At 41.4% G+C, this 558231-nt stretch overlaps 2 protein-coding genes and 1 pseudogene across 4 annotated transcripts; all 3 read right to left on the bottom strand.

The window, feature by feature from the left end:
- Positions 1-53171: 53171 nt before the first annotated feature.
- On the bottom strand, positions 53172-67949 carry SNTN (sentan, cilia apical structure protein). Its single transcript, XM_079114472.1, has 4 exons — positions 67827-67949; positions 64038-64072; positions 57195-57334; positions 53172-53436 (listed from the first exon to the last, which is right to left on the bottom strand). Exons 1-4 carry the CDS (start codon positions 67913-67915, stop codon positions 53278-53280), a joined length of 423 nt encoding a protein of 140 aa, XP_078970598.1. The 5' UTR covers positions 67916-67949; the 3' UTR covers positions 53172-53277.
- A 10842-nt stretch (positions 67950-78791) lies between these two features.
- On the bottom strand, positions 78792-80783 carry LOC306647152 (transforming protein RhoA-like; annotated as a pseudogene). Its single transcript has 3 exons — positions 80649-80783; positions 79094-79566; positions 78792-78895 (listed from the first exon to the last, which is right to left on the bottom strand). The product of its transcript is annotated as a transforming protein RhoA-like (transcript).
- A 24423-nt stretch (positions 80784-105206) lies between these two features.
- On the bottom strand, positions 105207-437549 carry SYNPR (synaptoporin). 2 transcript variants are annotated; one of them, XM_079114437.1, is made up of 6 exons: positions 437266-437549; positions 437079-437144; positions 241669-241793; positions 161400-161598; positions 114000-114191; positions 105207-106910 (listed from the first exon to the last, which is right to left on the bottom strand). In XM_079114437.1, exons 1-6 carry the CDS (start codon positions 437281-437283, stop codon positions 106653-106655), a joined length of 858 nt encoding a protein of 285 aa, XP_078970563.1. In that variant the 5' UTR covers positions 437284-437549; the 3' UTR covers positions 105207-106652. The 2 variants fall into 2 exon arrangements, with proteins under 2 accessions (XP_078970563.1, XP_078970564.1); XM_079114438.1 differs by lacking the exons at positions 437079-437144; positions 437266-437549 and adding an exon at positions 289508-289846.
- Positions 437550-558231: the final 120682 nt, after the last annotated feature.

Here is a 558231-nt window from a genome sequence, read left to right as displayed (position 1 = left end):
GCAAAGAGAAAATTGAATTGACATCATGAAGTATGTGCTGAAGAATTAAAAAAAAAATGCATCTCCTCATTAAGAAGGCTCCTTGGACCAAGCAGTTTTACCAGCTGATAACAAGGCTACTGCAGACCAAGACACATGCATAATGGCTTCTGTGTTGTTACCTAATATTTCATCCAGCTCCAGCACTGAGCTCCTTCATCTATAATAAATGACTTACTTTCAGTTGGAAAAGGCAAAAAAGATCCCTTTCGGATTAAAATTACCTGGGAATGTAATTAACGGCCTCTCGTTTTGTTAGCTCATCATCTAAAGTCTCTGTGGATGTCTTTAAATAGGAAAAATTGGCAGTTTTATTATATTCTTGATATATTGCAAATAGGGCTCCTAGTACTCATGGCTATGGGACTGGTCCAGAAACCCCACTGGACCTAAGACAGATTTTGTTTGCATTTATTGTAGTCAACAATAACATTGGCTTTTATCAGGTCTTTATTTAACATTTTGCAGCATGTTTTTTTGTTTTTGTTTTTGTTTTTGTTTATTGGTACCAAGGATTGAACCTAGGGGCACTTAACCACTGAACAACACCCCAGCCCTTTTTATATTTTATTTAGAGACAGGGTCTGGCTAAGTTCCTTAGGCCTTGGCTAAGCAGCTGAGGCTGGCTTTGAACTCGTGATCCTCCTGCCTCAGCCTCCCGAGTTCCCAAGATGACAGGCGTGTGACACCATGCCAGACTATTAAGCACCATCTTAAAAGACACCAACCTCTCTGATTGTAGGGAATAATTGAGGATAAAGACCACCAATTGAGCTCTTTGTCTCTCTCATCCTTTTAATGTTTAAAAGCCAGTATGGAGGTTTCTAATCAATTTATCTAGAATGATTAGTGGAATATGCTACCCATAGTGTTTGAAAAAGGTCATTGGTTACATTTGCTATAGTAATAACCACAGTTACAAACACTGTCGCTGTTGTTACGGGTGTGAGCTTTCTAGCCCCTCATTCAATACACCTGATGCTCAAATGCCTCTCCACCATCATGTTCATGTTCTTTTACAGACTGATTTGGATTGTTTTAATCTAACCCACAGAAATACTGTACATAGGCCATTGAGCCCTCTTCTTCCCTGACTTGCAAAGTCAAAGCCAAGGAAGGGTTAGTGGAGAGAATTAGGAGGAATCCCAGAGGTTTGTCATTGTAAAACTGGGCTCTTCTGGCTAGAACCGTTAGAGACTGGATCATGAGCTTGTGGCACAAACATGATTAATCGGGTAAAAGCCAAAGCAACCAGCTAAGAAATGTCAGTCTGATAGATTCAGGGATGAACTCATCCACTATATATGGTTCATTCTTCTCGGTCATGTTCCAACATTAAGCTCCATGCTTGGCACCTACTGGGTACTTATAATTGAATATGGACTAATCAAATGATATGTGAATAGATTCTTTTCAGAAATGTGTTCTTTTTTTTTTTTTTAAGTTTTTAGTTGTAGGTGGACACAATACCTTTTTTATTTCTATATGGTGCTGAGGATGGAACCTAGTACCTCACACGTGCTAAGCAGGTGCTCTACCACTGAGCCACATACCCAGCCCGAATGCTTTCATTTTTAAAGCAGCCCAATAGATGGTTAACTGATGGCAGGCAGCTTTCATTCCTTAAGGACTTACAAGCTATTTAGTTTTCTTCCAGATCTATGGTGTTGCTCTGATAGACCTGACTCACTGGTTCCTGTTTCTAATGTAGGGTCGCCAAGTACCTGGCAGAGACACTGAGCCTCTGTCATGGCTGTGGCAGACATTGCAGGTGGATGGTAGCAGGACTTTTTGCTAAGTGTGGATGTAACTGTGGGATTTACCACGGAGATGTGCAACGGAGATTTCCTGTTAGCAGATGGTCCAGCTGCTGGGAACTTGGAGGTGAGCCTCAGCTCAGCCGTAACCCTGAATGAAAGTCATGCCTTCATCTACCCAGGCGGGAGACTGGGAAAGAAGTCATAAATTCTAGATCACCTTTGGACAGCTCTGACGGGAAATTCTGCCTCCACAGCTCCCCTTCCAGTTGGCCAAGGATTTGTCCGTCTCGCATTGTATTTCCATCTTCTCCTTCTGTCCAGTTTTGCTTCTTTTCCTATTTTTATTATTATTACTGTACCAGGGATTGAACTCAGAGGCACTTATCCACTGAGCCAGCCCTTTAAATTTTTCATTTTGAGAAAGGGTCTTGCTGAGTTGCAAGTTTAAGGCCTCACTAAGTTGCTGAGGCTGGCTTTGAACTTGTGATCCTCCTGCCTCAGCCTCCCGAGCTGCTGGGATTACAGGCGTGCACCATCCTTTTCTTTAAAGATGTTGATCCCTAATAAATGTGTTATAGTTCAAACTCCATGTCCTGGTGCTTCTAGAAAACATAAGCTATGAGTCATTAACACCAGATTGGAGCTGGCATGCAGAATTAAGCTCACCTGCCAACCTGTTTTAAAGGAAGCATTCACTGATCGGTGATATAATCAAGTCGCCCAGATTAGTCAAAGAATTGTTTTTAGCTTACTGACCATGGACAATATAATCAGGTATCAGTGATACGGCTCATTTCAAGCCAAAAAGCATGTCTTTCTCTTTTTTTTTTTTCTTTTTTTTTTTTTGGTACCAGGGATTGAACCCAGGGGTGCTTACCACTGAGCCACATCCTCAGCCCTTTTTTATTTTATTTAGATATAGTATCTTGCTGAACTGCTTAGGGCCTCGCTCAATTGCTGAGGCTGACTTTGAACTTGCAATCCTCCTGCCTCAGCCTCTGGAGCCACTGGGATGACAGGCGTGGGCCACCACTCCTGGCCAGCATGCCTTTCTGGAAAGCATTCAAATAATTTCCTTCTTAGAGCCAGACAGCGTGTCTCTACATTAGGGTAGGACAACTCTTTGTCGCCATGGGCTGTCCTGTGCATCAAGGGATGTTCTTCAAGTATCTCTGGACTCTACCCAGCCCGTGCTTGCAGGCACTTCCTTTCAGCAATTGCCACCAAAAATGTCTCCAGACCTTGTTCAACGTCCCCCAGAGGAGGGGGTGAACCCCACCTGGTTGAGAACAACTGGTTGAAGAGTTCTTCCTGGGGGAGGCGGCTTCCAGGGAAGGGAAATGAAACTCACAGCATGTTTTGAAACATCCCTTTCTTATGGGCCAAGATTCCTGATCTGAACTCTTTTCCCAGAAGAGAACCATCCTTCCTTGAATTAATCATCACCTGGACAGAAGAAAGGTTGATTTCCCTTTTAACGTCTTCTTTGACAGCCAAACCAATTCCCCTGTCTCCTAGTTAACCGGGTTGAACTTGTAATAGGGCTGCTGCCAGCTGCGCCACATCCCAGGACCAGCTTCGAACTCCCACCTCTCCATCCTTAAGGGGCCTCTCTGGGCCGGCAGGCCGCGGGTGGGCGTAACTTCTGTTGACTGGGGAAGGCTGAATTCCTCTTGTGGGAGCGCTGAGAGCTGGTTTCCTATCCTTCTGATTTGAGCTTCAAAGAGTTCAAGTCGTTTACTCAAAAGCTACAGAAGCAATGCATTTCACGAGAACTTCTTAGAAGAATTAGCACTTAGTACCTGTTGGAACACTTGGGATCATGTGCCATCACCTATGAACATGTGTAACTGACTCATTTACTTCACATGTGCATCTGCTACCTTTTACAGAAGTCATGCACATCTACCACTGAGCTCTCAAAATTAGAGAGCAGCCAAGACTGGAGAAATTAAAAATGATGGATCACTCTACTACTTAATGAGAAATATAATTACTATTTTAAAAATTAATTCTCTGAATTTTTTTTCCTCTAACATATCTGTGAAGTAGGCATTTTGTCCCCAAAATAGGATCCCATGAGATATGATTTTGCCACTTTCTTTGTTCTCCTTGTTCATTTAGGCTGAGCCTGTGTTGTTTTGTATTTCTATTTTCTTTTCCTTTTTTAATTGCGGCGATTGCTGTTTCTTCATTTACAATGGAAGCGTTCGAGGGAAAGGGATTTTATTTATGACTAATGGTCTGATTTTTGAAGGCAATAAAGAAAGGCTAGGGACAGGGGCGGTGCCGGCTGCCTCACGCTGCCTAAACCCCACGCCCCCGCCAGCAGCCTTGGGGATGGAGGGGTACCTCTGACTTGCTTTGCAGCTTCTAGAGAAATCGAAAGTTGAATCCTGGAGGAAATCTCCACTGATCATATAATAACTGTACAAGAGCTTTGGAATAATATTTGCGGCGGTTGGCATGCAGCCTGTTAATGCGGCTTACACAGTACCTATCAATCTGTAGGATTTACAAGGTAATAGGAAGAGAACTTTTTCCCACAAAACCAAACTTTTTCTATCTGTCAAGGTAAAGCCTTTAATAAAAATGATTCAAGCTGAACTTTGAGAGCACGTTTGCCTCGAGAGTGGCAGATTGACCTGAGAGATGCTTACCAAGGGTTTCCAAAGGCTCCCAGGCAATATGGCTCCTTCTGGGAGTTGGCAGTTCTGGGTGAAAGCAGTTTATCATTCGTTACTCCAGTGGCTTTGGGTCAACCCCTTCCTCTCTTTGTACTTTCATTTCTTCCTTAGTACAAATTGTCTTTTAAAGAAACACAAATCAAGCTGGGTGCTGTGGTGCACGCCTATAATCCAAGAGGCTCGGGAGACTGAGGCAGGAGGATCGTGAGTTCAAAGCCAGCCTCAGCAATTTAGTGAGGCCCTAAGCAAGTCAGTGAGACCCTGTCTCTAAATAAAATATTAAAAAGGGATGGGGATGTGGCTCAGTGGTTAAGCACCCCTGGGTTCAATCCCCAGTACCAAACAACAAAAACAAACAAACAAAACCATAAACCAACTCCTATTTGTCTTCTTTTCTGAGCCAGTCACAGTGTGGTGCTGAAGGCAGAGCAGTGAGACCAGTGTACCCTATGTCCCCAGGAAGTTCACTGCCCACAGCCAAGCTGCCCATGAGCCACGAGGCTCTTGAGCACCCGAGATGGGGTGGGTCCAAATTGCAATGTGCTCTAAATCTGTAATACATGCTGGGTTTGAAGACTTAGTATGAAAAAAGTATAAAAATGTACCTTTAATTTTTTTTTTATGTTGCTGACATGTTGAAATGGTGATATTTTGGATATTGTGTTAAGTAAAATGTACTATTAAGATAATTTCTGCTTTTTTAAAAAAATGAGGTTGCAAGAATATGTATAATTATATCTCTGATTCATATAGTTTTCTCTCTCTCTCTCTCTCTCTTTTGGTACTGGGATTCAACCCAGGAGTGCTTAACCACTGAGCCACATCCCTAGTCTTTTTTTTTTTTTTTTTGTATTTTATTTAGAGACAGGGTCTCACCGAATTCCTTAGAGCTTTGCTAAGTTGCTGAGGCTGGCCTTGAACTCGCCATCCTCCTGCCTCAGCCTCCCGAGCCGCTGGGATTACAGGTGTGTACCACTGCTCCCTACTGAGGCTTCATATAGTTCTAAGGGGCGGCATCAGTTGGAGGGGAGACAGCCGTGGATAGGCGGTGGACCTATGAATGTGCCCTCCATGTACAGGGTGCCAGGAAGGAATCAGTAGGGCATCTTGTCTGAGGAAGAGGGAGTCAGGTAAAGAGTGAAGGAGTGAGGTGGGTGCTGGAGGGGAAGGACCTTCCTAGAGAAAACCAACCACAGATGTGAGTCAGCAGATTGGAGGAGGGGGAGGTCGGGTATGGCTGGGAAAGGGGAGGTGGGGTGGAGCCAGGCAGGGGAGGTCTACCGGGACCTCTGAGGAGTTAGGATGTTCTCTTGAGGAGTGTGTAAGAGGAAGAAACAGATGAATGACATGATAGGTACAGTAAAATAATCAAATTGTTCTGGCTGCAGATTTGGGCAGGGTCCTTATATGCAAGTACAGAGTGTAGGTGCTTCTGATCAGGGCGATGGGCGGAGAGGGAGAGAGAAGTGAACGGGATCATATTTTTTGTTTTCCTTTCTTTCTTTCTTTTTTTTTAATTGTTCTTTTTAGTTACACATGACAGTAGAGTGCATTTGACACATCAGACATGCGTGGAGCGTGACTTCCCATTCTTGTGGTTGGACATGGTGTGGAGTCTCACTGGTCGTGTGTTCATATATGAACATGGGAAAGTGACGTCCATTCATTCCACTGTCTCTCCTGTTCCCATCCCCTCCCTTCCCTTCATTCCCCTTTGTCTCATCCAGTGAACTTCTATTCTCCTCCCACCTTCACCTTACTATGTGTTAGCATCTGCATGTCAGAGAGAACGTTTGGCCTTTGGTTTTTTTGGGACTGGCTTATTTCACTCAGCATGATAGTCTCCAGGTCCATCCATTTACTGGCAAATGCCATCATTTCATTCTTCTTTAAGGTTAAGTAATATTCCATTGTGTGTATGCGTCACCTTTTCTTTGTCCATTCATCTGTTGAAGGTCACCTAGGTTGGTTCCATAACTTTGCTATTGTGAATTGAGCTGCTGTAAACATTGATGTGGCTGTGACACTGTTATATGCTCATTTTAAGTCTTTTCCGAATATACTGGGGAGTAGGATAACTGGGTTAAATGGTGGTTCCATTCTAGGTTTTCTGAGGAATCTCCATACTGCTTTCTAGAGTGGTTGCACTAATTTGCAGTCCCACCAGCCATGTAATGTATGAGTGTCCCCCTTTCCCCACATCCTCTCCAATATTTATTGTTACTTGTGTTCTTGATAATTTCCATTCTAACTGGACTGAGATAAAATCTCAGTATTGCTTTAATCTACATTTCTCTAATTAGAGATGTGGAACGTTTTTTCATATATTTGTTGATCAATTGTATTTTTTCTGTGAAGTGCCTGTTCGATTCCTTTGCCCATATATTGATTGGGTTGTTTTGAGGAAGTGAATGAAATCAGAGAGCTATTATGGAATCCCAGGAGCCAGAATTTGGTGACCAATGTATCAGGAGGGCTAAAAAGAGTTGATTATTCAGGTGGTTCTGTTCTAAGATACTGGATGGGTGGGTCATGTATTTTTAGGTTAGCTTTTGCTAAGTCTCCTTTCAAGATCAAGGTATCGTTTCTTTCTTTCTTTCTTTCTTTTTTTTTTTTTTGGTACTGGGGATTGAATTCAGGGGTGCTTAACCACTGAGCCACATCCCCAATCCTTTTTTATATTTTATTTGGAGACAGAGTCTCACTGAGTTGCTTAGCACCTCCCTAAGTTGCTGAGGCTGGCCTTGATCCTGCTCCCTCAACCTCCCCAGTTGCTGGAATTACAGGTGTACACTGTGCCCAGCAAGAGGGGTATCATTTCTGACCTCAAGAGCTCACCGCTTAATGGTGGAGATAGACATATGCAAAGCTCCCTGCACGATACAGGGGAACAGGATTTTAACAATTGGCCAGGGGAAATCTTTTCTGCAAGTCTGAGGATTGGAACTGTGGTCCTTGAGCATGCTAGGTGAGCGCTCTCCAAGGAGAGCTATCTCTCAAGCTGAAAATCTTTTCTGAAATGTAGGATTTGAGCCGGCCTGGGAGAATGAGCAAGATTTCAAGAGCAGAGAAGACAGAACAGGATGTTCTAAATAATAAAAAAATAACTACCATGAGATATGTGCTCTTAATCCCAGACCTTGGGTTGGTGTTCTGCAAACACCATTCTTCTTGTAGCAAAAGTCAGGTGGGCATGATTATCTGCCTTTGACAGTAGACGCAGAAGTTTGGGGGTTAAGGAACATGCCTGAATGTCCCATAAATTTTCGTAGAATCCTATTGGCAAAGGTTGGATGAGGAATTCAAGTCTCGCTTGCTCCGATTCCAGAGGCCCTGCAGGTCATACACATTACGGGGCAGAACAATTGAAAACCATGTAGGGGCATTTTTTCACGTCTTTATTGAGTTTTAAGAGACATTTCAGAACTGATAGTTATCAATTGCTTATCATGTGTCAGTCAGTGCAACCAGGGACTCGCTGCACGGAGCAGCACCTGCCCCCCGATGTGAGCACAGCTGTTGGGGGCAGACCTACGGTCCGAGCGCGGGCTCCTCACTTGAGCTCTCTGCATCTCAGCGACCCCGCCTGTAACACGAGGAGGGGTTGACAAAGATGATTTTTTTTTTTTTGCTCATGATAAAGGGAGTTAATTCTTGTAATGATGGCTGTTAAATAAAAACAATCTTATTTAATTCCCACCTTGACTCTATTTTGTCCACTCTCCAAATAAATTAAATTTGTTCCCTAAGGTTATATGGAATCCTGGCAGGCCTAGGATTCAAACTAGCTCGGTTCTTCCTTCCTTCCTTCCTCCGTCCCTCCCTCCCTCCCTTCCTCCTCTCTCTCTCTTCCCTCCCTCCCTCCTTCCTTCCTTCCTTCCTTCCTTCCTTCCTTCTTTCTCCCCCTCCCCTCCCCTCCCCTGCCCTCCCCTCCCCTCCCCTCTCCTCCCCTCCTCTCTTTTCCTCTCCTTTCCTTTCCTTTCCTTTCCTTTCCTTTCCTTTCCTTTCCTTTCCTTTCCTTTCCTTTCCTTTCCTTTCCTTTCCTTTCCTTTCCTTTCCTTTCCTTTCCTTTCCTTTCCTTTCCTTTCCTTTCCTTTCCTTTCCTTTCCTTGAAATGAATCCAGGAGTTCTTAACCACTGAGCCACATCCCCAGCCCTTTTTACATTGTATTTAGAGACAGGGTCTCACTGAGTTGCTTAGGGCCTCGCTAAGTTGCTGAGGCTGGCTTTGAACTGTAGATCCTCCTGCCTCAGCCTCCCGAGCTGCTGGGGCTATAGGTGTGTATCCCTGTGCCCAGATAATGAATTTAGTTTTAAACAGGCACCTGTGCTCAAAACTGTTTGGGGAAGCTGGGCTCAGTGGTGCACACCTGTAATCCCAGTGGCTCAGGAGGCTGAGGGAGGAGGATTGCGAGTTCAAAACCAGCTTCAGCAAAAGTGAGGCCCTAAGTGACTCAGGGAGACCCTGTCTCTAAATAAAATATACAATAGGGCTGGGGATGTGGCTCAGTGGTTGAGTGCCCCTGAGTTCTCCAGTAACCCTCCTGTAAAAAAGTAGTTTGGGGAATACTGGGTTTTAGCAAAATATCTTTATTGCAGAAGTTCTCAGGGCTGGGGAGATAGCTCAGTCGGTAGAGTGCTTGCCTTGTAAGCACAAGGCCCTGGGTTTGATCCCCAGCACTGCCAACCCCCCCCCCCCCAAAAAAAAGAAGTTCTCCAAGCCTTTAATATGTTAATGTGCCTTTGGAATGTCCACGAAGGGACCAAGGCAGGACAAATTTGCAAGGTCAAACTTATTTGACAACAGAACCTTTTTGCATTCAGAATATTTTTCACAATTAATGTCACACAGAATGCACAGTTAGAAAACCCCCTTTTCAATAGGAAAATGAAATCGTTTGGCATGTCACCTAGTGGCTGAGCTGAAAGATTAGGTCTGAATCAGAGGTCTCTTTCCTTCTAGGGGCATAGTGGGTCTCCCAGTGACCAGGCCATGTTTTCAAATGACACCCACTTGTTTTGATGAGAAGATGGAAATAATAAAAACAAAGTTCCATTTTGTAATTTCGTGAAGTACGAGGGGTTACTTCTCATTGCATTGTGTAAGCCCCTGGCTGAATTGCATAGTTGTGTCTGTGACTTCTGGTCCTTATTGTCCCCAAGACTCTTCTCAAACTCACCCACCATCGGCTTCTGGATTTGTTTTCCATTTCCCCTTCTCTGTCATATAATTGCTGCTTTAATAATTCAATTTGCAAGCCCGCCTGACACTAAGCTCTTTGGGGGCCAGGGCCTGCCGTGTCCAAAGCAGTTGAAGCGAGACAGGGACAGAGCTGATGTACAAGACAGCACACCCAGGTGTGAGCTGTTTAAACAAACCCGAATACTAGGATTTAGTGGGACCGGTTTCTATTAGAACCAGAAAGTCTTTCAAAAAACTCATAATGTGGATGATCCTTGAGGCCTGAGGTGCTGAATAACTTAAGAGTAGAGTCATCTCCTGGGTGGGAATTAATGTTTTAAAGTTAGCACAGAAGCCAAAAATTGTGCAGTCAAAATTACCCTTGAAAATCCTTTAAATTGCTGGGCGCAGTGGCACACACCTGCGATCCTAGCAACTTGGGAGGCTGAGTCAGGAGGATTGCTAGTTCAAAGCCAACCTCTGCAACTTAGCGAGGTCCTGAGAAACTTAGTGAGACCTTGTCTCTAACTAAAACATAAAAAGGGCTAGGGATGTGGCTCAGTGGTTAAGTGCACCTGGGTTCACTCTCCGGTATCACCCCCCCCAAAAAAATCCTTTAAAATACATGTCAAAAACAAACAAAGAAAAAAACCAACATAACTAAAGTCATCTTCCCTCTAGTAATGCACGGGTTCCCTATTTTTGAGTTTAACAAACAGATGAAGTAGTTGGCTGGTGTTTTGGGTCCTTGCTACATAAAAATGATCTGTTCCTTTTAGGTGGGTGAATTACAAGGAGAGACATGCCCCTCCCATGTGGCCTGTGGGCCCTGAGATCTTATCATAAATGACTGTAGATAAGTCACCCTGGAAAATGTGATTTTATTTTTCATCTGTCTGTCTTCGTAGGGTCCCAGATTTCTTTTGCATTGAAGTTCACTGAAGCTCTTCATATGGCTGTTATGACCGGCTCTCGCACATGCTTGCTGACTGTTCTACCCAGCTACTCAGCAAAGATCCAGAGAAGGAGGTGGATACAAGAGTCCATAAGGAATACCGGCCAAGTCCATATATTCAGAAGAGTAACTGGTCTTCTCCAGGATTCAAACCCAGGCTGCCTCACTGTTGCTGAGACCGGCTTTGAACTCGAGATTCTCCTGCCTCAGCCTCTCCAGCCACCAAGATGACAGGGGTGTGCCACTGTGCTGGCTGTTGATATTTTTTATACGCCTCTTAAACTTTTAAATAACACTTGGGGCTGGGGAGGGGGAGCTGTGTGGTACAGCCCTCGCTTAACACGCGTGAGGCCTTATGCTGGATTCCTAGCACCAAAACAAACAGAGGAGCCAAAAAAATAAAAGTAAGACAAGAAAATAAATAAATAAATAAATAATTTTAAAAAACCCAAACAAAACAAATTAAAAAAAAAACCCCAAATCGAACAAACCACTTTCTCTGAACTTTCTCTAGTCATGAACTTTCTGGTTCATGACTTTCATGAGACTAGAACTTTCTAGTCTCATGAACTTTCTCTAGTCATGACCAACATTTCAATTTCTCTAAATTCGTGTCAAGGTCTGTCTGAGTTCTTATCTGTCTTCGACTGCCTGTCACATCCCTGAGTTTGTGTGCCAGGCACACAAACTTTGTCTTATGCTGTTCTCTCTTCTTCCATGATTTACTCTTCCTCTCCAACACTTACTTCTGCCCTGGCTCCATGTCATGTTCCCAGCCTCCAGGAAAGAGAAGCCCACTTCCTTTTGAGACTGTGCTTTTTATTTTGGAAGAAAAGTCCTCCATTAAAGTTTTGATTTGGCTGACCTGAGATTGGTCATCATGACACTCCTGGGTCCTAAGGGGTAGAGGGAAGCGGACCCTGCGCTGTCTCGCTGCACAGAAGAGAAGGTGGCGGGGCGTGTGCGTGTGAGTGAATCTCCAGTACCTGGCACAGTGTTTTAAACGCTAAATTCAAGCAATAGCCGCCAGAGGTTTATAGGGAGTCTGCATATGAGAGGTGTCACCTCTGAGAGCTTTCGTTCATCCACCTCAAAATGGGAAAGGACAGTGCTGATCTCTCTGAGATGCAGGTAAAAGCTTTTTGCAAACCAAAGAGTGATGGAGAACTAAGGAGAAATAATGGTGCTGATGAATTATTTAAAATCTCTCCTTTTCCTACACCATGGTTCATTATCCTCGGTAGTCATAATTGGAGTCCCTTTTACGATAGCCCCAGTGACCTTATTAACAGCTAGTTTCATTTGAGTCTAGTATCTTTGGATGGGTTACTTAAAAGCAGATCCATAAATATTACTCAGCCCTAAAGAAGAATGGAATGAAGGCATTGGTCAGTAAACGGATGGATCTGGAGACTGTCATGCTAAGTGAAATTAGCCAGTCCCCCCAAAACCAAAGCTTGAATGTTCTCTCTGATATGCAGATGCTCATACTCAGTAAGGGGGCGTGGAGAATAGAAGCTCATTGGATGAGACAAAGGGGAATGAAGGGAAGGGGGGGATGGGAACAGGAAAGACAGTGGAATGAATGGACGTCACTTTCCCGTGTTCATATGTGAACACACGACCAGTGAAACTCCACACCATGTCCAACCACAAGAATGGGAAGTTATCCTCCATATATGTATGATATGTCAAAATGCACTCTACTGCCATGTATAACTAAAAAGAACAAATAAAAAAAGCAGAGCCTTAGACAGGGATTCTTGTGCCTGTGTTTTATGGAGGGGGTGCATCAGGAGAGACCTGGGAGGGAGGGGGGAGGGAGGGAAGAGGAAGGGATAACAGATGAGTGGAAATGTACTTCTCTGGCCAAGTCCAGCTGGGTCCCAGGATGGGAACTGGAGTGTAAGTCGCACCACAGAGGTGGCTGTACCTAGAGCTCAGGGGCCTGGTCTTCTATTCTCCCCTAGCAGGCAGCCATGGGTCACACAGTGCCCTTGGGAGCGGAGGGCATAACTCCCAGGCATCCTGAGACCAGGAAGCCCATCAGCCAAGGGCGAGCATCTGGAGGCAGGCATGGGGGAAGAGTCAGCAGACAGTAACTGCAGAGGCTGGAAGATGCTGCAGGCCAGATAAAGGAAGTCTGGGTTGGACACTTGCTATAGAGAATCTAAGGATGAAATTATTGTTCACTCTTGTAGTCCAGACAACCTGTTCCGTCTTCACTGGTCAGGGTTCCTTCCTTACCCCGTCACCCCATGATATACAAGTGTCAGGATTCTATCAATGGCTCTTTGGGAACAAGGGTGGTTAATTGCATAAATCAGTAGATAATTTTCCCAATGGCAAAAGTCCTCCTTTTCTACTTTGGTTTTGCCCCTGACCCAAAGGATCACATGGGACTCAGGGAAAACTTTTTTTTTTTCTCGCTAATATAGTTCTTGGTGCGTAAATGAAGTAGAGAATATGCTAATAAAAATCAGGGAGACTTGTCCTGTAACTACAGAGAATCTGCAAGGAGGGTGGAGGGTGAACTTTCTCACTCAGAGTGAAACTTAGAATGGACTAGAAAAGCAATCATCATAATATTAATAAGAACCCACACATCTGGAGCATTCAGCTGTCTAGGTCTTGTGCAAAGAATTCTATACATCCACTATCACTCATTCTTCACAGCTCTATAGGGTCAGATGCAGCTCTATTTCCATTTTACAGATGGAGGTATTGAGGCTTAGAAAGAAGAAGTTGTGTCCAAGGTCACACAGCTGGAAAGAAGCAGAAGATGGGACTTTTAATGAGATAGGAACCATGCATTGTGTAGCAGAGGCATCTGAAGACCTGAAAATGAGAGGCATGGGAAACTTGTGTGTGAAGATCCTGGGGTTCATTTCCTCACAAAGAAGGCAGCCAGAGAAAAGACACCAGAGACACAAGGTTCATGTGGGTCTGGTCAGAAGGGGAGTATTTAGAAAAGGCTTGGAAAAAATACTTTAAACATTGTTCTTCATTCTCTAATTATTTACTGAGTCCTAGCTGTCATGCCATGCCTGAGACTGGCCACAGGGGACAAGATCATAAATGGTTCCTTGCCCTTGTGGGGCTTAGAGTCTAGTTTGGGGCAATGGATGTTGAATTTGTGGTGCTGATATGAAGGAGGTTAGGGTACCACAAGAGTGTCTGAGCACACAGTGCTAGTGTGTATGCATGCATGCGTGTGTGTGTGTGTGTGTGTGTGTGTGTGTGTGTATTGGGAGGTGAGTAGGGGGTGGGATTCAGAATGAGCTTCCCTGAGGAAGTAACCCTATTTTTTCAGACTTACTGAGGTATAATTGTCAAATAAATGTGGTATATATCAAAATATATGATCTGATGCTTTGATATACAGAAACTCTGTGAAAGGATCACCACAATGAAGCTAGTTAACACACCCATCACTTTACATAGTTACTCTTTCTGTGTGGTGAAAATACTTAAGATTTACTCTCAGCAAATTTCAAGCCTATAATCTATTATTATTAATGATAATCTCCATACTGTGCCTTGGGCCTTGTTTTAGTCAACTTTTTTGCTGCTGTGACTAAATGATCTGACCATTTAGAGGAGGAAAGGTTTATTTGAGGGCTCATGGTTTCAGAGGTCTTAGTCCAAGAAGGCCAGCTCCATTCCTCGGGGTTTGAGGTGAGGCTGAGCATCATGGCGGAAGAGTGTGGTGGAGGGAAGCAGCTCACATGGTGATCAGGAAGCAGAGAGAGACTCCACTCTCCAGATACAAATATGTACCCCAAAGCCACGCCCTGATTCCTGCCTCCTCCAGTCACACCATACCACTTCAGTTACCACTCAGTTAATCCTTAGAAGGGGAATAACTCACTGATTGGGTTAAAGCTCTCACAACCCAATCATTTCTCATCTGAACCTTCTTGCATTGTCTCACACGTGAGCTTTTGGGGAACACCTTGACTTCCGAACTGTAACAGGTCTCCAAAACTTATTTATCTTATAACTGCAAATTTGTACCCTTAGAACACAATTTCCCCATTTCTTCCACCTCCCCAAAACTTGATAACTACCTTTCTACTTTGTTTCTATGAGTTCAAATTTTAAAACTTCCATCTATAAGTGAAATCGTGTAGTATTTGTCTTTCTGTGCCTGGCTTATTTCACTTAGTAATCTCCTCCATGTTGTAGCACGTGGGAGAATGTCCATATTTTTGAAGGCTGAATAATATTCCCTTGCATATGAATACAACCTTCTCTTTATCTATTCATCGGTTAACAGACACTTAGGTTGTTTCCATATCTTCTATGGATAAAGCTGCAATAAACACGAGAAGGCAGGTCTCTGAGATTCCAAAATCTTTTTTTTTTTTTGCAATGCAATGTATAATCAGAAGTGAGATTGCTGGATCATACAGTAGTAGTTCAATTTTTAATTTTCTGAGTAACCTCTATACTGTTTTCCATAAGGGCTCTACCACCTATTTTCATTTTCACCAACAATGTAAAAAGGTTCCCCTTCTGTGTATCTTCACTGACATTTATTTTCTTATTTTGATTTTTTTATTGTAGTCATCCTAACAGGTGTGAAGTGATCTACCTTCGTGATTTTTGACTTGTATTTCCTTGGTGATTTGTGAGTCAAGCACCTTTTCATATGCCTGTTGGACATTGTATGTCTTCTTTGCAAAAATGTCTATTGAGATTGGTTACCTTTTTTTTTTTGTCAGATCACTTCTTTTCTTGCTATTGACTTGAGTTCCTTATGCAGCTTGGTTAATAATCTCTTGTCAGGCTTGCAAATATGATTTCCCACTGTTCCATGGGTGGCCTTTTCATTTTGCTGATTGTTTCCTTTGCCCTATAGGAACTTTAGTTTGATATCGTAATTATTTGTGATTGAATGTGCTCTTGGTGTCGTAGCTAAAAATCCATTGCCAAGACCAGTGTCACTGAACTTCTCTCCTGTGTTTTAAGAGTCTTAAAAGTACCTTTTAAATTGTGATGTGAAGTGTGGGTAGGAAGTGTGGGTGAGAAGAGGGAACAGAGGTGGCCTTGACGTGTGAATTGTCTGCTCACAGCAACACCTGAAGTGTCTGCCTGTGCCCTATACTATTGGGGTCCAATAATTTTAAAGGGCTTGATATGGCCATACCACCTTCATCTTTCTTCTGGATTCTTCCAACAACCAACGGATCTTCCCATTTTTATTTTCATTTTTCTGATCCACACCGATAGAGTCCATTCAAAGGAGGGTAACTCAGGTGTTCAATTGTGCATTTGTTTTTATGATCTATGATCAGGTAGTGATGCCCTAGACTAAAATGTGTACAGAACATTTCAATGCGCCAGATTCCAGACTAAATACCTTACTCAGAACCTGTAAGTCTCCATAATTCTGAGTTAGATTACTATTATCGTCCCACTTTACCAACAAGAAAACTGAGGCACAGAGAGGCTAGATAACGTATGCAAAGAGGCAGAGCTAGCAAACAAGGCTGACAGTTATGAGGCTAAGCTAGGCCTTTGGATTTGAGTTCACACTTGAAACCTTTTCTGAAATCACATGGACACTGTGCTGCATGAAAAGTGGTAGAAGGGGCAGAGACACAAAGCCCACATTTCCTAACCAGCTCTCTCTTGTTGCATGCATACCGTCTTAGTAGATGCTCATTTGTCCAAATGACCTGGGTTCCACCTAGGACTTCTCTAGTCATAGGCACAATTCCCGCCAGGATCTGTAAGCTCTACCTGCTCAACTCATTAGGCTTTCCTTCCTGATTTCCTTCTTTCTTTCCTTCCTTCCCTTCACCTCTTTCTTTTCCCAATGCAACCACACCACCTTCAACTTTCTCTTGGATTCTTCCAAGAACTTTCCAATAGTTCTTCCCATTTTTATTTTCATCCTTCCAATCCACTCTCCATCCGCCTCAAGCTCAGGGGATCTTATTAAAATTCAAATCTTTATGTGCAGCTTAAAAGCCCTAACTAACTGCTATATATCAATTTATTTGTACCAGGCATTTATCATTCATATAGGAGATGAGTGTGTATATATGTACATATGTACATACATATACATACACATATGTATATATATGATATATATGGATATATGTATATATATATAAATAATCCATTGATAACAACATGCAATTATACACACACACACACACACACTCACACACACACACCTATATACATACATCACTTATATAGGGTTGGTTTATGTTGAACCATAGGTAGAACTTTTGCAGGAAATATTTTTCTCACAATGTAAAAAAGAATTTTGAATTATTTGAAAGACCTCAAATCTAACCTGATCTCCTCTCATCATTTCTGGTTAGAACTTGGACATTGCTGAATATGGAGAATGAATGACAGTAATGAGTTGAAGAAAATATCCAGGTTTCCTTCCATGATGTGGCAGCAGATCATGAACTGGCAGAGAGAGAAATTCACATTGCTCTTCACTGAGTTCCATGACATTCACAACTCATAATTCACAAGAAATTGAAACACACAAATAATCATTCCCCCAAAGCACCTCCTTCCATTCTTCAAAAGCCATCGAAATTATCCCATGCAACTTACATTGCTAAACATGTGGCCTGTCAAATGGAAAATTTGGACAACCAGAGAAGAGCAGACCAGTGTATGAATTTCTTGTTGCTGCTGTAACAAATTATCACAAACATAATTGTTTAAAACAACACAATTTATTGTCACAATGTACTGTTCTGGAGTTCAGAAGTAAAATGGGAGGGATGGGGTAAAATCAAGGTGCTAGTGGAGCTACAATGTTTCCGGAGGCTGTCAGGGAGAATCTGCCTCTTGCCTTCCCCAGTTTTTAGGAGTGGCCTGTATTATTTAGTTCATCAGCAAAGACCTCCCTCTAGCCCCTTTTCCTCCATTTCCTTCTTGCCTCGGACCCTCCTGCACCTCCCCCCCCACCCCCCCACCGCTTAAGGTCCTGTGGTTGATGTGGTCCACTTGTACAATCCAGGAACACCTCCCCATCCCAAGGTCCTCAGTTTAGTCATGTCTGCAGAGATGCCTTTGTCATTTAAGGTCACATACTCACAGATCCCAGGAATTTGGACCTGCATATCTTTGGGCCACCATTATCCTGTCTGTTGTAGCCAAGAACTGGGCCCCAGAGAACATGGCTGTTACTTATAGGGCAGGCAAGCCTGGGAACAAGATCAAGAAGACCAGACAGGGGTGACAGTTTTCACTGACATTTCCAATTTTGAGGTATCTTAGCTCCAGTTAAAGTTGCATGCTAAGCAAGGTTCGACTTTTTCCCCCTCCGTTTCTGCCTGTGATCTCCTTTGCCTACTAGAGAGTAAGAAGCTATTTTGGGTGGAAGAAAATCCCTTTGGGCAGCGTGGGGACGTGCATGAAGAAGCACTGCAAAACCCACAATAACAGTGTAATTATCATTCTGGAATGATTCCTCCTCAGAGGAAAGTGGGCCTCTTCCCTAAGGCCTGGTCTCCTTCCCTGAAATGTTCCTGGTGCCTTGAGGTTGTTTCTGACCACAGGTTAAATCTGGGTTCAGTGTAGATTCCTCCCAGAAGCCCTTGCAGCCCCCTAGGTCACTGAGAGGTCATCATACCATCTCTTGGTGATGTCAGAATGACTCAGTGGACAATCCAGGAAAGCAGGGATATCATGCTCCCCTGACCCAGGCTGGAAGTATTCAGCCTGACGGTTTGTTTAGACAGTGCTTTACTTCAGAAGGTCATGAGAGGTGGGGTGACTTATTGAACTTTATCCTCCCTAACTTCCAGCAGTGTTAGGTTTTTGAAAAGTGCCTGTGTTAATGCAGGAAAGCTTAGAGGTGAGTAGATTAGATTAGGACAGCTATAACCTAATCGGTCATTTTTTTTTCATTTTCTTTTTTTTCTTTTTTTTTTTTTTTTTTGTGGGGGTTTATCAAGGATTGAACACAGGTGCACTCAACCACTGAGCCACATCCCCAGCCCTTTTTTATATTTTATTTAGAGACAGGGTCTCACTGAGTTGCTTAGGTCCTAACTAAGTTGCTGAGGTTGGCTTTGAACTTACAATCCTCCTGCCTCAGCCTCCTGAGCTGCTGGGATTACAAATGTGCATATGGCTTATCAGTTCACCTTAATTTGAATAACTAAATGGTTGGTAACTATAGGCAAGTGGGGCATTGCTAGAGGAGGTGGGCCCTTGGGGACATACCTTTGGGTATATATATTTTGTCCCTTGCTCCTCTCACTCTTTCTGCTACCCAGCTGCCATGAACTGAGCTTGTTCCTCGGTCATACCCTTCCACCATAATGTTCTTCCTTTGGGTATATATATTTTGTCCCTTTGGGTCCAGAGCAATGGAGTCAACCATCCACAGACTGAACCTCCAAAACAGTAAGCCTAAATTAGAAACCTCAAGTTGTTCTTGTCAGGGATTTTATTCACAGTGCGTAACACAAGCAAAGAGTGTGTTCCTTAGAATTTCCTTGAGGGACAGAATTGTCCATCATTGGTGACAGCATAAACAATGATAAGATGAAGACAGAGTCATGGGCTGTGTCTTTGGTCAAAACCCCCAGAAGCCAATCCTGAGTCAAGAATTCATTTGCAAAGGTTTATTAAGGAAGTACTTCAGGAGAAATTGGTAAAGGAACAGAGAAGTCAGAGAGGGAACGAAAAAAGACTAAATAGGGTACAATATCAAGTAAAGTTGCAGTCTCAGACTGATCTCATGGGGAGACAGAGAGGGTAAATTAAACCTCCATGTTTATCCTGTTAAAAGCAAAATTTCTGGTGTGTCAGTCAGTTTTGCATCACTGTGACAAAAGATCCTGAGAGAAACAGTGAAGAAGAGGAAAGGTTTATTCTGGTTCATGGTTTCAGAGGGTTCAGTCCATGGTTGGCTGGCTCCATTGCTGTGGGCTTGAGGTGAGGCAGAACATCATGGTGTGGAAGAGGTGGTGGTGCTGAGCTGCTCACCTCATGACAGCTGGAAAGTAGAGAGCGAGGGAGAAGAAAGGACTGGGGACAGAACTGGGTCCCCATGGGCACACTGCCCAGCACTCATGCCCTTCAACTATGTCTCACCTTCTATAGTCCATCACCTCCCAATTGTCCACATTGTGAATCCACCAACTGATGAGGTCAGAGACCTCGTGATCCAGTCACTTCCTAACAGTCCCACCTCTGAACCCTGCAGCCATGGGGACCAAGCCTTTGACACATGAGCCTTCAGGGTGGACATTCCAGATCCAAACCACAGCACTGGTATTTTACAATCCTTCTACTAGTCAGAGGTACTCTCCCAGCTGTTTCTAGCTTCTGGGCACATACACAGCATAAGACAGCACCTGGCACAGAGGAAGTCCTCAGTGACTATTTGTTGAATAAAGTAATCACTATTATGGCTAATCATATTCATCAGCTCTTTCACTGTTGCCACTAAAAGACCTGACGAGAATAATTTGAGGGGGAAATGTTTATTTCAGGGTTTGTGGTTTCAGAGATCTCAGTCCATAGACAGCTGGCTCCGTTCCTCCGGGCTCCAGGTGAGGCTGAACATCATGTCGGAAGAGTGTGGTGGAGGGAAGCAGCTCACATGGTGATCAGGAAGCAGAGAAAGACTCCACTCTCCAGATACAGATATATACCCCAAAGCCACGCCCCAAAGCCACGCCCCAAAGCCACGCCCTCAATGCCTGCCTCCTCCAGCCACACCCACCTGCCTCCAGTCACCACTCAGTTAATCCCATCAGGGATTCATTCACTGACTGGGTTAAGGCTCTCACAACCCAGTCATTTCTCCTCCGAACCTTCTTGCATGTCTCACACGTGAGATTTTGGGGGACACCTCACATCCAGACCATAGAGTTATCATCATTTTGTTTGTTTGTTTTTAAGAATTCAACCCTTATTTATTTATTTTTATGTGGTGCTGAGGATGGAACCCAGTGGCCTCACCCATGCTAGGCAAGTGCTCGACCACCGAGCCACAACCCCAGCCCGTCATCATTTTTTATTGCAATACTGTTTTTGCAATATTAAGTCAGGTGTACAGGATGCGAAGGACCCAGGAAAGAACCTGGCTCACCCAGGCCACCTGAGAAGGTGTGTAGTGTTTCCCTACAGGTGACATGCTTTGCATTGTCCTCAAAGCATCATCTCAAGGAAAGGGATTGCTTTAATTAAACTATGCAAAGCCACTGGGGCCACTCCAAAACCGTTACTGGTTGTGTTTGCTTTCATTTTCCTGTAGCTTCAGGTGCACCAGCAAGAGGAGAGGGTGCACAGGGAGGCATCCTGCCCTGGAATCTTCCTGAAAAAAAAAAAAAAAAAAAAAAAAAGGAATCCCTGAGAATAATGGAGGCTCTGCTATTGCTGGTCCATTGCCTTGGAAATAGAGTGCAGCCCTGAAATCAGTCAATTCTCTGTTCAGAAGATGTTCCAGCCATCATAGGTGGGCTTGGGCAATGGCTTACCTAGGCCAGGCCTTAGTGTCCTCATTCGGAAGACGGGGATAACAACAGTCGTCTTCTACTGGGGTTATTCTGAGGAATGACCGAGTTAGTGAATGACAAAATGATTTTACTGTGCCTTTCAAAGTGTCCCCAGTTGTTATTGCTTTTAGTCCCTGTGGGTCTCTCCCATGAATTCATTTATTCACTCGCTCGATTAAAATATGTGCTGTGTACCTGATAGACCCAGGAAATATACTAGAAAATAAGACAAATATTTAACAGATGAACACGGTTAACGTTGGTAATAATCAAACATTTCTTGTCTACAGACTAGCTTCTATTACAAATGCTTTACACACATTTATATACATTTAATATTCTCACCGTATCTCTAGGGAGTTGGTCCCTTTGTCACCCTTGCTAAAATACCCAGGATCAGAGAGGTTAAACTACTTGTACCAAGTCACACAATCATATAACTGAGCAATGGTGGGTTCTGGGCAGTAGTTCTAGAGTACCTGTGTTCAATCACATGGGACATGAGTGACCACCCATTCCAGGTTCTGTCAGGGTGTTAGGTTGATTTCCAGCTGTGACATGGAGCTGCCAACCAGTCTGTCATCCTGAGGTTTAGGGACAACATTCAGCACTCAATAAATCAGGGAAATAACATTCTTCTACTCGACCAAAGCAAAGGCAGATCTAATTGAATGCTGAAAGCGGTGTGATTGCTTGTGATTTGCCCAGAATGAATGGTTCTGCTTGTCTTCATTTCAAAGAGCATCACTTCCTGCCTGAGACACAGCCCCAGAGATGACATATTCTTTTCCCAGAAAATCAGCAAAGACTAATCTCCAAAATATTTCCAATGCTCTTCCACCCCATGAGCCCAGCCAGATGAAATTAAATTCCACCTTTCTTGAAGGTGAGTCATTTTATTAATGTGTGAGCTCTAGACTGATGTTTAATTTCAAATCCCTGAACATCAGGGCTATTGATCATGGTATAAGTGTAAAGACTGATATTTCTAAAGGCAAGAGATGGAGGGAAATATCCAGGCAATTATAAGTCGCATTCAATAAAGAGACGTAATACATATTTAATAAGTGGAAGAAACAATGAATGTAGGAGAAGCTGAGAAAAGCTGAGAGATCAGAATGTGTGGGTATGTGCATTTGGGTAAAGAGAAAGAAGAGGGAGAGTGAGAGGGGACAGAGTGGGAGAAGTGAGCATTTACTGCTTGGAAAAACGACTCTTTCCATTCATCTTATCATTAGGCCAGAGGACCAGTCCTGGCCTTCCTCTAGAGTTTTTGCTGATCTTCCCAGCCCCTTCTGTTAAAAGGAAATTAGAAAACTCGGGCCCGTAATGAGAAATAAAGATGGGACACGTTGGATTTTCAGTGAAAAATGTTACCTCAGAAGGAGGCAAGATGTCATCAAGAAGTGACATGTCTGAAATCCCAGTAATTTGGGAGGCTGAGACAGGAGGATTGCAAGTTTGAGGCCAACCTCAGCAACCTAGTGAGGTCCTAAGCAACAACAACAATAAAGAAAGGGGCTGGGATGTGGCTCAAAGGTTAAGTGACCTTGGGTTCAATCCCTGGTACCATATAAATGATATGAAATAAAATAAAACCAAGGACCTCATCTTGTTTATCTTTCAGTTCTTAGCTTCTGTGATAGGAGCTAGCACACAGTGTGGGCTCAGGAAAAGCTTCATATTCAGAAGGAGAGAGTTGGTGTGCAGGGCAGGAAGCTGAGTCTTGGAGGGACGTGTAAGTACACCAGGGTTGGTCTGGGGGTGTTGTGCGGATTCGAATACAGATCGCCTGACTCTCCTTCAAGCTAAGAGTCTTAAGGATGACCCAGAGATAATGAAGAGGCTTTCTTACCCAGAGCTCTCCACTTTGGGATCCAGGAACAGGACACACGCTTGGAAATAAATCACTAGGTTATGATGGTTAAAAGAAAACAACTTAGACATTCTGAGTTTCCAAATAAAATTTGTGTTTTACAAGTAAAAGCTAATTCACAATAAGGGGTGGGGGCGGATAGGGAAGAACAGAATTACTTTATATTAGGTAGAGGGGAGTGAAAGGAGGGGAAGGGGTATGGGGGAGGGAAGGGTAGTAGAGTGAAAGAGACATTATTACCTCATATACATGCGTGACTGCATGACCCATGTGATCCTGCAATATGTATAATTAGAAAAACGAGAGATTGCACTCCATTTATGTATGATCTATCAAAATGTGTAATGCATTCTACTGTCATGTACAACTTATCAGAACAAATAAAATTAAAAATTAAAAAAAGAAAAAGCCACTCTTTTTTTTTTGCTTCTTCCTATGTCTTAAAGTTCTGTTCTTCTTTTTAAAATTCTTTTTTAGTTGTTGATGGATCTTTATTCTTATTTATTTTTATACGCGGTGCTGAGAATGGAACCCAGGGCCTCACGCGTGGTAGGCGGGTGCTCTTCCACTGAGCCACAAGCCCAGTCCCTTAGAGTTCTTGCTGCAAAGGTGCAGCAGCTGTTGCTGGTACCCTGCCCGGAACTTCTCCACATTGCTGCACAGAAAGATCCTACTGCGAACATCTGCAGATCGCTGCCTGAGGCGCTTCCCTGGCTGCGAGAGCATGCGCAGAAGGAGCCAGTCATGTGAGTGAGCTGCGGCTGTGGGCCGCTGTCCTCAAGCAGTGATGGACAGGGAGCGGGTGGGTAGATACCCCGGCGCCCTCGCCCTGAGTTTGGGTAGCTCGATGGCACGTTTCTCCCTGTTTCTTTTGCTTCCTTAGCAAGACTGAGCCCCAGTGGCCCATGGGGACATCATGCTTGATAACACCCCTTGTGCCTGCCTTCCCCCTGTGTCTCCCTTCCCCGCTCCCCACCCACATATCCGGGGCTGCCTCCCAAGTGAACCATTGCACTTGAATCTTTGTCTCTGGGCTCCTTACTGGGGAACACAAACAACTCTCCTTCAAGTGTCACCATATTCCATCAGCATGTCTCTTTAGCTCCCTTTTGAATCGGAGGGATAGGAGTATTGTTTCCATTCAGAGGCGAAGAAAAGAATGAGGCTCAGATAGGCTAAGAAACTCGCCCAAGGTCACTGTGCTCCTAAGAGGGGGGCTGGAGTCAGGGTGCTGGCTTTGGATTTCATGTTCTTAACGGCTGGGCTGTCATTTGAAGTTGCCACCACCTAGACCCAGCTTGAACCAGGTGTGTGACTTTGGGCCTACTGCTGTAGCTTCCGGGCCTTTAAAATGGAGTTCAATATGTTAGCCTCACAGGGCTTCTTTTTTTTCTTTATTTTTTATTTTGGGTACTGGGGATTGAACTCAGGGGCACTTGACCTCTGAGCCACATCCCCAGCCCTATTTTGTATTTTATTTAGAGACAGAGTCTCACTGAATTGCTCAGTGTCTCGATTTTGCTGAGGGTGGCTTTGAACTCACGACCCTCCTGCCTCAGCCTCTCAAGCTGCTGGGACTATAGGCGTGCGTCACTGTGCCAGGCTCAAACCAGTTCTTTTAGCACTCTTTGAAACCTGTTTTTTGTTTGCCCCGTGTGTGCACCATTTATTGCTTTACCAGCAACTTGGGTAGAAATTGCATGCAGATTTCAAGACTCCCTTTCTTTGAATTTCTCCTAAGATTACTCTTCTTTTCCAGAAGTTACGGATGCCCTGAGTTACACCCTCTTGTTCTTCAGTCCAGAGAGATGATATTCTATTTGAGTTTGACCACCCTATGCCATGTGATGACTTTGGTGTCCCCAGGGGCTAAAGCCATAAAGATAAGAATCTCCTTCCATATCATTCTTCCAAGTTTTGACTTCCCTCCTGAGTCTGCCATTTGGTTCCTTCTAGAGATTTCAGGTAGCTGTGTTTCTTCTTTTCTTTTTTCTTTTTTGGTATTTTGCCAAAAGTTTACAGTTATTATCTGTGGGACTTCAGTCTGTTAGGCATTAACTCCTGCCTTACCAGGAGTAGAATCCCAAATAACTCATCGTGATTCCCCATTTCAGAGGTTTCTGATCCAAGAAAGTGGTATCTGATGCTTTGTTTGATCGTTTCGATCATTTCAGAGACACGGAGGGAAATACAATGCCGAATAAGCTCTTTGGGGTGTCAGTGGGGAGAAAACGGTTGATGGTGGAAGGCAGAGCTGTTTGCCCCAGGAAAGTCGGTGCGATATGTGTGGGTCACTTGTCCACAGAGAGGCTGGTCACCCCCCGCACAGCTCCAAGAGATGTCACTCACCCTCTGGTCTGTGTGGAGTTGTGCGGGGACGGTTGGGTGGCTGTAGCAGTCACGCCATGACTGTCCTCTGTTAACTACAAATAAATCAGAAATGATATGGTGGCGCATGACTGTCATCCCAGTGGCTCAGGAGGCTGAGACAGGAGGATCTCGAGTTCAAAACCAGCCTCGGCAACTTAGTGAGGCCCGAAGCAACTCAGTGAGACCCTGTCTCTAAATAAAATATAAAAAGGGCTGGGGGTGTGGCTCAGTGGTTAAGCACTCCTGGGTTCAATCCTGGGTACAAAAAAAAAAAATTAGAAATGAGTCACTGAACACAGGAGCCCCTGATATATGCAGAAACTGTGTTTGTTAAGCGTAGACAAGGTCTTGGCTAACTCAAGCGTCCTCCTAAATCCAAGCTTATCAGTGACGTCACACATCTACCATCATAACGGAGGCTTTTGACCTGGGGCCTCTATGATGGTAAGAACTTGATGTTGGTGTGCATTTGTTTCTGAGAGTATAATCCAAAACGCTCGCCTATTCCTCAAAGATATTTGGAAACACTCCTCCCCAAACAAATCAGACGTTTATCACTACCTTTTGTTTAAATTCAAATGTCTTAAAAGATGTGATGATGCCTAATACATTATCAGCTATTCAACGAGACTTAACCAAATAGTTGTATAGTCGTGTAGGAGAAAACCAATTTGTGTAAATTCCTCAACATAAGGCTTCATCCTTCCTTCTTTTAGTTACTAAGCCCTGAAAATCTCCAGAAATGTAAGGATGGAAAGCTGCTGAGGCATTTAATATCTGAAACATCCTTGTTCAAGTCCAGGTTAGTTACTCACTAGCTGTGTTACTTCAGGGAAAATGACCTAACCTTTCTGAAACCTAATTTGTTTTTCATTATTTATTATTTATATTATTTAAATTATTCATTTCATTATTTTCCTGTGTTTTTTATTTTAATTTTTATACCTCTACATATCAGAAAAATCTTCAGTGGGAAGCTCTTACCTTTGCACTTTAAAAAAAAATTGTTCTTTTTAGATATACATGACAGTAGGATGTATTTTGACATATCATACACACATGGAGTGTAACTTCCTGTTCTTGTAGTTGGACATGATGGGGAGTCTCACTGGTCGTGTGTTCACATATGAACATAGGAAAATGATGTCCCTTTCATTCCACTGTCTCTCCTATTCCCATCCCCCTCCCTTCCCTTCATTCCCCTTTGTCTAATCCAATGAACTCTGTTCTTCCCCACCCCCACTTATTGTGGGTTAGCATCCACATGTCAGAGAGAACATTCAGCCTTTGGTTTCTGGGATTGGCTTATTTCACTTAGCAGGATAGTCTCCAGCTCCATCCATTTACTGGCAAATGACATAATTTCATTCTTCATGGCTGATTAATATTCCATCATGTATATCTACCACGTTTTCTTTATCCATATATCTGTTGAAGGGCACCTAGGTTGGTTCCATAGTTTAGCTATTATGAATTGAGCTGCTATAAACATTGATGTGACTGTGTCACTGTAGTATGCTGATTTTAAGTCCTTTGGGTATAGACCAAGGAGTGGGATAGCTGGGTCAAATGGTGGCTCCATTCCAAGTTTCCTGAGGAATCTCATTTGTGTTTCACTTATTTATCCATGGTTACAAGTAACACTTGCTTATTGAGAAAAATATGGAAAGAAATAAAAAATCAGAGGGGGGATGGGAACAGGAAAGACAGTGGAATGAAGGGGACGTCACTTTCCTATGTTCGTATATGAACACACGACCAGTGAAACTCCATACCACGTCCAACCTCAGAAATGGAGAGTCACACTCCATGTATGTAGGATGTGTCGAAATACACTGGACTGTCATGGATATCTAAAAAGAACACATAAAAATAATTAAAAAGGAAAACAACTCTACTTCTCTGCCCTAGGGATGATCCCTGTTGCCATCTTGCTCATGTAAACAGACCATGGCGAGGCCACACGTAAAAATGAGACTACCTCACAACCTGCAGCAACCAGTTCAGAAACTCAGACCACGGTATTCACCACAACTGGACCCACATGTTTAGGACTTGGTCAATAACTGTCAGTTTCCCCGGTTTTTGTCTGTGCAACTTCGGACCAACTGGAGAAGGCCAGATGGACAGTCTAGGCAGTTAGAGAGGATGCCCACCTCTAAGTAGCCTGCTTCCAGCTCCCCTGCCAACAGTTTCCAGTGGGGGCACACCCAAAGCCTTCGCCTGCCTGCCTTACTGTCTGTCACATGCAAGGGATGGTGGCTGACTCTCTCCAACAGCAAGTGCTGAATAAATAGCCTTTGCTCATTTTCATTTGGGTGGTCCTGGGCTATTTCCACAGTATTTTTTTTTTTTTTTTTTTTTTGGTACCAGGGATTGAACCCAGGGGCGCTTAACCACTGAGCCACATCCCCAGCCCTTTTTATACTTTATTTAGAGACAAGGTCTCACTGAGTTGCTTAGGGTCTGGCTAAGTTGCTGAGGCTGGCTTTGAACTCACGCTCCTCCTGCCTCAGCCTCCAGAGCTGCTGGGATGACAGTCATGCGCCACCACACCTGGCTATTTCCATAGTATTGTCTCCATGATTTTGTTGTATGGATGTTTATTCATCTTACATACTTGGTCATCTGGATATGCCCTTGTATGCAGTTTTGGCTTCCATTCTGTTTCCCTTAGCGAAATGCAAAAGCAAACCTGACATGAAATACTTTCAACGCACCAGATTTTAAATGGCTACATAATCATGCATCTTATGCACATCACTTTGCTGCATCTGGTCCTTGACTCCTCTTTTCTGTCTACAAAATGAACATCCGAATATCGATACTACAGTCTAGTTGTAAGAAAATCGAATCAGATCTGTATCATTTCTAGCAGAATTTCAGACCCATGATTGACACTCTGTCAATGCCAGTTCTCCTGTCAATGCAATACTCGTGATGCTTCATCTAAAGGCTCTGATTGTCCTCATTCTCCCCATCCCAGATTCTGGATGCCTCTTCATGCTCCCCGTCTTCCCTACTGGGGTCAGAACAGTTCCAGTGCCCGGGAGGCAGTCTGGCAATCGCGGATGAGTTTCTTTGCTTCCTCTACAGCTAAGAGCTACTCAGACAGAGCACTTGGGGACGTGGTAAACAAAACCCCAAATAGGGTCTCTTCTTGTTGACATGGCAACCTGACTACCAGCTGTCAGGCGGTGCTGCCTGCTGCTGCTCATTTAGGAGATTTTTGCCACCTGTACCTGGTTAATGGCTCTCAGCTGGGGAGGGTGTGGTGGCTGTATAAAAGCGCTTGTTCTAGGGGCTTCTTAGCCAAACCCAAAGTGCCCCTCTTTGAAGCTTGGTTTGGGTGTACTTTTTTATTATCCTCCTCCAACCCCAGCAGCTGCTTCATTCAGGGCTGTAAATAATATCTGTTCAAAGACCTTTTGTCTTGAAGTTTCCATCTGGCTAGCTTTCAAAAGCTTTCCCAATCTCTGCTTCAGGCACCTTCTGCAGGCAGAAGTGCGGGAAGACATAGCAGGTGAGGAACAGCCCGTTGTCAAAAACCCAAGTGACTGGGAGATAGAAATCAGTTCTTAAGGAGTAATTTGATGCCCTGGGGTCAGAGACAAATAGTCTGGAGACCAGTTACCCCAAACACAGAGTATGATGGGGCATGGTGGGTCTCACTGTCTGAAGCAATTAGAGTCACCCTCTCCTTATTCCTTCAATGTTAGAAAAAAGTTCTTTCTGGAAGGGCTTGACAGTTGTCTCAGGGTGACTCTGTATGGTGGTTGTTTGAGAGTCAACTTCCTGTTATTATAACAAAAGACCTGAGATAACTTAGAAGAAGAAAAGGTTTAGTTTGGCTCAGTGTTTGGGTTTCCAGTTCATGATCAGATTACCCCTTTGCTTTGACCTGTGGTGATGAGGCAGCACATCATGGTAGGAGTGTATGGTAGAGGAAGACTATTTGCCTGATCAGCCAGGAGGCAAAGAGGAAGAAGAAGGGGCTGGGTCCCATAATCCCCTTTAAGAATGCATGCCTCTTTTTTTTTTTTTTTTTTTTTTTTTTGGAACTGGGGATTGAACCCAGGAATGCTTAACCACTGAGCCACCTCCCCAGTCCTTTGTTACATTTATGTAGAGACAGGGTCTCGCAGAGTTGCTTAGGGACTCTCTAAGTTACTGAGGCTGGCTTTGAACTTGTGATCCTCCTGCCTCAGCCTCCCTAGCTGCTGGGATTACAGGCGTGGGCCACGGTGCCTGGCGATGCCCCGCCTCTTAAAGGTCCACAGCCTCTCCCAATGCAGCTCCACTGAGACGTCTTTAACACACGGGCTGTTGGGGAATATTTAACACCCACACTAGAGCAGTGTTAAGGTTCTGCACTGCACACAGCTCCCTGACGCAGGGGTCAAATAGGGAGTGAGATCCTGCCTGTTCAGCACGTATCACTTTGGCTCCTCATCTTCTCCTCCCAACGTGGGATCTGTTCTAATTAAATAAAGACCTGTATAGTTTCACAAGGACTCTGGTGAGGCTCTGTTACTTTATCCAACTCTATTGGCTGGGGACGGGGAGAAAGAAATGGGACTGAGGCATGGAGAACAGCAGGAGAGGTTTTCTGCCTGCACAGCAGAATTTTAAAAGGCTGCGACTGAAGAATTTTCTCATGAAGTCCAACTGAGTTTATAAATATAATCACAAAATTGAACCCTAGGATTGAACACGTTAAATAGCCCATGATTTTTATACTGCGCTTTTGAGACGTTTGCGTTTTGGAGTACAAGAGCAATCTCTACCTGTGAAAGAGGCTTGGCTCACTCTAGAAGCCCCTAGGTGGATGTCCCAGCCCTGGTTCTGCCCCAGGTGTGGGCAGGGGGTGTGGTTGGGCCTTGGTGCAGCCACCTTGCACTGAGCTAGCTTCCACGTGTGCTTTTGCTGATGCCTTTGACCTTGGAACCAATACCACTGTTGTAGTCAGCTATTTCACCACTGTGACTAACGGACCCCACTAGAACAATTGTAGAGGAGGAAAAGTTTATTTAGGGGCTCACGGTTGCAGAGGTCTCAGTCCATAGACAGCAGGCTCCATTCCTCAAGGCTCAGAGTGAGGCAGAACATCATGGCGGAAGAGTGTGGTGCAGGGAAGCAGCTCACATGGTGATCGGGAAGCAGCTCACATGGTGATCAGGAAGCAGAGAGAGACTCCACTCTCCAGATACAAATATAGACCCAAAGCCACGCCCACAATGCCACGCCCCCAATGCCCACATCCTCCAGCCATGCCCAGCTGCCTCCAGTCACCACTCAGCTAATCCCATCAGGGATTCATTCACTAACTGGGTTATGGTTCTCACAACCCAGACATTTCTCCTCTGAACCTTCTTGCATGTCTCACACATGAGCTTTTGGTGGACACCTCACTTCCAAACCATAATGACCACCATGTTCTTCACTGTGTAGGAGGACAATCTCTCAAGATGTTAATGTGGGCTTTTACCTTTAAGCGTTTCCCTGATTCGGCATCTTGGGTGTGGATAGGTGAGTAGGGGGTGTGTACAGGAAACCAAGATCGGGGTGTCCCCACAGGCATCCGCCTGCCCGTAGAGCATGTCAGTTTCATAAAGACAAAGATTTTGTCTCATTTACTCCTGCACCTTCATTTCCTGGCCCCTGTCAGGCTGGGTGATCAACTGTCTCAGTTTGCCTGGGACTTTCCTAGCATTCACACTAAAAATTCCATATCCTGGGAAACGCATCTGGTCAACGGTCATCCTGTCAGGATTTGTTAAGCAAAGGAATGATTGACTATTTTCCCCATCAACACAGTCATGCTAAGTTTCTTTGAGGACAAGAGGAGGTGAAGTGGCCCAGCTCCTGGATTGGCCAGATCTGGCCCCGTGTCGACTCTGTCTATGCCCTCAACACTAGAATGGTTTTGAAAAAAATCAAACAAAGAATAATATTTAGTAACATGCAGGAGTTTTAAGAAGATGGAGTTTTAGGATCCATAAGGAGAGTGTCACTGGAATTCATGTGTATATGATTGTCTGTGGCTGCTTCAGCAATATGACCCCAGATTTGAGTAGGCAGGGCAGAGACAGCCTGGTTTGCAAAGGCTAAACTGTTTGATCTTTGGTCCCTTCCAGAAAAAAGAAGCTTTGCAGACCACCTAGCATAGAGGAGCTGTGGGGAGTCCCAGATCAGAGCTGGAGGGTGGGAACTGGCAGTCCCTCCCGGAGCAGCGGACATCAGAGGGGTGGCTGGAACGCTCAGGTTCTCGGCCTCGGTAAGGTTTCTGCATCCACAAAGCTGAGAGCTTCTGACCGTGGAGCGGGGGGTCACAGTCAGCGCTGCAAGTGGGGCGCCGAGAACCTGAGATGGCAAGTCAGTGGCTCTTCCTCTTCTGGGTGCCGTAAAAGTCCCCTCCATTCTAAAGGGTCTCAGTGGTGACTGAGATAAACTATCTACCCAAGGAGGCTTGGAAATTGAGTTAATGAAAACAAATAAATAGCAATTTCTTCTACGTCTGAATTGGGCGGCTGAGTCGGATCACTGCAGGTTCTGTGGAGGATTCCATCGTGATGTGGGACTAGTGCAAAATCCAAGAAGGCCTCTAGGCAAGGCCTGAAGCATCCTTCCAAGGCCTGAAGGGGTGGTTTATTTGAGGTCAAGAGTAGAGAATTTTCAAAGGCCAAAGTTTTGTGTGACTGTCGTGCTGGGGCTCTGGCAGGTGGGAGAATATGCAAGGCACAGTTGGGAAGGGAATATGCTTTATTCGGTGGTGGCCACAGCCATGAGCCAGTCACAGCCAGTTCCATTTTAGCCCCGCCCAGTTCCATCTTAACCCCGCCCATTTCCCCTGGGTGTTTTTTATAAGCAACTGGAACAAAGAAGGCACAGTACCAACAGGTTCCATAAGGGGGCGCGTGTCCATGAGTCCAAACCCTGAATCACGGTGTTTCTGGCCTTGACTAACCATAACACAGCCAGTTCCCAGCCCTGGCTACACACTAAAAACATAACCTAGCCCGCTGGAAGTCTCCCCGAGGGAGCCTAACTACAGCTATTTTTGGGCCTTGCCTCTACACTGACTGACTACTGCAAACCTGGCACCTAGTTGGCACTAAATAAATGCTAAATGAGTGAACAGACCAACATGTTTTCTTTCTCCCTTCTAGTCCTTCAGAACCTGTTATAATTCAACATGGATAATTTGCAGGTTAGTGTGGATTTAAGTAACTTACTCTAACCACCAGGTATTTGCAGCTAAGCCTTAGCTATAATAGTAGGACAAAAACAAACTGTTCAATTAAAGGAATTGAACCATTAGCAAATTAGCCTGTGACCCAGACCTTACCAAGGCTTTTGAAATCAGCAGCCCATGGAAATGGCTAATAGCTACTGTGCACCCACATAAGATAAGCTCACTGTATAAATTATTTGTAGTCCTCACAGAAATGCTGCAAAGTGGGTACTCCTCCTGAATACATGAAGACAATGAAGTTCAGAGAGGTTAAGACACTAACTCCAAGTCACACAGTTACTTTTTATCTTTCTCAGCCTGCTAAGTCCCCATCAGGCTATGAATGCCTGCAAGAAAATAGCCAATTCCCATTTTCCAGAAGAATAACAGGTCCCTAGACAAGTGTCCTTGTCTTTTTTATTTTTTATTTTTTTTGGTACCGGGGATTGAACTCAGGGGCACTCAACCACTGAGCCACATCCCCAGCCCTATTTTGGTTTTATTTAGAGACAGGGTCTTACTGAGTTGCTTAGGTCCTCGCTAAGTTGCTGAGGCTGGCTTTGAACTCATGATACTCCTGCCTCAGCCTCTCAAGCCACTGGGATTACAGGTGGGTGCCACCAGATCTTGTGTCCTTTTTTTCCGCATGTTGAATTTCTGAATATCAGCAATTATGTGACCATGACAGACTCTTGCCTGTTAGAGACATATTAAGCATTTCTCCCAATTGTTTTCTTATTTGTACGCAGCTGATTTTTCTTCCATCATTTCCAAAGAAACATAGATAAATTTCTGCTTCAATAGCTTCACCTGAAGCCTAGGGAAGATTAGCAAGAGAGATGCATGGTCTGGAATAATCAGCCTGACATTTCCCCATGTATAAGGAAGGATCTGGATTAGACTCCTGGGTGCCTGCCTGGCTCCCTTATTTATAAACATGAAAGTCTGTCTCATGTGGAGTCCAGTCTGGCAATATTCCCAGCAAAGTAAGAAGGTGCAAACTGAGGATTAATTCCCAGACCTGTTACTAGACCTATTACTGAACAGACTTCAAAATCCAATTATAAATTATAATGCAATATAACATATTCCCAATTCTCACAGCACCTCGGGGACTTGAAGAGATAATTTACCTGGGAGTTATTTACATTTATTACTTCTTGTTGTCATAATACCAAATGCTTCCAATTTGTTATTTAAGGATTTTTTTTTTTTTTTTTTTAAGATTTTAAGTTTTTGGAACTGTGGGTTGAATATAACAGTGCTTAACCACTGAACCACATCCCCAGTCCTTTTTCTTTTTTGTTTTGAGACAAGGTTTTGCTTATAGCCTCACTAAGTTGCTGCGGCTGGCCTCAAATTTGTAATCCTCCTGCCTCAGCCTCCTGAGTTGCTGGGATCAAGGTATGTGCCACCACACCCAGAAACACACACACACACACACACACACACACACACACACACAGACATATGTACATATACTGAATCTATGCTCTGTGTGTTATCACCTTAAGTAAATGAGGAATTTGTTTTCCATGTGGGAGACAGAGGGGTTCTCCCAGCAAAGGTACAGCCCCCAAAGGGGGTTACTTTTTGGTTTTAGAATGTCTTGACATTAGAGGAATAGTTAAAAGCCAGACTTTAAGAAAATGAACCTGTTCCCCCTGAGTGAAAAGCAACCCACCAAAGAACTGTGAACAATTTGAAAAATTTTAATTTGAATACTGAAATAAAAAATTAAATATATATAATCACACCATTGAGTAATTATAACCTTTAACGTATTTGCCATTGCAGTGTATTTTTTAAGTGCTAAGCATTAAGCTGTTTTGTACTGATTGACTCATGGTAAGCCTTTCAGCCACCTCTGGAGATAAATTCTATTTTTATTGACATTTTACAGATGATAGACTGGCACCCACAGGTGGTAAGAGTAGAGGGGGACTCAGACCCACCTCAGTAGTCTGGTGCTCGGTTTCTTCTGGTCCCAACCAAAAGAACCCAGGGCGTGTAACCACTGAGCCACATCCCCAGTCCTTTTTATATTTTATTTAGAGACAGGGTCTTGCTAGATTGCTCAGAGCCTCACTAAATTACTGAGGCTGGCCTTGAACATGCAATCCTCCTGCCTCAGCCTCCTGAACTTTTGGGATTACAGACTGTGCCACCATGTCTGGCATGGTGCTCGGTCTCTGATCTCAGTCTTTTCAATGTCAGCCAGGGACACATTTCCATGTAGGCATATAACAGATGTCGTGTTGATGTATATATTATAAATTTAATGTAGTTACTTACACTACGTATGTAGCCTAGTGTTTCTATCCTACTTAATAATGTCTCAAGTGCCTTTATTTTTCTACTTCATTAAGTTGTTTATAAAAAAAAAAAAAACCCAAACATCATTTGAAACCATAACAGGCCAGTTGGACTTATTTTTATTTTATATTTTTTAGAAATTTAAATTAATTTTTAAATTTGTTCTAAAGGTTAGGGAAGAATAGAATTACTTTATTTTACATTTTTAATATATATATTTTGGGGACCATTGATTGAACCCAGGGGTGCTTAAGTACTGAGCCACATCCCCAGCCCTTTTTTGTATTTGATTTAGAGACAGGGTCTCACTGAGTTGCTTAGGGCCTCAATAAATTGCTAAAGCTGGCTTTGAACTCGAAATCCTCCTGCTTTGGCCTCCCCAGCTGGCTGGGTTTACAGGTGTGTGCCATGTGTGCCCGGCTAGATGCATTTTTGGAAAATAAAATACTGATGTGCTTCCTATCATGCCCCCAAATAAATTCCAGATGGATTTAAAGATTTTTTTTTTTACCAATTATAAACAAAATTAAGAAAATTATAAGTGAATCAACTCATCTAAGTTTGAATCACACTCCAAATATTTACTAGCTCTGTTACCTGGGCAAGTTATCAACCTCTAAAAGAAATCGTTTCTAAGTTAGAGGACTGTAAAAGGATTAAACAAAAGTTTTATCATTATGTTTCACCTGTAGTAAACTCTCAGTATTAGTTAGATATTGTTATATATTGGAACAGGAAATATTTGTCCAAAATTTCAGGGGGTTAGCCCCAACCCCCAATATCAAAGACGGAGTGTAACCCCTTCTCTTTAACTCTCAGATCTCCTCACCCTCCACCCCATCTTTATGAGAGGTTTATTCTAATTGGTATCCGATGAGGAACTGCTTTTATTCTTACATGTGACTTGGGGGCGAATTGAGCCAGCTTTAAATGAAGTTCAGAAATTAGAATGTTGTCCTCTTCTCCACTTATTATTTTTTTTCCTTATTATAGAATCACAAATGAGAGGTCTGGAGTATGATTCTGCATATTGAAGAGAGGCAAAAATCTGATTTCCATAACCAGTTTTCAATCTCCAAGGAAAAAAGCTTGCATAATTGCTAAGCAGAAACTGTGGGTGAATTCCGTCTCAGCATCCCAGGCTAGATGCAGCCCAAACCACCCACCCACACGAAGCCAGAGTTATTTGAGATTCACTGAGGACGGCATTTGAAATTTGATAGTTATCCTGGATGGCATATCTGCATGTAAATCCTACTGTATGTTCCAGCTTGTTTAGGTCTGAATGATAAAATCAGACAGCAGCATCCAATCAAAGAGAAACAATATATGGGAGAGTGTTTTTTTTTTTTTTTTTTTTTTTTTTTTGGTACTGGGGATCAAACCCAGGGTCCCTCAACTACTGAGCCACATCCCCAGCCCTTTTTATTTATCTATTTTTATTTTAGCCTCACTAAGTTGCTGAGGCTGACTTTGAACTTGCGATCCTCCTGCCTCAGCCTCCCGAGCTGCTGGGATGACAGGCATGTGCCATGGTGCTCAGCAATAAGTGGGCGATTAATGAAGCAATGGGCATTTCCAAGAAATTCGAGAAGAACTTGCCCAGCAATTTAAAGCCCTGTCTCCCAGGGTTAAAGAACACTTTTGAGATGACTAGCAATGGCAAGCATTTCTTCATTTGCTTTTTTTTCTCTCATGTATCTTCCTAAGTGAACTATCTGTTCAAAGCTTTAGTTCATTTTTCAGCAGGCCAGTTTGTTTTTATTATTATCCAGCTGTATGAGTTCTTTATATGTTCTGGATACAATTCCTCCATCAAACATGTGTGCTGTATGGTGAATAGTTTCTGCAATTTACCATTCTGCCACCTTCGTGTTCTTTTGTTTGAAGAGCGAAATTTTAATGTTGGAGAAAGTTCACTTTGTGAATTTTGAAGGAGAAAAAGAATGTTGAGACATGTAGTTTGAGGAATGGCTCACCAATCTGTTGAGAGCCTAAGAGAATGCTGTGGTTTGAATGTGATTCCCAAAAGTTGGTGAGTTGGAAATTTAATCCCCAAATTCATGCTGACAGTCTTTGGAGGTGGTGATTTGGGGACGTAATTGGGACCTGATAAGGTCAAGAAGGTGGGGGGGTCTATGATGGGATCAGTAGTCTTATAAAAAGAAGAAGAGAGATCTGAGTTGGCATGCCTGCTTATTCTCACCATGCGATAACTTCTGCCACGTTGTGATGGAACTAAAAGGTCCTCACCGGATGCCAGTGACATGCTTTCAAACGTCCCAGCCTTGAGAATCAAAAAATCAAATAAATCTCCATTCTTTTTTTTTTTTTTTTTCGTACTGGGGATTGAACCTAGAGGTGCTTAACCACTGAGCTACATCCCCAGTCCTTTTATTTATTTATTTTTAATTTTATTTAGAGACAGTCTCACTGAGGGCTTCACCTAGGGCCTCGCTAAGTTGCCGAGGCTGGCTAGGAATTCACGATCCTCCTGCCTCAGCCTCCGAGCGGCTGGGATTACAGGCGCACATATTCATAAGTCAAGACTGAGATTATTTAACTATCTTCCAAAGCTAACAATAGAGGGAGAGGCTAGAGATAGACCTTGCAAATTGTTCTCTCGAGAACTTCTTCTCCAGATTTGGATGGTCCTGAAAAATTCCACAGGTGGCCTTTGCTGATCATCACCAGCGAACACCCCTGGGCAAATCTTGCCGCCCTCCAGCAAGACAGGAGCCTGGTGCTTCACAACATCACCATGAATCCATCTCTCTACAGCTCTCTACTCTGGCTGCTTTTCCGTTGCTTCCCCTCTCAGACATCTCTCTCCAGGGGAACATCCCACTGACTGAAGCACTCTCTCTGACTGAGAGAGAAGGTCATTTTCTGAAGAGTCACAGCAACTTACTCAGCAGTGACCCTTTGGCTTGAATTAGACGCATGCCCATCCCTGAACTGATCTCTGTGGGTCCAGCGCAGATTCAGGGAGCACGGTAAGCCTGCTTTGTACTGGTGCACCACCTAGGCCATTTTCAAAGGGAGACCAAGGTCTGGTCACGAGAAATGGGAATGGATACCAGGTAAGCCACAGGAGAGGTCCATTCCTGGAAGGGTGGGAGGGAGACTAGGGGAAGGTTTTCCATGAGGGGACTCCAACTGAAAAGCACACAGTCATAAAAGTGTCTGAAGGACAACCCAGAAAGCAGGAGCAGCATGTAATGGAGAAGGGACAGTGGCAGGATGGAACCAGAAAGGTGCAGGTATGTTTACATAGAATTTTAGTTTTCTAAGTGCCATCGCTTGTATTTTCTTCTTCTTCTTTTTTTTTTTTTTTTTTTTGCAGTGCTGGGGATTGAACCCAGGGCCTTGTGCTTGTGAGGTGAGCACTCTACCAACTGAGCTATCTCCCCAGACCTGTATTTTCTTCTTTGAGCCTCCCTTGGTCCATCTGGGTGGGAGCATCAGCTCCGGTTTTCTCACCTGTAAAACGTGCATATTCACACCTGCTCCAGATGCGATACCCACAGCTCCCCATGGCTGCTGGGTGCTTGGTCCCCCCTCACTGGTCCTTGCACTGCCTGAGCTTTGTTGTGACTCCTGGGTCAGCCCTGGAGAGTGTTAGCTGGGTCACCTGGGGGCCTTGACTGGTACAGTAACCTAACTAGCTGGGGGTATGGTGCACTGGAATTAGTCCCCCCAAAATGGCGTGTCTTTGGACAGAGCCCTGATACATCTTTCCTGAGCATATAAAAAGTTCTGTCAAGTAACAGTGACACGAATTTGTTAGCATGTTGGCCAAAAGTCAGTGGGAGAAAGCAATGAATTGCAGGCTATTTGTCACCAACAGGCTGTCCAAATCAAGCCCCTTCATGATTTGTGATACAGAGCAGGCTTCAACAGGAAGCCTCTACTTCAGCTTCATCATTCTGTCTTCTTAATGATGTTTACTTTGCCAACTGCTTCTCATAATTTCCTTTCGTCTGCGACGGCACCCTCCCCTCTTTTGTGACAAGAACACAAACAGTTCAGAGATGCTAAATTTGCTGGAAGAGATATGACTCTATTGATCATCCTCTGAAATGGTACTTCAGCACAAACTTAGCTGTAGAACGGAACAAGAACCTGAGAAATAGCACGGGAAGAGGAACCGATGATCTCCCCAAATACAAACGTGCTTTGCATCACCATGATTTTGCTCAATGACAGATTGCATATATGACCATACATGTATCTATGACAGTAGGTAAGCTGCACTATCTAGGTAAGTATCCTCTATGATGTTTGCACAGTGATAAAATCAACTAATGAAGCAAAGCATGCCCGTATGTATCTACTAGAAAGTCAAGGTGCGCCAGGCAGGGTGGCCCACGCCTGTAATCCCTGCAGCTCGGGAGGCTGAGGCAGGAGGATCAAAGCCAGCCTCAGCAAAAGCGAGGTGCTAAGCAACTCTCCGAGACTCTGTCTCTAAATAAAATGCAAAATAGGGCTGGGGATGTGGCTGGGTAGTTGAGTGCCCCTGAGTTCAATCCCTGGTATCCCCCACCCTCCAAAAAAAGAAAGTCAAGGTGCATGTCTCCATAATTAAGCAAAGCATGACTAGATGTATCTGCTAGAAGGTCAAGACGAAGCCACCTGAGAGCAGCATTCAGAGGCCAATGACCTGAGCTTCCATCCTTCCTTTCCTCCATCTGATCATTATGTGCTAACACTCCTGCCCCGTCCTGTTGTCTACAGTGTCATTGGTTTAATCCAAGGAGAAGCTAGAAGGCAAAGTTGCCTGTTCAGGAAGTCCAGAAGATCAGTCTTCCAGGGCAGAAAAGAACCAGGATATCTAGGGTGATAAGCAAGAATAGGTACAATATCTCTTCCTACTTCCAGCATTCACTTTAACCTTGGAAATATTCACTGGTCAGGGCCTAGTGTAGATGCCAACTCATCCAGGATACCCCCGCTACGTCTCTCATCTGTTCCTCAGGATCTCCCTGCCACTTCTCATTTTGTACCTTGCTCTTTGGCATACTCAGTTCTGGCTGCCTTAATAGACTCCCAGAGACAGGGTGACTTGACAGTTATTTCTTGCAGTTTTGAACGCTGGTGAGTCCAAGGTCAATGTGCTGTATCTAGTGAGGGTCCTCATCCTGGTTTTTAGATGATCCCTTCTTGTGTCTTCACATGAGAGAGAAAAATCATCTCTCTCCTGCTCCTTCCTGTAAGGCTACTCATCCCATTCAGGAGGGTTCCATCCTCGTGACTTAGTTGTTCCCTGCCTCCAAAGCCCCACCTCCCAATACCACCATCATCTCGGATGATGTGGATTTGAGCGGATATGAAATTTAGTCTATAACACTGAACTGTAACTGATACGGGTGTAATCTTAGGTTCGGCTCCCCCAAAAGCAGACTCTGAAATGAATTTGTTTGCAGAGGTGATATTTTAGGAAGTGTTCCTAAGAAGAGTCTTCAGGGAAATGGGGAAGTAGGGAGAGAAGGAAGTCAAAGTGGGTGTGAGTAATGGGGCAGGGGGGTGTTCCGGTTGGGAGTGAGATGTCCCCCAAAACTCACCGTGTGAGACAATGCAAGAAGGAGAAATGACTGGGTTGTGAGAGCCTTAACCCAGTCAGTGAATGAATCCCTGATGGGATTAACTGAGTGGTGACTGGAGGCAGGTGGGTGTGGCTGGAGGAGGTGGGCACTGGGGGCGTGGCTTTGGGGGCGTGGCTTTGGGGTATATATTTGTATCTGGAGAGTGGAGTCTCTCTGCTGCCTGATCACCGCGTGAGCTGCTTCCCTGTACCACACTCTTCTGCCATGATGTTCAGCCTCACTCTGAGCCTTGAGGAATGGGGCCTGCTGTCTGTGGACTGAGGCCTCTGAAGCCATGAGCCGCTAAAAAAACTTTTCCTCCTCTACAGTTGTTCTGGTTGGGTCTTTTAGTCACAGAAGTTAAAAAGTTGACTAAAACAGGAGAACTGTGGCCAGTATTCTTCTGGCCTCAGAGTCGACCTTCCCAAGGCAAGCAGCAGATGAGATGGACTTCCATGTAGGTCAGTGGTGAAGAACTTATGGTCTCCTGTGGTCTCAGACCTAGTGGCTCTGGCAGCCTGTGGTCAGATGCCAACATGGCAATGCAGGTGAAGGCTCTTGAGTGTTGAAGGATCAATGTGGACCAAACAGAAAAGGAATGGAAAAGGATGACGCAAATTTCCAATAAATTTTATTAGACCCAGCTTCTCTCCTGCCTGGATACCAGCTTCTCTAGAGTGAAGACTGGAATCCTATTTGTAACCCCATACATAACCTTTGTAATTCAACATCTAACACCAGAACTGACTTTGTACATCAGCCATCAGAAGGGCCCCAAGCTCAGTTAATATTCTGCTCTCACCCTTATGTATTTCTTTTTTTTTGGTACTGGGGATTGAACCCAGGGGCACTTAACCACTAGACCACATCCCCAGCCCCTTTTTTACATTTTATTTAAAGACAGGGTCTCCCTGAGTTGCTTAGGGTCTCACTAAGTTGCTGAGGCTGGCTTTGAACTCTCAATCCTCCTGCCTCAGCCTCCCGAGCCACTGGGATGACAGGAGTGTGCCACCACACCTGGCCTGAATTTCTTAATAATTGTCTAACAAGGAGCCCTGCATTTTTGTTTTGCACCGGGCCCCACAAATTATGCCTCCAATATATTTTTACTGGGTGAGGGAATGAAGGCTTGGCATTTACCAGGTCTCTAATAAATGCAGGCTAGATGATTGGATTGGAGGCACTGTTGTCCTTATGTCTTCAAACTTGAACGTCAAGAGGCTGAAGTTGGATCTTGGTCTCTGACCTACACTCCACCCTCCCCCGCCCTCAGTCTTCACACCCCTTCTGGGTCCTGGTGGGGAGTGAGTGGGAGCTGTTTATTTTGAGCTATTTGTTTTTCTCTCTGTATAACAGAATCCTCTTGGCATCAGACAGCACTATTTTTGTTTCCCCATCAGAATAATTAAATTTTGGCTCAGTTGCTTTCCTTCCATAGTTGGGCTATGGGGAAATTGAGATGAGCAGCCTGCTTTCCAGGGTGGACTAGGGTAGGGCTGCAGAGAGACCCAGTGTGTCGGTCTGGAACACACTTACCTGGATTCACTTGGTAGCAGGGTGAAAAGACTTTGCTAAGATCATTTGACCCACCTTTCTGGTGTATAGGGCAACCACCACTGCGTCTTAGTACCCCAGAGCTGGTTGGGGCTGGAGGAATGACCTTGACCAGAGGTCAGCACACTGCAGCTCATGGGCCACCTCTAGCCCACAGCCTGATTCTACAAATAAAGCTTTATTGGAGGACAGTCATGGTCATCTGTTTGTATTCTGTCTACATCTGCTTTTGGAAATACAACAGTGGAGTTGAGCATTTGTGACCTCTAAAGACACACGTGGCCTCTAAAGACAAAATTGTTTATGGTCTGGCCTGTTACAGATTAAGTTTGTTGACCTGTGACCTACAAAAGAGAAATCCTCACTGTTTTTTTTTCTTTTTATAACTTTTAAGAATTTTTATTGTCATTAGTGGATTCTTTCCCATTATTTTGCTCACAGTATAGCAGTGTTTGCTTTTTTTTTAAATTTATTTTTGTTGTAAACAAATGGGATATATGTTGTTTCTGTACATGAGTAGAGGCATACCATTTGTGTAATCATACATTTACCTAGGGTAATAGTTTTTTGTTCATTCTGTTATTTTTTTCCTTCCCCCCGCCCCTCCCACCCCTCTTTTCCCTCTATACAGTCCTTCCTTCCTCCATTCTTGCCCCCCTCCCACCCCCCATTATGTGTCATCATCCGCTTATCAGCGAGATCATTCGTCCTTTGGTTTTTTGAGATTGGCTTATCTCACTTAGCATGATATTCTCCAATTTCATCCATTTGCCTGAAAATGCCATAGTTTTATTATTCTTTATAACTGAGTAATATTCCGTTGTATATATATGCCACAGTTTCTTTATCCATTCATCAATTGAAGGGCATCTAGGTTGGTTCCACAGTCTGGCTATTGTGAATTGAGCAGCTATGAACATTGATGTGGCTGCATCACTGTAGTATGCTGATTTGAAGTCCTTTGGGTATAGGCCAAGGAGTGGGATAGCTGGGTCAAATGGTGGTTCCATTCCAAGTTTTCTAAGGAATCTCCACACTGCTTTCCAGAGTGGCTGCACTAATTTGCAGTCCCACCAGCAATGTATGAGTGTACCTTTCTCCCCACATCCTCGCCTCACTGTTTTTTGTTTTTTCTTTTTTCCATGACAGTAGAGTGCATTCTGACACATCGTGCCTACATGGAGTGTGACTTCCCATTCTTGTGGTTGAACATGGTGTGGAGTTTCACTGGTCGTGTGTTCATATACGAGCATAGGAAAGTCACGTCCCCTTCATTCCACTGTCTTTCCTGTTCCCATCCCCCTTCCTTCCCTTCATTCCCCTTTGTCTAATCCAATGAACTTCTATTCTCCCTCTTTCCCCTTATTGTGTGTTAGCATCCACATATCAGAGAGAACATTCAGCCTTTGGTTTTTTGGGATTGGCTTATTTTGCTTAACACGATAGTCTCCAGTTCCACCATTTATCAGCAAATGCCTAATTTCATTCTTCTTTATAGCTGAGTAATATTCCATTGTGTATATAGACCAAATTTTCTTTATCTATTCATCTGTTGAAGGGCATCTAGGTTGGTTCCATAGCTTAGCTATTGTGAATTAAGCTGCTATAAACATTGATGTGACTGCATCACTGTAGTATGCTGATTTTAAGTCCTTTGGTAAACTGAGGAGTGGGATAGCTGGGCCAAATGGTGGTTCAGGAATGGAGATTCTTGAGCAGCCTGGAACTGCACCCCTTAACCGCGCCCCCTGCAGGCACTCTATCTAACAGCAGTGAACCAATGAGAGGGAGAATGGGCATATACCTACTTCCTGTCTCCTTCTCTACTGTTCACCTTCTAACCCACCAGAGTCACCAGCACATAGAATTAGACTCTTCCTGCCCTTGCTCCACCCATTCCTACCTGACTCTGGCTGTACCACCTTGGAAGAAAAAGATGATTCCGATTTCTTTGTTTCATGATCTCCAATTGTGAATCATCTCCCAAAGGAGATGAGCCACGTAGCTCGGTAAGAACAGGTATACAGCTGGGCAGATGTCTCAAGACGACATGGCGGGTGCTTTTTGAATGTTTAGGATGTGCAAAACAGTATTCTCAGTACTGGTAATCAGGAGAGGGGTTTTCTTTGTTTGAGTCTCTCCCGCTAAGAACCCAGGGAAGGAACAGGAAGTATGTTGGATGGTAATTTTAGGAAGCAAAACTGAGGAAGTTAAGTTGAATCAAGGAAAGAAGGAAAAAGCAATACCAGTGTATTAGTGCATAGGCTACCTCTGTGGACAACCAGGGTCAGTCCCACTGGGGACTTTCTGAGAAACTGTGAGGCACTTGCCTTGTAATCTTAGGGTGATGGACTCTGGAGGAGCTCCCCTCTGGCTCTCCTTCTGCATTGGTGGAAAGTTTTAACTTGCAGAAGGTCCGGTTGGTACCTTCCTGATTATAGAGCAAAACTCCTCAGGCTCCAGAGAAGAGAGACCTGTGTGCATTGAGGCAAGATATTGCCAGTGTGCCTGAAGCAGTGTACTGTGGTCACAGGTGTCCTTGGGTGGACTACGAGGATATGCATGGGACATCAGCAGCATTCGCTGTGGAGGTGACATTCAAAACACCCAACAAGGGGCTGGGGAGATAGCTCAGTTGGTAGAGTGCTTGCCTTGCATTCACTAAGGCCCTGGGTTCGATCCCCAGCACCGCAAAAACAAACAAACAAACAAACAAACAAAAAAAACAAAACACCCAACAACTTCTATGCCATGGACATAGACCAATCGGAAGCGATGCCAGCTGTGAACATCTGGTGCAGACATGCCAGTGAGCACAAGCTGACATCAGCTCTGCTAGGGATACAGGGATGAAGAGGGATGTCAGTGCTCAGGCTGGGATTCTTCGAGAACAACCAATGTGATTTCAGTGATGACATGCTTTCCAGAGTTTATGAGTCTTGTCCAAATCAGCTCAGAACAGTTAAATAAAGATTAGAGACAATGTCATCATCAACTTCTCCTCCTCCGTCCTCTTCTCCTCCTCCTCTTCCTTCTTTGTGCCAGAGAATGAATCCAGGGGTGCTTAACCACTGACCCACGTCCCCAGCCTCTTTTTATATTTTATTTAGAGACAGGGTCTCACTGAGTTTCTTAGGTCCTCGCTAAGTTGCTGAGGCTGGCTTTGAACTTGCAATCCTCCTGCCTCAGCCTCCTGAGACACTGGGATGACAGGTGGGCGCCACCATGTTCAGTTGGGAATTGACCATCTTGACGGTAACACTTTCCCATTCTACCATGGGGGCACCTAGGTGCTTGTGCTTCCTAAAAAGAAAAAAAATGTCACGTTCCTATTCAAAACACCCCAGAAAAGCAGCACGTTCTGATTCTAACTAGGAGACTCTGAGCACAGGGGCTCTCACCTGTGCTGTGGCTGAGCTTGCTGAGAAGAGCTAGGCCCTAGCTTAATTTCAAAAGGGTTCCAGGAGTCAAGAAACCTGAGCCCACTCCTAGCTGGTGACCCCAGAGATTAGACATAATTTCCATTCTTCGCCTTTCATCTCATCCTGATTTCAGAGAGGGAACGGACTGGAGGAAGTCTAGCCAAGACCGCTCCTGAGCAATGAGCCCCATAAGTATGCAATTTAAGGTCTTCACGATTCCACACGTGCTTTTCAGGGGAATCAGAATTCTTTCCTTAAAGAACAAAGTGTCAGAGAAATCGAAGATCCTTTAGAAACCTGTGGTTCTCCTTTTCCCACCTTTAATTTCATTATTGATTTTCATTAAGCCCTCCAGAAGTCCCCAGCATACCTACAGCTTTCTTTCTTTCAAAGAGAGAGATTTTGCAAAGGCAGACAGTTCCAAGCATTCAGAGGCCACTTCAGATGCACCAGCCCCACAACCAAGTAAAAAAGAAAAGAAAAGAAAAAACCCCCGGTCCTGCTCTTGAGGCCTCTATCCATCCAGGTGAGAGGTGCAGAGATTTCCCAGGATTAACCTGTCCTCACTGTGGCTGCAAATCTGTCTGAGGTCACAGTGCACCCTTGAGGCTAAAGGACAGGAAACTGGGTCAAGAAGCAGATGAAGTTGATGAAGATCCTTTGAATATAAAGATAAATCACTGAATTTCAAATGACTTCATCCTATAAGTAAAAACGTGCTTTGAAACAATGGTCTGGCTGACTAAGGTTCAAAAATCAGCAAGAAACAGAAGAGTGCCTGGTGCGGCGGCATATGCCTGTAATTCCAGCAGCTCAGGAGGCTGAGGCAGGTGGATTGCGAGTTCAAAGCCAGCCTCAGCAACTCAGTGAGACCCTGTCTTTAAATAAAATATAAAAAGGGCTGGGGATGTGGTTGAGTGCCCCTGAGTTCAATCCCTGGTACCCAAAAGAAAAGAAAAAAAAAAAAAAACCCAAAAAACCAGAAGAGTCCTCAACTGCTCATGTGGCTCTTGGCTCAGACGTTCAGTGCTGGCCAAGTGGCTCTGGGTTCTGGGCATCTCTGTCCCAGTAGATTTCCCACTGTGTGTGGACTTCATATACCTTTAACAATGAAGATTCTCTGTCATCTCGAGAATATTCTAACGGCTTATTTGCTGGTCCTGAGTTAAACTGGAGTGAAGGAAATTATAAACTGAGTCCACTTTTTCAATTCTACCTATTCTGAATTAGCATGGTGTAAGGAATCCCACGAAAACCACGCCGGACACGGGAAATCACATGAGGGAGTTTATTAAGCAAACAGTGTCTCCCTGCAGGGAAAGAGAAAATGAGAGGAAAAGAAAGGAAAGAGAAAGGGCGCACAGCTAGAGAGAGTGGAAATCGAGGAGGAGAAAGAAAGTGAGTCAGGGGGAGAGAAAAGCATGAGAAAAGATGGCGGTGAAGCTATCTTTAAGAATCCTGCTGGGCTAACAGGGAACCAATAACGGAGAAGGATACTTGCAAGCTGACTGATGAACCAATAGCTAGCTAGGATGTTCACAGACTGACAGTAGTTGGGAGGCGGGAAAATGGCTGCACCGGAAAGGGCGGGAGAGCAGCTTTCAGACTGACAAGCTAGGTTGTGATGCAGTGGAAAGGGCTGGGGAGCAGCTTTGTATTACACGTGGTCTTTGTGAGTAGATCTAGTTCACTCACCTACCGTCAGAACTGTCTTTTTATTCTGCATGACACTGGCCTGTATTCAAGCAAAAAAAAAAAAAAAAAATTTTTTTTTTTTTTTTTTTTTTTTTTTTTGTACTAGGGATTGAACCCAGGGGTGCTTAACCACTGAGCCACATCCCCAGCCCTTTTTTATATTTATTTGGAGACAGAGTCTCATGGAGTTGCTTAGGGCCTCACTAAGTGGCTGAGGCTGGCTTTGAACTCGCGATCCTTCCGCCTCAGCCTCCTTAGCCTTGGAGTTACAGGCGTGTGACACGGTGCCTGGGGCTCAAGCAAAATTTTAATATTCTCCTTTCCATGCCTTTGACTGGAGGATCGTTCATTCATTCATTTGTTCGTTTGATATTCACTCAGCACAGACTGTGTCCCAGACACTGTTCCAGGTGTCTAAGCGGCCAGGGCTCTTCCTGTTCAAGATCCTACAGGCCAAGAGAAAGTGACAGGAGTTGCTGGAATTGTGGCAGTTTTGAAACACACACAAAGCACATCTTCATGCTCTCTACCTCCAAGCCTCGGAGGATTTCTCATCTTTTCTCTTCCTCCCCTCTGGGCCTCCCAGGGACATTAGCTGGTTACTGATGCCTGGTGCTCTGTGTACTGGGGTGAATCTGCCCACTGCCAAGGTCAAGTGGCAGTGCAAAGGAACAGAAGAGACAGATGGTTAGAGGATTAGGGTTTATCCATGGGCATGTTAGGTCTTGTTATGGTTTTCTTTAAAAAAAAAAAAAAAAATCTTGGTTCGCCCCAAAGAATATCAGAGTGGGATGGGATTTTAGGGAACATCTGGTCACAGGGTCCCCTTTTACCAAGTAAGGAAGAACATGGGAGTTGAAGAGGAGTGAGCAGGGGTGGACCTGGGAGTAAAGCCTGCTTCTTGTCTCTACACTCCACCTGGCCACATGTCAAGGTTCGGAAAGCACTTTCTCCGTCCCAAGGATCTGACGCTCTTTCCCCTGCTTCTGTGGCCTTCTTCCCAACATATGTGGGCAGCAGGACATGTGGATTAAAAAATTCCATTGCCTTCCCCCAGAGGAATAAATCCCCGGAAAACAGAATTAAATGACAAAGGGAAGCAAGGAAAATCATTTTATACTATACTGCATTTTTTTTTTTTTTCTGTACTGAGGACTGAACCCAAGGACACTCTACCACTGAGCCACATCCCCAGCCCTTCTTATTTATTTATTTATTTTTATTTTTATTTTGGAACAGAATCTCACGAAGTTGCTTAGGGCCTCTCTAAGTTGCTGAGGCTGCTCTCAAACTTGTGATCCTCCTGCCTCAGCCTCCTGCTTGCTGGAATTACAGGTGTGGGCCACCATGCCTGATTGTATTGCATTTTTAAATACTTTTCTTCATTCCTTTGGGCTCTGAGCATGTGAAATTCTTCTTTTTATTCCTCCTCCTCCTTGTTTTAGAGAAAAATTTGTTGCAATTCAGTATAAACCTTAAATGTTGGACAGGCTCTCCTTAAATGGTGTCATGGTGTCATTGAAAGAAGCCAGAAAATGGCAGGCAGCAAGCCTGGGTTCCACTGCTGGGTGTGGTCTGCCACTTTTTGCCCTGTGTCTCTGGGCAAGCCACTCCACCTTCCCCCAAATTTCATTCTCTTTGGTGAAATAGAGAGGATAATACCAATCTCCAAAGCCGAGTAGGGACTGTATAGTGATACTTGAGAGCAATAGATCCTCCGTGTGGGGCAGCTATCAATTAAGGTCATGACAATAGGAATTTGTCTAGAATGAGACAAGTTGCCTCTTGAAGTCTCACTACAACTTTTTAAAGAAAAGAGTCCCCCTATTCCAAACATGTATTTAAAAAATATAAGGTTAGCTGGGTGTGGTGGCGCACGCCTGTAATCCCAGCGGCTTGGGAGGCTGAGGCAGGAGGATCGTGAGTTCAAAGTCAGCCTCAGCAACTCAGCGAGGCCCTAAAAACTCAGTGAGACCCTGTCTCTAAATAAAATATAAAAACAGGGCTGGGGATGTGGCTCAGTGATTAAGTGTCCCTGGGTTCAATCAGAAACAAAACTGAGGTTCCTTCAGAAAAGTGGGGGACTTGTCATCAGCTCATGGTGGCAGGTCTGGGATCAGAGTCCAGGTCTCCTCCCTGTCTGCTCACTTCTTGAGGCCAGTGATTTCTCTGGGGGTGCAGAATCTCCAGCTTTATGCTCTAAATACTCATACTAAGTAGGAGAGAGAAATATCACAGTAACTTAAAATTTATGTTTTGTCACCAAATAATTATGAAAAAAAATTTCATGGTCACTGCTCTTTAGATTCAGAATTTGTCTGGGGGATGAAGTATTGAGAACCTGTAGCAGGAATGTGTGGTGTTACTCAAGGCAAATTCTTTTTTTTTTTTTTCCAATTAGCAATAATCGCTCCTCGGATAAACCTCATTGGCTACGATACTGCCACTGTGCAAAACTAGGAAAGTTCTTTTTTAAAAAAGGCCATAACAGTATAACATGCCCAAACTCCAAAGTAAAAAAAAAAAAAGCTCAAAACTCTACTTTATGCCATGGCATCTCGTGAATTGGATTATTTAAATTTTATTCCCAATAGATCAAAGAGAAATCTGAGACCATGGGTTCTGGATTGAAATTGCAGAAGAGGCCGGGCATGGTGGCACACGTCTGTTATCCCAGTGGCTCAGGAGGCTGAGGCAGGAAGATTGGGAGTTCAAGGCCAGCCTCAGCAATTGAGCAAGGCCCTCAGCAAGTCAGCAAGACCCTGTCTCTAAATAATAGAAAGGGCTGGGGATGTGTCTCAGTGGTTAAGTGCCCCTGGGTTCAATCCCCAGCACCAAAAAAAAAAAAAAAAAAAAAAAAAAAAATTGCAGAAGAGAAGTCAGACACAACCAACCACTCTCCCAGGCCCGAGTTGCTGTTGTCCCTTTGTCAATAGTCCGGGCCACCTTGGCTGCCTCCTATGCTCTGGTCTCCCCAAGGCCTCTCGATAGCCCTACCTGTCAGTGCCACAGGTGAGCTGATGAACTAGGCCCCCTCTGCTCTCTTTCCAGCTCTCTCCCTGCTTCTCCCGGAGGTCTATTTAAAGCATAGATCCTGATCTCATACTTGGACCCACTTTTAGATGCTAAGAGAAAGAAAATTAGGGGTTCCAGGACTGGGTACGTTTCTGTCATGCTTAGCAAATTGTACTGGTATAAGAATATCTTGGCTATAATTAATCGCAGGAAAACTTCCCAGGAAGACTCAGGTTAGTGTTCTTTGTGAGTGACAGTGCACTCCAGGTTTCACTTGGAATAACAGATAAAGTGGTTCCACCGAGACCCTTTTGCTGGACCCATCTCTGAGAAGTAAATAACTTGGCCCTTCCAGTCCAAGTTTCGCATTTCATTCTAGAGATTTTGATGATTTCCTCAGTCAGTTTCTCCCCAGCTTCTCTTCTTCTCCTTTGAGAACCTGCCTGCATCCTCTTTGGGGAGTTGGCTTCTGTGGGTGGGCAGGTGACTCTCTCCTTGACCACAGATAACTGGGCCAGTCGCTGTCCCTACTTAGAATCCACCGATGGCGTTCTCTCTCCTGGGGATTGAGTTGCTTCTGAAATGCTACTGGATGTTTGTTGAACACTTAATCATAAAAGGACTGGTCTGCAATCAAAATGTTTTATTTGGCTCTGGTGTGAGGAAGCAGAAAGAACTGGTCAGGAGAGTGAGAGAGAGAGAGAGAGAGAGAGAGAGAGAGAGAGAGGAGAGAGAGAGAAAGAGAGAGAGAGAGAGAAACTATGAATGCATAATCATGATCACATGCAGAGCAATGTAAAGACAAGAAACCAATTCATTTTAGAGATCCTGAAATACCTTGGTTTTGCTATTACCCTTTCCAGTATTTTGTGGATGTTCATTGGAGTCTCTGCCCTTTATTTTCATTTTACACTCTTGTACTTGTTTATAAATACACCATTCTCTTTCCCCTTTGGTGTGTGTATAATTGGAGAGGATTTCATTCCTGGCAACCCAGGGATACCCAGACAGAGCTGCGCCACAGCCTCACCTATGACCGTCAGTACCATTTTCAATATGGCACCCTTTAAAACAGAGCGGAGCTCACGGCCTTGGGACTAGATCCCAGAAGTGGGTCTTCTGGGATCTAGTGTCTTAACACCACGCTCCTTGGTTTATCTGTCACTGATGCTTCAACACGTACACGTGCTTTTGCTGTTTTCATTCTTTGCTAAAATAGATTCTATAATTGATATCCCCCTCAGAGGAGCGTGACTTTCCATCTGGGATGGATTTTTGAAAACTCTTCCTGGGAGCCCAGAGGGTTGGAAGGGCTCCAAGATTCTCCATCACACCATTGGTGAGTCTCTCTCTTTTCCCCTTCTTTGAAAGGTGTGAATTTGACCTTTTCATTGGTCACTGAGATTTCCATATTCAGCTACTTGTGACTGAGACACAAAGGGCTTCGAGGGAGGGACAGCCCACAGAGTTCTATTTGAGGAATGCCAAATGGTTCTCCGGGGCCCAGCTGGTACTGCTATCACTTGCCCGGTGCCTGAAATGTGCACGGCTATTTTTGTCAAGTTATAATATTATTGCTCACAATAAAATCTAATATTAAAACCAAATTAACATTGCCCTCCGGGAGGCGGAAAACTTGCAAACCTGCTCATCGTGTGACTTTATGAACATCAGAACTTCTGTGCTTCAGTTTCCTCATCAGTAAGATGGTCCTAATGAGAAGACCTACTTCAGTGGGTTGTTGGGGGTAAAATGAGTCATGATTTGTTAAGTCCCTAGAAAAGTGACCAGTATAGAGTATCATTCTGGTGTTGGTAAGAACAAAGAAGAAATTTCCCTGTTTTTCTTTCCCACTTGATTCCAACTAAATAGCTCAAGGCAGGAAGATGTTGAAAGGTGGGCATAGAGAATTTTCTTTATCCTCTTTTTTTTTTTTTTTTCTGTACTGAGGATTGAACCCAGGGGCACTCTACCACTGAGACACATCCCCAAACCTTTTTTTTTTTTTTTTTTTTTGTATTTTATTTAGAGACAGGGTCTTACTAAGTTGCTTAGGGCCTCACTAAGTTACTGAGGTTGGCTTTGAACTCTTGATCCTCCTTCTTCAGCCTCCCGAGCAACTGGGTTTACAGACGTGTGTCACCTCGCCTGGCCCCTTTTCTCTTCTGTAATTAGATAATTGAGTTTGAATGCTTCCATTAAACACACCTGCCTCCTGCTAAAGTGGCAATAGAGAGGAAAGTCTGGAACTTTTCCTTACTTGGTCTAAGCTCTGGATGGAGGTCTGAGGTTTGCAGAGGAGAGAGCCAACGAGTTGCATTTTGGTGGGTTTGGAACACTACTGTGTGTGGTAACACCCCACCAGACCCAAAGTTATTAAAAGGCATTGTCTCTTTTGAAAGGGTTTTGTATATGTGGATATGTGTGTGTGCCCTGCAACTTTGGTCTGTGAGAAAATCAGAACTCAAGAGAAGGACCTGGGAAATTACAATAATTTTAAAATGAATCAAAGCATTTCTCCCCCCGAAACAACAGGATTATTTTTTTCCTGAAGTGACACATCTACGTGAGTGTCTAGGGTTTTGCAGAATGTCGGTAAATCTCCTCTGACCTTTGAACCCAGGTCAGATAATAAGCTTTTTTAGCATCCTGTACTGTAATTATAATTAGGTTGTGTTTGCAAAAAGTGTTCATCCTCCATCTTTTCTGCAGGAATTCTGTAAGCATTCTTCTGTGTCCTCAACAGTGTCACCAAATGGATGCTCAACAGACCCCATGGAATGAATGAATGAAAGAATGACTCAGGGTCTATGGCAAAAATTCCCCATGTCACTATGGACTTAGCGAAAGCAATCGGATATTCATTTATCATGTTGTAAAGCCTGACACACGGATAAAGGATTGTTCAAACATTTCTGGAGAGTTTGTGTAAACTTTTTAGTTATATTAAATCTGAGTATTAATAATCAGAGCCACCCGAGATTCAGGATCAGTATATTTAATTGATTACAAAAAGAAGGAAAAAAAATCTTTAATCATTTGACACTGTGCTGTGACATTATCTTATCTATTCCCACATTTAAAACTGTCACTTCTCATTTTTTGTGCTCCATATATTTTGTAGCAGATCTGACATGATAGTGAGGCTTAGGAGCAAGACCATGAAGTCCTCGAAATCAAGCTTATTTTCTGTATGCTCATCCAGTTCAGAAAGGATCTCTTGGTATTTTGGCTTGGTTTCCTGTCCCTGCAAGAATAAAAAGGAAGAAGGAAAAACCTCATTTATTGTTGCAAACCTTGGGTTTACAGAAAATAAGCCCAAATAAATATTTTTAACAGATAACATGAGTCACCAGCATTACCAAAGAATGGTGTGAAATCTCTTTGTGGGCTGGGTACAGCAATGTAGCCTTGTAATCCCAGGGGCTCGGGAGGCTGAGGCAGAAGGATCATGAGTTCAAAGCCAGTCTTAGCAACTTAGTGAGGCCCTAAGCAACCCAGTGAGACCCTGTCTCTAAATAAAATACAGAATAGGGCTGGGGATGCGACTCAGTGGTCGAGTGCCCCTGATTTCAATCCCCAGTACTCCCCAACAAAAAAATTTCTTTGTGGGTCTCTTATTTAATCCTTTCAGTGATCTTTCTGAATATATACTATTACTGTCCCCTCTTCTGAAGCTGTATCAGAACTTAATGATAATTAAGCAACTTTGCCTCAAGCTAAGCAGCTTTGGGTACTGAGTTAAGATTTGTAGCCTCTCCATCTGAGTCTGGACCTCTTGCTCTAAAACTTGCTGAGCTATCCCACCCTTTTCTTGTAACACAGATGTTGTTACGTTTTCAGATTTTCGAACTATAATCTCTTTTTCTATGGGAGGTATCCCTTAATGGGTTCACCTGAACGGTCAGACAATCCAGAAATATAGAAGAAATGATGCTAAAAGAAAGCAAATACTTAAGAAGATCGTTAAGCATTTAGTTTGATCATAAATCAAATTCAAGTTTGTGGTCCTCATAAACAGACCCAAGGAAAATATCTGAATAGCATGTAAGTGGAGAGGCTTTTCAGAGTCAAACCTTTTAATCAATAAGAACATAAAAGTGATTTGATTCTTCAACGGAACTGATCGCACTCAGTTCAGGCTCAAATGCTCACCTGTGTGCTGGCTGTGAAGACCATCACAGGAGGATCAAGGCACTTTTGGAATGATGGGACTTTCCCTTTACAGACTGGGACCCTGTTTTAGTCAGTTTTTTTTTTTTTTTTTTTTTACTGCTGTGACTAAAAGACCCCACGAGAATAATTAAAGAGGAGGAAAAGTTTATTTGGTGGATCATGGTTTCAGAGGTCTCAGTCCATAGACAGCTGGCTCCATTCCTCAGGGCTCGAGGTGAGGCAGGACATCATGGAGGAAGAGTGTGGTGGAGGGAAGCAGCTCACATGGTGATCAGGAAGTGGAGAGACTCCATGGGCCAGAGACAAATATATACCCCAAAGCCACGCCCCAGCCACGCCCCAGCCACGCCCCAGCCACGCCCCCAGCGCCCACCTCCTCAACCACACCCACCTGCCTCCAGTTACCACTCAGTTAATTCCATCACGGATTAATTCACTGATTGGGTTAAGGATCTTATAACCCAACCATTTCTCCTCTGAACCTTCTTGCATATTCTCACGCGTGAGATTTTGGGGACACCTCACATCCAAACCATAACACAGTTGCTTAGGGAATCTTGCAGAGCTGGGCCAAGGTGGCATTCTGACATCACTCTGTAAAGTTGAACTGTCACTGTTGATCCTGATAATGCCTGAGATGAACTGTCCCCTGGAGTCCCCTGACTCTGTGGCTCTGCTCTCTGGCACCTCTCATCTCAAGCAGAGGACAGGGTACCCTAAAGTAGGTGTGTCTGCTGCAGGGATAGGCTACCTCTCTTGGGTTCAGTCTGCACCAAGGGTTCTGAGGCAGAAGGTCTCTCCTAATGACTGGTTTTAATTTTTTTCCTCTGATATTCTCAGAGGGGTCATTGGTGACATCGAGGTGATGTACCCCTAAGTCCTCATTTTCATGCATATTAAAAGCCCTCTGATGACTCTCTAAGACACCAGCTAGGAGACTTTTTTTCTCATTCAGACATACCATTTATTTTAGCCAAATATATTGGTGAATATTACATGATTTATTCACACCACTCTTCTTTAAAGACTCCCCCCAAAACTTTTCAATCTCTTGTCAATTCTGCCTGATATTTCTGCCTAAAAACAACCTTTCCTTAAACACATTTTAAACATAATGCATGTATAATATAGAACATTTAGGAAAAATGTTTTCATCTTATTTATTTATTTATGCTGGAGATTGAACCCAGGTATGCTTTACCACAGAGCTACATCTCCAGCCCTTTTAATTAATTTATTTATTTTTAATTTTGAGACAGGGCCTTGCTAAGTTGTTGAGGCTGGACTCCAACCAGAGATCCTCCTGCCTCAGCCTCCCAAGTAGCTGGAATTACAGATATGCACTTTTATGCCCAACTTGAAAAATGCTTTTTAAAAGAATGAATGTAAACATAACCCTTACCCCATTACCCAAAGCTAGCTAACCCTTATTAACGTTTCTTTCCTGTCATTTTTATGTGTGTTACAATATATGCACACACACACACTGTTGAATAATCATAGGCTCACTGGAATTGGTACCCTTGAATTGTCTTCTTCCAGTGACTTAGTATATATATGTATATGTATATGTATATGCCCGTAAGTGTGCATTACATACAAAGACAATAGTTATCCTTTTAGTGTCTCAGAACACATATGGAAACTGAGAAACATCCTCTTTTTTTTCTCTACTTACCAATAAATATTGGTGGTTTAAGCACACACATCTTTTCTTCTTACACTTTTCCTCTAGGCCAGTCTTTCCCAAAGTATGAATACATACCCATGGTAGAATGTAATGCAGTTTTAGACGATACAAGATCAAAGGTTAAGTAAGAATTCATAGTCCTCTAGATATTTTTTTACTCTAATCTTCCTCTTTCACCCACCAAATTCACATTTTTATTGATAGTCTTATAAAATGAATGTATGTAGACAAAGAAAAAATGTAAACCACTGAGCCATATCCCCAGTTCTCTCTCTCTCTTTTTTGTTTTGAGACAGGGTCTCACTAAATTGCCGAGGCTGGCCTCTAACTCAACATCCTCCTGCCTCAGCCTCCCGAGCCACTGGGATTACAGGTGTGCACCACTATGCCTGACCCAACCCGTACTTCCACATTTCAGATGCAGCTTTCTATTCTACCCTCTCAACTCATGCATCTGGTGGCTGCCCAAGTTCCCTCACTTGAAAGTTTCATGGACATCTTAAAATTGACACATCCCAAGGAAGTGACTTCTGTTACTCCCTCCTACCCCTCCCACCTCAGTTCTGTGTATTCTCTGTCTTTCTCTTTTTAGATCTGGTACTCGCTTCTTCTCCAACTCAGAAACTGGGTTGTCATTCAACTCTCATAGCCAATCAGCTTTCAGGTCCCATTCATTCTGTTTTCCAGATGTCCCTCCTGTCTCTCCATTGCTCTCGTCTTACCACTGTGCTCCAAGCCCTTATCGATCGTCTTTGGTGTGGATGCTTCCCCACGGCATCTCTTTTCTCTCCCATCCCATCCCTTGCCTGCACCTCAGGCTGTTCTCTGCACCACAGTTGGTGTGATTTCTTAGACTTGGAACCATTTCCAGTTTCCTCCTCCTCCTAGGCCATGAGAGATGAATAAGATTTGACTTCTCCCGACCACTCCAGCCTCATCTTCCACCACTTCCTACTTCCTCCCTCTCCTTACCAACTGTCACTCACCTTCCAGGTTTCTGATCTGCCCTGGGGACTTTGCACATGCGTTAGATTGTTGATTACAACAACCTAATGGGGGCCTTGAGTTGGAGTTGGTGACCCTTTGGGCCAGTCATTAGGGTGTGTCCCCTATTTAATCATGCCAGAAAATTCTCTTACCTCTGTGAAATTCCTAAATTGAGTTTGCAGTAGATTTTTGGCAGTAGCTTTTCCAAGTTTGCCGTCGGGGTCAGAAGAGTTTCGGAAAATCAAAGCGGCAGTAGCAATGGCTTTTTCCAGATCTGAACCCTTCTTTAAAGCTGCGAGGAGAAAAATGTGCAATGAGGTAGGTCAGAATGGAAATGGCCTTTCCCCAAATGGGGATATTTGCATCTCCCAAGGAAACCTTGGGCAACAGGTTTGGGAGGTGCACATCAAGGACACAGTCCCTGGTCCTTTGCCCTTTATCTGGGAGCTGAACACAGAGGCGTCTGATCCTGGATCTTGAAACAGTGCAGAACAAAAGTTCCTTTAGTAGCATTTAGAACTTGTAGAATTAGGATGAGATTTACCACCTGCTTTCTCTGGGATCTTAGAAGAACACCTCACCTCTCTAAGCCTTGGTCTTTCTGAGTTGTAATTTCATTCAGTTACTTAACATATATTTATGGAACACCTATTATGTGTTGGACTCTGTTTTAGTCAACTTTATCACTGCTGTGACTAAAAGACCATGACCAGAACAATTGTAGAGGAGGAAAAGTTTATTTGGAGGCTCATGGTTTCAGAGGTCTCAGTCCATAGACAGAAGGTTCCATTCCTCGGGACTCAAGGTGAGGCTGAACATCATGGTGGAAGAGTGTGGTGGAGGGAAGCAGCTCACATGCTGATCAGAAAGCAGAGGGAGACTCCACTCTCCAGATACAGATATATACCCAAAGCCACGCCCCAAGCCACGCCCCCAAAGCCACGCCCTCAATGCCCACCTCCTCCAGCCACACCCACCTGCCTCCAGTCACCACTCAGTTAATCCCATCAGAGACTAATTCACTGATTGGGTTAAGGCTCTCACATCCCAGTCATTTCTCCTCTGAACCTTCTTGCATGTCTCACAGGTGAGCTTTTGGAGGACACCTCACATCCAAGCCATAAAAGGCTCAGCCTTTGATGTTAAGGATATCACACTTAATAAAAGAGCCCTCTTCTTGTGGAAATTCTATTTTGTATCAGGCACAGCATCACTTTGTTTAAGTACAATAAAGGAGAAAGACTTCCAGGACAAGTTATTTGATATGAAAGTGGATTGGAGGTCTTGCCCTCAATGCTGGATCTCCCAGCTGGTGGGTGTGGGGTGTGGCTTAAACTCTGACAGGGTAGTGCTAATTTTTCCTTTCTAGTGGGTAGCACAGAGAACATGGGAAAATGCACCAAGTATCATAAAAACAACTCTAGACTCTGAGCTCTCTTAGTCACCCATCTATCCACACATATAGAGCGCATATAGAAGAACACTTTGCAGCTGTTCCACAAATAGAAAGCAATCTCCACCCGGCCCAGGGTCATACCCTGATCCCCAGCGAACATCACATTTGTGTCTGCTCTAGAGGGAGTGCTCATAAGTGCTATTGAATGAATCAGAAAAAGGTAAAGAAACACAGACTCTCACAGCTTTCAGCCCAGGTCATGTGCAACAAGCAGGGATTCAAAGAACGATGTTTCAATGGAATAAGGTGGTTTCTGTTACATGGCTATGTGCTTGGTACTCTTGTAAGGTACTCAGTCCATGAGATGACAGAGACAGATGTGGTCTCTGCTCATGTATGACTTACGATCTAGTGCTGGAACAAATAATGGTCAAGAGGATATGTATGTCTGTTCATATATTATCTATTCATTAGTTATTTTTCCATGTACATATATCATATATATGTATATATGTGTATATATATATATGCAACTTGTGATGTATGAGACTAAGGAAATACAGAGACAGAAAAGCAATTACTACGTGGGTCTGGGAAGAAAACTACTTAGATGGTCTGCAAAGTCTGTGTGAGTAGATTAATAGGTAAACTACAACTAATAGAATGAGAAGAAGCCAGCCATGTCAGAGGGCAGGGGTCAGGGTGGGGTTGGGGCTTTGCTGAGTGTTCCAGCCTCAGGGAGCTGCACAGGTGAAGACTTGGGTCAGAAGGGGTCTGCTGTGCAAGAGCTGAAAGAAGACAGCTGTTACTGGAGTCTAGAAGCTGGAAGGGTGTTTGGGAAAGGTAGGCAGGGCCTAGATTCTGTGTAAAGCAATCAAGGTTTTCTTCAAAACGGGAAGAGAAGCATATACAATTTCAATTAAAGGTGAAGGAAGCAGGGCGTGGTGGTGCATACCTGTCATCCCAGCGACTGGGGAGACTGAGGCAGGAGGATCGCAAGTTCAAGGCCAGCCTCAGCAACTTGGTGAGGCTCTGTCTCCAAATAAAATATTAAAAAAGAGCTGTCAATGTGGCTCAGTGGTTAAGTGCCTTTGGGTTCAGTCCCAAAATAGAAAAAGAAACTGAAGAATGGACTCAGTTTCAACATGGACTTGTCTTTGAGAAGCAAATTGCTTGGAGGAATCATATGGATTCCTTAGGAGGTAAATACTTGTTCTGTACTGTGGACCAGTTGATTTAGAAGTAATCCAGGATAACTCTGTCAGGCTTTAGGATGGGCTGCTCTCCTGGGTCTGAGACTTTTCTTGGAGGGCAATAGTCCCTGACTTTGATGAGAGTGCTTTGCTGGGAGAAGCAGTGGATTTTCCGACTGAGAGTCAGTTTGCAAAGGATGATAGGTCCCTTCCTTGTTTACTATGTGTTGGGTGCCTTTTAAAAATGATCTTATTTAATGCTTCAAAAACCCCACAGAGGTGAGAAGTATTCGTGCCTCGATTTTGCATAGTAGAAACCTGGACATGAAAAGTTAATCTTAAGCATCTTGATTTCATATGACTAAGAAGTGATAAACGAAGACCTTGAAGGTCTTTCTGGCTTCCAGTCCCACATAGAAAGATCAGCCACTTTGGAATATCCGTTTGCAAGGTCAGCCTCACAGTGGTAATGGAAAGCACACATTTTCCAGCCCTCCGGTCAAGTTCAAGTCTTAGCTGCACTCTGCATGGGGACTCCATCCGGATTGGCCAGCTCATCCTTCTACATCTCTTTTGAGAGACAGCATGCATTTCCCCACCTGACCATAAAGAAGCATATGTTCATGGTAAAAACAGGACTCGGAAATATTTAAAATAAAAAAAAAATAACCAAGAGCCCTGGAAATATTTAAAATAAAAAAAAAAATAACCAAGAGCCCTGGAAATATTTAAAATAAAAAAAAAAAATAACCAAGAGCCCTGGTTGTCCTATGAACACTGATGATATTTTGCAAAATGTTCTAGTTTCCTGTTTTTCTGGTTCTTTAATAAACCCAGCAGGTTGCCTCCTAACTTTTCTGCTCTCTGCCAGGGAGACTTGTGAGCTAGTATGTGAAAGAAAGCATATTGCAAAGGTCTGTGTGCGATTTGAAGTGTAAAGGATTTCAATTTCAACCAGGGATTGAACCCAGGGGTGCGTAACTACCAAGCCACATCCCCAGTCATTTTTGTATTTTATTTAGAGTCAGGGTCTCACTGAGTTGCTTAGGGCCTCAATAAATTGCGGAGGCTGGCCTTGAATTTGCAATCCTCCTGCCTCAGCCTCTGGTACTGTTGGGATTACAGGCATCTGCCACTGCACCAGGCTCTGCTGGTGTCTTTCGTTGTCTGTCTTGATTCTGGGATGGGGGCAACAGGGGGGCTGCAGGGTTGGGCTACTTCCCGTGACCCTCTTCTGCTAATTCCATGTGCATGTTTTACACTTTGATGATATTGAACTGTGTGTAGTTCTCTGGTTTACCCTAGCCCTCCAACAAGAACTTATTGGTAAGTATTTGTTGCTGGGCCCTGTGCTAGTTCTGGATATAGAACAGTGAGCAACAACAGAATAATCCCTGACTTTGGGAGCTGGTGTTCTGGTGGACAATAGTAATGAATGACTTTTGGAATCCAGATTCTCTGTGCCAGTCCCGCCTTTCTGGGATGGATTCCATGATTCGACTCATTTGATTTTAAGTCAGTCCTATGGGGAGGTCCTGGTATCATTCATACTTCATAAATGAGAAAATGGAGGCACAGAGAGATTAAGTAGATTGCCCAGAGTCACACAGCTAATCTGGTTTCTCACATCAGTACACTCTGTCTCTAGGATTTATTTTGGGGGAGGGGGTAGACTAGGGGTGAAGGTCAGGTGGGGTTAGCATATTCTGCAGGGCTCTTTCCCAAATCTCCAGATGAGGAGACGAGTCCCTTCATTGTGCTTCTATAGTTCTCTAGAACCCTTATGCTATAACACTGTTTATAGGTTTTATTTTCTTTTTAAAATGTTTTTGTTCTTTTTAGATAGACAGTAAAGTATATTTTGACATATTATAACTATATGGAGTATAATTTATTCTAATTAGGATTCCATTCTTGAGATTGTACAGGATGTGATGTGTTTATCTGTTTTAATTACCTTCTAGATCAATGCTACCCAAAAGATATATAATGTAAGTCATAATCATATTTAAAATTTTCTATAAGTCACATTAAAAAATAACTAAAAAGAATCAGATAAAGTAATTTTAGTATTTATGTACATACTTTTTGGTACCAGGGATTGAACCTAGGGGTGCTTAACCACTGAGCTATATCTCCAGCCCTTTTTATTTTATATTTTGAGACAGGGTCTTGCTATGTTGCTTAGGGTCTTGCTAAGTTGCTGATTCTCGAACTTTGGATCCTCCTGCCTCAGCCTCCTGAGCTGCTAGGATTATATGCATGTCACCACACCTGGCTAATAATGTACATTATTTTGCTTAATATAAAAAAATTATAATTTCAACAGGTAATCAATATAATAAGTTATTGAGAGATTTTATGTTTTTTCGATAATTTTTTTACCTACTAATTGTCTTAAATCCACATCTGAATTCAATGTGATCACCTTTCCAGTGCTCAGTAGTTCCACGCGGCTAACAGCTACCACACTGGACTTTGCAGCTCTGGATTATGTGGTCCCTGAGGCAGTGACCACATTTTTATTATCTTTGCATCTGTTCCCAGGCCCTGGGTGTTGTGTACACGTGTTAAGCTGAGCTGACTTGAACTTCAGAATGATCCTCTGCCTCTTCCTCCTCCCCTGAGCTGGAATACAGGACCCTAAACATCAACTACTTGAGCCAGTGAGTTCCTGACACTTTGGTGTCAGAGAAGCATCACTCCTGACACAGCAAGGTGTCAGAATCACCTCCATTGAGAACTTTTTCTAACATCAGTTACTTTTGCAAGTGAGAAAATGAAGGCCTACAGAAGTGAGTCATTTGCCAAAGCTCATGGAGGTAGCAGAACTGACAACCACTAAGGTCCCTACTCTCTACTCTGGAGGCCAAAAGTTTCCCCAAGACTTTGGTACTTCTCAAACTTTTCACTACAAATCCATCCTGGGTGTTAGAGGCATATATGTACTTATCCTGCATCCCTACTCCTCAAGCACTCCCGGGCATAAGCCAAGACCTGCAGAGAAAATGGGTGCTTGATTCCATGATCTGTCCATGTTCACTTTCAGTGAATAACACTTAAAATGACATACTGTTGAATGAAAACATTCTAGGAAGATGAGCCGCGTTTACCCTGGGGTTTGTTAAGGCATGAGGTTAAATGCGGTTGGTTTAAAGAGTCTGGTACTAGAATGGTGTGTGTGTCTGGGGCAGGGGAGAGGTTAGTGGGGTTCAAATAGTTACGATCCCCGCCTCAAGCTCTCAGGGGGAGAAGCTGTCTTAAAAATCTGCTAGAACAAGTCTCAAAAATGCCTGGAAGCTAGATTCGATGGCACACGCCTGCAGATCCCAGCACTCGGGAGGCTGAGGCAGGAGGGTCACGAGTTCAAAGCCAGCCTTGAATGTGACTTATAGAAAACTTAAAATATGATCATGACTTACATTATATGTCTTTTGGGCAGCAATGATCTAGAAGGTAATTAAAACAGATAAACACATCACATCATGTACAACCTCAAGAACGGAATCCTAATTAGAATAAATTATACTCCACATAGGTATAATATGTCAAGCAAAATTACATACATTTTAACAACTTAGCGAGGCCCTAAGCAACTTAGTGAGACTCTGTCTCAAAAAAAAAAAAAAAATTATAAAAGGGTTGGCAATGTGACTGAGTGGTTAAGCACCCCTGGGTTCAACCCCTGGTACCAAATTAAAAAACAAAGTATCTGGAATCATGTGCCTTTTTGAAATAGAAACCATGAGTCTGTTTTGTTGTGATAGTGTAAACAATATTTACATCAAGATGGAGATTTATGTAAGTAAAAATCTCAAGAATATCTTCTGGAGAGGTGGGCAAGCCATCTAGTGAGAAAAACAGCTGCAAAGGAGTAATATCCAGCTGTGCTTCTTGCTCTGCAAACATGGTAAGCTACATATTTTGGATTAAGCATGGTCCAAGTATGAGTGTTTTTTTTTTTTTTTTCTTATATTGCTATTTCCACGGCAATGTTGTTAGTTCTAAAGATGCTTTACCTATGCAATTGAATTTCAAGGGCAAATAGTTACCCTTTGGGAGAGTTGATCACAGCCTGAGTTTCTCTGAATGTTTACGAATCAGAGGCTCAGAGTCCTCTGAATATCCTGAGGATGCTGCCCATGGAGAAGTGATTGGATATGAGGGAAGAACATAGATCCACCAGAGATCCATAATCTAGCCTTTAGTGGTTTGTCTCATTTTGTGGGCAAGTTCATTCCTATCACTGAACTCCGGTTCCCAAACCTTTAAGAAAGCCTTCATGAATGATGATTTATCTACAAGTTCATTACATCCCTGGTATTCTTTGATGTCCTGCTATTTTAACTCTTGGCATGCCACCATGGTAGAGGGGAAACACACACATCAGTCATCTCACGTCTTACCTTTAACTGAAGCCAGTTGCTTGGATATTGAAATGCTGCAAACAAAATTAAAGAAACACAATGATGCTGGGATTTGGGTATTGATATTAGCATCTAGAGCAAAGCAACACAATGATTGAAACAATCTCAGTTTTTCAAGAGCTATTCACTGAGCATTCTAGTGCAGCAGCCGTCTGTCTACCAAAGTCCTTGGTTCTCTTGCCCTGTAGTCAAGAGGTACTTGACCTTGGTGGTTCCTCAGCACACATATCCCTGTTCCTTGTAGCTAAGTAGCCAAGTGACTGGGGCCAAAGAGAAGAGAACACCTTCTGTGTTAGTCATTGTTTTTGTTGTTATTGTTGTTGTGAATAAGAGACTTGATAAGAATAATTGTAGAGGAGGAAAAGTTTATTCGGGGGCTCACGGTTTCAGAGATCTCCGTTCATAGAAGGAAGGCTCCACTCCTCAGGGCTCGGGGTGAGGCTGAACATCATGGAGGAAGAGTGTGGTACAGGGAAGCAGCTCACATGGTGATCAGAAAGCAGAGAGACTCCACTCTCCAGATACAAATATGTACCCAAAGCCACGCCCCAAAGCCACGCCCCCAGTGCCCACCTCCTCCAGCCACACTCACCTGCCTCCAGTCACCACTCAGCTAATCCCATCAGGGATTCATTCACTGACTGGGTTAAGGCTCTCACAACCCAGTCATTTCTCCTCTGAATCTTCTTGTCTTGTCTCACACGTGAGCTTTTGGGGGACACCTCACATCTAAACCTTAACACCTTCCATGTGAGCTTCTCTATGCTCTCTCCCTTTGCCAGCTGGCTCAGGTAGAAATGATGAAGGAGGCCGAGGAAGCCGCTCACTGGAGATGGTAGGACATCCATCACCCCGTGTGCCTACACAGCTGCGTGGAGTAAGGCTGCCACACATCTGGAACTCCCACTCTAAACTGTCACATGAAATAGAAAAAAATCGCTTCTTGTTCTGTAAAAGGCAGAGGTTTTGGAGTTTATTTGTTTTAGCTGGTTAGCCAACCTAAATAGGAATTTAAGTACAATCCTGGGCCATAGGAATGTATCAGGGAATGACAGAGACATATTCCTTTGTCTCTAGTTCACTGCAGAAGACAGATATGAAAGAGGTAACTCAATAAAGAAAAATGGAAAAGCACACCCAGAGAGCAGAGAAGGGCAAGCCTGCTCTGCAGGCAGGGCGGTGACATTTTGCCTGAGTCTAATGAATCACAAGAAGGCGAAAAAGGAGGAAGAGTTTCCTGCAGAGGGAACAGTGTGTGCTGAAGCCTTAAAGGGGGAGAGAGTGTGGTTGATTGAAAAACCGAAGGAAATACAGTGTGGCTGGCACCTAGAGAAAGCAGTGGAAGATGACGCTGGGGTCAGGAGCCAGGGCCGGAGAGCAGACTGAGCCTCGGAGGTCTGTGGTTATGACCTTAAGGGCAGTGGGAATTACAGGGTCAGATTTGCATTTGGGAAATTATTTCACCTGTTAGCACATGTCTAATAATCCCAGTGGCTCAGGAGGCTCAGGAGACAGGAGGATCGTGAGCTCAAAGCCAGCCTCAGCAACTTAGTGAGGCCCTAAGCAACTCAGGGAGATGCTGTCTTTAAATAAAATACAAAAAATGCTGGGGATGTAGCTCAGTGGTCAACCACCCCTGGGTTCAATTCCTAGAAGAAGAAGAAGAAGAAGAAGGAGAAGAAGAAGAAGAAGGGGGAGGAGGAGGAGGAAAGAAGTAGATAGGAAAAGGGTTCAGATTTGAGGCAGGAAGATTAAGATGGATCTTGGTCCTTTAAAGACAGCAAATCAGAGTTTGATTCTCAACCCCCAATGGCTGGCCTATTTTTCAAGAAACCCAATGAAAACAATAGAAGATGGTCATAGCTTTGACAATTCCTCAAGAGGGACTTTCAGGTTCAAGGTCTGGTTTTGGCATTGAGTAGTTGAGGCACCATCACCTTTGGCTGCTTCATTTGTCTCACATGTAAAAGTAGGAAACTGGATTCTCCTTTTTTTTTTTATGTTTCCTCATTTTTTATGGGTGCATTATAGTTATGCATTTTGATGGGATTTGTGGTTATATTTTAGTACATGTTGGAAACCGGATTCGATGGTACCATGGGCCCTTAATGTTATGGTGAGCTCCTTTGGATTTTTGAAAACTTCTGAACTGTCGTCACCTCATTCACAGGCTGAATGGCAGGCCATTTTTTACTTTTTACAACCTGCGCTCCCAACATGGCCTGTGCTATTTTCTCTTGCCGTGAGTGATTTTCTGTCCCCTCCATTGGTGTGAGGCCCTTGAGAAGCCAGCACCGTGCAGTTTATTCCCATATTTCCTGCCTATTATGGTTTGGATTTGGGTCATATCCCAAGAGCTTCTGTGTTAATGCAGGAGGTGAAATGATTAGATTATGAAAGACATAACCTAATTGGTGGATTAATCCATTTGATGGGTTGTAACTCTAGGCAGGTGGGGTGTGGCTGGAGGAAGTGAGTCACTGGGGACCTTGGGAATTATATATTTTGTCTCTGGCTCATCTTGCTCACTGTTTCTGGGCTGCCATGGGCTGAGCAGCATCCCTCTCCTGTGTCCTTCCGCCATGATGTTCCACCTCATCTCAGGCCCAAAGTGATGGAGTCAGCCGACCATGGACTGAACCTTTGAAACCCTGAGCCCCAAATAAGGTGTTCTTCCTCTAAATTGTTCTTATCAGGTATTTTGGTCACAGTGACAAAAAGGACACACTACCCCTTGTCTAGCACAGTACACAGCACTGAATTTTCAGGTACCCAAGACTGTTTTGGGAACTACGTTTTAATTCCACGTAGGAGATGGAATTACAAGACATAAAACATTTTCCATTTTAAAAAAAGAATAGTTCATAAGAGAAATGAATTAAAACAACCGTTTTTCACCTATCAGATTGAAAAAAAAAAAAAAAAAACCCGGGTTTGATTGCACACTCTGTCAGAGTTCTTGCGGGAAAACTGATTTTCTACACTGCTGCATGGAGAATAAACTAGTGCAACACCTAAGGAGGGCAGACTGGCAACATCTATCAAAGTCATGAATGCATTGACCTTTAGCCCAGCAATTCTCCTTTGAGAAATATGTCCCCCACATATGTGCATCCATGAAAAAAAATGATGTAGTCAAGATTATTCATTTTGATATTTTGATAGAAGATTGGAAACCACTCAAATGTCCAACAGTATGGGACTAGTTAAATAAAATATGTGCATCTTATCCAGTAGTATACTATGCTGCTCTAATGAAAGGATGGTGATGTTGGTGTAGAAGTTCTTGAGATACATTACTCATGGAAACAAGCAGTAGGTTCTACATTTTACTATTTATGCAAAAACAGTCATGTTTCTGAGTGCTTATATTTCATTAAAGTCACTCTGGAAGGATTAAAAAAAATTTCCATTTATTGGACCTAGCTTCACACATTTGAATAATATGAAACAATTTCTCTCTGTTATGGAAGAATACGCGGTACAGTTTAAAATCATTACCAAGTGTGATTCACAAATGTTTCTCAAAAGACAAAGACGTTTGTGAAATTGCATCCTCTTTTCCATCTGCAGGCAAAGCTGCACGTTTGTTCTGTTTTTTTTTTTTTTTTTTTTTTTTTTTTCCCAATTCAATTTAAAGCTGGATTTGGGTGAATGATAGGCAAGGAGTTTTCAATATCTTGCCTACCAAGCTGTTGACATCAACTATTTGGAAATATATTTGCAAACTTAAATGAGTTCAGTAAAGGAGAGTCAAGTGCTACTGACCTCTTGGGCATTTTCCTAGAGGATGTTGGGGTTGCTGAAGGATTAGACTCCTCTTCCAAGTGGATTGCTTGGTCCTGGGTACTGTGCATGCAGATACCCTTCTTCTGGTCTCTGTGTGTTGACCTTTCCTAAGAAACAGCCACTGGCCAACTGTTACTATTGACATTGACTCCATGACAACTGTACAATGGCACTACTTGAAGAACTTTTGCCCAGTGTTATTGCAAATGAAAACACTGAGTTGTTCAAGCCGTCAATAAATGTGTGAGCGCTTCCTATGGGCCAGACATGGTACACATTTCCAGGGACACAACAGTGAGAGCAGATACAGACCCTGAACCCAGGGACTGTGGCTTTTCATCACTATGACTAAGACACCCAACAAGGCTTATGGTGGCTCATGGTTTCAGAGTATTCAGCTCGTGGTCCGCTGGCTCCATTGCTCTGGGTTGAGGTGAGGCAGAGCATCATGGTGGAAGGTTGTGGTGGAGGGAAGTTGCTCAGCTCATGGCAGCTTGGGAAGGAGAGAGCGACAGGGAGGGGAGGAAGGGACTGGGAAGAAGATATATACTTCCAGGCACCCCCCAGTTATGGTTGGATGTGAGTTGTCCCCCAAAAATTCACGTGGGAGACCATGCAAGAAGGTTCAGAGGAGGAATGACTGGGTTGTGAGAACCTTAACCCGATCAGTGAATGAATCCCAGATGGGATTAACTGAGTGGTGACTGGAGGCAGGTGGGTGTGGCTGGAGGAGGTGGACATTGGGGGCGTGGCTTTGAGGGGGCGTGGCTTTGGGGCGTGGCTTGGGGTATATATCTGTATCTGGAGAGTGGAGTCTCTCTCTGCTTCCTGATCATCATGTGAGCTGCTTCCCTCCACCACACTCTTCCGCCATGATGTTCTACCTCACCTTGGGCCCAGAGGAATGGAGCCTTCCTTCTATAGACTGAGACCTCTGAAACTGTGAGTCCCCGAATAAACATTTCCTCCTCACAATTGTTCTTTTTTTTGGGGGGGGGGGGAGTGGGTACCAGGGATTAAACTCAGGGGCCCTTGACCACTGAGCCATATCCCCGGACCTTTTTTATATTTTATTTAGAGACAGGGTCTTGCCGAATTTCTTAGGACCTCACTAAGTTGCTGAGGCTGGCTTTGAACTCACTATCCTTCTGCCTCAGCCTCCCAAGCTACTGGGATTACAGGTGTGTGCCACCTTGCTTGGCTTCTACATTTGTTCCTGACAGGTCTTTTAGTCACAGCAGTGAGATAGCTGACTAAACACCCTCATTGAACTTCCTCCAATGAGGTCCCGCCTCTCAGGGTCCACTTCAGCCACCAGCAGTCTGTTTGTTGATTCACTGACGGGGATAGAACTTGACTTATTAACCTTGCTGCTTCCGGGGGCCATGTTTTCAATGTGCAACTTTGGGGGACAGTTCAGATCCAAACCATCTCCACTGATGTTGATCAAGGAGTTATACAAAATGTCACACCCGTGAAGAATACTAGGTAAGGTGGATGCCATGAGGTGGGCATCTCCAGGGAAGTGAGGCTTGGTGACTGGTAGGAGTTAACTAGGTGAAAGGGCACGGGGTACACGATGTAGGCAGAAGAGCCTGTGCCAAGCCCTGTGGCAGAGGGATTTGGTGGTTAGAGGGGCACAAAGAAGGCCAGTGTGACTGAGGTGAGGAGGGTGGCTCTAGCTGGGGCTGAAGAAGAGGCATGGTGTCCATGAAGGAACCTGCAGACCACCGTGGAGGATCTTTTAAGCTCTGTCCAAAGAATGGGAAACTGTTTGTGGATTTTATGCAAGAAGGTTAAGGAAGTTAAGTTTATACTTTGGTAAGATCACCCCAGCTTCAGTAGGAATAGTGATTTAAAAGGCAGACAGAGGCCAGACATGGTGGTGCCCACTGGTAATCCCAGCGGCTCAGGAGGCTGAGGCAGGAGGATTGTGGATTCGAAGCCAGTCTCAGCAATTTAGTGAAGGCCCTCAGCATCTTAGTGAGACCCTGTCTCTAAATAAAATACAAAAAAGGGCTGGGGATGTGGCTCAGTGGTTAAGTGTCCCTGGGTTTAATTCTTGGTACCAAAAAACAAAACAAAACAAAACAAACAAACAAAAAAAAGACAGAGTTAATGCAGGAAGACTGATGGGGAGACTGTTCCATTCCTGGTAGATTTGAGCCCTTTCTTTAAAAACTGAAGAATGCATCAACTCAGCCAAATGAGTCATTCAGAGAAGACACATCCAACGATTGCATAAGTCACCAGTGAGCTGACGAGTGAGAGGAGATGGAAATCTCAAGAGAAGCTAATAATAGTCATTATTCAGACTTCAAGTTTGCCCCAGGGTCACTGCTATCTGACGGCAGCACCACTGGGCACAGTTGCATGGTTACTGTGACCACGTCACTCTCTCATTTCCTATCTACGTGGGCATTCTCTTCTCCCTCTACCTCTTCGTTGATTTCCTTGGCATTTTTCATTGACATTCAGGATGGAGAGAGATGGATTGGTCTTACTAATTACCACTGCCCCCACCAGCCCACCTCGGGGGTTGTCAGTTACTTTGTGTGATCAGGATTGACCCTGAGTCTACCTCATTGCTCCAGTCAAAGTCTAGAGTTGGTTTCCTTAGACGGGTATTTTGGGTGGGATTCCCAGACTCCGTATTTTTTAAAAATCATTTATTATTTCCTACCTTTTTTTTTTGTATCAAGGATTGAATCCATGGGTCCCTTAACTACTGAACCACATCCCCAGTCCTTTTATATTTTATTTAGAGACAGGGTCTCACAGAGTTGCTTAGGGCCTCGCCATTGCTGAGGCTGGCTTTGAACTCGCAATCCTCCTGCCTCAGCCTCCCAAGCAGCTGGGATTTCCAGCGTGTGCCACTACACAGTCTCCCCACATATTTTTTATTGGTGTATTCTAGTTGTACATAATGATGGGAGTTATTGTTACGTATTTGTCCATGTATACACTATAACAATATAATTTGGTCACAATCGCTCCCTGGCACTTCTCCCCTCCCTCCTTTCTTCCCACCCCTTGGTCCCTTTCCTCTACTGATCTCCCTTTGGTCTCCATGAGATCTGCCCCCACCATTATTTTCCAGAATCTGGATTTTTAATACACATTCCAGGTGATTCTGATGTGAACTGCATCGCAGAGCTGTTGGTACTGGGTAAAAATAGACTCCAGATTAGAAAGATCTGGGTTTGCATTCTGACTGCTGCTGACTAGATGCATTCCCTGGGAGAAGACCTTTAGAACTGTTAAGTCTGCTTTCTCATCTGTAAATGAATATTCTCCTCACAGAGTTATTGTCAAGGCTGGATGAGTTTGTGTTGGTGAAGCACTTAGCACAGTGTCTGATGGGGCGAGCAATCAATAAATAATAGTTCTAGGGAAGATGAGGTTACAGAGATAATTGTATCATTAGAGTTCTGCCGGACACAAAATCCAACTCAGATGGTACCAGGGACATTTGCGAAAGGATTACTCAGTGGGCAGGGTTAGGGAAACAAACACAGATGTTGAGGTACCCAGAGATGAGCAACAAAGAGAAGCTGCTAGGGGTCCTAAAGGGGCAAGGGAAGAGAAAATAGGATTATAGAGCTCAGTGAGAGCTGGATTCTTCGAGCAGAGGTCACAGCTACTGAACTGCAAGTGAAGCAAGAGGGACTGAAGAAGAAACACTCCTTGCTCTGATCTCTAGCCTGTGCCTGCCATTCCCTAACCAAATCAGAAACCAGCAGCAAAGGATGCTGGGAAGTGGGGTGCAAAGGAATCGGCCTGCTGGAGTATGGAGAAGGGCAGAGAGTGGAATGGGAGGGAGAGGTAGACTGATGGGTAAGAAATAGCTTGAAGAAGATGATGGAAGTAAAATACTAGGAATCTGAGGTTTCTTGATAATTTTTTCATCAGAATTGAAATTGAGCTGGCATTCTCTGAAAGATCTAGTTGTTTCTGCAGACAGTTCAGATAATAATGGGCCACTTATTTTCCACACTGGAATCTCATAATATCATGGAACATTAAGGCTATTCACACACGGTAATCAAATCATCTGGGGAGCTGGGCACGGTGGCACATTCCTGTAGTCCCAGAAGCTTGGAAGGATAAGACAGGAGGATCGTGAGTTCAAATCCACCCTCAGCAACTCAGTGAGGCCCTAATTAACTCAGTGAGGTCCTAAGCAACTCAGCAAGGCCTGATCTCCAAATAAAAAATAAAGGACTGGGACTGTGGATGTGGCTCTGTGGTCGAGTGCCCCTGGGTTCAATTCCTGGTACCAAAAAAAAAAAAAAAAAAAAAAATCATCTGGGGGAATATATATGTACATACGTATGATGGTACAGGAGGCTGAGCCCCTGCCTCACTAAGTTGCTGAGGCTGGCTTTGAACTTGTGATCCTCCTGCCTCAGCCTCCTGAGGCATGCACCACTGTGCCCGTCTGGGGGAAAAAAAAAAAAAATTATTCTGGCAATGACAAATACTATTCAAATTGATATTGTTATTTTAAAAATGTTATTGTATTTTTATACCTTTATTTTATTTATTTTTATGCGGTGCTGAGAATCGAACCCAGTGCCTCACACATGCAAGGCAAGTGCTGTACCACTGAGCCAAAACCACAACCCCTGGGAAAATATTTTTTTTAAATCCCACTAAACTCCCATGGAGGGTACCGAGGGCATGTCAGTTTGCCACAGGAAACATGAGGACGGGCAGGTAGGGGTTCCACAATGGTTCCACGAGGGTTGATTGACAAGCACAAGAGACCACCTGCCGGGAGCTCTCTTCAGTGACGTTTGGTATGTTGGCTGCAGGTGGTGCAAGATTAGCACAGTATTTCTTAACGGTGCAAGAGGTTTGGTAAACTAGTCAAGTGAGGAAAAAAAATGGCAGTAGTGAAAACTGATTTTTCCGGGTTTGCTTTTCCACTTCGTTTCCTTGCCCTGCTTCTGACTCAGCAAAAATTAAATAGCTAATCATAGGAGTGAGAGTCTTAAGAGACTTGCCTGTCATAGTTTGGCTTATGCTTTTTTTTTTTTTTTTTTTTCTCTTGATGCTAAATTCTTAACTAGAGGACCTGGAAACAGCAACTTTACAAATTGCATTTTTAGGAGAGTTGGAATGGCTAGAATCTTGCAGACATTTCCTCATATGTTCATTTTTCTGGGTGAAAGGACTACTAGTGAGTATATAACACTTAAGAGTCATTACTGGGAGCAAATGCCACCAGGATGGTCATGATGTCTATTTGAAAAGAACCCCCCTCCCTCAATCCCACTCAGCCTCACCCCAAGACAAACAGGAGATGGACTCTTAGGTTCTCACTCAGTAAGTATAACTGTTAACATTTATGCATCGGATAACTGGCATGGTGCTAGGTGTTTGATAAATATTTCTTTTTATCATCTGCAACCATTCAAAGTAAGAATCGCCATCACTCACATATATGAACATCAAGCTTAGAGGGGTTAAATTTTCTGTCTAAAATCCTATGTCTAATAAATGATTGAGCCTTGATTTAAACCTAAGGCTGTGGGTTAGGATTTTTATTACATTATGCAGTCTCTTACTGCACTATTTGATCATGTCTCCTAAGCTGACAAATCACAACTCTCTGTAAATCTTATGAGAAATCTGACCAGAATTTTCTAGCACAAATTAACCTCTTTCCCCTTTTGGTATCCTCAAAGCACATATTGTTTTTATTTAGTACTATGAAGTCTGCTTTATAAGTAGTTGTGATCTGTCTTGTCTTCTTAATCGAGAACATTAATAATAATAATAATAATAATGACGATGATGATTGTTATGGTTTGGATGTGAAGTGTTCCCCCAAAAGCTCATGTTTGAGACAATGCAAGAAAGTTTAGAGAAGATGTGGCTGGGCTATGAGACTCTTAACCTAAATCTGTCCCCTGATGGGATTACCTGTGTGGTGACTGGAGGCAGGTGGGTGTGGCTGGAGGAGGTGGGCATTGGGGGCGTGGCTTTGGGGGCTCGGCTTGGGTATATATCTGTATCTGGAGAGTGGAGTCTCTCTGCTTCCTGATCACCATGTGAGCTGCTTCCCTCCACCACACTCTTCCGCCATGATGTTCAGCCTCACCTCGATCCCCGAGGAATGGAGCCTGCTGTCTATGGACTGAGACCTCTGAAACCGTGAGCCCCCAAACTTTTCCTCCTCTACAGTTGTTCTGGTGACAAAACTGAGAATGAGGATGATGATGATGATGATAGTAATGTTATATGACCCAGAATCCAGAGTGTGATAGTAACTGGGGACATGGTGCTTATGTCTAGTCCTGGGACCTACAACACAGTGTTCAATACTCTCTCCCTTTTTTCAGAGAAACCTATGGGTAAAATGGGATCTGCAAGAAGAGTACCATGCTCACAAAAGGCAGAGATGACAAGAGAGAAGTGTGAGTTTTGCACAGAGCAGAACCTCAGGAAATGTACATTTGAATATACCACACTTCAGGTGTCCATTCTCCTGGTTCAGGATATTTGGGATATTTCTGATTTGGGATCATTATGAATAAAGCCACTTTGAACATTTTTCTACAAGCATTTTTGTGTACAGACACACTCATTTTCCTTGAGCATATATCTAGGAATGGAAGTTCAGGGTCATAGGGCAGATTATAATTAATTTCCTCAGAAACTGCTGAATAGTTTTCCAAAGGAGATTGCTTTATTTTATATTTCCATCAATAATGTAGAAGAGCTCCCTGTCCTCATCAGTGCTTGGCATTGCCAGTTTTTAAAAGGCTTTATTGGTTCTGGCAAAGCAATATGGTTTTAATTTGCATTTCTTTGATGAGTAATGATACTGAGTAAATTTTCCTGCACTTATTTTCTGTTCGATTATCTTTGGAACGCTACCAGCAACACAAAGGAACAAGCTGCAAATATACACAATGACACAGGTACGCTGCAAAACCAGTAAATTGAATAAAGAACTCAGACACAATAAAAGAATATGTATCCTGCCAGGTGTGGTGGCGCACGTCTGTAATCCCAGTGACTTGGGAGGCTGAGGCAGGAGGATCGTAAATTCAAAGCCAGCCTCAGCAATTTAGTGAGGCTCTAACTAACTAGGTGAGACCATGTCTCTAAAGAAAATATAAAAAGGGCTGGGGATGTGGCTCAGTGGTTAAATGCCCCTGAGTTCAATCCTCCATACAAGAAAAAAAAAAAAAAAGAATATGTATCCTATATGATTCTATTTCTATGCTGTTCAAAAAACAAAACTAATCTATGGTAATAGAATTAACATAGTGGTAGTTTCTGGAGTAGACTTGGGTTTAAAATAGCACCAGGGGACTCTGGATAGTGAAGATGTTTTAAGTCTTTATCTGGGAGGTGGTCATATGCCTGTATCCATATGTAAACACATTTTACTTTAATGAGGTTTATTAAAAGTTTTGCCAAGTGAATGCATTTGGAAAATGACATTAGGGAGGCTCAGATCACTGCAGTGTGAAGCCACTGTCAAGGGGGTGTTGATCATGTTCTGTAACAAAACACCACTGTGGGTCCCCGCTTTAAGCTATCTTCCGCAAGTCAGGGACACCCCTTATTCTCAGAAATTTACTTCTCCAAATAAATATGTCCTCAATTCTATTAGCAAAGATGCCTCTTTTTTTTCTACTGGGTAACTGATGGGACTAATTTAGTTTGTTGAACTCTTCTTCAATTTTGTTGCCACAAACTCTGTTGAATAAACTCCAAAGTTGGGCTCAGGGCATTAGGATGATGATTTATATTGATTTTTTTCAAGGTCTAATCTAATTCTGTTATTCTATAGCAAGCTCTTTTCTTTTCTTCTTCTCTTTTTTTCTTTTTTTTTTTCAGTGAAAGGAAACAAAAAAACTTACTCTTTCCTGCAGAGACAGCATCTTATGTAAGCAGACAGTGGCGTTGAACTTTTCGATGGTGGCATTATGACAGCTGCTAACACTTGCATTTCCCTGCCAAAGTCCTTCAACTTGGTTGATCTCACCAAAGGGTGAAACTGGTGCAAAAGGGCAGCCATAATCACATGCAAAAGAAGCACAAGGTTGTTCTGAAACACATTTTTTAAAAAGTTTTTATTTGTTCTTTTTAGATATCCATGGTAGTAGAGTGCATTCTGACCTATCATACATACACGCAGTGTGACTTCCCATTCTTGTGGTTGGACATGGTGTGGAGTTTCCCTGGTCGTGTATTCACATATGAACATAGGAAAGTGACGTCCCATTCATTCCACTGTCTCTCCTGTCCCCGCCCCCCTCTCTTCCCTTCATTCTCTTTGTCTAATCCAGTGAACTTCTGTTCTCCCTGCCCCCCTATTGTGTGTTAGCATGCCCATATCAGAGAGAACATTCTACCTTTGTTTTTATGGGATTGGCTTATTTCACTGAGTAGGATGACTTCCAGTTCCATTCATTTACCGACAAAGGCCATGAATTCATTCTTCTTTAGGGCTGAGTAATATTCTGAAACAAATTTTATATGCCATCCCCCCTGTAATCTACTGTTTGTTAAGTGTCTGTTGTTGATATGGTACAATGGTGCAAGGTTTCCTTTTTAATTCTTATAAAAAGTTGTGGTAAAAGAAACTTTGCCAGTTTAACCAGTTTCAAGTGTCTGCTCCACTAGCGTGAGGTACATTCTAGTTGTGTAGGCATTGCCAGGACTCTTTTCATCTTGCAAACTATAATTCTGCATCTGCTTAATACTAACTCCCCATTCCTTCTCTCCCCAGCCCCTGGAAACCATTATTCTACCTTCCATCTCTATGACTGTGACTGATTTAGGTACCTCGTGGAAAGCAGAGTTGACTTTCTCCAATTGACTTATTTCATTTAGCATCAAGTCCTTGAGGCGCCTCAGTGTTATAACACGAACTCATCCTTTTAAAGGCTGAGAAACCTTCTATTGCATGTACACCTGTTCCATTGCATGTCCATCCTGTTTATCCATTCATGTATCAGTGGACGGTTGAGTTGCTTCTACCCTTTGCCTCTGGTGGCACTTGTACAAACAGGCACAAATACTTGTTCGAGTCCCTGGAAGCAAATTCACTGGATCATATGGTAATGTTATTTTGAATTATTTTAGAAAATGCCATACTGTTTCCATAGTAGCTGTACCATTTTCAATTGCCACCAACAATGTGCCGACTTCCTATTTCTTCACATCCTTGCTAATAGCTGTTTTTAAGTTTGTGCTTTGATAGCATTTGTCCCAGGGAAGTAGTATCTCCTTCTGGTTTTGATTTACATTCCCCTGTGATTAGTAATATCGAGCATCTTTTCATGTGTCTATTGGCCATCTTTTCTCTCTCTCTCTTTTTTGTACTGGGGGTTGAACTCAGGGACACTCAACCACCGAGCCACATCCCCAGCCCTATTTCATATTTTATTTAGAGACAGGGCCTCACTGAGTTGCTCAGGGCCTTGCTGAGTTGCTGAGGCTGGCTTTGAACTTGCCATCCTCCTGCCTCAGCCTCCCGAGTTGCTGGGATTACAGGTGTGTGCCACTGTGCTCAACTCTGGCCATTTTCTTTATAGAAATATCTATTCGAATTCTTTGTCCATTTAAAAAAAATGGTGGCTTTTGTTTTCTGTTTTTAAGTTGTAGGAAATATTTATATATTCTGAAAAAGTTGTGTTTTTGAATGTTATTTCATTTAGTCCTCACAATAACACAAAAAAGGTAGTTTCATTAACTCAATTTATAGTCTAAAGCTGAGTGTGGTGGCCCATATCTGTAATCCCAGTGACTTGGGAGGCTGAGGCAGGAGGATCACCAGTTTGAGGCCAGTCTCAGTTACCGTCTCAAGATAAAAGATTAAAAGGGCTGGGGATGTGACTCAGTGTGGTTAACATCCCTGGGTTTAGTCCCTGGTACAAAAACAAAACAAAAACAAACAAACAAAAAAACCCCAGTTTTGCAGCTTTACCCTGAAACGCACATACAAGAAAGTAACTTGTAATTCATTCACCAAAGAAATATTTATTGAGCTCTTGTTCTGAGGCCAAAACTGGTAAAAGCCGTGGGAATATAATAATAAAACAAAACTGACAAAGACCTCTGCCTTCCCTCAGCATCGATTCTAGACACTCAAGAAACAAGATTAATAAACAAAATGTGGAAGACATGAGAGGCGATGCGTCCTAAAGAGGAAAAAAAATTGAATAGGGAAGGGAAATAGGAAGTATTGATTGGAGATAGAAAAGGCTGTAATTTTAAACAGATCGGGCAAGGGAGGTCTCCTGATAGGATATTTGAAGACAAAAGGAAGAATGGGAGGAAAGCATGATGTGATCTGGAGGCAGAACTCTCTGGAAACTAGAGAAGAAAAAACAATGTGACTGGGCGCCGTGGCGCACGCCTGTATTCCCAGGAGTTCCGGAGGCTGAGGCAGGAAGATCGTGAGTTCAAAGCCAGCCTCAGCAACTTAGCGAGGCCCTCAGCAACTCAACAAGACCCTGTCTCTAAATAAAATACAAAATAGGGCTGCGGATGTGGCTCAGTGGTTAAATGCCCTTGAGTGTTCAATCTCCAGTAACTTATGAAAAAAAAAAAAAAAGGAATTCCTTGAATTAGTGCCTGGTGTGTCAGGCGGAGTGCAGAGGGCCGCCACAGCAGTGTCAGAGGACTCTGGCAGGTCAGACGGGTGCGCATCTTTAATAATCCTGGTTGGCTTCTCAATACTGGTAGCAAGATGACTTCTGATTTGTAATCACAGGTAAATGTTGGATAAATGAAAAAGGCCAGTAATCCTACAGCAAGATTAATAAACAGCTCTTCAAGATTAACTGCATAGGCTGGGGAGATAGCTCAGTTGGTAGAATACTTGGCCTTGTAAGTACAAGGCCCTGGGGTCGATCCCCAGCACTGAAAGAAAAGAAAAAAAAAACTGCCTAAGGCCATGCTTGCAGAAAGGTTTCACAAGACAAGGGTCCCAGATCCCATGGCCATTTCAAAAACATACCTCACTCCATCTTTGGTTTTTGCTGTGTACCTAAAGGCACCCAATCTGTTTGCCAGATCTTTTTTTTTTTTTTTTTTTTTGTGAGGGGAGGGGGCACTTAACCACTGAGCCACATCCCCAGCCCTATTTTATATTTTATTTAGAGACAGGGTCTCACGGAGTTGCTTAGGGCCTGGCTAAGTTGCTGAGGTTGGCTTTGAACTCATGATCTCCTGCCTAAGCCTCCCAAGCTGCTGGGATGACAGGCATGTGCCACCATGCCTGGCTCCTTCTTCGGGTCTTACTGACTCTTGCTTCATCTTGGTTAACTCCAGCCTTGGGTGCTTATCATTCTGAAGATCCTTCTTATTCCCAACCAGGATGATGGGTACCTTGTGACAGAAATGCTTGACTTCTGGGGCCCATTTTTCTGGGCTGTATTTTTAACCTATCAGCATTGTCCCTGGAGAGATCCATCAGTATACCATTGGCGACTGGGTAGGAGAGGAGCCTCAGGTGATCAAACTCTTCCTGCCCAGCTGTGTTCCACAAAGCCAGCTCTACCTGCTTTCCATCGACTTCGACGTCTGCCACATTAGTCCTCAAACACTGTGGGCACATATCTTTCTGGGAACTGTCCTTGCTGCAAACTAGGAGCAAGCATGTCTTACCACAGGCTGCATCACCAACTCTCACCAGTTTCTTCCTGATGGCAGCAATGACTTGCAAATGTGCTGTAAAATGCATGATCTGTGGGACAGAAGTTGTACAAAAGTACCTCTGATTTCCCGGATGGAAAGCTCAGCTGTCTCTGAGTCTGGCCTCTTGGCTCCAGAGAACGCCCGTCCATGAGTCCCAAGCTCTGAGATGAGGGTGGGTAGCTCCGGAGGGACCATGGACTAACAAGAGAACTGAACCCACGGAGGGTGGGGAGCAAGTACAGGAGGGCCTTAGTTAATTTTTTAAAGTCTATTTTCTCTCTCTTTAGATTGCATCATTTCTATTATTTTGCCTTCAGGTTCACTGATTTTTTTTTATTTTTTATTTTTTCTTCTGTTCCCTTCCTTGAGCTGTTAAGGGGAAATTTCAGTTGGTGTATTTTTCAGTTCTAAAATTTCTCTTTGGTTCTTCTGTATATCTTGGACTCTTTTTAAAATTTATTTTGAGTGTGCTCACAATGGCTTGTGAAAGTACTTTTATGATGGTTAAAGTCTATGTCATGTAATTCCTACATCTTTATCATCTTGGTGTTGGTTTTTATTGATACCTTTTCTTTTTCTTTTTCTTTTTGGTACCGGGGATTGAACCCAGGGGTGCTTAACCACTGAGCCACATCCCCAACCTTTTTAAAATATTTTATTTAGAGACAGGGTCTTGCTGAGTTGCTTAGGGCCTCACTAGGTTGCTGAGGCTGGCTTTGAATTCGAGATCCTCCTGCCTCAGCCTCCTGAGCTGCTGGGATGATAGGCCTGCACCACTGCAATATCTTTCTTCAGTTTGAGATTTTCCTGGTGCTTGATCTGATGGGTAATTCTTTTTTGTTGGAACCTGGTCTTGGTTATTGTGGTTACGAGTCTCTTAATCTTACTTAAGCCTTGTATTTTAAGCACCTGCCTCTGCAGTTCCTCAGCAGGGGAACCAGAGAGTATCCTCTGTTTACTGTCAGGTGTGGGTAGAAGTCCAGCCCCCACCGCTGGATTCCATTGACATTGGGGCGGGGTTGGTCTTAGTGGTTGGGCCTGGGAGAGTTTTGGTGGTCTTCTCTGTCTCTCGATGGTTCCCTGTCTGGGAGGTAAAGGAGTGCCTTGTTTTGATCACCATGTGGAACCCACTGATATCACTGGTGGAATCGGCCTTGTCGCTGCTGAGTGGCGTGGAAGATCCATCTCCACCAGACCTTCACTCCCATCACCCCGTCCAGGCGGGGAGTAGTGCATCCAGATTTCCCGGGTGGTATGAGCTAACATCATGAAGGGTGGGAGAACTCATTTTTGCAACTGAAGAACTGAAGTCCTGGCCTCCCTCGGAGACTTCTTTGACAGTGGTCTGATGGGGTGGCTGTGGGCTCTTGTTAGGGCTGCAGAGGGTGGGAGTCTGGGCTGGTTCTTGGCACCCTGTTGATGTGGTAGGTATGTGGCACAGTCATTAGTTCAGCATTTTACTACTTGATTCTCTAGACATTTTTTGTCCCGCAGGGTTGTCCCTTTCCTGCCCCTTTGACCAAGTGCTCTTTCTGTCTGTGCCCATTGGTACGTCTGGTTTTTGGCTTCCATAACGCCCACTCAGAGGTACATAAGCAGAAAAAAATCCCAGGTCGCTCACAAACGTGAAGCTTTTAGAGACCTGGGGGCCCTGACATCCTATCTTTTTCCCCCCTAACTTTTAGACTTACGTTTATTTTATATATATGTGTGTGTGTGTGTGTGTGTGTGTGTGTGTTTATTTTATGTATAATGTCTAAGGGTTTTAATGGTATTTGGCAGAAAAGTAGGGAAATATGTTTATTTCATCTTCCTGGATGCAGAAGTCTCTGTATCATTTTAGAAACACTAGCTCATTTAAATATTCATCATACATTCATAGGCAGGCTCAGAGAAGCGACTTGCTCAAGAGCATATTTGCTGACGGATTCTGCACAGCTGAGACAGTCTCACCCTGCCACTTTGCCAATAGCAGCACCAACATCTATGGAACTTCATTGCATGCCTGTCCCTATCCCCGTGGCCTTTGCATAAAGTGGAGTTAGATCCTTGCCTATATATCTCTATATGTCTGTCCGTCCATCCATTTATCCATCCATCCAGCTCTCTAGTCTGTTTTAAATCTACACTCTGCTGACCCTTTTCAGTGCGTCTGTTGTAGTTTGGATACGAGACGTTCCCCCAAAGCTCCTGTGTTAAGGTAGGAATGTTCAGAGGTAAAATGATTAAATTGTGAGAGCTGTGATCTAATCAGTGGATTAATCCATTTGATGGGTTAATAATTTGACATGACTGCTGTACTAGTGGTAACTAGGTAACTATTGGTGTGGCTGATGGAGGGTATGTGGCTGAAGGAAATAGGTCACTGGGGATGTGCCTTCGGGGTTTATATTTTGTCCCTGGCACCTTGATCTCCCTTCCTTTCTGTCTCTCTCTCCTTCCCAGCTGCCATGAGCTGACAACTTTCCTCCACCACGCTCACCATACCTTTTAGCCATGATGTTCTGCCTCACCTTGGGCCCAGAGTAATGGAGTTGGCTGACCTTGGACTGAACCTCTGAAACCATGAGCCCACAATAAACTTTTCCTCCCCTACATTGTTCTTCTTGGGAATTTTGGTCACAGAGAAAAGTTAACCAACATAATGTCGACCCTGGTCCTGTCTCATCGTGGTCTGCACTGGGATGGTGCTGTCTTTGTCGTGAATGGGGCCCCTGCGTGTACTCCTGCTCTGACAGTTAGCAAGCTCACCGATGAGGAGAGAGTCAGCTTCAGAGAAATACTACATAGCAGAACGGGGTCCTCCTGGGGAACATCTTTATGTAACATGTTTTTTTGTGTGTGTGGTTTGTCTGTTTTTAATAAAACGATTCTTTGGGTTTGTTCCCCAGACCCAGCAGGGTCAACACAAAATTCGTCAACAATACTGTGGGTCCAGTTGCCTTGACTCTTTCCTTGACTGGGCATTGGCAAGACCATTTGGAAAGACGGTGGCTTTGTCATCAGGCCACACAGTGAAGTTGCCAGCAGATGGCCTACAGCATTTCAATGCCTGTCTGATGTAGTGGAAATTAAGTTTCTGAATAACGATATGGAGAATTTTATTGGTCTGGGCTTTAATTATCTCACAATGTAATGCAGGGAGGGCAAGAACCTTCCATCTTCCATTGGTGACTGTCCTTATGCCAACCTTTCTGATGCTTGTTAGCAAGAGAAACTGGTTCTGATGATCGCTGGAGCCATCTGATCCTCTCTCATGAATAAAGCATGCCATGGAATCGCAGTGAGAAAGCCCAAACACCATATATGCAGAGTCAGAACCTTCTTACGTGGTCAGTGGACACAGAACATTAAACAAAATGTTGGGTTTTGTTTCTGTTAGTGATCCACCACTCACTAAGAAGTTCTGGAATCTCTTTGGTTGAACCATGGGTTCTTAATTTAGAATCTTAATATTCACAGGGTAAAGCAATCAGGCAAGAAGGCTCAGCTCAGATTAAAGACTGAAAAACTGGAGAAACCGTTCACCCTAACAAGGAAGTGCTCAACTTGCATTTTCCCAAAATAGTAACTTATGTGGGAAAGGACTTAGTTTTGAAGTCATCCCAGTGGGTTGAAGTATATACATTCAAAGTCTGGAATTTAGTTTTTGAATAAATGACACATTTACATGCTTTCGAATCAAATATACGAAGAGGCAGATAGAGATTACTTTCCCGTTCTTGTGCCCATCTGCCTCAGTTCTGATCTGCTTCGAGTTATAATCACCTTAGTCTGAATTAGTCATAAAGCCTGAATTTTTTTCCCTTAAGAACATTACATGCATGATTTCCATGGAGATCAAGATTGTTTTCAGGAAGCAGGATGGAGATTCCTCAGAAAGCTTGGAATGGAACCACTATTTAACCCAATTATTCCACTCCTCAGCATGTACCCAAAGGACTTCAAATCAGCATACTACAGTGAAGCAGCCACATCAATGTTTATAGCAGCTCAATTCACAATAGCAAAGTATGGAACCAAACTAGGTGCCCTTCAACAGGTGAATGGATAAAGAAAATATGGCATTTATACACAATAGAATATAACTCAGCCATAAAGAAAAATGGAATTATGGCATTTGCCAGTAAATGGATAGAATTGGAGACTATTATGCTAAGTGAAATAGGCCAGTTCCACAAAAAACCAAATGTCAAATGTTTTCTCTGATATGCAGATGCTAACCCACAATAAGGGGGCAGGGGGAGAATAGAAGTTTATTGGATGAGACAAAGGGGAATGAAGAGAAGGGAGGGGGATGGGAACAGGAGAGACAGTGGAATGAATGGACGTCACTTTCCTATGTTCACATATGAACACACGACCAGTGAAACTCCACACCACGTCCAACCACAAGAATGGGAAGTCATACTCCATGTAGGTATGATGTGTCAGAATGCACTCTACTGTCATGTATGACTAAAAAGAATTTAAAAAACTGTGAAAAATAATGCAAGGAAATACAATGATACTTTTAAATGATTTTAATCATTTTCTCTTTATAGAGTAATGTATGTTCCTTAGCGGGGGGAAAAGGATTGTCTTCAGGGCACAAGGCACAGAATAAATGTAGACACAAACCTACAACCTGAAACCAGGTATCTAGTGAGAACGCGATAGGGGGAGGGGTCCCCTCCTCCACTCTCTGCTGGAGACCTGTGTCTGTTTTCTAAGGAGCCACGTGGGGTGTTTTGGGGCCTCCCTATTTGACAAAGGTGATTTTCCTGACCTAGTGATTTCTTTTTCCCTTGCTGTTCTGCGACTAGTCTATTCCTGTATATTCCCACTGTCCCATGGGGACTCTGAGTGCCCTGCCTTTGCTCAGACTTTTATTTTTCTCCATTTATTTCTCTAGCACCTGACTTTTCAAACCTAGTGGAGGATTTTTTTTTTTTTTTTTTCCTATGCTGGTGTCAGAGTTTGAGACTAATCTGCACTGAAAAAGGAAAATACAATATGCTGTAAATGTCTATCCGTGCTTCTGTGTTGAAGAGAAGGGAACTTAACCTGGAGAGATTTGGATTCTCAGAATACCAACAAAATCTATTTTTTAAAAGAGATTTTGTTTTGCTCTATTTCGGACCACCATCTCGCCATGGTGTGCATGCAGGGCTTTGAAAAAAAAAAAAAAAACATTGTGTTGATGAAATTGTCTTTTTAAGACTCAAAAAATAGCTGACAATCTGTCTTTCTCTTGGCATGTTTGAAATTGGACAGATCCAAATAAAGATAACCAAGTTGTAAACAGAAATATCCAATCTTGAACTCAACAGAGATATTAATACACTGAAGAATCTATTTGGGGGATTCTAATTTCCCTAACAAAATAAATGTCCTTCTGAGATGTGACTTAGGAGAGAGGGACATCAGCAATTTTCCTTGAACTCCTCAGCACCTGTCATGATGATAAATTGTTACAGAACTTGTCTTCCAGAGCAAATTCCACCACCAATTTTAAGTTGCTAAGCCCTTTGTAGATTTCCAGGAACACGGAGTGCCTAAAAATAACTCCCAAATAAAAATTAACTGATATCTCCATTACCTCCACCTGACTGTCATTGACACGACTCATAAGCAAGAATTCCCATCTCTTCACGTAATCTGATATTTCATCTTTCCAAATCTCTAATTTAGAAGAAGTATTACTTTGGGGAGGAACACACTTTTTTTAAAAAAGTTTTTATTTATTCTTTTTAGATAGACATGACAGGAGAGTGTATTTTGACACATCATATATACATGGAGTGTAACTTCCCATTCTTGTGGTCGGACATGGTGTGGAGTTTCACCGGTCGTATGTTCATATATGAACATGGGAAAGTGACGTCCCCTTCATTCCACTGTCTCTCCTGTTCCCATCCCTCCCTTCCCTTCATTTTTTTGTCTAATCCAGTGAACTTCTGTTCTTCCTTCCCCTCCCTTATTGTGTGTTAGCATCCACATATCAGAGAGAACATTCGGCCTTTGGTTTTTAGGGATTGACTTATTTCACTTAGCATGATAGTCTCCAGTTCCATCCATTTATCGGCAAAAAGTCATAAAGTCTTTCTTTTTTATGGCTGGTTAATATTCTGTTGTGTATGTATACCATACATTTTCTTTATCCATTCATCTATTGCAGGGCACTTAGATTGATTGGAACACATTTGTAACCATTTCTTCATAGTTGCACAAATGAGAAGAGATTCTTGTTTTTTGTATATACTTTTTTATCCATCTGCTCATGCACTGACTTCATTCATTCATTCATTCATTCATTCATTCATTCACTCACTTACAGTCAGCTATCATTCGGCAATACAGACGGAGAGACAACTGTATGCCGGGCACTGTTCCAAGGACTTGGGACTTCAGGTAGGGTTCCTATCTTCATGATGCTTAAATTTTAGTGGGGACGAATTGTTAATTGTGACAGGGAAATGCTCACTCAAGAATGGGCACAATAAGCCAACAGAAAATTACTAATTTTGCTAAGGGTGACAGGTGTCGGTGGGGAACATCTTTGGGGAATCAGGAAAGGCCTCTCTGAGGATGTTGGAGCCAAATCTTAAATGAGGAGTCAGCATTGCAAAGTGGTCGGGAAGGGTATTCCAGGCAAAGGGATTCATATGTGCCAAGTTTTTTTTTTTTTTTTTTTTTTGTGGTGCTGGGGATTTGAACCCAGGACCCTGTGCTTGCGAGGCAAACACTCTACCAGCTGAGCTATCTCCCCAGCCCTGTGCCAAGTTTTTAGGCACGGGAAGGAGGCTGCTGGGCTGGAGCCGAGTAACTGAGACCCTGGGGGGGGTGGCCTTCTCTGCCATGCTTGGAAAGCTAGCATTTATCTCGAGGGAAAAGGAAGTTGTGGGAATGTGACCGAGATGCTAGGAAGTGGACAATGGGTCACCATTGAGGATGGATCAGGGTGGCCGGAGAACGGGTAGGGAATTTGACTTGTGATGAGGCTCTGAAAAGAGGCATTTGCACCAAGGATGTGGGAGAGTGAGGGAGAATGAAGGAGCACATTTTTTATCCCACCACATGGGAATGTGGGAGAAGGAAGAACCAAATGAGCCCAGAGCTGGGTGTGGTGGAGCACGCCTCTAATCCCCGCAGCTCAGGAGGCTGAGGCAGGAGGATCAGGAGTTCAACGTCAGCCTCAGCAACTCAGCGAGGCCCTAAGCAACTCAGTGAGACCCTATCTCTAAATAAAATATACAAAGAGCTGGGGATGTGGCTCAGTGGTGAAGCACCCCTGGGTTCACTCCCTGGTACAAAAAAGAAATGACTGTTAGAAAATACCTAAGTGAACCCCACCATCATGCCCACCCACAAAAATGGGGTCCTAATTAGAAATAAGCTATATCCTATGCTTGTATAATCTTATCAAAATGGATTCTACTGTCACATATAACTAAGAACCAATAAAATAAGATAAAAGAGCAATGAAGCCTGTCTGAGAAAAACAAATCGTCTCAGATCAAGGTCCCTTTGGAACCATGGAAATTTGCCACTTGCAAATGCTACTGCTTGATTGATCATGTATGAGTGAGTATGTGTGACTATATAACTGCTAACTAGCCTGCACATTTGAAACAGATTCTTATGTATTTTTCTATGCATCCTGAATGGACTTAAGTCTTTTTTTTTTTTTTTTTTTCTTTTTTCGTTTTTAGTACTGGGGATTAAACTCAGGAGCACTTAACCACTGAGCCATATCCCAGTCTTTTCTTGTCTTTTCTTAGAATCAGGGTCTTGCTGAGTTGCTTAGGACCTGCAGAGTTGCTAAGGCTGGCTTTGAACTCATGATCCTCTTACCTCAGCCTCCCAAACTGCAGAGACTGAATGGTCTTAAGTCTTAAAGAAACGTGAATATTTTGGCAATCTGGCTTCAGTTATCTAAATTATACTATGCCATAACTGTGAATGTTTTACCTAAAACAGAGAGTCCTAGGAATGGTAAAATTTTCTGAATACTCTGAAAAATAAAACGAACTGTAACATGCAATAAATTATGTCATTAAATTGACAAACAAATGGATGAACAGGTTGACTTTAGTGATACTAATGGAACCAGACTTCAAAAGTGTTATTTTTTGACATTTCTTTTTGAAATGATGAAACAATAAAAACTTGTTTATTAAAAGAAAGAACAGCCAGGCGCAGTAGTGCGTGCTTGTAATCCCAGCGGCTTGGGAGGCTGAGGCAGGAGGATGGCAAGTTCTAAAGCCAGCCTCAGCAAAAGCGAGGCCCCAAGCAACTCAACGAGACCCTGTCTCCAAATAAAATACAAAACAGGGCTTCGGATGTGGCTCAGTGGTCGAGTGCCCCTGAGTCCAAACCCTGGTTTCTCCCTACCGCCCCCACAAATGACTCCTGGGTTGTTGACTTGGGTAGCTACCTTTGATCTCTCACTGTTGGGTTGTGAAAGATTATCTGGGATTTCTCGAGAGAAAGAGACATGAGGAGGGTAACAGTCTTGCTGAGAGCTGGGGAGGTAAAGTGGGGCAGGAGGTCCGGCAAATGGAATCTGGAGTCTCAGGCATCAGGGACTCTCAGGGCAGTGCCCAGAAGGCAGCAGGATAAAACCTCTTGGCGCTTCCTCTGGTCCATGTTGGAAGCCTGTGCTGGAGACTGAGATTGCAGAATTCATTCATTCAGACTGCATTCAGTAGACCTCATCCCTACTGGGGTTCAAGGATGCTGGGGTGAGCAGGACTCTGGTCATTCTCTCTGGGCAGTCATTTTCTGGAGTCCAGGGGTGAGTGAAATACACAGTGATAGCAGTGTGTGTAATGTACCAAGGACGTTCAAGAGGACAAGCAGCTTCCTCTGCCTGAAGAGGTCCAGGTGACTTTATGGAGGAATCTTTCAGCTGGATCTCGAAAGAGGAGTAAGGGTTAGACAGAGAAAGGCTTCCAAGGAAGAGAGACAGCATTTGCAAAGGCACAGAGAAGTGGAAGAGCAAGCTGTGAGGTGTGTGTGTGTGTGTGTGTGTGTGCGTGTGCGTGTGTGCGTATGTGCGCATGCATCTGGAAACTTCCCAGGGAAGTGGTCAGAGATGAACCAAAGCCTTAGAGTAGCTATTACAAGTGCTCGTGGCTCCTGGGGCCAGGCAGCAATGGAGGGATTATGATAGGGAGTGGAAGCAACTTTGTCAACCCAGCGGGTGCAAGTCCTGGCTAACTGGACTCCAATGTCATCGCTCTAGTCAGCTACTGTCAGGGAGAAATATAGTCAGGACTTCTGAATTCTCTAAGGAAATCTGAACCCTAAAAATCACTTGGATTTTAAATGTTGACCCAACACTGGAGACCAAGTGAAGCCCATCTGTGAGCTGGGTTGGGACCTGTAACTGATGACCTCTGCCCTATTGCTCAGGGTCTGGCTTTGGTATTCTGTGCTTTCTAAGCTAGACAGTGTAACCTGGTTATAGATCTAGTCTGGTTAAAGTCAATGGACTAAGCCATCAGGTTATCAGTTAACACTTTAAAGGGTTCCAGGGCACAGCAATTTATTTCTCTAGGTATGAAGTGAACACTTGCTTTGCAATTAATTGAAATGGGAAAAAAAAAAAAAAAAAAATCTAGGTTGACCCAGTTTCATGGCTCAATATGGCAGCCACTGGTCATGTGGTTATTTAAATTTTGGCTCAAATGAAATAAATTAGAATACAAATTTCAAATTCAGTTCCTTAGTCCTACTGGCCACATTTCCGGTATTTTAACAGTCATATGTGGCATGTGGCTACCATATTGGGCAATATAGATATTGAACATTCTTATCAGTGCAGAAATTTCCATTGAACATACCTGCCATTGGATGTGTTAACTTTGCTCATTGCTGTATTGTTGGTGTTGGGCATATAATACTGAGAACATAGGTGTTTAGTAAACGTGAATTTATTGGTGGCTTCATTGGCTGAAATTTGTTCTGTGAAGAGAACAAGTGCCGTTCAAAAGATGGATGAAAACGGAATGTTCATATGTAGATACAACATTGTTTTACAAACCTACCTTATATCACTTTATAATGTCTTATTCTGTACTATCTGTGTTATTTCAGATGAGAATGCTCTAAATCACTCGAAGGTTTAGCGTTCATGTTTCCTTGGCAGTTCTTACCCTGAATGGCTTCAGGTCCCAGAATTTCTAGACACTTGTGACTAAGCAAGTCATGACATGCTGCAGCTTGGGGCTGAAGCTGTGTACTCACAGGTTTGCACCAATGGGTGGATTGGCATTCTTCCCAGAAATCCCCAGGAATGAGAAAAGGCAGAACATTCACCCAGTGAACAGAAAACGCTTCATCATTATACACTGTCACTCAGGAAATAGCTTGAGGGTTTAAGAGCTTCTATTCTGGATCAGAAAAATCTGGAATCAAACAATGATCTCACCACTTAACAACCGAGAGCACTGAAACTCTTGCTTCCCAAAAATTACCCTCCAAAGTAAGTAATATTATTATTCTAATTAAACAAAAAGGTACATGGAGACATAGAGGGGTTAGGTTCCTTTCCCCAGACCACAGAGCTGATAATTGTGGCAGAGTTTGAATTGTGATTCAGACTCAGGCACCCTGACTCCAAGATCAGATTTCAGGACTTTCAGTAGTTCCATGATTCTGATATTTGACAAATTAAACAAACTTCTCTGTGTCTCAGTTTCCATATCTGTAAAATTGGGCTAATGCTTCCCGACTCACATGACTGGTTGCAGGATAAAGCTCTTGGCACAGAATCTTTCAGCTAGTATTGGATTTCTTTTTTTATTCATTGAAAAATATAAACTCATAAAATAAATGCATTTAAACTATATATATATATATATATATATATATATATATATATATGAATCCTATCAAACAGGTAAACCCCTTCCCCACAAATAATTATATAATTCAGTGAGGGAAGGGGATAAAGAAATGCTTTTGTGCCCTGCTGGTAGGAGTATAGTTGGTATAACTTTGAGGGAAAGTGTATGAGTTTGCTTGAGCTGCTGTAACAAAATACCACAGGTCAAATGGCTTAAACTATAAAAAAGTTATTTTCTCACAGTTCTAGGGGCCAGAAGTTCAAGATCAAGGTGCTGGCAAATTTGTTTTTTTGTAAGAGAACTCTTCTGGCTTGTCTTCTCATTGTGTTCTTCATGCCCCGGGGAGGGGAGAGATCTATGTCTCAGTTCTACTTCTTGAAGGAATGACAATTCCAACAAATTAGCACCCAATTTATGTGTCCTCCTTTAATCTTAAAGACCCCATTTCCAAATCTGATCACAATTGAGGGTTAGTGCTTTAACATATTAATTTTGAGAGAACACAATTTAATCCTTAACAGAAGGAATTAGCAGTATCTATCAAAATTAAGAAAGTGCTTCCGTTTAACAAAGGGAAGCCATTCCTATTAATTTATCATTTAGATATTTGCTAATATGCTCAAAACTGTATGTTCAAGGATGCTCATCGCTGTGATATTTGTCATGGCAGAAGATTGATCTAAGAGTCTATACACCTTTAAGCAAATATTAACTAAAGAGGGGTCAGCAAACATTTTGTATAAAGGGCCAGATGGCATATGTTTTAGTTTTTGATCTATATAGTCATTGCATTCATTGACAACACATGATGAGGTGCTCATGGTTGTGTTACAATATAAATTTATTCAGGTGGTTGGCTGAATTTGGCTTGTGGGCCATTAGTGGCTGGTCCATGGTCATCCATGATGATCCATGATGGTACCTCCATATGGGAAATGCTATGTAACCACTCAAAGGGCTAGCTCTAAGATACGTAATTTCATTGAGTGGAGAATCAAGAGTATTTACATGTGCTAGACACTCTTCTAAGTGCTTTACGTACATTAACTTAGTATCCACAGTTTTCCTATGAGGTAGCTCCTATGGTGACCCCCATTTTATAGGTGAGGAAATCAAAGCACCTCATGGAACTTCATCAGCTTCCCATAATTAATTGGTAGAGCTTGAAGTCAAACCAGGATCTGAAACCCAATATCCAGTTCTCATTCTATTCATGTGCTGCCTCCTTGCTGTGCACCAGGACAGTGAGCTATTATGTATCATATATATCCACATGGGTACATTTTATGCATATTTAAATATATAATAGATATGTAGATTCTATATAAAAATATATATGTAAATTTTTATATAAATTCTATATTTCACATATATTTCAATATATAATTTGTATATATGTAAATTATATGTTTGTTTATGTGTAAATTTTATATATTTCAATATATAACATATATATATAAATTTTATATGTATATAAAGTGGGATTACATTAGTATTTCTCAACCTACTTTTCATTAACATTACCTTTCTTTTTTTGTGGTGCTGGGTATTGAACCCAGGGCCTTGTGCATGCAAGGCAAGCACTCTACCCACTGAGCTATATCCCCAGCCCCTATTAACACCACCTTTAAGGAAAGCTTTTGAACATTTTTTCCTCATGGCTTCCCAAGGAAATTTTAGTATCACAGATATACAGTATATGTGTTTACGTATTGCTTTATGCATAGAGTAAGATTTTTCTGCCCTCCTCCCTTAGAACCAATTTTTATCCTCTTGACCCTCAGCTGAGAATTCATGGATTATTTATGTATGTCCATTTCATGAACTCTTTCTGGAAAGATCCATAAGGACTTTGGGACAACCATGGATTCCATGGGGGTAAGGTCTGGGAGGGTTGGAAGTGGGGGAATCCCAGATTGTATTACTTTCTACCAAAAAAAAAGTGGGGGGTGGGGGGGGAGACAGAGAGAAAGTAAAGAAAGCAAAGAAAGACCTTCAAGTAGAGTTGTCAAAACAAATATATCTTGTGGAGGAGGGTGAGGGCCTGGAAGGAGCCCCTGCTGAGCGCCCTCATTTGCTGGGCTGGCTGTGGTCCAGGATCACTAATGGAGCCTCTGAATCTCCAGGAAGCCGCAGGTTTGAGGAAGGCAGCCATTCCTCACATCCAGGGGATGGGTTTGTTTGCCTGGCTTTTAATGGCTCAGTCAGCACGCTCTTCTTCCTTTTCCCATGTGAAAGGGCTTCTGCATTCTCTCCCCCCGACAAACAACCCCAAACTGGAAGGAAGAAATAGATGATTTAGTGAGTCCTTTAACCCTTTACTGGAATATACCTAACTTGCCTTCTTCATTCCTCCCCAAACCCGGAAATCCCCTCTGAGGTGAAACACTTGTCCAATTTGTTCTTTGTTTCTCATCGCTCTGCTGAATCCAACAGTGCATTTTTGGGAAAAAGGAGCAACGGATGGCAGAAAAAATTGGAAATTTTTTCTTCTGTGTTCTAAAGGTGCTGTTATTCACTAAACCGTGCTTCAAAGCACTAGTGACCCCTCATGCATCCAAATCAATTGAGAAATTGGAGACCAGCATGAACAAGCAAGTAAATTACAATGGAACAAACCAGAATTGAATAAAGTAGAAAACAGAATGTGTCTCATCTGGTAAAGATAAAGATTGCATTGTGATGCTTTGTGTTTATTTCTTTATGTGTCCTGGGCTTTATTTGAAATGTATTTCCTGCTAAGGGTGCTTGTCCTGTTAAGAAATGACCCTAGCAATTTGACTGAGCCTTGTGTGATTGTCTGTAGCTAGTGCAGATTCTTATCCCTCTGGGCATCTTTATTTCACAGAGGATTTTATAGATATAGGAAAGTTTGGTGACTGACTCTGCTGAAACAAATTGACAATAGATAGATTAACAGGAGAAGAAGCTACTAAGCTTCATAGGCTCAGTGACCACACAGAAGGTGAAACTTAGAGGGGTCAGATGGGTCATAAGGGAGAGGGAATTGGAGAAGCAGTAGGAAATTTTATATATTTATTACTAATTATTTAATTAATTATTTTTTTTATGGTACTAGGGATTGAACCCAGGAGTGCTTAACCACTGATCAATATTCCCAGTCCTTTTTATATTTTATTTAGCAACAAGGCCTTGCTAAGTTGCTTAGGGCCTCACTAAGTTGCTGAGGCTGGTTTTGAACTTGTGATCCTCCTGCCTCGGCCTCCCCAGAGCTGCTGGGATTACAGGTGTGTACCACCACACTTGGCCTTTTCTTTGTTTTTTTGAGACAGACCCTCACTATGTTGCCCAGTCTGGCCTCAGCATTCTGATCTCCTGCCTCAGCCTCTCACATAGTTGATATGATAGTCATTCACCACCATGTACTGGAGTTAATTTCAGAGCAATTGTAAATGATTTCTAGAAAACAGAATGAGCCTGGGGAACAGACGGTAGCCTGGCACAGAGTTCCTTTGGGCTCTGGGTGTGGTGACATGGGTTTAACTTTTCTTGGTTAAGGAAATGTCACTAAGAAGGTTTGGAAGCAGTTGTGTTGGTCTTGGACAGGTCTTTAGGTGATTAGGGAACTTCAGGGAAAACCCTTCTCTGCGTTTGCTGCCAACCAGGAGCTCTGATTGAAGTCCCAAGCAGCATGTTTATGGTGTATTGATTTCTGATTCCCAAGGAAGATCGTACTGGATATAAGCCAGTGAAAAGCAAGGTTTGCAGGACCTTCAGTACAAGAGGTCCTTTCGGGTGGGTATACGGTGCCGGCAACTTTCCAAAGGAGACTTGAAACTCTTTTCTATCTAGCTTGTTAATATGTCACCTTTGTTATACTAGTTGGCATATTTTATGATCAACTCATAATGTAATAACTTGGGTAATGTATTGCACTGTATTTATTTGAAAAGTATTTGAGTTCGTAAAATAGTTCAGACACTGTTCCAAGTGTGGGGGACACAAGCATGCATAACGCACCAAGCTCCCATCCTGTTGTGAAATTTACATTAAGGACAGTAAATAAGGGCAGACATGATGTAATTTCAAGTCTGCCTGTCATCTCTGCCATTGGCCTATAAAAGCATTGGTGTCAGAACTGTGGTTTTAGTCAGCGTTTTTGCTGCTGTAACTAAAAGACTTGACAAGAACAATTTCAGAGGAGGACATGTTTATTTGGCGGCTCACAGTTTCAGAGGTCTCAGTCCATAGACACAGACTCCATTTCTTCCCGCTGAAGGTGAGGCTGAACATCATGGTGGAAGAGTGTGGTGGAGGGAAGCAGCTCACATGGTGATCAGGAAGCAGAGAGAGACTCCACTCTCCAGATACAGATATATACCCCAAAGCCACGCCCAAAGCCACGCCCCCAACACCCACCTCCTCCAGCCACGCCCACCTGCCTCCAGTCACCACTCAGTTAATCCCATGAGGGATTCATTCACTGGGTTAAGGCTCTCACAACCCAGTCATTTCTCCTGCAAACCTTCTTGCATTGTCTCACATGAGAGCTTTTGGGGGACCTTCACATCCAAGCCATAATAACTATGTCCTTTTTATCTTGCTGGACTGAGCAAGGATAACATCTGGAAACAATACATTTTCATTTGCTAGAGCAGGGAACAGAACAAAATAATTTCCTAACAAAATAATTAATACTAATGATTGGAACAGTTATCAATTTTAATCATCCTTATCAGCTACTGAGCCCTTTGAATAAACCTTGGTAAGAAATTTACTTACATTATATCATTTTTTTCTTTTTTTTTTTTCTTATAAGACAAGGAAGTAGGCATATGGCCAAACTTGTACATAGCATAATCCCAGGAACATATGGTTTATACATTAGATGGCAAAGGAGAACGAAGGTTGCTGATGAGAATAAAGTTGCTAATCAGCTGATGTTAAAATGGAGAAATTCTTCTGGGTTACACATGTGGGCCCATGTGATTACAAAGGTTTTCAAAAGCAGAAAAGAGGGAAATTAGAATGAGATCATGAAGAAGAACTTGACCATCTGTTGTTGACTTCAAAGTTGGACAAAGGGGGCTTATAGCCCAGGACTATAAGCAGCCTCTAATAGTTGGAAATGACAAAGGGATGTCCCCAAGGGTCTCCTTTAACCTTCTGATTTCAGCCCAGTGAGACCTACATTGGACTTCTATGTAACAGAACCTTAAGATAATAAATTTGTGTTAAGCCACTAAGTTTGTAGTGATTTGTTCTGCAGGCTGTGCATGCTAATTCAGTTAGACATCATTATCTCCAGAAATATGGATGAGGACTTGGAAGTTCAGGAAGTATTGTAGCACCTTCCCAGGAATATAACCGCCTGGTTTTGATGGTGGAACTGGGATTGAAATCCAGATCTATCTGACTCCAAGCTGATGGTTACCTTCTGCTGCTAGGGGTTGAGATGATCAACCTATAGCATAGAGCTAGTGACAGTATCTACCAATGCCTAATGATACAACATATCTCTCAGCTCCCAAACTCTCTGTAAACATATATCAATCATTACTAACTGCAATTTAAAAAAAAATATTTAAGATGTTGATAGACTTTTGTTTTATTCATTTATTTATGTGTGGTACTGAGGATTGAACCCAGTGCCTCACACATGCTAGGCAAGCACTCTACCACTGAGCCACAACCCTGTCGATAAAAATGGAAGGTATGGGACCTTTAAGAGAGTAAGATTAATGTAGGATTTGTTAAAAAGGACAGAAAGACTCAGGGCAACTTGTCAGCTATGGAATGGATCATGGAAATAATGTGACCACGGACATCAATCAGAATGGACTCAATTATGAAGAATCCAGGGGAGAAAGAATCCAGGAAGAATGTCAGTCCCCAGGAAAGAAGGGAGGATATTTAAAATATGAAAGTGTGACAGAGCTGGGTCCTTCCAAGAAAGTGAGGCAGCACGAAGACCCCCTCTTCAAACCCTGAATCTTGCAACCAAGTCAGGAAGATGTTAGACATGTTGTTCAGAGTAGTAGGAATGAGTTTATTAAAGGGATAGGGAAATGGGAAAAGGGGACACTCTTAAGGGAGAGGGTGGGTCCTCTCAGGGAGGAGAGGGACCACATGCCTCTCCTGCACTCCAGTTTTATTGGGGATCCCAAAGAAGTTTCCAGAGATTCTCACCCAGGTGCACCTCTTGACTTTTGACTGACAGCAGGACAGCAGTGTAATATCAGACTTTCAAGTCCCCACAGTCATGGCAACTCTAGGTCACCTTGGCCCATGCTGACTGGCTCTAATTGGATTCCTAACCATGCATTCTTACAGATTTCATGGTCAGGAGGAACTATCCTAATCTCCCCAGAATTTCAGGATCTGCTCACAAAAATCTCCTGGGCTCCTCCCATGGATATTATCTTGGGCCTGCGACATATCCTGTCCACTGAGGCCAGGCAGGGCTGCAGGTAAATAGCTTCTTGGAAAAGAAAGCATGTGGGGATTTAGTCTCTTCACCTCTTTTTCCCACCATGCTCATCTGTCTGTCCCCTAACAAATACAAACACAGATCAGTTTTTTTTTTTTTTTTTTTGCTTTTCTTGTGCTTACCAACTTGGCATGAAAACAGGGACATGTCACCTGAGACTGCCTCTGGGAAGGAGCGGGATGGCTTGAAGTTCATACGAACCAGTGAGTGTAGTTCGCAGTACAAGCCAATTAGACCCTCTTAAGCAGGAAGGCTTCCGTCAATCGATACATGAATAAAGTAGCAGAGGCTCAAAGGTAAACTCTTGTCTCTACCACCAGGAAACCTCTTAGACTCATTATAACCACCCTCAGGCGTCTTGTTCAATAAATCTGGCGCAGAGAGTGGGGACTTGTCCATTGAAAGGAAATACTCAATTAGGCTTAAAATATTTTCAGGGAAACACAAGACTTTAAGGAAAATAGCAAAGGTACTTTATCATGATGGCCTTTTTGTATTGAGTGTGTGTGTGTGTGTGTGTTTTTTTTTTTTTTTTTTTGGTACTGGGGATTGAACCCAGGGGTAATTAACCACTGACCAACATCCCCAGCCCTTTTTTGTATTTTATTTAGAGACAGGGTCTCACTGAATTGCTCAGGGCCTCATGAAGTCTTTGAACTCATGATCCTCCTGCCTCAGCCTCCTGAGCTGCTGGGATTACAGGCATATGCCACTGTTCCCTGCTTCAGTGCATGTTTTATTCACACAGGTGATTTCCAGCCTGGGATTGGAGCATCCAGGGTTATTCTTGGAAGTACTCACTACAGTTTCTGAAGATCATTCAGGTCAGTCCTAGAATCCAGCAAAGCCTCAGACTCCATTAAAGCATGTGAAGAAATCATTCTTAGTTCAATTGGAATTTGAGCAGGCTTAATGACTTCATTAACCTATTTAATAAGTGAGGTCTGACTATTCAAGCTGCCACATGGTCTGGCAATAGCTTTCTTTCCAACAATTACAACACAGCATCCTTGTGGAAGATCCAAGGAAGCCCCTGATGATCAGGGTCTTTCTTATTTGCACTCTTGGAAGGGCAAAGCACACCTGGCTTGAAATGTCATGGAATGCCCAGGTGGCACTGCTGTGGTCTACAAAGATTGTTTAGCGCAAGGGATTTTGGATGCAGGGAGTCCTGGATTTCTGCATTCAGGGGCTCTGCCCAAGCCCACCTCAGCGATCTTGAACATGGTACTAAATCTTCACAAATTTCAGTCTTCTTATTTGCTCAATAGGTATACAAATAACATTTTCTCCTGCATTCCCTGTGAGCATTAAGTAGAAATATGGATATATGGTGTTGTTTTAGTCAGCTTTTTTGCTGCTACAACTAAAAGACCCAACCAGAACAACTGCGGGGGAAGAAAAGTTTATTTGAAGGCTCACGTTTCAGAGGTCTCAGTCCATAGACAGCAGGCTCCATTCCTCAGGGCTACAGGTGAGGCCGAATATCGTGGCAGAAGAGTGTGGTGGAGGGAAGCAGCTCATATGGTGATCAGGAAGCAGAGAGAGATTCCACTTTCCAGATACAAATATGTACCCCAAAGCCACGCCCCCAGTGCCCACCTCCTCCAGCCACACCCACCTGCCTCCAGTCACCACTCAGTTAATCCCAATAGGGATTCATTCACTGGTTGGGTTAAGGCTGTGACCCAATCATTTCTCCTCCAAACCTTGCATTGTCTCACATGTGAGCTTTTGGGGAACACCTCACATCCAAACCATAACAGGTGTGTAGTATAGTTCTTTGTGCAGTAAACCCAGTAAATAGGAGGAATTATGAACTCTCCTGGTGAAGGTGCTCACAAGGATTCTGCCATGATCTAACCTCTCCAAACTTTGGTTTTCTAACCATTATATAGGAATAGTATCTCTATTATAGTGCTGTTGTAGTTAAAAACAAAGTACTTCCTTAGCTCAGGGGCTTGCACACTGTATGTGCTTGGTAATTTTTTTAAATTGTTATTTTGTACATGTTATTAAAATGGAATCTTTGGATATTTGGATGAAATCACTTGGTCTTTTGGGGTTAAATTCCTATGTCTATGCTGGAAGCTAGGGAGTAAATAGGGGGAATTCTAAGGTGTACAAAAGAAAAGGGACTTGAGTGCAAGGCTTTTTCCTGGCATCAAATCTGCCAAGCTATTTAACATTGCTGACCCTCCATGTGGAAGACTCTCTCTGTGTTCCCCTGACATCTGACTATTGAATCTGTGCTGACCTAAATGACTCCAACTGGGGTACCTGTGATGGTCCCCGAGAGCATCACTCTCTGTCTGCCACGGACTGTACACAGGGTGGTCCAAAAGTGCTGGGGAGTTACCACTTTTCCCAGGCAACCATCCTTCTGTGACCAACAGGAGTGGGTGGGTAATTGCCACGACTCCTCTGTCCCCTGGTTGGGCTAACTGTTGGATTGTTCTGCCCTGTTTCATGTTCTCTTGTGGGTTTGAGCCTCACTGGGTCATACCTTCTCCAGAATGCAAGACTTACCAGCTTCCTTCCCTCTGGTTCACACCGCCAACCCCTTGTATTTGCATTCTTATTTCAGGGTCTGTCTCTGGGGGAACTCAATGTCAGACACTCGATTTCAAACAGGGCAAAGTGACCTCTACCTTTTGCTTGGCTGTTGAGAGCAACACATGAAATCAAGGCCATTGTGACTTTTGAAGAGCACAAAGTGGCTCCATATAAACGAACACTTATTTTTCTGCCAGTATTTATGACTTCCACATTCTAGTATTAAGACCTGTGGATGAATCCGAGCTATTGCAAAATGCTGGTATGGCTCTCATCCCAGCTCAGGCCACCATGTTTTTATTCTGGGGCTTCTGGCATCTCTTCCTGGGCCCATCCACCTCCAACCATGTTGCTCTCTTTCATGTCTTCCTGATGTACTTTCTCATTAACATTTATCACTATTTGAATTGATCTGATTTCTTTATTTGCATATGCCCCATTTGCCCAACACTGGGCTATAAATTCAATGAGCACAAGGGTAATGTCTATGCTCTTCAAATCAAATCTATCCAAAATGCATATCCCTAGCAGGCAGAACAGAGCTTGGCACATAGTACCAAGTATATAGCTATTGAATGAACTGATGAATTCTCCTTCTTCCCATTGATAGGAGGTTGCAAAAGTAGTACATAGTCTCTTTAATTCCCCACACACTTTGCTCCTGGAGAGCTTCCTGGTGCCTCTAGCAGCAGAGTCACTGGGGATTTCTTCCTTATTTTATTATATCCAACCTCCTGAGTCCCCCTCATCCGCTTTGAGTGCCCAGTATTAAATCCCAGTAAAGTCCCCATTCCATTTTTTTTTTTCACACACCTTGCTGTGAACCTGCCTTTCTGCCTTCTTGTTTTCATGCCATGGAGCAACCAGGAAATCGACCTTCTCTATTCTGCCATCTTGAAATTCCCAGTACATAGTCTCTTTATATGCCTGTAGTTCCAATGCCCATTGGCTTCTCATTTCCCTTAGGATAAGATCTTCCTTCCGCACCCTCTAGGATCTCTTAAAATTTGGCTTTTCCCAAACTTTGCAACCCTGACTCATGGTTCTCCATCAGCATGCCCCAATCCCACTAATTTTTCTCTTATCAATCCTTCAAAGACATTGAGTGGTCTCCTACCTTTGGTTCTTGGACATGCTCTCTTCTCTGCTTGTTCTCCCCAGGACTGATTCCTCCCTGTTATGGATTAGATGTGAGGTGTCCCCTAAAAGCTCAAGTGTGGGATAATGTAAGAAAACTTAGAGGTAAAATGAGTTTAACCTAGTCAAGTTCATTAATCCACTGATAGGGATTAACTGGATGGTAACATGGGCAGGTAGGATATGACCGGAGGAGGTGGGTCCCTGGAAGTATGACTTTGGGGTCTATATTTTGTCTGTGGAGAAGGGAGCTCTCTCTTTCTCACTCTCTCTTTCTCTCTTTCTGTCCTGATTTCATGTCCTGAGCTGCTTTCCTTCCGCCATGATGTTCTGCCTCACCTTCGGCCCAGAGCAATGGAGTTGAACATCTATGGACTGAGACCTCTGAAACTGTGAACCCTAGATAAACTTTTCCTCCTCTAATTTTTCTAATTGTCAAGTCTTTTGGTCATAGCAGTGCAAAAGCTGACTATCACACTCCCTTTCTTCATGTCCTTAGGCCTCAGCTGAAGAGGGACCCCCTCAGAGAGTCATTTGGTGACCACCTCATTCCACTGCCCCCTGCTCTTATTCTTGTTTCTTTCCTTCGCAGTATCAATCAAAATTGATCCCTACATTTGGTTCATTTGTCTGTTGTATGAATCTTCCAATCTGGAGGGTATGCTCCAAATAAGATAAGGAGTACATTTTGTCTACCTCAGTACAAGAGATGAAGTTTGATTTATAAAAATTCAGTCTTATATAAGTTTGGAGTCAATTTATAGCTCAACATTTAATTCAACTCTCTGGAGCCAAGTCACTGTATGGTTCATTAATCTTTTTCACATACAACCAGATCAGTTCTTGTCACTGCCTGATGGGGCGGGATCATCCACAGCCTGGTTTTATAGACTAAGTGATAAAAGTTCATTGATCACCACAGTAGGTGGTTCTGACATCTTAGGTTGCTTTTGGTCTAATTTCAGCCACAGTTTGGATGACAACTCCAGCTCGTGTTGACAGTGACCTCCCCCATGCATGCACCTTCTGGGGCTCCTCGTTTATCCTTCAAGTTCACGGTTCTCAGAAAGGAGGGAGAGGAGGCTGTGATAGGACTCATGCCAGTCCCTCTCCCACCGCCTGATAGATGTCAGGACTCAAGAGTTATTTTTCCAAAGTCCTAGGAATGCGTTCAGTCCACAGGCAAGTGTGACCTAGAAACGTGGGCGGGTTACCATGGAGTGGGTAGATGCAAACTCCAGTTCCTGTTCCTTGATGGGGAACTTGCCAGCGTGTTCTGAAGTCGTCCTGATGGAACCGAGCGCCACCTGCCTCCACCAGCAACATCACAAACACACCCTTTAATTGGTGTTTCCTCCTTCACTGTCTCATTTTCTGCACTCCCTCATTCCTGCCTCCCGCGGTTGTTACCGAAAGCTTGGTCCCTGTCCCCGATGCCAATCCAGTAATGAGGACACGGTTTTGAGAGAAGGGAAAAAGAAGGTTTGTTGCTTTGCTAGCAAAGGAGAAGCACAGGGGACTCCTGTCCCAGAGCTGTGGTTCTGCTCATCGGGGAAAACAGGGTGCTTTTAAAGAAGCTGTTCTAAGGCTACATTCCAGGTGTGCCCTGCTAGGGGGTCTCAGGTGCACCCTGTTGGTGTTTTAAGTAAGGAATGGTTTCAGCCTCCGGATTGACTGGATGTTCCTTCTGCACATGCGCATGTTCTCTGAGTTCTGTTTTCCTCCTTCCACTCTTAGCCCATGCCCACCTGCAGGCTGAGCTGGTTGATCATAGCAAATTGCCTTTAGCCCTGTTGGTAAATCACCAGCTTGGGGCTCTGGAGGCGGGGAGTCTGAGGTCCAGGTGCAGCAGGGTTGGCTCTTCCTGAAGCCTCTCTCCCTGGCTTGGAGGTTATCATTCTCTTTTCTCTCTGCCTGGACACCCTCCATCCAGGAAGCCTTGATATCTTTTCTTTTCTATGATTCTTGTCCCCGATGCCAACAACTCAACAACGAGGACACAGTTTTGAGAAAAAGGAAAAAGAAGTTTTATTGCTTTGCTAGCAAAGGAGAAGCACAGGGGACTCAAAATGGAGTTACTTCGGCCTAAGGACCTAACATTCCGGCCCCTTATCGTTAAAAGACAAAAGGCCGGAATGTTAGGTCCTTAGGCCAAAGTAACTCCATTTTGAAAATCAGCACCTGCCCACCAGGCATGATCTTCCCATTAGGCCCAACCCCCCAAAAGAGACCCTAACTACCAAAACCACAGCAAAGATGCCAAGTAACAATCGCAGGACCAGATGGGTTATTTTTCAACTACTTCATTGTATATGACTATATAGTTAAGAATTTTTTTTTCAGCAGACTACTGTGCCTTGCAGAAGGGCAACCTGGCAGATATTCCCTGTCACTAAACCTTTGCTTGAGCTCAGAGATGTGTCTCTTGTGAATATTTGCACTAGCGACCCTAACAATCCCCAACCCTTTTTTATATTTTATTTAGAGACAGGTTCTTGCTGAATTGCTCAGGGCCTCACTAAGTTGCTAAGGCTGGTTTTGAACTCGAGATCCTCCTGCCTCAGGCTCCTGAGTGGCAGGAATTACAGGCGTGTGCCCCGGTCCCAGGCTAGAGTTCACCCATTTTGAATGTATGTTTTATCTCCTCCCAGGAAAACAAAAGTTCAAGAAAGTGAATTAGTACCTTGAAACAAGATCAGTGAGAAGTGGTGGGGAGATTCCAAATTAGGTCTTTTGCACAGAGACCTGGGCTTACCTGCAGCACGGATTAGTCCTCTTTTTGTGAAAAGCCAAAGCTACTGCTCTTTCCTTGAAACCTGGAGGAATGAAGCCAGTTTATTGAAATCCCTTTGGAGGACAGCAGCTGTTTACTGGGAATCTGCAGTGGGGTGTGGAAGCCTGCCTCTAGCTCAACCAGGGAGGGTAGTGGCTTCCACTGGTCAGAGCTCCACGGTGCTTAGGAACTGCTAATACCGCTCAAAATTGCTGCTGGCTAGGATGCTTTGTCTGCTTTTGGAGAGTTCGTGACAGTTTATGAAGCAGGACACTCTCTCCTCCTGGTCAGGGCTGAAGGAAGTCAGTCCGAGCCACTAGCCCAGGAAATGAGGGGAGAAATAAGGGGGAGAAGTTGCCAGCCCCTCTCCCGCTCCCAGGAGTGTGAGAACTTATTTGCTTATGCACAGGATGTCTTCCTTTCGTATTCTCTTCTATCCTGAAGCCATTGAGATCCTTCCAAAATGCTAATCTCATTGTGTCCATTTAAAAAATCCATCAGTGCCTTCCCTTAGCTTCCTTAGGATCAAGGCGGAATTTCTAATTATGGTCTTGGAGAAGGTTTTGCCAAGGCACCCATTAGCAGTCACCTCTCCTTGCGAACTGTCCTCATCATCTCACTGTGGCAACTACGTATCCCTCCTGCGCCTGTCATCAGACCCCTTTTGACCAGGAATTCTCCACCTGGGACGTGCCTCCTTCTCCCTCTGTCCTTGTTGGACCTTGAGTAGTGTTGATTCTGGTCTTGAAAATCAGGATCAGTTCCTTGTTACCAAAGTGTTGAAGATTAAGCATCTGAGAAATGCCGCAGCAAGAGCAAAAAGTAAATCTTATTTAAAGATAGGAGAGAGAGAGAGAGAGAGAGAGAGGGAAATCAGTACTCGGGAGAGAAGTGGGACCACAGAGCTGGTTTCCCTGGGAGTGGGGGTGTCCTGCCCCTTTATAGATGTTAGGTCTCCTTTCTTCTCCTGCCCGATCCTCCTATCCTGCTACGCGACCAAAAGGTGATCAAAAGGCAGAAAGAGAGCCGTCCAGCAGGTGACTGCTTGTGTTGGAAAGTTCCATCCTTCCCCTTCCCTGGAGGCTATCTACCCATTTCCTTTTCTTTGATAATCAGCTACCTGTCCTTTGTCCTCTGGTCTCAGTGTTCAGGATTGAGGGCTCCTTGACTTCTCCTTAACTAGATGGAATCTTTCTGATAGATGTTCCTGTGGGATCCTGTGTCTCTCTTTGTGGTACTCAGCATAATTGGGGTTGGATTATTTTAACATCTGTCTCTCCTAATAGAAAGTAAGCTTCTTGATGAACAGCCTGTTTCTGGTTTTTCTCATTATTGTGTCCCCAGAGACACGCGTGGTGACAGGGGCACAGGAAATCATAAAATAGAGGAGTGACTGAATGAACAACCCTGGTGTTTTAGTCAGCTTTTTCGCTGCTGGGACTAAAAGACCTGACCAGAACAATTTTAAAGGAGGACACATTTAAGGGCTGATGTTTCAGAAGTCTCAGTCCACGTACAGCCAGTTCCATCACGGCGGAAGAGTGTGGTGGAGGGAAGCAGCTCACATGGTGATCAGGAAGCAGAGAGACTCCACTCTCCAGAGACAAATATATACCCCAAAGTGACGCCCCAAAGCCACGCCCCCAATGCCCACCTCCTCTAGCCACACCTACCTGCCTCCAGTTACCACTCAGTTAAACCCATGAGGGATTAATTCCCTGATTGGGTTAAGGCTCTCACAACCCAGTCATGTCTCCTCCAAACTTTCTTGCATTGTCTCACATGTGAGCTTTTGGGGGACGCCTCACATCCAAACCATAACACCTGAGGGCTCAGGACAAGCAGAATGGTAGAGACACTGCATTTAACCCTTGTTATTTCATTGGTAAGCCAGCCGGGTAGCACTACTGTGATTCATTGCACAGTCAGCATTGTATGTAATAACTTTATTAAGGTCAAATAGATATCACAATACAGATTTATCCAACAGCATCAAGAAAGTGTTACAGATATCACGTAAGACACAAGGCTATTTTGTGCTAATATGCTTCCCACATCACAGATCACACAGAGTTTGTACACAAATAATAACTTTTTTTCTTGAAATACAGATACTTAGCTTTCCTTACTGTCTGGGCCCTGGTGTTTCAATTGAGTTAAAACAGAGGAGGAGATTGGCCTTTTCTTGATAATGAATACATTCTAGGGACCATTTCATGATAACCCTCTTTGGGATACAGAGTGGCACGTGGAAACCATTTTTAATTTATCAGTGACACTCAAATCAGAATTAGTAAATCTGTTGAGCTGTGACTTGAGAAATTTTAATAATTGAATTGAGGAACATATTAGCTTTATAAATAAATAGGATTTAAATGTTTGGTCATGTAGGTTTACAGAATATCCTTTCTACATTAATACTTCAGAACAGCAACATCTTAATTTCTTAACTATAGTATCTAAATCTGCATCTCCAGTATTCCAAGAACATATCACCGATTGAGCTCAGACAGTTATTGGGCTTTAATATGCATAGTCCACAGGATAAGAGCCACAAAACACCATAGAAAGTTACAAGGATATACTTAGCTCAGTAAATAGGATAAATATTGGGCAGTTATCATGTCTAACACTGTCTACTAATAGGGAAAACAACAACAACAACAACTCAAATCTTAGTTACGAGGCATTCAGAACTTAGGTAAAGCCAGAAATACAAATTTGCAAGTATACAAAGTAATGAATATATTTCTTTAAACATCTTTTTAACAAATTCACGGTGCAAACTGGAAAATCTTCGTAAATATAATTTGAATGTTTACTGTGTGAGAAATGCTTATTCATGCACTAAATCATATGAACATTGATTCATCAAGTAAAAAAAGTACAGAGTAATTGTCTGAAATAAGTAGTTAGAGATTTGCATCCTACAGGGTCTAAAACTAAAAAATAATAATGCATGCATGTTGTTATACATCAAATTGTCTTCTAGGAATCATTAAAATGTCTTTTGCATCAAAATGTATAGGAAAACTCAATGCTATTTAATTGACTTTATGCATATTACCTACTAGAGACTTTAAACTACAAAATGCTTCTACTATCTCAGCACACATACAAAACGACCATAAAAGTATCTCTTGATTTAACAAGGTATTCTCCAATTAGCCATCTGTGATAAATAATATATCTCCCCATGTCATCTCTTCTCTAAGTATCATTTATCACGACCCAGGCCTTTCTGCTTTAATGAGGACTATGCATCTCTGATTTACATTCAACACTATCTGCATGAATAATTGATTGAAACACTTTAAAAATTCCTCTGCCACTGAAATAGAAGGTGGTGAGACCATCTCTAGAAGGTTGCAAAGGCTACTCTGCTAAATCTGATTGGTAAAGGAAGTGGGACCAGCAGGCTGTTGGCCAAACTCATCTGAGGAAGGCCCCAGACTCGCCTGCTGGTTATACCCACTGCTGGACCCATAGCTGTCTTGGTTGTACCCGCCTTGATTATAGCTGCTGGAATGTTTCTCCATGGGATCCGAAAGGTATCTCTGTCCCGAGGAATGCCAGCCAGTCTCCTTGAAAACAAACCATATGTTGCCAGCCCAGAGGATAAAATTCAAGAATCCAAAGACCTGAGGGAGAATAAGAGCCCATAAGTTGATAGACTAGACAGAAACCCTAGGAAATAAAAATCTCAGTTTCAGAAAAAATCTTTCACAGTAGAATGAAAGGCTTTTTGCTTCAACATGGAAGCCCCTGTTCTGATCTTCCATTTGAGGTCACAATTTCATTTAGAATAGCTCGTTTTTACTGAAGGCTTGCTATAGGCACTGCATGAAGGACTTTATATGAATTGATTTCATTAGTTGAAGGTGCAGTTATTATGCCCGTATTAATGAAGTGGAATCTGGGCCAAGGTCACATGACTTGGTAAAGAGATCTGGGATTTAAACCCTGTTCTGTCTGATAATCTGAGCCCTTATCTAAGCCATCATTATCTCTGCAAATGAGGTATTCCTCATGGCATATATGATTACCCTCAGGTGGTATAGGGTGGAATATTTTCTCTTTAGTAATGATACATTAATTTGTAAGGCTACCTTCTCTTTATGGCTAGAGATACTACTTTCCCATGTATTATAATGATACAATGAGTTGATTTAACAAAAAACATGGAGCAATCTGTGATATATGCATAGAGTTTGAGGCTCCAAGTAGTTGCCTTTCTGTGCCTCTCATATTCAGAAATGACTGCCAAAAGCAGGCCAAGAAGGAGGTGCAGGTTTCAAAGAGACAGGAAGTGCTTCCTGAAGAACTGGATAGGAGGCATTCCTATGGAAGTTTCTCTCACTCTCCAGAAGGGTGTTGGCAAGTCAGAGGACCAGGTGGTGTTTCCTTAGGGACCAAGCGTTTGATGGACACAGAGCTACTTGCTACTGCAAGACCGCTCAAAAAAGAATCCTAGTCACATGTTTCTTCTGCAGACTTTTCCAAGGCTGGTTGGTTGACATGGGAATGGATCCCAGCCATCTATTTAAACAATTCCTTGTTGGACACAGATAAGACTAGCATAACACCAAACCGTGATAATATTAAAGTATATTAAAATCCCTACTCCAGCACAACTTGTGCTTTGGCCACAGCACAGTAGTAGAGTGCTAGGAGTCCCTTGCTGGGTCAAAATTTATCCCTTGGCTTCTGGAAAGTGAGGTAGGTTGACCTGTGGGGGGCTTGGGTGTGAGGTGTCCCCTGAAGATCACAGGTGAGAGAATGCAGGAATGTTCAGAGGTGATCTGAGATTATGGGAGTTATAACCCAATCAGTGGATTCATCCATTTGATTGATTAATAATTATAAAGAACGACTCCACAGGGTGTAGGTGACCGCAGGCAGGTAGGGTGTGAGTGGAGGGAGTAGGTCCCTGGGGGTGTGACTTTGGGGTTTATATTTTGTCCCAGGCTCCTAGTTCTCTCTCTCTCTCTGCATTATGGCTGTCATGTTCTGAGCTGCTTTCCTCTATCACGTCCTCCTACCGTGTTGATCTGCCTCAAAATGGTAAATGATGCAAGCAAAATGGAGTCAGCTGACCATGAACTGAACCTCTGAAATCATGAGCCCCCAATAATTTTTTCCTCCTTTAAGTTATTCTTATCTGGTATTTTGATTAACACAGAGGCTGGGTAGAGGGATGCTGGTGTAAAGATGTTGGGCATTGGGGCCTGTTGACTAAAGCATTTCAATATTTTAGCCTCGTGGATCCCGAGACCACCTGCTGACTAGCTGAATGTTAGACTTGGAGCCATCTCTGTGGGCTTTGACATTTGAGTGGCCTGTGCACTTGTCTTTTTGCCCTATGACTTGGACCTTGGAACCTCCGGGTTTTTTTCTGATTTGGAAGGACGATAATAATTCTTTCTTCGGGGGAGAGTTTGGAGGATTAAAGAGAACATACGAAGGTAGAGGGATAGTGCTGGCCATGTTTGTAAATGCTCATGGTAAATGATACACTTTCTAAAATACTTCCATGAATTGTAACTCTTTTGCTGCCACATAAATTGAAGTGAGTTTTGACAGTGAGGCTATATTCTTGAGAGGTAAAAAATAGCTAAAAAAAACAAGTAATTCGATCTAATTGAAAGCTGGTTTATCAGGACTTCCTTCTTCCCCTCCCTCTTTTCCTCCTTCTTTCCTATTCCAAACTCTTTCTTTCCTTTGACATGAGGATGTATTTTGTCTCATGTCCCACACTATCGCCAACCATAAATATGGAGTAATAGTTGCTTGATCGAAATGAATTATGTAACCACCGACAAAGCTCTGATTTATATTCAGGACATTTTAACCTTGTGTACAGCAACTGGGACATTTTGCATTAGAAGGGAGAGCTTGATTCAGTTGTACCTTTGTAAATATATGTCAATACATGTGTAGAAAAATCATTAGGGGAGATTTTTAGATATAAAGGGATAGCTCTGTCCAGGGCTATCACTTTATCTGTTTCCTAGATATCTTGGTTTTCCCTGTTGTTAAAGTCCCACCCCCCGCACCCCGCCAAAAGGAATGCCCAAGAAGAATCTAGAAATCTGAGAAATGCAACTTAGAAGAACAGAAGGCATCCCTTCTGACAGCCCCTCCTCCTGTGTCACAGAGGTGTCCCAGATCTCTTGGCCGGCACATTTCTGGGGCACATGGGTTTAGTAGTCTTTTCTTGCCATTTCATTGCACCTGAAACCAGGGAAGAATTTTGATTCAAGCTCAGAGGTAGGGACAACGGAAAGCGAGATCAAAAGAGATTGTACATAGCATGAGAAAGAATGGAGAGATGAAACTGAGATTATCTGAAAAGATGCATCATGTTGACCTGATAAAGCTGGAGAAGCAGAAATCGAAATTATGGATAAACTCAGGATGCTCAGTGCAACTTTGATAAGAATGAAGAGGTTAAGATAAATCTCATCCTCCCTACCTCTCACTGGCCTCTAACACTTTAACATTAAACAGAATGAGTGTATTTAAAAAAAAAAAAATTGGGGGGAGTACCAGGGATTGAACTCAAGGGCACTTAACCACATCCTCAGCCCTTTTTGTATTTTATTTAGAGACAGGGTCTTGTTGAGTTGCTTAGGGCTTGCTAAGTTACTGAGGCTGGCTTTGAACTCCCAATCCTCCTGCCTCAGCCTCCTGAGATCCTGGGATTACAGGCGTGTGCCACTGCACTAGACTGTGTAATTTTTAGGAGTTTTGAGTTGACAATTACCTAGCATTAGCTATGTACCGGGCACCATGTTAAGTATTTTTCATATGTTATCTTATTGCATTCTTTCAAGTTTTGAGGTCAGTTCTTTAACGAAGCCCTCTTTCCATGTGGTGAAACTAAGTTTCGGATAACTGAATTACACAATCTAAGGGTAGTCAATTATTGCCTAGTGTAGCCAGGATTCAAACCCTGGCAGACTGACTCCAGCACTGTCCATGTAGGTCTTTTCAGTGGCAACAGAATTAAGAGAGTTTGGCTCCAGTTCTGGCATGTTAGAGTTTTTAGGTTTAGAAAGGAATCTGGAAACTTTACACAGGTCCCTGAACCTCAGATCCATGCATCAGCATTATCTGGATAGCTCATCTACCTTTAAGTGTTATTGTGATATTATGGATGACAAAGTGCTTTGAAGAAAGTAAATTTGTTACTTAGGTAGCAAATTAGATCATTCTTTCCTGACTCATTTGTTTGGAGAGGTCACCTACTGTGGTGTGTGTCTGGATCCTTCTCTAAAACTTGCTCGCTTGCCTTGGAGGGTGAGTGTTGTCAGCCATGTTTAGTTGACGTGACTCTCTAAGCTCCCCAACTACAAATGATGAGGTGAAGGTGCACACCTGACCTAAGGTGGGCTATGGAGCTTCTCTACCAGACATCTGGAATTGGAACTGAGTGATTTTAGCTCAGTCCACACTCTTTCTTTCTCCTTCCTTCCTTCCTTCCTTCTTTCCTTCCTTCCTTCCTTCCTTCCTTCCTTCCTTCCTTCCTTCCTTCCTTCCTTCCTTCCTTCCTTCCTTCCTTCCTTCCTTCCTTCCTTCCTTCCTTCCTTTCTTTCTTTCCAGGGGGTACCAGGAATCAAACTCAGGGACACTTGACCACTGAGCCACATCCCCTGCCCTATTTTGTATTTTATTTAGAGACAGGGTCTCACTGAGTTCTGCGCCTCTCTTTTGCTGAGGCTGGCTTTGAACCCACAATCCTCCTGCCTCAGCCTCCCAAGCCGCTGGGATTACAGGTGTGCACCACCTTGCCTGGCCTAAGCTGTTTCTTTAAAAACAAATACAAGCTTAGAAACTGTAAGGTGTTATCTTCTGTTGTGTGTATGGGGAAAAAGTGAAATTCTATCTGGAAAAAGAGAATAATCTAAGAGACATTCTCTTTCAACAGAAAAACACAGAGCTCCAGAAAGAGGAAAGGAAAAGAGGTGGGGGATAAAACCTGTCCAATTTCCCAATGGTATTCCAGTTTTTGGCCCTGTATTCTACCCTGGGAAAGCAACTTGATAGTGTTTTTCCAATTATTTTCAATTTTTGCATAAACTATCCATATGACTTGAAGGCAAACAAATTTGTAATTAAAAAAAATTATTGTGTTTTGGCTGATGCATAGCTGTTCCCCTGATTTTGGAAATACAAATCTGATTTGGTTTGCAGAGCTGTGTTCCACTCCAGTGGCTTGGGCTCTCTCCTGGAACTAAGTGCAACTCTAGCAGAGAAATGCAAAGTTAGGTAAAATTTCCACTAAAGGCAACTCAGAGAGACTATTCTTTAATATCTAGCATCTGGAACTCTGATTCTCCTCTAGATTTGCCTTCTTTATTTCTTCAAGTCTCATCATGCTTATGAGCCACTTGATAACTTTCCAAAGCCTTTTTTTTTTTCCCATGTTGAAGTTAGAGTCAGTTTCTCTTATTGCAATTCAAATATATATATATATATATATATATATATATATATATATATATATTCAAATATATATACTGTGGTGCTAGGGATTGAACCCAGGCCCTTGTGCATTCGAGGTAAGCACTCTCCCAACTAAACTATATCACCAGCCCCTTATTTCAAATATTTGATTGCGTATAGGCGTTGGTACCAAGAGTGGGTCCAAAGAACAGACTTTAGGGGTATGAAGACTGTTGTGATTTAGCCAGCGTGAAGTGACTTTCTGTTATGAGAAACTAGATGTGGATATATAACTGTCACAGTCACATTGTTTTTCACTCCTAATTCCTGTCTTCTAGACTAAAAATTATTAAAGACACCAGAAGTGGAATTAAAAAGACCCTACAGGTTATCACAATTTATTTGGAAATTGGTTATTAAACTAACAAACATAGCATAGAGTATTATCTTTGTTAGATTTTGAGATCCAAGTTATAATCACTTTCATTAAACACCATCTATAAAACAAAGTACAGCATACAGGAGTAATACTAGTATTAATTAGATGTTAATGTACACCTCAAAGCAGTCATGTACAGGTGTGGCCAGAAATCAATAGAAATGATTGTGAGATCCTAATAGATAGTTCGTTTCCATGGTTACTCTCTCACAAAGCAGATTCATGGTAAACCACTGGGAGCAGAGGAGCAACCCTTCCCTGCATTATAAGAGCCTTCCCAAGCTGGCACAGTGGTGCATGCCTGTAGTCCCAGCAGCTTGGGAGGCTGAGGCAGGAGGATCATGAGTTCAAAGCCAGCCTCAGCAACTTAGCAAGAACCTAAGCAAGTCAGAGAGAACGTTGTCTAATAAAATACAAAAAAGAGGCTGGGGATGTGGCTCAGTGGTTAAGCACCCCTGGGTTCAAACCTCGGTAGCACTCCCCCCGCCTTGCCAAAAAAAATGAAACCTTCCCAGGTTGAATTTCAGAAAGTTGGAGAAGCACAGGTTAACCTTGAAGCAAAGATAATTATTTCTAAGGTTTGCTAAAATGTTGTTCCTTTAACAAACACTGCTGAGTTTCCTATTCTTCAATAAATACTACTTTCTGCTGCCATTATAGCTTATGTATATTTCAGACATATCTTCTTTCTTTGGAATAACACAAGTTCTTACACTTATAAATTAAGAATCCAATTGAGCATCTCTGCTGTCAGATCTTCTCTTCCTTAATAGCCACACACCTGATGACAATATTTGACTTTCTTCAACCAATATAGTTCATCTTTTCTAAAGTTATTAAGTAATGAAGCCAGAAGGATAGAGAAGATAAAAAAAATCACCATAACCATTTTCAGTACTTTTTTATGCCATGTAATTTCTTTTGCATCCTATTAAGTTTGAGTATTTTTTTCTCCAGTCAATTGGGTATATTCTATATGGGGTTTGAATAACGTTTCCCTTCCAGGAAACTTCTATGCCATCAGATATTCCTTTAAACTTCTGGCAGGTGGCAGCCTTAATGTTTAGATTTTATGCCTGCTTCTGGCTTAGAATTCTGACTTAACAGTCATCAAAGCAGCAGCCGCTAATACCTGCTGGGTTTTTATTAAGACTTTTGTAATTGGTGGCCCTAGAGTATGCAAATTCTGACGATGAAGAACTTGAGGGCCAAAGGATTATCTTGCACCTGAAGTGGAATATCACTAATTTTAGTCAGCTGTTTCACTGCTGTGACTAAATGATCTGACCAGCACAATTACAGAGGAGGAAAGGTTTATTTGGGAGCTCAAGGTTTCAGAGGTCTTAGTCAATAGAAGGCCAACTCCATTCCTCAGGGCTTGAGGTGAGGTTGAACATCACAGCGGAAGAATGTGGCAGAGGGAAGCAGCTCACGTGGTGATCAGGAAGCAGAGAAAGACTCCACTCCCCAGCTACAAATATATGCCCCAAGCTACGCCCCCAAACCACACCCCAAAGCCACGCCCCCCAAAGCCCACCTCCTCCAGCCACACCCACTCCCTCCAGCCACACCCACCTGCTTCCAATCACCACTGAGTTAATCCCACCAGGGATTCATTCACAGATCGGGTTAAGGCTCTCAACCCAGTTATTTCTCCTCTGAACCTTCCTGCATGGTCTCACACGTGAGCTTTTGGGGGACACCTCACCTCCAAACCATAACAACAGTTTTGATTGGCCTAGTTTGGAAGGCAGACATTTTCAAAATGGCTCTGGAGAGACTTTTCTTACTAATTGAGCAAATGAAGATCTGGGAGGTCAAGCACGGGTGGAAACCGACTTACCACTGAAGTGTTCAGGCTGGACATGACGGGGCTGTGGACGGCCATGCATTTGTTGGCCGGCTGCTTACAAGCTGACATCAGTAGCAAGACTTCCTTGGGATCTGTGGCGACTTTGACGTCAGACAGGCCCTTTGCCCACGCAGATGAGCCCACCAACCACAAGAACGAAAAGACCACAGTGACGATGAAGTCCTACAGAGCAGGAAAAGAAAATGGATGTGAGTTCCAGGAACAAGTCAAATACTTTATAGAAATACTCGCTTTGCCTTTCAGAAAAAATCCAAGATCCCATGGTACAAGGAACAAGAGAAACCTATTGGTGGTTTGTGGTTGAAGGTTGGTGCTATCTTACTCAAACATGCATAATAACAGTACCAGTCACCATGTCTCAGGAACTATGCCAAGGACTGTATAATCCTCATCCAATAGGTCCTACAACATCCACTGAGCCCTTTTTATTTTGTATTTTGAGACAGGATCTTGCTGAATTGCTTCGGGGTCTCACTAAGTTGCTGAGGCTGGCCTCAAACTTGTAATCCTCCTGCCTCAGCCTCCCCAGTTGCTAAGATCACAGGTGTGGGCATGATACCTGACAAGAAAGTTCTTATCATTATTCTAAGAGCTTTCCAAGACTCCATGACTATCAAGTCCAAGCTCTTAGCCCTCATGTTCTGATGACTTCAAACATTTAGAGGTTTAGCCAGTTGTTAGAGACCCTGGGTGGTAATATCCATTTACTTACCCACATTTTGATATAACAAACCTGTGCATTATCTATTTTAGCCCTGGAACGCTGTTATGTGGAAGACAGTAATAACCATCCTGTTTTGTGCATACTGTGGATGAGAAGTTTTATATAAAATTATTCTCACAATAATCATGTTAATTTTTGTAAGGCTCATTTTAAAGATGAGGATACTGAGGTTCCGGGAGGTATAAGGTAACACTTGGAAAGTGACAGAACCAGAATTCCTATCCACCTGGGATGTGTACAGAGGAAAGTCTTCTTTATTTTTAACAGAAAAATCTCTATGATGTAAGGGGTGGACTATTTTAGAGAAACATTTTCAAACTTCTGACAGGGGCTATTTATCATATCCTCTCTCATGGAATGATAGGTTGGAAGTCACTGTCCAAGACTTGAGCAGTCCATGTTCTAACACAGACAATTTTTCCGATTCATTATGCTTATATTTGACTACTATAAAAATGTTACATGCTGTTTACCTAAAATAATTAAAAAACCCACCAACCTAGAAAGGAATATAGTAAATGTGATACAGCCACAGAAACAGGCTGCTCTTGGCCGGTTGCAGGGGCACATTCCTATAATCCCAGTGGCTTGGGAGGCTGAGACAGGAGGATCTTGAGTTCAAAGCCAGCCTCAGCAACTTAGCAAGACCCTATCTCAAACTAAAATATAATAAAAGGCTATTCTTTTTATTCTAGATAGCAAGTCCCCCAAGGCAGAAATCTTGGAATGTTTCTTTCTTACCCAAGGACAGGAGCTTCTGACTTGCCCAGGTCCTGCTGCCCCTAGGAATAAATGACTTCTCCTCAAGCTCCTGTGATCTGCACTGTGGGATCTGACACTGCTCAGGTGCTGTATGGTCCTGGGTTGGAAAGGGGTGGCTTTTGTGGTGAATGTTCCAGAGAGTTTCACAACTAACAATGGCTAAGGCTTTGGAGCAACTTGTCTCTTCATCCATTGACTGTTCTGAATCCTGTTGGCTCTGTTTACCTTTTTCTATTGGTTCTAGAATATTGAGGATCAATCCATGATTCATTCACTGGGTCTTTAGAGCATGGAGTTTTTAACTCTATACTTCGCTTTCCTCTACTCCTCCTCCTTCTCCCTTCTTTCCTTCTTATTTTTAATGAGTTCCTCTTGAGTTTTACCAACTCTCGTAAGCCACCTTAAGTTCTTTTTGGAATGAGGCAAGAAGCCAACAAGCAAACAAATACGATATCTACAACTGCTTCAATGTTAATAAGAACATTTGGAATAAAGAAACTCAAGTGAGGGGTTTGAACTAGAAATTGAAGGGAATAGTTAAAAATAAATAAGCCAGATAGATCCACTCTCAAAACACAACTTCCCTGGGCTGGGGATAAAGATCGGTTGATAGAGTGCAAGTACAAGGCCATGGCTTCAATTCCCAGCACTGCAAAAGAAAAAAAAAAACAACCACCAACAGAAACAAAAAATACAACTTCCTGTTCATGTCTAATTTGGTAGCTTATTTCATTCATTCACGCATTCAAATAGTAAATTTTGATTAATGTACCAAAGCCTTGTGCAGAGCCTTATGGAGGATAAAAACATGCAAATTAGGGACTTCCGCCTTTTCTATTACATATTGATTATGGGCCTGTAGTGACCATCTTATTCTGAACATGATTTAGACAATGGTGGTCATGATTTATACTCATTGTATGTAGAAATGGGCTTGTTAAAAGACCAGTAGGATAGGGAAATTAAAACAGTCCTGTGAAGACCTTTTCATTGGGGATGGGAGAAAATCATGTCAAAACTTTTAGGTTTATTTGTTCAAATCTTCATAATACCTCCCACTTAGTGAGTAATTATTAGGTACTAAGTATTTTTCCAAGTTCACATGCATTCGCTCACTTAATTCTAACAATAATCTTGTCCCCATTTTGCAGTGGGGGAAAGTGGTATACCAAGTCACCAGTTGGTAGGTGCAGTGGCCAAGATCCTAAGCCTGACCATCTGCCTCCAAGGGTGTGCTTAACTGTTCCATGCTGCTTCCCATGGCTCCTTCAAGGAATGGTAATATTCCTTCTTCTTTATTTTTTATTTTTACTTAAGGAATGATGCCAGAATGTGTAGTTTCTCTTGTGCCGGGCTAGCTCATATGCTGGGTAAGGGCGCGGAGTCAAGATCCAGACTCTAGGAGTTGGGTGGAAGCAGGCTTGTGATAAGCATCCTGCAAACTCGTTTATTGCAGGAACCGCTATACATTTTACAGGTTTCTTGCCCAATCACAATGTGCCATGGGGGATCAGACTACCAGGTTCCTATACGGGTTCCCTTGGTAACACTGCGTCAAATTGGGGTAGTCGTTTACTTTCCTAGGTGGCCAAAGCAGAACGCTCCTCCCTCCAAGTTTTCCTTACACACTTGAGACGTTCACTGCTGCCAGCCAAGAACTAGGATTTCTCCCAACAAGAATGGATTTTTGTATGACATTGCTTCCTACTCCCTAAAATAGGAATCAATCCTGTGAACCATGTTTTTTTTTTTTTTGGTATCAGGGATTGAACCCAGGGATGCTTAACCACTGAGCCACATACCCAGCCCTTTTTTATATTTTATTTAGAGACAAGGTCTCACCGAGTTGCTTAGGGCCTGGCTTTTACTGAGGCTGGCTTTGAACTCAAGATCCTCCTGCCTCAGTCTCCCGAGCTGCTGGGATTACAGGCGTGTGCCACAGCACCTGGCTATGATCTTCCTAAAACAAGTACACTAAATAGGTTTTCAAAAGCAGGGTTGAGGTCTTGCTTAATTTAAATATAAAAAATAGTAATGAAGCATTTTCAGGGAAGAAACTTTATGATTGAAATCAAGGATCTATGTCATTGTACTAAGTACAGTGCTTTTGAAAGCTGATCCACTCTTTTATCTTCTAGTTTCATCTCAGAAAGAAAGGATCTGCATAGATTATCTCTTAAATGTGTTAAAAACAGACTCTGTCACCAGAAAGGCCTGGGTTTGAATCCTTTATTTTATACTTAATAGCTTTGTGTCCTTAAGGAAGTTGCTAGACCACTTGAAGCCTCCGTTTGCCTCTCTGTCAATTGGAATAATAACAGTATCTGTCTCATGGGATGGTTGTGAGAATCAAATAAGATGCTATAATTAAAATGCATATTGCTGTGCCTGGCAAATAGTGGGGAACAGTGAATGGCTACTTTAATAATCACCAATAAAAGCAGCGATCCATGCAACAACATAACTAGCATGACCTATGGAACAGGAACTTACAAGATTGTATATCTGCTTTGAGTAACTTTTGTCTATAGAAATGGAAAGGTGGAGATTTTGAACACAGTTGCAAACACCAGCATTTAAAAATCATGAGCCAGGAGCCACGGCACATTCCTGTAATCCCAGTGACTCTGGAGGCTGAGGCAGGAGGATCGCCAAAGCCAGCCTCAGAAACTGAGTGAGGCCTTAAGCAACTCAGTGAGACCCTGTCTCTAAAACATATATATATATATATATATAATATGTATTATGTATATAATATATATTTAAAACATAAAAAATACACACACACACACACACATATATATATACACATATAAATATAAAATAAATATAAAAGGATTAAGGATGTGGCTCAGTGGTAAATCAGCCCTGGGTTAAATACCCAGTACCAAAAAAAAAAAAAAAAAAAAAAAAAAAAAAAAAAATCATGAAGACAATGGAACAGGGAAGTTAATATGCAAACCTTAAAAATAAGACTGTAAAACATTATTTATTGACATTTGTCTACAGTGGGTAGAGTAGATCTATTTAATGTGAGTCCAAAGCTGCACATACATCTTCTCCTGAAAAACTGGCAGCGACTCCCACCTCCTGTCAATAAAAGCCAAAGGCCACGCAGAAGCTCACAGAGATAACGATCTGCTGTGCCCACTCCCTGTTCTTGTCCTGCTCCTCCCACCTGCTCCGTTCCTGCCACATTGGCCCCCTGGCTGTTGGTCACACCCACCCAGAACGTGCAGCTCAGAGGTTTCCCCAGGACACTCCCATCCCCATATATCCACATAGATCGCCCCTACTTTCCTTAACATCTCCGCTCAGATTTCACTGTCTCCAGAAGCTTCCTTGACAACCATATGCAAACAGCCCTCCTCCAGCTGAATTACCTCCTCTCCTAGATTTAATTTTCTGTTGCCCTTTTACCGACGGGTTTATCGTTACTTGTGTTTTAATCATCTCCCTTATCTCCTGCAGCTAAAATGTAAATATCGCATGGGCGGGATCTTTATCTGTGACGATCCACTGCAGGTGCTCAGTGAATATTTCTTAAGTGAATGGATGCAACAGGAAACGTTTCTGACAGACTGAGGTGGAAACGTCAGGGTAGATCCTGTGCGTGCAGGTCAGGTGTGTTCCTGCCTGAGTTCTCTGTGTTTCGGTGCCTTCCTACAGAATCTCTTCCCTGCCTCTCAGCCATATAGCTTGCTTTATCACCTTAAATATCCCCATCAGTGGTCACCTTCCCTAAAATGTGCCCCCTTATCTCTAATCCCTTATTTTTCTTTGCCCAGCACTTTTGACAGTTTGAAGAACTGTTTGCTCATTTGTCTACTTCTGCCAATAAGACATCGGCTCCATGCAGGGAGCGACTTTGTCTATCTTGCTCATTGCTGGGTCTTGGCAGAAAAGGCATCATTAATATTTGTTGAGTGAATGAATGAATGAATATACACAATGGTCCCAATTTCGTTTAAAAATGCATCTTTATGAATATAATATTGTATAAGAATTCACCAAATATTTTTAAAAATATTTTTAAATTTGCTCTAATTAGTTATACATGACAGGAGAGTGCATTTTGACACATCATACATAAATGGAGTAGAACTTCTCATTCATCTGGTTGTACATGGTGTAGTGTTACACAGGTTGTGTAGTCACACATGCACATGGGTAATAATGTCCAACTCATTCCACTGTCCTTCCCACCCTCTGTGCCCCTCCAGTCACTCCCCTCTCTCTAATCCAAAGTACCTCTATTCTTCCCTAGGGCCCCCCCTTATTGTGAATTTTCATCTGCATATCAGAGAAAACATTCAGCCTTTGGTTTTGGGGGGATTAGCCTATTTTGCTTAGTGTGATATTCTCTACCATCCATTTACCAGCAAATGCCATAATTTCATTCTTCTTTAAGGCTGAGTAATATTCCATTGTGTATATAGACCACATTTTCTTTGTCCATTCATCTGTTGAAAGGCACCTAGGTTGGTTCCATAACTTAGCTATTGTGAATTGAGCTGCTAATAAACATTAATGTGGCTGCACCACTGTAGTATGCTGATTTCAAGTCCTTTGGGTATAAACCTGAGAGTGGGATGACTGAGTCAAATGGAAGAATTCACCAAATATTAATGGTAGGACTAGAGATTATTTTACCTTGTTTTACATTAGATTGCTTATTTTAAAGCATATTTTTATAATTAGATCAAATAAATGTAATATGGCAATGTGATCAAAACACAGATTGATTTTATCAATGGCTCTCCCAGGCAGATGACCCTATATAATAATCAGCAGCATTATTTATAACTAGATTAAAATTTTAAAAATTATTAGAACAGAGTATTTGCACCCATGAGTTTCAAAAAGCAGTGTCAAGTCAGGCTTTCTATAAATAAGAAAAATGGGGAGACCATGTCAAAACTGCTAGAATGTATTAGCTTGAAATTCTTTTCTTTCTTTTATTTACTTGTTTATTTATTTTTTGGCTTCAAATATAAACCATAGTTTGTAGAGAATGAGACGTGGGAAGAAATATCTGACCCTAGTTTTGTCTCATTTTCCTATTTCCCGCTGGGGCTCACCCCTGGCCAAAGTCACCTGGACTGCAGGAGGTGGGAAACCCACAGACGTGATCCGTGCATATTCTCCTGGGCACAGAGGAGATCAGAAGCAATCCTGAATGAATTTTTTACATCCATGGAGGGCTCCTTCTTTACCAGGCCCTCCACTAAGGCCTCTAGATATCATTAACCTTATAATTGAGGCACTTATGTTCGCCCTGTTTCACTTGTGATGAAACTGAAGCACAGACAGGTTAAATACTTATAATTAATATCAGGCTTGACCACTGTAGCATATCACGAGCTTTCTGAAAGCATGGAGGAATATAAGACTCTGGTGTATTCTAGGTGAATAATTACTTTAACTTATTGTTAAGGTTTGGATGAGAGGTGTCCCCCAAAACTCAAATGTGAGACCATGCAAGAAGGTTCAGAGGAGAAATGACTGGGTTGAGAGCCTTAACCCAGTCAGTGAATGAATCCCTGATGGGATTAACTGAGTGGTGACTGGAGGCAGGTGGGTGTGGCTGGAGGAGGTGGGCATTGGGGGCGTGGCTTGGGGGGTACATATTTGTCTCTGGAGAGTGGTGTCTTTCTCTGCTTCCCATCACCATGTGAGCTGCTTCCCTTGACCACACTCTTCAGCCATGATGTTCTGCCTCATCTTAGGCCCAGAGCAATGGAGTCGGACGTCTGTGGACTGAGACCTCTGAAACTGTGAGCCTCCAAATAAACTCTCCTCCTTTGTAATTGTGCTGGCCAGATCATTTAGTCACAGCAGCACAATAGCTGACTAAAACACTGAAGATCTCTACATTTTAGTCAATTTGGTACTACCTAAGCCATTTTGATTTAATTAACATAGCTTCTGTGTATCTCAATATTTTATTTAAAGCAAATATGCTTTTTGCACAGTTATTAAATGTGTTCCATAAATAGTAAAGCAATATAGCTTCCCACCAGTAAAAGAAAAATGCAAACATAAATGTTATAAGGTAAACATAAAACACCTTCAATTCTAGTTAGAGAGGTTTGTCCAAGGCATCAGAGTCTAGGGTCTTTGTTAAGCATGGAGATTAACTTGTGTTAGAGGGGGATTAGTGAAATTTACTCGCATTGCCCAATCAGAAGGCTGGACGTGGTTTTGTCATTCAGGCCATTGAATGCCATGTTCATGGCTGCCTAGAGTCATTTTCTGTTGGGAGCAATTTCTTTTCTGCTCTTATATGTGGGCCTTTTAGGGCACAGTCTCCATTTGCCAAAGTGTGGTGGAGTGATCTAGATTGAGATCCCCTCATAGGTGTGGTATCCACAGTCTTTGTGTTAATTTTTTGTTTGTTTATTTTTGGTACCAGGGATTGAATTTAGTGACCTTAACCACTGAGCCACATCCCCAGCCCTATTTTGTATTTTATTTAGAGACAGGGTCTCACTGAGTTGCTTTGGGCTTTGCTAAGTTGCTGAGGCTGGCTTTGAACTCACAATCCTCCTGCCTCAACCTCCCGAGCTGCTGGGATTAAAGGCGTATGGCGCTACACCCAGCTTAATTCTATTTTTGCTATGGCACTGGATGTCCTTAGGTGGGACCTGGGAACCCACCCCTAGCCACTTCTACTTGGGTCTGGTCATTAGTTTGGGTTTTTGTCTCTTCTTTTCTTTGTATTAAGGTATAGCTGAAGACTGAGTACCACTGTGTGCGGAGCAAGGCACGCTGTCCTTTGGCTGAGTTTAGTTCAGCAGCAGTCTCTACCCTGTGAACGTGTTGTGTCTCTGGAAGTTCAAGCACCTTTCTGAGAAGCAGTACTCCTGCTGCTGGAATTCTGAGCCCTGGAGCAAGCAGGAATGCAGCCTTCCTCTAATCCACCATCTTGAACATCCTAGAGGCATTTTCTGTACCTGGAGAGGTAAATGGCTCATGCTTGGGAAGTGACTTCCTTCGGATGGGACAGACAAGAATCCAGTTTCTACAAATACTACTCCTCATCTTTCTAAGAGAGAGAATGTACATGGAAGGTAAATTTGTAACATTTACTGGTAGGTTATTCTGGTGCGTACATTAACGTTTTGAAGATACCTTCTACTAGCTTTGTTTGTATGGTTTATCCTCTTACAGTGGAGAGCCTGCCATTCTGAACGTGTACCAATGCTTCAAAAAGCCCTCCTGCTTGGGATCTGTGTAGTTTCCATAAAATTCCAAGAAGTTTTCAGAGGAGGCATAGAAACTGCAGCCAAAGTGTTAAGAGGTTAATTTTCCCATGGTTCATGAAATGGTTTGTGAGTAAACTCTGAGCTATTGGTCGCATCCTCTACCTAAAAAACTTTGACTTGCAATCTGGATGTGTTTCTGCTGTATGTCTAAAGTACCTGCTCAGCAAACCAAGAAAACAATTTCCTCCACAGAGGGAACAGCCTGGCTTAATGTAGACTGGGTGCTTTGGTTCCATTTAGCATTTGGGGAGTACCTTGTCACTTGCATAAGTTGTTAAAATTTTTTGGTTTTTACTAGACTGTAACTTAATAGAACAAAGCTGCTGATCCTGGATCACTTTGGGGCATACAAAAGTGAGTCATTTTTGGTGACAAAAAACTGTTTCAGAGCCAGGTAAACTTATCTCCATCTCTCTCCATTAGTGGTACACCCAGCCCCACTGGATATTGGTCAACAGAGTCAATTACTCCATTTCTACTTATTGTCAACTATTGCCCATATTTCAGTCTGATGACTTTGTTCTCTATTTGGTCTTTTTCTCTTGCTCAGACTTTCACTGAGAGCCTGTACTAGATACTCCCAAGAGTCACCCTCATCCCCAGTGTAAGTGGATTTTGCTTGGCTGATTTTGCTTCTAGAATAATGCTGTGAATCAGGAAACAGAAACCAGCAAGATGGCGGCTCAGCGGAGATGCCGAGCTTTGGTCTTGTCTTGGAAGACTGGAGCTAAGCAGTGACCAGTTAAGACAACTTTCTGTTCTGTCAGCATACAGGTTTGTTTCATTATTTCATTTGAGATACTAATAATAATGGAATCAGACTTCCAGAGGGTGCCTACAGGTTTTGACATGCTATGGCAAAAGATCATTTGATCTTCACAGGAGGTAGGAGAGGGTGAAGATAATTGTATTATGTTTCACAGAAGAGTGAAGTAAATGCAGGGAATTTAAGTGATGTGCCCAGTTATCACAAGGAACTGTGATTTGAAGCCAGGATTTTAGGGTCTCTGTTTTTATTACGATGATCAGATTTTCTAAAGATTGGGTGAGAACACATATGTAGTAATAAATAACATTGAGCTACATACAGAGAAAGGCATTTTCCTTCACAATTCTCTTTCAATTAACTTCATAGAAGAGAAAGTCTCATTTGGGTGGTTATCCGTCACCCACACCTATTTAGCAAATGCTAGTCTTTTTCTTTTTTCATCCAAGAAAATTGGCCCCAGAGTCAGAGCCTTCAACTACAATACAGTCTTGTTTATTTTCTGTTGATTCACGTCTACGTTTATCTTTTAATTATGTCAAATAAGACTGGAGTTCTATATTCAGTCATGATCCATGGTTTTATTAAAAATAGATTTTTATTTTAAGAAAATGATTTAAAGAACAGTAAAAATTTTGTGATCTAGGTAATAGGAGTAGGGAATGAGAATGTCTGATAACTGGGAAGGACTGTAAGGTACCAACCTTGGAGAGCTCTAACTGAGATCCTAACCTAGCCATCTACTAGAAATGTCATGCAAGCCACAGATATAAAACATATATGTAATTTTAAGTGTTAGAGTAGGCACATTTAAAAAAGCAAAAAGAAACTCGTGCAAGTAATTATACTGATATATCTCATCTTAATATAATAAATCCAATACATCAAACATATTATAATCCCATAATCAATTTAAAATCATTAATATTTTACCATTTTTTTGGTACTAAGTCTTTGAAATTCAGAACATTCTGGTATAAGTATTTTATACCTACAATACATCTTTTACTGGGGGGGGGTAGTTTGGGGATTGAACTCAGGGACACTCAGCCACTGAGTCACATCCCCAGCCCTCTTTTGTATTTTATTTAGAGACAGGATCTCAATGAGTTGCTTAGGGCCTTGCTAAGTTGCTGAGGCTGGCTTTGAACTTGTGATCCTCTTGCCTCAGCCTCCCAAGCTGCTGGGGTTACAGGTGTGTGTCACTGCCCCCAGTATTCTCATAATCTTGATGTAAGAAGGAAGTATTCAGGACTCTTTGGTAAACTCGGAAAGAACAAAAGTCTTTAGTAGCTTGCTGTAATGCTATTATAAATCATATGTTATAAACACTCTTGAAAACCGGATTTGATTTTTGACTGATCCTCCCTAACCTTTTTATTGCAAAAAGCACAAGCGCTTCAGAAGTTAATAATAATATTAGTAAATTAATAACTACTTAAAATGAATTAATTGTATTGATTATATATATCATATAGTGATAATATTATTAACTTCCATTGATTAGTGCTTACTATAGGTCAGACCCTGTGCTAATTCCTTTACATAGATTATTCTATTTAATTTTCATCGACTATGTGTATGGTAGTGTTTTAGTCAAGCTATTTCACTGCTGTGACTAAAAGATCTGACCAGCACAGTTATAAAGAAGGAAAGGTTTATTTGACGGCTCATGGATTCAGAGGTCTCAGTTCATACACAGCTGGCTCCATTCCTCAGGGCTTGAGGTGAGGCTGAACATCATGGTGGACGAGTGTGGCAGAAGGAAGCAGCTCACATCATCAGGAAGCAGAGAGAGACTCCACTCTCCAGATAGAAAATATAACCCCTATAGCCACATCCCAATTCCCACCTCCTCCAGCCACACCCTACCACTTCAATAAATCCCATCAGGGATTAACCCACTGATTAGGTTAAGGCTCTCACAACCCAATCATTCCTGGATTCAAATCTCAGTGTTTAGTAACTAGCTCTGGCACCCGATTGAGATCTAGTTTCCCTATATGTAACAATGGATAATAATGACATAAATGTTCGTAGAGCTTTTTCCAAAGATAAAGGAATTAATGCAATTGCACACTTAACCCAGTGCTTGAAAGTGTACTTTTAATTAGTCTTGATACAGGAAAATTCTAGTGCATGAAGTTTAAAATGAAATAGGTTAGAAAAGTCCATTGGCATGATCTGGTGGATTTTGCTAGTCAATAAGTCAGGTGAGTTCTTTTACTTATTCAACAAGTCCCTACGGAGCGTCTACTAGGTGCTAGATTGGGGGAATGTAGTAGTTAAGAATAGACACAGTCCTAGTACTCACTGTGGTAGAGAAGAAAAGACCTTAGTCAAATAATCACAAAAGAATGTGTAATTGAATATGGTGCCAATAACTTTGCAGGAAAAGGTCTTGGTGTTTGAAAAGAAAAAAAAAAAAATGTTGAGAGTTCTGACAAGTTCCACCTAGAGGGACAGAAAAAGTTATATGGAGCTGGTTGCATTCAAGTTCAGTTTAGGTCTGATTCTGGAATCCTTCCAAAGCCAACACACATTGGGTAATAAACATACAAAACAGCTTATCTAGAAGGCCTATGAATTGGCCTCTGGAGGGGGCATTGGGCTCCTCTCCACTGCTTTCCTGCTCTGTGTTTAAGAAGAATGAATGTTCATTTTGATCCGATAAGGACAAAGGAAATTTCTTGGGCTGTGCTGCCAGGAGAGGAAGTTGCCAGTGCCAGGAGGAGAAGATCGGGTCTCCTAGGAGTTTGGTGGCCCACGTGGCTGCAGAGGCTACCAACTGTCTGAACTTGTCCCTCTGTAATCCCTTTGCTCTTAGAAAACCAAGCAATAAACAAGGTGAGTCCAAGGGGTGAGGAGGTCGATAAATCAGGTAGGTAGAGCTGTTTGCATGTCTAAACGTTGGTAGAAGAGTATTTTTGCCTTTTGGGGTCCTCACCCGCTAGCAGTTTTGTGAGCCTAGGGAAGCCATCAGCATAGTTGGTGTTTCTGGGTGACTTCCTAGCTTATCCAGGAAATGGCACCCCTTCTAAATAACTGGTTATTGGTGTTGACACACCTGTCAATGAATAGATAACAAGTAACAAGCCCAAGATCCTAGATCAGAGGTGATCTATTGAAACCAGTTTAGATGTCTTAAAAATAACTGAGGAGGAAAATTATAATAGTGGATTTAGTTAAGGGTGAATCTGGAGATTTGGAGATGTTTATTGAAAACATCTGTCTTTTCTTGGAGATGCTTATTGAAAACATATCCATCTCTTCCATTTTTGTTTTTTTAGTGCTTCCAAAATATTTTGGGGGCTGCCATTGAACCAGCTAGTTGAAAATGCTCAGATCTGGGTAATTAACCGCCAGCCTCATCTACTTGGCACAAAACATCTGGGTGTTACAAACGTATCTGGAAAATGACAGATGTTGGGAGACATCCAGATGTAACATCTGGAGGTACTGTAGCATACAGCACACACAGTGGAAGGCCCAGGAGCAGAAGCAGCCTGATTTGAACTTACTTCTTCTGTGCTCTCCAGACTACAACATTTTCTCACCATGTGACTAAACCACCCTATCACAGTTACACACACACACACAAAACCTTGGAAGTCATACATTTATATGATGTCACACACACATGTGAACACTCTGTTTAAAAACAGATGATACGCTGCCCTTTCTTCTCCATATAATGGCAGACAGTAAAGACAGGGATAATTAAAATATAATGTAATCCATAGTGATTTCATTCTTCCTTCCTCCCCTCCCTCCCTCCCTCCCTCGCTCCCTCCCTCCCTTCCTTCCTTCCTTCCTTCCTTCCTTCCTTCCTTCCTTCCTTCCTTCCTTCTTTGTACCAGGGATTGAATTCAGGGGCACTTAACCACTGAGCCACATCCTCAGCTCTTTTTTATATTTTATTCAGAGGTAGGGTCTCACTGTATTGCTTAGGGCCTTGCTAAATCGCTGAGGCTGGCTTTGAACCTGTGATCCTCCTGCCTCAGCCTCCCAAGTTCCTGGGGTGGGATGTGCACCACTGTGCCCGGCCCAAAGTGATTTCTTACCTTGTCTAAATATTCGTCAGTTGCCCTATCAGTAACCTATGCTTGAAAATTCCAGTAGTAGACCCTGAGAAATTTTGACTGAACAAAAAATGCTGGCAGGCTTCTTTGATCCCACATTCCCAATCAAGTCAGCTCCTCTGACTTCTGTCCTAGTTTCTTTTGCCATCACCCTCCCTGAAATCAGGAAAAAAATTTGCACATCTTCTTCCTGCAGAATTACATAATATTTGAGTGGGAGAGAACTGCTGAGATAAATTCAGGCTGTCAAATACTCCTTGCAAACATAATCCTATTATTAACTTACTATTCTACACTACTGGCATCTCCCCGATCGAACAAGGAGCCGTTGATGTGTGTGGCCAGGAACAATGTCATAGAGCTAACTTATCCACGGATGCTGAATTTCTCTGGGCTTTACATCTATAACATGGATCAGGAGGGCTTCCCTTACAGGGTTATTATGAGGGATAACATTACATAGAAATGCCAAGCTTGGAGACTGGAACATTCTAGTTGTTGCCAGAAAGGTCATAATGATGATGAAGGTGAAGATGATATAATCCCAAGTGATAAAGCCTGATTTGATCACAGTCTATGTATGACATTTGACATGAATTCCAACGTTATGACTTGAATTTTTTTTCCCTAGTCTATATTCTGACATTCTTTGGAAAAGAGCAGCACTCTGCTGAGCTTAAATAAACATGGTTCAGACTTTGTCCACTCATTCTGAAGTGTTGAACCACTGATTCTTTGTAGGGATCCGTGTGTGCGTGCATGTGTGTGTGTGTGAGAGAGTGTATTTCATCAGGTTGCAATACATGTTTGGAAAAGAACTTGAGTAATTGTGAGGCCATTTGAAAAAACGTTCTGCCTGGTAGAATGAGCCACGGATATGACAAAGGAATGCCGCTACCATTTTCCTCCCTTGCAGCAAGGACTGTCTTTAACTACCTGTGTCCCTAGCACAGAGCCAAATGGAGACACTTGGTCATTTCTCACACATACCCTCTGAATATAAGAATACTAGGAAGAGACATCATGTTTGATGGAGACACACAGGAAAAAAAAAAAATCATTCAGGTCTCAAAAATCTGGCTGTTTTCTAAATTATATCAAGTTATAAAAAAATCTTAGAACTCTGTGGGGGAAAAATAATTTAATGCTAGGGTATAGGGAGAGAAGGTGGTTTTAAAATTTTTGATTTTATTGTTTTTCTTTATGTCCACTCTCCTTCCCCCCTTTAGGACCCCTTAAGTGACTAGATGTGAAATATTTGGCACGAGTTTAGAATAGGCATATTCTACTGTACTTGACCTTTGGCAATCAGGAGAAAGTTTCTGTTTAGGAGAATGATTATGATTTTATTTCACATTTCCCTCCCACCAACTTTTTTTTTCTTTTTTTCAAATGAGCAAGTAGCATTAACAGACAGTTAGGTTCATGAAAAGAGCTGCTATTTTTCAAGCATTCCTTATGCCTCTGTAGAACTGAAGATCCATTATTCTGTCATGTATCAACCCATCTGTCAGCCCAACAGATGGTTCAAATGAAGAACTTCTAAAATACCAGGGAGGAAATTACCCTGTGCTTCACCATCCACAGCAAAAATTCGGTCTGACTTCAGAATATTTCTTCACTACTTCCCCGCTTATCATGTGAAGTGAAACTGAGGAGAAAATATTGCATTTGAATTACAAATTAGAAGCCACTCCCTCACAGGATGACTCCTGGCTTCTTTAGATGTCTTTGCTCTGTAAGTACAAGAAAGACTTGAGTTCTAGTTTTAGTTAGGCTACTTCTTAGCTATGTTGACTTCGGCAATTTATTTAACCTCATCAACTTTATTTTCCTTAGTGGACTAGTAGGGAATTAGTAGCTTGTCTTGGGGGATTATTCAAGAATTAGCAAATAATGAATAAGAAAAATACCTTGCACAGCTAGGCACCTGAGAAATGATAGGTGCTATTGTTATTTTCTCTCTCAGTTTTCTCCTCCTGTTCTTGTCAATTGTTCCCTATAAGTTTATTCCCAAAGACTCTGTCTCTGCAATAGTTAAGCTATAGAATCCACTGAGGTGCCCTTCAACAGGTCAATGGATAAAGAAAATGTGGTCTGTATACACAATGGAATATTACTCGCCATAAAAATGACTTTATTACTTTTGCTGGGAAATGGATGAATCTGAAGACTATCATGCTAAGTGAAATAAGCCAGTCCCCAAAAAACAAAGGCCAGATGTTCTCTCGGATATGTGGATGCTAATACACAACAAGGGGTTGGGGTGGGGGGTGGATGGGGGGGTTGGGGGGTGGAGTGGGAGAACAGAAGTTCACTGGATTAGACAAAGGGGGATGAAGGGAAGGGAGGGGGATGGGAATAGGAAAGACAGTGGAATGAACACACGACCAGTGAAACTCCACACCATGTCCAACCACAAGAATGGGAAGTCACACTCCATGTATGTAGAATGGGTTAAAATACACTCTACTGTCATGTAGAACTAAAGAGAACAAATAGACATTTTGAAAATAAAAAAGACTGTCTCTGGAAGGCAAGATTTGTGCAGGTGCCAATGGACAGAAGGTAGGCAGACAAGTAAAACTGGGGAGGTGTGGATGAAGCTGTGTGTGTGTTTGTGTGTGTGTGTGTGTGTGACTGTTTCTCTGCAGGGCCTGGTGTGCATGTAGTACAACCCAGAAAGATGCTGTGGTGCTGTTGTTTGATTTGCACATGTGAGGAATCCACGTAGAGACACTTGGAACTGGAGTGACATTGTATTCTAGAGGTGTGTGTGCGTTTCAGAAACTCGAGAGGGACAGGGAGTTTTGCCTAAACCTTCCCAATGAGCGTGATCATGCGTTTTCTTGGTTTTCATTTCAATCTGGAAGAAATGAATATTTGTGATTTTCACCCTAAGCATAAATATTAATTGGATTGTCATTTATATGTCATATTTTATTGAGCTGATTCTACTTATTTTTTGTCAGCTCTAGCATTTCCAACATATAACTGTTGGAATTTCACATTCACAGTTTGTTATTGTTGTTTTGTGGTGGGAACTTTTCAAAGCAGACTCCTCTCTTCAGGGCTGTTCTTTTATAAATGCTGCTGTGTGTGATAGATAATGACAGGTCTGAAAGTTTTGAGAAGCAAGATGTGTCGTAGTGAAGGGCTTTGCAACTTTCTGTGCCACAAAGCTTCTGGGAGTCTTGTTGAAAAGCAGATTCTGGCTCAGTAGGTCAGGAGAGTCTGTATTTCCAACAACTTGCGAGAAACGCCAATGTTGCTGGTCCGTGCACATACTTTGAGAAGCAGGTCCTAGCCTATGAGGAAACTTGCTCCAGAGAGACTCCAGCACCAACCGCTATCTGTGGCCCCACTGTGAAAGAACTTCCCCACGCCATTTTGGGTACATTGTTATTCTGTCTCATTTTTATATGGGTAGGTCTCATTTTACCAGTTCAATTTTTAAAAATTATTTTTCTTTAAAAATTTTTATTAGTGCAATAGAGTTGTAATATTGGGGTTCATTTGTCCATTCAATTTGAATATCACTCTCTTCTTTCTCTCTTCTAACATTTATTGTGTAATTGCTATATACCAGGACTATGCTAAGGGTTTGCATGAGTTAGCCTTATTCAATTGTCAATGATAGGCTAGGGCCTACTCCTATCATCAATGAACAGGTGAAGATACAGAGACACAGAGAGGGTAAGTAAATTGCCTGGGGTCACCCAGTTAGCAAGTGGTAGAACCAGGATAAAAATGCAATCTGATTCCAGAACCTGGATCCCCTACTCTTAAGGATTTATTAATATGCCTTTCTGGGAATGTATCAATTATATTTTTATCATTTCTACAGAACCTCTCCCTGTGTTACCTCTAGTGGATATGAGCAGATAAAGTAAAAAAGAAAAAAAAAATTATAAAAATACATATATGCTGTTTCTTCTCTTTTTTTCCTAATTGGTACATAATGAAACCCATGAGACTGAATAGCAGGGGATTAGGAGGAATTATCATACAAAAGTCCAATAAGATATACTTAGGCAAACTGAATATTATGAGGCCCTTGTCACAAATAGTTCTGCTATGGGGGCATCCTTTGACCTAAATTCCATTAAAACCTGTTATATGAGATCTCATTATGTGCCACATTGTGTTCTATTGATGAGAGGAAGAAATTAGCTCCTGAAAAAAAAGTGAAGGTTCTACATAAGATATTCCTAGTCACAAAGAGGACCCTGATTCCACACCAATTTGCAGAAATTAGCTGAAGACGCTATCATCTTCTGTAGTTTGCAGAGTTGCCCTATGAAGTGGTGCACTTCATATTCCATTAAAAAAATCGATTTCAGTATTTCTAAAATGAAGTCAAAGAGAAAGTAGTTTTCAGGGCACAAAGAACGCTGTGCCCTTGTCTTGGAGCTAAGTGTGCAACCACATTTTCGAGAACAGCTCTCATTCAGCTCCATGGTAAACAATGTTAAACCTACCAGATGGTACTGGGCAAACAGACATTTTGCAAATACTTTGTTTTGATTGTTTTGAGAGATTATGATTATGGTGTGAACGTGAGGTATCCCTAAAACCTCAGGTGAGAGACAATGCAAGAAGGTTCAGAGCAGAAGTGATTGGGTCATGACAGCCTTAAACCAATCAGTGAATGAATCCCTGGTGGGATTAACTGGGTGGTAACTGGAGGCAGGTGAGTGTGGCTTTGGGGTACATATTTGTCTCTGGAGAGTGGAGTCTCTCTCTGCTTCCTGGTCACCATGTGAGCTGCTTCCCTCCACCACACTCTTCTGCCATGATGCTCAGCCTCACCTCGAGCCCCGAAGAATGGAGCCAGCTGTCTATGGACTGAGCCCTCTGCAACTGTGAGTCCCCAAATAAATTCTTCCTCCTCTACAGTTGTACTGATCAGGTCTGAGTTATAGCAGAGAAAAAGTTGACTAAAACAAATATCAAGCCCAAATTATAGTACTCCATTAAAGTAATGTTGTTCAGCTTAAATAAAAATGAACCCATACTTGCAATTCCAATAACCTTTGAAAATATGTCAGAAATATGGGAGTGTAGAATCACATATGCATAGAGATGGGTTCTAGTGTCTTTTTGTAATGAGAAAACCACCAAGAGTCAAAAATACTCTTTAAACTTCCCATATCTTTGGTAGAGGGTAACCTTGGTTTCGTGCATGCATAAAGTGGTTGGCTTATGTTTAGGACTGGATTGGATGAAAAATACATGTTTCTGAATACCACAATTACTTCTGTTCAGGGAAATGCTCTCCCTGTGAGAATCGTGAGGGAACCAACATACACTTCTCTATTCCTGAAGGTCAGACATGTTTTCGCTTTTGTTTTTCTTCCTGTATACCTTTGCTATATGCCTTGTTAATTTTTACCGTTTCTCCTTTCTGGATACTTACCTATCTTCGAATGATCCTATCAGGTCAGCACACAACAGCACCCTCCACTATGGTACCAGTGCGGAGGGGTCAGGAGGTTTTTTGATTTGGTTTAGTTTTAGTGGCAATCCTGGCCCGCCTCTGCCCCCTTTCCCCCAAGAGGTTTCAAAATAATGGTTCTCAACCTTGGGCTCGCGTGAAGCAACTGAAGAAGTGTCAGTCTGGAATAGAAGCGGCTGAGTCTGTTTTTATGGTTTAGTGAACAACCTTTCTGTCTGGACTCAGGACAGTGGTAGAAAACATCTTGGGGGTCTTTTTTTTTTTTTTTTTAACCATTTTCCCATCTCTTCAGTTTCTTTCTACTCTTTTGAAGGCAGTGAGGCCATGTTCCTGATGGCTACAGCTCTTTCATCATTTCTGGATTCACTGTTACTGACTTGACTTTAGCCAAACCCCTCCATCTGCTCAGCCTCAGTTTCTCCATCTGTCAAACAGGGTGAAATACCTATTTCACTTAGTGAGGACTGAGCGGCAATGTATGAAATATTCATCTCATGCCTGACACACGCTAACTCTTCAATAAATATTAGTAGTTAGCATGATTATTTATAGCTGTACTAAACACAGTCCTGAACTGGTTAATGGGACTTGTCAAGAACCAATTCTCAAAGTGGATCACGGGTGAGAAGCCTCCCCGGAAGTGAGACTTTCAAATGCCAGATGCCAACTCATCCGAGTACAATGAGGAACGGGCACCAACTTGCAGGACCAGAGATTGATGGAGTGGTGACTGAATCTATCCAGTCCTTCACCACGTTCATAAAGGCTGATGTCTATATGGAGTTCTTGGAAGCCAAGCTGCAGCTGCCCAGCTGTGTCTCTCCCTGGGAAATGCTTGTCCGGTATCTTGTGCCTGATTTTGTTTGGTCTTTCTTTCTACCACATTCTGGAATCTATGCTGCTATTCACATTCCACAGGCTGTTCCAGACTTTGGATTTGTATTGCTACCAGCAAAGCAAAGTTATTATTTTCTGAGTCATATTTTATAGATGCCTCAGGGCACTGATTTTTCTGCATTTTGGAAAAAAAAAAAATCCAGTCATTCCCATTATTTCCAGAGATACATTTTTCTTTGCAAAATCACCCATATTTTATCAATACATGGATATATTCTGCAAGGCCTGTGGAGCTTTTTCAAAAGGAAAGGTTCTATTCTAAAAAGGTTTTGAGGAACTTTGTTCATAAAAAAGTCATGAAATAGCCTTCCTTGTCTAATATGCACCAATTTCTTTGTTTCTCAATAGGAAATGACTGCAAGGGATAATTTCACCTTAGCTATAAGAGAGGTTGGGCTCAATTGGGTCATAGCATAGCTATTTATAAGCATGACTGAGAAGACTTTTCAAATGTCATAATTCATTTTTAATACTTAAAAAATGGAGCCAAGCACGCCTGTGATCCCAGTGGCTTGGGAGGCTGAGGCAGGAGGATCGCAAGTTCAAAGCCAGCCTCGGCAAAAGTGAGGCACTAAGCAACTCAGTGAGACCCTGTCTCTAAATGAAATACAAAATAGGGCTGGGGATGTGGCTCAGTGGTGGAGTGCCCCTGAGTTCAATCCCTGATAACCCCCAAAACAAAAACAAAAAACAGGGATAATCTTCTTCCAAAGCTTTGGAGAAGACCAGAGAAACACCAGAATGCTCTTCCTTAAAATGACAGGTGACAGAAGTTCTTGTTTTCTTTTTTTTTTTTTTTTTGTAGCTGGATAGGAGGAAACAGCTTTAAACACAATTTGAAATGACCTGGATGCTTCAATTGAGGACTGAGAAAATTAGCCAGATAATCTGAGATAATAAAAAAACATGCAAAGAAACAAGCAGTTTTTGATCATTTGCTTTCCGTCCGGTGTCGAGTATGTCTTAGATGTTAGAAATGTCAGAGTGGGCAAAAGCAGGCAGAAATTCCTGCTCTCATGGAGGTACTTTCTCATGGAAGAGAGATACAGTGAAAAAGATAAAAATTGTGAAGTATGCAGAGGTCTGGATGGTGGTCTGATGGAGGAAAATACAAAGCAGGAAGAAGGACCAGAACCGAGGATGTTAGAAAGTGAGCACCGAAATTCTAGATTGTGCAGCCAGGGGAACCTTATTAAGAAGGAGGCTTGGGGCCAGCGTGGTGGTGCACGCCTGTTATCCCAGTGGCTCGGGAGGCTGAGGCAGGAGGATCATGAGTTCAAAGCCAGCCTCAGCCACTTAGTGAGTCCCTGAGCAACTCAGTGAGACCCTGTCTCTGAATAAAAAATGAAATAGGCCTGGGGATGTGGCTCAGTGGTTAAGTGTCCCTGGGTTCAATCCCTGGTACAAAAAAAGAAAAAAAAAAAAAAAAAGGAAGGGGGTTGTTAAATAAAGATCTGAGGGAAGCAAGGGAGCCAGCCACGTGGACATCTGTCTGTTTCGAGGCACAGTGAAGAGCAGGCCCGAGGACTCTGAGATGGGGCTGTGAGCAGGGCGGGTTTATCAATCTGGGAAAAGGAAAGCTGTAACTTATGTGCTTCCAATGACTTGAATGGTGGTACTTCACCTTCTGGAGACCTTTATAAGATGTGATAGCAATATATTTTACTTACTGCCACTAGGGAATTGGATTTGAGAGAAGAGGAAGAGACCGGTAGAAGACTGGGTTTGTACTTTAAACATGAGGTGAAGGGTCGCATGCTGTGGCACAGGCCTGTCATCCCAGCGGCTTAGGAGGCTGAGACAGGAGGATTACGAGTTCAAAGCCAGCCTCAGCAACATAGCGAGGCCCTAAGCAACTCAGCAAGATCCTGTCTCTAAATAAAATATAAAAAGGGCTGGGGATGTGGCTCAGTGGTTAAGCAACACAGGGTTCAATACCCAATAGCAACAACAACAACAACCCCCCCCCCCCCCCCCACACACACACAAACTCATGAGGTGATGGTAGTCTGGACCAGGGAGATGGCAGTTGGACTCAGGGAAGAGATAATAAGATGGATGGAATGTGGTTTAGTGGAGGGTTTGATTTAGACGTGAGGGTAAGGCGTCATAGGACACGCCTAGTGGTCTGGCTGGGAATACAGTGGTTTCAATTATTGGGGGCCCAGCCTGAGATTTCAGGACTCCTAACAGCAGCAAAAACTCCACCAGCTCAGTCTCGTGGACCTGCCTTGCTGAAGTGTCAGGATATAGGCAGGTCAAGGGTCTTGGATGGCTGTTTCCATGGAGATACAAGTCCTGGGCTCTCTTTACCTCTTTAAAATTCACAAGAAAAAAAAAAAAAAAAAGTACACTGTACTTCTAAATCTTCTCTTTAGTTAGGAATCATTAAGCTTTCATTTATTCATTTTAAAAACCTTTGAAATGGGAGATCTTCAGATGGCATTATCACCTTAAGTTCTGGAGAGTTCTCTTCGAGAGCACTTTTCCTGTCTAGCTCGGAAAATACGGGAGTCTTGAAGGCACAGCTTCTCTTCCCTCCTCACACCCTTCCTCTTTCCACACTCTCATGACCTCATCTGAATTTCAGATCCACACCCTGAGTACCAGCCACACATGGGTGTCCTCTGCTCCTCTAATTTAACTTCTCTGAAAATAACTCAAAGTCTCTCTCTCTACACCTACTCCTTCATCTGCATGTATCAGCTTGCAGAAGACAATCTCATGCTCCAGGCTGAAATGCCAGGAGCCCTCTTAAGCTGCTTCTCCCCTCCGTCCTGCCAGTTTGGGATGTGTACGATGATGATCACCAGCCCATCACCAGCCCAGGCCCTGGAGCAGAGAGATCTGCTTTTCTTTCTTTCTTTTTTTTTGCCCCCGGGTACCGGGGATTGAACGCAGGGGTGCTTAACAACTGAGTAACATCTCCAGTCCCATTTTGTATTTTATTTAGAGACAGGGTCTTGCTGAGTTGCTTAGGGCCTCTCTAAGTTGCTGAGGCTGGCTTTGAACTTATGATCCTCCTGCCTCAGCCTCCTGAGCTGCTGGGATGATAGGCGTGTGCCACCACGCCGGGGGAAATCTGCTTTCATTTCTTTCCTGCTCTTTACCACCCATGTCACTTACCTTGGCCCTCACTTGAAATGGGAATAGAAACACTGAACTCATAGGATTTCTTTGAATTTTAAATGAGATCATGCCTGGCAGGTAGGAAGTGCTCAAGAAAGGACTATCACTAATTAGAATGTTCTCTCTTTAGACTATTGTAGTTGTCAGCCCCTTACCATCTCTCTTACCAGTACATTATTTAATCACTAACATAAACTTTTTATTTTTAAATACATTTAAAAAATTTTGGGGGATGCTGGGGATTGCACCCAGGGCCTCAACATTGAGGTACACCCTCAAACCTAATATAGTTTTTTGTTTTTGTTTTTTTAACAAAAGGGTTGCTTAACCACTGAAGCACATCCCCAGCCCTTTTAATATTTTATTTAGAGACAGAGTCTCACTGAATTGCTTAGGGCCTCCCTATGTTGCTGAGTCTGGCCTTGAACCTGTAATCCTCCTGCCTCAGCCTCCTGAGGCACTGGGTGAACCAACTATTTCTAAAGTCAGGTTTCTCTATAATTCAACTCTCTCTGGATCTCAAGGTATTTTGCACCTAATGGTTTCTCTGTTGAATTCAATTAGGAAGATGTCTGTCTCCAAGGTCTAAACATAAGCATGCAGACAGCATTTAAGCAGTGCCTTTACTCAACCACCTGCTGCTCCCTGGTTCACAGTTTGACTTACAACTGAGTGTGAGGTTCTTATGTGCAAAGCCATCTGTTCTACAAATTGACAGCAGGCCTGGGTTGGCCCAGTCTTTAGTTCTCCCTGGGGAGCTTTATCAGTGAGATCGAGCCACCAGAGAGTGCAGACCAGAAATGAAAAACTTGTTCAACCAGTTGGACCAGCTAAAACTGGAGGTGGTTAGGGAATAGAGGTGGGTGTGGAAACTGTCAAGGGTCACAGGTTTCTGAGGCCCGCCGTTGCCCTTGCCAAGCTATTTACCAATGATTGGGAAGAAGATTTAGACAACCTGTCTTCTATGCAAGCACTACTGTGGACTGGTTTTACACAGTGTTACATAGAACCAGGCTGGAGTTTTAAGAAAGATCAGGCAACTACTTCTTGAAACTTGGGGAGTCACTCCAAGTGAAAATTTCCCTCCAAACTTTGGGTGAGGGAAGTAGCCCAAACCTTCTAAAATTAGCACCAATTCCTTTATTCCTGATACAAATTACCATCTGGTGTTTGTGTTGTGTACTTGCAGAAAGCCAACTGGAATAGAAAATATCAAATAACAGTAACATTTTATTCCAAGAGGTCCCCTTGATAGCAAACTCATATATAAAGTTGTGAGATCTTAAAGGCTGCATGAGAGTGAGAGATGTTGTTCATCTTGCTTCCAGGTGACCTTCTTAAATCTGGTCAAGGAAGTGACAATGTCCTATAGTCTGGGCTGGGAATCTGTTTGTGGCAGAAGTGTTGGAAGGGACTGCAAAATGAAGTTATTCCACCTAAAGTTTAGAAATAATCACTTTAGTATCCCTAATATTTGCTCATAATAAAACCATGGCACTTTGGATCATTAAAGAAATAATAAGTATGTGCCTGGCGTGGTGGTGCACACCTGAAATCCCAGTGGCTTGGGAGGCTGAGGCAGGAGGATCTCAAGTTCAAAGCCAGCCTCAGCAACTTGGTGAGACCCTAAGCGACTCAGTGAGACCCTGAGCGACTCAGTGAGACCCTGTCTCTAAATAAAATACAAAATAGGACTGGGGATGTGGCTCAGTGAGTCAAGTGCCCCTAAGTTCAATCCCTAGTAGCCACCCCCCCAAAAAAAAAAAAAAATAATAAGCATTCATTTTCATATAACTGCATTCAATACTATAAATATTGGATTTTACAGAAATACAAGTTAGTATAAAAGGATGTTAAGAAGTTGGATTGAAGCCTCAGTGTATTTCTTCAAAGGCTGGGCTTGGAGAAGCCACGAACCACACGCTGCCAGGTCTTTGTCTTAGACCTTGCTGGTAAAGGTAAGTCCACTAGAAGAACGTGAAGCCCACATCCTCTGTGGCACTTGATGCTTCACTTCCTCTGAGCTGACAACAGAGCCTGGTTATTACCTCCTCTGTTAAGTCTTTTCCCACCGTCCCAGGTGAGGTTGACATGACCCTTCTGTAGTAGTGACTGCCTGGCCATAAAAGCCACGTGTGGGAGAAGTTGCTCATCCTTACGGTCTCCATATGCCTCTAAGCCAGGACGGCCCTGGGTGACTGAGCAGGGCTAATGTTACACAATCTAAGTTTTAGCCGTCCAAGTCTTTGGGATGGGAAAGAGGAACAGAGGGATCATGGAAGAAGGAAAATCTGGAAGCCCAGGGTAAAGGACCATGATGGGGACCTGGGATGAAGAACAAATATCTAAAGAGGGTTTCTTCATTAATTATTTAATTAATTAAGTTACCGGTGTGAATGATTACTCTTCATTGGCATCCTAGTGAGCCAACAACCTTATCTAATGTTCTGATTTTGGGGGGGTGGGAGGATGCTTATTTTTAATTGACACATAATAATTGCAATATTTATGGGGTACAAGGCCATGGTTTATTGTGGTGGGGGGAGGGTACAGGGGATTGAACCAAGGGGTGCTTGACCACTGAGCCACATCCCCAGCCCTTTTTTATATTTTATTTTGAGACAGGGTCTTTGACGTTGCTTAGTGTCTCATTAAGTTGCTGAGGCTGGCCTTGAACTTTTGATCCTCCTGCCTCAGCCTCTTGAGTCACTGGGGTTACAGGCCTGCGTCATGGGGTGGGGCCTGACCAGTGCCATGCTTTGATTCGTGTGTTCATTGTGTCATGAGCAAGTCAGGTAAACTGCCGTATCCATCACCTTCATTTTTACCATTTCTTTATAGTGAGTATATTCTAAATCCTCTTTATCGGATATTTTGAGCTACGCCATCAATGTTAATGATCTTTACCCTGCTGTGCTATAGAACCGTAGGACTCAGTCCTCCTAACGGACATTGTACCTGTTGGGCAACTTCTCCAGAGGCCCCTCGGTCCTTCTGCCTGCAGTCTCCGGTGACCACTTTTCTATTCTCCATCTCTATGGGACCAACTTTTCTAGATCCCATCGACTAGTGAGATCACGTTAGGTTTGTCTTTTTGTGCCTGGATTATTTCACTTAGGACAATGTCCCCCAGGTCCACCTATGTTGTCATGATAGCTTTTCATCCTTGAATAGGGTTGAAGAGATGAACTTTTTGCTGGGGGCCATGGGCTGTCAATTTCTCCAGCTGCCATGAAATCTGTGTGTCTTGGTACCGGCTCACATTTGTACAGATGGATTCTGTGAGGTGACAGTACTGACTTCATGGTGACAGGAAAAGAAGGGTGGAGACAGAGCTCAAGAAAATCAAAGGGGGATCAGTAGAGGAAAGGGATCAAGAGGTGGGAGGTACAGAGGGAGGGGGGAAGTGCTGGGAATAATTTTGGCCAAAGCACATTGTTATATTGTGTGCATACATGAGTATGTACCAACAAACCCCACCATGACGCACAACTATAAGGCACCAATAAAAAAATGGGGAAAGAAAAATAAGTGTATGTGTTTGGATGACAAATTATAAGGCCAGGCCAAATAGCATTTATCTGATTGTACTTTGAGGACCAGACATGTTATGTCTTTCAACTGCTTTCTACCCCTGGGACTGTGGGCTTCTTGAGGGATATGACACCATCTTCATTAACTCACTCAATACTACCTATTTGAGTTCTATACGGGGGTCAAGGGTTTGGTTACAATGAAAAATTAGAAATCATCTCTTCTCTCCAAGAATTTATGATAGGGTGGAGGTGACTGATATCTAATTAAATAAGTATAGCCAGCAGAGGTGGCAGCATGCCTGTAATCCCAGCCACTCGGGAGGCTGAGGCAGGAGGATTGTGAGTTCAAAGCCAGCCTCAGCAACTTAGAGAGGCCCTAAGCAACTCAGTGAGACCCTGTCTCTAAATAAAAAACAAAATAGGGCTGGGGATGTGGCTCAAGGTTGAGTGTTCCTGAGTTCATTCCCCGGTACTCCCCCCCACCAAAAATAAATACAAACCAGAAAGACAGTTTTACTATCTCAATCCAATGTGGATTTCTCGACCAGACACCATGAACATTTTGGGCTAGATAATTCATTGTCATCTTAGGGTGTCCTGGGCATGCTAAGGATGTTTAGCAGCATCCCTGGCTTCTACATTTGGATGCTGGTAGCACCCTCTCCAGAAGTAATGACCCCAAATTTTGCTAGACATTGCCAGATTCCACCCTCCCCCTCCCCCTCCCACATACATCGACAACGACTAGTTCCTTCAGACTGGATCTAAGGCCTCACAGGAGGAATGCATAACCATGCTTGAGTGGCGTTTTATGGATTCTGTACCCTCAACTACTAGGCAAGGCTTAATAAATGATAGATGACTGAGTAGAACACATAACAATCACGTCACCCTTTAGGATTCTTGGAATGAAGTCTAGTCAACCAGGAGGAGTTGAACTATGAGGCCTTAGGCAAAATTTAATGGATGGATTTTTTGTTCTGAATCACTGGCCCCCCATATCGCTCCCAGAAACACTCTCTATAGCCCCCAAAGGACTTGATCCTTAAATGTCAAGGGCAGGTTCTCTACCACCTACTTTCTGTTAATAAACACAGATGGTCAAGGCTTTAGCAAATACCAGGTGCTTGCAAATGTTAAATAGTCATTATAAAGCCACATAAATATTTTAGATTCCATCAGTCACAGCAGGGAAAGAAGAGCCCAGATTCTAAGGGGGGGGGGGGCCCTGATATTCAACTAATGACTTTACTCACCAACAACCTCAACTGGTAGCCTGAAACCTAGTGCATCTTGGAAGTGTTTTTGCAAAAAATCATTAAATTGGTCCCAACTCTGGGGATGGCCTCCTGTCCCCAAGTCAGGTCATATAAATGATAGCACAAAAATTTCACAGTACAACTCACTTAGTCCTTCACCCATTCTCTGTCCTGAACCAGAGTGACATTAGAATAATAATGGGACAGTAGAGCTGATTAGGAAAGATAAGCCAGAACCACATGTTGGCTTGCTTTTTTTTTTTTTTTTTTTTTTTTAATGAACTTGGGATGTGTAGAGAAATAATGGAGTTTTTTGTGAACAAGCTGGGTGACCTTAGGCAAGTGAAAATTTCTCTGAATCTCCATTGGTAAAACACAGGGCACAGACAGTAATGATTTTAAAGCAGCTCACAGTACTTATTCTGATTCCTTCATCAATGGTTTTACATTCTTAAAAAATCATGAAATCTAGCTGGGCCCAGTGGTGCAAACCTGTCATCCCAGGGGCTCAGGAGGCTGAGGCAGGAGGATCATGAGTTTAAAGCCAGCCTCAGCAAACTTAGTAAGGCCCTAAGCAACTTAGTAAGACCCTGTTTCTAAATAAAATATAAAAAGGGGATGGGTGTGTAGCTCAGTGGGTTAAGCATCCCTGGGTTCAATTCCTGATACCAAAAAAAAAAAAAAAAAAAAATCCTGGAATTGGTGGGTTCACAGGATTGATTCCCATTTGGGGGAGTCGGAAGCAATGAATACAAAAATTCATCCTGACATCATTCCTTAAGTCTTCTTGAATATCATGAAAACCCAGCACCGGGGTGTGAGGTTGGCTGTCATGCAGAATAACTAGGGGTAGTTACCTGGTGAGTCTGAGCCAGTACCCGGATGACTTTTGCTGCCTGTGATGACATTCCTTAATGGAAATGTGACCTAATGGAAATGTGGGCTTTGAATCACTAAACTTTCTGGGAATTTTCTGAAATCCCTTCCGTTTCCAAAGATAAATATTCCCAGTGAATGCCTAGAGACCCCCTGATGTTATTTAGAAGTTGCAATTAATAAGATCCCCCCCCACCACGGATCTGTTGTCCCCCCTAACTTCCAACCCATCCTTTCTTTGCAGATGTGCTGGGGGCTCATTCTATTAGCAGCAGTCAAAGCGCACATGGAACCCACAGAATAGCTACTCCTTTGTTTTAATGTTTCTGCTGAGCAAAGAAAAAGAAATTGCATGCAGGAAAAATCTCCTCCCTCCTTTAATTCCTTCAGGAAGTGCTTCCTTCTCAATACTTATTAAAAATGGGCAAGCAGTCCGAGGAGGTTTCTGGAGGTCCAAGTTCATGAAGTGACTATGCATAAAGACAGCAGAATATCAAGTTTTGAGAATTACACCTTTTCATGCGTACGGTGCCTGGAGTGGAATCGGCTTTGACTTTGGCTGATTTAATATAGCTTTTCTAATTTAAATCTATTCCTTCACTCCTACTTAGCTGTTGTTCAATTTTAGATGGGAAAAATGGGTTCCTATTTCCCACTTTCTCAAACCAATAAAGATTCTGTATTTTTAGACAAGAGTGAAGAGATAGCATTTAATTTCTGACCTCAGTCTCTAATTCGAGAGCTTTGGGGAAGGAAAAGTGTTTCTGTTTCCCTGAGATAAACTATTAAAGACAGGGCAAACGAACATGGGGAGACTCGGGCTTAGGTAACTACACCTAGCGTAATGCCTGACTCAAATCCACAGGCAGCGATCTTTGTTGCAAGAACAATGCTTAAGACAGGAGAGAAGATGGTGAATAATCTTACAGCAGAAGAGGTCATTCAGAGAGCTTACCAAAAAGCATATTTGGGATGAATTATGATGATCAGGAAAGCAATTTGGTTCTATAAGTAGAAAGAATCAACTGGAAGGCCAGGTACGGTAGCGCATGCCTGTAATCCCAGCAGCTTGGGAGGCTGAGGCAGGAGGATCAAGAGTTCAAAGCCAGGCTCAGCAACTTAGTGAGGCCCTAAGCAACTCAGTCAGACCCTGTCTGTAAATAAAATATAAAAAAGAGCTGGGGATGTGGCTCAGTGGTGAAGCGTCCCTGGGTTCAATCCCTGGTATCCCCTTCTCCCAAAAAAGAATCAACTGGAAAGATTTTGATGCTGTCTTTGGACATATGGTAGCATAGAGAACAGTCAGATCCATGTCTGGTTGTTTTCGACTGAAAGTCAATTGGGGGTTTGAAGTTCATTCCTTTAATAGACACCTGCTGGATCCTGTTCTGTGCTGTGCTCTGTCCTGTTGATTCTTCAGGGATGCCAAAAGCAGTCCTGCTTTCTACATGGCCATTCTCTAAGGAAAGTGACAGGGAAGCATGGCATTGACCTAGGATCATAGATTGGGGAGGAGTCCTCTTGTCCAAGGAAAATGTTTTCTCCCAGGATAATTTGTTTATTTTCTTTCTTTCTTTCTTTCTTTCTTTCTTTCTTTCTTTCTTTCTTTCTTTCTTTCTTTCTTTCTTTCTTTCTTTCTTTCTTTCTTTCTTTCTTTCTTTCTTTCTTTCTTTCTTTCTTTCTTTCTTTCTTTCTTTCTTTCTTTCTTTCTTTCTTTCTTTCTTTCTCTTTCTTTTGTTTAATAGCACTAACTTCAGAAAGCTATTCATAAAACCACTTTTATCAGCAAGAGTATAAAATCTTGGCGAATCAGCTTTATTTTATTAGATACAGTACAAATGGAATTTCTCTCCTTTCGTTAGCATTTGGAAATTATTTGAATTTCAAATATGGAATGTTACCAGTTCTGTACTTTTCTTTGGGGAAAATTCATACCTGAATCTTTAAAAAGATGGTCCTTAATCAAGAGTCAATCTTTTGTTTTCTGATTACACATTTACCAAGGAACCTCCCATAACTAGAAAATAAATAATTGTCTATAAGCCGTGGCTGAAAGGAGGCTTTAGATATTTATTAATTTGAGCTGGTTGTAGTGACACATGCCTGTAAAATCCCACTGACTCAGGAGGCTGAGGCAGGAGGTTTGCAAGTTCAAAGCCAGCCTCAGCAACTTAGCAAGGCCCTAAGGAACTTCGCAACTTAGCGAGACTTGGTCTCAAAATAACAAATGAAAAGGGCTGGGGTGTGGCTCAGTGGTTAAGCACCCCTGGGTTTAATCCCCAGTGCTGGAAAAAAAAAAAGTATACATTTGAATTTATCTTGATGATACCTGTTTGAAATAGGTATGAATTAAGGCCAAATTTAATATTTTCAAAGAGGAACAAAGACTGTAGGGCTGCTGAATGTACTATATGTAGATGCCATTTCCCTTTTACAAAATGATTAAATCAGATGGATGTGGTGGCACATGCCTGTAATCCCAGCGGTTTGGGAGGCTGAGGCAGGAGGGATCATGAGTTCAAAGCCAGCCTCAGCTACTTAGTGAGGCCCTAAGCAACTCAGTGAGACTATCTCTCTAAATAAAATATAGAAAAGGACTTGGGATGTGGCTCAGTGGTTAAGTGTCCCTAGGTTCAATCCCCAGTACCAAAAAAAAAAAAAAAAAAAAAAAAAAATTAAATTAAATCAGAACAAGGACAAGGCAGGATAACCTTGAACTCCTGTAGTTTGGTAGATTCCCTCTACATTGTAAGAATGCACATTGTAGGCTGTATCTGAGGAGGACTAGTCCACCATTTGGAAATAACAAGTTCAGTCTCTTTTGACATGAGACATTGTCTTAATAACATTGATGCTTGTTGTGATTTTCAAAACCCCAATGTTTAAAGCGTGGCAGCCCCTGTGAATACTTATAATGTCCATAGACCCAAATCCTAGACGGGATGTATTCTATATTTTGGGAATTCTTTTTGTATTTCTCTTGGAATATGCATTTGCTGTGTGCTACTGGTGCTAACCACAGTTCCTGGCACACAGTAGGAACTCAACAAATTTGTGTGCAATGGATGATCATTCAAATGAGAATTAGACCCCATGCTTGAAGCTCTGCTTGAAAGGTCATTATTTTCATTTGTATACTGCCTTTGGGAAATGTTTTAGTTAGTTTTTTCTCTGCTGTGACTCAAAGACCTGAGCAGAACAATTTTAGGGAAGAAAAGTTTATTTGGGGGCTCACAGTTTCAGAGGTCTCAGTCCATAGGCAGCTGGCTCCATTCCTCAGGGCTCGAAGTGAGGCAGAACATGATGGTGAAAGAGTGTGGTGGAGGGAAGCAGCTCACATGGTGATCAGGAAGCAGAGAGAGACTCCACTCTCCAGATACAAATATGTACTCCAAAGCCACGACCCCAGTGCCCACCTCCTCCAGCCACACCCACCTGTCTCCAGTCACCACTCAGCTAATCCCATCAGGGATTCATTCACTGATGGGGTTAAGGCTGTCATGATCCAATCACTCCTGCTCTGAACCTTCTTGCATAGTCTCACATATGAGCTTTTGGGGGACACCTCGCCTCCAAACCATAACAAGGAACTACAGCTGTGATACAAATAGTTCTTAACTTTCAGATATTTGATATCTAATAGGGGAATCAGACAACACCACCTCTAACTGAAGTACAAGCCATCAATGGGTTTTACACAAAGAAAAACTTGCACACAGAACTGTGGAAGTTTAGAGGAGACAGTTCACAAATCAGACAGTTCAGGAAGGATGTGGAGATGGAGCAGGTGGGTAGTGGAACAGGTGGCATTCTTTGAGAATGAATCAACTTTTGCATTATTGCTTCAATAAGGCAGGTGACAAAGACCTTCCAGGTGGCAGGTAGAGACTCCATTGCAATTCAGAAATAGGAGTTTATACAGTTTAGGGGATGATGAGTGGTTCTGTTTGGCTAAGCCATGGAATCTAGGGAATGGTGGAGATACCTCCCAGGAGTGGTTGAAGGGTCATGGCTTCAAATGTTGGTGTGAGCAGGGGGTTGTCATTTCTGTCAATCAGATGGCCAGTTGCATAAGCACAGCTGTATGTGGAGCAATGGACTGGTAAAATGGAAATCAGGAGTTATATTTCATAGTGAGTGTCTAAAAATATGACCCAATAGGATGAATTCTCTCCTTTCCACAGCCTCTCTCCACCCCTCTGCCCCCTGTTGCCCATGACAATCCTGATTCTTTAGGCAGGAAGGTTTCATGAAATCCAGAAGGGGCTCCCCACCGGCTGTCTCTTCTAATCAGAGACACTGATCCCGCATGGTTTGGTCTTGTTTTTTTTTTTTTTTTTTTTTTTTCAATTCTGAATCAACAATTTATGAGTGGGGAAAAGAAGAAGAAGAAAAAAAGCCAAAGAAGGCTGTGGGAGATGGCTTAATTGGGGGTTTGAAAGGAGCCACCAGATTTATGCAGAAGCTCCTGGATGTGGCTGCAGCAGGCGGAGCTGGATCCACTTGTACTGATCTCACAGCTCCCTGACCATCTGCTGGGTTGCCACAGCCAGAACTGGAGGCCCTAGAGACACCCCAGGATGAAACTTCTGAAGTATTTCATTATAAAGAAAAAAAAGTCACATAGAATTTTTGTGTGTTTTATTCTGCCGTTTTAGGTCAGGAGAAGGGCTTATGGTCTTGAACTTCACTTATTGAACTTGGATGAGAAAGTAATGCCAAAGCCAAGGGCACACAGAGCCCAGTTCTGAATCTATGCATGTGCTGCCATGCAGATTAATGCCAATCTTGGGGATTTCTCCTTGGAAATTAAAGGCTGGCTTTTGTATACTTAAACATGGCTTGAGCTGTATTTTTGATGCTCCCTTTAGTATCTCAAGTTTCAAAGTAAATATTTCAGGGGCAGCCTTGATATGACAAAACTTTTTTATTTTATTATTATTATTTTTTCCCTCCCTGGGAAGCAAATTCTCTCTGTAGATCTTCTTGGGAGACCCTTTCCACAATAACGTGATCTCACGGTCTGGGGTAAACAGTTGAAATTCAAAAATTTCACTCACATCAGAGGTAATTCATTGTGGGTGAGTTTTTATATGGACTAGAAAATAGGTGCTTCTATTTCCAGAGTCAGGAAGATAATAAAATTCTGAGATTCTATTCCTAAATTAGTGAGTCAAAATGTGTATAAAGATTTAAATGCAAGGCTGATGATTTATGAGCTGGAAAAATTCAACACTTTGTAAAATTAAAAGCCCAATGTAAGAAATGTTCAACTAATTTAATTTATCGGAATATAATGAAACATTATGAAGCATTCTGAAGGGAAACAACTGGGATTAAATAATAACTAATTAAAAAGCACTATCAGAGTCATTCCACCTTACTTTTCCTTAGTTCTATGAATAAATACACTAAACATCCACTACATGCTTAGCACCCGGTGGACATACTAAAAAAATTTTAAGGGGCTTGGGTTGTGGCTCAGTGGTAGAGTGCTTGCCTAGCATGCATGAGGCACTGGGTTCGATTCTCGGCACCACATATAAATAAATAAAAAATAAAGGTTCACTGATAACTGAAAATTAGAAAAAAAATTTTAAATTTAGACCTGGGGTTGTAACTCAGTGGTGCTTGTGTAGCATGTGTGAGGAACTGGGTTTGATCCTCAGCACCACATAAAAATAAATAAATAAAGGTATTGTGTCCATCTACAACCAAAGACATTTAAACTAATTTTAATCTTAGTTATGTATTTATTTATTTATTTATATGCAGTGCTGAGGATCAAACCCAGTGCCTTACACATGCTAGGCAAGTACTCTACTACTGAGTCACAACCCCAGTCCAACCAAAAACATTTTTTTTTTTTAAATCTTAAAACATTTTTTTAAACTTAATCCCATAAATAGTCTTTTGATATTTGGGTTCTTAGTACTGTTTGATGGAAGAAATAAAAATTGTATAGTTCAAGATAATATCATTTGGCAAGTATCAGAAACACACAAAGTAGTAATCACAAAAGGAAATTCAATAGCTCATATAATAGGTAAGTCTAAAAGTTACTGCTTCAGGCATGGGTGAATTCAGGAGTTCAATTTTTAATTTTGACCATGTTTCTCTCCGACTCTCTCCTTCTCTCCTCCCTAGGATCTACGTATTTCTGCTTAGCTTTATTCTTTTAAAAAGATTCCTTCCATATCATGGGCCACATGGCCATGTATTCCTCCTAGATTAGCAACTCCAGAGGAAGAAAAAATCCACTCATAGATAAATTCAGGAGGAGACTTTGGTTCATTTCCCTTTCACCTGAATCACTTGCCTGTTTATGATATCACACACCATGACAGACAGTCCAGCAGGACCGTATCAGAAGGTAGTTTCTCTAGAGAAGGAGGCTGTCAGGCCACAGAAGTGTCCCCTGTTCATTTACATTCTTGCTGAATCTATTTCCCCAGTTGAAAATCTCTCCCTTGCATTTACCTGGTATTTATTTATTTATTGGTATTAGGGATTGAACCCAGGGGCACTTAACCACTGAGCCACATCCCTAGCCCTTTTTGTATTTTATTTAGAGACAGGGTCTTTCTATGTTGCTTAGGGCCTTGCTAAGTTGCTGAGGCTGTCTTTGATCTTGTGATCCTCCTGCCTCAGCCTCCCGAGCTGCTGGGATGACAGGTGTGAGCCACCATGCTTGGCTTCAAGCCTATTTTACCTCAATTTACTCCCTGTGTGTTCTTAGCACATTTCAAAGTACTCTGTAATATGGCTTTGTTGCTTTGATAAGGTTTCTGCTAAGCAATGGAGATGAAGATGCCCTGCCAGGAGAAAAGGCTAAAGGACCTGTAGAAAACCCAACTGCTGGACTTTGTGCCAATTACTTGACTGCTTAATGAACCCTTGCTCTACTAAGAGCAAGACATTTTTAAAACTTCTGGGAGCCCCAGTGATGCTTAGCCTATGTTCCTGAGCATTGACTTGGTTTGGATGCAAAAACACAAATTTAGCAAATAGTAAGTATAGTTGGCCATCTTTGGGGGTTGGGGTGGGGGCTATAACACCAATTTTTAAAAAAAATCCATGATAGCAAGAGGAGTGAAAGACTGAGATTAGTTTCTCTGCTGATTGTCCCAATCAGATTTTCCAAGTTCTTCTGTTACACCATTGCTATTTTCAGATTGCTGGCTGATCCAGGATTCGAGGCCCTGTTCTCTGGATCCTGGTTGATTTAATGGAGTTGTGCTCTGTTCCTGTCCCTAAGGCAGGAGATGTGAGTGCCAGGGTGGAGGGAGATAGTCAAAGGGAGGGGAACAGAGTAATGGGGGCCAGGGTGAAGTTCCATATTAGAGCTGATTGCATCTGCCTATAATGACAGCAGCTTATGCCAAGTTTGAAAGCTCAAAGAATAAAAAAAAATATAAAAGAGGATTTGATATTGACAGAGCAATAAGAAGCCTTCTGTATTATTTCTCAAGATGAGAAAGTCATTTACCTATCATTTACCTATCTTTCAGCCCTAACATCTATGGAGATTTAATGAACATCAGCGACATACAAAGCACAGTATGAGTACAATACTAAGGCTGATAAAAATAACGGTTCACTTTAATGAGCACCTGCTAAGCTCCTGTTGTAATGGCTTTGTGTGTAATAACTCATTTAATCTGACCAACCACTTTGTAAGTTATTCCATTCCACAGGTGAAAAATTGGAATTACAGAATGATCCCAGATCCTACTCAAAGTCACACAGATGGTAAATGATAATACTGACATTTGGATCCACCCAGTCTGGGTCTACAGCTTGGATTCCTACCTACTGTTTTCTGTTGTCTCCTTATGACAGATTATTCCTCAAGATTAATATAAATATTTACTATCGTTATGTCTTCCTGATTTATGGTAAAGGAATAAAGTAGATTGTCTGAGTCAAGAAGCTGGGTTTCATTCTGCTTTGGGTCCTTAGTATTTAGCACAAGGCCCAGGGCCTGGGTGTCTAAACATCCATGATCATTACTCTTGAATCCAAGAAAGACTTGCTATCAAAAAGGAAGAACTATATAAACTTTTGCTTGATTAAAAAACAAAAACTAAAAACCAATAGTGTCTGAGGTTCCTATAAGGAAAAAGCAATATCAAACAAATTAAATAATATCAAACAAATTATCAAAAACATTTTTGGTTAACAATTAAATAGGGTAATATTTTGTTCTTTTCTTCTTAACTCTATACCATTTTGAGCATCTCACTAAGGTCCTTAGGGTAGCTGTGGAGTTAAACTAGCGCTCTAAGTGGCTTGGAAATATTTAATTGGCTCAAATTCCATAACTAGAGATGGAGTTTGAAGCAGTGGAGCTCTAAAGACTTCTGGGAGACCGCAGAGTCCTTTGATAGGTATCATTTAAAACTGGTGGAGGAATCGGGCTTGCCGCCATGTTTTTCTCTAGACTGTCGCTAGTTCAGAAGGGAGCGCTTTGGGGAAAGAGGCTGCAGAGCTGCGATGTTGGATTGGGGGCACGAGCTTGAATGCACGTGTGTTGGGGTAGCTCAGAGAGAGCAGAAGAGGTCAGAGGGCATTGCAGCAGATAATAGGTAGAAACGAACGTGGAGGCAGGAGTTCTCCATAAGTGGAATTATGCAGAGCCAAACGAAGCAGTTTTTAAGCTGAAGTCAGAGGCAATAAAAAGCTTTTGCCTCTGGGGCAAAGCTCTTTAGTTTCCTTTGCTGCAGTTTTTTACAACTCAATAATAGAATTTAAAAATATACCACACTCTAAAGGTTATCTTAAGGACTTGAAAGAAAGATGTTTTAGTTAGTTTTTTTTTTTTTTTTTTTTTTTTTTTTGGTACTGTGACTAAAATGCTCCACCAGAACCACTGTAGAGGAGGAAAAATTTATTTGGGGGCTCACAGTTTCAGAGGTCTCAGTCCATAGACTGCAGGTCCCATTCTTCAGGGCTCGAGGTGAGGCTGAACATCATGGCGGAAGAGTGTGGTGGAGGGAAGCAGCTCACATGGTGATCAGGAAGCAGAGAGAGACTCCACAGAGACAAATATATACCCCAAGCTACGCCCCAAAGCCACGCCCCCAATGCCCACCTCCTCCAGCCACACCCACCTGCCTCCAGTCACCACTCAGCTAATCCCATCAGGGATTCATTCACTGACTGGGTTTAGGCTCTCACAACCCAAACATTTCTCCTCTGAACCTTCCTGCATTGTCTCATATGTGATCTTTTGGGGGACACCTCATATCCAAACCATAACAGAAGACATTTGAAAAGTGCCTGGTGCAGTGCCAGGCATACAGTAGGTGCTCAGTGGTTGCCACAAGTCAGGTTTTCTCAACGCCAGCACTACTGATATTTTGAGCTGGATTATTCTTTGTTTTGGTGGGTTGTTCTGGGCACTGGGGATGCTTGACAGCATCTCTGACCTAGTAGATACCAGCAATGACACCTTAGTAGTGACAATAAAAAAAAAAAAATGTCTTTGGACATTGCCAAGTGTCCTAAGGAAGGAATGTGTGTCTTGGTTTATCTGTGTGGCTCTAACAAAACACTTGAGACTGGGTCATTTATAAAGATCAGAAATTAGTTTTCTCACAGTTCTGAAGTCTGAGAAGTCTGTGATCAAAACATGTTTTGTTATCTCATGATGTCTGTTCTCTGCTTCCAAGATGGTGCCATGTTCCTGCATCAGCTGGAAGGAAGCCCTGCCATGTCCTTACATGGTGGAAGGCAGAAGGGAAACCAAACCAAACACTATAAAGCCTGCTTTATCAGGTCCTGAATCCCACTGGTAAGGGAGGAGCCCATGGGACCGAATCTCCTCTTAAAGGTTCACCTTCTAACATTGTCATTGTAACAACATGAATTTTGGGGTGGGCACAATGCTGGGGTTTGAATTTGTCCCTTCTAAAATGCTTGTGTTGCCAAAGTGATAGAAGTGGTGGGGCCTTTAAGAGATGACTGTCCATGAGATTCCTCCTTTATCAGTGAGATTATAAAAGAGGCTTCATGCACTGTTTGGCCAGTTTCTCTCACATGAGGACATAATGTTTCTCCCCTCTAGGAGATGTGGCAACAAGGAGAGATCCCCTTTCCAGACAACAAACATGCTGGCACCTTTGGTCTTGGACCTTCTAGCCTCCATAACTGTGAGAAATAAATTTGTGCTTCCTAAGTTCCCTGTCTCAGGTGTTTTGTTATAGTACCACACTTGGTCTAGAATGGGGTGAGAGAGTCAGAAGCAAAATTGCCACTTCCCTTCTCCCCATGAGTTGAGCACCACTGGTCTAATTGGGAGAGGGAACGATTTCCTCTGGTGCACTGAGCCAGGGAGTAGATACATTTCACCTTTCATTTTGTTTTAAATGAAAATAGAAAATGCAGAAGGAAAACACATTTGGGGTTTGGCCACCTTCCTGTGGCGTTCTGATTTTCTAACTAAATGGTGATTTCCCTGAAAGGAGAGAAAATCTGACAGAAATGGATGTGTGGTAATTGACATTTCCCACTAGCTGTTTATAGGCACAGGTTCCAACAGAGGAGGAGAAACGTTGTGGGCTCTGGAAGACCCACACTGATCCTTCAGGCAGTTCATTGCCTTTATTAAAGCCGTTGGACTATAGCTCATCTCTGTGTTGAACTAATTAGAGAAACATGGTACCAAATACAGTGGGAATTCATTTAAATTACCTTCATTTAAATTGTAATTAAGAATTCACTTATCATTTAAAAAAAAAAAACCCTGAAAAAGAGCTGGAAATATAAACTTGGATAGAACATGAAGATGATATGCTCAGAGAATTTTAACTGGATTTGTTTGTTCACCTTCATCTGTGGTACTACTTCTGGCAAAAATGTATTTGTTGGTGCAAAGTTTATCGTGGATTAGATTAAGAGTTCATTGAAGGTTGAGTTCATACCCTTTTGTATTATCAACACTTTTTTTTCAAAGAGTAAACAGGTGGAACACACACACACACACACACACACACACACACACACACACACACACCATGAGTCAGATTGTCAGATTCTGATAAGTAAGCCTGTGACTAACAAGGTACATGCTGTCAGGGCTTCGAATGATGATGTTATCTGTAGCAGCAAATACATTGTATTTGGGGCAAAACTCAAAAAAAAAAAAAAAAAAAAAAAGTCCTCCATTCACCTATTCACCAACCTCCTAATGCTTGATAATTATCTTTAAAATAAGTCCATACCACTGCAACTGGGGAGGAAATGTTTTCACTTGTACGCAGAGTTATACAATTATGGTTTAGATGTGAGGTATCCACCAATGGCTCATGTGTGAGACAATGCAAGAAGGTTCAGAGGTGAAGTGATTGGGTTATGAGAGGTGTAACCTCATCGGTGGATTAATCCACAGATATGGATTCGCTGGGTGGCAACTGTAGGTAGGTAACATGGGGCTGGAGGAAGTGGTCACTGGGGCATGACTTTGGGGTTTAATTTTGCCCCTGATGAGTTGAGCTCCTCTCTGTTCTCTGGTACCATGTCCTGAGCTGCTTTTCTCTGACATACCCTTCCGCCATGATGTTCTGTCTCACCTTGGGCCCAGAACTGTGGAGTTGGCCCACAATGGACTGAACTTCTGAAGCCATGAGCCAAAAGAAACCTTTCCTCCTTCATGTCAGGTCTTTTGGTCTTCACAGCAACAACAACAACAACAAAAATCTGACTAAAACATACACTTCCTCCTCCAACTTACCAAAGCCCATCTACATCTCTCTTGCAGACTGCCAGAAATTTTCAATGGTTTTCCTTATCACACACATGCTCTTAATTCATATACATATGGCTTGGCCCACTGAAGATACTTACTACCTATCATGATGAAATACACTTAGACATGATGAGACAGAGAAAGAGAGCAGAAATCAGAAAGATGAGTGGCAAGGAAAGGAGGGAAGGAGATGCAGAGGGAAAGGAAGAGAAGACTTCCTAATCATTTCCAAATAGCTCAGAGGCTGCAAAATTAGATTTCTATCTGCGATGACACCCAAGGAAAGGTGTTGCTGATGGGAGATTAGCCTTCGATTCTCAGAGCATTCAGATCTGTACCTGTCCCCTGTTTTCTTACCTCAGTGATGGCCTCAGCCTGTGCTTGAAAATGAGGAGCCTGATTTTCTAACTGGAGAGGTTAACAAATCTACCTTCCAGACCTAGAACCGAGCGAGTGGGATTCCAGGAACAAAATGGAGACTTGGATGGCTTGTCCTAGCCATGGTGATCAGAGAAGGAGTTCTGTGTTGAGCTCTATCCTCAGGGACTTGGGGCAGGAGAGGATGCTTGCTGGGGAGGGACCAGAGGAAAGCAGGATGTAAGGGCTGTAATCAATTAAAGGAAGGTGCCTGCCATTGCCCTTTGTAGGACTAGGGCATGACTAGTAATGGTCAGGAGAACTATTAAAATTAATAACACTAATAACATTACCATCCGATACCACTGATGCATCACCTACTGGGAGTCTTTCACTGGGCAAAGCACTTTACAGGCATGAACTCTCTCTCCTTAGAGCACCCATGTGATATGCATGCTATTATTCTCAGTACAGATGAAATAATGAGCTTCCAACTGTTAATGTTAATAGGTTCTGAGAGCAGAACTAAATCCAGAAGGCTATAGTAGAACCACTGCACCTAAGATTATCAGGCTAAGAGTTTCATACTGGTTTTGCCATTACCTTCTTCTGACATTGGCCAGCTTTCTCATCACCCACGGACTCATTTTGCAATGCCTGGTGCTCAGTCAAAAGGAATTGGTTTGAATCTGTAGAAGGGGGCCAGTTCTCATTGCTCTATTTGTCTCTCAGGATTATCTTCACGCTAAATGGGGAAATTTGAAAATATCTGGAAGGCAGTGGACATAAAACAGATGCAAGCCTTAAGACCCTTGTATGTCTGCAGTGGGTAAATGCTCCCATGAGCTCCCTGTGGTCAACCTGGTCTCCTTTATGGGAATAAGAGATTTTGAGTAACACAGTCCTTTCTTTCCCATAAACTCTTAAGGTGCACATTGACAACCTCTCTGATTGTTAGAAGGTTTACTTTAAACCTAACTTTCGTACAACAGGGATTCATTGAAACGTGGCATGGTGTTGACTCAATGCTCAAACTCAGAACATTCTGTCAACTTGTAAGAGAAGTTACTCTTTAAGCCTATTTTACATTAACATGAGAAAAACACCATTGCCCCCCTGTTGGACGTGAGATCTGAAGATGGCTCCAATTATCCTGTCACAGAAATCTAGGCCAGAGATTGACTTTGAAACTGTACTGTAAGGAACATGACAACATGACATAACCAGATGTGGCATTTCAATTCCACAATCATGCACCATTCCACAATCTGCTTTCTGAGAACTGATATTCATTCATCTGTATAAGAAGGCACTTAACTGTAGTGACATACAGTAGCTGGATATTTCCCTTGGCCTGGTTTTCTCACTGCTGTGTCAGACAGCTTCATTAACAATTAACAGTATTCAAAAGACATCCAGATTCTCATTTTTACTTCAAGGTGGGTAATCTTATCATATAAATTCAGTAGATAATTATTATTATTATTATTTTTTTTAAGCAACCAACATGAGTTTGGCCTCAGTTTGTCTGAAATTGCTGACAGCAGCTTAGAAACATTTAGGACTCAATCCTGGTCATCTTTGCTTTGTAATATACATTGCTCTTTGCCATTTTTAAAGCCTATTTCCTTGTTTTCTCTCTCGCACCTTCTATGTGCAAGAAAGATAATCTGCAGGCCAAGCAGAACCTTCTTACTATTCTAGCATCATAGACTCATGCAGTTTTGACATAACTCCAAATGGATTTTTTTTTTAATGGCAAATTTAAAACCTCCTGTGACAGTCAAATGAGCAGAAGATCCTAGGTGATAAGGATCTAAGTTGTCTATTTCCAGAGTAACAACATATGAAGAGCTGTCTCTGTGTATAAACCCCTTCGTCTACTCCAAAACCTACTCCACCCCTGTAACTTCTGTAGCATGCTGTCCATTAGGATTTTGGGCCCTATTGCATGCAGGGTTTTGGGGCCTTGGATTTGGGTCCAAACACTGTCCTCTGTCTATGAGTGATGTGACCTACAAGAGTTGGTAATTTTTCCAAATCTCCCTTTCCACATCTATGAATGCAAAAATTAATACAAACTCAGGTTGTATTAAATCAGTTAAACACATAGGTAGAAGCCCAAGCATCATCAACTGTCAGTTATTATTATCACCACCCATTCCTGTCACTTCCCGACAATCAGTCCTGTTTGTACAGGATGTATAGTTTCCTGTCCTAGAGGCTATAAGTCAAATGGGGATTGGTTAATTTTCAGAAGGATACCTAATTTCTTTCTTTTTCTTGTTTTTGATAGGAATGGATCATAATATTCTCTTTTTAAATTTATTTTATTTGTTCTTAGATAGATATGATGGTAGGGTGTATTTTGACATACCATATATTATTTATTCTATGTAGGATCCCTGTCTTGTGGATGAACATGACATGGAGTCTCACTGTCTGTGTTCATATGTGAACATGGGAAAGTGACGTCCATTCATTCCACTGTCTTTCCCATTCCCATCCCCATCCCTTCCCTTCATTCCCCTTTGTTTAATCCGTTGAATTTCTGTTCTTTCCTCCTTACCCTCCCTTGTTGTGCATTAGAATCAGAGAGAACATTCGGCCTTTGGGTAATTAATTTCTTAAAACGGATTGAATTAGTTTATCTTAGTATAATGTGGTAACTTTGTTGTTACAAACTAAAAGTTTGACTTTGAGAATTCCAAATTACAGAATTTTTTTTTTTTTTTTTTTTTGGTACTGGGGATTGAACCCAGGGGCACTTAACTACCGAACCACATCCCCAGCCCTTTTTTATATTTTATTTAGAGACAGGGTCTCACTGAGTTGCTTAGAGCCTCACTTTTGCCGAGGCTGGCTTTGAACTTGTGATCCTCCTGCCTTAGCCTCCCCAGCCACTGGGATTGGGGTGCACCACCTTGCCCGGCCTAGAATGTTTTAAAGAAGTATGTGTGTTGTCAAAAAAGAACAACAACAAGAAAAATATATGATAACCAGAACCAAACTGTTCAAGTTAGGAAAAGTGGACGTCTTTCAGAATAAATGATATTGGGTTAAGGTACTGCAAGTATTGCTAACCTCTGAACGAAAGCTTCTTTAGTAGTTAAAGTCTGAAGCATGAGACACCCTCCAGAGATCTCGCTCACACTGTGAATTTGCTCCTCCTCACTCAGGGTATAATTATGCATTCTTAGTTCCCCAATCACAGGCCGTCATGGTGGGATTGGGACTGACAGGGTGTGCTGCCCCTGGCCATGATGACATCCGTCCATGCAACCTGCCTCATGCCTCATTGGGCACAGGATCCTTTAAAATTAACTTTTATCTGCTAAGTAATGAGCACATCAGTTTTTTAATATCGCAGAAGTTTCATCTTGGAGTCTTTCCTTTTTTATTACTAGAATTACCTCCCCCTCTGGCCCTCCCCACCCTGGATGTAATAAAACAAAAGCTACCTGGTGTATTACACAACTCAGGATTTTATTAGATCCTGCTTGATGGGAAGGACTATTTATACAGAGACTAAATAGCCTGCCTTTACAAGATGATTTCGTATAAGTGGAATGTGGTTTTATGTAACAAAAATAGATCTTTTCCCACTTTAGGGGCCAACTAGCTGGGCCAGCTTCCTCTTTTAAGAAGTCATTTCCTTGGACTTGAGAATTCTCTGAGAATGTCTCCATGTATCCAGGAATGAATGGATGCAGGTTAGGTTCATGGTATATGCGGGCCATCTCTTCTGTGTACCTACCTGCATTATGGGAGACATGGGGTCACTTAGGTGACTCTGTTAAAGCTTTTTGTAAATTATTAAGACTATTGGCTCCAGTCTAGGATGAAAACAAAACAAAACAAAACAAACAAACCCCCAAAAAACCCTTGTCCAAAGGTTTAAGTTCTTCTATTACTCCTCCTTCTCAAAGTTAACACCTTAAAGTGCTGCAGATCTGAACTTTTTTCTAGTTCCTTTCAACTTAAGCACAGAGTTCTAAAAACAAGCTTTCCTCCTAGTAATCCTTCAAAAATTATCTCAAGGTTCAGTTTTCCAGAATGTGTAGATTAGAGATTCATACAACTTATTTTATTAAATACTCCCTAAAAGAATTTCTAAAAACTGTGTGACTACTTGTGTATATCAGCGCCCGATTTTGTTTTTAGTAAAAGTTTAAATAGTTGCAGATAATGTAATTTCTGGCACATTCTAAGTTTCGATATTTAGAAGTATAGCTGTTGTCTCAATTTTTAAACAACACAACTAATATTTACTTGACATTTTTGATCATCCAGTAATAATTAATAAAATCTTTAACAGTTAGAAATTTTGCTTCTTTTGTTCTCTTTCAAGTTGTATTTCCACTGAGGCTTCCTCAGAGAATTATAGATATAGTATTTTTGAAAGAAGTTTATATTCTTCATTTATATTTCTATTGTATTTTATGTTTCTTAATTTTATATTTTTATTATAATTCTTTACAACAAAAATATTTATACAAACTTAAATTACTTTTTAATTACCCATGACCCTACGGGTTTAGGTATTAAAGATACCCTTTTGATTGGGTAATCGTTACAAGTATTATTAATGCACAATTTTCCAAAATGACAAAAATGTATTATAATTTTTATAAGTAATATTTAAATAATTATTAAAATTGAAAAGTAAAAATTTCATTGAAAATTTATATTTCTTGAATGGACTGGTTTTTTTCTTCAAATAGTTTATAAATATTTGGGGGTAAATATTATCTTTTTCTAGAATGGGACATGATTCAGTATAGAGTTTATTTTCATTTTTTGTCTTATAGATGTATACACTGAGAAAGTATAAATGAGTAGGTGGGATTAGATGGACTTTTGTTATAGCAATATCATTAATTTCCTTATTTTTAAATTTAGATGCCCAGATGACAATTATGTCATCAAAATTTCTTATTTTATTTTTAATTTCTAAAACTTATTTTATTTTTCTGTTTCCACATCAAAAATTGTTTTTAACACTCTATCAAATGATGAGGACTTTTAATTTTATTGAAAGCAAAAGATTGGAAATCCCCTTATATCCCAAAAAGTACATTAGCCAGGAGTTGAGCTCACTCACTTTTCCAACACAGCACCAATGTTTCAAATGGTTCTTTTTTGGTGTGCTTTAAGTGTTTCATATCATGTAAATGTACTGGTAAGACCTGGGACGATAAGATAGGATGCTTTTCTTTAAAATGGGAGTAGGTGATAATTGTAATTTGGATATTCAATGTCCTCCAAAGGCCAGTATGTTCCAAGTATGGCCTCCAGGTGGTGCTATGGGGAGGTGGGGAACCTGGGAAAGGTGGGATCTTGGGGTGTCTTTGTCAAGGAACTGTTGGCCCCTAGACCCTCTCTCTGTCTCTTTTGCTTCCTGACCTTGACATGAGCAATTTTCTACTCTCTACTGTTACCATCTGGTATTCCCTGGGCCCTAGACCTAAAAGCTGTGGGTCTATTCAGTAATGGGCTGGAATCTCTAAAACTGTGTGTCAAAAGAAACCTTTTTCTACTTTATATGTTAATTACCTCAAATGTTTTGTTACAGGGAACAGAAAGCTGAATAACACAGTGATTGAAAAAAGATAGCAAGCTATCTTCACAGGCAGGGTATTCTTAGGAAGACAGATTTTATGCAAATATGCATGTAAAGATTGGGAAATTAGAATTTTTAAAAAATGTTTTGTACCAGGGATTGAACTCAACAGTGCTTAACCACTGAGCCCCAGCCCCAGCCCTTTTTATATTTTATTTAGAGACTGGGTCTCACTGTGTTGCTTAGAGCCTAGATAAGTTGCTGAGGCTGGCTTTGAACTCTTGATCATCCTGCTTCAACCTCCTGAGCTGCTGGGATTACAGGCCTGCACCACCATACCCTGGGAGAAATCTGAAATTTATTTCTTTAAAATTAGCCATGCCTATGTGCCCATCAGAATTTCTGAATCCTTCTAGGTATAAGCATGCATGCCCATGTTTGGATATGCTGGGTTGTATTGATTTCACCTGTATGAGTCCTTGCACCAATTCTCTAAAGAAACAGAAAGTGGTTGTGGAGAGGGTGATTGACATCGAGGAGAGAGAGAGAGAGAAAGAAACAGAAGTTCATCTTCCAATTATATGGTACTATGTCACACACAAAGGGAAGAATGCATTTCGAATAAGCACAAATCATACTGTCTAAATAACCAGTGATAAAAATGACTAAGTCCATAATGCTGGAATCGTAAGTAAATCCACAGCAAGCCTCAGGACTCCTTCCTGGCTCTCATGAGATTTCCAGCCACTTATTTCAGGAGGGTTTCTAGCAAGTCTTATGACAGGCACCATGTTTTTGTGGTTGATCCGAGAGATTTGGATGAGAAAAGAAAATGATTTCCTTTCAAATACCTGCCTTAAGGGTTTAGGTCACTCGGAAACCTTTGCAGCATGAGTAAAAGAAATTAGAAGGGACAGAGTTATTTCAAAAAGAAAACTACTTACAATCAACGGCCCCCGGTTGTTTTCCCGGTACTTGTTCTGGAAGAAAATGTACACCACCGTGGCAGCCAAGGAGTACAGGAAGGCGAAGACGGCCACCGTGACGAAGAACTCCGCCGAAGAGGAGGAGTCCCCGATCAGAGCCAGCTTCTGCCGCTCCTTTCCCTCGCAGGTGGGCACCTCGAACGTCACCTGGTGCAACCTAGATTGCCAGATACAAGAAGAGACTCTTTAAGTGAGGTTTTGGAGAAAACTAGATGCGGTAGATCTGCATCTTCTTTTTTTGTTTTTGTTGGGGGGTGGGGTGGGGACCAGGGATGGAACCCAGGGGCGCTCGACCACTGAGCCACATCCCCAGCCCTTTTATATATTTTATTTAGAGACAGGGTCTCTCTGAGTTGCTTAGGGCCTCGCTTGTGCTGAGGCTGGCTTTGCACTCGCGATCCTCCTGCCTCAACCTCCCAGCTGCTGAGATGACAGGCATGCGCCCGCTGGATCTGCATCTTCTAAAGCCAAAGGAGATAGGTGTGGGAGTTTCATACAAAAGGGAGAGATTCCCTAAGGGATTTGCAGAGGTTATAGCTGGACATGTAGAAATAAAGATGGCAGCCAACATCCTTAGACTGGGGTTCACCATTGCTAGTCACCCTGGAGAGGAGGAAGAAGAAGAAAAGTGTGTAGACTAGGAAACACCTTCCCCGAAGGTTTTCCAGAGCTTTCTCCCTTTCATCTGGCTTGCCAGGTCTTGTATCCTTGTCTCTGGCTATGCCCCTAGCTTCTTCCTCTGCTACTTTGAACTGTTATCTTGTTCCAAACCACCATGGACATTTTTTTTTTTTGGGGGGGTGGGGGGGCTTCTCAGTTATGCCCAGCTTGGTCCTGAGTGTCTTGTCCTTGACAGTTTCCTTTTCCTAAATTACTCTGCCCCTGACTTTTCCATCTTTTTCCATCTTTTCCATGGCTGCCTCCTTGGTATTCAGGCATCATCTCCAACACCCTCTTGGGAGGGGTTTCTGCTGAGCATTGATCAAAAGTAGCTCCTTTGACTGGTCCTGGCAGCACATGCCTGTAATCCCAGCAACCGGGGAGGCTGAGGCAGGAGGATTGCAAATTTGAGGTCAGCCTCAACAATTTGGTGAGGCCCGAAGCAATTTAGTGAGATCCTATCTCAAAATAAGAACTAAAAAGGGCTGGGGATGTGGTTCAGTGGTTAAGTGCCCCTGGGTTCAATCCCTAGTACTGGGAAAAAAAAAAAAAAAGAAAAAAAAAAAAGGTGGCTCTTTTGCTTTAGACACACTGTTTAATCTTATTCACTGCAGTCATTACCAAGAAATGACCGGTCATATATTTGATTGCTTGTTTTTTGTTATTTGTTTTTTTTTTGTCTCCAGTGCCTGCTCAGCAGTGAGTCCCTATCCCCATGATAATGGGGCGTCTTGGTTTTCTTCTCTGTATCCCCCAAACTCAGCCTTTGTTAAGGACTCAGTATTTGGGTAAGTGAATGACTATTCTTTCTTTTTTTTTTTAATTTTGTTTTAAATGTTGATGGGCCTTTATTTTGTTTACGTATATGTGGTGCTGAGAATCGAACCCAGAGCCTCACACATGCCAGGCAAGTGCTCTACCACTAAGCTCAGCCCCAATGTGAAAGAGCATTCTTGATTCTGATGACTGATAGTCCGATAGTCCTAATTTGATTGGGCTTTTAAAACTTGTATTTTAGAAAGAAAGTTCTATCAGGAGAGCATCCAGGGTTAATAGATTGCTTGACAGAGAAAAATAAGACGCTTGGGCTGTGCTTTCTGCTCAGCCAATGTCACCTAAGGAAGGTGAGTTACATCCAGCAGTTCATGGCATGAACTGGAACTAAGTGGTAAACTGTTAGTCGGTCTAGAAACCTGTTCTCCACTAGGCAGGCTGGACAAAAACAAGATGGAGGATTATTTATATCAATAAAGTATCCCTTGGAAAATTATGCACCTGAAAAATTTTCAACTTATGCTTAGAAAGCTTTTTTTTTTTTTAACTAAGCAAATTTTGATCCTTTTCAAATAGATGTGTTGTACACATTTTCTTCCAATTTAGAGAGCAATGATCGTGATTAAGAAACAATAATAATAACAACTAACACATTGGAGCATTTCTTAGGTGGCAAATACTGGGTTTTGAATACATTATTTAATTTAAAGCCCATGGCAAACCTGATAATGTATGATAATGTAGTCCCCTTAATGACACTTCACTTTACAGATGAGGAAACTGAGGCTTATAAGAGTGAGGTCATTTCCTAAGTAACATAGCTCATAATGATTGAGTCAGGGATTTAAATCGGCTTCTGACTTCAGAGCCCGACCTTTTAGCTTCTATGTTAACCTGTTTACATTAAGTAATAAGACATTAACTAGGATGAATGTGTTTTTCAAAGTGAAGCCTATGGACTAATTGGAATCTATAGAGATTCTAGCATATGTTCCAGGGCCCTGTTCCAGACTTACTGAAACCTCTAGAAGAGAGTCTGGTTGATGGCTAAAGCAGAAAAAATCTAGTTTGCTTAATTTTTTCTTTTCTTTTCTTTCTTTCTCTTCTTCTTCTTCTTCCTCCTCCTCCTCTCCTCCTCCTCCTCCTCTCCTCCTCCTCCTCTTCCTCTTCTTCTTCTCCTCCTCCTCCTCCTCCTCCTCCTCCTCCTCCTCCTCCTCCTTCTTCTTCTTCTTCTTCTTCTCTTCTTCTTCTTTCTCTTTTGTACCAGGGATTGAACCCACAAGTGCTTTTTATGTTTTATTTTGAGACAGGGTCTCACTAAGTTGCTTGGGTCCTTGCTAAATTGCTAAGGCTAGTCTCAAACTTGTGATCCTCCTGCCTTAGCCTCCTGAATCACTGAAATTACAGGCATGCACCACCATACCTGGCTTCTTCTCTTTCTCTCTCCCTTCCTTCCTTCCTTCCTTCCTTCCTTCCTTCCCTCCCTCCCTCCCTCCCTCCCTCCCTCCCTCCCTCCCTCCCTCCTTCCTTCCTTCCTTCCTTCCTTCCTTCTTTTCTCTCTCTCCCTCCTTCCCTCCCTCCCTTCCTTTCCTTTCTTTTTCCTTTCCTTTCCTTTTCCTTCCTTCCTTCCTTCCCTCCCTCCCTCCTTCCTTCCTTCCTTCCTTCCTTCCTTCCTTCCTTCCTTCCTTCCTTCCTCCCTTCCTTCCTTCTTTTCTCTCTCTCCCTCCTTCCCTCCCTCCTTTCCTTTCCTTTCCTTTTCCTTCCTTCCTTCCTTCCTCCCTTCCTTCCTTCTTTTCTCTCCCTCCCCCCTCCCCCCCCTCCTTTCCTTTCCTTTCCTTTTCCTTCCTTCCTTCCTTCCTTCTTCCTTCCTTCCTTCCTTCCTCCCTCCCTCCCTCCCTCCCTTCCTTCCTTCCTTTTTGGGACTATGGATTGAATCCAGGGGTGCTTTACCACTGAGTCACATCTTCAGTCTCTTTCATTTTTTATTCTGAAACAGGGTCTTGCTAAGTTGCTTAGTGCCTTGCTACGTTGCTGAGGCTGGCCTTGAACTTGCAATCCTCCTGTCTCAGCCTCCTGAGCTGCTGGGATTAAAGATGTGCATCACCATGCCCAGCCAATTTCTTCATTTCTTAAAAGCATTCTTTTATATTATAAGATTGCAGTAATAAGCATTGGCAAAGAGGTGGAGAAATCAAAACTTTTATATGTTGCTGGTGGGAATGTAAAATGGAATAATCATTTTGGAATACAGACTGGCAATTCTTCAAATAGTTACACACAGAGTTATCATATGATTCAATGATTCACCCCCTCCCTAGATACATATGTGAGAGAAATAATATTTGGTTACATAAAACATGTAAAAGAATATCCATGCAACATTATTCATAACAGCCCCAAAATGGAAACCACCCAAATTTCCATCAAATGATAAATGGATGCAGTGTATCCAGAGATTGGAATGTCATTTGTCAGTAAAAAGGGACGAAGTACTAATCCTTACTACAACAAAAATGACATAGCCCCAAAGTGTTTACAGTAAGTGAAAAAAGTCAGACACAAAAGGCCACTTATCATATGGTTCCATTTATGTGAAATATTCACAATAGGCTAATCTATGGAGCCTAAAAGCAGGTTAGTGTTGGTTGGGGCTGGGGGCTGGGAGAACTGGGGATGCTGGCTAAGTGGTATAGCGTTGCTGTTTGGGAAACTGAGTGTTCTAGAATTCATTGTGGGAAGGGTGCACATCTCTGCCTAGAAGCTACTTAATTGCACATTGGGAATGATAGATTGTGTGGCATGTGAGTCATATCTCAATAAAATTCTTAGAAAACAGGGAAGACGATTTATCAAGTCCCTATGTAGGCAAGAAACCCAGCACATGAAGAAATGCAATATGACTTGGGAAATTGCAAGATGGCAGGAAAGAGGATGGGAGGGGTAAGAAGAGAGGGAAAAGTCACCAGGGGTCCCTGCTGGGGGCCTCCTGTGTCATGTTACTGATGTGGGCCTTTATTCCAAGACAAAGATTGGCAAGATTTTCTTAGGATAAACATCATGTAAAACAAAAACTGTGTCACCTGTGGCAATAATCTGGAGACAGGCATAGCTGCTTTCCAGACTCAGGCTGCACCCCAAGATCAGCATGTCTTCCCTGTGCTGGTTCCCTTAACTCACACACAGAAACTGGGTCTGCAATCTGCGTGCAGTGGGAAACAGCAGGAGCAGGAGAAGAAAATAATTGTTCTTTTTCTATACATCAGTTGAACAGCAGTATTTTCTCCCTTGCTAGCTTACTGTGTTGACTTAAAGAAATTGTTGATTGTGCTTATGTGCACGTGGGAAAGAAAAAAAAAAAAAAAGGCTTAAGAATCTGCTTTGCTAGGAAACAATCAAGAATGTGAAGAGAGAGCCTACAGAATGGGAGAAAATCTTAGCCACCTCAAACAGAGCATTAATCTCTAGCATATATAAAGAGCTCAAAAAATTTAACACCAAAACCAAAAACCAAATAACCCAATCAGTAAATGGGTTACCACTCATTGAACAGGCAACTCACAGAAGAAGAAATGCTATTGGTCAGCAAATATATGAAAAAATGTTCAACATGTCTAGTAATTAGAGAAATGCAAATCAATACGACACTGAGATTCCATCTCACTCCAGTCATTATGGCGACAATGAAAAATACAAGTAACCATAAATGTTGACTAGGATGTGGGGAAAAGGTCCACTCATACATAACTGATGGGACTGAAAATTGATGCAGCCACTCTGGAAAGCAGTATGGAGATTCCTCAAAAACTTGGGATGGAACCACCATTTGACCCAGCTATCCCACTCCTCAGTTTACACCTAAAGGACTTAAAATCAGCATACTAGAATGATGCAGCCACATCAATGTTTATGGCAGCTCAGATCACAATTGGGCTATGGAACCAACCTAGGTGCCCTTCAATAGATGAATGGATAAAGAAAATGCGGTATCTATACACAATGGAATATTACTCAGCCTTAGAGAAGAATGAAATTATGGTATTTGCCAGTAAATGGATGTAACTGGAGACTATCCTGCTAAGTGGAATAAGCCAGTCCCCCAAAACCAAAAATCAAATGTTCTTTCTGATATGCGGATACTAACACACAATAAAGGGGGAGGCGGGGAGAATAGAAGTCCATTGGATGGACTAACAGGGAATGAAGGGAAGGGAGGGGGACGGGGACAGGAGAGACAGTGGAATGAAGGGGATGTCACTTTCCCATGTTCACATATGAACACACGACCAGTGAAACTCCACACCATGTCCGACCACAAGAATGGGAAGTCACACTCCATGTATGTATGTTTTGTCAAAATACAGTCTACTCTCATGGATATCTAAAAAGAGCAAATAAAAAAAATTTTAAAATCTGCTTTGTTTATTAACATCTGAGTTTTTAGCCCCAAAACAATGCGGGATGAGATGAAAACAAAGAGATCAAATGGAAGTGAGGTTCTAAACCAGTGACTAAGGAAAGAGGTGGAGGAGGATAATTTATAAAGAAAGAGTATGGCGATTCAGAAGATCTGAGTATAAAAATGAGGGGTGGGGAGGAGGTGGGGGGAGGAAAAATAACAGAATGAGACAAACACCATTACCCTATGTACATGTGTGATTACGCAAGTGGTGCGAATCTACTTCATGTACAACCAGAGAAACAATAGCTGTACCCCATTTGTGTACAATGAAGCAAAATAAAAAAAAATCTGCGTATAGTAGTTCATCTTACGTGTTTTGAATGCTGTACACACATACACATGAAAACCTTCTCTTAAGCAACAGTTTTGTTTACATATAAATATGACAAGTGTGTATGCATATATAAAAATTCTGCTATATATATAAAACTGCTGCATATATTAATTTGGAAGAGGAAGATTTATAGTCAGCACGTATTTTGCAGCTATAATAACTGTAGAACGAGGTATCATTAATTTAGAACCTAAACAAGGTTTCATAAAGTTAGAGCTTATCCGGCGAAGCATCTGGAAGGTGGGGGCCCCTCTGATCTTGTGAGGAACCAGTCAGGGAGCAATTGCTGAGGCTGCGAAAGGTACCAAATCCAATTTGTTGATTTCAAATGTATAATTCCCTTCTTGGCTGACCTGACCCAATCAAGGGGTAATTGAATTTGGGCTGGGTTTTACTGCATACTGCATTCTATCAACGAAAGCCTTCCATTTTAAAGTAGTTCCTTTGATAAAAAAAAAAAAAAAAGAAAAAATTTATACCAATGCCAAAATGGGGCTATTTAAAGCATTTTACTGAAACGCCAATTAAATGAAAGGAACTACTAAGCACTGACCGTTTTCAGTTCTGTTAGTAGGACCTGGAAAAATCTTAAATGTACCTATCTCTTCAGGGAACAGGAAAAGGACAAACTGGTATTGCTTTGTTGATAACAATGTTGTGAGTAGGAACCACTGACAATTTTCTACCTCTGGGCATTGGGCTAGGTCTTTACCTAGTCGTATCTCACTTAATTGTGATCATAACTCTCTTAGATATATACTGTCACTATTTTTTAGATGGGGAAGGGAGGCTGGCTGTGAGCAGGAGGCTTGCCTGAGGTCATTTGGTATCTGGGATAGCAGAGATAGTCTCCACTGCAAGTAGATTAGGAGGAACTCACACTAAGAACTATTGCACATTTTCACTGCTCAGCTTGAAAAATATAGTATCCTTTAATATATTATTTCTCTCTCTCTCTCTCTTTTTTTTTTTTTTAGTACTGGGTATTGAACCTGGGGCACTTACCACGGAGTCACATCCCCAGCCCTTTTTGCATTTTACTTAGAGACAGGGTCTCACTGAGTTGCTTGGGACCTCACTAAGTTGCTGAGGCTGGCCTTGAACTCATGATCCTCCTGCTTCCGACTCTTGAGCTGCTGGGATGGCAGGTGTGCACCACCTCGCCTGGCTGCATCCTTTAATTTCCAGCTGAATGTGTGTACAAAAATAGCCCAGCCTGCTTTCCCGCACCATCTCATCTAATGGCAGGCTGAGAATTGATAGTAAACAGGATTCTAAAACAATGTTCCTTCTGCTTCCACCTTGAAATATGTGAATTAGGCATTTTACAAAGTCCCCAGCGATGACAGAGTTGCCTCTCTGTATGTAGATCAATAGAAAGGCATTTAAAACTCCTTGGTTTCCAAATCTTGTTCTGGAATATTCTAACATTTGTCTCTGAACCAAGCAGAGGGCAAATGAGCTGCAACTGTGATCATCATAGTGTGATTCTTTATAGCAAGTGGGGCATTCAGCTAAGTGGAGCACAAAATCATCTCAGGATACCCCTGGACCACCTGGTAATAAGACTTTTGAAATGATTGGCAGTATCTTTCACCAGGTGAGCAAGAAAACAGGTGTCAAGCTCCTAACAATACATCCAGGAGTGGCTCAATGATACATCCTAAGGACAGCAACCCAGCTGCTCCCAGGAGCAAAGTGGGAAATATTTAGGGTGTCGGGGAACACCCTGCTGTCACTGAGTTTCTGATAGCCACAGTGAAAGTGACCGGGAAGATGAGAGGGCAACTGGCAAGTTGCCGTTCTCAGCACCTCTCTCGCTATCCGATCACCTTCTGTAGGTTCTGTTTCAATCTCGTTTAACAGTTGACAGGGACGTCAATCATTTTGCTCCATCTTTTCCCTCTTCCCAATAGGAAACATTGGCAATTATCTGGTTTTAGATCGACTTTCTATTTTTTTTTTAAATGTTTTGCTAGCCCTAGGTGCCGTGTGCAAATGTAATGAGTACCCTTGGGTGTACACTAACGGGCGCGCGCGCGCACACACACGAGCACACCTACTGCTTACTAAGTTCATATCATTTACAAGATAAATCACTGTAAAATCCTGAGCGCTTATGTATTTTCATATGCTCCATTTCAAGTTTTTTTTTTTTTTTTTTTTTTCTCCCCAGTAACTCTTTCCATTTTACAGACAGAAAAATCAGAGTTCAGTAATCTTGGAAAGAATCGCAAGAGCTGACATAAAGAAGAAGCCAAACCCAAACCCAGGCTTTCTGCTACCCAGCTCCAACTTTTCCCAACTGCTAACGTTTCCAAGTAACGTTTCCGAAATCCTTTCTTCATTCCTTCAACAGGGAGTTATTGAATCCAATGTGGCAGTCATGAGAGACCATAAAACAGGGAGACAGTGAGCTATGGGGAACGGGAACAGAGACATCTAGCAGGTTGAAAGGACAAACCTCTCTTTGTCACTTCCTCTGGTTTTCTCACTGACCCTGAAGTATGGCATTGGGTGTTGCTACTTAGGATGCCGATATGGAGGATTTTTTTTTTTTTTTTTTGGTATAAGGGAATTGAACCACTGAACCACATTCCCAGCCATTTTTTAATTCTTTTTAAATGCTTTCTAAATTTTGAAGCAGGGTCTCGCTAAGCTGCTTAGGGCCTCGTTAAGTTGCTGAGGCTGGCTTTGAACTTGAGATCCTTCTGCCTCAGCCTCTGAGCTGCTGGGATGACAGACGTGAGTCACTGTGACTGGCTGATGATAGGGGTTTATGTCTACCACAGCTGGATGCCAACTGTCAGCCGACATTCGCTGAGCATCTACTAGGCCACGCAAAATGTTAAACGCACTTACATATTATCTCCTATTTTTATAAATCACATATTTACTGACCATTATAGTCACCTGATACAGTCACCTGCTGGCTTCTCTGAGGGTCTCCTAGCAGCTAATTCTCTCACTTGTCACTTTCAATTATTTCTCAGCAGACCATGGGATTACTCAAGGGGACTGAGACCATGGGTTTCACTGCTACCCTGCCTGACAGGCGATTTCGAGCTGGTTCTAAAAAAATCTCACTGATGGAAGCAAGATTCCCCTTTTGCCACTAGCACCTCAGGAGGCACATTAATATGTTTTGATTGAACTCAGGGAGAGGCCTGCTTTCACAGAGCCTAGGTTTAGGATTCCTCAGGGTAGAAGTGGCAGAAGAGTTCAAGGTCTAGTCTGAGTGAGATCAGACCTGGGAATATGCTCATTCAGGCGAGAACAGAGAGCCAGCTCCAGCAAACGGGGCTCAGGTCGCTTAAGATGCACAATATGGTCAACAATTGTATGAACAAATGTTCAACATCTCTAGCAATTAGAGAAATGCAAATTGAACCTACTCTGACATTTTACCTCCCTCCAACAAGTGAGGCAATTATAAAGAATACAAGTGACAGTAAACTTTGGTGAGGATGTGGGGAAAAGGTGCACTCTTACATTGCCGGTGGAACTGCAAATCGGTGTGACCACTCTGGAAAGCAGTATGGAGATTCCTCAGAAAACTTGGAATGGAACCACCATTTGACCCAGCTATCCCACTCCTCAGTTGATACCCAAAGGACTTAAAATCAGCATACTAAAGTGACACAGCCACATCAAAGTTTATAGCAGCTCAACTCAACAATAGCTAACCAACTTAGGTGTCCTTCAATAGATGAATGGATAAAGAAAATGCAGTACATATACACAATGGAATATTACTCAGCCATAAAGAAGAATGAAATGATGGCATTTGTAGGTAAATGGATGGAACCGGAGACTATCATGCTATGTGAAATAAGCCAATCCCCAAAATCCCAAAGGCCAAATGTTCTCTTTGATATGTGGATGCTGACTCACAATAAGTGGGGTGTAGAATTTCATTGGATTAGACAAAGGGGACTGAAGGAAAGGGAGGGGGATGGGAATAGGAAAGACAGTGGAATGAATGGACATCACTTTCCTATGCTCATATATGAACACACGACCAGTGAAACTCCACACCATGTCCAACCACAAGAATGGGATCCTAATGAGAATAAGATATATTCCATGTTTGTGTGAATATATATACTGTCACATATAACCAAAAATAACAAATGAAAAATAAAAGATGCTAACAAGGTTGAACCCTCAGCTTGCAAAGGGGAATAGACAGCTTGTCTTAAAGGCCAGACTCCCTCACTGGGAGCTGCGGAGGATCGGTGCACCTGGGGTATCTCTGTTGAGGAAGAGAGTCATTCCAGGACTCTACCCAACATCCCTGCAGGCAGAATAGGAAGCCACCCAGTACGCAAGCTCCCTTCTAGGAGAGCCTGACACAACCTACCGATGCTGCATGTCCCCAGGAAGGTCACCCGTACATCGGTGGTACTCACACACTCCCATCTGCCAGACCCAGGGGTGCTTCCTTGTCTTCACATAAGTGCCATTGTGTAGGGAGCCTGAATCATTTTTTCAGACAGTTCAGTCCTTACCTTTCATCTCCACAGTGCTCAGCAACAGTATAATGCCTATCAATATTTTCTTGGAATTGCAGAAAAACGAAATTGAAAGACAAAAGTTTACACTTGCATTCTTCCATGCAAGTGAGGCATGTGTCTCTGATTTGTTGATGTGTTGAGTGTATCAAAGTTGATCATCACCATAGAAGGACATTCCCATTACAGTTTGTCCTGCTCCCTTTACTGAGAGTGAATCTCAGTTTTCTTCCTGCAGAGAATTGAGCCAGGCATTGGAAAATGCAATCAAGCTTACCACAAACAATACACTATTTTTCTACGTTATTAGTTGTACTCAGGCCTGTGAGGCAGGAGAATCACTGCCCCACTCCCATGCCCCAGCCTGTGGTTGTCATCTTTATGTGCTAAAAAAGGTATTTATTCAATTTATTGAACGTATGCTGTGATGTTAAGAACAATGCTTCCTAAATTCACCCCCTGCGTGTGCACACACACGAACACATTTGTATTTATGTAGATAGACGTTTCTGTGGTGGAGCAAAGTGGGAATGTTAGCGACAGGCTGTGGCTTTGCACGCTGACACACGGCAGCTCTGCTTACTAAATCTAACTATAGAGGCTTGCAGAGGCTAACAGGACCTTACAGATAACTGCAGTAAAAGAAGCAGGAAACAAAGGGGACAGACGATCCCCTTTTAGACTTTGTGCCATGAAAGTCTCTAAGCTGTATGAGCTAAGGGTCCCGGGCTGTTGACAAGCTTGCACCCACATAGGAATGCAGAACGCACCCTCCAACAGGATTGCACCGACTCCCTGGCCCTGATGTACCCAAACTCACTTATGTATTAAAGTAAAAGCCTGCTGTGCTCAGGGCTCAGACTTTGGGAATCATCCCTCTGGGCCATGGCGTCACTAATCAAGTGTTGCTTCCAGATCTTGAACCCTCATTTCCTGCTACATTTCAAAATGAAAATGTAGACTTCAAGGTGATTAAAAAGGAATTGCCAGGCACAGTGATGCACACCTGTAATCCCAGGAACTCCGGAGGTTGAGACAGGAGGATGGCGAGTTCAAAGCCAGTCTCAGCAACTCAGTGAGGCCCTAAGCAACTCAGTGAGATCTTGTCTCTAAATAAAATACAAAATAGCGCTGGGGATGTGGCTCAGAGGTCGAGTGCCCCTGAGTTCAATCCCCAGCACACAGCCCCCCGACCAAAAAAAGAAATAGTTCCAAGGAGACCAGGGCATGACCTTCAGTGGAACTTAGAATCTGTATAACCTATAGACTCTCTGGCAAAGAGGCATGGATTTGCTCACTAGCAATGATTTATTAATTTTGGTTTCTTCAAATAGAATTTGAGTAATAGAGAACTCAGACTGCCTCTACATTGTCAAATTAAAATACATAATGAGTTCATTATTTATATGCAGGGAAAATTCCTCTCGTTTCCCCTGAACCGTGATACTCTACCCAAGAAAATTAGGAAACGAAAACTCTCCCAGAATGGGTGTTTAAAAAATCTTGACTATCCAGTTGACAGTTGTATATTTCTCCATTTTATGTGGTTAATATAGAAATGTTTCATGAATAAAGAATGTAAAGGATCTGGTTAACAAATATTTGCAACATTCAAAATCACACGAGGTGGTATGAGGGAGGGTGCGGGATCTGTCTGAGTTGACTTTTTGTTCAAAATTTAGGTCAAATTGATTTGATTCATTAATTCAATGAAAAATCCAACCAACATAGAAATGTTGAAAGGAGAAAGAAAAATGCAAAGTTAAACAATTTCTTTCCAAGCATCAATAACCTTAACAGACTGAAATCTAACAAGGTCTTTCACCTACTATTTACTACCTGGTAATATGACCAATGCATAGCTGACTTTTTTACAAAGCCCTTATTCCTAACAGTCATATCATATGGGTATGGGAGGAATTATCATATTGTACATGCTGTTCTGTGTAGGTACAGAGCAGAGGTTTCATGATTATTTTCTAAATAGCCCTCCACTGGGGCATTTTGAATATTCCATATTAATTTCTTGTTATATAACTATCAGATACCTAGGTTTTTTTTTTTTTTTTTTTTTTAACATCCCCAAAGGTTAAGATTTACTAGACTTGATTATTTCGGTGACCTACTGCTGAAAATGGAAATAAGAACTGGATTTTGAGGCTTTCTTATTTGGGCTATATCATGAACCTGTATTTTAAAGTCCAACGTGACAGTTCTGTACCCTACCCACTAACTACCTCACCTCCTCTTCTGGGTGACATGGAGAAGAATATTCAGGAATAAGTCCAGTCAGTGAGATGTTATTTCCTACACACTGACAACCCTAGCAAACCTTCTGAGTGTCTTCACTTTGTACCTGTTGGTTCTTCTTTTGAAATTGAAAGGCAATATAAAATAGTCCCACTAACCACCAGCTGTATGACTTTGGATGATTCTCTTGCCCTTTGGAACCTCAGGTTTCTCATCTGCAAAATGAAAGAAAGAAAAGTCCATCCTACCAGGCTTGGTGGCTCACACCTGCAGTCCAACTGTCTCGGGAGGCTGAGGCAGGAGGATTGTGAGTTCAAAGCATCCTCAGCAACTTAGAGAGACCCTAAGCAACTCAGCAAGAGCCTGTCTCAAAATAAAACATAAAAAAGGGCTGGGGATGTGGCTCAGTGGTTAAGTGCCCTTGGGTTCAATCCCTAGTACCAAAAGAAAAAGAAAAAAAAAAAAAAAAAAAAAGAAAAGAAAAAAAAAAAAAAAAAAAGAAAAGAAAAGAAAAGCCTACCCATCCTCCAAGCAAATTTTGGTGAGGCTCAAATGAGAAAATGGGATGCACTGTATTTATCATGGTGCTTGAATGTGACTGGCAATTACAATTAATGTGTGAACTGCAAAGAATTTCCAAATTCTAAGTTCAATGTTAAGTTTAATTTTTAAAGTCGATCTGAAAACATGCAAATGGTTTCAAGAATTCAATTTCAAAAACCAGACACAGGCAGGTTTGCGTACTTTTTAAAAGAAATCTAGGCAATCAACAGTTATTTGGTCATTTTCTGTTGTTGCTTGCTATTCTAACAGAGCTCTTGCTGGGTGGGGAATTCAATATTTACACCTGATAATAATAAAATAAATAGTAATCACTTATGCATATAGAACAAAATGCAATCTCCTTTAAATCATCAAAAAGCTGCTGCCTTGTCAAGAGGTTCTGGAATTGTAAATTTCCAATTCTTTGGTTATTAATATTACCATCAACACACAAATCCTCATTAGAAAAAAACGACTAAGATACAAAGAAAAGCTGTTCATTTTAGTTAACTAGGAACAGTTTGTTGAACATATTTATCAGCGTGGGATAGGAAAAGTGCCTCTTATTGTCAACAAACATAATGTCACCCACATTTCCAATGGGTTGCCAGTGACTAGGGGATTAATCATACCATTTGAGCGTCGCATTTGGAATATGACATGTAAGAATTCATTTTCTGCCCAGCAACCAGAGATCTTTTTAAAACATAAATCAGAGCATGTCACTTGTTTGGGTAAAATGCTCCTTTAGTGGCTAAGCCTTGCATGCAGGGCCATTTCCAAGTCCCTCACTCACTTGCTTCTTTCGCTTTCTAGAATAAAACCACCCCACCCCCACCCCGCCCAGGTCCCTTGATTCAGCTCCCGGGATGGCTATGGCCAGCTTCATGCCTTCCCCTGGGTGTCAGCTAACGTGTCTACCTTGCTGCCAGGCTCCTCTGATTGCCTAAGTCAAATGGCGCATCCTACCCCTGGTCCTTCTCTAGTTCTCGATCCTGTTTTATGGCTCTTATTGTCTTATCACTGTCTGAATCCACTCTGCTATGTGTGAACCTGTGTTGTGTCTATGTCTCCCACCAGATGACAAGCAGAAAGATAAGCAGCGGTCCCACTTACCCACCTCTTTATGACTGAGCACCGAGTTACGATTACATTTGGCTTACGGCAAATAATAAATACTTGTTAAAGGAGGAAGGAAGGAGGAAAAGAAGGAAAGAAGGAAGGAGAGAAGGAGGGCGGAAGGGAAGGAGGGAAGAAAAGATAGATCTCATTAAATTTCTAGAAGAGCCATTTGTGGGGAAGCTGGTGCTACTGTTAAACCATCTAGAATTATAGACAGAGCTGTCTTGCCTGTTCTATCAGAGGAAATCAAGATTCAGAGATTTGAAGGTACTTGCCCAAGTCACTTAGGGAAAGAATCAGAGCTACCTTCCTGCTTCTGGAGCAGGGGACTTTCCCAGTACTCTGCAATACTGTGAGGAAGAATTCCTGTAGCTCAGGGAGGCCACGTCTGGAGGCTGGGAAAGTCGCAGAGTCAAAGAGTAAGAAATGGAAGCCATCCCTCTGGACTCTGCTGGAGAACTCAGTGTGAGTCTTTCTTTCTGGTTTGTCTCACCTAGTCAATCCCATGAATCCTGTGTCTTTCTCAGGACTGGCTTTGCTCTAAGGTCGGGACCAAGAAGATCTGGGCCTCCATCTGACTGACCTCCCAGTGTATGCCTCCCCATTAGTTCATTCATTCATTCATTCATTCATTCATTCATTCATTCATTCATTCATTCATGTCCTACATGCTGCATACTGTGCTAGGGATAATGGTACCATAGTAAGCAATATGGAGGTGGCTTCTGATCTCAGAGTCTTTGTTCTAAGGAAAACAGGATCGCTATAGTAGCTCTTGTCATCATGGTAATGTAACAGTAATTGCTAGTAGGTATTGATATCCTTTGTGCAAGTCACTGTGTTATGTGATCTGCAGACCCTATTTCCTTAGTTTTCCCAACAGCCCCCAAGAGGAAATCATTATTATCCCTCTTCTACAGATAAGGAAACTGAGGCCACGCGCCAAGAAAGTCCATCCAACACAACCAGCTGATCTAGAGAGATTCTTACTGCACAGAAGAGTTCTTCCTTTTACATTCACCATGAATGCTTTCTCTCTCCTGGGGAGACTGGATGCTTCTCCACCTCCTCCCAGGGGGGCATCTGACTCAGCTCTTTCTATACCAATGGGGGTAAAACAGTGCAGATCTTCAGAATGGTCGGTGCGCAATGAGCTCGGCTGCTAAAAATCCATTGGCTAAGAAATCAGTTGCCAAACAGTTTGCTGACCTGGAACTGTCGAGGAGAATTTGTCATGGTTATTTTGCCACAGTGTCTGAGGATGAAGTTGTTCCTCAAATGGAAGGCCAGTAGGAGAGGAAAAGAGGAGAGAGAGAGAGAGAGAGAGTGTGTGTGTGTGTGTTAGGGTGTGGTGGAGGGCTTGGCCCCATGCTGATAATACCTTAGAACTATTTTAAAAGAGAAAAACCTATCTTTCAGTAAGATGATTATTTTAAAAGCTGAGTAGGAGGAAATGGCTTTCCTGTTCTTTTAGTTTTGATTGGAATTAAACTGGAAGCTATCAGGACCGCCGCCCATAGGAAAGAATTTTAAGGAATGACTGGACACCTCTGAAACAAGGGTCATCTTCCTCTTGGCTTCCGAAGCGAAGTCAGACCCATTGATCATAGGGCTTGCTTTTCCCTTCAGGCTGCCCGGGAGCAGGAGAGAACATGGCTTCCTTCCCTCCCCGGTGCTAAAATCCACCTGTTCCTGGTTGGTCTACAGCACTCTTCCACTCAGTCCAAGTCCAGCACTTCCGGCTTCTCCCAATCTACCTCCTGAACTTCCGTCTCTAAATAAACCACCCAAACCACCCTCATTTGACTCTTTCTTCGATGAAAGGAAGCCTAATATAATATCTAGTAAGGATCTGATTGGAAAACCTTTGGATTTTTTGTGAGGGCCAATAATAAATCTATTTCCAGAAGGATAAAAAAAAGTTTTTAAAAGAGAAAATGAAGACTGGCTCGATGGTGCAGACCCGTGATCCCAGTGACTCGGGAGGCTGAGGGAGGAGGATCACAAGTTCAAAGCCAGCCTCAGCAACTTAGGGAGACCCTGAGCAACTCAGTGAGACCCTGTCTCTAAATAAAATAGAAAAGGGCTAGGGATGTGGCTCAGTGGTCAAGTGTCTCTGGATTCCATCCCTGGGTACCAAAAAATAAAAAGTAAAATAAAAAGAAAATATGATATTTATTCATCAAAACTTTTCCAATGACAAAAAAATAAAACCCAAACCAACAAAACAATAAGAAACTTTCTTTCTTTATTGGGTAAGGTCTAACTCCTACTATTATTTTTTCCTCTTAATTTGCAGAATGTTTAAATGGAACAGAATGAGAGCTAAATACAGTTTCTTTCTTTGGTAATAAAAACTCAAAGGTCATTCCATGTGAGCATATGCTACAACTATGTCTTGCAACTAACATAATGTGCAATCATTTTGCTTAGCTTCTTACAAACAATGTTTCTGAAAACCCTGGATCAGAGATCCTAAAACTGTGGTTCAGAGACCCCTGGGAATGTCCCTTTTGGGGGTTCATGAAACCAAAATTGCTCTCCGAATATTGCTGAGATGTTATTCACTGTGTTAAGTCTTATTCTCTCACAAATGTATGGTGGCATTTTGTGAAAGTCATAGAATGTGTGACACAGTGTCCTGTTGGTTAACAGGATGCATATTTGCATGTTCTTGCATTTTGTAACTTTCTCAGTTTTGATTTCTAATATGGTAAGTATCCACAGACATAATCCACACGAATACAAAGCTCTTTACGGTTATCAATCATTTGGGGGGGGGCGGCACCAGGAATTGAACCCAGGGATGTTTAACCACTAAGCCACACTCCCACCCCTTTTTATATTTTATTTTTTGAGACAGGGTCCCACTAAGTTGCTTAGGGCCTCCACTAAGTTGCTGAGGCTGGCTTTGAACTCATGATCCTCCTGCCTCAGCCTCCTGAGCCGCTGGTATTACAGGCATGCACCACCGTGCCGGGCTTCGTCAATCATTTTTTAGAATGTAAAAGGGTCTTAAAACTTAATGTTGGAGATCTGTTAATCTAGATCACGACTTCACTTCCTTCAAAGTATTTCATTTTTCTCAGGCCCATTTGTGGTAATTCACACAATGTGGCCCAAGTCACCCTCTTATACAGGCATTTCTTACACCCAGACAATATTTATTGGCTACAATAAATACTTGTTACATGCAAATCATCACACTAAGCAATAGTTTTTATCGTCATTGTCAAAGAGTATTTTCTGTTCCTGTTCTTGGTAGATACTGAATAAAGGGCCCTTGCATCCAAATGGGAGAAAACATGACCTAGGTGGTCCCTACCCAGCTGATGGTCTGTGCACGGCCCAGCCGAGGGAGCTTTTATCTCAGGTTATGAATGCTCCTGGATGCTCAGGCTAGAAGTAAGACAAGAGAGTTAAAATTAGATGCCCCAGTGTGTTACTAATGCAATCATTACTTCTCCGTTATTGATCTCATTCCTGAAGGGGAGTCATAAACTGAGGCTTAAAAATGGTGAATTTGCAACGTAAGGGAGACTGTTATTTATTGTAGCACCCCCAGGAGGTGAGTATCTGGTAATTTTGATTATCTGACATTTATTCCTTTTCTGAATAGTTCCTTGATTTTCAGTTTGAACATGAGATTTAGATCTGATCAAATAGGATGTTTTATCCTTTGGGCTTAAAGATCTAAGCTGGGCATGTTGGATCCCGCTATAGGATAATGAGGCCAAGAGAGAAGAAATGATGTAGAGACAGAGAGAAAGAGATTCTGATTCCTTATTGTGTCCCTAGCACCTAGAAAGAGGCAGGGTACTAAAGAAATGTTTATAAACTCAATAGACTGACTTAGCTTCTTTACAAGTGAAGGAAACAACTCATATAACCCTTTATTTTGAACAGGCATGAGCTACAGAAATACCCACTGACATGTCAAAATTTGATAAAACCCATTTCTTCTCTACTTTTTGATTCCTCTTTGATACTATCTTGTGTCACTTCTCTGGCTTTTATTCATTCTAAGTGCCCTCTTGAGAAGGTAGTGGTATTACGGGAAGTCGCTTGGATATGTCGCATGATTCAAAAGCAGGCTTTTCTGAAAGCGTCTTTAGTTTTGCATTTCTATGTTTAGCCTGTCTGGGCTCCTAAGTCTCGCCAAAGAAATTTCACACGTGGCCCACCTAAGCCAACATTCCTAGACTGGATCCCTAGCCAAAGAACATGAACCGAAGTGGATTAGGTAAGTGAGTGGGAAGAGGAAGAGCTTTCTAGAAGGAGGAATAGAATTAGCAGGACTCAATAAGTTAGGCTCTTAAGGAAATGTTAACCCGAAGTTCATATTTCCGTCTGAAATCCACATAATTATTCTAGACTCCTACCCGCCTCAGCTCAGGTCAGCAGAAAGGACTGTGCATGCTGAGGTCTATTGGCCAAGTCTCTGAATCTTGGGCAGATTGTGTAAGAAGTTACATTAAGACAATGTCACCTCTCCAACCTCCATTCTTTGATTCTTCTCCTTCCGGCCATGGTTGATGGTCCAGTTAATGGAAACTTCCTTCATCTGCTCCTTGTGTTTCTCCTCCACCTGCCTGTGGAGGGACCAGGAGATGCTCAGATGCCACCAGGGAGTGATCTGCCAGTGAGCAAGCAGCACACGGGGCCCTCCAGTGCAATTTGTCCATTGTCTTTTTAAAAATGATTTTCTAGAATGCATGACAGTCATACACAATATTGAGGTTCCTTCTGACATCATCATACAGCACGGAATACAACTTGATCCATTTCCATCCCCAGCACCTCCTCTTTCTCTACATTCCTCCCTGCCTCTGTTTCCTTTCCTTTTCTCCACTGGTCTTCCTCCTATTGATTTACTTATCATTTTTCTTTTTTTCATTAGAGCTTAATGGTTATACACAATAGTTGGGTACATCCTGATAAACACATACATTTTGGCAGGGGAGAAGGGGGTACTGGGGATTGAACTCGGGCACTCGACCACTGAGCCACATCCCCAGCCCTCTTTTGTATTATTTAGAGACAGCGCCTCACTTTTGCTGAGGCTGGCTTTGAACTCACAGTTCTCCTGTCTCCGCCTCCCAAGCCGCTGGGATTACAGGCGTGTGCCACTGAGCTTAGCCCTCATACACTTTTTTTTTTATTAGAGTTTTATAAATATACATAAAAGTGTCTTCCCTCTGGTATGTCACATTTGTATATAGCACAGTTCAGTCAATTTCATTTCCTCGTTCTCTTCTCCCATCTCTCCTCCCTCGCCCTCAATCCCTTTCCTGTTTCACTGATCTCCTTTCTATTTTTGTGGAATTCCCCACCTTCCTTCCCCACTTGTTTTGCAGCCTCTATTTTACTATGTGCAATTAAATGGGTCTCTTCTGAGAAGTCTGAGGTGAAGATTCATCTTATTGTCCAGGAAAAAAAAAAAAAAAAAGGTAGAACATTGCCTCTTTTTCCTCAAATCAGCTTGCTTCTGTTGGGTTTTATCTTTCTCCTGAGGGTGTGCAACATGGAAGCCTCACATCCACTTCTCACCAGCTCGGTAATCCTGATCATTAGACAACTTCACTGCCAATTCTATAGAAAAATCCAAATTAGGTCATGTGCCCATCTCCAATACAACTACCAAGGTCACAGTCAGGGTGAACACATTGGCCAAGCTGTGGTCAGGTACACAGAGCATGAGTGTACAGGAGGTGAGAGGAGCTGGATGGAACTCCACATGGACCTCACCAAATGGGTTTTTCATTGAAAGGAAAGGTTCTAGTATGGAAATACAAACCAGCCAAAAAGTCAGTTTTTTTGCTTGCGGTGATTAACAGACCTGACAAGAACAATTGTAGAGGAGGAAAAGTTTATTTGGGGCTCATGGTTTCAGATGTCTCAGTCCATAGACAGCAGGCTCCATTCCTCAGGGCTCGAGGTGAGGCTGAACATCATGGAGGAAGAGTGTGGTTGAGGGAAGCAGCTCACATGGTGACTAGGAAGCAGAGAGAGACTCCACTCTCCAGAGCCACGCCCTAAAGCCACGCCCCCAAAGCCCACCTCCTCCAGCCACACCCACCTACCCCCAGTCACCAAGCCATTAATCCCATCAGGGATTCATTCACTGATTGGGTTGAGGTTCTCACAACCCAGTCATTTCTCCTCTGAACCTTCTTGCATTGCACTTTTGGGGGACACCTCACATCCTAACCATAACACCATCTATGTCTACTTTAAGTGTCTCTTCCAAGAGGATCTCATGTGGGTTGTTTTTATCTCTGTAGAGAAGGAATTAGACATGTGATACCTATTTGTGAAATGAACAAGAGGGTTTACACGTGGTGTTTTATTGGCCTTATTCCAAAGACCGGCTCTGTGCCCTTTTCCCTGTGGACCCTGTTGATCCACGTCCATCATGTTACAGCTCCTCCCCCTTCCTCCGCCCTGTCCTTGCACGCACAGGCTCATTTCTTTTTCAACACTTTCCACCTAATCATTCTTCAAGAACAGCTCAAGTATTCCTCTGTGAAGCTTTCAAGGGGGGAAAAAACAAAACAAAACAAAACCAAAAAAAAAAAAAAAAAAAAAAACAGGCTTCATTATTTCCCCATCTTTGAGTTTCTGGTGCCCTGACTTTTCTCCCCTTTGGTCTTCCTTAGAAAACTATTCTTTAGACCACGATTCTACAGTCAACTCCTCCTGCATCATCCATCCACTTAGCAAATTTTTTAATTTCCTTGATTTTGGAGGATGACCATCTTCCTTAAGGTTGCTGTAAGGGTTAAATGATAGGATGTCTGTAAAGAGCTTAGCAGTACACCTAATAGAATGAGACTGTTCAGAAAACATTGGCGATTATGAGAAACAATACAGTATATAACTGTGGTCCTGTCGCAGATGCAGTTGACGCTCTGTGCAATAGTCCTTGGTCTGAGCTCAGGCAGCCCTTGTGGAGGCTGATAAGACTCTCACCTAAGGAGGTTCTTTTCTCCATGGGAAGGCCTTCCTCTGCACAAGGAGGCTTTCTCTGCTGCAAGTGTGCACAACTGGAAATGTGAGAGTTTTTTTTTTTTTTTTTTTAATGCAGTCCTTTAACACTGGAGGATGAAAGTCAGAGGATCCTAGCAGGACTGAGCCCCAGTTGCCCACAGGAGTAATGTCATCAGATCACCTCTTATATAACCTGACGGAGCCCAGGTCTTTGTACTAAAGTCTGTCTTGGGGAAAACCAAACTTCCAGATGTTCTGGAAACTTCTAGAAGCTTCCAGAAGTTTCCATCGTTAAAGTCATTTCTTAGGATATATTCACTTTGGGCCAGAAGTTCCCATTTGTCCTTTGTATCTCTATATTGCTCTGTATATTTTTTGTGCACTTAGAGTCAATAATGGTGTGTTGGCTGAATAAGTGATATATTTTGAGAAATTTTTAGTATTTAGATTCTGGAGAAAGAAGTCTTAGTTTTTCTCTCCACAGCTGATGAGATTCACTTTCTATTTGCATTCCGATTGGGTTCAAGTTTGGGACACACATGCATGAAAGCCTCCCTCAACTTCTTTTGGAAAATTTAGCTTAGGAACTATAACTTGTGAAAGTGAGCCATAAATTGGGTTTATTTATAAAAATAACATCACACTTCCCTTGGTAGATATTACTCTGTTGAGGAATCACCCATGTATTGAATGACTAGTACTAACATGTTAAGTTGTCAAAATATAAATCACAAGCTACAGAGTTGTGTATTTTTTTCTTTTTCAGTGATGCAAAAATTTCAAACTGTGAAACTGAAACAACAGATGTCCTGGTACAGAGGTGGAAACAGAAGTAGGGAAGAATGAAGGCCTTTGCTTGCCTTCAACTAAACAAATGGCTAGGACCGATTGGGACTCTGTTCAGATGAGGTTTGTTTTTTTCCAAATATACAGGTTCTTGTTTGTCTTACTACTGATTTATAAACAACCTGCCATTTCCAGGAAGAGCTGTGTTGTTCCAGGGACAACACAATAATGTTTGAAAAAATGAAATATGGGAAGTAAATTAGTATTGTATAAGAGTAGTAATTGAAGGTCCCATTGGTTAACTCTTGCCATATGGTGCTGCATAATTTCCTATCTTTAAACTCAGTGGTTTAAGGCAACCACTATCTGTTCTGGCATCTGTCTATCCCTGGTGCAGTGACTCTGCTTCATGCTTGTTTATTTTGGGCTTCAGGGTGAAGAGCATCCTCTTCCTGGAGAAGCCGCCTTCTCTTGCTGATGGTGGAATCAGAGGATCCCTGTCAAGGGCTCCACTGGGAAATGACCATCGCTTCTGCCCACTCTCTGTTGACTGACAAGCTCAAAATCAATGGGATGGAGAAATACACTCTGTCTTAATGACACCCTGACAAAGGTGATTTTGCAAAATACTAGTTGGGGGAAGAGGATGAAGAATTAGGACCAAATAGTTCTGTCCACCACAAGGAATAATATCATCATTAACTTATCACCATTCATTGTAAATTATTGATTTCTTTCTCTATGTGATAATCATGCTCAGATGTTCAAAGCACAGTGTGTTCAAGTTGTAGGGCAGGGAAAATATTGTTCTGGAAAAACTGAGTGAAATTGGTCCAATTATTTTGTTGTATTATATGCATGTACAAACATGTAACAACAAATCTCACCATTATGTACAACAACAATGCACCAATAAAAAGTAGGAAAAAAGAAAATATGAACAAAATTTATTCATCACAGGTTCTAATTCCCACAACAGATTCATGATTTGACTCTTAAAAGAACTTGACTTTACTAACAACTAAAGCTAGATATTCCAATGAAACATTTTAGGATCTTCCCATATAGCTGGTTAATTATGCAAAAGTATTCCATACAGCAAAAAGAATTTATTGCTCTTCTTAAGTAACTCAGCTTATCCTAGGACACTTGGGGACTGGGTTAGCAGCTCACATTTAGAAGGCAAATATTTATTCATTGTAGCATTGATTTCCACGGGTAATTGGAATTCAAATATGAACGTATCTAAGGTTTAAATCCAAGACAACTTTTCTGTGTCTCAATATCATAGAATCTTTCAGTGAAAAAATATTCTTTTGTTCAGTTTTCTGTCTTTAAGCATTTATTTATTTATTTATTCATTTGCCCTCAGAAATGTGTCTGGTGCTATTCCACAACTCAGGACAGCAAAGATGAATGCTTCAAGAAGCTCATACACCAGAGGAAAACAGGCATGTAAACAGATAACCACCACAGAGTGGAATCTATGCTGGAATGAAGATTTGTGCAGAGTGGAATTGCTAGATACATGATTTAATATAACTGTATATTTAACACATGGAGGAACTGCCAAGCTATTGTCAAACTCCCACTAGTAATCTGAGAGAAATCAGCTTTTCCACATCCTTGTCCACACTTATTACTGTCTGTCTTTTTATTTTAGCTATCTTAGTGAGGTTGAAGCAGCACCTACTTATAATTTTGATTTGCATTTCCCTGATGACTATTGATGTTGAACATTCTTAACGTGCTTTTTGGTTATGTGTATATTTTCTTTGGATACATGTTTATTCATATTCTTTGCCCATTTTATAATTGGGTTATTTTTTCTTGTAAAATTGTAAGAATTCTTCCTCAAATATTCTAGATAGATACAAGTTCCTTTTGAGATATATGATTTGCAAAATTTTTCTCCCCTTTCTATGGATTACTTTTCATTTTCTTTTTTTCCATATTTTAATGGGTGCCTTATAGTTGTACATAATGGTGGGATTTGCCATTATATGTTTTACATGCTCATAATACAATGATATAATTTGGCCAATATTACTCCCCAGTATTTCCCCTTCCCTCCTGTCCTCTCTCGTCCTAGTGCTTTTCATTTTCTTAATAGTGTCCCTTGAGTACAAAAGTTTTAAAAATCTTGGTGAAATCCAGTTTTCCTATTTTTCTGCTGTTCCCTATGCTTTGGTTGCCCAATCTAGGAAGTCATTTGCTTAATCCAAGGTCATAAAGGTTTATTCATGTTTTCTTCTAAAAGTTTTATAGTTTTAGCTCTTACATTGTTTATGATCCATTTGGAGTTACTCTTTGCACATGACATGAGGTCAGGGTCTAACCTGATTCTTTTGCATGTGGATGTTGAGTTGTCTGACCGCCATTTGTTGAAAAGACAATTCTTTCTCTAGCAATGTGTATTGCATCCTTGTGGAGAATCAATTGACCTTAAGAGCAAAGATTTATTTCTGAACTCCCAATTCAATTCCATTGTTCTTTATACTTATCCTTATGCCAACACCACAGGTCTTGATTACTCTGATCCTTTTAATGTCAGAGAAATCCATTTCACCACCTCTATTAGTAAGCTTCTTCTAGAGTAAATAGACTCAAGGGTTTAAACCAATAATTCTTTTTTTTTTTTCCTTTTGAATTTAGTCCTAATAAAACAACTGAAAACCATTTTTGGAATCAGTAGAAGGGATAACAGATAATTGTATTCTATATAAAAAGCACTTTTATGCTGATGGATTTTTTTCTATGTAGAAAAATTTCTTGGAAGGCATATTTTTAGAACTACATTATAAATTCCTACTTTTAATGAAAACCTACTTGTTGTAAGAAAAGTAACCTAACTACTTTGAAAAATAATTACTAAAGAAAATGGTGATGTACAAATCTGGGTAGTGCATTTATTTTCTATACAATTATTTTCTTTACTTTGGTTCTACTACTTACCAGCTGTGCAAACTTAGGCCAATTACTTAATTTCTCTGATCTCCAGCTTTATAATATCCAAAGTACCTCCTCCCATTGGTTTCTCATAAACACTAAAAGAGACATCCCTGTGAAGATCTTAGAATATCTGATTTCACAGATGTACTTAGACTATTGTTGGAGATGTACAACAAATATCTGTTGGCAAAATACCATTTTTACATGTAAAATTAAAGTGAGAAACTGGAAATGGACAATAATATATAAATCTTAGCACTTTATTTCATGAAACAAACTCTGTTCATCTTTCTTTCTAACTATAGCTTGGTTCATATTCATGAGGAAGTACAAATATTTTGAAAATTCGGTTACTTTAATTTTCTTGTTATCCGATTTCAAATTTAATTATTATTTGATGACACCTTCCAAAACTTTTTTGACCCCCTTACCTCATGTACATATATGACTGCATGACCAATGTGATCCTACAAGATGTACAATCAGAAAAATGAGAAATTACACTCCATTTATGTATGATTTATCAAAATGTACAAATGCCTTCTACTGTCATGTACAACTAATTAGAACAAATAAAAAATTAATTAAGAACACACACACAAAAGGTGGTGATATAAGAAATTTCACAGGGCCAAAAAAGTCCCGGGATAGATGGACAATGTGTATGCTGGACAAGCTATTTGGTAGCACTTGTGCAAATGGGTTGTACTTAAATTTGGAGTCCCAGTTACTTAAATAAAAGTTTCGTAGGTTCTCATATTTCCCATAGTAAGAGAGTCTTAGTCCTGTAGTTTTCTAATTCGGATATTTTCCATGGCAAGACTGTAGTCTTTGGGTTGTCAGTTACCTTCTCTTTGATGAATAGCACCTTGATTTCTTTTGGGGAATCACAACTCCTGGAGGGATTGCATGTCTCCCATGGAAGGGGCCACCATTTCCTATCCAAGGGATCAGTGCAAGACCCTACTTACTTAGACTCGTCAAATTCTCTGTCTCGATTTTGCAGCCCATGTGGCATGATGGAAGATAAGGGGTTTGTTTGAATCATAACAATTCCTGCCAGGACTGAACTAAGCAATGAAGCCATTCCTTAGTTTCTGCCCTATCTGTGCCTTGAATAGGCCAATTTCTTGTAATTTTTTTGGAGGCTGTTTTTTTTTTTTTTTCTTTTCTAGCCTTCTCTTTCATTATAAGAACCTCCCCATATCTTCCCAATAAAAATTTCTCTGCTTTTATTTTCCTTTTACCCAAAGGTAATTATTGCCATTCTAGGATTCTTAGTGATACAAGTCTGTCTCTAATTCTATTCCTTCCCAAAACAAGCAGGGGTGCTTAAAGTGAGTTTTCCATATGCATTCATTTGTCAAATTCTTCAATATCTCAAAATAATCACCCCTAGATTTCCTGGAACTTTCTTGGTTTCTTTTGAGTTCCATAAATATTCCAGAACATTCTTTCACAGAATTTGATGGAGACCTTGTATAATATTATACGATAGTCACTATAATAAATAGCGACACTTGATGATAGGGAAAACCAGAAAAGCTTTCATGGAGTCCCATCCTTTAGTTGTTCAGGAAATAACTATTGCAGATATACCATTCCATGTCCTAGATATTACATGTACAAAAATGACTGGACTGAGTCTGGTTCCTTTAGAGATTTGGGGTCTGGTAGGGCAAATGAGAAACCCAGAAATAGTAGTAATGCCAGAGAGACTGTGATAAGAATTATAATTTCAGTACAGGTCAAGTGAGGTGGGAGAACCAAGGAAGAGAGATTAATTCAATGCCAGAAGGACTGAAGAAGATTTTAGCCGAGGAGATGAAATTTCAAGTGGACTAACCCTCAAGTGCCCAGTGACCAATTATCTCTAGGAAATGGAGTTTGCAAAATTAAGTCTCATCTGTAGAGGATAGGTTATTTTCTCTTAGCATGGTATATTACAGTTTCCAAGGCTGATGTCGTGGGCAGTGGACTAAATTGCATAGGACAGGCCTGAGGACATAGGATGTCGGAATTTGCTAGTCTGAGCCTAATGTGACCGGGGCCTGGTGTTTGCATCTTTTGGATGTCAGTGGGACTGATCATGGCCTGGTTTGGGGTCAAAGGTGTTTCCTAGCAGTTGTTAAATCTGCTGTAAAATTTAACTACCAGTTTCAACTAGCTGCTTGGACTTATTATCTCCAAATGGAGACAGCAGCAAGAACAGAAGCCTGCGACTTGTTCTCAACTGCCTTGAAAACATATTCGTTTCGTGTTCTTTTATTTCCACACCTTCTCTTCTGTCCACACAGGCAGCGAATGCTCTTCTGCAATTTAGTAGAGAAAGGATGCTCTGAATTAATCTGAGATGGACAATCAGCCTGACAGGGCCCAGAAAACGTATTACAGCTCATCACTGTACTTGTGGTGGTTCTGTGTGAGACGCTTCTTTCATGCCAGGAAACTCGAAGACATTAGGAAGGAGTGTTATTGGAAACACAAAATGCTGTGTAGCCAGGTGACAATGAATTTATTTATCGAGCTGGAGAACACATAATTGAAAGAAGGAAAGCCACCTGTTTTTTTTTTTTTTTTTTTTTTTTCTTAAAGTTTCAGTTTTTCAAAAAGGATGGTTACTGTGATAAAACGATTTGCCCAATGCCACCTTCAGCCTCTCCTTCAAAAAATAACATTGTGGGCAGCACTTAGACGAGTCTTGTGTTGGACAAGAGCAGGCAGAAAGAATGTAAGGACGAGGCTGGGGACGAAGACATTTGTTAGTCATTATTGTATTGAAGCCTGCTGTGGGGACACATTAAGGAGAAACCTGTGGACTCCTGAAGGTTCCTTGGAAGTGACATCACTTTCCCACCAGAAGGTGGGTAGGAAAAGAAGGGATGGCATCAGTGGGTGTTTTAATAATACTCTCACTTCCCCCACCCCAGTTTCCTAAATTGACAGCTCAGTTGAGGGACCCTCCAGAATGTTCTGAAGATCTTTGCCTAGCTCTGCTGACGATATAGTCCATTACATAGGGTGCTTGCCTAGCATGCACAAGGGCTGGGGTTTGAATCCCCAGCACTGCGGAATTGCAGAAAGATCTTTGCCTAGCTCTGCTGACGATATAGTCCATTGCGTAGGGTGCTTGCCTAGCATGTGCAACGGCCGGGGTTCAAATCCCCAGCACTGCGGGATTGCAGAAAGCTCTTTGCCTAGTTGGTTTCAGGCTGGTAGCTTTCCGAACTATGAGGCAAGGAATTTCAGTGGTTTGAAGCTACTAGGTTTGTGGCTTGTTGTTACTGTAGCCCTAGGAGAGGAATCCACGTGCTTAAAACTACCCTGTGCTTTGTGGTCCTCCAGGCTTGTAGTCCACCCTTTACCTGCCCTTCCTCTTCACTTCATCTCAAGCTCTGGCTCCCGAGGACTCTCAGCATCTTCATGAGTATTTATCACAGACTTCTCCACCTCCACACGTTTCCCTTCTGGCATAGCCAGGACTGGAACTGAGGGTTCTGGGCCCACTCAAAATCCTACTCATCCGTTCAAAGTGAACACTCCCCCACAAAGCTTAGGTAAGTGAGAATAACTTTTTCCTCGAAAACAGTTTGTTTGTCCCAGCAGTCTGCTTTGCCATTTAACTAGCAGACTACATGTCTGGCTTCTCTTCAAACACTATAACTCCAAAAGTGGAGACTTAAAAAAAAAAAATTCATTTTGTGTTTCTGAGAGACTTGTTTCTCAAAGGAAGATCCTCAGACTAAGGGCAGAACTTACAGAATCTCATAGCCACCCCAGACCTTTAGCCAGAACCTGCTTTAAAACCAAGTTACTGTGGGACTGTGTTATAGTTTGGATGTGAGGTGTCCCCCAAAAACTCATGTGTGAGAAAATGCAAGAAGGTTCAGAGGAGAAATGATTGGGTTAGAGCCATAACCCAGTTGGTGAATGAATCCCTGGTGGGATTAGCTGAATGGTGACTGGAGGCAGGTGGGGTGGCTGGAGGAGGTGGGCATTGGGGGTGTGGCATTGGGGGCGTGGCTTTGGGGCGTGGCTTTGGGGTACATATTTGTATCTGGAGAGTGGAGTCTCTCTCTGCTTTCTGATCACCATGTGAGCTGCTTCCCTCCACCACACTCTTCCGCCATGATGTTCAGCCTCACCTCGAGCCCCGAGGAATGGAGCCTGCTGTCTATGGACTGAGACCTCTGAAACGTGAGCCCCCAAATAAACTTTTCCTCCTCTATGGTTGTTCTGGTGGGGTCTTTCAGTCACAACAGTGAAAAGGCTGACTCGGACAGGCCTGCTTGGGTGTGTGTTGGAATGCAGCACTGGGGACAGTAACCCCCAGGCTTTGCCTGACTGTTCCGCCATTCTAGCTGTTGGACCAATAGCAGTACAGTGCTGTGTGTGGGGTGGGCAGGGGGTTAAGTCAGGCATCTTCCTTTCCCACACCGTGCCACCCACCTGCCTACCCACCAACCTCTGGGCGATACCCAATCCCAGGAGCTTTGAATCCTCCTTGCTCGTATGTGCTGAGTACCTGTGCCAGGAGCTGTGAACATACAGTACCCACTTGTCCTAGACCCAGATGAAAGGCAGAATCTTAAAAAAAAAAAAAAAAATTTTTTTCTGTGTCAACAGGGGCCTCTTAATTTATTTCTCAAGGGGGAGGTTGTTTCCCAAAACCCAATTCCCCAAGTTTCAATCCTTACTTAATTCTTCAGTAATTACTATTTCAACAAACCCATTTACCGATCTACTCCATTTTGAATTTTCTTTCTTTTTTTTTTTTTTTTTGTACCTGGGACAAGCATTTTATTAAGTGAGAAAATTTGTTAATGACTAAGATGCTTTTTTCTGAATCTCTTAAGTGGATGAATTTTCTTTGATAGTCTATCTGGTACAGCATTGACTCCTATGGATTACATAAGAGTCCATTGGAATTTGCCTATCTATTCTAGGATTATTTGGTCTCTATAGTATGAGATCTGGAGAGACCACAGATACTCTGTGAATGTCATTTAGTTCATTGAGAAACACAGTATTCCTTCTAGGCGTGCATGTGAGAGTATAGACAAGAACAAGATAATGTGATGAAATGTGCAGACTCTGTGGTCAGACCTCAGATTGACCATCATGGCCAGTTCCCTCTGAGTAGAGATTGCTATAGACAGGAGTCCTGGGGTGTGGTAGGTTCCCAGCCACGTCCAGTGTGGATGAGGGGAAGGTTAACTGCTAGAGTTCGGTGGTACTGGCAATCAATCAATTAATTACTAATAAACTTACCTAATCAATAAACACACAAGAGTCAATACTCTTTTCAGTTGGAAGGGGGTGTGGTAGATCAGACCATACTAAATCTGGCCTCCAAAAAGATAGAGAACCCCACCTCCACCTTTATTTATAGTCACTCAGGTAAAGGGGCTGGGACCAGGAGGGCTACTTCTATGAGGAACAGGATGGGATGGAGTTAGGGAAGCCATTTGCTTAGGGAATTAGCATGTCCTCAGACGGTGAGCCATTCCATACAGGGCCACTTACTCCTAGGCTATCTGAAACAGTGTAACCACCAGTTCCTGGGAGTCAGACCTCTGTATCCTATGGCTCAGTCCAGTCTGATTCTGCTAGACATGGATGGCTCCCCACACTGGGGGTTCTTTAATCCAGCTTTACCATTAACAAAGTTGGTAGTTAGGTTTCTGTTTGGGTGTCAGTTTTGTGAGTCACTTAGTTTTTTATTAGAAATAATGATTGAACTGGGCATGGGGGCACATGCCTGTCATCCCAGCAGCTCAGGAGGCTGAGGCAGAAGGATCAAGAGTTCAAAGCCAGCCTCAACAACTGAGGGAGGCCCTAATCAACTCAGCAAGGCCCTGTCTCTAAATAAAATATATAAAAGGGCTGGGGATGTGGCTCAGTGGTTAAGCACCCCTGGATTCAATCCCTGGTACCCCAAAAAAATAAATAAAAATGATTGATACCTCCTGATACTTCCACACTAATCCAAAGTGAAAGTACAGACAAAATCTTATTACATCCAACTCTGATCAACCCTCTCCCTGTGGATGTCACTGGGCCACGTGGGGGTAAGAAAGATGGCATGGAACCTCATGGGTGCTGATTGAGATTTATATTGTGGGCAAAGGTGGTTTCTTGTTGGGAGAATTTAGTAAAAATAAAATCATGGTCTTGATTTTCTACCTGTCCAAGTAAAAATTGATTCTTCTCATACAAAAGCTAGAAGAAGAGTAAATACGAACAGGCCTAACAGGCTAGTAGTGCAAATCTAGTGTTTTTATTTTTTGTTATTTTTCAGGCAACATGGTAACTTCCTCAGAAGTTAGAAGTTCAGGAGGCATTGGAGCCTGCTCTGGAGAGCTAGGCCTCTTAGTTTAACAGCAGGGGAAGAACTCACATCTTTCATAATGCTGCATCCAGAAGAGGACTCCATGGAGAAACTGAATTTGGGAATTGCTACATGTTATGTGCTCCACTTGAATATTAACAATGCAGTCACCTACTAAAGACTTGACATGATCTCAGTAAATATGCCTGCTTAACTCTGTCACAGAGTACTCCCTCCAGTTTATTGGATTCCTAATTGAGGTTGATATTAGCCATTAACATACTGTGATATGCATTTTGGTTTAAAATGAGATGTTAATGATGAAAAGAGAGATCTAAAGGGAGACTCCCTTTATAAATTGCTTCTTGACTGAGAGAGAGAGAGAGGAGAGGGAGAGGGAGAGGGAGAGGGAGAGGGAGAGAGAGAGAGAGAGAGAACGTTTCTCTCCTACAATTATCTTCCAAATGCAAGTTTTCTTGAAATCAGATATTAGCATCTGGGTGAGGAGTGAAGGACCAGAGGCATCTTCTGACCCACGGCAAGGAGAGGTTCATTTCTCTCTGCATTATTAAATATCATAATGTCCTCCCTGAAATCTTCTGCTTTTCATGCTATAACTCAAGACAAAGATCTTTGATAAGATAAAGTAGGATATTCACTCTGCAGTATGATGGGAAGATACAGTGCCACATTAAGTCATAACACTTTTTACAGTGGACACTGAAGTCATGTGCTTGACGGGGGGACACTCATTAGCCACGGGGGGCAGGGTTTGCTGGGGTCCAACAGCAGGGGAGGCGGGGAAGAGAGGCTTGAACCCTGGCTCTCAGGGACACTTTTCCAGCTTGAGATAAAAGGGGAAACAGCTTTTATTCTCAAGATGGATGCTGGGTAATTCTGAGCACAGATTTAGTTGGATTTCTGGTGCTGATGGACAGCAACTCTGTCTGCAGAGTTGCTCAGGGCTCCCCCAAAGCCCTGCCACCAGTCTTTAGGGTTTTTCTCAAGGACACCCACCCCTTTAGTGCAAATGTTCAAGGTAGCTACTGACCACTGCCTGTGTGTTTCCAATGAGAGTGACAGGAAAGGGCTTTCTGGATTTTTCTTTTTTGGAACCTGGGATTGAACCCAGCGATGCTCAAACATGGAGCCTTATCTCTGGCCCTTTTAAAAATGTTTTAAAATTTTAGACAGGGTCTTGCTAAGTTGGTTAGGGCCTCACTGAGGCTGGCTTTGAACTCGCGATCCTCCTGCCTCAGTCTCCCAAGTCGCTGGGATGACAGGCATGAGCCACTGCGGGTCCAGCTGAATATTTACTTTATAGAAAGCAAGGAGAGGATGGTGGTCATTTGGAGGCAGAGAGGTCAGCCTAGCTCATCTCCATGAGGACATGAATACTATAACTACAAAAGCATTTGGGATGATGACTCGGGAACAAGCAGGCTGGGAAGGGTGGCATGTGGGAAGTGCCATCTGAGTGGCTTCCCGCTAAAGTCCGTACGTTCCTTTCTCGAGTGGTGCCCTGTGATCTCATTTCTCCAGATTATTCCCTGTTACTACTCTGCAGCTGCTCCTTCCATCTGGACTGCTTTGGTCTCCATGTCTGCCTGTTGACATCCTACCCATACTTTCAGGCCCTATCCAAACTTCTCCTCTGAGAAGAGTTTCCTCTTCACCTCTGGGTCAACACACACCTTTCTTTGGCCGGTTTGGGCCTTTCTTAGAATTCTCACATTTTGATTTCTACGATCGTGGTGTCCACGGTCCTCCTTGAGGTCCACACTGTGAACCCTTCCAAGGTGAGATTGCACTCTAATCCTGTTGTCAGCCCCTTCCCCAGCGCCGAGCTCATCACTAATAACTCCACAAGATGCCACCTGAATTGCACCTCAACCTTTGCCAAAGATCGCAATTGGAAGTGGGCAAGGGTGGTCACTCTGCGCTCTATTTTCAGTGACCAGGTGAAATTCCTCTCCTGTGCTTTCTAGAGCAGTGTTTTGCCAACGTCAGTCATTCTATCACTCTTCTGAGTGACGTCTTATCTGTGCACCATCTATGGTCCTATCTACCGAGGGTTTTCTTTAAACAGATTCTCCCTTTTCCTGCATGGATTCATTTAAAAAGCAAAGCATATAGCTCTCCCTGCAACAGAAATCCAGTGCCGCGTGCCCTTCATGGAAGAGAAACATACTCCTCAATAAAATGGGAGCAAGACATTTTGGATTTGTTCACTGAACACATACTTATTGAACATTGACCATGCTCTAGGTACTGCGCAAGGTGCTAAGGAGAGAACAGCAATTAAGAGGGACATAAATCCCAGCTCTTTAGGGACGTATGCTCTGTGGGAGAAAACAGAAACTGCAGAACTAAATATTAAATATAAAATAAAAGTTATCGAGGGACATAAAGTGGGGCAAAGGAGAGCTTTAGGAGTGTTATTTAGCTACAGAAGTTAGCAGAGGCCTCTCCAGGGAGGCAATATTTGAGCAGAGATCAGGGAGAACAAATGGCGCAACCTTCTGGAAGCAGAGAATAGGGGTTCAGAGAAGAACAGGTGCCGAGGGCCTGGAAAGGAATGGTCTTTGGAAGAACCTTTGGACTTTAAGGAGGTCACTGAGACTGGAATGTGGTGAGAGAGGGAAAAACCAAATGAGGCAGCATGCAGAAGCAAAAGCTGAAAGTTAGGGCATTTAAAATGTGTTTTTTACTGGGTGAGGTGGGGCACACCTGTCATCCCAGTGGCTCAGGAGGCTGAGGCAGGAGGATGGCAAGTTCGAAGCCAGCCTCAGCAACTTAGCATGGCCCTAAGAAACTCAATGGGACCCTGTCTCTAAATAAAATATAAAAAGGGCTGAGGATGTGGCTCAGTGGTTGAGCACCTCTGGTCCAATCCTTGGTACCAAAAATAAATAAATAAAGTGTTTTTGTCCCTATGCATTGACTTGTCACCTTCTCTCCACTCTGTGCTGTGCCCAGGGAGACTGCTTGCTTTGGGCTGCCTCAAGGGGATCTCTCGTGTCTGAAGTCTGGTGCCTTTGGCGAATTGGAGGCACTAGCAAGAGGTCTTGGGGTGGAAGCCATGGCTGGCACCAGCCCAGAGGGATGCCTTTGATAGTATGCTTCTTGAGATTTCTCTATACCTTGCCCACACATTGGTAGAAAATCTCCTTATCACATTATTTTCAAACTACCCAACTGGAGTGCGCCATATTTTCTGCAGGGCCCTTGATTGATACTACCTTAGGTTAGGAATTCAGACCCAGACTTACCTGGTCCAGTGTTTCCTGAAACACTGCATGTCACATCCAGCATGCTGACTAAAGGAACACTTCATCAGAGATGGGTTCCTGTGGGCAATTTGCTGCAGAGGAGATTTTGAAAAATGTTCTTAAATTTGGTGATCACTTACTGAGGTCACTTTTTATATTTTTCCAAACACCCATCCCAGGTTCTAGTTCAGAAGACATGAAGTGTACCAAGAACCTGTGTTTAAGCTGAGGAGCCCCAGGTGATTCAGAGAGGTGGTATCCAAGTCCGTCAGAAGAAGCATGGCCTGAAAGGTGTCAAGCAGGCACAGGAAATGGGTCGGGAGGAGCTGGTCCAGCAAGGCCTGGAAACTTCTACTGTGCAGCATCTTCTTTTCAGGCAGAGGAGTGGACAAATCCCTTCTCTTCTTGGTAATTCACTTGCTTATTATTTTTCTTTTTAACTCAGACTTCCATACACATAGATAAAAGTGTGCAATCATTTGGCCTTTTCCTACCAAAAAATTGGACTCCAAAGAAGCAGAATTGGCATTTCAAGGCCAGCTCTCACTCCCTGGGCTGTGTGGACTTCAGATACATTAGCGAAGACTTAGACAGGTAGACCCAGCAGAGCCGATGGGACCAAATCACGACTTTGCCATCAAATGCAAATTGAATTCAAACTCTGGCCTCACCTTCCACAAATCAGGAAGTCACTGTCAGACTATTCAATTGGCAATAATAGTGCCGAATGATGATGTGGGGTGGTGGAGAAATGGGGTGTAAATCTTTTTTTTTTAAGTCTATAAGCTTTATGGGTGTAAATTTTTGGCTGTCCTCTGGGCCATTGGACAACGACTGAAAATCTGGGACCTAAGAATTCCATTTCTAAGACCACAGTGCAGGTTTCTTCCTAATGTAGCATGTCTAAAAAGCTTCTTCAAAGCAAAGGAAACAATCAATTGAAGAGAGAGCCTACAGAATGGGAGAAAATCTTTGCCACCTGCACCTCAGATAGTGCATTCATCTCCAGGATATATAAAGAACTCTAAAAACTTAACTCCAAAAACCCAAATAACCAATCAATAAATAGGCAAAGGAACTGAAGGCACTTCACAGAAGATACAAATGGTAAACAAATATATGAAAAAATGTTCAACACCTTTAGCAATTAGAGAAACACACATTAAAACTACACTGAGATTTCATCTCACTCTAGTCAGAGTGGCAATTATCAGGAATACAAGTAACAATAGATGTTGGCAAGAATGTGGGGGAAAGGTACACTCATCCATGGCTGGTGGGACTGCAAACTGGTGCAATCACCATGGAAAGCAGTATGGAGATTCCTCAGAAAACTTGGAATGGAATCACCATTTGATCCAGTTATCTCACCCCTCAGCAGACACTCTAAGGACTTAAAATCAGCATACTATAGTGACACAGCCACACCAGTGTTCATAGGAGCACAAATCACAATAGCTAAGCTATGGAACCAACCAATGGATAAAGAAAATAGGGTACATATACACAATGGAATATTACTCAGCTACAAAGAAGAATGAAGTTATGGTATTTGCCAGTAAATGGATGGAACTGGAGACTATCATGCTAAGTGAAATAAGCCAATTCCAAAAAAACCAAAGGCCAAATGTTCTCTCTGATATGCAGATGCTGACTCACAATAGGCAGTTGGTGGTGGGGGAAGAGTGGAGATTCACCAGATTGGACAAAGGGGAATGAAGGGAAAGGAGGGGGATGGGAATAGGAAAGAAATTGGAATGAATGGGACATCACTTTCCTATGTTCATATATGAACACACAACCGGTCAAGCACAACAGGAGAATGGCAAGTGCAAAGGTCCAGGGGCATTAAGAATTAAGTCTACTGGAGTAATCATGAAAGAGGGGAGAATGGTAAAAAAAACAGATCAAATATGCTAATGTGATTTATTCCCTATTTATTCCTCAGTGAAGGAGGTCATCGTTCTTTAAAAATATATCTTCCTCAACTCTCTTTAATATTATGCCGGTCTCCACATATGTTCTGCATAGATAAAGCATCTTTCACCCTTTCATCTTGGTCTATCCTACCTTCGTCTGGATTTTTCCTAATTGTTACCATCTTCAGGAAGGTGTCTATGTTTGTTCCAGATGGAAGCCATCTCTTTTGTCTCTAAATCCTCACAGCCTTTACCTCCATCTTCCTAGTGAAGGTAGCTCTCTTTATCTTGTGTGTCTTTCTCAGCCTGTCACCTCTACCTCACTCTTACCCCATTCTGAAGATTGGCTCCATGTCTGACTTATCTAGAAGTCTCTTTCTCCTTTGCTCAATGCAAGCCTTGCATTCTGCTTAAAACCAGGACTCAAATGATGTTTACTGGAGACATAGTTATGTGCATTCAATTCATTTCAATAGGAACAGCAACAGTTAAAAAAAAAAAAAAACAACTCAGCACACATACACTATAATTAAAGCAACAAACAAAATTGTATCAACTCTCTACCTCTGAGTGTACTTGTGGCTTCCCCAGAACCATTTCTGATCAATCACCTTTGAAAGAACATATTGCAATTGAAATGAAACAGATCAACCCAGACAATTTTGGGAAAGCCAAATCATTTGTTGAGAAAGTATGATCGGCATCACCAGAAATGAAAATCATAAGGAAATAAAATACTATCATTTTAACTCATTTGAGCAGTCACTTGGGAGCCATGTGGAGGAGAACAGAAGGTGGGAAGATGAGAAAAAGAACAGATAAAAAGCCCTGTTGATTTACAGACCCAAAGCTAGCAGAGCTTGACTGTGTGACAATGTACTCTTCATGGCCAATTCCACCCCTCCCACAGCTGAGGACTCTGCCAAACGGATTCCCCTCATGGCTAAGAACGCTGCTGTTTATTGATTATCAAATCCAATCTTATTTATTCTTCCTACTTCCCTGAAGAATGGATGTCATCATCTCATTATTACAGCTGGAGCTGACCTGCTGTTCTGGAGGCACCAAGACATTGCAAGTGAGGGAGGGTATTGGCTTGTGGCTGGACGCTCTGGGCTCCATTTCTGGCTCCAATCACTTGCTGTATGATCCTGAGCAGGTTACTTGTCCTGCTCAGGACATTCAATAGCAATATTATTACTAGTAATATTATTATTGACATTCAATAGTAATAATGATACTTCCCTTTTTAGGGAGTTGTGGTTATGGTGGACTGAGGTTGCATTTAGAAAATACAGAATGGGGCCAAGCATACAGTTAGTTGGCAGTCAATACAGGCTCACTGAGTATTCCTGAAGCTGGAAGGTGGTAGGGCTGGGTGTTGGAGAGAAATCATTAACAGCACAGGTCTATCTCGGATGGAGTTGGCAATACATTTGAAGTGAGAGAAATCATTCCTTTTTGCCCCTACGCTCACTCCAGCATCACTGAGTGGGCAGGACACTTCCTTAGTGCTTACTTTTCTTGCTTGTCTGAGTGAGAATCTTGCCCAACAAGCAGGCTTCCACGACTGTGCCATAGATAGAGCCCTCCAAAAAATAAGGCAGTAAGGGATAAATAAGGGATGAAGATTGTCTGCTCCTTCCCCTGGATATTTGGACTTGAGAATCCAGCAATCTATAGAACATTAGATGGGATCGAATTTGTGGAGCAAAGGGTGAAGATAAGGCTTCTGGAAAGGTTCCATCCACCACCCCTCCACCTTTGGTCTCTCATGCAGACAAAGAGGATAGATTTTGTGAACAAGGATGCAGGTGATTCTCTGAGTTACCTCTGATCTGGGACCATGATTTTTGATACAGTGATGACATATGATCCAGAGACTCTCTCCAAATCCTGACACTCCCTGGCAATTCTGCTCACTTGCAAAATCAGCCTAGGAGGTATTTTTTATAGCTTCTGCACCACCAACCTGCAGCATGAAATGATTACTTCTGGTATGCGGACTTCTTGTTATGGTGCCGCGCTGTGCTGGAATTATTTATTTTCCAGTTGTCCCCCTTCACCTTCATGATGAGTTCTCAAGGGGGGAGAATGTATCCATGACATGGTGGTTATTAGAATCTCTGGCTTTGGGGTCAGGTAAGCCCATCTGAAGTTCTGAGCTGCCCATAACCTCTCCTCTTTGACCTTGTTCAGACGAATGAATGTGCTATTCCCTCTATGTTTTTGAGAAATCTTAATCTGGAGCAGATGGGTTTCCCTAAATTTGCAAAATGTTATATGAATGTACATATTTCAATGAAGAATTAAAAAACGGCATTTTTTTTTTTTTTTTTTTTTTTTTTTTTTTGCAGTGCTTGGGATTGAACGCAGGGCCTTGTGCTTGCAAGTGCTACCAACTGAGCTATATCCCCAGTCCCCAGAATTTCATATTCTTCAGTGGTGGTGGTGGGGACATGGTTCTAAAAGTAAGGAACTTATTTGATGCAACTCATTAAAATTAAGTTTATACATTAATTCTGAATTCTGCATCAGAAAAAGAGAAGATATATATCTTCACTTTCTAGTCAGTATTTATATCCTTTTAATGTTTTTTTCAATATAAATTCACTTAATATATGGTTTTCTCTACTTAAAACATCTTTTCTTCTATAATAATCCACTGAGATGAAACTCATGGGCCAAGACCTCTACTGAGCCCTTGAAAGCACATTAGCTCATTGGACCAAGTGAACACTGGTATCTTCCTATTATCCAGAGAAGGAAACTGAGACTCAGAGTTAAGATCTCTTCTAAGGGTCTCTGTGCCTGCAATCCTATCTTTGAGAGACTCCTCAGCTTGTGAATATAAGCTCTTGAGTTTCCTGTTTGATTTGTAAAACATCTAGGTCTAGTAATTTCAGAATACTCCTTAAGAATTCAGTGGATATCACATGGGGATGGATCATTCAGAAGCTTTCGGTTATGTTCCCTTTGAGTCAAAATATAAACTTCTACCCAAAGCAGGTCTTGCTTTTTTTTGTATGAGGGATTGATCTCAGGGGTGCTTTAACCACTGAACCACATCCCCAGCCCTTTTAAATATTTTATTTAGGGACAGGGTCTTGCTGAGTTGCTTAGGGCCTCGCTAAGTTGCTGAGGCTAATTTTGAACTCATGATCCTCCTGTCTCACACTCACAAGCCCCTAGGATTACAGGCGCAGGTCCTGCTTTTACACACAGCTTTTGCAAGACAGGTAAAATGACATCCCTTCTATAACACTATTCAACGTCTTCATGAATATATATTAAATTTTCAGGTGAAGAGAGAGAGAATCCTTTAATACATCAAGGATTCTAATGAAAATATGAACCACGCATAAAGCAAGAGAAAGTTGCTTTCCAACACTTGGAAAGACAAATGCACATCAAATACTATATTTAAAAAGAAGGAAAAAAATGAACAGAAGATAAACAGGGCTAAGTTGGATTCAGATTCTAAGATGTTACTGTTGAATTATAAAGGGGAGGAAAGGTTATGGTCTTTTGGTCTTAGAGAGAGAGATTTGTATCTAGGCTCTCCTATGCCTAGACTAACTGATAAGTTCAAGCTGAACCATACAATGAAGGTAAGATGCCACCTATCTCACAAGGTTGTCGAGAGCACAGTATTAGCTTTCCATAGGTCATCAAGGAACATTAATGTTCTATCTTCCTTTATTTAGAATTTCCCTTCTAATTTGTCATAACACCAGAGGGACTGCTTCTAATGGCTCATTTTAAAGATGGGGAACTGGGTCCTCATATTCCTGATGTCCCCCAGGATAAAGGACTTCCAAAGGACGGCAAGCCAGAAAGAAAACCAATCTTGTGTTAGTTGTCCAAGATGAACTAGGACCAGGAAAAAGACTCCCTGCCTGGGAATGTTCATGAAAAAACCAAGATGGCAGCATGAGTTAGAACAATTTTCACGATGCCATTCTCAATGCCCAGTGCTTCTACCTTTGACCCACCAAATCTAATTCCAGAATTTTTCTTGAAGAAGTCATTATTTAAAAAATGAAACAAAACAAAACTACCATGACTATGCATAAAAGATATTGATCATAGCATTATTTATATTAATGGAATAGTTGGACTAATTGTTGATTATTGTAAAGCTACTAACTGTTCACCTACAGGGGACTGGTGAAGTTATGATTGATTTGTAGAAGAAGAGACCCTATGGTCATAAAGATGTAAAGAGAATTTGCTCACAGTCTGTTGAATTTAAGATGTAGGCGAGAATACATTATGTTTGCATTGACCATTTTTATATGTGAAAAAAGATTAATATGAATATAGTAAATAGGCACATGCCAAAAATGTAGAAAGAGGAAGGACATGAGATACGTCTTTTCCTCTGTGCACCTTTTCTGAATTTTCCAAAATCTCTACAAGGATTTTGTGTTGGTTTGGTAACCAAAACAGAGTCATTTAAAACACCTCCAAGATCCTGATCATTCCAAACACATATTATCCTGTCTTTACCTGCCCTGTTTTTTTCCCTGTCAGGCCAAAAAAAAAAAAAAAAAAAAAAAAAAAGGATATGCTTCAGTTCCCATTAACAGGCCACTTAGGGGAAAGAACTCAGTTCTATTTTGATTTTGATTTTTTTTTTCCATTTAAGGAAAGACTGTTTTCATTATTCATACCCAACCAACTGGAGAAGAGAGAAAAGAATAACAGAGAAGCCGATGAGAATGATGCAAACCTTAATAATCATAACAATTCCACTTAATGCTGCGGAGCTGTCTCAGACATGACCTAATTTAGGAAAGCATGGAGGACCATGGCAGGAGTGACAGGTTTAATCTAAGACCCTTGAGGGAGCCTTTTGGATAATGAGGAGAAGCAAACAACCCAGGGGCAGTAATGAGCGTGGTCAGATGAGAAATTCAGTGTTAGGTCTGATATCTCATAATTTCACAGAGGTTTTGAGAGTTGCATACAGGACCCCAAATACACAAATTTATAACAGACCCACACCTAGGCACATTATTATGAAAACACCTAGCAGACAGAATAAGGATAGAATTTTAAAAGCTGCCAGAGAAAGGCAAAGGGTCCCATTTAAAGGGAAACCAATCTAGATCTCAGCTGACTTTTCACCCCAGACCATCAAAAAAGGATAAATTGGGAAAGTCAGGAGGGGGAAGGAAGGGTGACACAGGAAATGGAAGGAGGAAGTTGCTAGAAAATTGAACTGAATCGGATTGTTTTCTGGAACCCTACGCTGTGAATCCGTTCAGTGGTGCTTTGCAAATATTAGAATGTGCTATAATTCCTGTGGCTGTGGGACTCATGGAAACACTGGGCCTGCCACTCAGAATTATTGACAACAGTTTCTGTAACAGAGAGCAGGCATTAAATATGCATCATAGACCTTCTTGGGGAAGTCTTTAGAGGGCCACTGAGCTCCTGCCCCATGATCCAATTTAAATGCACTGAGAACATAAGTACATCAGAGGTTATCAAAACAGCACGTCTCAGGCATCCTAAGTTATTCATCAGGAGCTCAAGAAAAAGCAAAAGTGAAAAACGCTAATTTGGGAAACTGCAGTTCTCAGTTGATTCCATTTTTGTGAACATTCATCTTCTTTTTTCACTTCATTCCTTGCCCCCAAGATGAGCTAAGACCATATATATGACTTATTTCTAATTTTGTAAGATCAGTAAGATGTTTCCTTGAAGTTCCTTCCAGGGTAGGAAGAGGGGAGGGAGGATTCGCAGTGGGTTTTGCAAGATGAAGAAACAATCTGTGTTGATGGAAGGGGAGAATTCCATAGAGAGTGTCAGTTGCCAAACGCAGAGACCTGAAAGCCAAAGAAGGATTTCCACTCTGCTCTGCTGGGTGCAATAGGCAGAGACTTCTTAGAGTTGTTCCAAATCTCATGGCCTCCCATGACTTGCTCTGTCTCCTTGAGCAAGTCTAAAGCTGGGCAGTGATACATTATCCATCCTGAAAGCAGGCTTTTCCACGCTCTCTCTGTCCCACCCCAATTAGTCCAGCCTGCAATGAAAATACAGTGGTCAAGGTTGCCAAGATCACCAAGTATGAACTTTTTGATTTCTTGGTGATTGACACATGTAAGAAGTCAGATGAGAAGAAGTCCAACACAGCAAACACACCTGTGTACTCTGATAATCATTTCCTGTCTTATTACATTTTCTCAGTGCTTCACTGATAAAAAGTAATTTATAAGATCAGATTTTGAGCTCACTGCTTGCAATATTGCTTACTGCATTCCTGATGTTTGACTGGAGGCAGCAGTGGCCAGGGAGGTGACCGTGGGGGAGATGGCCAGGCACATTTGGAGCATCTTCAGCAATGTTTCTGAATGAAATGCAAAGGGCTTAATTTTAGCAAGATGCCCTGCCGGGTCTTTGAAGGCTCCTCAGGTGTCATGACACATGATCTGCCTTTCTTTCCTCCCTCTCTCCTTTCTTTCCCCTTTGTGCCTTTTCTTTTCCCCTATTTTCCTCTCTCCCTTCTTTCCTTCATCTCTTTCTTCATTTACTATTTACTCATTCTTCTTAGGTGCACCCACTGAAGTTTCTGGAAACTGTGGGCCACGGGAGGGGAGGGTCCACCAGACCTTCTCTTGTCCTTCCTGCTCAGACCACACTGGGTCTGCCTCTGTTCCTCACATCCATTGCAGGTAGATGTCAGGTGCCTCAGAGGTGTAAACTGATTTACTGTTCTTCTTTTAAAATGAAGCCTGCTAGAAAAATAACAACCAGGAAGCATGTTTGACAAGCCCAACTGGAAGCTCTATAACTCTCAAGGACTTGACCTTCCATGTCTGTCTCTTCAGGTGATTGGGAGTAGGCCACCAGCTGAGAAGTGACACAAGAGAACAAACTGCTTTCCAAACCTGTTGTTTTTGTTTCCTAGGGCTGCCAAAACAAACTACCACACACCAAGGTGGCTTCCCACCATAAAAATTTATTCTGTCACAATTCTAGAGGCCAGATATCAGAAATCAAAATGTCCTCAGGGCTGGTTCCTACTGGAGACTCTGCGGGAGAGTCTGCTCCACACCTCTCCCCTAGATTCTGGTGGCTGCCAGCAATTTCTGGCTTTCCTTGGCTTGTGTAAATACACCACTCCAATCTCTGCCTTTTTTTTTTTTTTTAATTTGTACCAGGATTGAACCCAGGGATGCGTAACCACTGAGCCACATCCCCAGCCCTTTTTTATGTTTTAATTAAAGACAGGGTCTCACTGAGTTGCTTAGGGCCTCGCTAAATTTCTGAGGCTGACTTTGAACTTGAGATTCTCCTGCCTCAGCCTCCTGAGTCGCTTGGATCACAGGCATGCACCACCACACCCAGGCAATCTCTGCCATCTTCCCCTGTGTCTCTGTGTCTTATAAAGATAACCATCAGCGGCTTCCAGACCCACTGTAAATCAGGATGATCTCATCTTGAGAATCCTAACTTAACTGTGTCTGCAAAGGCCCTTTTTGCAAATAAAATCACAGTCACAGGTGCCAAGGATTAGAACTTAGACACATATTCATAGGGCCAATATTCCAGCCACTATACCAGTGTTTGCTTTATCCATTGTTACATTAACAGCATTGAGCTAAAAGCAGCAAAAATGGAGAACACACTTCCTTGCCTTTTATCACTCTTAGAGGCCACTATATTCCAGGGTTCTGGGCTCCTTCTTCCATTTTCAAGTTTGGCAAGGAGCGGATGAGTAGTTTTCATGATTTCGTTCTCTGACCTTGATTCCAGCATCCCATTCTCCTCTCTTCTCTTCCTATCTCTTTCATTCTTAAGGACCCCTGTGATCACTTTGGGCCTACCCAATTCATGCAGGATAATACCCCGCTTTTAAGGCCAGGTGATAACCTTAATTCTATTGGTAACCTTAATTCTTTTTTTGTCTTACCAGGCAACCATTTATAGGTACTGGATATTAGTATGTAGATTTGCCTTTGTATTATTGTGTTGTATGTACATGGGGCAGGGGATGCTCCATATATGGAGTAAATCCAGGGCTACAAATAGCCTCGCATTTGCTTAAAAATATTTTGAATTGGAAGCCAGCATACTACAGTGACGCAGCCACATCAATGTTGATAGCTGCTCAATTCACAATAGCTAAGCTAGGGAACCAACCTAGGTGCCCTTCAACAGATGAATGGATAAAGAAAATGTGGTACATATACACAATGGAGTATTTCTCAGCCATAAAGAATAATGAAATGATGGCATTTGCAGGTAAATGGATGGAACTGGAGACGATCATGCTAAGTGAAATAAGCCAATCCCCAAAAACCGAGGGCCAAATGTTGTCTCTGATATGCAGATGCTGACACACAATAAGGCGGAGGGTGGGGAGGTGTGGAATAGAAGTCAATTGGATTAGACAAAGGGGAATGAAGGGAAGGGCGGGGGATGGGAATAGGAAAGACAGTGGAATGAAGGGGACGTCACTTTCCTATGTACAACCACAAGAATGGGAATTTAGACTCCATGCCTGTATAATATGTCAAAATACACTCTACTGTCATGTTTATCTAAAAAGAATCAAAAATTTTTTTTGAATGTGATTCTTTCATTTATATTTCAGAGAGTCCTAATTATACATGTGTGTCTGTATATATGTATTCAAATATATTCAAGTATGTCTAGAAAAATCTAGGAAGACTAGCAGGGAATGGAATCAGGTGGCTGGCATGGGTAGCTTTATTTCCGGCTTTCTATATCTCCATTGAGTGAATATTATACAATGGGCAGGTATCACTTTTGTAATCTTAAAAATGAAGCAAAAACAGAGGCTATAGCATAAAATATAAGTTCCCCCAGGGCTCCAAGGTCTGGCTTAAGTAGCAGCAACCTCAAAGTTTTCTCTTTCATTTGGTGCTTTTAAATAGTACACGAGTCCACTCAAGAGCCAATAATTACAAGTTGCTTCTTAGGCCCTGATGACATGCTTTATCTTTTAAGAAGAGCTATTTAGAAGAGGCCACAGAAGATTAAAGGCCCATGCTCAGAGAGGCAAACAAAGAACCTGCTGGCTCATCCTTGTGGGCCTGACATCTCCCTGTCCAGGTCCACAAGGCAGGTCTTGAAAGCACAGGTTCGTCCTAGTCCTCTTCCTTGCCTCCTCGGACTATAAATATGCACATCATAGGGATCCAAGTTAAAAGGAAAGAAACCCAAACAAATGCCTGCATTTCCCTTCCCAAGACACAAAAGCGGCTGTATTAAAACGTGGGAATGGAGCATTTGCGAAGATGTCACAATTAAGACGCTTTGAAGAATCCTGCTGCGTTCTCCACAATGGGCAGCAACATGCTCAATCTGAATTCCCTCTTGTCTTTTTCACAAGGCCGGGTAGACAGAGAACCAACCAAAGAGCAAGGGGCATCTTGGCCTCATCTCCTAAGAAGGACCCTCTGAGCTTTTCAACTGGGGAGAAGGAACCTCAGGATTACATCCAGCCCTTTCTGTTGCCAGGGTCCAGGGCTCCCAATACTTACAGGCAATAAGAAACATTACTCAAGAAAATTGTCCACTTCCCAGAGATTCAGAATCAGGAGATCTGGGGCTGAGCCCAGGAATTTGTACTTCAAGTAATCAGATGCAGGAGACTGCACTTGTAGAACACACACACACACACACACACACACACACACACACACACACACACAGTTGCACTTTGGCCTTTTAACTTAAAGGTTCTCAAACTCTGAAATTTGGGCTTACTTACACATTTCTTCTATCCTAGGACATAAAGAATGGAGATCAGGAGGTAATTAAATGAGGAGCTACAGAAGTTTTAAAAACATACAAAGAACCTCATTCTCTATTACAAGGACAGTAAACAAAATTCACAATCCTCCAGAGAGAAGCAATCAATTTTTTAATATGTTCAGCTCACCAAGTTGTAGATAATTATTCAAATTTCAGGGAAAGAAAGAAACGTACTTTATTGATCAAACCTTTATGAACTCATGAAAAAAATTGTGACAGGCTACCTAATTTAGAAACCCTCTATTGTCTGATGATTTATCCTCTACCTCACAAAGTAGTTTATTGCTGGGTGCTGTGGTGCATACCTAGAATCCCAGCAATTTAGGAGGCTGAAGCAGGAGAGTCAAACGTTCAAAGCCAGCCTCTGCAATTTAGCAAGGCCTTAAACAACTCAGCAAGACCCTGTCTCAAAATTAAAAGAATAATAATAATAATAAAAAGAACTGGGGATGTGGCTCAATTGTTAAGCACCCCTGGGGTTCAATCCCTGGTACCAAAAAACAAACCAAACCAAAGTAGCTCATTTATATTTCTGCCCTGCTTAGCTGGGAGGATGATGGTTTGGAATGCTGTCACCTCCTTTAAACCACACTTGGAAACGGCAGTCAAGAAAGATAGCCTCTTCAACAAATGGTGCTGAGAAAACTGGAAAACCATATGCAACAGAATGAAACTAAACCCCTATCTCACCCTGCACAAAACTCAAAATGGATCAAGGACCTCGGAATCAGACCAGAGACCCTGCATCTTATAGAAAAAAAAGTGGGTCCAAATCTTCAACTTGTTGGCTTAGGATCAGACTTCCTTAACAGGACTCCCATAGCACAAGAAATAAAAGCAAGAATCAACAACTGGGATAGATTCAAACTAAATAGCTTTCTCTCAGCAAAGGAAACTATCAGTAATGTGAAGAGAGAGCCTACAGAGTGGGAGAATATCTTTGCCACTCATACTTCAGATAGAGCACTAATTTCCAGAATCTATAAAGAACTCAAAAAACTCTACACCAAGAATACAAATAATCCAATCAACAAATGGGCTAAGGAAATGAACAGACACTTTACAGAAGAAGATGTACAAGCAATCAACAGATATATGAAAAAATGTTCAACATCTTTAGTAATAAGAGAAATGCAAATTAAAACTACCCTAAGATTTCATCTCACCCCAATTAGAATGGCGATTATCAAGAACACAAGCAATAATAGGTGTTGGCGAGGATGTGGGGAAAAAGGTACACTCATACATTGCTGGTGGGGCTGCAAATTAGTGCAGCCACTCTGGAAAGCAGTGTGGAGATTCCTCAGAAAGCTTGGAATGGAACCACCATTTGACCCAGCTATCCCACTCCTTGGCCTATACCCAAAGGACTTAAAATCAGCATACTACAGAGATACAGCCACATCAATGTTCATAGCTGCTCAATTCACCATAGCCAGATTGTGGAACCAACCTAGATGCCCTTCAGTTGATTAATGGATAAAGAAACTGTGGCATATATACACAATGGAATATTACTCTGCCATGAAGAATGATAAAATTATGGCATTTGCAGGCAAATGGATGAAATTGGAGAATATCATGCTAAGTGAGATAAGCCAATCTCAAAAAACTAAAGGACGAATGATCTCGCTGATAAGCGGATGAGGACATATAATGGGGGATAGGAGGGGTTAGCGTTAGGGTTAGGGTTAGGTTTAGGGTTAGGGATAAGGAGGGTGGTAAGAATGGAGGAAGGAAGGACTGTATAGAGGGAAAAGAGGGGTGGGAGGGGTGGGGGGAAAGGAAAAAAAATTACAGAATGAGTCAAACAACATTGCCCTATGTAAATTTATGATTTTTAATTAAAAGAAAAAAAAGAACTACCAAAAAAAAAAAAAAAAAAAGAGTGGTCATCTCTGGTTGAATTGGACCTGACCCTATTAAATACCAAATAAATGGAAGTAAAGCTTTGTTTAAAATTTTCTATTGATATCATCATTCAAAAGTGTCAGCTGAAACCACAGAATGGAAAGAATCATCCTGCAGTGACAGGGGACTTGGGTTTGAATTTAGGTCCTGCCTCTGTTAGCCTACCTGGCAAAAAATTACTTGCTTCACTGGGGTTCTTCCATCTCAGCCTCTCTGTCACATAATGCTTTCAAGTTAATTTAATTTTGATTTCCCATTATTTATTTTTGTTCCTCCCTATTCACTACCACACGCTCTCCATTCTTAAATGTAAATCCCAAGAGAGTAAGAACTTTATTCATTGCTGTGTGTACAGTGCATAGACTATTTGCCAGCTCATGGGTGGAAGGGAGGAAAGAAGATAAGAAAGGAGAGTAAAGAGGGAAAGAAGAAAGCCTATTTCACATATCAGTAATAAAATTAAATAAGAGAGCTCGTATTAAAACTGCTTTATAATGGAGTTGTCATTAAATTTTTTTTCAATGAAAAGAACTTTCAAGAAAACATGATTTCATAGATTATCATGGTAAATTTTATTTATTTATTTTGCTTCACATTGTGGAGAACAGTTTTACTGTCTTTCAAAAATAATAGGGTTTAAATTTCATTCTGCTATATGTGAATTTTCAGTTTTCCCAGCACCATTTGTTGAAGAGACTATCTTTTCTCCAAGGTATGTTTATGGTACCTGTGTCTAGTATGAGATAACTGGTTATGTGGGTTTGTCTCTGAGTCTTGTATTCTGTACCACTGGTCTTCATGTCTGTTTTGGTGCCAAGATCATCCTCTTTTAGTTACTATAGCTCTATAGTATAATTTAAGGTCTGGTGTTTTGATGCCTCTTGCTTTGCTTTTCTCATTAAGATTGCTTTGGCTATTCTGGGTCTCTTATTTTTCCAAATGAATTTCATGACTGCTTTTTCTATTTCTATGAAGAACGTCGTTGGAATTTTAGTAGGAATTTCATTAAATCTGTATAGCAGCTTTGGTTACATGACCATTGCCAAATTCTGCCAGACCTTCAAAGAAGAACTAACACCAAACTTACTCATATTCCAATCATGCTCTATTCCGTGAAATAGAAAAGGAGGGGGGCCCTTCCAAACTCATGCTGTGAAGCTAGTATCACCCTGACACCAAAACCAGACAAAGACACATCAAGGAAAGGGAACTGTACATCAATATCCCTGATGAACATAGATACAAAAATTCTTAACAAAATTCGGGCACATCACATGCAAAAACATATTAAAAATAGAGTGTACCATGATCAATTGGGGTTCATCCCAGGGATGAAGGTTGGTTCAGTGTATGGAAATCAATGAATGTAATTCATCATTATCAACAGACTTAAAGACAAGGATCATACGATCATCTCAATAGACGCAGAAAAAACATTGCACAAAGTACAGCAACCCTTCATGTTCAAAACACTAGAAAAACTAGGGAGAATAGGAACATACTTCAACATTGTAAAAGCTATCTTTGTTAAACCCAAGGCTAACATCATTCTAAATGGAGAAAAACTACTTATACTATTTAAATTATATACATACAAGTAATTAAGGCTGAAAAGTTCATAATGAATTCAAGGCTATACAGCAGATCTTGGAAGTGCTGGGACCTCAGTGGAGAACTACCTAGCTATAAGATCTGTGTTCTTCCTTTTTGCTTTCCACCTGCTATAAAACTACGAGGTGAATTGACAGGGTAAACGTTAACTTTGCCCAGGAAATCACAGAAAACTAAAGACTAGGGTCCCTTCTGAAATTCCTAAAAAATAGCGAATTATTTTTTTCTTCCTAGTAAGCTTCCTTTCTTCTAAGAGGAATTCCCTGTATGAAGGGAAACCTTGGTGGATGGGATTATTTCTTCTTCCTCTGCATTAAGTGGTAGCTGCCATCCTTTTGCTTGTGATTGGTTGATGAATGGCCCACTAGCTCTGTCAGAATTATACGTCACCCTTCTATGGTGGTTATGGTGATTGGTTGGAAGAGGTCATGTGACCCTTCTATGGTGGTTATGGTGATTGGTTGGAAGAGGTCTGTGACCCTTCTATGGTGGTTATGGTGATTGGTTGGAAGAGGTCATGTGACCTCAATCAGACCAATCATATTCCTGCCCAGGATTTTTTTAACTGAAGCTAGGTGTAAATCACTTTTTTTCTCTGATGGCTGAATTACATAGTAGGATCTCTCCACCTTTATGTCTTTGCTCCATTGCTGGCTTTAGTGAGATCACATTTGAAATTGTAATCTCACCCCCACTGTATCTGAGTCACCTTACCCTGCTCTGTTTTCACCCCCACAGCGTTTACTACTTCTTACCATATAATTTGCTTATTTACTATAGCTATTGTTTGGGTCCCTCAGTCCCTCTTGAGAGTGGGACCTCCAGGAAGTTAGGAATTGTTGTCAGTTTTGTGCATAGAATAATACTGGGAACACGACGGACTCATAAGTGAGAGAATGGAGGAAAGAAAGGGAATCAGTTGGAGGAAAGAACAAGGCACTCACAGGAAGGAGTGGAAACCAGATGGACAGGGAATGCGTCTTGGTGGTGGTGGAGCTATGCTGCCTCATGTGGCAGCCACTAGCCACATGTGGATAAAGAGCATGGTAAAACAGCTGGTCTGAAATGGATCTGGAGTTTGAAGACAATATAAAAACCAGTATTAAAGGATCATTATAATTTTATATATTTCATGTTGAAATGTTAATATTTTGAATATATAGGGTTAAATAAAATACAGAACTAAAATCAATTTCCCTTTTCTAACTTATTTTAATTTGGCTATTATATAATTTAAAATTACTCATGCGACTCATATTCATGGTTCATACTATATTTCTATAGGTGAATGCTGCATTGGCCTCTGAATCCCATAATCTCCTTTTCTTTTCTTCGTTTTCTTTGCTATTCTTATTTTTTTAATCTTTTTATTCTGAAGCAATTTTACATTGTCAGAAAATTTGCAAAAATAATAGAATATGTATATTTTCCACAAATACCCATAATATTAATGTCTCACTACACTTTTTCTTTTTTTTTCAGTATTGGGGATTAAACCCAGGGGCACTTGACCACTGAGACACATCCCCAGCCCTTTTTAATATTTTATTTAGAGTCAGGGTCTTGCTGAGTTGCTTAGGACCTTGCTATGTTACTGAGGCTGGCTTTGAACTCGTGATCCTCCTGCCTCAGCCTCCCAAGTCGCTGGGATTACAGGGGTGGGCCACTGTACCTGGCTCACCATACTTTTTAAACCGAACTATAGACTTCATTCAAGTTTCATCACTTCTCCCATTAACATTCGTTCTCTGTATTCGAATCTGATCTAGGATCCCACATTGGATTTAGTTGTTATGCTTTCTTAGTCTACATCATTCTGTGACAACTCCTAATTTTTCCTGGTCTTTAAGCACTAGTCAGTGACTTCACAGTTTGTCTCTGTGTCTCAATTTGGGATTGTCTTATTTTTCTTTTTTCTTACTATTGGATTGAGGTTAGGCATTTGTGCCAGGAGGACTACAGAAGTAATGTAGTCATCTCAGTGTATCATAGCAAATACACATTATTCGACTGGGGCTATAACTCAATGGTAGAGTGCTCACCTAGCATGGGAAAGGCCCTGGGTTTGAGCCTCAGCACCACGTAAAAATAGAATAAAGGTATTGTATCCACCCACAACTAAAAAAATATTAAAATATATATATACACATTATTTTTTCTTTGGTAATTTATAAATACCTTGGAAGAGACACTTAGAAAATATGCAACTATTCAACTTTTTCTTAAACCTTTGTTCAGTGTTTTTAGATCTGTTGGGTCTAAAGGATGGGCGGAGCTCCCTCCATGTCTGGGACTAGTTCTTCACAGAACCGTGTGGCAGTGGTTCTGTCTGTTCATTCCTTGTGCTCTCTGGGCATTGGCTCTCAAGTACAAAGTCAAGTTTCTCACAGACCAGGGCTCAGGGATTCTCACGTGCATCTGAGGCAGCACAGAGATTTTATATTCTTATTTATAAATGATTCTTTAAAAAGAGATAGCTCTTCTTTAGCAGTTAGAATGAAAATTTGCTATTGTCTGAATAGTTTCCCCAAAAAGGACTCTATGTCATGCAGATAGATGTTAGATTCTATGAAAAGTTTCTAAGATTACATGGGTTTGGAAGATGCAAAGATAACACAGATAAACAGGGTTCTCTATTTCAGCACTTCTCAGGACTTTTACTCTACTAAGGTATATTGGAGGGAACCAGTAAACAGGGCAGCTCAAAAGTATTTGAATTCCTGCTTTAAGTGCATTTCATAGGACTAATGTTTCTCAGAAATCACTTTGGGGGTCACTGTCCTGATTCATCAGTCTGGCAGGGACAGAACAACTTTTCTCAAAATATTTGAGAAAGGATTTGAGAGAGATTATGTGGCATGCAATTGATGAAGATTAATTTTGGGGGTGCACTATGGAGAAGTGTGTATTGCAAACTTAGAAGGAAGGGTGTGTTGTCTATCAGCCACCCCAGGCCTTTTCCACGCCCTAAGAAAGTGAGGGAGAAAGTGAAAGAGTGAAGGAGGGAAGAGGAAGAAAAGAAGGAGAGAATTAAAAGAGGAAGGAGGGAGGGAGAAAGGGAGAGCGAGAAGGAGGGTCTGAGTTTGATTGACAGCAAAATGTATAATCTCCGTGCTGCTTTTATACCCAAAAAGAATGATAAAAAACAAAAACAAAAACAAAAGAAAACAAAAACCCAGAACAACAGACAGCTATGTAATTGATAGGCAGGGATTTTGGTTCATGGATGAAAATCTTAGTGGGACATGAAAATACAAGACTCTTAATTTCTCATTCTCATTCGAACATAGAAACTTTTCTTAAACTATAACATCTATGAGCATCATACAATTAGTTTTCCATAGAGTCCTTTTTTGGGAAACTAGTCATCTGCAAAGATGTATTTGCAAAGAACTTCCTTCATAAGATATTAATGGCCTTGACTGAACTCATTTAGCTGGTGAAAGGCTGTTGACTAAGCTTGAGGCCAATCAGAAGTGAATCATCTGCATAAATTCTCTAGTTGTCAGTAACTGATAAAACCATGCTTTCTTAGGATGAGGGGAGATTAAAGGGTCTACTTATATACCAGCACATCACAATGTAAGCACGCTATTATAGAAATGGCCTTCAGCATACCAATGAACTTTTTTACACATATAAACAATATAAGGTAGACAATCTGCAAGCTCTAAACAGCAGATCTACAACTGAACCATGCATTCAAAGGATTCTGTCTGCTTTGCCCCCTACTGACTTCAAATCTGCTTTCAAAAACTATCAGTCATCACTTCTTCAATGTGGCCGTCATGCCAGGAAAGGTCCTGTTTGATGCAGTCTTCTCCCAAAAGATATTTTCTCTTCCCATCAATATTGTGTAGAAGGATGGGAAAAAAAGAATTAGTGCTTTGAAGTCAGGTATTTGAGGCATTTGACATTTTAATCCAATATTTACTGCTTCTGTTTCTTTGGGTAAGGTTGAGTTAGTTTGAACCAAGTGAAATTGCCAGTATTCATCTGGTTTTGTTCTATAAATCTGGCAACTTCACTTGGTTCACCCTAACACCTAACCTTCTGGGTCTCAGCTTTTTCTTTTATAAAGTATAATAATACTGCCTTTAGTTATGAATTGACATGTGTCTAATGTATTTGGCACAGTCCTGGCATGGACTGAGAGTCAAAAAATGGGAACTGTTACCTCTAGCCACCTAGAGTATGCCTTGGACAGCCTCTCTTTCTCCTGTTCGCACTTCAGTTTCTCATGGACAATCTAATAAGCCCCTTTTCCATCTTTCTTCCTCTTTGTTTTTCTTTTTTCTTTTCTTTTTTTTTTTTGGTGCCAGGGATTGAACTCAGGGCACTCAACCACTGAGCCACATCCCTAACCCTATTTTATATTTTATTTAGCGACAGGGTCTCACTGAGTTACTTAGGGCCTCGCTTTTGCTGAGGCTGGCTTTGAACTCACCATCCTCCTGCCTCCCAAGCCACTGGGATTACAGGCACGCGCCACAGTGCCTGGCTCTTTCCCCTCCTTTTTAATCATCTCAGAAATCTCTCTACTCTGTCCCGCTCTCTTTCTTTCCCCTTTGCCCATGTGAGTCACACAGGAACCAAACAGTGGCTCATGTGTGTAAGAGTGACACACAACCTGTGAGTAATAAGAAAGTCAGACATTTGGAAATATTATCGGATGCTGTAGAGGACCTTTGCAGTTAGCCTCCACTGTCGTTAAAAATTTCCAATGCAATTTTCAGAATGCCAAAGAAGTATCTTACTCTCTTCATTTCCTAATTAAAAACTACTTTTTATTCATGCATAGATCAAGACACATTTTAAAATTAACATTCACTCCTGTTGCAGTCTCTTTTCATTAATTGTGTTGCATCTAAGGTGTTCATTGCAAATGGGCAGCATATTTAGCAGTACATGGAGTTTTAGTGGGCTAACCTGGGAACCAAATACACATTGCAGTGAGAGACAAATGACTGATTTGTATTCAAACCTGGGAAAATGAAATGGTTCATAAATCTGGGAGAGGGGAGGGTGTTAAAGGCCAGTAAAGTGAAGAACACGGAAGTGAGTAGGTGACAAAGAAAATAATGTTTCATTTCCTCTGTTTTGTGAATTACCAACTCTAAGCTTAAACAAGTTGGAATTTAATATCTCTACAGAAAGTTATGTTGGGTGCTTCAGGATGTTTTTGGAATGTGGTTTGCAAGACCTTTATGAAGCTTAGTTGTTCAGGGTCCCGAATATTCAAACTTACCCATGAATACATGCATACATATGAAATTTAAAGCATTACCAACAGATTATTTTATAAAATGTTTTCAACAATGAATGTGAAATGACTCATTTATAGGTCATCTTGTTATACATACTGTCTACTTGATAGAAATTTAGAAATGTGCATGTTATGTAAGTTATCTTCAATAAAAATCCAATAGATTCACAAATTAACTTGGAATATTATGTAGAATACAGTAGTACATGGTCTATGTTATTGTTTGGCATGATGGCATTACTGAAAGCAATCTTCTACTCATATAAATTAATAAAAAATACTATTGAGGGCTGGGATTGTAGCTCAGTGGTAGAGTACTTGCCTAGCATGTGTGAGGCACTGGGTTTGATCCTCAGCACCACATAAAAAAATAAACAAATAAAATTAAGTTATAAAAATACTATTGATATCCAAATAGTCCATGATTATTTTCAGACCTATCACTTAATAGTCACCAACTGTCCCTTAGAATTATATATAATTTTAACATTGTCTTTTTCTGGGTTGTTTATTTTGGGAGTCATTGTCAGTCTTCTATACTTTCTAGTTCAGTGGAAACAATTCCATAAATGTTTTATTTTACAATATATTTTAATAAAGGAGATACAAAAAAATAACAAATTGAAATCGATGACAAAGTTCTACCTGCTTTAAATTCTGGCTTACTCTGCAACAATAAATTTAGAAGGTAGATTCTAAAGACATACAAAGTACAAAAACAGTGGAGATTAAGCTTCAGGAAAGAATTTGGCTATTGTTTTCAATTTTAAAAGGCCATTTTGTTATCACAGGATTATAAGATGGGCCATAAAATTTTGTCAACATTTGAGCCAAGAAATGGTTTAGGTTCTCCAGAGAATAAGACAAATGATCCACTGGAATAAAATACTTGCAAAAAAAAAAGCATTTGATGAAGAACTATTACATAATACTTACAAAGTTCTCTTTAAACTCCAATCATAAAAGAACAAACAACCCAATTTAAAAATTGGCCAAAGATCTTAACAGACACCTCCCCAAAGGAGATATACAGATGGCAAATAAGCATATGAAAAGATGCTCGACATCATAGATCATCAGGGAAATGCAAATGAAAACCACAAGATATCAATAGACACCTATTAGGTCAAAATACAGAACACGGTTAGCAGCAAATGCTGGCCAGGCTGTGGGGACACGGGGTCTCTCATTTTAAATGGTTCTACCACTTTGGAAGACAGCCTGGTAGTTTCTTATAAAACTAAAGATAATCTTACCATACCCAGTTCTCACATTCCTTGCTACCTACCTAAAGCACCTGAACATGTGTCTACACAAAAAGCAGCACATGGATGTTTTTAGCAATTTTATTCATGATTCTCATGACTTGGAAGCAAATGTTCTCCCATAAGCGGATGGATAAACTGCAGTACATTCAATGAAATATTATTCAGTGCTAAAAGCAAATGAGCTAACACATCATGAAAACCCAGGGAGGAACATTAAATGCATATCCCGAGTGAAAGAAGCCAATCCGCAGAAGTTATATCCTGTATGATTCCAACAGTTCTGGAAAAGACAGAACTATAAAGACAGCTTTTAGAAAATGGTGGTTACCAGGGGTTGTGAGTTGGGGAGAAGGGGTGACTAGATGGAGCCCAGCAAATTTTCAGGGCAGCAAAAATACTCTGACTGATGTCATTATATATTTGCTGAAATCTATAGAATCTATGGAATGACCAAGAGTGGCTCCTAATGTGAACTGTGGCCTCTGGGTGGTAATGACCTATCAATCAATACAGGTTCATCAGTTGTGAACCATGTCCCACTCTGGTGGGGGATGGGAATAATGTGGGAGGCTGTGCGTGGGGTGGGGGGCAGCTGGGAAATCTCTGTTATTTTTTCAGTTTTGCTGTGAACTTCAAACTGCTCTGAAAAAAAAAAAAGAAGTCCTAGATTACCACTGTCCCATAGCTATAGAAAGCAAGTCACCAATGGGACCCATGTGTGTCCTTTGACATGTTCTGGAAACTACTAAGCATAATAAAAAGTGGATGAAATTGACTTTAATAGCATATCTATTTATACCCACAGATCCAAAATATTACCATGTCAGTGTGCAACCAATAATCATAATATTTTGGTTCTACTGATTTCATATTGACATAATAGCGAGATTTTAAAATATTCCTTATTTTCATACCAAGTCTTTGGAATCTAATTTATATTTTCACACTTACAGCATATCACCACTCAGAATGGCCACATTTTAAATGCCGAGTGGCCACACAGAGCTAGTGCATAATAGCACAAGACTAGATCTTTTTCAATAAGGAGTTTTACTTATTCAAATCAAAACAGATGCTAATGTCTCCTCTTCATCCTGTGGTATCTTTTGAGCATCTATTATTTTCCAACATTGTGCTAAATTCTCCTAGCATTTCAAACAATAGGTAACAGCACAGGCAATCAATTCTGATTAAACACAGAATTTTCTATAACGAAGAATTCTTAAAGCCAGCACATCTCTCTATCCAAAATAAGACAACAATAGACTCAGATAACAAAAGCTGATGGCAATAGCAAATATTTATTAAGCATGTACCATGTGCTTGACAGTGTTTGTGATAACTTTCATTTAATTCCCATAATAACCCATTGTGGTGGGTATGATGATATCTAGAATCTTAGAATGCTAATAAAGATATGCCATTAATGTGAAGAGTAATTGTCATCTGTCTTGCAATAATAGTGTATAATGTTTACTATCGGCCAGACGTAGTTAAGCAATTAACTACCATTATTTTATTCAGTTTCACAAAATCTAGCAAAATTGAAATAACAGTTCTATTTTCCAAATTAGGCAATAGATTCTTAGAGATTAATTAACTTCTACAAGGATTCTGATCCATTATTGGCACAAAATCTTTGTTCACACCATGCTAGGTACTAAAATGTACTGTCTATTTTATGTTTGTTAGCTCATTTGATCAACAAAATTTCCTTCTCTGGGTGTTTCTTAATATACTTTGTAAGATGGGTCATACTTGATAGAAATAATTGAAACACTGCAATTGCAATGAATAAGCTTAGTCCAAATGATGTGGTTCTGATAATAAGTGAAGGCAAGTTTGGAGAAGATTAGAAAGAGCTGGAACATTCTGGGAACACAGCTTAGAGGAGAAATTGTTCTTTTCAGTTTTGGGTTTTGTTTTTTTTTTTTTTTTTTTTTTTGGGAGTTGAACTCCGGGCACTTGAACACTGAGCCACATCCTGAGCCCTGTTTTGTATTTTATTTAGAGACAGGGTCTCTCTGAGTTGTTTAGGGCCTTGCTAAGTTGCTGAGGCTGGCTTTGAACTCACGATCCTCCTGCCTCAGCCTCCCCGCTGGGATTACACGTGTGGGCCACCACGCCCAGCTAGGGTTTTTAAATGCCAACATTTCCCCTACTTGCACTACTATGAAGACTCTATGATCACTGCAGTCCATATTATAAAGATTTGTCATTCATTGAGTTCTTTTTCTTCAGTAAAGAATGTGAACATACTTTGGCTTATGTGATCCTTGACTCACTCATGAGATGAGCAGGACAGATATTATACTCATTTACTTATTGAGGGTAAAACAGATCGATTCACCCCCGATCCACAATGGATAGGTGAAGGGACCCAGTCCAAAGTCAGATCTTATACCACTGTTTCCAAGAATCAGTACATGGAGACCTCGTATATGTTAGATGTTTTAAGTGCACAGAGGAATGCTCTTTATTGTCAAATTATTTCATTATTTCTAGGCCATTCTTGCTTAGGATGGGCCTAAAGCATACATTTAAATTACAAAAGTGAGATTCACCCAATAAAAGTCCAGGTAGTTTCCAGATAAGGTAAAAATCATGAACAAAATTTAGGAAAATTTCAATACTTTATATAAATGCCATGTCATTCCAAATAGAAATTGCCACTTAGATTTTGTATTACTTAATGCAGATTCTGAAAGAATGATCAAGTTGCATGTTTGATTTTTTTGTTGGTTTGCCAAGGAACATTTCATCACAATGGCAAATAAATTGTTTTAATGCCCTTAACATTGCATTTTGACTTGGTATAACAATTCTTTGTACTTTTGTCTTCTCCACTGTGCTGTGAACTCCTTGAAGACAGTGTCTTTTTCTCATTTGTCTTTGTGGTCTTCCATGTGCCTATTTATTTATGGCAATCAGGCTGGCTTATTAGAAGGAGGCAGAGACACATTTAACTTACATCAAGAAAAGAGCGTATTTCTGGATGGACGCATGGACAGAACTAGAAAGTAGGAAAGCAGAGGCAGCTCAGGTGATCAACAACTGACCTTCCATCTCTCTCCTGCTGGTTTCTCCAGCTGACTGCTCCTCTGTCTGACACTATCCGTCCTTCAGCTGGCTCTTTTCATTCCAAGTTTCTGTTCCTGATAATTTTGGTTAATATGGAACTCTCTATGGAAGCTTTGGCCTGGACTTCACCTCCTTCAGGATGAAGGATCCCTCCCTCCTTTCTTCCTTCCCTCTAGCTTCTTAGTGAAAATTCACCAAATAGGGAATCTAACTGGTATCTTGCAGAGAGTTCTACAATAAGTCGTTTATTTACTTGTTTAAAAAATGACCAACTCTTGCATTAATCAATATCTCAACTTAAATATCCAAACTAAAGCAACTGATCAGTGTCCCACCAACCAGAGGATAGTGGTGAGACTCAAACCTTGCTTCCATCTTTGCCTTATATATTCTTTCTAGTAGCCAGTTCTATGGATCAGACCTTTAAATCAATCCTAAAATTTTCTAATTTTCCTCCTCTGATGTGACAAATGAATTCATCCAAATGAATCCTTTGTTATTCCCTGCCTAGACCAACTTTAATAGACATTTAACTGGTCTCCTTGTTCCACTGGGGGGAAAATATCTGTTCCATATGGCAGCTAAAATTATTCATAAAATATTTAATCAGGTTGTATCACTCTCCTAGATTTAAACAAAGGATGCCCATTTCATCGAAAATCAAGTCCACGTGTCTCCAGAGCCCTGTGTGCCACTGGCTCCCGCCTGCCTTGCTGTGGCCTGTTCTGCCCTTACCACATTATTCTTCCTGTTTATTCACAGCAGTTGGCCTCTCCCACCTTTCCCCTGCTGTTCCATACACATGGAACTTTCTTCAGATCTTTGCATGGTTCATCTGCCTTGTCGTTCACATCTCAGTCCCCTCGCCAGAGCGGTGTCTTTGCCTCCCTCCTCTCCAGTTACTCTGTCTAACTTTTTCCATGGCACCTACAGCATTGGCCACCATCTTGGTTTTTTCTTGTTCACTGGTTTCTTCCCTTCCTTTCCCTCCCTACCAGGTAAAGCTCAGGAGGAGCCAATCTAGCTTGTCCTCCATTAGCTCTCCAGCACCAAGAACAATTCTTGGCACAAGGGTATTTAAAAAGAAAAAAAAAAAAAAAGAGAATGAATGAGTCTCTGTTTTATACCAACAGCCATTCATAAACCATTGGCTGACTAATAATGTGGTAGTCATCTATCATCCAGTTGACCAGAATGCATGGACTCCCAGGATCCAAACGTGGCTAAGCATGGGATGGATCTGTAGCAGAAGACAAGCACCCTCTCTCCCTCTGTCTACACACTTGGCAAGCATTTACTGACCAGAGGGGTGAATGGACAGGGGCTCGAAGTCCAACCAGTCTCTGGGAGCATCTGTTGCTGATGTACACTGAGACTTCGAAAGAAGAGTTGAGCGTGCTATTTGTTGTTGTTTTTGTTGTTTTACTATTTATATTTCTCTTGCAGAAAACATCATTAAAAGTGCCAGAGACACACTGTTTATCTAGCTAGCGGCATTTGGTTGAAAATCGAAGTGATTTTTAAAACTATAGAAACTCATCTGGCATCAGGGCTGAGCCTCAGTTAGGAAGGAATTCACATTACATTTTCATTTAGTCTTGCACAGCAGAAGGCATTTACATTCATTTTCTTCTATGGCACTTTTTGTTCCATTGTGGAATATTTATGCTTTCTTCTTTTTATTTTTTTATCTGCATAAAGCAAACATTAAACTCTATCATTCTTTAGAGAACATTCAGACTTTAAAGAGTCTGCATTCTCTCTCTAAAGACCATGGTAATCGGAGTAGTCATTTTAGATTTGAATGTGGTAAAGTTCATGACAGTTTAATACAGTGTCTTATGCTGACCAAAAAAAGAAAAAAATCATATTTAATGGTGTATTACTCTTGGTGTATTACTCTCTCTTTACAACTGCTGTGATGACTTAAAAAAGATCGAAGAAACCAGTGTCTTCTCATTTTGGCAGGCAGTAAACTAAATCTAGAGACAAATATGAATAAATGCTTAGAAATTAACTCTGAAGACAAACGTTTTCATGCGACTTTTTTTTTTTTTATTCTGTGAGGGAACAAGGATCAGCAAATCCCTTTCATAACCACTATTTGATGAACTCTTTTTAATGCCAGCACTCAATGAGTGTTAAGATGAACACCACGATGCAAATTAATTCAATATGTGAATTCCCAGGAATTTCTATCATACTGTGTAAATATCAACTTGTTAGTTTAGGCAATTTGTTATAGACTTCCTTGTCTTTAGTAAAGATTAACAGAGGCTTAATTCTAATTATCTACAATGCCATTCTGTGATGGTCAACTGGGTAGGTATATCTGGGCTATTTGTGCAAATTCCTTATAATTGAGGTCTTGCTGTGAATCCTGAATGGGCGAATTAACTTGTCTCTGCAGAGAAACAGGCACTTCCTCTTAGGCGTATAGCTGCTTTCTAAGGAGGAATTTGGCAAAATCTACAAAAATTTAAAGCCATACCTTTTGGCTCAAGAATTTACCCTACAGATGAAATTACAAAACTGTCAAGTTATAGCATTGTTTGCAATAGTAAAAAGCTGAAACAATCTAAATGTGCATCAACACGTGATTGGCTTCATAAATTTTGGTATAGCTGTGTAGTTATGATAGAGCCTCAAGGCAGAAAAGCATGCGCTGAAATGAAAAGAATTTTTAAATAAAAATTAATTTGGAAAATAGTGCTTACTTTGCTAACACAGAATCAGCTTGCCTGCACACAGGCACATAAAAAGAAAGTCTGAAATGATTTACATCAAACTCCTCCTCACAGGGCTGGGGTTACAGCTCAGCGGTAGAGCGCTTGCCTAGCACATGTGAGGCACTGGGTTCGATCCTCGGCACCACAGAAAAATAAATAAATAAAATAAAGGTATAAAAAATAAAAATGCAGGGCTGGGGTTGTAACTCAGTGGTAGAGTGCTTGCCTAGCATATATGAGGCACTGGGTTTGATTCTCAGCACCACACGTAAATAATTGAATAAAATAAAGGTCTGTCAATAACTAAAAATATACATAAAAACCATTTTAAAAAAATATGAGAGGGAGGGGGTATGAAAAATGGTGGAATGAGACAGACATCATTATCCTATGTACATGTATGATTATACAAATGGTATGAATCTACATTGTGTACAACCATAGAAATGAAATGACATACCCCATTTGTGTACAATGAATCAAATGCAGTCTGTAAAAAATTAAAAGCTAAATAAAAAAATACAATAACATTTTATATATAAACATTATATATAAACACTATATATATATAAATACAATAACATTATATATATATATATAAACTCCTCACAGGGATCATCTCTGAGAAGTCCCATTAAAGGGGAATTCTGATATTCTACTTCATACATTACTGTATAATGAAAAAATTTTTTGAAAGACTAGACTTCATTTTAGAGCATTTTCCGGTTCACAGCAGAATGGAGAGGAAAGACTAGAGATTTCCCATTTCCCCCCTCCCCACCCACGTATGCACAGCCTCCCCCGTAATCAACATCCTCCACCAGAGTGGTACATGCGTCACAACTAATAAACCTGCCTCCACACGTCATTATCATCCAAAGTCCATAGCTCACATTGGGGTTCACCCTTGGCGTTGTCTATTCTATATGCTTGGACAAATTAACACATAATAATATGTATTCCCGATTATAGTGCCATACAGTGTATTTTCACTGCCTTAAGAATCCATTTTATTTTGCTGATTCACCCCTTTTCTCTCACTCCCAATCTTTGGTAACCACTGATCTTTTTACTTCCTCCATCATTTTGCTAATCGGATTTTTAGAATAGAAAAAAAAAAAAAAAGGGCTGCTTTTTATAGTAAAGAAGATATTTTAAAATGTGGTAAACTGTTTCAGACAATGGAAAGCAAGATGGCGGAACCAAGGGTGAAAAATGAATCCCCTAGTAGATATACTAAAATAAAACATATGTAGAGATCATTGAGCAAAATTCACAGCCAATTTCCAAAGATGCTAACAGCTAATCAAGTAGACCTCAGGAACTCCACCTCTGCACTTAGGAAAGTGGTTCTCTGCACTTTCCACTTATTTCTGATATCTCAGTGCTAACCTTAAGGGGCATTTTGACTGACGGTTCTTCACTGCAATCAAAAATTCTCTATTTCCTGATTAATATCTGGGACCTCTAAACTCAGGTCCTGCTTCTCTTCACAATCCACCTCTTTGCCAAGGAAACCTGCCATAGTATTAAAATCCTTGGAATAACTTGATTTCAGAAAACCCTATACTTCATGTAACTTCTTACCACCCAGTCTCCGAGTGACAGCTGCCACTTTCATATAGAGTCTTTCAAAATGAAATGTATGAAGTTCTGCAGACTGTATCAGCAACAACTCATTTATTTCAAATTCCAACCAGCTGCAAAAAGGAAAAAGGGTAATCATTTCAGCTCCAGTCTGGAGTTGTTTTTCCTTCCCGGTTTATTCTTGGACTTGAAAAGTCAAATGGAAAATGAATGCCAGTAATTCTGAGTCCTAAAGAATGACATGCCTCAGAATTTGTCCCCAAGTCCCTCTTGGCTGGCATCGCGATGTGGAGTGGGCTCTAAATCTGATCGGGAGGAAGGGGTGTTTGCAATCATGGGAATTTGCTAAATCAAGGACATCGCTGCAGGACCTCTCTGCTTACACCACGGCCATGAACGGCATGGTTTTCAAGAGAGCTAGACCCATGTATCCAAAGTCTGGCCTGGCACTTACTGCTAGGCGACCTGGGGCAAGTCATTCAGTCTCAATGAACCTCAGTTTCCTCACCTGTCAGACAGAGTTCAGAGATGCTACCTGGTAGGAATGTTGTTAGTACTGAAGGGTGTCATATATATAATCGCCCTTACAGCTCCTGATGTATGATGAAATTATTCATAATGTCTATTATTTGATGATAATGATATTAATGATGGTCATGATCATCTTCACCTTCATCATTGTTCCATGTGGTTAACCAGAGAGTTTGGCAGGCAGTAAACAATGCCACTGACACATCTAAGGAAGTCAGGAAATTTGTTCAGTTTTCTGGTTTGGCATTTACTCCCTGGGCAACCTCAAATGTTGCTCCATGAAAAGAAGAATAAAAGCAAATTGGCTCTAACTCTGTTACAGTGTTCTTGTAACAATCAAGGGGATAAGGGCCATACTAAATTGTCAATAATTAGATATATACATTATCTATCTATCTATCTATCTATCATCTATCTAGAATGTATATGTATATATACAGGCATAAAATAAAAGAACTAACATATCCACTCTGTCATGGTTTAGATATGAGGTGTTCCCCAAAAGTTAAAGTGTGAGGCAATGCAAGATTTTTCAGAGGTGAAATGATTAGATTTTGAGGTGTAACCCAATCCACTGATATGGATTAACTGGGTAGGGCATGGCTGGGGGGAGGTTGGTCACTGGGGATGTGTTTTGGGATTTATATCTTGTCCCTGATGAGTGGACCTCCCTCTCTCCTTCCTGGTTGCCACGTCCTGAGCTGTTTTCCTCCTCCAGGCTCTTCCGCCATGATGTTCTGCCTCACCTTGGGTCCACAGCTATGGAATCAGCTGACCACAGACTGAACCTCTGAAACCATGAATCAAAATAAACTTCTCCTCCTTTATGTTGTTTTTGTTGTAACTTTTGGTGGCAGAGACAAAAAAAAAAGTCAACTAAAACACAGTTTGATTTGCACTCTCACTTTCAGTTGGCGTAGAGGGAAAGGCAACTAACGTTTCTTCGTTTTTTTAAGGGGGCATGATCAACACATTGTGAAGGCAGTGAAATTGCTACAGTTTGCCCATTATTATGACTTTTAAATTGCATTTGCTTTCTTGTCAAGGTTATGGGGTTGCTTTCTGAGAGTAGACAGAATTTGGGAATAACGAAAAATGGAGACATCCATTTGCTTATTCATGGGAGTTTTCTTTTACTCCCTTGTCATGTTCAAGATAATAAATAAGGCAAGTGTTAGCTTAAGTCAAAGTGTAATCCCAATTTTAAAAAATCCACCAATGTTAACACACGAAAGATCAGCCTTCTGCAAACTGAAGCTCTACCTTGTTTTCTTTGGGACAGCAATTCTTCACTCTCCACATGTCTAGAATTATTTCAGCACTTATTCAAATGCCAATCCTGGACCCTGCCACTGTGAGTAGGTAGATCTGGGGCAGAACCTTGGAATCTCCATTTTTTTCTTTGTGGTACTAAGGATTGAACCCAGGGATGCTTAACCACTGAGCTACATCTCCACCGGGTTTTTTTTTTTTTTTTTTTTTTTTTTTTTGAGACAGTTATCACAAAGTTGCTTAGGGCTTCCCTAAGTTGCTGAGGCTGGCCTTGAACTTGAGATCCCCCTGCCTCAGCCTCCTGAGTCATTGGGATTACAGGCATGCACCACTGGCTGGAATTTTTAACAAACTTTCTATGGACTGTGATGCATGCAAGGAGCTTCTGAACCTCACACTGAGAACACATCTAAAGTCCGGGTCCTCTGAGGGTCCTGGAGAGGCAATTGGAACGTGAGTCCCTGCCTTACTGATTGCGTGGGATGCCCCAGCCCCGGCATTTCTGCGTGTCAGTTCTGGTTGTCCAACAGCTACCGAGTGAGTCAGCTTTAGCCTTCACCTCTCTTCCTTTGACCTTGTGGTCCCTGGAGACTCCAATTCATCTCCTGGCTCCCAAAATACCATTCTGTCAAGGATGGTTTGGGGTTGGGGAAGGAGAGGGAAGACACATTTCTACCACCCCACTGATAACGGCTTGACCTTGTAAGGTGCGCTGTGTGACTTCCAGCTATCTGTTTGCTGGGACGCAAAGAGAATTCTAACACCTGTCTCTCTCCAGAAGAGAAGGAAGTGGAGGTGAAGGTTAATGAGACTGTGGAGTGGGCACCTAACCTTTCCAAGGGACATGATACACCATAGAGATAGGGCCTGATGGTTCCTTCTGACATTCACTGTAGCTGACTTCCGGTGTTCTTTTCTAGGCAACTCAAACTCTCTCTTACTCTAGGAGAGGAAGAAAAGAAAGCATGACAGATGTAAGAGAGAACTAGAACTCGTTTTTGTAACTTTGGACAAAGTCCTATTTGTGTTCTTCCAGGCATAAAGCCCCCACCCCATCCCCCACCCTTTCTCTGCAGGCTACACACAGTGAGACCAAGAGCTACATAAAGAGCCCACTCAGCACACGCTGATTTAATCTCTGCCGCTTGTCACCTCCCTGTGGGGGCTCGACAGAAACAACAGCCTTGATTACATAACCTACAGTCATTTCTGATAAGCGAATCCTGCTCTTTAAAAGCTTGTTCAGATTTTACCTAAATAGAGCCAGCATCAGAGTCAGCCCTGTGAGCTTGGATGAAAGAAACTGGTATCAAGGAATTTCACAGCCTTTTTACATCTTCTGCTTTTTCTGCAAGAGAGGTGGCTGGGACGCTACCAGGGTTCCTGGCCAAGGTCAAGTTCTATGGTTTCTCCTGCATGAGAGGTCTACTTCTCTTTTAAGAAGTAGTTGAAGCTAGTCTCATGAAGTACATCAGGAAACCGAGGTTTAGACTCATCTGTGCTGGTCATTGTCCATGTGTTTTCCATATCCCTGATGGTCCTCTCCTGCCCAGTTCTGCATCTCAGGGGCTTGATCCTGACCTGCTGGCTTTCGGTGACTTGGTGGGGGACTGGAGAGCACCAGCAAAGGAGAAGCGAACATATTTCTCCCCCTTTCACTTGCGTCTTTGGGGAGCATCTCTGGCAATGGATACATTTCTTTCCTGGTTTTTCTTTTTTTGGTGGGGGGTGGTACCGGGGATGGAACTCAGGGGCACTTGACCACCGAGCCACATCCCCAGCCCTATTTTGTATTTTATTTAGAGACAGGTTCTCACTGAATTGCTTAGGGCCTTGCTTTTGCTGAGGCTGGCTTTGAACTTGCGATCCTCCTGCCTCAGCCTCCTGAGTCGCCAGGATTATAGGCATGTGCCATTGCGCACAGCTCTCTGGTTTCTCTTCTTCCTGGACACTTCTTCTCATTGTGGCCCCAGCTTTTGTCAGACAGACTCCATTCTGTGTGTGAACTAATTGGACCAACCCCTATTCATGCCTCTTGCCCAGGGTCAGTCAATTTTTTCTTTTTTTAGGGCCAGATATTAAAGACTTTCAGCATATAGGCCAAGAGGCAAAACAGCAGATATTTGATATAAGCTTATGCAGTATTTAACATACAGTTATTTAAAAATGTAAAAACCATTCTGCAAGCTTAATTCCCTATATTCATTTTAAAAATTGAACACCTGGCGTAAGCTCTTTTTCCCCGAAGGAGCTCTGACTGATACAGCCAATGACCTATTTAAGGCCATGTTCTGTACAATGGGGATATTAACCACTTCATAAATCTCTTAGTGTTTTCTGGTCTTCAGGGATGCATGCACAAACATGTCGCAAGGGAATCGTGAGGACTCACCATTCAAGTCCAGCCAGATGGCTGCCTGTTTGTGTGGACTGTCCGCGTTGATGTTGTCACACAGTGCTGAAAGACCAGGGGATTCCCACAGACCAATGGGAGAAACCAGAAGCTTAAAATATGGAAGATGTTCCCCATACTGAGCAGAATTTAGGAACCCAACCTCACTGCCAACAAGTGATGGAAAAATCTGGCAAACGGGACTGGATTGTAGATGCACCAGAGGCAGGGCATGGAAGACCATGCAGAGAGGGACCCACTCACGCCTCACCCTCTCTACTGTCCAGCCTGTTCTAGCTACACTGTGTCTTTCCCGATGGCTGCAATGACCTCCTTACTGACCTTGACATCATCCCTGCTTCAGAATCCCTTATGTCTATTTTTATAGCCAGATTTAAAAAAAAAAAATATTTTTATTTGTTCTAATTAGTTATACATGACAGCAGAGTGTATCTGGATTTATTGTACACAAACGGAGCACAACTCTTCATTTTTCTGGTTGTACATGATGCAGAGTCATACCATTCGTGAGATCATCTAAGTACCCAGGGTAATGAAGTCCATCTCGTTCCACCATCTTTCCCATTCCCTGCCCCCTTCCCTTTCCTCACTCCCCTCTGCCCAGTCCAAAGTTCCTCCATTCATCCCACCCCACCCCATTATGAATCAGTATCAGCTTATCAGAGAAAACATTTGGCCTTTGATTTTTGGGGATTAGCTTATTCCAATTAGCATGATATTCTCCAACTCCATCCTGCAAATGCCATATGTTTATTCTATTTTAGGGCTGAGTAATATTCCATTGTGTATATATAAAACGCATTTTCTTTATCCATTCATCTGTCGAAGGACATCTACCTTGGTTCCATAGCTTAGCTATTGTGAATTGAGCTGCTATAAGTCCTTTGGGTATAGGCTGAAGAATGGGATAGCTGGGTCAAATGGTGGTTCCATTCCACATTTTCTAAGAAATCCACACACTGCTTTCCAGCGTGGTTGCACCAATTTGTAGTCCCGCCAACAATGCATGAGCGAACCTTTTCCCCCACATCCTCGCCAACACTTATTGTTGTTTGTATTCTTGATCGCTGCCATTCTCATAGCCAGATCTTTTATAAACATAAATGGCAATGGCCCCTCTGCTCAGACCCTCTGATGACTTCCCATTTCAATCAGTATAAGATCCAAATTTCTCACGTTAGCCCACAAGACCCTACTGGATCCAGCCTCTGCCTCTGTCTCCAACTTTATCTTCTGCCCGCCCCCTTCCTCCTTCCAGTCCAGCAAAAGCATGGCTTCCTTGCTGGTTCTCAGCCCTCCCCATGCTGGGAGGTCAGGCCCTGCATGTGTTCTCCACTCTCCCTGGAGAACAACCCCAGAGATCTGGGAGGTGGTCTTTGTCTCTCATTCCTTTCAGGTCTGCACTCAAATGTCATTTCATCATCCCGATGCCCTCCAACCAGCTAATCTAAAATAGCGCAACTTCCCCCTTTATGTTTAGTATTCTTAACTTCCTTTCAAGACTTGGATTAGCACTTGACACTTGGTCTTCGGTCCTACTTTCTGGTCTCCTACCTACTTTCGCTTTCATTCCCTCTTCCTCAAGGATGCGTCCACCCTGTTCTCTCTGCTTAGAATATTCTTTTCTCTTTTACCTGGGATGGCTTAAATATCTCCTCCTGAGGGAGGCCCTTCTGGACCATTCGATCAAAATCAAGATCACATGATCCTCTCCATCCCACCAGCATTTCTCTGCATAATCCTCATTGTCTTATAGAAGTTACAACTGTAAAGATAGTAGACATAAAATTTCTATCAGCAGCCAGGCATGGTGGCACATGCCTGTAATCTCTGGTTTGGGAGGCTGAGGCAAGAGGATCGCGAGTTCAAAGCCGGCCCAAGCAAAAGCGAGGCCCTCAGCAACTCAGTGAGACCCTTGTCTCTAAATAAAATACAAAATAGGGCTGGGGATGTGGCTCAGTGATCGAGTGCCCTTGAGTTCAATCCCCAGTACCACCCACAAAAAGTGTATGTATACATATATACATATTTACTTATATTTCTTACTTCTTTGTTGTCTCCATGAGCAAGAAGCCTACTTGACCAAACAACACGTATGAGGCACCTATATGTTCAGGGCCTCATACACCCTAGGCGATCAATAAGCATTTATTGAGAGAATGAATAAATAATAGAGGGTGAGTTCATGCATAGATCTAACAAAATGATTGACGAGTCTCCCCAAGATATAGCGGTGGTTGGGGCACCACCCCTATCTCTCTGGTTCTTGCCATTTCTGTAGACAACACTGACTTTCTGAGGCCAGCATCCATGCTCTGTGGCTGAGGACTTTCTTGCACTGCAGGCTCTTGCTTGGTCTGCATGCCATGCCAGGGAGGTAGCACCTGCAGGGTCAGCTCTTGACCAATGCCCAGCAGGAGCAGTTGGCTCATGACCCCCATCTGATGCAGTTACTGTCGAAACACGTTGCCCCCAATTTCCCAGAGTCTCGGGTGCTCCAGTTGCCTATGGTAGAAACTTGCCCCCAAATCCATTCTTCATCTACTTCTTCCCTTTCCTGCATCATGTCTCCATTCCTCAGTGCTACTTCCAGATCCTTACTACAGTGATGCAGCCACAGAAGCTCAATTTGCAATAGCTAAACTATGGAACCAACTTAGATGCCCTTCGACAGATAAATGGATAAAGAAACTGTGTATATATACATGATGGAATATTACTCAGCCATAAAGGAGAATGAGATGATGGCATTTGCAGGTAAATGGATGGAACTGGAGACTATCATGCTAAGTGAAATAAGCCAATCCCTGCAAAAGAAAGGCCAAATGTTTTCTCTGATAAGTAGATACTGATCCACAATGGGTGGGAGGTGGTTAGGGAAGAATGGAGGAACTTTGGATGGGGCTGAGGGGGGTGAGAAGGATGGTGGAATGAGGGGGACATTATTAACCTATGCACATATATGCTTGCATGACCAGTGTATGACTCAGTACCATGTACAGCCAGAAAAATGAGCGGTTATGCTCCATTTGTGTACAATGTGTCAAGATGCATTCTGCTGTCACGTATATCTAATTAGAACAAATTAAAAAATGGAATAAAATAAAGAAGGTGTTTTTGGGGAAACCCCAACTGAGACATCCATTACATCCAATCCCTCACTCACCACTCTCCTTTTAGAGAACATTGTAACCAAAGTATGTGCAACCTGGCATTTGTGCAGGCTGGGCGGAACCAAGTGGGATGGGATATAGATTAATTTGTCTCTCACTAATTTTTTAAACTTCTTCCAGGCTAATAGTCATTGTGCACATGGGAATCATTTTCTGCGATTCCTACAGATCTTCTCTACAAATGATTATTCCTTTCATCATTGTAAATAATTCTTGTCCTTGGTCTATAGCTGACCTCTGATGTCCGTTCCTTCTGCTGGACTCCGTGAATAATGATGACAGCCATGAAGCCATTCAGGGACCCCTTGCTATGTGTGAGACGCTCCTTCCGGTTGGGCTTGCATTATCTGATAATGGAAAGGTGCCAGACCAGGAGCCAGATCCCATTACTCTCCTTTTCACAGTGACGGAGCCCAGGGAGGTGTTGGGCTCAACCTAGCCGACTGTATAACCCTGCGACCAGGCTGGGAGGTTAGGACTTGTTCACCCTCTGGGTGGCCCGGCTTGGCTCTGACACCAGGCAATTGCTCTTGACCTTCTGACCACACTACTTCCACATCTCCTAAACCCTCTGCTCCCTGAAGCCACCAGGTCTCATCTTCCCCTAAACTCAGCTCGGGACACGACATTAAAATGAGATACTGTAGTTTACAAAGTTGCTGTAATTTTAGCCAAAAAGAAGGAAGTTTTTTTTTTTTTTTTTTTTTTGGGTAATGAGAAACAATAACTGAAGGCTTCAATGTAATTGCAAATGAAGCATTTCCTGAATACAAGATATAAAAAAAAAAAAAAAATCACAGCTCTTAACACTTTTATTTTCCCCAAATTGGCTCTTTGGGTTAAAAAAAAAAAAAAATTGCTTATCATAATCACTCTTGGCATGGATTCTTCTACAGCTTCCACCCTGACAGAGCTGGCATTGCTACACAATGGCCCCGGGTTCCGCAGCCCTCCTGCCACTAACGTCCACCTGCCCCAGGGTTCCAAAGAGGAGGGGGCAGGAAGCCCAGAGCAAGGGTCAGCTCAGGAGGAAAGGAAAAGTGCCCAGCTGAGCATCCAGCTTGCCTCGCCTCAGTCTGGACGCCCCCTCTTTGAACTTTCTGAATCTCATTTCTCCCACCTCATTGATGCCAAGCAACCTCCCAAATATCACATTAGTGTCCCTAAGAGTTCTCCATCTGTCACCTCATTCTCCCCTAAGTCTACAAAGAAGAAAAAAAAAAAAAAATAGGACTGATAATAATACCTCATAGAGCATCCTACCTAACGTTAGAGAGTTCAAAGCAAGTCAATCCATGTGGAGCGATAAAGTAGGTGCAGATGTTAGTGTCTGTGTATAGGCCCTGCCTACTGTAGGAGCTTCTCTTATTCTGGGTAAAATATAACATAAGAAAAGGGTCAGCCAGATGTGTTGGTGCATGTCTGTCATCCCAGAGGCTCCGGAGGCTGAGGCAGGAGGATTGCAGGTTCAAAGCCAGCCTCAGCAACTTAGTAAGGCCCTGAGCAATTTAGCAAGATCCTGCCTCAAAATACAACATAAAAAGGACTGGAGGGCGGGGAAGATAACTCAGTTGGTAGAGTGCTTGTCTTGCATGCACAAGGCCCTGGGTTCGATCCCCAGCACCGCAAGAAAAAAAAAAAGACTGGAATGTAACTCATCATTTGTCTGTTAATTAACAAGAATCATTATTTTTTAGCTTTCTCATTTATTTTTAATTACTCCTACTTGACTATGAAATCAGAATATACTCAAAGAAAATTTACCAAATGCCCAGGCCTTATTTTAAGCATTTTGCATATGTCTCATTTAATATATGTAACAATACCATGAAAGAGGTAATACTATCTCTTTTCCACAGACAAGGAACAAGAATGATAAGTGATTTTCCTCAATATTACACAGTTAAACTTTTCGGGTTTTTTGCATATGCAATACTTTGTATCATGATTCATAGTGGGAGTAAGTAGGGATCTACTTGATTGATTAATTGATTGGCTGATCAATCTATCCATCTTCTTCAATGACAATAAATTTCTCATGCAATGCTAGTGTCTTAGGTTAAACCTCTTGGAAGCAGACCCTGAGATCAGGATTCGAATGCAACTCATTTGGAGAGGATTCGTCTATGAAAACATCAATAGGGCAATAGCCAGGTAAGACAGAACAGGTAAAGAAGATAATAAGAGACTGTTAGAAACCAGATTTGCACTGTGGATGGAGCCAGCCTGCTGACTACCTTTGCAAAGTGTACGGAATATGCCTTAAAGCCACCCAAGGACTGAAGAAGGTGGAATACTTAACCTCTGACTCACACTAGTCATTGCATGAGGGCTGCTGTAGGGGACATTAACTTTCCAGGATTTCTGACCTGCTCTGCCTATTGATCAGTCGAGTTTCTGCAATAAAGAAAAACATTTGCCCTGTGTGGTGGTGCAGGCCTGTAATTCCAGTGACTTAGGAGGCTGAGGCAGGAGGATTGTGAGTTCAAAGCCAGCCTCAGCAAAAGCGAGGCCCTAAGCAATTCAGTGAGACCCTGTCTCTAAATAAAATACAAAACAGGGTTGGGGGTGTGGCTCAGTGGTAGAGTGACCCTAACTTCAATCTCTGACACCCCACCCATCCTCCACCACCAAAAAATGGAAAGCATTCAGTGATCATTGGGGCTTGTATTCTTAGGCAGGGATGGGAAGGGGATAGGGCAGATGGATAATAATGGCGAGATCTGTTTAGCCTGCTCGTATAAAATAAAACAAATCAAAATCATGACATATTATATAGTCTTGTATTCTTTGTAGAGTGTATTTCAATATCATTTTTCCCCACATTTTTGTTGATGCATTATATTTGTAGATCATGGTGGGATTTGTTGTTATGTATCCATATGTGCACACAATAGAACACTATAATTTGGTCAATATCACTCCCCAGCACTTCCCCCTCTTTCCCCTCCTCCCAACCTGGTCCCTTCCTCTGTTCTACTGATCTTTCTTTGATATTCACATATCTTTAATTTTTAAAAATTTTTTAAAAATTCATTTTTATTTTTACAAACTGCATTTTGATTCATTGTACACAAATGGGGTACAGCTTTTCATTTTTATGGTTGTACACAATGTAGATTCACACCATTCATGTAATCATACATGTACACAGGGTAATGATGTCTGTCTCATTTTATTATCTTTCCTTCCCCTGTCTCCTCCCCTCCTCTCATTTCCCTCTACACAATTCAAAGTTCAAGAATATAAGCAATAATACATGTTGGCGAGGATGTGGGGAAAAAGGTACACTCACACACTGCTGGTGGGACTGCAGATTGGTGCAGCCACTCTGGAAAGCAGTACGGAGAGTCCTCAGAAAACTTGGAATGGACCCACCATTTGACCCCGTTAACCCAATCCTTGCTTTACACCCAAAGGACTTAATCAGCATACTACAGTAACATACCCATATCAATGTTTACAGCAGCTGAATTCACAATAGCTAGATTGTGGAATGAACCTAGATGCCCTTCAACAGATGAATGGATAAAGAAACTGTGGTATATACATACAATGGAATATTACTCAGCCGTAAAGAAGAAATGAAATTATGGCATTTGCAGGTAAATGGATGGAGTTGGAGAATATCATGCTAAGTGAAATAAGCTAATCTGGAAAAACCAAAGGCCAAATGTTTTCTCTGACAAGTAGATGATGATATCTTTGAATATTGAGAAGATGATTTTCAATGGCTGCCTAGCATTTCATTCTATGGATGTAGCAGAATTTGGTAATGGGTTCTTTGTTTCTAATTTTGTTCCTGTAGCCCATAAATGTTACATTTCCTCTATTGTTCACTCCTGTATTAGCACAAAATATGGACCTTCCTTGGGTAGGTTTTCTACCAATACATTAAGTACCTTGAGATGAGAAATGCTACTTCACACTTAGGCTTAATAAAGAAAGTACTCAGAGTACTAAGTCCAGAGCACCCCACTCCCAATTCATCAAGCGATTGCATACCAGTATGCAATTATATACCAATATGCATATTATAGTAGATCTTATAGTAGATGAGATGAGTTAAACTATGTGTTTTAATCACAAACCAAAAGGAAGGCCAGGTGACAAACGTTTTCTCTCCGTAGCAAAATGATAGGTTGCTAAGTGGAAATTCTTTCTGATAAACGTACAAGTCAAACATACTCATGTGCGGTGGTAGAAAAGGAAATGCACATTTGGGCAGAGTTATCAAAAGCAGTGCAGGAGTATTTGGTGAGTTAGCTAGGATTTTTTTCTAATTGACATTATTATCTTACATCCCAACCTATTTGTCTGATAACCACTTCAGTAGCTTTCTTTGATCTGTCATTTACATAATAACTGTTTTTGTTCAAAGGGCTTGGCATTTGAATTTGTTGTCTTCGTCTTTCCAATGAACTGAATAGACGATGCTGAAAGCTCTTATTTCTCAGGTTATGAGCAAATCATTGACATTGGCTTGTGAAGTTTTAGGAGAAATTGACTTTTTTGCCTTACTGAGAATTGAACCCAGGGGCACTTAACCACTGAGCCACATCCCCAGCCCTTTTTATATTTTATTTAGAGATAGGGTCTTGCTGAGTTGCTTAGGGCCTGGCTAATTTGCTGAGGTTGGCTTTGAATTTGTGATCCTCTGGCCTCAGCCTCCCAAACTCATGGGATTACAGGTATGTGCCACTGTGCCCAGCTATCCCCAGCCTTTTTTATTTTGAGACAGGGTCTCACTAAATTGCTGAGGCTGGCCTCACACTTGCCATCCTCCTTCCTCAGCCTCCTGAGTTGCTGGGATTGCAGGAGTGCCAGCTCAACAAACAAACAACTTTTTAATGATTCACATCATCGGCAACTTCCTTCAAAATACATGCCTTCACACTGATCTGGGTAAACGCTAGCTAGCTCTTTATTGAGATCTCCCTCAACAGGATATGGCACAACATTAAAAGTATTCATGTGTAAAACTGAAAATTGCAGCCCTAGGAGAACTGAGTCTCTTTGAAATGTTATGTACATGGGTATAATAATCCTATGTGGACATTAAGGGGACAAAAGCACAAGATGTGCCATGGAAGGTTTAATTCGAGATGTTATAGACAGGAAAGAGGAGTGATAAAAGGCTTCTTTCTTCCAGAACTATGGATTTTAAATTGCTTTTAGGAGACCGGAGGTTCCCAGGAGGTATTGCAGAGTCTGCAGGGTAGGGAATCATGGGGATGGGCCATTGGTGTGGCAGAGAAAGAGAGCTGGGGAGGATCAGCCCACATTCAAGCTCACATCCTCTCAACCTTGACTGCTTTTTTTTTTTTTTTTTTGGTGGTGGGGAGGTACTGTGGATTGAACTCAGGGCCATTCAAACACTGAGCTATCTCCCCAGCCCAATTTTGTATTTTATTGAGAGACAGGGTCTCCCTGAGTTGCTTAGGGCCTCGCTAAGTTGCTGAGGCTGGCTTGGAACTCATGCTCCTCCTGCCTCAGCCTCCCGAGCTGCTGGGATGACAGGCATCTACCACCTCACCCAGCTCCAACCTTGACTTTCTTAGTGACTCATCTCTGTTTGCACACAGAACTCCTGAGCAAGATAATGTCTGAAAGAAATGCTATGCTACTAAAAAACAATGCTTCAGCATCTCTGTTTCAGAACCCAAGTTAAAAAAATAAATCTTTCAAATGAGGGGCTGCTGTATTTACAGATGGCAATCAACGTTTTTATTTAATTTCTCCTTGTCCTTCAACCAGCCAACCCTATGACTGTGTAGTCCTGGGGAGAAAAATGGAGAAGTCTATGGAAATTGCTTGAGGAGTCTTTTCAAACTGTACCCCTCAGCTGGGATTGCATGAAGTGAAGACATTACCCTTCTGTCCATGCCCACCCTAGTTCAGGCACTGGTTTCTGATGCAGAGAGTTTTTCTGATTACTTTCTTTCAGATAGAGGAAAAGATTGGGTGTTCAGTGCTCCAATAACTCAGTGTTTAATGATCTGTTTTCTTCAAATATTAAAGTATTGACCTTGGATTGACCTGCTTATCCCTTGATGGGAAATCACCAAGCTACCTAGACCTTAAGAATTCTTTTTTTTTTTTTTTCCTTCTTGTACCAGGATTTAACTGAGGGACACTTAACCACTGAGCCATATCTCCAGTCGTTTTCCATATTTTATTTAGAGATAGGATTTTGCTGAGTTGTGTAGGGCCTCCCTAAGTTGCTGAGGCTGGCTTTGAACTTGGATCCTCCTGCCTCAGCCTCCCCCATCTCTGGGATGACAGGTGTGCACCACTGTGCCTGATTCAGACCTCATGGATTTTTTTTTTTTTTTTTTTTTTTTTTTTTGGTGCTGGGGATCAAACCCAGGGCCCTGTGCTTGCAAGGCAAGCACTAAACATCCCCTGCCTGTCTCCTGCCCACTGCCAATTCTCCACTCTGACCCTAGAGCATGAATGGTATTCAGTGAGCAGGCATCAGCTTGGCCACTGTCCTCCACAAGCCAAAGGGTTCATCTAGAACCTTCAGGAGTGTCAAGCACCCCCTGGCCCATTTCCACCAACACAGCAGAGCTATTATTACCAAGTTGCCAGGGATGACATGCTTAGTATTTCTGAGTTCTACTCTAATTAATTAAAAGTCTTCTGGAGCAAAGGTGTCTGCAAATCTTAAAAACAGTCAGAATATTGGTATAAATGTCCCTTCCCAGGGATTCATTACCTATGAATTGAGGCTCCTTTGTTTTAGACTAGGAAAAGTTCAATAGACCAATATTTAAGAGACACATTTCATGATATACAAATCCTCTGAGCTATTCAGTGGAAAAAGGAGTTTCTGTGTATTTGGGGAATAGTGTGTTTGTTTTGGTGATTGCAAAATGTGCATTAGAAATGCAAAGTGCTAGCCAGGCATGGTGGTGCACACCTGTGACCCCAGAGACCAGGGAGGCTGAAGAAGGAGGATTCCAAGTTTGAGGCCAGTCTCAGCAACTTAGTGAGGTTCCAAGCAACTTAGCAAAACCCTGTATCAAAATAAAAAATAAAAAAGGACTGGGAATGTGGCTCAGGGGTAAAGCACCTCTGGGTTCAATTCTCAGGACCAAAAAAATTTTTTTAAAAAGTGCTAAGGGGTATTTCTTAGATTTATTTGATTCCATTTTAAAAGTCTTCCTCCTGGTGACCCTTTCTTTTTCTCTCCTACCTCTCCTCCCTTGCTCCTTTTTCTTCCTTTCTTTCCTTTTAGTAACATTAGTTATCTAGAGGTCCGTGAAAATATTCTTGAAAAACACTGGGCTTACCTGTTTGCAAAAAAATGTGTTGGTGCCAATATTTACTCTTTTCTGTAACCATAGAGCCAGCACCATGGTTGGTACAAAGTGAATACGAGGAAACATTTGTTAATTGAAAGGAACAGGAGAGTATACTAACACCATGCCAAAATAATGCATTGAAGGTTGTTTTTGAAAAACACACCCGTAATTTGATGCCAAGTAGATGGGAATTTCACACAAACCATATTTGCACTGAGTTCAATTAATCCACTTTGGCTACATGGATCAGAATCAAAAGATGTAAGGTTTGGAACAGATACTGGTTGGCATCGGGCCATCATTTTATATACAGGATACAATGTAGATAAGGTACTGTCTTTCATGCTGAATTTATAGAGGTTTCCAGAGGGTTTTTTTGGGGGGGAGGGTACCAGGGTTTGAACTCGGGCACTCAAACACTGAGCCACATCCCCAGCCGTTTTTCTATTTTATTTAGAGACAGGGTCTCACTGAGTTGCTTAGGGCCTTGCTAAGCTGTTGAGGCTGGCTTTGAATGCATGATCCTCCTGCCTCAGCCTCCTGTGCTGCGGGGATTACAGTGTGCACCACCACACCTGGCTAAAGAGTTATTTCTAACAATTTAAGTCTATTGACAGAGATCTGACCTCTGGATTAAGACAGAGCTCAAACACTGACTCCATTGCTCCCTGGCTAAGGGAATATGAACTAATGTATCTCTGCCTCAGTTTCCTCATTATATATGGTGAGAGTACCAGTGCAGTCTTCAGAGGGCCAGTATGCAGATGTAGTGCAATTATACAGGTGAACAGGTTAAACAGAGCGTCCAGCCCATGGAAAAAGTATTCAGCATAATTAAATTCATTAAACAGCAGAATTGCATAGTCAACAGGATATTAAAGGTGACACAAATCTGGAGAGAATTTGTGGGTTTTTTTTTTTTTTTTTCTTCTCATTTGAGAGGCCCGGGATCTGAACCGCGGTCCTTGCGCATGCTAGGCGAGCACTCTCCAAAAGGAGCTATTTCTTCAGCTCCTGGAGAGAATTTGGGAAACCTTAAGGATGGAGAAATTGGATGGAGAGGAACCACAGAACAGGGGTGGCTGTATTGATAGCCCCCAATCCTGGGTAATAAGTTGATTTCGTTGGTGGTGTTTTTGTTTTATTTCTTTTGTTTTGTTTTGGAGGGCAGTCCATTCTGACCAGGTACAACTCATAAAGCCAGAGTCGGGAGCTGGGTGGACACTCCTTTGGGAATCTCATGGGTGTGAGCAGAATCCTTCCGGTTGACTGGGAAACCCCTGGGAGAATCCCAGGGAAGAAAGAAGGAATCCCAGGAGAAGGAAGGAAACCCCGTCTCTGTGAAGCTCCGGAGCAAAAACCCCCAGGCCCTACCTGAACGGGTAGGCGAACGCTATGTCGATGCTGAGGTTACTTTCCGTCTTGTTGACGCAGTCCACACTTAGCCGTAGGCCGCCCGAGTAGCCACCGCATGTTGCAAATGCAAAGATTGCAAAAAGCTGTGAAGAGAGAGAACGAGAAGGCGCTGTCAGGACGAGGTTGACTTAAATACACAAATAAGGTACGTCTGAAATAAAATCATATATAATATGTAAATATTTATAATATAATTTATATATTATATATTTATTGATATACTCTATGTATTTTTATTTTTATATATAATATATATTTAAAATATATGATAGATGTTATATATATTTTGTTATACATATTTTCATATTGATTTATTTTATATTTTTATATTTCATTTTATATATTTTATTATACATCTTTTATATTTACTATTATATGTTTTTTTACATATATTTATTTTATACTTACATATATTTTTATATTTCATTTTATATATTTTATTATATGTATTTTATATTTACTATTGTTTTATTTTACATATATTTATATATACTTACATATATTTTTATATTTTATTTTATATATTTAATTATACATATTTTACATATTTTATATTTAATATCTGTATATCTTTCATCATATATGTATTCATTATATGTAATAATTAAAATTAGGAGCTTAATATCTGGATCAAGGGCAGCTGTGGTCCCTTCCAAAGAGCAACTTCTTGTTTGATTAAGTCTGGGGCTTGAAACCTGCAATGATGGCGGCATCTAAAGAATAATCTGGTGAGCTAGAGAAAAGTTACTTGAAGAATCATTTGGGACCAGGAAGGCGTCCTGTCTGTGTGTGTAAACAGCTGCCATGCCCCAGAGGAAGCGACGTAGTGTTGTAGTCAGAGACCTGGAAAGCAATGGGCTAACGGGTTACCAGTGGTTAATGACAACAGTGCATTTTGAAACCTTCAACGTTTTGTGGGCTGTGGGCTGTGGGCGGGGGTGGAGCGCACACCTGGAAACCCAGCGACTCAGGAAGCAGAGGCAGTTGGATCAGGGGTTCAAAGCCAACCTTAGCAATTTAGCGAGGCTCTGAGTAGCTCAGTGAGACCCTGTCTCAAAATATAAAATAAAAAGGGCTGGGGATGTGGCTCAGCGGTTAAGGGCCCCTGGGTTCAATTCCTGGTACTAAAACAAAAAAAAACAAAAAACAAAAAAAAAACAAAACAAAAAAAAAACCAAAAAACAAACAAACAAACAAAAAAAACAGCTTGATTAAGCTATAGAGTAGAAAGCAAAATATATTCATATATGCTAGTGAGTGTGGAGCATTTAGAACAGATCCTCCCAGTGCAGTGTTAGCACTCAAGAAATATTAATGAACGTTATTATTGTAAATGTTGGGTGCTCTGATAAGTTGTTCCAGGCCAAAAGGTAGGAAATTTAGATTTAATTCCTATCCAAATCCACATAACCCACGGCTCTGGGGAGTCAACATCCTAGCAATTCAAAAAACAGATTTTTTCATAGTGCTTGCTTTCCTGCCTAGCCTACCTAACCCACAGGGTTTGACAGGCATTTGGAGGCTACTCCAGCACACTCCGTGACCTAGGAAGGAAGTGCAGAACACCAGGGTTGAAGGGAGCCTATCTTTATCCCTGTGGTGCAGATTTGCTTATTTTTTCTTGGCCAAATGCTTTTAGTATGGGTAGGAATGAGGAATGAGGAGGAAGTGATTTTAATTGTTCAGTGCTTAAATCTATATTTCATCATGTAATACTGGATGTCCCAGCCCCTCATGCCACATTAAGGTAGAATTTTTGGAGGGGCATGGTGGCACATATCTGTAATCCCAGTGGCTCTGAAGGCTGAGGCAGGAGGATTGCAAGTTCAAATCCAGCCTCAACAAAAGTGAGGCTCTAAGCAGCTCAGTGAGATGCTGTCTCTAAATAAAATACAAAATAGGGCTGGGGATGTGGCTCAGTGGTCGAGTGCCCCTGAGTTCAATCCCTGCTATCCCTACCCCCCAAAAAAGATAGCATTCTTGGCAAAACTCCTTCTAGAAATTAACATGGATTCTGAAGCCCTGGACTATGGCTATAGAGAGAACTCTTTCTGGCTCTAAGTATCCCCATCTGTAAAATAGGGACATTTTATAAACCTCCCTGAATAGCTGAGATAATTAATTTGCTGAGTCTGGCCTCGAACTTGGAATCCTCCTGCCTTAGTCTCCTGAGTCACTGGGATTACAGGCATGCACCACCATGCCTAGCTTGTTAGAATTAAAAGAGAGGAATGGGCTGGGGATATGGCTCAGTTGGTAGAGTGCTTGCCTTGCAAGCACAAGGCCCTGGGTTCAATCCCCAGCACCGCCAAAAAAAAAAAAAAAAAAAGAGGAATATATACTTATGTGCTGTCCTTTCCCAATTCATGCACAGATTTGTGTGATATTTGCACAAATAAGAGCCTTCAGTGTGTAACCAGCTAGATGTATACAAAGAAGTACATGAGATGGCATTGTCCATTGTGGCTATTTGATGGGCCAAGTATGCCCAACACTTACCACACATGATCCTATTTCCTAATGACAACAATCTTGTGAAGTGTGTGTGAAGCTTAATATTCCTATATTAAAATATGGCAGGCCAGGGGTGGTGGTGCACGACAATAATTCCAGCAGCTCCGGAGAGGCTGAGGCAGGAGGATCCCAAATTCAAAGCCAGCCTCCGCAACCTGGAGTGGAACTAAGCAACTCAGTGAGACCCTGTCTCTAAATAAAATATAAAAAGGGCTGGAGATGTGGCTCAGTGGTTAAGCACCCCTGGGTTCAATCCCTGGTACCCCCCCCCCAAAAAAAAAAGAAAAAAAGGGCTGGGGGGGCAGAATAGAATAATTACTTCACAAATCGCATTTTACAAAGTCCTTGTGGGCATTTAAAACATAAGTTCACCTTTAAGAGCCTAAAGACGAATCTTGTTCTTTACAGTGCTTAATAGCCGTATGGAAACTACTTTGACTTTACATCTTATATTAAAGTTGTGTGTATACAGCAAGGTCTGATGAATACTGTCACGTGATACACTTAAGATGGAATAATTATGTATTTAACTTGTTCAAAGTGTTAGATGCACGGAAAGGAGGTACCCGATTATTGAAACCATGTACACCATTATTTTTTCTTGTACCCTTTATTGCACTCTGAGAACACAAAGCATTAGACTCCAGGTAAATATGATACCTCTGGCTTTCAGATTGATTAAAGGGAAATCATACTATGTGACCGACATGAAATTCACACGGTTTTGGTGAGGATTAAGCAGATAATGTCTGTGTAACCCAGGGAGAGTCAGATCCTGCGGAGTGATTAACTTCTCACAGGGATGATGATTCCATGTTTGGGAGAGTGAAATCGGCTCCCTCAGAGAATATCAGACGGGTCCTGGTCCTGTAATTAGAATCAGCAAGGCAGTGGAAAGACGCAACAAGAGGCTCCCAGGTGGGGTGTGGAGATTCTCTTAATGTTGCAGAGCCAATATAAAGTGAGAGGAAACTGGGGCTGTCTTCCCACCAATTCCCAGTCCAGTCCCCATCCAGCACCCGAACACTTCACCCCAGGTGACAGAGCAGAGCAGTTCTGGAGTTAGGCAGATTCGAGCTGGAGCCAATTGCTAGACATGGACACTGGGCAAATTACTCTACTTCTCCTGTAGTGAGAAATGAGGCTCAGGACACTGAAATCTGGAAGCAACACTTGATCAGTGGCACCATGGCCCAGAGGGATAAGTCCCAAAGTCTGAGCCCTGAGCACAGCAGGCTTTTACTTTGATGCATAAGCAAGTTTGGGTACATCAGGGCCAGGGAGTCAGTGCAATCCTGTTGGAGGGTACGTTCTGCATTCCTATGTGGGTACAGGCTTGTCAACAGCCCGGGGACCCTTAGCTCATACGGCTTAGGGACTTTCCCTGCACTAAGCCTAAAGGGGGATTGCTCTGTCCCCTATTGCTTTGTTTCCTGCTTCTGCTACTGTGGTTGTCTGTAAGGTCCCGTTAGCCACTGCAAGCCTCTATGATAAGATTCAGTAAGCAGAGCTGCCGCGTGTCAGCCTGCAAAGCCACAGCCTGTTACCCTGACACTGCTAATGTTCCCATCCTGTCCTGCTGCACATCCAACCCCAGTATCCACATCTGTTAAATCAGGGCTGACCCACTGGTTCATTCAGCAGATGCTTAACGGTCTCCTCAACTGGATTCCAGCTGTTGGGGTACAGAAAGTTCAGCATGTCAGAGAAAAGACAAAGATGAAGAAGTTTCCTGGCCATCACAGAGCTTAATGCTGCACAGGGGAGAGAGAACCCAAAAGAATAGACAAACAAAATCATTAAAAATTGTGTCTCATATTTGGAGGGGAAGCTATCCTAGGACAGAAAGGATGCTATATTTAATCTAAGAACTGGAAGATGAAGAAGAGGAAGCCCTGCAAAATGAAGGGGAGAAGGTGCTCCAGGCTGAGGGGGCAGCGTATGTGACAGTCCTCAGGGAGAAAAAGAGTGACAAGTTCAAGAAGCCGACGGAACACCAACTTGGCAGTTGGATGGTCAGAGAGGTTGAGATGGCATTGTCTACCTCCAGGATTGTCATCCATATGAACTGAGAAAGCACAGCAGGCTCATAACCCTCAACAAACAGTAAAATATCTTCTCCTGCTGGGGCCCAGTGGTGCACGCCTGTCATCCCAGCAGCTCAGGAGGCTGAGGCAGGAGGATTGTGAGTTCAAAGCCAGCCTCAGCAACTTAGCGAGGCCCTAAGCAACTCAGCAAGACCCTGTCTCTAAATAAAATACAAAATAGGGCTGGGGATGTGGCTCAGTGGTTAAGCACCCCTGGGTTCAATACCTGGTACCCCCCAAATATATATATATGCATGTGTACATATGTATATATGTGTATCTTCTCCTTCACCTTCTTTTTTCTTCTTTCTCTTATACCTCTACTACTGTTAATGCAAGTATGGTTATTAGTGTTCTACCATTGAAGAAACTGAGACTAGGGAGAAAAATTCACTGGTCCCAGTTCAGCTAACAGCAAAGTTAGAAGAAGCATCCAGGTCTCCAGATTCCCCGAGTCAGTGTCCATTTAGCTGTAGAAATTCAGGAAGAACAATATTTTTCAAGTTGGGTAGAGTGCACTGTCAAATGGTCTAGTTTTCTTGACCCAGAAATGCACCTTGGGTGATTTTGTGACCTGAGGTTCTCAGTGATTCTCCTGACCGTCTCACAAGCACGCACCTGCATGTTCACTACCAAGGTAACAGGGGTTCTTTGTTCCCTCTTTCCCTCTTCCTTCCCTTCCTCCGTATCTCCTTGCCTCCCATCCTTTATCCTTCATTTCTTCCTCCCGTTGTTCCTCTTGTCACTCTCAGTGGGCGGAGGAATTTACAAGGCAGTGTAAAAAGACAGAGCCTGCCTCAGCTCAACACCTGATGCTGTGACAGACCTTCCATGGCAGCAAGGGTAAGGTTCCTGCCTCTTGCAGGTGCTCGGTTTTACAGCATTCATGTCAATCAGCCAGGCAGAAAGTACCCCCTCCTGGGAAGTGGGAGGCATGGGATGACTTTCAGTTATGTAGCCAGGAGGGAATGAAAACTGGAGGTAGGTCCTGTAAAGCTAAAGAAGGAGAAAGCTTGAGAGGATGAGAGAGAGAGAGAGGGGAAGGAGAAAGAACGAGCTCCATGGGAGGCTGACTCTGTAATGGTAGCATAGTTTGGAGGTGAGGTGTCCCCCAAAACTCACGCATGAGATAATGCAAGGAGGTTCAGAGGAGAAATGACTGGGTTGTAGACTTAACCCAGTCAGTGAATGAATACCTGATGGGAGTAACTGAGTGGTGACTGGAGGCAGGTGGGCGTGGCTGGAGGAGGTGGGCACTGGGGGCGTGGCTTTGGGGGCGTGGCTTGGGGGTATATATTTGTATCTGGAGAGTGGAGTCCCTCTCTGCTTTCTAATCACCATGTGAGCTGCTTCCCTCCACCACACTCTTCCGCCATGATGTCCAACCTCATCTTGAGCCCCAAGGAATGGAGCCTGCTGTCTATGGACTGAGACCTCTGAAACTGTGAGCCCCCAGACAAACTTTTCCTCCCCTACAGTTGTTCTGGTGGGGTCCTTTAGTCATGGCGGTCAAAAAGTTGATTAAAACACATGGCTACAGACAACTTGATGAGGGGCATAAACGCACTGTGTGGTGTGTATATGTCATTTTCTCCAGTTTCTGGGCTCTGCACACCTGTACCCCCCTTTTTAGTAATATAAGTGTGTAGCTAACCCTTACAGACACCGAAAGTATAATCTTAGGGGCAAAAGCCCGTTTTCCTAACCAAAGGAATTATCAAATCCTTGTGCTCCCAGCTTTTCTTAAGTTCCAGATTCAATCAAAGCATAACCCTCCTTCTCCAGCACATTCAGAGATAATCAGCATCCTAACCACTAGCCCAATCAGCCACCTCCCTCGGGGTCAGGAGACCAAAATAAATCTCCTGCAAAGAGCTCTCATTTCACCACTGTCGTGGGTGATCTATGACTCTGTTCCTAACAACAAAAAAATTACTCTTGAAATGGACAAAAATGAGCCCACAGAGAGTTCCTTTGTTAGCCTGATTAGAAATACATTCAGGTGAAAGAGAACAGAAGCATAGTCCAGCATTTTCTAGGGTAATAGGCACCCATAAACCACAACTGACCATAGCGGTAATGGTCTTTGCCCAGGTAATGGCTCCACAGGTTGTTCCCCTGGGAAGAAGGGCAAGCACCTCCCGTTTTGGAACAAATTGAAGCAAACGAGACATATCAATGAAAGACGCTATTAATCTTTCTGGTTAATTTGCAAGTCAGGGTTGAAAACAATAGGTTGGAGGAGGACAGAAAATAAGGCTGATTAATGGTCCTTGGAGGGATCCTCATTCTGCATTAAGTCAGATCTAGAATACAACCCCATGCAGGAACAATGCCTTGGACATAACAGGCCTGTTATGGTTTCAAGGTGAGGTGTCCCCCAAAAGTTCACGTGTGAGACAACGCAGGAAGGTTCAGAGAGAAATGGTTGGGTTGTGAGAGCCTTAATCCAACCAGTGAATGAATCCCTGATGGGATTAACTGAGTCGTGACTGGAGGCAGGTGGGTGTGGCATGGGGGTGCGTGGCTTTGGGGTATATATCTGTATCTGGAGAGTGGGGTCTCTCTCTGCTTCCTGATCACCATGTGAGCTGCTTCCCTCCACCACACTTTTCCACCATGATGTTCAGCCTCACCTCGAGCCCTGAGGAATGGAGCCAGCTGCCTATGGACTGAGACCTCTGAAACCATGAGCCCCCAAATAAACCTTTACTTCTAAAATTGTTCTTGTCAGGTCTTTTAGTCATAGCAGCAAAACAAAGAAACAAAACAAACAAAAACCTGTCTAAACAAGGCCACAGGGAAACTGGAAGGAAGGGGACTGGGAAGTTGGAGCCCAGTCGGGATGCTCCCATTTCCAATAAGCTGTGTGTGAGACAACTGGACCCCAGGGCTACAGCTATGATTTATATAGCATTTGCCAATTTCCATAGTGCAAATATTGATTCCCACCAAAGCCAACTCCAGCTACCAGTACGGTGCCTCCAAACCTAGAGTGAGAAGACATTCGCACAATCTGCAGTCCTCCAGCACAACACTGCCACCAAAGGGGTCCCCTAGGACAAGGACCTTCATTTATCTAGGCTTATTTCTAGCACATACACTGATTCCTCCTTGCATTCATTCATTCACTCAACTACTTATTCCCTTAGTTAGTATCCTAGCAGGGGCTGTGGATGGCTTTTCTGCATCCTCCAGGGGCCTCCTGCAGCTTCATAGGAATGCAGAATGCACCCTCCAACAGGATCGCACCGACTCCCTGGCCCTGATGCACCCAAACTCACTTATATATAAAAGTAAAAGCCCTGCTGTGCTCGGGGCTCAGACTTTGGGAATTATCCCTCTGGGCCATGGCGCCACTAATCAAGTTTTGCTTCCAGATCTTCTTGGTGTCCTGACCCTCATTTCTCACTACATTTCATCCTGTCTTTCTGGTATGTGTAGATATATAAATATAATTTTTTTCCAACCTGCTCCAAATACTGCTAATGTAGTAAAGCACTGTTACAGTGCCTGTTCACAGATAGAAAGTTCCCTGGAGATGGGGGAAAGATAAGTCTTGATTGTATTGATTGATTTAATTTCAGGGAGAATATCTGATTCATGCCAAACATTGTTCAAAGTGGTAGAGATTCAGTAATTAAAAAAAGAGTATTGCCTTTTTTCAGGGAACTGGTAAATCAAAAAGAAAAATAAATGAATAATATGATAAATACAGATTTTTGAAAGTCTGTTTATGTTGAAAAACAAAATGGATTAATGAGGGAAGGGTGAGGTCGCCTAATTTAGGTGGTGCAGAGACTTCCGGTTTCAAATAGAAATAGAAGGATGGGCGAGAGAGAAGGAGCCCTCCATGCACAGCAGGTGAGGAAGGAGATGTCAGGGGAAGGAGACAGAAAGCACAAAGGTCCTGTGGCTGGAAAGAGCTCAGCTCTTTGGGAGACTCCAGCCAGCAGCAGAAAGGCATGAGATAAGGTGGCCAGGGAAGGATGCTGTCCTTTCTGAATATAGTCCTAACTTCCATGGGGCAGGGAAGTAATGGGTGCTCACTCAGCCACTGCATTGAGTTGTCCTTTCCCAAAACTGATCTGGAGACAGGAACTGTGGCTCAAGAAGTAGGGAGGTAATGCAGGAAGCCCATATAGTGAGGAAGGGGCAGGAGGGGAGGAAGGTCAGCCACAGCAATTGCATGAACAGGTCATCCTGGGCAGCACTCAAGAAATGGTCAGACCCACCTTCACAGGGTCCTACAGAGACCAAGAACACTGACATCTTCACCCACCAGTCAATGTAGGTTGGAAGTGGCCAGGGGACCAACTTCCGGGGACTTCTACCTTGCTCTTCTGCATCCTTCTATTTCTATTTGAAACCGGAAGTCTCTGCACCACCTAAATTAGGCGACCTCACCCTTCCCTCATTAATCCATTTTGTTTTTTAACATAAACAGACTTTCAAAAATCTGTATTTATCATATTATTTATTTATTTTTCTTTTTGTTTTACCAGTTCCCTGAAAAAAGGCAATACTCTTTTTTTAATTACTGAATCTCTACCACCTTGAACAATGTTTGGCATGAATCAGATATTCTCCCTGAAATTAAATCAATCAATACAATCAAGACCTATCTTTTCCCCATCTCCAGGGAACTTTCTATCTGTGAACAGGCACTGTAACAGTGCTTTACTACATTAGCAGTATTTGGAGCAGGTTGGAAAAAAATTATATTTATATATCTACACATACCAGAAAGACAGGATGAAATGTAGTGAGAAATGAGGGTCAGGACACCAAGAAGATCTGGAAGCAAAACTTGATTAGTGGCGCCATGGCCCAGAGGGATAATTCCCAAAGTCTGAGCCCCGAGCACAGCAGGGCTTTTACTTTTATATATAAGTGAGTTTGGGTGCATCAGGGCCAGGGAGTCGGTGCGATCCTGTTGGAGGGTGCATTCTGCATTCCTATGTGGGTGCAAGCTTGACAACAGCCTAGGGCCTCTTAGATCATACAGCTTATCACATGCACTAAGCCTAAAGGGGGATTGCTCTGTCCCCCATTGCTTTGTTTCCTGCTTTGTTGCTGCGGCTGTCTGTAAGGTCCCGTTAGCTGCTGCAAGCCTTTATGGTTAGATTCAGTAAGCAGAGCTGCCAGATTGTCAGCCTGTAAAACCAGAAGCTCTCAGCTCTTAAACTCTAGTTTCCATTTATCCTACCACACTAGCTATCTGGAGGAATGGAGAGCTAAATAGAAACCAGGAAAGCAAGCCTGATTTATCCAGGTGAGAGTGAGAAGAGTGTCTCAGGCAGAGAGAGCAGCAAGTCGAAGGCATACAGGAGAGCAGGGAGACACATTCAGGTTGGGCACTTGGTATAACTGGAGCAAACATCATATGAAATATGTGAGGTATGCTCTAGTTAGGATCAGAAACTACCCCCCTGGAGCTGGATCCAGCCACATCTCCGTTTCTACATATCGTCTATGGCTGCTTTCCTGCTATGATGGTAGAGTTGAGCGCTTGCAACCCAGGACCCTGTTCCACAAAGACAGACATACCTGCTCTCTGACCCATACAGAAACCGTTTGTCAATGTGAAGAAACCTAGGTCTAACCAGATTAGGATTTCAGCAGGGAAGGAACATGACCCAACAGTCATGGTGTGCCAAGTCACGCTGATTGCAATATAAAGCATGAACTGGAAGAGGGTGTCTAACTCCCCAGCCAATCTGCAAACCCTCTGGCATCAGGACCATGCCTTTTGCATGTTTGCATGTCTCATGCTGGACTATTGCAGGTGGTTCATAACTTTCAAACGAATGATGATGGTGATAATAAAATCAGACTGAATATGGTAGTGCATGCCTGTAATCCCAGCAACTTGGGAGGCTGAAGCAGTATGGTGAGTTCAAAGCCAGCCTCAGCAACTTAGGAAGGCCAGCAGTAACATAGCAAGACCCAATCTCAAAATAAAATATTAAAAGGGCTAGAGATGTAGCTCTGTGATTAAGGGCCCCTGGGTTCAATTTCTAGTACCAAAATAATAATAATAATAATAAAATCAGTACATTATTTGCAATTATCTGTGATGAGTACTTATTTCCAGTAGCTATTAATCCTCTCAACATCTCATTGAAGTAGAAACCTGTTCTGTCATTTTCAGATGAGGAGACTAAAGCCAAACAACATGACCAAATTCACATGCTTTATTAAGTGACATAGTCATGGTTTGAACTCAGATCTGTCTTTCTCAGTAGTCTATATTCCTTCTTCCCAACTATCCTGGGAGTGTGAGGGTGTCTCTCTCAGCTGGAAAACACCATGCAAAGAATAATGCAGAACTATCAATTATGGGCTCTCTGACGAAGCCAAATGAGCTGGAGAGCTAAATGTAAGCTCTGTGAGACAGTCCTGATCATCCCAATGAATGCCAGTGGCAGTCCATTCTCCTGCCTCAGCCGCCCACACCTTTATCTGCAGCACCATAGACTCTGAGGGGTGTGGGGAGGGTGTCCTGATGTGAGGAGATGGTGCCAATTATCCTTGACAAGTCCCTCCTCCTAATTGCCAGCCAACCCCAGCTGGGTGTGTTGGTTTTCTCACACACACTGGGCTCCATCTGTCAACAGCTCACAGGTTCTAGAGACCCAAGCCCGCCCCCTGCATGCCCTCTGCAGGGCCTCTCTTGTCCCTCCTCCTTTGGTGGCTTGTCTTGGACTGAAGGGCCATTTTTCCCTATCATGCCTAAAAAGCAGTTCTGGAAACACAGCTGTTTACAGGAGCTGATTTCCTCAATAGTAGCCCTGAAAAGTGAGAAATAGAAACTGTCAGGATATTTTCCAGTGCAGAAAGATCTTTTGATGAACCGTGGCTCCTCTCAAGCTCCCAGGGCTACACAGGAAAGTCTCAGTTGGCTGAAAAACGGCTTTAAAACTTAATCTTCCATTTCTGCTGATTTTTGACCAGTTCTTCCTTTAGTTTTTCTTTTCCTAGATTTGATTGGATTTGTTTAAGGAAATGGACCAAGCATCTTCTCAGCCATCAGTGTATGTTTGGTTACTGCATGGGTATATGATAGTTTGACCCAGAAGGTTCTGGTGAACAACCCTGAAAAGATTCAAAAGGGCCAGGCGCAATGGTGCATGCCTGTCATCCCAGCGGCTTGGGAGGCTGAGGCAGGAGGATTGAGAGTCCAAAGCTAGCCTCGGCAACTTAGTGAGGCCCTAAGCAACTCAGTGAGACCCTGTCTCTAAATAAAATACAAAAAAGGGCTGGGGATGTGGCTCAGTGGTTGAGTGCACCTGAGTTCAATCCATAGTACCAAAAAAAAAAAAAAAAAATTCAAATGGAAACTTCATGTGAATATAAAAATGTCAGGTTGTCCCTGAAAGATGCAGAATTATATTTAGTAGGACATTGAAGACCACACTGTAAAGCTTCCCCCAGAACTGTTTGTTTCCTTCTCTATGATATGTAAATATCTGTGTTCTTAGTTGATCTCAATAACCTTCCATATTGTCTTCTATTTCATGCTATCAGAAACCAAATAGCTACCTTGTGATTTGCATTATTTTCCCAGCCAATAATTCACCTTTATGTGTATCTGTAATGTACCAATTAAAAAAAAAAAAAACTATAAGTAAATAGAAGAAAGTCCAGTGGAGTAGAAAAAAGAGAATGGGGAGAGAAAAGGAAAGCGGAAGAACTGAGCCTGAATTGGGACAAATTATATTTCATGCTATAAAATAACATCAAAGTGAACCCCAATATTATGTATACCTATAATACACTAATTTAAAAAATATATGGCCTTATTAAATTGGAAATTGGCATCATCAACTGGAGCATCCAGACCAGGCTCGGTGAAAGGGGAACTCCAACTTACTTACATGACAAAAGAAATTCCATTTTCATTTTCTTATACCTGCAGCCTGGGGACTGGATCAATTAAAGTGTTTGGCTGTCAGTAACATAAAGTCTGACCTATAAAGACTTAAACAAATAGGAGTTTTTCACACCCTGAAGAAAGTCCAGAGCTAGACAGTTGAGGGTATTAATGATGTTCTGAGGCAACATTATCTGCAACACTTATGTATTTTTGCCTCATGGTCACAAAATGGCTACTTGTATCCCTGGGTACATTTAGCTGCCTGGGAGACTAGGAAATGAATCTTCTATTTTCCTGAGTCCTGAAGGGAAGAGATCTATAGGCAAGGGATTGAGGGTGGGGAGTGATTGCTGAGTCAGCCATTCTCTGAGGTCTGCCACAGGAACTGAAGGGAGAAAGCAGAAGTAAAGCAAGCGTTCAAGGCCATTTATAAAAGCATGTCATCACACTCAAGCCCACTTAGCATCTAGTGGCTTCTTTTTCCCTAGACAGTGCCAACAGGGTGCCTCATATAAAACCAGCTAAATGTAACTTTTGCCTGTGGATATAAATTTCAATCTGTGCTTGAATTCTACTTTTCCACATAAAATCTGACACAAGTCTTCAAAAATCAGACACGTCTGAAAGAGTAAAAATAATTTAGAAATAATCTTTAGGCCTATGAAAAATATAGTAATAAACACAGTCTTTTAGCCAATGGAATATTACACAACGGTTACAAAGAAGGAATAGCAGTGTAGAAAGCTGAGCATTGTTTATAATCTCTTACTGAACCAAAGGAATAAAATATAAATTGCCAAGTATGACCTAGATGTATCGCATTTTTGTAAGAGAAAATATTTGTATAAATACACATCTACATTTTTGCTGACATTGCAAAGATCTAGAGAGAGAACACTGGAGTAATATTGTTACCACTGAGGAATGAAACATGGAGACCGAATCTCAGTTTTTAATTATCTTTGTATTATTTTGATTTACTCCAGTGAGCTATGGCTTTTTTAGCTAAAAAATGATTTTCTGAAGATTGCAAATTTAGACAATCTTTAAGTAATTTGAGCAAAGTAAATTCAGACTGTGTGTGACTTCTAACTTAAATTACAATAAAAAATTTTTTAAAGTGAAAAAATCTATCTTTTTGGATTATCTTTAATAACTTTAAAAATATATTTAGAGAGACTAGAAGTGGAAGATCGCTTTGGTCTGTTACTTAATAGAATATTGTGCAAAGTCGTCCTTTAAAATCAAGATAAACATATTCAAAATGCATATGGCTCAAATAGCATGCCAGATCTTGGTTGAGAAAAATGTGCAACTTTTCTTTCATCAGAATGAGTAAAATTACTTTAAGTGAGTCAGCTCCAATTCTCTGGTATCTGTTATATGGAATAATAAAATAAAACTGAACAGTTTTCTCCTCAGAGTTGAAAATGTTCTTTGGACACCTGATTAGACAGCCTTGTGAATTAATTTCTTGCCTATGGTCGTAATTTTGAACTTGACATTTTTCCTAGGTATATTTGAATTCTCTTGTACACTGCTGTGGTTTAGGTGTGGTTTTGGGATGTGCCCCATGGGTTCATGGGTTGGAGGGTGGAACCTTGACGTGATGGAGCCCAGCTGGAGGTGATTTGGTCACTGGGGACATCAACCTTGGGAGATGTTATGGTAGTTCTTCTGGGACCCTGGTTAGTTCTTGCAAAAGTATTTTCATAAGAAAGTAAACTGACTCTACTCTCTGGTGCCCTATCTGGCCACATGACCTTTCATAGGCACTCCTGACATGATAGAGACATATCCATCATCTCTAACACCATCAAACACTTTTCTCCTTGGTTCCATGCTGATTGTAATCTCAGCTTCCAAAACTATGAAATAAATAAACCTTTTTTCTCTACAAAGTTCCAAGTTTTGAGTATTTTGTCATAGCAATGTACAATGGACTAGTACACCTTCCATAGTCATACATAGCACATTAAAGAAAATCATTGATGATAAATATCTTGACTTTATACTTCTTTTTGATAGGAATATGAGCAAGAGAAATATAGTCACTGTTCTGCAGTTTTAAATAATGTGCATTTGAAGGTACTAGCATGATGTATGCCTTGCTAGAAACCAAACTTTCACAATAATGTGGAATGTTTTTTAATTAAAGGTAAATCATAACCTTTAATTTACCCCTCTCTCTATTTTTTAGAGTCTGCCTCAGATTGCCATATCTAATATTCTCCAAATAGAATGTAAAAATTCGAGTTGGGATTCAACTCTGATCGAATTCACTGCATTTGGCATGTCTTCTTTGACACTTAAATATTTCATCAGCTAGAGTTGTATTTATACCCATAAAGCAATTTAGAATACCATAGGGTTATTTTTGGAAAAAAATATCGATCCATAATCAATTGGGTACATTCAATTAATATATTTTCACTAGACAGGAAGAGTCATTAAACAGAAAAGTTTCTCTCATCCCCCTCCTTTTTATAAAGTCCAGCTTTACCTTAATGAAAGCACAGGAACCTATTAATAGGAACTGATTTTAGGGCGAGGACTTTTGTGCATGCTTTCTGGCTATCTTAAATAAAATCCAGGGTTTGTCAACTATAGATCATGAATCTAAACACACATCACACTTAAGCTCAAGATCTAAGGAGGCAGCAACCAAGAATCAGACATGGAACCATTGATTGTCAGATAAGAAGTTTGAAATATGCAAATAATCATGCATGGAGATTTGAGCCCCTTTCTTTGCACCTTCGCCTTCCTGCGAACACCTTACGGTAAATTGCCTCTCTGCACTCTCACTTGAAGACATTCACGAGGTTGTTTTGATCATTCTGATTCTTGACCTGTTCAGACCTCTCAAATATGATACTCATCAAATCACCCTCCCTTATTAGGGAACTTATACGGTGTACCCAAGTGGCTGTCTAGTGGCAAAGTAGCAAACCTTAGGCTGGGAGTTAAAAGGCAGCATGTGATATCACTCATACTGAAAAATACTCCAAATCTCAGAGCAGAAGTCACAGAGGAGCAGTTGAAGGATAGATTCTAAAGAAGTCATTTGCATCTGTATTTGTGATAATTGTAAATGTAGTTTCTATTTGAATCCAGCGAGGCACGGGGTGCTTTGCAGATTCTATTCCATAGAACTCTCACTACTTGGAGGCAGGTGCTGTGTTATCCGCATTGAAAAGTTAGATAAGTGATGGCTTAGAGAGGGTTAGCGATTTGTCCCAAGCCGCACAGAGAGAGAATGCTGGTCTAAACCCACGAGTTTATAACCATACTAAAAGGAAACACACAAGCCTACTTGGTCACTCTTAGAGGATACTAGAGGACAAACCACTTAGTTCAAAACTGCCAAGGAAGAGGAAAGATCAATCATTTATCTTTTTTTTTTTTTTTGGTACCAGGGTTTGATCCCAGGGGTGCTTCACCACTGAGCCACCTCCCCAGCCCTTTTTTACATTTTATTTAGAGACAGGGTCTCCCTGAGTTGTTCAAGTCCTCGCTAAGTTGCTGAGGTTGCTTTGAACTCGTGATCCTCCTGCCTCAGCCTCCCCAGCGGCTGGGATTACAGGCAGGCACCAGGCCATCTTGTCTTCTCTTTATGAGTGCTATCCGAAGGTGACCAAAGGGTGAAGCAAATATTCTCTTTCTAAAACTACACAGCCTAGAATGAAAAAAAAAAATTTTTTTTCTTTAATAAAATGTCTGTGTTTTGTAACCTGTTTGGGAATGTGTGTGTGGCCCACCCAATTCATATGTTGAAGCCTTAAACCCCAGTGTTTGAAGATAGAGCTCCTAAGGAAGTAACTGAGGGTCAACGAAGTCCCAGGGGTGGAGCCCTGATTCAACAGGATCTGTGGTCCCAGAGCACTCTGCAGTCTCTTGCTCTCCCTCTGAATTCACAGAGCACACAGTGAGATGGCAGCTGCCCACAGGCTAGAAGAGGTCGCTCTGCATGAAACCTACCCTTCCAGCACCTTAGACCTTGGACTTCCCATTGAGATACATTTATGTTTTTAAAGCCACCCAGTCTATGGTATTTCATTATAGCAGCTCTTGCTAACACACAACCCTAAATGAGCTAATCAACCTAAGCCACAATGTCTGAGATCACAAAAAAGAAATGACAGAATAACATGTCTTTAAGGGAAGAGTTTCACACTGATTTTGAGATATTCTTGGTAAAAAGCAAAAAGAAAAATCCAACCATGAACTTGAGCAAGTTGTTAGGTACAAGGGTCAACTTACAAAAAAAATAGGAGAGTAAATGTGTGAAATAACACCAGAGGGATGAAATTAGTAAAACCCAGATCCCGAAACGCTTTCTAGAGGAAGATAACTTGTTCATCAAGTACAACAGCAAACTAAAAAGTGAAGAAAGAGAGAGAGAGAGAGAGAGAGAGAGAGAGAGAGAGAAATGGAGAGAACAGGAAGGAGAATTTACAGATGATGAGGTTTTGGGTAACTATGGATCACAACATGCAGATATTTTTTAATCCAGATCCATGAAAACTATAAGAAAAATCAGGAGAGTACGATGTTTAGAAATGGGTGAGTGTCTGATGATATTGAATCACTGCTAATTTTAAATATGTGACATGACTTTGTGATATTTTTGCTCTAAATATTTTTGAGAGCTGCACACCAGTGCATTCCTGGGAGAAATGATAAGATCCCTCCGGGGGCGTAAGGATGGAGGTATAAAAGATAAAAGGAGCAACTGGCTGTGAGTTGATCACTGTTGGAGCTCGACGATGAGACAGTGGAGGCTCGTTATACGACTCTGTTTGCTTTTATACGTTTGAAGTTTTCCATCATTAAAAATTTTTGAAAACTGTGATCCTATTATAAAGCAATCTATGGATGAGTGTATACAAATGGACAAAATTAAATAGTTTTTTCCATTTAACAAGTATATAAACAGTTTTCATGTTTTTAAAAGCATATTCAAAAATAATCTTAATCAAAATCAACGATGCAAACACTTTCAAAGTAAGGAAGTCTAAACCTGTTCTATTATTATCATACTGCAGGCATAGAAGGAGCTATATTCTCTTTTCTTTAACAAAATTTTTCTTTCTTAATCTTTTATTGATTGTTCTAAGGGCCCATTTAGTTCTGCCTCATTATGAGAAAGCAGATTTCCCTCATTATGTTTTAATGAGACGAAAGATCATCCTAGCTTCAAGGGCTATACGTTCCATGTAAAGGATGCTATTTCCTTGGCCATGAGGAAAATCCCCACCCCTTTCAATAATGTCTATTGATTAAATCCAAGAGGCAATAAAGTATATCAAATTACTTAAGATTTAATAGATTGGTTTTGGTTTCTGAATACTAACGATAAGTGGAATTCATGTAATCATAGCATGATGAACAGAGCCATAAATATGATCCCAGCAACTCCGGCACTGCAGAAGAGAGGGCACCATTGAGTGATCCCTAACAGAAAGACGGAGTGATCGTTTCTGAAAACATTAGCTTCTGACTCCCAAACGAACCTTATCCCACCTTTGACCCCATCTAGGAAGGCTGAACTACTAGCAGACTCATTTGTTCATGCAGACCAAGGACAATGATGCCAAAAATGGAGACATGATTCTTCAGGAAGGAGATGCACAGGATGGAGAAAATGGGAAGATGCGCAAACAGAAGCATGGAATGCAAAGAGCCCTGAAAATAGTAGTGGCTCAGAAATATGTGTTCCATGAAGATGAAAGATGATTCTTCCTCCAGGAGACAAGCAAGAGGGATTCAATGGAGCTCTAGGGAGTTAAGCTGCATTGGAAAGGAAGGAAATTGAGGGCATCTTAATCTTCTTAGTAAATGAAGAAGTGGAATCAAATAATGAGTACAGGTGAAGGAGGAAATTAGAAATTTGAGGAACTAGGGGAAAAGTTGGAACATGTATTTCATTAAGTAAAAATCCAAATTAAAACTACATTGAGATTGCATCTCACTCCAGTTAGAATGGCAATTATCAAGAATACAAGCAACAATAAATATTGGTGAGGGTGTGGGGAAAAGGTTCATGCAGGCATTGCTGGTGGGACTGCAAATTGGTGCAACCACTATGGAAAGAACTATGGAGATTCCTCAGAAAACCTGGAATGGAACCATCATCAGCTATCCTATTCCTTAGTCTATACCCAAAGGACTTAAAATCAGCATAATGTAGTGACACAGCCACATCGATGTTTATAGCAGCTCAATTCACAAAATAGCTAAGCTATGGAACCAACCTAGGTGTCCTTCAACAGATGAATGAATAAAGAAAATGTGGTCTATATACATGATGGAATATTACTCAGTCATAAAGAAGAATGACTTTGTGATTTTGCTGGTAAATAGATGGAACTGGAGACTATCATGCTAGGTGAAATAAACCAATCCCCAAAAAACCGAAGTCCAAATGTTCTCTCTGATATGTGGATGCTAACATACACCAAAGGGTGGGGGAAGGGAAGAACAGAAGTCCACTGGATTAGACAAAGGGGAATGAAGGAAAGGTGGGGGATGGGAATGGAAAGACAGTGGAATGAATGGGACGTCACTTTCCCATGTTCATATATGAACACATGACCAGTGAAACTCCACACCATGTCCAACCACAAGAATGGGATCCTAATTCTAAGTTGTACTCTATGTATATGTATGTATAATATGTCAAAATATACTCTACTATCATGAATATCTACAAAGAACAAATTTTAAAAGTAAAAATGAAACAAGAACTACACATAAGACACAACGATATTACATTCCTTTCCTTGCCTATTCAGGAACCCTTTGACATCAAGTTCATCTCTGTCTAAATTTAATGGCTGTAAATTTGTCTTCTCAATGAGGACAAATACACTCAGAGAAAGTCTCCAGTCGGATAGGTGGCAGAAGTAAGCGAAAAAAAAAAAAAAAGTGGTTTAAAATATTGGAGGTGTTCTTTGATGAAACTGAATGCAGATCAACTTAAGAGAAGTACTTTGGAGGCTGAATTAATCAAAACATGTCCCCTCCTCATTCTAAAGAGGAGGAAACTCACAAATGTATATTAAAGTGGAGGGAGGGGTCCAGCTAATGAGGTTCAAAGGAAGAGCCTAGAGGGATCAGGTAGAACTGGATTTAGACAGAAAGGCACTCAGCTAAGACTCACACAGGGACAGGAGGCAGAAACAACTAAAATGAGTAACGATAATGGGAAAACAGTGTTTCCTGGTGCTGGTTCATGCGGAAGTTGGCATGAATGAACTTGGGGGAAAATTCGACAGCAGTTGTCATGGAAAGCCCTGGTGGGATGACAGGAAGAGTAGCTCTGGGTCGATGCTTTGACTCAGTTTACCCTTTAGGAAACTACTGCAAGCTGTGGGCTTTCTCCATGGAAAGTTTCTCCTCTGCACAGAGATTTAAAAATTGTTCTATAGACTCAGTGGATTCAGCGATCCCTCAGGGATCGCTAATGAACCAACCCAGAGATCCAAGGACTACAGACTAACAGACTAAGAACCATGACTCTTATTCAGAAAAACACTTGCCAGCTGCCTCAGCTGGTCCTGCACTACAGACTCCTCCTCTTAAGATCCACACCTCACGGCCACTCGCTGCTATGTTTTGGGCAACTGCTGTTTACAGAATATTGTCCAGGTCTTCTATTCTAATCCCCGCATTTAGATCTCGCTCTCTCTCTCTCTCTCTTTTTTTTTTTTTTTTGCTCCAGGGATTAAACCCAGGGACACTTAACCACTGAGCCACATCCCCAGCCCTTTTTTAAATATTTTATTTAGAGACATAGTCTCACTGAGTTGCTTAGGGCCTCACTAAGGTCCTGAGGCTGACCTCAAACTTGTAACCCTCCTACCTCAGCCTCCTGAGCAACTGGGATTATAGGCATGCACCACCACATCCAATTTCCACATTTAGATGTCTAATTCCAAATTTTCTAGTTTTCTCCAATATTTACCATAGAAGATTTCCTTTAGCATTCATCATAATTTATATTATTCCCAGGTGCACCAAAATTCCATGTATTAAGAAAACCCAGATCTCCCTATTTTTTGAGTCAGTCTGCTCCTTCGAAGGGAGCGAACGTGCATGAAAATCACTTCACTGTGGAAGTAAAGGATAAAATGTTCCACAGTGAAATGAGTGTCTGTATCTTATTTCCTAGATCACAGGAGAAGTGGCAAAATCCTCCTGGGAAAACTACCGGCATATGTGAGACCCCAGTGACTGTGTAGCATTGGATTGATTTCTAATGCAATAACCTGGTCTCTGAGGGATGTGGTGAGCAGTAACCCAGGCATGAACTTTCTGTGACAGCCGATCTGTGTGTCTGCAGAACAGAGATGCCAACGGCATGAGTGGAACACAGACTCCACTCATTTCCCCGACGGCTCTGGTTCTGGATGTGCATACTAGCTTGCTTCCGCCTCACAGGAAACCAAAGCAGTGCCCAAGAGGCTGATAGAAAGCATCAAAGCCTTATGGCATTCTGACTTCCTTAGCAGAGATTGGTTGGGAATGCAGATTTTAATGGAATGCACAGTGAAGTATGCAAAGAATAATTTTCCAGTCTAATGTTTTCATTTCTTCCTGGTCCTAATAGATGTAACAGGATATTATCATTTAAAAAATGATAAGTGTGAGCTCATTAGGAAAAAAGTTGTGTTTTTTTTTTTTTTTTTTTTTTTTTGGTACTGGAGATTGAACCCAGGGATAATATACCACTGAGCTACATTCCAGCCCTTTTTATTTTTATTTTGAGACAGAGTCTTGCTAAGTTACCCACACTGGCCTTGAATTTGCGATCTTCCTGCCACAGCATTCCAAGTCCCTGGGATTACAGGCATGTGTCACTACAGCCAGCTAGCATCAGCTCATTTTATATCAATATACACTTTAGGAAGGGTGTCTTTCCCTGACCTGTGTTATCAGTGGTTGGGAAGCTGGTACTACAAGTTCTGGAGATAAAGTAGAATTCAGCGACCTCAGTGAGAGCTTACTGGGTATAAACTCACACACAACTCTGAATTCAAGGTTTTATTTGATATCTGGCTCTTCCTGGGGTAGGCTTTTCCCAATGCATTTCATCTGAGTTATGCAGACTTTCTTAACATAAAAGCGACTGTCTTCTAAATGACTGAAAATGGTGTAGGTGGTGTGTGTGAGAAAGGGGAGTGAATATAAATAGCTGCTGCTTGCTCTCTTTGAGCTTAAAGTCTGAAGCAGTAAATGAATAAACAAATATAAAAATCACGTTAAAGGAATTTAAGGCATAGCGCTACAGAGCTCCTAAGAGATATTTAATGGAGAATAGTGATAACAGTGGAGTCTTCTTCAGATACAGTGAATAAGAGAGACTTCTTTGCGGAGAGGACTCAGGCCCATAAGACTAAGGAGGAGTTAGCCATGGCAAGAGTTGGAGATGGACAAAGGAAAAATCCAGATGGACCCATTTGGAGTTACTGCTACTACAGTAGGCAAGGAGAACGCTGCAAGATGAGATTGGAGGCAAGACCAAGTAGGTGCTTATGAGGAATCTGGATATGCCACCCAAACCCTGTTATTTATTTACGACTCATGCAATAATTATTAATAGTAAGGTACTCATAATCAAAGCCAGGCTCAGTGGTACATATCTGTAATCCCAGAGGCTGAGGCAGTAGAATTGCAAGAATTGCAGTAGAATTACAACGCGTTCAAAGCCAGCCTCAGCAATTTAGCAAGGCCCTAAATATCTTAGTAAGACCCTGTATTGAAATAAAAAATAAAAAGGACTGGGGATGTGTGTCAGTGGTTAAGTGCCCCTGGATTTGACCCCTGGTACCAAAAAAAAAAGAAAAGAAAAAGAAAATGAAAACCAAACCAAACCTCATAATCAAAAGGATAACTGATGTCTCAAGAGCATTCACTGTTTCAGGCCCTAAGCAAAGTGCTTTCCATCATTTATCTGAAATGATCTTTGAATAGATCAGCAACATAGACACTGATTTTGTTCTAGAGTTGGAGAAACAACCAAGGCTGATCACATGGTAATTTCTCTAATGGCACACAACGCGTCAGTGAGACAGTGAGGAGTTGAACCTGGACTATCTGACTGGAGTCCTTAACCAAATCCACAGACACCCTGTGTTTGAGTCAGCTTTGTCACTGCTGTCACCAAAAGACCTGACAACAACAATTTTGGAGAAGGAAGAGTTCATTTGGTGCTCCTGGTTTTAGAAGTCTCAGTCCATGTTCGGCCAACTCCATTGCTCTGGGATGAGGTAAGGCAGACATCATGGCAGAAGGGTATGGAAAGCAGCCCAGGTCATGGGAATCAGGAAACAGAGTGTTCCTCTCTCACCAGGGAGAAATTATGTACCCTCAAGGCACACCCCCATGTCCCACCTCCTCCAGCCACACCCCACCTGCCTACAGTGACCAGCCAGTTCATGCATATCAGAGGATTAATGCACTGATTGGATGAAGGCTCTCCTAACCCAATCGTTTCACCTCTAAACTCTTTGCATTGTCTCACACGTGAGCTTTTGGGGGACACCTCATAGTTAAACCATAACATCCTCTTTCTCTTGAACTTCAACCAGACCTTGAAGCATTCAGAGAGTTTGCCTTCAGGCGAGAATGTTGAGGGACCTCGGCTCCTTTTGATCCTCACCTAGTCTCGCCATAGAATCAGGCAGATGCTGGGATAGGATCCAAATCCCTAACCCAATCAGTGGTACGTGGGGAGAGGAAGAGAAGAGATGTTTTGACACAGGTCCAGAAATGTGCTAGAACAAAGATGTAAGAAGGTGTCAGACTCGCTCAGACAAATGGGAGAAGCTGCAGCTTTTGACTTTTATCGGTCGATGTGTTTCTGTTCCCTGGGAAGAACTGGCAGACACAGGCCAGAGGGAAGTAGAGGAGCTGGGTGATGTGGAGCTCTTCTCATAGGAAGCAGATCTGTTTCGTGATTATTATAATGTACTCGTTTCTTAATGCTTCAAGTTCAATGAAGCATTGGCAATGAACAACAGACCCATTTACCAAGCACTATGAGACTTTCTGTCCTGGTACCGCATTAGGGCACTGGGTTTAATGATCGTGTAAAGGCTGGATCTCCTTTGGGGCATCTCCTAGAGGTTCCGGGTGCATCTCACTTGAGACATTCCCAGTCTCCACCTGTGGTTGCTCTTTCTGTCCCATCACCAAAGGAAAAACAAACAAACAAAACAACCTGAGATCCAGCCTGCTTTCCTCAGTCTACCATCACATACACCAGCTATGCAACTTTGTTGGTGCTGCATTTTGATATTTAGCATGATTGTACACCTTCTCAATTTACCTACTAGTGCTTGGCCCTGGGTGGCCATCATCGCTTGCCCAGAGAGCTTGGGTGGCTCCCTATCAGCTGTACCTGCCTCCAGCTTTGCCCCAGGACATCCAGACTTCACTTTGCTACAAGGACTGTCTTTCCAGAATGCAAGTCTGCTTGTGACAACTCTCTCTCCCCACTTGTTCCTGTTCAGTGGCTTTTCATTGCTTTCCTCTGCACGGCATGCAAGCACTTCCATCTTCATTCAGGTCCTTGCCTCTCTAGACTCTTCTCTCATTGTCTTGGGTGAACAACTGATGACTTAGGACTCTTCTCCCTCAACAATTGTGGGCACTCTTCCCACACTGCCTAGCCTTCACCAGAATCCCCCATCGTCGTGCTCAGATTTAAAGCGTACAGATGCATTGTTTTAAGATGTTACAGTTTTTATAATTTGTTACAGCAACAATGAAAAAAAAAAAAAAACAAAAACAAAAAAACAAAAACTAATACATGCTGGGTGTGGTGGTGCACACCTATAATCCCAGTGGTTTAGGAGGCTGAGGCAGGAGGATCACAAGTTCAAGGCTGGCCTCAGCAACTTAGCAAGGCTGTAAGCAACTCAGTGAGACCCTGTCTCTAAATAAAATATTTAAAAGGTGTGGGTATGTGGCTTAGTGGTTAAGTGCCCATGGGTTCAATCCCTGGTACCAAAAAAAAAAAAAAAAGAAAGAAAGAAATTAATATACATTCCTGTTCGTCCTTCCCTCCACCACAGCAAAATTGGTCTCTTTGTTTTTAAGCTTCAACTGGACCCTCTACATGAAATAATTTGCACATCTGCCTCTCCCAATGAAAATATAAGCTCTCAAGGGCATAAACCATACCTCATACATATCTGTGCATAGGTCTGGGATGTAGATGGTCATTCTTTTCTTCATTCATTCATTCATTCATTCATTGGACATACTCATTTCACATACTTATGAGTGTTTAATATGAGCCAGACACTCCTGTGTTCAGTAACTGCTTTGAAAAAGCAGAAGAGATGCTTTCTGGCTTCAAGAAGCTTATAGTACAATGGAGGAGACAGATGTTGCTTAAATATAGTCATGAAAATAATTTGAGTTTTACTGAAAGATGTTTAAAAGTAGATGAAGGGCAGCCAGGATGGGCGTTCTGACAGAGAGAATGACATATGCAAAGGCCGTGTGGAAGGATGGAGCTGGTGTATTTGAGGGACAGAGCTGGAGGAAGCAGTGACATAATGGGCATTCATTATGGCTTGGATGTGAAGTGTCCCCCAAAAGCTCATGTGTGACACAATGCAAGAAGGTTTGGAGGAGAAATGACTGGGTTGTGAGAGTCTTAACCCAATCAGTGAATGAATCCCTGATGGGATTAACTGAGTGGTGACTGTAGGCAGGTGGGCGTGCCTGGAGGAGGTGGGCATTGGGGGTGTGGCTTTGGGGGTGTGGCTTTGGGGTGTGGCTTTGGGGCGTGGCTTTGGGGTATATATTTGTCTCTGGAGAGTGGAGTCTCTCTCTGCTTCCTGATCACCTTGTGAGCTGCTTCCCTCCACCACACTCTTCTGCCATGATGTTCAGCCTCACCTCGAGCCCTGAGGAATGGAGCCTGCTGTCTATGAACTGAGACCTCTGAAGCCATGAGCCCCCAAATAAACTTTTCATCCTCTACAGTTGTTCTGGTTGGGTCCTTTCCTCACAGCAGCAAAAAAACTGATAAGACAGCATTATGGGAAGAGATGATCTGAAGAGACGGGCAGGTTAGAAGCTACAGGGTCTAATTAACCTTGAACTGAAGAGCAAAGGAATTTTACTGGAACATGTTATTTAGGGAAGCTGGTGAGTGAACTTGAACTTAAAAATGATCCTTTGTGGTCCTATGTGAAGCATGACTTGGAGAAAGATGTGGGTGGGGGAAGAGTGAGGAACAGTGAGAATTTTTATGGGAGGTGACAAAGGAGAGAGAGAGAGGTAAGATGGAGAGTAGTGGACAGATTGGGGGATATTTTGGAGGAATAAAATTAATGAGGTTTTGTACTGAATTGGATGGTGGTGGGTGAGGAAGATGTCAAGGGCGACTTTGTTGGAGAGGGCATACAGAATTTTCCTATAACTTGCATCATGGAAGACATTTGGCAGAATTAAGTGATTATAGAATCTGAATAAAAATTACTGGATCAGGGGATATAGCTCAGCTGGTAGAGTGCTTGCCTCGCATGCACAAGGCCCAGGGTTCAATCCCCAGCACCACAAAAAAAAAAAAATAAAAATAAAAAAAATAAATAAATAAATAAAATAAAATAAAATTACTGGATCAGTCAGAGTTTAAGGACTATATTTCCCTCCTGGCCCCATAAACATTAGACTTTGTGACTAGATAAACCACATAAATCTTGCTTCTTAACATGATGGGAACAGAGAGGTAGATTAGATGAAATTTAATGAAATTTAATAAATTAATAAATTTCATGAAATGAAATTGAATTTGATGGAATAGTTTTTTTAATCAAATATCTATTTTGCCCTTGTCCAGTCAAAAGAGAACCAAAGAATCCAAAAGAAGACATGATGAACTTGTTGAGTCTCATGGAGGTTAAAATTTGCTGGAGGAGACACTAGTCAATGTGAATATGGAGATATTTTTAAGATAAATATAATTCCATGGCAAACTACATAGCCCTGTCATCATGGGACATCATGGGACTGAGAGTTGAGACGTCATCAGGATTATCATCCTTCACCTTTGCAGAGGGAGAAGAATTTGGTCTGAGTGCTGGAGGTGGATCAGAGTTTCAGAGTCAAAAGAGATGGAGACAAACTGTAAAAATAAAGGCGTCAAAGAAATTGTGGAATGTTTCGGGATTTAAAAGTGCCTCATTATGGCTGGGCAAAGTGGTTTATTCCTATAATCCCAGTGACTTGGGAGGCTGAGGCAGGAGGATCAGGAGTTCAAAGCCAGCCTCAGCAACTTAGCAAGACCCTAAGCAACTCAGTGAGACCCTGTCTCTAAATAAAATACAAAAAAGGTGGGGACATGACTCAGTGGTTAAGTGCCCCTGGGTTCAATCCCCAGTACCCTCCTCCAAAAAGTGCCTCATTTCACTGATGTGTGAAAATCTACAGTGGTGGACAGTGGGAGTAAATCTAGACAGGTAAGTTGGGACCAAATCAGAAAGTGGTTTGGCAGAAGATATTGAGCTTGGTGCAATATCTTGGGGCTTGAGGAGTCATGGAAGTTTCTGAGGCAGGAGAGAGAAGAGATGCTTAAGACTAATGGGGAGAGAGTAAGCTGGCTGGTTTGAATGAGATAACCAGGGACACGGAGACCTAGGAGAAATCTAAGTGGGAGATGGGAAAAGGGTTTTCTATGAAATTGATGGCTTGGGCTACAAAGGAGGTGGAGAGAGAAGAATGGAAAGTATACGAGGCTTTCATTTAACAGCATGGAAATGTAAAAGATCTACTGATAGGAATATAAGGAAAAAGAGGCAATAACCAGGCCTGATCGGAAGAGGTCTAAACTTGAGGCTGACATGATGAAATGAGTGAATTCTGGAAGTGAGATAAGAGATCAGACTTGCAGAGATAGATGGTTCAGTAGTCAAAAAAAAAAAAAAAACTTTAAAAAAATAACTATAGTACTTTGCAGTCACTTCTACCAAGTGACTCTACCAAGAGGTAGAGTCCATTTCTTCAATCTTCAATCTGAGATGTCTATGTGACTTTCTCTGACCCACAGAACATGATATAAATGATATTTTGCAAGTTCTAAGCCTAAGCCCTAAGAGACCCTACAGCTCTGTTACTCACTTGGAACCTAGAGGTTGCCATGAGTATATATCCAGCTAGTCCATTGGATAATGAGAAATAAGTGACTCAGTCATTGCCATTTTCTTATTTGACAGATAAGTAACCCTTGGAAAAAAAACCACTTTATTCATTGGAAAATGACCATAGACATATGAGTGAGTCCAGTCAGGACTAGTAGAACAGCTAAGTTCAAGTTTAATTGCTAGCCCAAAGAATCGTGAGTCATACGAATAGTGTGGTTTCAAGCCATTCAATTTTAGGATGGTTTGTTATGCAGCACAAGCTATCTAATACATAAAGTCCAAGACAGAGTATCAAGAAGTAAATAGAGGGCAGTGCCATCAGAGTAAACCACATAAATTCAAGTAGGAATTAATCTTAGTGGATTTTATGAGTGGACTTTATTTTCTCAGTCATACCTAAAGCATCAGGCAAGAGTAAGGTTAATTATGCAGACTCACACTCATAAGTCAGAAACTCAGAAAGGCAGTAGAGTCTTCTCTCTTTCTGGACCAAAACTTGCTGAATATTCAGTGTGTTGATGGTATGATCTGAGTTTGGTGGGTCTGTGTAATTTGTTTTGCAATCTTCTTCCTCTTTCATAGGTAACACAAATTGGAATTTGCTTTACTGAGGCTTATCCTTCACAAAGTACAGGAGCTCAGTTACTTTCTTAATCTTTGGGGTCTTTTCATTTTTTCCCCCTGTTTTCTAGGTAATAAAGTCAGTTTGTTAGATGTTAAAGCACTTGAAGATCTCTTCAGTCTTATTTTGACCTAATTTATTTTAGCAGATGCAAGAAACTTCACCCAAGAGCTCATTAAAAATGAACCTTCTGTGCTTCTTAGCGCTATGCCTATCACAGAGACACGGATGTCCCAGAAAGTTTTAGGGGAAGTGTGATGGATGTCCCAAAAAGTTTTAGGGGAAAAGCAACGGATGTCCCAGAAAGTTTTAGGGGAAAAGCAATGACCTGTTAAGATTTAAAAAATGAAAACAAGTAAAATAGGCCAAGCCCCAAAAAACCAAAGGCCGAATGTTTTCTCTGATAAGTGGATGATGATATATAATGGGGGGGGGGAGTGGCTGAGTGGGGGGAAGAGAAGAATGAAGGAAGTTTGGATGGTATAGAGCAAAATGGGGTGGGAGGGGGGATTGGGGATGGAAAGATAGCAGAATGAAACAGACAGTATTACCCCATGTATATGTATGATTACACAAATGGTATGAATCTACATTGTGCACTGTTGGGGGCTGTGCCATGTTGGCGGCGCCAGGATGGCGCCAGATCACATGGGCAGCGAGGAGGTTAATTGACATAAGCACACTCAGGTGATTTTCTCGCCCACGGCACACAATGTATGCGCATGTGTTCTCCAGCACTAATTGCCTGCTCGGAGCGACTCGCCTAATCTTTGCGTGAGAGGCGTGGCCCTGCTCTCCGCCTCCTGGAGGTGATCTAAGCGTAGGCGGAGCGAGACAGACACAGCAGCCATTAGCAGAAAAGCAGTAGCAGAAGACACGTGGCGCAGCAGTAGCCAGAAAAGACACATGCAGCAGCTAGAAGAAGACACACGGAAGCAGCTAGACACACGCGCGGCAGCAGCGAGTAGGGGCAGCGGCAGAAGGCAGATCTCAGAACAGAGAACTGAGACGCATCACTAGGGCACCTTAGGTAGACGTACCCTTAGTTCACAGGATGCAGGACTTTAAGGCGTAGCAAGTTTCTCTCTTAAGCAAAGTCTCTCTCTCTGATAAGCAGTCTCTCTCTCTCTCTCTCTCTCTCCTCTCAAAGCAAGTAAACCTCATTTCCTCTATCCTCTATAAACAAGCAAGAAAGCAGTGCACTAAGGAGAAAGATAGAAGTGCCTCAGTTTCCACTCCACCACCCATAAGACCCGTGCAAGTTGTTGCTGCAGGCGGTGACAAATATCCACGGATTTTGGAACTGCAAAGAGCCAGCGACAGTGCACAACCATAGATATGAAAAGTTGCACCCCATTTGTGTACAATGAATCAAAATAAAAAAAATTAATTAAAAAAATGAAAATAAGAACCAACTTTGCAAAGATTTCAGTTCATCCAAAGAATAAAAAAAAAAATTGAAAAGATGTATAGCAATCTAAATTGAACAGAATGCTGTGACTAGTGTAAAGGTCATAACTGGGTGGAATTGGAAGTTGGAGTTTCCTCAAAGGGAAAGTACCGAGGCCCCCACCAGAGAGCTGAATCTCTTTGTGGGAGAGGAAGAGCGTCAGGGTTCAGCCCCCCAAGCTTGACAAGCCATTCTCAGCCTAGCGGGGAAGAGGCCCACCAGCAGATCCTTCTTAGCAAAGACGGGAGCCTCTCTGGTTTCACCAGCTCTGACAGAAAAGGCAGTTTCGTTGGTATTATTTGGGTTTGGTTTCCGTTTGACATGGGGTGCTCCAACCATTGACAGGTGGATTTGAGGACAAAGGACTTCAAGACAAGGGACATAACATAAAATCACAAAGGCCCATCCAAGGTCCAGAGTAGGCTTGTCAGGAGGATGGAATAAGCAGCAAGACCTCGGGGAAGGAACCAAGCTCAAGAATCAGATCTGCTTCTTTCTCATTTGCACAGAGGGTGAGACCAGGGGACAAGGATTCAGATTGACCTGGTGGTATAGCTTCTACCATTCCTTCCTGGTTCTATGACCTTGAACAAATTATTATTATTTTTTAATTTTTAATTTTTTAAAATACTTTTCAGTTGTAGATGGACACAATACATTTAATTTAATATTTATTGTTATGTGGCACTGAGGATCGAACCCAGTGCCTCACATGGGCCAGGCAGGCACTGTACCATGGATCCAAAACCCCAAACGCTGAACAAATTCTTTTTTTTTTTTTTTTAATATCATTTTTTCGATGTTGATGGACCTTTTATTTTTATTCATTTACTTATATGCGGTGCTGAGAATCGAACCCGGTGCCTCACACGTGCTAGGCGAGCACTCTACCACTGAACCACAACCCCAGCCAGGAACGGATTCTTAAGCTCATCAATCCTTCAGTTTCCTCTTCTGAAAGGAGCAGGTTATACCCGACCTCACAGGCTGCTGTGAGAATTCATTAGTTAAATGTATTGAACACATTCTCCTCCTTTCCTGACCCACAGTAAGGACACACCAGAATGGAAGCTATAATTCTTACTCCAATCCCATTCAATATTCTGACCAATTTCTTCCAACGAATTACTCTTCACCTGGCAGCTCAACCCAAGGAGATTTCAAGGTACCGAAGCAACAACCACCAAAAAATGCTCCTGACGAAAGTGTAAATCTTGACGGGTTGTCAATTATTCATTCAACAAACATCTACTGAGACTCTAATTCCATGCCAAGTACCATGTGGGGAGTGACAGGGTGGCAGAAGGTCTTGATATTCAAAGTCTATTTTGGAATAAATAATTTAATAGGAACAGGATAAAATAGCTGACATTTGAAATTGGGAACATTTGAAGATACACCATACACAACTATATGCAAAGGCCAAATAAGAGAACAATGTTTTCCTCTACTTTTAATAAAACTTACTATATGAGTGGATATATAATTTAACTGGTGGATTCAGTAGGGTTGTTTTTGTTTGTTTTTGTTTTTTGTACCAGAGATTGAACCCAGGGACACTTAACCACTGAGCCACATCCCCAGCCCTTTTTAATATATATATTTTTTTCTTTTTTGTGTGGTGCTGGGGATTGAACCCAGGGCCTTGTGCTTGTGAGGCAAGCACTCTACCAACTGAGCTATATCTCCAGCCCCTTATATTTTATTTTGAGACAGAGTCTCACTAAGTGACTTAAGGCCTCAATAACTTGCTGAGGCTGGCTTTGAACTCGAGATCCTCCTGCCTCAGCCTCCTGAGCTGCTGGGATTGTAGGTGTGCGCCACCACGCCTGGCTTTAGTAAGGTTTGACAGCACCAACTTTCCATGATTACTTCACATGCTAGGGACATAAGCAATTTTTTTTTTTTTTTTTAATAAAGGGATGAGGGAACAGTGCTTAATTCAATGAATGCAAAGAGTAGGATTTTTGAAAGCATTTCTCCCATGCTTTGAAATTATAAAATGATATTGCTTCCTAAGTCCAGCTTCATCTACTCTTCCATGTTCTTCCTTGTGGCTGTAACCAATCTGTCCACGGCAGACAACAGGGTTAACCCAGAAAAAAAAAAAAAAAAATACAGTTCAACTTAACTTTGAGGACCTGGAAGAACGAGGCTAAAGAAAGATGCTTTCAGAATCTTACCATCTTAAAAGTGATGATTAGAGGGGAAACAACCCTTCAATCACACTGAACTAATTTCTTTTTAACTGACAATCTTAAATTATATGTCAGTTGACAAATCGCTGGATAAACATCTGCCCTGCCAGAGCTTTGGGGTTACATTCTTTAGAATTCCACCTGCGTTACCTCTTTGGATCTTCCTACTGCTTCCAAGGGTTGCTGGACCTCCCAGCTGTTTCTTATTGTTTTATGAATTTCATATTCCTAATGCAATCCTGCAGGTGGACAGGACACTACAGCTGTGTGTAAAAGAAACAAAGACAGGGGCCGGGGTTGTGGCTCAGTGGCGGAGCGCTTGCCTAGCATGTGTGAGGCACTGGGTTCGACTCTCAGGGCTGCATATAAATAAATGAATAAAATAAAGGTCCATAGACAACTTAAAAACAATTAAAAAAAAAAAAGAAAGACAAGACCAATGATGACAGTATTAAATGTCATTATTTCATTGTATAAATAATCCCAGTGGCATTCAAAGAAGGTAATGAGAATTTTAACCTTAATCTCATAAGACTGGACAATTAAGGAGGCCATTCTAGAGTTTAGGGTGGACACGGCTTGATTGGTGACCCATTGCCATGTGATTGTGCAGGAAGTGGTGGCTTTATTATTAGTTATCCTATATTTTTTCTCTTTTAATACTTTGGCTCTAATATTTCCATTATTAGATCATGGTATTGTTTGTGGACTACCAAGGGAAAGAAGAAGGATCTTACATTTCCGAGTTACACATTGGACGCTTAGCTGGTAGAATTCACAAGGATGTGATTTCCATTTTGAATCGGTAAATATAAAGCTGTTTCAAAATTTGAGTCAGAATGTATTCAAAGAGAGCTTCTTCGGTGTAAATGCTTTAAAAGCCCATTCTAAAACATAAGCTGAGTTCAGAGAATTGTATGATAACCTAACAGGGATTAAAAATGTATCTATAGATCTATATATACATATATTATATATTACCTATATTTCTGTATCTGCATATATTATATATAATCCACTGGAAACTAATACTCTGTGCCTCCTAATTACCATTTGCTCTTATATCTCTTACTCTGATTTCACACTCTGCAACATCACAATTAAAGTGGAAGAAAAATTCTTTCCGTATGTGACCATCTTAAACAATGATTAGAACTTTGACATGAAGTGACTTCAACAAGTCCCCAAGATGCGGAGCGAAAACATCTCATAGAGACCTTCGCTGCCCTGGAACCCTCATCTTTTTTTAAAGGGATTTTTTTTTTTTTTTTTTTGCATGTCCAATAATTAGAGGTTTAAAGTCCGTATTGACTTTGGAGAGAGGGACCTGAGGCTCTGTCTGTGCGCTCCTGCTCATCAGGGATGAAACTGTGAATTTTAACCTCAATCTCATAAGACTGGACAATTAAGGAGGCCATTCTAGAGTTTAGGGTGGACACAGCTTGACTGGTGGCCTTTTGGAACTGTAGTTTCCTCCATTGATGGAAAACTCATATACAATGAATCTGTTCGCTCCACGGGATTCCTGTTAGCATCACAATGACCGATGCATGATCCTGTCAAGTGTGAAGTACCCTGAGGCCCGCAGGAGTCGCACATTCTGTCGGGGAGAATGCGGTTTAGAGCAAGCTTTAAATCCATTCAAATTCCAAAGAGGGTGACTCTTCATTTGACAGAAAAATTGACAGAGGAAATCCTAAACTCACACACGATGAAAAATCACTTGATATACGTTCGATTTTTTTTTCTGTCGTTTTTCCCTGATAAATTTATCATTTGGATCAATATATTAAAATATAGATTTGAAAGAATGGCCCATCTGCTCTACCTGATTTATATTTCTCCACAGCTATTACTACTTCCAAACATTTTCCAAAGACGAGGGATTGTGGCTTGAAGGCAGAGCACTTGCGCAGCATGGGAAGGCCCTGGGTTCCAGCCCCAGTACTGTGAAACAAACAAATTTATTTATCATCCTGCCACTCAGGAGGCTGAGGCAGGAGGACCATGAATTCAAGGCCAGCCTCAGCAATTCAGCAAGGCCAGGAGGATCACCAGTTAGTTCAAAGCCAGCCTCAGCAAAAGCAAGGTACTAAGCAACTCACTGAGACTCTTTCTCTAAATAAAATATAAAAAGGGCTGGGGATACGGCTCAGTGGTTAAGCACCCCTGGGTTCAATCCCCAGTACCAAAAAGAAAAAAGAAAAAAAATTGTTTATCACCCCACTTTTGTGCCCCAGTGAGTCACTTGTGACACTACTGCATTCCCAGTGTTGAGAGAAGTTACTGGCACTTAGTAGAACATTAATAAATATTTGTTGAACAAATAAGTTCTAAAATCTATGTGCTAAATTAAAAAATACATCTCACTCCAAAAGTAATCAAAATAGGTTTTTGTTTATAGCAACTAGTCTGTAATTTCATGAGTGTCATGATAATATGAGAGTCATGACTTTGTGAAACTTCATCTGTTTAATAAGAATACTTGTGATTTATTGGGAGCACCATATGCCACATACAGAGGCCCTCAGAACAGCACCTCCCTCCTTCCCTCATTTCACAGGTGGGACAACGGAGGTTCAAAAATATCAAGTATTCAAGAAAAATTATATACACCATTCAAAAGTCACCCAACTAGTGGGGAATGAGAGTACCAATTTGATCTCCAAGTTTGGTTGGATCCAAAGTACCCATTCCACAGTGTTAGTTCTTCCGAAGTGGAAGTCAATGCAATGCAAAAATTAAATCCATTTTAACATTCATCTGATCATAGAAGTTGCCAGAATCAAAATGGTGGCACCTTAGTCAAGTCCTAACTGAAAAATCAATCAATCAATCAATCATCAGGAGGTTGTGGGGGAGGGGATCTCATGCATATCTGCCTGATAATAAGAATTATCCACCAAAGACTCTGCCAGAACCACAACCTTACCCTAAAATACTTCTGCGAGGATGTCTGCCCAGCAACTGCACAACCTCAAACTGGCATCACACTAGCTATTAATCCCTGTGGCCAAGGGTTGTTCTTTCAAAACATCTTACATAATCCTCTTCATTTTACTCTTAAAAACATCCCTGGACTCAACCTCTTTGAATATGTTCATAGGTTACTAATGACACACGTGTTCCCATACGGTGATCTGTTACTACCCTCAAAATATCATTACTTTTGCCAGAAGCAGTCATCCCAGCAGCTCGGGAGGCTGAGGCAGGAGGATCGGGAGTTCAAAGCCAGCCTCAGCAACTTAGCCAGGCTCAAAGCAACTCAAAGGTTCTCAGAGAGAACCTGTCTCTAAATAGAATATATTAAAAAAAAAAAAAAAGGGCTGAGGATGTGGTTCAGTGGTTAAGTGCCCCAGTACCAAAATAAATAAATACACACACACACACACACACACACACACACGCACGCACAACTATTATTCTTTGAAAAATGTCTTTCCAAGACAGTGGAATGAATCTGACATAACTTTTCCCTGTACATATGTGAATACACCCCAGTGAATCTCAACACTGTGTACATCCACAATAAATTAATTAAAAAAAAAATAACTATGGGTAAATAGTAGAAAGATCAATAGAGGTAAGGGAACAGGGGGTGAGGGAGGGGAGGGGAGGGGAAGGGAAGGTTCTGGGGACTGAATTAGAACAAGATATATTCCATGCTTTTTAAATTATGTCAAAATGGATTCTTTTGTCATGTATAACTAACAAGAACCAACAAAAATAAATAAGTAAATAAATAAATAGAAAGAAGTGTCCAATGTGCCACAGGAGTGTGAAATATAAGATGTCAATAACAGGAAAAAATGGGTGAGGTGGTATATGGAAACTCTGTGCTATTGTCTCAATTTCCCATAAATCTAAAATGGTTATAGAAATTAATGCCTATTAAAAATGCTTATGGGTTTTTGAATGAAATCGCCCAAATTATGTGCTGTGCATGGACAAATGTATCACAGTGAGTCCCATTATTATGTATAATGATAATGCACTAATGAAAATATTTTTTAAAAAAAGAATTTCTTACCCATTGTTATTTAGGTTGACAGTGTGTTTACTGCACCCTTGTTTTGCATAAAGACTTTAGGAAGTGTATTTAATTCTTGTCTGATCACTATTTTTCTTGCTGTTTCAGAACCTTATTAATAAATACCATATTTTGGCATTGGTTGCTGCTATCTGAGAAATCTGATTTTAATTTAAACATAATTTTTAATAAATAAGAGACCCTGAGTTTTATAGAATCTTCTTCCCAGCATTTCCAGAGTCTTCTGTAGAAGGGTTCTTGGCCCCATCTGTAAGGAAGGCTGAAGTCTTCTCCACTGAAGACACATAGAAAAACACCAAAAAATCTGCACCTGTTAAACAGCCGGCCAGTTAGCATCACAGTGGGCTGCAAGTGCGAGCTTAACTTGTTCTAGAGCTGCGCTTTCTCCAACTTACCCATGCAAGCCAACCACCTCGAGAGCATCTACATACAGATTCTGATACTGGATTGGTCTGGTCTGGAACCTGAGGTTCTGCATGGCTAATGAGCTCTCAGTGAGGCGGGGCTGCTGGTACTCAGTACTCAGCATGGGAAGCTACTGGAGAAGCTGTTTTGCTTAAAGATGCATAAAAAAAGATTGTGCATGCCTGTAATCCCAGCGGCTTGGGAGGCTGAATCAGGAGGATTGTGTGTTCAAAGTCAGTTTCAGCAACTTATCAGTGAGACCCTGTCTCAAAATATATATTTATTAAAGGGTTGGGGATGTGGCTCAGTGGTTAAGCACCCCTGGGTTCAATCCCCACTACCAAATAAATAAATAAGTAAGTAAGTAAGTAAATAAATAAATAAATAAATAAATAAAAAGATGTGTAAAGGTGGAGGATTAGAACTCCCAGTTCCTACGAGGTTCCATCTTACTTCTGGGAAGGAATCCCTGTGATTCTTACCCCAATACACATTAAAATGATCCTCTTTCAACCTTTCTACTAAGTACATGAACTGACTGAGGAATGTTTTATATCAGCTTTTCACAGATTAGTAGCATGGGAAAGGGTCCAGAGTTGGGATCAATTACCTGTACACTGCCGCTCAGAGTCCCAGTTGATGGAATGTGTGAGTTTGGATAAGTGGCTCAGAGTCTCTACATCTTATTTTCCTTATCCTAAAATAATTATAGTTATCCCTGATGCTGTTAAGAAAGTACAGGCTCTGTGAGGTCTAGAGCACAGTGCCTGCAGTCAGTCACTCTGCATGAATGGTGACTATATATGTTGAGTTAGCTGCATTCCAGTATTCCTGGATTTACTAAAGGAGTTCATGCCTTTCAGATTTTCTGGGCACTAATCCTTTCCTCCTATAATTCTCTCAAAGAGTTTTTATGAGGATTAAATGCATTAATATGCATAAAACACTTGGAACTGTGCCTGTAATATAATTAGTACCCCAAGATGGCTTAGCTTCATTTTTAGCACTTACTACAATGATAATTAAATCACTTTTAGGGATTTTGAAATTGAATGGGCACCCCCTTTAGATTGTCAGCCTCACAAGCCTCACTGGGGACTCTGTCAGTTTTAGTCACCTCCATTTCCTAAACCCTAACACAGACTCTGGCACACACACAGTTGCTTTTCAATGAATACAGCTGAACCAGGCATGGTTGATGCACACCTGTAATCCAGGGGCTCAGGAGGCTGAGGCAGGAGGATCACAAGTTTGAAGCCAGCCTCAGCAACTTAGCCAGGCCCTAAGCAACTCAGTGAGACCCTGTCTCTAAATAAAAAATAAAAAGGGCTGGGAATGGGGCTTTGTGGTTAAGCACCCCTGTGTTCAATCTCTGGTACTAAAAACAACACATAAAAACAACACAAAACAAAACAAAAAAACCCCAGCTGAATGCAGAGTGAATGAATGAAAAAAACGAATGAATGAATATAAAAACATTCTTCACTTTGTGAAGAGTGTGAGAAACCCTTTCTCTGAGTATAGGAGCATGGAAGACGGAAAATTTCTATCAAGGAACTGGTCTGGAGGCGGAGTTGTAAGGAATGGGGTTCCTGAATGCCTTAGAGGATAAGGAGCTTATAATACCAGTCAGAGTGAAGAGGTGAACTGAGGGGAAGGAGCCCCACGAGATAATGGCCCTGGAGAAAAATATGAGCCCCAACTGGTCTTTCTGATCAAATGTGTCAGGAGATGCTTTGGTAAATAAAACATGAGAAAATGAGAAATCTCTGAATTACCTGCAGCAAGGGCTAATGAGGAACCCAGAGCAGAAACTGTCCTGGGCGGGGGGGGGGGGGGGGGGGGGGGGGGGGGGGGAGAAAATCATGATTTGTTAGTCCCCGTCCCCGAGAAGCTTCTGGTAGCTTCTGTGGAGAGAGGGGAGGGTCTACGTCACGTATATTCACATATTATCAGCACATGACGGACAGTGGTCAATCTCCTCTACTGACCACAAGACAAATGGGACATGCAAGGGTTCCTGGAGTCGAAAAGTCCGATGTGTTCCCTTTGTTGAGTCGTTCTCTGGGAATGGCTTTTTTCACATTGCATTTGGTTTTATTGCAGTTATTCCTGAGTGATGATATTCCTTCTCTGCAATTTGTAATATGACATAAATCTCCCCCTTGAGAGAGAATGATCCATCAAAACATCTCCAGATCACTTTAGACCCATCCCATAATTGCAGTCCTCTTCCTGGTAGACGGGGGGAAACCATTTCCCGTAACTTCACAGACCACTGAGGACACAGGATGAAAACTGATAGGAAAATGGACTTTGATGAGGAGGAGAAGGAAATAATGGCCACGGCCCAGGCCTCACCCTCTCGGCAGGGCTTTCCTGGATCATTTATGACAGCGATCATTCTGAGCTCTGCAGAGGCAGCTCATGACTTCCATCTTACCGATGAAGAGACCCAGGTCCAAAGAGGGTAGAGGCATCATCGGAGGCCATGGATACTCTGAAGTCACAGAGCTGGGATTTGGAACTACTTCCTCTCACTGCAAAGTCCGCGCTCCAAGAAGATGCACGCAGAGTAAGGTTTTCCTGTTAGGAATTCTGCCACATCAATACATCTGGAGGACCTTTGAAAATGTGCCAAGGGTCTCCACGGTGACCAGTACCTTTCGATAGCTCATTTAACAAATCAAGTCTTTGTGGCCACGTACAGTGTTACCCCCTCTCCTGGGAAAGCCCCGCTGTTGTCCAAGCTCAGGAGCATTTGTGACGATCGCCATCATAAGCCACCACCTGTCATTACTGTGCTTTCCATGTCTCCACGCTTCAAAGATCCATCCTGGAGTCCTGTGTCTCTGCAGCCTTTAGGAGGCTGATACTTGGTTAAACTAACCCCCGCAAAATGTGAGCAAACCAGAGACCTAACCCCGGCACCTATTCATGGCATGTGCCCCATCTGCACATTGACCCTCGTCCATTAGGAACTTCATCTCATTGGGCAGGAAGGACACTAAGCTCTGCTATTGTCTTTGTATGGAATTCATGATAAGGCCTCGGGCAAGTCAGATTACCTTTTGGGGCTTCTGTTTTCTGGCCTGGAGAAATTAAGTTTCAGTGTCTGGGGTCACCAGCCAAGGCTGGATAATCGAGGGTAACATTAATTTCCTGTTGGGAAGTCAACCTGTAGAGCAGATCCGTCTCACTTTAGAACTTGTGCTCTATCCACTGTACTAGGCAGATCTCTAAGGCTTCTTGTGGCTTTTGCAATGGATCACTTACATCCCCAAACTACTGAGGAAAATCAGAATATAAATGGACCGCACAAAACCCAGTGAGTAAGTACCAAGTAAGGCGCCATATCTGTGGACTTCCAATGACCCAGCCTCCATCCACAGCTGTCATTTCCCTTATCATCCAAAAGAGCAAGTCGATACAACCACTCTGGAAAACAGTATGGGAATTCCTCAAAACAACTAGGAATGGAACCACCATTTGACCGGGTTATCCCACTCCTCGGTATATACCTCAAGGACTTAAAATTGGCACACTATAGTGATGCAGCCACATCGATGTTCATAGCAGCTCAATTCATAATAGCTAAGCTATGGAACCAACCTAGGTGCCCTTCAACAGAAAAATGGATAAAGAAAGTGTGATATGTATACACAATGGAATATTACTCAGCCATAAATAAGAATGACTTTATGACTTTGGCCAGTAAATGGATGGAACTGGAGTCTCTCATGCTAAGTGAAATAAACCAATCCCAAAATACCAAAGTTGAATGTCCTCTCTGATATGCAGATGCTAACACGCAATAATGGGGGGCAGGGGAGAAGAGAAGGTCATTGGATTAGGCAAAGGGGAATGAAGGGAAGGGAGGGGGATGGGAATAGGAAAGACTCTGGAATGAAGGGGACGTCACTTTCCTATGTTCATATGTGAACACACGACCAGTGAAACTCCACACCATGTCCAACCACAAGAATGGGATATACTCCATGTTTGTATAAAAATGTCAAAATGTACTCTACTGTTATGTGTATCTAAAAAGAGCAAATAAAATTTTAAAAAAGACAAAAAAAAAAAACAACAAAAAACAAAACAAAAAAAAAAAACCAAACCCACAAAAGAGTCTCAAAAAGAGAAAATATGCTTTAAACATATCTACCTTTTGCCATTACATATTAGATTTTGGAGAAAAATTCTGGGATTTTAATGAGGACACATGAGCCTAATCCAAGTTATATCCATTATTAGCTGTAAGAATCTGAGCACATAACCATTTTGAATGCCCACCATTTACTCATGTGGTAAAGGGGGTAGCATTTTCATATGAGGCCATATGATTTCTCGAACCCAGTTAGGTCATGTAGGTGACTTGAATTGGCAGAGCATTATACAAAGGTAAGGGATAACAATTTAAAAATTTAGAGGTGCCATCGTTGTACCAGTGTATTTGGGGAAAGCAACTTAAAACTCCCAAGGTAAACCATGCAGCAAACTATCTGAAAAGATAAAGAGTGGAAATTTGGTGGGAAGGCTTGGTCCAAGCCAACGGTCCTTTACCAAGTTTCTTGCAGGGATTCTCTTTGCAGATGGGGATGATTTGACAATGTCTGCAGGTAAATTTGGTTGTCACAATTTGGGGTGGAGGTTTCTACTGACATCTAGTGGGTAGAGGCCAAGAATGTTGCTAAACACCTAACAGTCTATAAAACAGCCCCCTGCAGCAATGAGCTAGTTAGGCAAAAAAAAAAAAAAAGAAAAAAAAATTTTTTTGATCCCAGGGATTGAACCCAGTGGTGCTTAATCACTTTGCAACATCCCCAGCCTATTTTTTAATTTTTAATTTTGAAACAGAATGTCATTGAGTTGCTTAGGGCCTCACTAAGTTGCTGAGGCTGGTTTTAAACTTGTGATCCTCCTCCTGAGCCACTGGGATGACAAGCCTGCACCACCACTCCCAGCCAAAAATGTTAATAGTGGCCGAGCGATCCACACTGTAATTCCAGCAAATCGGAGGCTGAGGCAAGAGGATCATAAGTTTGAGGCCATCCTCAGCAATTTAGCAAGGTCCTAAACAACTTGGTGACATCCTGTTTAAAAAGAAGAAAAAGAAAAAAGGGCTGGGAATGTAGCTTAGTAGTAAAACCCATTTGAGTTTGATCCCTAGTACCAACACACAGACACACACACACACACACACACACACACACACAGACACACACACACACACAGTGCTGAGATTGAGAAACCTTGATCTATTGGAAGTTCAATGCCTTCAGAAACTATTATACATTTTTTATTCCTATGCCCTTGAAATTTAGCACTAGGTTGGCATAAAGAAGGCTCCCAGCATATCAATCTATTTGTTGAATAAGTGGGTGAGTCCAAGAACGCCTACAGAAAGCCAGACAATGTGAGTTCCAGCTAATTCCGAGTGTCAGGGAAAATCGTAGCTCCTCTAGGCAGCTTCTTGGTTTATACTCCCATCTTTACTTTTCTGTGCTCTCAAAGACTCACTTTCATTCCTCTCCCAACCCGGGGCAAGAAGGAGAACAGCCCATCAAGTCTGAGAAGGCCCAGGAGCGCTAAATAATGTTTATAAGACACAGGCACTGCAAAACCGCTTCCGGCTCCCCACCCTCCAAGCCACTCCATGTCGGTGGACGGTAATGACATCAGTAAATAAGTGGATTCACTCTTGCTCCTTCGCCGAGCTTGAACAGATAAGACCAGAAGCACAGATTTCCTACAAATGTCTTACCAGAACGGTCCAATTACGCCTTTAAGAAGACACTCTGGGCCAAGAAATAGAAACCAAGTTATGTGAGAAAATAGAAAAATGAAAGCTCTTATCTCTCCCACCATCCGGGAGAACGGATATTGTATCTATTTGTTCATTTCTGTATCCCTACCCCTTGCTCAGCTCCCGGCACATGGCAGACATCTGTATATATTTGTTAAGTGAAAGGATAATGGAGTCAATGCAGCGACCCTTCCCTTAGATCTTCTTCCAATTAAAACATTTTATTTTAATTTGGGAAATTTGTATGAAGCTAATTTGAATGCTATAGGTTTTGAAAGTAATGTTGAGGGTGGCCCAGCATGCCACACTGTAATCCCAGTGAATCGGAGGCTGAGGCAGGAGGATCATAAGTTCAAGGCCAGCCTTAGCAACTTAGCAAGGCCCTAAGCAACTTGGTGAGATCCTGTCTAAAAACAGGAAAAAAACAAAACAAAACAACTGGGAATGTAGCTTTAGTAGTAAATTGGGTTTGATCCCCACAACCAAAAAAAAAAAAAATTAATAGTGCTGAGATTGAGAAAGCTTGATCTATTGGAAGTTCAATGCATTCAGAATCTAATATATATATATATACCTTTTTATCCATTTCACTCCCTTAGAAGATTCAAGGCCTGATAAAGAAACTTGAGTTCATCATTGAGGAGTGCATGTCAATATGGGTACCTAAAAATCCTTGCAATAATAAGTCATACTGGATACACTTTACTGGAAATAAAACTAAGCCTCAATTATCAGTCATATCTTTGTCAGAAAGTCTACACTGTGACAATGCCAGGCAATTAGGGAGGATTTTAGGATTCTATAAGCAAGGCCACAGAAGTCACCTGGGGGCTTTTATGTCTAACACACCATTTTCCCAAGGGACTGTAATGACATGATTATTCACTTATGTGGGCTCACTGAAGCTCCACAGGGATGGGGACTGTGCTTGGAATTTCCAGAAACTACAGTGGGTTGTGTTTGGAGTTGCCCCAAACATTTTTCCATTAGTGCTGCTGGCTAGCATCTGTGTTAAGAAACGATCACTGTACTCTATATTAATTATGCAGTTCCATTAGTCTGCAGAGTGGAGAGGCAGAGGTGTCTGCAATTTCAACTCACTCCTTTTTCTTTAAACATTTAAAGACACACACCAATGACCAAGAACCTCTTGCACAGGATTTGATACTTTACATGCTGGTTCAAAAAACTCACTGGCTCTATGTTCTTATGCATGTAGGTAATGAGATCAACAGTTCTATTTGCATATCTGTCTAGTGTGTCTGATGATGAATTCAACACTAGCTCAACACTCATTATGTCTTTTTTAAAAAAAAAAATTGTAGTTGTAGATGGACAGCATGCCTTTATCTGTTTATTTTTATGAGGTACTGAAGATCGAACCCAGTTCCTCACCCAGCCCTTATGATGTCTAAATGCCAGCCACTTTATCCATACCTAATAGATTATTTTTAAGCCACTTAATGTTCAACATGTTTCAGTACCTATATCTATAGCCACAGAAAGGGCACAAGGAAACAGAAGTCCAATGGGGTACACTTGTTACTGCTATTTATTTGGGATTTGGTTACCTCTCTGAAAAAGGTAGCATCTTCTATCTCTAAACCAAAAAAGAAACAGGATACACTTTATAAAACTGTGTCTAAGGTTGATTTTTAAGAGTTAGCCTATATTTGATAAATGCTATAGCTCAACACAACATATTTCATTGTGGGAAAAGTTCTCATTTGATGACTCTCAATATATTTAGAACCCTGAGAAATGCTCTTGCAAAAACCAAATCGATTTAAATTTCCTTGTCGTCGTGGCTCCGATGCCACACTTCTGATTAAATCACTAATTCCGATAGTTTTGTTTTCAAGAGCAAGAAAACAAAGTAATACAGCATCAATGAGTTATCAAGCTTGCCTCTGGCAAAAATAAAAAGACTATCAATTTGGAAACATTTTATTGTGTAGTGCACTCTGAACTCTTCATTCAACTAGGTGTCTACACCTGCGGTACTTGGAAACCTGTCACTTATTAGACCCAGTGCATCACACCAAGAATCAATACCGTGTTAACCACTCCAGAAGTTGACTCTTGGTTCTCCCAATTTTCGGTGGGTGGTGATTGGTTGGTTGTTTATTTTTAAGATCTTTCTGGTTTGGAGTAAAATACAACACAGATGTCCTGAGCTGGATTCTGTGTTCCAGCAACATTTTTTAATCATTCATCATTTTCTCATAATTGCTTTCTCATGGGAAGGAAAAAAAATGCAGCATTTCCCAGACTCACCCAGGATTGGCTTGCCCTGCCTCCAGTCCTAAAGCTGCAGCTTGAGGAGAAATTTCAAACATATTGATTCTCAGTTAGTAGCATTTTTTCCCCCATAAGATCCATCTGAATTTTATTGGCTCAAATGGATTTCAGATGGACGCTCAGTGCTCAGGTGCAAAGGAATGCATCTGAGGCTTGGAATCACCACTTTAACACGCTTCTCAGATCCCTCATCGGCAGCTGTGGTCATTTCTTAATTACCCAGGTGGTATAGACTCTCTGCGGTATGCTATGTGAAGCGCCAGCCCTTTAGCCATAGAAAGAAAAACCACGGTGGGGATAAAGCCAAAGGAAGTGAGAATTCCAGAAAGTTGTCCACAAGCACCCCAACTCAGTTGGAATCGTCTTTTGTCCTTTGCCTCCACGACAAACCAGACACCCAGAGATACTGATATTTCTCAGCTCTGGTGGCTTCTTTATTTTGACTTTCTGTTCCAATGATTGCAGGTTCAAGGGATGGGTTTATTTTGGTCAATACAAAAAAACTACCTTAATTTAGCCTCTTCTGGGTGTTATTTCTCCCTAGCTGGCTCACTGGCGTTCCATCCACATGGTGGTAACTGCACAAATGGAGTGGAAATAAAGAACACATTCTTCAGATTTAAACACATAATTAGCTTGGAGTCACAAAGGCACAGTGTGAGAAGAAGGAGATTATGTGGTGTCAGAAGAGGAAAAAGTACTCATGCGAATATGGTGTATTATTATACGTCCCTGCAAATCATCCCAGGCTGAGTCTGCTGCAGGTCGGACTGATGAAACGAAACCCTGGAACTGCCACCGCCAGTGAGTGATGCTCAACAGGCTGGCCCTGTTTGCCCGTGCTCATCTGTACAATGGGGAGTTAGTATGATCTCCCACACAGAGTGGTGGAGAAGCCCAAAGGAGATAAGCCATGGAAAATGCTTAGCACAGTGACAGGTATACAGTAGGTACTTATTAAGTGGAAACAACTATGGCATCTTTCATATTGCTAAAAAGAATCAATGACCTCACGGTGAAAACTTTTTCAAAAACCCCTTCTGTATTTCCCCAACGTGGCACAGAATTTTTTTCCTCAGAAGAGATGACAACAGATTTTCTGGGCATAACATTCTAAACCTTCTAGAAGTGATGCTTTAGAGAACTATGCATGCCGGGCCTGGTGGTGCACACCTGGCATCCCAGTGGCTGGGGAGGTTGAGGCAGGAGGATCAAGAGTTCAAAGCCAGCCTCAGTCACTCAGTGAGGCCCTAAGCAACTTAGTGAGACCCTGTCTCTAAAAAAAATACAAAATAGGGCTGGGGATGTGGCTCAGCGGTTGAGAGCCCCTGGGTTCAATACCCAGTACCCCCCCCCCAAAAAAAAAGGGCATATTTGTTCTAACTCATACTAAAATCCTGAGCTCTTTAAGGATCAGATGCCCTGTTGTCTTTCCTGTCATTGGGTCCTGGCATGCCCTTACTCTTATGGAAGCTGGCAACCTGAAGGAAAAGATAGGTATTTGCAAGTTGATGACCCCTCAAACTTCATGAATAGATTAATGAATAGCCGGGGAGGATGATCTCTCCATTAACAGCTGATGACTTTACGTACAACCTGTTACAACCGGCTGTGAAAGGAGAAAATCACTGGCGCTATTCAGGGACTTTGGAAACTGGGTGTGTGTGTGTGTATTGAGGAGAGGACAGAGATGTCCCTGCTGATGAATTCACTGAGCAGTGACCAGCAAGAGCTCAAGCATAAGAGCTGTGCTTGGTTTTTCAACAAACTATCTGCAAAGCCACACTTGGTTACAGTTAGGACTTAAGGCTTCCAAGAGTGTTAGTAGAACCAAGCTTACGGTGGCCAGTGACAAGGTAATAGAAAATTTCAGGTGGGCTTGGGGGATTTTTGAGGGTGAGCTGGATTAATCCAAATTTAGTCTATTCGCCAGAATGAGTAGCCTGATTCCAGTGTGGGAAGGGGGTGTGAGTTTCAGAATGCCCAAAAGACAGCAGAACAGAGGGTCAGTACATTCCTGGAGACACGTTTCCATTGCCATGAGCTGCCCCGAGATGATTTCAAATCAGAGAAATTGCTCTTCTGAAAAAGAATGCATGCCTAAGAGATCTAGGCACGTGTGAATTTCCCACCTTGACTTTCACAATCTCTGAAAAAATTGTCAGATCTTCTCTTGGTTCACATTCAATGGTGCCTTCAATTTTCATTATGAATATATTCTCCAGCTCATTTCACCGTGGAAAGGGCTATGCAGATTTGTTGATTGTGTAACCAAAAGAGAAGATGAAAGCATCCGTTTGTTTCCATTAGCATAATTAGTTAATCATCTTATCATCTCTGTCTGGGATAATTATATTAATAGACTTTCACCCAGACTTTGGAATTAAGAACAAAGAATTCAGACCATCTTTTACTCTTTGGAAAAAAAAATGAAAAGAAAACAAAAACACAAGCAGTTAACCAGGTAATGCATTTAGAAACCATTGCTAGCAAAAGTGACCAGACAGTCACTGTACACTAGTTTAAATTTGATAATAACAACTTTTCTCCTGATTAGCTTTGGATATGGAAACACCACAGCCAGGGCTGGGTATTTGACAGACGGTGGTACTAATACACAGTGCAAAGAAACACAAAAGAGATGCAACAAACACTTGGGATCCAGTTTTTCAAGGAAAGCGAGAAATGGACTTTTAATGATCTGCCTGGTTTTTGCACAAAAATTCAGTTCTTTTTTTAAAGGTGTGTGTTCCTGGATCTTAGGAGAAATTCATCATCTCATTCATTCTAGCTTGCCTAAGACCTTAGGAGATTAGCACACATCTTTTCGGCACAGGATACGATATTTGGTAGCTATTTATGGAGTTGCACACAGTCTCACGGTGACACTGATGAGGAAACTTTAATTAAAATGGCTAGCAGGTTGTAACACAACGAATGTACCCAGGACATGAAGCAGTCCAAAGGAAGGTTCGCGTAGAATGACATTACATTTTTATAAAGCCAACTCGAAGTTTGCTTAAATAGTTTCCTTACTATGTTGGAAGCAACCCGGCATAGACTTCAACAGCTAATGAAAAACCTCCTACGGTCACAGAACACAGTCACTTTGGTTTAAACATTAAGAATCCGAGAAAGCAAAGTTAAATTAAAAAAAAAAAAGAGTATCACAAAAGATTTCAAAAATCATATTTGGAAAGAAAAGTGTATAGCCCAAATGGACCCAGGCAGACACACACACACACACACACACACACACACACACACACACACACACACACACAGCCAACTGTAAATCAAGAGAGAGATAAACTTACCGGAGCAAATATCACCATACACATTTACAAAAGAATTGATAATCCAACTTCCCTCTCCTGAAAGAAAATAGAGGTTGTCTCATACTAAAAATAAAGCTTCTCTGTCCACAGCAGCAGCAGCCACTAGTCCCTCTTTTTTTTTTTCTTTTTCTTTCTTTTTTTTTTTTTTTGTGAAGCCAAGGAAGAGAACAAGAAAATCAATGCAGAGGGAAAGTGAGAGGCTATACCAATCAGGGGGCAGCTCCTGCTTTATTTGCAGAGAGATGGCAAAACAGTCATATTAGTAGACAGTGACAGCCCACGGCCAGCCGAGTGCAGGAACCTGATACTTCCCTCTGGTGAAATGCCGCCTGTTCTGCGGGGAGGTGGTTGCCACCATGGTGAGCTCCCACACTTGGCTCTTGGCTCACAACTGAAGTGCAGGACCAGCTTTGCACGCGCGCTCTGCATCACCAGGAGAGGCACCGGCTCCCCTGTTACTCCCAGAGCCCCCTCCTCCCTCCACCTCGGCGCTTCAAAAACAAACTGGAAGATGCAAAGGAGGGAGGATTTTGCACATGGAGGGTGCAGAGGGGAAGCCATGGTTTTATAAAAAAAAAAAAAAAAAAAAAAATCTTATGAATAGATTTGCATAGATTAGGTTAATGTGGGTATGTTGGTTAGAAGGGAATTGCCCTCGTTTTTATGGAAATGCACGGGTATTATGCATGATCCCTATTTGGGAAATTCGTACGCTGTCCATAAATAATCATTAAGATGATGGTGTGGAAGACAGGATTTTTAGGCTCTGGTGACTGTGGAAGGGACCCATCACAACTTGGGTGGTACTTAAAACCTTCTGCAAAATCTCGACATTAGAAAGGTTTGACTGGTTTAAATGTGACTTGGATTCTTTTTTTTTTTTTTTTCCTTTGCAGAAAAGGAGTTGAGCTTGACTCTTTCCAGGGGCTGCAATTACGGCACCCCCAAGGAAATGTGTTTTGGGGGAATTGGCACCAAATCCACAGAGGCTGACCCACAGGTTGCATACTCTGCTCCCACCGGCATCCTGAGGACAATTTCCCCAGGTGACTCACATGGCCACACAGGGAAGACACACGTGCATGCTTCCCCACCCCCCAGTTCAGGGCCCCTCTCAGCACAGGTGTCCTGTCCGGTTGACCCAGGTGTCTGTGCCTCCTAGTTAGTGTCCCTGCACTAACTAGTGATCCAGCTGACACTCAGATTTTCAAGTGGTGGTTATCAGTCCAGAATCTGTCCCCAGTCTGTCTTTGGGTCCATCTCTGTCTCCCCATCTCACACACACACACGCACACACACACACAAACACACACACACCTCTTTCCAATTCCGCCTTTCTTCCCTCTCCTTCCTATGCACTCAGTAATGACTGGGTGGATGAGGAGGGAGTTCGGGGACCACACCAGCCATCCGATAAAATCATGACAAGAAGTCAGGCGCTTGGAGTCGAGTCCTGTTTCCATTCACTGGCCCCGTGACTTCCAAAGTCCCTTCAGGCCTCAGTTTGTCCTCTGTAAAATGGGTACACGAGTGCCTCATAGTGCTCTTGGTGGGGAGGATGTGGGGAAGAAATCAAACAAGAGAGTGCTTGCAACCCACTCTACACACGTGCAGACCGGGCTCAGGACCCCCAGCTTCCTTCCTCCTCCTCCTCCTGCTGCTTCTTTGTGCAGAAGCCTGCAGAGTCCTTGTAACAGTTCAAACACTATATTCTCCGTGGCCCCTTTGTGATTCTGAGGAGAACATCCCCCACCCCGACAGGCCCATGGCCAGCTCTCACCTGTTACTAAGGCACCACATTCCAATGAGCGAGTCAAGGGAGGGAATTAAGCAAATGAATAAAGGTGAAGTAGGAAAAAAAAAAAAAAAAAGAAAGAAAAAAGAAAAAGCCACAGGGCATTTGAATAAGCACTCAGCAAGGATTAGTGGAATAAATAGATGAAAAACTAACCCAAATAATGATGTCTTTACACTAAGGCCATGGCTCCCGCCAGGTGTTGGATAAGGAACCAGACTGGGACAGAGTTTAGGAGGAGGCTGTTCCCAGCAGTGAACCCAGAGGAGAGAGCTGCACTTCACAGTTCTTCAGGCTGGGTAGGAATTCTCATCGGCTTGGAATATGAAGATCCCCATTTCAAGCAAAAGAAAAAAAAAATGTCTTTCACACACAAATAAGGAGCATTTCTTGAATATTTTCTGTGCCTGATATTATTAGTAGTGTTTTTTGATGTATCAACTTATTGGGTCTCACAAAATTTTAAAAATTACTATTTTCCTTCTAGTTGATAGATGAAAAAACTAAGGCCCAAAGAGTTAAGTGGTTTATCTGGAAGTACATAGTTAATAGTTAACAAAGATTTAAACGTAGTAGGACGCTCTCCAGCCGATGACCACTCGACTCTGGAGGACTCATGATGACTTTTGTCATTTTATTTATTTAGCATACAGGGTATGACTGATGCACCTATGGATACAGGGACCCTGTGAGAACTCTTTAGCTGTCCCAACTGAGTGGATTCACACCACAGGGACTGGGAACTCCTGGTGTAGACACAGAGTCCACCGGGCCAGCGAGGTCCATGCCCAGGCCCCACTGGGTTCCAGGTGGACTTGGCATGTTATTTAGAGCCAAGAGGAAAGCAGGTGAGCAGCTCCGTCTTGGGGTTGCTAGGGATCTGCTCCGTGACCCTGGGGGTGTCCCTGAATTTGTTTGCACTTCAGTTTTGCTCAGGTTTACATGGACGGGTTTCAACTGAGTCACCTCTAAAGAGCCTTCAAGGTCAACCTAAGCTAGGTGAGGTTCTGAGGCTGAGTCTGATCTTCTGGTTGGGTTAGCCTTTCTGGTCTCCTGTTTTGTTACAGATGAGGCTATCCTATGCTCTAAGTGTCCCCTGCCACTACCCACCATCACCTGTCACCATGGTGGATCTCAGTAGGTTTCACGGCTTTATCCTCGGCCCCCTTGAATCACTCTCCATATAGAACCTGTATCCATCCCTTTAAAAAGTCACTCAGATCATGTCACTGGACGGAGAAAAACACTTCATTCATCCCACAGGCTTAAAGGAAAATCCAGACTCTTTGGAGCAGCTTCAAAGACTTTGTGATTGGGCTCCATTTACCTTCTTTGTGTGTATGAGTGTGTGGGTGTGGGTGTGTGTCTGTGTTCAGGGGATTCACCCAGGGGCACTCAACCACTGAGCCACATCCCCAGCCCTTTTTGTATTTTATTTAGAGACAGGGTCTCACTGAGTTGCTTAGGGCCTCACTAAGTTGCTGAGGCTGGCTTTGAACTCACGATCCTCCTGCCTCAGCCTCCCGAGCTGCTGGGATTCCATCTGCCTTCTTGATGTTATCTAATTAATCCCACCTCTTTCCTTACTCCTCAGCCACATGGGCTTTACCTGCCTTTGCTCTGGCTACTCCTTCAGCCTGGAATACTGTCTCTTCAGGTCTCTCTCCTTTGTCATTCCATCCTTACCTGTATTTTCTGCTTTTGAGAGGATCTTTCTTTGCTGACCATCTAACCTGGAGTACTGATTGGAGATGAGACAGCAATTTTTTCCCTGTAGTTGTAGCAGTTGTCGTTGTGTATGTATCTGTTATAGTTTTATTTGTTTTTCTGTACTTTCCATCACCTTTTAAAAATTTTTTTTTAATTTGTTTTAGTTAGTTATACATGACAGTAGGATGCACTTTGATACATCATATGTAATGGAGTATAATTCTCATTCTTCTGGTTATACATGATGTAGAATACCACCAGTTGTATAGTTACATATGTACACGGGGTAATAATGTCTGATTCATCCTACTGTCCTTCCTACCCCAGGATCCCCTCCCCTGCCTTCACTCCCCTCTGCCTAATCTAAAGTACCTCTATTCTTCCCTAGCTCCTTCCACTAGTTTTTATGTCCCCCCCTTTTTTTTATTTTGGACCTAGGATTGAACCACTGAGCCCCATCCCCAGCCCTTTTTATTTTTTATTCAGAGACAGGGTTTCACTGAATTGCTTACGGCCTCACTAAATTCCTGAGACTGGCTTTGAACATGTGATCCTCCTATCTCAGCCTCCTGAGCAGCTAGATTATAGGCATGCGCCACCACGCCCAGCCCTATTATACTCGTATTTATATGGTTCTCATTTAATTATTATCTCCTTTCTACAAATGCAGGATACATTGATGAGAGTGTCCCCTCAGTCTAGAGGAGAGTACCTGGTACATAGTAGGTGCTCAGGAGGTCTTTGGTGGAGAAATGAGTGAATGATCAAATCAATGAATCAAGTGAGAGTGAGGGCAGCTTCAGGTGGCAGTGAAGAAACCTGCGTTCTTCAGAGGACCTCAGCCTTGACACTGGGCAGCAGATTTGTGAGCATTAGTGGATGCAAGACGGTGTCAGCCATCTTGTTCAGGGAACATTCTGGAAGGGTTGCTGATTTCAGTGTCCTCCCAAGTGGGGGCCATGTCAAAAATGGCGGCAAGCTCCTTGTGGACCACACAGATCAGTTGTGCGTGGAAGGCTCGGTTTCCTAAGAATGCTCACCTGGGCTCTCACAGAGTGTCTGATATTTGGGTACTTCCCTGCACACCTGTCATTACAGAACAAATAATCCTGTCAGCAAGCCACTTAAGACTGTCTTCACCTCCGAATTTATCAGACAATTCAGACAGTTGGCTACCACTCTAACGGGGAATGGGAACTGACACAAAGCAATGTGCCTTTACTGGATGATTCTGGTTTGAAGAATGATATTAGCATTTGTTGCTACTGCCTTAAAAATAACATGTATCCATTATCAGACGGTTAAAAATAGAAGTACAGTGTCTTCTAAACTGAGTATTTATAGAAAGGTTAAGTAGATTAAAATAATCTGTGATTCTCTGAAAAACTCATTAGCAATGCTAATTTCCAATATGGTCAGATCTCCTACTCTGAGCTTTCAACAGAACGTGGCCTTCAGACCCCTTCAAAAGAATTATTGTCCCCCTCTGAATGGAAAAGACTGATCTCCCCTTGGGTGGATGTACCTCCCGGTGAATGAGACAGTGCCTTACCCTTATAATTTCTATTTCTAGACATCTGGTCTCTCCAAAGGGTCTTTTTCCAGCCCATCTGCTTCCGGAGAGTTCTAGCTTTCTAAGCACTTAGCAAACCCTGAGTGGAAAATTCCAGAGCCACAAGGCTCTCTCCATTGCAGCGGGGGAAGGGAGATAATCAAAGATAAGACTGCTCCGGCCATACTAATAAATGACCAAGGGAGTTAGCTAAGGTTCTTACATTTTGCTCCAAGACCAATTTCAACTCTTTGAAGCTGCAGTAACAAAAGCACTTACATTGAATCCACTTACGGGGCAACCTTGAAACCTTTAATGGTGCCTGCCTTCCACCGACTGAGCACAACTCCTACCAGAGATGAAACGCAGTTTATTCATATTGAGCAAGGTACATAGCACTGGGTTTCTTATCTTTTATGTCTTTGGTAGGAGAAAATATTTTTCTCCAATGTTCTTTTTTTCCTTTTAAATGCCTAATGTGATAAAATAATATCAACATCACTCAGTCCTGTATTAGATCATTAGCTGTCCTCAGTAGAGTTCAAGGCTGGTTAACAGAAGGTTGTAGAAACAAGAGAAGCTAAGAAATACAGTGAAACAAGACTGAGGGGATTGACCCATTTTCCCCACTCCTCAGTTTATACCCAAAGGATCTAAAATCAGCATACTACAGTAAGGCAGCCGTATCAATGTTTATAGCAACTCAACTCACGGTAGCTAAACTATAGAACTGACTGAGGTGCACTTCAACAGATGCATGGATAAAGAAAATGTGGTGCATACACACAGTGAAATACTACTCAGTCATAAAGAAGAATGAAATGATGGCATTTGCTGGTAAATGGATGGAACTAGAGAATATCATACTAAGTAAAATAAGCCAATCCCCAAGAAACCAAAGGCCAAATGTTCTCTCTGATTTGTGGATGCTAACACAAAACAAGAGAGGTTAGGGAGGAGAATAATAGAAATCCAAGGGAAACAAAGGGCAGGGAGGGTGGAAGATGAACCGGACATCACTTTCCTGGCCTTGTCTTTGAACACATGGCCAAGGTACCTCTGCATCATGTACAACCACAAGAGTGGGATCCTAAATAGAATAAGTTATACTCCGTGCATGTATAATTTGTCAGAACACATTCTACTGTCATGTATTTCTAAAAAGAACAATAGCAAAAAAAGACTGAGGGGAGGCAGGCTTGGAGTGTTGGGTGGAAAAGGAGTCATGCCTGGGACATAAAAAGGACAAAATGGTTCTTAAAATGGCAGGTCATAAGAGTTCCAGAACCTTGGGATAACATGATCTGCAGCTCTGTGTCCTCAGCCCAGGCAGACTTGCCTCCCAGAGAATATCCAAGCAGCGAGCATTTGCTGAATGAGGGTTGGAGAGACTCATGCAGGGCAGAGTGTGCATGGTAAGCTGACCCACCTGCAGGCACATGGCATGATGGATGGACAGCTCCTCTTTGTCCCTCTACAGCCACTTTCCCATCCACTCCGCCCAGAAGGCTAATCTGAATGGCCCTCAGCAGGGACCTCCCTTTCTCTGAGGCATCCCCTTGGCAGGTTGAGGCTGAGAAGAGACTGAGGTCAGGCCATTTATTCCCTTGGTCCCTCTGGACGGGTCCCTACGTTGACTCCTCTAGCAAAGGCCACATGTGAAGTAGCCTTCTCCATGTATCTGTCTTGTGTTTCTCCCCTCCCTCCCTTCTTGCTCTCTCTGGTCTTTCAGACCTGGGGTGGTAACAGATCCTGTGGCTTCCTACTCTCAAGGTACTACAAACGGTACTATCCTTTCTTGCTTTCCTCACACCTTTTCCATCCCTTTTAAAATTCATCGCCTTTAAAAACTCTCCATCACTCCATTTTATTGTGCCAGCTATTTCCTACCTGGAGCTTCAGTAATGAAAACAAGTGGCTTTGATTTCCAGCTCTATCCCTTAGCACTTGTGTGGTCCTGTCACCTACCCTCACCTGTAAAATCGAAAACTTGCCAATGAATGCATTCGAAATGCTAAGTGCACAGCAAACGTTTCCACCCGGAATAGTAGCAATCACGTGATCCCCTCAGCCAGCTTCTTTCTTTTCTCCTCTAGAGGGAAGAGCTTGGTTTGTTTGGGGAGAGGAAAGCCAAGGAAAGTACATGCCCTGATTGGAAAGATCGAAGACTTGCATTTCGGGGCACCTAGAAATATCACTGAGGCATGGGGCTTAAGGAAAATAAATATTTGCTGGAAATGGTTTTGAGAATTGGCATTTCTGAGTGTTCACTGTGCACCAGTCAAGCTACGCAGCCCATGGAACAGGACTGTGGTTAGTTGCTTCCTCCTGACCCTGTGGGGAGGGCAGTTCATGGATTCTCAGATGTCCATCCACAGGCTGTGGAGTTGACAATAACTCCAGATCTGCTAAGTACTGATTAAACTTATGCTTTCATTCCTGTTTAATTAAGTGTTTTAAGTCAATAGAGGGGCTGTGCTTTATTAGAAAGTCCTTACATGACCCAAAGAGGCTTTGACCCAGAAGAGATAGGAATATATGTTTTATATATTTTAGATAAAGCCTACATGGGCCTCATTCATCAACAGGGAAGAACAACTTTCAATTTAGGAGCTTTGTTAATGTTCAAAAGTGAAAGAGCAATCCTTTATTACCCTAGAAATTTCAGTTCTACAAGCCTTTATGGGGTATGTGCTACATGTCAGGTTCAGCCTACATTCTATGGATACGGGAATGAAAAAGATAAAAATACTACCTTTCAAAAGGAACTTAGAATTAAGTAGTAACTTTTGCATTATCTGCACAATCAAGAAACCTCTAGGGCCTGTGATGTAAATAATTCTCCATGTATATTTATTGAATGATTGAATAAATAATGTGGACATTCACATTACTATAATTTTTTTTCTTTTTTCTCAGTTATTCATGACAGTAGAATGTATTTTGACACATCATATTTACATGGAATGTGACTTCCCATTCTTGTGGTTGGACATGATATGGAGTTTGACTGGTCATGTATTCACATATGAACATGGGAAAGTCATATTGCACAAATGACCACATTATCTTGGGTTTCTATATAATTATGAGCCTAAACTTTACCATCATACTTTTTAAAGTACATGCTAGAAATTCTCAAAGATGCTCCAGGGAACATGTGGGAGATGGGAAGGTGGTGCAAGGGGTAGAGAAGGAAGTCAGAGATCCATACCCCTTCTCTGTATCAATCACCCCATTCCATCACTGTCTCCTTACATCTCAGGTTTGCAAACATGATTTTTTTTTTTTTTTTTTTTCGTATCAGGGATTGAACCCAGGGGCACTTAACCACTGAGCCACATCCCCAGTCTTTTTAATATTTTATTTAGAGACAGGGTCTCACTGAGTTGCTTAGGGCCTCGCTAAGTTGCAGAGGCTGGCTTTGAACTCGCGATCCTCCTGCCTCAGCCTCCTGAGCCACTGGAATTGCAGGTATGCACCACCATGCCCAGCAACATGACTGCTTCTGAATAAAAAGTTTTATATCTCAAATGAAAGACTGTGAAGAACCACTGATCTAATTAAGGGATTTCACAGTTGTAATTAGCTGCTATGAGCCTTTCTGATACCAATAATGATACCAATCTTTATTTCTGGGTATTAGCTGAAGCACTATTCATGCATTCTTTTTATTTGATTATTACTCAAACCTGTGGAATAGGATCTATTGCTGTCTTTGTTTTATGAACCAGGAAGCAAAGGCTTAGTACAGTTTGGTAAATAGCCCAAGTCTACATAGAGAGTATTATTAGAATGAGGATTTCAACCTCGTTGCTGAGCCTTGCTGATGTGAGCAAGTAGACCTTACAAAAATTAACCAGCTGGCTGGGTGCAGTGGTGCACATCTGTCATCCCAGCAGCTCTGGAGGCTGAGGCAGGAGGATCTCAAGTTCAAAGTCAGCCTCAGCAGAAGCAAGGCCCTAAGCAACTCAGTAAGACCCTGTCTCTAAATAAAATATAAAAAGGGTTGGGGATGTGTCTCAGTGGTCGAGTGCCTCTGAGTTCAAGCCCTTGTTCTACTCCCCTGCCAAATAAAAGAGAAAACAGGGAAGAAATATGTCCATTGCCAGAGATGCTCTCTAAATAAAATATAAAAAGGGCTGGAGATGTGGCTCAGTGGTTGAGTGTCCCTGGGTTCAGTCCTCAGTACCAGTACCAAAAAAAAACCAAAAAACAGTTGGGCAGTTGGACAGTGCCCATTTTTTTGGAGTATATACTTAATAGAAATCAAAAGTGATGATGAACTTCAGGGGCATAGTCTCTGGTGATGACATCTACTGTTCTTGTGTAGGGGGTTAAAAGTGGTAGCATAACACACCTCTGGACAGTCGATTCATTTGACCTGCAATCTTCCATAGGAAACAGTATCACTCTGTACATAGTAGGTGCCAAATAAATCTCTGCCCAATTATTACAGAAAATAAATGACTTTCCTTATATTCGCATTCATAAGTCTAACCAGAAATGGCAAGGATCTATCTCCACGTTTTCTTCCTATCGCCTTTTGTAATACAGAGTGTGCTATCAGTAAATGGAGGGCTTAGGGATTGGGCTGTTTCTGACATATATTTCTCGAAACCTGGTGTGGAAGCAGAAGATGAAGAGTTGTTGCTATGATTAAGGATTAAGACTTTATATCAGAAGGAATCCCTGAGGTCTGGTTTTTACATGAGTCTTGTTAGCACTGTAATAAGAACAAGAGAAGGAAAACATGGAGACCGTTTTCAATAATCTCACCCAGTATACTGAGAAAATGAATAGTAAATTAGATCAAGAGTTATGTGAATTTTCACTGAGAATTTCTCCAGGAAGGAAAGGTGTCATTGCCGACTGTGTACACCAGTAAGACTTGCTTAGGCTTCTTTAAAATAAAATAAAATAAAATAAAATTGTAAGCATTTATGGGTTACCTGATATTTTTTGATTTTTTTCATTTGTTCCTTTTAGTTACACAGGACAGTAGAGCGCATTCTGACACATCATACACATATGGAGTGTGACTTCCCATTCTTGTGGTTGGACATGGTGTGGAGTTTCACTGGTCGTGTGTTCACATATGAACATGGGAAAGTGACGTCCATTCATTCCACTGTCTTTCCTATTCCCATCCCCTCTTCCCTTCATTCCCCTTTGTCTTATCCAATGAACCTCTATTCTCCCCCTGCACCCACCCCCACATTGTGCATTAGCAACCACGTACCAGAGAGAACATTTTGCCTTTGGTTTTTTGGGACTGGCTTATTTCACTTTTAGCCTGAACTATCATTTATTTACTGGCAAATGCCATAGTTTCATTCTTCTTTATGACTGAATAACATTCCACTATGTATATATGCCACATTTTCTTTATCCAGGCATCTGTTGAAGGACACCTAGGTTGGTTCCATAGTTTAGCTATTGTGAGTTGAGCTGCTATAAACATTGATGTAGCTGTGTCACTATAGTATGCTGATATTAAGTCCTTTGAGTATATACCAAGGAGTAGGATGACTGGGTCAAATGGTGGTTCCATTCCAAGTTTTCTGAGAACACTTCATACTCTGTGTGTGTGTGTGTGTGTGTGTGTGTGTGTGTGTGTGTGTGTAAACATATATATATATATTGCAAAGTGGTTAAACATATTAGGTTTCCAGCATATCCAGCACATAGTTATCATTTTTTTACATTTTAAAAACTTCTATTTGTTCTTTTTAGTTATGCATGACAGTAGGGTGTATTTTGACATCTTTATACAAACATGGAGGACAACATATTCTAATCAGGATCCAGCCTTGAGGTTGCACATGATGGTGAGATTCACTGTGGTGTAGTCATATATGAACACAGAAGAGTTATTTGCATGGCAAAAACTCTTGCATCTGCTCTTTGCACGTTTGACTAGATTCAACCAGAGTCACCATGTTGTCCAATAGGTCTCTTGAACATCTTCCTCCCTGCTAACGGGGATCATGTACCTTTTGACCAACACCTCCTTGATCCCTCCTCCTTCCCACTGTCCCTAGCCTCTGGTGACCTCCATCCCAATCTCCACCTCTAGGAGATCTACTTTTCAAGATTACACACGAGTGACATCATGAAGCACTTGCCTCTCTGTGCCTGGTTTATCTCATTTAGCACAAGGTCTTTCAGGTTCACACGTGCCCCCCTGGCCTTTCTAACCATCCTTGAAATGGAAACGGTGACGACGGGTCATAGACGTCACATGCAGAGAAGACGTCTGGTGACTGTGGCCATGCAAGTGGACTGCGTTTCCCTCTCTGGGTACTGCTTCAGGCGAAATGGATGGGAGAATCCAACACTGGCAAAATGGCCTCCTGGATTTGCTCTCCTTCCCAACAAACTGAGTTACAATCCTCTGTTATACAAACACGCCTCCAGAACCCAGATCAAGCTGCAGCTCTTAAGAAAATAAGAGGCAGGTGGGAAAGAGGACCCAGGTCCGTTTCTCTCCATGTGGTTTACAGCTTGTAGGATGTACAACATGGGGCATCTCCACGGAGGTCCAGAGCCTGGTTCTGTTCTGCCTGGTGACTCCATCTGCGAGCATCTTCTGGGGATTCCGCTTCCAACCCCTTCCCAGCCTCAGTCTGAAGCACGGGCATGGTTACGATGCCAAGCAGCAAGGGGTTTGAAATGACCAGAGTGAATCCGGGGCAATATTTTAATGGGAGGGCTTAGGAAATCTTTCTAAAAACTCCTCCCTTTGACTGAGCATGTCTTATGCTGGAGGTTCGTTTTTGTTGTTGTTCTTTTTAGTTACACACGACAGTAGAGTGCATTCTGACACATCCTACATGCATGGAGTGTGACTTCCCATTCGTGTGGTTGGACATGGTGTGGAGATTCACAGGTCGTGTGTTCATATATGAACATAGAAAAGTGATGTCCCCTTCATTCCACTGTCTTTCCTGTTACCATCCCCCCCATCCCTCCATTCCCCTTTGTCTCATCCAGTGGACTTGTATTCTTCCCTCCCCATTAATGTGTGTGAGCATCTGCATATCAGAGAACATTTGACCTTTCGTTTTTGGGGGGGATTGGCTTATTTCACTTAGCATGATATTTTCCAGATCCACCCATTTACTGGCAAATGCCATAATTTCAACTTTCTTTAAGGCTGAGTAATATTCCATTGTGTACATATATCATATTTTCTTTATCCATTCATCTGTTGAAGCACACCTAGTTTGGTTCCATAGTTTACCTATTGTGAATTGAGCTGCTATAAACATGGATGTGGCTGTGTCACTGTAGTATGCTGATTTTAAGTCCTTTGGGAATAAACTGAGCAGTGGGATAATGGGGTCAAATGGTGATCTGGAGGTTCTTTTGAATTGAGTATGGAGTAATCCATTGGCCAAAAATATTTTCTACAATATTATTAACACCCCCCTCCCCCCCCCCCCAGAAAAAAGTCTCCTACCTGGTGGATCCTTCCAGTATTCCTAATTTCCATCTCCCTACATCCTTGGATTCAGGGCTATAAGGAGAGATGGCACAGCCCCAGTATCTCAAAGGGCATCTGGATGCCATGAGACAGTTGGCTCATGTGAAATAACTTTGAGAACTGAAATTTGCTATGCCATAGAGAGTTACTGCTAATTTCTGTGCTCAGAGTCTCTCTCCACAGACATAAGATGAAATTCCTTTCCTCCAGTAGCTGATTATTTATCACTGCAGGCCTATTTAGAACAGTTCAAAATGCCACGTGCACGCACAGAGAAAAACCCGTTTTCTCCTTCAGCTGTGCGTCTATTTTTAAAATAGAATGTTTTACCAATGTCTTCCTTAAAATGTTAGCTCCTTGTTAAACCCTCCCCAAGCCTTTAAAGGATTCAAATTAAGAGAGTCAGTCTGAAGAACAGGACATCCAGATATTTCCAGAATGTCACTTGTCTTAACACTGAGAGTAACATTTTCCTCGCCTTTCTTTGAAAGTGTGAAAACAGAAACTCCCTGTAAAGGTTTGTAATGCCACTTGTTCTGACATTAGCTGCAGTCGAAGGAGAGCCGGTCTTAGATTCTGCTCAGGAAAAAGAAAGAAAGAGAGAAAAAGAAATCCGCCCTTCCTGTTGTGATATCACAAAGTCTTGTGATGTGGATGGTGGGGACCAAGACCACACAGCCACCTAGTCTCAAACCTGGCTGCACATCTGCTGGTGGCTTATAAACAATATGAGTGAACAGTTCCAAACCCAGATCACCTGAGACCGATGCCAGAGTGGCAGGAGGCAAGTCTAGAAATCTGGGGTTGACCAACTCTCCCTATTCCCTCTTCCTAGAAGGAATTTTTCAAGGAGTTTCTGCTCAAAGCATGAAACCAGGGACTCTGTTCGGTTTTCATCAATGAGTTCTATATCCAATGAAGGCTTTAAGTGGGAAGAGAAGTCCCATCTCAGGAGAGAGAAGGTGGCCGAGGGACTTGGTGCCATGATGGAGTGGAAGCATCATGGATGATCTGCCCGGTGTCCTTCTCATACCTCTTTCCTGTCTGAGGCCCTCCTCTTTCGGGAAGCACTTTCTCACACACAGAAACCAGAAGAACTTCTATAAGTGGTTGCTACATAACCCTCGTTATCCGACGCTCCACTCTCTGAGGTTTCAGCTTATTTGCCATTGACCATAGTACAAAAATATTAAGTGGAACGTTTCAGAAACAATTCTTAAGTTTTGATTCTGAGAACTGAGATGAAATCTTCCCCGGGTCCCACTCAGTCCTGCCTAGGATGTGAATCATCCCTTCATCCAGTGTATCCACGTGGTATATGCTATCAGTCGGTTAGTACTCATCTCAGTTACTGGAATGATGGCTGCAATCTCACAGTACTTGTGTTCAGTTAATCCTGATTTACTTAATAAAGGCCCCCCAATACAAGAGTGGTGACACAAAGGAAGCACCAGAGCACGTGACATGGAAAGATAAATTAACTGTGGCATTATGTGGCAATGCTCAGATTTTATAAGAAGCAACACACCATATGGAGATTTCATTCCTATCCACAGCTTCCAACATTCAGGGTCTTTGAACATATTCCCTCCAGATAAGGGGAGACTACTGAATTTACATTCCAAGTTCTTTTCGAAGTACTTCATAGGAATTAACTCACTTAATCTTCCTTAAGATATAACCAAACAAAATTTCAAAATTCAAAGACCAACATAAAAACTCCTTAAGCCATTTCCTATAATCAGCTTGGATTCTGCTATCTTGCCTTGGCCACCCTTAGCCTTTGCCCTCTGAGTTCAGTCATGCTGCTGCCCTGAGTGCCACCCAGAGGCTTAAGCAAAGCTGTGTTCTGGAAAGTTCCTCCTGAGATGAGCATATAAATGCAAGCAGTTTATTTGAAAGGCAATTCCGGGAAAAGGAGCCGGCACTTGAGACAGGAAAACAGAGGAAGCTGATAAAGGATGCATGATGGGCAGGTGACTGCGGTAGCCCACCAGGCCCGATGTCACTGGGGTGCTCCAGGAGACAGTCTGGGAGACAGGTGAGCATGTGTCAGAGGAGTTACAGGCAGGGGCAGGGAGCTGGTGCATTTATCCGCGAGGTCCCTCCTTTCACTGACTCCTGCAGGCAATTTATTTCCTGCTTTTTCCACTTGAGAGGCTGTAGCCCTCAGAGACCCTTCTCTGCAGGAGGTGGCGGAAGGCCGGTGCTGAGCTGGGAGGGCTCAGTCTCAGCAGCAAGCGTTGTAATGCCTATAGGTGCCTCAGAAAGGCCTGTGTCACAAATGGAAAAGACAAGACAGAAACCATGATTTTCTAAAAATGATGATGATGATTTTTTTATGAGGACTTCAAGAAAAAGATGGTGTTGGATCTGACTGTCCTGAGTTCATTTCTTGCCTGTTTTGATTTTAATGGGCTTGGTGTCTGGTGTCACTAATCAGGCTTCTCCTTCTACCTAGGGGCATTGGGAGCCTCTGCCCTTTGCTTACCTTCTTCTCTGCACAGAAGGTTCTTTGCTCCTGTCCTGGATCAACTCTAACTGCACTTTCAAGACGCCAGGTAAATGGCTGCCAGCATCGTTGGCCATTTTTTCCTTGTCGATCGCCCTGATTTCACTCTCTGCTAGGGCCCGCCCCTCCCCCACCCCTTAAGGCACAAGTTTGCAAGTGGGGCGCGCTCCCTAAGTGTGCATGGACTGGATGGATAGACCTATTCTAAAGAACAGGAATTCACGCTTCTTATTAGTCCTACCTGGTTTAACTCCAGACCCCAGACCCCGGGGCATGCCGTTGCAGAAGGAATACACTTCCTTGCTCATCTTAAAAATCCTCTGGGTTCACATGGTGTTAGTGACGTTCAGGGGCTTCTTCTGTCCTTCATATCACGGTAAATGCCACCGTTTGATTGAACTGGGGCTCAACTATGTTTTGTAAGTGAGGCGGCACAGGTGAGTGGAGAGAGCTACTAAGTCAGGGCACGAACGTCATTAAAGAAAGAGAGAGACAATTTTCACTTTGCAAGGTAGAGAGCAACTGTTTCAGGGATCACTTTCCATTTTCAGCAGTAAATTCCTATATCTGGCTTGGCTGAAAAGCCCGACTCCCTGTTGGAGATTTGGTATTTGGTTTGTCGACTCCTACACATCCGTCAAAACCCAGCTCACTTTTCACACCCTCTGAAGGGAAAAAGCTGATATTAGTGCAACTCTTACTTTTCCAGACAACTTGTGTGGATAAGGGAGTTATTTCATTTTATGATCTCAGCAACCTGGCAAAGCAGGTATTGGCCCCATTTTCCAGAAAGGAAAACTGAGGGTAAACAAAAATCTACCTAATAAGTACTGAGATCAAGATTTGAATCCAGATCTTTCCCAGAGCAAAGTGCACATACTTTCTATTAGCCCATATTGCACTCCCCCAACATCCTTTATATAGTATATACCGTTTTTGGTACCAGGGATTGAACCCAGGGGTACTTAACCACTGAGCCATATCCTGAGCCCTTTTTTGTATTTTATTTAGAGACAGGGTATCACTGAGTTGCTTAGAGCCTCACTAAGTTGCTGAGGCTGCCTTTGAACTTGTGATCCTCCTGCCTCAGCCTCCTGAGCTGCTGGAATGACAGGCATGCCCCCACTGAGCCCAGCACAATTTACCTTTTTTGAACACCTATGACCTTATCTGCTGTCCTACTACAAATCCTCACATAAAACCTGTGAGTCGGGTATTATGAACACATTTTATGGAGACACATAGGTCTCGGCCGTCCTCTTCTGCCTCTGCCTCCTGACCTTCGGTAGAAGCTGACCTGTCTCAGATATTGCACTTGACTTAATATTTTATAATTATGTGCTTAGATTTCTGTCTTCTGAACGAGAAGACTTTCCTTGAGGACCAGGCTCCTATCAGCCTGTGCACGTTTGTGTTTGTGTGTGTGCGCATGCGTGTGCCTCTTCCACGTAGGGGCGAATGAACTAAAGCCTAGAATGAATGAATGAATGGGCCAACTCACCCCATGCTCCAAAATAAGGTGGGAAAGCCGGGTGTGGGGGTACACAGCTGTCATTCCAGCGGCTCGGGAGGCTGAGGCAGGAGGATCACGAGTTCAAAGCCAGCCTCAGCAACTCAGTGAGGCCCTAAGCAACTCAGTGAGACCCTGTCTCTAAATAAAATGCAAAATAGGGCTGGGGATGTGGTTCAGTGGTCGAGTGTCCCTGAGTACAATCCCTAGTATTCCCTGCCCCCAAAGAAAGATGGAAAAATAAGTCAATGTTTTGCAAAAGTCCATGAATTATCTGAAAAAATGAGCCCTTGACAGTGTAAGTTTATGAACTGCTTATTGCCCTGAGCAGAAGAGCTCTCAAATATATTTTATTTATCCATCCAGGCCTCTCCTCTCTCTACCTCCTGAACAACCTGGCTCTTGTCTGTCCCTGTGTACAGAACCAGGAAGAGCCAGCCAAAAGACACGCCACCAAACCTTCCAGGCATGGATGCAATGAATCTGGGAATGAATCTTGATCAGGTGAGACGACTCCTGGCCCATACTCAGAACACAATTTCTCTTCCTTTGCAAATAATCCTAATAAGTTTGATTGGTCTAATTTGATAGACGATTAGAGGAAGCCATGTTAAATGAAGCGGACTGTCAGAGGCAGGCATACGTAGAGTCTCGTGGGAAGAAGTCAGAGCACAGAAACAATGAGAAGGTTATAAATGAGAACTTGAAAGCAAAGCATCCTCAGAATATTTTATGTAAGGGCAAAGAAACCCTGCTTTGCTCCACGGGCTCTGAGGATATCACCGCATTATGGCAAAGAACAATACCGTCAAAATCTCTGGAAATGCTTTCTATCAATTCTATTTTAAAACACAAGGATGTGAACAATTTATACTTTTCAAGGCTAATTTCTGTTCAAAACAGTTACGATCTTTTAAAGGAACTAACATTTTGATTCTTAAATAGGCAGAGCTTCAGCAATCAGAAATCATGGCTATTGAGAGAGGATGGTTCCCTAGAGTTTCCTGAGGCTGCAGAAGTACTACAGCCCAGCGAAGGTGCCAGCCCTACTAATGTGCAGAGAGTGCAGAGCTGCAAAGAATAATTGGGTATCTCACAGCTGAACGCCACTTGAGATCCAAGGCCACTGAATATATCTTAGAGACCTCCCTGGCTTTGGCAATTTGAAGTTCTTTTCATTGTTACCCATCTGCATGCACAACAGAACAGAAAGCTATATTGGTTTATGACATGCAAATTATTGATACTATCCTTTCCACTTAGTAAGGAAGTTGATGATTTTATATCCACAGCCATACCTTGCCAACATATAAATTATTTGCATTTTTATATGCTTTCCAGTTCTTGTTCATATGTATTTTAGTCAACTATTTTGCAACTGTGACGAACTGGCCCAACCACAGCAGTTTTAGGGGAGGAAAAGTTTATCTGGGTGCTCATGGTTTCAGAGGTCTCAGTGCATAGACAGCAGGCTCCATTCCTCAGGGCTCGAGGTGAGGCTGAACATCATGGAGGAAGAGTGTGGTGGAGGGAAGCAGCTCACATGGTGATCAGGAAGCAGAGAGACTCCACTCTCCAGATACAGATATATACCCCAAAGCCACGCCCCAAAGCCACGCCCCCAATGCCCACCTCCTCCAGCCACACCCACCTGCCTCCAGTCACCACTCAGTTAATCCCATCAGGGATTAATGCACTGACTGGGTTAAGGCTCTCACAACCCAGACCTTTCTCCTCTGAACCTTCTTACATTGCCTCACACATCAGCTTTTGGGGGACACTTATCATCTAAACCACAACACAGCAGTGTCACTTATCACACCCACCCAGACCAATGAGCCATATTAAATGCCTTTTGTTTTAAACTCTGTGTTTTATGTGGTTTGTTATACAGTAACGGTTGATACAATATACACGTGTATACTTGACCTAGTCATAGTCATATTGTAAAGCATGCTTCTAGAATGTATCTGATGTGCCATGCAGATATATAATTTACCTAAATGTTCCTCTCCAGCTGCCATCCATTTCCACTGTCTACAGTGACTTAATACATGCAATGATGCATTGGAATGTGCATGTTTTACCGGTCTTCTAACAATTCTTTCAAATCCTGAATTTTCTGATAGTGAAATCAGTGGCTTTGGCCAATTCATCCTCCAGGCTCCTCATCTATGAAGTGGGAATAATGAGATGTTGAGATTTTTTTCAAATACTCAATCTGATTTGTGATAATCCAGTGTCAGAATGCAGTCTGCTTATTGCTGCTGGGACTACAAATTGGTGCAACCACTCTGGAAGGCAGCGTGGAGATTCCTCAGAAAACTTGGAATGGAACCACCATTTGACCCAGCTATCCCACTCCTCGGACAATACCCAAGGACTTAAAATCAGCATACTACAGAGATACAGCCACATCAATGTTCATAGCTGCTGAACTCACAATAGCCAGATTGTGAAACCCACAAATGAATGGATGAAGAAAATGTGGTATCTATACACAATGAAATATTACTCAGCCTTAAAGAAGAATAAAATTATGCCATTTGCCAGTAAATGGATAGATCTGGAGAATATCATGCTAAGTGAAATAAGACAGTCCCAAAGGCTGGATGTTCTCTGATATGCAGATGCTAACACACAATAAGTGAGGGCACGGAAAAATAAAAGTTCACTGAATTAGACAAAGGGGAATGAGGGGAAGGGAGGGGATGGAACAGGAAAGACAGTGGAATGAAGGGGACGTCACTTTCCCATGTTCACATATGAACACACGACCAGTGAAACTCCACACCATGTCCAACCACAAGAATGGGAAGTCACACTCCATATATGTATGTGTCAGAATGCACGCTACCATCATAGATATCTAAAAAGAACAAATAAGATAAAAAAGAATGCAGTGTAGTTGATTAATAAACAGAAGACAAAATTTAAAGATCGCAGTGATTCATTTAATTCCCAGGTATGAATTTTTTTTAGTTCAAAGATGAGGACAAAAGAAAAAAATAAAGAAAAATGCTGCTGGATCATATCACTAGAGTGGGCTGTGTGGTCTATACGTGCCACCAATTAATTTAGGAATGAGGTTAAATTTAAATAAGAGGATGATAATAGACGGGGAAAAAACAAAACCTGGCACTTCGAGGTAATCATGGATTTACTTAGAGGTAATCAGCTTTCCTTTCTCAGGGGGCAAGGCATTCAAAGAATCATTGTTCTAGAAAAGGTGACTGGTGCTAGACCTTGGAAATCAGAGCTGGTCACTCTGGTGGAGCTTATAGATTCTCAAGCCACCTATCCAGGAAATGGAGAACTGAATCCTGTGATCCGGAAGTGCTGAGATTTCCTCCAGGCAGACTGAGCAGGATAAGTCAGTTTGGGAAGTCACTGCCTTATCGTTTAGCAAGTGGGAGACCAAGACCAAGGAGGGTCAAGGCAGAAGCGCGAATCTGCCCAGGAGGTCCGTCAGTGTCTGAGCTGGGCTGGGAACTCAGGCCTTTGGCTTGACTTACAACCTGGAGAGTTAGCCTGAGAAACCTGCAGGGGCCCTGCTTCCAAGAACTTCCCTCATCTAGTCGATACATACTTCAGATGCTGGGGAAATGATTAATGTGAACACGTCTTTTATTCTTCACTGAGAACATGTCCTGTGAACTGAAACCAAAGTAACTGACTTTCAGACAAGTTGAAATATACCAAGGAATGCTCTGTCTTGTATATCAATACATAGCCCTGTGTTAGCTTTCAAAAAGATAAAAATAAAAAGCGGTAAATAAAATCAAGGTAACGGATTCCTTTAAATTTTGTTGTCTCCTTGGGGCTTTGTAATACATTTTCCTTTTTTAATAAAGAACTTGCTACTTGATGAAACTCATCCTTTCTAACAAATGGCATGAGACTCCTTGATCTTCCAAGTTGGAACTTGGAGAGAACATCTTCTATCACGTGACTTCCTAAACAAACACAGGTTTAGAGATAGATATACCCAAGAAGCATGTTCATTTTGGTAGAACTAGAAGGTTTGATGCCGTTTTAGTTATTTGAAAAATTATTTTAAATTAATTTTGAGGTTGAATCCAAACCCAAAGCAACTTAAGTTATTTATTGAGGCAGAAAGAAAAATTCCAGGGCAAGTCAACTATGTATAGAATCTTAAGCTTCATGTGGCTTAGCAATAAGTCATACCTGTAATAATCACTAAAACCTTGGTATTTGAGAAGACAGGGATTGATTACTTCTATACTTCCAAACACATGACGTTGGCAAATGATTCAGCTTTTCTAAGCCTTAATATCTCCATCCCTGTAATGGGGAAAGTCATAGCAAACATTAGTTGAACACTTACTATCTGCCAAGAATTTTTAAGGGATCTTTTTCCATGGTGTCATTTCTGGTTGTAATAACCCCATGATATATGTTATTTTTATCTCCAATTTATAAATGAGGCCATTGAGACTCAGAGAGGTAAAGGAACATGCCCAGGGTCACACAAGTAATGAAGAATAAAACACAGATTTGAATCTGAATTTCAACTTATTTCACAAATAAAATATTCTCTGCCAAGAGCTTGAGAATGTTCTTGACTTACAGTGAGAACTCTGAAATGGTACGTCTAATACTATTATTGGCAGACGATCACCTTGAGGCACACACCTACGTAAGGAGCCCTCTGCTGGGACCCTGAGATTCACGTCATTGTTTACCTCTAGTGATTTAATGGCACAAAGACCCATAATAACAAATTAACCTACGCCCACCTCATCTCCTTTGATTCTCTTTTAAATTAGGTCTATTATTGTCTGGAAAACATAGAAGTCTAAAGAATAAAACTGACTGAATTCCATCCACCATTGAGGTGACTACTCTTTGGGGGAGAGTTTATTCTTCCAGAGTCTTCTCTGGGAAAATGAATTATCATTTTCCTAAAATCTATATCATCTGTAAATAGGATTTAATCCTATCTTTCTCCCTGATAACTATATCATGAGCATTTCCCCATCCCATGTACTATTCTGTGAAAACAGGATGGTATGTTTCATTTTACAGATAGACTGGAGAAGGGAGGAGCTGACTGCATCTTCTTGCTCTCCAAGAGGATGGATCTAACGGGAGAGGGGCTGGGCATATGCGCTGGGGAGAAGGGTCTTTGTGTTCAGTGCACAAGGGGTCTTGCTACCCCTTCTGAAGTTGGTGCCCTCCCTTACTACATTCAGAGCGGAAGACGACTGTGGTCCCAACACCTTTCTTTTGTGTTGTCTCTTCTCATTGGACCGAGAGTAGTGTCACCATGAGATTTGTGTTTGGACTTGTGAAAAATCAGAGCAAAAATTCTCCTGGCTAGGCATAAGGTTGAGTGTAACTTATGAATAGCTCCTCTCTCCCCCAGAGTGTGCCATGATGTCAAAGGGACAAGGAACATTTTGGTGTTTGTTAAGAATGACTGCAAATCGGGCTGGGGAGATAGCTCGGCTGGTAGAACGCTTGCCCCCAGGGCAGACAATGCGAGCTTATTTTAAAAAACTGTTGTTCACGTTTCCTTGTTTGAGTCAATGGGACTTGTGGATACCAGGGTTGTCTTACACGTTAGAGGTAATAATAAACAAATACTATACCTGACACAATAGGAATAAAGAATGACCATTGAGCCCACACTGTGTGTTTAATGCTCACACATTCTCTTTTAATGTCCCCTTGACTCTCTAAGGTGGGAGTGTCCATATTTTGCAAAAGAGGAAATGGAATCTGGGAGTCAATCCATGTGGGGAGGATTTCATAAAAGATTTCAATGTTGATTCGCCTGCCTCCAAAACCGTGTTTCTGATGGGCAAGAGATCAAACTGGATATTTCTCAGAAGACAACAAACCCATGGCCAACAGGTGGATGAGAAAATGCTCAAAATCACCAGCCATCAGGGAAATGCAAATCGCAACCACAATGAAACAGCACCTCATTCTGGTAAGAATGGTTATTACCATAAAGACCTAAGATAACAAGTGCCAGAAAGGAGGTGGAGAAAGGGAGCCCCTGAATAATGTTGGTGGTGACGTAAATTAGTGCAGCCAATGTGAAAACAGTGTGGAGCTTCCTCCAAAAATTAAAACAGAACTAGCCTAGGATTCAGCAATCCCATTCCTGGACACATATACAATGAAAATGAAGTCAACATATTGAAGACACATCTCTACTGCTGGGCTCATTGGAGCATTATTCACATCAGCCAAGAAATGGAAACAACCTGAGGGCCCATAAACTGGATAAATGGATAAAGGAAAAGTGGTCCATATCCACCATGGACCCATATTCAGCGCTGAAAAGAAGGAAATCCTGCCATCTTTGACCACAGGGATGGAACTGGCGATCATTGTTTTAGTCAGCTTTTTCGCTGCTGTGACTCAAAGGCCTCACAAGAACAACTGTAGAACAGGAAAAGTTTATTTGGGGGCTCATGGTTTCAGAGGTCTCAGTCCATAGACAGCAGGCTCCATTCCTCAGGGCTCAAGGTGAGGCTGAGCATCATGGAGGAAGAGTGTGGTGGAGGGAAGCAGCTCACATGGTGATCAGGAAGCAGAGAGAGACTCCACTCTCCAGATACAAATATATACCCCAAAGCCACACCCCTAATGCCATGTCCCCAATGCCCACCTCCTCCAGCCACTCCCACCTGCCTCCAAAGCCACGCCTACCTCCTCCAGCCACTCCCATCTGCCTCCAGTCACCACTCAGTTAATCCCATCAGGGATTCATTCACTGATTGGGTTAAGGCTGTCACAACCCAGTCATTTCTCATCTAAACCGGCTTGCATGGTCTCACATGTGAGCTTGGGGACACCTCACATCCAAACCATAACATTGTGAATAAAGCAAGGTAAACCAGACACAGAAAAGCAGTGCAGCATGTTCCTACTCATCGATAAAAGTCCAGAAAAATTGATGACCTGAAAGTTGAGAGAACAGTGATTGACAGGGATTATTATATTATAGAGGCGGGGAGGAGTAGGTCCGGGAGGGTGGCATGGAGATGGTTGACCTGTGTGTACTACGTCACAGAGAGATGGGAGTAAGAAGCTCGTGCTCTATCGCACAATAGTGTGACTATAAATAGCAGTAAGTACTGCCTATTTCAAAAGAATTGAAGAAAGGATTTTGAACGTTTTCCCCATCATAAAATGAAAAACACTTGAAGAGACAGATGCAGTTAATCTGATTTGAACATTATTCAATTTACACACATATTGAAACATTACCTCGTACCCATGTAAGGTAGAACATAACATATGATATGTAACATGTATAATTTAAATTTTTTGTCAGTTAAAAAGTGAACTAATAAACATCTCTCTATGTGACACTGCCAACCTGTTTTCTTGGCGTGGTAGGTGATGATATATTTTTTTTAAATATCATATCTACTCTAAAATAAGTATAGCTTTAGATTTGCCTAAAAGTTTCAAGGATATTTTGACAGTTTATTTACCTTATGCCTAGTTTCTCCTTTGGCTGACATACTGTGGCACAATGTGGATATGATTACCAACTAAAGTTCAGACCTTATGCTAATTTCCTTAGGGTGGGTGTGTGTGTGTGTGTGTGTGTGTGTGTGTTTAGTACCAGGGATTGAACCCAGGGGCACTCAACCACTGAGCCACATCCCCAGCCCTTTTTAATATTTTATTTAGAGTCAGGGTCTCACTAAGTGGCTTAGGGCCTTGCCAAGTTGCTGAGGCTGGCTTTGAACTTGGGATCCTTCTGAGCCCCTGAGTTTACAGGCAGATGCCACCACACCCAGCTAAATTTTTTAAGTTTTTGATCTACTGTCCTTTTTCTGTTCCAGAATAAAACCCACAATACCACATGGCATTTAACTGTCATGTCTCCTTAGACGATTCTAGACTCTGACAATCTCTCGGATTTTCCTTATTTTCAATGACCCTGACGGTCTGAAGCAAACTAGTATTTTATAGAAAGACCCTCCATTTGGATTTTTGTGACGTTTTTATGGCTTAACAGAGTTTAAAATTATTACTAATAACAACAACAACAAAAAAGAAACCAAACGAAACCCACTCAACACCCATCACCCAGAATTAACCAACATTACATTTTCTAGATTTACTTTTGAAATTTTTAAATAAAAAAAGTGATGGAATTTCATTTCTTCCCACCCTCCCCATGGAACCCAGGGACACTCCACAACTAAGCTTTGTTCACAGCCCTTTTATTATTTCATGTTTTACTTTAAGACAGGGTCCTGCTGTGCTACCCAGGTTGGCCTCCAACTTGTGATCCTCCTGCCTCAGCCTCCCGAGCTGCCGGGATTCTAGGCATGTGCCACCACTCCCAGCTAACCCCTTGGTTCTTCAACTCGATGCACCCTAGACATCGCTCATGTTGTTCTCCCAGACAAATCTGTTTTATTGTGTCTGCATGATGGTACAATAAAAAAGGGGAAAAATTGCATTTCCATTGTAAAAGGAAAAAAGATTCCACTTAAAAAGGAGGAAATGACTGCAATATAGACAGTAATTAAGAAATGTAGTAAAACAAGAGAGGATCGGTATCTTTCCCTCAACTTCTGACACTGGGTATATTAAGCAGAATTCTAAGACGATCCTCAAGTCTCTGGCCCCTGGATATGCGCACTCTGTCATCCCTTCTCCTTGGAGGTGGACGGGAGCTTGGAAAATGATGGAACAGCTCTCCAGTAATGAAGCCACATTATGCAGCAAAGGTGGGGGGCTTGCAAAGGTCATTCATACACTTAACCAGTTGATGTGGATCGAAAGGGAGTTTAACTCAGACGAGCCTAATCTGATCACGTGAGCTCTGTGCAAAAGGTTCTAAAGGTCAGAGCGGAAGCAGATGGTACCCTGGAAGAACCAAGCTAACCTGAGCGGACAGCATCATCCACACTGAATGGTGGCAGCCTGCAGGTGCAGAGGGGTTCCGCCTTGCAGCTGGAAGGAACAACTGAACTCTGCTTATGACCAGAGTGCTTGCAAACAAAATAACCCAAAGCTCAGACAAGAGTGCCCCCTTAAGCAGAGCACCCAGGAATCCGGCCCCGGGAAATAAGAAGGGTACTGTGTTTACGTCTTTAAGCATTCTGTAATTTACTATGCAGCCAAAGAAAACAAGCAATCCCAGCAGCTCAAGAGGCTGAGGAAGGAGGATCGAGAGTTCAAAGCCAGCCTCAGCAACTTAGGGAGGCCCTGAGCAACTCAGTGAGACCCTGTCTCTAAATAAAAAAATAAAAAGGGCTGGGGATGTGGCTCAGTGGTTAAGCACCTCTGGATTCAATCCCTGGTACAAACAAACAAATGAACAAAAAATTAAAGAAAAAATAGGGTTGAAATGTCTCTGTCCCTTTCATGATCTCATTCCTCTCTGGTCATAGATATAAAATCTATCCTGAAGTTGGTGTATTTCATCTTCATGTCATCTACTATTACACATACAGTGTTTCTGTAGATTTCAACTTTTAACTAAGTAATATAACACTATCTAAAAATTTAGCCAGACATTCAATTCTGACTTAGAGATTTATTCATATTCCTGTTAACCTGTGTATCTAAATTAATTCAGTACAACTACTGCATTTCATCGTATGAATATGTAACACTATAACCAGTGTCTTGTATGTGGCTATATAAGTTGTTTCTAGGGCAATCATTGCTTCAATTAAAAAACAACTCATATTTTTTGCTATTGTTCGTAAGGAAAAAAACAAAAAAGAAAACAAACATACCAGGCAGAAGCTCTTCTGTTTGCTTTCTTAACCATAGATGAGTTTGCTTTTTCTAGAATTTTTAAAAATAAATAGAATCAGATATGATGTAGTTTTTGGTCTGCATTTTCTCACTTAACATAATGATTTTCAGGATTATTCCATCTTATTGTACATCGGTTCTTTATTTCTTTTTATTCAAAACATGAATATACTACATTTTGGGTACATGCTCATTTATTATGGACATTGGGTTTGTAGTCTTTTGGCTATTATAATTAAAACTGCAAGTCTTTGTGTGGATGTGATTTTATTTCTCTTATAATAATTTGAATGTTCCTGATTACTAGTAGGATTAATTATGTTTTCAAATTTTATTGCTTATGTGGATGTTTCTCCTATGAATTGCATCAGTATTTTTTGCCCATTTTTCTATTGAGCTACTTATAATTTTTTCTCAAGGATTTATAGGAGTTCTTTATGTATTATGAATACAAACCCTTGGCTTATTATTATATATGTTTGAAATATCTTTTCCTAGTTGACTATTTTCTTTAAGATATCGTTTCTCATATGAAAGTTTTTAGGAAGAGTAATTTATCATTAAAAAAAAGTTTATTCTTTTTATTTGATACCCCTCAGAGACCTGAAGTCATAGTTTTGTTTTTGGGTTTTTTGCTGTTGTTGTTTGTTTGTTTGGTACCAGTGATTGAATCAAGGGGTACTTAACTACTTCATTACCTCCCAGCCAATTTTTTTTTTTTTTTTTGAGACAGGGTCTCCCTAAGTTGCTTAGGGTCTTGCTAAGTTGCTAAAGCTGGCCTTGAACTTGCAATTCTCCTGTCTCAATCAGCTGCTAGGATTACAGCTATATACCTCTGCACAAGGCTTTCCAAATTGTTTAAATCATAGTTTCAGAGGGTCTTTTTGTTGTTGCTATTGTGACATTTAGATCTTCAGTTCTTTTGGAGTCTATTTTTGCAGGAATATAATTCTTTTTCTTAGCAAGTCAATTTTCTTAATTTTAATATCAAATAGTTTGTGCTTTCCCCACTGACTTTCTGTGTCAGACAGCAATTCCAATAATATATGCACAAATCTAGTTTTCAGCTCTGTATTCTGGTGCAGTTGTGTATTGATTACTGCCAAACTCAAAACCAAGCTGTTTTAATTATAATATCCTGGCCTTAAGCCTCAATAGGTTTCATGGCATTTTCTCCTCTTTTGTCCTCTATTTCAGAATTATCTTGACCTTTCCTAGATTTTGGTCCTTTAAATAAAATTGAGAATAAATTTATCAGAATATCTGAAAAATATTGGTGTGCTTTTTATTAGAATTATATTGATTATGCCAGGTGCAGTGGTGCATGCCTGTAATCTCATTGGTGCAGGAGGATCAAGAGTTCAAAGCCAGCCTCAGTAACTTAGCAAGGCCCTAAGCAACTCAGCGAGACCCTGTCTCTAAATAAAATACAAAATAGGACTGGGGATGTGGCTCAGTGGTTGAGTTCCCCTGAGTTAAATCCCTGGTACAAAAAAAAAAAAAAAATTATTAAATGTATTGATTAATTGGGGGGAAATTTACATCTTCATAACATTGAGTCTTCTCATCCTTGAGCATATTATAGCTTACAATTTTCCTTGTCTTCTTTTTGATGCTTTAACAACATTTTACATTTTTTTTTCCCTAAAGATCTTGAACTTCCCTTGTTAGATTTATTCCTCTGTAGATATGGTCTTAAATTTTACATAAATCACCATAGCTATTTCTCTCTGAAAGTTTTAATGTGAAAGAATTGGAATCTCACCAAAAGGACTACTTACAATAAAGAAATCTACTTCTAGTATTGTATGTGAGTTAATGTCTAAAATGATATTTTTTCTGTTTTGTGTTAAGAAAAAAGAGCTCATTGTGTTCTCTCCCATGAGAGCCCCACCTACGTTTCATGGAAAATCACCTTCTAGAATTTGTATTTAAGAGTTGGAATTTTTACAACTTTCCTGATCCACTGGCTAGGAACAGCTGCTACTCAACTTCAGATCATATTAATTGGAAATAGGGGCACTGAGGGTGCTAGAAAGATCTTTGAATGATTTAAGAAAAGCTGACATCCCTCTTTTTTTTTTTTTTTTTTTTTTGTACTAGGGATTGAACCCAGGGGCACTTAACCACTGAGTCACATCCTCAGCCTGCTTTTATATTTTATTTAGAGACAGAGTCTCACTGAGTAGCTTTAGGGTCTCGCTAAGTTGCTGAGGCTGACTTTGAAATCTCGATCCTCCTGCCTCAGCCTCCCGAGCTACTAGGATTACAGGTGTGTGCCACCATACCTGGTTTGACAGTCCAAATTATTATACGACATTTAAATATTGTCAAAAATTAAAATAAACGTTTACTATTATGGGGATGACACTAAACAGGGCGGAGACCTACATGGCAGGAAGACGGCCAGTTTTCAACCTCTGGGAAAGCTCTGTCACCATCAGCTAGCAGTATAACTGCTCTTTTTCAGACCACACTCCTGTAACCCATCCAGAAGGGCAGGGCTGGCCCACTACGTGTGGAACAAACATCTTTTCTAGCTTTAAGCACCTGCTATTGCAGAGTGTGAGCTTGCAGAGGCATTAATATTTATCCTACTTCAATTTTCATGGTGATATAGCATTTTTGAAGCTGAAATCGGACAGCCACCAGCCCAGGTTCCCACAGAGACCCAGAGGCAAGGGTCAGGCCTAGAACTCAGGTGGTCCAAATCCATACCCAGCAGGTGCACCATTAGTTACACTGCCTGATTCCTTGGCAGAGACCTCGGGAAACAGGCTGCGACTCTTCCCAAGAAGGGCTCAGATGCGTAAGTTCATTGGACGAACGACATGTTATTGAGTTACCGCTTCTCTTGGAAGCGTGTGAAAGAACTGTAGAAACGGCGAGAGGCTATCTAGTCCCATAAATGCTGCGCTCTAAAAGACAACTAAAAACACACACACCCATAAACTATTATAGCTCTATTGAACTAAACACTCTTAGTGGTGCAGAGGCCTAAAACATGAACATCTGGGACCAGACTTTGCAGATTAGTGAGTAGGAAGATCGTGCATAGCGATTGCATTTTTTGTGTTAGGCATTTTTGAAACATGGTTTGTATATGGGTACGTTTACTGGCTGCTCATAAACATGCTCCTATAAATAGAATGAAATACAACATAATGCCAAGTTCTTACTACAGGCAGCCACGCGAACTCAAACGCAGTGCTTAGTGATTTAACAGAAGAGGCTCTCGGTAAACTTAAGTGCCCATTCACCCAACCATTTTGACTTTAGATCACGTACAGGATCAGAGGGTTGAATGATTAGAAGAGTCTTGTCTGTAACTTGCTGTCACTTTCTGGGAGTTAATCTGTGTGGCTTTCATGAATCAGGCAACTTTAATGGGCTTGAAAACCACAAAGATTCATTTCACAACCACTGGCACATGGTTGGCCAAAGAGCCTTCAGCAATGGAATTTTCCAGTTAATGGAACTGCAAAAAAGCTGTGTTGCAACTTGCTGCAGCGAAAGAGCATTGATATTTTTAATTCCTTAACAACATTGCTTACATATTAAGATTATTATTACAATTATTACTTATTGATTAGAAAGACCCTTGTAGAATAAAGACTTAATTATTTCTGCTTATAACTTATGCCATTGGTTTGGAAACCAGTGTCCTGTGGGCCAAATCGGGTCCACCAGTTGTTTGAGTAAATTCTTACTGGAACACAGCCATGTCTATTGTTTATGTGTTGTCTACAGCTGCTTTTATGCTTACAATAGCTGAGTTGTATAGTTGTGATCACAACTCTATGACCCACAAAGTCTAGGAATTTTGTCTTAGTTGTTTTTCGTTGCTGTAACAGAACACCTGACACAGGATCATTTATTTATCAAGGAAAGAAGTTTGTTTGGTTCACAGTTCTGGATGCTGGAAGTCCAAAATCAGGTGACTGCATCTGGTGAGGGCCTCATGCTACATCAAAACATGGTGGAAAAGTGAAAGGGCAAGCAGAGACAAAAGAAGGGTAGCCTGCTTTTTTTTTTTTTAACAACCCATTCTTATTGTATTAATCCAGTCCTTCCTGCAGGAACTGCATTCATTAATTCCTCCTCACAGCCTGATCACTTCCTAAAGTTCCCACCATCTTTCAGAGCTATTCCACCGGGGACCAAATTTCAGTATGGGTTTCAGAGGGCACAAATCGTCTTAAAACTGTAGCACATTTACTATTAGTTCTTTACAGGAAAAAAAAAAAAAAGGTTTACTACATATGGCCTGTCATATGTCTGTTATATTTTTCTTCTTTAAAACAAACATTTAACAATGTAAAAAAAATAAAAATAAAAAAAAAATTCCTATTTCCCTGAGACAGGATTTGGCTTTGGGGGACCGGAGTTTGCCAATTTTTGGTTTTGGTCATCAAGACAATAAGTCAAAATTCTGATTGGTAGCATTTGCCTACTTACCATGGTGTAAATATTCCCACTGTGATAAATGTCAAACTACCAACCTGCAGGGTTGGGAAGAGAAGTGAGGTAGTGTTATCAGAATCAAATGTCCAGGCTGCCTGCCGGTCACTCACAGTGACCAGTTTGGGAGAGAAGAGTTGGTGGGAAGGAATCAGGTTTAGTCAACCCTGAAGAAGATAGAAGGGCTAGCTCCTCGAAGCTGTATCTTGGGGATGAGGGGACTCAGGAGTGCAAGAAGCTTTATGGGGAGGGGGAAAAAAGAATGGAGAGCAGGAAGGCTACGCTCTGAATGGGGTCTTCATCATCTGGGACGGGGAAGGGGGAGACCTCCTCTTTTTCTTCTCAGGTAGGAACATGGCAGTGAACTTGAACGTCCTGTAGCTAGTTAAGTGAAATCTAGGGAAGGGATGCTCTTCAGAAGAAAGGATTTAGGAAGGAGCAGAAGGTCAATAGGGACAGGGAGCAAGGGACAATTTCACAGCAGTCTGTAGCAGTAGCAAGTTATAGTGTTGTCACGGTACAGATACGATACCCATAAATATCCTCAAGGGCATAGATAATAAATAGTAGTCAAATAATTAGAAATGAGTTTCAAGTGTTTGTGATTTTTTAATAGAACTTACTCAATTATATGTTCACATAATTTAATTTCTAACTGTTCAACTTGATTAACAACTGATTTAGAAAATCCTTGAAAATTTAACAATTGGCTATTGCAAGCCAGTAAAAACCTGCCGCAGCACAACATTGAGTTTAGGAAATTCTGCACCATTTAGAGATAAAAGAGAAGAACAGGCTGCTGTGTAAGTTAGAAAGTGATTATGTTTCCAAAATACATACGTTCACTTGGGAAAGACTTCAGCATAAACATAGTGACTAATTAACATCAGTGTATGTGCAAAGGATATTGCCTGCAATTATAATCTATCTAAGCTGAAAAAGTCACAGTCTATACCAAAAGTTGGCAATCAGACCCACCCGTTCACCATCCATAAGTAAATTTTCTTGTGGCTTCAGGAAAAATAGTAATGGGTACATTTGATCTTGATGGATTGAAAATCTTTAATAGATACCTGTTAAAATCTTTTCATCAGTGACGGTTGGTTCTGAAAGCTTCTGTGATCAATCTGAATATTCACAATATTTCTGAATTGCAGTAGACAATATTTCTGAAGAGACAGGGATAGGTTGGTTGCAAGCTGATTGACACCCCCCTGATTGACACCAGAGGGAAGGGTCATTGTTCTGTTGAAGAAGGCATTTGGTGCATTTACACTTCTTCAAATTCAACAGAGTTGGGATCCAGGGATGGGGAGACACACTCACAGTCCATTAAAACTCTAAAGAGTAAGGAATCCATCAGTTGGGTCTCTATTGTGTGTGGGTTTAAAAAAAAAAGACATTTAATGTTTTATGTTTTTAAGGAAAAAAAAAAAAAAGAAACACAAAACTAATTACTGTCAACTGCATTTTAAGTTTTCAGATATCTAGCCAGCAGAAAGCTGTTATTAAATCACTGTAGGCTCTCTTTGCTTTTCTTTCCACATAAGAAGCATGATTTTATTCACAATATTGGCTTCCAAACAGAGGTTGTCAATCAATACACCCAAGTCACTGCCTGAAACAGAAACCACTAAAGGTCTTTGTTTTTATTTCAGATACATATGAAATTTATAGTCTGGGGAATTTTTCTCACTTCTGATTGTCTTTTATTTTCTGACTAAGAAAATAAATGGAGAAAGCTCCCTTATTTAATGATACTGCAGCTCCTAGGTTTTAAAAGATCGTTTCCATTGTTAACATGCGACTCCTTCATTATCTTTTCAGGGCAGTGCAAACTAGCATCTGGGCAGCGTAGAAAACATAGTTGGAGGGGCATCTTCCTTCCCAGGCCCTCTTGCCCAAGCAGCTACTACCAGTCAACTTCTAGGTAACAACACAGGATAAGACAATAGCTCATGGTAACTAGAACTCAATAAGTCAAAAGTCTCTGTAGTTTTTCTAAACAAGAAGAGAGAGCCTATAGAATGGGAGAAAATCTTCGCCTCCTGCACCTCAGATAGAGCATCCATCTCCAGGATACATAAAGAACTCAGAAACCTTAACTCCAAAAACCAAATAACCCAATCAATAAATGGGCAAAGGAAGTGAACAGACACTTCACAGAAGAAACATGATCGGTCAACAAATATATGAAGAAAATGTTCAACATCTCTAGCAATGAGAGATGCAAATTAAAACTACACTGAGATTGCATCTCACTACAGTCAGAATGGCAATTAACAAAAATAAAAGTTACAATAAATGTTGGTGAGGATGTGGGGGAAAAGGTGCACTCATACACTGCTGGTGGGACTGCAAATTGGTGCAGTCACTCTGGAAAGCAGTATGTAGAGTCCTCAGAAAACTTGAAATGGAACCATCATTTGACCCAGCTATTCCACTCTTTGGAATATACCCAAAGGAATTAAAATGAGCATACTAGTGACGCAGCCACATTAATGTTTATAGCAGCTATTCAGTTTATAATAGTTAAGCTATGGAACCAACCTAGGGGACCATCAACAGATGAATGAATAAAGAAAATATGGTACCTATACACAATGGAATATTACTTAGCCATATGAAAAATGAAATTAAGGCATTTGCCAGTAAATGGGTAGAACTGGGGACTATCATGCTAAGTGAAATAAGCCAACTCCCCAAAGTCAAAGACTGAACGTTCTCTCTGATATGTGGATGCTAACACACAATAAGGGAGAAGGGGAATAGAAGTTCATTGGATGAGACAAAGGAGAATGAAGGGAAGGGAGGGGATGGGAACAGGAGAGACAGTGGAATGAATGGACGTCACTTTCCTATGTTCATATGTGAACACATGACCAGTGAAACTCCACACCATGTCCAACCACAAGAATGGGAAGTCACACTCCATGTACGTATGATGTGTCAGAATGCACTCTACTGTCATGCATAACTATAAAGAACAAATGAAAAATATGAAATTAAAGAAACAAAGTTCTAGCTTAGCACAACTGTTTACTGCAGTGACATCGGAGAGTCCCTTTGTTCCAAGGGTCTTATGATGATGTTTTTCTCCTTATCACCCATGACAATGAAGGGAAATAAAATAGCTTTAGTCTAACTAGCAAAACTTAATTTCCTATTTTCCTTTTATGTAGCCCAAATAAACCATTATCTAAACCTTCAGGAACTCTCGAGGATTTGTTCTCAATTATTTACTCATTATTTAAATGAACACCAAACAAGACCAAACTTTTACCTAGATGTTCTCATTGGCACTGTGAGTTTTTGACAGATTGTGACGAGAGGGTAAGAGACTATCATGGTTGATCAAGACACATATATTCAAAACATGGTGAGTCATGAAATATAATAGAAAATTATATTTTATTATATATAAATTATAGAAAAAAATATATATCTTAAAGAGATATTGAAGGCACACAATACCTTGTTCCATGTTTGCTTTATTATAGGAAAGTGTGAATTTGTGGTTTCCAACAGGTGAGCCAACAAATGTCATTTTGTGATCATTATCTAATTTAATCATGAAAAGAATAAAGTACAATAAGTATACTGATTGTCAAATTTTCTATAAAGCTCTAATAGTAATATGATAAAATAAATAGAAAAAGTCCAGTATAGAACTCCAATATTTACATTTCATTGTTTGCATATTGACCCTTGCATTTCTCTGCTATACTATAAGCTCCTCTTGACTCTGTATCCCCTATGCTCAGAACAAAGTCCGTGCTTGGTAAACCTGCATTTGCATAAAAGGATGCATGTTCTAAACTTGGGGTTATCTACCTGGATCAGTCAATTCTAGCTTTAGCAGATCCTGCTTCTTAGTATAAAATGTACCCTGGTCTTATGGTTAGATGTGAGGTGTCCCCCAAAAGCTCACGTGAGCCAGTGCAAGAAGGTTCAGGGGAGAAACAATTGGGTTGTGAGAGACTTAACCCAATCAGTGCATTAATCCCTGATGAGATTAATTGAGTGGTGACTAGAGGCAGGTGGGCTGGCTGGAAGAGGTGGGTGTGGCTGGAGGAGGTGGGCACTGGGGGCGTGGCTTTGGGGCGTGGCTTTGGGTACATATTTGTATCTGGAGAGTGGCTCTCTCTCTGCTTCCTGATTAGGATGTGAACTGCTTCCCTCCACCACACTCTTCCACCATGATGCTCTGCCTCACCTCGAGTCCTGAGGAATGGAGCCTGCTGTCTATGGACTAAGACTTCTGAAACTGTGAGCCCCTAAATAAACTTTTTCTCCTCTAAAATTTTTCTTGTCGTGTCTTTTAGTCACAGCAGTGAAAAAGTCGACTAAAACACCTGGCATTTCAAACTTTCATATCCAAACGTCTACTGACTGTCTTTTCCTAAACATTCTTCAAAGATCTCCCAATCTCAGCAAGTACAAGACTGAAGACATTGACCTCGCTCTTTGTGATGTACTTCTAATGGTTATTGCAAAAGTTGTCCGAGTCAGGAAAGCTGGAGTCACCCACATTCTATCTCTAACTCGTTATGAAGTTCCACTGATTTTCTTCCTAAATAATTCTGAAATCACTCTACCCCTCTCCATCTCTCCTGTCAATGATCCAGCTGGATGTAGCAACCAGTTCTTGCCTGGACTATTGCAGTAGCCTCCTAATTCACTTTCTTGTGTACTTGCCTACTCCGTCCACTGTCAGCACTATATTCAGCAGGGCCTTTCAGAATGTATACCTGACAGGGTGATCATGAGCTTTAAATCTCCTCGACAGCCACCTACAGATTTTAGGAAAGAGATCAAAAGCCTTAACAAGCCTTGGAGGCTCTGCAGGCTCTTCCCTGACTTTGCAGTACTTCTGCCGCCTCATCTGGCTCCATTCTTAACGTCAAGCTCATCAGCTTTACAGTTTTTCGAACATACCAGGTCCACTCCATTGCTGGTGTTTTCAGGCATTCTATGTTCTAGAAGGTTCTTCTCTCTTCTAGATCTTTGTTTTTCTGGTCCTTTAGACTTCAACTCCAAAATCACTTCCTCTGGAAGGCTTCCCTGAGTATGTGATGCACTTAGAATATACATTTTTTATTATTGGTTTGTAATTATATATTGAGTCATTACTGGGATCACGTGACTAAGATCAGCCTTCCCCTTACATAAAACCATTTGCCACACAGGCCTGAGATTACGCCTGGCTTATCCACCATATTCTCCACCATAGCTTCACATGGGGCCCGGCAGGGTGTATCTGCTCTGTAAATATTTGTTCAGTGACTGAACGAACAGCTCAGGAGGACATGAACCAACCAAAGGCTGCTGCCCACACCAGTTTGCTCAAGGTCCATCTGAAGCTCACCTCCTACCCCTTTCAGTCTCAGATTTCCCAGACTCTCAGTTCTCCACCCACCCGCCCTCCCACCTTTAGATTAGCCATTTCCTGTTCTCTTTTCCAAGAATCTGGCTTGAATCTTTCTGACTCAGCTTCCACCCAGCAGCAGTTAGGGTTCTTACTTGAAGCTGACCGTGGCTGATGAAGCAGAAAACAAGTTCATGAAAGGATACAAGTGGCTTGCAGAAGTTAAGAGGTTTGGAGAACTGGGCCTAATGCCACATTTCTAGGAATAATGCCCCAGATCATGTTCCTAAGTGAGCCTGAAGAGAAGAATGCTGCTGTCCCCTCCTTTGGTACCACCAAATGATCTCCTCCCGTCAATGCCACAGCCTCCTGGACCAGGTACTCACCCCTGCTGTCACTGGCCTCCCCAAAGCTGGGGTTCTGCTGCCCCTCTCCAGAGAGCCAAATGTCATGTTAAGCCTTATTCCTCTGATTACTTATTTCTGAACTGAACCCTGGGGAGTATGTGGACTTGTTGGTGAAGCAAAGTGACATGGAGATGTCCCAGCTGCAAAAGAGTTTGGAAGTGAGTCTTCAGGCTCTCACTTTGGGGACCCATCATGGAAAAATCCTACATGCAGAACAGTGTTTAAAAGATACCAGGTGGCCAGAAAACATGATCCACATTCATTCCATAAATCATGGCCAGATTTTGGAAACCTGCTCAACCTCTATTTGATGCTAAGCCTCAAGCAACTTGCTTAGCCTATTTTATGTAGACTGACAGCTCAGAAGGACAGTAGCCTGCTATGCCACTTGACCTAGACCAGACCCAGACCCTGAAAGACTTTCAGAGCCCATTGCAAACCATGCTAGAAATTCATTGAGATAGTAGAAAGCGGTAATTTCAGACCACAGAATTCTGGAATCCAATTATCTGAGCTTGTAATGCAAAAACCATCATTTAAATGCATGACAGGTAGATAAGTCATCAGAGGCTAGACAAATTTCATGACTTACTCTTGCAGTACCTAGTTCACATCTGGCGCACAGTGGTCAATCATTATTTGTTGGATGAGTAACTGCCTGAATGAGTGGCTTCTGTATTAACCAGAGGGAACAAAATTAAACTGTTAACGTGCACAACTCCGTGACTTGGAACAACAAAGTTTTCTTTCTTGTTATTATGTGTCCACTAAGGGGTGGCCGGGGCTGCCTTCCATATCACTTCATTCTGGGATGTTGGAGAATGGAGTGTCTGCTATATAGAACATCATGTGGGCACAGGGAGAGAGAACATGGTGAATCCTGCATGGATTCTACTTTGGATGGGACCTGTGTCACTTCCACTCATATTTACTTATCAAAGCAGGTTAGATATGCACAAGCCTGAGAGCCTGGAGTTCTGATGTCTAAGACAGAAGAAGATGACTGACACAGCTCCACAAGAAAGGGAAAGTGGGAAAGAAGGGAAGAACCCAAATTCACCTCTCCTCTCCATTCTGGAAATACCCACAAAAATAGATCCAGAGCCAGGTGCGGTGGCCCACACCTGCAATCCTGATGGCTCTGGAGGCTGAGACAGGAGGATTATGAGTTCAAAGCCAGCCTCAACAACTTAGTGAGGCCCTAAGCAACTCAGTGAGACCCTCTCTCTAAATAAAATACAAAATTGGGCTGGGGATGTGGCCTAATGGTTAAGCACCCCTGAGCCCAACCTTGGTACCCCAAAAATATCCAGAAATTGTTGCATTAATTTTTGCATGTTAATTAAATTATTGCATTATTAATTTTTGCCTGTTAATTAAAGCATTATTTAAAATAATGCTTTCTGAGCTCTCTGGGTACCCCTTAATCAAGTCCAGTTCACACCTAAAATTAACCATCCACTGCCCACAGAGGGTCTTTGCAGTCTCCAAGCTGACTCCGCCCTCCCTTCCTCTCCATGATGTCTTTCCTAGCTGCTCCCACCAACCTCCTCCAGGATCTCAAGCCCTCCTATTGCACCAAGCCTCTTCTCTACCCCACTAAGCCAGGTGACCCTTGTCTTATCTCCCTAGGGATGGATCCATCTTCAGCTTCCTTTCTTCTTGTCCCTCATCCATTTCTCAAAGCTTCTACTCTTTTTCAAAGCCCTTTATTCTCTCAACAACGCCCACATTATCATAAGCTGTGGCTTTCAAAGCTCAACAACTTAGTGAGGCCCTAAGTGTTTCTGATGTGGGCTTCAAGAACATAGTTTGGAATTCAGAAAAACTAAACATTGATTTCTGTTGTTCTCTTTGCATTTCTGGCTCTCTCTGAGGTGTTCTGGTGCCTCCAACTGACAGAAAGGAAGCAGAGTCATAATCAAGGATAGGAGAAAAAGCAAAAAGACGGATGCTTAGATCATGTCAGGCTGTATCACCTTCATTCACTCTGACTCCACCTCCAAGTCAGGGGCTCGGTTTTTCTGACTGACTTATTGCTGACTCGGATCCCTGGGCTCTGCTGTCCTGCGCCCACGAAGATGTAAAGAGCCAACCATGGTGGTGAAGTTCTCTTGAACTTCACACTCTTCTCATCGTTCATAATCCTTATGAACTTTCCACAATTCCTTAGGTATACGAAGCTCTCTGGCTTTAGGATTCCAGGACTTGTACCAGCAGCCCCCCTGGTGCGGGCGGCCATCCGTGACTCGCATGGGCACCCAGGGAGTTCAAGTCATCACCAGGAATATCTGGCCTCGGATAGTCACCGTTGGAGAATGCCTGAGTCACTTGGCATCCTGCGTTAGCTCACTGCTTGAGTTCAAATACAAGCACCGGAGATGGAGTGACCTGCTAGATCCATATAGCTTGCTTCCCTCCACTCCCCCGACTGTTTTTCTTGAAGAAGCTCCTACTGGTGCCCTGTCATCTATATCACTATAAATAAAGCAAGCCCAGGTTCCTTTCTTTGTTAGAGCCAGACCCTTCTGGATGGCTCAATCAGTCATGGCCCTGCTTCCAAAATATTCTTGCCTTTTTGTCTTTATTTCATATATATATACACATATATACACATATATACACATATATATACATATATACACATATATATACATAAATATATATACATATATATATGTGTGTGTATATATATTTTTCTTAGCTTTTATTTCACAGCTAGCCCATCCCTCCAATGGGAGTCCTTACCCTCACCCACGTAGGATGTGAACGAGATCCCATGTTCTAAGGCTTTTAACCTTGGACTTGAGGGTTACTTTATTGACTTCCCTGGCTCTCTGGTTGCAGGTGACATATTATAGGGCTCTTTACCATCCATAATTGCATGAGCTGATCCCCATAAGTTCCTTATCTATTATCTACCTATCCAACATCTATCATCTATCATCCATCATCAATCCTCTATCACCTAACATCCATCTATCTATCTATCTATCTATCTATCTATCTACCTACCTACCTATCATCTATCTACCTATCTACGCATCCATCCATCCTATTGATTATCAGTTCTGTTTCTCTGGAGAACCCTGATTAATACAGTGACCAAGAAACCACCCAAGTCAAAGTCTTCAGATTTCCAGTGCCATTTGGTGGGCACTACATATCACCATACTAAGAAGCCATACTGGTGTTTTATTCAATAGAAATCTGCTCGTACACCAGGTCCAGAGCTGCACACCTGTGATCCCAGCAGCTCTGGAGACTGAGGCAGGAGGATCACAAGTACAAAGTCAGCCTCAGCAATTTAGCAAGCCCCTAAGCAATATAGTGAGTCTCAAAATAAAAAAGAAAAATGGCTGGGGATGTGGCTCAGTGGTTAAGTCCCCCTGAGTTTAATCCCTGGTACCAAAAAAAAAAAAAAAAAAAGCCCTTTGTATGTCTTTAGTATCTTTACTGAGGCCTAAGTGGACATTCTTACTTCCTTCAAATGACCATAGATACTTTCGTCTTGTCAAAGACAGGACACTGATATCAACATTAAGGGAGCATTAGAGGGAGAACCTAGCATGTGTATGTGGGAGAAAAATAGACGCTTACTCTGGGTTACAGTCCAAATTCTAAGAACCCCCTCTACTCAACCCACATTTGTCTTGCTCTCAATAAGATTAGAATGTACCTCTGGATCCACTCTTCAAAGGAATCATTTCTTTATGGTATATCCCTATTTTTGTTTTGTTTTTGAGCAAAGACATCATTGGGGGATTATTTAAGATTATAAAATATAAAAAAAGGCATTTTACTTGTAGGCTATTAATGCTGATAAATAACAGCATTATCATAACATAACGTAAACAACAGCTGATAAATAAGACTTACTGAGCAGTTACTATAGGCCCTATTTAAAATATTCAATTTAAATAGAATATTTTATAACAGTATATCTCCACTGTATAAAGGAGAAAATTGAAGTCATGAGAACTAAATGTCAAACATGGAGCCAAGATGGTATGAACTGAGAGTATGAGCTCAGTGTCCATAGACTATATTGTCCCTTCTTACACAGAAACAAATTGTTCCTGTTACTTTCTTTGCAGTCCTTCATTCATTCATTTGAACGTTTGTTGAGAGTTTTCTATAAATTAGGCTCCGTGTTCACCACAGAGATGAAGAAGTCAGTTGGACACAGCACTGCTGCTCTGGACCACTCTTGGTCTGTGGTTCAGTGGTTCATATGACTTCAGTCCTAAACTGTTTGTGTGATTTCTCCATGGAAAATCAAGATGCAATGGAAATAATCTTATGTAAGCATTACTACCAGGTACATGTGTGACCCTGAGTCAGTAAATAAATCATTTAAACTGCCTGTGCTGTGTTACCTGTTAGATATTTTCAGTCTTCCAATTATAAGTCCCTGGGACTAGGGCAGGTGGACTGAGTGCAAGGTCTCAGGTATTCTGGGAGAGTTCAGAGGCAAGCTAGCATAACTTTGAGTCCCAATTATTCAACATGGACCCATCTGTGACAACCCAAAGGGCACCAAATCACTTCTATCAGCAGTAAAAATATCTAGACTGGAACTTATGTTCTGATCCTGACTTCTAATTGCCGTGGAGTTCATTGTGGGCCACTAAAGTTAATAGAACACTTTTCTGCTATCCAGGAATTCAGCAAGGATGTGAAGAGAAGAGACCCCTTCTGTTATTCTAATGAGACCTGATTGTAAGATTGCTCGGCTCCAAATTCTAAACTCAATACAGTTTTCCTTTGTCTTTCCCACTTTTCAAATCCTTATTTCTTTCTGCCTGAAGGTGTACCTTCCTGGCATAATTCTGTCCGTCTTCCTTTTCCCTACTCTGGAAAGAGATACAGAGACAGGTTCTGAGAATCAGAGAATCAGGCTGGGCTCTGGCCTCTCTTAATTAGATGACCTTGCAGATACAGCCAGCCCTTTCTCAACCTCAGGTTCTGAATTAAAAATGGCGCCACACTGTCTACTAAGTTGGGTTCTTGGAAGACTAAAAACATTACATCGCCCTGCACCTAGTGAGCAGTAAAAATAAAGCCTCCAGCAGGGTGAAGAGAAGGTCCTGGATCCCTAGCCCATGTATGTACTGTTATTTTTTCTCTTTCTCACCACAAGACTATAATTTCTCTATAAATAAAGGAACACATTGCATTAAAATCATAGGGATAGGGATATTGGTCTATTGGTCCTGGAAAAAACATAGGGTATAATGATGATGATGATGATAACAATAAAACGGATGTTGTCAACCTATTGCCTCAACACTTGACCATTGCACTAATCTCATTATTGTTTTCTAATATTCATCGTTAGTAAGAGAAAACATGGGTTCTGCAGCCATGTTTTCTGCAGCCTGGGTACTGTTTGGACCCAGTACCCAGGTCCCAACTCTGCCACATTCTAATAACATGAGCTGGGTCAAAAGTTCAACTTCTCTGGTCCTCTGTTTTCTCTTTAAAAAGTGGGAAGAATAAAATAAGGATGTCTAATTCATGGTGTCACTAGGAAGGTTTGAGATGCACTATGTACCATGTCAAGGATTAAAAGAAATGTTCTCAACCTTTCCATGATTAGGGATATTAAAGAATTTTGAACCTTAAAAAAATTGAGAAGTGCTGATCCAGTACTCATCATAAACACCCAATCTGCACTATTATTTTGAATGCTGTTACAGTCTTGCTGTTGTTATTAGAGTCAGTACAAATCGAAATGTTCTCCAATAAAGCAGCCCCTGAACCACAGGGAACCAAGTTTTGTGGATTCTATTACTTAATGTTCTTTTCTAATCTATTTGGGCTCTTTTCTCCCCTAGCACAGGCCACCCCATATCTGACACAGAATCTTGCAATAATCTTCTCTGTGTTCTCCCTGCTCCCAACCTTGGGAGCAAACCACAAAATATGTGGGTCTTTCTCAAGGATTGATCTGATCATCTCACTCTCTTTTTCAATGTCCTTTATTTGCTTTGCATTGCTCTGAAGATAAAATCCTTTCTTTACCATAGTCCACAGGCTGCAGTGTCTGGACCTTATTCATGTCTACATCCCCACACTAAACCTGGCCTCCTCCATCCTTTATGACTCAGTCATCATGAACCACTTCCACTTCCTTCAAGAAGTGCTGCTCCCCATTGTTTGGTATCTGTTCTTGTTTTACCTCTGTATCTTGTACAGCCTTTCTGGCAGCCTGGAGAACATTTCTTCTGTGAAGGGTTCCATTACCGGTGTTACATGCTTTCTGTGTGTAAGAGCTTCATCTCTTTCTTCAGTGAGACCATTCAACCCATAGCCTACCATTTCCTGTTGAATTCTCAAGATCTTTTCATGGATGACTAAGGGCAGATATGGAGCCCATCTTGTTCATTGTATGCCAGTCCACTTGTTTTTCAAGTGGGAAAGGGGAGAGGCAGAGATCACCTATACTGGAGTAGCTGAGAATGGGAGCCATTGATACTGATGGAACTCTATCTTGTTCCTTTGGAATGTCACCAGACAATAGTGTCAATTACTGTGCCCACTCAGTTCTCATGATGGATGACATACAGAAGGTGATTAACAAATACCTGTCGAATAAGTGACTAAATACATGTTCATCTGCATGGCTGATAATGAAGAATTGGTACAGTGCCTTTCCTTTCTGTAGATTTTAAAATTCCAATTTGAGAGTCTAGGTTACTCTTGTCTTACTCCTGAGATTTGTATGAAATGTGTTAAATAATTGAAGCACATTCTTTTAAAAACGAAGTGAGAATTTTTTAAAATAGAGTTCCTTCAATATAAAAACTATGATAAATATCTGATTTAAATCTTGATACCTCATATTGTGAATTATATTTGAAAAAATAAATGAATTCGATTAAAACATCTTATGAAGAGGATGTTCAGACAAGTTACTGCAGTCCTGAGGTCCCTGTTGTAGATTAAAAGGATGTAATTAAATTATCAGGAAAACGATAGGTTTATAAAAACTGCAGTCTGTCCCAGGTCTAAGGAAAATCAGAAAAATACGTGTGGACTAACACATTTCAGTGAAACCTTGAGGCAAAGCCTGAAGATAATAGGTTTCCTTTTACATAAGGGATCCTATCTGCCTCAAAAATCTTTTTTTTATTGGTTCTTCTTAGTTATTTTTGATAGTAGGATCCATTTTGATAAAATTTTACAAGCATGGAATATATCTTATTCTAATTAGGACGCAATTGTGGATGGGCGTGATGGTGGGGTTCACTTAGGTATTTCCGTATGTGTACAGAGGAAAATTATGTTAGATGTATTCTACTATCTTTCCTCTTCCAGCCCCCTCCCTTTCTTTTGTACCCCTTTGTCTAATCTACCGAAACTTTTTTCATGGTTTTCCTCAATACATATGATATGCTTCATGTGAGAATATTATCATTGTTGCCATTCTTTGTTAAAAAATCTATTTTACTATAATTCTATTCACTGTAATTTCCTTAGTAACGAGCTGCTCTCTTTTTCTTTTCAAAACTATTAAAATGTCATTCACATTGCATTCTAGATGTGGATCCAGCTATTCCCAATAGCTATTCAAAAACCATAATCACCATAATTACTGTTGACATCTAATTAACATTCAGCATCCTTTCTACAGCATCTACAGCTGGACAAACCATCTATTCCAGGATCAAAGAACTAATGCTCTGTTGCTTTTCCTTCAAAAAAAAAATAATAAAAATAAAACAAACTAGGATCCTGAACACCTGGGCTCCGTGTTTCTGTTCTCCCTGTGAATGGTGACTGGAGGTGGGACAGCTACCATGAACACCTTTCTAAATATTGTCCATGGATCAGCTGGACCTGGTGGTAGGAATCCACCTCTGGTTGCAGGAGTGCCGACGGGCATGTCCAGTGTATGTACTGTGGCTGATGGAAGATGACTCCCAGCTTTCCAAGGCATGGACTTTGGCTGAGGCTTCCTGGTCCTGGCTACCCTTCCATCGCTCACCGTCCTTTCCTTTGTTCTCTCTGCTAGAAGATGCCTCCTGGGCTTCTTCCAGCGTTCCAACAGCACGTTCTCTCCCACCTCCGGGGCTTTGGCGATGCTACTCCTCTGTCTTCTTCTATTAGTGTGATGGTTAGCAGTGTGGACTCTCACACCAGAACCTCCAGATCCATGTGTCCACTCTGCACACCATCAGCAGGATGACCTAGCTTAGCCTCTGGGTACTCGTGTTTCCGTGTCTGCTAAATGACAATGTTCTCCAACAATTGTACGCACTTCACGGGTTGCTTGAGAATTAAACCTGTATATGAGTGGACTGTTATTACTTTTATATTTTGTTCTCTTCTGCCAGGGTCTCCTGGTTTTGCATTTGAAGTCTTTTTTTTTTTTTTTCTAGAAAACCTGCTTTATAATTCTAGGATATTTTCTCTAGAAAAGCTTTCTTATCCAAAGGACTTAACTTCAACATGCTATAGTGACACTACTACATCAATTTTTATAGCCATTCAATTCACAATAGCTAAGCTATGGAATGAACCAAGGTGCCCTTTAACAAATGAATAGAAAAAAAAAAACTGTAGTAGATATGCACAATGGAATATTACTGAGCCATAAAGAAAAAGGAATGACTTTATGGCATCTGCCAGCAAACAGATGGATCTGGACAACTGTGCTAAGTGAAATAAGCCAGACCCCCCCCCCCCCAAAAAAAAAAAAATCAACAAGAACAACAACAACAAAAAAAAAAAACCAAAGGTCAAATATTCTGATATGTGGAAGCTAATCCACAATAATGAGGGGAGGACAAGAATAGAAATTCAGTAGATTAGACAATGGGGAATGGAGGGAAAGGAGGAGGGATAAGAAAAGGAAAGATGGTGGAATGAATCTGACATAATTTTCCCATGTACAGATATGAAAACCACACAGTGAATCCCACCATCACTTACATCCACAAGAATGGGATCCTAACTAGAAAAAGATATATCCCATGCTTGTATAATTATATCAAAATGGTCTGGGCCCAATGGCACACGCCTGCAATCCCAGAGACTCAGGAAGCAGAGGCAGCAGGAACGTGAGTTCAAAGTCAGCCTCAGCAACTCAGTGAGACCCTGTTTTTAAATAAAATATAAAAAAAGGGTTGGGGATGTGGCTCAGTGGTTAAGAACTGCTGGGTTCAATCCCTAGTGCCAAAAATAAATAAATGAATGACACACTTAGTTTTGAGATTGGACTAGAATTCAGACTGGATTTCTATGATTATTTTTCATCTAAAACTTCTCTTACTTACCCATCATATGCCCTCTCAATGGGAGGACTGTCTGCATTTTGTGGGGGAGCACTACTGGTGTTTGGAGGGCAGGATGCTGCTAAAGATCACACAATGCCCAGGGTGGCCTCGCCTCCATCAACAGGAGTGATCCAGCCCCAAATGACAGCAGAGCTTGAGCTGGAGAGTTGGTCTTCCTCAAATGCCCACTCTCTGCTTCTGAGTCCTTTTTTAACTAAGAGTCCTTCATCTGCAATAGGAGACAGAGTATTGAATACATGAAATCAAGGATGATTGGCAGGGGCTCTTTGTCTCCGGGGAGCAATGTGTGTCTCTTAGGATGAGCACCCTGGAGGTGACTTTGTTTTCTAGGTTGGCCATGGCAGATTGGGCAAATCCATTGCTTTCTTATCTCCTAAGTCCCTCACCTCTTAGAAAGACTGAGCCCAGGGTTGGCATACAGGGTGCACCTGTATAACAACTCGAGAGAGTTGGGTAGCAACTCTTTGGAGCACCATATTCCCCTAAGAATTCCCAAGACTACATTCAAAAAAATGTAGAAAAAATAAATTGCACACAATGCCCAAACTGTCCTCCTTCAGTCAAGTGTTTGCCAACAGGAGCACAAGTACCAGGTATGTGCCATCTCTTCATGATAGAATAGCCAAGGCTTTTGTTCTGTCATTAACCTAGTCCTGTGGTTACTTTTCTGCTCTGGGCTAGACCAAAGATTCTTTAAAAAGTTTAGCTAATGCTATTTAAAACTACACAGACCACCCAGATGAGCCAGCATGTAGATAATGATGTGTCGGTGGTATTCTCTCTCTCTCTCCCACCCCTTGCTCTTTGTCCTTGGGCTGATTCACCTGCCACAGCAGGGAAGGGAGTAAGGCCTGAACACGGAGGGCCTGTGACTGCAGGAGTACTTTCTCTCCACCCCTTGATTCGGTTCTATGGTTCTACTCGGCAGTAAACATCAAGACCATCACCCTCCTTTTCTTCTCATTGCTAATTGACCGTGGCCACCGCCTGCTCCTGACTGAACGGCTCTCATCAAGCCTTTATTTGATGCCTGGCTGGTCTGTTGAGTGCACATACACCTGCAGGCCCTCATCAGCAAATCCAATGATCTTTTCTGGTGCTTGCTTTGCCATTTTGATTGTAGTTCTTCTCATAGATTTCTTCCTGATACTTTTATGAGACCACACATTCCATCTCTTTACCTCTCTTCCTTTATCCACTTGCCTTAGAGGCTTCGAATGGCTGTAGGTTTTATAAGCCCTCCCCTTCTCAAACTAGGGCCTCTCCTTTGTCTGCATCAAAATTAAATTTTTTTGTGTGCATTATTTTTGGCCCCTGTGCCCCTGCCTTGCTCCAGTTATAAGTGACCCTCCTGCCAATTTTACTTTCCCTCTGGAAGATCTCAGAGTATCTTCCACAGAGGAGAAGTCTCTCAGTCTTTCCATGGCTCTTAAACACACTGACTCTAAGCCTATTAATCAATTAGACCATTGTGCTTCTCCACTTTTTTTTTCCCTACAGCATCCTTATTTTAAGAAATTAGCCCCCCCCCCCCCCTTTGGTTCAATTATTCAATGATCTAATTCCTGCCTGTCAAGGTTTTAACATATGTCTATAAATTCTTTGACATTCCCCCCCCCCTTTGAATCATGGAGCCAAATTACCTCCAAGTGTGGGCTGAACTTACTCTCTTCAAATTAATAGAATGACAGTGATGGATCAACTTCCCAGGTTATCTTGAAAAGGCACCTGTGGCTTCCTCCTTGATCTCGCTCAGGAAATCTCTCACTGTGGGAATATTAGCCGCCATGTTGATGGGACATATAAGCAGCCTATGGAGAAAGTCATGTGGCGAAGAAATGAGGCCTTTGCCAACATCTAGCCCTGATATGTCACACATGTGAGGAAACGATCTTGGAATTAGATCATCTGTCTCTGTCTCTTCAGGTGGCTAGCCAACATCTTGACTGTAGTCTTATAGAAAAACCCTTCCCAGATAAGTGGCCTCAGGACTCCTGACCTGAAGAAACTGTGTGGGATGATAAATGATTACTATCCTTTTGAGTCTTTAAGTTATGGAGTAATTTGTCATGCAGTAATAGATTAGTGATACAGCGTATCTCACTAAGAAGCCGAAAGGGAATGTATTAGTTAGTTATTGCTGTGTAAGAGCCAGCACCAAATCTTAGCACTGTTTTCCTTACACACCTATACGTCATCATGGATGGCTATTGATCTTGGTTGAGTTTGCTCATTCCTTCACGGGACAGGCTGGGAATTGGCTCACTGATGTGGCTTTGCTTCCTGTGACTCTCATTTCCAGCAGGCCGGCTTAGGCATTTTCATTCTTCTGGAAATGGCCTAAGTTCAAACACAGCAAAAATAGGGGAAGTCTTTTAAGGTCCAGGTGAGGAATTGATACACTTTTATTTCTGTCTCATTCGGTTGGCTCAACCGAGTTACATACTTGAACGCAAAGCAAAGAAGCAAAATTACATATGTTAGTGAGAGGGACTTCAAATCATATGACCAAGACTGTGGATGTATAATTTCCCTTCTTGGGAGAGGATAAAGCATTGGCGCCATAATCTAGTCTACCACAAGCCAGATCCCCTTTGTCCTTTGCAACAGTCTAAATATCTGTTTATCTCCAAAATTCATATGTTGAACCCTAATCCTCAGTGTGGTAAGATTAGAAGGTGGGGCCATTGGAGAAGCAATTAAGTCAAGAGGGCAGAGACTTCTGCAATGATATTAGTGCCCTTATATTTTAAAAAGGCCCTCAGAGAGCTGCCTTTCCTTTCCCACTATGTGAGAATGTAAGAGAAGGCGCCATCTTGAAAACTGGGTCCTTATCAGACACCAGATCTGCAGCACCTTGATCTTGGACTTTTCACTCTTTAGAACCATAGAAATAAATTCTGTTGTTTATGAGCTGCTCAGCTTATGACATTTTGTTATAACAGCCCTGATGATCTAAGATATACTCAATGTTGTAGGCACTGTGACTCAAGCCGATCTAATCAAATGGTCTCTTCCAGGAACTTGAATCCTAAGTTCAAGTCCAACATTGTGCATCTCATTCATTCTGGCCATTGGTTCTGAGGAAACTTTTTCTACCATGAGACGAGCAACATATTCTTGCTTCCTAGCCCAAGAAGTATCTTAGTTTTGTGTGCTTCTAAACTTGGGTCTCCATCCTTCCTATAAATTCTGTGACTGCCAGGTCCTTTTTCAATAACTGTTCTTCTGTTTAAGTTGGTTTGAATCATTCAATGGTTTTCAGCAGGAGAATCCAAATAGATGCAATGTCTCTTCAGATATCTGAAGGCAGCTATGATAAGGTCTCACACTCCTTGAGCTCAACATCTGCAAACCCCCTCAAATGTTCCTCATGGGATGTGGCTAATTCCTTCTGTCACCTGAATCATATTCTTAAGAAAGTGTACTCTAAAGTGGCAGATTCAATTCAATTCTTCTTGTGTGTTTGAAGCAGAGACTCAACTGGACACATCTCTGTTCAAATGAACCATGCTTTTGTTACCAGAACCTAAGATTCCACATGCTTTTATTACAGACTTGTGATCCTAAAACTTACATTTTTAAAAGTACTGCTGCTAAGAAACATCTTGGATGCTCTATATATGCGGTCATTTGTCATCTTTTGGAGAGTCCTTCTTGATTTGGGAGTTGACTCATTTGCCAAAAGCCATGTTACCCAAAGCAAGGTGGTCACTCCAGTGCTTTTGACCTCATGTCTTTCTAGGAAACCTTTCACCCCTCCTCAGAGCAGTGACCAACTTCTCCTTCCTCCATCCATTTCCAAAAAAATTTAGGGATTCCATTTTTCTCATTATATCAGGAGGATGTTACACATTCCCAGGAGATTCCTCTGCCTAGCTATTTCAATGATAGGCTCAGTGTCACTTTTTATTTTCTTCAAAAACAATGCTTTGGGGCACAGAGGAATAGGGAATTCATATTTCTTGAATGTTCTTTTAGGGGCTATTATCACAATTTTTGAGAAAGCTGCCATCTTCCCCATTATTTCAGATGACAAGAGGGTTTTATAGAGAAGGTAACTGACTCATTCAATGGCAGGGCATAGATTGAAACCTGTCTTCCTAATTCCAAATCTTTCTCTGACACCATTCCAGATGGTCTAACATTGACCTGGATTCTGGTATTGCAGAACTAGCAAGGCCTTTGGTCTATAATGGATCCTCTGAGTCTAAGAAGGATGGAAGAGGGATTGGGGAGGGAGAAGGAAGGAAAGGAATAAGTGACAAGGAAGCCAGGCAGGTAGAACGCTGGGCCCCTCCTTTCTATTTAACTGGAGAACGTCCATCTCTCTGCTTTATAGACTAGAGGACCACATTTTTAGGAGCCTCAGTGGGTTTTTCTTTAAACTGGTAATTTAAATCAATTTCTCATTTTCTGGATCCATGATGCTGGAGAGAAGCTAGGTGGTCTCCTCCAGGTCTCAGAAAATAATGCCAAGACAACTCCCAGCTACTTGTCCCTCAGTGGGTGTCTCCTCTTCTCTCCACCCCCTGAAGCCTCCTGGAACTTTCCACCCTCCCCAACAGCCATGTTTCTAATGCCAATATCCTTAAGGCTTTATGCTGTTCCCTCTTAGTTTTCTGAGTATTTGAGAAGCCTGAAGTCATAAGCAGAGGGCTCTCGTAGGAACTAAAACAAAACACAGGTACAAAAGATTTAAATTTGACTGTTTTCCTCTTTGTCAGATTTTGAGTACTGATGGACCCTGAGCTGGAGGGTGAACTTGACTCTCCATCACAGAGCTCTTCAAACAAAAAGAGCTGACAGCCCAGAGACATGCCCAGGAGTGTTCTTGACACGTGAAGAAAAGGGATATTGTCAATCTGGGAACTAAAGAGGTCGGCTGAAAGAGCAGTGACTCCTGAACTCATAATTGTTTCTGAAAGGGATACTGATGGAGGGTGTCTTGGGAAGGAGCGATGGAAAATTCTCCCCTCCTTCCTCCCTCCAAGACACAGACGATTGACTTGCTCAGAGTTGATTTTATCATTTTCTTCCTGGGGTTCCAGTTCTTTCGAACTTATGCTGTCACAAAGGGAGTTCTCGAAATTTCGCTTTCAGGCTAACAGCTTTTCCAAGAAGGAAGATCTTGTGGAGCCTTGTGCTGGGCACGGATGAGTCATTGATGTGAAGGACAATTAGAAGGTTCTCTCACAGAGAGGACAGACCAACTCCAGAATTAATTACTGTGAGCTGACGTCATTGAAGGGCCACCCAATGCCCAGGTATGATCATCCCTGGGAGGTGAAGAGAGGTAGCTGCTACTCAGTTCAAACCTATGTGTGTGTGTGTGTGTGTGGTGTGTGTCTATGTGTGTGTCTGTGTCTGTGTGTGTGTCTGTGTGTGTGTGTGTGTGTGTGTGTACCTGCATGCACATGCTTAGGATCCGGTTACTGCTCCATAACTGCTAACGCAGGCTGCCCAGTGTGGACCCAGAACTGCTTAGGATGCTGGACATATTCTCACTTATTTATCCTCACAAGAGATGAGAAACTGAGGCAAAGAGAGATTAAGGAAAACAAAGAGCTGCACTTGAGATAGATCCAATGTGTCTGTAGATTTTTAATGATTGGAGCTATAAAAGAGAAGGGAGGCTCATCTTCACAATTAACACACAGGAAAAAAAAGAATTTAAATGTCAGCAAATCACATAAGAAAAAAGGAGAAGCCAGGCATCATGGCGCACACCTGTAATCCCAGCAGCTTGGGAGGCTGAAGTAGGAGGATCGTGAGTTCAAAGCCAGCCTCAGCCACTTAGCGAGGCCCTCAGCAATTGAGCAAGACCCTGTTTCTAAATAAAATATTTCCTAAAAAGAGGGTTGGGAGTGTAGCTTAGTGGTTAAGCACACCTGGGTTCTTAAAGCATGACATACATTGAAGATAAGGTTACAGTGATAAAGCTATATATCTATATATCTTGAATGAGATAACATGTAATATAATGTATATGTGCATAGTACTTGGTATTCTTAAATATGTAATAGTTATTATTTCACATGTAATGAGGAGACAGCTCTAGCATATGCAAGCTGTGTTACCTTACATAATTTACATAGCCTGAGTCTCTGGATTTTATCAGCCCCATCTGAAAACATGCATAATCGTGGTGCTTACTTCCTAGGGCTGTTGTGTGGTTCAGATAAGGCAATGTGTATAAAGAGTTGGGCACAGAATCTGGCACACAACCACCACTACATAAACAAAATCTAGTATTTTGTTACTGTTGTTATTACTCCACATATTTTGCCAGCAGTGCTGAAAATGTGTGCAAACCTTCTGGAAAAACACTAGGATGATCTGCATATAAAAGAATGGTAAAGAAGCTTCTTTTCAAACTTTGTGAAGTTCATTACAAGGGAATATTTTCATAGAGGTAAGAATCAATCCACAAATTGCATTTGTTATTATTATCTCCAGTAACTTCGTAGTTTGGACAATGAAGACCAGACTTCAACAACTCTCTCCCTGAATATCACGGACACTGGGACCACAAACTCGGACCTGTTATGTTTTGTCCCCTCAAGCACTGAAGTGGTTTGATGATCAGATTCCAGTCCCTGAAGCAGTTCTGGTTTAGGATTTTAAAGCCTACTACAGATAAGAGTATACTGTTTTTCATATGGTAGAATGCTTAATAACTGTATCTTGGTGAATGCATCTAGTTATACTGGTGATTTTTTATTAGATAAATTGTGCCCTACAAATTGAAAACTTTATCTGGTGCAAATGCTCAGAATTACTTTAGTGGTTAATATTTGCCATTAGTGTGTGTGTGTGTGTGTGTGTGTGTGTGTGTGTGTGTGTGTGTGTAGTGCTGGGTATAAAATCTAGGTCCTCATGCATGCTAGACAAGTGTTCTACCACTGAGCAACATCCCTAGCCCACTTAAAAAATTATTAAAGCATGATTGCTTAAGGAATTTTTGCTTCTTTAAAAATACTTACATCCTCTCCAAACTTTGGTTTTGGAGAAATGAATCTGAACTGAATGAGACTCAGTGTTCCAGCTTTTTAGTTACATCTTGACTGTGCAGACTGTAGCAATTTAGCATACTTACTGCCCAGGGAAATCTAGGGAGCACTTATTTTTTCCATGGGAAGAATGTTGAGAAATTTCTCTGGTCCAAAAAGGGTAAGAATTATTTGCTGAAAAGGTAAGAGGTTTTGCCATCTTAAAGAAAGAAAGGAGGGAAAAAATTAATTATATTTAGAATTTCATTTAATGCTGTCCTTAGGGACCAACCCAGGAGATCCTCATTGTGAGAGAAACTTTCTGGTTTTTCCAATAATTATCCCTTGGACAGAATCAAGACCAGATTTAATTTGCACCAAACTCTGGGTTATAATGAGTAGGGTTAAAGTTAGATTCCAAAATCATTTTTTTAAAGGAAGAGCGAGCAGAATATAGATTAACAAAAGATATTGTAGGTAGGTACTCCTAGGTTAAGAGAAGTTAAAAGACTTGTTCAAGATCACCTATGTGGGAAGGGGAAAGAGCTAAGATTTTAATTTAGTTTTGTCTATTCTAAAGCTCCTTTGATCACCAAATGTTTAATTTGTACCTATTCTGTGCTATAAACTAGGAAATATGTACTGGCTAAAAGAAACAACCCTGTCCTCATAAAGATTATATTTTTTCAGGCAAAATAGATATATACCCGCTTAGAAAGTATTGGTAATACATATAAAAGACAAAAAATTAATAACTATAATATGTAAAGAAATTTTATAAACCAATAAGAAAAAAATGTTCAGTAAACAACTAAATAAACTATGAAAAGTCTCCATCAACAATGAGACAGCAATAAAATACCATTTATTATTTTTTAAGTTAGAAAACATGAAGTTCGGCAAAAGTTTCAAGATAATGTAGAGAAGAAGTCACATCCTAAAATTAAAGAGAGGACTAAATGTAAAATGAGTAGTTACATTGAAAACCTATATAATCTATGACTCAATAATTGTGCTTCTAAATCTTTATGCTAGAATAATGCTGTCATGTACACACAAGGAGATGTGTATGAGACTATTTTAGCCTTGTCTATAATACAGAAATAAGAATAGGAAGCAGCCCACGTATTCATCAGTAGGGGAAGGGGTAAAATGTATTTGGATGCATTCAATCCTGTGTAAATACCACATGACTTTTTCAATGAGTAGTTTGTATATGTAAAAAATTAACAAATAAACATTCAATGCATATATTTCAGTGCATATATGTTCCAAGTTGCTGAACAGTGCCTTTGGACTGATATCGAGTTAACGATTCCCAACCATGCCATTTAGTTTTACAGGGCCCTGTGCATGCATGGAAAAACATAAAAATGTATAGAAAAATCACAATACAATCACTATGGTGCTTGCCTCTGAGGAAGGAAGGCAGATGGAATTGGCAGCATGAGTCAAGAAAAAACTGGAGATTTACCTGTGATGTTTTAGTATAATTTTCCCAAGAATAATTGGTGCACAAGTTACCTGCATACATAAAAATTTAAGAAAATGGAAGCCTAGTTTATCACTACCCTCCAGAAAAGACCATTTTTCCCTTGGGCTGGGTGTTATGGCTGAATCACCAGGCAGCCAAGTTGTAACTGAGTTCCAGAGGTAATAATGATAATACTGCTTTCAATGTGTCAAGCTCTTTGCAGTTTCCAAAGTTCTTGCCACATACATTATTCCCAGATCCTCGCCATCAGTCACTTTGAAGATGTAGCTTTATTCCTCAGGATATTGCTCAAGTGGACAAAAAAAGAGAACAGATTTCTAAACTTCCACCAACTGGCAAGCACATACACACTGTATTACTGCATTTTAGTTAGGCGATAGAGTTGCTAGTCCTAATGGAGTTGAGGATTACTTATAGTAAGAGCTCATACCCAGAAATCTCAGATAAGGAGCTCCTAGGAGCATGGTCATTAGGATCCAAAGTGCTAGCTAGAATCAGGCACATCTGGAATTATTATTTTTGTGTCTGTTATTTACTAGCCATGAGACTTTGAGCACATGCAATTACTTCTATTAATCTCCCATTTCTTCTTCTGTGTAATGGGGTTAGAACAGGAGTTAAGACAACAGAATTCCATCCCAATCATCTGGGTTCATATCTTAGCCCTGCCCCTCTTCCTATGTGATCATAAACAAGCTACTTATTCTTATTTTACCTCAGTTTTTTCATCTGTATGAAAGATAATAATTGCAGCCTGCCCTAAAGGGTTGTCGTATTTATACATCATACTGTGTATATTTTTATATTATATAAATATTGTATATTTACATATTTTGTTATATATATTTTATTGTTATAGTTCACATACATAAGTACATACAATATAATACTTTAAATATATAAATATAAAATAAAATAAATATAAAGACACACTATATATTAAATATGAAATATGGCATAACAGGCTGGGGCTGTAGTTCAGTGGCAGAGCACTTGCCTAGCATATGTGAGCCACTGGGTTTGAGCCTTAGCACTGCATAAAAATAAATAAAATAAAGGTATTCCGTCCATCTACAACTACAAAGAAATTTTTAAATATATGGCATAACATTGTATATGATACATATTATTTCACTATATACACACATTTATATATATATATATGTATATACATACACACATAACATGTGCAGGGACATAAATTCTTAGGCATGTTAGCATTTATTATTTATACCTTTAACTTGGTAAACAGCATACAGTAAATGTGCAATATATGGTAGTGCATGCTAATAGCGCTACTAATAAAAATGACTTTCAGAAAGAGAATTTTTTAGACTCAAACCAAGGAAAGACTATATGGCTGCATCTGCAAAGAAGTGCAAAATTGATACTCAGAGGATGCCTGTTATTTGTCTGGCAGATAAAAAATGTCCTCAGGAAGGCAAAATAAATGTCTACCTGAAACTCAGAGTCACAGAGACAAATCGGTGCAAATTTTACCAACTGCCCATGTCACAGTGAGGCAAGATGCCGCAGTGACTGAGGGAGGGTAGGCCCTAGGGAGGGACAAGGAAGGTCAGGTGGGATATAGGAGCTCTGTGAAGCCCTCCTCAGACCTGGCCAGAGCTTTGAATAAAGAGAATTCTAGAAAGAGCTATCCCCAAGTGTATTTCTCCATGAACAGGCCCAAAGTTAATTATTTGGAAGGAGTTGGGTTGCAGTGACTGCAGTCTATCCCACTTGAATGATAATTCATGCATTAATTAAAAAAACATGGAGAACTCATTATGTCCTGGTACTATCCTGAGCTCGGAGTATACAATAGGAACACAGGAGGTGTGAGTCCCAGCCTCTTGGGACTGACAGATTAAGGAGAAACACACACAGAAAGGACAGGGGATGGGCTGGGGCTATAGCTCAGTTGGTAGAGTGCTTGCCTCATAAGCACAAGGCCCTGGGTTCTAATCCCCAGCACCTAAAAAAGGACATGCTATAAATACAGCATGCCATGGAAACATCATGGAACCCAGAGGAATGGAGACCTTTCAAAGGAGGAGCCCTAAGCTGAGGAACAGGAAGTTGAAGATGAACATTCCAGGCCCTGAACAATGTGGGAGAAGGCCTTGAAGATAAAGGCATTTTTGAGAGACAAAGTCACTACCACAACAAAAAGGGCTGAGGACATAGCTCAGTGGTAGGGCACCTTCCTAGCACGTGTAAGGTCTTGGGTTCAATTCCTAGCACCACCCCAAAAATAAATAAATTAATTAAATTAAATTGAAAAAAGAAAATATCTGTTGAACTGGACCCAGAGTCTGCCTGGAAACCCGCAAAGGAGTGAAGAACCTGAAGTCAGGGGCATTAAAGCATTTTGTCCAAGTTCACACAGCAGGATGCAGACTCAAGACTTCTGCTCATAAAACTGAGCCAGCTGTGCTTGCTCTCACACGGAGCCAAAGCATTGTGTGCCCACAATAATAAATGAGATGCATGTCTTCAGGAAGCAATGGGGGATGACACCACATCCTCTTTCAGGGGTCAGCCCAGACCCTTTCTTTTAGGTGCACAGTCTCATTTTTCTCTAACCTTTCAGTTGCTCACATCAAAAGCCATCACACTTGAATTTCACAGTCATTCATCCTTTCCTGCCTTTGATGTATTTAACAGCCACCTGGGTACCATTTGGAGGTTCTATTCTGCTACTCTGATTTGCTAAATGTACCCTCAAGAGAAAGACCCGATGGAAATTCTACCTACTTCTGCTCAATCTTTTGATTAAGATCCACAATTAGGGCTACAAAGCACATTTGTTTATCGTGCTCTTTAGAGGGAGACCAATTTCCCTGCTCCCCATTTGTGGGCAGGGTAAAAAATAAAATGCTGAGATATCATGTGATTTTTCTCTTCGTGGTGTTGCAACAATATTAAATATCCTGTGGAAAAGGTTGAAGTCATTAAGGCTTGGTCCAATTTAAAGGCTTTTATAGATCCCTAACTGAAGTGAGACAATACTTTCCTGCACAGATCCGGGACTGTGCCTGCCATTAACTCCAAGGATAGTTCTTAATCAGTGACTTCCTCCTATGATCCAAAGACCTTTCATGTTCCCATTAAACACTATACTCACAACGATCCTGCCTGGTTAGAATGACCAGCTCTATTTTTTACATGAGCACAGCGAGGGAAAGAGAATGGAAGTAACCGGCCAAATAAAAGTTAGAAGAGGCAGAATTTTGACCATGGTTTGAAAGGATGGGAAAACCTATATGTTTGTGTCTGATTGGCATTCCTTTTCCTGTTTGGAGGGTTTGCAGCACAGTTGATTGTCCTTTGGGGGGAATCACCCCCACCAAATTCTCAATCCATATGCATCCAGAGGGCCTATAAGGGGTAATTCTGCACATAACACCCACCTGGCCAGCAAGGAGAGCCCATTCACCCACCACAGTGATTGGTTCAGGAATTGGCATGTGTCCCAGGTGAGCCAATCAGGGTCAAAGAGTCCAGTCCCGCAGAGTTGGTAGAAGAGACACCCTTCCTGCTTAGACTTCAGCTGGGATGATGTAATCCCAGAGCTACCAACTGCCATCTTGGGCAGAGCCTACTTTGAAATGGAGCCAATCTAACACGTCATTTGGACTGCCCTGCCCCCCGCCCCGTTATATTAAGCCCAACAATTCTCTTTCCCCTTTTGATTTTACACATAAGAGAACTTTGGTCATGTTTTATGCTTTAGGTAGGTTGGGGTTATTTGACTAAAATGGAGCCCAAACTGGAATTCCATTCATTTAATTTCCTATTTCATAAGGTGCTATGCATAAAAGAGGGAGTCCATAAAAGAGATTTTTTTATTCCTAATTTTTCAACAAACACCGCCACTTATACTCTTGCTGATCATAATCTGATAAAATTAAAAGCCCAGGTGTACCTGCAATTCTAAATTTCCTCTGCAAAGGCTAAAAAGATCTAATTTTAGAGGTCAGCAAGACTGTTTTATTAAAACATCCTAAAAGCCAATTTTCCCTACCCCCCTTCTTTTTTCTACCTTTTGGGAAATTATATTGCGGGAGCCAGCATCATCTAATGGCTTTAAGAGTCTCATGTTTCATTTCTGGGCATAAATCTAATAATCCCTGGGACCACATGTGGCTAGTTTCTGCACAGTCACACTTCAGAAAAGTAATTCCAACCTTGACTTGGGTGTAGGAAAAATATTAAATGAAGTTCAGTTCCTAACCCACAGAGTAGAGGATGCTGTAATATCCCAACAGGTACTTGCTCCTAGGTTCTCCTAGCTGAAGGTCACCTTCCTGGTAGACAGTCCCTAGCTGTCATAGCTCCTTCCAGGATTACCTGGGCTGAAGATGGCATCTTGCCAAAAGTCATTCCCTTTTCCTGGAATAACCCACATTCAATGACTGAACACAGGTGCCAAAGTCAAGGTCCCTCCTCACAGCAGGAAACAGCTCTGAACAGGCCTGTGCCATCAAAACTCCCTCCCAGGTCCAGTAGAAGTCTTCTGTGACTAACCTGTGACTACCCTGTGACTACCGTACCTCTTCTTCCTCTGCCAGATTCTGGCTTCCTCTCCTCGTTCTTTCTGGGTATTGACCCAAGTTCTCTGAGAGGATTCTTTGGTTTCCTTTGAGGCTTCTGGAGAATACAGAGTTATCCAAGCACATGGGCTTATAGAGATGCAAAAGTTGTCCTTAGAGAGTGGTAAAGTATTCACAGAGGTGGGGACTGCAGGGATCTGAGGCATCACGTGGACAGGCCAGGGGAAAATTCTAAAGATCCATTTCCAATAGAAGCTCATAGATTTATACTCTCCCTTCTGAATGTAGTGGAATTCCAATACAATTATATAGTAAAACTTTTACATGAATTTAAATAAAATGAAGTGATTAAAAAAATAATATCCAGAAATAAGATAGTAGGATATGGTAAAAATACCAAAGATGGTATAGAAATAGCTAGAGTCTAGGAAACCTTTTCTTCCAGGGCTCTGGGCATCACGTAACATCATTTTATATGCACAAATGCTACCTGTAAGTGGAAGGCATTTGTTTAGTTTTTTGAAAATTGTATTATGTTTTAAACGAGAGTTGTGATTTAAAGAGATGGCCTTCCTCTTAAGAGGACTAACCATGCTAAATATCACCTGACCCCAGAGAGGCAAGATTCTTGAGGGATCCCTGGCATTTGTTTCGAAAAATTCCAATTATCTGCAAAGAAAAGCAGAGGCCACTTAGCAAAGACCTCTCTCTCTGGTCTAGGTCCACCCCCACCTTCCCCAGGCCTGAGCCACACCAGCAGCTCACTGAGGTAGACAGTATCAGCTCACTAACAGCAGCACCCCATAGCACCCAACCCTGCGGGATGCATGTCCAGCTCCTGCCAGGTTGACCTGAGTTGGTGGCCCAGCTACAGCCCTGAAGGCTGATCCAGGGTCCTTCACCCAGTCCTGAGGCTGATCCAAACACAATGAGTCAGAGTTCAGATTTGCATGTTGGGGAAGAAAGAAAGGAAGGAAGAAAGGAAGTAAATAGAATCCAACTTCTGCTCTTACTCTCATGGAAGATAATTACAACCAAACAAGAAAATTAAATGTCAAAGTGCCAGACTATATTATAATTAAACAAACACAAAGCAGGTTTCAGGAACATTACGGTCGCCATCTGAACGATTCGAACAAAGCTCGTTAACAAGGCAGGCAGACACCTTGTCATTACTGGAGAACTCGGCACTGCCCCGGGCCTTCCAAGGTGGTGGGTGGCGTCAGAACATGAGGACTCCTGCAGGGTAGGAGTTTATTTCTTTAGTTTTGAGGTAAGGGAACAAAGGCTCAGTAGTTCTGAGGTCATTTGGAGCAGGGGGTTCAAATCTCACTGGACCATTTAGCATGCACATTCTCTGTGCCTTTACTTCCTGTCTAAAAAATAAGGATTATTTAACAGATGGCTTTAGTAGTAGGTAAAGCCACCTGCCGTGGATCCTCATTTACAGTCAGCACTCTGTATACGTAAGCCGTGCTTTCTCAAAATAATTAGCACTGGTCACAGAACCTGAAGGAGTAGGGGCACGCAGTACATGATGGGCAAGATGAAATCAAGGTGAGCGACCGTCTAGCTACTCATGATGTCCAAAATAAGACTCGGCCCTTTCCAGTAAAGTCTTGACAGGTGTTATGGTTTGGATTTGAAGTGTCCCCAAAAGCGCCCGCGTGAGACAATACAAGAAGGTTCAGAGGAGAAATGACTGGGTTGTGAGAGCCTTAACCCAACCAGTGAATGAATCCCTGATGGGATTAACTGAGTGGTGACTGGAGGCAGGTGGGCGTGGCTGGAGGAGGTGGGCACTGGGGGCGTGGCTTTGGGGCGTGGCTTTGGGGTATATATCTGTATCTGGCGAGTGGAGTCTCTCTCTGCTTCCTGATCACCATGTGAGCTGCTTCCTTCCACCACACTCTTCCTCCATGATGTTCAGCCTCACCTCCAGCCCTGAGGAATGGAGCCAGCTATTTGTGGACTGAGACCTCTGAAACCATAGCCTCCAAATAAACTTTTCCTCCTCTACAATTTTTCTGGTCGGATCCTTTAGTCACAACAGTGAAAAAGCTGACTAAAACAAGAGGTCTAACACTTGGCTTTGACAATCTTTGCAAGTCTTTTAGTTCTGTGAGGACAGGATCCATATTTGGTTTCTCTCTGAAGACAACATTCTGCATAAAAAGCCATTGACAGCCTCTATTGTTAAAAGGGTAGAGAGCATATCCTATCTTTTCCCAGAGTAGGACCAGAGAGATTTTCATCTCCTTGTTCACATACAAATTCTAACCAAGACCCCTAATCTCAGCCACTACATTGTTTGAAGACACTACCTGAATGATGTTTGGAAAACTTAAATTAGTAGTCACAGGGAAAAAAGAGTCAGAGGTGCTGTTAATGTTATGGCCACATTATGAGTTTATGTTTCTTACAGTCCAGAAACAAGAGTTGCAAAAGAACATTCTAGTTTCCTGAGTAATCTATGTTTCCACAAAAACATGGAGAGAGTCCAAGCCACTGATTCTCCAATTGTATGACCCATACTTAGAATAAAAGGTGATATTGAGTGATAAATAATATCAAGTGAGTCAGGCATAGTAGAGCACACCTGTAATCCAAGCAACTCAGGAGGCTAAGACAGGAAGATCACAAGTTCGAAGCCAGTCTCAGCAACTTAGAAAGGCCCTAAGCAACTCAATGAGACCCTGTCTTTAAATAAAACATAAAAGAGGGCTGAGGATGTGGTTCAGTGGTTAAGTGTTCCTGGGTTCAATCCCTGGTACCAAAAAAAAAAAAAAAAAAAATACTACTACTAAATGACTTTGAATACCACTATTGAAAATGTACTATCTTTTCAATTATTTTTCAGTATTTCTTATTGTAGCAAGGAGTCTCCATTTGGTGCTCACCTATCCTAGTATCCATAACTCTTAGTAACCTCTTAGAAAAGATGGAAGGAAGGAGGGGAAAGCAGAAAAGAGAGAGACAGAGGTAAGGAAGAGTTGTCATTTTCCAGGCACTGTGTACGGCAATTAGGTTTAATTTAATAATTCAATTTTCATCATTGTATTTATTTTCAGTGTTATCTACTTAGAGAAGAATATCAAGTGAATATTAAGTAAATTGTGCAGAAGATATCAGTGTCATGCAAAAATTGAGCAAGTGATTTTAGATAGCCCAAGTCTATATTCACAGTTGGCGTTTGGCTATACAATGGTGTGGGAGAGTTGCTGTCAAGGGGTTCTTTCAAATCAGATATTGATACCACTAAGATCTTCTGCTTGAGCCACATCAGTATTTATAGCTGCCCAATTCACAATAGCTGAGATATGGAGTCAACCTAGATGCCCTTCAACAGGTGAATGGATAGAGAAATTGTGGTACATGTACACAGTGGAATAGTAGTCATAAAGAAGAATGAATTTATGACATTGTTTGGAAAATGGATGAAACTAGAGACTATCATGCCAAGTGAAAATAAGCCAATCCTCAAAGTCCAAAGGGTGAATGTTCTCTCTGATATGTGGACGCTAACAAACAATAAAGAGGGGAGGGGAAGAATAGAAGCTCTTTGGATTAGATGAAGGGAAAGGAGGGGGCATGGGAATGGGAGAGACAGTGGAATGAATGGGACATCACTTTTCTATGTTTATATATGAACACACAACCAGTGAAACTGTACATCATGTACAATCACAAGAATGAGAAGTCATCCTCTATCTATGTATGATATGTCAAAATACACTCTACTGTCATGTCTATCTAAAAAGAACCAATTTTAAAAAGTGAACTTCTCTTCAGGAAGATCTTAAGTGAAATCCAGCTTCGACACTCCCAACTCTGCTTCCTTGCATAAGTTACTTAACACTTTTAATCCTCAGTCTCTATGGTTTATAAAACAGGACAATAGTAGCATCTAACTCACAGGATTATTATGGTAGTCTAATAACAAAAATCAATACAAAACATTTAGCACAGACCCATATGCATAGTAGGGACTCTAAACATCTTCTGAAAACACTGATTGGAATACTTAAACAATAAGAACTTTGCCAAATCCTAGAACATTCCAGTGTTTTAATGAGTGAAGTTTCAAGCATCATGAACTAATCTCTTAGTGAGCATATATCATTCGCTCCCTTGCTAAGACAAAGCCTAATGATGGCTGGGGAATTACAGACCTTGTTCCTAAGACTAGATTGTTTGAGATATAGGGAACAACCCAAACCTATACACCATGATCATGCAAAATATTGTCACAAAGAGTTGGACTTTGGGGAAAGGAGAGAGTTGAGAAATTGCTCTTATTGAATCTCATTAAAGGATGCGGCTTAGAAGTTTAAAAAATGACATTTTTGCAAGATATATACATATATTAGTATGTAATAAATTTCCAGGAATGTTTATTGAGCAATTACTCTGTGCCATACTTTATACCAGGTGCTGGGAATGAAACACAGGTCCTGCCCTCATAGGCTGCAATAAAATGTTTAGGGCTGTAGCCTGAGTCACACTATCTTCCCTTTTCCCTTCCCTTGTTCCCACCAATAATATCATGTATACCATCATCTCCTCTTGAATTTTCTGAATTATGTTTGATGGTAAAACATTATTATAGAGAGATGTTAGAATACATCATCTAGTATAGTTCTAAATATTTTGAGAGGAAATATTTAAGACAGTCATGTTATAAAACAGTGAGGGAAAAGGGAAAAAGGAGGCAAATGGAGATAAGTTTTGTACACTTCACTTAAAATGATAAAATGTTGACATTAGTGAACCTTGATAAATACACACGTCAGGAGGAACCCATAGGAGACATACAAAGTTATACACTCAAGAGCATTAGAGACAAATCAAAATGGAACTTTAAATGATGCTTAAGCAGGGGCTGGGGTTGGAGCTCAGTGGTAGAGCACTTGCCTAGCATGTGTGAGGTTCTGGATTCAATCCTCAGCACCACATAAAAATAAATAAATAAAATAAAAGCATAGTGTCCACCTACACACACACACACACACACACACACACACACACACACATAAATATATATAATATATATATATATAAAGAATGGTAGACTTTAGTATATCAATAGCCACTAAATGTAAATGGTATAACTATGTTAATGAAAAGGCAGAGGTTAGAAGAATAGATTTTAAAAATCTGACTATATGCTCACCCTAAGAAATTCACTTCAACAATAAAATCATAGGCATGTTGGAAATAAAGGATGAAAAATATTTATCACAAACAATAATCAAAAGATAGGACTAGAAATATTAATATGAGATAATATAAGTTTTCAGAGCAAAGAAAGTTAAGAAGACAGAGAGGGATATTATGCAATGATAAAAGGGTCAATCTAATAGGAAGACCTAGTAGCCCTAAATGTGCATGCACCAGAAAATAGAGCTACAAACTATTTGAAGCAAAGCTCAGGCAAATTGAGAAAAAGATTGACAAATCTATAATATAGTTAGAGACTTCAGTGTCTCCAATATCTTTTTACAGCAACTGACAGAACACTAGAAAGAAATGGACAAAGATATAGAAAAACTCAACTGCACCAACCAGCAGGAGCTAATTGACATTATAGAACCCTCCACCCATCGACACGGAATGTACCTATCTAACAAGTCTTTATGGAACATATACCAAGGGAGGTCATGTCCTGGGCCATAAGAAAAATCTCAGCACATTTAAAATGAAATCATACGGATACTTTGTGACCTCACATAAGTCAAACTGGAAATCAATTATAGAAATAGCAGGAGAGTTTCCCAAACATGAACAAACAAAAAAATCATATATGTGAATGAAAAATGATGAAAAAGGAAATTTCAAGAGACATTTTTAGAAAATACATCAAATTGAATGAAAACAGAAGGTTTGATTTGAGAATTCTACCAAATATTAAGGAATAGTGAGCATGAATTCCAGAAATCATAAGCATTTTCCCAGAAAATGCAAGGGACCATGTCTCAATTTACTTTATGAAGTTAATACTATCCTAATAACCAAACCAGATGAGTACAAAGAAACTACAGACCATTACCACTCATGAAAATGGTTGTAATAATCCTTACCAAAATATTAGCGGATAGATTTCAGTAACAGGTAGTAAGAGTCATTACACCACAATCAAGACCGTGAGCAAGAATTATCCAGGGATACAGATGTGGTTTAGTATTTCAAAACCACTCATTACAATCAATAATAACCCACCACATTACTGGGTTGCAAAAAGAATATCAAATAATCATATACATTGATGCATTAAAATAAGAGACAAAATTCAGTACCTATTCATTGATTATAAAACTTTCAGATAAATGGGAAGGGGGTTACTGCCTTGACAAAGATCATCCTTAAAAAGTCCATGGTTAGTATTGATATTTGACAATGAAAGTTCCTAATATCGAGAACTAATCGAGGAGGTCCCCTCTCACCATTTTTATATAACATGGTATGGAAAGTTACAGCCAGTGCAAACCAGGAAGCTAAATAAATAAATAAATCAAAGACAGAGAAGTACAAGAAAACAGAAGAAATACTACGGCCCTTGTCTGCAGACATTGTAATTTTCTGGGTAGGAAATCCCAAGGAATCTACAAAAATGCATAAAGAAGTAGGCTCTAAAAAAATCACAGAAGAGTCGAATAAGGTCAAGGATGCAAAATATGCATACAAAAATCAATGGTATTTTTATACATTAGTATTGCATGCATGGAGATAGAACTAAAAAGGAAATACTATTTGCTAGTGCTGAAGAAAATGAAGTACTTAATTGTAACTGATAACAGGTATAAAACTTGAATACCGAAACCTAGGATGTGCTGAGGAAAGAAATTCCAACACATGTAAATTAACAGCAAAGTATAGTAAGCCGATGGATTGCATGAGACAACATAGTAAAAAAAAAAAAAAAAAAAAAAAAAAAAAAAAAAAAAAAAAATCATTTCTCTCAACTGATCTGTAGACTTAATACAATTTCTATCCAGATCCCCAGCATAATTTTATATGGAAAGGCAAGAGAACTTGAATAATCAACAACTTTGGAAAACAGAAGAAAGAAGAATAAATCAGTTTATCTGATTTCAAGACTTACATCGTCACAAAGACTGTGTGGTCCAGGCACAGGAGTAGACACATAGATAGTGGGACAGAGCAGAGAGATCAGAGACTCAAACAAACACATCCAACTGATTTCTTGATGAAGCCACAAAAAAAATTCACCAAAGGAAGGGCAGCATTTTTCTTTCTTTCTTTTTTTTTTTTTTTTTGGGTGCTGGGGAATCGAACCCAGGGCCTTGTGCTTACAAGGCAAGCATTCTACTGACTGAGCTATCTCCCCACCCAGCATTTTTAACAATGGTTCTAGAGTAACCGTCTCCCACACACAATGAACCTCAAACTCAAAACTATACTTTCTCATTTTCTTCTCTACTTCGGGGTATGTCTGTGAAGCTCCATGATGAAGAATTTTCAAGAGTAAAAGAATTTGAAAGTGAATACCCTTCCCACTGTCTGACTTAGTGTTATTCCATGTCAGGACTTTGGACACTTAAAGCCACATTATGAACTATTCTCCTACATAACCGGTAAGCATCCAATCAATTCTAACACTTGTATAATAACACGGATATGATTTATATACAAGAATATACACAGTTATTTATAGAAAATACTCCACTATATTGTACCAGCTTTCTTTCTAAATTGTTTGATTTTTATGACCTTATAACAAATTCAACATGGATCAACTCCAAAAAAAAATAAATTAATAAAAATCCTAACTTGAACTCTTTGACCTTGACTTTTGACTTTTTTTTTTTTTTTTTTTTTTTTTTTTTTTGGATACCGGGGATTGATCCCAGGAGTACTTAATCACTGAGCCACATCGCCAGCCCTTTATTATATTTTGTTTAGAGACAGAGTCTCACTGAGTTGCTTAGAGCCTCACTAAGCTGTTAAGGCTGGCTTTGAACTCATGATCCTCCTGCCTCAGCCTCCAAAGCTGCTGGGATTACAGGTTTGTGTTACCGCACTGGCCTGATCTTGACTTTCTAAACCAAAACAACTTCTTAATGGACCCAATCTATTTCATGTTTAATGTCCTGGTGATTTAAAAAGATTACCTTGTGCACATTGATTCTTATAAGCCAAGATTCCTATACTCAAATTTCCATTATACTAGTTTTATTAGAAATTCCACTTGGCAACAAGGGGGAAAGTAATGAAACAGAACATTTTTTATAACAACTCCACAATGTTCTCCTAAGTATAAAAACCATGTAATTAATGTTTTTATTTAATAACATAGATTCCAATTTTCTGGAGCACTGTGTCTTTGTGAAAGGATTTTTTTTTTTTCTTAACTTCTAAAATGTATCGCACTTGATTTACTTCATCGTTTCTGGTTGATTCTTGCCAAAAATAAAAAAAATTTTTTTTTCATCCTTTATTTTATAGTACACTAAAACAAAGACTTTTTAACTCAAAGTACATGATTTCATTTAAGATGATGGGTCCACACTGGTTTCCTGGAATCTGCTATTGTCCCAAAGCTATTTCCAAGCTGTCACTTTCACTTAAACCTCATAATTATGCTCATAAAATACGACTTCTTTTCTTACCTTAACATGGCTTCTAAAACAGTCACAGGTTGCCTTTTAAATCCAGAATTATAAATTTCATCTGTTTAAGCCTCTGGAGATTAGAGAACCTTTGAGATACTAGTAATAAGATGCCACATTTTGTTGAGATATTTAGTTAGAAAACACTTTTAGAGTTGCTTTCTTTAATTTTTTTTGGTACTAGGGATTGAACCCAGGGGTGCTTAACCACTGAGCCATATCCCCAGCCCTGTTTTGTATTTTATTTAGAGACAGGATCTCACTGAGTTGCTCAGGGCCTTGCTAAGTTGCTGAGGCTGGCTTTGAACTAGCGATTCTCCTCCCTCCACCTTCTGATGGCTGGTGTGGGGTTGCTTTTAATTAAGTTGAGCATCTGCCATAAATAAACGCTCTCTGTTAAATCTTTAAGCCAGTTAACAGCAGATGTGTTTCAGGTTCTATCAGCTCCGTGAAGATAATTTTAGGTTTGGATTTTCTTTAAACCATTTTGTTGAAAACTTAAAAAATGAAACCCATGTCCCCAGCTTATAGACGGCTAAGTTTGTTGTACTTGACAAAATGGGATGTCGAAGGGAAAATTTTAAGGAGGGAAATTAGTCTTCAAGTAGGATTTTGCTACGAATGCTACATTAAGAATACAATATTAAGCAGGGCAGTGGTAATGCACACCTGTAATCCCAGTGGCTCTGGAGGCTGAGGCAGGAGGATTACAAGTTTGAGGTCAGCCTCAGCAACTTAGTGAGGCCTTAAGGAACCTAGTAAAACCTGTCTCCAAATAAAACATAAAAAGGGATGGGGAGGTGGCACAGTGATTAAGTGACCTTGGGTTTGATCTCTGGCACCCGCCCCCTCCCCGCCAAAAAAAGAATACAATACTGATATGAGTCTTCATTTAAGCATTTATTATGGGCTAGAAGCTGTTTTACACTCTATAAATATAATTTGTGAAAAAGTTAGATATAGTCCTTTGAAAACTTACATTAAAGAGGGAGAGAGAGAGTCAATAATCAAATAAAGCAAGAAAAAAAAGATCAGGCAGTGACGAGTACCCTGGCTCAAATAAAAGGGAAAGGAAGGTAAAAGTGATGTAAGTGGTTATTTTAAATAAGATAGTCAAGAAAGATTCCTCTCAAAAGTTGGTACCAAAGCTGAAGCCTCATTAGGAGAAAGACCCCACCCTTAGACGGTCTGGGAGGAGGTTCAGAGGGAAATAATTTAAATTCCAATTCAATAATAGGGTTTGCCGGATATTTTTGGAGCTTCTGAATGCACAATATTTACACAGGAGTCCTTCAATATTCTAAATGCTTACACACACAAACTCAAAATTCAACCTGATGGTAAGAAAATAGAAAATTCTTCCTTGCTTTCTTCAGTGGACCTGAAAAATTTCAAACTTTCTGGGAGGTAGAAGACATGCTTCTTCTGTAATACACAAAACCCCAAGAGATCCATCCTGAAGTTTGGCCAGCCTAGAAATTCCCAACTGTGTCCACAAATCATAGACCAAAGGACAGTGGAGTGAAGGGGAAGTCACTTTCCTATGCTCATATATGAACACACAACCAGGGAAACACCACACCATGTCCGACCACAAGACTGGGCTCCTCATAAGTTACCTTCCATGTATGTCGAGTATGTCAAAATACACTCCACTGTCATGTATAACTAAAAACAAAAAAGTACATACAAAATCCAACACCACAGTGACCAAGTGCCAGAGTTAAAGAGCACTGTGATTTTTCAGATGAGCACAAATTCTGCTCTTGGGAACCTCTGCAGAGGGGAGATTATGAAGTTGTATTAAAAGAAAAAAGTAAGGACTGGGGATGTAGCTCAGTTGGTAGAGTGCTCGCCTCACGTGCACAGGGCCCTGGGTTCAATCCCCAGCACACACGCAAAAAAAAAAGTTGAAAGTATCCAGTAGATTCTTTGTCTGTGCACTAGACAGCTTGTCAATATATATATATGTATTTTTAAATTCATTTAAAGGACGATCAAAAGATTAAAGAAATCCTGGACGGAGGCACAGCAATCCTTTCAGAATGTTCTCAAGGGCCTGATTTTTCTAAATGAAATCTTGCCAAGTATTTTAAAATATCATTGTTCCCATCTTGGGCAAGACTGGGGGAAGGCTCCTTCCTCCCGGCACAAAGCTGCTTCCACCAGAGAAGCTTTCGGAGGGTAGAGAGGATTAACACGTCCACATCCTGCGGACATGGACATATTTATCACTTATTTATGTTCCTTCCTCATCTCTCTAGACACTTGCTGATTAGCTGGACTTTCAGAAATCAGAAAGAATGTGGATGCTTGACAAGGACAAAGCCACTCAGTATTTATTTTATTTATGTATGTATGTATGTACCCGGATTGAACCCAGGGGTGCTTAACCACTGAACCACCTCCCCAGCCCCTTTTCCTTAAATTTCATTTTGAGACCCATCTTACCAAATTGTTTAGGGTCTTACTAAATTGTAGAGGCTGACTTTGAACCCGCGATCCTCCTGCCTCAGCCTTCCAAGCCGCTGGGATGACAGGGGTGCGCCACCATGATCTGCTCAAACAGATTTTTACATTTTATTCTATGCTGTCAATGGCAAGAACTAAAAGGTTGCACTCACTACTCTCTTCAAAAAATGGTCATGGGACAAGAAAAGGACAGCAAGGAGAGCTTTTGAGTTTCTGAATCTTTGCTTTCCCTAGGTGAGCAAGAAAATTCTTCCTCAACCCAAATCGAACTCGGAGTTCTATACAGCAATTAAGAGACAAGAAAGGAGTCTCAAAATGCTTTCAAAAGATAAGTACAGTATGGTGCTAGATGACTGCTGATTATCCCAATTACAATCAAATAAAAAAAAAAATCGCAGCAGGAGAGTCTGGGAGGAGAACCTCCTTGGCGCCTTTACCTTCAGCTCCACCCCCACCCTCCATAGGGACACTAAACGCAAAGAGATTAGATCTTAGGGAGCTTGAACTTCAGGTCCCAAGTTTCAAAGACTGCTTTGGGGTATTCACTGGAGAAAAAAAACGATCAATGTTGAAATATGTCAAGGAAAGACAAAGAAACATCACATAGGCTATTTGGCAGTAAGGAATGGTCTCAGCCTCCGCATTGACTGTATGTTCCTTCTGCACATGCGCATGTTCTCTGAGGTCTGTTTTCCTCCTTCCACTCTTAGCCCATGCCCACTTGCAGGCTGAGCTGGTTGGTCATAGCAAATTGCCTTTAGCCCTGTTGGTAAATCACCATCTTGGGGCTCTGGAGGTGGGGAGTCTGAGGTCCAGGTGCAGCAGGGTTGGCTCTTCCTGAAGCCTCTCTCCCTGGCTTGGAGGTTATCATCCTCTTTTCTCTCTGCCTGGCCACCCTCCATCCAGGAGGCCTTGATATCTTTTCTTTTCTATGGTTCTGTAACCAAAAGCTCAGTCCTTGTCCCCGATGCCAATTCAATAACAAGCACACAGCTTTGAGAAAAAGGAAAAAGAAGTTTCATTGCTTTGCTAGCAAAGGAGAAGCACAGGGGACTCCTGTCCCAGAGGCTGTGATTCTTTCCACCAGGAGGGACAGGGGACTTTTAAAGGAGCTCTTCAAAGGCTGCATTCCAGGTGTACCCTGACAGTGGGTCCCAGGGCCCTGATGGTGTGTTAGCGTTCACTTGTTAATTTGGGAGCTATTCACTCCCTAGATCCTCTGGCAGACACCTACTTCCTGTGGAGTACAGAGAGTTCAGGGTAATCTTGTTCCCTGCCCCGTTAGGGAGAGGAGGATAAGGAAAACATGTCCCCTTTAAAAATGAGCCTCAGAGCTATATTCAAAAGGTGATGGGGATCACCGTTACAGTTCTACAATCTTTTTAAAAAGTTTTGGTCTAATTATACCTGACAGTAGGATTCATTTTGACACAGCGTACAGAAATGAAGTCTAACTTCTCATTCTTCTGGTTGTACCTGATATATGATTACACAACCAGTGTGACTCTACATGCACCTAGGGTAATAATGTCTAAATCATTCCACCAGCCTCCCCCCCCCCATACCCCCTTCCCTCCCTTCACTCCCCTCTGCCTAATCTAAAGTGCCTCTATTCTTCCCTAGCTTCCCCCACACTTATTGTGAGTTAGTATTTGCATATCAGAGAAAACATTCAGCCTTTGGTTCTTTGGTATTTGGTTTGTTTCACTTAGCGTGATATTCTTCAGTTCCATCCATTTACCAGCAAATGCCATGATTTCATTCTTCTTTAAGACTGAGTAATATTCCACTGTGTATATATATCACATTTTCTTTATCCATTCATCTGTTGAATGACACCTAGGTTGGTCCTTGATGTCTTTTCTTATAAGACACCAGACAGACATATCAGAGTAGTTTCCTACTCTGAGGACCTCATTTTAACTTATTACCTACTTAAAGAACTTACTTCCAAATACAGTTACTGTTAGGCGTTAAAGCGCAGTTATGGTTCATTGCTAGCTCCCAGAAACGCTCCGCAGACACAGGTCTCACACAAGGAACTTTTATTTTATGCAGATGATTCACGTTTGCATGGGGGAAGGGGAAGAAAGAAAAAAGAACATGGCCCAAGGTTTCTCTCAGACATAGGAATTTCCCGGGCTGAGAGGAACCAATCGCGGAGGAGAATTCTTACAGACTGATCGATGGACCAATGACATATTAGAACATAACGTGGGAGGCAGGAAGATTATTGCAGCGAAAGCCGGAAACTCCTGCAACGGGAGAGGCGGGCGAAAGCAGATTGACAGGTGGTGGGGGAAGCCAGATTCCTTACAGTTACATTCTAAGGTACTGGGGTTTCGCAGGTCAGTGTGTAACACACAATTCAGCACAAAACAGAGACTATAAGCATGATTTGTTTTTCCTTGTCTTGAAAATAACAGCAATGTAGGCGTTGATGAAGAGATAAAGAAAATGTGGCATATATATGTATTATATATTCTATATATGACATGCATGCATACATATATACATGTACACATGTACTCATACACACAGGAACATTAATTCGTATTTAAAAGGAAGAAATTCCTGTCACTTGTGACCATGTGGATGAGACCAGAGAACACAATGTTAAGGGAAAGAAGTCAGGCACAGAAAGAAGAAAACTGCATGATCTCCAATAATATGTGGAATTTAGAAAGGCTGAAGTGCTAAGAGACAGTACAATGTGATTACCAGAGGCTGGGAGTGGCGTGGGGAAGGAGGGATCTGGCAGTTGTGGATCGAAGAATTTAAGTTGTCCGATAGATGAGAGGAATCAGTTTAAGATCTATTGCACAATAAGGTCAAGTCAATAGTAATATGCTGGGTGTGTAGGTACACCTGTGATCCCAGCAACTCGGGAGGCTGAGGCAGGAGGATCGCAAGTTTGAGGCCAGCCTCAGCAATTTAGTTAGGCCCTTAGCCACTTAGCAAGACCCTGTCTCAAAATAGAATATATATATATATATATATGTTTTATGTCTATGTAAGGGCTGGGGATGTGGCCCTAATAATAATAATAATAATAATAACAATGTATTATGTTTCATAATAACTAATCAATTTCAAATGTCTCACCCTAAAAAAGGTAGGTTATCAAGGTGACACATATGTTAATTAGTGTGATTAAATTATATATTGCATACATATGTTAAAACATCACATTGTATCCCCTAAATGTGATAACTACAATGTGTCAATTAAAAGAAATCTAAATATTTTTTGAAAAAAAAATACCATTTTTCACATAAGATGTTCTGCAAAACTGAGCAACGATCTGGCTCAAGTCTCTTTGATCCTCTGTGAGTAGACTACATGTATCCCCATGATCTTCTCTTCAGATCTTTGCACTATGACTTGACAAAACATGGTAAAGATAAACAGCTCCCTCCTGCCAAATCTGTCCATAAACAGCTTCGGCCATATTCAAGAACCATTTCCCATTTTACTTCCCTGTGCTAAGTGGGTGACTCTGGGCACCATCACTGCTGCCTCCTTTTGGAATGATGTCCCTTCCTTTGTGACCATGATTTCATATTCTATAAAACTTCTTGTTGTCCCTTCTCCAATTTTGCTCCGATTTTTGCTCTGATTTTTGGGGTCTTCACTCTCCTGGTCTTCTCTTTTCCCACTCATCTTTAAAAATTCTACCATTTGTGTACAATGAATCAAAATAAAATAATAAAAATAAATAAAAATTTTACCCTTTTAGCCAGGCACACAGTGGTGCACACCTGCAATCCCAGTGGCTGGGGAGGCTGAGGCAGGAGGATGGTGAGTTCAAAGCCAGCCTCAGCAACTCAATGAGGTCCTAAGCAACTCAGCAAGACCCTGCCTCTAAATATAAGATAAAAGGGGGCTGGGGATGTGGCTCAGTGAGTAAGCACCCCTGGGTTCAAAAACTTTAAAAATCTGCCCTTTTTACAAATTCAACTTTCACCTCTTGCCGGGGTAAAGCCGTGTAAGAATCTAGAATTGCTTCAGAATGTGGGTGTCCTACATGCAGATTGAATCCCTTCATTCATTTTCTGAGTTCTAACTTGGCATATGCAAAATCACACTCCTTTGGCCCTCTGACTTTTCCTGTGCTATTTCTTCGCCTGGATGCAAGACACTTAGGCTCAGAGCCTGTAATTAGCTCTGGTCACTCGTGAGTGTATCATACGGGTATTTATGAGTTCCTGCTAGAAAGCCACTGCTGAGCCAGGCAGAGTCCAGCCACCAAGCCCAGAGAGTCCTTAGCCTGGCAATTGCTCTTGTCCAGGAAAGCCCTTTTTTTGATGTCTTCCCATAACCTGTCACTAAACTCTGCAAATCTTCCCTTCTCAACAACCTTGAGGCTCGTCGCTACCTTTTAAAAAATTCCTCAATGTCAAAACCAACATCTTGCTCCTCACTACGTCAGTTTTATCACACACGGATTAATGCAATAAACTCCAGGCTGATTCCCACGTCTCTGATCTCCACTGTACTTCAGCCTCATCGCCCAACCTCTCTAGAACATCACTATAACATCAGCCTTTAACTACCGTTATTACCACTGTCATTCCCAGTAGAAATTTGTCAGTAAGTATCCTGGCTCCCTGAAAATTGTCAGTGAGGATCCTGGCTCCCTGAAAATATAAAAAATTATATTTTTATATTTAATAATATAAAATATTACATTTTTTATATTTAATAATATAAAAATATATTTTTTATATTTCTCCCTGAAAAAAATCAAGTTTTCAGAGCTTGGGAGAGAAGAAGAAAAGTGTAGACTTGAATGCCTGCTTTGCTACTTAGGTGCTTAACATCCTCGGGAAAGTCACTCACCCTCTCTGAACCGGTTGCCTCCACTGAAATATGAGCATTAAAATCGGTAACTGACTCCAGAGGACACTGGCACACAGTATGACCATCTCCATCAGCTAGTCTACCAGCTAGAATTCATGAAGCACAGTGCCCGGGCACTGTCATTGTTACCCACCAATCAACTTTACATATTAGCTGTGTGATCTTGGGGCAAGTTTCTGGATCATTCTGTGACTCGGTATTTCTGATTTTTGAAATGGAGTGTTGTAGAGTATGAATGGGATAATGCCTGCAAATTAAAGTACCTCGGCACTGGCGTGTACCACATGGTGTACAGGATGGTACTGAAAGAATGGACATTTTTTTAAGCTGTCTGTTTTATCTCAACTCCCTAAGGTCTCCCTCCCAGTGACGGGAACAAAGCCCTTAAAGCTGTTCCAGGAAACAGCCCCAAACAGGGAGTAAAAGAGTAATTGGAGCAAGATAGTATTCAGGCAGTTAAGACACCAGAATCTACGCCCTGTTGTAAAACATTGTGAAACATGTTGTATGTTATCAGCAAACCCAGACCCCCTTTGAAATTTCCTGGCAGCTTTGTCCCCCTTTTCCCTTTCATGTGCGACCCCTCTCTGTGTGTGGTCTCTGCCTTTATAAACCTACAAGATTTTCTGCTAGGGACTCGACTCCTCCACTCCTGCGTGAGTCACGAGTTGGGTCCCAGCGCGCTGGAATAAACACCTCTTGTGGTTTGCATCAAGTGACGCCTCCTGCAGTTGATTGGGGTTGCCGTCGATCCATGGGACAGAGTTGGGGTTTCCTTTTGGGGGGCCTTACATTACTACGTTGCTATCTGCTGTGCTCATTGTAACGTGGATAGATTGTAAAGCTAAAAGTGGTCTAACTTATCTATCCATCTCCTGCTTCCTAAGCTGGATGGATGAGCTAGCAGTTAAGAGAATCCTGTCTTATGTTTACTTTGTTTTACTCACAAGAGCATAGAAATCCTTGCTCAAAGGATGAGAATGAGTGATTTGCCAGGTAAGGCTGGGATCTGTCACAGTGCCCACCCCACCCCACCCTTGGAGGGGTGATACACAAAGGTCCTGAGTGGTCCATCTCCTTTGGTTTATATCATTCTTTCCCTTTGCCCTTAGAGCCGAGGAATGATTCAGGTCTAGTCCTACAATGAGAGCGAGAAAGATCAGCTACCTTTTTCTAAGATCATAAATATCCCTGTTCTCCTTTCACTCCAAGACAATCAGCATTTGTAATCCCAAGGGCTCAGGAGGCTGAGGCAGGAGGATCACAAGTTCAAAGCCAGCCTCAGTGACATAGTAAGGCCCTAAGCAACTCAGCGAGACCCTGTCTCTAAATAAAATACAAAATAGGACTGGGGATGTGGCTCAGTGGTGAAGTACCCCTGGGTTCAATCCCTGGTACCAAAAAAAGAAAACCAGCATTTTAACGAGAGAAGAATAAAAAAGAAAAAGAAAAAAGAAACCTATGTGGGGGGAAAAAATTTTCCTTTTTTGTATCAAGGAAGTCTTGAAACAATTTAGATTTTCCTTGCATTCAATACATAATCAGAGATTACATATGGGTTAATGAGTACCAGAAGTAAAGCTAATTAAGATTCTGTCTCTTTTGCAGAAACTAAAATGGATGCAGCATAATTCAGTCTTCCAAATCTTTTATCAGTATAATTACTAAATGCAAATATTTATGAATTGTACACTGTTCAGTATCATTTCAATTAGCAAAGAGCTCTGGCTGCAAAAAAAAGGGGGGGGGAGGGGGAATCAGGGAACAGATCATCAAAAGCTTCCTGGGGATCATCTGTTCACCTTGTTTACGTGAGAAATAATCAGAATAGGAGGTGTGTCCCCATGAAGAGACCCATCACATTGAAGTGGTAGCAAGGGTCAAAACGTGGGCATTGCTCTTTAGCTCCATAGTGAACATAATAGAATAATGTTGCTATCTAATTACGTTCACAGGCGCACGCACATCCTTTGAATATACATATCCTTTGAATCAACACCGTTCCTCTCTCCCCTGGATAAGAGCTTTGCTCAAATTGATCAAAACAGCTACCTCACCTCTTTCTTTTCTTTTTCAGGGTCTTTTTGGGGAAACTCATCCTAGTGATCCTTTTGACTGCAGACTGTAAGCCGGACCTCTTGTTTGAACCCTTGAGCTTTATTTCCCCATGTTAAATTTTAATCCACCAAATTTAAAACGAAATTTCTCATATGGACCTGCCCCTAAATGCAGAACGAATCATAGCCAAGCTGCTGCAGGGACAGGTTCCCTTGGATGGAAGGACAGACTTCCCTACTACCCTCACATCTGGACTCTGGGTCAGGAAGACTCCCCATGGAAACCTCTCTGGTCTTAGAGGGTCTTATAAATTGTTCCAAGCTCTACCTTGCATTTTCCTATGACATTCCGAGGTCTGCACATGACTTTCAAAGCCGAGGTATCATCCAGTGGAACCCCCGCTCTCCCTCCGGCACCCTCACCTCAGCAGTGTGAGAAGCCACAGCCCTCTGCTGGTACGTGTTTACTTTGCAGTCAGCTAACCTCTAAATAATTTTCTCCAATTCCTGATCATAGGCTTTCCCAAAAACTTTATGTATATTCAAATAGATCTATTTGAAATGTTTTTCAGATTTTTTGTTTGTTTTTGATACTGAGGATTTAACCCACTTCGTGATACCCCCCTTTTTAAAATTTATTTTGAGATAGGGTCTCAAATTGCTGAGGCTGGCCTCAAATTTGCGATCCTCCTGCCTCAGCCTCTGGTGTGGCTGAGATTACAGGTAATCCAGGCTAAGCAGGATTTTTTAAAAAGAAGCTTGAAATTCTAGTTTGCTTTCTTCCTTCTCTATTCATCTATTGGCTTACCTATCCTAAATCCGGGCTTTCATGAGCTCCCGAACCTAGAAATTATACTATCCACTTATCTTCTTCCTCCCTTTAGAAAGCATTACCAATATTGAAGCAGATGGAGAAGTTCTCTTAATATAATGCCCAACAGTGGTGCACACAACTCACACAGAGCAGGGAGATGGACTCGTTTAGATCTCTGCCACCTCACCTTCCTGAAATTTCTAGAACCTTAGCAGTGGTATGTAGTACATTTCTAGACCAATGGTGACGCTCTTGGTTAGCATAAATGGAGAAGAGAAGAGGAGCGTTGTGTGAGGAAGCTTCTGCAGGTATGAACTCCAGTATGACTGGACTGTGGTCTCCTTTGTCCCCTTTTCCCTGTCTTTCCAAATCAGGGCACCTGAGTCTTCAGGGATCCCAGTGACAGTAGCAATCCGGCACGGGTGATAAATTCCCTTTTTATACTGAAAAGACTTCTCCTCATTAATGTGCACATTAATGTGTAAGTTTCCTAAAGGATGAAGGCAAAGAGTCCATTTAGAAGGTTCTAAGAAGAGTCTGGGCAAAAGAAAGTAGAACGTGAGAAATAATCAGAAGAGGAGACGGAAGTGGTACCAAAGGTAAGAATGTGGGCATTGCTTTTCAGCTGAACTGAAGGTGTAATAAAATAATGTTTCTGTCTATCTAATTGCACACACCTTTAACTGATACCTACTAATCTGGATTTTCCATAAGGGCAAAGACCACCCTGGGCAGGGCTGGCGCTGGGCATACCAATTTCACTAATACCTACTAAACTAAACTTTGCAGAAAGCAAAGACTGTTCAATGCAGGGCTGTGTCCTTAGTATCTGGACATTGCCTGGCACCAAGTGGGGTGCACGGACACTTTCGTGAATAGCGTAGTAAATGGTCACAGAAATATAGAGCAGCACCCCCTACCCCCCACTGAATCCCTACAATAGCCCCATGATTTAGTTATCTTTCTCTATTTGGCAGATGAGGAAAACTGATACCCAGCTTGGAAATTGGGATTGGGTCCTCATTCTCTGGTGTTAAAGATTAAACACCCGAGAAATGCAGAGGCAAGCGTAGAAAGCAAGTTCGATTTAAGAAAGAGAACAGACAGCAGACTTCCCTGGAGAGAAGACTGGCTCAGAGTTGAGCACCCCCTGGAGCCGGTGTGTCTTGCTTTTGTACAGATCTCAGATTTCCTCCCCCTTCTGCCCTGCATACGTGCCCAAGGGCAGGACAGAGGAGCCCAGGGGGTCCTCATTAGCAACTCCTTGTGTTGGGTGGAGCAATTCCCTGGAGGTGTTAGCAACCCATGGGGAGGGAATGCTCTGGAGGTGTTAGCAAACCATTTCCTTTCCTTTGATAATCAATCCTCAGGAACTTAGCCAGGCCCTAAGCAACTTAGGAGACCCTATCTGTAAATAAAACATTTTTTATAAAGTGTGTGTGGTGGGGGAGGGCACTCTCCCAACTGGAGATGTGGCCCAGTGGTTAGCGCTCCTGGGTTCAGTCCCGGGTACCAACGCCCCCCCCAAAAAAAATCTGATAATAATTCCTATTTTTTTCCAGCTGCCCCATAAGGCTACCAATTCCTTATTTTGTAAAACAATGTAATGTTATATATACATATATAGAAAAGATAGTAGAACTTTCAAGTAAATTAGCACACGCCCCAAACCCCAGCCACCTTCCATAGGTACCGAGCGGCCTGTTATGAGCATCTCACACTAAGCCTGAGAGGAGGTCAGAGAACATCACCCCTGCTGCTCTGGCCTGCTTGGTTTTCTTCCTTGTCCTGCTAAGGCCACCCCAAGCTTCCTTCCAGGAATCACAAGTCCTTCTTGCACTCAGTCTTGCAATGTGATTGAAACAGAACCTTATTTCCCCCTGAACAAGGGATGGGCATAGAGCTTAGGGACCCTTGGGGACAGGAAAATCTGCAAGAGCTGGAATGGCAAAAAATATATCCAGCCTTGCCCAGAACACCCCCCCCCCCCAAAATATATATATACCCCAACTCTCAAAAGTGGTGAAACTCTCTAGTTTGGAGAATGTGATCAGAATATCTACCTGATTGTGAAAACCATGGTTCCTGAGTTCTGTAACTTGGTAAAGGCTCTTAACATATTCATGTGTTTAGTCCACTATTGATCGATTGCTCCTTATGTGCCTGGAAGCCTTCTGGGATTTCAGCAGTGGCTGTGCATCTTCTGCCTTCATGGAGGTAAGAAAATAAGTAATCACACTCACACACACACCCACTATCAGGTATGATCTTGGATAGCAGTAATTGATATGAACGAAAATGTAAGGGAATATGAACCATAATGGAAATAGGGCCTATTTTATAGGGTAATCGTTAATGCTTCTTAAGGTGATTCAGGGTCAGATAGAGTGATGGAGACAGCAAGTCCCCAGGAAGTGCACGAACTCTGTCCAAGAGGATCAAGTCCAGGCAAGGAGGTAGAAAACCACAGTGAGTTTGGAGATAAAACCAGAATCCAGACAATGTTGTGTCTTGTAGGTGAAGACACTGGGTTTCAGTTTTAATATAACAGAAAGTCACTAGAGAGTATAAGGAAGATAGATATATTTTGGTTTTGGAAAAAAAAAAAAAATACTTGTAGCTGGGTGTGATGGCTCACACCTGCCATCCCAGTGGCCTGGGAGGCTGAGGCAGGAGGATTGCTAGTTCAGAGCCAGCCTCAGCAACTTAGCGAGGCCCTAACTCAACAAGACCCTGTCTCAAAATAAAAGATAAAGGGGTTGGGGATACAGCTCAGTTGGTAAAGTGCTTGCCTCATATACACAAGGCATATGGTGGGTTCAATCCCCAGCACCACAGAAAACAAATCAAAATAAAAGATAAAAAGGGCTGGTTTTATCTTTTCCATGGTTTAGCACCCATGGGTTCAATCCCTGGTACTAAAAAAAGAAAAAGAAAAAAAAATATTTCTCAGGACTACCACGTGTAGAATAGCACTGGGATAAGGGCAAGAGTGAAACTGTGGCCCATCACACCAGTCCAGTTAGGATAGGAGGGCTTCTAGGTCTGCAGGCATGTGTAGGATGTAAAAAGTGGTCAGAGTTGGGATACATATTGAAGGGATAATGGAAAGAACTTGCCATGGAATTGGGGCCAAGTGTGGTGGCACAAGCCTATAATCCCAATGCCTTGGGAGACTGAGGCAGGAGGATCGAGAGTTCAAAGCCAGCCTCAGTCAGCAATGGTGAGGCCCTAAGCAACTCAGTGAGACCCTGTCTCTAAAAAAAATACAAAATAGGGCTGGGGATGTGACTCAGTCAAAGGTCGAGTGCCCCTGAGTTCAATCTCCAGTACCAATAAAAAAAAGGTGACAACAAAATGGGGTCTGCTGGAGTCTCCAGAAATAATTAGAAATTTTATTTTTTTATATTTATAAATTTATTTCATGATTTAAATTTTTAGATTTATAAATTTTATAATTTAATTTTATTTTAAAAGAATAAAAATATTTTTAAATATTCATTTTGAGGTGCCTAGTATATATTTCCAGGGGAATGTCACTCAGCAATTGGATGTAGGCATCTGGATTTTCAGAAGAGAAAAAGAGGGGCTGGGGAGATAGCTCAGTTGGTAGAATGCTTGCCTTGCAAGCACAAGGCCCTGGGTTCAATCCCCAGCACTGCAAAAAAAAAAAAAAAAAAAAAAGCTGTGATCTATGTTAGAAAATCAGCCAAGCCTGCCTATCAATCGGCACTTCACAAATCCCTCAGGATGCTGGAGTCTGGCTCTTTCTTTAAATTTTTTGTTGAATCTATCTGCTCACTCGTAATCCTCAAAGAAGTTCTCATCTTGTACCCCTTTGCTTTTACCAAACTAAGTTTCTGTTACATGCCACCAAGGACACTAATGCATTATGGTCCCCATTCTACAAATAAAGACACCGGCGACGTTCCAAGAGGTTAAGAAACTTGACTAAGACCACGGAGAAAATAGGGGACACAACTGGGCCTCAAAGTCAGGTCTGTGTGTAAGTGACTCACCCTGCAAAGTCAGAGCATGGAAGTGCTCTGGGCCTGCCTCACAAGAGGGCTTCAAAGGCCTGCAGCTACGGGGTGCTGTTCCCAGTGACCTTACAGCGGCCAGGAAAGCCAGGAGAGAGGCTGGGAGGACTTCAAACAGAAAAGGGGATCTCTCCCGGAGAGCCCGAGGCATCACACAGCAACAAGGAGTTTGCCTTTTCTTTTTCGGGGAATACATTCTGATGTGACCTGGAGTCTGTATAATGCACAAAGGATTCAGCTCTTGGTGGGGAGTCTCCTGAGAGCAGAGGGGTTGGGTCCACAAGGAGAAAGGAAACGCTTATTCAGTCATCAGGTATAAAGATTAAATCCACATCCAGATACTCAGAGGCTAATACATTCTCTAGTTTGGAGAATCTGACCAGCTTATCTACATGACACTAAAGACATGGCCCTGTAGATTAGGGTCAGACTCCCATGGAGTCATTACCTGGGAGAGAGGTGCCTTTCTTATTCACTCTCTCCTTCCCCAGAGCCCAGTTCCTGGGACTCAGTCGAAGCTTTCATACATGTTTCAAATAAATACATGGAAAATATTTGAATGTCTTCACACACACAAAAAAAGATTTTTAAATTTTAGTATTATAAAAATTAATTGACCAAATATGTTTTATAGGAATTTTAATTTGAAGAATTACAGTTGATTCTGGGTGTGGTGGTGCACATCTGTCATCCCAGCAGCTCAGGAAACTGAGGCAGCAGGATCACAAGTTCAAAGCCAGCCTCAGCTACTTAGCAAGGTCCTAAGCAACTGAGCAAGACCCTATCTCTAAATAAAATAGAAAAAAGGGATGTAGCTCTCAGTGGTTAAGCACCCTGGGTTCAATCCCCAGAACTGTCCCCCTACCCCCCAAAAAAACAAAAACAAAAACAAACAAAAAAACCCCACAAAATCACAGGAGAGGTATATTTTAAAGGTCTATATGTTCAATGCTTCTGATAATATACTGCCTGGGGTACCGTCCTGTTTGAGTCACAGACTAGCTATGCCAGCTTGGGAGAATTTCTTAGTTAGAATTCAGTTTCCTTATCTGTAAATTGAGGATACAAATAGAAACTAACTTTGGGTCTGTTTTGAGGATTAAATGAGATAATTATGTGAAAAATCTAGAATGGTACATGGTACATGCTACATAATTATTAAATTTTAGTTTGGATTAATCTCATGGTCCATTCATGTTCCTGAAAATTTCCTCATTCCTAGGTATTTTTAAAAAATGTTTTCATTATTCATAGAATAACGGCTCCCTAAAGATGGCCATATTCTAGAAAGGCATCGTGGTGCATGCTTGTAATCCCAGCTGCTTGGGAGGCTGAGGAAGGAGACTCACAAGTTCAAGGCCAGTTTCAGCAACCTAGAGAGACCCTGTCTCAAAATAAAAAAATGAAAGACTGAGGCTGTAGCTGAGTGATAGAGCCCCAGGGTTCAATTCCCAGTATAGCAAATAAATGAATGAATAAATAAAATAATAAAGCAAAATAAAAAAATATAAAAGCACTAATACATTCTAATCCTTGAAACCTGTGGACACGTTACCTTACATAGCAAAAGAAACTTTGCAGATACAATTAAGCAATGGATCTTGAGACAGGAGAAGATCATGTCTCAACCAGGTGAACCCAATGTTATCACAAAGGACCTTATAAGATAGAATCCGGAGGTGAGAGCTGGAGGAGGAATTGAGATGACGATAGCAGAGCCCGGGATAATGCAGGGAAGGGGCCATGAGCTAGGGAGTGAGCAGCTTCTAGAAACTGGAAAAGACATGGCCATGGATCTCCCCTAGAGCCTCTAGAGGGAGCCAGCCCTGTCGTCATATTGATTTTAAGACTCTGGCCTCTAGAACTGTAAAGTAACAAAATTTGCTGTTCTCAGCTGTTAAGTGTATGGTAAATGGTAACAGCAGCAATACACAATGAACATTCATGAACCATTTCTTGCTTGTTTCCAAGGTGGACCAGGATGAGTCACACCCAATGCCTGCTTTCAAGGAGCTCATGGTTGAATGTGGTGCCCCCTACTGGGGTGGAGGTGTCACAGCACGGATTTTCTGCAAATGAATCATTCCACAACCGTCCCCTTGTTATGCCTTGCAAGATAAGATTTTCCTGTACCTTAAATAAAACTTTATCTTTTATTATAAGGTTGCAATCAAAGCGGCTCCTGCCATGGAGTGACAAGGTTAGGTCACAAAGTGAGTGGAGATGTCAGGCTGCTCATAAATTGATTCATATCTGAAGCTCCAAGAAGAGTGTTAATTAAATGTAAGCATAATCCCCTTAGATGCTAATTAAAATGCAGATTCTTCAGCACCAGGTAGAGGAACTGAATCTGAATGTCAAGGTTAAGACTCAGGAATCTGCATTATATCAAAATAAAGTCTATTGTCATGTATAACTAAAAAGAACCAATAAAATAAAATAAATTACCAAGAAATACAGTAAAAGCAACAAGAAGCAAACAAACAACAACAACAACAACAAAAAAAAAACCTCAAGCAACCAAACAACAAAAACATGTTCCCAGGTGATTTTTATATGCATTCAATAGTTAAAGCACTTCAGTCTGGGATCCCAGGCATCTCCCACCCCCAATCCCTCACCACAGATCCATGCTCTGTAAGAGAGAAGCCAGCAGGCAGAATCTGGGATTCCTGTGACGTGGCAGATGGGTTAAAAGGAATCATGGGTTCTGGAATGGGAAGGAGCTCAGTGGGAAAAGGTATATCTTGCTGTCTGGAAGGTCTGACGTGATGGAGAAAAGCTACACGAAAAGACAACAGCCCCAGTCAAAAAGAGGAACAAGACCCCTGACTAGCTGTGGTGGAAGAATCTAGCATCACAGAAAGGACAAAACCAGCCCAGTCTCAGGACTTGGAATGCTCTTCACAAGAGCCAACAAGACACTTGGGGGCACACAGGGAGATTCTCCTGAGGTTGGTAGAGGAAGTCTCACATGAGAGGAATCCATGCCAGGGGTGGGGTCAGCACACCAGGCACAGGGCCACAGGGCAGCAAAGACACAGGTCCTAGAACTGCCAAAGGCCCAAAGCCAAATCCAGTTACACAGACCTGAGAAAGGAGGGCAACTGAGGATTAGCATTTCAGCCAAGTCACAAAGACTGGTAGCAACGATGGTCGCCATTTATGGACTGCACCTTATTTCTTCAGTAAAAATCTCTATTCCAAGCACTTTTTTTTAAACCTGTTACTTCATTTTAATGTCACAACAACTTTCCAGGAGCACAAACATGGTTAGTATTCTCCCCCCTTTGGTACCGAGGATTTAACTCAAGGGCACTGAGCCCCATCCCCAGCCATTTTTAATTTTTATTTAGAGACAGGGTCTCACTGACTTGCTGAGGGCCTCGCTAAGTTGCTGAGGCTGACTTTGAACTGCAATCCTCCTGCCTCAGCCTCCTGAGCCACTGGGATTAAATAAATAAATGTAAAATAAAAAAAAATATAAAAACACCACTTGTACCACATATGTCCATTTTTATTAGACAGAGAATCCAGTGCTTAGGATAGGCAAATAGCTCACTCACATTCACAGGGCTGTGAGGAGGAGGTAAGATCCAAACTCAGATTCTTTGGTTTTAGGACCAGTCTGCTTAACCTCTGCAGTATGACCTCTGGCTTTGACATTACTGACATCCACCAATTCCATTGCCATGTTTTATTTGCAGTAATGTATTAGGGAAATTCTCTTTTTCACTTCTAAATCTGCTCATGGGTTTGTATCTGAATGTAATTATTATTTATCAGATATGAAATAAGTACCTACTATGTGCCATGAATGTAGACATAGGGACTAGACAGGTGACAGGTCTTTGACTCTCTTGATCTCAGGGGAAAGGAGCAATAACAGTGGCAATTGCAATAAGGTCCTTGTGAAGGAGCCCCCCCAAAGACCCCCACCATAATTCAGCTTCTCTCCTAGTCAATGAGATCTTTGCAAAGTGTTGAGGTTCCTCTGTGGGTTGAGGTTCCTCTTTCCTGTAAAAGCTAGGTCTATCTAAGCCAGGTGTGGTGGGGCACGCCTGTCATCCCAGCAGCTCGGGAGGCTGAGGCAGGAGGATCACGAGTTCAAAGCCAGCCTCAGCAACTTAGCGAGGCCCTTAGAAACTCAGCGAGACCCTGTCTCTAAATAAAATACAAAATAGGGCTGGGGATGTGGCTCAGTGGTTGAGAGCCCCTGGGTTAAATCCCTGGTAACCTCCCTCCCCCACAAAAAGGCTAGGTCTACAACCAAGCTTGTTGCTGTACTAATCTCCCACTCACTGGGGGATTTCAAAGAATTTCCAGACTTGGGATCCAGAGATTCTTAAGCATGACCCCTCTGGACTGCTGCAGCTTAAACAAACCTCCTTATCCCCATAATTCCTCCGGTGTCCAGCCTCACCTGTCCTACATCACTTGGGAGCACAGTGACCTGGGAAGGGCACTGAGCCAGTTTCGGGATTCTGGAACGGTGTCCTTGAGCGAGCTGTTCAGCCTGTCCTTGTTCTTCCCATCTGTAATGGGGACAGTGGTAACAGGACCCTCAGAGGGTTTTGTGAGGGTGAAATGAGAAAACACTCACCAAGCAGGTAGGATGGTGTCTCACACGTGGTGCGTGTTTAGTAAGTGCCATGTCATTGTTGGACCTCTGGGACAAAGTTCCAAAGAACACCAGAGATGTGGTCCAAACAGACCGGGGTAGTTGATACACTGTTGGTGGCTTGTGATCCCAGCGTTTGGTTAAATGAACTCTAAGCCAGCTTTCACACTGCGCTAGTTGCTAGGGATACAAGGAACGCAGCCATCATCCCTGGGACTGTGGCACCCGTATACTTCCATAAAATAGGGAAGATAAAGACAAAACTGTAGTGTGAGAGGTGGGGGGAGGGGGAGGAGGAGGAGGAGGCGGGAGATAACATGATGTCCTACTTCCTGAAGTCTGAAGATGTGGCTCCACAGGACCCACCCTGACCTCCTAGTTGAACTTTTCTGGCAGAATCTATTTGACAATCTCCTGAGATTCTTTTACACTGTACACCAGCTTCACTGGCATGCTATTTCTACCCCAGGACCTTTGGACTTGCTGCCCCTCAGCCTGGAATTCCTGCCAGCTTTTCATGTGGCTGGCTGCTTCTTCCTTCTTTCAGGTTAGCTTGGAGAACCAATGGAGGAAGGGCTTCCAAAGTCCCTTTCCATGTTCAAATGCTACAGTTGTGTGGGACAGAAACAAGCTTGTGTGTTCGTCAGCTTTCTGTGGCTGTGACTACAATACCTGACTAGAACAAGTTAGAGGAAAAGTTGATTTTGGCTTAGAGTTTTAGAGGTCTAGGTCCACGATCAGTTGACTGCATTGCTCTGGGTCTGAAGTCAAGCAGAACATCATGGTGGAAGGGTATGGTGGAGGAAAGCAGCTCAGCTCATGGCAGCCAGAAAGCAGAGGTGGGGAGCAAGGTAACAGGGGCAGAGACAGTCCAAGGCCATGACCCCCGTGACCTGCTTCTTCCAACCACATCTCCTCTGCCCATAGCTACCACCCAGTAGCCCACTCAGCTATCAATGGATCGATCCTACAAGTAGATTAATCCACTGATGATGCAGAGTCCTAATCATTGCCTAAAAGCCCCACTTGGGACCCCTCAATTGGAGATCATCCTTTCAACACATGAGCTTTGCAGGGAACATTCCAGGTGCAAGTCTTCATGATTAGCTTCTGCTCATCTCTTGATCACGCTTCACATCCTCTGCTCACTTTATTCCAGCTTCACTGGCATACTTTTCACCCCAGGACCTTTGCACTTGCTGGTCCTCAGGCTGGAACTCCTCCTACAAGGTCTTCAAGTGGCTGGTTTTGTTGTCCTTCTTTCAGGTCAGCTTTGACATCTTCCTCTGCAGAGAGCAGGGTTCATATCCCTGTCTCATAGTTCCCGGAGACACCTGTCTGTCTCACCCTCTTGGCAGTTGCCACTGTCTGAATCGGCATCATGCACTGATTTAGCTGCTGATTCTCTCTCTCCTCCACTTAGAACGTGACCCCTATGAGGGCAGGGGTCTTTGGGTTACTACTCAGTTTCTAGCCCCTAAAACTTGGTCACAGAGCAGGTTTTAGGCAAATATTGAATAAATGGAATCCACGAATATCAGATACTCTTTGAACACTGTGCTACGTGTGCTGAGATTAATGAAACCAAATGTCACATTTGCATTTAGGAACTTGTCATCTCAGATAATAATCCACAAGGTAATTACCCACTCTCCCCACATTGGATTTCTGTTACCTGAAAGAGTCTCTTTCAACTTTAAAAAGGAGTCTCTTTCAACTTTAAATTTCCTTATCAAAGCAAGAGCTGGCCGATATTTCCTTAAAACAGCAATGAACCAAGAATTCCTTACTTCTTGGAAATCTGGGAGGAAAGCAAAACCCAGCTGAAACCATCCCGCCCGCCAGCGCCCTCCGACCTGATTGGAAAGGCACTCCCGCCCCCTACTGGGCAGAGGCCGCATGGCAACTTGAACTCAAACTGTCAAACCCATTAGGCACGGAGTGTCAAGTGCCCTGTTACCCTGAAACCAGATGAAGTAAGCAGATGAAAAGAGCAAGACCCACAACAAATAAATGAGCAGAGAGCTCTACTGACTGAGATTCACTGGGCAGATGACTCCCAGTTCTGGCTTTGAGACATGGGGCCCATTTCTTCCTGTTAAGACCAGCGAAGATCAAGGATAACGATTTGCTCTGGGACAGTTGAAGAAATGGACAGGATTAAGAAGAGGAAAAAGCATGCAAGAAAGAACCCAGATTAAGAGGCACACGGTCAAGGGACAGGATGTGACCTAAATGCAACCTGACTGGGGTCACATGCTTCACTAGGGAAACAAAGGAGAGGAGGCACCTTGATCAGATGTGAAGAGGTCACCGGCTGATGAGTCCTGGTGCGGATCTGTGCTACACACGTGCTCATGCACACACACACACACACACACACACACACACACACAGCTGTAGCAACCCAGTTTTTCTTTTTCCCTCGATCATGATATAACCTGAAGTTTCCATTTGCCAAAAAACACGAACAAACAGGGCTACTCCATTCCTGGACCCCTGTCCCCCAGATGTTTGTAATGGGTCCAGGGAGAGTGACATGCTGAGATCTGGTGTTGCCAAGGTCCCTTCGGGTCATCTTCTTCTACCTATGCTGCTTGTGTAAGGAAAAGTCTCCTTTCCTCAGCAGTTAATCATTGCAGGGTGTGTATGTGTGTGTGTAGCAGATTGAATTACACATATTCTTTCCCCCTTAATATTTCGATATACTAAGTATAATTAACAATAAGAACATTTTCATCCTGTCACTGAGATTTCATTCCTCAAATGCAGTAGATGGGACACTGAAATGTAAAATCATGATACGCTCACTGTTCTTACTAGTTTCACTATAAAGCAACCACCAAAGACCTGTGTTGTAGAAATATAATGTTGGGCCAGGCATGGTGGAGCTCGCCTGTAATCCCAGCGTGGAGGCTGAGGCAGGAGGATCATGACTTCAAAGTCAGCCTCAACAAAAGCAAGGCACTAAGCAACTCAGTGAGACCCTGACTCTAAATAAAATACAAAATAGGACTGGGGATGTGGCTCAGTGGTCAAGTGACCCGAGTTCACTCCCCACTCCCCACCCTTCAAAAAAAAAAAAATAGAAATATAATGTTGGGATATTAAGAACGGTTTACATTGATGTTTTGATTAGCTTAAGTGTATTTGGACAAACTACATGGATTATCTGAACTTTTGGCATCTCAGAAGAGAAAAACAAAGAAAGCAAAAGGAAACCAAAAGTCAAAAATCAAAATTAAGTCAAAGCAGTTCTCTCATGCTCTGGATGAGTACAGGGAAAGTTCTAGGCTTTCTCCATGTATTGGGCAAAAGCCCCTACCACTCAAAATGAAGTGGAAGCTCCTTCAATTCCCAAGCTAGCAGACAAGATGAAATATGGGTGTAGACTCAGCGGTCACACACTTACAGAAGGAACAGAGGTGGTTGGTGTGCGATTCAGGCCAAGACCATCTCTCATGGTCCAGACTGCACCTGCTTCCTACCAAACGCACAGAGAAAATGCTAGAATTTCAGTGATGAGATGGAAATGCTTTTCAATTATGGTTGCATTTCATTATCGCCAAATCACACCATTGAAAAATTAACCTATGAGTCAGAATAAAAAAAAGAATAATCATCAGTTAGGAAGAGAATTCTTTAAGGAGACAGATGATTAGTGGTCATTTAAAACCCTTATGAGCCGGGCACAGCGGTACATGTCTGTAATTCCAGCGACTCAGGAGGCTGAGGCAGGAGGATCATGAGTTCAAAGCCAGTCACATCAATTTAGGGAGGTCCTAAGCAACTCAGCAAGACCCTGTCTCTAACCAAAAAACAAAAAGAGGGCTGGGGGTGTGGCTCAGTGGTTAAGCATCCCCGGGTTCAATCTCCGGTACCAAAAGATAATAAAAAAATTTTAAAAACCCTAAGGAATAATAACCTTGGATGTGGTGGTGCACACCTGGGATCCCAACTTCTCAGGAGGCTGAGGCAGAAGAATCTATGGAGCCTAGGAACTTGAGGCCATCTGGGCAGCATAGTGAGTCTACATCTCAATAAACACAACAAAACAAAACCAACACAATCTAAATGAATTGAGCACTTTTTATGCCCCAATGGAATGTTAATTATGTCAAAATTTCTCAGTTCTGAGAAGTAAGCACTTCACAGAAACTGAGGTCTGATAGTTTTAGCATAGTATATGGTGCCTCAACTAATGGTCTCCTCTAAAAAATTATTCCTGAAATCAAAGGGAAGATCCTTATATCCATATCATTATAAAGTCTCTCAAGATATAAAGCTATTCTATTACCAAGTGCCTTTTGAGAAATAATACAACATTAAAAAAATTTTTTTAAGACACAACAGTGATCTCAGGGGGTCCCATTTTGAATGTTTAGGTAAATTGAAAGAATTGCTAAAAAGAAAAGTCAAGAGCCGGGTGCAGTGGCGCATGCCTATAATCCCAGCCACTGGGAAGGCTGGGGCAGGAGGATGGAGAGTTCAAAGCCAGCCTCAGCAACTCAGTGAGGCCCTAAGCAACTCAGTGAGATCCTGTCTCTAAATAAACTAAAAAAAATGGTGCTGGGATGTGGCTCATGATTAAGAGCCGCTGGGTTCAGTCTCTAGTACAAAAAAAAAAAAAAAGAAAGGCAAAGAAATTTAGAAAACATTTCATCACACTTTTCATTCATATAACCTCTCAGTTGCAAGGAATGATTAAATGATAATTTTTAGAAAGCAAAACAATTAAGTTGTACCTGGATAAACATTTATCTACAAAAAGTAAAAAATTATCATAATCTATGCATTTATATTTATGACTTGGGTACCAGTAACAGGGCCAGAGATGTCAAAGTCCCAGACATGCATTTTTAAAATTGACAGACTTTCAGAGAAACCAGATACTGCAAGTGGGATGTTCCCCCTGTTCTTCTGTCATGAATCTGTAGACTAAGGTACCCACCCTTGCCACCCAGTAGCAGGTCTCTCAACCTTGTCCTTTGCAGTATCACTGGTCATAAATCTGGTCTTTAGACAGCCTGGATTTGACAGAGGTAGCTGGTCCCCACCTTACTGCATAGTCAGAGCACGTTCAAAAAAATCCTGTTACTGTGTATAAAGCACAGTAAAGGCGGGAGTCTGCCTGGGCGATCTGTTTCAATGGACTCTGTGTTAAAGTTTGCTTTATGTTTTGGGGGAAGTTTTGTTTGCTCATGTGTTTGTTTAGAATAGAGTCCTGCTCAAATTTTTAAAATTGGAAATTTTTTTTTTTAATTTTCAAATACTTTTAAATGCCAAATATCCAAATGAATTGCCCGTCTTTACGAATATGTGCTCAGTTGGGCAAGATTGAGGGACTTTCTAAAAATAATGTAAATGTCTTCTCTTTCAGGTTGAGTCCAATAAAATGCAGAAGTCACTAAAAAAAAAAAAAAAAAAAAAGAAGCAAGGGACTCTAACTGTGAGATGATTCAAGAGTAGCTCTAAGGATGAAAACCAAATCAATGTGTACGAAGAATTTGAATAAAATAGTTTGGGGAGATGCTACGGAAGACAGAAAAGGCAACATTTCAAAATGAATGCAATGCATTGTTTTACGTATGAATTTGTCTCTCCAGATTCACTTCCCAGCTTCCTCTCCCTGCCTGCTGTCCCCAGGGAGAGGCAGGAGGCTGCCTGGGTAGACCACACCAGTAGGTCCCTTAGGGCTCTGGCTTGGTTGGGGATTTGCCAGTGCCCACCCAGCAGGCAAGCAGAGGCTGGGAGGGGTTCCCCAGGATTTACACCTACAAGGTCACTTCAACCACACACTCAATGCCTCTTTCTGGAAGTCTCCCTTCTTCTCCTGAAGGTTCCCTCCCTCTTTCCTTTCTTCCTTCCAGCTTCCTGCAAAGCTTTCCTCCCTGCATCCCTAAGGGGTGAAGAGGCGGGGGTGAGAACTGTTCTGCTACCACCAACTCCAGGTACCCCAGGTTATGGCTCTGTCCCCTTCCCTCCACCTGAACTGGATGCTCTGGGTGCACAGAAGCCATATCGTCTGCTTACGCATCTGTTTCCCTTTGGGATTGTAGTGCCTTAAGAAACATTAAGTAACTTGATATTGTAAGTAGACATTTAACAATTTCCTCTACATTCCTAAGAGTTGACACATTTCAGTCCACAAACTTTTCTTTTTGGGGGGCCGTGGGGGACTTTCACATGGGGAAAAAAATAGCAGCACTTGGGGAAAACTTGAACCCAAGGGCTTTCTGACTTGTAAGTTCGGGGATCTGCCTCCTTATTCATCACAAAATTAGGTAAGACCGGAGGAAGTGCTGCCAACCAGCGGGTCCACTGGAAAACGGTGTATTTCATGTCAGAAGAGCTGTCCATACTTTCTTTCCTTTTTAATGCCAGACTTGTTATTATGGGCACATTTTGTTGAACATGAGAAGTTGGGTTATTCTCTTTTATTAAAAGGTCAGGAGGGCACGTTTTCAACAGAGCTAGACAATAGGAAAGAACATTCTTGCCATCCACGGCGTCTTTGAAATTGATTGCAAATGAATGGCCTCTGAGCAGCCCAGGCGGGCACGCAGGGCAGGGCCGCAGCCGCTCTCCTAATGATGTGCATCTGGGAGGCTGCACTCGGGGTTTGGCTACATTTACATCACTATAAACTGCAATTACAGCTCGAGCCGTTTCCGGGAGAGATACAGAGCATACCAATTGCAACAGCAGCTTTCCTGGGTTGGAGTTCTGCCAGGAGTCGCGGTCCCAGACATCTGTAGCACATTAAGCTGTACCCTTGTTATCGCTGCAGGCTGAACAATGGCCCAAAGCTCTGACAACACAAATGGCCAGACCCTCTGAAGTTAGGCAGCCACTGGTGGACCTGGACAAAACAGCTTCTAGGGTAATTTATACCGTAGAAAAAAAGCCAAAATAGAGGCGAGGGGGGTTTGGATAGTCTGAACTTAACTTCATGGACTGAGATGGTCTGGAAAAGACCAGTGAACGGCCGTGCTTTTTTCTTTGTTTTGTTTTTTTGGTACTTTTTTTTTTTAAACCAGGGATTGATTCCAAGGGCACTTAACCACGGAGCCACATCCCCAGCCCATTTTTTTTGTATTTATTTAGAGACAGGGTCTCACTGTGTTAGTTAAGGCCTCACTCAGTTGCTGAGGCTGGCTTTGAACTCAAGATCCTACTGTCTTGGCCTCCTAAACTGCTAGGATTACAGGCATGTACCATTAGGCCGAACTGTGCTCTGTTTTATTTATTTATTAGTTAGTTGTAGATGGACACAGCACCTTTATTTTAAAATTTTTATGTGGTGCTGGGGACCAAACCCAGTGCCTCACACATGCCAGGCAAGTGCTCTACCACTGAGCCACAACCCCAGCCTGTGCTTCATTCTTAACAGACTTCAGACCAGTAGGGCAAACAGGGATAGACGCAGTATTTCCTATCCAAGTCCTCACTGCCTGTTCTCCAGATCGGGACCACAGACCCTGAGATCAAAGCCCATGGTCATAGCTTCTCTTACCTGATTCTTGGTTTTCACCCAGTCCATTCTACACAGAGCATGATTTGGTTACCATTTTTGCTGCTGAGACTAAAAGGACCCAACCAGAAAATTTTAGAGGAGGAAAAGTTTACTTGGGGACTCATGGTTTTAGAAGTCTCAGTCCATAGACACCTGGCTCCATTCCTCAGGGCTCGAGGTGAGGCTGAACATCATGGCAGAAGAGTATGGTGGAGGGAAGCAGCTCACGTGGTGATCAGGAAGCAGAGAGAGACTCCACTCTCCAAATATGCACCCGGAAGCCACGCCCCAAAACCACACCCCCAGTGCCCACCTCCTCCAGCCACACCCACCTGCCTCCAGTCACCACTCAGTTAATCCCATCAGGGATTCATTCACTGATTGGGTTAAGACTCTCACAACCCAATCATTTCTCCTCTGAACCTTCTTGCTTGTCTCACACATGAGCTTTGGGGGACACCTCACATCCCAACTATAACAGAGCAGCTAAAGTGATCTTTGATATTGCTACCTAGCTGGGGCCTTCTAGGAAATAGAAGCAATGTGAAGACCCCCTTTTCACACCCCAATTCTTGAGATCAAGACAGATAGATTTCAGACATGCCTCTCAAAGTACCAGGAGGGATAGGAAAGGGGAAAGGGGACACTCTCAAAGGAGAGAGTGGGTCCTCTCAGAGAGGAGAGGGATCATATGCCTCTCCTGCACTCCAATTTTATTGGGGATCCCAAAGAAGTTTCCAGAGAGTTCCACCCAGGTCCACCTCTTGACTTTTGACTGAGTTTTTGACTGAGCTGCCATGGCAAGGGTCTCGATAGCCCATGCTGACCCTTAATCATAAATTCCTTATTCCAAGCTATCCTAATCTCCCAGAGTTTCAGGATCTGGGCACAAATGTCTCCCCCCTCAGAGTAACTTGGGTTCCTCTTGTCAACATTATCTTGGGCCTGAATCTCTCCTACAGTAAACAGGTAGCTTGCTGAGGAATGTGACATATCCTGTCCACTGCAGGTCCACTGCTTCTTGGAAAAGAAAGCATGTGGGGATCAGCACCGTGGGCCCATTTATGGAATAAATAAATAAATATATATATATATATAAATAATAAATATATATATATGTCCAAAAATGATTTTTTTTTTTACTGTTTTCAATCACATTGACACTACCACCCAAGCACTTTCCTGTGGCCCTAAGCACTGCAATCTGTGGCCTCTGTCCTCCTGAACAGAATAGAAAGTACAGAGAGTTTCAGATTCTCCCCACTTCAAACATAAAACAGTTTCTTCTATTATTAAAATCTGGCCTTGGTGTTGTGGTTTGGATGTGAGGTGTCCCCCAAAAGCTTGCATGTGAAATAATGCAAGAAAGTTTAGAAGTGAAATGATTGGGTTGTGAGGCTTTAACCCCTTTAATCCCCTGATAGGGATCAGCTGGGTGGTGACCGCAGGCAGGTGGGGTGAGGCTGGAGGAGGTGGGTGGGTGGGGGGCGTGCCTTTGGGGTTGACCTTTTGTCCTGGTGATAGGAGAGCCCTCCCTCTCTGCTTCTTGGTGCCATGTCCTGAGCTGTTTTCCTCCACCACACTCTTCCGCTTTGTTCTTCATCTCAGGCCCAGAGCAATAGAGTCAGCCATCTGTGGATGGATACCTCTGAAACCAGGAGCCCCAGATAAGCTTTTCTCCTCTAAAATTGTTCTGGTCATGTCTTTTGGTCACAGTAACATGTTCAGTCAACAAATATGCTGACTGAAATACTTGGTGTGGTATATTTGTTCCAAGTGATGAACGAACATTAAAACTGATAAATTGAAGTCCTTAGTTGACATTTGGCTTCACACTCTCTTTTATGAAACTGTGGTTTTGATCAATAGATAATGTCATATATCCCACAACCTCTGTGCCCAGACTGCCCCTTCATCTTTATTCATATAATGCTCCACTGTATGGATGCTCCATGATTTGTTCATCTACTCTACTGTTGAAGGGTCTTTTGGTTTCTTCCAGTTTGATGCAATTATGAATAAAGCTGCCAGAAGTAGTGGTAGAAGTTCTTGTGTAGACAACTCACTTGAGTAAATAGAAGCATGGTTGCTGCATTGTAGGGTAGAGTAGGGTTAGCTTTGCTGGAAACTGCTGGACTCCCTTACAGAGTGGCTTTACCATTTTGCATTCCCACCATCAATGAATGACAGCTCCTGTTGCTCCATATCCTCCTGAGCACTTGACATGATTAGTGTATCAGTCAGGGTTCTCTAGGGAAACAGAGTCAATAGGAAGTATGATTATAAAACGGGATTTATTAGATTGGCTTACATGACCAGAAGCTGGGTAGTCCACCATGGTCATCTGCAGGTTGGAGATCTGCAAGAACCAGTAGCAGTGCAGTCCAGGAGGAAGCCCCAGAACAAGAGGGATCAACAGTGGTCTGAGACCAAGGCTTCTGGAAACTCCCTGGAGAATCACTGGCAGAGTCCACTTTGGGAAAAGGGAAGAAGTGAGAGTCTGAAATCCTCAGAGGATCAAAGCAGCAATCAAGAACCCGTTCAAGAAGAGCCGAGCTTGCATCTGCATCTGCTTCCTTGTTCTTCCAACTTTTATTTCATCCTATTGGGTGGTGCTGCCCATGCTTAGGGAGGGTCTCTACTTCAGTTTGCTACCCCACATGCCAATCATTCCTAGACACGCCCTCATGGACACACCCAGAAGCCTCTTAATTATCAGCATCTCTTCATCCAATCAGGTTGACAAGTCAAATTAACCATTACGATTAGTGTTTGGCAGTTTTAGCCATTCTAATCAGTATGTAGTTCTTTTCCTTGCTTTAATGTTCAATTCTCTAACAACATAAGATGTTGAATGTATTTTGATATGCTTATTTTCCATCTGCATATCTTTTTGGCTAGGCGTCTTCACTGTTTTTCATTAGATTATTTTCTTATTGTTGAATTTTAATCATTCTTTATGTATCATGGATCCCAATGCCTGACTGAATATGTTTTACAAATATTTTCTTGTTTTTCATTTCCTTAACAGTGCCTTTAGAGAAGTTTACAATTTTAATGAAGTCTAACTTTTCAAATTTTCACTTTAATGAATTTGTCCTTTTGGTGTTGGGTCTAAAAATCATTACCAAATCCAATATCACCTAGATTTTCTCTATGTTGACTTATAGAAGTATTATAATTTTTTAAATTTTAGCTTTAGGTCTTGAGTTAAAGTTTATGCAAAGCTAAGTCATTGACTAGATTCATGTTCTTTTATGTAGATATCTAGCTGTTCCAGTACCATCTGCTGAGAAAAAGATACTTTTTGTATCGATTGGATTGTTTCGAGGTTAGATTTTATAATTTTCTTACATTATAAAATCACACATATTCATAATTAACAAGGCATGACTGCAGTTGACATTTGGTGAACATTTCTCAATCTTTCATTCGTGTTACTTGTGTGGTTGTGTATCTGGGATCCTCTAACGCAAGATCCCCACTCTTCTCAGTACTACCCTGATATCATTTCTGGATTCATCCTAAACAAGAAGTTCACAATGGTCGCCTTTGGGAAATATCAGGTGCACTCTTTTCCAATCCGATTTTTTGCTTTAACCAAATATTGCAAACATTTTTCCAAGTGGTCTTCCACATTATGTCACCGAATATGGTCGCACAATGCGTTTAGCTAGATTCTAGTGGTCATTTAGATCGTTTTTATATTCATCACTAAATGAGAGAGGATAAAAAGGTATAGTAACCCGGATTTGATCGGTTCGGGAAAGTGGTCTTAAAAAATGATTAGGAAAGAGGGAAGAAAAACCGAGAGCACTGGGAAAAACTGGGTAGAGCACAATGGCCCAGACAGAAGTCCAAGGGCAGGAGATAGGAGGGAGCTCTGTGTGTCAGGAGAGTGTTGGGAGAAATCCTAGTTCTCGGCTCGCAGCAGTTAATGTCTCAAGTGTGTAAACTTGCAGGGAGGAGCATTCTGCTTTAACCACCTAGGAATGTAAACAACTGCCCCAAATTGACCTTGTGTTACCAAGGGAACTTGTATAGGGGCCTGGTGGTCTGAACCCCATGGCACATGGTGATCGGGCAAAAAGTTTATAAAATGTATGGTTTTTCCTGCAATAAACGAGTTTGCAGGCTGCTCGCCACAAGCCTGCTCCTACCCAACTCCCAGGGTCTGGGTCCTGACTCCTCAGCTCTTACCTGTGCCTGAGCTAGCCTGGCACCCCTACAGGAAAATACCTTGATTAAGCCTACCAAGGTTGTTTCCCAAAGGCATGACCATTTCCAGGACACTGGCTCAGTTGAACTCAAGGAACATGGAAACATCCTGGGCTTTTGTGCATACTAGTTTCCATTGATCTTCCCACCTTGACCCCTATTGTGGGTCAAGTTCTGTCTCCAAAGCACCAAGCCTGACTTAAGGGACCATCCTCTCTCTCCTGGACTTTATGCCCCAGAATATGGCTCTGTGTACCATATGTATTCCTGATGCTAGAAAGTACAGGGTGCCTATGAGGGGCTCAGCCTCCATTCTAGAATTATACCTGCTTCCAGTGGTTATGTTTTGCAAGCATCTGTTAGTAGAACTCAGTTCTGTAGTGTTATGGTTTGGATGTGAGGAGTCCCCCCAAAGCTCATGTGTGAGACAATGCAAGGTTTGGAAAATAAATGACTGTGTTGTGAGAGCCCTAACCCAATCAGTGAGTTAATCCCTGATGGGATTAACTGAGTGGTGACTTGGAGCAGGTGGGTGTGGCTGGAGGAGGTGGGCATGGGGGGCGTGGCTTTGGGGGCGTGGCTTTGGGGTATATATCTGTATCTGGAGAGTGGAGTCTCTCTCTGCTCCCTCCACTACAATCTTCCACCATGATGTTCTGCCTCACCTCAAGCCCCAAGGAGTGGAGCTGGCCTTCTGTGGACTGAGACCTCTGAAACTGTGAGGCCCTGAATAAAAGTTTCCTCCTCTACAGTTGTGGTTGGGTCCTTTTAGTCACAGCAGGGAAAAAGCTGAATAAAATACATAGCTAAAAAAAAAAAAAAGGAAAAAAATCTTCATGGTTCTTGATGAAACCAGCACAAATTATTCTAAAATAATAATAATAACCTTGTTTTAACTCTAGGAAGTATTCCAAGCTCCACCACCAGATGTCACTAATTTCTCTACTGTAGACCATCTCTCCATTCTTCCTACCATTTAAAAAATCTCAGTAAAATATTTCAGCTTCTAATAAATTCCCCTTGCATTAAATGAGAACAGAAGCGCTCCCTGTTTTAATACAAGTGAATACAAAATGAACTTGATGGGAAAGATAAAATTCAGTAGTAGATTTAATTCTGTAACTATCCTTGGTCTAGTGATGACTGAGAATGAAAAGCGCATAAGAAATTTCCCGGGGTGGGCTCAGTAGTGCTCTCTGCAATCCCAGCAGCTTGGGAGGCTGAGGCAGGAAGATAGCGAGTTCAAGGTCAGCCTCAGCAACTTAAGGAGGCCTTAAGCAACTCAGTGAGACCCTGTCTCTAAATAAAATACAAAATAAGGCTGGAGATGTAGCTCAGTGGTTAAACACCCCTGTGTTCAATCCCCAGTACCGGGAAAAAGAAAAAAAAAAAAAAAAAAGAAATTTCCTTCCCTGAAGCCTGAACCTTTACTTTTGTACTTTCCTTATCTTCAAATAGAGACTATTTCTCTCAGCTTTTTAGAGGCAGAGTTTGAGCAACTGGGGCCCTGGCAGATGACACCAGGAGGAGGGCGCCGGTAGAAGGCAGTGGGTAGTAAGAATATATTTGTCAAGACCCTAAAGAATCTAACTATAGACAAGATTTCACCTGATTTGGAATTTTCCTTAATTTGAATTCAGCAAAGGAAAACCAAGAGAAATTCAGGATTAGGCAGAAGTCTGTTTTGTTTTGTCTGATTGATTGATTGATTGATTGAATCCAAGGATCTTTAACCACTGAGCCACATCTGCCACGCTTTTTTATATTTATGTAGAGACAGGGTCTCACTGAATTGCTTAGGGCCTCACTAAATTGCTGGGGTTGGCTTTGAACTCTCAATCCTCCTGCCTCAGCCTCCTGAGCCCCTGGGATTACAGGCATCCACCACTGTGCCTGGCGAAGTTGTCTCTCTCTTTCTGAGCTTTTAAGCATCCAGAATCACTGAGGGCAAGTAAGAATTCACTGAAGCTGGGAACTGGCTCTCATCATTATGACTACATAAAGTCATACTCTGTCTGTGAATATCGGGAAGAACAGCGAAAAAGCAGAGACAGAAATATGGAACCCCAGTGACCTCATTGGAAGTTTTGGATCCAGCTCTACCTTGAGCAGGAATCTGAGTCTAGATTTTAAGTTTCTTTTGCTGTTCTTTCTCTTCCAAAGTGAATTGGAGCAAAGCTTTTGGTGTTCAGAATTAGAAGCCTCCCAGGTAGAGACCTATCCTGGACTCTCGTTTTCCAGAAGGAGGACTTAAAGGAAATGGACTAGTTCAGTCCACAAGGACTCACTGAGCTAGAAGACTGCCCTTTCATTAGTCCATTTACTGGAGAAAAGGCTCCAGAGAGTGTAAGAAGCGCTTCTGTGCCCAGAGAGGGTTGCTGAGCTTCCTGACAACACCAGGCACACGGAGCCTTTGTGCAGCGGAAAACAGGAAAACTCTCAACCCTGCTGGTTCAAGGTCATGCTAAGATATCTGCACCAAAGCCTGCACCCTTGGAATAAGGGGTTTCATGTCCTCCTGTGTACCATTATATTTCAGAATGCTGTGCCATGACATTTACTTTCCTATTTCAAAAAGGGGCAGGCGAGACAGGTGCCTGCTTAGCCAAGCAAGGACCTCTGTGTGGACAAAACCCAGAGGTGCCTGGTTGTTCATTTCTATCCAATGAAGCAACCTGGTCTTGATCATAAAGATCAAGGTCAGAGGAAGACATCCTTCTCATCTTTGACTTAGCTTCTGTTCTAGACATCCTAGGGGCGATCTGGAGACATTCTAGGTAAACTTGAGAAAGGGTGGATGTTTTCTAGCAATGGCAAACATGTTCCTATATGATTTATTATCTGGAGATACTCTGCTCAAATGGAAGGGAAGACGGTCGAGTATTCCAGGAGCCTGATGTAAACAGGGAAGTGTTAAGATATGTGGCTTAACTTACTAGTCATTAGGGAGCATGGTTCTCCCCTCAAGAAACGTATTGCATGACATTTGGAGATTTTTTCTGATGCAGGATATTTTTTGAGTTAGGAATCATCTCTTTCCAGTTTCTCTAATCACGATTCCTACATCAAGAGGACTTGGACAAAAGCAAGTGGGCTGTTTGGTTAAAGGACTAGCTTTCGTTCCTGGGTTCAAATACTGGCTCCACTACTAAACAGCTGTACCACTTTGGATATGTGAGCTATATGGACCTCGGTTTCCTCATCTGTAAAACAGGGCTAGACCTGTATTGTTGTGGTCATTCAATTGCACTGGAGGTTAAGTGACAAGCTCAGTGACTCATGTATAATAAACTCTTAATTATTACCTTCTATTCTTTTTAAGATTTAAATAACCCTGGATCATGGGAAGAGATCTCGAGAGTCAGTTTTCTGAATAGTCAAAATCATTCATTAACTTATTTGAATCAGAAGTATATTTTTCCAGGTGTCTTGACAGGAGTTATTTTGCACCATCTAAGGACTTGAGGGCTGCCCCAATTTTAAGAACTGGCATAGCTGAGATAACCTTCAGGTTTGGATCTGACATATAGACTGTACTTAAATCATTCTAATAACAAATAGATTTTGTAGTTCCTATTGAGCCGTGTCTTTGCGTAGTGCTGATGCCACAACAGTAAATTTGTTTTTTTGTACCGGGGATTGAGCTCAGCGGTGTTTAACCACTGAGTCACATCTCCAGACCTTTTTCATATTTTATTTAGAGACAGGGTCTCACCAAGTTACCTAGTGCCTCGCTAAGTTGCTGAGGCTGGCTTTGAACTCACAATCCTCCTGCCTCAGCCTCCCGAGCTGCTAGGATTACAGGTGTGCGCCACTGCGCCTGGCTCATAGCAGTAAATTTGAGAAGACAGTTTCTGGCCTCTCACGGATATAAAAATAAATAAAAGCTAGAAAAAATAAAGCCATAACCCCTACTCGGTCACACAACACTGGGGTTTGAACAGAAGCCACTAACAAATGAGGCAAATTTATTTAACCACTGTAGATTTGGGGATCGTCTCTGAGGCACTTGGAGTTGTCAGGTTGCTTGGGGGTCTCAGCAGCTCTCCAAGCCCATGCTTACTTTGCGGGAGCAGAGTGCACAGCCTCTACAGCGTCACTACCAAGCCCCGGAGTGCTGCTTTCTTCCAGGACCGCTGGCTACTATTCTTAGTCACCAGCAATTTGGTTTTTATGTTCATTCCCTTGTCCATTTTAAAAACACATGATTGTGAGTCAAAGCCAGAGTGAACAGGCATGTTAGGGGAATTGGCGCTTGGAGCACCCAACCTAGTGATTAAACTCCTAGGTCACGCTGGTGCGTTATGAATTCCTCCTGTTAAATATAGACCAGTTTCATTTGCTATGAAATAGGCTGACTCAGGCCTATCATGCTAAACAGGTCACCTCATTGTGGTGAAATATGCAGCCTGAATGGAAGATTCTGGAAAGCCTCAAAGAGGGAGATGAGGCTCTGAGTTTCCAGAACTCGGGGATAAAGAAAAAAAAAGTGTAAGGGTGCGGGGAGAAACTTTGGTATTGCCGATATCATTATTCCCCAGGGTGTGTGATGTACTTTTAAAAAATATCTTAATATTAAGTGTCTTGAATGATATAACTGGTCCTGTGGCAGACTTGAGATTTGTATAATTTTCTGCTGCTTCTTTTCTTTTCTCTTTTGGTACCAAAGATTGAACCCAGGGTGTTTTTAACCACTGAGCCACATCCCCAGCCCTATTTTGTATTTTATTTAGAGACAGGGTCTTGCTGAGTTGCTTAGGGCCTCGCTAAGTTGCTGAGGCTGGCTTTGAGCTCACGATCCTCCTGCCTCAGCCTCCCAAGCAGCTGGGATTACAGGTGTGCACCTCCATGCCCAGTTAGATTTGTATTGTTTCTTAAAAGGAATGTTAAAACCTAGCGATGGGACCACTAAATTCTATTTTAGATTCAGCGTATGTGATCTTTCTCATTTGAACAACATTTCATAATTTATGCCCAATTAATTTGCCCACAATATTTAGTTTGTCCTGCTTTCCCCATCTGTGCCTTTCTGGATCCTTCTCACACACTGCCTTTCTTAAAGTGAAAGTCCCGGAATATTCCAGGCACACAGACATCCTGATCAATCTTATCTACTAGATTCCTAGATCAAGAAACAGACCACCATTGGAACACCAGAAAACTCTCCCCACTGAAAAACTAGCTCCTATCCTGATTTCTAAGACCACAAGCTATTTGTAAAAATTTATTTTCAATGAATTGAATTATATACTATGGTCTCCTTTGTATCTGATTTATTGTGTTCAGTATTTCTGTTGATGTGCGATTCATCTATGTTGTCAGAACTCAGACTTTGTTCCTTCTTATTGTTGTAAGTAATTCATTATATAAACATACCACAATGTATTGGTCATTATGCTAATTATATATGGACATTCGTCTTTTTTTACATAGTCTGTTATGAACATACTTATCAATGCCTATTGTAAAACATACACCTGAGAATAGCAGTGCTTGGACATAATGTATTTATATTAGATTGATTGATTGATAGGTCATGTGAACCAAAATTCTCTGGAGAGATCACATCTATATCAAAGATCCTGCAGACTGCTGGACCTAGGCTGACTAGGAAGAGATTGAATGTTACAGATCACCAGCCCAAATCACCATGAGCCACCTTGGCCCTTTCAGTAGCCATTTAGCACCCATCTCTGTATGTGACCTAACATCCTTGTGACTACTTGGTGAAACTCTTGGATTATATGGGCCCACTTAGCAGACTTGTAGCTTCCACCAATCCTAAAGCTAAGAATTGCCATCGGATAGCATCTGAAATCTAAGGAAGAGATTTCTGCACTTTGCCATGGCCCACATACCTGATGCGCCCATCAGTTCACTGGTAAATGTATTTATTTGTGACTTGCTTTTGTTCTGTGACTATAAAATTCATGCAACCTCTTTTGCAGTGGAACATGTCATTCAGGTTAACTTGAATCCATGTTCCTAGGCCAGGGTTACTCACATTTGGCTCAGAAGAAACTATTCTCCTATGAAACAGGTAACTATTTTATATTGCTGATGACGATATTTTATATTGATATGATGATGATTATATATACATATATGTCATCGCATATTACTTGTCATGTGTATATGATACCTCCATATACTACACATGAACATACATACATTTACTCTTGTTAACAGGTACTACTGAACAATTTTAGTTTTTCTTTATTTCTTTTTTTTTTTTTTTTTTTTGTACCAGGAATTGAACTCAGGGGCACTTAACTACTGAGCCACATCCCCAGCCCTTTTTTATTTTTTATTTAGAGACAGGGTCTCAACTGAGTTGCTTAGGGCCTGGCTAATTTGCTGAGGCTGGCTCTGAACCTGCAATCCTCCTGCCTCAGCCTCCTGAGTCGCTGGGATGACAGGTGTGAGTCATTGCACCCAGTTTACTGAACAGTTTTCTACAGTCATATCAGTTCACCGGCCCACCAATACTATAGGAAAGTTCTTCTTCCATATCTTGCCATCTCTTGGTATTATTTTCTTCCCCCTTTCTGGTGCTGAGGATCAAATGTAGGACTTTCCTAGGCAAACGCTCTAACCAATGAGCTGTACCCTGAGCCCCTCTTTTTCTTTTCAGTTATTCTGGTAGGCAAAGATTTCCCGTTCTAGTGTATACATTTATCTTCATTCTCCACTACACATTCTTCATAGTCAGTATTTTTCCTTCTTGATTTGCATTAATGGTTGCAACTTTTTAACATAGCTAGCAATTAACGTAGTCACCACAAAAAGTAAAACAAAAACCTAAAAATAAAGTGTCAGTGATTCATTTCATTTCTATAAGGAATTTAGTCCTCTAATGGATCGAGAAAAGACTACCATTGAAATTGGTAAAAGTCAGGAGTGGGGAAATGAAGCTGATAGTCCCTGAAATTCAAAAGGTCTTCGTAGTACACCTCCCACAGCTAGCTTAATGTAACCTCAATTAACAAAGGTACAGGCGGGGCCGGGGTTGTGGGTCAGAACGGCACTTGCCTCACAAGTGTGAGGCTCTGGGTTCAATTCTCAGCACTGCATATAAATCAATAAATAAGATAAAGGTATTGTGTCCATCTAGAACTAAACAAAATTAAAAATCAATTAAGAAGAGGTCTAAAAGAGTACAAGCCCAGTTCCTCCATGAGTTCAAGAGTTTAATTTTTTTTACCATGAATCTGTCTACCTTCTGAAGATTTCAAAGTTGGTGACAACCTTGAATTCCTTTCTTGGTGCCATTTAACAGAGGGAGGAAACAAGAGATGATGGAGAAGATAAGGGTTCCAGGACATCACTGTACCAAGGTAGAAGACCAAGGACAAGAACCCAGCCTTCCAGACAAGATTGGCCCTGCCATGATCTGAAGGAAAGTGCAGTTCCTCCCTGTAGCCCTCTGGAGTCCCTCTTCGTCCATAAGGAAGGTGGATGCCCGTTGGAATCTCAGCCTCTTCCCCTTCATTATAAAGGAGACCTTCGTCATGGATGTGGGTGAAGCATTATCATCAATAACTGGTGATGGAGGAATGAAGTAGACCTGTGGACAGGCACTCTGAATCTCACAATCCCAAATGTGTGCTCCAAGAACGAAATCTCAGTGCGGTCCTCTAATGCAGCCTTGTCTGCCATCTCTAGAGGGAGGGTCAGAGCTCACCCTGCAGCGTCAGACCGAGTGTCCAACTGACCACACACACCATCGCTGCTTCAGTGGACCTGCAACATGTCTCTCGACCTTCCTAAGTCTCATTTTTCTTATTGACAAAGCCATCATTTCTACTACCAAGAAGTACTGTGGAGATCTAATGAGGGAATGTGTGTGTGTAGTTATGAGTTACCAACCACTTACTTTTCTTCTCCCTACCTCATCTCCATTCAGGGAGAGACCCATGGGGCCATCATTTGCCCTGGGGCTGGAATTCCACAGAAATGGACCAATGAATAAAAACGACACCATTTGGCTGGGCATGGCGGTACCCTCCTGTAATCCCAGTGGCTTGGGAGGCTGAGGCAGGAGGATCATAAGTTCAAAATCAGCCTCTGCAACTTAGCAAGGCCCTAAGCAACTCGGCAAGACTCCATCTCTAAATAAAATACATAAAAGGGCTGGGGATGTGGCTCAGTGGTTAAGTGCCCCTGGGTTCCATCCCAGGTACCAGGAAAAAAAAAAAAAAAAAAAAAGACACCATTGGCATGTCTGTTCTCTTGGCCATAGACGAGTATAGAAACAAAATGAACCTCCCTTTGTAGCCCCAAGTCTGCCAGAGCTCTGGAGTGTGGTGGAAACAGGGCATCCATAACTTCCTTTTTCTTTAGCAGAATGTGAAAGCCAGTTAGGAAGAAGAGCTGTGTGGAGCCTGCGCAGAGTGCACCTGGGGGAGCCAAGAGCTCCAGGTCAGAGGTCAGCCGTGTGGACAGTTTCCCCTGGAAGCGATTGGGAGGACAGACTTCACCTTCCCCGGCCACTTGAGCTGGGAATCAGTTAGAGACTGGCAGTTTTGCCAGTCTCTGTTTGCAGGTGCATCAAGTTTTGGATTAATTGAATTTGCTTTGAGAGTAGGAGGCTAGCTGGGGGACCACCAAGTCCAGACAGAGAAATGGCCACCCCCTCCCTTTTGTTGCCAGGTTGAGTCAGACCATCTGCGCTTGACTTATTTCCCTTTTCCACTGCATTTTTTCTTCTCCCTACCTCATCCCCATTCAGGTAGAGACACGTGGGACCCCCATTTGTCCTGGGGCTTGGATTCCACAGAAATGGACCAATGGATAAAAATGACACTGTTTTGGACAGGCACAGTCACACATGCCTATCATCCCAGCAGCTCAGGAGGCTGAGGCAGGAGGATGTCAAGTTCAAAGCCAGTCTGGTGGAAAGGAGAAATAAGCTGGACAGGGTGAATAGGACTGAATTCTATACCTGGAGGGACTAATACATTTCTGCATCAGACCTTCCCAGAAGTGTGTAGATGATGTTCTGGTTGCTAGATAGATTGCAGTTCAAATTAGTGAGGAAACTAATTAAAATTATGTTTCTTGTACACCCCAAGTGAACGATGCTGAGAACTCATACCTATTACACGTGAAAAAAAAAAAATGCCTGGTATGTGTAAATGGTCATTACAATTATCTGCAAGATCTAATTAATATCCTGTCTCTTGTCACCCAAGAAGTAAGTTGTAATTACAGTGGTTATTCTGCCATGCTATAAATAACTCCTTCTAAGACTGTACTAGCAGAGTTTTTTTTTTTTTTTTTCAGTTTCTAACCTAATACTTTTTGAGTATCAGGATATACAAGCAGAAATCTCACCAGATAGCCTCATCAAAAAAAAAAAAAAAAAAAAAAATCTGATCTTTTTGCTGGGTGTGGTCATGCACACCTGGAATCCCAGAGACTTGGGAGGCTGACGCAGGAGGATCACAAGTTCAAAGCCAGTCTCAGTAACTTAGTGAGGCCCTAAGCAACTTAGTGACAGCCTGTCTCTAAATAAAATATAAAAAGGGCTGGGGATGTGGTTCAGGGATTAGGCCCCACTGTGTTCAATCACCAGTACTGAAAAAAAAAAAAATCTGATTTTTATAAAGTGTTCTTCATCATTATCAACTTAAGTTAACGTACCAGATAATATGAAAGGAATATGGACTGAGAGAACCACAAACTCACAAAAGCAAGTTTTCTGATGTGTTTGTGGGGAGCCATGGGCCTCTCGCTTGTATATTTGTTGTGCTTTCTCCCAAGGTCCATGGAGAACAGCCAGTCACCCACCACCATCTGGCCAGGCTAATTCTGGGTGGTTGCAGCTGCAGCCCAGTGTCTGGTAATCACAGCTCCAGGTTTTCTCCATACTAAATAGCTAGCTCAAGTTGCTGCCTGGCGAGCACATTCCAATACAGGCAGTCTCACATTCTAGCAAGCGATCCAGGTTCTAGGCACCCAAGCTTACCCCTGTGATTGGCAGCCCCGTGCCAGGTAATTCTGTCTCTCTCCCACTTTTTTTTTTTTTTTTTTTTTTTTGGTACTAGGGATTGAACCCAGGGGCACTTAACCACTGAGCCACATTCCCAGCCCCCCTTTCTTTTGTATTTTATTTAGAAATTAGGTCTCACTGAATTGCTTAGGGCCTTGATAAATTGCTGAGGCTGCCTTCGAACTCACGATCCTCCTGCCTCAACCTCCCCAGCTGCTGGGATTACAGGCATGCGCCACTGTGCTCGGATGGCTCTCCTTTTTGAAGTTCATACTCGGCTCTAAGGACCACTCACTTGGATATATCTTTTTAGATAGGCCACTGGAGAAATTCTGTAATTGGCTCCTCTGTTCTGATTTGCTGTTCCATATCTATCCAATTCCAGATGAATCCTCCAAAAGCTGAGATCATGCCATGTCACCTCACTTGATGTCACAACTTTTAGTATTTCCCTGTTGGCTACAGGATAAATGCAATTGTCCTGGGTGTGCATACAAGGCCCTCTATCCTCTGGTCCCAGTCTTGGGACTAAGAGTTCAGGGTGAGGGTACTAGTACTGGTTCATAGTTTATGTGTATTATTTCCTTAATATCCTTTTATGGAGTTAGTTCCTTTCTCAGTTTATTCATTTTAAAATGAGATAAATAATAATAACACCGTTACAGGGATTAAGTTAGATCAAGATAACTTGTCTAGTACCTTTGCGCTGAAAATACCCACGGGATGCAGGTGATAGCTATAATAATTACAATTACTTTTTTGACATTATTTTTCACTGTTGGCCAGTATTCCATATGTAATTACTTACAAAGGAAGTATAAGGGGTTAAACATTAGGGTTTTGCAATAAGATTGAACTTCAATGCTGACTCTGCAACTTACTGTGTGACTTGGGCAAGTTACTTGATCTCTCTGTTCTCAGTAACATAAAGAGAATAGTACTTTTCTCATAAGGATGTTGGGAGCAGTCAATGAGAGAATGCATGTGAAAACCATCATTCTCAGAAGTAAGAGCCCAGTGGCACACACCTGTAATCCCAGAGGCTCAGGAAGCTGAGGCAGGAGGATCCCGAGTTTCAAACCAGCATCAGAAACTTAGTGAGGCCCTCAGTGACTTAGCAAGACTCTGTCTCTAAATAAAAATACACAAAAGGGCTGGGGATGTGGTTCAGTGCTTAAGTGCCCCTGGGTTCAATCCCTAGTACAAAAAACAAAAATAAATAAAGAACTCAGGGAAGGGAGGCATTATCACCTGTCCTATTTTGCAGTTAATTTAATGTACTTCAAATGCACCTTCTTTCATTTGTATCTTCTAATTTTTTTTCCTGTTCTAGAATTTTCCATCATGCTTTTCTCTCTTATTGATAACTTTCCAGATCTGACAGTGTTTGAAAATCAAATCAAATACTCCCATGTTTCCTCCTCTGGGAAGCTTCCATGGTGTCTCAGCAGGATATTTCTTAAAAATAAGTGACTCTGGGACTCTAAAGGGGAACTTTTCCAACCGAACTAAGACATTTTGGCCTCTGTATATCCTATCTCATCAAGGACATGATCAAGTTCCAGGGTGTCATCTTCCTATCACCTCCAGAGCAGGATCTCCAAGGATGCTCACGGAACTCACTTAGATCCACCTGGTTCCTATCTCGTTCACCAAACAACCCAGAAGTTTAGGGACTGAAGTTCTGAAATAAAGAAAACAAAGAGAACAGACTACAGGAAAGTGGAATTGCTAACACATTCTTGTCTGCAGCATTATTGGGGTTCTTTCTTATTTCCTCCAAAGTCAGTTTTGAGAAAGGACTGTTAATAATTCAACAGCTCTCAAATGAGCAAGAAAGAGATGTCAAAAGCTTTGCCCTGGCAAAAGGCTGTCACTCAACAGCTAGAGACCCGGTATTCTTTTTTTTTTTCTTTTTTTTTTTTTTGGTGCTGGGGATCGAAACCAGGGCCTGTGTGCTTATGAGGCAAGCACTCTACCGACTGAGCTTTCTCCCCAGCCCTGAGACCTGGTATTCTGACTTCTAGTGATGCACTTAAACTGGTCCTTCCACTCTGAGTCTTTCCAGGACCTTGGAAAAGAGACCTCTTGAGGACTTAACATTTTACCTTCTACTCTTCCCTTTGTAGTGCCAGTTGGGGGGGGGGGGGGCGCTCTCACTGGATAATCCCCCAAAGCTTCCCCTGTCCCTTAAAGGGGTTATTAAGTTAGAGAAATGTCCTAAAATCAAGAAAACAGAAGTTGATTTGGGTCTTGGAAGTTGGAGACTCCTCCTGGGAGCTGGAAATGTTTATGTCCCCAGAGTCTGGCCTATACTTCCCTCCCCAAAGGTTGTTAATGAAACAACTCCTGCTCAGATGGGGAGCTGTTAATTAATGCACCCTGGGGCTCCTTCCTCCCGGGATCACTCCACCTTGGGAGGAAATAAACAAGATAAGGGGAAATGCAGAACAAAAGGAAACTTCAGATGTATAAAAGGGGGAACTTCCTCATCCCAGGGATTGAGGCTTTGGGCCCCTTCTCCCTCCCAGGAGAAGTCTGTTGTACTATCCTTTAAATAAAACTTCCTACTTTCTACTCTACATGTGCCTCTCTGGTGTTAGACATCAACCTTTGAGGAAGTAGAACTGGTCAAGGTAACCGTAACCGGCGGTATCACTACCCTTGACTTTGCAGTCTCTTCCTTGAAAGTTTTACTGTTCCATCCGTTTTCCTGCAGATGACATAATTTCATTCTTCTTTATGGCTGAGTAAAACTTCCTTGTGTTTATAGACCACATTATCTTTATCCGTTCATCCGTTGATGGACATCGAGGCTGGTTCCACAGCTTGGCTATTGTGAATTGTGCTGCTGTCAAACATGGGTATGCGTCTATCACTCTAGTATGATGACTTTAATTCTTGAGGATAAATACCAAGGAGTGGGTGGCTGGGTCGTGCCATTCTTATGGGAACCTGGACGATTCTTTGCACCTGTTTGCAGTCATCTAGATGATAATGGGGATGGGGAGCCAGTGAGATTGAGTGGAAGGGGCTTTTGCTCAAATCTAAGCTTTGATACTTTACAGTAAAGAGATCACAAGGCCTACAGGACTTTTCTGGCACTGTTGTTTGTTGTTGTTGTTGTTTGTTTGTTTGTTTTTTGCACTTGTTAAACAGGATGGGACCTAACTCCCAGAATCATTGACAACATTAGAGACCTAAAAACCTCTGTGGAAAAGCTCCCATATATACTTTAAATGAATTTATACTTGTACCAACATTTCAGAGACCAGGGGTCAAGTGCACAGATTTGGGGTACCAAGCAGTTTTAAGTCCTGTCTCATTTGCTTCAAATTGTGTGACTGGGGAGAAGTTTTCACCTCTTGGGTCCTCTGTTTCCTGCCATGTAAAGTGGAAATAACACCACTGTTTTGAAATCCGTGGTGTAATATAATATAAAGCTGCTCTCCCCGCCCTTTCCGGTACAGCCATTTGCCCCGCCTCCCAACTACTGTCAGTCTGTGAACATCCTAGCTAGCTATTGGTTCATCAGTCAGCTTGCAAGTATCCTTCTCCGTTATTGGTCCCCTGTTAGCCCACAGAATTCAACTGCTTTAGGGTAGCTAACCCGCCATCTTTTCTCATGCTTTTCTCTCCCCCTGACTCACTTTCTTTCTCCTCCTTGCTTTTCCACTCTCTCTAGCGCACGCCCTTTCTCTTTCCCTTCCTTTTCCTCTCATTTTCTCTCTTACCCTGCAGGGAGACACTCTGTTTGCTTAATAAACCCTCTTATGTGAGTTCCCGTGTCTGGAGTGGTTTCTGGGTTCTTGCATATGCCATAATGTTATTGGGTGCATCCACAAAGAGAAGTCTAGAAAACCTCTAGCAACGTGTTAATCAGTCCTCCTGATGGGTTGAGTGGGTTTTGATGTGTATTTTATTCTGTATTCCTAGAATTATTAACTATGGCTTATTTCATGTTAACTCTATTTCACATCTGCATGACATGAGAATTTATCAAGGGTAAGGGTGGAAATTTAGAGAATCACAGAATTCTGGATCTGAAAGGGACCATGTTGTCATAACTACCTTTTCCATTTGAAGATGAGGAAAGGGAGATCCAGAAAGGGGAGATTTCTTTTTAAAAATCTTACGAGCAGGCATGGTGGTACACACCTGTAATACCAGTGGCTTGGGAGGCTGAAGCAGGAGGATTGCCAGTTCAAAGCCAGCCTCAACAACTTAGTGAGGCACTTAGCAACTCAGCAAGACCCTGTCTCTAATAAAACATAAAAAGGGCTGGGGATGTGGCTCAGTGGTTAAGCAACCCTGGGTTCAATCCCTAGTACAAAAACAAACAAACAAATAAATAAACCTTACAAGGACTGAACTTGTAAGATGGGTATTTCCACGGTCTCCTGATTCCTACTTAAATTCCTACTCAATGTCTTTCTTCTATGATATAGTGAGATCAGACAGAGCATTTGATCAAAATTATACATAGAGATGGTGCTCAACATAGGAACTTTAGAACACATCCTGTTTGATGGCAACCCCAAAATTATTTATGTGTGCTTATTCATATGTAAAAATAAATGCCTACATATAAAACTTCAAGTCCAGATTTCATTATTTAGTTTTTATATATAAAATCAGGTTGCAAGTTTCTATAGATGCCCCTTTAAGAATTTCCAAGGAGAAGTTGATGAACTGATTCTTCATTACCAGCATCCTTAATATCAGCCAGTGGTTGTCAGGGGCATAGAGAAAACTTCTCAAACTGACAATTGAGAGTCATAAAATATAATTACACCTCATGCATTTTCATCTTGATGTGTGAAGAGGAAAACTGAAAGCTAACTAAAAGCACAAAAATGTAAAGAGATTTTTTAAAAAATGACAGTTTGAAAAAATACCTCCTCTTGGTTTGTATTCCCTTGCACTTGTAAAGCAGACCAGGTACCTCCACCAAAGAGACCCCCTACCATATTTGTAACATATAAGTTTCTCCAGGGACCCCCTCCCCCATAATTAAGCTTCTCTTCTTGTCAGAGAGATGTTTACACAGGATGTCAGCAGCAGAGAGCTAGTTTAAAGCACCCTCTTTCATGTAAATGTCAGGCTTGCAGACAAAACTTGGGAAACCTCTGTCTAGCTTAGGAATATGGGATAAAAAGTAACTGTTGTGAAGCCAGGCATGGTGGTATTCGCCTGTAATTCCAGTGGCTCGGGAGGCTGAGGCAGGAGGCTGGTGAGTTTAAAGTCAGCCTCAGCAACTTAGTGAGGCCCTAAGCAACCCTGTCTCTAAATAAAATATAAAAGGGCTGGAGATGTGGCTCAGTGGTTGAGTGACCCTGGGTTCAATCCCCAGTACCAAAAAAAAAAGTGTAACTGTTGTGTACCCACCCACTGACATGTAAGCACACCACTAACTGAAAAAAATTTCCAGACTTGGCTCAGAGATTTTTAGGCAATAGCAGCTCTGCAACCAAAGCAGCTAAACAAACCAGCTGAAAATTCCTCGGGTGTCCAGCCTCTTCTGTCCTCCATCACCTGCACATTTTCAACTATGCACATCTGATTATTGGATGGGTGCATGAAGAGCTTGCACTATGTGATATCTATGTTTATTCAGTAGCATCAGGTAGCTAAAGGAATCAGTCTCAGGGAGTAGTTCATTAGCATACCCCCAACATACTAGAACAACTTAACCCAGGCACACAAAGCAAACCTTCAGGTCAGAGCCTGTGTCAGGGGTCTTCTTTTTTATTGGGGGGGTGGGGGGGGGGTACTGGGGATTGAGCTCAGGGGCACTTGACCACTGGGTCACATCCCCAATCCTATTTTGTACTTTATTTGCAGACAGGGTCTCACTGAGTTGCTCAGGGCCTCACCATTGCTGAGGCTGCTTTGAACTCATGATCCTCCTGCCCCAGCCTCCTGAGCTGCTGGGATTACAGGTATGTGTTGCCATGCCCAGCCCATGGGTCTTCTTTCTGATTTCCTTCTAGGAAAGCTGCCCTCCCGACTTCATGCCATGTGGTTCAGGTAGGGATTCACAGGTAGGGCTGGAACACGGACCCAGGTCTATTCCAGTCAGTGCCCTAGACTGGTTTTCAGATTGGCATTATGTCGGGCACATGAATCCATCAGAGCCAATGGAAAAGTATGAATCTTTAGTTGAGACAGGCCAAATCTTAGAACAAATGCCTGAAAAGCATTTATGAGCTTGAAAGGATTTAGCTATTTCCAAGTAACTACATTGATTCCAAGAACAAAGCTTAATAATATTTATGGAATTAAAAAATCTAGCATTGAGCAAGGTAAACTTCACAAAATTTGGCATCCAATCAAAGATGACCAAGCCATGCAAACAGACAAGAAAATACAACCCACAATAAGGCTAAAAATCAATTGAATAGAACCAAAAGCAACATAGATGTTGGAATTAACAGACCAGGACATTAAGATAGCTATGACTCTATTACAGATTTTCAAGAAGTTGAATAGAGACACTTGAAGAAACAAAAATCCAAATTGAACTTCTAGAGATGAAAATTGCAATGTGTAAAATAAAAAATGTATTTGATAAGATTAATGATAGAATTGAAGAAAAAAGATTCATGACCTTGAAGACATAGTAGTAGATACTATCCAAAGTGAAATAAAGGATTTTAAAAATAAACAGAGCATCAGTGACCTGTGGGACCAATTTATGAGGCTTTATATGAGAAATTGGAGATTCCAGAGAAGGAAGTGGAGGACAGACAAGAAAACTAAAAAATAATGGTTGAAATTTTGTGAAAACTATCAAATTTATAATTTAATAAAAACTTGCCTTAGATGAAAATTACACTATAAATCCATGGAGCCAAGGAATTTTATGATTCCCCGAACATGGTAAACATGAAGAACACTATACCAAAGTACATCACAGTAAAATTGTTCAAGACATATGATAAAGAAAAAGTATAGGAAGAAAAGATACATTATGTAGAAACAAAAATGAGAACTACAGAAAATTTCTTGTTCGAAGCAATGCTAACAAAAAGTAGTGAAGCCATAACTTCAGAATGCAAAATGCAAAACCACTCACAATCTAGAATTTTATACCCAGTAAAAATGTCCTTCACAAACAAAGATGGCATAAAGACTTTTTCAGACATTAAAAAGTTGGAAACATTTACCACCAATAGGCATGCGGATTAAAAATGTTCAGGAAGGGCCGGGGAGAAAGCTTAGTTGGTAGAGTGCTTGCCTCATAAGCATAAGGCCCTGGGTTCAATCCCCAGCACCACAAAAAAAAAAAAAAAAAAAAAAGTTAGGAAAATCTTGAATGGAAGGAAGAAGATACTAGATGAAATAGAGATCTATGCATGGGAATGAAGAACACCGAAAATGTGCTCATGGTTGATTATGTGTCAATTATATCTAAATAAAGTTGTTTAAAATCAAATATATGTAGGTAAATAAAATTTGCTAAAAAACACATTCTGCTATATGTTGGTGTTTTTCTATTCTGAAAATACCAACATTAATTAGATAGATCTCTTATCCTAGAATAGCTTACAGCCCACCTACAATGAATGAAACCACAGTGAAAAGTTTTAATCATTAAAAACCAAAGATAGTAAAGTTTCTCTTATCTCTCAACTGAAATGCCAATCAAAATGAGGCATTTGATTTTAGTATTTCTTATTTTAATTCATTCTTAGACCCTCTTTCTTCTGCCGCTTCAAATTTCTTACTTAAGGTAATCTTAATCTTCCTTTTCATTTTGTCCTTCAAAGTCCTTAACTTTGGTTAAAAAAAAAAAATCATTCATTATTTTTTCCATAATATAAAAGCAAGATTAGAGGCCATGAACTATATGTTCTTCTCAAACCAGATATCAGATCTCCATCAGTACCAACTGCAATTAGACTAGAGCCAATGTGTTTTTCTCTGAAGTGAACTTCCTAAGTAGGCTTCCTCCTGAGAATCTTATCAACACAGGATTTCTCACTTCATCTCAATGTGTGACCTCTTTTAACAAAACTTAACATATGAGAATCAAAATTTACGGAACTTGTAAATTGAGGGCTGATTATCTGTAATAGCAAAGGGCTCTCACAAGACTTTCTTCAATTTTAATAATAAAAAAAGATAATTTGATGGAAGGCAGAGGGGATAGGCTAGCAAAGAAAGGAAGATACCATAGGCCTGTCTGCCTGCTAGTGTTTCAGGAAGCTGCTAATTAAAGGGCAAAAAGGGAGGACACTGGAACATTCCTGAAACTATGATATAAGTGGATGCTAAAATACACATGTATTAGTACACAATTGCTGGGGAAATGTATTAAAAATAAAGAAATTATTCCACTATGTATGTAGACCACATTTTCTTTATCCAATCACCTGTTGAAGGTCACCTAGGTTGGTTCCAAAGCTTAGCTATTGTGAATTGAGCTGCTATGAACATGGATGTGACTGTGTCACGGTAGTATGCTGATTTTTTGAAAATATATTTTTTAGTTGTCAATGAATCTTTATTTATTTATATGTGGTGCTGAGAACTGAACACAGTGCTTCACACATGCTAGGCAAGTGTTCTACCACTGAGCTACAACCCCAGCCCCTGATGTGCTAATTTTAAGTCCTTTGTGTAATATACCAAGCATTGGGATAACTGGGTCAAAACATGGTTCCATTTCGAGTTTTCAGAGACATCTCCTTTGTTTTCCAGAGTGGTTGCACCAATTTGCAGTCCCACCAGCAATTACTCAGCCTTAAAGAAGAATGAAATTATGGCATTTGTCAGAAAATGGATGGAACTGGAGACCATCATACTAAGTGAAATAAGCCAATCTCAAAAAACCAAAGGTCGAATGTTCTCTCTGATATGTGGATGCTAACACACAGTAAGGCAGGAGGTGGGGAATAAAAGTACTTTGGATTCAAAGGGGAATGAAGGGAAGGGAGGGGGACGGGAATGGGAAAGACAGTGGAATGAATGGACGTCACTTTCCCATGTTCATACGTGAACACACGACCAGTGAAACTCCACACCATGTCCAACCACAAGAATGGGAAGTTACACTCCATGTATGTAGGATATGTCAGAATGCACTCTACCATAATGTATATTTAAAAGAACAAATAAAAAAAAATAAAGGAATTAAACTCAGTGCTTTGTTTAAATTTCAGGACCCCCCCCCCCTTTTTTTTTCTAATTTTTTTTTTTTTTTTGGTGCTGGGGATTGAACCCAGCCAGGACCTTGTGCATGTGAGGCAAGCACTCTACCAACTGAGCGATATCCCCAGCTGTCCCCCACCACTCCCACTGACCACTTTTAAAATGACTTTTCATGAAGAAAATGGGTTTCAATAGACAGTTCTTTTGGAAGACTCTCAGTAAGGCTGGTAGGGAACTTAAGATAGGAGGTAAGAACCTAGGAGTGGAAGTCAGACTGCCTGTTCTGAATCCTGACCTGCTCCTGCAACTTTGTGACCCCAGAAGAATCACCACCTAGTTCTCCTTTCCTCATCTGCATAAGGCAGACAATAGTAATTCTCCTCCTTTGGATGACCATGGAAACTAAGCTGGACGGGGCAATATCCAACATCGGATAAGGCACAAGTTTAAGTTCAAAACTACGAAAAGGGAATATATTGAGAATTCTCTCCTGAGATGCTTTTTCAATGAGCATTCATCCTACCACAGACTAAGTATTCAATATAGGAAAACTATTATTATTGTTGTCCCAGAAATTCTTCCTTCACTGTGAAGAGTATACATTTTATAATTTAGGAGAACAAGCATAACAAAAATCATGATCATTGAAGAAACAAAAAGTTCCCTCTTTTTCCTAGGTCAACAAATTTGCCTTTCTTGAGTCTAAACCAAGTCAATGTCAAACCCAAGGTCTAAATCACCTGTGTCGCAAGTGCAAAGCCTTTCACTTGCATGTAATATCTCCGAAATTGGGCAAAGAAAATGTAATCCTTTTTCAGGATGAGGAGGAGCTTTGATTTCTTTGCAGTTTGAAGTCATAATTAAGCACATTGAGTTCCCTGCTACTTAGATCTTTATCATTGTAATGAACTCTTCGGAAAATTTTAATGGATCATCTCCAAACTGATTTTGTATTGTTTTCTAGCACTGGTAAACCTGATAGGCGGGAGTAGGGTATATGTATCCGTCAAAGTTCCTAGGAACCAACGGTGGGGTCTTTTGGTGTAAAATTATCAGCTGTCAGAAAAGGAAGCAACTTTGTACTTTTTTGGGGGGAAGAGAAGAATGAAGGAACTTTGGATGGTGTAGAGGAAAATGGGGTGAAAGGGGGTGGGGGACAGAAAGATAGTAGAATGAAACAGCATTACCTTATGTATATATGTGATTACATGAGTGGTGTGAATCTACATTGTGCACAACCATAGAAATGAAAAGTTGTACCCCATTTGTGTACAATGAATCAAAATGCAGTCTGTAAAAATTTTTTAAAAATTAATTAAAAATAAAAGAAAGGGCTGGGGATATAGCTCGGTTGGTAGAGTGCTTGCCTTGCAAGCATAAGGCCCTGGGTTCAAATCCCCAGCACCACAAAATAATAAAATAAAATAAATAAATAAAAGAAAAAAAAGAAAGAAAAGGAAGCAACTGCTTTGGTCCAGCCTTCCTAGTGATCATGACCGTCTCTTGACTCTTTCAGCAGTGAAGAGCAGGAGATTGCTTTATAGTCAAACAGACTGAAAAGAAGCATATTGAGGAATCTCACTGAAGAGAGATGCTTTCTCCTTCCCCCAAAGGCTGGCTCTTCAGCACTGCACCTGAACTCGAGTTGACACCTGAAATCAAGGAGTCTGACATTCACTCAAGAGATGAATGAGACAGCCGTCCTTGCCCCCAGCGATTTGCAAAGGATAAAGAAGTTACCAGTGTGACTCTTATGAAATGCTGTAAAAGAAAAAGATGCTTTGACAAATCAAAGGCTCTGGGGATGATGGAGATGGATCTGAAAATTGTGAGGGGGCGGAGAAACGGCATCTCCACTGGGCCCCAATGATGTCAGACACCGGCAGGTGGAACGCAGAGACTGGGGCAGAAGGATTATTCTAGTTGCTCTGAGTGCAATGGGAAGCACCAACCCTTCCGGTTTGCCCAGGACCGGGGTTTTCTAGGGCTCAGGATTTTTAGGAGTAGAGTTGGGAAAGCTCATGGTAAAGCCGGATGAGTTGTCGTTCTAGAATACAACAGATCGTCTGGAGCAGGGTCTGAGAGCAGCTAAGAGCTTCTGTATGGGTAGGTGACCTACATCTCAAATACCTGAGATGCTAATTAAAAATAAAGATACCTGCTTGGGCCCTGCTCCTGACTTACTAAATCAGAATTTCTGGTGGTGGGGACTATGAGTATGTGTTTTAAGCAAATTCTTCAGATTGTAGTTAATCACAGTATAGATTAAAAAATAAGGGTCGTGTAAGGAAAAAGGTCTAAACCACACGTATTACATATGCATCGCTTAAATATTCAACACTCTTTCAATTGTTCAGTGTATAAATGATAAACTATTTTTTTTTTCTATCATTTTTTTGTGGGGGGTACTGGGGATTGAACTCAGGGGCACTCGACCACTGAGCCATATCCCCAGCCCTATTTTGTAGTTTATTGAGAGACAGGGTCTCACTGAGTTGCTTAGGGCCTCGCTTTTGCTGAGGCTGGCTTTGAACTCCTGATCCTCTTGCCTCAGCCTCCTAAGCCACTAGGATTACAGGTGTGCGCCACCACACCCAGCCTATCATGTTTTTGAGTATCAACTACTGTGTGACAAATTAACTCCAAAATTAGCTGCTTGAAATAACAAACATCTATTATCTTACATAAAATTTGAAGATCTGGAACCCAGGTGGAGAGGAGCTAGATGGTTCCAGCTCAAAGTATCTCCTGAGCATAAGTATCACTGCTAGCTAGGGCTGCAGTTATCCCTGGGCTCAGTGGAGCTGGAGAATGTACTTTCAAAGACATTTCTGTAGTGGTTTGCAGGCCTCACTTCTTCCGTGGCTGAGACCTGGAAACTTCCCTGCCTCATGGGCTGACCATTTGGGCAGACCCACATAGTGGAAAGTAGGGGAGGGTCGCATAAAGCTGCCAGCAATGTGAATAGCAGGGGGCCACCTTAGACGCTAGCTAATGTCATTGCCAAGTTGTACCCATTCTACAGATCTGGAAAATGAGGCTCAGAGAAGAAGTAGCTTTCCCCATTGATCTATGGGTAACATGGCAGGACTAGAACAAAAATCAAGGTCTGTCTGATCCTCAAGTTAGGCAAAATGTTTTCACTACTGCCTACTCTTCTTCATAAAAAAAATCATTTAAGAAAAAATATTGTATGAATTTCCATTAACTAAGATACTGATGCCTCATCAATCAACAATTAAATTGGATATTTAAGATTAAATTTAACATGAATATTGAAATTAATAAAATTAAATAACATAAATTTAACTTCCAGAGAGGTCAATGATTCATCACAAATCCCTTCCTTTTCTTCCAGTGAGACACATGATTTTTAAAATTTGATTGGTGCCTAAGTATATATAATAGTGGGATTCATTACACTATATTTGCTCATAACATAATTTGATCAATCTTATTCCCCATTTTTGGTGTGGTTTCTTTTTAAATGTCGCTGATACTTACAACCTGAGGAAGAAAATGTTGAGTATTTTGTATGAGTTATTCATGATTCTTATGTGTGATATTTTTATACCATAGAATTACAATTGGGAGGCTTCCGGAAAAAAATTCTTTCACAAGAAATGAAAGGTAGTAGCTTGTCCTGCAATTTAGAAGATCAGTTCCCTTGCAGATTATGCAGTTTCTCTGACCCGATCTTTATTTTGCTTGTAGCAATTCAGACATTATTATTAAAAGAGGAAAACTACAAGCAAATGGTCAGTGATTTAAAATTTCCTTCACACACACACACACACACACACACACACTCCTTTTTTTTTTCCCCTTACCTGATCCTCAAGGTGAATGAAGGTCTCATTGTCTGGGCAGCTGGACTACAATCAGTGGCTTTTCCTCTCCCCTAGTTCCTAAGTGCTTTCCCCTATAAGGGAACCCACTTAAAGGAAAGGATCTGCTAGCAGCTCTTTATGCCACGTTTTGAAATTAACCCAGCTGGCCAGGCGTGGTGGCACACACCTGTAATCCCAGGGATTTGAAAGGCTGAGATGGGAGGATCGTAGTTCAAGGTCAACTTCAACAAATTATCCAGGCCCTAAGCAAAGTAAATAAAATAAAAGAATAAAAAGGGTGGGGGGATGTGGCTCAGTGATAAAGTGTCCCTGAGTTCAATTGCCAGCACCAAAATATAAAATTAATTAGTTAACCCAGCTTTTATTTTTTTCCAAGAAAATTTGCCATTTACATGGTATCACTAACTGTAGAATAAACAGTTTTTTTTGGAATAGTTTTGGACTAAGAATATTTGTAAAGGAAAAGCAAAAACAAGCTTTGGGGAATTCATGTGATATCTCTGAGGAAGATTTAGAGACTTTTTTTTTTAAATAATGGATCAATTTTGCCAGTTGGTACCAATACGGTTTTGGTCTTCAACTACTTGGAATTACCCACTGGGATGGTTTTATTAATTACATTTGCCAGGTAAAACTGAGAGAGACCACTATGTTTTAGGGGAGAAGATCATGTACACCAAACAATGATGTAACTTTAAAAAAAAAAAATCTCTTCGGGCACAGTCCAAAAGATTATGCTTATGAAGTGATATCTCATAAAAAAAATTGAATAGGAGAAATTGAAATTCACATTTATTGGTTTTCCTTACTACTTAGGTAGCTATCCCCTGCTGAATGCTTACTGAGAATCTGCCTTCTGTCAGTATTTTCCGTGCATGTGTAAATATCCTGGGTGTGATAAATCTATGAGGAAGTATTTGCATTGCAATTTTACAGATGAGATTATTTAACTTGCCCACACCTGGAAGCGGCTGAGCTCTCCTGGAAGTGATTCTCTCTGGTCTCCTAGAATCAAATACCCTCTGTAGATACAATGCACTATTGATTTGCAGGCCCGCTTATGCACACGGCTCACATACTATTTGATCTCCAAAACCCAGGTGGTGGGTTGAGCAGGTGTGAATATCTTCATTTTAGAAAAGAACACCCGGCCACTCAGAGGGGGAGGTGGTTTGCCCAGGATCTCCACAGTTAGTAAGAGGCAGAGTCAGGCCCAGACTGAGGTCTTTTGACAAACTCCCTCAGGCCCCCTTCGTCTACACCACACTGCTCGGAAGGGGTCTTTGCAAAATATGGCACTCTGACCACTGAGGTGATGCTAAGAAGTGAAATGTTCATACAAGGACATTTTATTCTCCTTTTTTTTCTGAGTCCAGGACTGTATGGTAGAATATGTCCAAGGCCAGTATGTCTACATTGTAATTAAAAAAAATATTTGTAATGCCCCCAGGGCATAATGAATGCTTTGTAAATTTAAAGATCTAAATAACCTGTACTTCTTAAAAGAGAAATATTTCAAAGTCAACTATTGTGACTGGGCACTGAGCTCAGTGGTAGAGGTCTAGTCTAGCATGTCTGAGACCCTGAGTTCAATCCCTCCTATTGAAAAAAAATGAATATGATACTATTAATTTCTGTTATAACTGCTATCCATTATATTTGTATTTAGGAAAAAATATTTCTAAAGAAATGAACATTTAAATAAAATCTGATAAATTTTACACATTTATTCAATGCAGCCATTGAATTTATTGGTTGTTCTTTTCAATAATGAAAATAAATACACAAGACATTTTAGTAAGACTTCTTTTGCTGAATAGATTATATGCTGAGGTAATGTGAAGACCGTTGAAATAGATGAATTAGAAGAGAGATCATACTGAACTTGGAGTCAGACCCACTAAAGACTTAAGTCATACAGATTATTTGCCAAGCGGTATTGGACTTAATGATATTTCCAAAACTCTGTTTCCTAATCTATTTAAAAAAAAAAATAACAACAATAGGGTGACTAGAGGACTTAGCGCCCTTCATGTATCCCTTGGCATGAATGAAATGCTTTTAAAAGTTTAGTTTTTCTTCCTAAACATCTGTCTTAAGGGTAATAGGCATGGACTCCTACTGCGAAACCTAGTTTATGTTCGGAAACGCCAGTCTAACTCATTGGGGCAGACAGGAAAACCATGACTCCCCCACAGCAGAAAGAATCTCTTTTATGAACATTTGCATGAGTAGAGGAATAAACTGGAATTTCTAGATGGTTCTAGAAGGAAGAGTAAAATTTCAATTGGGTAGAAAACGATGAAACAGGAGATCTTTACCTACAAGGCATTCTGAGTGGGAAAACCACTCATTCATTCATTCATCTACTCATTCAGGAAACATCCGGGTACCTACGATGGAGCAGGTACAGTTCTAGGTGACGGAATCACGAAGGTGAAGTGTGGTCACAGTCCTCATTCTCATGCAACCTAGGTCCCAGTGAGGCTGGTGTTAACATTCGATAGCAACAGTGAAATTAACTCGTTAGACAACAGGTGAGCCCTTGACCTGTCTGGGCTGAAGAAGAAAGACAGGAACCTAATAAAATCCAGAAGGGTCAAGATGTGTACAAGCATTAGCATCATAAGCATCCACCTGCTAGTCATCGCTAAGCTTCTACAGAGAATTTTCTAGAAGAGTTAAACTCTTCTCATTAAATCATATGTATTCAAGCTCAAACTTGCTCCAAAGGACCTGGGAGAATATAAACTACAACATGAGATGGAATCTCAGTGTAGTTTTAATTTGCATTTCTCAAAGTGCTAGAGACGTTGAACATTTTAAGATATATTTGTTGACCATTCATATTTCTTCTTCTGTGAAGTGCCTGTTCAGTTCCTTAGCCCATTTCTTGATTGAGTCTTTTTTTTTTTTTTTTGGTGTTAAGTTTTTTGAATTCTTTATAGATCTTGGAGATTAAGATTCATATTACAACCTCAGGACAGAAAATCCTTTTACTTTGGTGAAGGAAATATTAATTATTCAGACAACTCAGTTCAAAACAGAATTCTTAAAATAGTGAATTGTAGCATAGGCATTATACTCAGATTGTAGATAATGGTTTTCAACTATTTCTTCCATGGCAATCTACCAGAAACAAACAAACAAACGAGAGTTCAATTCTTGCAATGGAGCCTTTTATAGATTGTTTTTTTTTTTTTTTTTTTTTTTTTTTTTGCTTGAGCTATCTCTTAAGTTAGCCAATAACTTAAATTATAATATATAACTCTTAAGTTATAAATGTTTATCTACCTAAGTATAAATAATTAAAAATAGCTGCTCAAAATTCACAACACTTACTGAGAGCCCATCTAATACTAGATGACCCAAAAGTCATCTAAAATATTATCTATCCAGAGCTATTATCCCATCTTATCCCAGTAATACTACTGAAAATAAAGGCTATGTCTACCAAATGTCAAATTAGTGAAAGATGATAAAAGAAGGATTTGCCTCCTCATTTGTCCAAAACCGAGGCTCAGCAAGTAATTTGCTTATTTCCATGACTTAAAGGTAGAAGAAAACTTCAAGTCTTCTTATGTTCAAAATCAGTTCTCTTGGCTAAAGCAAATTTCATCACATTTAGTAGAACTATTTCCGACACTCCACATCTTCCTTTGTCAATGTGCTTTGTAGAAAATAGGGTCAATTTTTTTTTTTTTTTTTTTTTTTTTTTTTTAATATGGTAACATTCCTATCTTTGTTCAGGCTCTCTGGACGCAGAGCTTGCAAGAGAAATTCTAATGCACTTGATTACTGTGGAGTGCTCATGAGGTCATGATCAAGGGATGTAGGAGAGAGCCAGCGAAGAAATTAAGCCAGGATATGGTTTATATGGTTTCAATCAGAGGCTTGCTTTTGCTTGACCCACTGTGGGCTCTGTAATGTGGGTTGTGCCAGAGTTGGTCCCACCTTGAGGCAAGGGAATGGGCCTTTTGTACAACAGCGTTAGGTTGGTTTAGGCTGGTACTGGCTGTGGGCTTACCTATGGGGCAAGGTGGAAGCCTGTGTCTGTTTTGCCAAAGGTAATTTTCTGGGGAAGAGGCAGAGACTGCTGTGTACTAGTAACAGGATCGATGCAGGACCCCATTGGTCAGGGTCCACTTAAAAAATCATATTAGGAGTTTGGGCTGGGTGCAGTGGTGCACGCCTGTAATCCCAGGCGTTGGGGAGGCTGAGGCAGGAGGATCACGAGTTCAAAGCCAGCCTCAGCAACTTAGCGAGGCTGTCTCTAAATAAAATATAAAAAATGGCTGGGAATGTGGCTCAGTGGTTAAGTGCCCCTGAGTTCAATCCCTGGTACAAAAAAAAAAAAAAAAAAAAAAAAGAGAGAGAGAGAAAGAAAGTAAGTTGGCATCATCAGCAGTTGGCAAATACCAACACCATACCACATTTATTTTTTTAAGCCAAAGCATTTGAGTTGCTAGTTCCATGATGGCACTACCTTAGAAGAAGATGATAGATAGATACATAGATGATAGACAAACAGAAAGACAGATGAAATGTGCCTTCTAGAATTCACACTCAGAACCACAAGCAGTATTTAGAAAGGGGGTCCTGAGTGATACATTTTTAAAAATATGACTTATCAAAGAATAATTTGCAAGGCATCATTTGGAGGTGAGTTTTGGCCCCCGCCCTGCCCCCTGCATCTTTCTACCCCCATCAACTCTTCTGTGAAGAGCCCTTCTGAAACTGGCAAGGAAACGTGGAACCATTATCGAAAACATATCCGAATCGCTCTTGAGCACCCTAAATGAAAATTGTATTCCGAGGCTGCAATCAGGGATACTCATCATCTGCTGCTGATTTTTAATGCCAAGCACCTCTAATGATTAATGAATTCAACGGTGCTATGTTCAAAACATGGAAGTGCCTCATCCTGCTGCTCAGGAGATGGCTTCGAGATGAGTGTCCCCAACATCTGAATGACTTTCATCACCCCTAGAGACACCTCACTTGTAATAGTTTCTCAATTACAGTGATAATACTACCATCACTCACCTAGGATTTTTTTCCTTTTGTGTGGGGTACCAGGACTGAACTCAGGGGCACTGGACCACTGAGCCACATCCCCAGTCCTCTTTTGTATTTTATTTAGAGACAGGGTGTCACTGAGTTGTTTGGGGCCTCCCTAAGTTGCTGAGGCTGGCTTTGAACTTGTGATCCTCCTGCCTCAGCCTCCTGAGTTGCTGGGATTATAGGCATGCATCACTTCTGTGAATTTTTGTGATATATCCTTGATTACCAACCACATGGGACCCTGCTTCCTTATCATTTCTGCATTCCCATACTTTAAAAAGTTATCTTTATCAGTAATGTAGTGACAGTGATCATTTCCTACTCATCCATCACCCCCCACCCGTAAAGAGTCCCCTATTCTCAATGCTGAGTGGGCTCCAGCCCATCATTCCCCTTCCTCCCCACAAACTGACTGAGGGACCCAGCTGGATCAAGCTGTAGGTGAGGCCAAGCAGCCACTTTCTCCTCTTCGGAGAATATGAGGCCAGGAATCCAGTAGTGTGCACTTGAATTGTGAGGTTAGAATCAGGCTTGGGGCAAGTACAGTCCTCCTTAAATACAAAGAAAGAGAACAAGGTATTTACAGGAAGAATCAGAGAAATGAATCAAAGACACAAAATGAAGCAAAAAGAACACAATGAGGGACCAGCTGCATGATGCCAAAAAACCACTCACTGATTTTCCAGTCCCGGATATTTTTTCCCTCTCCTCCTTCAGGAAACCTGACTGAACATTTTGCCTGGTGATGACCCTGACTCCTTCCAAATCATCCTCCTTTTTTCTCATAAGTCAGTTTGAGTGGGCTCCTGTTCTTGCAACCAAATGATTGCTGATATGCTGAAGGATCAGAATAATTTTATTTTGTTTATTTTTTATTTCTTTGATACTGGGGATTGAACCCAGGGGCACTTATCCACTGAGCCACATCCTCAACCCTTTTTTGTATTTTATTTAGAGGCAGAGTTGCTTAGGGTCTAGCAAAATTGCTGAGGCTGACTTTGAACTTGCAATCCTCCTGCCTCAACCTCTCAAGCCTCTGGGATTACAGGCATGTGCCACAGTGCCCAGCTTGGGATACATTACCTTAACAGATGTGTTTGAGTTAGGTTTTGCTCTCAGGAGAATCCAGAGCACAATGATGCATAACTGGGCACTGGGTCATCTCCAAAATCCCATTTTTCCTCCAAATTTTATTTTTTTTTTTAAATAATCAATTCCATTATGTACATGAAATTGTACAATCTCAGGTCTTGTTCACCCGGCCAATACACCACTTGTGATGCCATTAATCTGATTATAATTCTCTCATTCCTCCTAAATGTGCCCTTATGCACTAATGGTAATGCTTATGTGGCTATTGCCAAAATATTTTTTAACTACCTTGTGAATCAGAATAAATACATATCAACATGATTTTGTGCATTCTTGTTGAAATAGTTTTCATTTTCTGAATCACATAATATTGCATGATCTTGGTAGCTTTTAGTCTGCCTCCCAAATAAAATGTCTAGCTGGGCACAGAGGTGCATGCTTATAATCCCAGTGGCTCAGGAGGCTGAGGCAGGAGGATCACAAGTTCAAAGCCAGCCTCAGCAACTTAGCGAGGCCTCAACTTGCTAGTCAGCAACTAGCAAGACTCTGTCTCTAAATAAGATACAAAAAGGGGCTGGGGACGTGGCTCAGTGGTTGAGTGCCCCTGAGTTCAATCCCTGGTACAAAAAAAAAATGTCTATTTTAAAAATTAATATCCATCATTATGAAATATGCTTGTACTAAAAATTGGTACAAAATATGACAATTACCATCTTCTTGCATATCAGGGCCAAATAGAAAAGCTTATTAATTTGTTTTATATTTTTATTTTGACACTTAAAATCGACATATGGTCATGTGCCGTATAATGGCACTCCCTTAACTGACAGACTGTATGTGTGTATGCAACGGTGTTCTCATGAGATTATAAAAGAGCTGAAACATTCCTACTGCCTAGTGACATCATGGTGAATCACATCACTCACACGGTGATGCTGATGTAAACAGACCTACTGTGCTCCCAGGCAGATCAAGTATAGAACATAAAATTGTGTACAGTCCCTAACACCTGTACAATCTCAAGCTTGAGGGTTATAGATGACTGCACTCCTGGTTTATGCATTTATGGTACTCTGCATTGTTTTAGAGTATACTTACTGCTTTAGGTTATTTGAAAACTACGTTCTATAAAATAGTGCAGCACATTACACCAGCAGCAGCCTCATACAGCTCATGTTTACTGTCTCTTGATTGTATCATTTCCTTTGTGCTTGATTAACCTCACGTGGCCTTGTTCATCATGGCCCCTGAGCATATGAAATTCACCGTTAATATTGCCAGTAACATTCCATACTGAGTGACTGGCCCGGAAACAGAACTAAAAGTAATGGAGGACTACAGAATCAGTGACGGCTACTGCCTGCCCATCAGGTATGTCTCATTCTACCATAGCAATGACCTTGACGGACAAGAAAGGAAGTAATGGACGCTGTTAACAGATCTGCTTCCCAGAAGGTAATGAGACTAAGAAAAGTTCCAAAAGAGCCACATGAACATGGAGAGACTCTGAATCATCTGGATTGAAGACACAGGACACATTTCTTTTAGCACCATGATGATCACAGCCAAAAGTAAAAGGGCTGTTTTTTCTTTTTCTTTTTTCTAGTTCTGGGTGGTTTAAGTGATTCAAAAATTGTTATTCATTCCATAACGTGAAAGTGAGTTGTGAGTCTGTGTGTGCTGATGTGAAGGCAGCTGAAGGATTTTTGGGAACTCTAGATAAGCTGATTGTAGAGGAAAATTACTTGCAAGAGCAAATCTTCAGTATGGATGAAACCTGTTAGCGCAACGATAAAATCACTGAGCGATGCGTTTCTTAGAACATATCCCTGCTGGTAAGCGATGTAGGACTATATAAATGTATAAAATCCACAAACATATGTAAATACAGAAAATGCATAAAAAAATGAAGAACTGGTAAAGTTTGGAAAAACTAGGACCCAATTAAGTTCTAGAAGTTGGCTTTAAAAACTCAGTGCCACCAATACTGCATGATGTGTGTTAAACTATAAATGCAGAAGTAAATGACCTTTGTCATGAACATTAACTACCACATCATCTCAGGTACTTGCTGAAGTTGAGCACGTTCCTCTTGCAGACCAGGTGGATGCCTTGCACAGATGGATTGAACACATGCCCCGTCCAGTATGGTAATCAGTAGCTACTAAAATTTAAATTAATTGACAGTAGATAAAGATTCAGTTCCTCAGTCATGCTAGCCCCATTTCAAGTAAGGTCGCATGCGACTACTGATCCTGCAGTGCACAGTAAGATATAGGACACTTCCATTGCTGTGGAATATTCTAATGGGTGGCCCTACTGTATAGACAAATACCAGTAAATTCATTTTTTATTGATTCTTTAGGCCACAAGCAACTACACTGCATTTCATTTATTTTTATTTTTTATTTTCTGTTACCAGGGATTAAAACCAGGGTCACTTAAACATGAGCTATATCCCCCCAATTTTTATTTTATTTTTTTAATTTTGGGTCAGGGTCTTACTAAATTGCTGAGGCTGGCTTTGAACTTGTGATTTTCCTGCCTTAGCCTACCAAGTCACTGGGATTACAGGTATGTGCTACCACACACAGACAAAACTGCATATTTAAATAGAAGTAATTCTTTGAGATTACATTGATTGGTTGAGAAATTCCCTTCTTGTCTGTGTTATGTAACATTCAGAACAATATTACTTATTAGTCTGTATTGCTAACATGAGCAACTGCCTCCTGTCTCACTGAGATTTGGGTCCAAGATAGAATGCCTCTATTTTTATGCTTCCTAGATGTTGAATGAGAAAAGGTTCCAATTTATCTGAAGGAAGGCGAAGGAGACCATTGGAATCACTAACTCAGTCATCTCAACCAAGCTGTGGTTAATTTCTGATTACCAAATTTCTCATTCTTCCATTAGAGAAATGGCACCTGAAAATCTGCTGAGTAAGAACTGGGTCAGGTCCTCAGGGATGCAGAGAGGATGCCTCATGGGGGTTCAGAATGCTGAGGCACCACAGGAACAAGCTTGAGATTGCTAGCCATCGCTAGGATCCAGTGAACTTTGTTTACTCTGCAAAGAATGGGCCTCATGATGTTTAACACGTGGGAAATATTTCTGACATTAAAACCTTATAGGGGCGAGGGATGTAACTCAGTGGCAGAGCGCTTGCCTAGCATACACAAAGCCCTGGGTTTGATCCCTAGCACACCCAATCAATACAGAACAACAATCCCTCTCCCAACAAAAATAACTACAACCAAAAATCTTGTAATAGTAGCATCAAAAGTCTTATTTTTGTTCTCCCCACAGAAGTGGAAATATCTGAATGTCTTAGCCCCATGTTACCATTGAGCAACAACTGGCCAGGGTGGAAGCAGCGACCCCTGCGGGTGGAAACCCATGTTTGGTGTGGTTGACACCTGTGCAGCCTTAGTGACTGACTGCTTCCTGTTTCTTCATGCATCATCTTGCTGGACCCCTGCTGACTTACTTAGTATTCTGGCCCCTCTGTGCATTGGTCAGATGGCCTGAGCATCTTACCAGGTTCTGAGAAGGCAAACTAGCCAACATGGGAGAAGAAACTGCCCAAACAAAGCAATGAAATAGAAGATTTACAAGTTCAAGAATCTTTTGCATTTTCACAAGTAAACAGAGATGGAAGAAAGAGAGGCAGGGAAATTACTGACAGAAAAGTCAGGGAGCATGTAATCCCATTATTTTTCTAAATTTTATCCGTCATTTTCCTGTACAACTTTGGTCCTGCTTTATATAAATAAAATAAGACCAGATAAAATCGAAACTATCCTTTTGTTTCTTGTTTTATCAAGTATATTCATAAGAAAAAAAAAAAAAAAACTTTAAAAAAGGTGCCTTGACTTTGAACTGCAAAGAGAACTTTAAGAATTTTGCTGTTTGCCCCCAACAGAATTCATCACCAAAGGAGAATACTAAGTGGATTTAGTCAAACTACCACCTTGGTTGGTTTTGTCTTGGCAGATACTGGTCCTTTATATTGGAAACCCATCTCTGGAACAGGATCAGAACTTTTCTTTCTCTATTTCTGCTTGAATAAACACATAGCATTTTTTTTTTTTTTTTGAAGCTCTCCGGATTTGGCTCAAATTTCAGTTCTGCTTTTATCAACTGAACACACCACTGCTTATTTTACTAAGCTTCAGATTCCTTTGCTAGAAAGAAAGAACATCCTGGTGCATCCATTTGTGAAGGTTTTCAGAATCAAAATGGAGTCACTTGAGTCAATCCTAACAAAAACAAATCAATAAAGCCAGAAAGATACAAAGGAGAAGTTCTCATGCTCAGTGCGATGACCTGTGTAACTGCCACAAGAGACTCTGCAGAACCACAGTCCTGTGCAACCTTACACACACACACTTCTGCAAGGACATCTGCCCAGTAACTGTCCATTTATCTTCACGCTGGCACCATCTTGTTATTAATCCTTGTAGCCAAGATTATTGTTTCAAAGTATTTTATGTAATTTTCTTCATTTGCCTTTAAAAACTTCCCCCATCCTCACCCTCCTTGTAATGCTCTTAATTGACTAAGGCATAGACATCTCCCATTACGATGTTCTGCTCTTCCCAAATACATATCGTTATCCTCTGGAGAATCTCTGATTGTCATTTAGGTTGACACATTTTAATAGGGTCATTAGAATTAAATGGTACAGCATATAGAAAATGTTTAGCACAGGACCTGGAGCACATTAAATATACGATAGATATTAACAACTGTTATTTCACAAAGAGGCCAAGGTAGCCCAAAATAACCACACACAAGGCAAAGGCAGAGGGTGTATGTAATGTTATCTCAGCTAATTCTGACCAAGTATGGTCAGAATGTTTTCCAAGAAAGAGGCAATGCCCCTGGCATCTGGCAGAGGCTGAATTAATTTTATTTGACTACTTTTCTTGCTATTTTATTAATAGGGTCATTTTCATTCAAAAGCTAGATCTTCCCGAGATTTCTCTGATGGTACAGTGGCACCTATACATTGTTTTTCTCTCGAAAGATTTATGAAATTTCCAAGTGCCTCAGATCAGTTCCCAAAGTAGGTATGGCATAAATTGGTGGGTATCTGTCTCAACCACACATATGCATGAACTGTGATTTCAGAAAGGTATGGAATAGGTACTAAACTTAAGATTATTCAGCAAAAGCAAAATAATATATTAGTAAGATAAATAAAATGAATTCATAACTCAGACAAAATACACATACAATGGTAAATTTATCTTTTAAAACTATATTATAAAATATTTTGACATTCAAAAATGTATATCTCTTTCTACGTAATGAAGGAAAGATAGGATTTGTCTCTTTGTCTGAGTCAGAGGATAACAGCCTAAATAATTTCCCAATGGTAGAGTAGTACACTGACCTAGAAAGTCTAAGGCAGCAGCTTATATAAAAATTCACATGAGCAGAAGCGTGTGTTGGGCAATCTTGGCTATAGTTTTATAAATTCATTCTGCTTATTAACATACTTCCAAATCAAAGTCAGAATACAAATAATTGTTATGAAAAATGTGAAATCTCATTGCAAAATTAAAAACATATAAGTTCATTCAAGACTTATTTCTTTCAATCAAATGGCAATACATTTAATTGATCATCCCCACACTGGAGGGCAACTTGATAATTCTTTCTAATGCCTGAAAATGTATAACTTTTGGAGTAAGCAATTCCACACCTAGAAATTATCTAAGTAAATAATTATGGAAGTACAGGAACCATTTATCTTTAAGGAGGACTTTCTTGTAGGTCTTAAAAATACTATAAAGTATATTTGAAAACTACCTAAATTAGGGATTAATTTCTAGAACAGGCATACAGTGTAATAACGCACAGCCATTGGAATTATGAAGAAAGAGACTTTTTCCTAATGGCATGGAAATACAATTTATAATATCCTGAGAAGAGGAAAGCAGTTGACAAAATACACCCATTCTAAGGAGCCATGTAGTACAGGTTGAATTGTCCCCATCTGTCCCTGAGGATTCATATTGAAATCCTAACTCCTAGTACCTCAGAACGTGACTTTATCTGGAAACAAGGCCATGGAGATATAATTAAGATGAGGTCATACTGGAGCTGGATGGGCCCCTAATTTAATAGAACTGGTGTCATATAAAAAGGGAATTCTGGACACACACACAGAATGCCACGTGAGGAAGGGGGCAGAGACGGAGTGATACGTCATCTCTATGTCAAGGCTAAAGCTTGCCACGAGAAACTAGGGAAAGGCACAAAACAGACCCTTCCTCATGACCCTCAGAAGGAATTAACAGTGCTCTGTGGCAGACCTCTAGCCTCCAGAACTGTGAGAGTTGAAGCCAAGTCAGTTCAGGGTACAGTAATGCACTGCTGAAGGACAGGGACACATTTTCATAAGTGCATCATTACTGTGCAAACATCGTAGGGCTTACATATACCAACTAAGGCAGTTACATTGTCACTTGCAATGTAGTCTAATTGAACCAACATCATGACAGTGTATCACCGTACCCACGATCAACTAAGGTGTCCTTAGGTGGTGCAAGATCATACTTTGTTATATGGTAGAGACCTAGCAGATTAATAGATCATCTTGGTGGGGAAAAAGGGTATATGTAAACAAAAACGTCTAGAAATACACTTTTTAAAAATATTAAGCTCAGCTGTCTCTTAGATAATTTTTATTTACTAATTTTTGTGATTTTAATTAATAAACATTATGCATAAAATGGTTCTAAATAACATTTCCAAAATAATGACATTCACCAATTCTCAAATGCAATCACACATATACTTGGTATGTTTGGCTGCATGGCAGGCGAGGGAGAGGGGGAGATTGGACAGACCTGGTTTGAAATCCTGCCTTGGTCACTTACCAGCTATGTCACTTTGGGCACATGTATGGCATCAGGTCATTGTAAGATCTGAATGAAAGAACATATAGTAGATAACATGGACGTAGTGCAGCCTGGTACACAGCAAGTACTCAGTAGTTCGTAGCCCTGCTAATGTACTTCTATTGCTTATGAGCACCTAGTCCTTTTTTAAAATAAAGAAATTGCCATTGCCTTAAAAGAGCTTCGCAAAATCATGGTCACATTGCCAATGACTGCAGGAAGCCTGGGGTTCCAATGATCTAGGACTCCATGCTCCGATCTAACCATTCTTTCTTTGCCAACCACACCTGCCAAATTTTACTGTCCCATTCAAATTCATTCCAGTTATGTAGACTTGCTTTTCAGGACCATAGTACGAAGAATACATGTGTACACATATATGAATGCACACGCATCCACACAAGAGAATATCTACTGCAGGAAAAAAACTGAGATTTTCCAATTTTTCTTTCCAAACTTTGCAGTAAAAAAATATGTGGGGGAAAAGAAGAAAAATCAGCATATTTTGAATATTTCTTATGTGCCAGCACTCTTTACAAATGTCATTTAATGAACATGGTAATTCTCTCTGGCAATTATCATTATTTCTAGTCTTATAAATAGGAAAGAACCAGAGAAATTAAGGGGTTCAAGGTCACATATCTTGTCAGTAAGGGAGCTGACAGACAAACATGATATTCTTTCTAGAATCAAGTGGGAATGTAGTGGATAAAGGCAGATGTGTGTGTGTGTGTGTGTGTGTGTGTGTTTTCTCTAAAGAAACCATTTATGTATGTATCTGGAGGGAGCAAAGAGAGAAAGAGAAAGAAAGAAAAAAACTCTTTGCATTTAAATTTATACACTGTTGCTAGTAAATGTATCCATTCCCTCCAGAATAGCTAGGGCTTAATGGCACTATCAATTTCACAAATTTTTCTTTTCTTTTCTTTTTTAAACCAATAGTACACATTAAAAAAAAAATTCAAATGCATACCCTGGGTGATTTTTGCTTTTCGTTCAAATGCTTCATAAGTAAAATCTATGCATCTGACAACAAAATTTTTTGCCTAAATTCCAGTTGATGAAACATGAAAATACACCTTCCCTAATTCCTCAAACAACAATAGTGCAGATGAACATTAAAAGAGGACACACTGGGCATGGCTCTCCTATAGGACAGATTTTCTAGGTCCCTGATATTTAGTTTTCTAGATTCAGGAACTATCAACATTTACCGAGTCCTCAGAAGGGAAATTTTTTACATGCTATTTTATTCCACAACTTTGTGTTATTGATGTTTATCCCCATTTCACAAACACATCTTTAGGGTAAAATCCCTAAAAAATCTTGTGGCCAATTTGCCTATGAACATATTCCAAGTCTGTGACTAAGCCCACACTTCTGTGGCTCCAAATCCAGCACATTCTAAATCACAGTGATAACACTACCCAACCAGTCAACCTCTCTTCCATTGACAATGTCTCTGGAGCGCTCCATGCTTCTCTTGGATCACAGGCTCATGTCTTATAATTTTCTAGTATCATTTTTACCTTCTCAGTTCTTTGGACCCCTGCTTCTGGAAAGATCCCAGCAGGAGAGCCAACTATCTATCAAGTGCAGACCAAAGATCAGGTACACTCATTGCAACCAAGCAGCCTCAAGGTAGACCAGATGGATGTGGGAGTACTTCCTGTTGAAGCTACATGGTTTGTCTTCTGACACCCAAATCCTTCCAAATTACACATCCAAAGAATTGCAGCTCACCAACACACACACACACACACACACACACACACACACTATACAGAGAAAATGAGTTTGCTTCCCCATCATCCATGATGGAACCTGTTTAAGCATTTACTAAGAATCCAAAAGGAATTTAAGTGTTCATGATCTCACTAAATATCCAGATCCCTCCTGAATTCTACAGATGTCTTTGTAGGTGTTGCTGTTTAGATGTGAGGTGTCCCCCAAAACTCACATGTGAAACAATGCAAGAATGTTTGGAGGAGAAATGATTGGGTTATGAAAGCCTTAACCCAATCAGTGAATGAATCCCTGATGGGATTAACTGAGTGGTGACTGGAGGCAGGTGGGTGTGGCTGGAGGAGGCGGGCATTGGGGGGTGTGGCTTTGGGGGCGTGGCTTTGGGGTATATATCTGTATCTGGAGAGTGGAGTCTCTCTCTCTGCTTTCTGATCACCATGTGAGCTGCTTCCCTCCACCACACTGTTCTGCCATGATGTTCAGCCTCACCTCCAGCCCCAAGGAATGGAGCCAGCCTTCTATGGAGTAAGACCTCTGAAACTGTGAGCCCTAAATAAACCCTTCCTGTTCTACAGTTGTTCTGGTTGGGTCCTTTTAGTCACAGCAATGAAAAAACTGACTCAAACAGTAGGCATGTGTCAACAACACATTTCTGAATTTGAATTTCTTTGTAGATGGATCAGTGAATGAATATTTTAGTTAGAAAAGATGCATAAGGTCAATAACATTTTCTCAGGGAAGAAGAATATTTTTCAGAAGTAAGAAGTTCCCTCAGAAGGTTTCGACCAATCTGGACATTAAGAGGGCATTTAAATTTTGCTTTGTTCTCTGGTTGTATGAGATGGTAGAAAGGGAACTGACTTTGGAATGAGAAGAACTTTAAAAAAATTTTAAATAAATTAATTAAAACAATTTTTTTTTTTTTTTGCCATGTTGGGGATTAAACCTGGGGCCTTGTACTTACAAGGCAAGCACTCTACCAACTGAGCTATATCCCCAGTCCAAAACATTTTTTTTAAAATGTGGAAGACATTGATCTAAATATATATATACATCATATGTATATATATTATATGCATATGTATATATATATATATACATACTACATATGTATACTTTCCCCCTGATGTTTTCAGTGGTGAAATCATTCAAAACCAAGACTAGGAATAACTGAAAAATCTGTATAATGGGAGACAAAGGAAACAATGATCAAGTACACAGGGTCTGGCATCCATTTGCCTTGATTCTGATCCTGGTTCCATGCCATACTAGCTGTATGAATTTAGGGAAATGGTTTAATCACTCTGCTTATAAAGGAAGTCATTGTTTAGTCCTTTGTAAGTCATTCAAAACCAAATGAAATAAAATCTCTATGGCATTTAGTAAACTGCTGGTCTCTGTGCATTAGTATTAATATTAATTGGGTATGGTTTAGGATCCTTTCACAATCAACATTCTCCTGGTAGGAAGATAATAGAAACAAAACCAATGTAACAATAGAATAATAAGCAATCTTTATGTTTGTAAAGTGATAGAAACTTTGGGAATGTTAATTCTATTTTAAAATATGTCCTTATCTTTAAAAAGCTCTTCTTCAGTAACAAGGAGTGGTATTAGGGACCAGACTTTGCTGGGCATTTTACTAATTTCATCTTACATAACCATCACAAGCAACCACAAGTTGTGACTCTTACAATCTTCATTTGATGGCTGTGGATTCCCAAGGATTGGAATAATTATGTAATCTGCTCAAAAGTCATGACTGGTTCAAAAATTCAGAATCCCTGTATAAGACAGATTCTAAGCCCATGCTTCTTTAAGCCCCATGGCATCTTCCATGTTTTTCAATTTTTTTTTTTCATCAGTCAATTCATCCTTTCTTCTCCCTCAAACAGTTCTAACCCAGGAAGCAAGCTGATGCCTCTTCTGAGTAATCTGTTTTCTACCACATTAATAAACATGTACACACAAAAGTAAATGCAATAATTAGTGTAGTCTTCTAACCTTAATGGCCAGAGCTGAGTTAACCTAGCAACATACCAATAAAGCTGCAGTACATGGGCCTTAAGGGAAAACCATTTCATTCACAAATGGCCTGTCTTATCACTAGACATTATTTCTTTTAGAACATATTTCCACTGATGAACAAGATGGTGTGGATACACAATAAAAGGAGGAAATAGACGTACTTTGGATTAGATAGAGTGTAATGAAGGGAAGTGGGGAATGGGAATAGAAAGACAGTGGAATGAAGGGGATGTCACTTTCCCATGTTCATATATGAATACATGACCAGTGAAACTCCACACCATGTCCAACCACAAGAAAGGGAAGCTATAAACCATGTAGGTATGATACGTCAAAACACATTCTATGTCATGTATAACTAAAAAAAATAAATAAATAAAAAAATTTTTAAAAAGATGGTGTAAATTGGTGGATCCAAAGTTCTATCCCTTTGAATATTGCCAGTGTGACTCCAGCACATGATCCCTCAATCAGAGAGAATTTCAGGAATGCCGGTCCCCAGATCCCAGAGCTCTATCAATGTCTTGAGAAAATTCCCTGTTTCTTTACTGAAGGAAACATAGGTGAACAAGATCATTTCTTCTTCTACCAGCTATGTAGACCTCTCACTGGCCTGCTACACCCTTCATGAAGAACTGTCTCTCCCCCTGCTCCAGTCCAGAGGGGAATTTTTGAATCTCATGACTCTTTTATTCAGCATGCAAGTGATAGGACAGCAGAAGCCATCTGACCTAGAAGCAACCAATGCATAGAGTAGTTTTTGACTTATGATATGGTCTGGGGCTGAAAGTTGTATCCAAACTGAAAGAAATGGTTAGCTGGAGCAATCACAGTCCTTCTGTTAGGATATCAGATAAGAATCATGGAAAGAATGAATGGAAAAAAGAAAGGGAATAAATATACTGAGAGGGCAGCAGACCAGTAGCCAAGACACAATAATGGCTCACCTTCCTCATTGCCTTGAACCCCAAGATACAAGGACTGGGTCTGTTTCAGTGCATGCACTTATTTCAGTGACAATTATCCTTCACAGTGGGTACTGGTACAACAGCCCTCTTCCCTCAACAGCACAGTCAACCTATGTGAGTTAATCTCCTCCATATCCAAGACTAGCTGATAAACAATTATTTCAGTGGGAGTTCTTAATATTCCTCTTCCCATTGGATTCCATGAAGGGGAATTTAGACCCCATCTAAGGTGTTCTCTAAACTCCTTTATTCGATCTTCATTTTCTTTCTTCATCTCCTCACTTTCTTCAGCCAATACTTACTAAGCATCTATTGGGTATTTTGGTGGGATTTGTATCTCCTGGAGAGAGCCCTTCTAGATGCCAGCTTCTGTGTTAGATACTTAGATTGTGCTGATGAATGATCAAATGAGATCCCTGTCCCCATGGAGCATTTAGTGTGGTTGAGAAACTAGAAGGTAGACATGTCATTCATGAGTGTTCCCTGGGATCCATCAGGAAGTGACCTCATCTAGCAAGACCCCCCTATTTGGTGCTATCCACATGGATACCTGAAGGGAGGAGAGAAGTTCACCAGCTAAGTGTGATTGGGTGAGAAGCAAGAGGGACAGTGTTCTAAGTAGTGGAAATAGCATATGCAAAAGTCCATCAGACCAGTGAGAAACCATCGTGGGGACCCCCAAAATTCAAGAAATGTGAAACATGGACAGAGCAAGAAATTGGCCTTTGGTCAGAGAGTTAAAAGGGTGAAGGCAGACCCCCCTCCCATCTTCCAAGTTTGGATGACTGATTAGTTTCAACTGGAAGCCTTGTTCATTCATGTAGGTTCCAGACAACAGAGAGTGTGAGGGAGGCTGGAGGGTGGAGAGTGGGTGGAAAGAACTCACCAACTCAGAGAGTAGAGATTGGGTTCCACACTCACCATGTCTTCCATCCAGAAACTATCTTATGTTATTCAGAGGCACTTAAGTTGGGGGGAAAAAAAGTAATTCTTTATCATCATTACCACCATGATCACAATTTTTTCTTTTTCTTTTTCTTTTCTTTTCTTTTCTTTTTTCTTTTTCTTTTCTTTCTTTTTTTTTTTTTTTTTTTTACTTTTGGAGGACCTTTAATAGTTTACCATGTGCCTTTACAGACTGGATCTCTTTTAAAGTTCCCAGTGCTATAGGGAAGTAGGCAAGGGGTATTCTTTCCAATTTTCAGGTGAGGAGACAGGTTCTTGACAGAAGCTAAGCTACTAAAATGAACTAAGTGCAAATGCAGCAAAAGTCAAATACATGCCTGCAGAAGATTAAGATTCAATGGAAGCTCGTGGTTCTAAACACATATTCATGGGATTTTGTTTTTCTATGAATGCATGACTACTTTTCTTCTGGCCTTATAACTGCATCAGGGAGAGATGAGAATCCTCTTGGCCACAGAGAACTAAGGATGATGTCTCTACTTCAGCATGATTCTGGGGGTTCTGCTCTTGTTCCTATCTAGGACAGTCCCAAAGTCATGGAGCACCTGGTTAGTAGGTACCCATTGCTGACCCCATGAGGACCTTCATCTCCACTCTGGAGAATTCAACTGGACACACTGTAACCCTTTCAAGTATAGGCAATTGCCTATGGACTATGATTTGAGGAAGATCAGGAAAATTCTCTCTCTATACTTCACCAAAACAATCCTCAAGACTCACTGCCTGAAATTCTTCCATTGGATTTTCTCCTTTAGGTTCAACCCTGGCCCTTCTGGAATGTTCTCTAAAATCTGAATATTCCAAGAAGTAGTTCCTTGGAAAGTCACTTGTCCTGTGGTAAAATAAGTCTAGTAGCACCAAGGCTGTCCATCTAGACTATAGAGACTGAGGGACTCAGAAGAGATGAGCAAGGGTGCATACAGCTTTCCTACTCTAGAGACTCTCAAAGGTCTAACTTGCAAGAAGGTAGCCCAAATGTCCCAAATCACCCTCTGATGAATTTCTCCTTCTGCCTTCTTCATCATCACCACAATTGGAAAAATCATTTTCACTTTTATAATAATGTATTGAGCAGTTATTTATAGCTGAGGAACTGTGTGAGGTACTTTGAATGGACTAAGTCATTGAATCACTACAGTAATCTTTAAAAGTAGGAAGTATTTTTACCTATATCTTATAGATAAGAAAAGTCTAATAAACTACATAACCTGCCCAAGGTAGCCATGCTAGTAAAGGATGATTCAAATCCATAGGAAAAGTTCCTGGACCCTTCTCTTTTTTTCTGACTTTTGGGACCAAATACCAATTGCTTTAATAAACTCAGAAAAGCATCAAGTGCAGAAGTCACTCACTTGCTGGGGAGTTACTCTCTTATTGTATATCTGTCAATTCAGAGTCCATTGGCACATGATTTTTGCCACCAATTGACAGGCTAGAAAGTTATCATTAATGTAGCTTTAAATTACATCAGATCATCAATGGCAGATTGCTGCTTATGATTTGAATTTTTATATTAGAATTCCCTGTCTTGCTGGCATGGTGGCGCATGCCTGTAATCCCAGTGGCTCAGGAGGCTGAGGCAGGAGGATCACAAGTTTAAAGCCAGCCTTGGCAACTTAGCAAGGCCCTAAGAAATTGAGTGAAAACTTGTCTCTAAATAAAATAAAAATTTAAAAAAGAGCCGGGGATGGGGATATTGCTCAGCAGTTAACCCACAGATCTGGGTTCAATTCCTGGTGCCAAAAAAAAAAAAAAAATCTGCCTTGTTTATACTTGGGGGAATAAAAATCTCATGTACACATGTTTTTAACATAAAATGAAATTAAATTCTTGGGTTTGTAATCAAAATCTCCTGCACATTCTAAATGAAAATATACTGGTTTTTAATTGAAATTTACTCTACCTTGGTCAATTAATAGCCGACAAAAAAGAAAGTCAAATACACGCAATGATGTCTGTTCAACTTGTCTCTATATACAAACACTCCTTGGCATTTTCAGTAAAGGCCTCAAATATATAACTTAATGGGTGAAAGAAACCGGAAACATGGGATAACATCTTCCTTTTAAAGTTTCTTTGAGGATTAGGGATAAGAAAGAGCAAAAGGCTGCCCTGCGGGAGGGAGAGGAAGATTGTAGCTGGTAAGAGAATATAGTTTAGAGTGAGACGGCTTAAATCTTGGCTTTGACATTTCCTCCAGTTTTGTTGCTGATGAGTTGGTTAACAACCTCAAGCCCCATGGTGAAATGTTAAAACCCCACAGATCCAACATGCTGATGTATGGATGGCATCATAATATAGGACTTCATGTGAAGTCAGTATGAGGAAGGTAGCTACTGTCACCTCTCATGAGAGGTTTAAAAGGGTGGCTTTTATGACATGCTCCACTTTGCTATCACTAACACGAATCATAAGTGTTACCTCTTAAGATCAAGAAAGCAATATGGTGCTGCTTGGAAAACAGCTCAGAATTTAGGTGTAAGAATAAAGACAAGAGAACTGCTAGTGCTTCCACTTAAATGAGGTAGGACTGTATCTCCTATACCAGATGCATTGCATCTCTGGATTAGCTGGTCTCCCTGGAGAGTCACAGAGGCAGCAGGGACAGATAGAATGGAAAGGTGAAGAGCAGGAGACATGGCAGAACTGATCCAGCAAAATTAAGGTTGGAGCTGGGTGTGGTGGCGCTCACCCGTAATCCCAGCGACTGGGGAGGCTGAGGCAGGAGCATCTTGTGTTCAAAGCCAGCCTCAGGAAAAGTGAGGTGCTAAGCAATTCAGTGAGACCCTATCTCTAAATAAAATACAAAAGAGGGCAGGGGATGTGGCTCAGTGGTTGAGTGCCCCTGAGTTCAATCCCTGGTACCAAAAAAAAAAAAAAAAAAAAAAAAAAAAAAATTAGAAATGGAGATCAAAGAATTGGAGGAATCAGGCAAATTGACCCAAGCAGCTGCTTCTATAATGGCAGAACCTGGAGCTGAAGCACTGTACTAGAAGATGACTGAGGACATCATTTGGGGGAAGGTTAAACCCTTCCAGTACTGTTTGGAATTGCACCGAGGTGGTCCTAAACACTGCAGATGTGATATGTCCTCCGCTTTCCTTTTCACACGCACCTACGTGTGCAAATCCAGAAGGAAGAAAGACTATGTTAACATAATTATTTAAAAGGAAAAGAAAAGAAAAAAAAAGACCAAGGGACCCCTGCCCAAACATTGATGAAAATAAGAATGATCTGTACAAGACAAGACTGTGTCTACGTAGATGTTTGGAGTAAATATGAGAAGAGGATAAATTTGATTTTTTTAAACCAATTCTAAAATGATGGTGTAAGAGATGTGCAGGCTTTCTTTTATCATTTGGGAACAAATGGAACAGACCATCAGAGTCAGTGCTATGTCCCGAATTTCTGTTTTGACCCAAAGGCTAGTGAAAACTCCCCTGACCTAATTTAAGTGGAGATTAAGGAGGTGGAATTTTTGCCTGGAAGTCTTCAAAATTGGCTAAAGCTTTTCCCCAAGGCTTGACATTTATAGGTTATTAAGACTTTAAATCTACTGGATCCATCAGCCTTCCTAAGGAAAGAACATATACAGAAAGTACATTTTCCCCCATAAGACCCTAAATCCAGAAGTAAAGAATGCCTTGAGAGGTAATGCCACTTTCTATGGCCAGTCTATAGGAAATGATTTAAAATGTGCGTTATCTTTAAGAAGCACTCATGTGCATAACTGTTGGAAGTGAGAGGCCTGTGATTCTGCCTGCAAATTCTGTTTTTCTCCAGCTTCACCCATTCTCTCGCCACTGTTCACCAAATAACACCCTTTAAAAAAAATCACTTTTTCTGAGTTCAGTGGTATACATCTGTGCTTTCCTCTATGCTCATGAAAATTCCACACATAATACACTCATGCAGAAAACCATACTTTATTTTTGCAAAAATCATATTGCACCCTGTATACTAATTGGAATAAATCACTCTCGTGTTGATTCAAAGAATGAATATTGAAAATCTTATCAAGTGCAAAAAATAAAATTCATTTTCTCTTATGTAACAATTTTATCAAATATGTATTGACCTCAGTCAATGAGTATTAATTTCATTCATTCTTTTTTAAAATTTTTTATTTGTTCTAATTTGTTGTACATGATAGTAGAATGCACTCATACTTTTTGATAGGTCATACATAAAGGGAGTATAATTTCTTATTTTTCTGATTATACATATTGTAGGATCACATTGATCATGAAATCATATATGTACATGAGGTATCATTCGTTCTTTTTAATGGCAGTATAATATCTCATGAGGTACATGAGTTATACTTAAATTACTTTTTTGTAATGGATTTACTAGTTGTTTCAAATTCTTTTCACTTACAGATGATGTTGCAGTAAATATCTTTGAACATATTGCTATAATCTGAACATTTCTGTCCTCTCCAAAATTCACATCTTGAAACCTAGTCCCCAAAGTGAAGATATTAGGCAGTGTGCCTTTGGTAGGTGATTTGCTTATATGGATGGAGCCCTTGTAAATGAGATTAGTTCCTTCATAAGGGGTGATGAGACCAGAGTCCTTCGCTTCTGCCATGTGAAGATAGCAAGAAGGCGCTATCTATGAACCAGAAAGTGGGCCCTCACCAGACACTGAATATATACCAGCATCTTGATCCCAGATTTTCAGGCATAAGAATTGTAAGAAATAAATTTCTGTAATTTACCAGCTACTCAGTTTATGGTGGTTTGTTACAACAGACCAAGAGCACTAAGACACAAATATCTTCACATGCACTTTTATTTCTACAGCATAAATGCTAAAAAGAAAAGGATGACGATCCTTTAGACTTAAATCCTTAAAGACTTTGGAGACTACCAGCTTTCAAGCTACTCTCCATTGCTCTGTAAAACTTCAACAAAAGCAGAGAAACAGGAATGTTTTAAAAGTTGTTATTTATGATCAATTGACTTTTGCTGATCATTTACTGCTTTGTTGTCACTATGAAAGGAACTGGAGAGGGAAGAAGAGATAAATGGAACTCATTTTGTGGTACTAAGAGATTACATTCAGCAGAGGTGTGGTGGTACATGCTTGTAATCCCAGCAGTTTGGGAGGCTGAGGCAGGAGGATTATGAGTTCAAAGCCAGCCTCAGCCACTTAGTGAGGCCCTAAGCAACTCTGTGAGACCCTGTCTCTCAATAAAATACAAAAAGGGGCTGGGGATGTGGCTCAGTGGTTGAGTACCCTGGATTCAATCCCTGGTACAAAAAAAAAAAAAAAAAAAGAAAAAAGAAAAAAGAGAAAAGATTCCATTCCCTTTCCTTTGTCAATAACTCCTGCAGAGAAAGATAGCTCAAAGAAACTCCTGATGCACACAGTAAATACTGCCTCTCTCTCTATCCACTTCTTTAAACATTCTAAGCCTCTAACATTTTTTCTTTCTTTCCTCTTATGTCTCAGACATGGGTCTTTTAAAATGTAGATCAATCAACTAATTTATCTGACTATGAAAGTTTTCTTTGTCCATTATTCATGCTTTCTTGCACAAATGAGTCTAATGATGGATTTACAAGAAAAAAAAATCAGAACCAAAACCCCTTCATCTTAGGGCCTTGGGAATTCTAGAGAAGAGAAGAGCTGCAAATATTTTAAATGTAGTAACTTCATTTCTATTACCCCTCCCTCCACACACACACACACACACACACACACACACACACACACACACAAGAAAAATACTCTACTGCAGTATGACTTGGTGTGATAAATTCTCTGAACAAATGAATGAATAAAATGCAATGGAAGCCCAAATAATGGAATCAATCATTCATTTTGGGGTAGAGTTAAGGGGAAGGAGTAAATATGAGAGTGATCATCATTGAGAAGTTAACATTTAAGCTGAGGTAAACGACAATTTTTTTTTCCCTAGATTTGGGGTACGAGGGCATTCCAAACAGTTCGAAAAAGAAATAGCAAAAACACTGAGCTAAAAAAGAGCTTTTGAGTTTTGAAGGGACCTCCAGGTACTGCTCAAGCTAGTGTTTCGTTAATATTAGTGTGATAAGAATTATCCAGGTGTCTTGCTTAAAATGCAGATTGATGGGCAATATTTTGATTTGAGGTCCAGAAATCTGTGATTTAAATCAGCTCAACCAGATTGACCCCACTTTGAAATATACCAGTAGAAAGCTGTGTGCTGAGGTGTAGAAGTATGTGAAAGCAGAATATGAAATAACACAGACTAATATTTCAGGTAAGTGACACGCGAGACAGTCAGACATTATGTCAGAAAATGATGTCAGGTCTTTGAACTTTGTTGTGAGAGAGAATAACGTTGATTTCCAAAGCCACTCTTTCAGAGAAAAGGGTGATTGAATGGCCAAGTATTAAGTTTCCTGGGCTGCGAGCTTTGCTTGTTTTGTTTAATTTGGTTGCAAGTGAAATATTATCAGAGTAGCGAGCTCAGAATCTGTAGTTCAAGCATTCCAAACACTGTCTGGATGGATGTCAAACTGATCTATTTGGATATTTTTATTTAGAGCTACAAACAAGGCACATGTGATTATCTTGTAGATCATACATGTCAACAAGCTTCACAGTTGTGTAGCCAAAGCCAGATACGGAGCTAAGGTCTGGGAGCGCAGAGCAGGCTCTTACATAATTTCTCAGCTAGTCACTGTTAAGGCCTGTGATTAATGCTACATGACGGGCTTTGAACTTTCTGTTCAGATAGGTTGGCTTCCCTTTCAGAGCTCCCAGCGAGAAGAAATGTGTGACCTGCAGATTTCACTCTGAATAACTGTCATCTCAGCCAACCACACAGACATTGCTCTGTGCCCCCCCATGAGTAACCATTTCTGTGTCTTATTCCTCCGTCCGGAGACAAATTGCCATAGGACTCTCAAGGTGGTTTTTTGAAAGAGGATAAAACAGAAGAGGAATATAACTTCCTACAACCCAGTCACAGAAATGCTTCAGAAAGAAGGCTGGTGGCCTCTTCTTGGAAGTACCCAAAGAGCCGCACAGGATTGGCCAGAGCAGAGAAGTTGCACCGGGAGGAAAGGGGTCCCCCTCTTTACACCAACATCTTGAGTAGCATAGCACCTGGGTCCCTCTAGCTGGAGTTCCCTGGGAGCAGCCGACCACAGTCGTGAGGAGGAGCTGTCCCAGTGCTGACCAACTTTTCCATCTTGGACAAGTCCTCCTAGCTGTAACATCTAAGCCCTGAGACCCCCTGACCTCCCCACACACCTGCAAAGGTCTAAGTGATTCTCTGGTTTCTGCCAAAGCCCCGTGGCAGCTTTGCCCACTCCCTCCCCATCTCTCGAAGAGGGAAGAGGCTTCTTCCCACAGCCCCTGCGCGTTTGCCAGCTGTGAGGTGAGATGACACTTTCCTCAGGCTTCTGCAAGGAACGCATCCACATTCCCGCTTCCAGCCACGGCCCCTCGCTCCTGCTTTGCCACCCCAGAATGGCATCGTGGGAGTGGGCAGGACTCAAGTAAGGGTGTTGAAGACCAGGCTTTGAGCAGAACCGAGCAGAGAGCACCGCTCCTGACCTGTCCTCCCCTGACACTTGGGTGCCACCGTCCCCTCCCTGTGCACATACCGCTACTCACCAATTCCAGGGCTCGCAGGAAGGCAAGGGGCTCCTTTAGCGCCCGGAAGGTGCCCGCTGAGGCCAGCTTTGCATGAAGGAGACAAGAGAGAAAGCAGAAGCGTGAGGAAGGGACTAAGGGCACGTCTCCGGAGCCGCGGGGTCCCCTGCCATTCCCGCGACAGTCGCCCTGCCCAGTCCCCTCTTACCTGACTCACGGGGTCCATGACTCGCCCTCGCTGCGTCTTCTCACCCACCGCTTCCCTTTTAGGTGAAGTTCTTTCGACGAATATCAGGGTCAGAAGGGTCTGGAGGACCAGCTGGAGGAGCGAGGCCCGGGAGCAGCCAGGCCAGGGCAGGGGACCTGGGAGAGCCGTTGCCCGGCGCCAGCTCGCTGAGCTCGGCTCCCTTCGCTCTGCGCCCCGGAGCCCAGCGCCCCGGGAGGCCAGCTGAGCCAGCCGAGGGGCGGGGAGGGAAGAGCTGGGGCAGGGTACAGGCAACAGGGGAGGGGAGAGAGCCAAGCCACCAGGGGAAGGCTGTCATTGGCCAGCCGCGCGCTCCGAGGGGAGGGCGAGGAGGTGGGCGAGGCAGAACCCGCAGACATTGGTCCAGGCTCAGGCGCGCGCCGCTGCCCTCGGGCTCCGGGGAAACTTTGGCGCTGCCGTCTGGGAAGAGCGGGCTGGCTTCGTAGGCAGGGCGGCTGCCCGCTGGAAGACGGCGCTTCCAGGCGGGAGAGAAACCCCACGCCTTCCCCGGGCATGGGTGTGAGTGCTGGAGACTCCTGACCGCCAGAGACTCTCCGCTTATTCGCTAGTCCTTCATGGAACGGCTGTCGTGTATCCAGACTCTGCCAGGTGCTGGAGTCGCTCGGAAAAAACAGAACCTGCATTCCAGGGGGCGCGGGAGTGGGGGAGGAAACGGCAACGCGGTCTGCACCAAATGCCGCGAGTGAGCACAGGTGGTATGGGGCTCCCGGCAGGTGCATCCGCCTCAGCCTGGAGAGGGAACCCGGACTGGGAAAGCCCTGCTAGAAGAGAGGGAGGTGGAAACCAATGAAGCTTGAGGTGGGACCCTGTGTCAGGCAGGTGAGCCTCAGGGCCACCTGTGAGATACGGTGCACATTTGTATGTGCGCTTTATTTTATTTTTCAAAGACACCGATCAGATTTATTTAGGAAAGAAGATACATGTTCAAGGGAGAATTCAGGTTGGAGAGGGGCGGGGGAGGGAGGGAGGGAGGGAGGGAGAGAGAGAGAGAGAGAGAGAGAGAGAGAGAGAGAGAGAGAGAGAGAGAGAGAGAGAGAGAGAGAGAGAGAGAGAAGGAGAGAAAAGAAGGAGGAGAGGTCTTTGAAATACACATCCAAAGGGCTGGAGATGTGGCTCAGTGGTAGAGCGCTTGCCTGGCATGTGGGAGGCCCTGGGTTCGATCCTCAGCACCACATATGAATAAATGAAATAAAAGATCTATTGACAACTAACACTATTTAAAAAAAAAAAAAGAAGAAGAAATACACATTCGAGGGAGAATGGGACCATCTTGAGGGTGAGAAACTTTGGGCACAAAGCAAGGAACACACGTTCAAAAGAGAATGCTGGTCACCTCTGGAGGGAGAGACACCCTGTTATGCCCATCTTAGAAGTAGGAACCAGATTAATGAGTCTGAGTTAGCTCAGGTAGAACAGCTCATGGAGGGCTAAACAGGCACTGAAATTCAGGGATCTTTCAAATCCATACAGGTTCTACTGAGATCCTTTACCAAAGATCCGATCCCCAAATGAGGTTCCCTAAAGTAATCCCAAATAGGACTCCAACTGTCCCCTCCAAAATTACTCAGATTCTTTACTTAGAACTTAGTGAACAGTGATTCATCTATTTTCCCTCTTAGTAGTCTAACATGGACGAATAAAATAAATGACAAAAAGAACAACTGAGTTCTTTCTATGAGCCAGAAACTGTACTAAAGGCTTTATGAACATTATTTCTTCAAATAGTCACAATGGGATAGTAGTCCTATTATTCCCATTTTACAGATGAGGAAATTGAGGCTTATCAAAGGGAAGTGGACTGCTCAAGATTGTCAGATAGCAGATAACAAAGATAGAACTGAGTCAGAGGGAGTCAGAAAAGGAAAAGAGGGAGGAAGAGCAGGTATAATGAGGAGGAGAAGAGCTCTTATCCACTACCCTGAGGAGCTATGTCCCTTCCCTTCTCCCTCTGTTTGGACTGGATTCCATGTATGCAGTGGTCTCCCAGCAACACAGTTAGTCCATCTGTTTACTACAAAGGTTTGCCAAAAAGGTTTGGAGTGTGTATGTCTACATGGGGGTGGGGTGTGTGCAGTTTTAATACTTAGGAGTGGGGGGAAATATGGAAAGGAAGAGTTTGCAGTCTGGGAGGAGAGACAGCAGGCCAAAATTGGGTAAGAAAGAGACCTTCCAGTGCAGATGCCCCCTGCCCATGAATTTCGTTCGAGAAAGACTAGCAATCTGGTGAGCAGGAACTCCAACAGGCCAGTTGCACCATCTGCAGTTGGCAGTGTGGTTCCTCCTGATCTTCCTACATGCAGATAGAGTCTAAAACAATTGGAAACCGTTGTTTCCAAAATAAACCATTATGCAACTCCAGGGGGATGTGGGTGGGGGGACTAGCATCATGAAATGTGTGCCCTGCCATTTTATGTTAATGATCATATGGGTGAAGTTACTTAACTCCCTTAGGATCTCAGTTTGTTTGTTTTAATCTATAAAATGGAACCAATAATATTGACCTTAGTTAGTTGTTATGCATACTTGATGAAAGTTTGTAGAGAGCATATCTAGAGCGGAATCTGGCACTTCGTAATCTCTCAAAGTTTCACTTCTCAACCAGAAGCAAAGATGAGGACTCCAAAGTCCATGTTGGAATCAAGGTAGATAGTAACACTGTGCTGTCGTTCTCTCTGGTGCCCCTCCCTTATACAGATCCTTGCCTCTTTGAATCCAGGAGTAGCCTTGGACTCGAGAAGTAATGAGTGGATTTCTGGGGAGAAGTTTTGAGAGCCAGTCATCTTGCTTATTTCCTTCCACTATGATGAATATAAAATAATTTCTGCCTGGAGGCTACTCTGGCAGACTGGGTCCTGATACAAATGTACTGAAGAGCAGAGCTGAACCTAAAACTTGGACATGCAGCTGAGCCGGAAGTACCTTTGGAGTATAGGAGATATTGAAGTCTTTTATTACAATTATGCAACATAACCCAAGATGATTGACAACACACATCTGGGGGCAGTGGTGCATGCCTGTAATCCCATCAACTCAGGAGGCTGAGGCAGGAGGATCACAAATTCAAAGCCAGCCTCAGCAAATTAGTGAGGCCCTGTCTCAAAATAAAACATAAAAAGGGCTGGGGACATGACTTAGGAGTTAATGACCCTGGGTTCAATCCCTGGTACATGAAAAAAAAAAAAAAAAAAAAAAAAAAAAAAAAAACGAGATTTGCCACACACACAGCTAATAAAGTTGCTGAGTCAAAATTCCACCCTAACTCTCTATGACCTCATTGTTCTTGCATCCTAAGACATTGTCCTTGCTCTTTGTATTAGTCAATTACTGTAAAGGGCCTAACATCTCCTGCACAGGTTTAAACATGATAATAATTAATTTAATGACTAATATTAGTTGAGTTTCTGCTACGTGCTAAGCATTGTATAAACTGCTTCATATACTTCATTTAAGCATCATCTCAGTTTCTCCTTTTATGAATCGTAGTATATCCACACCTTGAAAGGTTAAGTCACTTGCATGAGGTCACCTGTAGATTTGTGTCTCTTCAGATAGGCAGAGAGATTTATGTGAAGTATTGCCTACCTACATATCACTAGAGTTGAGAACTTGGCACAGATGAAATGTGATCACCGAGCCTATTCCCCCAGATCTCTCTTCACACCCAACATTCCTCCTTGCTAATATGGTGACATACTTTTCCAGTTCTCCAAACACCCTGTGAAGGAAGCCAGCATGGTGACGGATGGCTAGATCATAGCTTAGACAACAATTGCACATTGTCAGAGGATGCTTTTCACGTTCCAGAAATGTATGAGTTTCTCACAGCTGCATCACCAAAATAACCCAGAGTTCCACAGCACGTTTGCAGTGTTAAGTATTTTGTAGACTTTGAGGTTAGAATCTCTGTATTCAGACCTGGGAAACAATGAAAAGTTTCAAAGGCAATCATTTCTCATTGCAAAGAGGGTTAGTCTGGTAGCCAAACTACAAAATTCAAACTACCTTGCACAAAAGGACTTGGATTATTTGAGCAAATTAAATAATTTTTTTTTCCCCTGAAGAACTAAGTTGAGAGAAACAGGAGAGATGATTTAAACACTTCCGTAATATTATCATCATAGCTGAGGGTGACCCCTTCTCATTTGCCCCAAGATGATGAAAGACAATTTCCCCATTAGTATAGCAAACCCATTGCAGTGATTCAATGACCATTTTAACTTTGGTGGGACGTAAGCGATCCACTGTAGTGGCCTATGTTAACTGTGTAACTTAAGAATTTCCCAAAGTGCTCTTTCGTTTTAGGCCAGGGACTCAAAAGTTATGAAGACTTTCTTTGACATGCCAAGGCCATCCTGAATCTACCACAGTGGCTCTCATTCTCAATAGATGGTGATTTGGGTCCTTCCCTCCTTCAAGAGATATTTTGGGCAATGTTTGGAGCATTTTTGATCGTCACAACTGGAGTCAGGGGGCGTGTGTTGGCATTCAGGTGTTAAAGACCAGTCATTCTGCACAGCATCTTCCAATGCAGGGACAGCTAGCTGTTCATGACAAAGAATTATCTGGAAAACATCCTTAGTACCCAAGTTGGGAAATTCTGGTGCTCATTCAGTAAGTAAAGATTGAGTGCCTATTGGGTACTAGTACTGTTCTAGGTACTGTAAACAGCTCGCCAAGTTCCTGCCTTCACGAAGCTTACTTGGAGTGGAAAAAAAATTAGGCCTCAAGATTTAAAGCTCAGTATTGGTTAAATAAGCAAAATTTTAAAATGAAGTTACAAAAGCAATCATTTTTTTTTTCCATCTCAGAGAGGGTTAGTCTTGAAGCCAAAGTACAAAGTACAAACACCAAACTACCCTGCTGCCGAAGGACTTCAATTATTCCAGCAAATTAAATCTTGTTCTCAATTTTTAAAACATGCCTGGGTTTCATCTTTCTGTCTCTTGTGAGAAAGAGGAAGAAAGTAATTTAAAAATTTTATCTTTAGCAACTTAATACAGAAGGAAACGCTACTCATGTGTTATAAAATCTAAAATATGGGAATAAGTAACAAGTGAAAGTCTGGTCAAAACGTTGTATGTTTGACTGTGCTGGTGCTGCTAATCCAAATGTTCCAAATCTTTCCTTAGGTCAGTGAATGAATGAGTATGAAAGCAAAGACCAATAGCATGTGAGTATACTTATTTGCACGTTTGGTTTATGTAGGGCCAGTGTTACACAGGATGGGGGACGGCGTGGAAATATTTCCCAGAACTCTAAATTCATAGTAAATGTAGCATTCTCTCTCCTGTTGAAGGTCAAATAGAACCATCTTTATCTTTTGATTTTTGCCTTAAGTTGATGTAATATAACATACAAGGATATGATTGAAAATGAATCACAGCCAGGCACAGTGGTGCACGCCTGTAATCCCTGAGGCTCAGGAGGCTGAGGCAGGAGGATCCAGAGTTCAAAGCCAGCCTCAGCAACTTAGTGAGTCCCTAAGCAACTCAGTGAGACCCTGTTTCTAATAAAACATAAAAAAGGGCTGGGGATGTGGCTCAGTGGTTAAGTGCGCCCCTGAGTTTAATACCCAGTACCAAAGGGGGAAAAGAAAAAAATAAATAAATAAAGGAATCACAAAATAAAATCCCATAAACTTCCTATTGGAATTCCTAGCATTTGAAGGGTGGTTCTTAGGTTAATCCTAACTGATATAAAAATTCATATTTGAGTGGCGGGTGTAAACTCACATCATAAAATGTTTTTATTATTTTTATGATTTGAACAAAAGTGATCTGCATAAATTTGTAAATTTGGACAAGCCTGAATACATGCAGATTAGAGGATCAAAACTAGCATCAAACAATTCACCACTGGCCCCAGGGAAGAAGAGTAGTGCTTGTAATCATGATAACGACACTTTTAATATATTCGGTATTAAGTAGAAGCTGAAAAGAAAACTTAGTTAATTTCTTCATCATCCTTCTAACTGGGTACCATTTCTCTCACTATGTAGTCAAGAAACCACAGACTCCAAGAAATTAAAAATCTTAGCTAAGGTTTTATGGAAAGTAAATAGCAGAGTCAGGATTTTCCTCCTACTCGCCTAACTTCCCAGGAAAAAGATGATATAGTTTCCATTGCAAATTCGAACATGTCACAAGCTTCAGGCAAAAATATTTTTTCCTGCTGAAACGTAAGCAAAATTCTTTTTTTTCTTGGGGAAATGAAGGAATGATGGGTAGCATAATTTTCTAGAACTACTATTATCGCATGAATGTTCTAGAACAATTTTAAAAAACCCTCCTCCTTCTCAAGGACTCAATCATTCTAATTATTTTTGTCTTCCATCTTTATCTGTCTTTTCCAAAATGCCATGTTTGATGTGCTGCTTGGATCACTTCTATGGTTTCATAAACTGGAAGAACACTCATAACACCAGTGCAATTTTTAAAAAAAAAAATTTAAATTATTTTTTATTTATTTGTTCTTTCTAGATATACATGACAGTGGAGTGCATCAGTGACATAGTCACATCAATCTTTATAGAGCTCAATTCGCAACAGCCAGCTATGAAACCAACCTAGGTGCCCTTCAATGGATGAATGGATAAGGAAAATGTGCTACACATATCCACCACGATTTTTTTTTTTTTTTTCTGGCGGTGCTGGGGATTGAACCTAGGGCCTTGTGCTTGTAAGGTAAGCACTCTACCAACTAAGCTATATTCCCAGTCCCTCCACTGCAATTTTTGAATGAGGCAAACCAAGCTCAAAGAATGGAGGCCTCTTGTGTGACATCTTCTTTGGAAAGAAGCTAGCATAAGAAGTACCGACACAAGTTCTGGAATCAGACTGAAAGAGCTCATCATAACCTAGTTCTACCACTTCCCAGTTGCATGACCTTGAATAAGTCACACCTTGTCCTTCAGTTTCCTCATCCATGAAATAGAGACAACAATTTTACCACCTGCTTTAACTTGTAAGAAGGAACAAATGAGTTCATACAAATAAATCACCCAACAGGATATCTGGCACCACGCAAATCAACATAGACATCCACTAAAAGTCAGGAAATGAGACCAACAGCAATGGTAAGCTCTATGAATTGCTTTTGCATATATAATTTTTTTTTCCCTTAAACAAGGGAAGAAATGGTCTCTGATATCACCCCCATGAGTGGTTACCATATGATTGATACTCACAATAAACCATTTAAAGCAATCGTTTACTGTCCCATACTTCCATCTTTGCAACATTCTCATTTTTTCCCCCCACCCCCCAATTTTCTTCTTTTCTCCTTGAACCTCTAGCCTGTCAGTTGATCTGGGAATTTTCCTTGGAGGTTAATAATAGTGGTTCTTTCAAAACATTCTTTTGGGGAACTTTCAGATACACACCTGCTTCCTAAGATTATATAAATACAATAGATTTTCTTTTTTTTCCCCACAAAATACAGTTATTTAAGAAAAATGGCATAGAAATAAGGTAACCAAGTTTTAACAAACAAATATTTTTTTTCTTTTTTATTAGCATATTATTATTATACATAGTCATTTTGATATGATTACACAAGCATGCAATATAATTTGCTTCACCCAATTCAGTTCCCCATGCTCTCCACACCCCCAGTTCTCGTTCCTCTACTGTTCTTTTTTCTATTTAATTTTTTTAAATTAGTGCATTAGTGATATACATAAAAGTGAAATTTGCTGTGGTATATTCATATATGTATATAGGATAGTTTGGTCTGTTTCATTCCACTGTTCCTCCCTTTTCTGGTCCCTCCTCCCTCTCCCTCAATCCCCTGCCTCTCCTCCACTGATCTCTTCTCTTTCATGGGATTCTCCCCTCCTTTATTTTCTTATTTTGGTCTAGACACAAATGAGAGAAAACGTTTGACCCTTGGTCTGGCTTATTTCACTTAGCAGGATGTTCTCCCCTTCCATCCATTTACTGATGATTATCAATAGAGCTTTTCCAGAGATTTTATGAGTTCCTTAAAAATAGTTACACTGAGATTGGGGAGATAACTCAGTTGGTAGAGTGCTTGCCTTACAAGCACAAGGCCCTGGGTTCGATGCCCAGCACCACACACACACACACACACACACACACACACACACACACACACAAAAGTAGTTATACTTGCCAATATTTGCACCCTTCAATATTTTGTTCTTGTTTTAGGGAAGAAATATTTATATGTGAATCAACCATTTAAAAATGATGAAGATTGGAAAGATCTAAAGGATTCTACAAAAGCCTCTGATTATAATTGGTATAACTCTAAAGAAAATTACAACAAATGCATAAAGGGTAAAAGTGACATTATAAATTGGATCATCTCCTAATTTATATACATGAAGGCATATAATTCAAATTGTGCTGGATGTGTTCACTTCATTAAATTCATTAGTTTTCACACCTTGTGCTTCAATATGACAAAACAAGGTTTCACATCTGCTCCAAATGAGGTAAGAGAAAACCCTTACCTGGCTCAGTAATTGTAACAACCCATGCACTTATTCTTTCCTAATCTAACCTTTAAGTAAAAAGCAGATTCAAATGATGTGCAATCCAAGACATTAGAAAATGAACTCTTCTGGCATCCTGCAGTCATAGTCTCACCTGTCTCGTTTCTTTGACACAGCTTGATAAACCTGGAGGAGACGCTCCTGAATTCACTCACACAGACAGAAGCATAAACCCAATACCTAAAATTAGGATTTTACTAAATTATATGCCACCACAGCATTTTACACTGACTTGGCAAAGAAATACCCAGAAGAAAAGTACAATTACAAAGGTTTTTTTTTTTTTTTTGGCCAAAAATAGAAGGCAGGTTAAAGTAATAAACACTTGAAAAGAGAAAAAGAAGGATCCAAGGAAGGTGGATAGGAAGGAAAGAGAAAGACAGAGTGAAAACAATCTTCTCCCCAAATCATGGTCAGAGGAGAGATCAACAACATCACAGGAGTTTACATCTGAACAGAATTTTCTATGGGTCAGGTACCACAGTAAGCTGCTCAGAACACTATGGATAAGTTATTATGAACCCACATTTTTCAAATAGTGGAGCTATTATAAGATAAATTTATAAGATAAATTACTCAAGTCCATACAACTGGAAACCAAGCCAACTTTGAAGCCAGTAGTTCTAGGGAATTTGAATTAAATCTTATACCTTCCAATAAAACACACATTTCTTCTACCACAGATGGAACCTGGAGATAGTCATAAGACTTCCTCAGCGGCCAACCCAACAACCTAATGAATGGTGAGATTGTGGCACACATCTGATATTCTGTGGTTTCAGTCTAATTGCTCATAGTATTTGCCCCATTATGTGATCTTAAGAAAAGTCCTGCCTCGCTCCATTTGTAAAAATCTGAAGGATTTCTTCTTTCATCTTAGTTCTATGGAATGTTAAGTATCAATGAAGTGACAGAAAAAAAAGTTAATTTGAAAAAGTTAATCACTAATTAACTCTGCTGTTTCCCTAGCCAGGGACCCATGTTGCTCAATGGCAGAATAAGCAATGGTCCATATTTATGAAATCTTTCATCTGCTGAAATGAATGCTGAATTACTTCTTTAGCATGATCTACAAATTAACCAGGAGAAAAACGGGATTTTCTTCTGAATGACTTTTATCCCTATATTAAGATCAATCCAAAATAATGTTCTTAGGTTTAATGTGTGTGTTATATGTGTTTGTTTATGGAGAAAACATAATCACACTAAAACCCCTGGTATCATTTTTTTTTTTTAACAGTGATTAAACCCAGGGGTGCTTACCACTGAGCCTCATCCCCAACACTTTTTATATTTTATTTAGAGACAGGGCTTTGCTATGTTGGTTGGGGTCTCTCTAAGTTGCTGAGGCTGGCTTTGAATTCGCTATCCTCCTGCCTCAGCCTCCTCAGTTCCTGGAATTACCCCAGTCCCTCTGGTATCTTTCTTGCTCTATTTATTTTACTATTATTTAAAATTTCCAAAGATGCAGAACTGTAAAAGGTAAAAATAAAAGTCCCTGTTCCTTTGCTTTCTAAGTTTATTGCCGAGGAATAAATACTTTTCTATATAGAGATATTTATGTGTTATTACATGTGTATATATGTTTATCTATATGTAAATATGTATATATATGCATATTTGATATGTATAACTATCCCACATATTATTCATTTATTAAATACACATATATTCCAAATGGTGCATACATGCATTTTACAGAAATGAGGAAATACCTTATAAATTATTATGCAACCTGTTTTTTTTTGCTTTGCACTTTATCATGGTTATTTTTCCTTATCATTGAATGAAGATCTACTTCATTATTTCAATGATTGCATTGTGTTTTATTATTTAGGTCCACTAAAATTTATTTAACCAATCCTATGTTGTTGAACTTTAGTATTGTAGCTATTTTTCATGCTGCAAATATAGCATCCTGCACATATAGCTATTCCCCTGTTCCTATGAGATTTTGAATGTAATTTTCTAGAAGTAGAATTACTTGTTCAGGTCAAAAAATATGTTTTGATAGCTAACCTTCTACTCTCTTTATTCCCAGTAAATTTCACAAGTGACTACTGGATGCAGAAAAGGTGTTAGTATTCAATGTCATATTTTTCATGCAGTAAGATCCAATTTTTTTTCAGTATATGGATTTCTTAAGGAATTCATCATGAAAATGTTAGTCTGCTTGTAATTAAGAACTCCTTTATGGGCACAAGTGATAGGAGGAATAAGTTTTGATGTCCTATCACAGTAACTAATATAGTTTTGTTAATAATAATATATATTTTTAAATAGTCAAAAGAGAAGATTTTGAGTGTTATATAAAGAAATGATAAATGTTCCAAGTGATAGATATACTCATTACCTCGATCTGAGGTTTACACAATGCATACACACATGGAAACATTATATCTGTACAATTATGTGTCAATTAAAAATTTAAAACAAAATTGAATGCCCTAGATTTAGTCAGACACATGGCTACACAGATAAAGACCACGTTCCCAACCTTCCTCAGAACACAGGGTCTACCTACTATGCAATACAAAACCAGAACTTACTTATAACTATAAGTCGTACCCACAGAGGAGTTCTGTTTTTACAAAAGGAGGAGGTTGAGTACAAACAGTAACATTTTCATGACAGATTCCTTGAATAGGTGTCCTAGAGCCGGTCAGTTCTGACCAGTGGGCTGTGTCTTCTGGGTTATTGGTTTCAAAGAAAAGAGTTCATACTGCCCTGCCCTTCCTCTCCTCCTTCCAACTGGGAGCAGGAACAGCTTGTGGGGCCTACGATGACTGTCAGGTCAGGAGGATGATAGTGTCGTCTGACATCTGACCTGGGAAAGACCAGTACTTTGTTCATGTCATTATATTTTAGAATTTGTTTGGTAGTTCAAATACTTTATTTTTCTTTCTTTACTTTTTGATATGAGGTTTTTTTTTTTTTTTTTTTATTTCCCAGGCTGGCCTCCAACTCATGGTCCTCCTGTCCTCCTGTCCTCCCAGGGTACCTGGGATTACAGGCACATGCCACTGTGCCTGGCTTTAGACTGTACCTTCATATAAACTCCAATACTCCATTTGAATGGCATATACTTCCTGGAGACATTGAGATTTCTACCCCCTTTAGTCATTTGTCTATCAGAACTAGTCACTTTTATCTCCTTCTCTTTATACTTTGAAATTATTTCTTTTACCATTCATAATCCTCTGGTTTTATTATAGGTGTCTTAATTTCGTGTCTATTTTCAAACCCAGAAGCCTTACCTAATGCTTCAAGTTGCCCTTGTTCTGTGCTCCCATAGCACCTGTACTTGTATGGAATATTATGTCTAAATTTTCCCTTTTTAAAAATTTTTAAATTTGTTTTAATTAGTTATACACGACAGAATGCACTTTGACACCTCATATATAATTTCTCATTCTTCTAGTTATACATGATGTAGAATACCACTGGTTATATAATTATATATGTACATGGGGTAATAATGTCGGATTCATTCCCCTATCCCTGCTTCCCTTCATCCCCTCCCCTCACTTTCCTCCCCTCTACCTAATCTAAAGTAACTCTATTCTTCCCTAGGACCCCGCTTATTGTGAATTAACATACGCGTATCAGAGAAAACATTTGACTTTTGGTCTTTCGGGATTGGCTCATTTCACTTAGCATTATATTCTCCAGTTCCATCCATTTACCAGCAAATGCCATCATTTCATTTCATTTTTTCTTTATGGCTGAGTAATATTCCATCATATATATATATATATATACATATATATATATATATACATACATATATATATATATATATATATATATCCTATTTTTAAATCCATCCATCTGTTGAAGGGTACCTTGGTTGGTTCCATAGTTTAGCTATTGTGAATTGAGCTGCTATAAATATGGATGTGGCTGCATCAATGTAGTATGCTGATTTTAAGTCCTTCAGGTATAAACCAAGAAGTGAGTTAACTGCGTCAAATGGTGGTTCCATTCCAAGTTTTCTGAGGAATCTCCATACTGCTTTCCATAGTGGTTGCACCAATTTGCAATCCCACCAGCAATGTATGAGTGTACCTTTTTCCCCAAATGCTCACCAGCATTTATTGTTGTTTGTATTCTTGATAATTGCCATTCTGACTAGGGTTTCAGTGTTTATCTTGCCATGATACTGCCCAAGTTCCATATGGGAAGAATCAGTTAGATTTCAGGTAACTATATCTCCAATTCCTGTAAGCAATTTGATGCATAAAAATGTTCATTGGATACTGGGTGTGATGGTGCATGCCTGTAAACCCAGTGACGTGGGAGGCTGAAGCAGGAGGATCACAATTTCAAGAACAGCTTCATCAACCTAAAGAGGCCCTAAGCAACTCAGTGAGACCCTGTGTCAAAATAAATAATAAAAAGGTCTGGGGATGTTGCTCAGTGGTTAAGAACCCCTGGGCTCAATCCCCAATATGAAAAAAAAAAAAAAAAGTTTGTACTAGTAAAGTTAGATGATCCTCTTGAAGTTAGAAAATATAGATGATTCCTATTTGCAGCCATTGATTGCTAAGCTCAATATCTGGCACTCCTGGGTAGCCAGTAATTGCAACAAACTCAATTTGATGGAATGGTTTTAGATGAAATAAGAGGGAGAGGATCATGTGCTTAGGATAATGAGTTCTGTGCAGGGGCATTGATGGGTATTTTTGGTACAAAATGTCCCTACAAAAAAGCCTATCTGGAAGTATTTCTATGGGCAAGAATTTTAAAATTCCTTTATATGTGAGAAAGGACTGTCAATCATAACAATAAGTGAGCAAGGAAGGAAGGAATGGCAGTTATATAAATCCTAAGATGAACCTTGATATCTTTAAAGAAGTTGTGTGAGTCTTAATGTCAACTTGAGTCCCTACACTTACATTTCCTTGGTCAAGTATTTGTGAGAAATATCCATCACTAGTTAATCTCCTTATTTACAAAGTAATCATGTCCTTAGGTTATTAGGAAAGTAGAATTTATGCTTAGATTATAATGAGGGAAATAAATATATGGGGCACCTAAATGTATAAATGGCTCATTATTCATTTGTTACTATTGTTAAAATCATTTTTAAAAGACTTTTTGTAAATGCTTCATGCAGCTAAAATTTCCTAGAAATTGAAAAAAATGCCTGGGATTGATAGGGTGAAGAAAATTCAAAGAGTAATATGTTTAGAACATTGACTTGGAGTACTAAATAACTTAATTCAATTCTCTCAGGATAAAACAGGCACAATATTAGGTTTTCTAAATTTTCAAAATATATTTTCTATGAATGTGATGTAAATAGAAACTATTTTAAAAATATTATATTTTCTATGAATATGTTTTTGTAGAAACTAGCTCAACCTAACACATCTTGTATATATCAAGAATGATTGATTGTCTCCAGGTAGATTAGCTTCTTTCTTTTCTTTTTCTCTATACACTATACATTTGTCTATCACCCAAGGAGATGAAGGGACTGAGAGCTCATGGGTCCAGTTGTTTGAACTGGTAAAGGGCACTTGGGTAGTCCTCTTCTTGAAACACTCTTGTAGGCTTTCCTACAAAACAACCTTTTACAAAAGTAGGCTTCCCCGAGTCACTGGTAAGAGAATTGTCAATGTTTATACCAGGAAGTTTGGGAAAACACCAGAGTCTGCTCATGGTGTGAGTCCAGGTAGACTTAAGGTGTTCATGTGGTGAGATTCTTATGAAATTATCTAAAAGGAAAAACATGGCGGCAGGGCTTATGGTGGTTCCACACATACTTCAGGTTGGTGGCAGGACCAAGCATGCTTTCCCTGTGGAGGAGCAGAGAACTCCTGCTGAAATATCAAAGGCACAAGCACTGAGTCAAAAAGCTCAACTTAAAAAAAAAAAAATTCAAAATTTTGTTACTAATAGTAATAATAATAAGCAATAGAATGATTGAATCTGATCGTCAATCCACAAAGTGAAATGGTTGTATCCTCACTATCACTCTGGGCTCTTCTTTTGCTGTCTATATGTCATGTGATCAATGACTCTACAATCGAAACTGTCATTGGGGATGTTGGCCCTTGTTCATGACTTGGCCTGCAGAATCAGGAGCTAATGGATGGAACTGCAGACTATCACGCTAAGTGAAATAAGCCAATCCTCAAAACACAAAAGTTGAATATATTCTCTGATATGCAGATGCTAACTTCACAATAACGGGTGGGGATGTTAGGGAAGAACAGAAGTACATTGGTTTAGAAAAAGGGGAATGAAGGGAGGGGAAGAGGAATGGGAATAGAAAAGATAGTGGAATGAATCAGACGTAACTATCTTATGTGCCTATATGATCATATGACCAGTGTAACTCCATATCATGTACAACTAGAAGAATGAGAAGTTATACTCCATCTAAATATAATGTCTAAATGCCTTCTACTATCATGTATAATTAATTAGAACAAATAAAAAATGTAAAAAAAAATCTGTGCTCATTTTATTTGTTTACATGCAGAGAGATTATTCCTTAGGGCAAAATAATGAATATACAAGTAGCAGGAATCTAAATATGTGAAAACTTTGCTAAAGTTATTGACTGTTTCAGAATGTTTTTGCTGAAATTGATGACACTGGGCAAATTGCCATTGGATGTGTGTGTGTGTGTGTGTGTGTGTGTTTGTCCTGTTTCCTTTAATATTTATTCAGTAGGGTAAAATTTCCCCAGGTCCCTGAAAGAAACATCGGTCATAACTTTGGATTATTCTTTTAATTAAAAGGTATATGGTCATTGAAAATCATCTTGATTCTGAAACTTATAATTCCTGGTCCATATGAAAATCAACATTGCAAACCAGATTAAGGGTTAAATGTCCCCCAGGCCAGTAAGAAGTGGGACAGGAGGCTGCGTGTGCAGGTCAGAGGTAGAGGGTGGTGTGGTTGCCATCTCTATTTTTTTTTTCCTGTTCTTCCTCTCCCCCTCACCAACATTTCTGACAGAAAGGGAATAGAGGCAAGGTAGCTGGAAAGCTCTTAGTTGGTGAACACTATTGGAAACTCACTTCCTCCCCTTTTTCCCTGTCCCCTACTGGGGACTGTTCACTGCCTCTCCTTGACTTGAACAAGGTGTTTCTACCTCTACTGGCTTCTTCTGCAGCTGTTCAGAACCAGAGTTTCCTGGGACTCCTTTCTGTGGAGGCCCTGTTAACACTTCAGGAAAGTCTTAAGGTAACACCTAAAACAGCCTATGACAACTCTTTATATGTGGCCTCCAGAAAAACTTGATGAATCCTTTTGTTTTAGTCAGCTTTTTTGTCCTTGTGACCAAAATCCTTGATACAATGTAGAGGAGGGCAAGTTTATTTGGCGTTCAGGGTTTCAGAGGTCTCAGTTCATGGAAGGCTGACTCCATTGCTCTGGGCCTGAGGTGATGCAGAACATCATGGAAGAAGGTTGTGGAGGAGGAAAGCAGCTCAAAACATGTCAACAAGGATGCAGACTGAGCTCTGCTCACCAGGGACAAAATATAAACCCCAAAGGCACACTCCCAGTGACCTGCCTTATCCAGTCATACCCTACCTGCCTAGTTACCATCCATTAATCCACTGATTTGGTCACAACTCTTACAATCTAACCAATTCATCTCTGAACGTTCTTCTTGCACTGTCCCGTTTGTGATCTTTGGGGATACCGCTAACCCAAACCATAAAATCTCTTCCCCAACCAACTGAGATTCAGTCACCCAAAGCTTCCAACTCTCCTGTGACTTGTATATACTTAGCTAGCCTGGCACATTTTCAGAAGGAAGGTAAGATATGAACTCATATTTTCTAACTGCTGGAATACATGTTGAGCTCCATTTTCATATCCATAGGTTTTTAGTGAGCTCAGTCTACTTCCATAGCTTTGTACATCAGTACTCAAAGTACTTCAGGAGAGCTCAGGGCCACCCATGACTTTCAGGTAACCTATTGCCACAAAATCATATTGAAAATCGCCTTTATGACTTTGTTGGCATAAAGATGAATATAACCCAAGTTGGATTGCATTCATTCTTTTCTTTTGATTTCTTATCTCCATAAGTCCCTAAAGGTATGCAAGAGACTCTGAGCTCTGAGTGGATCTATTGGAGAAGTCTGCCCTTTCTGGGTCTGCATAAATGTTACCAGTATGTTGAACAAATAAGACTCATGTGGCTGCTATAACAACACAACTGTATTGTTTTCCTCTTATTAACAGTTTACTGAACTCCTTCCTACCAGGTGTAAGGCACTAGAATAATAAGTACAACAGATTCCTGAGGTTTTCAGCATTGGAATAGAATAAGTCACATCAATGAGGTAAAGATGGTAAAATTACTAATAAGACGATAGGACTAAAAAAAGTGATTGGAATGGATTGTGTTGTAACTTCTCCCCTTCCTTTACCAGACTAAGCCCCATTTAGAGAACATGGGCACAATTTGGCATGGTGTGGGGTGGTCATGTTTCCCTTACATGTTAATAGGGAGTACTGAAAAGTCCTGTCTGCTTGTATCAGGAGATACTTGATATGAAACTCTGGAGCACCAGTGAATTTTGTCCAGGTTTGCTAGATTCCATGTTATAAGACTTTTTCTTCCATTGTACAAAAGGTCTATTAGAGATGGTGTTTAATATCCCACTGTTCTAGGATGACTGAAGCCAGTGAAGTAAAACATGTTGTTAAATATTGATGAATTCAATTCAAGTCCATTAAGTGGACACAGGACATGTGTTTCCAAACAAATGGAAAAAACTCATCCATTCAATAATTGTTTATTGAATATCTGCTCAACACAAATAGTGCATTAGGTATTGGGGTTGCAATAGTGATACCACTAACCCACACGGACTGTGAATGTATAGGGAATCAACACACTGTGCTGTTTACCCTTCCTAGGATATTAAACATTATGTAAGAATGTTCTAAGAATGTGATTGGGAACCAAGCCACCGCTATTTACTATACTCAAAACACATTTGAATAATGTCTGTGCTTTTCAATGACTCCTGGATCCTCCTTCTAGGGAAAAATATGTTGGGTCAACAAGTCTGTAACATACCTTGTACTCTCTGAAAATTACACACTTTCTATATTTTCTGTAAAGAGAACTGGGTTTCATGTTGAATACATAAGCAGCACTAATAGACCAGAAAAAAAAAAATACTAGGCCCTAATTAACATTTAGTTCTGGAAACACCATAAAAGTATACATGTACTTCCTCCGCATGCTGATAGGGGTTGGTTAAGCTTATAATATAATTCCTCTTGACCCAGAATACTTTTCCTCTTAGAAGCTCAAGAGTTTCACTGCATGCTCAATGGATATGTGTGTCTCTATCTGAAATGATTATTTTCAAAACAGCTTGTTAAGTCAAGAGTGACTTTCTGATAAAATATTACTTTGCTTAAATTTAAGAGTCAACTTGATCACTTATTTGTTAATTTTCCATATGTCTTCCACAGGTTACAGAATTCTTTAACTTTTCAACTATTCAATTTCAATTTTTCTCAATTTATGAAGTCCTGTTTTTTTTTTTTTTTTTTTTTTTTTTTTTTTTTTTTACACTGGACAAATTCATGCTATAAATAATGAACTATGTGGAGATTAATGCACATTAATCCCAGGTAGAGACAGAAAACCAGGGTCACTGTAGTGTGGGCTTTGGAGAGAGAAAGACCTGTTCTCATGTCCTAAATGACATGAACTTTGAGTCCATTAATCTCTGTAATTTCAGTTTTCTTGTGAGATTGGGATGTATTAATAGCAAGCCTGCTTCCTATGTTTGTTTGAAGATGTGGCAGTGTGAAAAGATGCCTCTGAAATTCTGACACTTACCCCCCGGAGTGGGGCTGTGTCCCTTCCTAATTAACCTGGCTCTGTGACTCCTCACCCAGGCAACACGCAGTGTTAGTTTCTGGCTGCTTCCACTTGCTAGCTCCTGGGGTGTTTGTTCTAGGAATCTAGCCATGCAGCGATGGTGAGGAATTGGGAAAGCTCATGGATGAACCAACATGGAAAAGGCTGTAGCTCCTGGCCCTCGGCCATGGCTGAGCATCCAGATGGCACTAATTTGCCAGCCACGTAAGTGAGATATCTTGGAAGAAAACCCCGCAGCTCGGGTCAAGCTGCCCCAACTGACACCACATGGAATAGACATGAGCCTTCTCTGTTAATCACTGTCCAGAATCAATGAATTAAATAAAAGACCATAGCTATTTTTAAGTCACTAGGTTTTAGAGAGGTTTATTATGCAGCGATTTTAGTTGAAACAAAGATTAAATGAGATGGTAAACATAAAGAGTCTATATACTTCTAGGATACAGCAAGCTCCTAAAAATTTATTATCTTGGGAAAAAGATTCAAAAAGGACATTCAACTTTGACCTCAATATTTCCAAGGCCGTTAGCATTTGAAAGAATCTTAGAGATCATCTAGGTGAGAGGTGACTACTTGGCATTACAAGTGACTGACAGGTATGATTTATTTGACTGATGCGGTATTTTTTTTAAATGAACATATATTTGGGGGGGAGGTGCTGGGGATTGTGCATTGAAGGCAAGTACTCTACCAACTGAGCTATATCCCCAACCCCTGAACATATATTTTTAAATACAGACACATCTCACGAAAATTTGAACTGTCAGCTTCTCCCCTTAAAAAATATCATCTCTCTGGCAACATTCTCACATGCACCCATAAGCTTTGGCTGTGAGAGGGTGTCCTCCTGATTCAAAACACAGTCACTCAAGTTCACTCCATCTCTAGCCCAACACCTTCAGAGCTGGCCAATTCATTCATATTTCTTACCTGGCCATATGATCAGGCATTTAGCTTTTCAACATCAGACTTACCCCAACTTCTTTATCAAACAGATAAAAAGATGAAGACCCAGAGCAATGAGAAAGTGCCTTGGATCGGATCTTCTGACTTGGAACCCAACATGTGTGCTAGCATTGGAGGTCTCTCATGGTAGTCTCTGCAACTCAGGTAGGCAATCCACACTATTTGTAGTGGAGCCAGGGTGGATGCTTCTCTGATGTCTTTGGGTCCACTTGACCCTATGCCTTGGTTGTTTGGCCGTGGCTTCTAGGCATTGGTGACTGCCTCTATCTTTTATAAAACTCTGGATGGGCTTTGGCTTGTCCTCCATCACACCGGCTAGAGCGCTGGAGACGCGCTAGAAGTACAGGTGAGTCAATGTCTTGTGGAACAAATTTTGACCAAGGAAAGAAACCACTAGGTAAGTTCTTCAATTTTCCTTTCCCTATTACCTTCTCCCCACCTACTGCTCCTAACGGCAAAGATTTCCTTGTCTCTTAAGTCTGGGCACAGTGGTGCATGCCTATAGTCCCAGCAAGTTGGGAGGCTGAAGTAGGAGGATTGCAAGTTCAAGGCCAGCCTCAGCAACTTAGCAAAACCCTGTCTCAAAAATTAAAAAATAAAAATAAATAAAAACAGTCTGGGAACGTGGCTCAGTGGTTAAGCACCCCTGGGTTCAATCTCTGGAATCAAAAAAACAAAACAAAACAAAAACAAAACAAAACCAAAAAAAAAAACAGAGGAAAGAGCTTGCAGGACCAAGCAACCAGCTGTGTTTTCTAGTAAGCTCTGTATTTGCTTCCCTACCACCTGTTTCTTCCTCACCACCTCTTCCCTCCACTCTTCTTGTCCTTGAATTATATATCCCAGTGTGACATTAGCATATAAATTTTGTCCCAGACTTTGCTTTGTAGGAAACTCAAGTTAAGGCACTTTCTCCATAAAGTGTTTATTGATATACTTTTTCTCAAGAAACAACTTTTAAAACATTAACATGGTAATGATAAATCCCTGCACTAAGATCAGAAGTCCTGGGTTCTTAATTTCACCTGTTCTACCAACACAATGAATGTAGCAGGAAGTCATTTAAAAAATTGGTCCACAGCTTGCCCATCTAAACAGCAGAAGGGAAGATCATACATCATACCACCCAACGTTTTACATCACAGCATACACAAAATTTATATTCCTACTTTGGCATAACTGGTTCAAGCCTGGAGGTGACAGGCCCCGGCATTCTATCACTACTGGATATGTGGGGTGAAGGATTCATATCTTAGCATTCCCACCATTCAATCATCATTTTCTAGAGTGCTATGGCAGGGTTCAAAGGTGAAGATTTTCAAATTTCTTGACAGCAATACATATTAAGAAATTCAGCCAGGTGCAGTGGCACATCCTTGTAATCCCAGCAGCTGGGGAGGCTGAGGCAGGAGGATAGAAAGTCCAAAGCCAGCCTCAGTAACTTAGTGAGGTCCAAAGCAACTTAATGAGACCCTGTCTCAAAATTAAACATAAAAAGGGCTGGGGATGTGGCTCAGTGGTTAAGCATCCCTGGGTTTAATCCCTGGTATAAAAAAAGAAAAGAAAGGACAAACTCCCGTTTACCTTGTTAATACAATCACACACCTCTAAAACAGAGTTTTTAATCAAGGGTGATTTTGTTCCCAAGAGAACTTTTGCCGATGTCTGGAGAAAGTTTTGTTTGTCACAATGGGGGAGGGGTTATTATTGTCATTTAGTGGGTAAAAATCAGGTAGTGCTGTTGTAACAGTGTACCACAAAATGGGCAACTTGGATCACAATAAACACAATAAAAGTTCAAATCGAATCCACTGAGCCACATCCCCAGCCCTTTTGTATATTTTATTTAGACAGGGTCTCACTAAGTTGCTTAGGGTCTCGGTAAGTTGCTGAGGCTGGCTTTGAACTCACGATCCTCCTGCCTCAGCCTCCTGAGCTGCTGGGATTATGGGTGTGAGCCACCACACCCAGCTAAGGGAACTGTTCTCAGGTGCACATGCAAGTTCTGCTGACTTCTTCAGCCTTCATTAGCTTCATGCAAGATCACATGCTAGGGAATATAACCACGTGTGACTTTGTCTAGTTCTTCAGATCATCAATCCTTGTTCTGGTTATCAACACATTTTCAGCAAAGTTTTCTGTAGCTCTGTGGTGAGAAAGTCTCATGGCTAGCTAATAGTGAATTCTGTGAATGTCCCCCTTTACAGAAAGATAGTGGGAAGTTTTCTTTAACAGTAACCTTAACAGTTTTCTTTAATTGTAACCTTCTTTGAAATTGAAAAAGAAAATCAGAGGAATTCTCTCTGGCAGCTTGATGCTATACACCCAAATCATTTAAGTCACCTATGTTCATTCTTTATTCTAAAATTATCAAAATAAGTGTTGCATAAGTGGAATTTAAATGCAATGAGATGGATCATAAACCATGGCATAAAGACAAAGAGGATATTCTATTATGTATTATAAAAGTAAAACATGTTCTTGGATTGAGCGAAATCTTTATAAAATAAAATGGTATAAGATGAAAAGTCTAGGGTTCCAGAGGAAATCACGGTTAATTGTGTCATCAATATCCTGGGGACATTTAGAACATATAACATTTTTATGCAAATGTAATGAACACTCTTCAAATTGTTCTTCACCTTGTCTTTAATTTAAAATTTATCTTGCAGATCTTTTTTATTAGAGCATATTTACTTGCCTCATTATTTTTAATAGGTACATAATACTCCATGGTTCATGAAATGAGAGATTATCTCATTTCTCCACCATACGCATGGAAGACATTTAACTGTCTTTACTCAAATTCATTTTATCCAAGGATTCTATTTTCCTGGGTGGTCAAAACTTAAGCCAATCTCAAAAATCCAAAAGACGAATGATCTCACTGATAAGCGGATGATGACACATAATGGGGGCTGGGAGGGGGGCAAGAATGGAGGAAGGAGGGACTATAGAGGGAAAAGAGAGGTGGAAGGGGTGGGGGGGAAGGAAAAAACAACGGAATGAATCAAACCTCATTACCCTATGTAAATGTATGATTACACAAATGGTATGCTGTTACTCCATGTACAAACAGAAACAATATGTATCCCAATTGTTTACAATAAAAATAGATTAAAAAAAAAAATCTCTGCCAAGTGAGTTTTTGTTTTTTTTTTTTTTTTTTTTCCTTTTTCCAAGGCATTTGTGTGGATTCCATGAAGCTCATGCAGAAGAGAGGGTCAGGGTAAGGGTAGGGCATCTTGTCCTTGGTGATTGTCTTTCCATGCAGGTAGATTCTCCACTTTGACCTCAGTCATGATCCATGGAGATCTATGTTGATCATCCTTGGCTTCTATTCCAGGCCCTATGGATATTCTTGTGAGTGTGTGTGTGTGTGTGTGTTTGCCAATAAGTTTTATTTTCTTTTTCTGTTAGATACAGGAATGTGAATTTTTTTTTTCTGTGTCCTGAGAAATCCATTATTTTTTTGAGATTCCCCAGTCAATTTTATTTTAATCATTTATAATATACACCTGTAGGAACATTGCTTCAAACATATATAGATGCTAATTTAATCCAATGAGTTTTCTATTTTAATTAATCAAGTACAGCTATTTCCTATTTATCCTTTGGTATAGAATGGAAAGTTTTATTGGTCCAACAACCTGGGCTACAATATATACTACCTGACAATAGAAGAATTGGGATTAGCATTTTATGAAACATTAAGTGTTTAAAAGATTAGTGTAAAAAGTCATCTTAAAAATTATGAGTTGTAGCTGGGGGCAGTGTTGCACACCTGTAATCCCAGCAACTCAGGAGGTGGAGGCAGGAGGATCGTGAGTTCAAAACCAGCCTCAGCAATGGCGAGGTACTAAGCAACTCAGTGAGACCCTGTCTCTAAATAAAGTGCAAAATAGGGTTGGGGATGTGGCTCAGTGGTTGAGTGTTCCTGAATTCAATCCCTGGTACCAAAAAAAAAAGTTATGAGTTGTGAATTGGTTAGTTGTTTCAAATAGAACCAATTTTGGGCTTGGTAACCCCATTTCTTTTTTAGTGTCTACTTTATTAGTTTCCCAGGGCCTTGAGCATACGAGGCAAGCATCCCACTCCTGAGTTACATCCTCGATCCTCCGGATCTTAATACATCTGTCACTCTCAGACACACAGACTTTCTGTGCCAGGCTGCAATTGGGGGAAAATCCTATATGTTTTCTTACACTCATGACTTTGTTATACCACACAATTAGGACTGCTCCACTCTTTCACCACTGCGTCAGAACATGGGCTACCTTGGGGTCTTGTCATCTTCCACACCTCTAACTAATTGGCAGGTTTTCTTCTTTCTTAGAATCAGCAAAATAATCATAGGCTTTGTTACCCACTCATTTCCACATACCCCTCTCTGGATTCAGTCTTAAATGGAAGGCTCCTTTTGGGGGACACATACATCCTTCCTTTCAGAGTTCTTCCCAACCTTCCAAGCCAAGGATTTTTAACTACAGGAACAGGTGGAGAAGTTTCTCTCACTCATCGTACAAGTTTCCAAGTATTTTGTTTATGTCTAGGCTTTTGAACTTTGAAAACCCAGCATTCTCTATTTAGTTCTTATTTGCATTCCGTGTCTCCCGAAGCAGGTCATGCCATACACCAGATGACAAAGAACGTGAAGCCCAAATAAACAAATCAATAAAATAAAAGCTGAAATTACAAAGCGTTATCTCATTACATGTGTTTAAATCATATTTATGATTCCTTAGAGTCATCATCTATGCTACTCTCATTTATGCTGCTATTGTTGTTACAAGCTACAGTAAATCTCCTGGCCCACAGAACTTCAGAATTTATGTTAGAATATTGGCAATAAAACTTTTAGCATTAGAATTCCTGTATAAAGAATGTTTGTCAAATATTGATTGATATCACTACCTTTTTTTTTTTTTTTTTTGTTACTGGGGATTGAACCCAGGGGCACTTAACCACTGAGCCACATCCCCAGCCCTTTTTCTATTTTATTTAGAGACAGGGTCTCACTGAGTTGCTTAGGGCCTCCAAAGTGCTGAGGCTGGCTTTGAACTTGTGATCCTCCTGCCTCAGCCTCCCGAGCTGCTGAGATTACAGGTGTGCGCCACCACGCCCATCTGGATATTACCACCTTAACCTCTAAAAATGTTATACTATCACCATCATGTATAGGAGTACCGGTATCTCCATTCTTCATTCGCTTTTCTCACATGCTTTTGATTTTTTTTTTTTTTCAACCCGACAGCTCAAAATATTCTCTCTTGGTTTTCTGATTTCCCCATGTCTTTAATTATAAGAGTGATTGAATATATCCTCACAGATGTTCTAGTCTTTTCCATCTTTTGTTCCCTGAACTGCTTATTGAAATGCAAAAGATTGTGTTGAGTGATCCTAAAGTATGTTCAACAGGATTTCCCACCCCCAAATGGCTGTATATTTCTTTATTTCTTTTTGTATGGAGATTCAGATTATATGGAATTTAATTCAACTTCCTCTCCAGTCTCTACTTCATTGGATGGCAATCGAATAACTATTATGTAAAGAGAGGACAAAAACCAAAGTGAATGAAAAACTGAGTCACTAACACAGAATTGGTAATAATGCTTCAGCACTATCTTCATATCTCCAAAGTGCAAGCACATAAATGGCCTTTGCTTCAATGTCCCTGCATAGCATCGTGAGAGACAGGTAACACAATTAGTGAGTGTCCCCTGAGCACGTGTAAATTATGCAAAGATGCCGATTGCTAATTAGCACAATGGATTTTGGTGTCAATTCAAATGTCGCAGAGTACCCTTTTCACATGTCCTATGTTGTCTCTGCCTCAAAGAGTTTCCACTAGAGTAGATTTGCTCCCAGGAAGAATTCCACAAAGAGAAGCTAAGACAAGATAGGTAAGAACTTTAAGGAAAATAAATGACGCCCCAGTAACTGCCAACTGCATGATTAATTTTTGTAATCCCCTAATCATGTAACATCTAAAATAGCTGACTTCTGGGGCTGGGAATGTAGCTCAGTTGGTAGCGTGCTTGCCTTGCAAGCACAAGGCCTTGGGTTCAATCCCCAGCACCGGAAGTCTGGGGCTGGGTTGTGGCTCAGTGGTACAGCACTCACTTACTACGAGCAAGGCACTGGGTTTGATCCTCAGCACCACATAAAAAAATTAAAAAATGAAATAAAAGTATTGTGTCCATCAAAACTAAAAAAACTTTAAAAAAAATAAAATAGCTGACTTCTCATTCCTTGAGCCTTTTCCCTGTCCATGTGTTATATTTTCTATTTCATACTTATATTTTACCCCAGTTAGCATATACTCTTCCAGCTAGAAAGCACCTTGAAATTTCGTTAACTCCTGGGCTTCTTGTGACCACGATGCTTCACCTTTCTCTTGAACATAATTGCTACCATGTCCTCACACCATACGATGGGCAGGCAGCCTGTAGGATCATTATCATCAGTTCATTTTATAAAGGGAGCCTAACACGAGTTAAAAAAAAAAAAAAAAGCTTGTCCAAAATCAGCATCTAGTAAGTTGCAGGATCAGCTTTAATAGGTTCTGGAAGACTGCTACATTTTGAAAAAAAGAAAAGAAAAAAAAAAAAAATGAGGGAGATTTTTATAGGAACTGTGGCATTTCTTGAAACAGACTTTGCTGGAAATATCACTTAATAGGTCTCAATGCCAAGGTTGCCCGTATGTGACTTCCCCTCTGGGCAGTGGGCTGTCCCTTCAACACTGACTGTTCTGTTGAAGACCGCTTAAAGATTATAAGGGTAGATGAGGCAGTCTGTGTTGCATAATCCAAAAATGGAGAAGGAGACCATGTGAGGTATGGACTGGATTCCTGATTTCCTGCTCCACGGCCATATTCTCTCCATAACAGAAAAAACTCTTGATGGACCCCTTCCTGGGCTGCCATTTTTTTTTTTTTTCCATACTGGGATTGAACCTGGGGCACTCGACCACTGAGCCACATCCCCAGCCCTATTTTGTAGTTTATTGAGGGAAAGGGTCTCACTGAGGTCCTTAGCACCTTACTTTTGCTGAGGCTGGCTTTGAACTCGCCATCCTCCTGCCTCAGCCTCCCTAGCCACTGGGATTATAGGCATGTGCCACTGTGCCTGGCTGCCTTTTCTTTTTTGATAAGCTGCCCACACATGGTCTTCTGACCCTCATCATTCAGGCTGACTTACCCAGAGAGCCTGGAAAATGCCTTTCTCTCAGGAAGCAGAAAGCGAAGAAGAGGGATTTGGAAAGGAAGAGTTGAAAGAGATTTTAGGAACCAGTGATAGTTCAAGTGTTGGCATTAGCCCTAGGTGATGGAAATATCTTTGGCAATATCTTAAGACAAGAGTTTAGGGAAAGCAAAGCTCTTGAGGTACATGTCAATTGGGCAAACTTTCAGGGTAGTACCTTGACCAGATCAGCATACTCCACAGGCAAAGGTCTTAGCCACTGAACTTCCTGATTCCTGCTTCCTGGAGGGTTGAGCTTGATGGTTGAATCCCTCATTACCTTTACCAGAAGTAAATAGAAAATTTCATACAGTGATTTTAAAACAGGGAGAGAAGCTTTCATGCTACCAAGAGGCTTTAGATGAAAAACCCTCCTATACAAATTTAATTCCCTCACTTTGCAAAAACCTACAACTCACAGAGGGAAATTAGCTTGTTCAAGATCACATTGAAAAATAAACATTTCTGTTCACATTCACATTTTCAATGAGTACTTAGAAGACTGTTCCAGTCCAACACTCATGATCTATTTCATATCTGAACATTGCAGAAAATTCAAGTTTCCTCAAGAAGCATTTTTTTTCTTTATAATAGCTAATACTTATTAAACTTAGCACAATACCAAAGAGTATGCTAAACTCTTGGCCTGTACTATGTCACTTACCTTTACAATTGCACTGGAAAAATTGTATAAATCCCTATTCTATTGGTGTAAAAAAAAAAAAAAAGGCTTAAAGATTTTAAATAATTTATCAATTACTAACACAGTCATGTGTCACTTAGTGATAAGGATAAGTTCTCAGAAATGCATTGTTAGGGGGTTTTGTTGCTGGATACATATCGTAGAGTACTTACACCAATATGAGATCTATCAGGCTGTTGCTGGCATAATAAACTTTACAGTAAACTTAAAAAAATAAGTAGCAAATTCTAAAACAGAATAAAAAGTGGCTGGAAATACTGATTCATGTCTGTAATCCTAGCAATTCAGGAGGCTAAGGCAGGAGGATCACAAGTTGGAGGCCAGCCTCAGCAACTTAGGGAGACCCTATCTCAAAATAAAAAATAAAAAGGGTGGGGATGTAGCTCAGTGGTAAAACACTCCTGAGATTGGTTCCCAGAACCCCCCCCCCCAAAAAAAAAGAAGTTTAGTATGGTAGATACATAAGCCAGTAGCACAGTTGTTCATTATCAAGTGTGATGTACTGTGCTTAATTGCACATGCTATCCTTCTTTGTGAGCGACAGTGCAGTGTGTTTATGTGGCATCATCCCAAACGTGTAAAGCAATGCGTTATGATGTTATCATGGCTGCAACAGTGCCAGGAGATAGGAATTTTTCAGTTCCATTATAATCTTATGGGACCACCATCAGGTAGGTAATCTCTTACTGACCCAAATGTTATTTCGGGTCACATGATTTTATACGGGATTGTACCAAAATTTTTAAGATCAAAAGCAGCTCTCACCTCTGATAGACCAAGCATCTTTATACTGTAGGAAATATTCACAGCAAATCAAGCGCCCTGCCTCAGGGGCTTGCAGGTGCTGTTCTTTCTACCTGGAATGGTCTTTCTCCAACTACCCACACAATTTAAACTCTCCTTCCTTCAGATTTCTGCTCAGATGTCACTTTATCATTGAAGACTTTTCTGACCACTTGGTGTAAAAAACACCCACCCTCTGTGTGCACTCTGTTTTATTTTTGTACATATAATTTATTATCACATATCATGATACATATATTTGTTTCTGTATTTTATCTGTCTAGAAATGTAATCTCTGTGTGTTGTAAAATTGAATCTCTTCCCTGTATCTCCAGTACCTAGAAGAGAGTCTGGCACATAGTAAATATTTCTAGAATCAACCCATCCATCCATCAAGCAAGTGCAATTACATCTCTATCATTAGCCTCAGAAGATGTCTATCACAGGAATATCTGGGGGACTCCAGGAAGCCTGATTTAAAGGGTATCTGATCTTGTGAAGAAGTTTAATTTAATAAAAGCATACAAGGGGATATATATATATATGTATTTTTTTCCTTCAAGAACTGACAGCTGGGAGAAGAACATGCAATTCTGTTTTCCTCATCTGCCCTTGGGTTCCCTCTCCCTCTCCCTGCATAGCTCTGTTTAAGGGTCACTGGGAACACTCACTCTGAGAAATGCAGGAGAAGCATCTCTTTCCCTTTTCTAAGCCAAACATGTATTCCAGTGGGTAACATTTAGCAATGAGATGTTTTTGACTCCAGAGCTTATCAGTGTTTCAGAAATATGCAGTATAATTAAATTACTGAGAGGCTGTGCTTTAATCAGGAGCAAATTTAATGAATATTCAGATGGTTCATTGTCAGTAAATGGAAAGAATGGTCAGAATGTTTTCATTACAGCCTCAAAGACATCCAGAAGAGGGTGCTAATGTGCTTTATTGAAAAATACCATACACACACAAACACACACACACACCACACACACACACGCACAAACACACTCTGCTTAAAAAAATTTTCTTATGTAACTGATTCTGTATGTTGTGAACATTAAGAAGAAAAGAGAAACATGAGCATTTCGCAAAGTCAAAATCAATGACTATTTATAGTGATAAGGTTCTTTGAGAAAATTCTAACTCAGTTCTGGACAGGTTAGCTAACAATTAACCAAACTGCAATGAAAAATCATATACTTTTTTTTGGTGGGGGGAACTGAGAATTGAACCCAGGGGTACTTAACCACTGAGCCACATCCCCAGCCCTTTTTATGTTTTATTTTGAGACAGGGTCTCACTAAGTTGCTTATGGCATTGATAAGTTGCTGAGGCTGGCTTTGAACTCGCGATCCTCCTGCCTCAGGCTCCCAAGTCGCTGGGATTACAGGCTTCTCACACCTGATAGATTTTAAAAGAAAAAACGAACACTCCTTTCATTTCATTAGCACATTCTTCATTCAAAAGGTTTTCTTTGGAGGGCAAATAAAGATGATTGCCAAGGATTGCTTAATGTCAATTCAGGAATATGCATGGTCTAGATTCTGTCCATATACTCAAAATAAAAACAGACTTGAAGTCAGATATCTTTTCCAGTTCACAGGGTCACTGTTATGGTTTGGATGTGAGGTGTCTCCCAAAATCTCACGTATGAGAGACCATGCAAGAAGGTTCAGAGGAGAAATGATTGGGTTGTGACAGCCTTAACGAATCTGCGAATTAATTCCCTGATGGGATTAACTGAGTGGTGACTGCAGGCAGGTGGGTGTGGCTGGAGGAGGTGGGCATTGGGGGCGTGGCTTGGGGCGTGGCTTTGGGTACATATTTGTCTCTGGAGAGTGGAGTCTCTGTGCTTCCTGGTCACCATGTGAGCTGCTTCCCTCCACCACATTCTTCCGCCATGATGTTCAGCCTCACCTCGAGCCCCGAGGAATGGAGCCTGCGGTCTATGGACTGAGCCCTCTGAAACTGTGAGCCCCCAAATAAACTTTTCCTCCTCTACAGTTGTTCTGGTTGGGTCCTTTTAGTTACAGCAGTGAAAAAGCTGAATACCACAATCACAAACAGAATTTTGGAAAGGATGAAATGTCTATGAAATAAGCATTTTGACAATCCTTTTCTACTTGTGCTTTGGAGATATGAGTTGAAGACAGTCGTGGTGAAAACATCTTTAATTTATGTTTAACATGTACCCTAATTTCCCTTCCTTCTCCTAAGTTTTCTGAGTTTCTGTCGTCACACTTTAAGCAATTGACAGGTTGACTGTTTCTTTAAAGCAGAGCAATCATGTGAACTGTACATTTTCTGTGGGCAGAATGAATGCAAATAAGAAGAGCTTTCTGTGTCTGCCTAAGTGATTTTACTTGGAATACAAATAAGAAAAGCCATGCAGACAGCAAAAGCTATTTTTACATCCCTCTATTAGCTCCTAGGCATAGCAGATTTGAGAGGACATCTGTATTCTAGAAAGCTCAATAGAAGGATGGTCTTAAATCAGGTTCCATCTGTAGAGCATGCAGTGTGGGGGCTCTTGCTGGAAAGAGCCCATGCCTTCCCACGACAGGGGAGTCAGTTGAGTCACTCACGAAAGGTACTTCTTACAAGTGACACTGTCTACCACAAACTAAAATGGGAACATTCAGGCAATTGGAAGAGGTAGAGAGGAGAGTGAGCATAGTTCAGGCCTCTGACCCCGGAAATGCCTGTCCTTGTACCAGGTGCCTCTGCAGGGATTCTCCTGCGTCAGTGAGCCTGGAGGAGTTATGTCCTTCACCTCACCATGCTCAGATCTGCTCTCTGTCCTTCTCTATCTGATTGTGCTTTGCAGGAGACTACATTTCCCAGGCTCCCTTGCCTTCTGCTGCTGGATGGTTTTGGCTAATGGAAATCTCTGAAGGAAGCATGGGGAAGCAAACAAATAATAAAACCAGGATGTCTACACCCCACTCCTACTCCTACTCTGCTTCAGCAGAAGCTGCCATATCTATGGGGCTTTGGTTCCTGCAAGATGGTACCTTAGCTCCTGAATCTTAGTTCCCACCAGATTGGCCCACTAGGCAATCTCCCGTCCTGAGCTCAGCTGTGACCCCCTCCTGACTTTCTTACTCTGGCAAATAATGACTTCCTTGCTGCTGCTAAATTTGGAGGCCACCCCCAAAATTAGCAGAAATGCTATTGAGCAAATAATGCTGCAATTTACCCCAGCAGTTCCATCACCTGGACAGGCAATTCTCTATATTAGAGTTCTTTGTTTGAAAATACTCAAAAGGTTCTCTTCCCTGACAGGGACCACCATTTGTGCTAGGAGAATGTTTAGTAAGGACTCACTGCCCCAGTTTAACCTGAATATTTTAGTTCACAGTGTCAATCAGGGTGGGGAGTGGAAAAAAAATTTAAAATATTTGGTTAAGTGGATCTTTCTCCACTAGTTTCTATCCTTCTCACTGGACACACAGAAAGAACCATGAGCCAATTCTTGAGGAGTTCATGACAATATAATACTTCAGTCCATCAAACTTTCTTTGTAGGAGTATATCTTTTAATGTCAGGCAGCCTTACAATTTTTTACTTCTCTTTGATATTCTGCAATTTTAATGACAGGTTCTTCTAGATAGGAACTCATTTCTAGTCCTATTTGGGTCTTGGAATGTTCCTTTAATCTTAGAACTGATGAGTTGTCCCCCCTCCCCAATTCTAGAACATTTTCAGCCATTGTCTTCTAACATTAGGTGTCCTACTCTCAACTGAGTCTTTCTAGCATTTCTCTCAGGCGTATATTAGACCCTCTCTTCCTATCTCCCATGTCTTAACTTCTCTGTTACTGTGTTTTAATTTCTCTGTTCTACATTCTAGGATCTATGCTCTGAAATATACATATTTTTTCTTCATCTGTATGTGCCTTTTTATTCAACTGGTTAATCTTTTTTGTTTTTGTTTCTGTGAATTAGATTATTATTTTAAGATTTCCAATATATTCTTTTCCATTTCTCAAGTTTGATCAATTAATAGCTTTGGGCTTGATTTATCTTTTATTTTTTACCTCTTAAAACATTTTAGGGATAATTTTAAAGTCTCTTTTAGGTAATCCTATTATTTTTTTTTTCCTAGTGTGCCAATTCTTCATACTCCATTCCACTGGTTTCCTTTCTTGCAAGGTTTGAGTCTTTGACTAGGAAATCATTGTCAGTAGAGACTGATTTCTTTGCTCTCTGTCCTTCTCTATCTGATTGTGCTTTGCAGGAGACTACATTTCCCAGGCTCTCTTGCCTTCTGCTGCTGTATGGTGTCCTGGGGGTCCTGGGTCCTCTGAGCTATGGAAGTTGTCCCTGTTGGGAGGTTTTGACTTTGATTCTTCTGAGGTTCTATTTCACTCATTTTTTTAAAAAAAATTTTTTAAAATTATTTATTTGTAAATTTTTTACAGACTGCATTTCGATTCATTGTACACAAATGGGGTACATCATTTTGTTTCTATGGTTGTACACGATGTAGATTTCACTCATTTTTGGGTCAGTTTTCACACTGAGTTCTCAGCTAGGGTTTTCTGCTGTATATTGATGATGTGAATTTGGACTTGCTTGTGTATTTGGTGGTGGCTTCACCTGCCCTAGGATTACAATGTTTCCTAACCTCTTCTTTCTTTGGCAGAGTTCTCCCAGTCCCTAGGACTCCTGGCTGTGGCAGTATCTCAGCTCCAGTTCCCCTAATGAATAGCACTTGGGTCCTGGACTACTTTCTCTGCACAGGCACAGGCATCCAAACTCCCAAATCCAGCCATTAGGGCCTGTCTCATACATTTATTCTAGGCTCCAGCCTACCTCTCTTTGGGTTTCTTTCCCACTTCTGAAAAGGGGCCTCTTGGTTTTGGGTTTGAATTCACATTTCTTTTTTTTTTTTTTTTTTTAACAGTATTTTATGATTTCTGATTCTAATGGGAGGGGTCCTTTCCTCTGTTTTATTTCCTGTTTTTGACCATGTTGAAAGAAAAAAGCACTTGAAAATTATAGAAAGATTCGTCTATAGTGTACAGTGTCTGCAATCTCAGAAACATCTGGAAGGGGATATACATAGAGTCCATTACCAGAAAGAAAATTATATTACTATTAGATGATCATGAATCCACAAGGAGTTTGTAAAATGCTGCAAAATATTACTTTGATTTCTCATCAGATTATGATTTGTTTAGTTTACATTTGACTGGAAGTAACCACAAATCCCAACTAAAATTACCTTAAAATTAACTGTTGGCTGGGTGCGGTAGTGCACACCTATAATCCCAGTGACTTGGGAGGCTGAGGCAGGAGGATCACGAGTTCAAAGCCAGCCGCAGCAAAAAGTGAGGCCCTAAGCAAGTCAGTGAGACCCTGTCTCTAAATAAGATAGAAAATAGGGCTGGGGATGTGGCTCAGTGGTTGAGTGCCCCTGAGTTCAATTCCTGGTAACCCCCCCTCAAAAAATATATCTATTTTCTTATCTTACCAAAACTAAAAATAGAGTTATTTCAGAGTCAGTTAACAGTTAGCTCATTATCGCTCCAGTTCAAATTCATCATGAACTATTTGGTTTTCTCCTTACAGTTTTAAGTACAACAGTTTTCCAGGCATGACAGTTTCAACATCTATCAGGATGTAGGAAAGAAGGGAAGAGAATTTCTTTCTTTCTTATACCCCCCCTCTTTTTGTTTTTTAAACAGCATGAAAGAAAATTCTAGAATTACCAGTAGTATCATGTTGGTTAGAAATGTGTCCGTTGCCCATTCTCAAACCAATCACTGACAAGGGAAATAATGAACACATGTGGTAAAGATCAGATTAGACTCAGTCTGGGGTAGCTAGCAAATCCAGCCCTCCCTGAAGTACAGGGTTGACTATCGGGTGAACACCATCAGGAATCTGTTACCCTATGTGCTAAGAAACAATAGTGTTTGCCATTGTCAGCTTTCAGTTTCCTCAGAGACAGCACTAAGAATTCAGAACACAGAATGGCCTCCTTCTTCCTCCACTGACCATCACTCTTTTCTCCTCTGCCCTTTCTAACTCTTGCCCCTGCTAGCACACTCCAAGGATCTTGGAGACCACCATCCTTTGTCTCTATTCTGTATGAGCAAAGATGGATTCTGACAGTTGGAAATCTTTCTGCCTGTGCAAAGCCTGGTTATCTTACCATCTTCAGACTGGACCAGCTACAAAATAAATATGGGTCATACCTTTCAATGACCTGCATATGAACAATTGGATGCAACATATGCATGGGTAAATTTAAAGTCTCCCAGCTAACCTCCCCGTGCCTCCCTGCCTCGAGGGTAAGTGGGGGTGGTGGCACAGGTGGAAAAGTCATTGGCAGGAGGATGAGAGCCCACATCTAGCCTTCTGAGTGTGGGAAGCTACTTCCCTCCTTGATACAGCACTGAGGGAGTGAGGGAGACTGGTGTTTATTGAAGCCTTTATCCTGGGAGGCTTATGGTCTTAGTAACTGAGTTAAAGCCAGATGGGCAGGGCTGGCTCTAACTGAGTCCCAAGGCAGGACTTCCTTGGAGATTCTAAAGCACCAAGAAACTGGCATCCTGGCCCTGGGAGAGGCCTGCAAGGTGGCCTTCCCTATCCACATTCATTGATTCCCCCAGGGACTGGTTTCATTTGGGATTCTCAGGATCAGAATTTTCTGACACTAGACAGGCCTACTGAGTAGGAAGATGAGGGCAGCTACCTCTTCTCAAGTCATATTTTCCCTTAAGTCACACCCAAAAGCATCATCCCAGGACCCTGCAATGGAGAAATGGTGTCTGTGAGAGATGCGTGCATGGAGGTCATTGGGTGGGGAGAATACCGACTCTCGAGTCGTGATGGGATGCTACCACAATCAGGGAGTTACCTGGTGATGCGGTGACTGGGAATGGGTCAGCTTTTCCTCCTGGAACATACTGGAGTCTTGTCAGGCACAGGTTGCGTGGTTTGCATGATGAGCAATGGAAAATTCTTACTTACAGGAAGGCTTATGGGGATAAATGGCAATGAGTCAAAGACATGGTGGATCATGGGCCTTTGGACAATGTCTTTGAAAATGATCCTTCTTACTCCACTTGCTGGGTGTGCTGTTTGTTATGCCATTTGGGATAAGGCCCCTGAGGTGAAGTCCTTGTCACTAATAAATTGCCTGAGTTACTTTTCCACTCTGGCATATCTCTAGGACTTCTTCATCCCTTCACATCAAAGACCTGTCTCCTCTTTGTTTCCTTCTAGATTTCAGAGGTCCATATAATAAGAGCATATACTATAAACCACAGGAAAAGTTCTTTTTCCCTTTCCAAGAATGCCTTTAACAGTTTCCAGATGTTGAGGGGGTAACATTTGCTCTTTCTCCTATTGTGTAGGCTATGGGGGTGAGTGTTCAGTTTAAATAGGATGAGTGCTTCTAATATGGCAGGAGGGACACTATAAGAGTTAAGTTTTACATTAAAGTAGATATACCATTTTTATCCTGTTAAGTCAAGAAATTCTTCTATTTCTGGTATTTATTGCTGTGAGTACTATATCTCTAATGTGCTTTATATTTTTTAAAAGCTCAAATATTTCATCCAGACATCAAACAAATAAAGACTCTTCAGGACTAAAAAAATACTATTAGTTGAATGGACTTAACAGACATCTATAGAATATTTTATCCAGCAACAACTGAATTCACTTTTTTCTCAGTCACACATAGAACCTTCTCTGAAATAGACCACATTTTAGGATACAAAGCAACTTTAAAAAAAATAGAGATAAATCCTTGCACCCTGTCAGATAATGAAATGAAATTAGAACTCAATAATGACAAAAAATAAAAAAACTATTTTAATATGTGAAGATTAAATAATACACTTAGAATGAGGAATGGGTCATCCAAGAAATCAGAGGAGGGAAAAAAATCCTTAGAAACAAATGAGAACAGAAATACAACATATCACTGTGAGACAGTCTGAAGGCAGTTCTAAGGGAAAAGTTTACAGCACCAAGTACCTTTATTAAAAAGAAGAAAACAAACCAGAAGGGTTCCAATAAACAATCAGACATTATATCTGAAGGCCCTAAAAACAAAAGAAACACATTCTAAAATCAGTAGAATAATTAAGATCAGAAATAATTAAGATCAGACCCCAAATTAATGAAATTAAGAATAGGAACCAATACCCAGAATCAACACAACAGAGTTGGTTTTTTGAAAAAATAAGCAAGATCAATAAACATTTAGACAAAGTAATAAAAAGAAATAGAGAAAACCCCAAACAACAAAATTAGAAATGTAAAAGGAGACATCACCACAGACATTTCTGGAATCAAGATCATTAGGAACTATTTGGAAAATTTATAATCCATTAAACTGGAACATCTAGAAGATATTGACAAATTTCTAGACACATATAACATATCCAAATTGAACCAAGAAAACATAAGAAAACCTAAATATAAAAACCTAAATGAGATTGAAGCAGCAATTAAAAGAATTCCAATGAAGAAATGCCCCGGACCATATGGATTCTTAACTGATAACTTTCAGACTTTTAAAGAAGGACTAATACCAATCTTTCTCTAATTATTCCATGAAATAAAAAGGAGAGAACACTTCCAAATTCATTCTATGAAGTCATTAATAACTCTGATACCAAAACCAGTCAAAGATTCATCAAGGAAAGAAAACCATAGATCAATATCCCTGATGATCATAGATAAAAAAAAATTCTTAATAATAACAAACCACATTAAAATACATATGAAGAACATAGTACACCAAGTTCAAGTGGGTTTTATCCCAGGGTTGCAAGTTTATTTAAACATATTCAAATCAATAAATGTAGTTCATCCCATAAATAGGATTAAGGAAAAAAATCACACAATCATCTCAATAGATGTCAAGAAAAGACATCAACAAAATCCATTCATGTTAGATACACTGAAGAAACTAGGGATAGCAGGAACTTACCTCAACATCATAAAGGCTATGTATGATAAGCCCAAAGCCAACATCATACTGACTGAGAAAAACTGAAAGCATTTTTTCTAAAATCAGGAACAAGACAAGGCTGTCCACTCTCACCACTTCTATTCAATATAGTGCTTGAAACTGGAGCCAGAGCAATCAAGCAAGAGAAGGAAAACAAAATGTCACAAATAAGAAGGCAAGAAGGCAAATTATCACTAATTGCTGATGACATGGTCCTTTATGAAGAAGACTCAAATAACTCCACCAGCAGATTTCTAGAGCTGATAAACAAATTCAGCACAGTATCAGGATACAAGATCAACATACATAAATAAATACCTTCCCTATATTCCAATAATGCATCTGCTGAGAAAGAAATCAGGAAAACTTTTCTGTTCACAATAATGTGAAAACAAAACAAAACAAACATAAATAAACAAATAAAAACATTAAGAATCAATCTGACAAGGAGGTGAAAGACTTCTACAATGACCTTTACAATCAAAACTACATTGAGATTTCATCTCACTTTAGTTAGAATGCAATCATCAAGAATATAAATAAGAATAGATGCTGGTGAGGTTACTGGGGAAAAGGTCCAATCATACATTGTTTTGGGGACTGCAAATTAGTATAAACCACTTAGGAAAGTTGGATGGAGATTGCTCAGAAGACCAATAGTGGAACCACCATATGAGTCAGCTAACCCAATCTTTGTTATTTATTCAAAAGAATTAAGATTAGCATGCTATAGTGATACCAGCACATCAATATTTATAGGAGTACAACTCAAAATAGCCATGTTATGGAACTAGACCAGGCCTATCAACAGATGAATCGATAAAGAAAATGTGGTCTATATACCTAATGGAGTTTCACTTGATAATAAAGAAGAATGAAATTACAGCATTTGCTTGGTACATGGGTGGAATTGGAGAACATCACGCTAAGTGAAATAAGCCAGATTCAGAAAATCAAAAGTCAAGTGTTTTCTCTCATATGCAGAAAACTAGAACAAAATAAGAGGAAAAAATGGGGAGGGGTTCCCAGGAAAATAGAAGGGACATCAATGGAATAGAGAAGGAGACTGACAGGGAGGGAGAAGGGATGGAAAAGGGAGGAACTTCAGAATGATATGCACCAGACAGGTTCTGCCATGTCCACACATGAATATACCTGTATGTCTATCTACAAAGCTCCAACTAAAAACAAATAAAAGAAGGAAGACCAATAGGGGTGAGGATAGGAGGGGAGGGTGAAGTACTGGGGATTGAAATGGAGCCCTACACTTATGGGTTTGTCAGAATGAACTCCCCTATCTTGCATGACAATAATGCACTAATGAAAACATTTTTAAAAATCCAAACTAACAAAACTCATGAAGTGTGGAGTGATAAGGTATATAAGAATGAAAGGAATGCAGATCAGACACATCATTCTCTCTCACCTACTACCCCAACCTAACTTACTAAATTTCTTAGCCCTCTAGGGACAGGAAGGAAGGAATAAGATTGTCAAGGTCACATGTCCTACTGATAAGCTATGTCCATCTTGTAAGTCCTGTTATGGATTAAACAGTTACTTGTCAGTGGTAGGACATGTGTGAGTGTGACAGGTTTGACAGTGACAGAGGGGTATGTTACACCCTTTACAGGGGCAGGGTAGGTGTGTGACATCCTCACTGGTGGTAGGACAGGTGTGTCACATGTCTGACATGGTAGAATAGGTACCTGATAGCTGTCATGCCGAAACATTAAGGGGCATAGAATGTGGATTCTGAATGGACCGAGGGAGAATGCTAGGTGAGAGTCCCAGCAAAATCATAGGTTGAGTCCATGTTTGTAAAGAAGGTTATAAAACAACTTCTAAACTTCAGGCTCAGTGGATGAGTGTTTGCATACTTACAGCCTGACTCATGGTCAGCTCCAAAAGAAGATGGAGTTGGTGACGTTTCATTCTCCAAGATGACATTGTTCAATCTGGGTTTTGGTTAAAGCCTAAAATCTTACTAACTCCTTTATTATTTTTTAAAAGAGAAAAAAGCCTGAAACCTGATCATTAAAAGTATAAGGCAGCAATGATAATTTTAGAATCCATCTTTTAAAGATTACACATCCTCTTCCAAGATACAATGATTACTTAAACACCCCTGCGACTGTTATGGGGCGCAACTTAAGAACAGACCAATTACCACTGAGAAGTACAAATTTGAGAGTCTTTATTAAGCCGGCTGACTGTCTCACACAATGCCCCAAAAGTGGCTACTGGAGAACAGCCCCGACCACAGGGTTTGTAGGGGTTCTTATTCCAAAAATCACATCAATCATAAGTGTCTGTTGCTATGATTAGAAGTTACAAACTAACATCATCTGATCATCAACATAGGGGGAAGTAGGTCAAAATGACCCTACCTAGGTACAAACTAAAGAATGGTTACTAATACCCACACAATCACTGTTCACATGGTACACTGTTTAGGAGCAGTAGGAATCAAAAGAGAGCAATTCTTCATTACATGAGAATTGTCATTTTGTATTGCTAAACATGTCACGCTAAGTAACTGATGATGGGGCAAAGGCGGGGTGTTCCCATGGGAGAAGCTTATTTCCTACATAACATGGAGTCTCAGAGCAAATGGAGTCTGTCTGGCCTATAACATTCTCATGGAGCCAGATCTGTCAGCCCATCACATGACCACACTTTAAAAATCGATATTAGGAAATAACATCTTCCCTTCCTAGCTATCTGAACTCACCCTTTAGGGCTGTTTTTTGTTTCCATATTCGATCCATATTAAGCATGAATAACCCCTAAGAATATCGAAACATGTAACTTCCATGAGGCATTAAAATGAACTGTATGAACTGTATGAATCATAAGAAAACTGTGTTTTCTTATTTTATATCACAGTTAATTTATAGCACAAAGAAAACCTTAAAAATTGAAGCCTCCCTATCTTACAGCTCCCTTTGTGTTGACATGAAGCCTGTCCTTTTTTATTTGTTTATTTCTGTATTTTCTGCTCTGAGTTTTTCAATAGTATAAAAATTAGACGAGGACTGGAGATACAGCTCAGTTGGTAGAGTGCTTGCCTCGACGCACAAGGCCTTGAGTTCATTCCCAGCACCACAAAAAAAAAAAAAAAAAAAATCAGACCAATGAGATCTAATGAGATACCTTAGCAACTGGGAGGGGAGGGTGAGAGGCTGAAGGGAATGGAGTGCGGACAGTGAGGGACAGAACTGCGGAAAGAAAAGTTGGCCCAAACTAATAAGGACTTCTCCTCTATGGAAGGTGGAAAATGAATTGTTTTTAAAAGTGAGTTTCTTTCATTTGGCTGAAATAGATTAACTCCTGGTCAGAATAAAATATCATACACAGCTTTCTCCCTGTTCCTCCCCATTAGGCACAACTATAAACCCTGGAAAGTGTCAGAAGATAACCAAAGGAGAAAGCTGAAAGGTGGTGAGAAGGTGAGGTGATTCCAGGCCTCAGGACTTTGGGAACCGTCCAGCAGCAGAGTGTCATGTCCCTTCACCCAACAGAGGAAGATGAGAGCCCAGATGCTTTGCTTCCCATCCCTGATCTTGTGAGAGAAATCAGTTTAGCTTGGCTCATTCTCTCCCTATATCCAAAAGGAATCCCATTGGGAACACCAGGAAAAGTCCACAGGTAAAAACATCCAGGGATGACATTCGCTTCCCTCTTGGCCTGACACTCTCCTTCCCTCACAGAGAATCCTGAGGCCGGGCCTGGGGAAATGCCTTCTAGGCCCAGACAGCACGTGCAAGAACCAGTGGAGGCTTAACCAAGCAGACAAAAACAATACCCAAAAAAGTTCTAAAAATAAAACAGTCATTGAAATCATAACCAAAAAACAGTAGGTCAAAATGAGTATGCTAAACCTGCAGAGGGGATTGCTTGCTCAAATGGGAGATTTAAGTGGGACCCTGCATCTCCTAACCAATCATAATAATCGTGATTATTATAACTGCTAATCATCATAACAATCATATTAATCATAATAGAATATTCATAATGTAATTGGAAATGATTCATCATACTAAGAACCAAGAACATAACACCTTGAGAGAAGACAATCATACCATACCAACATCCACCAAGATATAACTCAGATGTTGGAATTACAGGACTTTTAAAGAAGTCATTCTAAAAATGCTCCTACAGTCCATTCTAAATTCTCTTGAAACAAATACAAAACAGAAAAATTGAGCAAAGAAACAAATTTGGTTGTTAAAAATATGAATTATAGAACTCAGAAACATAATAAAACTTAATACTCATCGGTCAGCCTCAGGAGTAGAGTGGAGATTTCTGTTTTAGTCAGTTTTTGCATCACGGTGACAAAAATACCTGGCAATCACAACTTGGAGGGTGAAAGTTTATTTTGGCTCAACGTTTCAGAGGTCTCAGTCCATGTTTGGCCTTCTCCATAGCTCTGGGCCTGAGGTAAAGCAGAACATCATGGTGGAAGGGTGTGGAGGAGGAAAACATCTCAGGATGTGGCAACCAGGAAGAAGACAGAGCTCTACTCACCAGGGGCAAAATATAAACCTCAAAGGCATGCCCAAGACCTACTTCCTCCAGTCACTCCCTACCTGCTTACATTTACCTCCCAGTTAATCCATATCAGTGTATTGATCCACTGATTAGGTTATGACTCTCATAATTGTTTCACCTCTAAAAATTCTTGCACTGTCTCACACATGACTTTTGGGGGACACCTTATATCTAAACTATAACAATGACAAAAGAGAAAAATCAGTAAATTTGAAGACACAGGAATAGAATTCACCTAATCTGAACAAGAGAGAAAAGAGACTGAGAACAAAAATGAAAAGACCATCAGGGAACTGTGAGATAATAATGATACTTTTGACATCAACATATCAACCCTGTTAAATCATGATCAGATCAATTGACACAGAAAAAGCACTTGACAAAATCCAACACTCATTCATGATAACCATTCTCACAGAGTTAGGATTACAGGGTGATTTTTAAGGAGCTGCTACAAAAAAAATTAGTTAACATATTTAATAATGACAAACTGAGTGTTTTCATCTTAGTATGGAGAGCAAGGCTAGAATGTCCACTCTCACCACTCTTATTCTGCAGAGTACCAGAAATTGTAGCCACTGCAATAAGCTCAAGAAATAGAAGGTATATGGTTTGGAAGGAAACAAATAAAACTTTTCCTACTGACAGATGACAGGATTATCTATATCAAAACTCTGAAATAACCTGAAAAAATACTCCTAAAGTATAATATGTAAGTTTAGAAAGCTTGCAGGATCTAATATTAATATAAAAATTAATCACATTTTAAAATATTAATAACAGATAAATAAACATCTAAAGCACAATCCCACTAAAATCCCTCCAAATAAAATAAAATACCTAGTTATATCCTTCACAAAATGTACAAGATCTGTGTGTTAACTATTATAAATATGCTAATGAAAGAAAAATAAGGAGACCTAATTAAATAGAGAGGCACACTATATTCATGGATAGAAAGAGTGAACATAGCAAACATGTCAGTTCTCTCCAAACTGATCTACAGGCTTAATGCCATTCCTATCAAAATCTCAGCAAGTTTTTTGTAGATACAAATATTTTAAAAGTTTATGTAGAAAAGCACAGGCTCTAAAATGGCTCAAACACTCTTGAATAAAATATGAAGTAGCAGGAATTACTCTTCCCAATGTTAAAGATGACTGTTTGGCTACAGTAATCACAATGGCATAGAATTAACGAAGACATGGGTATGTCGATTGATGGAACAGAACAAAGAATCCAGATCTAACTCCATATAGAAACACCCAGCTAATTTTTACAAAAGCAAAATAAATAATTAGAGCAAAAACAGTGCAATGGAGAAAGGTCAGCCTTTCAGCAAAGGGAGTCAGATAAAATTAAATAAAGAAAAAGGGCCCTCGACTTAATATGTTTTATGCAAAAATTAACATAAAGAAACCATGGGCTTAAATCATCAACTATAAGAATTTTGTGGAAAAATAAGGGACAATCTTTGGGATCTTGTACTAGGTCTAGCATTCCTAGATTTAACATCAAAACCACAATCATTAAGGAAAAAAAATGCTACTTGGGGTTTCATCAAAATTAAAAACTTTGCTCTGTGAAAAATCCCACAAAGAGCAAATGAAAAGACAAGTTTCAGAAGGCAAAAGAAAAAAAAAATTGCAAACATTGTATCTAACAATGGATCACAGTGTTTAGAATATAAGAACCTCCCAAAATAAAATTTTAGGAACAGAAGACAAACTAATGGTTGTCAGGGAAACGGGAAATGTCCTTGCTGAGCTGGAAATATTCAGGATCTTGACGGTGGTGGTACTGAAATTTGTTTTACTTTGATAAAGAGCATCTAACACAGGCGTTAAAGGGTAAAGAACTTAGGATGCACGTATACACACACACACACACACACACACACACACACACACACGAATACAAATAAAACTAGGGAAACATGAAGAAGACCTGTGGATTGCATCAAGTTCAGTGTCCTGGTTGTGATGCTTGAGTAATGTTTTGCAAACTTCCTCCATTGAGGGACAGCCCAGGTGAAGTGTACGAGGATCTCTGTATTTGCTTTCTTACAATTATATGCAAATCTGTAATTATCTCAAAAAATGTGTAAAAAAATGGAACAGCCTCTTATTTTACTGATAATTGAAGTTTGGATTGGGATGTAGCTCGGTGATGGAGTGCTTGCCCAGCATGTATGAGACCCTGGATTTGATTCTCAACACAGCAACAAAATAATTGATTCTCTGTTTTTTTGTTGTTGTTGTTGTTTCTGGGTTTTTTTTTTTTTTTAATGCATTTAACTCCTATCAACATGCACAAAGTTGCATCTTTCATGAGAAACAAGCATCAAATGATCCACTGAGAACATACTGTATTCTGGTAACAAAAACTCTAGTCACAGGAAAGTCGTCATTCAAATCAATATTGAAAGATATACTTACGAAGCCTATGTCCCTCAACTCTAAATGAGAGAAGGAGGCTTTGTAAGCTCCAAAGTATATCTTGGAGCTTACAAAGATATACCAGTACCAGAGGGTCAGGATCAGAATTTTCTACACAGCTGGAGTTTATTAGAGACAATTCTTGTTCATTTTCTAAATTGGGAATTGCTATTCTACTAAAAGGCTATTTTAGAATTCAATCCCTTTATTTCCATCGTGGGCTCCAATAATGGAAGCCCCGGGTTCTCAGTTAGTGTGCCTGCTCTGTGGTTCTGAACCATTCCCCTGCTGAGTTCCCAAAGATCTAGGGGATGGGAAAGGATACAAGCAAATCTATTTTGCCACATACCTAAGTTACCTTCTCCGATCTAGCTTTCTTCAGAGTAATGTCAATTTATATATTTATTTATATTTATTTATTTATTTTGATACTGGGGATTAAACCCAGGTATGCTTTACCCCTGAGTCACATCTCTAGACCTATTTATTTATTTATTTATTTAGAGATGTGACCTCACTAAGTTGCTGAGACTGGCCTTGAACTTGTAATCCTCCTGCCTCAGCCTCCTAAGTGGTTGGGATTATAGGCACTGTGCACCACTGTACCTGGTGACACTTGGATCTTTGCTTATCTTCCACCCAGGTCAGTTTTTCAATTATTCCTAGGCTTAGGTAAAGAAGAATGGAGCTGTGGCTAAGTCATATGACTGGAAGGAGAAAAGTAACTGGTAACACTTTGGTAGGCGCTCTCTGCCTCTGCCTAGCAAGCATATCATTTTTACTTAGCTCGCCTGGTTACTCGGAATGACTCCAAATGTGGTTTATGGAGATGGAATGGACTAAGTGCGGCCTGGAAGACAACTCTTTGCTGGACCCCATAGCTCAACTTTATGTCCAGCGTCCTTTTCAATTTTATTGAGAATGACTATAATTTGATATTTCTAATCAAGTTCAAGGTGGGTAAAGGCGTACCCAGGCAGCATGAATGGCATGCTCAGAGATGTCCCATCAATTGCACAGATTCTTTCAGGGATTTAGAATAACGGTTGGAACATAGTGGTGGCAGTGATGTCAATATGGGATAGGGACAAAGAGAGTCATGGAGTATTGGGTTCTGGTGGCTGGAAACGCAGAACCTTGTGTGCTATGCTAGGGAGCAGGATCCTTATGATGAGGCTGATGGAGAACAAATTGGGTATTTGCAGGTCACCTGATTTAAAACTTGGCAATGAAGCAAAGACAATTTCAATTTATATCTCTCCATCTGATTTCTAGATTTCCTTACTAACTCTACATTAGATTTATGAAAATGCCTGAATTCACAAGACCTTCCCATGAGCTGGAATACTAGTTTTGCAAATTCTCGTGGACTGAAGAATCTGCTGGTTTTCCTCCTGTTATCCACGCAGATTCTTGGGCCTCCCTCTCAAAGAGCCTGGTTTAGCTGGTCTTGAGTGAGCTCTGGGAAGCTCGGTTTTTATGAGTTCTGAGGCCCCAGTCCTGTGGACCATCCTTTGTGATGGACTTTGAATGATTAAAATTTAGAGTGAAACTCTCCTTACCTTTTGTCCTATGGACAAAAGTCTGAATGCACTTTCAGATGGAATTTAGTTTCTAGTCACCACTAGAGGGTAGCATATCAAAATTTTGAACTTTGAACATTATTCTAATTGTGTGATTTTAAAAAATAAAGGAAGTAGAAAGCTAAAAGGATCTTTATGTGGCATTTTTACATGTGAAAAATGTCAAAATGAAAAGTATTTTTTGGAAAAATGACCTGGGCATGGTGGCGCATACCTGTAATCCCAGCAGCTTGGGAGGCTGAGGCAGGAGGATCGTGAATTCAAAGCCAGCCTCAGCAATTTAAGGAGGCCCTGAGCAACTCAGCAAGACCCTGTCTCTAAATCAGATATGAAAAGGGCTGGGGTTGTGGCTCAGTGGTTAAGCGCCCCTGGATTCAATTCTTGAGACCAAAAAGAAAAAAAAAAAAAAAAAAAGAAAAGAAAAAAAGTGACTTCCCCTATTTTTCCTAGTCTAATCAAATTTTACCTCATATTAAAATATTTCCTGATTTGCTGATACTTTGTCATTCTGGGTGAGGACAGATAGCAATGTTAGGATGTTAGAGATAAGCAAACCCACCTTCTCCATTTTACAGATGAGAGATATGAACTCAGGAGGTCACTAGCTCAAGCATTTTATATTTAGTAGCATAAAAGAGACTAGGTCCCAGGTGCCTGACCATGTATTCAATATCATTTTCCATATTCTATCTTATGAAGGGAGATAACTTTGGAGGTGCCTAGAATGGAAGGAAAAAAAAAAAACCCTACACAATCATATTTTAGTTCTTTTAGCTATAGTTCCAATAAAAACTAGAGCCTGAAATATTTATTTGAAGCAGTCCTTGAGAACTGTGGGAAGTAACTCTATTTAATGACTTTATAAATCCCTCTACAGATGAAGAATTCCATATCTCTTTTTCTTTTTTCCATTTTATTAGGCCAACTCTGAATTACAATTCTTTTGATTTCTACCTTTTCATCTTGTAGATATTAGCTTGCTTTGAATGGTGGAAAAACAGTCAATGTGTGTTAATCATCTTTCCGTCACTGTGACAAAATACTGGAGAAAATCAGCTTTAAAGGAGGAAAAATTTGTGTTAGCTTACAGTTTCAGAGGTTTCAGTTCATGGCTGCTTGACCTATAGTGAGGAACAACATCAGTGCAAAGAGCAGAGGAAGGGTCGTACCTCATGGCAACTGGGGAACAAAACACAGAGAAAGGAAGGAGGGTTCAGGGACACCAGTAACCGCTCCATCCAAGGAGCTGGGAGCTTCAGAACAGGATGCACAAATGATGCAGCCCCCGTCAAAAAATGAAGCCTTCAGGAGAGTTGCTGGTGCAAGCCCACCTTCAAAAGCCAAAGACTCTGGAGTCTGACATCCATCAGTGACGGAAGCAGCAAAAATCCCTCCTACCCAAAAAGAACTGAGTGTACACATGCATCTGAGGGTCCCCTTTCTGCACCTCTTTGTACCATCTGGGCCCTCTGCTGACTAGATCATGCTTCCCACTCTCGAGAACCATCTTCTCCACTCAGTTCACTGACCCACATGCCACTCATCTCCGGAAACACCCTCACAGGCACACCTGCAGTGTGCTCTGCCAGATTTCTAGGTGTCTATCAATTCTGTCGGGTTGACCATCAAGATCAACCATCACATCAAGTAAAGAAAAAATATACAAATGGGGAAAGAGAACAGCAGGGCAGTCCTGATCTTTCATCTTGTTCAAATAAGGTCCATCCATCAGTCAGTTTACATTTTAAGTGGTCTTCGCTTTGATAAAGAAATCTGGCACCGTGGTGCACACCTGTCATCCCAGCGACTCAGGAGGCTGAGGCAGGAGGATGGAGAGTTCAGAGCCAGGCTCAGCAACTTATGGAGGCCTTAAGCAACTCAGAGAGACCCTGTCTCTAAATAAAATATGAAAAGGACTGGGGATGTGGCTCAGTGGTTAAGTGCCTCTGGGTTCAATCCCTGGTACCAAAAGAAAAAAAAAAAAAAAAATCCATGCTCTTTCTTCTTTCCTTATTTATTTCCCTCCCTGACAAGAAGCATTTGTTTTGCTGAAAGGCTTTGCAGTGGGTAAAGTCATGTGCTTTAAGACATGGTGCTCTCCCCAAAAGCTGCTGAGAGAGAGAGAGAGAGAGAGAGAGAGAGAGAGAGAGAGAGAGAGAGAGAGAGAAGAATGCTGACCATTTTGGTACAAATCCAGGAGTTTGGCAGGTCCAACAATGGTATCATCTCTACAACTAGAAGCAATGACATTACTTCTTTATCTTGATAGCAGTAATTTCCTGAAAAGGGTAGCTTAAGAATTTAATTAGGGTATAAGAGGGAGTCACTAAGCAGTAATCCAGCACTTTCTTCTTTTTGATGGGAAACTATGAATCATTTCATGCCCTTTGAATTGTTGTCTCTTGAGCCTCCTACTTATATATATAACCTGGATCATGAAACTCCAAATTTCCAAGGTACAAACCATTCTCACTGTGATCATAATAAAATTTGCAAACTCCTAATAAGTGTCAGGTGCTGGATAGGAGTTTATCCATCAAATCTTATTTCTTTCTCAGGAGGACCTTATGAAGTAGTTGCTATTATTAGCCCTATTTTAAAGATAATGGTACCGAGACTTGGGTGAGATAAGATGTTAACGTCAAAAACCAGAGGTGGTTTTTTGAGATTGGCTTATCTCACTTAGCATACTCTCCAATTTCATCCATTTGCCTGCAAATGCCATAATTTTATTATACTTTATGGCTGAGTAATATTCCTTAAGCAGATGATGATACAATGGGGGGTGGGGGGGGCAAGAATGGAGGAAGGAAGGACTGTATAGAGGGAAAAGAGGGGTGGGAGGGGTGGGGGGGAAGGGAAAAATAACAGAATGAGTCAAAAACTATTACCCTATGTAAATGTATGATTACACAAATGGTATGCCTCTACTTCATGTACAATGGAGAAACATGATGTATCCCATTTGTTTACATAAAAAAAGTAAACAAAACAAAACAAAAAACCAGAGGTGGGGCTGGGGCCATAGCTCAGTGACAGAGCACTTGCCTAGCACAAGTGAGGGCACCGGGTTTGATCCTCAGCACCACGTGAAAATAGAGAAATAAAATAAAGGTACAGTGTCCATCTACAACTAAAAATATATATATTTAACAAAACAGAGGTGGAAGAATCTTTACTCAAAGTCAAAGTTCAAGTACAGTTCTTAACTGATATACAGAGATGCGCACGCAGGGAATGCTTATGAGGATAACCCCATCCAGATCTGAACAGTCGTACAACATGTATCTCTATTCTCTTGAAAGTTGAGGTCATCCAAGCGAGGGGGAGAACAATTACTTATTCTCCATATCTTAGCTCGAGAGATGCAGCCTGCCAAAGCTGAGGTAGGGTTAATGTCGAGGCTAAAATTCAAGCCAGACCTGATTTTCATGCTCTATTTACTATAGCTCAGAATCCTTCCTTCAGAATCTCTCTGAACAGGAAGAATAAATAGCAAATATATAAAAAGGACCAGAACATAGACAGGCAGTGCATACTCACATTAGAAATCAAGAGTGTCGTTTCAGAGACATATTAAATCCCTTCTCTGGAGCATTGAGACACAGTGCCTCAGTTCACAGCAGTTTAAGGCTCCATATTTGCAAGAGTGACCCTGAGCACCCACTGAAGCATGTAAGAAGGGAAACAGGACCACAGGGAAGAAAGAGGAATGCGGAGATTCCCACTCGCGAGAAGCAGCCCAGGAGAGGGCTGGGTTGTACCATGTGGTCCTTCCTGGCACCTGGCATGATTATCTAGGTGGCTCCTGAATACATTTTATGAAGAATTTTTAATAGCCGTTGTAGTCATGTAATGAGGATTAGAGAAAAAGACCCCTAGCATCTAAAACCAATGATTTCATGAACATTATTTCTTAGGACAAAATTAAAGTTTGGGAAATGTCAGTCCCAAAGAATGAATCACATGCTATTCATATATATTTATTACTAATTCTACCCTAGTTGTAGAATCAATATACGATGATAACTTCAGATTTTTTATTATTTATTTATTTATTTATTTTGTGGTGCTGGGGTTTGAACCCAGGGCCTTGTGCTTTCAAGGCAAACACTCTACCAACTGAGCCATATCCCCAGCCCTGATAACTTCAGATTTTGGGGTCCAGTTCTGGTACTGAAATAGACTAACCATTGGACCTTGGGTAAATCATTTCACACTTCTAATCCAAGTAGCTTGGACTATAAATTAAAAGGTGTAGACCAAATCTGGAGTTATCTCAGAATCCACATAGTTGACAAACATGATAGAACGCCAAATTCAGATATCTTACCAATAAACAGATGAAGAACTTTACAAAAGCTCAGAGATGCTGTCCTGACTAATTGATAATTAATTTGAATTCATGTGAAGCTCTACTTCATGCAGAGGTAGCTGTATTGATAGAAGCCCTCAAGCTCCAAATAATAAAAGTACAATTGCAGTTCATATTTTTGATATCGGCAATCCATACAGATTTTGTTTTTGATATCTGTGCAGATATTCCCTGTTAACCAGTTTGAAGTTCTACACTGTGAGAAAACTGCTAACGTGTGATCACAGAAAGGTGTCCTGAGAGATCACGAATGGAAACTAATTAGTTCCCCTGCTCCATGAGAGTGCTGAAGGGGAAATACTCTGATTTGAACTTTTTCCTGACCTAGAATATCTGCACACGCAAGGGACCCACTCATTGTAATAGTGTCACATACCCAGGCCTATCTGAAAAAACGTAAATTTGTGGTCATCTCTTTTTGATGGAAAGTCTATTAATGATAACAAAGGTAATAATGACCTGAGTGGACTCCCCTTTCTTTAGCACATAATGTATCAGGGGTGTGTGGACATCAGCTGCTGTGCTCAGTATTTTATATATCTCTCATCTTTTGGTTGTCTCTGAAATAAAGTATGAGTAATTCTAATTTGTAGTTGATCAAACTGAAGGTCAAGAAGGTGATTATTATTAATTATTATTATTTTTGCCCAAGGCCACAAATTCATAAGTGGTGATTTCAGGGTTCATATTCAGAATTTTTTTGGTCCTGAAATGTCAGCTATTTCTGCATCCTAATTGGAGAACTTAAACAGACACAGGCAGAGGAGAAAGGGTTGTAAGAAGCAAACTCTACTGACCTCAAGCATAAAGGCTCTGAGGTTAAGAGAAATGAGGATGCAATAAATATAAGACCCATAGACACCATCTTAGCTTTGCGTTGTTGGGACCCAAAGAGCTAACAAGAACAACTTAGAGCAATAAAATTTATCTTGGGTTCATGGTTTCAGAGGTTCAATCTGTAGTTGGCCAACTCCATGGATCCAGATTTGAGGTAAGGCAAGGCACCATGGCAGGAGGGAGTGGTAAAGGAATGCTGTGCAGCTCATGGCAGCCAGGAAGGAGGGGGTCAAGGAAGAAGCCAGGGGCAAGATATAGTCTCTAAGGGCATTATCCTCCATGACCTGCTTCCTCCAACTACACCTACCTGCCTACAATTACCACCCAGTAGTCCTTTCAAATATTAATCCATTAAGTGAATTGGATTAAACTCTCATAATTCATTTTTGTCTCTGCACATTGCTGCCTTGCCTAACATGAGAGGTTCATAAGAGATATCCCCAGATCCAAGTCACAGTCATTGTTTGGATCAGGATCGAAAGTGAGCATTAAGCTTCCACAGCTAAGGTCCAAATCGTATCTGTTGGCAATTACTGAAATACTTTTCTCAAAAGTTGAGCTCTTAGCATAATCACAGGGTTCTGGTGTCCCCATATTGTAAAATTGCTCAGACTTAATATTTTCTCCAGCATCAACTGGTTCTCATCCACAATTTGGCAGTTCAATGGATTAAACAGATCTAGAAAGCCTACGAATGATAGTTTAAATCAAACATTATAATTATCATATTTCATAGTTGTTTACCTATATCAAAGTACCTATAAAATAAGACCAGTGGAAAAGAAGTATGGGCAACAACCGTTTACACAGTGGCCAAGACATGACTTTTTTAAAAATAATAATTAATTAATTATTTTTATTCAGCTACTTTGCAGGGAAAGGAAAAAAAAAAAAAACCTCATGCATCCATTTATTAAAATACCACTTGATAAATTCCTATCATGTGCGTGGCGGGAGAATGTCACTAACCAATACAGGAATCAGGGTTAGAGAAGCCTCAGATAGTCATTAGGTATTTTCCACCACTTGTCATAAAGACTGACTTAATGGAAGACAATGATCAAGCCCCAATTTTCCTATTAACAGCTTGTAGGACCTTGAATAAGCAAGGAAACTGACAATGGACGCTATCTTGGACTCAGTGTCCCTAACAGAAAATGGGTACAGGAATATGTCAAGTTAGAATAAAGATCCAAAGCAATGATCCTTTGCCTTTGCTTTCCCTCCCCCATTCCCACAAAAGGATCCCAGAGCTTTGAGAAGCTATGAACAGCATCAAAGATGGCAGTCAGCAATTTATATTATCTAGTTTTCTCTCAGATGGCCAGAAGTCAAAGTAGTTTGACTTTTTCCTCTGCAATTCCTGAAATAGCCACTTGGTGGTGCTAGATAGTTAATTCCATTTTTTGTTTACATACAAGGAAAAATAAAATCCAGAAATGAGTATATTCTCTACATCAGACTGCCAGGGAATTCTCCCCTCTTTGCTATTTGTATATATTTGCAGCTTCATCTTAACTCATAAAGAGTTGGTGGAGCCAGGTGTGGTGCACGCCTGTAATCCTAGCGGTTCTGGCGGCTGAGGCAGGAGGATCACAAGTTCAAAGCCAGCCCTCAGCAACTTAGTCAGACCCTTGTCTCAAATAAAACTAAAATGGCTAAGCTAAGTACTGCCTGTTCAATCCCTGGTACCAAAAGAAAAAACAAAAAACAAAAAAACAAAAAAAAAAAAAAGAAGAAAGAAAAGAAACAAACAAAAAACGAAGTGTTGGAAGGAAAGTCTAGAAATCTTGAGAGTGTGGTACATTGAGGAGAAAATAAAGAAGTCGGGAAACTAAAAAGATATCTGGATTGAAGAAGGAAACAAATATACCAAGAAAGTTTCACAAATGTGAGGTTGGTTATTAGATTCAGAAATAAATTCAATTAATTCTTTAATTATCAATAATACATTGACCTAGTGGCTTTCCTTCAACTGGTTCATAAAATAAAATGACCATTCTTTAACAACCCCAGAGCAAGAATGCCATGTTCACTTAGGCCAGCTTCCTGATCCCAGGCACCACGGAGTCTGCAGAATGACGGATCCAATTGATACCCACATTTAGATATCAGTGTCCTCTCCATCCTTGAGTAGAGTGGGTTATCCAGGTGGGGTGGCAGTCCCGCCTTAAATGTCAGGGAGTCCCCACACACCCCACGTCTTCTGCTATCGCACTCACCGGCTCCCTTCTCTCTTGTCCTCCTACAGTGGCCTCCTCCATGACCTTCTTCCTGTCTGCCTCTCTATAACCCGCTCGGCATTCCCCTGCCTGCGTAAATTAAATTACACCACTCTCCTCCTGAGAATCCCTCCATGGCTGTTCACTGCATTTAGAATAAAGCCCAAAGTCCTTTCTGTGTCTTAACAAGACCCTACACGATCTGGCCTTGGCCTGCCTGTGGCAGATGCCGATGGTCAACTATCAACTCGCATGTCAATTTTTACTCCTTTCTTATGAACAGAACCCCCATTGTGTCTGTGGAGGCATGAATTCAGTGGCAGACTCAACTCTCAGAGACCCTTCTGGAGTGAGGAGTAGCCTTTGACCCATTTCTAGCTAATGAAATGTAAGTGGAAGACTTCTGGTAGGGGTCCTCCTCTGGGAAATCTCTTTCCCCCTCTCCCCCGTCATTTTAGAAAAGGACAGGCTCAGCATGCCAGGGCCTTTGCCCCTTCACCCTTTTTTCTTCCTGCCTTGAATGGGAAGGTGGGACCTGCCGATAGAGCAGTTATTTTGTGACAATGAAGACAAGCCTGCGTGCTAAACATAGGAGAAGCAGAAAGTTCAAGGAAGCTGAGACCCTGATAGCATGAAATGTGATACTGTCTGGATTTTTTTTTTTCTAATGTGATAAAAATACATTTCTATTTGATTAAGTGACGGTAGTCTGGTTTTTGTTTCAAATTCCCAGCAGGGATCTTATGTAATGTACTATCTTTCTGATTTTGTCGTCTGCATTTCCCCTCATTCATCCACGTGCTGTGGGACGGGCTGGGCTGTGTATCCCAGATCCTCTCCTTAAAACTGAAAGGACTTCTTGTGCTTTAGAAGTCTTTAATGGGAAGTCTTTAACAGGAAGTCAGTTTTCAGTTTTCAGCGAAGATTGGTTAACTGACAGCTCCTAACTCTTAAACTTCTTGGGGGATTATCGTCTCAGGTGAAGAGGACCCATCTTCAAAGTAATACTTCCTTTCAGGGCAACCCATGTGTGATCACTGTTTTAGTCAGCCTTTTCTGTCTCTGTGGACTAATAGATCTGACAAGAACAACTGTGAGGAGGAAAAGTTTATTTGGGGGCTCACGGTTTTCAAAGGTCTCAGTCCACGGACAGCAGGCTCCATTCCTCAGGGCTGGAGGTGAGGTAGATCATCATGGCGGAAGAGTGTGGTGGAGGGAAGCAGCTCACATGTGATCAGAAAGCAAAGAGAGACTCCACTCTTCCCGATACAAATATATACCCCAAAGCCATGCCCAAAACCATGCCCCCACTGCCTACCTCCTCCAGCCACACCCTACCCACCTTCAGATACCATTTGGTTAATTCCATCAAAGGAATTAATTCATGGATTGAGTTAAGGCTCTGATACCCAATCATTTATCCTCCAAACCTTACATTGTCTCACACGAGAGCTTTTGGGGGACACTCACATCCAAACCATAACAACCACTAAGAGACACTGGGATGTGCCCAGCCCTACCCACTTTCCAAAGGGAATACTCAGGAAGGACTAACTCCATATCAGAGTCCCCTGAGAGGTTGAATGAGGCCTTTATTAAGGCTGTATCCTGCTTCAGCTGCTCTTTCTTCCCCAGCCTGCTTCTCTTCCTTCCTTTTCATGCCCTTTCATTTAGAAGATATGGGGCTGGGGAGATAGCTCAGTGGGTGGAGTGCTTGCCTCCCAAGCACAAGGCCCTGGGTTCAATCCCCAGCACACCCACCAAAAAAAAAAAAAAAGAAATCATTTAGAAGATATGCATCTCTAAAGCATTTTCTAATAAGTTTCCTGCCTGCCAATCTCCATCTCAGAGTCTTCTGAGTGAGCCCAGTGGGAGAGGATTGGTGCCAGGACGGTTTTGGAAAAAAAATCCATGCTAAGATGGGATTCTGGAGCTGGGTCTCCCACCGTCCTCAAGGTAAGAGAATCTCGCCTCTGTTGGAAGTGTTACACAGGAAACCTGCCGGCCCATATCACTGGACAGAGCAGCAGAAGGGCCAGTAGGAGGCAGAGAAGGCAGCTGGGAGACCACACTTGCAGTGGTGGGCACCATCTTCCCAGTCTCAGTTGCACACTCTGAGTCAATGACACTCGCTGATTACTGTGTCAACAACACACGGGGAAATACATGGGCTCCCTGCTTCACTCACACCCAGGACACACTGGGTTAAATTATGCTTCACAACCCCACCATGGTGGGTTTTTGCAGGTTTGCAGTTAGTTCCCCGTGTGGAACTCTCCACCTGGGAACACAGGAAAAGCTTCTTCAGCGAAAGTTATGGCTATAATCTGGGAACATCAAAATCCTTATGCCAAGGGACCCCTAGCAAGAAAGAGGATATCCCTATCCTGGTGGGCAGAGTCGCTCTGCTCCCAGGAAGAGACGGGACTGTGATGTAGGGGAGACACTGTGTGGCGTCTTCTTGGTGCTCCATTGCTCAGTCAGGTCTCAAGGACAAGGACAGCAGACATGGCCTGAGAAGCATCAGCATCGGGAGCTCAGACTGCTAAGTCATTCCACTCCATCATCCTTCCCTCCACAGTTTCTTCTGTGTTCTTTATTGTTTAGACAACAGCAAACAGACTTGTTGGCCTGGTCTTCAAGGAACCCCATCGTGTTGTTCCTGATTCTGCCTCTGTGCTATAGACATGCCGGGCAACCTGAATTTCCCTCAACTTTCCACTAAATTCTGGGCCTCCCTTTAAAAATCCAACTCCTCCTTGATTCTACTTTTTTCTGCCTAAGAAATGAGCACTTGGCTCAGCTGTACTGATGGAACTTCCCCCATCCCAATTTCCCTCTCCAGATACAAATCAGTCTCATCTTCTATCACACTCTTACAATAGAGGATACTCCTTTCTTTTGGTTTTGAACCATAGATGATTTCCAGGTCTAGCTTCCCCAAAAGACTGTAAACTCTTTGAGGGCAAGGACTATGTCTTATTTACCGAACTAAAGAAAATTAATGTACTCAACAGAAATATAGGGATCACCTACCACGGCCACAGCACTGTGATAGGTATCAGAGGGTGTGCAAAGACGAGCAAATTCAGGCAAGATTTCTGCTCTCACAGGACTCAGTCTATAGTCTCGCAGAGGAGGGACATGTATAGGCAAAAAGCCACAATGGAATGTAGAAAAAGTTAAATGACAAAGAGGGAAAATAAAATTCTCCGGGAATATGGAAAGGAATCATTTTTTTATTGCTACAGAGTCTCTGTCTGCATAGACCTATAAGATGGCTGAAGGATATGGAAATGACAATCCCCCGAACAGTGGCCTGGGACGAGGGAGGAAGGCAGAAGGCAACACATTGACAACATTGATCCTTTCCCGAAACATCCTTTCCCAGTGACAAGACTATCCCTGGGAAAAGGGCAAGCATTGATCCTTTCCTGATAGATCCTTTCTCAGGGACAGTACAATGGACCCTGGAGGAGGAGATAAGCCAGGGACTCTGACCTCTGGACCCTCTATCCTGGCCCTGTAAAAACACTGCCCAGTAAAAGCAAATTTCTAATTTTTGCAAACATTTTTCTGAAATACCCACATCCTGTTAATGTCTTCAATGGCTAAGTCACCTCCCAGGGTGATTATATAAACCCAGACCCCTCCTATAATCGGTTACCATTTTCTATCCAGAAAGTGTCCCCATCCCGCTGCCTGGCTCCACTGCTGAATGAAGGCTCTGCTGGATTTGTGAGGTCTGTAGCCATCTCGGTCATTTTGCGCTTACGATGGCTGTGTTAGGGTCTTCTAGTTCAGTTTTGAAAAGGAATGTTTAAAAAGGATATTGAGGGCTGGGGAGATAGCTCAGTTGATAGAGTGCTTGTCTCGCGAGCACAAGGCCCTGGGTTCAATCCCCAGCACTGCAAAAAAAAAAAAAAAGGATATTGACTGAAAGTCAGAATTCCCAGGAAAAGTGAAAAACAAGGGTAGAGGAGAGAATAAAATGGAGGTCAGAGTCTCTGCCCACACCACAGCAGCTCTCTGGTGAGAAGAGCACTGTGGCCACCACATCACATGCGATGCCATAGCTGGTGCCACCCCACTTCCCACCAAGGTTCATTAGGTGGCAAACTCCAAACATGGAAGAGATCTCAAGAGTAACCAAAATGGCACCACCATCCAGAGCAGCTTAACCACAAATGTTAGATAAATTGAACAAATAAAATCTACATACTGGGAACTGATACCCCAAATCATCCCAAGCAAACATGCCTAGGGTTCACTCATGTTTTTGAGTTCTTGCCCTTTTGGGGCACAGTAGCATGTACTTTCCAATCACTAGGCAGTTTAGTAGGATAATGTGATCCATTCCGGTCCATGAATGGAAAGGAGGAGACCTGTTGTCTCTTCCAGGCTGGATCAGTGAAACCCTCTTACGTAATTCTCGAGCCTCTCTCTCTCCCTTCTGTGAGGAGGATGGAGCCTGTATGTTGAGATGGTGGAGAACCAAGATCCCTGAGTCACTGCATGGAGTAGAGTAGCCTGGGAACGTTCCCAATCACAGCCGATTGAGAGTTGTTTCAAAAATGCATGGGTATGTGTCAAACTGTTGAGTTGTGGGGACTGTTACTGAAGTCTAGCTCTAACCCATCCTGCACTGATAGAACACATGAGAACAATAAGAACTTTCTTGGCACTTATTTGAAATGCTTTAGCTCATCCAGATAAAAATAATGTGCCTTTTCTCATTACTGCCCCGTATATACTTCCCATTGGACCTTGAGTTAAAAATTTAAACAGGAGGCATTTTAAAAAAATGAAAAAATCATTCTAAAAATTTTAAGTATATCATTTTATCCAAACTCAAGGTATAACACCAAGTCTTAACTTCCTCTGGATCCATCCTTCTAAATTCTTGTGGTATTATTCTATTCTTAGGTTCTATCATTTATCATCTCTCTGTCAGGGTTTGGCCAGGCCATGAATCATTTGGAAACTTTGCAGTACACTGTATCATGAGTTGACCTCTTTCATCCAAGGCCTTCCCCAGAGCAGCTCATTGCTCTTCTCCATCAGGAAGAATATGTTGCTTTAAGTCTTCTCCAGAATGGCAGGGTCCTGACACATGACCTGCTGCTAAACATGGAGTTTATATTAAACAGTGACTGTCTTCATAACGCTTTGCAAGAAACAATCAAGCAGAGTCTTTTCCACAGTGTTAGGGGCCAGACAGATGAGGATGGTGGGAACATGAGGTTAAGAGAATAATTTCATAAAATGGACCTCTAGTGCTACCCCCACATTCTTTTGTTTCCGAGAAGCAATGTACTGCAGCCCTGCCTGGCCTCAGTGGGCAGGATGTGTCACATTGCTCAGCAATCTACCTGTTCACTGCAGGAGAAACGCAGGCCTGAGATAATGTTGATGAGGAACCCAGGTTACCCTGAGGGGGGAGACTTTTGTGCCCAGATCCTGAAACTCTGGAGATAAGAGTAGTTCCTCCTAACCATAAAATCTGTAAGAATGTATGGTTGAGAATCCAATTATGGGCTGGGGAGATAGCTCAGTTGGTAGAGTGCTTGCCTCGCATGCACAAGTCCCTGGTTCAATTCCCAGCACTACAAAAAAACCCAAAACAAACAAACTAAAAAAAAAAAAAAAAAAAACTCCAATTAGAACTGGTCAGCATGGGCCAAGGTGACCTAGAGTTGCCACAAGAATGGGAACTTGAGAGTCTGATGTCACTCTGCTGTCAGTCAAAAGTCAAGAGGAGGAGCTATAAGTGAGAATCTCTGGAAACTTCTTTGGAATTCCCAATAAAACTGTAGTTCAGGAGAGACATATGGTCCCTCTCCTCTCTGAGAGGACCCAGTCTCTCCTTTGAGAGTGTCCCCTTTCCTTTTTCTAGCCCTTCAATAAACTCATTCCTGTTACTCTGAGCGAAATGTCTGAAATCTTTCTGACTTGGTTGTGGAATTGGGATTTGAAGAGGGAATCTTTGTGCTGCCTCAGTTTCTCAGAAGGCCCCAGCTCTCTAACAACAGAAATGTGTAAGTTACTCTTCCTTTGTATTTATGGTGACAGCAACTATCCTCAGCTTGGGTTTCGTGACTGCCAGTGATGTGCGCAGCCCTACGCTCAACCTCCTGAAGACATTTAATTTGGCTATCCCTATGTTCCTACATGGAACAAACTCTTACACGTATTTTACAAGTAGGGTAACTGAAGCTTGCCAAAGTGAAGCTGTTCTGAAATGATACAGCTGGACAGTATTAATGCCAGGGTTCAAACCGGGTTTTGCTGACTGAGCAGCCTATGCATTTAAACCACAGAACTCTGCTCACTTGCAACGAAGGAACTAGGACAGTCACAACAGTGCCGAAATAGTCTTCCCCTCAGTCAGGTCTGTGTGTCTCCTGACTGCTTATCACGCCACTTAGGGTCATATAAGGTCCTATAGCAGATAATTGCATCAAATATATGTTTCCTATTCTTGACTGGGGAATGTATCCCTACCTCTTATCTCTGTTCTTTCTTTCTTTCTTCTCTCTCTCTCTCTCTCTCTCTCTCTCTTTTTCTTTCTTTCTTTCTTTCTTTCTTTCTTTCCCAGGAAATGAACCCAGGAGGGCTTAAACACTGAGCCACATCCCCACCTTTTTTATATTTTATTTAGAGACAGGGTCTCACTGAGTTGCTTAGGGCCTCACTAAGTTGCTGAGGCTGGCTTTGATCCTCCTGCCTCAGCACCCCAAGTCACTGGGATTGCAGGCATGGGCCACTGTGGCCATCTTCTTTTCTCTTTCCTGTACTACATATAGAACACCACGTTCGCCTCTTTGTCCTGAAAGATTAGAGCAGAGTTTCCATAACAATTACCAATTCATAGTGAATATAGGCATATCAAGTTGCTATTCACCCTAAGGTAGTTTTCTTCTTTCTCTAGATGAATCCCTTTTAATCTCCTTATAGTCTCTCCTTTCAAGGAATCATCCAGCCTTGTGACTTTAGATAGCATCTAAATTGTTGAATTCCCCAATTGTATTTCAAGTTTAACCCTTCCTTGGAATACAAAATTTATTACCTGCTTGACATCCCTCTCCACAGTTATCACTGTGATGGGCTGACAGATCTGGCTCCATGAGAATGTTCTAGGCCAGACAGACTCCATTTTGCTCTGAGACTCCATGCTATGTAGGAAATAAGCTTCTCCCATGGGAACACTCCACCTCTGTGCCCATCATCAGTTTTAGCGTGACATGTTTAGCAATACAAAATGACAATTCTTATGTATTGAAAAATTGCTCTCTTTTGATTCCTATTGCTCCTAAACAATGTACCATGTGAACAGTGATTGTGTGGATGTTAGTAACCATTCTTTAGTTTGTACCTAGGTAAGGGTCATTTTGACCCACTTTCCCCTCTGTTGATGATCTCATGATGTTAGTTTATAGTTTCAAATCATAGCAACAGACATTTATGATTGATGTGATTTTTGGTATAAGAACCCCTACACCCTATGGTCGGGGCTGTTCTCCCAATAGCCATTTTTTGGGGCATTGTGTGAGACAGTCAGCCAGCCAGCCTTAATAAAGACTCTCAAATTTGGACTTCTCAGTGGTGATCGGTCTGTTCTTAAGTTGTGCCCCATAACAATCACAAGCATCTCAAACTTGATATTCAATCCAAATTCTTCATTTCTTCCCTCACTGGGATTGATCTCCCCCACTCTTTCCCATGTCCTACCAGTCAAATTGGAATGCTGGGGCATGGATCAGGGTCTCACGGGTACAGAGAAACCACACTGGGTATTGGAACATAGTTAACACAACCAGGTTTCAAGGTATTAACTAGGTAATTGAGAAAACCAAAGAACAGTCAGTGATGGTAGAAGCAGCAATTGAGGGAGTGGCCAGAAGTCCTGGAGGAGACAGGACAAGGTCGAGGTTTATTAAAATTCAAAACTTAAAGGACCGAGACTATAGAGGTGACAGGCAGGTGACTGGGGTCGGAGCACCAGCTGGTGCTGGCACCTGGGAGAGGAAAGTAACGGGGCTGTTTCTGAGAGGGGTGGATAAACAGCAGACCGGCTCTGGGATGGAAGTGCTTCTGTGGGTATGGAGAGGGCTGGGAGCAGAAAGACCACCCAGAGCCACCAGAAGGTCAGAGTTCTGCCTCTGTGTCTGGCGTTCCCTATTGGCAGAGTGTAAAAGAGTCACAACAGGAAAACACACCTTTGCAGAGTCCCGGACCCAGCAATGCATAGCCAAGGGTACAAGTCTGGACGTGCAACCCAGAGATGATAACCTAGAAATCAGCACATCCCTTACGAACCACTTAATAACTGCATTCTCTTCTGGTTCTTTATTCTTGTTTGGTTCCTGCTTCAAATCCAGCAGAAAGCCCTAATATCACTCTCTCAATATTTATTTATTACTTTTGCTTTTTTTTTTTTTTTTCTTCTTTCCTGCAATAAATTTGAGTCCAAAGCTCAGTTACTTTTAACCTGCACGACAGCAATGTCACCTCACTGGACCTCCTCATGTCACTCCTGTTCTCTTTGAAATCAAACATATGCCTTCAACGAATGTTTAATTGAGCACCTGCTATGCTCCAGGCACTGACCCAGGAAAGTGGACCAAATAAAAGGGTTGGCTGGCAGAGCTTCCATTTTAGCCATCTCCTCTTTTGCAAAGCAGTGAGGGAGCTTTTTTCAAATATACATTTTTTAATTTTTATTTTTTCCAGTGCTGGGGATTTGAACCCAGGGCCTTGTGCTTGTGAGGGCAAGTACTCTGCCAACTGAGCTATCTCCCTAGCCCTCAAATATACATTTTAAATGGTCTATCTGCTTGAAACTCTTCGGAGGCCTCCTCAGTCCACATAGGACAGGAGCCACATTCCCCATGTCTGTCTAGACCAGTGGGACCTGAGGTCCTTCTCTCCACACTCAGTGCTGGCTCTCTCCTCCTCTGCCCTGAGCATATACTGGCCACCTTTCAGTTTCTGGGGCTTGTGATCTCTTCCTACTCGAAGCCTTCTTCTATAGTGTCTCCTCTGACTAGAAAGACTTTCATCTCACTCTTGGTAAGTGTCCGTGCCCCTCTCAGGTCTCTGCCAAAATATCAGTTCCTGTTTCTGACTTCTATCCGCGGTAGTCGTCCCTTGCCCACAGAGCTTCTGGGCCAAGAACCCCCATAAACGCTTGCAACCATGGAGAGTCCTGAATTCTCTATACAGTCCATGCTGTCTCTTATCTGCCTTCCCATTGTTACAGGGCTAGGTCTTTCTGGGAAACTGAGGCAGGACAAAGACTCGCTCCCCCCCTTCAAACCCCAATTCTACGACCAAGTCAGAAAGATTTCAGACACGTCACTCAGAGTAACAGGAATGAGTTTATCAAAGGGCTAGGAAAAGGGAAAGGGGACACTCTCAAGGGAGAGCGCAGGTCCTCTCAGAGAGGAGAGGGACCATATGTCTCTTCTGCATTCCAGTTTTATTGGAATCACAGAGAAGTTGCCAGAGTCCCACCCAGGTCCTCCTCTTGACTTTTGACTGACAGCAGGATGACATCAGACTCTCAAATCTCCATTGTCATGGCAACTCTAGGTCACCTTGGCCCATGCTGACGGGTACAAGTTGAAACCTATTTTTACAGATTCTATGGACAGGGGCAATTATCCTTATCTCCCTGGGTTCTAGGATCCAGTCTGTGTAAGGGTCACCAAAATTCCCCCTTCAGGCTACTTGTGTTCTTCTTGGCATGTTGGGGCCTGAATTTCTCTTGTAGAAAACAGGTACTTTGCTGAGGAATGTAGCATGGCCTGTTGACTTAGGCCAGGCAGTGCTGCAGGTAAATGGCTCTTCAAAAGGCAGAAAGCCTGTGGGGTTCAGCACAGTGGGTCTGGTTTCTAGAATTATTCCCTGTACCTCATATGCACACCACTCACATCTCTCTGCCTCTGCCCCTGCCACCATGTTTTATGTCCTGAGGCTTCTCCGTGTCACAACTCCAGCACTTTGGGGCCATTAGGAAGCAAAATAAGGATGAAGTGACCACAGGAGCTGCAGTACTGTAAGAGTCAGTCCAGTAACTGTGGCGGGCTCTAAGTTACCAAGGCGAAGACGGTGTTTTAAATGGTGAATATGCTGGGCAAAGAACATCTTGCGTCCAGCAGGATGGAGCCAGACAACGCACATTTCATCACTGGTACCTGGTTTGGATGTTGTGAATCGTTTAACTCTGGAATTTTTCATTTAATGTTTCACTTGGGCACGGGAACTGAACCACAAAAAATAAAAGTAGAGGAAGAGGTCCTCTGTATGTTCCAGAAGCTGCCTTCCTTATCTGGCTTTATTGCTTCTTTCTCTTCAATTGTTCTTGGAACTTGTGAAACAATATTATTTTGGTGAATCAGTTATGTATCTTCGAAAGAAATGAATCTCGCATTGCAAACAGCATGTACATAGAGTACGGTGCCAGTGCTTCATAAATATGTGCAGGATGAATGAATGAATCAAAAGCACCAAGAAGTCAGTTTGATGTTCTTTAAATCGGCAGTACCCAAACTATTTGATATGAACACTTAGATTCTTTTAAAAACGCCAAAAAACCACAAATAGCCCAATCAATAAATGAGTAAAGGAACTAAACAGACACTTCTCAAAAGAAGAAATACAAATGGTCAACATATATATGAAAAAATAGTAAACATCTCTAGCAATTAGAGAAATGCAAATTGAAACTACACTGAGATTTCACCTCACTCCAGTCAGAATGGCAATTATCAAGAATACAAGAAACAATAAGTGTTGGTGAGGATGTGGGGGAAAAGGTACACTCATACATTGCTGGTGGGACTGCAAATTGGTACGATCATTATGGGAAGCAGTATACAGATTCCTCAAAAAACTTGGAATGGAATCACCATTTGACCCAGTTACCCCACTCCTCAGTCTGTACTTAAAGGACTTAAAATCAGCATACTACAGAGATGAAGCTGCATCAATGTTTATAATAGCTCCATTCACAATAGCTAAGCTATGCAACCAACCTAGATTCCTACCAACAGATGAATGGATAAAGAAATTGTGGTATATGTGCACAATGGAATATTTCTCAGCCATAAAGAAGAGTGACATTTGCTGGTTAATGGATGGATCTGGATCTGGAGACTATCATGAAACCAAAGGTCGAATGTTCTCTCTGATATGTGGATGCTAGCCCATCACAAAGTTGGGAGGGGAATAGAAATTCATTGGATTGACAAAGGAAAATGAAGGAAAGGGAGGGGGGATAGGCATAGGAGAGACAGTGGAATGAATCTGGCCTAACTTTCCTATGTACACAAATGAATACACCACACCACAGTGAATCTTGTCATCACCTCTATCCACAAGACTGGGGTCCCAATTAGAATAAGATAAAGTCCATGCACATACAAATATATCAAAGTAGATTTTACTGTCGTGTAGAACTAAAAGGACAAATAAAAATTAAAATACGTTAGGGAACACAGACTTTCAGTTGAGACAGACTCCCTTGACCCTGGGTATTGCTCTAGGAAAAACACCTTCCAAGCAGAAGGTACATAGAGCCAAGATGTACTTTCTCAAAGGACCAAGAGTAGAGAAGTTACAGGTGATTTTATTAGACCCTGAGAGGCATTCCAGGTGAGAAGCAAATGTAGAATCATAGAGATCAGATTCTAATCCTGACTCTCTTATGTAAAGTGAAGATTGTAATTCTGACATCACAGGGTTGTTGAGAGGATATAATGAAATAAATCATCCAGAACCCCTAGTGCCATGTGTATAATAGCTTCTGACACTTTCCTCTATTTCTAGTGTCTGTGGATTGGAGGAATAAATTAGCAATATTCTTCCAGAGAATGAAGGAGAAACAGCCCTGCCTCATGGATTACATAACTGGTGGTGGACAGGGTTATCCATTAATGCATCCTTTATTATTTTTCATCTCTAGAATTTGCTTGATCCTCCAATAAATATTAGACCTGCCCTGCCCTTGGGAATCTTAAAACCGAATTGTAGAAAAACAATAAATCCAAAGGAAATCACCAGAGGGAAAAAAATAGAATACTACTAGGCTATAAGAGTTTTAATAAAGCAGGTATAAGGACTGAAGTCTCTGAGGTTTCTCTTACAAGAGAGAGTAGGAAACACAGATATATAAGTCTTCTCAGGCAGCCTCAGATACTGAGCAACTTAACAAATGTTTTTGGGGGAGGAGTTTGGGAAATCCACCAGAAATTAAATGAAATTCTGATTTACCATGTGCCCTTCTAAGATCCCAGTGCATTTTAAGGAGTCTGTCCACATCAATCCCAACTAAAAAAAGATCTAAGCTTCTTTCTAAAACCTGACTTCTCAGCAGAGTGCTTCATTATAGACCCTGGGAAACTCAAATGGCAGGCCAATTTTTCTTCTTCCCCCAAATTGAAAACAGCTTGAGCTCTCTAAAATCCTTGTCATCTACCAAGGCAGACGGAAGCTAAAGAAGAGAACAACCTCATAACAAAATAACAGCAGGATTAGCCCGGGGAGAGATAGCTGGGACTTGAAGGGATTCAACAGACCGCTATTTCTGCAAAAGACTGTAACCTTGAGTCTCCTTGCTCTGTCTGCTACCCTTGTGCTAAGGGAGGAAGAAAGACGTGAAGGAAAGGAAGGTACTCTGACACTCCCCCACCAACCTCATTTTTGAAAATGAATCTAGTTAGAATCTGGGGAACAGGATGGGCCGCGGCAGTTCAAGTTCATTTATCTCACATGAAGTTCGACCTCCCAGTGAAGCTTGCGTGGAGATGTCCGGGATGAAGGCAGATGGCCCCAAAGTGACATCAACTACAATAAAACACAATAATATGGATGGTTTGTGAGGCTGGGTTCTTCTGAACTTCCTCATTTATTGAGGGGACAGATGGAGGCAGAGAACCAACAGCCCAAACAGCCCAGTGGTCATTTTAATATTTTAATATTGTTTCTGAAGAATGGATCCAATGCTCGAAAAATCTGAGTTTCATAGTACGATGTGATTTATGAGAGTGTTCAATTTTTAAAGGAAATCTGAAACTGCAAGACATTCCAATGCAAAGAAAAAACCATGCCTGGGGTTCTTACCTAAGAGTGCCAACTCTGAAATTGGCAGGTTCCTTCTAGTGTCGGGGGGTCTTTTTCCTCTTTGCATTTAGCTCCCTGATAACCCATGGACTTCATAACAGCTTTTGATATTAAAAAGTGAAAATTTCTATACTAAGAAGATAGCAATACTGGAAGAGAAAATTTTCCAAGTAACCAAACATAAAGAAAAAAATCTTAATTTGTTTGCTAATGATCCATTTTTAACATTTTATTTTTGGCAAGAATAGATCTTGGGTATAGAGGCACTTGAGAATCTCCAGAACACTATTCATATTGTTGAGGAATGTGGTATCAGCTACCAGTAGAAACCAATAGACACACCTGGGTCTCTACAAAGAAGATCGAAAAGATCCAAGTGTAGCAAGACAGAAAGAAAGGAGAAACAGAAGACAAGAAAGTTAGAGAGAAAAAATGTAAGAAAAAGAAAAGAAAGTAAGAAAAAGAAAGGGAGGAAGGAAGGAAAAAAGAAGAAAGACAGAAAATCAATATCAGCAAGGCAGGGTGGTACTCACTTGTAATTCCAACTACTGAGGAGGCTGAGGAAGGAGAACTGCAAGTTTGAGGCCAGCCTCAGCAGCTTAGTGTTATGGTTTGGATGTGAGGTGTCCCCCAAAAAGCTCACATGTGAGACAATGCAATAAGGTTCATAGGAGAAATGATTGGGTTATAGCTTTAATCAGTGAATGAATCCCTGATGGGATTAACTGAGTGGTGACTGGAGACAGGTGGGGTGTGGCTGGAGGAGGCGGGCATTGGGGGCGTGGCTTGGGGGCGTGGCTTGGGGTGTGGCTTTGAGGGCTGGCTTGGGGTATATATTTTCTCTGGAGAGTGGAGTCTCTCTCTGCTTCCTGATCACCATGTGAGCTGCTTCCCTCCACCACACTCTTCCTCCATGATGCTCAGCCTCACCTCCAGCCCAGAGGAATGGAACCTGCTGTCTATGGACTGAGACCTCTGAAACCTTGAGCCCCCAAATAAACTTTTCCTCCTCTACAATTGTTCTGGTTGGGTCTCGTAGTTGCGGCAGCGGCAAAAAAGCTGACTAAGACACTTTGTCTCAAAATTAAAAAGGGCTGGAGATGGAGCTCAGTGGTAATGCACCCCTGGGTTCAATTTCCAATACCAAGAAGAGAAAAGAAAAAAAAACGTCAATGGACAACATAATGTTTTGTTACTGATGACTGTAGGTGTTTTAGTCTTCCCTTCTTCATTTCCTCCCCTGTTGCTCTATTTTCTGGACAGGAGTGGTGACAGTGAGAATGACTAAAATAGAAAGTTGAGAGAATGGAAAATAAGTAAGATTTGTGAGAAAACAGCAGGCAATCTACTCTGTTTGCTGCAAATGTGACTTAGAACAAAGGGGAACGATTCTGAGATTGGGTAAAGACATTCCATAAAATCACTTGTATCCACCGTTTATTTCAGTGAGACATTTCTTCCAGGCCCTGGTTAGTCCTGATTTCCATGAGGATTCTGTCAACTTTCTACCAAAGACACACGTCTTGAGGGGAAAACAAAACAAAACAAAACTACTGAAATGAACCTTTTCATGTTTCTCATCTGAATTAAATAAGTGTAGTTAACAACTAATCTTGGCCAGGTATATAAGAATTATTCTCATTAATGAGTAAGAGGCTCACAGTGAACGAAATCTATTTTAATTACACAAAACTAACAGTCTTAATTTAGTTAAATACTTGGATGGTTTCCACAGGTATATTTATTTGACTGATCTCTTTTAGTAAGCACAATGTCCTTTTATGGGAAAAAAAAACTGTTAGTGAATATGGGCTCTATGAGATTTCCTAAACCTTATTTAACTGCAAAATAAAGTCCAGAATGGTGTGGTAGCACATGCCTGTAATCCCAGTGGTTTGAGAGGCCAAGGTAGGAAGATCACAAGTTCAAATCCAGCCTCAGAAACTTAGTGAGGCCCTAAGCAACTCAGTGAGACACTGTCTCTAAATAAAATATAAAAAAGGCTGAGGATGTGGCTCAGTGGTTAAGTTTCCCTGAGTGCAATCCCAAAAAGAAATTCTAATTTATCCAACAAATATTTATCAAGCACCATCAAGCATAGAGTTTTAGACTGCACTGAATAAGACTAACACCTCATCATGTCTCATAGAGCTTCCAGTTTATAGAAGAGACAGGTGTTAAGCAACTAATTACCCAATCAATCATCTGAATTAAATTGTGAAGAATGCTGGCTACAGTTTGGATAGGGTTTGTTTCCTTCAAGCGTTCATGTCCTGAAATTTAATACCCATTGTGAGGTATTAGACAGTAAACTCAGTCCAACTCTGCATATGAACAATTGGATGCAACATATGCATGGGTAAATTTAAAGTCTCCCAGCTAACCTCCCCGTGCCTCCCTGCCTCGAGGTAAGTGGGGGTGGTGGCACAGGTGGAAAAGTCATTGGCAGGAGGATGAGAGCCCACATCTAGCCTTCTGAGTGTGGGAAGCTACTTCCCTCCTTGATACAGCACTGAGGGAGTGAGGGAGACTGGTGTTTATTGAAGCCTTTATCCTGGGAGGCTTATGGTCTTAGTAACTGAGTTAAAGCCAGATGGGCAGGGCTGGCTCTAACTGAGTCCCAAGGCAGGACTTCCTTGGAGATTCTAAAGCACCAAGAAACTGGCATCCTGGCCCTGGGAGAGGCCTGCAAGGTGGCCTTCCCTATCCACATTCATGATTCCCCCAGGGACTGGTTTCATTTGGGATTCTCAGGATCAGAATTTTCTGACACTAGACAGGCCTACTGGGAGGAGATGAGGCAGCTACCTCTTCTCAAGTCATATTTTCCCTTAAGTCACACCCAAAAGCATCATCCCAGGACCCTGCAATGGAGAAATGGTGTCTGTGAGAGATGCGTGCATGGAGGTCATTGGGTGGGGAGAATACCGACTCTCGAGTCGTGATGGGATGCTACCACAATCAGGGAGTTACCTGGTGATGCGGTGACTGGGAATGGGTCAGCTTTTCCTCCTGGAACATACTGGAGTCTTGTCAGGCACAGGTTGCATGGTTTGCATGATGAGCAATGGAAAATTTTTACTTACAGGAAGGCTTATGGGGATAAATGGCAATGAGTCAAGACATGGTGGATCATGGGCCTTTGGACAATGTCTTTGAAAATGATCCTTCTTACTCCACTTTGCTGGGTGTGCTGTTTGTTATGCCATTTGGGATAAGGCCCCTGAGGTGAAGTCCTTGTCACTAATAAATTGCCTGAGTTACTTTTCCACTCTGGCATATCTCTAGGACTTCTTCATCCCTTCACATCAAAGACCTGTCTCCTCTTTGTTTCCTTCTAGATTTCAGAGGTCCATATAATAAGAGCATATACTATAAACCACAGGAAAAGTTCTTTTTCCCTTTCCAAGAATGCCTTTAACAGTTTCCAGATGTTGAGGGGTAACATTTGCTCTTTCTCCTATTGTGTAGGCTATGGGGGTGAGTGTTCAGTTTAAATAGGATGAGTGCTTCTAATATGGCAGGAGGGACACTATAAGAGTTAAGTTTTACATTAAAGTAGATATACCATTTTTATCCTGTTAAGTCAAGAAATTCTTCTATTTCTGGTATTTATTGCTGTGAGTACTATATCTCTAATGTGCTTTATATTTTTTAAAAGCTCAAATATTTCATCCAGACATCAAACAAATAAAGACTCTTCAGGACTAAAAAAATACTATTAGTTGAATGGACTTAACAGACATCTATAGAATATTTTATCCAGCAACAACTGAATTCACTTTTTCTCAGTCACACATAGAACCTTCTCTGAAATAGACCACATTTTAGGATACAAAGCAACTTTTAAAAAAATAGAGATAAATCCTTGCACCCTGTCAGATAATGAAATGAAATTAGAACTCAATAATGACAAAAATAAAAAAACTATTTTAATATGTGAAGATTAAATAATACACTTAGAATGAGGAATGGGTCATCTAAGAAATCAGAGGAGGGAAAAAAATCCTTAGAAACAAATGAGAACAGAAATACAACATATCACTGTGAGACAGTCTGAAGGCAGTTCTAAGGGAAAAGTTTACAGCACCAAGTACCTTTATTAAAAAGAAGAAAACAAACCAGAAGGGTTCCAATAAACAATCAGACATTATATCTGAAGGCCCTAAAAACAAAAGAACACATTCTAAAATCAGTAGAATAATTAAGATCAGAAATAATTAAGATCAGACCCCAAATTAATGAAATTAAGAATAGGAACCAATACCCAGAATCAACACAACAGAGTTGGTTTTTTGAAAAAATAAGCAAGATCAATAAACATTTAGACAAGGTAATAAAAAAAATAGAGAAAACCCCAAACAACAAAATTAGAAATGTAAAAGGAGACATCACCACAGACATTTCGGAATCAAGATCATTAGGAACTATTTGGAAAATTTATAATCCATTAAACTGGAACATCTAGAAGATATTGACAAATTTCTAGACACATATAACATATCCAAATTGAACCAAGAAAACATAAGAAAACCTAAATATAAAAACCTAAAAGATTGAAGCAGCAATTAAAAGAATTCCAATGAAGAAATGCCCCGGACCATATGGATTCTTAACTGATAACTTTCAGACTTTTAAAGAAGGACTAATACCAATCTTTCTCTAATTATTCCATGAAATAAAAAGGAGAGAACACTTCCAAATTCATTCTATGAAGTCATTAATAACTCTGATACCAAAACCAGTCAAAGATTCATCAAGGAAAGAAAACCATAGATCAATATCCCTGATGATCATAGATAAAAAAATTCTTAATAATAACAAACCACATTAAAATACATATGAAGAACATAGTACACCAAGTTCAAGTGGGTTTTATCCCAGGGTTGCAAGTTTATTTAAACATATTCAAATCAATAAATGTAGTTCATCCCATAAATAGGATTAAGGAAAAAAATCACACAATCATCTCAATAGATGTCAAGAAAAGACATCAACAAAATCCATTCATGTTAGATACACTGAAGAAACTAGGGATAGCAGGAACTTACCTCAACATCATAAAGGCTATGTATGATAAGCCCAAAGCCAACATCATACTGACTGAGAAAAACTGAAAGCATTTTTTCTAAAATCAGGAACAAGACAAGGCTGTCCACTCTCACCACTTCTATTCAATATAGTGCTTGAAACTGGAGCCAGAGCAATCAAGCAAGAGAAGGAAAACAAAATGTCACAATAAGAAGGCAAGAAGCAAATTATCACTAATTGCTGATGACATGGTCCTTTATGAAGAAGACTCAAATAACTCCACCAGCAGATTTCTAGAGCTGATAAACAAATTCAGCACAGTATCAGGATACAAGATCAACATACATAAATAAATACCTTCCCTATATTCCAATAATGCATCTGCTGAGAAAGAAATCAGGAAAACTTTTCTGTTCACAATAATGTGAAAACAAAACAAAACAAACATAAATAAACAAATAAAAACATTAAGAATCAATCTGACAAGGAGGTGAAAGACTTCTACAATGACCTTTACAATCAAAACTACATTGAGATTTCATCTCACTTTAGTTAGAATGCAATCATCAAGAATATAAATAAGAATAGATGCTGGTGAGGTTACTGGGGAAAAGGTCCAATCATACATTGTTTTGGGGACTGCAAATTAGTATAACCACTTAGGAAAGTTGGATGGAGATTGCTCAGAAGACCAATAGTGGAACCACCATATGAGTCAGCTAACCCAATCTTTGTTATTTATTCAAAAGAATTAAGATTAGCATGCTATAGTGATACCAGCACATCAATATTTATAGGAGTACAACTCAAAATAGCCATGTTATGGAACTAGACCAGGCCTATCAACAGATGAATCGATAAAGAAAATGTGGTCTATATACCTAATGGAGTTTCACTTGATAATAAAGAAGAATGAAATTACAGCATTTGCTGGTACATGGGTGGAATTGGAGAACATCACGCTAAGTGAAATAAGCCAGATTCAGAAAATCAAAAGTCAAGTGTTTTCTCTCATATGCAGAAACTAGAACAAAATAAGAGGAAAAAATGGGGAGGGGTTCCCAGGAAAATAGAAGGGACATCAATGGAATAGAGAAAGGAGACTGACAGGGAGGGAGAAGGGATGGAAAAGGGAGGAACTTCAGAATGATATGCACCAGACAGGTTCTGCCATGTCCACACATGAATATACCTGTATGTCTATCTACAAAGCTCCAACTAAAAACAAATAAAAGAAGGAAACCAATAGGGGTGAGGATAGGAGGGGAGGGTGAAGTACTGGGGATTGAAATGGAGCCCTACACTTATGGGTTTCAGAATGAACTCCCCTATCTTGCATGACAATAATGCACTAATGAAAACATTTTTAAAAATCCAAACTAACAAAACTCATGAAGTGTGGAGTGATAAGGTATATAAGAATGAAAGGAATGCAGATCAGACACATCATTCTCTCTCACCTACTACCCCAACCTAACTTACTAAATTTCTTAGCCCTCTAGGGACAGGAAGGAAGGAATAAGATTGTCAAGGTCACATGTCCTACTGATAAGCTATGTCCATCTTGTAAGTCCTGTTATGGATTAAACAGTTACTTGTCAGTGGTAGGACATGTGTGAGTGTGACAGGTTTGACAGTGACAGAGGGGTATGTTACACCCTTTACAGGGGCAGGGTAGGTGTGTGACATCCTCACTGGTGGTAGGACAGGTGTGTCACATGTCTGACATGGTAGAATAGGTACCTGATAGCTGTCATGCCGAAACATTAAGGGGCATAGAATGTGGATTCTGAATGGACCGAGGGAGAATGCTAGGTGAGAGTCCCAGCAAAATCATAGGTTGAGTCCATGTTTGTAAAGAAGGTTATAAAACAACTTCTAAACTTCAGGCTCAGTGGATGAGTGTTTGCATACTTACAGCCTGACTCATGGTCAGCTCCAAAAGAAGATGGAGTTGGTGACGTTTCATTCTCCAAGATGACATTGTTCAATCTGGGTTTTGGTTAAAGCCTAAAAATCTTACTAACTCCTTTATTATTTTTTAAAAGAGAAAAAAGCCTGAAACCTGATCATTAAAAGTATAAGGCAGCAATGATAATTTTAGAATCCATCTTTTAAAGATTACACATCCTCTTCCAAGATACAATGATTACTTAAACACCCCTGCGACTGTTATGGGGCGCAACTTAAGAACAGACCAATTACCACTGAGAAGTACAAATTTGAGAGTCTTTATTAAGCCGGCTGACTGTCTCACACAATGCCCCAAAAGTGGCTACTGGGAGAACAGCCCCGACCACAGGGTTGTAGGGGTTCTTATTCCAAAAATCACATCAATCATAAGTGTCTGTTGCTATGATTAGAAGTTACAAACTAACATCATCTGATCATCAACATAGGGGGAAGTAGGTCAAAATGACCCTACCTAGGTACAAACTAAAGAATGGTTACTAATACCCACACAATCACTGTTCACATGGTACACTGTTTAGGAGCAGTAGGAATCAAAAGAGAGCAATTCTTCATTACATGATTGTCATTTTGTATTGCTAAACATGTCACGCTAAGTAACTGATGATGGGGCAAAGGCGGGTGTTCCCATGGGAGAAGCTTATTTCCTACATAACATGGAGTCTCAGAGCAAATGGAGTCTGTCTGGCCTATAATTCTCATGGAGCCAGATCTGTCAGCCCATCACATGACCACACTTTAAAAATCGATATTAGGAAATAACATCTTCCCTTCCTAGCTATCTGAACTCACCCTTTAGGGCTGTTTTTGTTTCCATATTCGATCCATATTAAGCATGAATAACCCCTAAGAATATCGAAACATGTAACTTCCATGAGGCATTAAAATGAACTGTATGAACTGTATGAATCATAAGAAAACTGTGTTTTCTTATTTTATCACAGTTAATTTATAGCACAAAGAAAACCTTAAAAATTGAAGCCTCCCTATCTTACAGCTCCCTTTGTGTTGACATGAAGCCTGTCCTTTTTTATTTGTTTTTTCTGTATTTTCTGCTCTGAGTTTTTCAATAGTATAAAAATTAGACGAGGACTGGAGATACAGCTCAGTTGGTAGAGTGCTTGCCTCGACGCACAAGGCCTTGAGTTCATTCCCAGCACCACAAAAAAAAAAAAAAAAAATCAGACCAATGAGATCTAATGAGATACCTTAGCAACTGGGAGGGGAGGGTGAGAGGCTGAAGGGAATGGAGTGCGGACAGTGAGGGACAGAACTGAGAAAGAAAATTGGCCCAAACTAATAAGGACTTCTCCTCTATGGAAGGTGGAAAATGAATTGTTTTTAAAAGTGAGTTTCTTTCATTTGGCTGAAATAGATTAACTCCTGGTCAGAATAAAATATCATACACAGCTTTCTCCCTGTTCCTCCCCATTAGGCACAACTATAAACCCTGGAAAGTGTCAGAAGATAACCAAAGGAGAAAGCTGAAAGGTGGTGAGAAGGTGAGGTGATTCCAGGCCTCAGGACTTTGGGAACCGTCCAGCAGCAGAGTGTCATGTCCCTTCACCCAACAGAGGAAGATGAGAGCCCAGATGCTTTGCTTCCCATCCCTGATCTTGTGAGAGAAATCAGTTTAGCTTGGCTCATTCTCTCCCTATATCCAAAAGGAATCCCATTGGGAACACCAGAAAAGTCCACAGGTAAAAACATCCAGGATGACATTCGCTTCCCTCTTGGCCTGACACTCTCCTTCCCTCACAGAGAATCCTGAGGCCGGGCCTGGGGAAATGCCTTCTAGGCCCAGACAGCACGTGCAAGAACCAGTGGAGGCTTAACCAAGCAGACAAAACAATACCCAAAAAAGTTCTAAAATAAAACAGTCATTGAAATCATAACCAAAAAACAGTAGGTCAAAATGAGTATGCTAAACCTGCAGAGGGGATTGCTTGCTCAAATGGGAGATTGTGGGACCCTGCATCTCCTAACCAATCATAATAATCGTGATTATTATAACTGCTAATCATCATAACATCATATTAATCATAATAGAATGTTCATAATGTAATTGGAAATGATTCATCATACTAAGAACCAAGAACATAACACCTTGAGAGAAGACAATCATACCATGCCAACATCCACCAAGATATAACTCAGATGTTGGAATTACAGGACTTTTAAAGAAGTCATTCTAAAAATGCTCCCACAGTCCATTCTAAATTCTCTTGAAACAAATACAAAACGAAAAATGAGCAAAGAAACAAATTTGGTTGTTAAAAATATGAATTCTAGAACTCAGAAACATAATAAAACTTAATACTCATCGGTCAGCCTCAGGAGTAGAGTGGAGATTTCTGTTTTAGTCAGTTTTTGCATCACGGTGACAAAAACCTGGCAATCACAACTTGGAGGGTGAAAGTTTATTTTGGCTCAACGTTTCAGAGGTCTCAGTCCATGTTTGGCCTTCTCCATAGCTCTGGGCCTGAGGTAAGCAGAACATCATGGTGGAAGGGTGTGGAGGAGGAAAACATCTCTCAGGATGTGGCAACCAGGAAGAAGACAGAGCTCTACTCACCAGGGCAAAATATAAACCTCAAAGGCATGCCCAAGACCTACTTCCTCCAGTCACTCCCTACCTGCTTACATTTACCTCCCAGTTAATCCATATCAGTGTATTGATCCACTGATTAGGTTATGACTCTCATAATTGTTTCACCTCTAAAAATTCTTGCACTGTCTCACACATGACTTTTGGGGGACACCTTATATCTAAACTATAACAATGACAAAGAGAAAAATCAGTAAATTTGAAGACACAGGAATAGAATTCACCTAATCTGAACAAGAGAGAAAAGAGACTGAGAACAAAAATGAAAAGACCATCAGGGAACTGTGAGATAATAATGATACTTTTGACATCAACATATCAACCCTGTTAAATCATGATCAGATCAATTGACACAGAAAAAGCACTTGACAAAATCCAACACTCATTCATGATAACCATTCTCACAGAGTTAGGATTACAGGGTGATTTTTAAGGAGCTGCTACAAAAAAAATTAGTTAACATATTTAATAATGACAAACTGAGTGTTTTCATCTTAGTATGGAGAGCAAGGCTAGAATGTCCACTCTCACCACTCTTATTCTGCAGAGTACCAGAAATTGTAGCCACTGCAATAAGCCAAGAAATAGAAGGTATATGGTTTGGAAGGAAACAAAAAACTTTTCCTACTGACAGATGACAGGATTATCTATATCAAAACTCTGAAATAACCTGAAAAAATACTCCTAAAGTATAATATGTAAGTTTAGAAAGCTTGCAGGATCTAATATTAATATAAAAATTAATCACATTTTAAAATATTAATAACAGATAAATAAACATCTAAAGCACAATCCCACTAAATCCCTCCAAATAAAATACCTAGTATATCCTTCACAAATGTACAAGATCTGTGTGTTAACTATTATAAATATGCTAATGAAAGAAAATAAGGAGACCTAATTAAATAGAGAGGCACCTATATTCATGGATAGAAGAGTGAACATAGCAAACATGTCAGTTCTCTCCAAACTGATCTACAGGCTTAATGCCATTCCTATCAAAATCTCAGCAAGTTTTTTGTAGATACAAATATTTTAAAAGTTTATGTAGAAAAGCACAGGCTCTAAAATGGCTCAAACACTCTTGAATAAAATATGAAGTAGCAGGAATTACTCTTCCCAATGTTAAAGATTACTGTTTGGCTACAATAATCACAATGGCATAGAATTAACGAAGACATGGGTATGTCGATTGATGGAACAGAACAAAGAATCCAGATCTAACTCCATATAGAACACCCAGCTAATTTTTACAAAAGCAAATAAATAATTAGAGCAAAAACAGTGCAATGGAGAAGGTCAGCCTTTCAGCAAAGGGAGTCAGATAAAATTAAATAAAGAAAAAGGGCCCTCGACTTAATGTTTTATGCAAAAATTAACATAAAGAAACCATGGGCTTAAATCATCAACTATAAGAATTTTGTGGAAAATAAGGGACAATCTTTGGATCTTGTACTAGGTCTAGCATTCCTAGATTTAACATCAAAACCACAATCATTAAGGAAAAAAAATGCTACTTGGGGTTTCATCAAAATTAAAAACTTTGCTCTGTGAAAAATCCCACAAAGAGCAAATGAAAAGACAAGTTTCAGAAGGCAAAAGAAAAAAAAATTGCAAACATTGTATCTAACAATGGATCACAGTGTTTAGAATATAAGAACCTCCCAAAATAAAATTTTAGGAACAGAAGACAAACTAATGGTTGTCAGGGAAACGGGAAATGTCCTTGCTGAGCTGGAAATATTCAGGATCTTGACGGTGGTGGTACTGAAATTTGTTTTACTTTGATAAAGAGCATCTAACACAGGCGTTAAAGGGTAAAGAACTTAGGATGCACGTATACACACACACACACACACACACACACACACAACAATACAAATAAAACTAGGGAAACATGAAGAAGACCTGTGGATTGCATCAAGTTCAGTGTCCTGGTTGTGATGCTTGAGTAATGTTTTGCAAACTTCCTCCATTGAGGGAGAGCCCAGGTGAAGTGTACGAGGATCTCTGTATTTGCTTTCTTACAATTATATGCAAATCTGTAATTATCTCAAAAAATGTGTAAAAAAATGGAACAGCCTCTTATTTTACTGATAATTGAAGTTTGGATTGGGATTAGCTCGGTGATGGAGTGCTTGCCCAGCATGTATGAGACCCTGGATTTGATTCTCAACACAGCAACAAAATATTGATTCTCTGTTTTTTTGTTGTTGGTTGTTGTTTCTGGGTTTTTTTTTTTTTTTAATGCATTTAACTCCTATCAACATGCACAAAGTTGCATCTTTCATGAGAAACAAGCATCAAATGATCCACTGAGAACATACTGGTATTCTGGTAACAAAAACTCTAGTCACAGGAAAGTCGTCATTCACAATATTGAAAGATACTACGAAGCCTATGTCCCTCAACTCTAAATGAGAGAAGGAGGCTTTGTAAGCTCCAAAGTATATCTTGGAGCTTACAAAGATATACCAGTACCAGAGGTCAGGATCAGAATTTTCTACACAGCTGGAGTTTATTAGAGACAATTCTTGTTCATTTTCTAAATTGGGAATTGCTATTCTACTAAAAGGCTATTTTAGAATTCAATCCCTTTATTTCCATCGTGGGCTCCAAAGGAAGCCCCGGGCTTAGTGTGCCTGCTCTGTGGTTCTGAACATTCCCCTGCTGAGTTCCCAAGATCTAGGGGATGGGAAAGGATACAAGCAAATCTATTTTGCCCATACCTAAGTTACCTTCTCCGATCTAGCTTTCTTCAGAGTAATGTCAATTATATTTTATTTATATTTATTTATTTATTTTGACTGGGGATTAAACCCCAGGGCTTTACCCCTGAGTCCATCTCTAGACCTATTTATTTATTTATTTAGAGATGTGACCTCACTAAGTTGCTGAGACTGGCCTTGAACTTGTAATCCTCCTGCCTCAGCCTCCTAAGTGGTTGGGATTATAGGCACTGTGCACCACTGTACCTGGTGACACTTGGATCTTTGCTTATCTTCCACCCAGGTCAGTTTTTCAATTATTCCTAGGCTTAGGTAAAGAGAGGGCTGTGGCTAAGTCATATGATTGGAAGGAGAAAAGTAACTGGTAACACTTTGGTAGGCGCTCTCTGCCTCTGCCTAGCAAGCATATCATTTTTACTTAGCTCGCCTGGTTACTCGGAATGACTCCAAACTGTGGTTTATGGAGATGGAATGGACTAAGTGCGGCCTGGAAGACAACTCTTTGCTGGACCCCATAGCTCAACTTTATGTCCAGCGTCCTTTTCAATTTTATGAGAATGACTATAATTTGATATTTCTAATCAAGTTCAAGGTGGGTAAAGGCGTACCCAGGCAGCATGAATGGCATGCTCAGAGATGTCCCATCAATTGCACAGATTCTTTCAGGGATTTAGAATAACGGTTGGAACATAGTGGTGGCAGTGATGTCAATATGGGATAGGGACAAAGAGAGTCATGGAGTATTGGGTTCTGGTGGCTGGAAACGCAGAACCTTGTGTGCTATGCTAGGGAGCAGGATCCTTATGATGAGGCTGATGGAGAACAAATTGGGTATTAGCAGGTCACCTGATTTAAAACTTGGCAATGAAGCAAAGACAATTTCAATTTATATCTCTCCATCTGATTTCTAGATTTCCTTCCTAACTCTACATTAGATTTATGAAAATGCCTGAATTCACAAGACCTTCCCATGAGCTGGAATACTAGTTTTGCAAATTCTCGTGGACTGAAGAATCTGCTGGTTTTCCTCCTGTTATCCACGCAGATTCTTGGGCCTCCCTCTCAAAGAGCCTGGTTTAGCTGGTCTTGAGTGAGCTCTGGGAGCTCGGTTTTTATGAGTTCTGAGGCCCCCAGTTCTGTGGACCATCCTTTGTGATGGACTTTGAATGATTAAAATTTAGAGTGAAACTCTCCTTACCTTTTGTCCTATGGACAAAAGTCTGAATGCACTTTCAGATGGAATTTAGTTTCTAGTCACCACTAGAGGGTAGCATATCAAAATTTTGAACTTTGAACATTATTCTAATTGTGTGATTTTAAAAAATAAAGGAAGTAGAAAGCTAAAAGGATCTTTATGTGGCATTTTTACATGTGAAAAATGTCAAAATGAAAAGTATTTTTTGGAAAAATGACCTGGGCATGGTGGCGCATACCTGTAATCCCAGCAGCTTGGGAGGCTGAGGCAGGATCGTGAATTCAAAGCCAGCCTCAGCAATTTAAGGAGGCCCTGAGCAACTCAGCAAGACCCTGTCTCTAAATCAGATATGAAAAGGGCTGGGGTTGTGGCTCAGTGGTTAAGCGCCCCTGGATTCAATTCTTGAGACCAAAAAGAAAAAAAAAAAAAAAAAAAAGAAAAAAGTGACTTCCCCTATTTTTCCTAGTCTAATCAAATTTTACCTCATATTAAAATATTTCCTGATTTGCTGATACTTTGTCATTCTGGGTGAGGACAGATAGCAATGTTAGGATGTTAGAGATAAGCAAACCCACCTTCTCCATTTTACAGATGAGAGATATGAACTCAGGAGGTCACTAGCTCAAGCATTTATATTTAGTAGCATAAAAGAGACTAGGTCCCAGGTGCCTGACCATGTATTCAATATCATTTTCCATATTCTATCTTATGAAGGGAGATAACTTTGGAGGTGCCTAGAATGGAAGGAAAAAAAAAAAACCCTACACAATCATATTTTAGTTCTTTTAGCTATAGTTCCAATAAAAACTAGAGCCTGAAATATTTATTTGAAGCAGTCCTTGAGAACTGTGGGAAGTAACTCTATTTAATGACTTTATAAATCCCTCTACAGATGAAGAATTCCATATCTCTTTTTCTTTTTTCCATTTTTATTAGGCCAACTCTGAATTACAATTCTTTGATTTCTACCTTTTCATCTTGTAGATATTAGCTTGCTTTGAATGGTGGAAAAAGTCAATGTGTGTTAATCATCTTTCCGTCACTGTGACAAAATACTGGAGAAAATCAGCTTTAAAGGAGGAAAAATTTGTGTTAGCTTACAGTTTCAGAGGTTTCAGTTCATGGCTGCTTGACCTATAGTGAGGAACAACATCAGTGCAAAGAGCAGAGGAAGGGTCGTACCTCATGGCAACTGGGGAACAAAACACAGAGAAAGGAAGGAGGGTTCAGGGACACCAGTAACCGCTCCATCCAAGGAGCTGGGAGCTTCAGAACAGGATGCACAAATGATGCAGCCCCCGTCAAAAAATGAAGCCTTCAGGAGAGTTGCTGGTGCAAGCCCACCTTCAAAAGCCAAAGACTCTGGAGTCTGACATCCATCAGTGACGGAAGCAGCAAAAATCCCTCCTACCCAAAAAGAACTGAGTGTACACATGCATCTGAGGGTCCCCTTTCTGCACCTCTTTGTACCATCTGGGCCCTCTGCTGACTAGATCATGCTTCCCACTCTCGAGAACCATCTTCTCCACTCAGTTCACTGACCCACATGCCACTCATCTCCGGAAACACCCTCACAGGCACACCTGCAGTGTGCTCTGCCAGATTTCTAGGTGTCTATCAATTCTGTCGGGTTGACCATCAAGATCAACCATCACATCAAGTAAAGAAAAATATACAAATGGGGAAAGAAACAGCAGGGCAGTCCTGATCTTTCATCTTGTTCAAATAAGGTCCATCCATCAGTCAGTTTACATTTTAAGTGGTCTTGGCTTTGATAAAGAAATCTGGCACCGTGGTTCACACCTGTCATCCCAGCGACTCAGGAGGCTGAGGCAGGAGGATGGAGAGTTCAGAGCCAGGCTCAGCAACTTATGGAGGCCTTAAGCAACTCAGAGAGACCCTGTCTCTAAATAAAATATGAAAAGGACTGGGGATGTGGCTCAGTGGTTAAGTGCCTCTGGGTTCAATCCCTGGTACCAAAAGAAAAAAAAAAAAAAAAATCCATGCTCTTTCTTCTTTCCTTATTTATTTCCCTCCCTGACAAGAAGCATTTGTTTTGCTGAAAGGCTTTGCAGTGGGTAAAGTCATGTGCTTTAAGACATGGTGCTCTCCCCAAAAGCTGCTGAGAGAGAGAGAGAGAGAGAGAGAGAGAGAGAGAGAGAGAGAGAGAGGAGAGAGAATGCTGACCATTTTGGTACAAATCCAGGAGTTGGCAGGTCCAACAATGGTATCATCTCTACAACTAGAAGCAATGACATTACTTCTTTATCTTGATAGCAGTAATTTCCTGAAAAGGGTAGCTTAAGAATTTAATTAGGGTATAAGAGGGAGTCACTAAGCAGTAATCCAGCACTTTCTTCTTTTTGATGGGAAACTATGAATCATTTCATGCCCTTTGAATTGTTGTCTCTTGAGCCTCCTACTTATATATAACCTGGATCATGAAACTCCAAATTTCCAAGGTACAACCATTCTCACTGTGATCATAATAAAATTTGCAAACTCCTAATAAGTGTCAGGTGCTGGATAGGAGTTTATCCATCAAATCTTATTTCTTTCTCAGGAGGACCTTATGAAGTAGTTGCTATTATTAGCCCTATTTTAAAGATAATGGTACCGAGACTTGGGTGAGATAAGATGTTAACGTCAAAAACCAGAGGTGGTTTTTTGAGATTGGCTTATCTCACTTAGCATACTCTCCAATTTCATCCATTTGCCTGCAAATGCCATAATTTTATTATACTTTATGGCTGAGTAATATTCCTTAAGCAGATGATGATACATAATGGGGGGTGGGGGGGCAAGAATGGAGGAAGGAAGGACTGTATAGAGGGAAAAGAGGGGTGGGAGGGGTGGGGGGGAAGGGAAAAATAACAGAATGAGTCAAAAACTATTACCCTATGTAAATGTATGATTACACAAATGGTATGCCTCTACTTCATGTACAAATGGAGAAACATGATGTATCCCATTTGTTTACATAAAAAAAGTAAACAAAACAAAACAAAAAACCAGAGGTGGGGCTGGGGCCATAGCTCAGTGACAGAGCACTTGCCTAGCACAAGTGAGGCACCGGGTTTGATCCTCAGCACCACGTGAAAATAGAGAAATAAAATAAAGGTACAGTGTCCATCTACAACTAAAAATATATATATTTAACAAAAACAGAGGTGGAAGAATCTTTACTCAAAGTCAAAGTTCAAGTACAGTTCTTAACTGATATACAGAGATGCGCACGCAGGGAATGCTTATGAGGATAACCCCATCCAGATCTGAACAGTCGTACAACATGTATCTCTATTCTCTTGAAAGTTGAGGTCATCCAAGCGAGGGGAGAACAATTACTTATTCTCCATATCTTAGCTCGAGAGATGCAGCCTGCCAAAGCTGAGGTAGGGTTAATGTCGAGGCTAAAATTCAAGCCAGACCTGATTTTCATGCTCTATTTACTATAGCTCAGAATCCTTCCTTCAGAATCTCTCTGAACAGGAAGAATAAATAGCAAATATATAAAAAGGACCAGAACATAGACAGGCAGTGCATACTCACATTAGAAATCAAGAGTGTCGTTTCAGAGACATATTAAATCCCTTCTCTGGAGCATTGAGACACAGTGCCTCAGTTCACAGCAGTTTAAGGCTCCATATTTGCAAGAGTGACCCTGAGCACCCACTGAAGCATGTAAGAAGGGAAACAGGACCACAGGGAAGAAAGAGGAATGCGGAGATTCCCACTCGCGAGAAGCAGCCCAGGAGAGGGCTGGGTTGTACCATGTGGTCCTTCCTGGCACCTGGCATGATTATCTAGGTGGCTCCTGAATACATTTTATGAAGAATTTTTAATAGCCGTGTAGTCATGTAATGAGGATTAGAGAAAAAGACCCCTAGCATCTAAAACCAATGATTTCATGAACATTATTTCTTAGGACAAAATTAAAGTTTGGGAAATGTCAGTCCCAAAAGAATGAATCACATGCTATTCATATATATTTATTACTAATTCTACCCTAGTTGTAGAATCAATATACGATGATAACTTCAGATTTTTTATTATTTATTTATTTATTTATTTTGTGGTGCTGGGGTTTGAACCCAGGGCCTTGTGCTTTCAAGGCAAACACTCTACCAACTGAGCCATATCCCCAGCCCTGATAACTTCAGATTTTGGGGTCCAGTTCTGGTACTGAAATAGACTAACCATTGGACCTTGGGTAAATCATTTCACACTTCTAATCCAAGTAGCTTGGACTATAAATTAAAAGGTGTAGACCAAATCTGGAGTTATCTCAGAATCCACATAGTTGACAAACAATGATAGAACGCCAAATTCAGATATCTTACCAATAAACAGATGAGAACTTTACAAAAGCTCAGAGATGCTGTCCTGACTAATTGATAATTAATTTGAATTCATGTGAAAGCTCTACTTCATGCAGAGGTAGCTGTATTTGATAGAAGCCCTCAAGCTCCAAATAATAAAAGTACAATTGCAGTTCATATTTTTGATATCGGCAATCCATACAGATTTTGTTTTTGATATCTGTGCAGATATTCCCTGTTAACCCAGTTTGAAGTTCTACACTGTGAGAAAACTGCTAACGTGTGCATCACAGAAAGGTGTCCTGAGAGATCACGAATGGAAACTAATTAGTTCCCCTGCTCCATGAGAGTGCTGAAGGGGAAATACTCTGATTTGAACTTTTTCCTGACCTAGAATATCTGCACACGCAAGGGACCCACTCATTGTAATAGTGTCACATACCCAGGCCTATCTGAAAAACGTAAATTTGTGGTCATCTCTTTTTGATGGAAAGTCTATTAATGATAACAAAGGTAATAATGACCTGAGTGACTCCCCTTTCTTTAGCACATAATGTATCAGGGGGTGTGTGGACATCAGCTGCTGTGCTCAGTATTTTATATATCTCTCATCTTTTGGTGTCTCTGAAAATAAAGTATGAGTAATTCTAATTTGTAGTTGATCAAACTGAAGGTCAAGAAGGTGATTATTATTAATTATTATTATTTTTGCCCAAGGCCACAAATTCATAAGTGGTGATTTCAGGGTTCATATTCAGAATTTTTTTGGTCCTGAAATGTCAGCTATTTCTGCATCCTAATTGGAGAACTTAAACAGACACAGGCAGAGGAGAAAGGGTTGTAAGAAGCAAACTCTACTGACCTCAAGCATAAAGGCTCTGAGGTTAAGAGAAATGAGGATGCAATAAATATAAGACCCATAGACACCATCTTAGCTTTGCGTTGTTGGGACCCAAAGAGCTAACAAGAACAACTTAGAGCAATAAAATTTATCTTGGGTTCATGGTTTCAGAGGTTCAATCTGTAGTTGGCCAACTCCATGGATCCAGATTTGAGGTAAGGCAAGGCACCATGGCAGGAGGGAGTGGTAAAGGAATGCTGTGCAGCTCATGGCAGCCAGGAAGGAGGGGGTCAAGGAAGAAGCCAGGGGCAAGATATAGTCTCTAAGGGCATTATCCTCCATGACCTGCTTCCTCCAACTACACCCTACCTGCCTACAATTACCACCCAGTAGTCCTTTCAAATATTAATCCATTAAGTGAATTGGATTAAACTCTCATAATTCATTTTTGTCTCTGCACATTGCTGCCTTGCCTAACATGAGAGGTTCATAAGAGATATCCCCAGATCCAAGTCACAGTCATTGTTTGGATCAGGATCGAAAGTGAGCATTAAGCTTCCACAGCTAAGGTCCAAATCGTATCTGTTGGCAATTACTGAAATACTTTTCTCAAAAGTTGAGCTCTTAGCATAATCACAGGGTTCTGGTGTCCCCATATTGTAAAATTGCTCAGACTTAATATTTTCTCCAGCATCAACTGGTTCTCATCCACAATTTGGCAGTTCAATGGATTAAACAGATCTAGAAAGCCTACGAATGATAGTTTAAATCAAACATTATAATTATCATATTTTCATAGTTGTTTACCTATATCAAAGTACCTATAAAATAAGACCAGTGGAAAAGAAGTATGGGCAACAACAGTTTACACAGTGGCCAAGACATGACTTTTTTAAAAATAATTAATTAATTAATTTATTTTTATTCAGCTACTTTGCAGGGAAAAGGAAAAAAAAAAAAACCTCATGCATCCATTTATTAAAATACCACTTGATAAATTCCTATCATGTGGCGTGGCGGGAGAATGTCACTAACCAATACAGGAATCAGGGTTAGAGAAGCCTCAGATAGTCATTTAGGTATTTTCCACCACTTGTCATAAAGACTGACTTAATGGAAGACAATGATCAAGCCCCAATTTTCCTATTTAACAGCTTGTAGGACCTTGAATAAGCAAAGGAAACTGACAATGGACGCTATCTTGGACTCAGTGTCCCTAACAGAAAATGGGTACAGGAATATGTCAAGTTAGAATAAAGATCCAAAGCAATGATCCTTTGCCTTTGCTTTCCCTCCCCATTTCCCACAAAAGGATCCCAGAGCTTTGAGAAGCTCATGACACAGCATCAAAGATGGCAGTCAGCAATTTATATTATCTAGTTTTCTCTCAGATGGCCAGAAGTCAAAGTAGTTTGACTTTTTCCTCTGCAATTCCTGAAATAGCCACTTGGTGGTGCTAGATAGTTAATTCCATTTTTTGTTTACATACAAGGAAAAATAAAATCCAGAAATGAGTATATTCTCTACATCAGACTGCCAGGGAATTCTCCCCCTCTTTGCTATTTGTATATATTTGCAGCTTCATCTTAACTCATAAAGAGTTGGTGGAGCCAGGTGTGGTGCACGCCTGTAATCCTAGCGGTTCTGGCGGCTGAGGCAGGAGGATCACAAGTTCAAAGCCAGCCTCAGCAACTTAGTCAGACCCTGTCTCAAAATAAAACTAAAAATGGCTAAGCTATAAGTACTGCCTGTTCAATCCCTGGTACCAAAAGAAAAAAACAAAAAACAAAAAAACAAAAAAAAAAAAAAGAAGAAAGAAAAAGAAAACAAACAAAAAACGAAGTGTTGGAAGGAAGTCTAGAAATCTTGAGAGTGTGGTACATTGAGGAGAAAATAAAGAAGTCGGGAAACTAAAAAGATATCTGGATTGAAGAAGGAAACAAATATACCAAGAAAGTTTCACAAATGTGAGAGTTGGTTATTAGATTCAGAAATAAATTCAATTAATTCTTTAATTATCAATAATACATTGACCTAGTGGCTTTCCTTCAACTGGTTCATAAAATTAAAATGACCATTCTTTAACAACCCCAGAGCAAGAATGCCATGTTCACTTAGGCCAGCTTCCTGATCCCAGGCACCACGGAGTCTGCAGAATGACGGATCCAATTGATACCACATTTAGATATCAGTGTCCTCTCCATCCTTGAGTAGAGTGGGTTTATCCAGGTGGGGTGGCAGTCCCGCCTTAAATGTCAGGGAGTCCCCACACACCCCACGTCTTCTGCTATCGCACTCACCGGCTCCCTTCTCTCTTGTCCTCCTACAGTGGCCTCCTCCATGACCTTCTTCCTGTCTGCCTCTCTATAACCCGCTCGGCATTCCCCTGCCTGCGTAAATTAAATTACACCACTCTCCTCCTGAGAATCCCTCCATGGCTGTTCACTGCATTTAGAATAAAGCCCAAAGTCCTTTCTGTGTCTTACAAGACCCTACACGATCTGGCCTTGGCCTGCCTGTGGCAGATGCCGATGGTCAACTATCAACTCGCATGTCAATTTTTACTCCTTTCTTATGAACAGAACCCCCATTGTGTCTGTGGAGGCATGAATTCAGTGGCAGACTCAACTCTCAGAGACCCTTCTGGAGTGAGGAGTAGCTTTGACCCATTTCTAGCTAATGAAATGTAAGTGGAAGACTTCTGGTAGGGGTCCTCCTCTGGGAAATCTCTTTCCCCCTCTCCCCCGTCATTTTAGAAAAGGACAGGCTCAGCATGCCAGGGCCTTTGCCCCTTCACCCTTTTTTCTTCCTGCCTTGAATGGGAAGGTGGGACCTGCCGATAGAGCAGTTATTTTGTGACAATGAAGACAAAGCCTGCGTGCTAAACATAGAGAAGCAGAAAGTTCAAGGAAGCTGAGACCCTGATAGCATGAAATGTGATACTGTCTGGATTTTTTTTTCTAATGTGATAAAAAATACATTTCTATTTGATTAAGTGACGGTAGTCTGGTTTTTGTTTCAAATTCCCAGCAGGGATCTTATGTAATGTACTATCTTTCTGATTTTGTCGTCTGCATTTCCCCTCATTCATCCACGTGCTGTGGACGGGCTGGGCTGTGTATCCCAGATCCTCTCCTTAAAACTGAAAGGACTTCTTGTGCTTTAGAAGTCTTTAATGGGAAGTCTTTAACAGGAAGTCAGTTTTCAGTTTTCAGCGAAGATGGTTAACTGACAGCTCCTAACTCTTAAACTTCTTGGGGGATTATCGTCTCAGGTGAAGAGACCCATCTTCAAAGTAATACTTCCTTTCAGGGCAACCCATGTGTGATCACTGTTTTAGTCAGCCTTTTCTGTCTCTGTGACTAATAGATCTGACAAGAACAACTGTGGAGGAGGAAAAGTTTATTTGGGGGCTCACGGTTTCAAAGGTCTCAGTCCACGGACAGCAGGCTCCATTCCTCAGGGCTGGAGGTGAGGTAGATCATCATGGCGGAAGAGTGTGGTGGAGGGAAGCAGCTCACATGGTGATCAGAAAGCAAAGAGAGACTCCACTCTCCAGATACAAATATATACCCCAAAGCCATGCCCAAAACCATGCCCCCAATGCCTACCTCCTCCAGCCACACCCTACCCACCTTCAGATACCATTTGGTTAATTCCATCAAAGGAATTAATTCATGGATTGAGTTAAGGCTCTGATAACCCAATCATTTATCCTCCAAACCTTACATTGTCTCACACGAGAGCTTTTGGGGGACACTCACATCCAAACCATAACAACCACTAAGAGACACTGGGATGTGCCCAGCCCTACCCACTTTCCAAAGGGAATACTCAGGAAGGACTAACTCCATATCAGAGTCCCCTGAGAGGTTGAATGAGGCCTTTATAAGGCTGTATCCTGCTTCAGCTGCTCTTTCTTCCCCAGCCTGCTTCTCTTCCTTCCTTTTCATGCCCTTTCATTTAGAAGATATGGGGCTGGGGAGATAGCTCAGTGGGTGGAGTGCTTGCCTCCCAGCACAAGGCCCTGGGTTCAATCCCCAGCACCACCAAAAAAAAAAAAAAAAAGAAATCATTTAGAAGATATGCATCTCTAAAAGCATTTTCTAATAAGTTTCCTGCCTGCCAATCTCCATCTCAGAGTCTTCTGAGTGAGCCCAGTGGGAGAGGATTGGTGCCAGGACGGTTTGGAAAAAAATCCATGCTAAGATGGGATTCTGGAGCTGGGTCTCCCACGTCCTCAAGGTAAAGAGAATCTCGCCTCTGTTGGTAAGTGTTACACAGGAAACCTGCCGGCCATATCACTGGACAGAGCAGCAGAAGGGCCAGTAGGGAGGCAGAGAAGGCAGCTGGGAGACCACACTTGCAGTGGTGGGCACCATCTTCCCAGGTCTCAGTGCACCTCTGAGTCAATGACACTCGCTGATACTGTGTCAACAACACACGGGGAAATACATGGGCTCCCTGCTTCACTCACACCCAGGACACACTGGGTTAAATTATGCTTCACAACCCCACCATGGTGGGTTTTTGCAGGTTTGCAGTTAGTTTCCCCGTGTGGAACTCTCCACCATGGGAACACAGGGAAAAGCTTCTTCAGCGAAAGTTATGGCTATAATCTGGGAACATCAAAATCCTTATGCCAAGGGACCCTAGCAAGAAAGAGGATATCCCTATCCTGGTTGGGCAGTCCGCTCTGCTCCCAGGAAGAGACGGGACTGTGATGTAGGGGAGACACTGTGTGGCGTCTTCTTGGTGCTCCATTGCTCAGTCAGGTCTCAAGGACAAGGACAGCAGACATGGCCTGAGAAGCATCAGCATCGGGAGCTCAGACTGCTAAGTCATTCCACTCCATCATCCTTCCCTCCACAGTTTCTTCTGGTGTTCTTTATTGTTTAGACAACAGCAAACAGACTTGTTGGCCTGGTCTTCAAGGAACCCCATCGTGTTGTTCCTGATTCTGCCTCTGTGCTATAGACATGCCGGGCAACCTGATTTCCCTCAACTTTCCACTAAATTCTGGGCCTCCCTTTAAAAATCCAACTCCTCCTTGATTCTACTTTTTTCTGCCTAAGAAATGAGCACTTGGCTCAGCTGTACTGATGGAACTTCCCCCATCCCAATTCCCTCTCCAGATACAAATCAGTCTCATCTTCTATCACACTCTTACAATAGAGGATACTCCTTTCTTTTGGTTTTGAACCATAGATGATTTCCAGGTCTAGCTTCCCCAAAAGACTGTAAACTCTTTGAGGGCAAGGACTATGTCTTATTACCGAACTAAAGAAAATTAATGTACTCAACAGAATATAGGGATCACCTACCACGGCCACAGCACTGTGATAGGTATCAGAGGGTGTGCAAAGACGAGCAAATTCAGGCAAGATTTCTGCTCTCACAGGACTCAGTCTATAGTCTCGCAGAGGAGGGACATGTATAGGCAAAAAGCCACAATGGAATGTAGAAAAAGTTAAATGACAAAGAGGGAAAATAAAATTCTCCGGGAATATGGAAAAGGAATCATTTTTTTATTGCTACAGAGTCTCTGTCTGCATAGACCTATAAGATGGCTGAAGGATATGGAAATGACAATCCCCGAACAGTGGCCTGGGACGAGGGAGGAAGGCAGAAGGCAACACATTGACAACATTGATCCTTTCCCGAAACATCCTTTCCCAGTGACAAGACTATCCCTGGGAAAAGGGCAAGCATTGATCCTTTCCTGATAGATCCTTTCTCAGGGACAGTACAATGGACCCTGGAGGAGGAGATAAGCCAGGGACTCTGACCTCTGGACCCTCTATCCTGGCCCTGTAAAAACACTGCCCAGTAAAAGCAAATTTCTAATTTTTGCAAAATTTTTCTGAATACCCACATCCTGTTAATGTCTTCAATGGCTAAGTCACCTCCCAGGGTGATTATATAAACCCAGACCCCTCCTATAATCGGTTACCATTTTCTATCCAGAAAGTGTCCCCATCCCGCTGCCTGGCTCCACTGCTGAATGAAGGCTCTGCTGGATTTGTGAGGTCTGTAGCCATCTCGGTCCATTTTGCGCTTACGATGGCTGTGTTAGGGTCTTCTAGTTCAGTTTTGAAAGGAATGTTTAAAAGGATATTGAGGGCTGGGGAGATAGCTCAGTTGATAGAGTGCTTGTCTCGCGAGCACAAGGCCCTGGGTTCAATCCCCAGCACTGCAAAAAAAAAAAAAAAGGATATTGACTGAAAGTCAGAATTCCCAGGAAAAGTGAAAAACAAGGGTTAGAGGAGAGAATAAAATGGAGGTCAGAGTCTCTGCCCACACCACAGCAGCTCTCTGGTGAGAAGAGCACTGTGGCCACCACATCACATGCGATGCCATAGCTGGTGCCACCCCACTTCCCACCAAGGTTCATTAGGTGGCAAACTCCAAACATGGAAGAGATCTCAAGAGTAACCAAAATGGCACCACCATCCAGAGCAGCTTAACCACAAAATGTTAGATAAATTGAACAAATAAAATCTACATACTGGGAACTGATACCCCAAATCATCCCAAGCAACATGCCTAGGGTTCACTCATGTTTTTGAGTTCTTGCCCTTTTGGGGCACAGTAGCATGTACTTTCCAATCACTAGGCAGTTTAGTAGGATAATGTGATCCATTCCGGTCCATGAATGGAAAGGAGGAGACCTGTTGTCTCTTCCAGGCTGGATCAGTGAAACCCTCTTACGTAATTCTCGAGCCTCTCTCTCTCCCTTCTGTGAGGAGGATGGAGCCTGTATGTTGAGATGGTGGAGAACCAAGATCCCTGAGTCACTGCATGGAGTAGAGTAGCCTGGGAACGTTCCCAATCACAGCCGATTGAGAGTTGTTTCAAAAATGCATGGGTATGTGTCAAACTGTTGAGTTGTGGGGACTGTTACTGAAGTCTAGCTCTAACCCATCCTGCACTGATAGAACACATGAGAACAATAAGAACTTTCTTGGCACTTATTTTGAAATGCTTTAGCTCATCCAGATAAAAATAATGTGCCTTTTCTCATTACTGCCCCGTATATACTTCCCATTGGACCTTGAGTTAAAAATTTAAACAGGAGGCATTTTAAAAAAAATGAAAAAATCATTCTAAAAATTTTAAGTATATCATTTTATCCAAACTCAAGGTATAACACCAAGTCTTAACTTCCTCTGGATCCATCCTTCTAAATTCTTGTGGTATTATTCTATTCTTAGGTTCTATCATTTATCATCTCTCTGTCAGGGTTTGGCCAGGCCATGAATCATTTGGAAACTTTGCAGTACACTGTATCATGAGTTGACCTCTTTCATCCAAGGCCTTCCCCAGAGCAGCTCATTGCTCTTCTCCATCAGGAAGAATATGTTGCTTTAAGTCTTCTCCAGAATGGCAGGGTCCTGACACATGACCTGCTGCTAAACATGGAGTTTATATTAAACAGTGACTGTCTTCATAACGCTTTGCAAGAAACAATCAAGCAGAGTCTTTTCCACAGTGTTAGGGGCCAGACAGATGAGGATGGTGGGAACATGAGGTTAAGAGAATAATTTCATAAAATGGACCTCTAGTGCTACCCCCACATTCTTTTGTTTCCGAGAAGCAATGTACCTGCAGCCCTGCCTGGCCTCAGTGGGCAGGATGTGTCACATTGCTCAGCAATCTACCTGTTCACTGCAGGAGAAACGCAGGCCTGAGATAATGTTGATGAGGAACCCAGGTTACCCTGAGGGGGGAGACTTTTGTGCCAGATCCTGAAACTCTGGAGATAAGAGTAGTTCCTCCTAACCATAAAATCTGTAAGAATGTATGGTTGAGAATCCAATTATGGGCTGGGGAGATAGCTCAGTTGGTAGAGTGCTTGCCTCGCATGCACAAGTCCCTGGGTTCAATTCCCAGCACTACAAAAAAACCCAAAACAAACAAACTAAAAAAAAAAAAAAAAAAAAACTCCAATTAGAACTGGTCAGCATGGGCCAAGGTGACCTAGAGTTGCCACAAGAATGGGAACTTGAGAGTCTGATGTCACTCTGCTGTCAGTCAAAAGTCAAGAGGAGGAGCTATAAGTGAGAATCTCTGGAAACTTCTTTGGAATTCCCAATAAAACTGTAGTTCAGGAGAGACATATGGTCCCTCTCCTCTCTGAGAGGACCCAGTCTCTCCTTTGAGAGTGTCCCCTTTCCTTTTTCTAGCCCTTCAATAAACTCATTCCTGTTACTCTGAGCGAAATGTCTGAAATCTTTCTGACTTGGTTGTGGAATTGGGATTTGAAGAGGGAATCTTTGTGCTGCCTCAGTTTCTCAGAAGGCCCCAGCTCTCTAACAACAGAAATGTGTAAGTTACTCTTCCTTTGTATTTATGGTGACAGCAACTATCCTCAGCTTGGGTTTCGTGACTGCCAGTGATGTGCGCAGCCCTACGCTCAACCTCCTGAAGACATTTAATTTGGCTATCCCTATGTTCCTACATGGAACAAACTCTTACACGTATTTTACAAGTAGGGTAACTGAAGCTTGCCAAAGTGAAGCTGTTCTGAAATGATACAGCTGGACAGTATTAATGCCAGGGTTCAAACCGGGTTTTGCTGACTGAGCAGCCTATGCATTTAACCACAGAACTCTGCTCACTTGCAACGAAGGAACTAGGACAGTCACAAACAGTGCCGAAATAGTCTTCCCCTCAGTCAGGTCTGTGTGTCTCCTGACTGCTTATCACGCCACTTAGGGTCATATAAGGTCCTATAGCAGATAATTGCATCAAATATATGTTTCCTATTCTTGACTGGGGAATGTATCCCTACCTCTTATCTCTGTTCTTTCTTTCTTTCTTTCTCTCTCTCTCTCTCTCTCTCTCTCTTTTTCTTTCTTTCTTTCTTTCTTTCTTTCTTTCCCAGGAAATGAACCCAGGAGGGCTTAAACACTGAGCCACATCCCCACCTTTTTTATATTTTATTTAGAGACAGGGTCTCACTGAGTTGCTTAGGGCCTCACTAAGTTGCTGAGGCTGGCTTTGATCCTCCTGCCTCAGCACCCCAAGTCACTGGGATTGCAGGCATGGGCCACTGTGGCCATCTTCTTTTCTCTTTCCTGTACTACATATAGAACACCACGTTCGCTCTTTGTCCTGAAAGATTAGAGCAGAGTTTCCATAACAATTACCAATTCATAGTGAATATAGGCATATCAAGTTGCTATTCACCCTAAGGTAGTTTTCTTCTTTCTCTAGATGAAATCCCTTTTAATCTCCTTATAGTCTCTCCTTTCAAGGAATCATCCAGCCTTGTGACTTTAGATAGCATCTAAATTGTTGAATTCCCCAATTGTATTTCAAGTTTAACCCTTTCCTTGGAATACAAAATTTATTACCTGCTTGACATCCCTCTCCACAGTTATCACTGTGATGGGCTGACAGATCTGGCTCCATGAGAATGTTCTAGGCCAGACAGACTCCATTTTGCTCTGAGACTCCATGCTATGTAGGAAATAAGCTTCTCCCATGGGAACACTCCACCTCTGTGCCCATCATCAGTTTTAGCGTGACATGTTTAGCAATACAAAATGACAATTCTTATGTATTGAAAAATTGCTCTCTTTTGATTCCTATTGCTCCTAAACAATGTACCATGTGAACAGTGATTGTGTGGATGTTAGTAACCATTCTTTAGTTTGTACCTAGGTAAGGGTCATTTTGACCCACTTTCCCCTCTGTTGATGATCTCATGATGTTAGTTTATAGTTTCAAATCATAGCAACAGACATTTATGATTGATGTGATTTTTGGTATAAGAACCCCTACACCCTATGGTCGGGGCTGTTCTCCCAATAGCCATTTTTTGGGGCATTGTGTGAGACAGTCAGCCAGCCAGCTTAATAAAGACTCTCAAATTTGGACTTCTCAGTGGTGATCGGTCTGTTCTTAAGTTGTGCCCCATAACATCACAAGCATCTCAAACTTGATATTCAAATCCAAATTCTTCATTTCTTCCCTCACTGGGATTGATCTCCCCCACTCTTTCCCATGTCCTACCAGTCAAATTGGAATGCTGGGGCATGGATCAGGGTCTCACGGGTACAGAGAAACCACACTGGGTATTGGAACATAGTTAACACAACCAGGTTTCAAGGTATTAACTAGGTAATTGAGAAAACCAAAGAACAGTCAGTGATGGTAGAAGCAGCAATTGAGGGAGTGGCCAGAAGTCCTGGAGGAGACAGGACAAGGTCGAGGTTTATTAAAATTCAAAACTTAAAGGACCGAGACTATAGAGGTGACAGGCAGGTGACTGGGGTCGGAGCACCAGCTGGTGCTGGCACCTGGGAGAGGAAAGTAACGGGGCTGTTTCTGAGAGGGGTGGATAAACAGCAGACCGGCTCTGGGATGGAAGTGCTTCTGTGGGTATGGAGAGGGCTGGGAGCAGAAAGACCACCCAGAGCCACCAGAAGGTCAGAGTTCTGCCTCTGTGTCTGGCGTTCCCTATTGGCAGAGTGTAAAAGAGTCACAACAGGAAAACACACCTTTGCAGAGTCCCGGACCCAGCAATGCATAGCCAAGGGTACAAGTCTGGACGTGCAACCCAGAGATGATAACCTAGAAATCAGCACATCCCTTACGAACCACTTAATAACTGCATTCTCTTCTGGTTCTTTATTCTTGTTTGGTTCCTGCTTCAAATCCAGCAGAAAGCCCTAATATCACTCTCTCAATATTTATTTATTTACTTTTGCTTTTTTTTTTTTTTTTCTTCTTTCCTGCAATAAATTTGAGTCCAAAGCTCAGTTACTTTTAACCTGCACGACAGCAATGTCACCTCACTGGACCTCCTCATGTCACTCCTGTTCTCTTTGAAATCAAACATATGCCTTCAACGAATGTTTAATTGAGCACCTGCTATGCTCCAGGCACTGACCCAGGAAAGTGGACCAAATAAAAGGGTTGGCTGGCAGAGCTTCCATTTTAGCCATCTCCTCTTTTGCAAAGCAGTGAGGGAGCTTTTTCAAATATACATTTTTTAATTTTTATTTTTTCCAGTGCTGGGGATTTGAACCCAGGGCCTTGTGCTTGTGAGGCAAGTACTCTGCCAACTGAGCTATCTCCCTAGCCCTCAAATATACATTTTAAATGGTCTATCTGCTTGAAACTCTTCGGAGGCTCCTCAGTCCACATAGGACAGGAGCCACATTCCCCATGTCTGTCTAGACCAGTGGGACCTGAGGTCCTTCTCTCCACACTCAGTGCTGGCTCTCTCCTCCTCTGCCCTGAGCATATACTGGCCACCTTTCAGTTTCTGGGGCTTGTGATCTCTTCCTACTCGAAGCCTTCTTCTATAGTGTCTCCTCTGACTAGAAAGACTTTCATCTCACTCTTGGTAAGTGTCCGTGCCCCTCTCAGGTCTCTGCCAAAATATCAGTTCCTGTTTCTGACTTCTATCCGCGGTAGTCGTCCCTTGCCCACAGAGCTTCTGGGCCAAGAACCCCCATAAACGCTTGCAACCATGGAGAGTCCTGAATTCTCTATACAGTCCATGCTGTCTCTTATCTGCCTTCCCATTGTTACAGGGCTAGGTCTTTCTGGGAAACTGAGGCAGGACAAAGACTCGCTCCCCCCTTCAAACCCCAATTCTACGACCAAGTCAGAAAGATTTCAGACACGTCACTCAGAGTAACAGGAATGAGTTTATCAAAGGGCTAGGAAAAGGGAAAGGGGACACTCTCAAGGGAGAGCGCAGGTCCTCTCAGAGAGGAGAGGGACCATATGTCTCTTCTGCATTCCAGTTTTATTGGAATCACAGAGAAGTTGCCAGAGTCCCACCCAGGTCCTCCTCTTGACTTTTGACTGACAGCAGGATGACATCAGACTCTCAAATCTCCATTGTCATGGCAACTCTAGGTCACCTTGGCCCATGCTGACGGGTACAAGTTGAAACCTATTTTTACAGATTCTATGGACAGGGGCAATTATCCTTATCTCCCTGGGTTCTAGGATCCAGTCTGTGTAAGGGTCACCAAAATTCCCCCTTCAGGCTACTTTGTGTTCTTCTTGGCATGTTGGGGCCTGAATTTCTCTTGTAGAAAACAGGTACTTTGCTGAGGAATGTAGCATGGCCTGTTGACTTAGGCCAGGCAGTGCTGCAGGTAAATGGCTCTTCAAAGGCAGAAAGCCTGTGGGGTTCAGCACAGTGGGTCTGGTTTCTAGAATTATTCCCTGTACCTCATATGCACACCACTCACATCTCTCTGCCCCTGCCACCATGTTTTATGTCCTGAGGCTTCTCCGTGTCACAACTCCAGCACTTTGGGGCCATTAGGAAGCAAAATAAGGATGAAGTGACCACAGGAGCTGCAGTACTGTAAGAGTCAGTCCAGTAACTGTGGCGGCTGCTAAGTTACCAAGGCGAAGACGGTGTTTAAATGGTGAATATGCTGGGCAAAGAACATCTTGCGTCCAGCAGGATGGAGCCAGACAACGCACATTTCATCACTGGTACCTGGTTTGGATGTTGTGAATCGTTTAACTCTGGAATTTTTCATTTAATGTTTTCACTTGGGCACGGGAACTGAAACCACAAAAAATAAAAGTAGAGGAAAGAGGTCCTCTGTATGTTCCAGAAGCTGCCTTCCTTATCTGGCTTTATTGCTTCTTTCTCTTCAATTGTTCTTGGAACTTGTGAAACAATATTATTTTGGTGAATCAGTTATGTATCTTCGAAAGAAATGAATCTCGCATTGCAAACAGCATGTACATAGAGTACGGTGCCCAGTGCTTCATAAATATGTGCAGGATGAATGAATGAATCAAAAGCACCAAGAAGTCAGTTTGATGTTCTTTAAATCGGCAGTACCCAAACTTATTTGATATGAACACTTAGATTCTTTTAAAAACGCCAAAAAACCACAAATAGCCCAATCAATAAATGAGTAAAGGAACTAAACAGACACTTCTCAAAAGAAGAAATACAAATGGTCAACATATATATGAAAAAAATAGTAAACATCTCTAGCAATTAGAGAAATGCAAATTGAAACTACACTGAGATTTCACCTCACTCCAGTCAGAATGGCAATTATCAAGAATACAAGAAACAATAAGTGTTGGTGAGGATGTGGGGGAAAAGGTACACTCATACATTGCTGGTGGGACTGCAAATTGGTACGATCATTATGGGAAGCAGTATACAGATTCCTCAAAAAACTTGGAATGGAATCACCATTTGACCCAGTTACCCCACTCCTCAGTCTGTACTTAAAGGACTTAAAATCAGCATACTACAGAGATGAAGCTGCATCAATGTTTATAATAGCTCCATTCACAATAGCTAAGCTATGCAACCAACCTAGATTCCTACCAACAGATGAATGGATAAAGAAATTGTGGTATATGTGCACAATGGAATATTTCTCAGCCATAAAGAAGAGTGACATTTGCTGGTTAATGGATGGATCTGGATCTGGAGACTATCATGAAACCAAAGGTCGAATGTTCTCTCTGATATGTGGATGCTAGCCCATCACAAAGTTGGGAGGGGAATAGAAATTCATTGGATTGACAAAGGAAAATGAAGGAAAGGGAGGGGGGATAGGCATAGGAGAGACAGTGGAATGAATCTGGCCTAACTTTCCTATGTACACAAATGAATACACCACACCACAGTGAATCTTGTCATCACCTCTATCCACAAGACTGGGGTCCCAATTAGAATAAGATAAAGTCCATGCACATACAAATATATCAAAGTAGATTTTACTGTCGTGTAGAACTAAAAGGACAAATAAAAATTAAAATACGTTAGGGAACACAGACTTTCAGTTGAGACAGACTCCCTTGACCCTGGGTATTGCTCTAGGAAAAACACCTTCCAAGCAGAAGGTACATAGAGCCAAGATGTACTTTCTCAAAGGACCAAGAGTAGAGAAGTTACAGGTGATTTTTATTAGACCCTGAGAGGCATTCCAGGTGAGAAGCAAATGTAGAATCATAGAGATCAGATTCTAATCCTGACTCTCTTATGTAAAGTGAAGATTGTAATTCTGACATCACAGGGTTGTTGAGAGGATATAATGAAATAAATCATCCAGAACCCCTAGTGCCATGTGTATAATAGCTTCTGACACTTTCCTCTATTTCTAGTGTCTGTGGATTGGAGGAATAAATTAGCAATATTCTTCCAGAGAATGAAGGAGAAACAGCCCTGCCTCATGGATTACATAACTGGTGGTGGACAGGGTTATCCATTAATGCATCCTTTATTATTTTTCATCTCTAGAATTTGCTTGATCCTCCAATAAATATTAGACCTGGCCCTGCCCTTGGGAATCTTAAAACCGAATTGTAGAAAAACAATAAATCCAAAGGAAATCACCAGAGGGAAAAAAATAGAATACTACTAGGCTATAAGAGTTTTAATAAAGCAGGTATAAGGACTGAAGTCTCTGAGGTTTCTCTTACAAGAGAGAGTAGGAAACACAGATATATAAGTCTTCTCAGGCAGCCTCAGATACTGAGCAACTTAACAAATGTTTTTGGGGGAGGAGTTTGGGAAATCCACCAGAAATTAAATGAAATTCTGATTTAACCATGTGCCCTTCTAAGATCCCAGTGCATTTTAAGGAGTCTGTCCACATCAATCCCAACTAAAAAAAGATCTAAGCTTCTTTCTAAAACCTGACTTCTCAGCAGAGTGCTTCATTATAGACCCTGGGAAACTCAAATGGCAGGCCAATTTTTCTTCTTCCCCCAAATTGAAAACAGCTTGAGCTCTCTAAAATCCTTGTCATCTACCAAGGCAGACGGAAGCTAAAGAAGAGAACAACCTCATAACAAAATAACAGCAGGATTAGCCCGGGGAGAGATAGCTGGGACTTGAAGGGATTCAACAGACCGCTATTTCTGCAAAAGACTGTAACCTTGAGTCTCCTTGCTCTGTCTGCTACCCTTGTGCTAAGGGAGGAAGAAAGACGTGAAGGAAAGGAAGGTACTCTGACACCTCCCCCACCAACCTCATTTTTGAAAATGAATCTAGTTAGAATCTGGGGAACAGGATGGGCCGCGGCAGTTCAAGTTCATTTATCTCACATGAAGTTCGACCTCCCAGTGAAGCTTGCGTGGAGATGTCCGGGATGAAGGCAGATGGCCCAAAGTGACATTCAACTACAATAAAACACAATAAATGGATGGTTTGTGAGGCTGGGTTCTTCTGAACTTCCTCATTTATTGAGGGGACAGATGGAGGCAGAGAATCAACAGCCCAAACAGCCCAAGTGGTCATTTTAATATTTTAATATTGTTTCTGAAGAATGGGATCCAATGCTCGAAAAATCTGAGTTTCATAGTACGATGTGATTTATGAAGAGTGTTCAATTTTAAAGGAAATCTGAAACTGCAAGACATTCCAATGCAAAGAAAAAACCATGCCTGGGGTTCTTACCTAAGAGTGCCAACATCTGAAATTGCAGGTTCCTTCTAGTGTCGGGGGGTCTTTTTCCTCTTTGCATTTAGCTCCCTGATAACCCATGGACTTCATAACAGCTTTTGATATTAAAAAGTGAAAATTTCTATACTAAGAAGATAGCAATACTGGAGAGAGAAAATTTTCCAAGTAACCAAACATAAAGAAAAAAATCTTAATTTGTTTGCTAATGATCCATTTTTAACATTTTATTTTTGGCAAGAATAGATCTTGGGTATAGAGGCACTTGAGAATCTCCAGAACACTATTCATATTGTTGAGGAATGTGGTATCAGCTACCAGTAGAAACCAATAGACACACCTGGGTCTCTACAAAGAAGATCGAAAAGATCCAAGTGTAGCAAGACAGAAAGAAAGGAGAAACAGAAGACAAGAAAGTTAGAGAGAAAAAATGTAAGAAAAAGAAAAGAAAGTAAGAAAAAGAAAGGGAGGAAGGAAGGAAAAAAGAAGAAAGACAGAAAATCAATATCAGCAAGGCAGGGTGGTACTCACTTGTAATTCCAACTACTGAGGAGGCTGAGGAAGGAGAACTGCAAGTTTGAGGCCAGCCTCAGCAGCTTAGTGTTATGGTTTGGATGTGAGGTGTCCCCCAAAAAGCTCACATGTGAGACAATGCAATAAGGTTCATAGGAGAAATGATTGGGTTATAGCTTTAATCAGTGAATGAATCCCTGATGGGATTAACTGAGTGGTGACTGGAGACAGGTGGGGTGTGGCTGGAGGAGGCGGGCATTGGGGGCGTGGCTTGGGGGCGTGGCTTGGGGTGTGGCTTTGAGGGCGTGGCTTGGGGTATATATTTGTCTCTGGAGAGTGGAGTCTCTCTCTGCTTCCTGATCACCATGTGAGCTGCTTCCCTCCACCACACTCTTCCTCCATGATGCTCAGCCTCACCTCCAGCCCAGAGGAATGGAACCTGCTGTCTATGGACTGAGACCTCTGAAACCTTGAGCCCCCAAATAAACTTTTCCTCCTCTACAATTGTTCTGGTTGGGTCTCGTAGTTGCGGCAGCGGCAAAAAAGCTGACTAAGACACTTTGTCTCAAAATTAAAAAGGGCTGGAGATGGAGCTCAGTGGTAATGCACCCCTGGGTTCAATTTCCAATACCAAGAAGAGAAAAAGAAAAAGAAAACGTCAATGGACAACATAATGTTTTGTTACTGATGACTGTAGGTGTTTTAGTCTTCCCTTCTTCATTTCCTCCCCTGTTGCTCTATTTTCTGGACAGGAGTGGTGACAGTGAGAATGACTAAAAATAGAAAGTTGAGAGAATGGAAAATAAGTAAGATTTGTGAGAAAACAGCAGGCAAATCTACTCTGTTTGCTGCAAATGTGACTTAGAACAAAGGGGAACGATTCTGAGATTGGGTAAAGACATTCCATAAAATCACTTGTATCCACCGTTTATTTCAGTGAGACATTTCTTCCAGGCCCTGGTTAGTCCTGATTTCCATGAGGATTCTGTCAACTTTCTACCAAAGACACACGTCTTGAGGGGAAAACAAAACAAAACAAAACTACTGAAATGAACCTTTTCATGTTTCTCATCTGAATTAAATAAGTGTAGTTAACAACTAATCTTGGCCAGGTATATAAGAATTATTCTCATTAATGAGTAAGAGGCTCACAGTGAACGAAATCTATTTTAATTACACAAAACTAACAGTCTTAATTTAGTTAAATACTTGGATGGTTTCCACAGGTATATTTATTTGACTGATCTCTTTTAGTAAGCACAATGTCCTTTTATGGGAAAAAAAAACTGTTAGTGAATATGGGCTCTATGAGATTTCCTAAACCTTATTTAACTGCAAAATAAAGTCCAGAATGGTGTGGTAGCACATGCCTGTAATCCCAGTGGTTTGAGAGGCCAAGGTAGGAAGATCACAAGTTCAAATCCAGCCTCAGAAACTTAGTGAGGCCCTAAGCAACTCAGTGAGACACTGTCTCTAAATAAAATATAAAAAAGGCTGAGGATGTGGCTCAGTGGTTAAGTTTCCCTGAGTGCAATCCCAAAGAAGAAATTCTAATTTATCCAACAAATATTTATCAAGCACCATCAAGCATAGAGTTTTAGACTGCACTGAATAAGACTAACACCTCATCATGTCTCATAGAGCTTCCAGTTTATAGAAGAGAGACAGGTGTTAAGCAACTAATTACCCAATCAATCATCTGAATTAAATTGTGAAGAATGCTGGCTACAGTTTGGATAGGGTTTGTTTCCTTCAAGCGTTCATGTCCTGAAATTTAATACCCATTGTGAGGTATTAAGACAGTAGAACTCAGTCCAACTCTGGTGTTTAGAGGTAGGGCCATTAGAGGTGATTGGAATTAGACAAGGTTATCAGGGTGAAGTCCCCCATGTTCCATTACTGGTGGGTTTGTAAGAAGAGAAAGACCAGACGGGACACACTCCCTGTCTGTGACCATGGGATGCCCTACACAGCCAGGGCTTCTGCCAGCATGAAAGCCATGACCCAGACGTTGGAGTCCAGAACCACAAATTCAAACAAACCTCCATTCTTTATAGATTGCCCAGTCTATGGTATTTGGGCATGAACAGCACAGAATGGACTAACATCATGTTGCTGTGTCCAAGTTTAGAAAGCCATGAGACTGAATCAGCAAGAGACCTGAGGAACCTTCCCTGAGGAAACGCTATGATTGAACCACATGTGGAGGTTAAGAAAAAATGAACTCTGTGAATAAGGCAGAGGGAGAAGAGCTTGCAGGAAGTTTATCTCAAGTCCCTGCAGGGAAAAGAGCAGAAAACAAAGGAAGGCTGTATGGCCAACAGCAAGGGAGATGTAGTTTGAGGAGGGCCCAAGAAGATGGCAGAGGGTTATGGGACTGTGTAGGGCTTCTTCATGTTTTCAACTGAACAACCGAATTATTCAGAAAAACCATTTAGTACATGAAAATTATCAAAGTCCTGAACATGCAACATAGCTGACGGTAGGATATAAGTACCTATCCTCTTAAAATTTGCTTCCCCCAAACTCATCTTCTTTTTTGGTGTGGGGGGGTGAACTGGAGATTGAACTCAGGGGTACTGGATCACTGAGCCACATCCCCAGCCCTATTTTCTAATTTATTACAGACAGGGTCTGCAAGAGAGAAACTTCAGGTCATATTTAGAGGCAAATCCATCAGGCGCACTTCCATCTTCTCAACACAGACAGTAAAAGCAAGGAGGGCCTGGAATGAGATACTTCAAGCTCCAAAAGGAAACAACTGCGTACCAAGGTTTCTATACCTGGGAAAACTCTCTTTCATATTTGATGGGGAAATAAAATCTTTCCATGGAAAGGATAAACTAAAAGAATTCATGACAACCAAGCCAGCACTATGAAGAATTCTCAAAGTAAACTGTACACAGAGGAACTCAAAAACAAATCTTAAAACTCCCAAATAGAAGACTATCAGTGGAAGATGAATAATTTATATCAGAATCAAGACAGATTTAAACATAACAAAAAATTAAAATGGTGTTAAATCACAAACACATATCCATACCCACTCTGAATATAAATGGTCTCAACTCCCCAATTAAAAAACATAGATTAGCTAAAGGTATCAAAAAACAATCCAACTATATGCTGTTGGCAAGAGACTCATCTCATAGGCAAAGACACTCACAGGCTGAAGGTAAAAGAATGGAAAAAATTATTCCATCCAAATGGAATCTGTAAACAAGCCAGATTAATTTTCCTTATATCTGACAAAGTTTATTTCAAGCATACACTGATCAAAAGAGACAAAGGCTATTACATCATGGTAAAGGGAACAATCCGACAAGAAGATACAACAATAGTAAATACATATGCCCCAAATGTCAGAATACCCAATTACATTAAAAGATAACCCTGGACATTAAATCCCAGATAGACCCCCAATACAATCATACTGGGTACTTTCAACACACCCTTATCCCCAATAGGTCACCGAAGCATAAAATCAATAAAGATATATATAATCTAAATAATACTACAAATCAAATGAACATAATAGATATATACAGAATATTTCACCCCAAACAGTTGAATTTACCTTCTTCTCAGCTCATGGAACCTTTTCTAAAACAGACCTAGTCTAGATCAAAAGTCTTGGTAAATACAGAAAAAAATTAATATAATCCCCATTCATCTTACTGGACCATAATGGAATGAAGGTATAAATCAGCAGCAAGGAAAATAGAAATCACATTAGAACATGGAGACCGAACAAACTCTTTTGAATGAAGAATGGGTCAAAGAAGAAGTGAGAGAAGAAATCAAGAAATTTTTAGAAATAAATGAAAATGAAGATACAACACATCAAAATCTCTGCAATGATACAAAAGCAGTAATAAAATTTATTGCATTGAGGGTCTACATAAAAAAAAATAGAGATCCCAACTAAATAAACTAATGTTCCATCTCAAGGCCATAGAAAAACAAACCCCCAAATCAGAAAAGAGAGGAAATAACAAAAATCAAGCCAAAATTCATGAAATAGAGAATAAAAAAAAATTAATGCACAGGACCAATGCAACAAAGAGTTGGTTCTTTGAAAAGATAAATATGATTGATAAACCCCTAGCCAAACTAACCAAAAGAAAGAGAAAAGATCAAAATCAACAAAATTAGAGATGAAAAAGGAAATATCATCATAGGCACTTCTAAAATCCATAGAATCATTGGAAACTATTTTGAAAATTTATGTTCCAATAAACTAAAAACTATAGGAGACATTGACAAATTTCTAAGCACACATGGACTACCAAAATTGAAGCAGGAAGATATAGAAAACCTAAGCAGACCAATATTAAGTAATGAAATCAAAACAGCAATTAAAAGCCTTCCAACAAAGAAAAGCACAGGACCAGATGGAGTCTCAACTGAGTTCTACCAGACCTTTAAAGAATAACTAACACCTGTCTTTCTCAAATTATTCCATGAAATTGAAAGGGAAGGAACACTCCCAAATGCATTCTATGAAGCCAGTACAACCCTGATACCAAAACCAGACAAAGCCAAATCAAGGAAAGAAAACTACAAGTCAATCAATATTCCTCATAAACATAGATATAAAAATACTTAATAAAATATTAGCAAAATGCATTCAGAAACACATCAAGAAGATAATACACTATGCCAAAGTGGGCCTTATCATAGGGATGCAAGTTTGGTTCAATATGGGAAAATCATATCCATTCCATTACCCTAAATGTAATTCACCATGTAAACAGAATTAAGTATTTGGACATTATGATCATCTCAATAGATGCAGAAATAGTCTTTGATAAAATCAAGCCCTGCTTTATGTTAAAAATGCTGGAGAAACCAGGGCTAGAAGGAACTTACCTCAACATTATAAAGGCTATATATGACAAACCCAAAGCCAATATTAGATTTCATGCAAGGATGTCCACTCTCACCACTTCTATTCAATATAAAGTTCTCAAAACTCTCGCCAGAGCAATCAGGCCATAAAAGGAAATTAAAGTGATACAAATAGGAAAAGAATAAGTCAAACTATCTTTCTTTGATAGTTGATATGATAACTATGTCTAGGAGACCAAAAAAAATACAACCAGAAAACTCCTAGAGCTGATAAATGAATTTAGCAAAATAGCAGGATGTAACATCAACACACCCAAATCAATAGATTTCTATACTCCCACAGCAATCAGCTGAGAAATTGAAAGACTACTCCCCTTTCCAATATCCTCAAAATTTTTAAAATATCTGAGAATTAATCTAACCTAGGAAGTGAAATCTCTACAATGAAAACTTTAGAATACTGAAGAGAGAAATTGATGAAGACCTCAAAAGATGGAAAGAACTCCCATGTTCTTGGATAGGCAAAATTAATATTGTCAAAATGGCCATCTACCAAAAGCAGTATACAGATTCAATGCAATCCACATCAAAATGCTAATGACATTCTTCACAGAACTAGTAAAACCCACTCTTAAATTCATTTGGAAGAATAAGAGACCCAGAAGAGTCAAAGCAACTCTGAATAAGAGAAGCAATGCAGGGAGACATCACAATACCCAATCTGAAACTATACTACAAAGCTATCGTAGCCAAAACAGCCTGGTATTGGCATCATAGTAGACATGAAGATGAATGGAATATAATAGAAGACACAGAAATAAACCCACATGCTTACAGGCATCTGATACTTGACAAAGATGCTAAAAATATCTGAGGGAGAAAAGACAGTCTTTTCACAAATGGTGCTGGGAAAACTGGATATCTGTATGTAGATGAATGAAATTTGATTTCTATCTTTCACCCTACACAAGAGGCAAATATTAAAATGGATCAAAGACTTAGAAATTAGACTAGATACTTTGCAACTGCTGGAAGAAAACACAGGGTCAACATTCCATTATGTAGGTTCAGGCATTGGCTTCCTCAACGAGACTTCTAAAGCTGAAGAAATAAATCCAAACATCAATAAGTGGGATGCCATCATATCAAAATCTTCTGCACCACAAAGGAAACTGTTAAGAGAGTGAAGAGAGAGCCTATGGAATGGGGGAAAAAAAATCTTTACCAACTACACCTCTGACAGGGAATCAATACCCAGAATATATAAAGAACTAAAAAAAAAAAAAAAAAAAAAAAAAAATGCCAGAACCCAATCAAAAAATGGGCAAAAGAATTAAACAGAAATTTCTCAAAAAAAGAAACACAAATGGTCAAGAAATATATGACAAATGTTCTGTACCTCTAGCAGTCAGGGAAATGCAAATCCAAAGCACACTAAGATTTCATCTTACTGCAGTCAGAATGACAAATATTAAGAACAGAAATAATAATAAATGCTAGAGAGGGCATGAAGAAAAAAGTATACTCATACATTGTTGGTGGGACTGCAAATTAGGACAAGCACTTTGGAAAGCAGTGCAGAGATTCCTCAAAAAAGAAAAAAAAATCTAGGAATGGAACCACCATAAGACCCAGCTATCCCATTCCTCAGTATCTATCTGAAAGAACAAAAATCAGCATGCTGGAGTGATACAGCCACAGTAATGTTTATAGTAACCTAATTCACAGTAGCCAAATTATGGAATCAGCCCAGATGCTTATCGATAAATGAATGGATCAAGAATTTGTGGTATATATACACAATGAAGTTTACTCACCCATGGAGAAGAATGAAATGATGTCATTTGCTGCTAAGTGGATGGAATTGGAAAGTGTTGTGCTAAGTGAAATAAGCCAGACTCAGAAAACCAAGGTTCAAATGTTTTCTCTCATATGTGGAAGTTAAGGCAAAATAAGGGGAAAAAAGTCACTGAAGTAGGGGATCGGATATCATAACGATATAGGAAAGATCAGTGGAGTAGAGGAAGGTGAATGAGAAGGAGAGAGGAAGAAAGGAAAAGGGAAAGAACTATGGAATAAATCTAACTAATCATCTTATATGCCCATATGTATATATGAAAGTACCAATCAAAAATGAATAAATAGACTGGGCATGGTGGTGCACGCCTGTCACCCAGTGACTTGGGAGGTTGAGAATGAAGGATCTGAAGTTCAAAGCCAGCCTCGGCAACTTAGTGAGGCCCTAAGCAACCCAGCAAGACCCTGTCTCTAAATAAAATACAAAGAGGGCCAGGGATGTAGCTCAGTGGTTAAGCGCCGTGGATTCAATCCGTGGTACCAAACATTATAAATAAATACATTAATTAATTAATAACTAATGGATTGAAAGTAAAACTTAGTAGAGGAGGGAAAATGGGGGGAGGGAAGATGGAAAGGGAGGAGAAATGGGAATTGAAATCAAATTTCTTCTTTGTGTAATTTTTTTCAAAAGGAACTCAAATAGTATGCATAATTATAATGCTCTAATAAAAAAATGAAAAGAAAAAAAACCCCACAAATAAGTATTATAGTCGGACCTATGGGAAAAATAGCAAACTCAGTCCAGGTAAATAGGTTTCCAGAGACTACCATTCTGTGGAATCAATGCCTCTTACTCACCTACTCTGCTAATTTTGTTCTGGCATGGGGATCTAGAAAGACTGGAAAGTCATGGTCTCTGAGTTGGTGAGGCTTATGGTCCATGCACGTGGGTTGTGATCTTCCAAGAGGGAAATAGTCTGCAGGCCTTCCCAAGCTTATGGGTGAACAGAATATTTTTTTCCAGCAGGGCATCTCACAGAACAATACTTGGGAAAAGATCATGAGTCCTATCTGGAAGAGTCCATAATAGGCACCTCCCAAGCGTTCAGATTGAGTTATGTGGAAAAGTACTTTTAAAAATGCCAGAGGAGGCCTTGTTTCCTAGAGGACAAACCAGATGACATATGGTAGGACAGCCTTTTAAATTACACGGAGAAGCAGAGACATGAAGACACCATATGCGCCCAGAGCAGGAAGTGCTGGCTCACTCTGTGCTGAGCTTGATGGCAGCATTGGGGAGATCTCAGAATGAGCATTAGAAAGTCACATTTTCCTGCATCCTGACTCTGGAGACAGACCAGTTCATTTTTCCCAAGTAATTTAAACCTCATGCCAATAACACGATAATTGGATCTGGTGTTGGTGTCTATTTGGATGCAATTTTGAAAGAAAGGCATTACTCCAGGTGTCCAGAGACATTCATCTCTTTATTCATAAAACAAATGCATATTCTGGAAGTTGTTGTCTCTGAGTCTCTGTGTGTGCATGACTGTAAAACTAATGACAACTTTCTTTTATCCTCTGGCCATCTCTAAACCCAGATCTTCTCTGAAGTTCTCACCCAGAAAAACAAATATCAACTTGGCACGATTCGAAAAAACTGAAGACAATGGGCCCCTGGCTGGGAGGAGAGCAATAGAAACAGCCTCTTGGTTTTTATATTATTTTAGGTTCATTAATGTTCATCATGCTTGATGCTGGGATTTGAATAGGAAAGTCTTTCTTTCATTTTTCTTTCCTAAAATGCTGCAGTCAGTAGTTAGGAGATTTGCAGATATTGAGAAAAGCAGAGACCAGAAGACAGCTTGTCTTTCATTTGAGTTTTGTGGAGTTTTCCCTCCTGATGAATTACTTTACTTTCAAGAATTCTACTCATGAACCCTCGCGATTCATACTATATTGAGTTACAGGTATTGTGTTGTGATTTTATTTGGAAGGATACTTGTTTCAGCTGAAAGCATAAAAAGAAGCTTTTGAGTACATAAAAGGGATTGAGAATGTTAATTAAATTGTTTAATCTTGTTAGTGACAAATGTTTCCTATGAGTCATCTTTCCTTTGGTGACAAGGCAGTTAAGTCAAAGACTAAATCCACCTGTTCTGAGTCCAGATTTCAAATCCACTTTGAGGGGAGCTAGCATCATCAGAAAACATAACAGGAGAAATCAGGATCAGAACACATATATACTGAGTCAGACCACTTACATATATGGCAGGCTGAGTGGGGCTTGCCACATGTCACTGAGGGAAAGCACTCAATGAAATTTGTTGATTCTCCAACTTTCTTGCCTCATGGAGTGCCCAGTAAATTCTGCACCTTGCTTTTATATTAATAACCTTGGTTCCAAGAATACAAAAATCAAAGTCATTCCTTTACCAAAAAGTGCTGCACATTGGGAATTGGAACTTGAATGTGGATCTGGAAAATTCGAAGTTAGACTTCCTCTCTTCTTGCTGAGAGCTTAATACTTCTGTTTATACCTGTGTATTGACTTCATCCTATACTCTTCTGCAGAATAGTTTTCTCTTTCTCTATGAAGTTAGAACAAGACGAGAAGAATCCTAACCCCAATTCCAGGCACAGTCCCAGATCTGTAGGACCAATCATTCCTCACCTCAACCTAATTTGCATCTTCCAGAATAGAGAATCTGATGGATCCAGCCCAGGCATCTGCTTCTAGTGGTGAGGATCAATGACTTGTGTGTTGTGTGTCCACTCAAGCAGAGATGAAGTGTGCAAAGTGATTGACATGTCCACTGCACATTTCATGCCTTCTCCTGTCTATGTTTAAGAACAACCTTATGTCACATTCAAAAGATTTATCTCCAAGAATGCAAAATTTAAATAAATAAAATAAACCCACATAAAACCTAAATGTTTGATGATTTCTCTATCAGGAAATATTTATAAAGGTCCACTAGAGAAATCTTATAATTGTTTTTCTAAACTCATAATTCTATGCAAGTGGGTTCTTAAATTTTAGAGTAGCTAACGATACCCCATAGATGTAATTCTGCACTTTTATTAATAATAAAAATGAGACTAATTCTTCCTTGTTTCACAAAGTCTCAGTAACTCTGTGGAGAACATCAGAACATCAGGAATAAAGACTTTTTTTTTTGCATGTTTTCCATGCAATTCAGTTGTAAGTGGGTAACAGTTTGAGAAACACAAGAATAGATTAATTAAATATAAGGCAAAAAAAGGTACAAAGGAAGGGCTAAGAATTTGAGCGAAAGTGTTCTGCAGAAGGGAGAACTGAATAAACAGGCCATTTACTATTTCTGGAGAATCCTTTCCTAGGTATAAACTTTCTCAATAATTAGAACTGCCAAGCCCTCATTCCTAGACCAAAGGTCCTTCCGTAGACTTGCATCATGGTATTAAACATGCTGCAAGATCAGTGGCCAGAACTATCCAGTTATTCCCAAGAGAGGATGTGGGACTCTCATTTCGGATGAGAGCATTTTCCAGCTGAGGGAGGCAACACATCAGGCACACCTGTCTGGCAGGCAGTAGACCGAGATAGCTGCTGCTCTCAGAGTTAGGACTAGCAAGGCAGCTTTCCAGGCAGCAAGAGCTCAACTATCCTCAGGGACCAGCTGCATGTTACAGGTTCTCTTTCTAAACACCTGATAAAGGAGGAACACAAGCATCCCACAAAGGGCTTTGTAAGCAAGCTTGCACCTAACAACATGATAATTTCATTCTGCTCAAAGTGAGCCAGCTTTAACAGCACTGGGAGGTTAAGAAGTTGGGAGTTTGCTATGGTTTGGATGTGAGGTGTCCCCCAAAAGCTTATGTGTGAGAAATGCAGGAAGGTTCAGAGGAGAAATGATTGAGTTGTGAGAGCCTTAACCCAGTCAGTGAATGAATCCCTGATGGGATTAACTGAGTGGTGACTGGAGGCAGGTGGGTGTGGCTGGAGGAGGTGGGCACTGGGGGCGTGGCTTTGGGAGAGTGGAGTCTCTCTCTGCTTCCTGATCACCATGTGAGCTTCTTCTCCCCACCACACTCTTCTACCCTGATGTTCAGCCTCACTCTGAGCCTTGAGATGGAACCTGCTGTCTATGGCCTGAAACCTCTGAAACTGTGGGCCTCCAAATGAATGCTTCCTCCCCTACAATTGTGCTGGTTGGATCATTTAGTCACAGCAGTGATAAAAGCTAACTAAAACAGAGTTTAACTCCAAATTTCAAAAGTACCCCCTGTGCATTTGTGTGTGTGTGTGTTGTGTGTGAGGTGGGGGAGGGGGTGCTGGGAATGGAACCCAGGGATTCTCTGCCACTGAGCTACATCCCCAGCCCTCGCTCAGACATCCTGGAGCCAAACCTAAACTAGAAAAAGGTGGGAACACCTGTCAACATTCTGAAGACTTCACTTTTGAAAATTTAGAGTGGAGAGGTTATTAAAAATAATCTTTTCATTCATTTACTCAACTTTTGGAACCAGGAAGTTCTAACCAAGAGTTATTTTAAGTCTTGCTGTACAATTTCTTTCTTGTGTTCTGAGTCCACTGGGGGATAGCTGCTTACGATCTGTGAAGGGATCATGACTTTGAAGCCCAAATCTCCCTTCTTTTTCCTCTTCCATTTGACTCTTCTTTGAGAGACACTTCCTCAAGCAATTCTACAAAGAGTGTGGAGAAAACACTTATGAAACACTTTTAAAAGCATGGCATGTGTTCAAATGTAATTTGAATCCCATTGCCTCAGATTTCAAAAAGGTGGCCTTCATGCCAATACAGAGAGTGCTATACAATCTAGAAATCTACTATATGACCCAGGAGTCATATGGTACAAAATGCTCATTTTGATCCTAAATCAACTAAGACCCAGGAAAACCAGAGCCTGCACCAAAGCCACACCACCACTGGAACATGCAGTGGAGAGAGACCTGAAGTGTCCCTTCCAGTCCTACATTCTTTTGAAATATATCTTCTCAGGCTTTTTAAAAAACATTCAAACAGAAGTCTGACAGCATTTAACTCCAGCCACTTCTAGTTATTATATAAAAAGTCACTTAAAAGGTAATCTAATGAACTTAGATATCTCATAGCATATACCTTCTTTGCGAGTGAAAATAACCAATTCAACCTTAAAAGGAGAAAATTGCAAGTAGTAAAAATAATGCCCTGTAATTCGAGTCCTGAATTATAGTTCAATTATCCATGTGCCCAAAAAACAATTTCCTTTAAGGTTACCAAAACCCTTTGCCACTTTTATATATTTGTTATAAGCACCCCATTGTTGGGGGAGGAGTTTTAAACAAGAAAATGACTGAAAAATATCCCCTTTGGCTCTTCTATTCTCTCTCCTTTCCTTCCACCCAATTTCTCTGTTGGCCAGTGGAAAGACAGGCCCCAGCCAGGATAACACATGAGTCAGGACAGTTTTGTTTTGCCATCTCTGCTCTTCTTACAATCCAGGCTGCTTAAGATGCTTCTCAGTGTTTTTGGAAGTTGAGTTTGGCTTCCTCTGTCACGGCCACCCCACAGAGATAGATGTTTCTGCAGACACGATTCTGCACCTAAGCACTAGCCTTGCGGACAAAGGGATAGGACCACAATGGCAACGGTGCAGATGGCTGTTCTGAGTGAGCCTGGGCTGGGAGATACCCGTGTGATTCTCCTGGGGTGCCCATCTCAAAGACACAGCTAGAATATCAGTGTGCACAAAACACGGCCCTTTCAACCAGGCTGCTGCCTTTACCTTGGAAACAACTGTTTTAATAGTGGGGCCTAAAAAGGCTAAGGAACCTCTTGAGACAATTCTTCAGTTGCTATTTCTTCTTCCTGAGGTATTTTGAAGGTAACTTTGGCTCTATAAGATATTTTACTTAAGTAGAGCATGGTGGCACACGCCTGTCATCCCAGTGGCTCAGGAGGCTGAGGCAAGAGGATGGCGAGTTCACAGTCAGCCTCAGCAAAAGTGAGGCATTAAGCAACTCAGTGAGACCCTGTCTCTAAATAAAATACAAAATAGGGCTGGGGATGTGGCTCAGTGGTGGAGTGCGTGCTTGGCACGTGTGACCCCTGGGTTCCATTCTCAGCACTGCCTATAAATAAATATATAAACAAAATAAAGGCCCGTGAACAACTAAAAAAAAAAAAATTAGGTGAACTTGGATAGGGTTTTTCTTCTTTTCCAGCTTGTTTCTCATCTGTCATGCAGGAGTGATGGCCTGTTTACTTGAAATGTGGCTGGGGAAAGCCACCGAGGTTTTACACACTCTCTTCATCCTTGCCGGCACATCGAAGTGCCCAGCTTGTCCACTGGCCCTCCCTTCTCTGCCCACCTTTGAACTTCAGTATCCTATTCGTGGTAGCCTCAGAATTCAAATGCCAGCTGTATGTGTCAAGGAGAGTTCTCGGTGTCAGTTTAACCTGAAAGAATCTGTCATCCAGGATCTGTTGAACGGCCAGGGCTGGATAGAAAGCCATCGAAGTAAAGCACTAAAGAAAACAGATCAAAGATGAACTCCTCAGAATGTCAGAGGGGGAGCCGAGTCCCTGAGTAGGAGCTTCAGATAGAATCAAAATGACGCAGTAGCGTACGGGTGAGGCCAATTCCCCTATTACCAACAGATGCCAGAGCCTTGGGGATACCGGGCAAACTCGAGAGGCAATTAAATGTGGTTCGGAGCATGAGTTTGAAGTCAAATACAATTTTAAGTTTATTCCCAGATGTTATGGATTGGAGGTGAGGTGTCCCCCCAAAAGCTCACTCACATGTGAGACCTTGCAGGAAGGTTCAGTGGAGAAATGATCGGGTTGTGAGAGCCTCAACCCAGCCAGTGAATGAATCCCTGATGGGATTAACTGAGTGGTGACTGCAGGCAGGTGGATGTGGCTGGAGGAGGTGGGCATTGGGGGCGTGGCTTTGAGGGCGTGGCTTGGGGTATATATTTGTCTCTGGAGAGTGGAGTCTCTCTCTGCTTCCTGATCACCATGTGAGCTGCTTCCCTCCACCACACTCTTCCCCCATGAGGTTCAGCCTCACCTCAAACCCTGAGGAATGGAGCCTGCTGTCTATGGACTGAGCCCCCTGAAAAAGTGAGCCCTTAAATGAACTTTTCCTGCCCTAAAATTGTTCTGGATGACTCTTATAGTCACAGTGGCAGAAAAAAATTGACTGAAACACAAGCTCTGCCATATACCAGCTGAGCCATCGCTGAGAGCTTCAATTTTCTTATCTGTAAAAAAGGGGATAATATTATAGTATCTGATTTTTAGGGTTGTTCTTGAAAGTAATAAATCCTGTAATAAATACACAGTGCTTTGCACAACATCAGCCAAGCTGCAAGTCTTCCATAAACGGTATCAATTATCATTGCTCTTCTTCTTGTTTTTCCCTAGGCACTTAAGGTCAAGTCTGATTCACTCCTAAATCACAGAGTTCCTGCCTTCTGAGGCTGTAAAATGCCTAAGAGGAACCCAACACTTGCGTGTGGAAACAAATAAAAGAAGACAATTCTCATCTCTAATGAATCCTCCTCCTCCATGAAGCAGTCAGGAAATAATCCAGTGGGCATTGGTAGGATGGAAGAAATCGGAACAACTCTTTCCATCAGGTGGAGTCATTTGGAAACCATGTTCTGTACCCTTCACACATGAGGTAAGGGTTTTGGAAAACTTGCTGGTTTTAGTTTATCAGTTTCCTTCCAGAGAAAAATGAAGATACATAGCCATGTCACTTTGGAGCAGCCACTGGCTGACCCCCACCATGGAAATAAAAGCACTCTTCAATGTCATCCTTTTGAGATGTCTAGAAAAGATAGGATGCCTGGATTTGTGTTAAGTGGCAAGTATTTAAAGCAAAATCTAGCAGATGTGCCAGTAGTTTCCTGGGTAAAAATTAAGTCATTTTTTTCAGAGGATACTCAGTTTTTTTTTTTCCTCATGGGAACATGGACAGGAAGCTGTCAATCATCAAATTGCCAGTAATTCAAATGGTCAGTCAGCTGTTGCTGATCTTGGACAAGATATTCCACTGGCCAATGACGGAAAATGTTTTAATAATTTCACTTTATTTTTTAGTACTCAGATATAGATAAACATGTCACTTAAATATTATGTGTGTACTTTTGTATCTGTGTACATAATTTGCCACATTGGGGAAGTCAGTATAACCTGTAAAGGAAGTATTGTGAAATTATGCAATTTGCAGATATGAAATCAGAATGCTTTTGGGTTTTGCACATGAATGGTTACATCTGCTTTATTTGTAATCACCAACAACTATAACCAACCCAGGTCACTGAGAGCTATTGATAAACAAAATGTGGCACATCCATACAGTGGATTATTACACAGCTATGAAAAGGAATTCATTAGTAATTCACACAACCACATGGATGAGTCTCAAAAGCGTGAGACAGTGTGAATGGCACCATAAGTCAGAAGGCTGTGTACACTGTGAATCCATTTACGGGACTTTCTGGAAGGGGCAAACTTACAGGGTCAGAAAAGTGAACAGCGTTTGCCAGGGCCAGGGTCAGGATTGCTATAAAGGAGAATAAGAATTTGGGGAGGAGCAGTTATGAATCTTTTAAAAATATTTTTATTTGTTTATTTAGAGATAAATGACAGTAGAATATATTTTGACATATCTGTACAAACATGGAGTACATCTTATTCTAATTCGGATCCCAGTCTTGTGCATGTATATGATATGGAGATTCACTGTGGTATATTCATATGTGCACATAGGAGAGTTATGTCCAATTCATTTTACTCTTTTCTATCCCCTTCCCCACCTTCCCTTTTATTCCCCTTTGTCTAATCCACTGAACTTCTATTCTTCCCTCCCACTTGTTGTGTGTTAGCATCCACATATTAGAGAGAACATTCAACCTTAGTTTTGGGGGGATTGGCTTATATTACTTAGCTTGATAGTCTCTGGTTCCACCCATTTACTGACAAAAGTCATAAAGTCATTCTTCTTTAATGCTGAGTAATATTCCATTGTGCATATATATATACCACATTGTCTTTATCCATTCATCTGTTGAAGGGCACCTAGGTTGGTTGCATAGCTTAGCTATTGTGAATTGAGCTGCTGTGAACATTGATGTGGGTGCATCACTGTAATAGGCTGACTTGAACTCCTTTGGATATATACCAAGGAATGGTATGAATCTTGATTGTGATATTGGTTACCAGAGTTTATGGAACTGTACACTCAAAAGGAGGAATTGTACTGCATGTGAATCATATCTCAATAAAACCTCATTTGTGTCCAATGAATCAATATGCAGTCTGTAAAAATTAAAAAAAAAAAACATTAAAAAACAAGAAAAAGAAACATGTCTGAGCTCATTGTAATTGCACAAAAGAATGCAGCTTCTCAAACGTTGCTTTAAAAAGCAGAGCTCCTTCTAGAGGCAAGCTCATGGCCTAAGCCAGGCCTTGGTAAGTGCAGCTGACAGGCCCCTATTATTGATCTCAAAGCAAACCACTACCTCAGTGAAAGCAGCAACTGTCCACTTGAGACCCCTGCCCACTCTCTCCCACTTCTGTTTTGAGACCTGCTCACTCTGGGCCCTGCTGGGTAAGTCTGATCACGGATTCTGCCCAGCCTCATCTGGTAAGTTCCGCGATTTAGACGCTATGCAGATTCCCGGGCATCTCTTCCTTGAGACTTCTCTTTGCATCCTTATTTTGGAAGTTTCTGGCAGGACAATGTAGAGTCCCAGGTCTGCCTTCGCCACAGACTCTGCAGCATTCCTTGTCTGGTAGAAAATTTCTTGGAAAAGATCAAGGTCTTTGCTGGAACTCTTCCAGAAGAACTCAAAGGAAGAAAAGAAGACCCGGATGAGAGATGAGGCATATGAGAACGAGAACTCCCTCAGGCCTCCCCATGAACAGTGTTTTCATTAGGACTCAGTTAAGTAACAGATATCACCTGGAGGTGAATGGTCCTGTTCTGTCCCAGGGTTATCTGTGCTCTCTGGACACGCCACTCCCCTCAGGAATGCCAAGGCCATCGTCTTCTCCCCTAGTCCCTACAGAAGCAAAAATAAAATAAAATAAAATTTAATTTAATTTAAAAAATCTGCTGGCCTAAGCATAATGCAGAACTCTTCAAATGCATATTTTCATTCTCAATAGTGACTTCCAAATTGAGAAAAATTATACACTGTAGTTTGAAGTCTTGGTACAAAACAAATGTAAGCTATCTCCTTAATTTTTTACATTGATTGCCATGTAGGAATGGTCACCTTTGTGACACATTTGGGTTTAGAAATATTTAGAAATTAATTTCATCTGTTTCTTTTTATCATTTAGTGTGGCTCTGGAAAATTTTAAATGACCTATATGATCCGAGTTATGTTTCTATTGGCTGATGTGTCTCTAAAACCTTGGCAAGTAGCTGAAGTTCAATTTCTTCATCTGTAAACTGTTCTTTTTTTTAATTTTAATTAAAAATCATAAATTTACATAGGGCAATGTTGTTTGATTCATTTTGTTATTTTTTCCCTCCCCCCCACCCCTCTTTTCCCTCTATACATTCCTTTCTTCCTCCGTTCTTACCACCCTCCTTATCCCTAACCCTAAACCTAACCCTAACCCTAACGCTAACCCCTCCTACCCCCCATTATATGCCCTCATCCGCTTATCAGCGAGATCATTCGTCCTTTAGTTTTTTGAGATTGGCTTATCTCACTTAGCATGATATCCTCCAATTTCATCCATTTGCCTGCGAATGCCATAATTTTGTCATTCCTCATGGCGGAGTAATATTCCATTGTATATATATGCCACAGTTTCTTTATCCATTCATCAACTGAAGGGCATCTGGGTTGGTTCCACAATCTGGCTATAGTGAATTGAGCAGCTATGAACATTGATGTGGCTATATCTCTTTAGTATGCTGATTTTAAGTCCTTTGGGTATAGGCCAAGGAGTGGGATAGCTGGGTCAAATGGTGGTTCCATTCCAAGCTTTACACCAAGAATACAAATAATCCAATCAACAAATGGGCTAAGGAAATGAACAGACACTTTACAGAAGAAGATGTACAAGCAATCAACAGATATATGAAAAAATGTTCAACATCTCTAGTAATAAGAGAAATGCAAATCAAAACCACCCTAAGATTTCATCTCACTCCAATTAGAATGGTGATTATCAAGAATACAAGCAACAATAGGTGTTGGCGAGGATGTGGGGAAAAAGGTACACTCATACATTGCTGGTGGGGTTGCAAACTAGTGCAGCCACTCTGGAAAGCAGTATGGAGATTCCTCAGAAAGCTTGGAATGTAAACTGTTCTTAAGGATTAAAACTAAGGAAGTATCTCTAACCCTAATCCCAGAGGCTTGGGAGGTTGAGGTGGGAGTCGGCCTCTTAGCAAGGCCCTAAGCAACTTAGCAAGATCCTGTTCCAAAATAAAATATAAAAAGTGCTGGGGATGTGGCTTAGTGGTTAAGCACTCTTGGGTTCAGTACAGAAAAAAAGAAAAAGAAAAAGAAAAAAAAATCCAAGGGAGGTTAAGAAAGTTCCTCTCTTCCCTTCTTGAATGACAGCAACATGCACAAGGATGGATTTTGTGGTAAGTGACAGAATTAGCTTAGAAAAGTAAATACGATGTCCTTGAACCTCAAGTTCTATGTTACAAATTCATGGTGGATTCACATGGATAATTTTGTACACTTGTGGGCAAATGTTTTGGAATAACATATCTTTTTCTAAATTTTTTTTTATTTTGAGACTGGGTCTTACTAAGTTACTAAGGCCAGTCTTTATATATATATTAATTGTCAATAGATCTCTTATTTTATTTATTTATATGTGGTGCTGAGTATCCAACCCAGGGCCTCACCCATGCCAGGCAAGTGCTTTACCACTGAGCCACAACTGCAGCCGGGAATAACATGTCTTAAGTGTCATCTTTCGTTGCTTTGTTTCTTGTGATGAGGTAAAAATCAGGGAGGTGTTCAGTTACTATGTTACTTTTCCATAGGATTGAAGGACAATGCTTTTATAATAATATGTTACCACTTGTGGAAAAGGTGCTTTAATAATAACAATAATAATAATGATATGTTGTTATTTGGAAAAGGGCCTTTATAATGATAATAAATTACCATTTGAGAAGCCTACAGGGGAAAAAATGTTGAAACTGTCATTAAGGCTTCAGGACCTTCCAGACATAGATAAGGGCCCGTTTGTTATTTGCTTGAGGGCTCTAGGAGTGTGCACCCGGAGTGTGCACATCCTGAGTGGCCCCTTTGCTCAGGGCATTATCTTTTGAGAGCAGTTCTGGAATGGGAGGGGCTGGGCCATCAGTGTCCTCATCTGTTCCTTAGGCACAGGGTAAGTACGCTGGAACCTAGTTGTCCTTTCAGTTAGCTGTTCAAATTGCTCAGGTGTGCATGGTGGGGCCATCTTCCCAGGAGATCTTTCCGGGAAGAGCCTGCAGGAGGAAGTTCACCTTTCTGCTGTGTCACGCTGTACCTCCCGCCATCTTGGTTTAGAGCCAGAAAACTGATTCCAAGCAGGGCACTCAAATTGTGTTACCCCTAAACGTGTAACTGTAATGAAGAGAACGTTGGTCCCAGAGAGCATCTGTAGTCTCAGACAAGGTGAATCAGAACTTGAAGGCACCAGAGAAAACTTGGAAAGAGGCAGCAAAGGATCAGAGGAAGCTCAGAGAGAATGGTGGAGGAAGAAGGTTGATTCTAATGGCGGATCTCTGCTCAATTCTAGTCCTTGCCCAAGGGAAGGTGGTTTGGGGGTTAGATGAAAAACATCTCCACTTTGTGATAATTTCCTGCCTTTTTTTCTCAAGTCATGTCTAGCTGGTTTCAGCTGCTTACAATCAAAGGGTCTTAGGAAATGTAGGTTAAAAATAGTTACTTACACAGATTAAAGAAGCCAGGGGTTCTTCTCACTTGGGAGGGTCTACAATTCATTGGCATTATTCGTCTCAGCCTTCTCATCTATAATTAGAGGGAATCATGATATTTTTTTTCTTCCCTGCCAATGTTATGACTTTTTAGAAAAGACCAAGGCTAATAAAAGATGTGCTGGAGAGCTTTGTCAAGCAGTATGATTGTTACTATGTTCTGACAGCCCTATGTAGGCCATACAGGTCACCCAGCACTATCCCACCTTCATACATCACTTAAACAAAAAAATAATTACCTTCGAGTTCTCTGCCTCAAGTAAGAATAGTCTATACTCTCAGGAAACAGAAGGGGGCGCCCTAGGAATATTTAAGTAATGGCACATAGGCACAGCAACACACCTTTATATACTACAATGAATGCTTTCAAGCACAGAAAAGAAAAACAGGGTACATTTTACAACTAAAATCATTCTGTGGAGCCACATGACTAAGGAATGAAAATCCAGAGTGGC

Source organism: Sciurus vulgaris (assembly GCF_902686455.1).
Source record: "Sciurus vulgaris genome assembly, chromosome: 16".
In the NCBI taxonomy this organism is placed as follows: domain Eukaryota; kingdom Metazoa; phylum Chordata; class Mammalia; order Rodentia; family Sciuridae; genus Sciurus; species Sciurus vulgaris.
Note: the sequence above shows the minus strand (reverse complement) of the source record. Positions and strands in the feature narration are given on the sequence as shown.

Excerpts from the sequence above, each read along its gene's own strand:
- SNTN (XM_079114472.1), bottom strand. The coding sequence starts at position 67,915 with ATGCACAGTACCCAGGACCAAGCAATCCACTTGGAAGAGGAGTCTAAT. Across the intron at positions 64,073-67,826 it reads TCTAGGAAAATGCCCAAGAG|CATTTCAATATCCAAGCAAC; the intron begins GTCAGTAGCACT and ends TTTTGTTTGCAG. Across the intron at positions 57,335-64,037 it reads GCAACTGGCTTCAGTTAAAG|CTTTAAAGAAGGGTTCAGAT; the intron begins GTAAGACGTGAG and ends TTCTCCTCGCAG.
- SYNPR (XM_079114437.1), bottom strand. Across the intron at positions 114,192-161,399 it reads ACAACCGGGGGCCGTTGATT|GACTTCATCGTCACTGTGGT; the intron begins GTAAGTAGTTTT and ends CCTGCTCTGTAG. Across the intron at positions 106,911-113,999 it reads CCAGCCTGAACACTTCAGTG|GTCTTTGGATTCTTGAATTT; the intron begins GTAAGTCGGTTT and ends ATTCTCCCTCAG.